Genomic DNA, 576,716 nt, shown 5'->3' with positions numbered 1-576,716 from the left:
ATGTTTATGCTGGTTGAGCAAAGAACTTTATGAGAACATATGGTGGCAGGGCGCGGTGGCTCACGCCTGTAATCCCAGCACTTTGGGAAGCCGAGGCGGGCGGATCACAAGGTCAAGAGATCGAGACCATCCTGGCCAACATGGTGAAACCCCGTCTCTACTAAAAATAGAAAAATTAGCTAGGCGTGGTGGCGGGTGCCTGTAGTCCCAGCTACTCGGAAGGCTGAGGAAGGAGAATTGCTTGAACCTGGGAGGCGGAGCTTGCAGTGAGCTTAGATCGCTCCACTGCACTCCAACCTGGTGACAGAGTGAGCCTCCGTCACAAAAAAAAAAAAAAAGAAGTCTGCATACATTTAAAGCTAAAGTGTATGGTTTTACATTCTGGAGATGCACGATAAAAGGTGAATAAACACATAAATGAGTAATTTAATTAACCATATAAAAGAACTTTATCTGAACAGGGGAAACTGCAATTTCCATGAAATATTGGTATCCAAAAGTGCAAGAAAAGACAATACAATGGTGTAGCCAGTTGTCTTGATTGTGTCGACGAGAGGCAGTTGGTCTGTGAGGGACAGTGCCAGGGTCTGTATAACAAATTGCTACTGTTTAAATACAGCCCTGCCAAGGAGTGCTTCAGCAGTCTTCTGCAAGCCACAGCCAGAGTGATTGCCAGAGAATCAGAGAGCATCCTAGGTGGATTTAGACACATAGGCTGGCCACAGCCCAGCCTGCCAGCTTGACTCCCCAGCCCCACTCTATTGATCAGCATGGGGAGGCTTGATTTTTATAGGCTTTTATTTGACCTTGAAAAGTTAAGTTATAGAAAGACTAGCAGGCTCATGCCAACCCTGAAATGTTTTCCTTTTTAGTCAAAAGGCAATGCCCACAAAGGCTTTTATTCAGGCAGTTGAAGGCACAAGTGAAGGAGAAAATTGTTTTTGAAAGACCGCTGGGACTCTTTGAAAGCCTAGTTACTTTGGAAGTATTCCTGGGGTCCAGTATAGCATTAGGAGCATAGAAGGATAAGGTAAGTCCAAGCAGTTCTAACTTAATTTATTTGTCCACTAATGTTCACTGACCACACTCTGTTTCTGCAAATTATGTTTGAGATGTTTCCCCAGCCAGGCTGTGAGCTCCTTACAAGCTAAGAAAATGACTTCCATTTTTATATCCATTGCATGTAGCATGGTGTCTGGCACATAGAAGTTGTTCAACCGAAGTTTCTGGAATTGAATAGAATGGAATGGGATGAAATGAAATGGAAAGGGAAGAAAATGAATGATATTTAGGAAATTCCAATTAATGTTTACCTCTCTTCTTGAGAGGTAAAATAGGGAAATATCTATAATATTCTATCACATAGACAAAGCATAGTTTTATAGGAACATCTTTTGAAAAATGCCTTGAATTTTTTAGATTAAATATTCTGGTAGGCAAAATGTACCCCAAAGATATCCTTGCCCTAATTCCTGGAACTTATGAATAAATTACATGGCAAAGGAACTTTGCAGATGTGATGAACATTCCAAAAAGATTATGCTGGATTATCTCTTATACACTGGCAAAATCTAAACGCATGAGCCAGAGAGATCAGAGAACTTTCTAATTTTCTTTGGCTGAAGTCAGAGATTCAAAGTATAAGAGGGACTTGACCAATCATTGCTGGAGAGGGCCACATGAAGAGAATGATTAAAGAATACAGGCAGCCTCTAGGAGCAAAGACCAGCCCCTAGCTGACAGCCAGCAGGGAAGGAACCTCAATCCTACAACCACAAGGAACTGAATTAGGCCAATAACATGAAGGAGCCCAGGAGTAGTTTTTTCCCTTAGCCTTCAGTAAGGAATGCAGCTCTGTTGACAAGTTGATTTTAGCCCATTGAAACATGTATCAGATTTTGGACCTAAAAAACTATGATAAAATAAAGAAGTCTCATTTGCAGTTGCTAAAATTTTAGTAATTTGATACAGCAGCAACAGAAAGTTAATACAATGATACAGTGACTTTATAATTCTCGCACTTCTAAATAATCTGACTTCAAAGTTAAATTACCCTTTATTTAGTATAATTAGCAAAATAAGTGGATTGCCATATTTTGCCTCCTGTTTTGCTTAGAAAAACACATGGCTTCTTAACGCATTTATTCATTCAACAAGTATTTGTTGAGAGTCTGTATGTATAAGAGACTGAAGAATGGCCTGTGAATTATAACATCAATATAGGTTACACTGATGACTTTAGGTGGAGAATTAATTGGAGCTGATTAGATCATTTGGTACTCAACTAGTTTATCTATACAAAAGGAAAATTTTACTAACACTAATCATATATGTGACCCAGGACTAGCCTTCCTGAATATAGTTATACCTTGCTAAATTGAATGAACAGCAATAGATCAGTGTTTTCCAGTGTGCTATGGCATACTGGTTCCACAGGGTATATTAGTAAATGTTGGGTTGGAATTGGAGAGGGAGGGGAAAAGATTCTATGATCAGGAGAGGACTTTTATAGACTCCTGCCACCCCTCCTACTTATCTATCAATATCTTCCCCCTTAAACTCTACCTTCCTACCAGTTACCATAAATGAAATATTCATGCTGATATCTAAAGACTTCTTGATATCTAAAGCTGATGTCTATAGCCTCACTTGTTCTCACAGGAAAAATGCTCTTACAAGTTCCCCCTCTCTCCTACATTATCAATTCTTTACACTCTTCCAGATCATTCTTGTAGCCATACAAGCATATGCTATTTACTCCACTTTAAAAGGGAAAACAACTTCTCTTGGCCTGCTTTTCTCCCACTTTTTAAAAAAGCCCCATTTGCAGCAAAACTCCTTAAAAGAGCTGCTATACTAATTATTTCCATTATCCCTTTCTTCTAATTCTCTCCCGAACACATTTCATTGGGAGTTGACACCACCACTTTTCTAAAATTGCACTCATCTAGGTTCCTAGTGACTCTGCATTGCTAACTCCAGTGTTTAGTCTCAGTCCTCACCTTACTTGACCTGTCAGGAGCATGTGACATAGTTGTCACTCCCATCTCCTCGATATACATTCATTATTTGTATGCCAGGCCACCACATTCCCCTGACTTACTTCCTATCTTATTGGATACTTCCCAGTCTCCTTTGCTGGACTATTTCCTTCTTCCCAGGCTTTTTGATGTTGGAGGCTCCAAGGCTTTCTCTTTGGTCCATTTCTATTTCTATGGACACAATTTTGGTTGGTGATCTCTTCAATTTTCATGTCTTTCAATATAATTGATATGTTGATTGCTTCCAAAGTTATATCTCCAGTTCAGACCTCCCTCCTGAGCTTCTGGCTCATATCAAACTGCTTTCCCAGCACCTCTACTTATATATCTATGAAAGATAGCAAAAACAAAACTGAATTTCTGATCTTTTCTCCTCAAAAATCTAGCTTCACCACAGCTCCCCACATCTCAGTTGATGGCAAATCTATCTTTTCCGTTCCTCAGAACAAAAGCCTGAAAGATATCCTGTACACTTCTCCTTCCATCATATTCCACATCTAATCGGCAAGTTCTCTTGACTCTATATCCAAAAATCTTGCCACTTATCATCATCTGTACTGTTGTCCTCCTAATCAAGATTAGTTATCTCTCATGTGGATTACTGCAATGGACCCCTAGTGGATTCCCTTTTTCTGTCTTTGCAGTTATATAGTTTGTTCTCCACACAGCAGCTGGAGTGATCTTTTTATAACTCAAATCATTATTTCTGTGCTCAAAACTTTACAGAAGCTCCCAATTTGACTCTGAGAAAAATCCAAAAGCCTTAAGTGGCCCATCAAGATCTTCATAAAATATCCTCTCTCCTCTCCTATCTTGGATGATCCTTCTTGCTCATTTTGCTTCAGCCACAATGGCACCCTGGTTTTTCAACACTGGACTTGTTCTTGCCTTAGCATTGGTTATTTCCTTCCCCTGAAATGCTATTCCCCCAATTGCCTATTTGTATAATTCACTTCCCTTTTCATTCAGATGTCATCTTCTCAATGAGCCCTCTCTGGACCATGCTCTGTAATACTGAATGAAACTTGTTCCTACCCCTGCAACAGCCCCCCTAATTCACCTAATATCCTCCAGGTTTTTTTTTGCATTTATCATTTCCTATCATATTTTTGAATTTTTTTTAATTGTTTATTTTCCACCTCAATCCTCCAGCATGTAAGCCCTACAAGGACATGGTCGTTTTTCTACTTTGGCACTGATATATCAGTACCTCGGACAGAGCTTGACTTATAGTAGAACTTAATGAATAGTTGTTGAATGAATGAATAAAATGTATGTTCAAAACTAATAGAGTTTGTTTACTGGTGAATCCCTCAGATGCTTTAATATACTGATAAGATTCGTGAATCTCCCAAACAGGTGCAATGTTTTTACACTTATTTGATCACCGAACTCATTTGTTACACCGTACCTATTAATGTCTTATAAAACTGGCATTCCACAATTTCAGAAATGCTATATCAAATCATTCTTTAGTTTCTTCTATCTACAAAATGTATCATTTCACCAGGAAATATTTTGCAATCTTAAATTGCTTGTATGGCGTTGTTAGTGCTATTTGACAATTGATTTACTATACTTTAAAAGAGGTCATGTGGTTTCCAAGTGACACGTAAACTCATCAGGCAGAATTTCGCAGTAGATGAATTTTACCTTACCTGGACTCATTTATATGCTTTTCTCCTGCTTTCAACGCATTCTACAACATTCCCATTAGGTACAGAGGTTTTAGACTGGTTAGAGACCTTAGAGATGATGATATATAGTCTTACCATTTTAAGAATGAAGAAACCTAAGCAGAAAAGGGATTTTACCCCGGGTCTCACTAGTTGAGCCACAAGAAGCAGGCCCAATCAATATGGCCCGAAATGTCCATAATAAATCTGATAGTATATTGTGTATTACAATCCTTATTTACCCAGGTGCATTCTTCACCTAAGTTCTCACATGGTATACAGAAATTCTTTTCTGATCCCTTCCTTCATAAATATCCAACAATCTCACCCTGATTATGGCAATAATTACATATTAGTACTTCCTACCAAACGTTACATTATCCTTTGAGTAATTTATAGCACCTTAGATGTGAAAAATAAATCTCAAATTTCTGCAATAACACATATCCTGATTAATTAATATAATCTTTGCCCCTATAACATGTTTAAAGACATATTGCTTTCATTTTAGAAATAAAAACAGAAAGCTTCTCTTGACCCTACTTTCCTCTCATCTTTTCTTTGATTTCATTTTCAGCTAATCTCCTTGAGCAAGTTCCTATATTCTCTACATCTCCTTGATTCTAGCAGAAACTACATACCTGTCTTAGGATATCTGAGTATTTTCACCATTTACATCTCAAGATGCATATACTTTCTATTAGTCTAATTTTCTAAACATTTAAGAGAACATAGCTGAGTATGTTCTTATCCCCAATGCCCAAAGAAATAATTTAAAAGAATATTAGGGGGAAAAAAACTAAAAAGAATGAGTAGTTGTGTTTCCTGTGGTGTATTTACCCATTCATTTGTTTAAGAAGTGGTTTTGAGCCCCTATTTTCCTTTTAGGGGTTCTGAGACATAGAGATGAACAAGGCATCTCTTCTTATGAATTATAACTTTCAGTGGAGAGAAACACAAAGATAAACAAATAGCAAGAAGAGTTTTGGTAGTGCTAAGAGCTATCATAAAGATAAAACAAGATGACATTCTTGAAAGATTTGAGGAACTATCTGGATTAGGCAACCAGAGAAGATTAAGGAAGTGTCTTTAATGAGCGATCCAAATGGCAAGGTGGGGCAAGTCTTCTAAAGAGGTGAGGGAAAAACATCCCAGGGGAGATGGCTCGAAGTGGGGCTAAACATGGTGTCTTGAACTAAGAGAAGAAAGGAGAGTTTGGCTGTAGCTTATGAATGAAGCAGAACACAGTGAGAAATGCCCAGGCTGGTTGGCAGAGGCCAGACTGTGCAGGGCCTAGAGGCTAAAGAAAAGAGGTTGTGTTTTATTCTAAGAGGATTGGGAAGCCCTCCGAGAGTCCTAAGCAGGTAAATTATATGGTCTGATATCTTCCTTAAATAAGTCAAATCACTCTAGCTTCTGCATGGAGACTGACGCAGAAGCTAATAAATAAAGGAGATGGGAGGAAGCTTCAGCCATTGGAGTCTGCCCAGTGCGCCCCAAAATATACCATGAAGGTGCACTTTCTCTCTGTACCTAAGATTTCCCTGGATATGCATAGTGAGGTGCTTTAGTCTAGGTATAAGCAATTTTAACTTGTTCTGCTTTTGCCTAAAATATCAATAAACTCATTTTAATAAATGAACTTGCTTATAATGAACATAATAATGAATCACTTTTTATTTCTGAAAGAAGGAAAAAATTTAATCATCTCTTAATTTTGTATATGTTGTTTTTTATGTACTTTAATTACCACCATTATCATCACTGGCATCATCCCACAGACTCGAAAATGATCATGGATACATGGCACCATCTGTATCTAGCCGTACAAAATCCAACTTGATTTCATAACATTTATATAATATCTATGATGTTCTGCACTCTGGGAGGTTCTGTTGATACTGAATTGAATAAGGGGACTGTCTCCGTTCACACAAAATAAAGAGTTCAGTCATGAAGACAAGCCTATAAACCAGTAACTGGAATAGAATATGTGTTTTGGGAAACATGATGATGAAATAAATAGATTTACATGAAGTGCAGGAGGAGGGGGAAGATTGGGAAGGATTATTGAGAAAATAGGATAATTGAACTCTGCCAGCCTAAGTGGAGGTTTGGCAGCAAACAAGGGTGGGGACAGAGGAATCTTTACTGGAAGCAATCATCAAGCAAATAATGAAGACCTCGAAAGTACAGGGTGTGTGAGGGAAATAGCAAAGTTGGACTGTGGGGCTCAAACTCAGGATCATGCCTCATCATGTTAAAGAAATTTAACCAAACTGTTGTAAATATAAGTTCACAGTCAAATGAAGTTTCACCATGTCTAAGGCAGGAGCACCTTCGTTTACTTTAGAAAACAGTTCATCTATAATTGCTTTAAAAATTGAATTTAATAATTCCTTGGAAGAAACATTTTTAAACTACATCATCTTTTTCTTGCCATGTGAGGAATAAATTTCACATTAAGTCCCCCCTTTAATGTGTCTTCTTTTTATTTATTAATATTTCATCTTGGTTTTGGTGTTGAATGTACCATCTTTCTGGTTTTATGTTTTCATTTTTTCAATACGATGAAAATAAATTTAGGGCTTCTGTAGGCTATTCAGAGCATTGAAGTTAATTGTAACTCCCTTCTATTTGGACTTGTTTCCGTGAAAGCCATTTATAGTTGATTGCCTCAGCAATCTTTGTCACAGGAAGAATTAATTTCTTTGAAAGGTTATGGTTTGAAAGATTCAAAATGATTGCTGCCTTGCCTATTTTAGTGAAACATATTCATATATATATATATATACATGCACACACACACATATACATGAAAAATAGATTTAATAAGTTGTTAGGTTTACAAACTTGGTCAGCCACTGAAGGTTACTCTGGTATGTGAATTTACTTGAATTTTCTGATTTTGCCAAGGACATTATGAGCATTTTGTGAAATAATTGAAATTATTGTTAACTCAGACTGAACCTAAATTAATGTTCTGCTTCAGAATTTAACAAATGCATATATAACATCACATGGCAGTGAATCTGTGCAATTTAAATCACCCCTTAATCAGTTTTGCTAAAAACAGAATCCAGAATAAAAAACACCACCACACATCTCATCTGCCTCACAGGATTCTCACTCACATGGAGCTCCCTCTAAGGGTCAAATGAGCTCACTGCAGCACAGACTGTACCCAACCCAGGAAAGAGATGCGTGTGTGCCCAGCCCTGTAAGGAACACTCTACCTGCACCTCTGTTATCCTCACAAGATCATGAGGTAGGTCAGTCCTAACACTTTCCTCATTTAAGTGGTAAGAGCACTGAGGAGTAAACAAAGGACCTGATCTTACACAGTTAGCATATGCAGCCATCAGGGTTTAGACCTAGGGCTCTATAATTCTTAACCTCTACATCAATGTGCTCTTAGCCATGATAGTAATATGAAGATGAATGATTTTAGTGTAGATAAAAACAACACTATAAGTATCAGCAATAAATAAAGCATCCCCTTGTACAAAAAAAAAATACAGCTTAGTGGGAGCAAAGGTTTCTGGGAGATAGATGCAAATTAGCATCATACATATTGTGTCAGGTACTATACAGGCATTTTAACTTACTTTAGCTCTTTAGTCCTCAAAACAATCAACAAGGTAAGCATTATTACCCTGTTACTGAAATAGAAGCCTGAAGGTAGAGAGTAAATGAACTTGTTCAAGATCACAGAGCCAAAATTGAAATCCTTGAAATTTAAACCGAAATCCCACTGATTCCTAAGCCTACACTCTTTCCATTAAAAATCGGGCGAGTTTTTGGTGGCAAAGTTTTGGTCAGCGTTCAGTCTTAACATTCCTGTCTTCAAGTTGTTCACCATAGCAAGCCACTTTAGAGCAACAGGAAGGTCACTTGTCTATGAAAAATCCAGGGATAGTTTCTTACAAGAATTCATTTGTGGTAGGCAGAATAATAAAATAGTGCTCCTCACACCCTGCAAAGATGTCTGTGTTCTAATCCCCAAACCTGTAAATATATTACTTTAAAAGGCAAAAGGGACTTTGAAGATGTGATTAACTTAAGGATCTTGCTATGGGAAGAGTATTCTGGATTAACCAGATGGGCCCAATATAATCACAAAGGTATACTACAACTCCAAATTGATCATAGTCTTAAATGTAAGATCTAAAACCATAAAATATCTAGAATAATGCAGAGAATAAAACATTTTTGACCTTGAATTAGGCAAAGATTTCTTGTGTTCAACACCAAAATCATGACCCGTAAAACAACAAAATGTTACACACTGTACATCAAAGAATCTCAAAATAATTATGCTGAGTGAAAGATGGGCCAAATGGGCAAAAAGGAGTGCATGCTTCCATTTGTATAAACTTCTAGGAAGTATAAACTGATATAAGGTAAATAAAAGCAGATCAATGGTTCTTTGGGGATCAGGGAAGGGGCAAGGAGAAACAGAAAGGAAGAATTGCAAAGAAATCTGAATGTCCCTTTTACTTACTGGGATACAGCGGTGAACAAGATAAATTTGCTTTCATAAAAAGTCTTTGTTTTCACGGAATTTATATTCTGTATGAAGGAAATCGTAAACCACATAATTTAGAAAAGTTGTAATTGCTATGAAGAAAATAAAACAGTCTGATATGTCACAAAGTGACTGGAGTGAGGATGGTTAGTTGAGACTGGGGAGGAGAAAATAGAAAAGATCTCTCTAAGGAGATGGATTTCAACCCAAATCCCGAGTGAGAAAATCCTGAAGCAGAGCATTCCACATCGATGGAACAGCAAAGACAAAATTCCTAAGAATGGAAAGTATTTAGAGAATCCACAGTCAGAAAGATGACTAGTGTCGCTAGAGCAAAGAAAGGGAGGAAGAAAAGAAGTAGGGTAGTTGTAATTATTAATTTCTAGTATAAATCTATGCTAGTGTGTCCCAGCTGGAATTTGATAAGATTCTAGTGAGACAGACTGTCTTTCCTGGTAGAGAGGAGAGATGAGGTTTGGGGAGCATGTCTGTCTCATTAGCTGCACAAAGGCTGCAAATGTCTTGGATACAGAGGTTGGGGACAATGTTTGATTCACCACTGTATCTCCAGCACATTACTCGTAGGAGACATTCAATTAATGCTGATTAAATTAGTGAATTTGAAAATCATCTCTGAAGTGGGTATTTAAATTTTATATCTTGGCCAGGCACGGTGGCTCACGCCTGTAATCCCAGCACTTTGGGAGGTCGAGGCGGGCGGATCATTTGAAATCAGGAGTTTGAAACCAGCCTGGCCAACATGGTAAAACCACATCTCTACTAAAAATACGAAAATTAGCCAAGCGTGGTGGTGGATGCCTGTAATCCCAGCTACTCCAGAGGCTGAGGCAGGAGTATCACTTGAGCCCAGGAGGCAGAGGTTGCAGTGAGCAGAGATCGCGTCATTGCGCTCCAGCCTGGGCGACAGAGCAAGACTCCGTCTTGAACTAAACAAACAAACAAACAAACAAACAAATAAATAAATAAATAGTTATATCTTAATTTGGGGGCAGTATTCCTCATTTTACTTATTTGACAACTTTATATTGATCGTCTTTTTTATGGTAGAATACCGAGCCGAGCACTAAAGAGACAAAGATGAGACTGTCCTACTTTCAGAGAGCTTATAGACTACTTAATTTATTTGAATTTACATTATGTTTGCAGCTTTAAAATATTTCTACAATGGCTATGGGGACTATTAGATCAATTATTCATAAAGCATAAGAAGTTATACTGATATGAGAAAGGCACGCCAGTGAATAACAAAAGGTGGCATCTCATAATAGGTTTTATACCATGTCTTTTCCAAATCAGAATTGATTGTAGACTATTATTTAACCATTTCCCACAGCACTGTCCACTTAAGAGTTCTCATTGCTATGCTCACAGAACAATGTTTAGTTCTAACTGTAGTTGGGCTGACAACCATCTGACAAGCTAGGAGGATTTTTAAAAATCAAAATTGATACAGAATGTGATTATTTTATTTTAAAATAAATTTGGATATCTATAAATACTTCTTTTTTTACAAAATTTGGGGACAGCTGGTCTGCCCACCCTTATGGAGTGATTTTGAAATTCACTTTAATCTTTGTCTGTTTGTGGAAGTCAGATAATGAAGAACATTGTATTTGTTAAAAATTAGCTAAAGTTCCAAAGAGGTTGTTTACATGAACAACATTTCAGGATGATGACATAATTATCATGAGAATAAAGAAAAATGTAGAAACTCAATTAGTAGTAATTTGTGCACATGATTTTTTAAAAATATACTTTAAATAGCCTTTTCAGTGGAAGATTATACTACCTTCCAACAAATCAAAACAGTGTTTACACATATAAAGTGGTATATAACCTGTTTAGAGGAAAATTTTGCAATATGGATCAAAAGTCATAAAAAATACATGCCTTTTTTTTCTAAAAATTCTACTTTGACAGGATGCTTCTCAAATTTATCCACCAAAGAAACTTTGATGATACAAGTAAATCTGATTTTCCCCACACCCCACTAGCCTCTCCACTCTCAAAGTAGCCCGCCAATGGCTTGAAATCTCTTTGAAATTCCAGTTTGGATATTTAAACTGTATGCATATTTTGCATTCTGCTCTGTTAGGAAACCATATATTAAATATAAAAACAATAAGTTTATGGCTTCCTGTGAAATAAAAACATCTGAAAAACTGTATCCTCCATTTGATTAGAACCAGAATAAGAAAACAATTAAGAAAATGTGCAAAGATGTGCCACAAAGAACGGTGAGGGTGCTGCTCTCTAAAATCGAAATAAATACTAAACAATGCAGAGCTGCCAAAATAGAACATCAATCCAATAAAGTATTGTATTGTGGAAGACTACAATGATATTAAACACTTTTGTGAGAATGTATATTTAACATAATTAATTTTAAAAATATTAACAAAATAGGTAGATAATCATGATAATGCATCTAAATAACAAGTAAACAACATAAAGATCTGGTCCCATTTTTGTAAATGTTTGTGTGTTTGTGCGTCTCCCCAATTTAATCTCCACCAGAATATGTCAATTGAACCTATATCAAGAGAATCAGAGTAAAAAGTATTTCAAAGTAAATGTCTTCTAAAAACTGCTCTACTCTAATTGAGTTTACTTTCGAAATATGCATTAATGATTTATGTAATTTTTATCGGAACACTGCATATGTGACTACAAGGATACAAATATATATATGTGTATATATACGTATATATATACACACACAAAATGTTATTAACTAGCTATCTAACTTTGTAGTATGACATAATGGGTACATTTCATTCATTATCTCTTTATTGCTTTTTTTCTGATTGTTTTAAAAATGAGCACATTTAAACTATGTGAATATAAATTGCATGTGTAAATAAGAATAGAAACTACAATTTTCATATCGATACCATGTTTCAAATTTCATACATATTAAATGTTGATTGCCTCAATGTTGTTTTAAAGGTTCATAAGAATATAAAGAAACATCAGGTGACTTATACATATACCAACATTTCAGCTTCAAATCTTTTCACAGAGCACCTCTCACAGTTCAGGACTCAGGTCCCACCCACATTTCTCTCTCTCTGTTAGTGTTGTCAAAATCCTAGTGTATCACAGCTGTTCTGTTTCTAGCAGGTGTTATCACTAATTAGCTCTTCAAAACTAAACACAAGAGGAGTCTGCGCTCTTCCCCAAGTACCATCAGCCAGCTGCTGGCTTTCTGCTGTTGTGAACAGCGGTTTGCAGGCATTTTTATTCATGTACCACTGTAGGTAATAAAACTCTGAGCACACTCCAATGTATATATATTTATTTAAAGTATATCCATATGCTGTATAAATATACTATATTAATATACTGCATATTTTTCTAACTGGTACCACTCTTTCATCTATTCACAGTACAGCAGCCGGGGGGTCCTTTTAAAACCTAAGTCAGATCATATCACTAGAAACCACCAATGGTTCCCCATCTCACTGAGAACAAAACCCTAAGTCCTTAAAATGCCCCTGAAGGTCTTATACAACCAGTTCACCACCTCTCATTCTTCCTCCCTTACGCCACTCAAGGCACACTTACCTCCTGCTATTCCTTAAGCATATTTCCAAGGCATATTTCCCACTCAGGGCCCTGTTCCCTCTACCTAGAGTCCTTTTCCTCCAAATTCCCACATGACCATTCCCTCACCCCTTCTAGTCCCTGTTCCAATGGCATCTCTCCAGTAAAGCCACCTTAATCATTCTGTTTAAAATTGCAACTCACTCTCCCATCCCCAGCATTCCCTATCTGCCTGTCACCCTTTGTTTCTCTCCAGAGCATTTATGAGCTCTAATATACTACATAACTGACATTTTTCAGGTTATCTGACTCTCCCACTAAGATATCAACTCCATGTGAACAGAGATTTTTGTCCTTTTGGTCTCTGCTGTATCCCCAGTACCAAGAAAGGAAACTTCCATATGGTAGATGTTCAATTACTGTTTTCTGAATAAATATATTAAGATTTGAATTGATAGTAGTTGATCATTTCATAGGTTTTAAAATTCATCTATTGAAATGATTACATATATTTTATTGGGCCTATTGAGGGAATATAATATTTTAATTCCTTTTCTTGTGTTAAATTTTTAATTTGATTTTTTTGAGTAACTCCTTTATTATTTTATGCTTGTTAAAATTTAGCATGCTTGTAATTATTTAGGATACTTATTTGCATGAAATATAAGTAACGTTGATATGTAATTTTCTTTTTTGTGCTCATTTTGTCAGATTTTGTCAAGATCATGCAAATTTTATATGAATGATTGATAAGAGATTTAATATTTCCCATGTTCTGGAGCTATACTTTCCCCATGATTTTTGGCTTATATTTCATAATGAGGCAAATTTTATAATTTCATTTATTTAGAAAATCATTCATTTTCATTGAGTTTTAAAATTTATTAAGGTAGAAATATGTATAATATGCTCTGAAATATTTCAATGTTCCCTCTCTCTGTTTACATATATTCTGATTATTAATTTTATAAACTTTTATGTTCCATTTTTTATTGAATATATTTTACATGTATTTTTTTGGTTTTTTTAATTCTTAAAGAGACTCCCCTTTGATGTTTTAAACCAATGTTACTGTTTTGCTGTTTACTTACTAAATAATTTCTCATTTTATTTTTAATAGTTCTCTTTGATGATTTTCTCCTGCATGCTTTTTACCTAATTTTTCTAAACTTCTTGAGTTAAATACTCATTTAATAGATGAATATGCTGTTTTGTTTAATAATGAAATAACGTAAAGTTGTAAATTTTCCTCTCACTGTAACATTGGGTGCATTGAATGACTTTGATGTACAGTCCTCTAATTTTAAAATTTCTAATCTATAATTTTAACATTAATTTTCTCTGTGACTCAGAGTCAGAACAGAGAACAGACACTTTAATATCTCATTTGCCCCTTTAGCACCATTTCTAAACAGGTTACCTCTTTTGTAGGTGATCAAAGAGTTTTTGAATTCGTTAATTAATTATTTAATAGTTTTAATGTACTGAAATTTTAAAATCAATTTCTAATATTTCATTTTATTAGGAATATATCCTATGTAACTTTTTACGTCATGCAACGTATTGCATATTTTGATTTACTGTGTAATGATGTTTGGAGGCAAAGCATGTTCTCTGTTCATGGAGTAAAAATTTGAAATGTATTTGGAAGTTTGCTCTTAGTAATTACTATATTTAAGCATTCTACATTGCAGATTTTTGTCAAAAGCTACAGAGCTGTATAAAATTTACCTTGTAGAATGTTTCTGTCTATATTACCTGCTTTTTTATTCTTTTTTTAATCAATTTTTATACTATGTCATTTGCCATATAAACATGTTTAGTGATTTATTATCTTTCTTATGAATTACAATTTCTTCAAAGTAAACTTGTATTCTATGGCTTAATGAATATCTTCCATTTCAAATTCTATATTGTCTGCTATTAAAATTGTCACCAGGGTTACTTGTCTCGTAAATATTTGCAAACCTGTTTATTTTTAAGCTATCTATATAATTTAATTTTTGTTTTATGTCTTCTTAGCAGCATTTGGTTAGACTTTTTTAATTTAAAGAAGTTTAGCCCCATTTATTATATATATCTTTGCCTGTATATGTTTTTTATATTATTATACTTTATGCTTTCTCACTTATTTCCAGTGATATAGAAAGTGTGCATTCGCTTTTTAATGTACTAGTGATTTTCTTTACATATAAAAGTCATTCAAACTACATTCCTCTCATTATTACATGACATAAACACAACTTGTCAGACAACTTGTCTGACTATAAAATGATTGTATTATAGACCTTTCTTCTCCAGTTTTTTTTTAATGATGATTCACTGTTTCCCAAAATTTCCCATTGCAGAACTGTTTAAAGGCAACTCATTTTTTTTTTCTTTTTCCACTTCTATTTCAGGCTCAGGAGCCACAAGTGCAAGTTTGTTACCTGAGTATATCGTGTAATGCTGAAGTTTGGGGTATGAATGATCCCCTGGCCCTGGCAGTGAGTCATCGTACCTAGCGGTGTTTTAGCCCTCGCCTCCCTCCTCCCACTAGTAGCCTCCAGCATCTAGTGTTGCCATCTTTGTGTCCATAAGTACCTAATATTTAGTTTAAATAAAGATATTTGTTATATGATATAAATCACTAGACATGTTTATATGCCAAATGGCATAACATAAAAATTGATATTTAAAAAAGAAAATTAAAAAGCAGGTAATATAGATAGAAACACATTCTACAAAGGAAATTTTATACAGCTCTGTAGCTTTTGACAAAAAAGAAAAGATACAATATAGAATGCTTAAATATCGGAGTTGTGTTTATGTTGTGTTTATGTCATGTAATGAGAAAAATGTAATTTGAATGATTTTTCAATATGTAAAGGAAATCACTAGTAAATTAAAAATAGAATGGAAACATGGATGGCCTCCAGCTCCATCCATGTTGCTGCAAAGGACATGATTTTGATCTTTGTTAAGGCTGCATGGTATTCCATGGTATACATATTCCATATTTTCTTTATCCAGTTTATTATTGATGGGCACCTGGGTTGAGTCCATGTCTTTGCTATTGTGAATAGTGTTGTAATGAACATGCAAGTTCATGTGTCTTTTTGGTAGAATGATTTGTTTCCTTTGGATATTCACAGAGTAATGGGATTATTGGTTCAACTGGTAGTTCTGAGTTCTTTAAGAAATCTTCAAACTGCTTTCCACAGTAACTGCACTAATTTACATTTCCACCAACAGTGTATAAGCGTTCCCTTTTCTTTGCTGCCTCGCCAACATCTGAGACAACTCATTTTCTATCTTTGTCAGTCACCTGTTCCTCCCTTGTCACTTGAAGAATTTTTTCTTTATTCTTAGATTTTAACTTTTGTGCCAGAGGGTATCTATATCTCCTTTCTTGGTAATTTTGCTGAGAATTTCATCTAACTATCCTAGTATTTTGAACTCCATACAATTGTATTCCATTGTGACAGATTAATCCTTCTATTTCAGTTATTCTATTATTGTCTTCTATTTCAGTTATTCAGTTATTGTCCTCCTCTAGAATATCTATACATTTTTACCTTGTTATTTCTCTTTTAGACCAGATTAGTCTTATGTCAATTTTAGTATCAACTTGACTGGATTAAGGAATACCTAGAAGCCTGGTAAAGAATTATTTTGGGGTGTCTGTGAGGGTGTTTCTAGAGATTAGCATGTGAGTCTGAGGGGACCAGGTAGGAAAGACCTGCCCTCAGTGTGGGAGGGTGTCATTAATCTGCTGGGGGTCTGGAGGGAACAAAAACAGAGAAAAGGTGAATGTGTTGATCTGTCTGCTGCAGCTGGGATACACTCTTTTTCTTCTGTCCCTATGCAACAACTCCAGGCTCCCTGGCCTTTAAATTCCAAGACTTACACCAGTGGCCCCCTGGGTTCTCAGGCCTTTGGCCTTGGACTGTTACCCCATCAGCTTCCCTGGTTCTGAGGCCTTCTGACTTGGACTGAGTTTGATGTTTTCAGCATTGCAGGGTCTCCAGCTTGCAGATGGCTTGTCCTGCAACTTCTCAGCCTCCATAATTGTGTGAGCCAATCCTAATAAATTTCCTCTCATATATCATGTATATCCTATTGACTCTGTCTCTTTGGAGAACCCTAATACAAATTTTAACATGGTATATGCCCTTTACAGCACCCATAGATTTCCCCCATAGCTGCTATCACAGTTTTAGTGTGTATTTTGTGAATATTTATTAAGTGCCTATCTCCTTTACAGTGTGTGAGTGCAATTATAGCTGAATCCATGTATCATGTGTTCACCACTGTATTCCAACAGCCCAGCACATAATAGGTGATAAAAAATATGTATTGAATGAATGCATCTTTCTCGACTTGCACATAGCCATTTTATTTTTTTACCCAATTAATTCATCTCTTTTCTTTGTCAAGTTTTGCCACTGTAAGTTTAAGGCCATTAGAATTTTTTCTGAACCAGTCTCCTTTTCTATCTCATTATTTTGTAATTGTATATAATTCAATTTTTCTGTCATCTCAGTCTATTCTTGTCTCAGTTTTCAGCCCATTTCCTATGGCCTTATCTTCTTATATGCTATTACAGTTGCTAAATTTTTAGCCAAATTGCCAAAATCTGTTAAGGATCCATAAAAGACAGTGGTTCCCAAATAGACATTCAAATCTAGAGTCACCAGGGAAACTAAAACCAATGAACCAACCAACAAAAGTTCATGTATTTGTGGACTCCAATAACATTGTCAATAACTCTGGAATAGATCCTAGGGGGACATATTTTTTTCTGTGTGCAGAATCCCAGGTCTCATTACAGGAAAGTAAATATAAAACTACAATTCCTAGCATGCACTGTTACCAGAGCTCTTCATGTCTCTACACCTGACCAGAGAGAACACTACCTCCAGGAAGCAATGTCCCACAAGCTTCACCCCTCACTCCATCCCCAGTTTCTTTTCTGTTAGATTCTAAGAGCTACAGATTCTTCTGGGATTTTGGCAATAGATTCCTGGTTTTAGTTGACAGGCTTGTTATGAGTTTTCATCTTGTATTAAATACAACACACACACACACACACACACACACATATATAGCATGGTAGTATGAGAGGCTAAATGAATCAAGGTGTACCAGGAAGCAATTACTTTGAACCATAACCTTGATCATGTGATAATGCTTAGCGTGGAGTGTCAAAACTGGATCAGGGTGAGAATGGCTTTTACTCAGGGAGCAGCCTGATGTGCGTACTCAGAGCTCGAGCAGTATGAGGAGGACATCCACAAGGAGGCCCATCTGCCATGGTGTGCCAGTGCTAGAGCAGCATGGGAAGGGCTTCACTTGGTGAAGCTTTATTCATGTGAATAAAACATGAAACTATGAGTCAACAGACATAAATTCATACATGAATCAACTGACATTTTGATAAGGAATGAGATATTTACATAGTTTCAAGATAGAGAGCTTAGTTTTCAAGCCTACAATTTATAATTCAGGCTGGAAAACACTGATTTAAACAGTGGGGAAACCATGTGCAGCGTACCCCTAAAGAGTTGGCATTGGATTGATAATATTTTCTGGTTAAGCTCATACCTGATTTTTCAGTGTCTTATTACGCCCTGGTTCTCAAACTTGAGCATGCATCAGAATCACCTGGAGGACTTCTTAAAACACACATTGCAAGCCCCATCCCTCAGAGCTTCTGACTGAGTAATCTAGGGGTTGGTATCCTGGAATTTGCAATTTGCAATTTTCATGCCCAAAAAGTTCCCAGGTGATGCTGATGGTCCAGACCACACAATGACAACGAGTCTTACATTACCAAGCTTCCCTCTGCCTCAAGATATATCTCTATATCTATAGATATAGATATAGATATGCAACTCTCCCATCCCCCAACATAGTCTCACCCATACCCTAGACTTGGGCCATACTAGAATTCTGGGCACATTTCTTATAATGGCATGCCTTTTCCTACTTTCATAACTTTATTCATTATAGTCTCTCTGTTAGTAATGTCTTCTCATGACAGCCACAAGAATGGCCCTAGGAGACCTCCCTCTTACATGGGCTGGTGCCAGGCAGTGACTGAGCACAACAGGACACTAAGGCAGATCCATGCCTAGAGGTTTTGACTCAAGGACTCCCCAGTGGCCTTGCCAAACTTCTAGACTGCAAGGTGGCCTGGGACAATTCCACCAAGCTTCCTTTCTTCTCTCCTTCACAAGGTCACATTTAAGTCACAATATTATGGCTCTTCTGCCTTCTCATATCTCCTTTACCACAAACAATGCTTGCTCTCAAACCAAAATTGCTGAGAAGAAAAGGTCGTAGAGGTTAGATCAGTTAAGAAGGAACTGAGGTGGCACCTGTGCTAACACCTGGGGATGAAGTAGGGCTATAAGTAGAAGACAGGGAGAGTGTTTTGGAATAAAAGTAACAGTCTGCTTGGAATCGAGAGTAAAATTCTCTCTTTGGGTTCTTTATGGAATATCCTTTTAATTCACAATGCATGGGAGGCTTTGGAAAGAGAGAGACCAGGAGTGGAACCTCCAGCTGGCCACTTAATAACTCCACAACTTCAGGTAAATCACTTAAGCTCTTCACTCAGTTTCTTATATGTAGAAATGAGGATGAAAAGGGTTGTGGTATATTAGAGTCACTAGCTCAACTTCCAGCATAGAGTAGGTTTTAAACAAATGTTAATTCTCCCTTGCCCTTGAATAGTTGATATTCTGAAAGGTAAAAACAAATAAGAGGAATGTAAGGAACATGGCTGTGCTTTGGTCAAGGATAGGCCAAGGTAGGATGTTTACATTGTACATGACTCAATGATTTTAGAGCGCAGGCATATAACTCCGCTTGTTATCACAGCCATGTAGCCATAACATGGGAAGGCTCATCATTTGGCTCTAAGCCACTATTGTCTGTAAAAGGTATAATTGCCCTGCTAACACTGTACAGGCATGCTTGCATCCAGAGAAGGAGAGAGAGAGACAGTCAGAGCTGTGTGTCTTTGCAGATGGACAGTGGGGAGCCAGAACACAGCTCCGCTCACTCATACCCAGAGAGAGAAAGAGTTAAGCTGCTGACCCTGACGGCAAGAGAGAGCCAACCGTGCAGCTGTGTGTGGGAGTAGCCAGCTCAAGCAGCTGAGACAAGGCGAACAGTGTAGAAGAACTAGTGTGAGTAAGCTGCTGATGAGAGAGCTGCTGAATAAAACTACATTTCACCTGCCTACGGCCCCCTAAGTGTTCTTTCAGCTATCTGCTCATCTACCCACTCCCTTCAGACCTCAGCATGAGCTGGAACCTAACCCTGGCCATAACAGTTGGCTTAGTCGTGAACCTGACAAGGAAGAAAATGGATTTAAAGATACCAGAACTCACATGCAGTTCCATATAGTAGACAGTGGCAAGCATGACTTGCCCTGAGATTCTGGCACAGTTCATCAGTGATACCACAATCTCCTGCTCTCATCACATGTTAAGATAAGAATCTGGCAGTCTAATCATGGTCCCTATAGTTCTCTAGTGATTGAAAGGTAAAGCAGACAATGCTAAGCACTGAAACACTGCAGAAAAAAACATTTAAGAATATACGAAACGCATCCTATACTAAAACATAATTAGAGCTAACATTTGTTAAGTTTTTGCTGCATGCCAGTCAGTGTGCTAGGCACCTTACGATGCAATCTCATTAACTCTTCTCAGTAACTCTGGGAAGTAATCCTGTTATTATCCCCATCTTACAGATGAAAACCTGAGACGCAGAGCAATTATGTAATTTTCCTAAAGTCACTTACAGTAACTGGTAAATCTGAGATATGACCCTGAGAGTGTGATTAGATTCATAATCATAATGTTGTATTGTCAAGAAACATCAAATTAAAAAGCAGTTTGTTTTATTGTTTAACAGCTTTATTGAAATATAATTGATATACAAAGAACTATGTATATTTAATATGTTCAATTTGAAGAGTTTGGACAATCCAAACACAATATACCATCACCACATCAAGGAAACAGACATGTCCAACACCTCACAAATTTTCCTTATTTCCCTTTGTTTTTTTGTTTTGGGGAGTATTTTTGTTTGGTTTTGTTTTGTTTTGGCAGTAAAAACACTTAATATGAGATTCATCCTCTTAAATTTTGAAGTGTGCAATACTGTATTGTTAACTATAGGCACTACTCTGTACAGCAGATGCCTAGAGCTTATTCACCTAGCATAAATGAAACTTTATACTACTGAACAACAATTCCCCATTTCTCTTACTCCCCTGCCCCTGGCAACCACTACTGTATTCTCTGTTTCTAAGAGTTTGACTATATTAGATACCTCATGTTAGTAGAATCAAGCAGTATTTGTCTTTCTTTCACAAATACTACTTATTTCATTTAGCATAATGTCCCCTAGGTTTATTGATGTTGTCACAAACAGCAGGATACCCTTCTTTTTTAAGGCTTAGTAATATTTATTGTACGTGTATGCTACGTTTCTCGTTCTATTCATTTGTTGATAGAGACTTAGATTGTTTCCATATCTTGGTTACTGTGAATAATTGTGCAATGAACATGGGAGTGCAGATATGTCTTGGAGATAATAATTTTATTTCCTTTGGATATATACACAGAAGTGGGATTGCTGAGTCATAAGTTAGCTCCATTTTTACATTTTTGTGGAACATCCATACTGTTTTTCATAGCTGCTGCAACATTTTACATTCTCACGAACAGTGTACAAGGATTCCAATTTTTCCACATCATCACCAATGCTTGTTATATTTTTTATAGTAGCCGTCCTAACAGGTGTGACATGGTATCTTATTGTAGTTTTGATTTGCATTTTTAAATAATTAATGATGTTGAGCATTTTTCTTAGTATACCTGTGGTCCATTTGTTTGCCTTCTTTGGAGAAATGTCTGTTCAAGTTTTTTGCCTATTTGTTAATCATGTTATTTGGGTTGGTTTTTTTTTTTTTTTGCTATTGAGTTGTAGAAGTTTCATGTATATTTTAGAAATTAACCCCTTTTAGGTATATGGTTTGCAAATATTTTCTCCCATTCCATAGACTGCATTTTATTCTGTTAAATCTTTCCTTTCCTGACATGAACAGACACTTTTCAAAAGAAGGCATATATGCAGCCAAGAAGCATATGAAAAAATGCTAAACATTAATCATTAGAGAAATGCAAACCAATACCACAGTGAGATACCATCTTTCATCAGTCAGAATGCTATCATTTTAAAAGTCAAAAAAATAACAGATTCTGGTGAGGCTGCGGAGAAAAGGGTGGGAGTAAAAGTTAGTTCAGCCGTTGCGAAAGGCAGTGTGGTGATTCCTCAAAGAGCTAAAAACAGAATTACCATTTGACCCAGAAATCCCATTATGGGATATATACCCAAAGGACTATAAATTGTTTAACCATAAAGACACACATGCATGTGTACGTTTGTTGCAGCACTATTCACAATAGCAAAGACATGGAATCAACCTAAATGCCCATCAACAGTAGACTGGATTAAAAAAAAAAGGTGTTACATATACACCATGGAATACTATTCAGCCACAAAAAAGAATGAGATCATGTTCTTTGCAGCAACATGAGTGGAGCTGGAAGCCATTATCCTAAGTGACCTAACACAGGAACAGAAAACCAAATACTGCATGTTCTCACTTGTAAGTGGGAGCTAAACATTGGGTACTCATGGACACAAAGAAGAGAACAGACACAGCACCTACTTTAGGGTGGTTGGTGGGAGGAGGGCGAGAACTGAAAAACTACCTATCAAGTACTATGCTTCCTACCTAGATGATAAAATAATCTGTACATCAAAACCGATGACACACAGTTTACCTATATAACAAACCTGCATGTGTACCCCTGAACCTAAAAGTTAAAACATCCTTTGCTGGTGCAGAATCGTTTTACTTTGATATAATCCTACTTGTTTATTTTTCCTTTCACAGCCTGTGCTTTTGGTGTCATATCCAAGAAGTCATTTTTAAACCAATGACAAGAAGCTTTTACCCTATGTTTCCTTCTAAGATTTTTAGAGTTTCTGTTCTTACAGTTAAGTCTTTAATTCATTTTGAGTTTATTTTTGTGTATGATGTAAAGTAAGGCCCCAATTTCATTATTTTGCATGTGTATATCCAGTTTTCCCAACCCAATTTTTTGAAGAAACTATCATTTTTCCATCGTGTATTTTTGGCATTCTTAACACAATCAGTTCACCATATATATGTGGGTTTATTTAAAAATGTGTACATCATAGGCTTTAAAACCACATTATGGCCTATTAAAGACATGAGAGATCATGTAAACTTTAAAACAACTGCTAAAATTTTGGTGTGTTTGGTTTTTTAGAATGTGATTTCCACCATGATTTGGCCAATCCAAGTAATTTGGAAGATTTCTTTGGAAAGGGTGGGGATAAGGGATTTTTTTTTTTATACTTTAAGTTCTAGGGTACATGTGCACAACATGCAGGTTTGTTACATAGGTGTACATGTGCCATGTTGGTTTGCTGCACCCATTAACTCATCGTTTACATTAGGTATTTTTCCTAATGCTATCCCTCCCCCTACCCCCCACACCCCAACAGGCCCCAGTGTGTGATGTTCCCCGCCCTGTGTCCAAGTGTTCTCATTGTTCAGTTCCCACCTATGAGTGAGAACATGCGGTGTTTGGTTTTCTGTCCTTGTGATTGTTTGCTCAGAATGACGGTTTCCAGCTTCATCCGTGTCCCTGCAAAGGACATGAACTTGGGATGAGGGATTAACTAAAGAGTATGAGGTACATGAGAAGGTAATACTTCAAGGCGGGAAAAGGAATGGCTGTCCAAAGCCTCTAGATCACTGTCATTCTCTATCCATCTACTGCCCCTGTGACTTTTTTATTTTGTACTTTTATCTTAGTGTCTTGGATGTCACCAAAAATTTCAAATATTATTTTACATGCATGTGCTTGCATACACGCACACACACACACACACACACACACACACGCACCTTGTAATTCTAGAAGCTAATGTTAAACATAGGAGTTGGCTTGTCTGTCAGATTACTGAAGAGCAGAAACACTTGGAAAAAATATGGATAATCCTATTTAAAGCTACTTATGAATAATGGAATGTAATAAACATCAGCTTTAAATAGAAGGATAATTATATAGAGAGATTTTTAAGTAATTTTCAAAAAGTAATAGGTCCAAAATAACCTATTAAGGGTCAATGATTCCCACCACCTTCAATGTGCAATTCAATTCAAAAAACATTTACTGTACGTCGACATTATTAAACCAAACCTCCAAGACTTAAAAGAGGTGATGAGCTATTTGTGTAGATATGCAGGGAAGAGCGTTCCAGGTATTATAGATACATCATAAGTTCAAAGACCCTATGAGGAAGCATGCCTAGTATGTTTGAGTGTGTGTCATAGGTATAAAATCAGAGTACATCCTCCCATTTTGGTTTAAAGAATGAAAACTTAATTGCTTTACCACAGTAATTTGAATTTTTATAAATTAAATGGAACCATAAAACCTAAAACATAGTTATTAGAAATATTTTTAAAACAGATACATGTTGAGCTAATTCTTCTAGAAAAAAATAGCAAATATTTGGGATGCAATGCAATGCAAAAGAAAGATGAGACTGCTGGCTTAGCTGTGCCTCTGGTGTGCTTAGTAGATCAATGGTGGCTCTCAGCACCTGCGGCCATTGGCTGCCAACACAGTCCTCTGCCTACAGCCACCTGTTAATTTAGGCAACAGGATTCAGAATTCTCTGAAGTGGCTGGGGCTCTGCTGTTTGGAATTTTGATAGCAAAAAAATCCTTCCAAGAAATCAGGGTTGCTGTACTCCACAGAACATGAACATCCTCAGGCCATCCTGAATGACATTTGCAGCAGGTGTCTAATTAGCAACTGTAAGTTCTCTTGTGAGCATCTCTAATGAGAGTATCTGTCATTGTTGATACAACACTCTCACTGAACTCCTTCTTCCAAATATGGAGCATTAGATTCGGTATAATACAACTCATGTGTGTTATGTATATACTTTTTTTTTTCATAAGACTCCTGCAGCCACCTTGTAAGGTACATAAAAGATGTATGAGCTCCATTTTACTGTTAAGGTTTCTGGCCAGGGCATCTACATCTGCTTGAGGAGGTTATTCATTACAGAAAGAGAGACAACTAAGGAGTAAGAGAAGGCTGAGATCCACCCCACATTCTGTTCATCAAGCCTAGTGCCAGCTGGGCTACACCCACAAACACAGGGGAGCCTTTTCCTAATTTGTATATAAGAACCATATGGGCTAGAGGTAGCCCTGTGTCTGAGACTTGGGATTAAATGACTTGCCCAAGATCCATCCAGGAATTAACAACCCCTCTTTCTCTCCTAATCACATTTCTCTGAATTAAATCTGCATTCCACTACAACACACTAAAACAGACTTCAAGGCGTTGTTAACACAGATAAATAACCTTCCTTCTCAGAACATTTTGCAAGCATCAAGTTCGTTGACTTCCATCATACTTTTAGGTCTTTTTCCAGTTTTATGTTGTCTTTTTCTTTACTAGACACCCTATAGAGTCTGCTAATCACAAGCTGACACAGATACTAAGTAAAGAAAAGGGCTTTACAAACCGTGGGACTAATTTGAGCTGTATAAATATGTTAATATCAATTACAGAAGTAGATGAAAAGAAAATTCGATACTATCATGATTTTACTAAAAGTGATGTTTCTAAGTGATTTGACATGTAAAATTTGCCCTCATACATTATATCGGATGTTTATATCCTTGAATTTCAGTGATCACTAAGCAGATATTTTTCACTTTGAGATATAAATTTCTGAGGCCTCTCAAGGGTTAAAGCATGGAACAGGCATGTTAGAAAACTTTGCTGACAGTTTGATATTTGTACTCCCCTTTATTTTACACATAATCCTCAGACACCTGGAAGGTAAGACACCACCTCCTCCAGGTAACCTCCCTCCCTCCTTCAGTCTGAGTTTGATGCCCCCATCTATGTTCTGACAGTTCCTCTTGGAGGGCCTTTGCCATGCTGCTGCCTCTGATCATGTGTTTACTTTTCTGTCTTCTCCAATAAGTGATAACTCCTAGGGAACAGAGTCTTTGTCTTTTTTGTTTTTGTATTCACAACATATAACACAAAGTAGATGGTCAATATATTTTTACTGAATGAATGAGTGGAAGATAAGATAATGGTAGATCTGTTCCTGTAGACCTAAATTTATAAATGAAGAGTGTACTTTTACACGTCCTTCCCCAGAAATCTATAAAAGATATCACAAATCGATAAAAAGTTAGAAGACACACAAGTGCATGGACAGAAGCACTGCTTGAGACCGCTCTTAACCTGCATTGGGTTCTCAAGGTGAGCCTGCCTATCGCTACACTATAAAACAGGAAATAGGAAAGAGATGAAAGCATGGGATGAATGGGATGAAAAATGAGGGGAAATGTGTAGATAAACACATGCATAGGAACAATGAAAATATCTATAACCCTGTCCCCAGTCCAGTAAACTTGAAAGGAGGAAACCTAATAGAAAGCATAGGTTTCAGTCCCCTCTTGCATTCCTTGTTATTACTAACTCTCTTCTCTTCCAAGATATAAACAGGAAAGTTGACCTTCCCAAGCATCAAACTTCCCATGGATAAAACAATGAGATTTAAGTAAAGTCTTTTCTAACCCTAATTTTCCATGAACTGTAAGAATTTTCACTGCTGTCAGTTCCTTATACTTCTGCCAATATTCCAGAAGGGGGCAGCATTTATTCACAGTAGGGGAACCAAGGAAAAGTTTTACTTCTGCTAGCCTTCAAAGCAATGAAGATTGGGAAGTTAGATGAAAGGGGCATTTGAACTCTTTCTTGAGTTTGGTATGAGTACAAAAGGATGTCAAGAGTTGGAAAGTTAGCAACAATCCTGGTATCTACCCTGCCGTAAGGGCATTTAGCAAGGATCCAGGCAAATAGCTCTGAGAAAGAGATTCATTCCCTCTGTTTACTTGCCATTGACCACAGATGCTGAGTACAGTTTCTGGCATGTAGTAGGTGCTCAATAAATGAATAATTGTCAAGAAGAGGTGAGTAATAAGGCCTCAGGGCTAGCCACAGGCATAAGTATGAAACAGGCAAATCTATCTTTGGAGCTTCTCTTTTTTTAGGGTTCATCCCTCCTTCTATGGCCCTAATGCAGTTCTGCACATCTGTAGCTCTCTTATCTTTACACCCTTCTTCTTTGCAATTATTGACTCATCCATTCATTTACTTAAATGTTTCAAACACTTGATATATACCAGATTTTACTTTGATTCCTCTTCCCTGACAAAATACACCCCAGTTAACCTTATGCCTTTAGATATAACAGTTCCTAAGGGCAACTGTATTGAGAAGCAGAGTTAGGGCTGGGGTTGATCTTCATCTTAATATACTCAAGGAAATGTACGTTACAACAACAACAAAAAAGTGAATCTCTAATACTGGGCACATCAGGTAGTGAAGATGATAATTTGGGATAAGAGGATCTGTTCAGATCCCCTTAAATCCTATATGAACTTCCTCAAGGGTAGCCTTGATTGCTTTGTTCCAAAACTGAGCATTGGGAGGGACATAGGAACTTTAGAGATCACGTATTCCACCTGCTTCATTTTGTACATGAGGAATGAAGCCTAGAGGGATTATTCCTTTCCCAAGGAAATACACTGCTGACTAGCTGCAGAGCAAGGTCTAGAATCAACTCTCCATGACCCCTTCCAGTGCTGTCTCTAGGGATCTGATACTCTTTTTCTTTTTCTTATTCTTCTGCTTCTTTTTTGTTTTTTAACAAAATTCCTACCCACTCACTGTTTATTACCTGAGTTTTTTAACAGGCTTTATTTTTAGAATAGTTTTAGATTCACAGAAAAAATGTGCTTACCAATAAGTTATTTCATGGATTGTCTTTTTGATATAGTATCTAAAAAGTCGTCATCAAATCTAAGTTGTGAGGTGGGGGGAGGGGGGAGGGATAGCATGAGGAGATATACCTAATGTTAAATGACGAGTTAATGGGTGCAGCACACCAACATGGCACATGTATACATATGTAACAAACATGCATGTTGTACACATGTACCTTAAAACTTAAAGTAAAATAAAAAAAATTTCTCTCCTGGTCTATGTTCTTAGTGTTTTACAGTTTTGTGTTTTACATATAGGTCTATGATCCATTTTGAATTAATTTTTGTGAACGGTGTAAGATGTGTATCCAGATTCATTTGTTTGCATGTGGATGGCCAGCTCTCCAGAACCATTGGCTACCTTTGCTGCTGCTTTTTTTTTTCCTTTCCTCCTTTGTCAAGATCAGCTCACCAAATTTGTGTTGGTTTATTTTGAGGCTTTTCTTTCCCTTTTTTTTTTTTTTTTTTAGATGGAGTCTCACACCGTCGCCAGGGCTGGAGTGCAGTGGCTCAATCTCGGCTCACTGCAACCTCCGCCTCCCATGTTCAAGCAATTCTCCTTGCCTCAGCCTTCCAAGCAGCTGGGATTACAGGTGCCCACCACCATACCTGGCTAATTTTTTGTATTTTTAGTAGAGATAGGGTTTCACTACGTTGGCCAGGCAGGTCTCAAACTCCTGACCTCATGATCCGCCCACCTCATCCTCCGAAAGTGCTGGGATTGCCAGCATGAGCCACCATGCCTGGCCTATTTCCCTATTCTTTTGCCAATACCAACCATATGATCTTGATTACTGTGCCTTTATAGTAAAGCTTAATGTTGGGTAGTGTCAACTGCTCAACTTTGTCTTCTTCAAAATGTTGTCGTTTATTATGGATTTTTTTACCACTCCATATGAACTTTAGAATCAATTTCTCAATATCCATAAAATCGCTTCTTGGGATTTTTATGGAGATTGCATTGAATCTATAGATCAATTTGGGGAGAAAAGACATCTTGACAATCTTGACATCTTGACAATACTGACTCTTTACATGAACATAAATTTCTCTGTTTATTTAGTTCTTTTTTGATTTCTTGCATCAGAGTTTTGCAGTTTTCCTCACATAGATTTTGTTTATATTTTGTTACAGTTTTGCCTAAGTATTTCACTTTGGGGTGTGCTATTTTAAATGATATTGTGCTTTTAATTTCAATTTACAGTTGTTCATTGCTGGTATATAGGAAAGCAATTGACCTTTGTATGTTATTCTTGTATACTACAATCTTTCTGTAATTGCTTGTTAGTTCCAGGAAGTTTCTTTTGTTAAATCAGATTTTGTTAAATCAGATGGACAATCATGCCATCTGTAAACAAAGGCAATTTATTTCTTCCTTCCCAATCTGTAAACCTTATTTCTTTTTCTTGCCTTATTGCATTAGCTAGGATTTTCAGTATGATGTTGAAAAGGAAGAGTGAACCAGGATTGCCTTCCTCCTGATCTCAGCAGGAAATCTCCCAGTTTATAACTATTGAGTATGGTGTTAGCAGTGGGGTTTTTACAGATGTTCTTTATCAAGTTGGAGAAATTCTCTATTCCTAGCTTGTAGAGAGTTGTTTTTTTTTTTTTAAGTCATGAATGGGTGTTGGATTTTGTCAAATGCTTATTCTCATTTATTGTGATTACGTATTTTTTTCTTTAGTCTGTTGATGCCATAGATTACATTAATTGATTTTCAAATGTTGACTCAACCTTGCACATCTGGAATAAATCCCACTTGGTCAAGGTGTATAATTCTCTTTATACATTGCTGGATTTGATTTGCTAGTTTGTTTTTAGAGTGATTACTAGATTCCTCAATGCATCTATTTCCTTTTTCTCCAAAATGAGAATAATAATCCTTGTTCCAGATAGTCCTCAAAAAGCTCTGTATCACTAATCTGCAGGAGTGATAAAAGCCCATTAGCTCAGGAGTTTAGCCTGATTTTGAGATTGGCTCTGCCATGCTCCAGCTGTGTAAACCTGGGCCAGTCATTTACCCTCCTGAGCACAGTCACTCACTTCTCATAAACACTAATGACATCCAAAAATGGCATTTTAAAGTAGCTTCTCAGAATTTCAACTACATCACGAATTCACTTCATTTTGATTAAGATGATTAAATGCCCCATGTATATGAAATACTTATTTTTCTCTCCTTTATTTTGCTATCTGATTGCACTTCTCAGTAAAGCAGTGTTGATCAACGCTGGCCATGCACTCTGTGTTCTAGAAAACTTGAGCCATAATGTACCTTTAATATATCATCATTATTAGGAACACTGTTTTCTTTTCATATTCTCTTTTAGTCATTGGATGCTCATCAAGGCCATTCCTAGGGCACAATTTTATTTTGGTGAAATTGAATGTTAAAGTACACCAAGAGCAGCCCAGAGAAAGAAAATACATCCCAAAACAGCAATAGGCAATGTGACAATTAAAGGCTTTTCTGTAAGTGTAGAATAGCTTTCCCTTCTAAGTGTGGAATAACCCCTCTGCATTAGCATCTATCTGAGTGGTGCTAACATCCCCCACTGAGTTTCTTATTAGAAGCTTCCTTTAGGGACTGTCCAGTCACATGGTCCCTTGACGTGGGTGCCCCACAATGAACACACACACACACACACACCATTTATGGACTAGAGCAGTTTATCCATTTCCCATACTTTAAAACCGTGGTTTCCTGAAGCTTCTTTTATGCAGATCCTTTCATAAAAGAAAGGCCTCTTTGTCACAAAAATATAGGAATTACATAATCTCAGAGTAAATGGTCTTGCTTTCAATTGAATAAATTTAGCCCTAAGAAAAAGTCTCTATGTTACGCTTATTATTTTCACTTTACCTCACACCAGTGAAATCTTGTCATAGACCTGTGTTTGGAAACCACTGGCAGAGGGACAGCTCAATTAATAAGCTATATAGAGAACTGGGAAAGGCTGACTCACCTCACTAAGGTGAGCAATATTCTAGTATAGATAAACCCCAGAGAACACCCAATTCCAGAAGGACAGTTTAGGATCAACCTCAATATTTTAAGTGCTTAAGACCACCGTGCATCTAATAGGCATTGTACAGCAAAGCAGAAGGGAGAGTGTTGATTAAGTCACCCAGGCTTCCTTCTCCTCATTTTGCAGAGATCATCCTTAACAGTAGAACAGGAGGCCCAATGTTTCATTACATTTATGTCTATTATTTCAATATAATTGTTCCCCAAATATATCTGAGGTATTCTGGCCAATGTCATAGAACACCAAGTGTGAGATTAACTCCTGAGAATGTTTACTTGTTTGCTTGTTTTGAGAACAGAACCCACCTCAGTTACTCTGTGGCCATGGCATAGAGTGTGACCTCTCAGTGTTTTAGGCATGGTCGAGAGTAGGACCACACACAGCCCCTGCCCTTGAGATCCTAACTTTTCAAGTTTACATACATACACATAGCACACATAGTGTTACAGACACTGGCATACAAAATGTTTAGTCCTATAATTTGGTTTTGATGTCTGCTTTAATTCCTTAGTAGGAAGGGAGGGGGAGAAGGAGGGAGGGAGAGAGGGAGGGAGGGAGGAAGAAAGGAAGGAAGGAAGGAAGGAAGGAAGGAAGGAAGGAAGGAAGGAAAGGATGGAGGGGAGGGAAGGGTATGAGAGGGGAGGGGAGGGAAAGCAATGATGGTAGTTCCCAGAAAGAAGGGCAATGCCTGGTCAAAGATTTGTGGGAAGTGAGAGCCCTGATCTTGCCCAGCTCGTCCGGGAATTATTCTTGCTGGAGGGTTATTTGTTAACTGCTGTCTGGTCAGCTTTTCCAGGGAGTCTAATCCTCACATTTACAGACACCAAAGCCAAGCCAAGATTGTTTTCCATGAATAGGGATTTATAGAATGAGGCTACTTTAGGCATTGTTTAGTATTTGGTGAACATTTTACTTCGTATTTAAGAACAGAGTCAGTACAGGAAAAAAAAAGTGGTAATATTACCATAGCTTGGAAAGCACTAATTTTAAAAATATTTTCTTCCTTTGCAGCATAGATATGGCCCTATGTGACAGAGGGTATGAAATGGTTAAACACTCAAACCTCTGAACTCCTACAGTCATGAAGGACTTCCACTGATGTTTCTGAGTAAATATGATAACCATGTTTCTGTGTAATAGAAGGCTACATTTTGGATAGGAAATAACAGTAACAACAATAGTAATGGCAGCTAGCATTTATTGAAATCTTCTTACATGCCATCCACTGTCCTAAGCATACCACAGGTGGTATTGCATTTAGTCCTTATGATATACCGGAGAATTAAATAACGTAATTATGTCCATTCTACAGCTGAGGAAACTGTTTCCTAGAGAGTTCAAGTAACTTATTTATAATTAAGCATATAGTAAAGATGGAAGCAGGGCTTGAACCCAAGCCTTATGCCTTACAGTGATTATATATTTCTATTCAGTCTAATAGTTAATTTTCTCACTAAATTTGGAAATGGATAAAGCACCCTTTCAGTTACTCTGAGCTTGAAAGTCAAACGGATTTTAATCTTGATTGTGTGACCTTATAAAAGTAACTGAATTTCTCTGAGCCTTAGTATTTTATTTTATTTGTAAAATGAAATGGAAATGATCATACCATTCTGCAAGATTACTGTGAAAGTGAGAGATAATACATAGCAGCCATTCCATACAGGGAAAGTATTGCCACAGCACAGGCAGGACACAGACTTTCGTGATTAAGGAGGAAAAAAAAACACATGAACAAGAGACACAGAGCCCAGGCACTCAGGGCAGGCACTCAGGGTAAAGGGTGATCAGTAGTAGGTCATCTTGAGAAAGATTGAAGAAAGTAATTTCCCTTTAAGCAACTCAGTTGATATAGTATACTTTGAAAAAACTTGCAAAATAAGAAGAGACTACAGGTAACATCATCACAAAACAAAACAAACGCAAATAAAGAGGATCAGTAGACCTCATACAAAGAAAAAAAAACCAAACAAATCCCCAACCATTATGAAAGATTACTTCTGAGCCATACCCAGCCAAATTAATTCACATGGTAAGAAGGAATTGGCCGGGGATTGTGGCTCATGTCTGCAATCCCAGCATTTTGAAAGGATCTCTTGAGGCCAGGTGTATGAGACCAGCCTGGACAACATAATGAGACTCTGTCTCTACAAAAAATAAAAAATTATCCAGGTGTGGTGGCATGAGCCTGTGGTCCCAGCTACATAGGAGACTGAGGAGGGGGGGTTGCTTGAGCCCAGGAGGTCAAGGCTGCAGTGAGCCATGATCATGCCACTGCCCTCAGCCTGGATAACAGAGCGAGACCCTGTCTCCAAAAACATAAAATAAAATAAATGTTTTAAAGGAGGAATTGAAGCTTATATCAGAACCCATTTGCCTGTCATATATAATTCAATATCCACATAACTAGCATAAGTTAAAATTTATGCCAAACCATAGTTCTCATCCTGTGTTATGCAGGAGTCATATGTGACTCCTTTGTCACAGAGCTCTGTTGAAGCTCTGGGTTAAAGAATCCTAGTAAAACCCTAGACCAAGTGGACATCCACTGACCATTGCAGTTAGGAATCCAGTATGCAGTATGGGAAAATGAGACAGATGATCTTCTAGAAGATCACCGTGGCCTGGTCTCCTTTCCCATTCTAATCCAGTTCCACAGCCTTTCTACTGTGGACACATTAAAGATCAAAGATGAAAAGGAAAACAAGAACTTTAGGGACAGTGGAAATGACAGCACCAGCAGCAAAAGTAAAATCTAAAGTAGGTGGAGACAGAATCTGCTGGACTAGCCGCAGAAACCTTCATGAGCATTTTGCTACCTTAAGTTAGATTCTTCCATTGTAGAGGTCCCTATATTCACAACGTATAGTAATGAAAAGATAAAATGAACACAAATAAGGCCTGTTCTTTACTAGTTTGTTTTGTGTACACAAATTGTGCATTCAAAAAGCTGAAACTGAATAAATTTTGTCAATTATATTTGCAGTTGTGAGATTTACTTAATTGCTGTCTATTAAAATGAGCAATTTTAACATCTTTGGAGAGTAGGGGTTTGGAGGGAATTACTGCGTTCCCATCCTTTTGGGAGACTGTGCTTTCATCTGCCAAATGTTAGTACAGTATGTCTTTCAGAAACTGACTTTGAAGAGAGTTATTAGAAGACAAAAAATATGATTGTAATTATATTTCTCATTTTATGCCGCACCACGGTGTTTCAATTTGCTACTGCTATTTGCACACCTAGCAGGCACTCAGTGGATATTCATTAAATAATAGCAATAATTTGCTCATGAGTTTCAAATGGCATCTCATGAACATGCAGACCAAGTGCTTTGAGATCAAACAGATCTGATTAGCTCACTACCCTTTGAACAAGTTTTTTAACTTCTCTAAGCCTCAGGTTTTTCATTTGCAATATAGCAATGTATAATTACCTCTTCCATTAGGTATTCATTTAGATTAAGAAAATAATTCATATAAAACTTTTGTCTCAGAACCATTTGCAGAGGAAGTGCTGGAAAATATTAGCTATTACCACTTTAATGCCTCATCTTAGGCAAATAATGTGTACAGTTTATTGATCTACATCCTTGGCTATATAAGTTACATATGAAGCCTTTTTGTGATACTGTCAAGCATTTTGTCATTGGAAAATGTTATACTTTTTGATGGAAATTTGTGAGATTCAACAAAAAGTGAATAAATTATGTCTCAGAATTTGACTTGTCCATAGCTTCAGGGTAGATTATTGGGAGTAGGTGATAAAAGTGGATTTAACAGCAGAGGGCAGAGCACAGGCACCAGAAGGAAGAGAATAATTCACTCCTAAGAGAGAAAAAAGAGAAGACCGCATTTTCTGATGCTGAGCTTCCTATCATCTCTGATGGGCATCACTGAAAAAGTACAAATTTCATAGCTGGGTCATCTATATATCAGTTACAGGGGAAGAAAAGTATGCCCATGCTGCCCCTTCCCCCTTTTTTTTAGTTCCTTAGAAAGGGAGGAAGATGGAAACAAGAGAAGCAGAAAACTTCACTATACACAAATTGGGAGAAGATCAAGGTGGGGTGTAGTGTGCTACAGTGGATAGGGCATGGGCTTTGTAATGGGCTAGATCTAAATTCAGTTTCCTGGCTCAGCTACTTGCTACCTAGGCTAAGTGTGGATCAAGACTTATCTGCATATTGTGTGTCCCTGCTTCATTTTTGTTATGGCAATAAAAATTGTAACTATGACATAGAGTCATTGTGAAGATATAATGAAATAAGAATGCTGGTAAAATGTCCAATCCATTTTCTGGTCTATATAAGGTCCTTGCAAAATACTTCTCAGACACTCTATAGGCAAGGTAAGTACCCAAGTGCTTGCCAAAATGCTGCTTCTTACATCTCCTTACTAACTTCTTCTATGAATCTCCTTGGTGTTTGAAATTTGCATTGCATTAATTTAGCTAAACTGGAATTGCATTTCCCACATCCACCTTTTTTTCCTCATGTGATCAGTTCAAGCCCAGATGAAGAAGCAGAAGTAAAATCGCAGCTATCTACTTCTGGTACTGAGAAGATTGGTGCAGCACAAAGCATTGTTGCTGTTGCAGCTCATGCCAGTTGGTGCTGACCTCTTGGCTTCCTGGCTGGAGGGTGGAGCAGCCAGGCCCCCAACTCCTCCAGATCCTGCTGCATCTTCTCTAACTCCTGGCCCAGCGTGTGGTTAGCTTCTGACAAAGGGGCACCAGCTATTCCTGCAGAAAACTCTCATCATGAAAGTTGGAAACTTGAAGGCAAAGGGGAATGCTTGTGGGTTCCAGTTCATTTTTGAGGGCTCCAGCTCAAATTCAGCTTCCAATTTGTCTTTGCTTCGCCCACTCCACAACTATGTTCTCTTCCCAGCCACCTGCCTGTGGGCATCATGTCCCAGCACCAAGTTCAGGAACTAAACTTCACATACACTGTTTCTCCTCTTCCATAGTTGTGTACGGTCAAATCCTTATAATAAATCTCTATAAACATTCATGTATATGTATGTGCATATAGGTATATGTATATGTATTATGCATGTATCTTGTTGGTTCCACTTCTCTGATAAGAACCTTGGCAATACAGCGAGCCTTCTCTTTCTGTGTCAGGAACTGTATACTGAGAGCTGAGGAGACAGATGAATAAGGTGCAGCTCCTACATTCACAAAAGTTCACAGTTCTTATAGGAGAATTCAGCATCATTCTTCATATAAAAACTTATGAAGTTTCTATGGATTTGCCTATTATGGATATTTCATATAAATGAAATTATACAATATGTGACCTTTTGTATCTGGGTTTTTTTTCACTTAGCATGTTTTCAATGTTTGTCCACATCGCAGCATGTATCAGTACTATGTCACAGCATGTATCAGTATCATATCTTTTTATGGCTGAATACTATTCAACTTTACAGGCATATCACACTTGTTTATTCATCTATTGATAGACATTGGGTTGCTTACACCTTTTGGAACTAGATAGAGGTAGTGGTTGCACAACATTGTGAATGTACTAAATGCCATTGATTGTACACTTTAAAGTGGTTAATTTCACATGACACGAGTTTCACTTTAATTACTTGATGAGTGCAATGTATATTGTTCAGGTGATGGATAAGCTAAAAGCCCTGACTTCACCACTATACATTCTATGCATGTAACAAAATTGCACTTGTACCTCATAAATTTATACAAATAAAATGTTTAAAGGTTATGATGTTACAATATTGGTTTCCTTTTGAAAGAATATATGTGCATCTATAAATGTTCAGAATGAAATTGAGGAGACTCTGCTGAAGTTTATAGATGCCAAACTGGCAAAAAGAACAGCTACATGGTCATTAAAGTAGACATTTCCAGGGATAAGATTAGATGCTTTCCATATTTAACTGGAATCTGCTTCGTATATTATTCTTTACTCTGCTATTTTGCTGCAAGCCTGCCATTGATTGACTTCTTGACATGCACATAAAATCAATTAGCATTCAGCCTCTAAGGATAATTCTGTTAATAGGTTGCTGCTTTCACCATTTAGTCAACAGAGAAACATTTCTTTCCACACCACCCCGTACCTATTTAGGAAGGCATTTGGTAACACTTAGCTTGCACATGCCAACAATTAGATGTCAATAGAATTTCTATGCTCAATCTTTTGTATACAAGGAATGTATTAGCTGACGTTTCCAGTCTTCTTACAATTTTCTGAACTCATCCGTTTTTGCCCTTTCATCATGGAGTGACTTTAGAGACATCAGTTAAAGGGACTCCATGTCTTGCCTCCAATTATCCTTGAAAAGGGGTTGTCCCTGTTTGCAGACGACATGATTGTATATCTAGAAAACCCCATTGTCTCAGCCCAAAATCTCCTTAAGCTGATAAGCAACTTCAGCAAAGTCTCAGGATACAAAATCAATGTACAAAAATCACAAGCATTCTTATACACCAACAACAGACAAACAGAGAGTCAAATCATGAGTGAACTCCCATTCACAATTGCTTCAAAGAGAATAAAATACCTAGGAATCCAACTTACAAGGGATGTGAAGGACCTCTTCAAGGAGAACTACAAACCACTGCTCAAGGAAATAAAAGAGGATACAAACAAATGGAAGAACATTCCATGCTCATGGGTAGGAAGAATCAATATCGTGAAAATGGCCATAGTGCCCAAGGTAATTTACAGATTCAATGCCATCCCCATCAAGCTACCAAACACTTTCTTCACAGAATTGGAAAAAACTACTTTAAAGTTCATATGGAACCAAAAAAGAGCCCACATCGCCAAGTCAATCCTAAGCCAAAAGAACAAAGCTGGAGGCATCACACTACCTGACTTCAAACTATACTACAAGGCTACAGTAGCCAAAACAGCATGGTACTGGTACCAAAACAGAGATATAGATCAATGGAACAGAACAGAGCCCTCAGAAATAACGCCGCATACCTACAACTATCTGATCTTTGACAAACCTGAGAAAAACAAGCAATGGGGAAAGGATTCCCTATTTAATAAATGGTGCTGGGAAAACTGGCTAGCCATATGTAGAAAGCTGAAACTGGATCCCTTCCTTACACCTTATACAAAAATCAATTCAAGATGGATTAAAGATTTAAACGTTAGACCTAAAACCATAAAAACCCTAGAAGAAAACCTAGGCATTACCATTCAGGACATAGGCATGAGCAAGGACTTCATGTCTAAAACACCAAAAGCAATGGCAACAAAAGACAAAATTGACAAATGGGATCTAATTAAACTCAAGAGCTTCTGCACAGCAAAAGAAACTACCATCAGAGTGAACAGGCAACCTACAAAATGGGAGGAAATTTTCGCAACCTACTCATCTGACAAAGGGCTAATATCCAGAATCTACAATGAACTCAAACAAATTTATAAGAAAAAAACAAACAACCCCATCAAAAAGTGGGTGAAGGATATGAACAGACACTTCTCAAAAGAAGACATTTATGCAGCCAAAAAACACATGAAAAAATGCTCATCATCACTGGCCATCAGAGAAATGCAAATCAAAACCACTATGAGATATCATCTCACACCAGTTAGAATGGCAATCATTAAAAAGTCAGGAAACAACAGGTGCTGGAGAGGATGTGGAGAAATAGGAACACTTTTACACTGTTGGTGGGACTGTAAACTAGTTCAACCATTGTGGAAGTCAGTGTGGCGATTCCTCAGGGATCTAGAACTAGAAATACCATTTGACCCAGCCATCCCATTACTGGGTATATACCCAAAGGACTATAAATCATGCTGCTATAAAGACACATGCACACATATGTTTATTGCGGCATTATTCACAATAGCAAAGACTTGGAACCAACCCAAATGTCCAACAATGATAGACTGGATTAAGAAAATGTGGCACATATACGCCATGGAATACTATGCAGCCATAAAAAATGATGAGTTCATGTCCTTTGTAGGGACATGGATGAAATTGGAAACCATCATTCTCAGTAAACTATCGCAAGAACAAAAAACCAGACACCGCATATTCTCACTCATAGGTGGGAATTGAACAATGAGATCACATGGACACAGGAAGGGGAATATCACACTCTGGGGACTGTTGTGGGGTGGGGGGAGGGGGGAGGGATAGCATTGGGAGATATACCTAATGCTAGATGACGAGTTAGTGGGTGCAGTGCACCAGAATGGCACATGTATACATATGTAACTAACCTGCACAATGTGCACATGTACCCTAAAACTTAAAGTATAATAATAAAAAAAAAAAAAAAAAAGAAAGTAGATACGGAGATTGAGTGTATGCCAGGCCACTTCCATTATCTGAAACTCTTTCATGGTTTAACTTTTTAAAGTAAATGTAACTTTTCCTTCAACTGCTAACTCAGCTTTCTTTTTTGTTGTTATTTTACTTCTTTCTTACTCCAAAGATCTGATGTGAATGTCCTTGTCTTACAGAATTTTCTGACCCTATCTCCCTTCACTATCCTTTTATATGATACTCCAGCCACACCGGCTTATGTGTAGCTCCTATGACAAATACAACTTATCTTCATCTCAGCACCTTTACAATTGCTGCTTCTCCTCCTTGGAACATTCTTCCTTCACAGAGTCATGTGGCTGCCTCATTTCATCATCCAAGTCTCAAATTATTTGGTAACTTCCTAGCTAAAGCAGCCCTCTCTGCCACACTCTACTGCATTTGCCCTCTTTATTTTTTACTGTGTTCCCTTCCTAGATTGTATAATCCTTGACAATAGGATTACTGCCTGTCTAGTTCACAGGTATTTTCCCACTGTTTTGAATAGGGCTGCAGCAGATTGGAGATGCAATATTAACATTTTGACTAACAGGCAATTATCATGCAAATAAGTATAAAATTGCAAATGTGATTCATGGCGGTACCATTCATTGTGACAGAAGATGCTGGAAAAGATCAAGCATGCATTTATTTATTTGTTTGTTTGTTTTTGTTGATTGGTTGGGGGTTTTTTGCAGGATGGGGCAAATTATAAGCTCAGTTTTAACATTTTAATTTCAGAGTACTATTGATATTCTGAAAAGTGGTATCATATAGGTCATTTTGTAGATTAGACTGGACTTAAAAGTTGCAGGTCTGGTCTAGAATGCATTCATTAAGATATCTGCTTCTCATTGGTTATTAAATGTGGGCCTGTATAAGATCATCCAGAAAGAGCAAAAAGAATAAGAAGAGAGGAATGCCAGTAACGGGTGGTTAACACTGGAAAGAGAACAAAATGGGATTGGTTGGTGAAGGAAAAAGATAACCACTCACATGTGACACCCTGTAGAAGACAGGTTTCAAGAAGGAGAAAATTGTATCATGAGTGAGATGCTTCTGAGCCTGAAGTTAGATGTTGAGGACTGAAAAATATCCACTGAATTTCATCACCTGGAAATTTCTGTTAACCTTTGCTAGGGTTGTTTTACTGAAGTGATGAGCCAGAAGTCAGACTGGGCAGCAGATAGTGTGATCCTGACTATGACTTCATGCAACTCTTTACATACACATCCACAAAAATCGGTTTCTGCTTTATGTGACCTTAGACAAATCTCATACACTTCTCTGAATCTCGGCTTTATTATCTGGAATGTAAGCAGCTCACAGCTATATGGAAGGTCTCTTGTAAGAATTAAACTATAAGATATGAAAAAATGCCTGGAACATTATTTGAACATTCACTCAACGTATATTCCTCTCTCTCTCTCTTATTTCTCCCACTTGAGAGTTTAAAAAAAAATCTGTTGCCCAGAATCAACATATTGCTATAAACAAGGACTGCATGGGAAAAACAAATTAATTGTGTGATAAAGTACTATGTAAAAAGAGCAATTTCCATATATATATTGGAATGATGTATATGTCTCCTATATCCATTTGGTGATATGCCTTACTACAACTGTAGAACACTGTGAATTTATGTCTGTCTATATTTCCTCCTAACCTTGAGATTTTTACAATAGACTTTACTTCCCAACTAGATTATTTCCCTATCCCTTGGTTGCCTGTTTATTATGCTTCCTAAGAAACTATTTTGCATGTTTCATTATTGCATCACTCTCAGTAGACTTCATTCTTTCACTCATCAAGATTGCAGGGAGCTTGAATCCTTCAAATTGCCAGTGAACATTTCCAGTTTATAATACTTATCAGTTCAGATCTGCTGAAGTCATTGCGAACTTCAGATCTTTGTTTTAGATTTCAACTCTATGGGAATGCTGAACACAAATGACCATATACTCATTGTTGCTTTCAGTTCCTTGTTTTGATCACATGTTCTGGGCACCTCAGGCACATGTTGAACCCTTCAGAAACCCACTGGCAGTTTTCTTTCACAAGCTCCCAGTTTAGGTGCTGCTCGTCTGACTGCAGATGACTTTCATCATACGGGGCAGGTTCCCAACAACTACCTTTTCCTTGTGGGAAGAAACCAAAGAGACCACATCCTTTCTCTTTGGAGCACCATCAGCCAGAAGGGAAGCAAATGTCCCAGGCCCGGCCAACATGGGACTGTGACTCTTCAGCAAGAAACAGAGACAAAAGAAACCGTTTAGATTCTTTCATAGCAGCAGCAGAAGCAGCCTCCATGTCCTTTATAAAGCAGTAGCTCTAGACCAGTCTGTTTGGACTAAAAGATTTTGGATTCTTCCCTCTTGGCATAGAAGTGCCTTGGTTTAAACCCAGCCTCCATGCCTGGTTCTCTATCCTCTCATTAACTTTGTGAGCTCCTGCTATCCTTGCAAAAAGAAGTCTTCACATGATGGAACCAAATATGAAACCAGCAACCATGCTTCATGGCTGAGCTGGCACTTTATTTTTTTTATTTTTTTGTTTTTATTTTTTGAGATGAAGTCTTGCTCTGTCGCCCAGGCTGGAGTGCAATGGCACGATCTCGGCTCACTGCAACCTCCGCCTCCCGGGTTCAGCCATTCTCCTGCCTCAGCCTCCTGAGTAGCTGGGGCTACAGGCGCCTGCCACCATGCCCGGCTAATTTTTTATTTTTTATTTTTTTAGTAGAGACGGGGTTTCAGCATGTTAGCCAGGATAGTCTTGATCTCCTGACCTCGTGATCCGCCTGCCTCGGCCTCCCAAAGTGCTGGGATTACAGGCTTGAACCACTGCGCACTTTCTAACAGAATTATTTGTTACTCTTGGCAGATTTCAGGGAGAGAAAAAAAAACAAAAGCCTGCCTTGCCAGAGCTTCTGTTGCCAATGACTATCACTCTGATGGCATTCTCCAGGGGAAGAGAACACTGGGGGACTAAAAAAATAAAATAAAATAAAATAAAATAAAATAATTAATAAAACAGTATTGTAATTTAGATTAATGGGAAAATGGTATTACTTTAGTGATAAATTTTTTAAAGCCACATGTAAAATGTGAGCTGGATTCTGTTTATGGAAATGTATGGACGAACACATTAGACAAAGTTAGCCTTGCTGATTTACTCCAGACAGCTAAACTGATGAATTTCAATTAAGCCTGTTACAAACCTGGCTCTGACTTTTAAAATCATCTATTTTGACTCAAGACTGAGTAGGACTACATACTATGTGTGTAGTCCTACTCAGTCTTGAGTGTATATATACGTGTGTATATACACGTACGTATGTATATATATGTATTTATGTACTTCTCTAACCCATAAAAGACACAGACATATAAAAAAGTTGTTTATCCTTTGAGCACCAAACATCACATGAGTCCCTTTGAAATGTTAAAAATTGGAGCCATTGGTCTGTTATCTGCATAAGAGAAAAACAATACTGTGGCTTCTGGAGAAATGGAGAGGAGGGGGTGAAGTGGGAAGAACAACACCAACAGGAATGATAAACTGGGTTTTAATGACAAAGTCACTTTGCCAACTGCAATTCAGGTGCCGGGTAAGCTGATCTGACTTCATTAGGTGATAGCCAGCCTCCCAAAGCCATCATCAGCCTGGAAGAAAGCCATATGTGTTGGTCGCACAAATGGACATTGATTTTTCAATAAACTGGAATCCAAAGCCAACATCATTCCAGTGATACCTTTTCTCAGGAGAGAGGATTTCTCGCTCATGCCTGGCACCATGTCTCGGCTCTTATATTTCAAGAATTACATGGGTGAAGCAGAGTAGAAAACATCAGCTCACTTAAGTCATGTGATAAATGAGGCAATTAAGTCAATTAGATGCACAGTTACTGAGTTATATCTGTTTTGCTTTGTAAAATATCATTTTACATAGGATCATCTGTCTTACCATACTTGACAGCATTAGAATTCTGTGGGGCAGAAAAACTGTGGTTCGTTACTCTATGAAAACAGTGCCTCCTCTCCTAACTGAATAAAGTAACCTTGGCCTTTAAGTTGGAGGTGTGGTTCCTTAACCCTTTCTCTGTAAGAAGGCAGAACACATGTTGTATTTGGTATTTGTCCGCATTTCTTGATATATATAGCTTTCCTACTAGTCTTCATGTGACTGGGGATTAGAACACAGAAGTTTAATTTTTTCCAACGCAGGACTTATCAGATGCATCTCTTTCTAGAGAGAGAAGTGAAGTTGTAGCAAATTTACAGTGTTCTGGGAAGAGTCACTTAAGTGACTTTGTAATGAAAAGATAAGTGGGCACCTTTGTCAAAAGGAAGAGTGCTTGGAGCTTTAGTAGCTTAATGCTGTTCACCATCACCCCCATTCCCTTGGCATACAGACTTGACACTAGGGAAGAGGTTTGTACATCTGCAGAGGAGTCAAGGAGCCATCTAGGAAAAGAAACCATGATGAGACAGTTTGCTTTTAGATATTCAATGCCTTTAGAGCCTACAATAGATTGCAATGGTCCTATATAAGGTGTGTGGGCTGGTCAAGACTGCAGGAACAGTTAGGGGAAGCTAACCACAAATGAAGGTAATACTGGACTGGTGGCAAGGCTTGATTGGGAGATATCAAGAAATTGCCCATGAAGCAAATTATGTTTCCTTTGCTCCCCATAAATTTCATTTCCTTTGTTTTAAAGTAATGAACCAACATTTAAAAATAATATTTCTTTTATAAATATAGATTCCTTTGGCCAAGGCACATCCTCTGTAGTTTGCTCCAAAACCCACCATTCACATACGTACTCCTGCTCTCCCCACTTCATTTCTATTTTGAGTCCTTGACCTTTTGCCTAAATTGTTATAGGGGAGGGATACCAATATTGTGATGCCATGTGGCTGAGACTGGAAGCCCTTGCTCCCCTAGCTGCCTGGGAATATGATTGGGAAACTTTAGCTGAACATGTGAGGAGGAGCCTTGGAACATCCTTGATTGGACTGAGTGTGAACGTGAGTTGTGATCTCACATGCTCAAGGGCAGTATCTAAGAAAGCCTTCATTGTGGAAGAAAATAAGGATATTAAATGTGGATTTTCTGGTCAAATAATATGTAAATCTTCAGTTTGAAAGATAATATCAAATTGACTTCAGAAATGTAGAGCCAGGTTAAATATTGATGAATACTTCATGAGAGCACCAGTTTGCATACCAGTCAGCATTGGCCATTATCGATCTCTTTAAGTTTTGCTAAACTGATGGAGAAAGATAGCTCATTTCTACTTCGATTTGAATTCACCTCAGTACTAATGAACTTAAGCACATTTTGAAATGTATGCTAGTCATTTATATTTTCTTGAAGAATTTCATATTTATAACTTTTGTTCATTTTTCTTATTAGGTTATTTGTTTTTCCTTATTTAACCATAGAAACCCCTAGGGTAGGGGTTCCTAACCCCCAGGCTATGGACGGGTACCTGTATGTGGCCTGTTAGGAACCAGACCACACAGCAGGAGGTGAGTGGTGGGTGAGCGAGCAAAGCTTCATCTGTATATACAGCCACTCCCCATCACTTGCATTACCACCTGACCTCTGCCTCCTGCAAGATCAGCAGTGGCTTTAGATTCTCATAGGAGTATGAAACCCTATTGTGAATAGCACATGCGAGGGATCTAGGTTGCACACTCTTTATGAGAATCTAATGGCTGATGATCTGTCACTGTCTCCCATCAGACCCAGATGGGACCATCTAGTTGCAGAAAAACAAGCTCATGGCTCCCACTGATTCTACATTATGGTGAGTTGTATAATTATTTCATTGTATATTACAATGTAATACTAATGGAAATAAAGTGAACAATGAGTGTAATGTGCTTGAATCATCCCGAAAACATCCTCGACCCTGTCCGTGACAAAATTGCCTTCCACAAAACTGGTATCTGCTGTCAAAAAGTTTGGGGACTGCTGCAATAAAGGACTTAACTTTTTCTGTTGTGTTTGCTGCAAATAGTTTCTCCCAGTCTGCTGCTTGCTTTTTAACTTTGTTGATGGATCTTTCCTTGTGCAGAAATTCTTAATTTTTATTTAGAGAAATTCATTCATTTTTAATGGCTTTTGGGTTTTATAGGTTTGTTGGCTTTTATAGGTTCCCTCCATTCCACATTGTCAAAATAATCTCTTGCACTTTTCTTTAATGTCAGTAGTTTTTTGTGATTGTATAATCATCTGGAAGTTATTTTATGTGAGGTAGAGATAAAATTTTTTAGCACAAATGGAGAGCAAATTACCTTACCACACCACCTTCCCATTATTTTAAAATTCAAATTAAATTTGAATTTAGGATCGAAATATTTATACTTGAATTTAAATTTGAAATTCAAATATTGGAAATTAAATTAAAGTACAATTTTAAACTTGTATTTGTAATTAGCAGGTGTCTTTTTGCTTTTTGGTTTGTTTTGAGATTTCACAAACAACTTCCTTATGGGAGTGTTGATTACTCACCATCTTCCTTTCTGGATTCCTCAAAAATTAATAATAAACACTTAGAGTCTGATAAGGATAAAAATGTGCAGCATCAGCTTTGTACTGGCTGAGTAGTGTCCAGTAATCCCCTCAAAATATAGAACTTCCAGTATGTTGTATAAGAGGATGAGTTTGATCTAGAGCCAAGGTGAAGTTTTCTATTTTTTTTTTTTTTCTACAAATCTTGGACTTAGAACCTGACTGAGTGAGATTTGCAAAGCAATTACTCACCCAGCTAAAGGAAGACAACATCAGCTTCCAAAACTAAACCTAGTTTTCTTGTAATATTTGCCCCAATAATACTTCCCTCCAATAAAGAGCACAATTCTGTCTTTTTTAAGAAGTATAAAACAGGGCCGGCGCGGTGGGTCACGCCTGTAATCTCAGCACTTTGGGAGGCTGAGGCGGGTGGATCACGAGGTCAGGAGATTGAGACCATCCTGGCTAACACGGTGAAACCTGGTCTCTACTAAAAATACAAAAAAAAAATTAGCCGGGCGCGGTGGCAGGTGCCTGTAGTCCCAGCTACTTGGGAGGCTAAGGCAGGAGAATGGCGTGAACCTGGGAGGTGGAGCTTGCAGTGAGCCAAGATCACTCCACTGCACTCCAGCCTGGGCGACAGAGAGAGACTCTGTCTCAAAACAAACAAAAAAAAGAAGTATAAAACAAAACTTCCCAACTTACGCTCCCATTGTTTATCTTGCTTAATTTTTTTTAGGATATTCTTGCATTTTTTTGTTCAAAAGAATTTTAAAAGAAACTCATAACTTTCATTTTTAAAAAATACTGGGATTTTAATTAGGATTTTCTTTAATTTATACATTATTTAGGTTTAATTAACACCTTTATTGAGTTTTCATATCTTAAAGCTTTTATTCAGGCTTTATTATATGTACATCAATAAAATTACATAATATCCCCTATAAAAACCTTACACATTCTGCTGTTTATTCGTGGATATATTTAATAATTTTATTGCTATTTAGTTGGATTATTTTCTCTTTCATTTTTTTAATTAAGATTTTATTGTCAATAGAAAAGAGATTGAGTTTTGTATTTTGACATTGTATCAACCTGTTTTACTAAATATTGTTCCATTCCTTATCTCAGACAATTCTATTGTATGCAAATAGTAAAACTGTTAGTTTCTTGGTCTATATTTCTAACTTATTTTTCTTTTTGCCTCATTGCATTTGTTAGGACTCCCATTCCAGTTGTCATGATAGAATTAGGCACCCTTATTTTAATCAAGACTTTAATTAAAATACACTAATGTTCCCCTATTAAGTAGTATGTTTGCTATTTGCTAAGTTTTTCCTTTTCCTTTTATTAAATTAAGGAAGAACTTACTTATTTTTAGCTTGACTTTATTAAAAATGGTGTTGAGGAAGTCCTAGCCAGAACAGTTAGTCAAGAGAAAGAAATAAAGGGCATCTAAATTAGAAAAGAGAATGTCAAATTATTCCTGTTTGCAGATGACATGATCTTACATATAGAAAAACTTAAATATTCCACCAAAACTTATTAGAATGGGTAAATAAACAAATTCAGTAAAGTTGCAGGATACAGAATTAACATACAAAAATCAGTAGTGTTTCCATACACGAATAATAAAGTAACTGAAAAAGAAATCAAGAAGGTAATCTCATTTACAATAGCTTTGAAAAAACAAACAAAATACCTGGGAATAAGTTTAATCAAGGAAGTGAAAAATCTCTACAAGAAAAACTACAAAACACTCATCAAAGAAATGGGAGAGTATACAAACAAATAGAAAGCCATCCCATGCTCATTAATTGGAAGAATTAATATTGTTAAAATGACAATACTACCTAAAGTAATCTGCAGATTCAATGTAATCCCTATCAAAATACCAATGACATTCTTCACAGACATAGAAAAAACTCCTAAAATTTTTATGAAACCATAAAAGACCCTGAATAGACAAAGCAATCTTGAGCAAAAAGAACAAAGCTGGAGGTATTCCACACCTAGATCGTAAAATATACTACAAAGCTGTAGTGACCAAAACAGCATGGTACTGGCATAAATGACTAAAACTAGAGTGAATTTAGAACCCCCCTCCTCTCACCTATACAAAAATCAACTCAAAATGGATCAAAGATACAATATAAGACCCAAAATGATAAAAAAAAACTATTAGAAAAAAATAGGGTAAATGCTTCAAGATATTGGTCTGGGAAAAGCTTTTATGAATAAGACCTTAAAAGCACAGGCCACAAAAGCAAAAATAAACAAACGGGATTATATCAAACTAAAAAGCTTCTGCACAACAAAGGAAACAATCAGCAGAGTGAAACAATAACCTACAGACTGGGAGTAAACTACTTATCTGACAGGGGATTAATATCCAGAATATGCAAAGAACTCAAACATCTCAAAAGGAAAAAAAAAATGGGCAAAAAATCTGAAGAGACATTTCTCAAAAGAAGACATATAAATGGGTTCAAATCCATGAAAAAATGTTCAAGATCACTAATCATCAGAGAAATGCAAATCAAAACCACAATGAGGTACCATCTCACCCCACTTAGGATGGCTATTATCAGAAAAACAAAAAATATCAAATGCTGGCAAGGATGCAAAGGAAAGAGAATTCCTCTACACTGTTGGTGGGAATATAAGCTAGTGCAGCCACTATAAGGACCAGTATGAAGGTTCCTCAAGAAACTACAATTGGGACTACCATATGATCCAGCAACCCCATTGTTGGTAATTTATCCAAAGCAAAGGAAATCATTAAATTGAAGAAACATCTGCAGCCCATGTTTATCACAGTCATATTCACAATATCCAAGATATGGAATCAATCTAAGTGTCCAACAACAGGTGAATGGATAAATAAAATGTGGTGTATATATACACAATGGAATACTATTCAGACATAAAAAAGAATGAAATTCTGTCACTTGCAGCAGCATGGATGGAACTGAGATACATCATGTTAAGTGAAATAAACCAGCAAACGAAAGTTAAACATTGCATGTTCTCTCTCATATATGGAAGCTTAAAAAGTTGATATCATAGAAGTAAAGAGTAGAAGAGAGGATACCAGAGACTGGGAAGGGTAGAGGGAGAAAATGATAAGTGTTTAATCATAATAAATGAGAAATTACAAAGAAATAAATGTTTGAGATGATGGATAGACTAATTTACCCTGATCTGATCACTATACATTACATGTATCAAAATATCACTATGTACCCCATGAATATGTACAATGATTATTTGGCAATTTAAAACAATACAATTTTTAAAAGAATGGATTGATTCATGAGTAATACCATTTTGTAATAACGTAATTGTATAATGGTCTCTAATTTGTTAATTTAGTAAATTATATTAATAAATTTCCCAATGCTACATCATTCTTACACTTCTAGAATAAAACTTGTTTGATCATTTACATTATTGTCTGAAAAAATGCTAATTTTAACTTGTAAATATTTAACTTATTTGTAATTATGTTTATAAATGATACTGAACTATAGTTTCCTCTTACTTTTTTCTTTTATTTTCTATTTTTTAACAGGATTATGCAGCTCAATTGAATTAATTTTAAAGTTTTTCAACACTTTTAATGCTTCAGAAAGTTTAACAGAGTAATTATCTGTTCCTTAAAGGTTGAATATAACTGGCTTATAAATCATTTTGAGCTGATGTCGTTTATAAGAATAGACCTTTAGTATAGTTATTTATATATTCCACTTTTACCTCTTTCTGAGTCATTTAAAGTAATTTATACCTTCTTAGATAATCCTGCATTTGTTTTTTATTATTATTTTTGGCAAGTTATTTTTACCATCTGTCAAAATTTCTTTAATTCCATCCTTAGCTATATCTTTTTTCTTGCTTCATTTTCTTCAGTCTTTTCTTTATTCCTTAATACACTTACTAAAGAAAACAAAGGCTAACTTCTCATTTTATTGATTAAATCTACTATAGATTGTATTTCATTATTATTAATATCCACTTATTTCTTTATTGAGTCAAACTCCAACTTCAGAAGGAGATGGTCCATAGTGTGTGCTTAACTGAAAGATTTTAAGAGCCACACTACAGCACTATAAGAGTATTTGTGGGATATTGTCAGTACTTGTAAGCTTTTAAGCAATCATTAAAATTAAGGAAAATAAGGTAATTTAATTACAAACTGCATAATCTCTAGGTGGATAGAGCTTTTGAAATCTTTTAGTCTAACTCTACCATTTTCTTCATTTATTTATTCATTCGAGTAATATTTTTGAGTGCCTACTATGTAGTGCATGCTGTGCTATATGCTGTGGATATAGCCATGAACCAAATAAACATGGTTGCTACCATCATAGGGCTTACAATATGGTGGAAGAGACAAACATTATAAACAGATAAATATAAGTTAGTGGTTAATATTTCTGTTGTTCTATGTATTCAGAAGAAAGAAATTGGGTGCTATGAAAGAAAATAATTTAGATGAAGAAATCACAGAAAATCTCTTTGAAAAGTGACATTTAAGTTAAGAATGATGATAGATGTTAGGTAGGTAAAAAGTGAAGGCAGTATAGTGGGGGTGAAGAGAATAGCATATGCAAAAGCCTGGAGATGAGAATGATCTGGGATTGCTCAAAAATTAAAAGATAATGGATTGAAACTAAAGCAAATTAATCAGTGGGAAAGAAATATGGCTGATATATAGGCCAATACCTGAGCATAATGAACCTGTAGTTACAACCAGAAATTTTGTATTTGATTTTAAATAAAATGAGAAACCACTGAAAATTTTTAATCAGGGAGTAACACAATTGAATAAACAAAAAAATCTGCCTTTAGGGCAGAGTAAAGATTGAAGCAGAGCAAAGATGGACACAAAAATGTAGTTAAAAATTATTGACATATATCATGCAGGAAGTAATGGTGGCTTGGACTAGAATGGTAGAGATGGCAAGATGTATTCTGATTTGAAGCATTTCCCAAGATCAAATCAACATGACTAGGTGATGACTTTTTTATTTTAATAAAATACACACAACATACAATTTACCATTTTAACTGGTTTAAGTGTATGACTAAGTGGCATTTGGCATGTTTATAGTGTTATGTAGCCATTACTACTATTTCCAGAACATTTTCTTCACCCCAAAAGGAACTCATACTCATTAAGCAGTCACTTCCTATAATGGACTAAGCTGTGTCTTTCCCAGAATTCATATGTTGAAGTCCTAAGCCCCAGTACTTCTTTTCCTTGGAGTGGTCCATAGACTAGCTTATATGGTCTATAGGAGGAGCTAATAGTAATTGTGACCTTCTTCTATTTAAGAGAACCTAATCCATCTTGAATTAATTTTTGTATAAGGTGTAAGGAAGGGATCCAGTTTCAGCTTTCTACATATGGCTAGCCAGTTTTTCCAGCACCATTTATTAAATAGGGAATCCTTTCCCCATTGCTGGTTTTTCTCAGGTTTGTCAAAGATCAGATGGTTGTAGATATGCAGCATTATTTCTGAGGGCTCTGTTCTGTTCCATTGATCTATATCTCTGTTTTGGTACCAGTACCATGCTGTTTTGGTTACTACAGCCTTGTAGTATAGTTTGAAGTCAGGTAGCGTGATGCCTCCAGCTTTGTTCTTTTGGCTTAGGATTGACTTCGTGATGTGGGCTCTTTTTTGGTTCCATATGAAATTTAAAGTAGTTTTTTCCAATTCTGTGAAGAAAGTCATTGGTAGCTTAATGGGGATGGCATTGAATCTAGAAATTACCTTGGGCAGTTTGGCCATTTTCACGATATTGATTCTTCCTACCCATGAGCATGGAATGCTCTTCCATTTGTTTGTATCCTCCTTTATTTCCTTGAGCAGTGGTTTGTAGTTCTCCTTGAAGAGGTCCTTCACATCCCTTGTAAATTGGATTCCTAGGTATTTTATTCTCTTTGAAGCAATTGTGAATGGGAGTTGACTCATGATTTGGCTCTCTGTTTGTCTGTTGTTGGTGTATAAGAATGCTTGTGATTTTTGCACATTGATTTTGTATCCTGAGGCTTTGCTGAAGTTGCTTATCAGCTTAAGGAGATTTTGGGCTGAGACAATGGGGTTTTCTAGATATACAATCATGTCATCTGCAAACTGGGACAATTTGACTTCCTCTTTTCCTAATTGAATACCCTTTATTTCCTTCTCCTGCCTAATTGCCCTGGCCAGAACTTCCAACACTATGTTGAATAGGAGTGGTGAGAGAGGGCATCCTGTCTTGTGCCAGTTTTCAAAGGGAATGCTTCCAGTTTTTGCCCATTCAGTATGATATTGGCTGTGGGTTTGTCATAGATAGCTCTTATTATTTTGAAATACATCCCATCAACACCTAATTTGTTGAGAGTTTTTAGCATGAAGGGTTGTTGAATTTTGTCAAAGGCCTTTTCTGCATCTATTGAGATAATCATGTGGTTTTTGTCTTTGGTTCTGTTTATATGCTGGATTACATTTATTGATTTGCATATGTTGAACCAGGCTTGCATCTCAGGGATGAAGCCCACTTGATCATGGTGGATAAGCTTTTTGATGTGCTGCTGGATTCGGTTTGCCAGTATTTTATTGAGGATTTTTGCATCAATGTTCATCAAGGATATTGGTCTAAAATTCTCTTTTTTGGTTGCATCTCTGCCAGGCTTTGGTATCAGGATGATGCTGGCCTCATAAAATGAGTTAGGGAGGATTCCCTCTTTTTCTATTGATTGGAATAGTTTCAGAAGGAATGGTATCAGCTCCTCCTTGTACCTCTGGTAGAATTCGGCTGTGAATCCATCTGGTCCTGGACTTTTTTTGGCTAGTAAGCTATTGATTCTTGCCACAATTTCAGAGCCTGTTATTGGTCTATTCAGAGATTCAACTTCTTCCTGGTTTAGTCTTGGGAGGGTGTATGCGTCAAGGAATTTATCCATTTCTTCTAGATTTTCTAGTTTATTTGTGCAGAGGTGTTTGTAGTATTCTCTGATGGTAGTTTGTAAAACCATAAAAACCCTAGAAGAAAACCTAGGCAATACCATTCAGGACATAGGCACGGGCAAGGACTTCATGTCTAAAACACCAAAAGCAACGGCAACTAAAGACAAAATTGACAAATGGGATCTAATTAAACTCAAGAGCTTCTGCAAAGCAAAAGAAACTACCATCAGAGTGAACAGACAACCTACAAAATGGGAGAAAATTTTCGCAACCTACTCATCTGACAAAGGGCTAATATCCAGAATCTACAATGAACTCAAACAAATTTACAAGAAAAAACAAACAACCCCATCAAAAAGTGGGCGAAGGATATGAACAGACACTTCTCAAAAGAAGACATTTATGCAGCCAAAAGACACATGAAAAAATGCTCATCATCACTGGCCATCAGGGAAATGCAAATCAAAACCACAATGAGATACCATCTCACACCAGTTAGAATGGTGATCATTAAAAAGTCAGGAAACAACAGGTGCTGGAGAGGATGTGGAGAGATAGGAACACTTTTACACTGTTGGTGGGACTGTAAACTAGTTCAGCCCCTGTGGAATTCAGTGTGGAGATTCCTCAGGGATCTAGAACTAGAAATACCATTTGACCCAGCCATCCCATTACTGGGTATATACCCAAAGGATTATAAATCATGCTGCTGTAAAGACAGATGCACATGTAGGTTTATTGCAGCACTATTCTCAATAGCAAAGACTTGGAACCAAACCAAATGTCCAACAACGATAGACTGGATTAAGAAAATGTGGCACATATACACCATGGAATACTATGCAGCCATAAAAAATGAAGAGTTCATGTCCTTTGTAGGGACATGGATGAAACTGGAAACCATCATTCTCAGCAAACTATCGCAAGGACAAAAAACCAAACACCGCATGTTCTCACTCATAGGTGGGAATTGAACAATGAGAACACATTGACGCAGGAAGGGGAACATCACACTCTGGGGACTGTTGTGGGGTGGGGGGAGGGGGGGAGGAGGGCATTAGGAGATATACCTAATGCTAAATGATGAGTTAATGGGTGCAGCACACCAACATGGCACATGTATACATATGTAACAAACCTGCACATTGTGCACATGTACCCTAAAACTTAAAGTATAATAATAATAAAATAAATAAATAAATATATAAATTTTTAAAAGCACAATGTATTAGCAATAAAGTCAGCTTTATAAGAAAAAAAAAGAGAACCTAAGCAAATTGGGCATGACAATAATAATGGCAGTGGGAGCAAAGCGGGAGGATCACTTGAGGCCAGGAATTCAAGACCAGCCTGGCCAACATGGTGAGACCTTGTCTCTACTAAAAATACAAAAAAAAAAAAATAGCTGGGTGCAGGGGTGGGTGTCTGTAATCTCAGCTACTTGAGAGGCTGAGGCAGGAGGATTGCCTGAACCCAGGAGGCAGAGGTTGCAGTGAGCTGAGATTGCACCACTGCACTCCACCCTGGGTGACAGAGTGAGACTCCATCTCAAAAACTAAAAATAAATAATAATAATGGCAGCATAGGATTGCTTTTTGTTTCCAGATTTCTAAATGAAGATATTCTAATACAAACTAAATTATCAAAGCCAGTTTTCAAATTGTATATATTTTTATACAATTGGAATCCATTATTTTTGTTATCTGCACTTTTCACCTAATATCCTGTAAGAATTTCTCCTGTGTGATTAAAAGTTATGAAAAGAGATAATCTGTTGAAAATATAAGTAAGTATTAATGCATTTGATGGTATAGTGTTTTGTTTTGGAAGGAAAATAGACAACATTGTTAAGTAGCATCCCCTCCAAGAGAAAGGCAGCATGAAAACTGGCCTCCTGCTTGAAATCTACACATGGCCATGGTCAAAGTACAATCTACCTGGATATCTCTCAAGTCTATGGTAAATTGGGATGTCACTACAAGTTAGTAATAGAAAAAATAAATTGTCAAACTTGAGTCACTCTTGCTGGTCACAGCTCATCTACAAGAATGTTTCGTTATACGCAAGTCTTATTTAAAAGGACCTAGGAAGACCTGGGCTGATCCAATCTCATGGCTCTAAATGCAACTAGCCATATTCTGTCTATGGCTCAAGTAAAAGTAATATGCTGATCAGTACAGAAAGATGGATTTTGCAGTAAAAACACAGTCAGAATAACTGTCATTACTTGTCAGTTTCCCTCTTGCTGCGAGGTAATGGTGGAAACATAGCTGGAGTTTGAGGCATTTCTGGAAAACAGTCAAGTTTGAGGCATTTCTGGAAAAAAGTCATCTTTTCAGATTGTGCATGATTCATGTGTTTCAGAAAAAAAAAACAACAGAATACTAAGGCAGTTTTGAAACCGACTTCAAGCCCAAATCAATTTCTTTCACATTAAATTTAAGCTATTGTATTTTCAAATCTTTTAAAGAATATTTTATTCTAACATACTTCTAGCTCACTGATATGTATAATACATTTTATATGTTAATGTTCCTCATTTGAAAATAATATATTTTATTTGAGAAGATTAATATTTTTTATGTTTATAGTCAGTATTAACACATTTGTTTAATTAATTACAATTTTACAAAAATCTATATTTGAGTAACTATTTGTAACCACTGAGTTGGAAAGTAGAGAAACTAGATTAGGTTCCTTTCTTTCTAGGCCAGACAACTCTTAGCCATGCCAGAAATTCTCTCCCAGAAACTGTATTCACCTCACAATTTTTATTTTAGTAAAATTCCTATCTCCTAGCCTAGGAAAGTGAGATGTTGGAGTCAAGAGATTTATGATGACGTATTTTACAGCTGAAGATTAAACTATAAGTGCCAATAGCTGGAAAGAATAATTGATCTTTGATTAATGTTTTGATTTACATTTTGGTGTCTGTGACCAACGTCCAGGCTAATTGAAACTTTTCCTCAACATCTATAAGACTTTCTAAGTCAAGCTCATAAACATTTATTGATTCTTTCATTCAGTTATTCAACAACTATTTTGTGCCTGGTGCTGATGACAGCCAGAAGAAACAAGAAGTTGTTATTTATTCATTCATTCATTCCATAAATATTCACTGGACCCCTACTATGCGTTAGGCATTGTTGCAGGTGAGATTTTCGTTGAGATATGTCAATGAAAAAATGTAGACAAAATTCCAGCCCTCAAGGTGTTTACATTCTAGTTTGAGAAGGGGGAAGGAGAGAGTTAAATAAAATATAAATATAATATACATTACACATTTTACTAGAGGGTGAAAAATATTAACTGAAAATATAATAGGGCAGGGTGGTCAATGGAAGGATTGAAATTTTAGATAGGATTATGACGGCAGTCTTCACTGGGAAGGTTACATGTGAGAGAAGACTTAAAGGAGAGGAGGAAATGAGCCGTGTGCATGCCTCCTAGGCAGAGGGAACACCTTGTGTGAAGGCTTTGAGGGGGGACTGTGCCTGGTATGTTTGAGGCCCAGAAAGGAGGCCAGTGCATCAGAAATAAGGCAGCAAGAGGCAGAGTCATAGGAGATGAAGATAGAGAAGTAAGAGACAAGACCATGTAGGGTCCCATTGGAGGGATTTTTGGCTTTATTCCGAAGGAGATGGGCAGCTCTTAGGGGTGTTGGGTGGAGTAGTGACATAAACTGATAAAGTCCCCAGAAGTGACCCTACAAAGGATTTTGCGGTCCTGTATATGTTCTGAGTTTACTGACTTGCCACATTCCATTTCTGCCAGCCAATCCTGATATCTTTCCCCACTCCTTTACAATAAATACTCCCCTTGAATATCTTCCTCTTTCATTATTTCACGTCTAAATTCCTCCACCTTTTACAAGAGTGTTTGACATGTATGTCCTTTTTAAAAGAGCCAGTTTATCAAATTCTCTGCCTATCCTTTTTGTTTTTCTTTCTTCTTCTAATTATTTTGCTCCTATATTACAACTAAAATGAATAATATTATCTCATTATCTTAATTTTCTATACTAAACTATCTTCAATATTACATGGTCCCGCCTATTTCCAAATAAGTGGCATCCCCTGGAATGAGTATGTTTTAGTAACTGTGGATAGCACTGGCCTAGGCCTATGCCCTGGTTGTCTAAGTGTAAGCATACTCAGCATTTCCTAATGTATTTTTAATTGCTGTGTCACATCCTCTGAGTTTCTCTTTCACCTTTTCTAAATTTAAATTTTCCTGCCATTTAGCTCCCTGAAAGGCTAATAGAAAAGATTTATTTTTCTATTTAATTCCCTTGTGCTCTGAAAACAGAATAAAGTTGTGACCAGATTACTTTAAAAAGCCTGTAATATTGGGTAGAAACAAAAACAACATTCATTTGAGCACTTTGTGACTCGCTGGGTACTCTAATGCGATTTTAAATTGTTTATTCGATGGACATAGATGGCAGTTAAGAGGGTTTCCTGTTACATTTTGCAGGAGTGTCCATTGTACCATGGCAGCTGATGAAGGCCAGTACTCCAACTTCAGTAGACAAGAAAGAGGGCTTCCCCTCCAAAGCTACCAGAATCACATCCACATTCTGAAAATTTTAAAGCAGATCTGGATTTTACTTTTAGTTTCAGGTATCCCAGAAGAAGATACTGATATCAGGATTCAAGTTCAAATACAAGTACAAGCAATACCAAAAGGAAAGTGGGGAGATGACACCATAAACAAAAGGTAGTCAATGAAGGATATGCTGCTGAGCCAGCTGCCACAGTGGGCAACTGGAGCTTATTCCCACAGGGGAACTCTAGGAAACATATAAAACATATGTCTCAGAATGATCTCATCCAAGAGGCAAGTGATCTGGGGTATATATACACCAACTTCCATATTCATTGGTGAAGGCTAAGGGTATTAACTCCTCAGTAATTCTGATCTGCCACTTTTCACAACTGAGGGATGGGGATTGGAAATGATAAATCCTTGGGCTCATCTGGCTGTTGAAAGTCAGGCAGAGCAAATTGAGATATTTGAGTGACATGGGTCAGGCACTGACAGTATCTGCTACACATTGGAATCCACCTCCCCTCCAGAGCTGCGTGTATTAACTCACAGATTGTCTGCAGCACAACTCTACGGAGGACAATTCACATAGAGGACAACGTGAGTGGTACCATTCTGGAGTTGTACAGCTTGACCTTGCCCATCTGGGGCCCAGTTCAGTTCACACAACTACAAGTATTTTTGGTCCAAGTGACATGTTAATCTGTCAACTTCTCTTACAGATCAAGTCCCACAATTAGTTATAATCTACCGACAAGGCCTGACCTTAAGCACATGGTTTGATTATAGAAATTTCTGAATAGCTTCCATGGAGTAATACATGATGCTGAATCTTCAGACTTACTGGCCTCTTTCTCTTTAGTATTATTACTTTTCACTAAATGATCTCATGAGTCAGACATATACAACCTATGACAATTAGTATAATGTTCCTGGAAGCAAGGTGATGGCTGATGGATTACAACATGCAAGATGAAAAGCCAAGGATATTTGTTTCCAGTATAATTCACTTTGTTTTTTGGATCACACTCTCTTTTCACCACTAATATTCAGAGATGCACACATATACACATGCAAACACATCAATATTTAACAAACTTATGAAGCACCAACAATACCCTATGTTTAATGTTGGGTATATTTACATGAGTAAGTTGCAGTATCAGCCCCACAAAGCTCATGTATATGGGGAAAAAAGAAATAAAAACACAATTATAGCACAATGTAAAAATTTCTAATAACATACTTGCTTGTGGAAACAATAGTCTCTAAGGATTGGTTCTTACCTAGTTTTGTCAACTCCAGGCATCAGTATTTAGCTGTAAAATTCAAGCTGAATTTACCTAGTCTAGGCATTCACGTCTAACAAAATGTTTAACTTGGGGCATTATAAAAATAATAGGAAATTTTTAAAATGTTTGAACCCATGCATAAACATGAGAACTATATTTGCCATACCCAAACTTAAATCAAAGTATTAACAATAGGCTAAATACTATCCAGCAGGGTTGTGATAACAGTGTTCCACTATTCCTCACAGCAGAACTGGCCAGAGAAATGACCAAGACAATAATATCTGTTCTGATCTCAGCTGAATTCTCCTTCTAGGTCTGCAGATTTTCCGTATTTCCCACAGTACTTTCTTTTTGTCCCCTCTACTTTTCTCTGGCATTGGGTTATTCTGATGGCTTACTTTAGGTACATTTTAAGCATAGTCTTTATCACTCGATTGCTTTTGCACTTTTCTTCCTTCTAAAGTTCTCTCTAAAATACGTGCTCCTGTTTCTTGGCTCTCTCCCTCAGCTGACTACTCTCTGGCTATGCTCTCTGCTGGCCAGATTCCCTGCCATCGTGAGAGATGTTTACATTCAGCCCTAGGTGTCCTGAAGATTCACTTCCTAATTAGAGCCTGGGCTCAAAATATTCCCCTCATTTCTTGGTGCCAATATGCTTCCAATGTAGACTGCTACACAGCAGCTTCTCACTGTAGGCCCTGTGTCTGAGATCATGTGACAATAAAGTCCGAAACTAGTATTTCCAGTAGGTACTGAGTACTCCAAGTGTGTAGTCATAATACAAGGCAGGTACTGACTACCACAGAAGAATCTTACCCTGGTAAGATCAACTTCCATGATCTGTGTGTGAGGATAACAGAGACAGCTCATAGGATTTTTAAATAGACTAGCTAATTCAGCAAGTGCTATATCTATGGAGTTAGCCATGCTATTACTTCCTTGGGCATTCTTTTCATGAAATACAGTGGATCCAATTTTCTTAGAATTTGAATCTATGTCCTTCAGAAGACTGAATTTATGCTCTATTTATGTCTCTGCTACATAAGATAAATGAAGTTGAAAAGTTGTGTTTAATCATCTGCATCTTCATGTCAAAACTACCTGTGTTTGAACTATTCCAACTCTTTCACTCAAAAGCCAACATCTGGAATACCCGCTTTGTGACCCATGTTGTACTAAACCCATTCCCATCCTGCTCATTCTTTATGATCTTGTCCTGAGTGAAGAACTGGTCTTGCTAACCTGTTCTTGACACAGGATATAGCATCATTGTGAATGTAAAGTTATTTAATTTCTTTGAACATCAGAAGGACCCTTGTTGGTTGATCTCCTTCAGAGAGATCTGAGGGATAGGAGGAAAGTTAAATTCCATGGCTTTGTATATTTTAATCCTTTGACTTGAAATCACAAGGATACTAAATTCAGCTGGCACATTCCAATGATCCAAATGTCAAACTGGGCTCCATCCTGAGTGAGTTTCACACAGAACAAACAGCCCTTTATAGATTCAAGAGTGGCCCAGGCTGGGGACTGACAACCCCAGAAAGCAGCTGTGCTGGTCCCCACAACATAGTCCTAAGTAGGGAGACACACCAGACAATAAGAAAGATACTGAGACTGTATCTCACAATGCCAGAAAAATAAAATCTAATCTTTCCCTGATTTCATCTACCTGAAATCAAAATATTGTATTTCTGGAAACATCTGGATGATTGAGTAAATTTTTGTGCAGCTTCATCTGAATATTTGATAACATTTAGACACAGCCTGAGGTTCCTAGACTCAAGCCATCCCCTACTGTTAGGAACAATTTTTTCTTCTTTTCCTCCCCATAAAAATGGGTTCACTCTTCTTTATTTAGTCTAACAGAAGGATCCATGTACCAGCACTGTCTTAGCTTTGCTTGGCTTCAGTTACACAAACTAACCACACTCAGTTGGACGGCAACTGCCGTAGCCGTGTGCCTGCCCGCTCCAAATTCATGAGTGGAGTTTTTCCACCCACAGTGTCAGGTACAAGATCTGAAATAAGGATTAAATTCTCTAGTACAAATAAGGGGAAAATTTAAATGAAATAATACTTGTGCTAAGCTTAAGTTATACCCAACTGCTCCCCATACAGAATAATACTAAAAGCAGGCAGGTTTTCAACTGATTAATCACTGTCATCCTGGCACTACGCTAACTTCCTTACATATATTATCTCACTTAACACTTTACCTTTTATGGAAGGCAATATGGAATTCATCTATAGAGTAATTTATCAAATTCTTAACTGCTTGAATATATTTCTCTCTTACTTTTTTTCAATCACAGTTTGTTTTAATCTAGTTGAGCTGTTGGTCGTCCCCTCCATTTGTGGTCCCTGAGGGCTGTCAACTCCCTGTTGCCATGAAATACCAATTACATACTTCCAGACCACTAATCTCTCTCCACCCCACCAGCTTTCCTGCTCCTGACCACAGAGTGACAACATCAGCTGCACCATGCCACGGAAAACAGGACTCAACATTTTCGGAGAACCAACTCAGCTAAGAGAGCTTCCTGAGTTGTGAAAACCCTCTTAACACATCAATATTGCATGAACCTTAATGTCACCTGCTTTTCTTTTGGGCACAGGGGTCATTAGCCATGTGAACATCTTCAGTCCAACCACAAACAGAAACAGGACAGTTGCTTTTGCCCCAGGGGGCCTTCTAACCTTGGCAGGAGGGTGGTACAGCTCCGTGGGCAATGTGGCAAAGTGAAAATCCTGTTGTCTTGCCACATAGAAAACCAAGATATTGTGGGAGCTTGAGCTAGTATTTAACTTTTTGGCTCTATTCTAAGCCAAATTGGAGGTGCCTTATAAAAACAGTTGGATAACTCCTAGTCAAACATTAAAGAAAATATTTCCAAGAGTGAGCACTGGCCATCACCAGTCCCTATCTATAGTTTAGGTGATGTATTTTGCAACTGCATTCAACCAAGTTTTGTATGAACCCTCATCAGGTCTCAGCGTTCTTCCCTGATTCAAAAACCACTGAGAGGACTAATGAAACTGTATTTTTCCAACTGTATACTCACTTTCAAAACATCATATCACTAAGCATAGGTATGATATTCTCAAGTTCTTCTCTAGTGTGCCTTTTTATTATTAATGAGCACAATTGGTCATTCTTGGAATTTTGATTGGCTCTTATGGGGATTTTGGAGTTTAAAACAGAACATAAAAGTTTATAAATCAATTACTTTCTGATTATTTTCTTTTTTCTTTTTGTGGTTTCCTTCTTTCTCTTTAACCTAAAATTCATTGCTGGGTCCTAATGTTACGGTGAACATGGAATGAAAATAGATTCTGGTAACATGTTACAAACCGCCAAATTCATCCATCTTTCATGTATTTCTGTATCCTGACTTTCCACAAAGATGTCGTATATAACTATTTTCAAGGCTTCTTAATCTGTTTCTGAAGAGCCAGTTTTATTAAAGATCTTGTGGGGAGTTGAGAAGCAAGTAAAGAAAGTATCAAAATAAATCACTACTCTCTTCATTTGTTTTTATAACGGGGAAGTGACATCATATGGTGCATTAAGACTCAGCCACAACCACACAGCACTGCCGTATATGGGAGACTCAGTATCAAAATTCCATCGATGATCTAAAGCTCTCACATACTGTGATACACAACACATGATACTGGATTAAACTAAGACACTCCTTTCTTTCCAAAGACATTGCAGGGCAAATCATTCCCTAAGCAGGTGGTGCTTCCAACCCAATGCCTACTCAATGTTCTGAAGTAAAAATATTGAACACAGCACTAGAACTGGCTATTTGTTCATAGGGGAACTGAAACTGGAATAAATTATGTACACTTTTTATTATGAAATAAAGAAAGGACTTTTGGTAGCAGATCAAATAATTTATCCAGATTCAGAGTGAACATTTTATTTATACTTCTACTATACTATGAATAGTTTTCCTGAGTACAGAAAAAAAAATGAATATAAAGAAAAGGAATTAAGCCATTCATTGCCTTTTTTTTTTTTTTTTTTTTGACAGAATCTTACTCTGTCATCCAGGCTAGAGTGCAGTGGTGCAATCTCGGCTCACTGTAACCTCTGCCTCCCGAGTTCAAGTGATTCTCTTGCCTCAGCCTCCCCCATACCTGGGATTACAGGCATGCATCACCATGCCTGGCTAAGTTTTGTAGTTTTAGTAGAGATGGGGTTTCACCATCTTGGCCAGGCTGGTCTCGAACTCCTGACCTTAGGTGATCCGCCCACCTCAGCCTCCCAAAGTGCTGGGATTACTGGCGTGAGCCACCGCGCCTGGCCCCATGCACTACTTCTGAAGAATGCTGTATTCTCTCTTTCTGGAGATGATTGTCACTTCCCTCTGATTTGTGACTGTCAATGATAAACTGACAATGGAAATAGCAGTCAAGTGTATAAACTTTCCTCTGCTTTCAAAAATCTTACTTAAAATCTTATTAAAATTTGAAAACAAAGCTAATATCTTATTGTTCTAATCAGAATCTGCTCAGAGTCACCAGTTATTTCCACTTACTACCAAGAATTGAAGGATATGATTTTCTTCTACTCCTTACAGCATATATGCAAATATCACCAGCCCAAATTTTCTCTGCATTTCAGCCCAGAATAGAAGGTGAAAGCTTTGGGCTCAGTAAATGTTTTAAATGACTAAAAGGGCCGCTAATGATGACCTTTTCATTGTAACATGCTCAGCAGGATAACTAGTGTGTGTCCTCCTTATATCTGCTCCTTCTTGAGCAGGCTGCAACCCCAGCCTCAGCGACTTTGGCAAAGTCTCAGGCAGAAAGAAAGAAAATAATGCTTTGAGGGTCAGGAAGTCAGGCAGAAAGGAGAAGTTACGTATTTGATAAACTGAAACATAACCTGAAAAACGAGAGAGATCTATAAGTCCCATAAGTATTGCCTGCATATGCTCTAACAGCAACCTAAGAAAGTGGCAAGACTTCAAAGGGGGAATGGTTGAGTAGGGTGTGTAAGGAGCCAAGATCTCAGGCACCAAGATTCCCTGGTCATAAAAATCTTCTGTGCCCAAGTGTAGCACAGAAACAGCAGAACTTCAGACTAAATTACAACGTAAACTGGATTAATGTTGTAACTGCAGTTCAACTGTGGCAGACTACTGACCGATATCTGAATAAGTTTCTCCAATGATTTAGGACCAAGCAGAAACACAAAGTTCTGGAGGACAGGAAAAAACAGTCATACTAATGATGAAATTTGGAGTCTCAAGATTGATTAAAAAAGTTTTTAATGTGGTATTTTTTGTATAAATATGTTTATTTTGCTTTGATAAGAGGCAACCTTCCCTGATATATCAGGTGCTGTTAACATAACAAAAACCCAGTACCCAACTATGTATTCTTGAAAGTCAGAAAAACTGGTTTCTTTCCTTGCTTCTACCTTGGGTGTGTGCTTTGACCTTAAAATTAGTCACTGAAGTGTGCTCAGCTTCAGGTTCCTTATCCTTAAAATGGGAATAAGTGTAGCTGTCAGGCTTATCTCACAGGGCCAGTAGACACAGAATTACCAATAGTAGTAGTAGTACCAGAGTTAGAGTTGGTGCTATCGTTGCTGTTGTGGCTTATTTTGTTATGACATGTCATGAAAATGGTATAACTTCCCTAATAACATTTACCAATGACTATTATTAATACAATAACTGATAAACATCATAGTTTCTCTAGCTGGAAAAGGTAAATGTTGCAGATAATATAAATGTGCCTTTATATATTAACTTATGTTTTGATAAACGTATTAAGCCATAACTAGAAATCAGCTTTGAGGTTGTATTTCTAAAAGAGGGATAATTATAAAAAGCTCTTTGAAAAATCACTTATTAAATTTTTGAACCTACTGAGGAGATGGCTGGTTGATTTTTTATCCTGTGAGTAATATTCAAATATGGGTAGTTTGCCTTTTAAAGGACATTCCAATAACCAAATTTTAGTGGCAAACTGATTTGAAATAGAGCATGGTATCTTAGCCAAGCAATATTTTTGCTTTAAGTCAGGGAAACAAGAGCTGCAGAACCAGGAAATGTGGAGGAGCATGGAAAATATTTAATCAACAGTTATTCCACTACAGGAAAATCACTGGTGTCCATAAAATGAAGCAGATGACAGCATTGTTCTGCTTCTTAGTATTATGGGAGGAGGTACTAGGCGTTCAATTTCGTTCATTTAAAGAGGGGAAAGAACAGAGAGCAGAATGCTGAAATCTGGCAGGGGATGGGGCTGGGAGGGTGTAGGTAGGCAGTAGGGAGAGGTGTGGAATCTACATAACATTCCAAAGATGAATTAGAGCTAGGAATTCTACTTTTATAAACTATGCAGACAAAGGAGAAATGATGAATGAGACCATTAAAAAATATCTAAGGGATCTGAATTTTACCAGTCTATAATTTGCAAAACCTTGACATTCCCTTTATCATAACTATATTATCATGGAAAATCCTGAAGTCAGTAAGTAGTTCCTACTACCCAACTAATAAGTTACCTATTACAACAATAATCCAGAAATCTATATTTAAATGTAGCAATGAAACGCTTCCATTATCTTTGGAGTTTTTATTTCCTATTAGTGAAAAAGAGTGACTCATCAAAAATTACTCAGTAACTGATGATCATTCTAATTAAAATCTAAAGGTAGCATTTGTATTGTTTAATTCACATGCATTATCACATGATGGGAAAATACATCATTTTACTATAATATTCTATCTTGACCAAAAACACTTAACAATCTTACATTCATTTTTTCTGCTTCCCTGAGATATTGGTCAGTCTTATATGCCTACTCACAAAAGTGGAATAACCACTTGTTACACAACTGGGACTCATACTCAACATACCAGGACAAGAGTCTGTTTTTAATCTAGATCAACGAGATTACAGCCACTGTGACCCTGGCCACTTCGAAAAGCACATAGATTCTTTTCATTGCACACACACACAAATCAATCTATGTTGGGAAATTAGACCTCTGCTTGCAACTATCATTCTGAGAAATAGGCATTGTTTCTTTGGGAGAGCAGGATGAACCTAACTATTTTAAATGGATGACGTAAGTAGCCCATTAAAGATGAACCAAGATTGTACTAGAAAATAAGTTTGAACAAAAATCATCAGAGTTAATGCTGCGAAATGGCCTGAGTTCATCTGCACTGAGAAGTGCCACTTGGGCTGAATTATTTATAATGCTAAATTTCCTCATGTGGTAAATGTAATGCAGTATTTGGGTAGGATTCTGTTTAGTCGGTTAGTTGCTTTTAAGCCACTGGGCCTTTAAAACCCCAATGCTCTTAAATCTGGGCCAAGAGATGGGATGTGACCACTTTATGTCTTGTAAAGTCTGTATTAATCTCCTTTTTCTGTTGTCTAATCTCCCATCTCTCAATACTAAGATGATGAAGAGTAGATTAGGTAGTCACACTATAAAGCTATGCAGGGGTACATTAGCATGAGTCATGTAGTAGATTACACGAGCAAAAGAAAGTCCGTTACATCCACTCCTTTGTCCATAAGCTGGGACAAAGCATTTGATTTGACTGCTGCCCTTAAAGGGGTCCAGGAAGCCCCCTGGTGGGGAACCAAAACTAATATTCAAACTATACTCCAGAGAATCATTACCAGTTCTTATCCTTGACTTTGACGCTTTTAAATTCTTTTAGGGATTATTGCCAACACGTGCACTGTAATCACTCAACTTGTAGTTACTGTGGCTCCTAAGCAATGATTAGCTTTTAAGCAAACGAAGTCTATTAGATTAATCTTAGATAAACACCTATGTTGCCAGCTGATTATTGGATAACACACAGAATCTATTTCTGAAGGTGGTGGCTTTTTGGAAGACTATATCACCAGGCTCTCTCTTAAAATAGCTTTCAATTGGAGAGTTTGGATTCATTCAGTCCAAATAAATGAGACCTGTGCCTAAAAGTTCAGTTATTCTTATTATTTAAATGTTTCATTCTTGGTGATTTTGTCTCCCTCCACAGTCTTCTATTCAACATCAAGGCAATAAAAACAAACTTTTAAAAAATTGTGTTGGCAATGTAAGTAAATCAAAATATTTACTTATTCCTTATGCATAGTCTAATTGAATGATATATTCTTAGCATTACCCCTGTATTTCATATATTAACAGACATTTTGCATTATTGGTTTTGTGCTGCAAGCATATTGTTTTGAATCAAGTATCCTTTAGAACAACTTCTCTATCTCTTTATACATGTCTGTATCAGCAGTTAAGTCAGACGCTCAAAAATAGTACTGTTATCTATTCAATAAAGAAGTATTAAGCCTTTGCTGTTCCTTAGACTCTGCAACCCTCTTATCTCTTTCCATCTTGACTCCAGTCTGCACACTTAGACAACCACATTAGCAAGGACCAATCTTAAGTTTAGGCATACTAACTTTAAGCATCTCCATTTACCATTCTTTGACTTGATATCTTTACCATTTTTGTTAGTCCAGCCATTACTTTCTTCATGCATATTTAGTGTCTGAGTTCTTAGGCTATTTATGTACTCAGAAATCTTTGGAAATAAAACCTTCCTTGCATTTTTTGTTCTCTACTGTGCTCTCCTAGTTGTAGGCAAAGGGGTAGGGCCTCTGCTTCCCGCTACTCTTTCTCCCTGATGCCCATTTCTCTTATCCAGGATTCCAGATTATCATTTGCTCTCACACTCCCTATAACAAGGCTATTTTCCCAATTGAAATAACAATTCCCTCATTAGACAACTTCCTCACCCATCCCAGACTGCTGGACCAGCTACTGTCTGTTATATAATAATTCAGGTCGAAGTTATTCCTCTCTCCTGTAAATGAGTCTGTTTCTGGCACAGAATATGCACATACAGTAGGAGAGACCAATTTCAAATCCTGTAACCTCTCAACTTGGCTTGTTCCACTGTAATTCACTATTCATAGTAAGTTATATCTAACATGCAGGAGAAAACAAGGATATCAAGGTATGTGACCATTGGCAAGAGAGATAATCGGTATAGTTTATCAAAAAAAAAAAAGCTTTAAGTTGGATCAAACCAGGTACAATTTTCATTTGATCTCCTTGTAATCTAGAGACAGCTTAAGTATGTGGACTGTGTTTGGTCAGGTGTCTATAACCTTTTTCTAATTGAACCCCATTCAGGTGAGAAGCAATATTGTAGAGTCAAAATAGCGGAGACACAAACATTAGCGGATCTATGATCTAGACCTGGCTTTGCCATTTACTATTACCCTCACATTGAGCAGGTCTCTTAACATTCTCTACTTGTTTCTTCTAGGTTATATGGGGACAATAATATTCATTAGCAGATACCTGTAGACCACTGAATCTTTAAGACTTGGCTTTGGTGAATTAGAAAAGCAAGGAAGAAATTCCTGGCCAGAGAAATCAGGCAAAAGAGAGAAATAAAAGGCATCCAAGTAGAAAGAGATAAAGTTAAACGTTCCCTGTTTGCAGATAATATGATTCTATCCCTAGAAAAACCCATGTTCTCTTCCCAAAAGCTCTTTGATCTGAAAAACAACTTTAACGAAGTCTCGGGATACAAAATCAATGAATCAATGTACAAAAATCAGTAACATTCCTATGCACCAACAACATTCAAGCTGAAAGCCAAATTTAGAACTCAATACTATGCACAATAGCCACAAAAAAGAATAAAATATTTAGAAATACAGCTAACCAGAGAGGTGAAATAGCTTTACAAAGAGAATTATAAAACACTGCTCAAAGAAATCAGAGATGACACAAACAAATGGAAAAATATTCCATGTTCATGGATAGGAAGAATCAATATTGTTGAAATGGCCATAATGCCCAAAGGAATGTACAGCTTCAGTGCTATTCCTATGAAACTACCAATGACATTCTTCACAGAATTTGAAAAACCTATTTTATTTTATCTTTTCTTCAACTTTTAAGTTCTAGGGTACATGTGCAGGATGTGCAGTTTTGTTACATAGGTAAATGTGTGCCATGGTGGTTTGCTGCACAGATCAACCCATCACCCAGATATTAAGCCCAGCATCCACTAGCTATTCTTCCCAATACTCTCCCTCCCTCTGCTCAACCTGAGAGGCCCCAGTGTGTGTTGTTTCCTCTGATGTGTCCACGTGTTCTCATTGTTCAGCTCCCACTTATAAGTGAGAACATGCAGTGTTTGGTTTTCTGTTCCTTTGTGAGTTTGCTGAAGATAATGGCTTCCAACTACATCCATCTCCCTGCAAAGGACATGATCTCAGTCCTTTTTATGGCTGCATAGTATTCCATGTTGTATATGTACCACATTTTATTTATCCAGCCTATCACTGTTGGGCATCTGGGTTGATTTCCTGTCTTCGCTATTGTGAATAGTGCTGCAATGAACATATGCATACATGTATCTTTATAATAGAATGATTTATATTCCTGTGGATATATACCCAGTAATGGGAATCCTGGGTCAAATGTTATTTCTGCCTGTAGGTCTTTGAGGAATCACCACAGTCTTCCACAATGGTTAAATTAATTTACATTCTCACCAACAGTATAAAAGCGTTCATTTTTCTCCACAACCTAGCCAGCATCTGTTGTTTCTTGGCTTTTTAGTAATCGCCATTCTGACTGGCATGAGATGGTGTTTCATTGTGGTTTTGATTTGCATTTCTCTAAATCAATGATGTTGAGCTTTTTTCCATATGTTTGTTGACCGCATGAATGTCTTCTTTTGAGAAGTGTCTCTTCATGTCCTTTGCCCACTTTTTAATGTTTTTTTTTCTTGTAAATTTGTTTAAGTTACTTGTAGACTCTGGATATTAGAGTCTTATATCCAGACCTTTAAGTATTAGACCTTTGTCAGATAGATAGATGGAAAAAAATTTCTCTTCCTCTGCAGGCTGTCTGTTCACTCTGATGACAGTTTCTTTTGCTGTGCAGAAGCTCTTTAGTTTAATTAGATCCCATTTGTCAATTTTTGCTTTTGTTGCTATTGCTTTTGGCAGAAAACCCTATTTTAAAATTCATATGGAACCGAAAAAGAGCTCGAATAGCCAAGGCAATCCTAAGCAAAGACAACAAACCTGGAGGCATCACATTACCCAACTTCAAACTATACTACAAGGCTACACCCCATGTGAATAGAGTTCCCCCATGCTCTACCTGTGGTAAACAGGGTGAGTCAGAGTACTGTGGGAACACAGAAGTAGGGCACCAACCAGGTCTGCAAGGATTGGAAAGACTTCCCAGGCCAGGTGATGCCCAAGCTGCTTTTCTTGAGATGCAACCAGATTCCCCAGAGCTTTTTATGCACAAATTGTGGGGTCAAAACAGAGAAATCTCACCTTCTAACTACAATGAGCTGGTCTCTAAGGAACCTCAAACCCTAATGGGGCACACAGGCCTTCCCTAATCTCATCACTGCTTACCACTATAGTACATAACTGGGCATCTATGGAGCCAGTCTGACCATGGTAATACATCCAGAAGAAAAACTCTAAGTCAAAAAACATTGATAAGCAGGGTAGTTCTACTAAACTCTTTGTGGAAAAACGAAGGGCATTATGTAACACAATACACAAGAAATCTTCTTAAAAACCTCAATAACAGCAACTCCCTTTCCTTAAAGTTCTCATGTCTGTGGTAGTTGCTGCCTTTCCTGTTCTCTGTCTCCTTGTTTAATGTCTGTCTTTCAATGAATGTCTCGATCTCTGTCTCTGTTTGTTCCCTCACCGCCTATCTGTTTGTTTTCTCTCTAGGTGTCCCTACCTCTCTATCATGTGTCTCTCACTATTTCTGTCCTATGTGTGTGTTTGTATGTGTGTGTGTTTTTCCATCTCTCTTTGTCTCTCTCTTTCCCTCTATCTCCACCACCTCCTCAACTTTTCCACCTGCTTATTTCTTCATCCTGACTGTGGAAGGCTCTATCTCCCAAATCCTTTGTTCTCCCAATGGGTCTATCCATCTTTTTTAGCATATAAGGTAATCTTCAGCTGCTTTCATTTTCCATCTCTATCTTTCACCCCACTGTAAAAAGAAGGACTGTTATCTCTGAAATCCACATTTCCTAGAAAATCAGAGATGGAAAATTGTAAATGCTTATAGTTTTATCCTCCTTTTTCACCAGTCTCATCTGTTATTATTTCCTTCCTTTCACTCTCCTTATAAGGAATAGAGAATTTCTTGCAATTTCACAAACTCCTTCCTCCTTAGAAGGTCCTTTCCAGCTTGTCTAACGTATGACTTCCTCCTGTTCCCTGGCTAATTCCCATTCTTCTTTTAAACACTAAGTGTCACCTACCCAGAAAGGAGGCTGCCCCGTTCACTGTGGAATCAGACATTCCTTTAGTGCTTCCAGAGCCTTCTGTGCTTACCCTTACAACATTCATCACACTGATTAGGAATTGTTAATAGGGTTTAATGTCTTCTCCGTAAGACATGGTTTCTTAGACATATGAACCCATGTACTTTCAGTGCCTGGTTCAAGCTGCTGCTCCATAAACAACTACTTAATGAAAATTGAAATTCTAAGGGATAAGAGTGATCCATGCCAATTTCCATTTTCTTTGAAAGATTCCAATCTTAAATTGCAAACAAAAAGACCAATGTGCCATTACTGATAAGCCTCTCCATCTTTCTCAGATGACCTCAGCAAAGACAGAAAAAAAAAAAAAAACAAGAGCTGCAAGGGAGAGGAAAAAGATAAAAGACCAGGTTCAGTGGCAAAAATCACAAAGCAATTCTTGCAAATCATAAACTAAAAACATCTTGGCTGCATAAAGCTGCTTTTAAAGCAGAGTCGTATAATTTAAAAAGATCATTTGTACAAGGGATGCCATAACTTTGGCCAACAGTTCTCTTACCACTGATTTAAGAATCTTGGAATAGGTAATTCCAAGGAAAAGTCTTAAAGTAAATGAAAATATATTCAAATTATAATCAAATGAAAATGCTACAGAGGAGATGGTTAGGTGGAATTTTTTTCAGGTCCCTAAATTTAACCATATGAGATTATTTTGCAAGTATCATCCTAGTCAATCTCTGGGAATGGATTTGCTTTTTAATACTAACCCACATTTCATCACATGGATGGATCCTAACCTCCCTTATTTAGTTATTTCCCTTGATCACAGATAATTTTCCATGTTATATATACAGCATATACATAGCATGATGGTAACTTTTTCAGACTTGGCAAACTGGAGCTACAAATACACAAAATAAGCAACGGTTAAAATCTGTTCTCTTCTCCCAGTGAACTGAGTTACCTGCATGAAATACTCTCTGTGGGGATATTACAGCTAACTGTTTCACAATGAAGTATAACAAAAAGATGAAAAAGGGGCAGGTTTATGATGTGTGAATGATGTGTTTAAGTCATTTTATAGACAAGCTCTCTGTAAGGCACAACTATCTAACTGTAGGTTTAAACAGTATCACGTTAGGTATTGTTTAAATCTTATTTACCTGGACAATATTATTGATGTGTTAATTACCCAAATGCATACAGAGTTTCTCTAAGTGTCAGGGACTAGGTAAGGTTTCTGCTATGGAGTTGAGGGTGTGAGTGAAGTTTTGGGAAGGTTGAATACCAAGAAGAAAAATAAGACTTGACATCTAGCCCAGAGAAGCAGACAGTTAAATAAAGGAGAGAGACTTGTAAACTTGCAATTCAGCAAAGAGGAAAACAATGGCCTATCTGGGCCCATTCAATGGAAGGAAACTTAACCATCAAGTTTAAGATAGGCCTGCCAAGGATGCAAAAGCTGAGCTAGAATATTGGAAATGAGTAGGGAGTAGTAGAGAAACTAGCTAGAATGGTAAGATTTAGGAGAAAGAATTGCCAGTCTTTGGTGAATGAGGGGGGTGGGAGAGAGATAACACCTAGATTTCTGCTTTGGAAAACAAGTAGGTCCTGGTGTGCTGCAAGTTGTGTTCTTTGGAAGCAGATGCCAAAACAAAGACTGACATGACAAATATTTATTAGAGATCAAATTCTGTAGAAGGAAGGCAGAGGAAGCAGGGTTAGGTGGAAGGAGAAGATGAGTTGCAATGCAGGCCTGATGCCTTGGTCAAAGTCTCAGGAGCTCTGGGTAGCATACGGCTCATCAAAGTTGTCCTGAAGGGAGCTGAAATGGCTGGGGCTTTGTGCTCTCACTGTACTGAGTAATTGGATGTAGACCAGTCCAGGAACGGCATGGTCTTAGGTGAGATGGCTCTCTGAGGCTGTGGAGAAACCTGTGGGAGCTGACAACTGAGGCTGCTTGCTGACAACATTCCCAGCTACTGGATACAAGTCCTCCTTGAGGGGTATCTGGGCAACACAGGTTGGAGCAGGAAGTGGTTTGAGTGAATGTAGAGTTCTATCTTGGACATATTAAGACTGAAAGACATTTAGCCAGAGACAGCCTGTAACCAATTAGTTGTATAAGAAGTCTTTGAGTGCTGGAGAAGAGTTTGGTCCAGAGACATAGATTTTGGAATTACCAATATTCGAGACTAAATTGAAGCAATGGGAAGCTAGGCAAGCTCACCCAGGCATGAAAAATGGCAGAAAAGGACCAAGACTGGAAGCCAGGAGAGCACCAGCTTTTCTGAAACAACCAGAAAGAAAGGATATTGACAAGGTTTAAGAGAGAATGAGAATCCAAGGAGGATCATTTCATAGGAAACAAAGAAGGAAAATTCTTCTAGGAGGAGACATTGGACAGGAGTCAGCACTTGCCTTAGAAAACTTCAGTAAGATAAGGACCCAAGTGTCCAGTGCATATGTGTGTCTGTATGTGTGTGTGTGTGTTAAGTGGGCTATCTATAAAGTCCACACCTCAGGATCAAACCACATCTTACCTCAGCATCTCTATCTCCATCTGCCATCTTGTCCTTATCTTTAGTTTTGAAGGAGAAATGGTCTTTTCTCCATATTAAATGTTAAATTACTTGTTGGTTTATCACATTTAACTCCTTTCTTTATATATTTTTCTTCAGTTGGCTATTTTCTGCCTTATTGTGACAGATCTGCCCTATAGTGGCAGGTGGAAGCCGTGGTAAAAGTAAGTTTAGCTTGATGCCATCTTCTAGCTATCATCGGATTTCTCTATTTTCTTTCATTGATTACTTTTCTTGTATTGGGGTATATTTCTATTATTTTTATTTCATCTCCATTCAATCCTCACCACTGAAATGATTATTCTCTTGAAGACTGTTAATGATAACTACCTATGTTTTTCTAATCTTTGTATTCAAGTTATTAGGTAGTAATCATAATTTTGGCTTTACAGTTGAGGCTCAGAGAGATTATTTGATTTTCCAGAGATTACAACATTACAAAGAGGCTCAACCAGGATTCAGATTGGCATTTGCTTGGCTGCAAAGCTTTCCTAGAACAGCCCACTGCCTTTCTCACATTCAGGACTACTGATAAATTCAGAGATCTTTTTTCCTCATAATCCTTGTCATCAGCTGCATTTGATATTTTGGCTTTCCTCTTTGTGGAAGACATCTGTTTTTACCAGTCCGGAATTATTTTCTTCTAAATTGGGTAACAGTATCCCAGTTTTCTCTTTAGAGACCCACTCATTTCTCTCATTTCTAATGTGTCTATCTCAGCACATTAGGGCTGGTCTCGGTCACTCCCAGATCTAGAGGTAAGCACATGACATAAAAGAAAGCAAATATAATAAGGCCAAAAATCCTGTGTATATGCCAATGTTCCTGATTATTTTAGGTACCCCATTCCTACATAACCCTTATACTTCTAGGTGGAAAGACTGGTGTACCAGTTTGAAACATGGACTTGCTGAAAATAACAACTACTTGTATGATTTGCTGAAATCCCTGTCCTCTTTCCACTGTACCACAATGATCCAGTGTTTGGCTTAAGCTCATAATTCCAATACAGGCCTTAAGCTCATAATTTGTATGGCCAGCAGCCACCAGGAATGAGTCACAAGCTGGCCAGCTTGTTCTCTGCAACGATTTGGGGTCTTCTCATTTTCCTTCTGCCTTGTTCTCATTCTCAATGTGGTCTTAGTGTCTACCAGACTCTTGTTCCTTCAAATTTTAATTTATGCTGACTTCCACTTCCAAAAGTGATAGACCTTGGACTTCTCGAAATACATATATGTAATTAATATATATAGATTTTTTTGAGATGGTGTCTCACTCTGTCACCCAGGCTAGAGTGCAGTGGCACAATCTCAGCTCACTGCGACCTCCACCTCCCTGGTTCAAGCTATTCTCCTGCCTCAGCCTCCTGAGTGGCTGAGATTACAGGCACACATCAACATGCCCAGCTAATTTTTGTATTTTTAGTACAGATGAGGTTTCACCATGTTGACCAGACTGGTCTCCAACTCCTTTGCCTCCCAAAGTGCTGGGATTACAGGGGTGAGCCACCGCACCCGGTCCAAAAATATTTTTATTGTCTATTTCTTGGTTTAGTTGGGGTTTGGGGTTGTTTTCATATTTTTACTTCCAACTAATTCTGCCCATTTCTTGTTGCTTCAGAGCACTTACAAACCCAAGATCCAGCATCCAGGAACCCAAACATAGCACTAATCCATTTGGCCAATACCCAAACTTGTTATGCTGGTGCTTCAGAAGAGGAGGATCAGACAATTTTCTGAATTCACATTTACCTCTCCTGCTTGTAAGCAAGAGTCTCAGGGATGAGGACCAGGTCTGGTTAACTTTGGGTTCTCTCAGTCCCTGAATAACACCATGGTAGTTATTGAGAACATCTTGCTATATTAAGCTGGTTGGACCCCATATGGCTTAGGATTAGAATCTTAGAATTTCAGTTTTTAACTGTGCCAAGAATTCTCCCTCTAACCTGGAATGACTCAATATTTCCCTTACGTATAAATTAGGGATGCTGATTGGAATTGTCTCAAAAGACTAATATTTTCATACCAAAAAGTGAATATTATAAAATGCACTTTATGACTATTACATAATAGAGAAAACCACAAAGAAAAGAGGTTTTCATTTGTTATGATTTCTAAGCTTAATTTCAAATTTTATCTTTTTTATAAAAATGGCTTCTGGAAAAAATGTTTACCAGAATTTGGAAGTTTTCATTCAAGTTCAATATGAGAAAATCCTAGAACAGTAGAGAATCATATGATATTGGACAAGATCTAATTTTCCAAAGAAGGAAGCAGAATTTCTTTTGCACGTTTCTAGTCTTTTTCTACTTTTTTAGGTGGTAGTATCTTATTTTGTCACCTACATGGCAAAAATAGAGAACAAAATGTGTGACCACAGGGATTCTAAGCTGAATTTATGATCGTGAGAGAGGTATGCTTAGGCATCACTAAGGGATGTACGTTGGTCTCTTCGGGACAATGAAGTCATCCTAAGAGTGGTTATGTCTTGTCTTAACGAAATCATAGAAAGATTTCTATTTGAAACTACCACAGGTAGAACAATACATTTGTGAAATGATAGTTTTCTTCAGTGTATGAGGTTACATATAGTGAAGAGTAACTCTATGTGGAAGAAGATATTGAAGTTTGAAGGGACTATTAAATAAACCCCCTGGTTTTCCCTCTTGAATTCTAAATCAATTGAGATGGGTAAAGGAGTGAGCCAGATGAAGATCAAAGTAGGACTCCCAGGGAACATGTGACAACAATGAGCTTCCCGATTATGAGCCCTGAACTAAGCAAACTTATTCACCCACTCACTGTGGGGGAAGAAAAGCAAGTTTACAATCTTTACCACTAAGATTTCCATATGGTCCACTAGAGCAGATTCACTGCAGGCAGGCAAATCCCAAAGACCAAGGGGAGAAGAAGGAGCTACACTTGCCAGGTTCTCCTTCGAAACTCACCAATCTTGAAATTAGTCTGCCTCTCCTGGGGAAGAAAGTAAACCGCTGAGAGGGGGAAATTCCTTTTGAATGAAAAGAGGAGTGAGGAATAAGAGCACTTCTGGCCCCTATCAGCACCACCAAATGATGTGTGCCTGGCACACTCATGAATGTGGGATTATAGGCATGAGCCACTGTGCCCAGCCTTTTTAAACTTTCTTATAGAAATATCTTTTCCAAAATCCTGGATGCTCAAAATGATATTATCTCAATAATGATACTTTCCCTAGAATATATTGTTTGATGTGCTATATTGTTCTACAATGTTTCAGTTCTTAAGAACCTTTCTGTTAAATATGATGGTAACCTTGTTTACTATCCAATTTATCATAATCTATATTTCTGATACTTATAATAACCAGCTGTGGCACGAAAGACCTGCAGAAGATTTTCTTAGATGTTGCCTATGAAGAAGACTGAGAAAGAATGGCCAAGGGTGGGAAGTGAGCCAAGAAGAAATTCTCCTGGAATCCAGCAGCTTGGGGGAGTAAAAGAGAATTTCCATGGAGGTTCATTTTCTAAGAACTATATTAAAAATTTTTTGCCATCAATGATTTTGGCTTTGCAAGGTCACTTTCTAAGTGTTTCTTTTTAAACGTACCGCAGATCATTAAAAATTTGTCTTTTAACTTTCTTTTTTATTTTTTTTTATTTTTTTTATTTTATAGAGACATAGTCTGGCTATGTTGCCTAGGCTGATCATGAACTCCTGGGCTCAAGCTATTCTCCAAACCTGGCCTCCCAAAGTCCTGGGAATCCAGCAGAGAAGATTCAAGAAGATTCCAGAAGTGGTCAAGACATTGATGTTAAACAGTTAAGTAAAATAAGGACTGAAATATATATTTGCCTCTGGCAAGTAAGGAGTTACTGCATACCTCAATGAAAGCAGTTTTAGCAGAATGGTGGACTGAAAGCCATTTATAATGGATTCAGGAGTAACTCATCTGTGGAAATGGAAACCGCTATTATGAAATGTAGATTTCCACTTCTAAAGATTTATTTATGAATAGAAGGAAAAAGAAAGTACAAGATTTTTCAAGATATGTTAGGTCAAAGGAAAATCGATGTTCTTTCATAAAAAAATGACTACCGATCTAATAAACATACTGAAAACCTATAGTAATTAGTACATTACTGATGTATTTCTACATAATGCTATCATACGATAAATTACAACTAATTTCTGTGGTCCCTGTAATTAGACCATACAGTATATGATGGAACTAAATGTGATGAAAAACAATATATACAAGAGAGTTCTGCATGCACCAGGAACTTTATCAAAGGCTTCCTGGAGGGAGTAGGGCTTGGCCATTCCTTAAAATTAGGTGGAATATAAAAAAAAAAAAAACTTGGTAAAAAGGACAAAGATTTTTCAGGATGGCAAGAAGGAATAAAGGTATTGATTAAGGCATAATAATTAGAATGCAATTTTTATTTTTGAAAAATTCTTCCCATTGCCTTTTCCTCTTTCAGAGGACCCAAACCATTGCTCAGCTTCAACCCTGGTCTTCTCCTTCTTCTTGAAAAGACTCCCAACCCTAGAATTATTAGTCAAACTAGACATGGGTCAGGGTGAGGAAAATAAAACGGATTGAAGTGGTTTATGTGTTTTTTCCCTTTCTTTACCTAAGAACATATTTATAATATATCACAGGCAGTGATTACTATGTATAAGATACTAAATCAAGCACTTTTTCCATATTAACTAATTTCTATAATTTAATCCTCACTATAACCCTATATGAAAAGTATTTCTATTTTGCATTTTACAAATGGGAAAACTAAGACACAGACAAGGTAAGTAAATTACCCAAGGTTATCCAGCTAGTAAGTAGCAGACCTAAGATTTAAACCTAGGCAGTCTGGTGCCTGGGCCTAAGCTCTCAAATGCTTTTCCTCTGCTGCCTTTATCCTTTTTTCCATCTTTATTGTTATTTTCCACTAAGTAAAAGTAATGCAAGCTCAAGATCTAAGAAAATAAAAAATAAATAAATAAAATCAAAAGTATGCTGTCTTATAATGAAAACAATGGTCCCAAACCCCTCTACCTTCAACCACTGTTTGCTTTTTAATATTTTTTATTTATGTAAGTATGTTTTAATGTAAATTGTATAAGCAATACATCTTTATATTATATATGCACATATTCTGAAAGGTAAATACAAACACGACAAAATTCCCACCTACCCAATGGTACAGACATTTTAGAAAATTGACAAATAAATAGCAAAAGCCTCCATGCTTCCCACCTATCCCAAAGCCAATCATCAATCCCAATTTGTGTAATTCATCTTCAGAAAAAGGATATTTGCACATAACCAAAATAGATGTATCTATTGTTATACTTCTTTAAAAAAGCACAACAGAGTAAATGAATCATCTTTATGCACTGTGCTGTGCTTTGCTTTTTTCTTATATAATGATAATTATTTAATTTTTATACAACAATAATTATTTATTATTTAAACAATCTCTAAAGAGTAGATGTTTCACAAATAATGATATATATACAAAAGATGAATTAAGACACATCCAAAGCCATGTGGTTTGGGGCTAATTCCTTGTTACATAAACTTTTTTACTTAATATAAATATGGGTACATCCTGTGAACTAGGAAGTATGGGAGATAAAAAAGAGTACAAAATGTGGTCCCTGTCATTAGTAGCTTATTGTGAAGATCCAAGAAGATGTCAAGTAAAGGCAAGTGTGTGTCACTGCCACCCTCTGCCCTGTTCTTTGGTCAGGGCCTCCAGCGCTTTGTTCTGCAGCTGCAATCTTAGGCCCATCATCCCACTGTGCTCTGAAGAATATAACTTTTCTGGAAGAAATTCCTGTCTTCAATGCTTCAGGCCAGTTAAGAGTCTCAAGTGGACAGAATATCAAATACTTGATTGACGGCCAGCATCCCTAAATGAGAGTTATTTCTACTCTGGTGTCTGATCACGTATCCCTGGAATGACAGACAAGTGGGCTGTCCTGAAAGAGTATTCCTGGGCCTTTTGAAATGTCACCTTCTTCTGAATGCTTTCATCCACAAGTCCATCAAAGATACAAACTTTGTTTACATCAACATCTTCAAGAGTGTATTCTAAGTTAGGAGTCGGGAACACAAGGGTTTCCAGAGGAAATAAACTAAAAGAAGTCTTCTTTTATGTCTAGCAAGTCGCTAGAAAATTCATCTTCGCTCTTCACACAGGGCACTGTCTACTGTGAATCCAGTGAGGCAGATCCAAAACGGCCTATTAGATTTCATTTGAACCGTACAACCTTCATATCTGTCCAGCCAGTCTATTCAATTCCTTCTTTGACATGGGGTGGGTCATACTCAAATTGATACACAGCCTTTGTCCTGAGTGTTTGTCTTCCAAAAGAATCTCTTTGCTTAGAGGTCTCAGAAAATATTTGCTGTGTTAGCGGCAGATTCCTGGATTTTCTGTGCAATTGGCTTTTCTTCTTTCTTTTTCTTGCTTTCTTTTGCCTTCTTTACTGCAACTATCTTTTCCCAGTGTCTCTGTTTTCTCTGGATATTTTTCTTATGATACCCAGAAAACCAAATCGTTTGAGAATGAGCACCATCCTGCACTCTGGTGGTCAGGGTCTCTCCCTCCTGGCATTCGCATTCTGCATCAATCTGCAGAAACTGAAAGCTCTCAGATATTTTAGGTATTCAGATATTTCAGATATTTCAGGTGACTGTGTTCTAAGCACTCCCTTCTAATTCCCAGTCCATGTGCCTAGTCCATTTATCCCATCATGCACTTTGCTTTTTTCAATTGAAAATGTATCTTCAGTATTTTTCCATGTCAGGACACACACATCTACTTCCCTTTCTTTTAAAGGTTGTATGATATATAGTAAGATTACACTATAATTTACTTAACCAATATTTGTATATATTGATGGATACTTTTAATGTTTCCAGTTGTTTTAATTTTCCAGTTGTTGCATTTTTCTTAGATTTGTTGTGAAATTGAAAGTTAATGCGAGTAAAAAATGTGTTTTTTCTTTCTAGCAGAAATCCAATTATAAAAATCTAACAAAAACAACTGTACATAGAAGTCAAGACCTAAATATGAAGAAGACTGAAATGTGGCATGATTTTAAGTAGTTAGTAGAGTGTCAGCAAATATATTGACTTTTGCACTAGGATTTTTTTTTTTTTTTTTAGCGACACATGGTTGTAACACTGGATGTATAAAGAAGTCATTGTAATCTCAACATACTCTCTAGCTCACCAGTGAACAGTTCTGTGTATAGCAATGGGGAGAGGAAATGGGTGAACAGACTGATGCAATGCATACACATATATCAAAAAAAATAACTCTTCTCCTTTTAGCTTTACTTCTCATTACTGCTCTTTCTCCTTGTCAACTGGGGGTCCAAAAATTCTCTAGGCACCAGCAGGAAGATAAGCTGACAGTGCCCCAACCACACACACACACACCTCAAAGCTCCCTTCCATATATTCTGAGCTATAGCTGGCAGTGCCCTAACCACACACACACACACACCTCAAAGCTCCCTTCCATATATTCTGAGCTATAGCTGCCTCTACTCCTCTGCCTCATCCTTCATCTTGCTCTCATCCTCTTTCTAATTTCCAGATTTTTTTAAAATCTCATTTTGTCTTCCAGCCTCCTATCTTTCCTAGGCATTCATTCCATCTTGTGTTTCTTTACTGTAATTTTCATAGAAAAATAGCCTAAACTGGAAGCCACAGGGAAGATATTTTTAAAGAGATTAGTGACTGTTAATTACAGTTATAGCCTAAAGACTATATTCAGATGAAAGAGAGGAAAAACACAGGAAATTCTGAGAATAACTGATGAATCAGTTCCTAAAGAGGGCAGTAAAGCTGGATTCAGCATGTAAACAAAGTTCTTTAGCAAAGAAAAAAAGATTCATTCATTTCAAAATTCTTTACTGAAGTTCTACTATATTCCAGCAATGTCATAACCACTGGAAAGTATAGTGGTACTTTTTTTTAATTCCATTTTTATGAATCTTGCATTTTAGTTGGAGGAGTCAAACAAAATGAATATACAGAATGTTAGATGGTAGTAAGCGCTATGGAGAAGATTAAGACATAAAAGGGAGATACAGAACGGTGTAGAGTATCAAGCAATTTTAAATAAAGTGATTAGAATGCCTCAGTGAGCCAGGTGTGGTGGCTCATGCCTGTAATCCCAACACTTTGCGAGGCCGAGGTGGGCAGATCACCTGAGGTCAGGAGTTTGAGACCAGCCTGGCTAATATGGTGAAAACCTGTCTCTACTAAAAATACAAAAATTAGCTGGGTGTGGTGGCAGGTGCCTATAATCCCAGCTACTCAGGAGGCTGAGGCAGGAGAATCTCTTGAACCTGGGAGTCAGAGGTTGCAGTGAGCTGAGATCATGCCATTGCACTCCACCCTGGGGAACAAGAGCAAGCCTTCATCTAAAAAATAAATAAATAAATAAATAAATAAATAAATAAATAAATAAATAAAAAGAATGCCTCAATGAGAATAAAACATTCAAGCAACAATCCAAAGTAAGTAAAAGAAAAGCCAGGCAAATTTCATGCAGAAGACTGTTCCAGGCAAAGGGAAGAACAAATTCAAAGGCCCAAGGCCAAACAAGGCCAACATAGTCAAGGGACAACAAGGAGATGGACAACTGAGGAGAATAGTGGGCTGTGAGGTCAAAGAGGCAACGGGGAACCCAATGGTATGGAGCTTTATAGGCCATTGCAAATACTTTGGCTTTTGCTTGGCATGAAATGAGAACACAATAGATAGTTTGGGACAGAAAATGTAATCTGATTTACATTTTTAGCAGAATAACTCCAGATACTGTGTTAAGAATAGATTGCAGGTGCACAATGTTGGTGGGAGAAAGAGGATAAATTAGGAGGTTATTGAAATAATCCAAACAAGAAATGATAATGACTTGGCTGGCATGGATAACTCCAAAGTGTGTAGCCTAAAGAGCTGGAAGGATGTGAGTTGCCATTACCTGGCATGGGGAAGATGATGGGACAACAGATTTTGGTAAGGAAGATCAGTGAAGTTTGAAAAGCTTATTGGATACCCAGTAGAGATGTTTCATAGGTAATAAGAAGTATGAGTGTGGTTCAAGAGTTCAGGTTAGGTTGGAGATATAAAAAGCATGCAGCTGATAAATATTGACTCATTTTCCCTTATACAGAAAAGAAGGATGGATACTACTGTGGGAAGTTTTATAATGTAGGGAAGGGAAACTGTCAATATCTGATGGCCTCTATTTTGTCTATGAAAGCCGAAGCAAAATAATCTACTCAAAGAGAAAAGGTTGAGGCTGTTAACCTGCATTTAGTGAAAAAAATTGCCAAGCAACATTGAAGGCTCCACTGGACTTGAAAACCCTAAGCCACAGCCACCTGGCTACTGAACAGTGCAGAAGTAAGACTGTGTAACTACCAACTAAAACTACTACAAACTTAGGGTTTTCAGGGAGATAAAGGACGTTAGGATTAGACAGTGCAGGGTTAGATACCTGGTGCTACTGGCTGCTTGTCTGGTGTCAGATATTAGGTTGGTGAAAAGTAATTGCGGTTTTTGCCTTTGAAAGTAATGGCAAAACTGCAATTACTTTTGCACCGACCTAATAAGATACTTAACCTTTGAAATCTCAATTTTGGCATTTGTAAAGTAAAAATAACAAAATCTACCTTGCAGAGTTGTTGTCACTATTACTAAACATAAACATAAGTTTTCCAGAGCATCACAAACAATAAATAAGAGTTATTTTTACTTCTCAAATAAAAAGCCTTTCCTACTTTTTATTTGCCATCTAGTTTTCCCTCATCTCTTTTCAATTCTGCTGGCATTTATTGAATACTTATTGAATGTCATGTAAAGCTGAGTGCTTTATAAGCATTTTTGCATCTGAGTCTCAAAGCAATTCTCTAAGCTAAGTACTGTTATTATCCCACTTTTGAAGATGCAGATACTGAAGTTTAGAGACTTAAGCAACATGCTCAAGATGAGACTTCTAGGAACATAATTGCTCTTTGAAAGCAGAAACAAGTTCCCAATTTCTGCTGCAGGGTCTAGTTCATTACTATTCAGACAACAGACAACCAGGTTGTATTGGATGAAAGAATGGATGAAATCCTCATTTGGAATCTCAGAAGATGTAAAGAACCCACGTAAAAGTCCATAGGAGAGTTAGAAAATGACTATTTTTAAGTAGCTTAATATAAATACTCTTTTGCTTTATTTTTTATTTTGAACTTATAGATCAGTGTATTGTTTAGCGGTTCCTGTGTAAGAAATCACCCCGAAACGTAGTAACTTAAGACCAAAACTGCTTGTTATAGTTTGTATTTCCTGAGGGTTCTAAATAAAGATCAGAAGTCTAACTGGACTAAAATTAAGATATCCACAGGACTGTATTCCTTCTCATGGCTTTAGAGGGGAATCTGCTTCCTTGCCTTCTCTAGATTCTAGAGGCCACCTACATTCTTTATCTCATGACTCCTCCCTCCATCTTGAAAGCCAGCCATATACTATTTTCAAATCTCTCTATGACAGCTACCCTGGCTTCCATTACCCCATCTTCTCTGACTCTGAGTCTCCTGTCTCCCTTGTGATTATAATAAACTCACCAAGATGATCCAGGATAATCCTCCCATCTTAAAATGCTTAGTCATATCTTCAAAGTCCCTTTTGCCACGTAAAATAACATATTCACAGGTCCTGAGGATTAGGATATGGACATCTTTGCGGGGTAGTGAAGCTAATTTTGCCTCGCACAGACAGCTTCTCTTACCTACCTGGCAGTTGGCAGATTGTCAGCCCAGATGCCTCAATTTTCCTCCACGTGATCTCTCTTTTCCCCTGCAGGCTTGCTCATGCTCATAAAAACATAGTGGTCTCAGGCCTTTAGCTCAGAAAGAGGCCAGGCTCCAAAGCACAAGCAGTTTTCACATTTGCTTATGTCCTTTTGACCAAAACAAGTCACATGGCCACCCCAGACTCAAGAGGTAGAAAAATATACCCCACCTCTTTATGGGAGGATTTGTGACATCACATTGTAAGAACCTGGATGCAAAAAAACGGGAAGAACCTGTGGCTATTTTTCAATTTACCAAAATTAACATAATATGTGAGTGAGAACTTCTAAGGCCTTCCCTCTTTGATTGGAATAATTGAGGTCTTTGCATGGCTATTTCCCTTGCCTAGAATGCTCAAAATGCATTATCTTTTCCTGGCCAAATTATTTACCCCTTTCTTATTACAGCTTAGATATGTATACCTCTAGGAAAATTCTTCTAACCCCAAACCCCATAGTGTTCCTGGTGCTTTATCTTAGTGCTCTCATTATACTAAGTACTTACCCCTAATATAGCACTTAGCGCTCTATATTGAAATCACCTGTTTATCTTCTTGCCTTTCATCCTAGACCATAAGCTTCTTTTGGGCAAAAAAATGGCTCTTAGTTTTTCACACTTTCTCTGTGACTTAGCAATGTATCCTGTATATAGTAGGTTAAAAAGGTTTTATTGAATACATGTATTAAGAAATATTCTATAAACTCTGATTATAGAGTTTCATCTACTCGTTTATCCCTCAATTGCTACTAATGTTTTTTTTAAAAAAAAAATAGATTTCTTTACTTAGTGAATCTTTAATCCCATACTTTTTTTTTTTCCTACTTTAAAACCTAGCCTTTCATTGATCAGCTAAACAAGAAAGGAAGGAATTTCTAGTACTAAACATCAGTCATAGAAAAAGTTTTCCTTGGAATAAAAAGCTAAATTGTGATTTTGGTACCTCGATAATACAAATTGGTTGTGTGACATTTACGAAATCCACAAATTGCTGCCAAGGATGCTGATTTGCCAAACTAGACATCTCTAAGGCTGTCTTCATCTGGGTGGCCAGTCAAAATTAGGAGCTCAGGGATAACTTGACTGATATTTCTTCAAACTAAAACCAAAATAAAAGCTGAGGTATTTTGGGATGTTTCCAGGAAGGTCTTAAGAGGCTGCCTGATTGCTGTTAATACATAAGGCAGAAGGCAAAGATTTCCAAAATTACATGACTCAAGGGCTAAGACTCCAGAACTGCAGACACAACATGAGTAAGCAGACCACTCCAAATTGCCAGTGGAATTAAGGAATTAAAAAGGAGATGGTGAGTTACAAGAAACAGAGCTTGTTTGGGGAATGGATACTTGGTGTGCCTGTAACCAAGAAAGCCAGCTATAATACAAGCTAAAATGAAATGTACAGATGTTTAATATAATGAAATAACCAAGGAGGAACCCACCCCTGTGTTATTCTCCAATGTAATATGTAATGTTCTATAGGCCATACTTGGAATATGGGTGGTTGCCCTGGCCATTTTTTAGCTCAGGTAATGGTATTTTTATAACTTGAGTTATGAAGGACAAAAATATATAAAGACAGCATTGAAGTCCAAAGACAATCAAGTTAGCTAATGTTTAAATATCTTGAGAGTGTTTCTATGCCAATGTTAAAACTGTCACTGTTAACGCCTGAATATTTTGCAGAATCTCAGTTCATCAAACCGTAAAACAGATCACAGTTTAACAACAATAACAACAAATTCTAGGCTTTTTGAGAAAGATTCTGAATTCCAAGCCTGCAAGCAGAATATACAATAAACGGCATATTCTTGTCTATTTGGAACTTATTCATGAACTCACCCATGCAAATTGGCTACAGCCTATACATTGTCACTAATTTTGAAATCTTGCATTTAAAACTCAAAGACATAATTCATTTAATCTTGGTGACAACACTGAGAGGTGGGCATTATTATTATTATACTCATTTTTCAAATGCAAACTTGGCACAAAACATTTAGCTAATTGTCTAAGGTTATATAATTATTGTATAACATACTTGAATCTAAGCAGGTGATTCCTAAACCTATTCCCTCAACCCAAGCACTACACTGACTCTCTTAAAATATACCATGTCACTTGTCCTAAAGTGTATATTTAGCATGGATACACATGGAGAATTTTGAAACATCCTAATACAGTCATTTCAATTTAACAAATATTTCTTGAGCCCATGTTAAGTATGAAGTTCTTTATTAGACTCTTTCCAAAAAAAAAATCTTCGTGAACAATATATATCAAGTGATGGTTTACTGGTTTTATAATTTCTCTTAAAATAATTTTATAATTGTCTCATTAACTAATAGAGGCAAGCATAAATCTGAGCCCACAAACTTAGACATGTAGGAAATAATACTTATTCATTACAATTCAACCTATTTAAATCATTGCCGTAGCTTCCCTGTGTTCACCTAGCAAGAAACCCTTTCTGCTGTGTTGTTCCCCTCCTCCAGCATTGTCAGGGGCTCAGTCTTACATCATACCAGATTCCTGGGGATGGGGATAAATTAATCCCTTGGTTATCTCTTAGAATGTCTGAATGTCCATTTCCACAATTTGTGTGGCTCCTGTAAGTCTGACTCCTCTGTTGTGTCTGTGCTCCATGTTTTGGGTAAGGGAATGACAGGCAAGCCTGGGAGCCCTCAGACCCAGGACGATTTTCCTTTGATGCCCCAATTTTGCCATGTTTCTTGGACATGATCTTGTCATGTCTCTGGTACATGATCATGAAATGGGGCAAGCTTCTCCTCTGATCACAGATTTCTGATCACTGACCCCAGATTTCTCTAGCACAACCAAAATTTCTTCTTTCTGCTAGATCTCAATACCAATACATGCAACTGGTATATTGCATGATGCTGAGGTTTAGGGTGTGACTGATCCCATCACCCAGGCACTGAGCATAGTATCCAAAAGTTTTTCAGCACTTGCCCCACTCCTTCCTTCCCATATTGTGGAGTTTCCCGTGTCAATTTTACTCATCTTTGTGTCCATGTGTACCCAATGCTTAGCTCCCACTTATAAGTGAGAACATTTAGTATTTGGTTTACTGTTCCTATACTAATTTGATTAGGATAATGACCTCCAGCTGAATCTATGTTGCTGCAAAGGTCATGATTTCATTCATTTTTATGGCGTGTAGTATTCCATGGTGTATATGCACCACATTTTTTTATCCAATCTACCATTGATGGGCACCTAGGTTGATTCCAAGTCTTTGCTATTGTGAAAATAGTACTCTGATGAATAAGTGAGTGCATGTGTCTCTTTGGTAGAATGATTTATTTTCCTTTGGATATATACCCAATAATCAGATTGTTGGGTCAAATGGTAGTCCTGTTTTAAATTCTTTGAGAAATATCAAAACTGCTTTCCACAATGGCTGAACTAATTTACACTCTCACTAATAATATGTAAGCATTCCCTTTTTTTCTGCAGCCTCACCAGCATCTATTATTTTTTGACTATTTAATAGTAGCCATTCTGACTGGTGTGAGGTTTTACCTCATGGTGGTTTTGACTTACATTTCTCTAATGATTAGTGATTTGCAGCATTTTTTTCATATGTTTGTTGGCCACTGTATGTCTTCTTTTGAAAAGTGTCTGTTCATGTTCTCTGCCCACGTTTTAACGGGGTTGTTTGTTTTTGTTTGTTGATTTGTTTAAGTTCTTTATAAAGTCTAGATATTAGACCTTTGTCAGATGCATAGTTTGCAAATGTTTTTTCTCATTCTGCAGGGTGTCTGCTTTGTCTGTTGACAGTTTCTTTTGCAGTGCAGAAGCGCTTTTGTTTAATTAGGTCCCATGTGTCAATTTTTGGTTTTGGTGCAATTGCTTTTGAGGTCTTAGCCATCAGTTCTGTGCCAAGACCAATGTCCAGAATGGAGTTTTCTTCTAAGAATTTATAGTTTGAAGTCTTACATTTAAATATTTAAATATTTAATCCATCTTGAGTTAATTTTTGCATATGGTAAAAAGTAGAGGTCTTATTTCATTCCTCTGCATATGGCTGACCAGTTATCCTAACAGCATTTATTGAACAGGGAATCATTTTCCCATTGCTTGTTTTTGTTGACCTTGTCAAGGATCGACAAGGCTGTAGGTTTGTGGTTTTATTTCTGGCTTCTCTATTCTGTTCCATTGGTTTATGTGTCTGTTTTCATAACAATACGGTACTGTTTTGGTTACTGTAGTCTTATGTTACAGTTCGAAGTCAGAAAATGTGATGCCTTCAGCTTTGTTCTTTTTGCTTGAGATTGCTTTGTCTATTTAGGCTCTTTTTTTGGTTCTTTCTGAACTTTAGAATAGTTTTTTCTTATTCTGTAAAAAATGTCATTGGTAGTTTGATAGGAATAGCATTGAATCTGTAGATTGCTTTGGGCAATATGGCCATTTTAACAACATTGATTCTTCTAATCCATGAGCATGGAATATTTTTCCAGTTGTTTATGTCATCTCTGATTTCTTTCAGCAGTGTTTTATAGTTCTTCTTGTAGAGATCTTTCGACTCCTTGGTTAGAGGTATTCCTAGGTTGTTTTTTTTTTTCTTTTGTCTATTGTGAATGGGATATGCATTCTTGCTTTCATTTTCTTTTTCTTTTAGAGATGCGTTCTTGCCATGTTGCTGGTCTCCAAATCCTGGCCTCAAGTGATTCTCCTACCTGAGCCTCCCAAAGTGCTGGAATTACAGGCATGAGTCACTGCACCTGGCCTCATAAACTCTTTGAAATGGAGTGTAGATGTTTACAAAAGGCCCCTTAGTTCAAAAAGCTTCTGCCTTACACTTTCCAAAAATATATGTGGCAAAAAATTGCTAAAGATCAGCTCTGTCCTTGAAAATCAGGAAGGAATAAATATATCTATACAAATTAGTATTTCAATGAATTACCCTGGCCTCAAGTTATAATTGAAATAATGAGATTGCAGAGTTTAGCTCAGCCTAACACTCCTTTAGTCTAAGTCAATGGTTCTCAAAGTGTTATCCTTGGACCAGCAGCATCAGCATCACCTGAGAACTTCAAATACAACTTCTTGGCATACATCCCAGAGGCACTGAATCAGAAGTTCTTCAGTTGGGTACAGCAATCTGTGTTTTTAAAAAGCTTTCCAAATGATTTTGATGCCCACTAAGTTTGAAGACCACTGGGTTAGGCTATGTATTTCTCTAGCGTGGACTGTATACTCTTGAAATTAGCTATTTATTTGTCTCCTCCATTAGACTGCAAATTTCATAAGAGCAGGAGCCATGCCAGTCTTTTACATTGTTATATTCCCATTGCTTAATATTGACGGTAGGGGTAAGGGGTATATAGTGAGTGCTCATAAATGTTTGTTGAGTACACCAATAAATGAATGAGTTAAGAGATGTTTTATTTTTCTATGGGATTATCATTCTAATTTTACCAGATTATCATTCAGAGCGCAGTCGTGAACTTTAACAATTCCTACAATGAATTTAATAACTTTTCATGATATAATAGGCCTTTGAGCCTACTTTTCTTAGAAGAACTGAAAACAGATGTGCCTTGCAATATTCCTGAGTGTGACTGTTTAACTAAATTCATGAGTTCATTCATTCACTAAATATTTATTGAATAGCTACCTATTTTGAGGTCTTCTGCTAGTAGTTTTGGGAGCTAGATTGATAGTAAAGTGCATTTGTGGCTCTCAAACGAGTATTCATCTCAGCAGTTAATTAATTCTAAACCTATTACACAAATTTGTTGAGCACTATGCATTATTGGAGAATGAACTGATAAAGCCATATGTGTCTTCTGAATAAAGTTGAAAGTGTGCAGACAATTGCAGTTTACCAGCCTTGTCGATTGTTTTCTAGGACCATTCAAGCAATTAACAGGTGTATTACACAAATAATTGAACACATATATTTTCTCTTTTTTTTTTTTTTTGAGATGGAGTCTCGCTCTGTGGTGGAGTGCAGTGACACAGTCTCGGCTGACTGCAACCTCCGCCTCCCAACTTCAAGCAATTCTCCTGTCTCAGCCTCCTGAGTAGCTGGGATTACAGGCATGCACCACCATGTCCAGTTAATTTTTTGTATTTTCATAGAAACGGGGTTTCACCGTGTTGCCCAGGCTGGTCTCAAACTCCTGATCTAAGGCAATCCACCCGCGTCAGCCTCCCAAAGTGCTAGAATTACAGGCATGAGCCGCGGCGCCTGGCCTGAACACATATATTTTCCTAAATCTGTTTTTGTATTTCTAACTATTTACAGATGATGTTCATTTGAACGATACATGGATCCTTCAGCTAATGATGATTACTAATCATTACATTTACTAACACTTACTGATCCTTCACTGTGCCAGGCAGTGTCAAATACAAAATATTAATTATTAATCTATTACACTGATATTATTCCCTGAGAGCAGTTCAGTGCTCCCCTCAAAAGACCTAGGAAGCTAAGAGATCACATGAAAAATAAAGATGGAATAAAGTTTATGAAGCCCCTTAATGATGAGCTCTTTTCCAACTTAAGATGAAGTAGAAGGCTTCTGTGACAGCTAGCAAGAAAGATTATTGGACTGGGCTGTAGATTAATAGATTTAGTTGTTACTTGGCTTTCAAATTAGCTATCCAGACCAAGGCGGCCTGAGAACCTACCTGTCCCACAAGTCTGCTCACTGTAGTCCAAAGGTCTTGGGGTGAGATATACTTCTGTTGAAGAGTACAACAGAAGACAGTCCCATGCAGAATTATGGCAAAGCTGTATTGTGGGTGAGTTAACATGGTGGGAGCCCTTACAGTGTGACCTCAAGAGTATAGTAGCACATGGACTGCACAGCAGGAGAGAGGAATGCACACAGTGCAAAATGAGAAGCAGCACTGTCACAGTGCTAACAGGACAGGATTTGGGCCGTGGCAGTGGCATGCTGTCCCTGAAAGTCATCATTAAACATATATGCTTACAGGAAAAATGAGAATGAACTGTATCAGTAAGGCATGTATTTTGTATTTTTTGTTATTTTTCTTTGTATTTTTCCTAAAAGATGTCTGTAATGAATATATATTGTTATTACAACCAGAAAACACAATATGTTGGTTTTGAATAGCACTCAGATTTCCAGGCAATCAATCTACCTGCCAACTTCAAAAGGACAAATAGCTACTTACCTTCTCTATTATACTGTAAGCTGATCTTCTAAAATCATTCTTACTTAAAGTAGAGAATTAAGAAAATAACAAAGCAGCCCAAACTATAGCATCATGATCCCACAAATAACCAGGCTTTGATTGTTTTCTAATTTGGAAGGAAAAAGTCATGAAGTAACAATTGGGCAGAGAGAAAAAGTTGAAAGCAAAAGTTATTTTCAATATCACTTTATATCATCTAAAAAGTGATTTATAAATGGCTAAAGTGATGACATCATTCTTGAATAGGTATGGGCTAAGAGTTGTTAATAGCATCCCTGGAAGCCAATCAAAGCCTGATGTTTTGGAAATAATTATTAATCTCACTGTTTACATAAGTGTTTCTTGGCCCTGATGCTAACTGATGAAAGTCAGGGGTCATTATCCCAAGATACAAACTAGGCCAAAATGACAATATTTTTCTGAACCAATGCACAGTTGTGAGAGACTGACTTAACTGTGCATAGGTTGACTATATAAAAGATATTACTGTGATTTTTTTCCAAAAAAAAATTTGCTAATCTCATATATTTAATGCCCTGAGCCGAAATAAGTAAACATCCAAGGTTCTTCCACAGATCAATTTTGAGAAAAAGAAATGGATGAAGAGAATAACTTTAGATGGAAAAAAGGCTGATATAGAAGATTTTAAACGTATAATCAAAACAAATATACTGAGTAGAGACATACATTTAAATGATGAAGCTAAAATAAAAATTTAAGAAGTGATTACTATAGGCCAGGCACAGTTGCTCATGCCTGTAATCCCAGCACTTTGGGAGGCCGAGGCAGGCAGGTCACTTGAGGTCAGGAGTTCAAGACCAGCCTGGCCAACATGGTGAAACCCTGTCTCTACTAAAAACACAAAAATTTGCCTGTAATCCCAGCTACTCAGGACGCTGAGGCAGGAGAATCGCTTGAACCCTGGAGTTGGAGTTTAGAGAGAGCCGAGATCACACTACTGCACTCCAGCCTGGGCAATAGAGCAAGACTCCGGACTCCGTCTCACCAAAAAAAAAAAAAAAAAAAAAAAAGTGATTACTATAAAAGAGTAAAAGAATAGTATTTACTTTTGAGAGTATGGAGGGGGTTACGAATGAGACAGGGGACATAGGAGAAGTATCTAGGCTAACTGAAAAAGTACTACTTCTTTTCCTGGGTGGTGATATCAAAGATGTTTGCCTGATAATAATTTATTAAGCCTTAAAAGTTAAATTAAAATTATTTTAAATTAGTGCATACATACCCACAAAAACCCCACATGCATTTGGTATTAAATCCAATACATTAAAAATTCTAAGAGTGGTTCTCTGCTGAAGACAATATCTCTCTCCCTTCCCTATTCCCGATCGAGGAAACTTTGGAAATTTCCTGTAATACGTAGGGACCAAAATGAGTCATAAAAAGTACTGTGGGTGCATTTTTAATTGTCATTATGACTGGAGGGGCATTAGTAACATTATATGGGGTCAGATTTATAAACATCCTATAGCATAAGAAGAGCCCTATATGATAGGAAAATTATCCCACCCAAAAGGTGGAGTGTCACCCATGTAAAATTAACTAATCAATGATAATCACCTAATGTCCTGTGATGCCACATTTATTTATTTCGTTATACTCATGTCTGCCCTTTCAGAAGGGAACACCATGTGTACACATGTATATGAACACACAGACATATACATGCATATATGTAATGTGTGTGTGTATAAAGAACTAGTCTATCAGTTTCTAGGTTGAACAACTCATTTCACAGTTTACCAAATTGTAGTTTGATTGCATGTGGTTAAGCTCATGAGCCTTAGAATCAAACAGTCTGGAAGCAAAACCTTGAGCAAGATACTTAATCCTTCTAAAATTCAGTTTACTCATATATAAACTGAAAATAATAGTATTAGCTACATGTACCAGGTAGCTATTGCTAAGTAACCAACTATCTTATAATTTAGAGTTTAAACCCAAAACCATTTATTATTCCTTGCAATCTGAGATGGGCTGGGCTTGGCTGATCTCAGTAAGGGCTCACTCAGGCTTCTGCTATTACCCAGAAGAGAAGCTGGGGCTTGATAGTTTAGGATGACCTTGCTTGGGATATCTTGGCTCCTTTCCACATATGTCTCATATCTCTCCAGGAGACTGATGGCCTGTTCACTGGTGGTGGCAGAGATCCCAGCAACAGAAGGGAAATGTGCAAGCCCTTTTTCAAGTCTCCACTTGCATCAGTTTGCTATTGTTCCATTCGCCATGCAAGTCACATGGTCACGCCTCAGTCAATGTTAAAAGAAATTACTAAAGGGTGTGGATGCAAGAGTGTGAAAAAAATGGGACTATTAATGCAATCAGCCCAGCACACTGCATCACAGACCTGTGTGAAAATTACACATGCCAATAAATGTAAAATACTTAATACAGTGCCTAGCACACAGTATGTGCTCAATAATTGTTAGTAATTATCAGGAGTAAGAGGCTACACATAATATTTCAAGCTTCCTACCTAGTGTAGCTGAATATGTTATGGAATTATATCTGTGTCTGAATTCAAGACTACTTATTCCCGATAAACTTTTTTTTTTTTAATGCTAGAGACTTTGGAAATTTCACCAAGTTACCGAAAATTTGTTACTTAGATCTGGATTGACTTAGTTTGAATCTATTGCAAAACTGCAAAACAAGTAATAAGAAAAACAACATGAAGATTATGAGAATATTTTCCTAGAATCTTAACAACAAAATAGAATGTTAGTAAAAAATGAAATAACAAAAGAACATTTTTTAAGCATGAAGCTTATTTCTCTTCAATAAAGTTGAATAGACAACCTTATAAACTTTGAAATTGAACCCCTAGAGGTGGAAAAGTATGTACAAATTTCTAAGCAGAGTTCTTCACAGGGTTACAGAAGCAAATTCTCATTTTTAATTAATAATTGTGAAATGACAGGATATTACTGGACTTTGAATTTAGCTTGGAAAAGCTTTAGGCAAACAAACATTTTTACTGACCCTTCAGAATCTGCACTGGCCCTTCCCACAGTTCTACTTTCACACCCAAGTATGAAATGTGAAGACATGCACGTAGAAGTGCAGTCAGCATTTGGCTGCGTTAGCTGAATGTGTCTGCAAAGAGAGGTTGGTAATACCAGGAAACTAGAAACACACAATCAGCCTATCTGTTAGGAGAACACCAAAAAACTTTCTTCCCACCAATTATTTTACCAACTTTGCTTTCCACCCAGAAATATACAAGCGGTAAAATAGATCACATTTTCAGTGTTTTGGCTAAAGACTTGTCATTAATTGTTTCTTACCCTGAAATATTGGATCCTTACTGCTGCTATGGCAAATTACCACAAATTTAGTGGCTTAAGACAACACAAATTCATTCTTTTACATTTCTAGAGGTCAGAAGTACTAAAGTAAAGGTGTCAGTAGGCCTGCCCTCCTCTTTCCTTCTGTAGGCTCTAGAAGAGAATTTATTTCCTTGACTCTCAGCTGTTCCATACCATCTGGATTCCTTGGCTTGTGGCCCTTTTCTTTTCAAAGCCAGCAACATGGTATCTTCAAATCTCTTTAATTGTCTCTGTCTCTCTCTGCTTCTGAGATCACATCTCCTTTGATTCTGACCTTTCTGCCTGCCTTATAAAGATCCTTATGATTATATTGGGCCCACTCAGATAATCCGGGATAATCTCCCCATCTCAAGATACTTCATCACTTCAGCAAAGTCCTTTTTCAATGTAAAATAACATACTTATAGGTTCCAGAGATTAGGAAGTGGGCATTTTTGAGTACCATTATTCTCCCTACCTCACCTGGTCAAAAAGGAGATTAGATATTTTTAAAAATTATATAATTAATATGTATTTCTTAACTGTCAGCTACAAAGAGCTGACATTTCAAATGGGAAAAGTGCTATTTGGCCTTTCTGATTTATAAGCTTATTGTGAAGATTAAAATAATATGGAACATTCTTTGCATTCTGCATGCATTTGGAATATAGACTAACCCTCAAATTAGAGAATATAATGCTTGAACTTTTGCTTGTCAATAATAGCAGGAGTAATGAAGTTTGATCTGCATTTTATCAAAGCCCTAATCCTACCTATATTTTAATTCCAAGGAACCTCTTGCTTAATAGTATCCAAGAGAGAAAGGAGTGCTTACTAGGGTAGAGAGCTACTGGAAGCTGGGTTTGACTTGACCGATCATGGTCAATGCATAGTAGCTGAGACAAACTTTCCTTTCCTTTCATTTTCATTCTTTGAGGAGGGGTGAACCCATTCCCTGGTGTTATGGCCAGTAAAGAGATCTGGATGCCCAGAATCAAAGCACTTTCACTTCTTTTACTCAGCCACTTCCTCAGGATGGAGAGCAGAATGTGCTATATAAGGCCTGATTCCTGAGTACACTCAGGCAATGTTGATCCTGGGCAAAGTGATCTCCAATGGTTGTGTCCAGAGACTTGATGGGGAATCAGACCCCTTTTATGCTGGCTGTTGGGTTCTTCACAGACTAACATATGGAACCTCAGGTAGGCCTGATCTTCCAAAATGCTATAGCCTTAGTTTTTAGATCTTTGGGGTCTTTTGTTCCTCAGGGCACGTCATTCCCAAGGAGAGTTGAATTAAAGCTAATTCCAAATGGAGAACATAGATATGGCTGCTGCTTCAAATACAGAGTATAATGCTCACTCTTTTTCCTCTGCTAAGTGCCATCTTTCTCTGATCTTAATGTTAGCTTTACTTAAAAACTTGTCATTGATGGTTGGTCGGGACCACCCTAATACTAACAGAGCTCCCCAGTTCTGAATCTGAGGGAGAACAAACTAAGGGAACAGAACTGCTTCCTTCTCTGCCAAATCTCTGGGCTCCTCATACAGGCTAGCCCACTCCCACTAATTCCTTATACTGATGGAAGGCTTAAAGAATAAGATGGAAGATCTCCTTGCAACTTCTTGTTACTGCAGCATTCTATTCAGCATATATTCACTTACTCAAATAGGTACTAAAGCCTTTCCCAAGGAGACCTCGCAACTCTACAGAGTGGGGAGGAGCTACTTTTCCTGATTGAGAATATAAAGCAATTAAATTCCTACCGGACTTTCTGGTTTAAAGATAATGTATATGAAAGGACTCCATAGATTTTAAAGGGCTGTTTAAAAACAAATTGTAGTAAATTTTATCTTTTATCAGGGAATGAAGGAAAGGACATAACAAAAATTAGCCACTCTGTCCATTTGAAGAACTTAGAGTAGTCTCTGATCCTCAGTGGGCTTACAGTCTAATTGCAAAGATGAGATTAAGTGTCATTAAAGTATTCAAGAACAATGCAAGACAACGTTCAATCAGAAGAGAGAGACCAACAGAAATCCAAAGTAGTAAAAAAAATTAGTCAAGGTTGCAGGCTGGAATAGTCAGAGAAATCTTCATGAAAAGGGACGTAAGCTGAGATTTATGGTTTTAATGAATAGATGTCAGCTAAACAGAAAGTCTATTTGCAAACCTTCTAAGTGAGGAGAGATACGATATTAAAAATAAACCCAGTGTTGGCGAGGTGAATGAGAATTGTCTTGTCTGGTCTAAAGATGTGTTTAAAAGAATAGCAAGAAATTAAATTTGAAGACCTTTTCTATAACATCTAAAAAATTAGCAAAGCATTGTGAGATGATTTAAGAGATGCTGGATCCTACTTCAGGCTTCTGAACAGAGGAGAAACCCAAGGAAAGCATTGTCTTGAGAAGCACATAACTCTATGGTATGCAGAAAGGATCGGAGGAAGAAAAGACCAGAGGCAGCAGTCTCAGATAGGACATAATTTCAGTCTCTCTGGTGGAAAGCCTGGGAGAACATCAGTAACAGGAAAAAAAAAAAAAAAATGCGCTAAGACCAGCCATACTGTTGAGGAAGAAGCAATTGTTTTGGAGTTTTGTTGTTGTTGTTTAAATTGAGTTGACATTGAAAAGATGAGGAGAGAAATTTGAGGGAGGAGCCAAGGGTTACTTTTTTGACAGATACAGGAGAGATTTAGGGAGAGGCCACTTGAGTAGGGAAGGCAGAGAACTTGATTTGGCCACGATACATTTGAAATTGTGGCAGCATGGGACTGGAAAGCTGTAGAATCGGGACTGAAGGTGAATATGAATGCATATACAAGGCCAGCTACAATGTTACGTGACAATAAGAAGGAAGGGAATATTCTTGATAGCCCTCCATGCCAGCGTGTAAGACTCACTTCGGGAAGGACAGAAAACTCTCAGATCACCTCTACTGCTCAGACTGTGATGCTGACTTCTTCACTCTGAAGTGCAATTCATCTGGAGGCTCCTTGGTGCTGTGAATACATTACTGTGCAGATTCATTTGCATTACCCAGATTCTGGGGCCTGAATCTAGGCCACCTGCAATGTTAAGTTGAGGAAACTTTCCCCACATGCCTAAATGTTAAGATGAGGAAACTCTTTCCCCACATGCCTAAAGAGAAGCAGTGGTCTCGGTTTTCTTAGAGTGAAGAGTCCCCTGAAAATCAGCCACATTGCCAGAGTAAAGGAGGGAAATGGAGAGGCCATCCATGAACAAAGGAAAAGGTTTGGAAAGAGTGGAATATCTTTCCAACTGGTGTGGGTAGCCTTATTCTGCAGGATGTCTCAGAAAGTTACAACAGGCCCACAGGACAGCTGTCTTTCCAAAATGATTCATGGATTTTGAGCTAATGTACAGTGTTGGGAGAGAGGAGGAGTAATTTATAGGGGGAAATAGGAGTAGCATTTGGTTGAACATATAAGCTAAATAATGTTAAAGCATGCCCAGCAACTCCCTCTACAAGTGCCAAAACATGATTTTTCTCTTCTTGCTTTTAAGCTTATTTCATCAGCTGGTATTCTATAAATGCCATTTTTTGGGGATGGAGGTGGGGAGGAGAGTTTTTATTGTGGCTTCTCCAGTTATTCTGTTTCAGTTGCAATTCTCCCACCAGAATGTTAAGTCATATGGCCATAAAAACACTCCAGGTGACTGCTTTGTGTTCTGTGCCCATGCTCTTCCTCTTCTCTTGGTGCCCATGGGAAATGTCAGTGAGTAGCCTCACTTTGCCGGTAACTTTTGTCATCTTCTACGTGGTAAATTGCTTTTCTGTCTTTGGCTTATATTCACTTCCTTTTGAAAAAGATACTTTTCTTCAAGATTTCTGCAAAGTAATTTTCCGTTGAAACCAAATAAAATAAAATACCAAACATTTGCCCTATCCAAATAATGCTTGATTGCTTAAAAATGCATATATTAGAAAATTTATGCCTCATGACATGGCAAGCAAAAGAGGTTTAGTTGCCCCAAATCTTTACACAAGGGTGGTCACCACTGAAACAAGGCAAGGAACATGGCTAAGATCCATTAGAGAGCATGAGCTTTGGAAATAAGTATTGATGCTGACAATTCCACAAGCATGCTCACTGGAGAGCCAGCTAAATCTTCCAGAGAGAGAGAACATAGTAAGATGGATAAGAACAAAGACTGGAAGATAAACAAAACTGGTTCCAATCCCAGCTCTGGCACTCACTATTTATATGGTGTTGAGAACCTTATCCAATATCTCAGAGTCTCAATTTCCTTACCTGTGAAAAAGGATAATGGTATATTCATTGTGGATTCTCATAAGGAATACATGAGATCAAATCTTAAGTTCATAATTACTAGCTTATAAGTGTCAGTTATTCATTACCAACCAACCTAAATGAAAAGACAGCTGAGATTCAGGTAGAAAAAGAAAGGAGTGATGCTTAGCCTATTCAGAGAGGGAAGAAATAGCAGCACAAATTTTTTATTTGCTTGACAAATTTCTCCTGAGCCAGTGATGGTTCTTGCCCTTCAAAACTGAGTATTATCACAATTGAGTAATGATGGCTCATAAAGAAATGTAAAAATCCTATAAAATCCTATTGTTTCTTGGGGAAAGAACAAGTATAAAATGGTGGGGGGAAAAGTCAGCGATTATTACAGTAATCCTCTGAGTGATAAAAACCACTTTGCACAGAGATGACAGATTTTTCACAGAAACAACCAAGGCTTGAGATTTTTATTTCATGCAAGTCATAAATGTGTGATTTTTTTATTACTCTGAAAGAAGAGGATTGTTGCCTAATGGGACCATTATTTGAACACTCTTCTTCCCAGTACGGAATCATTAACTTTGTAAACTCTGAGCCCACGGTGTTCTGAACTAGAATGAACCAATCTTAAATTTTACTCATGCAAACTAGAAGAACATGTTCTACTTAATGTTCAACAGAGAATCATTTTAGAACTGAGAGTGATCCTGGTCCAACTCTCATTTTGTCAGTAAGGAAATTAAGGTTCAGAGACTCCCACATTAGGTTACTGACTTACTCAGAAACCACACAGTAAGAAAATGACACAGCCAAGAGGCAAACCTAGGCCTTTTCCATGAAGTCCAAAATGACTAATCTAACATATTAACATGTTAATCTAACAATGAGCAATAAATGTTCATTGAATGAGTGAATGAATCCTAACTCCCAAATTTGTTCATTTTCTACTTCATGTGACTTTCACTTATTTCTTTCTTTCTTAGGTAATTTTTATTTAATCATGGTCCTTGAAATGGTAGTTAGAGGTTTATTTAAATAAACTAATTTTCTATAAATTTCTCATCTTCTTTTAAAATTTATAACATCATTGCATTTTCTAATGATAAATATATGCATTGTCATTGGTAAACATGGAAAAATTCAAGAAAATAGAGTACAAATTATTATTTTTATTATTGTTATCTGTGATAAGAAAACAACAAGAGCTATCCACTTAGCAAATTTTTAAGTATGCACCACAGTGTTGTTACCTCTTCTTTCTTAAAGATAGCATTTTTTCTGTCCTATCATACTCTCTAGTTACTGTCCATCCTTTTTCCTTTCCCCTATACTTAATCTTCCTGAAAAAATTCATTCACATGTCCTGCATCATCTACAGCTTGAAGCCTGTCACAGCCTCTCCAATACTCTCTAGGCTGGGATAACGTCCTTCCTGTGCATTCTTATAGCATCACTGAGTTATTCTGTAACTATTCATCTCTACTGTGGCCTTCTGTTCACTCACCTGCCTCCCGGTTGAAATGGTAAGCCTCCCATGAGGGTAGGAACAAAATCTTACCTGGGTTGAAGCTCTAATGTCAATTGGGCACAATGCCTGACTTACAGTAAGGGCTCAATAAATTTCTGATAAATAACAGCTTGGAATGAATATGTTATTAATTAATTTCATCTAACTATCTACACCCCCAGTGGCTTGTATTGGTCAAAACAAAAGTAGAAACATTTCTATTTGATGTTTTCTAACATCTGAGATTGATTTACAAAAATAGAGGAATAAGGAAAAGAAGGGGCACCAGAAGCAATCGCAACAAAAGCAAAAGTTGACAAATGGGAGCCTAAGAGCCTCTGTACAGCAAAAGAAACTATTCACAGAGTAAACAGACAACCTACAGAATGGGCAGAAGTGTTTGCAAACTATGCATCCGACAAAGGTCTAATATCCGGCATCTTTAAGCAACTTAAACCAATTTACAAGGAAAAGAAGATAAATTAGAAGTAAGTTTCATAGCTTCTTCCCATTAGTCTCAAACCAAATACAAGTCTCTACCTAAATATGCTGAGTGTTTTGAGTGTGCTTTTGACACCAAGTGGAAAGCAAATGGGAGAGTTATTCTAACCATGCTTCAAAAATTCTCGGAAAGCTAAAGGAGGGTAAAGTTCTGCAATCCTGTTTTTCCCAGGTGACCTAACAGAATCAAATCACATTCAAACTGGCAATACCCTTTCGGGCTTGGAGGCTGTGTTCCTTCACACTCCACTACCTGCAGCACCCATGACCTCACCAACACCACTTCAGGACACTTTTTATTAAGCATCTGTGTTAGATTGCTAGAGCTGCCATAGCAAAGTACCTCACATCCTGGAATAACCTGGTAGTCTTGTTCAATACTATTCATGATAACAACAATGGAAAAAAAAATCTATTCCCAGCCCATGCCACTCTCCATGTAGTGTTCTTCCCATGTCCAAGTGGGTTTTCTTCAGGACTTTAATTTCTTCCCACATTCTAAAGATGTGCACATGAAGTGAATTTCCATGTCTATTTGGTCCCGGTATGAGTGAGTGTGGGTGTATGTGAGTGAGTGAGTGTGCCCCACAATGAAACGGGGTCTTGTCCAGGGCTGGTTCCTGCCTTGTGTCCTGAGCTGCTGGGGTAGACTCATGACTCCTGTGACATGGAACTGATATGGGCATTTAGTGCTATAAATTTCCCTCTTAACACTGCTTTAGCTGTGTCCTAGAGATTCTGGTACATTGTCTCTTTTTTCTCATTAGTTTCAAAGAACTTTTTGATTTCTGCCTTAATTTCATTATTTACCCAGTAAATAACCCACTATTAGTAAATACCCACTATTTCCATGTAGTCCTCCAGTTTTGAGTGAATTTCTTAATCCTGAGTTCTAATTTGATTGCACTGTGGTCTGAGAGACTCTTTGTTATTATTTCCTTGCATTTGCTGAGGTGTGTTTTACTTCCAATGACGTGGTCGATTTTAGAATAAGTGCTATGTGGTGCTGAGAAGAATGTATATTCTATTGATTTGGGATGGAGAGTTCTGTACATGTCTATTAGGTCCACTTGGTCCAGAGCTGAGTTCAAGTCCTGAATATCCTTGTTAATTTTCTGTCTCGTCGATCTGTCTAATACTGACACTGGGGTGTTAAAGTCTCCCACTATTATTGTGTGGGAGTCTAAGTCTCTTTGTAGATCTCTAATAACTTGTTTTATGAATCTGGGTGCTCTTGTATTGGGTGCATATATATTTAGGATAGTTAGCTCTTCTAGTTGCATTGATCCTTTTACCATTATGTAATGCCCTTCTTTGTCATTTTGATCTTTGTTGGTTTAAAGTCTGTTTTCTCAGAGACTAGGATTGTAACCCCTGCTTTTTTTTTTTTTTGCTTTCCATTTGTTTGGTAAATATTCCCCCATTCCTTTATTTTGAGCCTATGCATGTCTTTGCATATGAGATGGATCTCCTGAATGCAGCACATCGATGGGTCTTGATTATTTATCCAATTTGCCAGTCTGTGTATTTTGATTGGAGCATTTAGCCCATTTACATTTAAGGTTAATATTGTTACGTGTGAATTTGATCCTGTAATCAAGATGCTCGTTGGTTATTTTGCACATTAGTTGAAGCAGTTTCTTCATAGTGTCATTGGTCTTTATATTTTGGTGTGTTTTTGCAGTGGCTGGTACCAGTTTTTCATTTCCATATTTAGTGCTTCTTTCAGGAGCTCTTGTAAGGCAGGCCTGGTGGTGACAAAATCCCTCAGCATTTTCTTGTCTGGAAAGGATTTTATTTCTCCTTTGCTTATAAAGCTTTGTTTGACCAGATATAAAATTCTGGGTTGAAAATTATTTTATTTAAGAATGTTGAATGTTGGCCCCCACTCTCTTCTGACTGGTAGGGTTTCTGCAGAGATATCCACTCTTAGTCTGATGGGCTTCCCTTTGTAGGTAACCTGACCTTTCTCGCTGGCTGCCCTTAATAATTTTTCCCTCATTTCAACCTTGGAGAATCTGACAATTATGTGTCTTGGGGTTGCTCTTGTCTATGAGTATCTTAGTGGTGTTCTCTGTATTTGTTGAATTTGGATGTTGGCCTTTCTTGCTAGGTTGGGGAACTTCTCCTGGATAATATCCTGAAGTGTGTTTTCCAACTTGGTTCCATTCTCCCTGTCACTTTCAGGTATACCAATCAATCATGGGCTTGGTCTTTTCACATAGTCCCATATTTCTTGAAGGCTTTGTTTTTTCCTTTTCATTCTTTTTTCTCTAATCTTGTCTTGACACCTTATTTTGGTAAGTTAATCTTCAATCTCTGATATCCTTTCTTGCACTTGATTGATTTGGCTATTGATACTTGTGTACGCTTTATGAAGTTCTCATGCTGTGTTTTTCAGCTCCATCAGGTCAATTATGTTCTTCTCTAAACTGGTTATTCTAGTTAGCACATCAGAATGGACAGGCAATCTACAGAATGGGAAAAAATTTTTGCAATCTACCCATCTGACAAAGGTCTAATATCTAGAGTGTACAAGAAACTTAAACAAACTTACAAGAAAAAAACAAACAACACCATTAAAAAGTGGGCAAAGGATATTAACAGACACTTTTCAAAAGAAGACATTTATGCGGCCAACAAACATATGAAAAAAAAATCTCATCATCACTGGTCATTAGAGAAATGCAAATCAAAACCACAGTGAGATACCATCTCATGCCAGATAGAATGGCGATCATTAAAAAGTCAGGAAATAACAGATGCTGGTGAGGATGTGGAGAACTAAAAATGTTTTTATACCTTTGGCGGAAGTATAAATTAGTTCAACCATTATGGCAGACAGTGTGGCAATTTCTCAAGGATCTAGAACCAGATATGCCATTTGACCCAGCCACCTCATTTCTGGGTATATACCCAAAGGATTATAAATCATTCTACTATAAAGACACATGTACATGTATGTTTATTGCAGCACTATTCACAATAGCAAAGACTTGGAGCCAAACCAAATGCTCATCAATGATAGACTGGATAAAGAAAATGTGGCATGTATACACCATAAAATACTACGCAGCCATAAAAAAGGATGAGTTCATGTCCTTTGCAGGGACATAGATGAAGCTGCACTAACTCCAGGTAGATAGTATCAAAATTGAATTCAATTACAGGACACTTAGTTGGTGTCTGCAGAGAACTGAGTTTTTGCAGGACGAGAACCTAAACATTTGGTCCCTGAAGTGTTCTAGGTTGAGTGCAAATACAGACAAATGTTTTTTCTATACATTCAAAAAGGCGATAAATTAGTTTGAGATAACTCTATAGCCTCTAACCAGATTATTGCAACTTAGGTCAACTTCCATTATAGACCAGACTATCAACTAATGTACCAAGTTAAGTGATGATACTGAGCATAACTCAGGGAGTCAAACTGCAAGCCATTCTGAGTCTTTATTTGTAAAGTTGCTTTGACTATTTTATTTTATTTTTTATTTTTGAGACAGTGTTTTGGTCTGTTACCCAGGCTGGAATGCAGTGGCACCACTTCAGTTAATTGCAACCTTCACCACCCAGTCTTAAGCGATCCTCCTGCCTCATCAGCCTCGTGAGTAGCTGGGATTACAGGCATGCACCACCATACCCAGCTAATGTTTTTGTATTTTTAGAAGAGACGAGGTTTCACCATATTGCCCAGGCTGGTCTCAAACTCCTGACCTCAAGTCAAACATCCACCTCAGCTTCCCAAACTTCTGGGATTAAAGGCGTGAACCATCATGCATGGACAATTTGACTCTTAATAAGCCCCAATAACCAGCATCATTCCCCTCACTATGGGTCTCAGTGAAAATTCTGGTCTCTCATTTGGGATATTTTTTCTTAACCCTCTTGAAGTATTCCTTTAGTGACCACATTGCAAAAGGTTCCTCCCCTTTGAGTATGAGAAGTCTTCTCAATGTACTTTCTTGAGTACAGAAGCAGAAATAAGAGTAATGGTTAAACTCTATTGAGTGCTTACTGTATAACAGGCACTGTGCTAGGAATTTTAATTTGTTATCTCATTTTTTTCTTTACAACAACCATAGGAGGTCATGATTAGCATTATCCCTACTTTACTGGTGACTTACTTAAAGCACACAGCTCAACTATGGTGAAGCAAGAATTTGGATTCCTTCTGTATTGTTCTAAATCCCATGTTTCTATGTCATACTATCTCCCACATCACTATAGATCATTTCCCAGATGGCATAGATGCCCACAGGAGCTGGATACCATATGACAGAGCCCTTTGTCTATAGCTTGCTTTATTCAAGGGACCATCTGGAAGTGCAGGAGGAGGGAGGTCAATCTGAAAGATTCTTCACTCTAGTTGTAAACTATAGTAGTTTTGCAACCTTGTTCTCTGTAAAAACCCAAGTAATAATGGAGAAAGAAAATGGAATTTGCACATTGATTGTACTGATTTATTGAGTGGTAAACATTTTGAATTATTTTTACACACTTAAAGGGAAAATGATAGTATTAACAAAAGAGAACAAGAGAATTTGCATATTAAAGATTTTTTTAAGTCTCCACAAAATGACTTCTAGCCAATCCAAAATTACCTAATCTTCTTTAGTAATGACCATTAAGAAATCATTTATGGATTTCTTGTGAGTGTTCAGAGATACTAATGGGCTTTAGAATGACTTGGGAATCTTCCTGAGGTCAAAGGAAGAAAATGAAGTATGAAGTGTTGATAAAATGTATGAGGTGACTAATGGGCAGGTTGTATATATAGATAGATAGATAGGGTCTAGCAAGAAAACATTGAATTTTTATAGCATACATTTCAACAAATGGAAATCTCACTGCCATAGCCTCTTATCTTAACTTACGAGCCAGGAAGAACGATAACATTGTGTGTAGCCATCTTCCATATCAGATTGTCAATGATTTTCCAGTCCTCAGGTCACTGGCCCAGACCACCTCCACAGCCATCACACCCTCAGCTGCTGAAATCTTATGAAAAGCAGTGGAGAAATAATGCACATTTGATGAGGCACCAATAAACGACTTGCTGTTATACAGCATAAACGGCTAATTTAAACATGATTGTTACATGGCAAACATTAATACTGCAACCAGCCCATCTAGGAATCAGGTATCTCTCTAGGCTTTTGTTACATATGTAAGCCAACAAAATGATATTAAATCTAATGAAATTAAGAGGTGCATAATATCATAAAATTCTGAATTGTAAGAGGGACATTCAGAGCAGAATTTTATGACTTTATTTTGAATCATACAATAGCATTCTGGATTTTTTCCAATATAGAGACAAACAGAATCATGTTTTATAGAAAATAAATGTATTAGAAATAATGTAACAATGTAAATAATGTAGAAAATAGTTGTAATACAAACAATAGAATAGCGGACAAGTTATCATTTTAAAAGAAATTTGTCTTGAGTCATCAGTGAATCTAACTAAGAAGCCTGAATGAGATGTTGAATTGTTGTTTAATAGAAATAATCCCAATTCTGGCTCTCGGTAAACCAGGTCTTAAGGTCAAGTCAATTGTCTACATTATTGAGTGATTCAATTATACACTGATTATGTATTTGGAGTATACATAAAGTTTATATGAAGTATGCTTGACATACTATGTACCCCTTACATACTGTTCCTGTATTTGAGGAATGTATTTGTTTGAGAAAAGACATAATTGGTATTTTCCAAATACAATTTTTTTAGGCATATCAGACTCCATCCCTATAGTAACATTAAGCTCGCTTGCAGGTTAATATTGGGTGGAGAGTCTTAAAAATAACTAGATTTTATCAAGAGCAAGACAACAACAAGAATTATTTTGCATAGTGGGCAACAGTGTAGGCACATTGGGGATATTAAATGATATATATTTGATAAAGTATACTCTGCAAACATTTTGACTGCTATACCTTATCTTTAAACCTTAAACTATGATCCTATGTTTAATCTAAAGAATTCACATCTGCAATACATAATTTTGTGTTTTGTTTGGAAAAGAAAATCTAGAACGGTCCAAGATAATTTTTAGTACCAAGAAGGGAAGAGCAAAGCTACTTGTGAACTGGAAAGCAATAGACGCAAACACTTTCAAGGGAACACTGGAAAGAAATATGTTAGTATTTAACTGTGATCTCATCGCATGACTATATAGAATGTTTACCTCATCACATTTTGATTTGTTCTTTATGGTATGAACATAGGAAAAGTTTTTCAAAAAAGTGCAGAATTGAAAAACTTGGAACCTTGCTTTCGTGTTCCATTCCTACCCTTTCACATGTATGGTTTGTGTTGTGGTTAACAGTTTAAAATCTGTGTGTTCCCTCTTCCACATGATTAACAAATATGCAAGATAAGCTTTAGGGGTCTAGGTCAAAGTCTCCCACCACTTGCTGCCCTGTGAGAAACACACATCCAATTTCTTATCTTTCCTCACCTCTCACCCTCCACCTCTCTCCCTCCAGAGTTTTCATTAACAAGACAGAACATTCTGTGGGAAAACTATGCAGAAAATCTAAATGTTTTCAAATATACTAAATAGGTTAATTTAAGTAAGTATGGCTCTCTCCCTGTCTTCCTACATTTAGCTAATACATTATCTCTATCATTTTCTGGTACTTTAAAATATAATAAAATAATCTGAAAGATGGCATTTGAGGGGTAATGAAATAAGAAGGAATAGTGAATAATTTCATTCAGCACGTTGTAGACACAGAGTTCCTCTACAGTTAAGGAATAATAAAGGTTTACATACCTTTATCTTTACTATGGTCTTTAACTCCACAGAAAAGGAAAACATGTAGATATGGCTGACCAATCCAAATATACTCAATGCCTATTAGTTACATGTTCAGTAGATAGGTGTTATGAGAAAAACGAAAGATATAAAATAGAGTGTCCTACTGTTGAAATGTTTAAAATTTAGCTGAAGAGACTATGTATACCTTAAATAAGATATGTATAGTTAGGAATATATTTGCATATCTATTTTGACATGTCAGAGGACAGCATTCTGGAATCCACAAATTTTCTTTAAGGAAGAAGTAATCACTTTTTCTTGAGGTGTTCTACAGACAACTGGGCCTTCAGTTACAGATACAATTTTTATACTTAAGGAAGAGAGGAATAGTATAAGCAAAGGTATTAACGTGAGAAAACCTTTAAAAGCTTCTGGAAAAAGTGTGAGTAGTTCACAAGGATCACCCAAATTCTTTAACAGTAGGTTATTGCATTCATTATTCTGCTACCTTTCTATCTGACTGGCCAAGGCCAGGTTAACACTTTATAGCTCTTAATGAATAGATTATGATGTTGTTCCCTTCCATACACAGACAATATTTAAAATAAAGGCAAGAGAATCTATAAAAGGAGGTCAAAATTCTGATTTGTTTTATTTTGGAATAATACAATTCATTGGGTGGGGTGCTGTTGGTTCTCCTACTTTGCTGATGAACTAAAGTAAATTGTCAAGACTATGCATGTCCTGGCACTGGGAAATCTGACTATGGCTGGAAGAATTAACTTTGAAGAATCTTATTATGTCTCCCAAAGTTTTCAGATAAGAATAAGATTAGACACAATTTCTCAAAGTCACCACTATAGGTATTTTAATTCCGATAATTCTTTGCTTTAGGGGGAGTGCCCTGTGTAGGGTGTTGAGCAGTATTCCTGGCCTTTACCTACTGGACAGCAATAGCAGTCGTAAAAATCAAAAATGTCTCCAGACATGGCCAAATGTCCCATGAGAGAAAAATCCAGGGGACATTCTGGCTCTTTGAGAACCACTGGGTTAGAGGAAAGCATCAAAACTAGTAAATTAACAGGAAAGTCCATCAACTTTCCCCTGAAAATTAGAAACACATTTTCAAACTCTATTTGCACTTGCAACTGATCAATTAGGAGTGAAAGATACTTAAAATATGTATTAATATATTAAGGCTAGTGTTGGCCTAAGATGAGTAAATAAACAACTAATTATATACAAGTGTAAATATTAACACAAATCAGGAAACCATTAAAGGCTATTCACAGCCAACATAGAAACACTGTTATCTGCACCTAAGAGAAATACTGGAGACCAGCAATGAAGCCCGTTAGAAAGTTCTTAGTTTCTGGGAGAAGCCGTTTCAAGACTACTAGCTTCCTTGAGCTTCAAAAGCCAACAAAAGCCAGCAGAACTAGTGCCCACTTGGAAAAGGGTTTGTTTGTTCTGCTTACCTGGAGCCAAAGACAACAATCTTAATAGTTTTGAAGATCTAAATGTTTCACAGCATTTAGGAAGGACCTAATTTGTAGACAGAAGTGTCTATCTATAAATGAGCACATATCCTCCTCACAGGGCCTTGACATACAGTCAAAACTAATTTAAAAGCATTTACACTTAACTATTTCTAAACAAGGAGTAGAGGACCAATAAAATTGTGAGTTGGTTAGTTTTTTTTTCTCTGTGAAGGTAGAAAGCAGAATATTTGTAAAAGGAGAGGTTGGCAAAATAAAACCACACCACCATAGTTTTTCTGCCACTATTTTGAGAAAATTTCTGATTTCTGATTCTAAACTTTAAGCAGTTTGAATGTACATACCATATTACTTTAATCTTTGTATTCTTAGCACATAAAATATGCCTGGTGTACAGTAAGTATTTAATATATGTTTGTGAAGTGAATCAATAAGAGGAAAGAAAGGGGAAAAGAATTTTAATTTGACATTCTGAAATATGTAGCATAAAGTTGATTATGAAAGAAATTTGTCTCTTATTACTGTTTTTATTCAGATAGATTCCCATCCTCTCATTTCAAAATTTTATCCTTTAAGATAATCAAATTTACATTATACCAAACTATAAAATACTAAGATAACTTCACAGAATTCCCAAAATAAGTCTGTGGGGTAGAGGCCATTATTCCTCTTTTACAGAAAGCATATAACATAATGAGTTCAGAAAGGTTAAGTGATGCCCAAAGCCACAAATAGTGGAGCAGGAACTCAACACAAGCTTCAATTCTAAAGCCACCCTGAGTATACAGTATCTCAAGTGATGTCAGTGGAGGATAACATTTAGTTTGTTGCAGTGTTTTAATTGCATATAGTGGTTAAAAAGCATGCATTGGTGTCAGCCTCCTATCCCCACAAATTACCAGTTGTGGGATCTTGAGCAAGCTATTTCAACTCTTTGAATCTGTCCCTTCATCTGAGGAACTGAGCTGACAACATCTACCCTATAGGCTTGGTAAGATAATATAGAGGGAATTTCACCCATGTCCCATCAGTAGTGGTCACTGTCATGCATCATTGTCAATGTGATGGAATCTATGGGTGCTGTTATGTGAAGTTCTGAGGGTACCTAGACTGTTGATGGCAACACCAGCACTTCCGGGTTTTGAAAACTTATTCTCGTTTTGCCCTTTTATAAACTTTCACCTCTTAAAATTTGAATTCAAAATTTGAGTAGATTACATGTTAAGATATATGTGAAATCCTGGGTTTGGAAGAGCAGAATTTGATTGTGGAATGTAAGAGAAAGCATTGTAGTGAAAAAAATTCACTAGGAAGGTTTTTCTACATATGTAAATTTTGAAAGGCAATATGCATCTCCATCATGACCAGAAATAAGGAGTGCTTGAGTGCTTATTTTGTGCCTGGCTCTGTTGTAAATGCTTTGTGCGTATTCACTTTCAAAATTGACACCCACACACTTGAGGTAGGTTTTATTATTACCATCCTCATTTTACACAGATGGGGTGACAAGCACTAAGAAATTAAATAACTCGACCAAGTTCACCCAACTAGTAACAAAGATGATTTGAATGCAGAGCTACCTCCAGAATCCATGCTTGTGACTACAGTACAAGCTACACCTCAGCAGAGATGTCGTGTTGCTAATCACCCACACGTACACATGGATACAGCAAAGCACTTCTGTACTTTTCCCATCAAGTCTCCCATCATAGAACCCTGTGTAACAGATGCAGCTGATACCCTGCTTCATACTTCCTGGCTGTCTAGTTCACTTACAGCTACAGTAAAATTCACACAAAAAAATGGGCAACTTCCCACCTGGGCCTCTCTAGACCTTGCCCGAGGGCGTTTTCAGGGAGGGGGACCTGGAGGAAGGACCTACCAAAGACAGGCACAACCTAGAAAGAGACTTAAAAGCTCTCAGGGCAAACTTTAATTAATACAAAACAGGAATTGATAAATAAATACTCAGCCTCAGCCTCCCCAACCCATTCACTTTCTTAGAGAGTCCTCGGTGGAATTGAGTCTAGTGAGCCCACAGCAATAACTTGTTCATTTAAGCACCATGTATTGGCTCTTCACACTTCCCTGTTTCACTTCCCAAGTTCCTCTCTGTGTTTTCTGTGATCACCTCTTAAATAGACTACCTGTATCCAAGGCTTAGTCTTGGGGTCTACTTTGAGGCAACTCAAATCAAAACAAATTCAGCTGGGCATCTGGAAATTTCCTGCCATCTCAAATCTCATAGTTTCCTTGACACCAACTCTACCTACATCTGATCACCAAGGACCAGGCATCATGGGAGCAGCAGGAGTGGCATGAGAAAAGGCTTCAGGAGACTTTAGATCCTCTGGATTCTTCAAACTGAAAGATAAACACTTCCTCTTACTGACATTGATCATTCTCACAATATCACTTCTATGTCATGATGCTAGTTTCTTTCTCTTTACTCTTACTAAGAACCTATCAAGGAGGCAAAGTAGGGGTGTGAAAGGGGTGGGAAGAGAAGTAAACACTGTCCCCTCAGACAAGGATTCCAAAAATTGAAAAAGGATTAATAATCATATCATGAATGTGCTGTCATTAGGAAGCCAAATGTCCTTACTAAGTGATATCTTTCCGAGACTTCTGATTCACTGGAAAGAATATACACAAACCTGGAAACATACAGACCTGAGTTTAAATGCCAGCTTCACCACAAAGGATATGATCTGGAGCAAATCAACTTCTTGGGGCCTGATTTTTCATACATGTATAATGATGTGGGAATATCCGCCTTCCAAAATTGTTAAAGGCTTACATGAGATCATGCATCTGAAAGTTGCTGACAGGTGTTTAATAAATATCTTTCCATCCCTACCCATATCCCATTACAACCCTCCACCCCATGGAGAAATAGCCATGGGCAATTTTCCTAACTCTACTCAATCTTACACATGCAGGGTTATCTGCTGATCTGTTGTATTAACCTCCTGGAAATTCTACATATCTATGGTCAAAAAATTTTACTCAATGATTATCTCTTTTTTGCTCATTATCTGCCAGATTCTTCAAGTTAACTAAGGTAAAGTAAAGAACTCAGAGAAAATGTAGATGAAAATAAACATCAGATTTTGAAACTATTGTATAACATACATGCATTAACATGGCCAGATATATGGAAAGTCAATTTAAGACAAACAGTGATAGCTGTACCAATGATAATAGCAAGGTAAATAAATAATTATCCCTACCTCTATGACAAATAGACTATTTTCCAACAAACTAATGCAAGAGAAGGAGGAGGAAGAAGAGGAAGAGGAGGTGGAAAAGAGGAAGAAAAAGAAGAGGCAGCAGCAGCAACAAAAAGCATAGGCCATCTTTTGTCTCTGATTCCAACATAGACTCTCCTCCTTTTACATTTCTCCCACGAAGAGTTATGTGGTTCATACATTATATGAATCTTCGAAATACACAGACATTTAAAAGATTCAGCTGAAGATCTTACACATAAATGACTTTTTTACGTTTTGAACAACAGCAAAATGGTGTAGCTTCAAATTACAGAAGCATGCATATATGTAAATAACTGCTCTCCTGGGACATGAGGGCTGGACTCTGAGGCCTCCTTACTCTAGGCTTCAACTCTTTCAGAGCAGGAGCTATGCTTAAGCTCCTACTGGAAAGCTGGAGCTAGGATGAAAAATGTACTATTTGTTCCACCACTGCTCACCCACACACAGAGAGAAAAAGTACAAAGAGCTGTGGCCAGGGGTCTCCCAGCACCTGGCTTGCTGCACAGCCTGTCACATATGTCACAGTGGCCCATGCACTTCTTTGGTGACTGGAAATTGTGGAAAGTGGACAGGCCTCAGCCCTCTCACAGAGTCACACAACCGAAGCAGCACCTGCATTTGCATGTGGGATTCACAGAAGATTCAGAACCGTCTACAGGACATTTTCATGCCTTCCAACTTTCAGTAACTGAACTTCTTACTCTGCTTATTCTTGGACTTTTAAAAATTATTACTCAAAACTCCTAGTTGCTGTTTCTAGTTTCTATTCCTGGAAAGCAGTATTTTATTTTCTAATACTTATTTTGCCATTTGGATATAAAAACATAAATATCTGAATTTGAATACTTACCCTACCACTTAATAACTATATAAGCTCTCTGTATCTCAATTTCCTCACCTATAGGCTTGATGATATTTATGCAATAAAATTTTTCTTCAAGGTTAAATAAAAGTATAAAACTGTGCTATAAACTGTTATGTCTCATACAAATATAGAATAATAATTCTCCTTCTTAGAGATCAACACTTTTAGAAAGGAGACTACAGTTTACCAGGTTCTTGGATGGGGCCTGGGGTCTCTCATGCATTATCACCCTAACAAGTACTGGGCAATGATGCTGACAATGATGGTTCACTCTTATGGGTCACATTTTGCTGACTGGGTGAAACATTATGTCTGTTTTGTCCCATTAAGCCATTTAAAAATCAAAGCAGTACACAAGGTCACTGAATCATCCTTCTCTAGTTTAATAAAACATACTAAACATGAGTAACTCCTCTCAGAGCTGAGAAAGTAAATGGCATTTCAGTTCATTTTCTGTGTCATCTTCTTCAACTAATATGTAGTGTTTTCAGTGCATCAGTCCCTACAGACTGCACAGTGGTGGGAAAGATTTACCAAGCAACAACAAACAGCACAGAACCAAACCTTTACGGAAGTACTCCAGTGTACTGATAACCAGCCACAGAGCTACCTTCGTATAGTACACAAACCAATACATTCAAGCTGAAACAGAAGAACCTTTATGATTGTCTATCATGTGGTTCCTTAGGTCACAGATGATAAAACTGAGAACCAGAGGAATAAGATTGTAGCAAAACTAATTTTCCATTTACAGTGAAGTTTGAGTTCCAAAACCAGCCCCAAGCAAAGACCTAACAAGAAAATTATACTCATCAAAATATATACAACCTAGGAACTGGTCAGAATCCCCACCAACAAAACCCTTTTTGCCTATTGCTACTGCTCCAAAATATTTCAGCACTAGAATTCATTCCATATATCATTTAAAATGTAGGGCTTACTTTCAAAATATAGCCTCTGGAGTTGATAAAAGAATCATGGAGTATATCAAAGGCAATAGGCATAAAAGGCTTTAATTTGCTGTGAGAGAGGCAGTGAGGGAGAATGGGGTGCCTGAATCAGCTACTTCTGTCAATTTTAAAATACAGAGGACAAAAGCTTGTTGTGGGATGCAGTTTCTTCTTCATCCTTCTTCAAGGCAGTAAAGATAGGGATGAATCATTCATTCCTTTACCTGCACTATAAATCTTAGCATCACGACCCATGCTGGTGCTTCCAGGACACAAGCTGGGAGAATGGGGGTGGGGAAAAGAAAGGTCTCAGGAAAACTGCTTGAGATATAGCGGGGTTCAACACTGGTAAACTTTTCTTGCAATTAGGGGAAGGCTGAATTCTCAAGTAGGTAAAATCAAGTCCTCAGAGAAGGTCTTGGAAAGAGGAGGAAAAAATATAAAATAAAAATTTTACCTACTTTACCCCCTAGGGCTCCTTATATTCCCTAGGGCCCTAGGGATTCCCCCACTTTCTCTCCCTAGGGCTCCTTATATTCCATTCATTCCATTTTTATGGGGTCTGGGTTCTTCCTGTTAGATCAGCTGTAGGAAGATTAAATTTCTGCTAGATTATAATACCCCTCAGCTATATCTTCTTTTGAAATGATGACTCCCTATAAAACCAAGAAGCCTTCAAAAGCCAACCAAATGAGGTTTGAATGGAGGAATCTTAGGCTGACAAATGGATAGGAGGTCCCCTTTAGACAGTGTGGGGTAGTGGGGTTTCCTACACCCCAGAACCAAAAGCATCTGCAGTAGCAGCTGCTTCTGTGTTAGGTTCCAAATTTGTAGGATTTACTTTAAAACAAAAAGGTTATCAGTAGCATTAACACTGACTTCATCAAAACTAGAGGAGATCCTGAAGAGCAACCCATAGGCCGTAGTACTACTTATGCTCCAAATTAATTAAGCTTCATGAAACCAATGGACCAAACTAAGGAAAAGAGTAAACCTCACCCACATTGGCTCCTTCTACTTCAGGGCCTTTGCATCTGCTTGCATTTGCATGAAATTCTTTTCGCAAGGATACTCCTCAGTTCCTAATTTTGCCTCACTAACCCCTACTTATCTTTCAGTGCTCAGGTGACATGTGACATCACAGAAGAGTTCCAAGATGCCGAGAATAGATCATCTCCTCTTCCACTCTAAATTGCTCTGCTCTACCACTATATATAAATATATAGTCAGTATATATAAATATAGTCACTATACTGACTATAAATATATAGTCAGTATATATAATACAGTCACTATATATAAATATATATAGTCAGATGACATTAACCAACTCCAGGTATCTTTATTTATAATAATCATCTAAGGGGGATCATTCACTCAGAATTTTACAAGAACAATACCATCTGTTGGCAACAATAGTGCTACATCATAGAGCAACAACTATGTGAAACTTAAATCAACTTAAGCACAAATCTACATAACAAATCAAAGTTCCAAGCATCAGCTTAGCAACAAACTTGGAAGCTAGTCCACTTCTAAGGTGGTATGTGTTGGTGTGTCTTCTTATGTTGGTATGAAAATCATTGTACTGTAAAGATCTTGTTAAGTGGAAACAGAAATGGAAGTGTTTTCCAAGAACATATATCTGCCATAATGCCAGATCAAATAATAAAATAATTCTTGCCCTATTTTATATATCAGAATTGCCTATTTAAAAAAATCTCTCCCAACCTTTCCACTAAATACTTATAAAATTTATGGACAAAAATCTTCTAATAAAATAAAATGAGTGCATGATGTCAGTTAAATGTTCAACTGGAATTCTACAATGCAGATTTTAGCTAAGCATTGTATTCCACCTGATTTAATGTCATCTTATGGAATAAAGTTACTTTTACTGTTCTTTATTTGTTTACTTTGACATCAAAAGGAAACTGCAACAAATACGTAGGAAGTACCTGTGTGGAATGGTATGGTGTGCTGCCCAGATTCCCCTTCAGAAATGAGGAATTTATTTCCCCAGCTGCTGGCAGTACTGCCAGAGCACGGCCCTCTGCCATGAGCACTCTTGGAAGATCATCTCAGCTGAAGAAACACGCTTTGCCTAAGATCATGACTACTTTCAAAAGAAGCTCCTATCCCGGCCAGGCGCAGTGGCTCAGGCCTGTAATCCCAGCACTTTGGGAGGCCAGGGCAGGCAGATCACGAGGTCAAGAGATTGAGACCATCCTGGCCAACATGGTGAAACCCCGTCTCTACTAAAAATACAAAAATTAGCTGGGTGTGGTGGCACGTGCCTGTAGTCCCAGCTATTCAGGAGGCTGAGACAGGAGAATCACTTGAACCTGGAAGGCGGAGGTTGCAGTGAACAGTGAGATCACGCCAAAAAAAAAAAAAAAAAAAAAAAGAAGCTCCCATGCAATCTCAATCATTGCAGGTATATAAAAGCCCAGACACCTTACCCCAACTCTAAAGTGTCATCCCACATCCAGAGCTCCCCACGGGACATGCTGAGGTCTTCAGCATGATAAACCTTCTTATGTTGGTATGAACATCACGTTTCAACTTCTCGCTCTACAGAATTCTGTTTTCTTCTTCTCCCTTCCACCGGTATTGATCTCCAGGATGCTTCCTAATAAATGTCTTGCACATTAATCTCCATCTCAAAATCTCCTACTGGGGAATGCCACCTACAACAGCCTGGAAGTAAAAACCCTAAACAGTTACAGTTGAGTAGTTGTCAATAGAGAAGTGGCTGAAAATTAAGGGCCTGTTAACCAGAACCTCAGCTGCTTCTTCCTGTCCAAGGGCTTTGGTTTGTGTGGTTGGAAGGTTGAGGTGAGTGAATTTCTATGGGGGAAATTTCCTAGGAGGCCACTTTCTAGTATACAAATGTGTCTTGTTTAATAATGGTCTGAGTGCTAACCATTCCCTAGGTGAAGGCTTTGCTACCAGGAGATATGTGGCCTCTAGGCCTTTGAGCCTATGGCTGTCCCTTCCAAGCCATCCTTGGCATTGGCCTTTGCCCTCTCTGTAGCTTCCGTCCCTCTGGGCTGTTCAGCGTCTCCTGGGATAGAAAGGGTAGGAACTGATGATTTATTAAGCCAGTTTACTTTTCTATGTATCCCCTCTAACAAACTGAGAATGGAAAAGAATGACACTTTTAGTTTATTTCTCCTCTCATTCAAGAGAGTCCAGAATATTGACCTTTCAATATTGTATGCTTTGGTCTCATATTATTTTAATAATGCAGTTTTTATTAGTATGGTGCAGGTCTCAGAACATTCTATTCATACAATTCTATACTTGAAATAAAAATATAAATTTAATTACATTATACTACTAACACCTATTTGATTATTGTATTTTGTTTGTTTTTTTGTTCATTCATTTATTCATTTTACTTGACATATATTTATTCAGGCTCTTCTATGAATCACATGCTTTAATATTCCTGTGAAGTAAATGTAACACTCAATGCCCACCTGCTGGCCCCTCACCCCAATGCAGTGCTCCTGCTAAAGTCAACTTTATTTTTGAGTCCTAACTTTGAGTTTCTCACAAAACCCCCCACAGCTACACAACTCATCTATTATCAGGATCTATGTGAATTCTACTAAAACATTGCAGATGGTTTAGTAGCATTCACATGTTACATAAGTTTGATTTCTCCTCCCTCTTCCTACAGGAATTTTCACAGTCGAATGTTCTAGGTCATTCTTTCTGGAATCTGTAAACCTATTCCTCCTTCTTTCATCTTGCTTTCTTGTCTTTGCGAGTCTTGTTTCTACTCCCTTTTAGCCTCTCACCACTATTAGAACATTTCCTTGAGAAAATTATTCTTAAAATTAAGCTAAAAAATATCAAATCCCCTTGGTATGCACTCAGGGGTATCGGAACTAAGGGATATAAGGAGAAAATATTGGTTTAAGATTAGTGAAAATGGGAATGACTTTAGTTTGGGCTAAAGCATAAAAAAGAAGAAAAGGGAAAGAAAGGGCAGCAGTATTGCAATATATTGAACTGAAATTGTTGCATAAATATTATTCATTCACAATTTTTTATTGATTTTTAAACTGACAGTCTATAACATTGCATAATAGCTTATTTAATCTTTTTTATTAAAAACTGTCTTATTAAAGATTATTTCAGTTCATTTATATTTAAAAAAATACACCATACCAAAAAAAAAACCTTATGAAAATGGTACTTCTCCCAATATTCTCAAAAATTGAGTATTATGTGTCAGGTTCCTAAATGCTCCACATACAATAATACAAGGAAATTTTTACTCTTATTACCCCGTTGGAAGATGAAGTAAACTGAGACTAAGAAAAATGAGGTAATGTGCTCAAAGTTTCAGTCAAGGGATTTGAATTCAGGTAATCTACCTTGCAGTTTATACTCCTCATTAGGACATGATACTGTCCCATTTGATGTAAGGTCTAGAGCCCTGGGGAATGTGTCTAGCCAAGATGAAAAGCCAATCAGAGTTTGTGGGTTTGGACTTTGAAAGTGAATTCAGACCTCTTGGCATTTGCAATCTCTTTGTGGTGGACAAAATGCAAACTTCTATTTGAAAAAAGGGAAACAACGTGGTCTAAATGGCTTCAAGGTTTTTGAACATCAAACAGTTTTTACCAAAGAACAGTAAAATCACTGAAGTGTATCCAAATAAAAAAATACGTGGATTTGACAGCAATCTGATTCACAAAATACCCAGAGCCATTTCGTGATTATCATAGTTCCAAGTTAAATAGAAAGCTCTGTGTTGTATTCTTCTCTCCCATTAATTGATTCCTGATTGGGTATTCCTGATCTTCCAAGAGCATGCCAGTGGGCACACATGGGGAGCTTCATCATTCAGGAAATGATGTTGGTGGGACCCAGAGGTTTGGCAGGGTGAGTGGCTTGGGGGCAGCCCTGGCTGGAGCTGCCTCCTCTCATATGGTCCAAGTCAGTAGCACCAACTGAAAGTAGGCACTTTCAGTATGGAAATTTCACAATGGTTGAATTTTTTTTCCCCAGTCCTTCAAAGTCTGTGGATGAAGAAGTGGGCAAGTAATTTGTGCCTGCAACTTGGTAGTGTGGGCAGCTAGGATCAAAGTAAGGGAAATTGTACAAATTGTCCATTTGAATATGAAAGAAGTAAAGAAAACCCAGCCAACTCAATCAAATACTGCTTTTTTTCTTTGAATTCTTTATTTTTATAATTCAGAAGTTTATGTTTTCAATGGCTGGGTAGCAAAGTGGCAGAAGTGGCAAGATTTTGAGATTGCTACTAGAAAACCTGACTAAGAAAGCAGAAGACTGGACTTTTTATTATTTTAATGCCAATGAGGCATAATTCAAATAATCATGTCAAGCAAATTTAGGCTTTAATGACTTACAGAACACTGAGTTAGGGAATAGTTCTTCTTCAACTTGAAGAAGAAACTAGAGCCAGGATGCAGCTGGAGCATAAAAACCTCACAAAACACATTTCTTATCTTAAAACGAGAGAGCTGAACCACCTTCTCTAATGCTCTTTCCCATTCTAACATTCCTTGACCCTATTTTATACTAAATGCATGTGTGGAGCTGGATAGGTCACTTTAGCTTTAGTCTAAAGGCTTTTGATAATGCATCATAGAGTCCACCAGTTCTTAGATTGACTCCTGTTAAAGCTCTGATCTTGTAGAACATTCCAGAGCCCAATGCTGAAAGTGAGATAAACTAGATTTGACCCAGATCTGACATTGGTTAGCTACATGCAATTGGCAAGCAACTAGTTTCATTTCTTAATCTGGAAAATGAGACTAATACTTTCACTTCTAATATTTGGTTATCAAATAATCACCATTTGTTATTCCTATGACCCTTCATAAAATTATGTTAAATATTATTTTAATTATTTTAATATTTCTTGAAGTAGAATAATGGTAAGTAGGTTTTAATATCTTTAACATCAAGGAATCTATGAAATATAGACAGCATCCTTAATACCATTTTTTTAACATAGAAATAATGTGAGATTAAAGAATCCAAGAATCAGTGCCTGATATAGTTTGGCTGTGTCCCCACCTAAATCTCATCTTGCATTGTAGCTCCCATAATCCCCAAATGTCGTGGAAGGGACCCATTGGGAGGTGATTGAATCATGGGGGTGGTTACCTCCATGCTGTTCTCATGTTAGTGAATGAGTTCTCAGGAGATCTGATGGTTTTATAAGGGACTCTCCTCCTTTTGCTCGGCACTTTTCTCTCCTACCGCCATGTGAAGAAGGATGTGTTTGATTCCCCTTCAGCTGTGATTGTAAGTTTCCTGAGGCTTTCCAAGCCATGCAGAACTGTGAGTCAATTCAACCTCTTTTCTTTATAAATTACCCAGTCGTTGGTATTTCTTCATAGCAGTGTGAGAACAGACTAATACAGTGCCTTAAAAAATACATATAAGTCATGAACAAGTATTTGAAGATATACCTTCTGGTGACAGATGACATATCAGTTAATTGACAGAAAAATTTAGTCACACTATTTACCTGACATTGTTAATTAATTGGAAAGGAGATGAAACCAAAGACGTTGCTGAGGAAGAATTAAAAATCGGCAACAACACATATAAAAGTCCTCACTTAACCAAATTCTGTCACCAGCTCTTATTTGTGTATTGAATCTCATTCCAGCAAGAGCACTATCTATTAATTTGAAACACCATTATGTTTTCTATGAGCACAACTGTATCCTAGAAAACTAAAAAATACCCCAAGGTTATATAATATGAAATACTAACTATAATTTACTTGTGATGAATAATTAGTATGTTGGAGAGGTCAGAAACACTTTATTCGCAGATATTTTACATGACTTGTTTGTATCTTCTTGTACCCTAGCTTAGGAAAGTTAGTGATTCAGATTTATTGTTCTTAATGTCTCCTATAAAGTCTTTATCTAAGTTTATTTAAACTCCTAAATCTTTGGAAATGGAAATGGGAAATTTCACCTACTGCAGATATACACCCTATACTTTAATCCATGGATCTCAGATACATTTCTAACATGACCAAATTCTCATTTACTTCATGTTTAAATGAAAATACTCCATATTTACATGCTTTAAAACTCCAGAAATTGAGGCAAATATTGACTGCTCTGGATAATAATTGTTCAGAGACTAAATGATTCATATAATCCCACATAGAATGTAGTATATTTTGAGGACAGGATCAGGTTTTTCACATTTTATCCAGTCCTTTCCACTCTCTGAGCACCATTCATCCAAAATTTCCCCAGCACAAATGTATCATACTTTGAGCTCTGTAAATGAGGCAGAGTGAATAACTGAATTGGTATTTTAATTTCCACTTCAAATATGTTGGAAACATTCATGTGAGTTTTGTCTTTGCTCAAAACCCTCTAGTGGCCTCTCATACAACTTATTCAGAGGAGAAGCCAAAGCCTGTGATCCTTTAAGCCCCCTCCTGTTTAGCCTTTCTCCCCTACCTGCTGTCCTCTGCTCTTTTCATGGCCCACTCCATTGCTATCCCAGACACACTTCTACCTCAAGTCCTTTCCAACTGCTGGTTCCCCAGCCTGGACTCTTTTTTTCTAAGGCATTCCTGTGGCTGTTCTGTTTCCTTGACTCTTTAAGTTCTACCCAAATGTCACATTCTCAGCTAGGCCTTTTCTCTCCACTTTTTCAAGAATTTTACCCATTTTCCCACATTCTCTTTTTGATACTTAATCACTACTTGATCTATTATACAAGCTATTTTATTTATTATCTTTCTACTGACTGTACCCTCCAACTAGAATGTAAGATTCATGAGGGCATAGATTCATGTTTCTATTTTTTCACAACATATTTAGCACTTAATAAATATTTATTGAATGAACAGATGCATTTCTGGAGGTCCATAATTATAATTTAAAAAGAGCATTTACACAAACTGGCACTAAATAGGTAGAGTCAGCACCCTTATCTCCCCCCATCTCGGAGAAGGATTATCTCAGTCCTTCTCAATATTAATTTCAGTAAGTTTTCTCTTTTACCTGCTAAATTCACATTTGTGCTCCTTTGATAATCTTCATCAGAATCAACTTGAATCTTTGTTGAAAATGCAGATTCCTAGGTCCTAGTTCAGGTCAAAATCTTTGGGCAGGGGATGGGACATTTGTAACCTGTATTTTTAATGATCTTTTCAGGTGGTACTTAATGCACACTAAAGGGCGACAGCCACTGACAGAAATATTTTTTGGCCCGTTTATTGTCTTACTATCTTTCTTCTTCTGTTCTGAGCTCTGTGTTAGGGTATACCCTAGCCAATGTCAGTCTATGTAGTAGGGACCATATCCACATGGTTCTTCTTAAATTATGCTGAGTACAAGGACATACATGCTTAAGCAATTGTTTGAAGGATTTTAATGGAAGGGATGAGCAGAATGACAATAATCATTGCAATGAGGTTTATTTTGACCCTCACATTCTTCCTTTTTACTAAATAGGGTTTGGGAACTAAATTACTTTCAAGTCTGTTTGTTGTTGCAATGATAAAGGCATTTTCCTGCTTTTCATAAACAACTATCATGTCCAAGCTTCTGAATTTTTTTTTCTTGCTCTGTCACCCAGGCTGGAGTGCAGTGGCATGATCTTGGCTTGCTCCAACCTCTGCCTCCTGGGTTCAAGCTATTCTCATGCCTCAGCCTCCCCAGTAGCTGAGATTACAGGCACCCGCCACCAAGCCCAGCTAATTTTTATATTTTTAGTAGAAATGGGGTTTCACCACGTTGCCCAGTCTGGTATCCAATTCCTGACCTCAAGTGATCCACCCTTCCTGGGCCCCCAAAGTGCTGGGATTACAGGTGTGAGCCACCACACCCAGCCCTGAATATTTTAAGATTGGTTTAACTTAAACACGTTAAACTTAAACAAGGTTAACAGTTGGACTCAGGTTCAGCTGCTTCTCTCCTGAAAGAACTTATTTTAGATGAAATTTCCAGTTAATATTCAGAAATCAAATAAATCTTACCAATACATCTTACCTCATTCAATCCTTTGAAATCTATAGAGAAACTTCAGCCTTGCTTATGTGCATTCTCAGAAGGATTTATCTGTATAACTCTTTGTCTCCAATGATCAAAGAGGGAAACCATAAACTTTGCAACACCTTTTATAAAACCTAGCTTCAAACTGACTCGAGGTTTTTACAGTGAATATGGGGTTTTACAAGGCAAGAGGGAAATAAAATTTGTTTATTTTTTTATTTGTTTGTTTACCTAAGCAGCATACACATTTTTCATACAATTTGGGTTTGGCATTACCAACAATGCATCTGGCCAAACACTTTTTTTCCTTAATTTTTATAACCAAAGAAATTTTCAGGGAAATTTAATCCACGTTTCTGATTCATTCCATATCCAGTAATGTTTCAGTGAAGGATGTTTGATTCCAAGACCTCTGGAAAAGATTCTTTATCTACAGTTTCTAAGATGGCAGGTAAGTGAGTGTAAATAATGGGCTCACTCAAGGTGGGAGATCAGGCACTACAAGACTGACACAAAACACAATGAGCCAAACAGCCCTAAGGGACAAGTTTCCTCAAGGTTCTGGGAAGTTGAAGTAGCCTATTTTGACCTCAAATTCCAAGTGTGGTTAAACCAGTATTAGTTTACCAGCAGGAGCAATTCTATTTGCATAGAAACTCTAGTCCAAAGGCTTGAGTGTTCAATATTTATTGCATATTTAATATGTGCCAGGTATTATTGCCACAGTCCATGGGGAAACGAGAGATGAATACTCTCTCGTACTGATCTGAGTACTGACCTCAAAGAACTTCTAATTTAGTAGGTGGGAATAAGATCCAGTGAGTCAATACCAATGTTCTTCTTAAACCTGTAAGACAGACTGTCTAGTTCTTTTTTTTTTTTTTTTTTTTTTTTTTTGACAGAGTCTCGCTCTGTCACCAGGCTGGAGTGCAATGGCACAATCTCGGCTCACTGCTGCCTCCGTCTCCCAGGTTCAAGCGATTCTCCTGCCTCAGCCTCTCGAATAGCCGGGACTACAGGCACACACCACCATGCCCAGCTAATTTTTGTATTTTTAGTAGAGATGGAGTTTCACCATGTTGGTCAGGCTGGTCTCGAAATCATGACCTTGTGATCCACCCGCCTTGGCCTCCCAAAGTGCTGGGATTACAGGTGTGAGCCACTGCGCCTGGCCGTTTAGTTCTCTACATAGCCTACATCAGCAACCTCACTCAAATCCTAATACACAAAAATACATGCATAGACACATGTGCACACATACACATACACACAGGATTGTAATCTTAGATCTCAATAGAACTAGAATATTTTATTCAATTTAACCAAAATTTATCTTTTCATCACACATAGCATACAAAGCATTTTAAACATGATACATGTTAAATGAATAAAGTAATATAATGCAATCCATTTTCTTGCTTGTTTTACAGATTAATTTGCAGAACTTAAAAGAATACTGTAAGATTGGGATTGATGCCACCTGAAAGTGAAGAGCCAAACTGAAAATGTCATAAGTGTCTTAAGAAGTTCGACTTCAAACTAAATTCAAGGCCATTTATGGACAGAATACCATGGTGGGTGGTGTCATCACTATATGTGATACAGCAAGAGCTTCTACAATATAATTAGTGATTATTGCATTCAGTTTAATCAAAAAATAGTTTACCATAACACCAACAGGCCATCATTTTATAGTTATCAGGTGGACCAGAGACCAGAATCTAATTGCGCAGATTCTCTTAATAAAATGTTAGTCTATATGTTTGTTTAGTGGCTGGTTGGTCTAAAGTGGTTGGTTTATTCATTTTAGACATTCTAATTTTTGACTCCTCAATGTATATATTGTGCGTTTTACGCCAATGCACTTTCAAATGAAACTGTTGAATTTCCTCTGCAGATTAGTCAGATTATATTTTTCAAAGGGGACCTCAACAATGATACACATTCTGCATGCTCTCCTGTCATGTGACCTTGTCCTATTCTGAACATCAAAAGCTGGAGTGTATTTCTTCACTTCCTTGAATCTGGGAGGCCCTGTGATTATTTTGACCAATAAAGCACAGGGTTGAAGTGTGATCACATGCAAGAAATGTGATTACCCCAAGATTACTGCACTGTGAGAAGCCCAAGCCAAGTGGAAAGGCTCTGGACGGTGAGTTGCCATGCAGGCAGAGGCAGGCCAAGGAAAACCATAGCACCTGACAGTAAACGAAAGTCATCTTGGAGTATATCCTCCAGTCCCACTGCCTCAGCTGACACCATAGGGATAAAAGACAAACCACCCAGTCAAGCTATTCCTGAGTTCCTCACCTCCAAAACCATGAGTACAATAAAATGGATGATTTAAGCATCACGTTTTGGGGTGGCTTGTTATGACACAATAGATGACTGAAACAAAGACTTCTAGGGAGCCTTCTGCACTCTTTCCAAACCTGTACTCAAATGTGAAAAGGAAAACTTAAGAGTTACAGAAGTCAAGGTCAGCATACTGAAGAAGTTTGAAATCTAGTGAGTGCCACAACATGTAAGACTATAGGGAGATGATCAACAAAGAAACAAATAAGAACAAGTCATAAAATATTAACGGTAATAAACAGAATCCCCAGAAACTTTGGGGATGAAAGAGATAATCAGTGCTCTGACTTGAGTACAACCATCAGATAAGGCTTCTCATAAGTAAATTGCATCTTTAAATAGAGGTGGGTTAGCATTGTCAGAAAGAGGGTAGACGTTTCTTGAGGAAAATAGTATGAGTGAAAGATAAAAAGAGGAAAGATAAAGAAGGAAGGGGAAAAATAGAAGAAAGGAAGAAAAAAGGATCAAGAAAAATAAAAGGGAGATTAAGAGGAACCATCATAAAACTGGTTTGGCTGGAATGAAGAGCAAATTGGGATTGGAAAAGTGTATTTTAGACCAAAAAACCATTGTATTCGAGGTAGATGAATAAACACAAATACTTACACAAATATATATACACACACAGTGAGTTCTAGCCTAAGGAGCTAAAAAAACACACAAAAGCTTGTCCTAAACCTTAAGGCATCATACCCCTAATTTGGATATGAGTTTGATTTCACAAAGCAAAGACATAAAATAAATAATTAGATGTCACACTGTTTTACCCAAACAACCACATTTGCGTATATCACCAGTGAGGGTGCCAGCTGCACCAAATGTCACCAGTTAGCAATCAGCCTTGGGAAACCTTGCCCCACTTTACAAGTTTCCTAGAACTGGCTATACACAGGAATCTAAGAAGCAAATAGCATATTTAGTAGGCTTTCTTGTCCTGCTGATGCCTTCAAATGACAGTTATTTATGCTGCTATTGAAGACTTGGGAAATATTGAGTAGTGTCACTGGACTTATTAATATTTGGCTGCACAATGAACCTTAGACATCATCTTAGTTCAACTGCCTTTTGCAAGTGAAAAATTGTGGTACTCAGATTCGGCCTGTTTAGGGGCAGAATCATAACTTGAACTCAGACTTCTGCAAGTCAGTTTAACACCCTTCCTCAAAATAAATCTTGATATTCACCCTAAGGATTCTGTCAACATGTCTAGGAGGAAGTATAGGATAGTGAAAAAGAACATCAGAGTGGGGTCCAAAGACCTAGGTTCAATTCTTATAATAATCCCTATGAGATATTAAGGAAGTAAGTTTCTTTCTTTCTCTAAGTATCAGCACTCTCTTTGAAAAATGGATATTCATTTGTTCAGTCATAGGCCAGATACTGTTCTAGGAATTTATGATACATAATGAACAAAACTATAATCAATGGTCTTATAGAGCTTACATAAACATAACAAACAATAATAAAACAAAGTAACATGATCTGGATTACCCTGGCTGCTGTGTTGAAAACTGATTTTAAAGGGTTAAGAGGCCAGTGTAATCCCAGCACTTTGGGAGGCCAAGGCTGGTGGATCACGAGGTCAGGAGATCGAGACCATCCTGGCTAACACGGTGAAACCTCGTCTCTACTAAAAATCCAAAAAAAAAATTAGCCGGACGTGGTGGCGGGCGCCTGTAGTCCCGGCTACTCGGGAGGCTGAGGCAGGAGAATGGCGTGAACCCAGGAGGCGGAGCTTGCGGTGAGCCGAGATCGCGCCACTGCACTCCAGCCTGGGCGACAGAGGAAGACTCCGTCTCAAAAAAAAAAAAATGGTTAAGAGCTGCTGTAGGAAAACAAGTTAGAGGCTATTGCAATTATACAGTAGCAGGTGAGTGTGGGCTAGACTTGAGTGAAAATAGAGGAAGTGGAAGAAAGCAGTTAAATTCTGGATGTATTTTTACTATAAATCCAACAACATTTTCTGATGGATTATAACATGGGGAGTAAAGAGAAGGGTCAAAGGGACTTGAAAATTAGGGACCTGAGCAACTGGAAAGATGCAATTATCATCAACTGAGATGAGAAGCGTTCTGGGTGGAAGAGGTGTGGGAATAATGTCTGGAGACTATTTATAGGCATTTCAAAATTAGAATATCTGCAAGATAGCCTAGCAGAGATGTTGAGTGGAAAACTGTATATTCAAGTCCAGAGTTTTGACTGGCTGAAGATGTTAGTATGGGAATTTTCAGCATATAGATAGCACAGTCTACTTGGTTGCTGCAATTGCATTGGGTAGCACATCCAGAGGGAGAGATAAGTCTGTTAAAATAACATTTTTAAGGAGTAAAAACCACCTGATTTTGTTCCATTCTGAAATCAAAAATCTTGCTTGAAAGAATGAAGCATACTCTGTCAGTTATCTAATTGTAATAACCGCAAGGATCCTTCATTTTTAGACTTAAAGATAACAACAAAAAGTAAATAAATGTAAATGGCTAAAAGCACATTATATACTGAATGCTATATACATTTTACTAAAATGTTGATTCAGGCATAGATTTCAAAATTAATTTCAAATTATTTACAGTGTATTTCTTATGTCAGTTTCTAGTTCCTCCTTACAAAGCTTATAAAAACTTTTATCCAGTTATGCCTTAAAAAGTAGGCAATAACCATATTTCTTCCTCTGTTTTCCGGTTTCTGATAATATACTTCTTTATGTCTCCAATCTTCTTTTCCTACTAATCTCCACTGGTAAATGTCTTAGCCATATCAGTCTCCTTACAAGTCAGAGATTTCTGAGTTTTTGTCTGGGCATTGAAGTCAAATTTATTCTTCCATAGTAAGTCACAGGATTACTGAAGAGCTTTCTCTTTTTTTTAGAGACCTCTGCAAAATGCTGATGACCTGACTGCTACTAAAACTCTATTCTGCATTTCTATTATCTTGGTGCTTTAAGTTTTTTGTTTTTTCTCTGCTTTTGACCAATTATTTGATTATTGGGGGTGGGGGTTGTTGTTGTTTGTTTGTTTGTTTCCTGCCTCCTTCCACAAAGATTTTAAGGATGGTTTCAATCATGTATCCAGTTTGAAAGGCTATCATAAATATATGCCTTACAGCAGAGCTTTCCAGTGGTATGCCATGAATGCTTTTCTGGTACACAAACATGCTGACCTCTTGGCTTTCAGGGAAGCAAAGTGTAGTTGGGTGGCCCAACTCTGGATTGGTTCCCTCCAGCCATAAGCAATCATTTCTGTTTTCCTCAGCATATGCTATCGTTTGAATGTGTCTCCTCCAAAATTTATGTATTGACACTTAATAGTAAATGTGGTAGTATTAAGAGGTGGGACCTTTAAGAGGTGACTTGGGTCATTAGGGCTCCTCCTTCATGAATGAGATTAAGTCCCGGAGAAAAGAGGCTTCAGGCAGAATTAAGCTACTCCTGCCCTTCTGCCCTCCACCATGTGAGGACGCAATATTCTTCCCCCTGGAGGAGTCAGTGATAAGGTGCCATCTTGGAAGCAGAGAGAAGCCCTCACCAGACACCAAACCTGCTCCTGTCAGCACCTTGATTTTGAACTTCCCAGCCTCCATAACTGTGAGAAAATAAATTTCTTCTTTTTTATAAATTACCTAGTCTCAAGTATATTTTGTTGTAGCAGTGCAAAGAGACTAAGCCTGCCATGTAAGTACGAGCATTTTCTTTGTTTCTGACTTAATGAAATTTAGAAAGGTAGTACCTTAATAAACTTTCTGTTTTAAGACATATTAGTTCTTGGGATCTAATGTACAGCATGGTGACTATAGTCAATAATACTGTATTTTTTACTTGAAATTTGCTAAAAAAGTAGATTATAAGTGTCCTCAGCATTGCCCTCCCTCCTACTCCCCACACAAACATACTCACAAAAGGTAACTATGTATGGTGATGGTGTGCTGATGAATTTGATCGTAGTAATCATTACACAATGTATATGTATATCAAATAATTACTTTGTAGAGCTTGAATAGATACAATTTTCTCATGTTAATTACACCTCAGTAAATCTGGCAGGAAAAAAGAAAAAGGATACTCTATAGTAAAAAGAAGAAAGAAAGGAAGGAAAGAAAAAAGGAAGGAAGGAAAGGATGGAGGGAGGGAGGGAGGAAGAATTGAAAAAGTTGCTAGAAACAACAATATTCTTAGTGGCCAAAGCAAAAAAGGAGCCACATCAGATTTCTTTTTAAAAAAAGAATTGTTATCATGGAGAGGTCAACCTTTTCTCTAAGAAAACCAAAATAACTTTTCTATGGCTCACTTTTATGTAGTGAATAATGTCCTAACAATGCACCAACAATAGAGACAACGATTAATTTTGAATACATATTTCTATGGTGTCTTTCAGTATAGGATGAGGCAAAATGCTGAAACACTGTTTACTCAAATTCGTTTTATAATGACTTACAACAATATAGCATTACTGCCCCACTCTTGGTAGTGTTCTTTAAAAAGAAATATTGAAATATATTGAAAGTCCTTTAGATATTTTTCCATAAATATTATCACAAATAACTTTTTTAAATAAAAATTGATCATTGAAGAGTTCAAAGAACATTCCTCAGGAATGAATTCAGTACAAATATTTTGTGTTACATATTTAACAACCAACTATGCAGAAAGTAAGGTTAACATTTTCTTGTGAAGAATCTAATCAAGATACAAATCTGAATAAAAGGCCACCTCACTTGAATGGCCAAGAACTTACATGCAGTACCAACATTTTTCTTTTGCAACAGGCCTGGTTTTAAGCCACAGATGGATGAATGGCTAATCAAAACTTTAAACTTCTAGATCCTATATGGCATGCCATAAGAATTTCAGCTGTGAATTGCCATCATCTCTCAGAATAATATAAAGCCAATTATAATAATTCATTATAAGGATAATGTCTAATTTCAGAACGGTCTATGCTTGTGCTTTCTGAGATGAGTTTTCTGTATCCTGGGGTAAATAAATGCCTTATTTTGTACTGAACTATTGGATAGAAACCAAGTAAATATCACTTGACATCTTGCAGGATGAATGAGTTGAATATCAGAGTGTTGATCTTAAACCATCCTTTTTGACCATAACATATAGCAAGACTAGCTGAATATGGTGGTTATTTCTAGAGTGTAATAATAAAATCCAATCCTCAGTAATTGCTCAAATAACCAGCATAGTTGAATGTTTACAGCATGACACACTCTGTTCTAATTGCTTTAAATATATTAACTCATTCAATCCTCACGACTCTTTGAGGTAAATACATTAGGATTCTCACTAAGGAAATTCAGATACTGGGAGATTATTTCATTTGCTTAAGATTACATAATTAGAAAGCAGGGAAGCTGAGATTCTAAACATGGCAGTCTGATCCTACAGTTTACATTTTCATTATCATTTTATACTTTCCAGTATACAGAAGAATTATCTTTCCAGTCTTATTACAAGGGAACAACAGCCCATCTCATTTAAGCCAGATCATATCCTTAACATACAATTAGAAAGGCATAGAAACTAAAAAACTCATCATTAAAAATTGCAATTATTTCTGCCTTTTCTGTAGTCTATCCTGGTGTTTTCTGAAAACTAAAGTCTATCCTTGTTGTGATTGGCCTTTGGCCTCCTTCTCCTTCTCCTTCTCCTCCACCTTCCCCTCCCCTTCCCCTCCCCCTCCCCCTCTCCCTCCTCCTTCTCCTCCTTCTTTTTTTATCAAAAATCATAACTTTCTAATCGGGATCCTTTCTAATTAGGATCCTTTCTAATTGGGAACCTGTTTAGTCTTTTTTTTCTGATAGGCAAAAACCTTCATAGCAGAGCTCTGTTAAATTGTCTTAGAGTGCAGAAACTACAGATAATTAAGGTTTAATCAAATTTCATGTTAAAAATTATACAAGCTATATTTTAAAAATGAATTCTGCAAGAAAGTTTTCAGTAAGCCCATGTGATGCTTTGAAAATATTATTCAATGGTTTGGGATTTTGAAGGTCCTTTTCACATTTGGGTAAAAAGACTGTCCATGAATTAACTGTTATTGACTGTCATTATCATATGACATTGTCAATGTCATAACCGTCATTGACTCTTGCTGTCAATGAAGTCTTGGTGTTTCCTAAAAATTACACTGAGAATTGAAACACTTTAAGTAGAAAATTATTACTTAACAAGGTGTCTTATCAAAGTTGGTGGGGAATTCTGTCACCTGCACAGTTGTTTCCATTCATTCTATCACAAAAGAGATAACAGCTGAGATGGAAGAGAAATCACTGATAAATGGCACTGTAAAATGATTTCCTGACATGCAGAAAAGAGTTTTGTTGACTGTTCAGAGACATTTAGAATAGGTCCATTTGTCTTTATGTGAAAACTGTTTCCTAATGGTAATGAAAGGATCATATTTCAGTACAAAAACATTTTTTGAGAGCCTTTACAGTAAAGAATTACTGTGTTTGTCTTTCGTCAGAGTTCTTTTACTCGTGTTTGCTTTTCCTTTTTAACTCCTTTCTCCAGCTCTGCATGTTTATGTTAGGTTTTTATTCTGTGAGAGTGAAGAATGAATCATATAGGTAACTCTCATCTTCAAACAACAGAATGGCAAAGATAGAGGGGAAAAAGAGAAGTATCAGAAAAATTATCACAGAAGTTCACTTGCTATCATGAAAACTGAGGCTAGACCCAGTCTCAGAGAAAAAAAGAATTGGAGAGCTGAAGATTTCACTTAAGTGATAGCAGTCTGATTTACCAGGACAGGAGACAACTAACTAAATAATAAATTACAAGTTTTATTTATTTCATATTAATTTTATATAATACCTGTTGCCTCTTTTTTTTTACCTTATTTCAAGCATTTTATTCGGTCATAGGGATAAAATAATCCATGAAAATTGGACTCTGCCCTCAATTTGCTCACAATTTAGAGGGCAAGTATACTAAATAAACAATTGATATTAATTTCACAGTCATAGACTCAGTTATGCAAAACTGGAATTTCCAGAGCAGCAGTGGAAAGCTTAATCTAGCCTGTTTCAGACACTTCCAGTTTAAAACTTAGTTTCTTTGTTTTTCACGTGTCAGTTAATTCAGGGATTTCGCTCCCCACTTGTCCTTCCCTTCTACTTGGGTGGTGTCTGTGTTGGAGGAGGCTCAGACACCACGGTATCCAGGAAGTTGGAGGTGGGAGGAGTGGGCACATGTCCAATCCATAGTAATCACCTGGCCTCCCTGGGCCCTGCTGAGGTTTAATGTGTCTTGCCTGTTCTTGGCCATCGGCCATTGAACTCACTGTTTCTGGAAGCTGATGAGACTTGGGGTGCTGTGTGGCATCCAGTAGTAAGGGCCACACAGTTTGTGTTCCACAAGACCTCTTCTGGGCCGCTTTTCTCCCTCCCCTTTTTATCTCATGGTTATGGGAAAATGTTGAATATTCTCCCAGAGAGTTTGGAGGCTTGTCTCAGGTCATCTCTCCACCATTCCCTGCCTTTTTGCTTTGCTATTCCAAACTCTGTGTATCCTGGACGTGGGATCTCTAAAATGTGGGCAGTATTTCCTGTGCTGCTCCTACAAAGTAAGACACAAATCTTTGCTCCATAGGCCCCAGAAATCTATCTAGAGCTTCTATGCCAATGTACACTTGGATCAAGGGAAACGTGAAGATCCTTAACCCTCTGCTCAACTTTCTATTTTCATCTCCCTTTCTCATGAAGTATCTATCCTCAGCCTCTCTGCATGGTGGTAAAATCATTTTTAAATCAATAGGCATTCATTCACTTTTTGGTAAATTATATGAAAGCCTGACATCTCCAGGCTTTTCAAACTCAGAGCAGAACAATGATTTCTTTCTTTCTTTTCTCATTTCTGCAGAAGTGATCTATCCTGAGGACAACGTGTATAGAAAGCCCTCAATGCTGAGACCATCAGAGTGAAAAATACATGGTAAAGAATCTAACTAGTATCTTGTTATACATCTGTAACTCGTCTGTCTCTCTGTTAAGTCTCCAGCTACGTTTGATAAATGATTTATCTTCCTCCTGCTAACACATGGTGGTTAGTTATAAAAAGATCAAAATGACAACTTATAAATGTAAATTATAAATAGGGATTAAAAAGGGACTTTTTCTCTTTCCATTTTGGCTAAGCTACCCACTCACATTCCAAAGTGAGCTACTACCCTACCCAAGTAGGACTTGTAAAGAAGATGGCAGAGAAGACCTTGTGACCTACAGCTAATCATTAACATCCAGCCTGTAAAATAGGTTGGGGAGTCTGAGACACATGAGTAGAAAATTGCAGTCCGTTTTTGGAGATAATTGTTAATGGGCTATGAGACCCACCAGGTATGGGATTAGTCCAGAGAGATTCAAGAACACATGCATAGCTTCATTTGTGAGGAGCTTAGGGGATATGGTACTGTGGACTGACCCATACCAAGAGACTTAAAGGGCAAGAAAAGGCAGAGTAGAGAGTTAGGCTTTGGGAAGTGAAGTGTATTATCCTGTGAACTACATGTGTACGTGAGGAAAGACAGAAAGCATGCCCTGACCTGGAATAGTCTTCAGTGAAATTTGCACAGAAGAGCCACTTGGACAAGTGTTGGAAGATTCACACTGAGAGTTGGTGTGGAGGTGATGCATCATCTGTGCCATGGAACTGGAGGTGAGAGATGTGCAAGTGAAGGAGCAGCATCTGAAAACTCTGCAAGTGAGTGTCGGTTTAGCTTTAAACATCCAGCAATGCTGGGACCAATGTTAGCTCACAATAGTGCCAGTCTAGTAACACTTTTCCTGACCCTTAGCTCTTCTCCACATTCCAACCCTACCTTTTAGTACTGGGAAAGCCAAGAAGTGCCTAGTGAATGGAGTAGAAAAAGAGAAGTGCTGACAGGGTGACAATAGTCAATAATAATATATTGCATATTCTTAAATAATTAAGTGTAAATTTCAAAGATCTCACCACAAAAAATAATAAGAAAGGTGATAGATATATTAATTAGCTTGGCTTAATCATTCGACATTACATGCATATATCAAAAATTATATTGTAGGGGAAAGGACTCCTTTTCAATAAATGGTACTGGAATAACTGGCTAGCCATATGCAGAAGATTAAAATTAAATTAGATACCTTCCTTACACCATATACAAAAATCAACTCAAGGTGGATTAAAAGCTTAAATGTAAAACCCAAAACTGTAAATACCCTGGAAGACAACCTAGGCAGTACCATTCTGGACACAGGAACAGGCAAAGATTTCATGATGAAGATGCCAAAAGTAATAGCAACAAAAGCAAAAACACATTCTATCCTGACTCTCCCACTGAATGCAGCTAAAAAGCCAGGACAGGATACAGGGAGTAGCTGTTTGAGAACTGAAAAGTACAGAGTAGCAGGTGGACTGGGGGAAGATATCAGAATTCAGTGTCACCTAACTAGTGGTGAGTTTACAACTTCCCTTTCCTCTGCTATCACCCAGCTGGAACACAAAGCAGTCAAAAATCCAAAAATAGCATAGGCAGGCAAAGCAAGAGCTAGAGGAGCAGCCCTATAGTTCTGGCTCCAGCAGCGGGAAAGGGGTTCCCTAACACTCAGGACAGAGAAAATTTCCCCATGAGATTGGTAACAAGTCAAGGATATTCACTCTCATCACTCCTGTTCAACATCACACTGTTAAGTCCTAGCTGGTGCAATAAGGTAAGACGAAATAAAAGGCATACAGTTGTACACAAACACACAAAAAGGTCCATTTTACTCTAATTCAAAAAATAATATAAAGGGAAAGGGAAAGTTGTTGGGAAATTTCTTGTTCACTCCTTTGATTTTCTGGTAATAGACAATAGCTCGCCAAGAACTTCTGGCCAGGCTGAATTGTCCTACCAGACATGCATTAAATTGTCTAGCCGAGATGTGTCTCTTAATCACACAAGCACATTACTGAAGGTGTTCTCCAAGAATTACAGAAGAACTTCCAAAAAATTTGTCAGAATAAGAAATGCCAAAAAAAAAAAAAAGAAGAAGAAGAAGAAAAGAAAAGAAAAAAAGGCTTAGAGAAGCCGGACTCTGTTATTCTTGGGAAGCTTCATTGCCAAACCAAACCCTGTCAATTTTAAGATAACATTTATATGGCATTGGGACGATTTCCTTTCATACTAAGGGAATGGGGGCACTTACCTATTGCTAATTTAAATACATCAAACTGAATGTTATTTCTTTTGGAAAATAAAGATCTCAGTTTCACTTGTTCAATTCTGATTTCAAAGTTAACCTTACAATTTTAAAAACTGCAAAACTGAGCCTCTTTTTAAGTACACGATGATCACATGAATGGCAGAATTGGTAATACAATAAAAAACTCAGGGAAACTTATTCGTTGATCATACATAGGGGTTGGTAAAAATATACTTGTATATAATTTCTTTATTGAAATAACACATAAGGTCTCAATGAAAATATAAATGCATATGTATATATTAATTTATTCTTAAAATAAAAACACTCAATACAAACACTCAAAACAACACTCAAAACACTCAAAAACCTTAAAAAAAGTACGTTATTCCTCAGAAAAATAAAGGAAAATAATAATAGGTTTTAAAAAATCAGGACTATTTGTTTTGTTTTGTTTTTTTTAATTTTACTTCAAGTTCTGGGATACATGTGCAGAACGTGCAGATTTGTTACATAAGTATACATGTGCCATGGTGATTTGCTGCACCTATCAACCCGTCATCTAGGTTTTAAGCCCCACATGCATTAGGTATTTGTCCTAATGCTCTCCCTCCCCTTGCCTCTTAACCCCCGACAGGCCCCAGTGTGTGATGTTCCCCTCCATGTGTCCATGTGTTCTCATTGTTCAACTCCCACTTATAAGTGAGAACATGAGGTTCTTGGTTTTCTGTTTCTGTGTTAGTTTGCTGAGAATGATGGTTTCCAGCTTCATCATGTCCCTGCAAAGGACATGAACTCATTCTTTTTAATGGCTGCATAGTGGTGTATTTGTGCCAAATTTTCTTTACCCAGCCTATCATTGATGGGCATTATGGGTTGGTTCCAAGTCTTTGCTATTGTAAATAGTGCTGCAATAAACATATATGTGCATGTGTCTTTACAGTAGCATGATTTGTAAACCTTCAGGTATATATCCAGTAATGGGATTGCTGGGTCAAATGGTATTTCCTTGAGGAATCACCACCCTATCTTCCACAATGGTTGAACTAATTTACACTCCCACCAACAGTGTAAGAGTGTTCCTATTTCTCCACATCCTCTCCAGCACCTGTTGTTTCCTGACATTTTAATGATTGCCATTCTAAATGGAGTGAGATGGTACATGACTGTGGTTTTGATTTGCATTTCTCTAATGACCAGTGATGATGAGCTTTTTTTCATATGTTTGTTGGCTGCATAAATGTCCTCTTTTGAGAAGTGTCTGTTCATATCCTTCACCCACTTTTTGATGGGGTTGTTTGCTTATTTCTTGTAAATTTGTTTAAGTTCCTTATAAATTCTGGATATTAGACCTTTGTCAGATGGATAGATTGCAAAAATTTTCTGCCATTCTGTAGGTTGCCTGTTCAATATTGATGATAGTTTCTTTTGCTGAGCAGAAGGTCTTTAGTTTAATTAGATCCCATTTGTCAATTTTGGCTTTTGCTACAATTGCTTTTGGTGTTTTAGTCATGAAGTCTTTGCCCATGCGTATGTCCTGAATGGTATTCCCTAGGTTTTCTTCTAGGGTTTTTATGGTTTTAGGTCTTACATTTAAGTCTTTAATCCATTTGAGTTAATTTTTACATAAGGCATAAGTAAGGGGTCCAGTTTCTGTTTTCTGCATATGGGTAGCCAGTTCTCCCAGCACCATTTATTAAATAAGGAATCTTCTCCCCATTGCTTGTTTTTGTCAGACTTGTCAAAGATCAGATGGTTGTAGATGTATGGTGTTATTTCTGAGGCCTCTGTTCTGTTCCATTGGTCTATATATTCGTTTTGGTACCAGTACATGCTTTTTTGGTTACTGTAGCCTTGCAGTACAGTTTGAAGTCAGATAGCGTGATGCCTCCAGGTTTGCACTTTTTGCTTAGGATTGTTTTGGTTATACAGGCTCTTTTTTGGTTCCATATGAAATTTAAAGTAGTTTTTTCTAGTTCTGTGAAGAAAGTAAATGGTAGTTTGATGGGAATAGCGTTGAATCTGTAAATTACTTTGGGCAGTATGACCATTTTCACGATATTGATTCTTCCTATCCATAAGCAGGGAATGTTTTTTCCTTTGTTTGTGTCCTCTCTTATTTCCTTGAGCAGTGGTTTTTAGTTCTCCTTGAAGAGGTCCTTCACATCCCTTGTAAGTTGTATTCCTAGGTATTTTTTCTCTTTGTAGCAATTTTGAATGGGAGTTCACTTGTGATTTGGTTCTCTGCATGTCTATTACTGGTGATAATAATGCTTGTGATTTTTGAATATTGATTTTGTATCCTGAGACTTTGCTGAAGTTGCTTATCAGCTTAAGGAGATTTTGGGCTGAGACAATGGTGTTTTCTAAATATACAATCATGTCATCTGCAAACAGAGACAATTTGACTTCCTCTCTTCCTGTCTGAATACCCTTTATTTCTTTGTCGTCTGATTGCCCTGGCCGGAACTTCCAATACTATGTTGAATAGGAGTGGTGAGATAGGGCATCCTTGTCTTGTGCCAGTTTTTAAAGGGAATGCTTCTAGCTTTTGCCCATTCAGTATGATATTGGCTATGGGTTTGTCTAAATAGCTGTTACTATTTTGAGATATGTTCCATCAATACCTAGTTTATTGAGAGTTTTTACCATAAAAGGGTGTTGAATTTTATCGAAGGCCTTTTCTCCATCTATTGAGATGATCATGTGGTTTTTGTCATTGCTTCTGTTTATATGATGGATTACATTTATTGATTTGCATATGTTGAACCAGACTTGCATCCCAGGGATGAAGCTGACTTGATTGTGGTAGATAAGCTTTTTGATGTGCTGCCAGATTCAGTTTGTCAGTATTTTATTGAGGATTTTAGCATCAATGTTCATCAGCAATATTGGCCTGAAACTTTCTTTTTTTATTGTGGCTCTGCCAGGTTTTGGTATTAGGATGATGCTGGCCTCATAAAATGAGTTAGGGAGGAGTCCCTCTTTTTCTATTGTTTGGAATAGTTTCAGAAGGAATGGTACCAGCTCCTCTTTGTAACTCTGGTATAATTTAGCTGTGAATCCATCTGATCCTGGGCTTTTCTTGGTTGGTAGGCTATTAATTACTGCCTCAACTTTTCAGAACTTGTTATTGGTCTATTCAGGGATTCGACTTCTTCCTAGTTTAGTTTTGGGAGAGTGTATGTGTCGAGGAATTTATCCATTTCTTCTAGATTTTCTAGTTTATTTGTGTAGAGGTGTTTATAGTATTCTGTGATGGTAGTTTGAATTTCTGTGGTCAGTGGTGATATTCCCTTTTTCACTTTTTATTGTGCCTATTTGATTCTTATCTCTTTTCTTCTTCATTAGTCTGGCTAGCCGTCTATCTAGTTTGTTAATCTTTTCAGAAAACCAGCCACTAGATTGATTGATTTTTTTGAAGGGTTTTTCATGTCTCTATCTCCTTCAGTTCTGCTCAGATCTTAGTTATTTCTTGTCTTCTGGTGGCTTTTGAATTTGTTTGCTCTTGCTTCTCTAGTTCTTTTAATTGTGATGTTCGGGTGTCAATTTTAAATCTTTGATTCTTTCTCATGTAGGCATTTAGTGCTATAGATTTCCCTCTAACCACTGATTTAGCTGTGTTGCAGAGATCCTGGTACATTCTTTCTTCTCATTGGTTTCAAAGAACCTCTTTACTTCTGCCTTAATTTTGTTATTTACCCAGTAGTCATTCAGGAACAGGTTGTTCAGTTTCCATGTGCTTGTGCAGTTTTGAGTCAGTTTCTTAATCCTGAGTTTTAATTTGATTGCACTGTCATCTGATAGACTGTTTCTTATGATTTCCATTCTTTTGCATTTGGTGAGGAATGTTTTACTTCCAATTATGCGGTCAATTTAGAATAAGTGCTATGTGGTGCTTAGAAGAATGTATATTCTGTTGATTTGGAGTGGAGAGTTCTGTAGATATCTATTAGGTCTACTTGGTCCAGAGCTGAGTTCAAGTCCTGAATATCCTTGTTAATTTTCTGTCTCATTGATTTCTCTAATATTGACAGTGGGGTGTTAAAGTCTCTCACTACTATTGTGTGTGAGTCTAATCTCTTTGAAGGTCTCTAAGACATTGTTTTATGTATCTGGGTGCTCCTATATTGGGTGCATATATTCGGGATAGTTATCTCTTCTTGTTGCATTGATCCCTTTACCATTATATAACGCCCTTCTTTGTTTTTTTTTGATGTTTGTTTGTTTAAAGTCTGTTTTCTCAGAGACTAGGATTGCAACCCCTGCATTTTTTTTTGCTTTCTATTTGCTTGGTAAATATTCCTCCATCTCTTTGTTTTGAGCCTGTGTGTATCTTCGCATGTGAGATGGGTCTCCTGAATACAGCACACCAGTGGGTCTTGGCTCTATCCAATTTGCCAGTCTGTGTCTTTGAATTGGGGCATTTAGCCTATTTACATTTAAGGTTAATATTGTTTTGTGTGAATTTGATCCTGTCATCATGTTGCTAGCTGGTTATCTTGTACATTAGTTGATGCAGTTTCTTCAGAGTGTTGTTGGTTTTTATGTTTTGGTGTGTTTTTGCAGTGGCTGGTAGCAGTGTTTCCTTTCCATATTTAGTGCTTCTTTCAGGAGCTCTTGTAAGGCAGGTCTGGTGGTGACAAAATCCCTCAGCATTTTCTTGTCTGGAAAGGATTTTATTTCTCCTTTGCTTATGAAGCTCAGTTTGGCTGGATATGAAATTCTGGGTTGAAAATTCTTTTATTTAAGAATGTTGAATATTGGTCCCCCCTCTCTTCTGGCTTGTAGGGTTTCTTCAGAGAGATCCACTGTCATTCTGATGCGCTTCCCCTTATAGGTAACCTGACTTTTCTCTCTGGCTGCCCTTAACATTTTTTCTTCATTTCAACCTTGGAGAATCTGACAATTATGTGTCTTGGGGTAGCTCTTTTCAAGGAGTGTCTTAATGGTGTTGTATTTCCTGAATTTGAATGTTGGACCATCTTGCTAGGTTGGGGAAGTTCTCCTGGATAACATCCTGAAGTGTGTTTTCCAACTTGGTTCCATTCTCCCTGTCACTTTCAGGTTTACCAATCAATTGTAGGTTTGGCCTTTTCACATAGTCCCATGTTTCTTGGAGGCTTTGTTCATTCCTTTTCATTCTTTCTCTAATCTTGTCTTCATACCTTATTTCAGAAAGTTGATCTTCAATCTCTAATATCCTTTCTTCCACTTGATCAATTTGCCTATTGATACTTGTGTATGTTTCGTGATGTTCTCTTTTTGTTTTTCAGCTCCATACAGTCATTTGTGTTCTTCTTTAAACTGTTTATTCTAGTTATCAGTTCCTGGAACGTTTTATCATGGTTCTTAGCTTCCTCGCCTTGGGTTAGAACATGCTCCTTTAGCTCAGAGGAGTTTGTTATTACCCACCTTCTGAAGCCTGCTTCTGTCAATTCATCAAACTCATTCTCCATCCAGTTTTGTGCCCTTGCTGGAGAGGAGTTGTAATCATTTGGAGGAGAAGAGGTATTGTAGTTTTGGAATTTTCAGTATTTTTGCTCTGGTTTTTCCTCATCTCCATGGATTTATCTGCCTTTGATCTTTGAGGCTGATGACCTTTGGATGGGGTTTTTGTGTGGGGGTCTTTTTTGTCGATATGGACGCTATTTTTCTGTTTGTTAGTTTTTCTTCTAATAGGCTCCTCTTCTGCAGGTCTGCTGCAGTTTGCTGGAGGTCCACTTCAGACCCTGTTTGCCTCATATCACCAGCGGAGGTGGCAGAACAGCGAAGATTGGTGCCTGCCTCTTCCTCTGGAAGCTTAGTCCTAGAGGGGCTCTGGCCTGATGCCAACTGGAGCACTTTTGTATGAGGTGTCTGTAGATCCATGCTGGGAGATCTCTCCCAGTCAGGAGGCACGGGGGTAGGGACCCACTTGAGGAGGCAGTTTGTCCCTTAGCAGAGCTCGAGCGCTATGCTGGGAGAATCCTCCTTGTCAAGATTCACTGTTCTCGGGGGAGGAGCCAAGATGGCCGAATAGGAACAGCTCCCCGTCTACAGCTCCCAGCGTGAGCGACGCAGAAGACGGGTGATTTCTGCATTTCCATCTGAGGTACCAGGTTCATCTCACTAGGGAGTGCCAGACAGTGGGCGCAGGTCAGTGGGTGCGCGCACCATGCGCGAGCCGAAGCAGGGCAAGGCATTGCCTCACTTGGGAAGCACAAGGGGTCAGGGAGTTCCCTTTCCAAGTCAAAGAAAGGGGTGATGGACGCACCTGGAAAATCGGGTCACTCCCACCCAAATATTGCACTTTTCCAACCGGCTTAAAAAACAGCGCACCATGAGATTATATCCCGCACGTGGCTCGGAGGGTCCTACGCCCACGGAGTCTCGCTGATTGCTAGCACAGCAGTCTGAGATCAAACTGCAAGGCAGCAGCGAGGCTGGGGGAGGGGCGCCCGCCATTGCCCAGGCTTGCTTAGGTAAACAAAGCAGCCAGGAAGCTCGAACTGGGTGGAGCCCACCACAGCTCAAGGAGGCCTGCCTGCCTCTGTAGGCTCCACCTCTGGGGGCAGGGCACAGACAAACAAAAAGACAGCAGTAACCTCTGCAGAGTTAAATGTCCCTGTCTGACAGCTTTGAAGAGAGCAGTGGTTCTCCCAGCACGCGGCTGGAGATCTGAGAACGGGCAGACTGCCTCCTCAAGTGGGTCCCTGAACCCTGACCCCCGAGCAGCCTAACTGGGAGGCACCCCCCAGCAGGGGCACACCGACACCTCACACGGCAGGGTATTCCAACAGACCTGCAGCTGAGGGTCCTGTCTGTTAGAAGGAAAACTAACAAACAGAAAGGACATCCACACCAAAAACCCATCTGTACATCACCATCATCAAAGACCAAAAGTAGATAAAACCACAAAGATGGGGAAAAAACAGAACAGAAAAACTGGAAACTCTAAAACGCAGAGCACCTCTCCTCCTCCAAAGGAACACAGTTCCTCACCAGCAATGGAACAAAGCTGGATGGAGAATGAGTTTGACGAGCTGAGAGAAGAAGGCTTCAGACGATCAAATTACTCTGAGCTACGGGAGGACACTCAAACCAAAGGCAAAGAAGTTGAAAACTTTGAAAAAAATTTAGAAGAATATATAACTAGAATAACCAATACAGAGAAGTGCTTAAAGGAGCTGATGGAGCTGAAAGCCAAGGCTCGAGAACTACATGAAGAATGCAGAAGCCTCAGGAGCCGATGCGATCAACTGGAAGAAAGGGTATCAGCAATGGAAGATGAAATGAATGAAATGAAGCAAGAAGGGAAGTTTAGAGAAAAAAGAATAAAAAGAAACAAGCAAAGCCTCCAAGAAATATGGGACTGTGTGAAAAGACCAAATCTACGTCTGATTGGTGTACCTGAAAGTGATGGGGAGAATGGAACCAAGTTGGAAAACACTCTTCAGGATATTATCCAGGAGAACTTCCCCAATCTAGCAAGGCAGACCAACGTTCAGATTCAGGAAATACAGAGAACGCCACAAAGATACTCCTCGAGAAGAGCAACTCCGAGACACATAATTGTCAGATTCACGAAAGTTGAAATGAAGGAAAAAATGTTAAGGGCAGCCAGAGAGAAAGGTCGGGTTACCCTCAAAGGGAAACCCATCAGACTAACAGCGGATCTCTCGGCAGAAACCCTACAAGCCAGAAGAGAGTGGGGGCCAATATTCAACATTCTTAAAGAAAAGAATTTTCAACCCAGAATTTCTTATCCAGCCAAACTAAGCTTCATAAGTGAAGGAGAAATAAAATACTTTACAGACAAGCAAATGCTGAGAGATTTTGTCACCACCAGGCCTGCCCTAAAAATGCTCCTGAAGGAAGTGCTAAACATGGAAAGGAACAACCGGTGCCAGCCGCTGCAAAATCATGCCAAAATGTAAAGACCATCGAGACTAGGAAGAAACTGCATCAACTAACGAGCAAAATAACCAGCTAACATCATAATGACAGGATCAAATTCACACATAACAATACTAAATTTAAATGTAAATGGACTAAATGCTCCAATTAAAAGACACAGACTGGCAAATTGGATAAAGAGTCAAGACCCATAAGTGTGCTGTATTCAGGAAACCCATCTCACATGCAGAGACACATATAGGCTCAAAATAAAAGGATGGAGGAAGATCTACCAAGCAAATGGAAAACAAAAAAAGGCAGGGGTTGCAATCCTAGTCTCTGATAAAACAGACTTTAAACCAACAAAGATCAAAAGAGACAAAGAAGGCCATTCCCTAATGGTAAAGGGATCAATTCAACAAGAAGAGCTAACTATCCTAAATATATATGCACCCAATACAGGAGCACCCAGATTCATAAAGCAAGTCCTGAGTGACCTACAAAGAGACTTAGACTCCCACACATTAATAATGGGAGACTTTAACACCCCACTGTCAACATTACACAGATCAACGAGACAGAAAGTCAACAAAGATACCCAGGAATTGAACTCAGCTCTGCACCAAGTGGACCTAATAGACATCTACAGAACTCTCCACCCCAAATCAAAAGACTATACATTTTTTTCAGCACCACACCACACCTATTCCAAAATTGACCACATAGTTGGAAGTAAAGCTCTCCTCAGCAAATGGGAAAGAACAGAGATTATAACAAACTATCTCTCAGTCCACAGTGCAATCAAACTAGAACTCAGGATTAAGAATCTCACTCAAAACTGCCCAACTACATGGAAACCGAACAACCTGCTCCTGAGTGACTACTGGGTACATAACGCAATGAAGGCAGAAACGAAGATGTTCTCTGAAACGAACGAGAACAAAGACACAACATACCAGAATCTCTGGGATGCATTCAAAGCAGTGTGTAGAGGGAAATTTATAGCACTAAATGCCCACAAGAGAAAGCAGGAAAGATCCAAAATTGACACCCTAACATCACAATTAAAAGAACTAGAAAAGCAAGAGCAAACACATTCAAAAGCTAGCAGAAGGCAAGAAATAACTAAAATCAGAGCAGAACTGAAGGAAATAGAGACACAAAAAACCCTTCAAAAAATTAATGAAACCAGGAGCTGGTTTTTTGAAAGGATCAACAAAATTGATAGACCGCTAGCAAGACTAATAAAGAAAAAAAGAGAGAAGAATCAAATAGACGCAATAAAAAATGATAAAGGGGATATCACCACTGATCCCACAGAAATACAAACTACCATCAGAGAATACTACAAACACCTCTACGCAAATAAACTAGAAAATCTAGAAGAAATGGATAAATTCCTCGACACATACACTCTCCCAAGACTAAACCAGGAAGAAGTGGAATCTCTGAATAGACCAATAACAGGCTCTGAAAGTGTGGCAATAATCAATAGTTTACCAACCAAAAAGAGTCCAGGACCAGATGGATTCACAGCCGAATTCTACCAGAGGTACAAGGAGGAACTGGTACCATTCCTTCTGAAACTATTCCAATCAATAGAAAAAGAGGGAATCCTCCCTAACTCATTTTATGAGGCCAGCATCATTCTGATACCAAAGCCGGGCAGAGACACAACCAAAAAAGAGAATTTTAGACCAATATCCTTGATGAACATTGATGCAAAAATCCTCAATAAAATACTGGCAAACCAAATCCAGCAGCACATCAAAAAGCTTATCCACCATGATCAAGTGGGCTTCATCCCTGGGATGCAAGGCTGGTTCAATATACACAAATCAATAAATGTAATCCAGCATATAAACAGAATCAAAGACAAAAACCACATGATTATCTCAATAGATGCAGAAAAGGCCTTTGACAAAATTCAACAACCCTTCATGCTAAAAACTCTCAATAAATTAGGTATTGATGGGACGTATTTCAAAATAATAAGAGCTATCTATGACAAACCCACAGCCAATATCATACTGAATGGGCAAAAACTGGAAGCATTCCCTTTGAAAACTGGCACAAGACAGGGATGCCCTCTCTCACCACTCCTATTCAACATAGTGTTGGAAGTTCTGGCCAGGGCAATTAGGCAGGAGAAGGAAATAAAGGGTATTCAATTAGGAAAAGAGGAAGTCAAATTGTCCCTGTTTGCAGACGACATGATTGTATATCTAGAAAACCCCATTGTCTCAGCCCAAAATCTCCTTAAGCTGATAAGCAACTTCAGCAAAGTCTCAGGATACAAAATCAATGTACAAAAATCACAAGCATTCTTATACACCAACAACAGACAAACAGAGAGCCAAATCATGAGTGAACTCCCATTCACAATTGCTTCAAAGAGAATAAAATACCTAGGAATCCAACTTACAAGGGATGTGAAGGACCTCTTCAAGGAGAACTACAAACCACTGCTCAAGGAAATAAAAGAGGATACAAACAAATGGAAGAACATTCCATGCTTATGGGTAGGAAGAATCAATATCGTGAAAATGGCCATACTGCCCAAGGTAATTTACAGATACATTGCCATCCCCATCAAGCTACCAATGACTTTCTTCACAGAATTGGAAAAAACTACTTTAAAGTTCATATGGAACCAAAAAAGAGCCCGCATCGCCCAGGCAATCCTAAGCCAAAAGAACAAAGCTGGAGGCATCACACTACCTGACTTCAAACTATACTACAAGGCTACAGTAACCAAAACAGCATGGTACTGGTACCAAAACAGAGATATAGATCAATGGAACAGAACAGAGCCCTCAGAAATAACGCTGCAAATCTACAACTATCTGAACTTTGACAAACCTGACAAAAACAAGCAATGGGGAAAGGATTCCCTATTTAATAAATGGTGCTGGGAAAACTGGCTAGCCATATGTAGAAAGCTGAAACTGGATCCCTTCCTTACACCTTATACAAAAATCAATTCAAGATGGATTAAACACTTAAACGTTAGACCTAAAACCATAAAAAGCCTAGAAGAAAACCTAGGCATTACCATTCAGGACATAGGCATGGGCAAGGACTTCATGTCCAAAACACCAAAAGCAATGGCAACAAAAGACAAAATTGACAAATGGGATCTAATTAAACTCAAGAGCTTCTGCACAGCAAAAGAAACTACCATCAGAGTGAACAGGCAACCTACAAAATGGGAGAAAATTTTCGCAACCTACTCATCTGACAAAGGGCTAATATCCAGAATCTACAATGAACTCAAACAAATTTACAAGAAAAAAACAAACAACCTCATCAAAAAGTGGGCGAAGGACATGGACAGACACTTCTCAAAAGAAGACATTTATGCAGCGAAAAAACACATGAAAAAATGCTCACCATCACTGGCCATCAGAGAAATGCAAATGAAAACCACAATGAGATACCATCTCACTCCAGTTAGAATGGCAATTATTAAAAAGTCAGGAAACAACAGGTGCTGGAGAGGATGTGGAGAAATAGGAACACTTTTACACTGTTGGTGGGACTGTAAACTAGTTCAACCATTGTGGAAGTCAGTGTGGCAATTCCTCAGGGATCTAGAACTAGAAATACCATTTGACCCAGCCATCCCATTACTGGGTATATACCCAAAGGACTATAAATCATGCTGCTATAAAGACACATGCACACATATGTTTATTGCGGCATTATTCACAATAGCAAAGACTTGGAACCAACCCAAATGTCCAACAATGATAGACTGGATTAAGAAAATGTGGCACATATACACCATGGAATACTATGCAGCCATAAAAAATGATGATTTCATGTCCTTTGTAGGGACATGGATGAAATTGGAAATCATCATTCTCAGTAAACTATCGCAGAACAAAAAACCAAACACCGCATATTCTCACTCATAGGTGGGAATTGAACAATGAGATCACATGGACACAGGAAGGGGAATATCACACTCTGAGGAGTGTGGTGGGGTGGGGGGAGGGGGGAGGGATAGCATTGGGAGATATACCTAATGCTAGATGGCGAGTTAGTAGGTGCAGCGCACCAGCATGGCACATGTATACATATGTAACTAACCTGCACAATGTGCACATGTACCCTAAAACTTAAAGTATAATAAAAATAAAAATAAAAATAAATAACAGCAACAACAACAACAAAAAAAGATTCACAGTTCTCTTCAGAGCAGACAGACAGGAATGTTTAAGTCCACTGAAGCTGCTCCCACATCTGCCCCTGCCACCAGGTGCTCTGTCCCAGGGAAATGGGAGTTTTATCTGTAAGCCCTGACTGGGGCTTCTGCCTCTCTTTCAGAGATGCCCTGGCCAGTGAGGAGGAATCTAGAGATCCAGTCTGGCCACAGCTTCTTTGCCACGCTGTGGTGAATTACACCCAGTCCAAACTTCCTGGCCTCCTTAGCACTGTCAGGGGAAAACTGCCTACTCAAGCCTCAGTAATGGCGGACGCTCCTTCCCTCACCAAGCCCGATCATCCCAGGTCAACTTCAGATGGCTGTGCTGACAGCGAAAATTTCAAACCAGTGGTTCTTAAGCTCGATGAGCTCCATGGGAGTGGGACTCACTGAGCGAGTCAACTTGGCTCCCTGGCTTCAGCCGCCTTTCCAGGAGAGTGAACGGTTCTCTCTCCCTGGGGTTCCAGGCGCCACTGGAGTACAGAAAAACAAACAAACAAACAAACAAACTCCTGCAGCTACTCTGTGTCTGCCCAATGCCCAAACAGCTGCCCAGTTTTGTGCTTGAAACCCAGGGCCCTGGTGGTGTAGGCACAGGAAGGAATCTCCTAGTCTGCGGATTGCAAAAACCGTGGGAAAAGTGTAGTATCTGGGTTGGATAGCACAGTCTCTCATGGCTTCCCTTGGCTGAAGGAGGGAGGTCCCTGGCTTCTTGCACTTCCTGGGTGAGGTGATGCCCCACCCTGCTTCTGCTCATCCTCCATGGACTGCACCCACTGCCTAACCAGTCCCAATGAGATGAACTGGATACCTCCGTTGGAAATGCGGAAATCCCCTGCCTTCTGTGTTGGTCTCACTGGGAGCTGTAGACTAGAGCTGTTCCTGTTTGGCCATCTTGCCCTCCCCAGGACTATTTCTTAAAAGGCAGGTGGAAAACACCCACCCTTACAAAAGCAGGGCTTTTTAAATTGGCTTGGCTTTAAGAAGAAACATCAATGAAAATATGGTGGTATCCGTTCAATGAGTGGACAACCTCATCCCACCAATGCGGTTCTTTCCCATAAACGTGTTTTAATCTCATTTCAATAACCATTAATGGTCCAGTTTTTAATCTACTGTTAAAACATTCCAGATCTCAACTTCCTCCTCTCCTTTGCTGATACAGACACAACAAAAGTAAACACACAGACAAATAAATAATCATGCATGACAGAATATTCAGACATCCCCTGTTTTGTTTTAACAACTAACCTATTTCAGGATGATGATGTCTGTAGACATGGCATTTATACTGATCAGGTATTTGGATACCTATTCAAGGCTCAGCAGTGGTATGTTTCTTAAAGTGTTTCCTTGCCTGGGTAGTTTGGAATAAATGGAAGTAGGTATTCATGTATATAAAGAATAGCGGGCGTATTGGGGAAAAATGTAAGAATTCAAAATGTTACCTAACTAGTGGTGAGTTCACACCTATCATGTGATATAAGCACACACATCAGACATGCATTTATTTGTAGTTGGAAATCTATCTTCCTGTGAGTAGGAGAGACGGGCAAAGGAGGGGGTTACTGCTCCCCTTTTGGTAGGAGGCTCCAGCATCTCCATGGCCATTTATATATTTTAGGGAAGAGGAAGCAATTAGTCCCAAATTATTGCAGCTGAACCCTCCTAATCTGAATTCACTGCCAGCATGCACACATTCAGCAATAGTCTTTTCCCCAAATACATGTCTTCCTTCTTGATCTCTGATCCATTCAGTTTTTTAGATTATCATGTAATTGATTAGATAAAAAATATATATAACAATAGTATATCTGGCAAAAATACTTAATAGAATTAGTTAACCAAATACAAAATTAACAGCAACTAGCCCAAGATGATTGTACATTTCATTTCTCTCCCCCACTGCCCTGATGTTCTAAGTTTTGTGAAGCTGAAGACAGGGATGGGGAGACTCTTGCCCTTCAGGAGATTCACTTGTCTCCGTATTCTCAAACCCTTCTCATCTTTCTGTATGCCATATGCACCTAACATATTCTCCATTTGTTATACAGCATCCTGTATGAAGTGCTGTAGATGTATTTCTTTGACCCTGAGAACAGCCCTGAAGCATAGCTCTCATTAACCCCCTTCCTCAAATAAATCAGTTGAGCCTCAGGAAGGTTGTGTAACTGACCCTAGTGTGTCTAACCATTAGGAGCCCACTGGGGATTTAGGCCAAAATCTTGTGGTCTCACACTGAGTGAGGTCCAATGAACTCCTGTAGATGTAGTGACTATATGTCCTGGTTTGCTCTGAACAGTCCAAGATGGATGTCTGTTCCCTTTGCATCCTGCCAGACTTGATATTTTTCCCAGTCTTTCTTCACTTTCAAAAGCATCCCAGTTTGGACAATAAATGATGGGATGGCCATGCCTTTGGAACACTGACTGATACCACAAAGGGGAAAGATGTGTTTTTTGGTTTCTTCCTTTCTCTCTCTGCAACTTTGCTCTTGATTGATTTTCCTTTACATCTCAGACAGAACCTGCAGCCTCTCTTGGGGCATTCCTTCCAGGCTGGTCTTCTGAGAGCTTTTCTCTATTAGGATTGTATAATAAAACAGATATGCCCACCAAGAGACTCAATTGTTAAGAGTGCTATTGTTTAAAAAAAATAAAAAACAGGAATTAGAAAGGAAACTTGGACTAACATTTACTAAATGCCCATAATGCGGTAAGTGCTGTGCCAAGACTTTTACATAAATAAATTTCTCATTTTTCCAAAGAAAAACTGAGATTCAAAAGGATTAAGTAACCTTCCCAGGGTCTGAATAAGGATCCTAACCTTCATAGTCTGACTCACATGCTCACTTTCCCTCTCCAACATGCTGCCTCCTGCTTAACTGCAAATATAATACATTCATGTATTAATATAAAAATGTGTCCAAGTGGATTAAGGTCTACATATTCCATATTTTAAAAATTTGTATTTTTCCAAGGCATTTTTGACCTATATACCGTTTTCTGTGTCACACAGCCATGCATTATCACATGGGCTTGTGGTAACCAGACATATTCATTTTTCCTTTTATTTCTTATAGAGTTACCAGTGATGTGTATGCCTGTGTGATCAGCTTCAGTAGTTTCGGTTTGGTATAGGGGCTCCTCAAGTGGCAGAGAAAATTCTGTCCATTGGTATATTGTTTTTGTTTTTTAATAAAGTTTGGCAGGACAAAATAAGGCTTCTCTGTAAAATATAACAATGCCAAGTTTACACAGCACTCATTTTGAATTAACCTACAAAGTTTTGGGTTATTTAAAACCAGTTATTTAATGACTTCTCTCTGATAGACATTCTAGAGAGTCTACGGACTAAGAAGATTTTGGCTTGTATATACTAAGAGAACTGACAAAAAGCACTGAGCTGAAGTGAAGAAGTACAAGTCAGAAAGGCCACTGCTAAGAGAATAGATTTGAGTAACTTTTAAATGTTTTCACCAGCAAAAAAAGTGATGTTCGTGGATAATGCATATGTTAATTAGCTTTATTTAGCCATTTCACAATGTATATGTACATCAAAACATCATGTTGTTTCAAGATCCCTTGGAAAGGGGAAAGTGTGAAATTACTCCAGAGACAAATGCCAGAGGCCACATGAGGAAGAGCACGGACTGTGGAAGCAGGCTGCTGAGTTTGAATGGCAGCTTGGATGCCCACTAGTTACCTGACCTTGGGCAACTTTACCTTTCTGTGCTTCGATTTCTTTCTGTACAAAAAGGGGGTGGCGAGAGCATCTACCTTGTGGGGTTCATGATCAATGTACAAATCCCCAGTTTTCAAAAAAAAATCATGTTTTATACCATAAATATGTACAATTTTTAGAAATAGCAAATAGTTTACAACAAACAAAAACAAGCCAGAAAGAGCATATTTCTGTCAATTACCTATGCTCGTTCACAAGCAGGCAGGGCTACTTTTCTTCACAGTTTGATGTCACCAACCTTCTGATTGTGGCCCCCTGTCTGGAAAAAAAGGGCATTTTTGTGTTCTTATACCATGTGTGAGAACACACCTCCCATGTGAATTTGGTGGTAGCCCTCAGTACAATCCCCTCCATTCTTCCCAGCCTTCCACATATACAAAGCTTCTGCTTTGTGGTCCCTGTGGCACTTTCGTGAATCTGGGGACACTCCAAGTGAATGACTCAGAATGTTTCAGCAGCCAAAACCAGGACACTGAGCATCTCTGGCCCAGCTGCAGAAACAGCCTGCCATTAGCCAGGTTCTCCTGGAATCTATCCTTCGCCCCCAGATAAACGAAAAGGAAACATAAAGTTTTCACATCACAGCTTGCAACCAAGGGAAATTGTGAAGCAAAGTCTCCCTCTGCAACTCCTTCTGCAGCAGAATTCCAATCCCCTTGACACCAGGCTGGGACTAGAGCTCTGAAAGGAGTGTAATGCAGCAGAAAGAACACTGGCCTGCAGACTGGGTGCTGGTCCTAGTTCTGCCAGCAACTTGCTCCATGACCTTGGGCAAGCCACTACAATTCTCAGATGTTAAGAAGCTTCATTGTCAAACAAGAGTGGACTCTATGCTTTCTGAGTTTCTTCTGGCTCAGGTATTGCAGGATTCTCTGAGTTCCTGATTAACTGGTTCTTACTAATATATTACATTATTGTACATTGTAAACAAAAAGCCTCATCATTTATTCTGCCTGTCTCCCATGAGATAGAGAACACTTTGGGGACAATGTCTGTACTGTCCATTTATGCCCTAAGACCAAGTATAATGTCTGACACATAATAGGTACTCAGGAAAGGGGGCCCAGCTATTTCTTGGCTAGCCAGCAGCTGTAACTGAAGGTCATTTAAGAAGGGAGGATGCTACAGCTGATTTTCAGCAGAAGAGTTACTGTAGAACAGGCCATACCCTGTATTGCATTTCAAATCTTATTTCAGTGGCACTGACTCTACCACTTTATGATCAGCTTTAATTCATCACATTAATATGTTTATCAGTATAATCCACATGGCTATTTGCTTTGTTTTATTTTCAATTTTCTTAACACAAAATGTGTGGGGGAAGGGAGAAAAAACTCCCCTTACGTTGTTAACATTTCAATTTGGAAGTGCTTTTCTTGCTGTGTCATTTAAACAGATCTCACCTTCCAAAAGTAAAAACTAGCCGGAGATGCTATTCTTCATACCCTAGCCCTTCTCTACTAGCTAGTACTGCAATGTATTAATTGGGTTCATTAATTAGTTAATTTGTTAATCAATGGACTTGATGGAAGAAATAATATTACAAAGAAAACAACATGAGAAAGCAAGAAAACCTGTTGAATCAATAACTTTGGTGGGTCACTAAATAATATTCTGTCCAAATTTCATTACCATTGCCCAGGCTTCTGACAAGTAAACTGTGACAGTCAACGTGCCAGATTCCCCAAATTAAACATACTTCTTCATAATTAAATATCACAGCTTCATTGTTCCGATAACAAAATTGAAATATTTTCCACCATGATAACATCCTTAGCAGTTAATGTCATTGGAATAGAATGATGTTACCACATGATAATAGGCTCTCAATGCCAAAGTCAAGTTAGACTGTTTATTTTCAAAGCAGATCATTACATTGACTTTTTTTCCATTACCAAGTGATTGATGTAGCTTTAAAGGTGACCAACAAAAATTTCACAAAAAAATGATCTAACGATGGGGTTATGTGCGAATGATTCAAATACCAAGGGAGATGCCACATATAGCAGCATAGAATCCATTTAAAAATTAACCTTTACCAAACCTTCAGCAGCAGTTTTGCTCTGCAAAATGAGAGCAGCTGCCAGAGGCTCCAAAAGTACCTCAAAACACAATAAAAGCTTGTGTTGACATAGTTCATTTCTCGATAACTATGGAATTCTGGAATAGAACACCTGCCAACAGAGGAACCTGGTGTACAACTAACAGACATGAGCCAACTTATCTTGACGAGCAGCCTGAAGAAAGGTGGCACTACAAATACCAGGCTCCACAAACCAAAGAAAAGCCTTCCCACACCCACACGCCTCCTAGACCACAGCTCTTTCAGCCACTTGGGGATAAAATCCTATCAGTGAGGTCATCTTCAAATACTAAAGACTAACAATGAATACCATTCTCTGAGACTCAAAGAAACTGCAAAAGTCCTTTCAGCCAGAACATGCTCAGTGCAAATGATTGCATTATCACCTTTTGTCTCTCTGCTTCAGAGGAAGGCAAAGGGAGAGGAGTACTCTCTCTAAAATAAAAATGCTAGGTGATTTGACTTGGAGTGGTTGACTTTCAGAATCAGATGTGGCATTGGAAAAATACACCAAGTTCTGTACACTACTCATTTTAACAAATATTTAATGAGTAAGGCATTGTGCTAAGGGCTGCTGGAGGTTGAAAAAGAAAACAAAACAAAACCCAAAAAAAGTCTACTTTACCCAAATCATACTGCCTGTTCACTGTTATTTATTTTCTCTGCATGAAGTCATTTGGGCTGGGAGAGTTCCAACTGAGCGTACTTTGTACAGTCAGTGCTTGCTGCTTGCATGAGATGTGTGCCATGCACAATATTTTTGATGTTGATGTTAATTGGTGTTGAATACAACTTATTTATAATTCTAAAGAATTATACATGTGTTACGGATGCCTGAGGCTTCAAGGGCCTAAGTTGCATGTTAAAGACTAAAAGGGGCTGGGCACGGTGGCTCACGCCTGTAATCTCAGCACTTTGGGAGACCAAGGCAGGCAGATCACCTGAGGTCAGGAGTTTGAGACCAGCCTGGCCAACATGGTGAGACCCTCTCTCTACTAAAAAAAAAAAACCCCAAAAATTAGCTGGGTGTGGTGGCAGGCGCCTGTAATCCCAGCTACCTGGGAGACTGAGGCTGGAGAATCACTTGAACCCAGGAGGCAGAGGCTGCAGTGAGCTGAGATAGTGCCACTGCACTCCAGCCTGGGTGACAAGAGCAAAACTCCATCTCAAGAAAAAAAAAGTAAATAAATAAAAGGGACAGATTTATCAACGGGACAATCCAGTAAGGTGACACTAACTAGTCACTGGCAAGTATAATAGCCAAAGTGTCTGAGAAACAGTGTTAGTACAATCTTTAAATGATTGCCCATTTATGAGAATAAGCACAGTAATCCAGAGCCCCTTAAATATATTTCAAGAGAGCATTTCTCAAAGTCACATGTTGCCCTCGGGAAGATCCTGTCCACTCAGGGCTAACCAAGGACTCTTCAGCCCTGATTGATATAGCTGTCCCACAAAATCCTTAGAAATGTTTTCATGCCAAGCTCCTGTCCAGTCCTCCAGCAACTTCTGCTGTGATGTCCCCTACCTGAAGGAGATTCTCCTGTCAATAAAGTTTCTAGCTCTAGGCGTGCTTGATCTAGTTTGATTTTTCTGTAATGATCTGTCTGGATCTCTTGTTCCCATAGTCTTTGTTCTACTTTTTTAGCACCCTATGCTTCTCTTCAGTAGCACTTATCCCACTTGTTGTTGGTCTAATGTCTGTCTTTCTCATTAGACATTAAGCAGTATGGCATAGTAGTTAACATCTGGCTTGTTCTCTACTGTATTCCCAAAATTTAGCACAGCCTTGGCGCATAGTAAGGGCTTAATTAATACTTGCTGACTTTCTTGATTCTCACATCCTAATCTTTACCCAGACTGGAACCTGTTCGTGGTCAGGGGGAACACTGAGTTCTAGCTTAAAACTCATGAAACTCATAAGCAAGTCAAACTTGCAACCAAGGTCAACTTCACCTTGTGCTGCCTTGTAATAATGCAACATTTGACTTATTCCTCAGAAAAAAAAAAAAAAAAGAAAAAAAAAGCCCTAACTCTGAACCCTAGTTTGCTGGTCTAGGGCTGTGACCGTGGCTTGTTGCTATTGCCAGTCCTCTCTTGGTGAAGGTAAGTATTGCATGGGTACCTGCTGACAACCTTCCCTCATGGCCCATATTTCATAGTCTCCACCTCTGGACTCTGCCTATTGGTTAGATTTCTCAGATGCTTTTTCTTGGACTTATCTGATGCTGTTTGCATAGACATCTTTCTGTTGCTTATCATCATACTTTGACTCATTCGAAACCTAGTCTAGCTTTGGACAACCTTACTGCTGGAAGTACCATGCAGTTTGTATCGCATATATTTTTAAAAGCTTTATGTCACTTGTTAAAGATAATTAATATATTATTTTGATGTAAAAATTTTGGAATATCTTCATAATTTATTGTAGAAATTAAGTAAAACACATAATTCATTTAATTTGAAATAAGTAAATAAAATAGCATCGAATTCTCTGTAGTCATCATTTATTCTTGAGACTTTTGGCAAGTTAAAAATATCCAGTCAACAAACTGCTTTCAAAAACAATCAATATTTAATTAATAAGAAATTTAATAGGTAATAGAGTAACAAGATGTTATACCTTGTATACGTTAAACATTTATTAACTTCAACTTTGCTGTTATCTTTTCATATTTTTTAAGCCTCAAGTATTTTTATGGGCCCCTGAGAAGCTTATGGTCCCTAGGCAATATTCCTATAGTGTCAAAGGCAAAAAAATGCCTTGTCCTAAGAAATATTTTTATTCTCATGAACCAGTGTAAAGTTCCACAACCTGGCCTTTGCCAGTCTTCTAAGACTTGCAAATCTGAACTCTTTAACGGGCAGCTGTGTCATGGGCGATAAACAAAGCTCTTCCCTTGGGTTAGTGAAATCTCCATGCTATGTTGATTTCCCTATCATTGTTAAATACTGATAATTTTTATAAAGACTTAGGACCCTAGTCAGTGATCTTTTCAAAGAGATGTATCTGAGAGGCACTGTGACCCACCGAAGGTTCCTCAGCCACTCAGTAACGCAAGCCTTCATCAGGCTCAGGCAAAGCAGTGTCTCCTGCCTAATGCAGAGCCCAGGACAGACTTTCTCCTGGTAACCAGGCAGGCACTCAAGGACAAACATGCCATACCAACTGCAATTAGATGTGGGTCCCAAAATAGACACTCCTGGTTATAATATTAATTTACTTCAAATTACATATGCATCTCTAACGTATTACCAAATAATATGTTTCACAGATATTGGAGATGGGAAAACTTCATTAGATCATACAATTCTCTTTCTCTCTCTTTTTTTTTTCTGGCATCTAAATGATTTCTCCAGTACCCTATAATTAGTGGAATTGGTCATGACCAAACTGTCAACTATTCTGGAAGCACTTACTTAATCATGTTAGCAAGGGACAGGTAAAACTGTGATGTAATTGAGTCTGTATTTGCTATTCTTGGGAATTTATTTCTACCCACTGTATCGGCCCCACAAATAGAGGTTATTTCATGCTGTTTCAATAAGTAATATGCTGTTAATTCATCTTTCTAATCCACATAAGTCTGCTAAAGATCCGAACACGGTTAATTATTTTACATTGCTAGAAAATTTCTCCTACATTCCTCCAGGGAGCCAACTGCTCATTTATAGATACATCAGTGAAACGCAACTGGGTTGGTCCACCAAAGACTCACTTCCTTTGGATAAAACCTGCTGGATTTCCATCTTCTTTGGTCAGATGATCGAGCAACAGAAGCAATGTACTGAGTCTGAGAAGTGCAGCTGGATTAAAGGCCTGGGTCTGCTATTTACTGTTTGTGAGTCACTGGGAATTTTTCTTAATGTCTCTCTCTCTCTTCTTCACATCTTCATATAGAAAATCATGCTGGGAGTAGGACCCGCCCATAAGGTAACTTGTAAAGATTAAATGAATTAGAGTAGTAAGCAGTCATAGAATAAATGTTCAATAAATGAAATGTGATTTGTTTGTGCCACAGGGGCCCAAATATTTGGTCAAACATTATTCTGGATCTTTTTGTGAGGATGTTTTGGGTGAGATTAACACCTAAATCAATAGACTGAAAAAAGCAGATTGTGCTCCCTGATATGGGTGAGTCTCATCCAATCAATTAAAGCCTTGAATAGAACGAATAAAATCATCCTTCCCTGAGTAAGAGAGAATGCTTCCTGTCTAACAGCCTTCAAGTGGAAACATTGACTTTTCTGGTACCAAGCCTTCTAGTCTTTGGCCAGGAACTACACCATTTGCTCTCCTAGTTCTCAGGCTCTAGCCTTGGACTGAGCTAAACCATCCGCAGTCATGGATCTCTTGCTTGCCAATTTACTCTGCAGATCCTGAGACTTGGTCACCGCCATAATTGTGTGAGTCAATTTCTTATAATAAATCTCTTTATATACATGTGTATGTGTGTATATATAATTATATATGTGTATATATACATCTGTATGTTTGTGCATATCTATCTATCTACAGTCATATGCCACATAACAGCATTTCAGTCAATGACAGGCTGCATATATGATGGTAGCCTGATAAGATTATAACGGAGCTGAAAAATTCTTATCACCTAGTGATGTCATAGCCATCGTAATATCATAGAACAACACATTATTCAGGTATTTGTGACGATGCTGGTGTAAACAAACCTACTGTGCTGCCAGTCATATAAAAGTCTAGCACACACAATTATGTACAGTACATAATACTTGATAATGATAATAAACCACCATATTACTGGCTTATGTATTTACTATAATATTGTTTGTATTGCTGTTTTAGAGTGTGCTCCTTCTACTTAGTAAAAAATAAAGTTAACTGTAAAACAGCTTCGGGAAGCTCCTCAGAGGTATTCGAGAAGAAGGCATTGTTACCATAGAAAACAACAACTCCATGTATGTTATTGTCCCTAAAGACCTTCCAGTGGGGCAAGATATGGAAGTGGGAGACAGTGATATTGATGATCCTGACCCTATGTGGGTCTAGGCTAATGTGTGTGTTTGTGTCTCAGCTTTTAACAAAAAAGTTTAAAAGTAAAAATGAAAATAAAAACTTTTCAAAATAGGAAAAAGTTTATAAACTACAGATATAAAGAAAGAACATAATCTTTATAACTGTGAAATGTTTGTGTTTTAAGCTATCACAAGTCAAAAGTTAAAAAATGTAAGTTTATAAAGTAAAAAAGTTACAGTAAGCTAATTTATTATTGAAAAACTGTTTTTATAAATTTAATGTAGCCCAAGTATACAGTGTTTATAAAGTCAACAATTGTGTAGACTCACAACTCACTCACTGACTCAGCTAGAGCAACTTCCAGTCCTGCAAACTCCATTCTAAATGCCCTATACACGTGTATTATTTTTATCTTTTATATCATATTTTTACTGTACCAGTTCTAAGTTTAGATATGTTTAGATACACAAAATGCCACTGTGTTACAATTGCCTGCAGTATTCAGTACAGTAACATGCTGTACAGCATAGAGGCAGACACGTAGCCTAGAGGCAGCAGGCTATACCATATAGCCTAGATGTGTAGTAGGCTATACCATCTATGCTTGTGTAAGTATACTCCATGGTGTTTGCATGATGATGAAATCACCTAACAGCACATTTGTCAGAATGTATCCTCATTGTTAAGTAATATAAAATGTATGTGTGTCATATATATAATAGATATTATATATATAATGTGTGTGTGACATTGTCACTTAACAATGACACATACACACATATACATAATATAATAAATATAATATAATATATGAGGTGATATACATGTGTATATATAAATCTGGCTTGAAGATGGATGGGGCCATGTAGGAAGAAATGTGGGAAGCTTCTCGGATGCTGAGAAAAGTCCCTTACTGACGGCCAGGAAGGAAACAAGGACCACGATCCTACAACCACAAGGACTGAATTCTCCCAGCAAGTTGAATGACCAACCTTCGATGTGAATTTCTCCTAGAACCTCCAGACCAAAGAGCTACTTCTTTCTAAAAATTCTCATTAATATCCTAGGAGCATAAATTAGTATTATCATCTTATAGGAGCAGAAACCAAGTTTCACAGTCATTAATCAATCACCCTTTCTAAGATCACAAAACTACTAAGTACTAGAGCCAGGATTTGAACTAAAGTCTCCTTAAAGATATAGCTTGGCGGTGGATGCAGTGGCTCATGCCTGTAATCCCAGCATTTTGGGAGGCCAAGGTTGGGGGATCACCTGAGGTCAGGAGTTTGAGACCAGCCTGGCCAACATGGCGAAACCCTGTCTACTAGAAATATAAAAAAATTAGCTGGGCATGGTGGCGGGCGCCTAAAATCCCAGCTATTTGGGAGGCTAAGGCAAGATAATTGCTTGAACCCAGGAGATGAAAGTTGGAGTGAGCCAACACAGTGCCACTGCACTCCAGCCTGGGAGACAGAGTGAGACTCCGTCACAAAAAAAAAAAAAAATATATATATATATATATATATAATATATATAATATATATAAATATATATAATATATATAATATATATAAATATATATATAATATATATAATATATATAAATATATATATAATATATATAATATATATAAATATATATAATATATATAATATATATAAATATATATATAATATATATAATATATATAATATATATAAATATATATATAATATATATAAATATATATATATGTATTCCTGTTCTGTCGTAAAGAAGAAAATAAAGCTGAAGAAAATTACTTTTAGCTGAAGACAGGACAATATTTCATAAAGGAAATGTCATTTAAGCTGAGCCTAGAATATAAGTAGGATTTCACCAAATAAAACAATCCAAAGTGGTTTTGGGAGAAGTCTGAGAATTAATTTAGTTCAGATCATACCTGAGACTTAAATGCCCTCTACTTTTAGTCACTCTAAATTGATGCATGGCTTCTGCTTGGATGCCTCAGAGAGGTGATAGATGTTCCACTAGTAAACCTTGAAAAAACTTTCATTCCTGGATTATGTGGTTCTGTCATTTTAATATCCTTACTATTTCTTTTTTCCAAAATGAAGATACATAACCATAACACAGAAAGCAAGATTTTAGATATGAAAAATCTGATCCTAAAGAATATTGTCGGCTGGGTGTGGTGGCTCACACCTATAATCCCAGCATTTTGGGAGGTCAAGGCAGGTGGATCACCTGAGATCAGGAGTTCGAGACCAGCCTGGCCAACATGGTGAAACCCTGTCTCTCTTAAAAATACAAAAATTAGCCAGGCTTGGTGGTGGGCGCCTGCAATCCCAGCTACTTTGGAGGCTGAGGCAGAAGAATCACTTGAACTCGGGAGGAGGTTGCAGCGAGCTAAGATTGTGCCACTGCACTCCAGCCTGGGCAACAAGAACAGAACTCTATCTCAAAAAAAAAAAAAAAAAAAAAAAGGATATTGTCAATTTTGGGAAGTGATCATAGCAGGATATTAGCAGGGTCAGACTTGCATTTTCAAAGATCTCTCCAGAAACGTGGAGGATGTGAGTGGGTTAAGGGAGGAAGAAAGATGAGATGAGACGCTAAATGAGAGTATATCTATAAGGATGGAAAGCAAGAACAGACAGAAAGGAATATTGAGACATATGACTGGAAGTATCAGCAATTTATTGATAATAAAAAGGGATCAATCAAAAATGAGTCAAGTGTCTGGCTGGGGAGATAGGATGGATAGTGAAATGGAGATTCAAAAGGTTGAGCAAATTTTTAGAGCAAAGGTGGTTGGTTTGTTTCCATACCTAAGACATTCGAAGCATCCCTATGATCTGGGAATGAAATATTACTTCTAGTGACCGTAGAGGTGAGGTATGAAGAGAGACATTGGGGTGTCATCATTAAGGTGACAACTAAAGCCCTATAAATGGGCAGGCCTACCCACAGAGAGAAGCTAAGGAAGGACAGCAGTGATTAAAGGATGGAACCCTAAGCAACACCAACACTAAGAGCGGGAAGAAGGGAATTGGGAAAGGAAGGAGAAATTGTAGGAGAAGCAGGAAAAACACAAGGGGAAATTTACTGTATATATTTTTCCCCTGCTATGGTATGTATGCACAAACATAAGTTAACAAAAATTATTGAGAAATACTATTTCCTTATTTAATCACTCCCATATAATTAAAGACTGCCCATCCTCCTCTGTTTTAAAATAGTGTACAGTGAGTTCCTAGTTCACTGGGTTAGGAAAAAACAGAGACAATGTGTCAGCACTTATTCCTCTGTTTTCTGTGCCAATTCCCTCTTCAGTCTCCAGGCTGTCGCCCTCTTCTGTGAATGTCCATATCATGGGTATTTGAGCTGAAGCCCTGGCAGCTCCAGGCTGCCCCTGCACCATGTTTTTTCTCTTACATGAAGCCTCGATTAATCATCTTTTGCCTTCGAGTGAGAAACTCAGTTCTTGAAAATGAAGAAATTCAAGTTTCGATTTCAATTAACTTAGCTTGTGACTGCTGTATCAATGGTGAATCATGCCTCTTTGAGGAGTGAGATTAACAAAAATAAATGAAAGTAATGAGGGTGGCAGCCAGGGCAAAATCACCCTTTCATTACATTACCTTCTACCAAATAACTTTACAGTGTTCCTATCAGAAGGAAGAAAAAAAAGACTTCGGAAGAATTATAATTGGCAATCCTTCATTAGCAAAAATTAAATCAATCAAGAAAGGCCTCTGGTTCTTTGATTTGGGTCCAGCATATTCACTTTCCTCACTTTCAAAGCCTTGGTTTCATGTCTCCCCCAACCCCCTACTTAAAGTTGCAGCACCATGACAACCATTATATATTTTACTTGTGCATCCATTTAGAATCTATTTTCCACCATGCAAAGTCCATGAATGTTGAAGGTTTTTTCCTACTTTATTCACAACTGAATTTCCAGTATGTAGAACAATTTTTGACACATAGTACATGTTCAATAAATAATTTACTCTTTTCACATCAACGTCAAATTTATTTCTACTATATTATATGATGCCAACAAATAAGATATAAATTATTACTAAAAATAATAATAATATTAACAAACTTGAGGGATATGTAGTGAAAATACTCCTAGGAGTTTTTGTATGGAGCTACATAACCTTGAACAGTTAATTTCTCCGGACTTCATTCATCTATAAGACAGTGAAGCAAATTAACCCTTAAGATCCCTTATAGCTCCAGAATCTGAGGATTCTAAGTTTAGGGTAAACCAAGGAAATGAAAGAAGAGAATGGAAGGGTCAATATCTCAGAATGCTTTTAATAATGGAATGGTGGCCTCAAAGGGTAAAATGGGACAGAGGTAAAACTGAGAACAGGGTGTGGGGAAGCAGAGAAAGTGGTCAGTCAACTCTGAAAAGCGGGGCAGAAATGAGAGAGTTCAAGAAGAGACAGTTCATGAAGTGTTTGTCTTAGGCGATCATTGTGCACTTCAGGATGAAAGACATGAGACCAGGGATGCAATTTGTCATCTCTTAAGAAGTTGTTGAGGAAGAAGTCCTGAGTTAATAACTGCAGGAAGGAGGAGAACTACTCAGGAACAAAGTTTTTGTTGGGACCCTGGTATTGCCACCCATCCCTGAGGAGCTTCGGTTTCATGGCTGACTCCAGGATGCTGACAGTGTCTTTTCATTCTTGGCTATGACGGTAGAGAATGAGCTGATGAAGTGATTCAGATACATCCTTACACTTGAAAAATCCAAAGAAAATTCTTAGTGGCCCCTCCTAGAAAATCTCAGGGGATAGTTCATCTACTGCAGGCCTTTCCCCTCCTTCTTGCCTCTGCTCACCACCACAAATAAAAGAATGTTTTTCTGAATACTTATTTTATTTCACAAGGCCCCAATCTCAAACTAATCTGCAGTTAAAATGTAGACATTGGAGGGGATTTATCTTAGAGAAAGTTCAACTTTCTCAATAAGTACATACTTGCACAATATTCAAAATGACTTTAAGTAAATATTTGGTTTCATTTGCTCCATTCTTTTTTTTTCTTCCACTCAGGAAAGAATGCACCAAACACATTCACGTCAATTTTCTTTCTTTTTTATTTTTTTAAGCAAATCACAAAGACCCAGCTTACCAGCTTTCCTTTTTTGTTTTGTTTTGTTTTGTTTTGTTTGAGACAGAGTCCCACTCTCTCCCCAAGGCTGTAGGGCAGTGGCGTGATCTTGGCTCACTGAAACATCCACCTCCCAGGTTCAAGCAATTATCCAGCCTCAGCCTCCTGAGTAGCTAGAACTACAGGCACACACCACCATGCCCAGCTAATTTTTTAAATTTTTAGTAGAGACGGGGTTTCACCATATTGGCCAGGCTGGTCTTGAACTCCTGACCTCAGGTGATCCGCCCGCCTCAGCCTCCCAGAGTGCTGGGATTACAGGCGTGAGCCACCGTGCCTGGCCACAGCTATACTTTTTTAAACCTAAGCTTAACATTACATATTCAAACAATTGTCAAAACTTACCAAGTTGCCAGCATTCATGCACAACTGGAAAACATTCTTAATTTATATTAAACCAGAAATGTATTACCATTATTGCATTAATATCTTTCACTACTAAATACTGAAAAAAAAATTGAAGTTATTTCTGTACAACAGGAGTCCCCAACCCTCAGGCCACTGACCTGTAGCAGTCTGTGGCCTGCAGTAACTGGGTCACACAGCAGGAGGTGAGCAGTGGGCAAGCCAGCAAAGCATCATCTGTATTTACAGCCACTCCCCATTGCTGGCAATATCTCCTGAGTTCCATCTCCTGTCAGATCAGTGCAGTATTAGATTCTCATAGGAACGTGGACCCTACTGTGAACTGCACATGTGAGGGATCTAGGCATCATACTTCTTAAGAGAATCTAATGCCTGATGATCTGTCACTGTCTCCCATCACTCCCAGATGGGACTTCAGGAACACAAGCTCAGGGCTCCCCCTGATTCTACATTAAGATGAGTTGTATAATTATTTCATTATATATTACAGTGTAACAATAATAATAATAGAAATAAAGTGCACAATAAATGTAATGTGCTTGAATCATCCCAAAACCATCCCCAACCCCCACCCCAACCGTGGAGAAATTGTCTTCCATGAAACCGGCCCCTGGTGCCAGAAAGGTTGAAGCCTGTTGCTGTAGAAGATTCATCCTGTCAATGTTAACTTCACAGCAGGACAATACTAGGAGGCTCACATTTCAGATACAACGGGAAAGCAAATCCATGCTGGTGTTAGTATGCAATCTCATCCTACTACAAAATGGTAAAGTCTCACCTTGGAGTACGTTTAATAAAACGGCAAAGTGCACACAGAGATTTCAACAATTTTAAAGACAAAAAAAGGTCCCAACAATAAACTCAAAAGTCTATGACAAATAGGGGCTCTGTTGAGCTGTTTGTAAATACTTTAGATTAGGTACAATTATACTGAAAGTAGTGTTTGTTTGAAATCTTTAAAAAAAAGTTCCTGTTGGCCTGGTGCGGGGCTCACGCCTGTAAAGCATTTTGGGAGGCCGAGTTGGGCAGATCACGAGGTCAGGCGATCAAGACCATCCTAGCTAACATGGCGAAACCGTGTCTCTGCTAAAAATACGAAAAAAATTAGCTGGGCTTGGTGGCATGCACCTGTAGTCTCACCTACTTGGGAGGCTGAGGCAGGAGAATCACTTGAACCCAGGAGGCAGAGGTTGCAGTGAGCCGAGATCACACCACTGCACTCCAGCCTGGGCAACAGAGAGAGACTTTGTCTCAAAAAAAAAAACAAAAAAACAGCTCCTGTTAATCCTCAAATGGCACTTGTTATTATTTAACATTTCTGTTAAATGCATGCATTGAATTACTTGTTACCCAAGCCAGAAGCTGCTTCTTACCATTTATCGTTTAGGACTTTAACTAGCCATCTTTTTCAACATCTATTCCTTCTTGACCATCCTCGACAATCCTCTTTGTAGTAATTTTTCTGCCAACGATTTTAGTAGAAGTTGATAGAGATTTAAAGTTACCCATCCCAGTACCACCAAATGAGGTGGAGGAGAATGAAGTGAGACCCCTATGACCTGAATGAAGTAAATCCAAAGAAGTCAAAAACTTCCACCAAAAACTTCCCTGAAGACATCATCTGGGTTACAGAATGTGAAGCCAAACTCACGGAACTGTCAAAATGACTTCCACCTCGTCTCTACCAACTAATCTTTCTTTGCCATATTTTTCACAGATGTCCGCTTTTTAGCATCTGACAGCACTTCATAGGCCTTGGCTACTTGTTTGAATTTTCTCTCTGCTTCTTCTTTATTCTCAGGATTTTTATCTGGGTGTTACTTCATTGCCAGTTTTCGATATGCCTTTCTAATATCCTCAGTTGAGGCATGTCTCTGCACGCCCAGAACTTCATAGTAATCCACCATGTTTTAACAGATTGTTGGAACAGGTCCCAGGACAGAGGCGACTGGCAGTGAGATACAGGGGAGGCGAAGTGGTGGCCCAGGTCTCCTCTAGGCTCCAGCACCGCTGTGCTGGTGGCAGCGGCCTGCTCCACTCTTTAAAAACAAAATCCAACTGACAAAATAACATCACTAAAATTTCATTAAATAAAAAATCACTAACATCAAATATAATCAAATAAAAACATAACTATTCCTCTAGCATAGCTACCTACAAATGCAGTAGGGTTTCCTAATTAAAACCGAAAAGAAAATAAACTCACCAAATCCCACCGGAATTCATTGAATGCGGCTAAAAAGTTTTTAAATATAAAACAGTGAGCTTGCTTTGTGAATAAGTCTGTGCATTCTTTTACTTGTTTATTTAAATTATAACTGCTGTGTTTAAATATTACAAAGAAAATAAATATATCCTTTATTGAAAGAAGTGGAAACAATAATTTTAAATGACTTAATCAGCTCTACCAATCCATTCAGCTACTGCTTTTTAGTCTGTACTAGCAGGAAACCATGACTTCCTGAATTTGGAAATGATGCATAGCCCCCAATAAACTTACACAATGACGTTGCCCATTTTTTCTTCCAAACATAACAGCAACTGATCTTTATTCATTTTGTCTAAAGTAAAAATTTGCATATCATCTCAATTTTTTAAGCGATTTCTAGTAATATTTGAAGAGTATTCCAGGTATATCTTAGCAGGCAGGTGAGGAAGGCAGACCTACTGGTTTTATTTTCATGAGAATTTCAGGGGACTGATGGTAAGAGAAACATGCCTGGGCCTCTTGGGATTGAGGAGTGGCCCAGAAATCTGGGGATAATGACTCCTGCTTAGCTTCACAGGCATTATACTGTTTGAAGAGAAACTCATTCGAAGGGAAGAAGAGTCAAGACATTACATTGGGCTGGGCATGGTAGCTCACACCCTTAATCCCAGTACTTTGGAAGGTCAAGGCAGGAGGATCACTTGAGGTCAGGAGTTCGAGACTAGCCTGGCCAACATGGCAAAAATCCATCTCTACTAAAAATACAAAAAAAAAAAAAAAAATCAGCCGGGAGTAGTGGCACACTCCTGTCTCAGCTACTCACGAGGCTGAGGCAGGAGAATTGCTTGAACTCGGGAGGCAGTACAGCCTGAGCAACAAAGCGAGACTCAAAAAAAAAAAAAAAAAAAAAAAAAAGGACATTACCTTGGTCCATTAGCTAAGTTCAGTGTTTATTTATAAAGGTAAATGGTTTTTAGTACAGTATAATGTGGTATCATTAAAATTGTAAGTCCAAGCTGCACAAAGAATGTGCGCCAAGGAAGGAGGAGAAGGTACAGCAATTACAATATTTATCAAATGGAAAAGCACATTACTAGAAGTGCTGTGGACCACTTAGAACACACTGTGACTATAGCAAAGAAGTTATATTCTGAGGAAAAAGTGAGTAATTTCTGCCCTACTGCTTCCCTTCACCCAACCGTTACCACCAATAGCGAGCCATGGTTTCTAACATTTCACAAGTGAGTTGACTCATTCTTCAAGTAACGTGTTATACAAATAAAAGACCAATGAAGGGAAGCTCCTGTATTGGTTTTTTAGATAGCTGGTGAAACGTTAGTTCTGGATGTGTGAAAAGGGTGTTTCTGGAAGAGATTAACATTTGAATCAGTAGACGAAGTAAAGAAGATCTGCTCTCCTTAATGTGGGCAGGCATCATCCAATCCTTGGAAGGCCTAGATAGAACAAAAAGATGGAGGAAGGGTGAATTCTCTCTCTCTTCTTAAGCTGGAGCATTCATCCCCCTTCCTTAGACGTTGGAACTCCTGGTTCGCAAGACTTCAGATTCCAGGACTTACACCACTCCCCAACACTGAGTTCTTAGGCCTTTGGACGCAGACTGAATTATACCACCAGTTTTCCTGGTTGCCCAGCTTGCAGACAGCGTTATCATTAGACTTTTGGGCCTCTATGATTGCATGAGCCAATTCCCATAATAAAAATATATGTGTATTATGGGATATATAGGATACACACACACACACACACATATCCTGTTGGTTCTGTTTCTCTGGGGAACCCTGACTAATACAGCCTATCACAACAGTGTAGTTATAAATGTATGGAGTACAAGTGTGATTTTGTTACATGCATAGATAGTGCACCAGTAAAATAAGATTTAGAGTACCCATCACCCAAATAACATACATTGTACCTATTTGGTAATTTTTTATCATCCATTTCACTCTTCCACCTTTCTGAGTGTCCATGTTCCATCATTCCACACTCTATGTTCATGTATCACAACAGTTTAAAGCTAAATTGGGAGCAGTAAGACTGGTCAAGATTGATTGGATTTGGGATATATTTTACAGATAGAATTGACAGAATTTGATGATAGATTGGGAATTCATAGAATGCAGGAAGTACTATCAGATGAGTAGATTTCTACGAGGAGACTAGAGGACAAGAATTTAGGAGTCAGCTAATTGCACATCCTATGTTTTAGAAGTTCAAATTAATATGTATATAGAGCGCATATATATATATATGCACATTATATATAGTTTTTTACATTTACTCATATTAAATTACCATATTTGTATATCAAAAAATGGTTGTCAAAAGTTTTATATGCTTAAACCAAATAAAAATAAATTCAAGAGTAATAAGCATATAAATGTTATTTAAAACCATAGCACTTAATCAGATTGTGTATCATGCTGGAGTAAATGGAGAAGAAGAGACTGAGCCCTGGGACACTTCAACCTTTACAGATCAGGAAGATAAAAAGGAAGCAGAAAAAGGGAACTAAGAAGAAGTAATGTCTGAGAAAAATTAGAAAATTTTGTCTTAGAAGACAATTGGAGGAAGTATTCCAAGGAGGAGGAATGAATCACATTTGACGAAAGCTTTTAATAGGTTAAGTAACCTGAAGACTCAGAAATGACCATACAAATGAAACCAATTAGCTTTACAAAAGGCAATTCATTCATAATGTTGGAAAAAAAAGAAACATGTGTGCTCTAAAAAATAATTCATTACTAACAATGTCAATTGGTAATTGGCGTATGATTTCTCAAAGTTTAGGCTTCCTTTTTTTTACAGTTTAGATATAGTATATTTCCCCACCACCGTAATAGGTTTAAATAAGTATCTTTGCAAGTTAAGTCTATTGCTTAAATAATGCAGAAATATAAAATAAAATTTTTTTTTATTTTTATTTTTTGAGACAGAGTCTCTCTCTATCACCCAGGCTAGAGTGCAGAGGCTCGACCTCAGCTCACTGCAAGCTCTACCTCCCAGGTTCACGCCATTCTCCTGCCTCAGCCTCCCAAGTGGTTGGGACCACAGGCACCCACCACCACACCTGGCTAATTTTTTGTATTTTTTTAGTAGAGGCGGGGTTTCACCGTGTTAGCCAGGATGGTCTCGATCTCCTGACCTCATGATCTGCCTGCCTCGGCCTCCCAAAGTGCTGGGATTACAGGCGTGAACCACCGCGCCCGGCCCAGAAATATAAAATCTTAAGTCAGCAGATGGATTAGACTTCAAGCACCCAGAAGCATGTTCTGCTGGGAAATATCTGTACCCAGGAAATTAATCTTTACCCAGTCTCAGAATAAGTGCTCAAAAGAAAAGTATTGAAGCTTTTGTACCAGTCACTTGGAACCTGTTGTGAAGAGATATATTGGCAGAATTATGCACAAGTGGTCAGGTAAGCAGATTTTTTAAAAGAGAAAAAGAAGAAGGAAAATGCCAAAATTGATATGCCCAGCAAAATTTTCATTCTATGAAGTGATATGATGTATGGTTTCCTACTTTGTGTAACTGAATCTGTAAATTTCTATATCTTTTATCATAACAAAAAATGCCTTCACCCTCACACACATGCAAAGAAGAACATTACGTCCTAGGACAAAGAATCAGAGATTTAAAAAAAAAAAGATCATAAATATATACGCACCTAACAATATAGTCTCAAAATATAGAAAATAATAATTTTAAAATGACAGAAAAATTTGTAGCTGGAAATTTTAATCCTGTTCTCTCAGAAATTAATAGTTTAAAGCAACCAAAAATAAATAAATACATAAAAAATTTGAATAACATAATCAATTATTTTGAATTAATAGCTATATAGAGACATTTACACCCAACAACAAAAAAAAGAGAGAATGTATATTTAGCACATATGAAGCATTTGTAAAAACTAACTAGTACTAGAACAACTATGACACGACAAATACCAAGTAATTAATAGCATAAAGGTAACTTCTCTAACAATAATATGATAAAATTAAAAATTTATTATAATCAAATAGCTTTAAAAATCAAATATATATGGAATATGAAAATACACAACTAAGTACTCTTGGGACAAAGAAGCAATAATGTAGAAATTATAATATACTTCAAACTGAATGACAATGAAAACACTACCTACCAAATGTTGCATCACAGCTTATGTTAAAAGAGTATTTAGAGTTTTAAATCTACTTAAAAATAAGAAAGCTATAAAATAACTGAGTCAAAGACAGAGCCAGAAAACAATTACATAAAGCTTATTTTAAATAGTTAACAAAACTAAGTGCTAATTCTTTGAATAGACTAATAAAACAGAAAAGGCCCTAGTAATACTACTTTTAAAAACATGGAAAAAATTACTAGCAATAAGTTATAGATGTAATAGAGAGTTTTAAAATAATAAAATATTATTAAAACTATATGTCAAGACATTTGAAAACCTAGCATAAATGGATATATTTCTGGGGAAAATATAATATGCCAAAATAAACCCAGAAGAAATATAATACTTGACTAGATGAATCATCATTAAAGAACTGCATATGTGAATCCTCCAAAAATGACCAAACCTTGGTCCAGCATGGTTTTGCTGTTGAGTGCTACCAAACTATAAAGAAGAGATAATCCCTTTTCACATACAAGTTGTTCCAGAATAATAGAAGAAAAGGGTAAGCAGCTCAACTTATTTTGTAAAGCTAGTGTAACCTGAAATCCAAAAATAGATGAACAATAGAAGAATAGAAAATTATGAATATTTTTAAACATGCACAAATCTGTATATAAATTATCAGATAACTGTTATCTACTTGTAAAAAAATAATATATCATGATTTAGTATAGTATAGTCAAACAATCCAAGATTGTTCAATATTAGCAAACTTAATGAAATTCACAGCATTAATAAACTAAAAGGAAAAATCATAAAGTCATCTCAATAGATGAAGAAAATAATATTTGATAAATGTCAATACATATTCATGAATAAATTCTCAGAAAACTAAGTGAAAGGAATTTCCTTGACTTGATAAATCTATCTACTAAAAACCCAGGGTTAACTACATTATCTTTTAAGAACTAGAACAAAATAAAAATTTCCATCATCTCTGATAATACACATCTTAATGCAGGAAGAAAGAGAAGTATGGATTATGATGATTGCAAGGTGCAAGACATGTCAAGATGATATAGTAATGTACAGGAAAAAAACTGAAACAAGCCATTGAAACTAATAAGAGTTAATCAAATTTATAAATATACTACCATATTACAGAAATCAAATAACTATAAGATGAGGGTAAATGAATAAAAAGTGGACAAGGTATTGGTGATATGGAATTGTTCAAGCACTTTTAACTATCAAAAAAGAAGAACTGAATAAACATACCACATTTAAATTTAATACAATACCAAGGTTTTTTTAAAAGTCCGTAGAAATTTTTAGGGGAACTTTGAAAACATTTTTAAGTTTATATGGAGGAATAAAATATCCAAATAGCTGTGACTCAATATCAAGTATTGAGACAAATTAGAAAGACAGAACAATAAAAGAGTAGAACTGGTTTGAAACAGACAAAAAGAAAAACTAATGGGGCAAAATAAATAGTCCAGAAATAAGACTATGTATTGATTATCTTTATATAGAATGTAAAGCAGAAATTCAACTTTTTCCTCACTATATAGAGTGTTATAATATATTTCTCCAAAACATCTACAAAACAACTTGGACTTTTCTCACAAATTCACATTATGAGAATTTACTGGAATCCCTGATGGAGACGTATTGCAAAAATAAAAGATTTTCATGCCTACACCCAACTCAATATACTGGTTTCACTGGTTACAATGAAGTCTAGGAATATCTTAAATCCAGTGGTTTCGCTAACAGCACAGTGAAGCTAAGGATTCCCAAAGTTCAAACCAATATGCCTCTGAAAAGAACAATACAATATTTATAAGAAAATTTAAATAGAAACATGATGAGGAAAAAGAAGTAACTGACTTGAGGCTGTCAATATTAGTGAAGTGATCTTCCAAAATATTTTACAGAGGCAAAATAGTTTCTCCAACATTATAGGGACTACTGGAGTTCCTGATGGAGTTGTTCTTTCATGATTAAGTAGTATGGGCTTTTTGAGAAGGAACATATTTTTTCTTACCTTTCCTGCTAAATACAAAGAAAAACCTTTGACATTATGTAGAACAAACATACAAGATTCTGAAAGGTGGAGAGAAGATGGTAAGTCAGCCAGGAGCATTAAGACCCAAGGAACAATATGGTAGTGACTATCCTGGGTTTTTGTTTTGCCTCATTTATCCCAGGCTTTGAGCTGAAGAAGCTGGCAACCTCAAAAGACAATAACCACAGACAAAAACCAACAAAACAAAACAGTCTCCTGCTAAAGAACAGTCTCTAGCCAAAGAATAAGAAAATGGCAGTTTAGTAAGATAGAAAACTTTTGAAAATTAGCTGTGCTACTCTGGGTAAACACCACAGAAAAACAAACAAACAAACAAACAAAAAACTATGACACCCATCCCTATACCCCATACCCGAGAGCAAAGGCCCACTGGGGAGTCTAGACTTCCCCCATCAGTGGTTGCAATGAGGAGTCTCAACCCTGCCACCAGGGTTGTGGCAGGGAAAACTGAGGAGAGGGTTGGAACCTTTATCCCCAGTAGGTGGTAACAAGGCTCTGCATTCCTCACAGTATCAGTGAAAACCACATAGGGACCCTGGACTGTTACCTCCACCCAGCAGAAATGAAGTACATCTCTCTCTCTCTCTCTCTCTCTCTCTAATGGGGTGGTGTCAGAGAAAAGCTATGACTCAAGGTTTTCATCACCTCCCAACAATAATGAGGTAAAGCCCCTGCTGTGGGATCAATGGATGCCTCATGGGGAATGAATCCTCCCAACTTCGTCTAGTAGTAGAAAGAAGTGTCCCCTTCAGGTGACAATACAGACCAACAGGAAACCAGCTAAAAGAGATGGTTTAAATAAGATCTAGGTTTTCAGTACACAGTATTCAAAATGTCCGGGTTCAAATTCCAGAACCAGGAAGATTTCATACTGACTGAAAAAGGCAATCAAGTAATGCCAACATTAAAATAACACAGATGGCAGAATTATCTGAAAAAAAATTTTTTAAGTAACCACCAAAAAAATGTTTCAACAGGCAATTACAAACATGCTTAAAACAAATTTTAAAAAATAGATTATGGTGTTAGCAAATAACTAAATAAAAAGAGAGAGAGAGAGAATCTGAGCAAAGAAATAGAGATACAAAGGACAGCCAAATGGAAATTGTAGAACTGAAAACTATAAAAATTAAAAATTTTAAAAATCAATGGATATATTCAGTAGTAGAATGGAAGTGACAGGGGAAAGAATCAGTGAACTGGATGATAGAACAATACAAAATTATTAAATTTGAACAACAAAAATAAATTTTAAAAGACCAGAAAAAAAACCTTCATGGACACTTGAAACTATAACAAAAAATATATAACATTCTTGTCATAGGAGTCCCAACGTCAGAGGAGAAAGAATACATGAATAGAAAATTATTCAAAAGACTGGGCATGGTGACTCATGCCTGTAATCTCAGCTCTTTGGGAGGCCAAGGCAGGAGGATTGCTTGAGGCCAGGAGTTTGAGACCAGCCTGGGAAATAAGGGAGACCTCATCTCTACAAAAAATGGACAAAAGCTAGCTGAGTGTGATGGTGTGTGCCTGCAGGCCCAGGTACTCAGGAGGCTGAGATAGGAGGATCACTCAAGCCTAGGAAGTCAGACTGCAGTGAACCATGATCATGCCCCTGCACTCCAGCCTGGGCCACAAGGTAAGAACTTGTCTCAAAAAAAAAAAAAAACAAAAAAAAAAAAAAACGGAAGGAAGGAAGGAAAAGGAAAAAAATTACTCAAAAAAATAATGGCTGAGAAACACTCCAAATTTGGCAGAGTACACAAACCTACAGAGTCAAAAAGCTAAGTGAACCCCAAATATGATAAATCCAAAGAATCTATGCCAGGACATGTAATGAAATTTCTGTAAACTGATTTTTTCAAGAATTTTTTGAAAGCAGTTTAAAAGAAACCACACTTTATGATGACTTACAATGTTTCAACTTATAATTTTTTTTCTTTACATTGGGTTTATAGGAACATAACTCCATCACAGATTGAAGAGCTCATCATGACTTACAATAGGGTTACAATTTCTACTGAATATGTATTGGTTTTGCACCATTGTAAAGTTGAAAAAAAGGTTAGTTATAAATCCAGGACCATCTGCTGTGTTGTCAGCATTGAATGCATTTTTGACTTACAATGGTTCATTAGGATGCAGCCCCACCATAAGTCAAGAAGAAACTGTGTAAGAGAAGAATTCAAATAATAGCAGATTTCTCATCAAAAGCCATGAGCACCAGAAGTAAGTGGAACATTTAACAAGTATAGAAAAAAACTGTCAACCCAGAATCCTATATCCAGTCAAAATGTCCTTCAGGAATGAAGGAAAAATCAGACATTCTCAGATGAAAGAAATCCAAAGGAATTTTTCACCAGGTGACCTACCTTAAACAAATGGCTAAAAGAAGTACTTTAACAGAAAGAAAATATTTTTTTAAAAAAGGAAACTTGGAACATCAAAAAAGAAGAAAGGCTATGGTAGAAAAAAATGTGTAAATACAATAGGCCTTTTCTTTCTTCTTGAGTTTTCTAAATTATGTTCAACAGTTGAAGCAAAAATTATAATATTGTATGTATGATGTGGTTCTAAATGTATGTAGAGGAAATATTTTGAATATTATAAATGGAGAAGAGTAAAGAAACATAAAGGGAAGGAAGGTTTCTATACTTCACTCTAACTGATCTAATAATTACACTAGTAACTGTTAACTTAGGTAAATATAATGTAATACCTAGAGCAACCACTAAGAAAAAAATACAAAGATACTCAAAAACAATAGTGATACATCTAAATGGAATTCTAAAAATTGCTTGAGTAACTCACAGGAAGGCAGGAAAAAGGAAACAGAGAGATGAAAAACAGAGAAAGTAAAGATAAAACAAAAGATTGTTGTTTTCATACCCATTGGTGTGATATATGAGATGAGATATATTCAATGTCTTATACAAATCCTGGACCTACCTGACCTCTTAGGTCAGTTTCAAGTTCTGTGACATTGTGCTTCCAATGACTATGAACTGTAATAATGTCTGGCTGCTACTTAAAGGCAAGAATTTTGGCCAGCTCACTAAGACTAGTTTCACTCATCCCCATCCGCCTTCCCCACAGTTAGTACAGGGAAGAGAAAATTCGGCTAGATCAAGCTTTCTCTGCCTTTATGATACAATTCAATGTCCCTTGGACACATCCTGAACGGTGCACTGTCCTAGACTCACTCTGTAGTCTGGGGAGTGCCTGGAAAGCTGGAAATTATCTTTGTTTTCAAGTTATACAGGGATGAGGAGAGTGGACAAACATCAATTACAGACAAAGTGCTAAATCAACCCTGGGAATTGCCTACATAAGTGAAAAATCAGATCAACTACCTAGAAAAACTCAGAGTTTTAAGAATACTGTTTCTAGAATCCAAATTCCCAAAATGGTTCATTACAGTAGTCTCATTTTTTTTTCAAAACCTTAAATGAAAAGTGCTGTTAGCACTGATATTTCAATATCATTGACAGAAAACATGAGTGGAATAACCCCTAGTGACATTTCTGTGGTTCCGTGAGATTTGCAGTGATGACAGGCATAAACGTTTGATTTTGTTGAGGAAGTTAGTAGATGGAATTTCGTGGGTTTACAAGAAGCACTTACTATGTATGTTATAACAAGATAAGAGTTCAGCATCCCTCTACATCATAAGACCACATTCAGAATCATAATCTCAGCTTGAATGGTCTAGTAAGATTATCACACTACTATTCCTTGACTCCTCAAAACCATAGGCTGCTTAGTCTCTTGGTCACCTATGATTTGGAGTATTTGATAACTGTATTTATACCACTTTTAGATTACTAACATCACTACACTGGAACTTAAATTCTGTTCATCAAAGATGTGATACCAATTTTAAGTAAATATTTGTAATGGCAGATTGAAATTCACATTCTTCCCCTCCACAGGCCCAAAGTAAGGACAGAAGATTTGAAATTGGGTAATTAAATAGCATTTGAAAGTAACTTCTTATAATCAAGCATATCTATCATAAAACTTGATTCCAATTAAAAAAAGCCAAGGTCTTTTCTATTTTTCTACGATTCAATTAAAATTCATTAAATTTAAGAAATATGGAAATCCTTCACAAATAAAAACATGAGGTGAGTAGAGATTGCAGGCAGACATTTTTGTCTATCTAGTTGAGTTCCCAGCCTCTTATTTCCCAGAACAATTTTTAAGTAGGACATAGAAATCAGAAAGGCGATATAATCTCAAAATTGGCTGTGATTCAGGGTTGTGTTATTGGTGTCTTCTAGGAAGCCAATTTTTTAAAAAATGAAAGAACACTGTTTTACAAATGGCAAGTCAAAAACATATAGGTTTATTTTAAGGAATTTCGGGTGTCTTTCTACACCCTACTTCTTCTTTGCCAATTTTTATCTATGAAGGAGGGTGGCAGAAATGTTAACTCTCTGGTGGGCTGAGGACAAAACATGAGCGTATATGTGCCCATGTAACTAACATACACAGATGCACAGCCCCCACCCCCTGCAAACATGCATTGCCTACTTAATTCCTTCTCTGTCTACTTCTCCAATACCATCTAAGAAAGGGGATGTGTGAATGGATTGAGAAACGCATTCATTACGGAAGAAATGTTCCATTCCTTGGTTCTGTTGGTCTTGGGAGAGAAGATATGTGTTAGGAGTAAAATGTGCATGACTTCATATTGTTCCGGACAGAATAGCATGGACAAGAGCTGTTTGTGACCACTGAGGACAAGGCTCCCAGGAGTTTGGGGATAACAAATATTAGAGAGGAAAAGAGATTGTAATGGTCATTAATTATGATAGTTTATGTTCTTAGTTTATGGTAGTTTATTGTTCTTCTGGTAGTTTATGTTCTATGGTAGTTTATGTTCTCTCATAAATGTTTTTGAGAGATGCAATTAATGGGTGAGTTCCCTGTTCATACTCTGCTTATTTAACTCCTTGTCCTTGGGTTGGAAGAAAAGGTTATATACAAGATAATGGATGGTGAATTGGAAAATATGAGGGAATACTAAAACTCCATAGAGTTTAGTTGTGTCAGAGAAATATTTTCATTTATAATTCAATATACTGTAGAAAAAATGAAACTTTTTAGATATTTTTATTCACTGAAACCTTATCCATCCCTATCTTGGCATCTTGAATCCACATGAGTATTTTTATTCCAACTGGTTGAGAGGCAGAGATGAATTTTTGAATTTCCAGGTACACACGTTTATTTTTAGACTCTGTCATTAGAGATGACATGCTATTTTGTTTCCTGCCATAACTGATATTCAGAAAACATTCGGATATTTAGCTAACATGACCTCAAGAACTTCCATGGGTGTTCAGCTCAATATGTGGCAAAAATTCCCTTTTTAAACAGTCTTACCTATCTGTCAAATAAGTCTTACTTATCTGGAAGTATACAGTGCTTCTAGATGTTAGGTTCTATTCTGATGGAGATCCAGCATGGTTCATCACTTCTTTACTTTTTCCTTGTAATGTAATGGTTAATTTTTGGCAACGAAAAATTCATTTATTCTGTAAGGTGTTGAGCAAAGGAAATTGAAAAACTAAAATTAAAAATGAACACAGATGTGAATGGGAGATTCCACGAAATTTAGAGTTTTTAGATTCATATTTTAAAGTGAGTGAATTTCAGCAGGTACCAGGGACCAGAAATATTGGCTTTTGTATGGGTTTTTAAAAAAGGAGAGGAGGCTGGGTGCGGTGGCTCACACTTATAATCCCAGCACTTTGGGAGGCTGAGGCGGGCAGATCACAAGGTCAGGAGTTCGAGACCAGCTTGGCCAATATGGTGAAACCCTGTCTCTACTAAAAATACAAAAACTAGCCTGGCATGGTGCTGAGTGCCTGTAGTCCTAGTACAGGCACTCCTGAGTACGGGAGGCTGAGGTAGGAGAATCGCTTGAACCCGGGAGGCGGAGGTTGCAGTGAACTGAGATCGCACCACTGCACTCCAGCCTGGGTGACAGAATGAGACTCCGACTCAAAATAAATAAATTAAATAAATAAATAAATAAATAAAGGAGGGGAGGGGAGAGGATGATTCATCTGGAGGTTATTTGTGTGTGTGTTGTTTAAAGTAAGGATTAAATTTTATGGGTGTGTGTTGTTTAAAGTAAGGATTAAATTGTATTTTTCCACTTAGGTTGAGCCAATATAGCTCTGAGACGGATGTGTAGAATAGTTGTTATATGTACCAACACTGAAGCCAAACTGTCTGGGTTGGAATCCATGCTTGGGAGTCTTCAAGTTATCCATCTCTCTGTACCTGTGCTTTAGATTTCTCAGCTGTAAAATGGTGCTAGGAATATTCATATGGTTCTTATGCGATCAAGTCAATATGTATTTCAACATTTGAAACAGTGCTAGTACACACTAAATGTTCAGTAAGTGTTAATTGTTATTATTATTTTATAGGTCAACATTATTTTTTAAATAATCCACTGTTTCATGAATGATTTAAGTAACTAATCTATTCTTATCAGTTTTGCATCTGCACATAGGCATGATTTTGGAACCTCTAGTCTACTCTAATAGTCTATTTGTCTCTTCTTGTGCCAGTACTAGAGTAATTTAATTGTCACATATTTGCTGTAAACCTTGTTACCTTAAGGTTTACTCTCATCTTTTCTCTTCTTTTCTAAATTGCTATGGATATGCACAATTTTTATTTGAATTGCATTAAATTTACAGATCAGAATGGGAATAAATATTGTCTTTACCATGTTATTTTTTCATTCAGAGATGTGGTATAGCTTTCCATTCATTTAGATCTTTTTTGTGTGTTCTCCAATAGTGTGTTAAAATATTCCTCTGTAAAAGTCTTACTCATTTTGTAAGGTTTAGTGCCATTATATATGGGATTCTATTTTCTGTTTAATAATAACTGGTTTAAAAGACAGAGAAATTGTTACTTTTTAGGGTATAATGTACCCCTATTTTAAGTGAATCATGTGAGATTTATTATAAATATTTTTATTATTAGTTGTTAAATTTATTAGATGCTTTTTCTACATCTGTCAAGGTGATTAAATAATTGTTTCCCTTCATTCTGTTAAAATGGTGAGATTGATTTTCTAAAGTTAAATTTAATTTTGCAATTAGTTGATGTTACCCAGATATCTTGCTAATTTTTACTAGTTCTAATAATTTCCTGCTGATTCTTATGAATGTTCTATACAAATACTTCTATCAACTTCTTTTCTAATCCTCATACTTTTTTATTTTTCCATTGCATGGTATGAATTGCAGTATTATATTCAATATTAAAATCAAAACTAAAAAAATACATATATAAAAGGCTAATTTCACAGCATCCAGGGAAGGATCTTAAGTAAGATGTAAAAGCACAAATCCATAAAGGGGAAGTCTTATGGATTTGATTTTCTCTGATGACAGATCCAGAGATGATATTTCCATCTGGCAAAGAATACATAGGCTGTACAAGGGTCTCCTGCAAATCAGCAAGAAAAGATGGGAAACCCAATAGTAGAATTAGCAGAGAATATGACTATACAATCCACAGACAGGAAGCATAAGTACCTGATATACAAATGAAAAAGAACCTTATTAGCAATCAGAGAAATGCCAAACTAAAATAACGATGAAATAGTACTTCATACCCATAATTTTGGCCAAAATAAAATGTTGAGCAGTCTCGAATCATGAGTAAAACATATGGCAGTGAGAATCTTTGTATGGATGCACATACTCATGCAGCCAAACAGAAGAGCAAATTGGAAATAATTACAAAAGTTGACTACATGCTTACTGTGAGCCTAGTGATTATAATTCTGTTATATAACATCCCCTGCCAAGGAAACCTTTTATACTGGTAAAAATATATATGTAGCATGTTCACTGTAGCATTGTCCTAGTTAGAAACAAACTAATTAGCTATCAATAGGGAAATTGATGAAATACGTGGAAATCAAGAAGAATGAACTTCTGCGACATATTGACATTGATAGATTTCAAAAACATAATGTTGAGTGAAACGAAGTAACAAGGTACATCAGATGAGACCATTTCTGTAAATTGAGAGCACATACCTATAACAATACTATTTATTGCTTATGAATATATATATGCAAATAAATATATAAAAATGGCTTGGAAAAACTCCCATTAAATACACAAGAATAAATGTCTTTGGTGGGAAAATGGATTTGGAGATGGGGACATATAGAATAACAAAATCACATGAAGGAATCAAATGCAAAAGGGAAGTGGTACATGGGTCAATTCTGCTATAAAGTGAGAATTACGATCAATCTAATTCTATGAATGTTTAATTTTTAAAAACTGAGAGGGAGTAAGGGAAGGAGGAAGGAAAGAAAGGACAAATTTTAAAAAAAGAAAATGAATAGCTGTTCTGAAGAGTCAGAATTATGCCAAAAAGCCAAAAAATAAGAGGAATGAAAATACTAGCTCTAGCTCTCAAGCAGGGAATGAGTTCTATGAAGTAAACTTAAAGTGCCTAATGGAACTATTCATGGAGGATCTAAAGAAAACTGGTAAGAAACGTAAAATTCAGCCCATACCTTTAGGGTGGAAAACATCTGACACCCCCAACCACCCTCCCATCCCCCAGTCTCACCACCCCTCATTACAGCTATCTTGCCAATACTGAAAATATGGAATTCTTTTCTGCTTGAGGAAACCTTTTGAAACTCTTTCAGTTAGCTTTTTTAAATGGATAATGATAGACATAGTGCTGTATTTTAGGCAAGGATTCAAGTTTGGTGAATCACAGGGATTTTCTAATTTCAATCATCAGTAGCCTTGGTTAGTGGAATCTGCACTAGTGTGACTGATGTTTTCCCAGAAGGATGTTGTACCACCCTACTGAAGCTTCTCTGAGTCCTCTCTACTCACAAAAAGAAAATCTAGTTGACTGAATTATCTTATTTCCCTATAGTCAGCTCTCAGGGAAAAAATATTTATGCCGCTGTGGTTAAACCTCTGGAAAACAGACATATGTGCAGAGAAAAAAAAAAGTAGTGAGTGAAAGTAGCTTTAGCTGGAGAGGGATAGGAAGAAGTTGAGCTGGCTTAGCCAAGAGTCATGAAGAGACTAGATGCAGAGACTCATGATAGCTTAGGACTTTCGTGCAGTCTTGAGAAATTAAGCATTTTCAAGCCAGCAGGTGTGGCAATCCCCCAGTGAGGGACATTCACGCTATCTTTAGCCTTTGTGAGAGATGCAATGATGATCTCTAAACAAGCAGGTCCTGTCTGGTATGGTGTTTATACAGGGGTGCACCCATGAGGATGAAGAATCTGCATGTCTCTTTGGAGGTGGTGCAGAGCAAAATGAATCTGTCATTCACCGACATGTACTTCATGGTCCAGTTCCAATGCCCAGGCCTTAGAGACTCCGGGACTCTTATCCCCTTAACCTCACATGCACAGATACATATATACAAACACTCAAATGGAAAAAATTCAAGATTATGCAAGGTCTATCTAGGTCCAGTGTGTAGTCTGGATCTCAAGTGCCAGGTGTCCTATGGCTTAAAAGAGAAGAAAGGACTGAGAAAGAAAGGACCTAAAATTTGAGAGAGACTCCCAACCTAGCAATTTCCCAAGCTCTGCATTAACTCAGTGACTGTTCACAACCACAACAACACTGTGCAGTATGTATTATCATTATTATCCCATTATAACCAATGAAGACCTGAAGATCAGAGATAAAATGCCATGCTCATCATTGTGAAGCAAGACGCCGCGGCCAGCACCTTCATCCATTCCTTTTCTGTCTTTACCAGTTGTGCTCTTCTCCTTGTAAAATGCCTGAAAGATTCAATGGAGCAGTGACACAAAAATAAAATCACTTCTCCATTAGAAGTAAATTGTAATTACTTCTTGACATATCAAGTCCTCCTTTTTTGATGGACAATGGAATGATATAAGTATCCTTAAGGCAGTAGTGATCCTTAATCGATATTGTACTCACTAATACAATGAGAAGATTGGCCTAGAAAATGTCTATTTTTTTTATATCTAACTCATTTTTTGGTGTTCCCTTCCCAAAGGATACTCTCCTTTCCTACTGTCATCTAGGACATCTCATGCTGGGTGACTTCCCAGTACCAGCCTTTAGAGGGTGTCTTGTTCAGTAACAGACCTTGCTTTGTTTCATAACCAAATAAAACAACTCCCCACTGCCTTTACCTCCCCAGGAAATCTTCCCCAAACTGCCTGGTTTAATTTACTCGATGGTTTCTGAAATGTCTCCAACTATTGATTCTTCTGGATAATAATGAAGACATTCTGGAAGTAATAAGAAGGCTTATTCATACTTAAGTGTGAATTAGTTCAGACAACAGGCTGTTCTCTTAAAACTCACATGAAATTGCTCTGTAAGGAGAAAGTACGGGTGGCATTATTAGAAGGGAAGAGATACTATTTGAGAATACTGTGAAAGTGGAAGCCAGCATAACTGGGATCTTATGCAGCTGAAGAGCAATTTAAAGTGCTATCCCTTTAGAATTGCAATGGAGAGGATGTCAGGAGATGAAAAAATAGAGTGATAAACAGGTAGATGAGAGGTGCAAAGGCAAAAGGTACATTTTACCTCTACACCAACTCTACCTATCCAACCATCTAAGAACTTGAGATTCTCCATGCAGATGTTCAGTGAGACCTATTGCCTGCTTCTCAGGAGTCAGCAGCACTTTGCAGAATCACGTCTGCAAACCAAAACACAATTCCCAGCCTCTTCCTGCCTAGTTAAGTGGGAATTCTCTGCACTCATAGTGTAAAGTAACTGTTTCAGAGAACTGTGGCTTCTATGCTATCTCATGACAAAATGAAAGAAATTGAACTCAAATTGCAGCACACGTGAAGCACGTAAGCTGTAAGAAAGAATTACTGATGACTAGATCTTCACTTCTGTCGTTCCATATCTCTAGTTTGTGTGGTTGGGTGGAGAGGTTTCTTTTTCATGTATTTTACTAGAAGCATATTATTAAAGGGAGTTTTCATATGACTGTGGATTCAGAGTTGAGTTTTTGTGTTGTGTGTGTGTGTAAATGAGAGACAGAGAGAGAGAAGAAAAATAAGAAAAAGACGCGGAGTAAGTGTTTCCCCAACTTACTGAAGTCTTTGCAAATTCTTCCAGAGTCTTTGCAAGTGGGTAACAGTTTAATCCTTACCTTTTTCCCGCTCTGGTTACTAAGAAGTAACAGGAGATGGAAACCTATTTGAGTGTGGAGACTGTGCAGTGTTGTGTTCATTAGCATTCTCCTGTAAGTTTCTAATAAATGTGTGTGGTTACACAGAGATGATATAAGCAGTTTGTGGGGAGTGCTGCTCTGCACACATCGCAGCTGGCTCACTCCCAGCAGTGTACTATGCTACCTCTAAGAAGTATCGGGTTCGAAATAGGCTGAGGATTTTTAACCCTCGTGAGTTTGTTGGTACAAAGGAAAAGAACAAGACTTTGCCTCAGAATTTTTTGGTTTTGGTAGTGCTTGTACCCCAAACAGAGATCAAAGTGCCTTGTACATAGGATGATAGTGGTAAAAACAATATCCTAGGGACTTTTATATCAAAATTAAATAAATGAGTTCATTTTAGAGAAGTAGACAGAATGTTTGCAATATCTGGGGAGAAAATGCTACAAAACTCAGACCTTGATCATTGTGACAGCCAGAGGCAAACCCAACTACAATTTCCAGTTTGTTTTTTTAAAAAACAAAACAAAACAAAACAAACTTTTATTTTAGATTCAGAGGTATACGTGCAGGTTTGTTACACAGGTAAACTGCATGTCACGGGGGTTTGGTGTACAAATAATTTTGTCACCTAGTATACCATAGTTTTTTTTCTGATCCTCTCCCTCCTCCTAACCTTCACCCTCTGATAGGCCCCAGTGTCTGTTGTTCCCCTCTTTGTGTTCATGAGTTCTCATCATTTAGCTCCCACTTATAAGTGAGAACGTGTGGTATTTGATTTTCTGTTCCTGCATTAGCTTGTTAAGGATAATGACCTCCAGCTTGATCCATGTTGCTGCAAAGGACATGATTTCATTCTTTCTTATGGCTACGTAGTATTCCATGGTGTATATGTACCATATTTTCATTATTCAGTCTCCCATTGATGGACATTTAGGTCGATTCTGTGTCTTTGTTATTGTGAATAGTGCTGCAATAAACATATGTGTGCATGTGTCTTTATGATGGAACAATTTATATTGCTTTGGTTATATAACCAGTAATGGGATTTCTGGGTCAAATGGTAGTTCTGTTTTTATGTTTTTGAGGAATCACCACACTGCTTTCTACAATGACTGAACTAATTCATACTCCCACCAACAGTGTATAAGTGTTCCTTTTTCTCTGCAATCTCACCAGCATCTGTTATTTTTTGACTTTTTAATGGTAGCCATTTTGATTTGTTTGAGATGGTATCTCATTGTGGTTTTGATTTGCATTTCTCTACTGATCAGATATTGAGCTTTCTTTTTATATGGTTTTTTGGCTACATGTATGTCTTACTTTGAAAAGTGTCTGTTCATGTCTTTAGCCCACTTTTTAAGAAGGTTATTTGTTTTTTCCTGTAAATCTGTTTAAGTTTCTTATAGATGCTGGATATTAGGTCTTTGTCAGATGTATAGTTTGCAAATACTTTCTCTCATTATGTAGGATTTCTGTTTACTCTGTTGACAGTTTCTTTTGCTGTGCAGAAGCTCTTTAGTTTAATTATATCCCATTTGTCAATTTTTACTTTTGTTGCAATTGCTTTTGGTGTCCTCCTCATGAAATCTTTGCCAGTTCCTGTATCCAGAATGGTATTGCCCAGGTTGTCTTCCAGGGTTTTTTATAGTTTTGGGTTTTATATTTAAGTCTTTAATCCACCTTTGTATATGGTGTAAGAAAGAGGTCCAATTTCGATCTTTTGCATATCGCTAACAAGCTATCCCAGGACCATTAATTAAATGGGGAATCCTTTCTCCATTGCTTGTTTTTGTCAGCTTGGTCAAAAATCAGTTGGCTATAGGTGTGAAGCCTTGTTTCTGGGCTCTCTATTCTGTTTCATTGGTTTATGTGGCTGTTTTTGTACCAATACCATGCTGTTTTGGTTACTGTAGCACTGAGTATAGTTTGAAGTCAGGTAGTGTGATACCTCCAGCTTTGTTCTTTTTGCTTGGCTATTCGGGCTCTATTTTGGTTCCATAAGAATTTTAAAAGTTTTTTTTCTAGTTCTGTAAAGAATGTCATTGTTAGTTTGATAGGAATAGCATTGGATCTATAAATTGCTTTGGGCAGTATGGCTGTTTTAATGATATTGATTCTTCTGATCCATGAGCATGGAATGTTTTTCCATGTTTGTGTCTTCTCTGATTTCTTTGAGCAGTGTTTTGTAATTCTCATTATAAAGATATTTCACCTCCCTGGTTAGGTGTATTCCTAGATATTTTATTCTTTTTGTAGCAATTGTGAATGGGATTGCCTTCCTGATTTGGCTCTTGGCTTGGCTGTTGGTGGTGTATAGGAAAGCTAGTGATTTTTGTACATTGATTTTGTGTCCTCAAATTTTGCTGACGTTGTTCATCAGCTGAAGGATCTTTTGGGCTGAAATTATAGGATTTTCTAGATATACAGTCACATTGTCTGCAAACAGGGATAGTTTGACTTCCTCTTTTCCTATTTGGATGCCCTTTATTTCTTTCTCTTTCCTGATTACCCTGGCAGCACTTCCAATACTATGTTGAATTGGAGTGGTGAGAGAGGGCATCTTTGTCTTGTGCCAGTTTTCAAGGCGAATGCTTCCACCTTTTGGTCATTCAGTATGATGTTGGCTGTGGGCTTGTCCTAGATGGGTGTTATTGTTTTGAGGTATGTTCCTTCAATACTTAGTTTATTGAGAGTTTTTAACATGAAGTTTTAACATGTTGAATTTTATCAAAAGCTTTTTCTGCATCTGTTGAGGTAATTATGTTGTTTTTGTCTTTAGTTCTGTTTATGTGATGAATCACATTTATTGATTTGCATGTTAAACCAACATTGCATCCCAGGAATAAAGCCTACTTGATCATGGTGGATTAGTTTTTTGATGTGCTGCTAGACTTAGTTTGCTAGTATTTTATTGAAGATATTTACATCAATGTTGATCGAGGATATTGGCCTGAAGTTTTCCTTTTTGTTGTGTCTCTGCCAGGTTTTAATATCAGGATAATACTGGCCTCATAGAATGAGTTGGAGGAGTCCCTTCTCAATTTTTTGAAACAGTTTCAGTAGAAATGGCACCAGCTCTTCTTTGTACATATGGTAGAAGTCAGCTGTAAATTCATCTGGTCTTGGACTTTTTTTACAATTTCCATTTCATATTCAAAGCAAACTAAATAGTTTGCCTTCTGTTTGTGGAGACCAAGTAACAGTTAGATTTTACTTCAGAAGCAAAGGTCCAGAATAGCTCTTCACATGTTTGTAACAGAGTTTGGATGCCTTATTACTAAGGCTTAGTCTGTGGCCTCTTTGGGATGCAATGCTTCATGTGTTTGCTGGAATGTAACAGCTCTGTCATGAGTCCTACTCTTTTCTCTTCTGCCTACTTTTTTGGAAATCCACACAGAAGCCGTGTTTGTTTGCCGAATCTGCAAATGAGGGGATTAGCAGGAAGCAGATAATTTGTGGAATGGGCAATAGAAGCAACTCACTCAATGAGATCCAAACAATCTTCCAGTCTCTGCTCCTGTGATATAATTTAGTAGGAATATTGGAGCTTGTGCAGAGCCAAACCTTTAGGAGGGACTCTTCCAGGAAATCTGGGTCTCATGCATAAGAATAAAACCTCAGGATACTCTGTCTTCATTGCTAAAAATCTCCTTTACTTTCATGCTTCACCACGGTGGTCTTCTTGGCCTCCTTTATGCCTCTTTTTTACCTCACTGTTGAGGAAGCAGCTCCTGTCATGCAATTATTACATTTATTGAATTGTAGATTACTATGAGATGTAAACTCTTCCAACTTCTACCAAATTCCAGTGAGTTGAACAATAGCTGTGATTCCTATAAAAGAAAACAGAGAGGCGAGGCACATAATTAGTTAATTATGGAAAACAGAACCCAAGAACTTCTTATGGCCTCCAATTGGCATTGAAAAACTTTTAGTAAACATAGACTAAGCCCTCCGTATTTCAGAGTTAACGAAGTAAAGTAGCATTTCTGCTACTCATTCCAAGATGAAAATAACACCCTAGTAACAGCTGCAGATACAAAAATCCCAGACTTCCATGGAGCCTTAAGCTATGCTTATGAAAGCTTGGCTAAACTTGATGGAACAAAACTATTGCATCTTTATATTCAAAGTATCTCATCTATAAACTTCCAGAAATATCAGTCCTAATTCACAACTAACAAAGTATCTGCAGAAATCTAGGCTTAGAGTCACACATTTGAATCACTCATGTATAATGAACAAACAAATAAATGCTTAGTGAGATCATATAACATATTCAGTAGTGTGGGCCAGGGGAAAAAAGAATCAGTGATGCATTATATGCCCTCACCTAGTTGGAAAGACATATAGAACTACTATAAGGGATACCATACTTGTATAGAAGGAGCCATGGATACTATAAAGATCAACACTGTGGCAAGTTTCCCAGGAAAAGAGAAAGAAACTGAGCCAAGCCTTGAAGTATACACAGAAGAAGAGCCTGTGTTATCAGTGAGAGGAAAAATAAAGGCAAGTACAGGCAAAACTGAATTGAATTCAATCATTACAAAATATGTACTGACCGGCCGGGCGCGGTGGCTCACGCCTGTAATCCCAGCACTTTGGGAGGCCGAGGCGGGCGGATCACGAGGTCAGGAGATCGAGACCATCCTGGCTAACACAGTGAAACCCCGTCTCTTCTAAAAAATACAAAAAATTAGCCGGGCGTGGTGGCGGGCGCCTGTAGTCCCAGCTACGCGGGAGGCTGAGGCAGGAGAATGGCGTGAACCCGGGAGGCGGAGCTTGCAGTGAGCCGAGATCTCGCCACTGCACTCCAGCCTGGGCGACAGAGCGAGACTCCGTCTCAAAAAAAAAAAAAAAAAAAAAATGTACTGACCACCATTATGACCAAGCATCATGGGAGTAGGATGCAGGGAGAACAACGTATTCTTTTTTAATCCTAAGAGTTTGTCAGAGGAAGCCAATGGTCAATCCCTTCTTGATGACTTTCACATTTAAACATGCAACTCTTATTTAAGCTATGTGTTCTACTCCGCCATCTCGATATACAAAAAAAAGTGCATAGCTGAAACGCTGATTATTAGATTCAATGGAAAGAATAAAAAATTAATTCAAAATATTCAAAAAGATTTTATTTTAAGTCTTCCATCTGAGACAACAGTCTCATTGGAATAAGATAAATATCCTGATTCTGGAGTAAGCAGTGAAATGTTACTAAATTTTATACATGAATCTCTCCTACGTATAGGGAAAGTGGAAAAGAGCAAAAATAACTCACGATTTTTAAGCTGAGTTTTTAAGAAACCCAAGAGTCCATGGGCAGATTTCCCAGTTTCTGTAAATGTTTAAATAGAACTTAATTTTATAAATACAATCTAAATAACTTTTTTAATTATAGTAAAAATCCATTGATTGTATGCCAGATTTCGAAACACCAGCGTCCAGCAATCCTAAACATGCTGGACCAAATGTTATCCAAGGTAGAATTCTTTCATAGGACTTTTTTTTTCTCATGGAAAGAGCTTTTACTGAATGATTTGTTCTATAGAATCTTTATGTCATTCATTGTAGTAGCTAACATTTATGACATGTTTAGTGAGTGCCAGATTCTTGAGCTAAGTATTTTACATGAGATGATTTAATGCTCACAACAAATCTATAAAATAGACACTAATAGCCCCATTTTGTGATGGGGTACATGAAGCTGAAGAGAAAACAGACAATGGCCTAAAGCAAATGGTGAAGCCAGGATTGGCACCTAGAGAGGCTAACAGTAGGGGTTAAGCCCTCATCCACTACCCCAGAATGCCCTAAAGATATCTACATGACAAAATTTAGCACAGACTAAATAAGTATGATACATTCTTGCAGTTAGTGGTAATAGTACAATGCTCTTTCTCCCTAACAGTCTACTTGTACCTAGATTGGCTAAAGAACTTTGGTATTTTTCACATAACAAATCACTTTTTATCCTCAGAGATGCTCAGAGCACTTTGCCTCTCATACATAATGCATGATTATGAAGAGAGTACAGGAATTATTTTAAGATGTAATTCTTCATTCTTTAGTTAAACATTATTAATGTTCATGTTATTTATGCTCAAGGTTATTTTTTCCTCATTGCTAAAAACGTGAGCCATTTTAAAATTATACCCAACTGCAAGTTCTCCAATAAGAAATATCATGATGTAATTACAAGGTGGAAATTATATTTTAAAAATAAAATAACACTATGTCTTTTAGGCTGCCTAGGCTAATGAAAATACTTTGATTTTAGTCCAGCCAGGATATATCACTGGCAGCTCCAGAATTAGTTTACCTTTTTCCTCAGAAGCTTTAACTTATCACCTTCTGCAATCTACTGTCTGGGAAGTCAAGAATGCAAACTGCATTTCATATCCTTTACACCTCGAGTTTATCTCCCCCCACTTAGATGATGTGATATTCTGCCAAAATTGCAGGATTTAAATGCATTCAGCAGCCTTAGTTCAAGTAGCTAATTTTCTCTAAGAAGTTTTTTTCTTTTTCTTTTACATCAGACATCAGCAGGATATCACTGTATAAACATAAACTGTTAAAGACAGTTTTCAGATTTCAATGACATCATTTTTCTGCCCCACTTAGGAGGTTTTATTTATTTTTAAAAATCATTTTATTTTTATTCTAATAACCAATCACATGGTTTTAAGTGCCCAGTTCAGAGTCTAAAATGGACAATACTTATTAAAGATTTTATTCACATAAAACTAAATCTTTAAACTATTTATTTGTCTATGAATAGAATTCCTTTGTGCCCTTACCTTGAAAAGGTGGTAAGAACATAGCTAAAAGTCCTGGTTTTCATTTACTTCGATCTCACAAACCTTCCAGAAACCAGAAACATCAAAATATGATCTTTCAATAATATTAACCTGTAGTAGAAAGAAATATGGTTTGAATAGACAAAAGGCCTGTCAAAGTGAAGCCATTGTAGGATTTGGAATTTGTGTCCCCTAAAGACTGAACACAACTAAAAATTACATGAACCTAACTTTAAGGCTGGTGGTGGTGTTTCAACTTCAACATCAGGTCATCACACCAAGACCAGTATCTATCAGATGCCCTAACCATTTCTTTCTTGTACTCTTCTCTCTCTCTTTTTTTTCCCGCTGTTGTCTGATTCCTCATCTGGCAGTTGATTTCAGATCTCTTCTTCTGCAAAGAATTCCCTTAGTACACGGTACTTACCTGAGGCAGCTGGCCCCACCATGTGTTTCCGATGCTTGGTAACAGACAGAGTACGGTCCTTTGATTCAAATGAGAAAGGTGCAGGCTTTCAGCAAAATGACTTTCCCTTCCAAACTCATTTCAAAGAAGTTTAAAAATAATATAATGTTAACAAGAAAATGTGTTTTAATGCACAGTGAGTAAGGAAACTCAGATTCAGTTAGGGTGGGATGAAACCCCATTGCCCTTCTCTCTATCTCTCCTCCCACCAAGGGGTCCCATTGCAGGTGCATTTATGACAAGTGGGAAGCAAAGCAGGTTAAATAAAGCTCCATCATCCTAGCCAGAAGATCAACTTTGGGAACATCAGGAAACTAGAAAGTACTAGGAACAGGAAGGATCTTGGGAAAGTAACCCCATAAGATTATTTATGAACTCCTAGGCTTTCTCTCAAGTTGTATATGCATCGATTGGATCCTAAACAGCTTAACAAACACTATGAGAACTGAACTATGAGATAGGTTCTAGAATGGCCATTGGGTGGTGTGTACATTGGACAGATCAGAAAAGTACTTACAAAGGCTTTGAGAATGAAGCTTACATTGGAACTGCAATTCACAGAAGGCTGGACAGAACTTGTGAACTAGATAAAATTGGGCCAATTGCCTGCTAAAACAAAAAATATCAACATTCTCCACAGAATTTAAACAAAACCAAGGGTTGCATAATGTAACATTCAAAATATCCAGCCTACAATCTAAAATTATTTGTCATATAAAGAACTAGTAAATCTCAATCTGTATGGAAAAGGACAACCAATAGACAGCAACACTGAAGTGACATAGATGTTGAAATTATCTTACAAAGACCTTATAATAAATAAAGGAGAGCACTCTAGGAATCAAAGAAAAGATTAAAATTCTCAACAAAAAAAAGGGACGAAGATACTGGGAGAAAGATAACAGAGTCTCTTATAGTAATATGTCAAAAGATCTAATACTTGTGCCATTAGAATACCAAAGAAGAGAAAGAGTCCAGTGCTAAAATTTTTTGAAGATATAATGGCTGTAACTTTGAAAATATGGTGAAATATGTAGATGTACAGATTCAAGAAGCTCAGGAATCCCAAACAAGAGAAACTCAAAGAAATCTATCATAATTAAACCGCTAAAAATTAAGACAAAAAATCTGAAAGTAATCAGAGTAGATGACATATTATTTATAAGAAAACACTTCAGATTAATTGGAAACCATGGAGGTCAGATGCAATTGAATACATTTTAAAGAACTACAACTGTTAACCCAGACTGCTCTACTGTATGCAGTGAAATAGCCTTCAGAAAAAAAGGTGAAGAAAATGCTTTCCCAATAGAAGACAAATTAAGAGAATACATTATCAGCATATCCATTCTGAAATAATTGATAACAGATATTTCACTGACAGAGAGTAAAATGATAACAGAAGGAAATTTGGAACCATCAGTAATAAAGGAAGAGCAATAGAAATGATAAATATCTATGCAAACATATTATTATATGTGAATATATTATTTTTTCCTCTCATGTTCTTTACATTATTATTGTCGTAAGCCTTCTCAAGTGGCTCCCAATGTGATCCATCCTTACTGGTATTCATGCCCTTGTGTAAATCCCTTTCCTTGAGTATGGACTAAACCTAATAACTTGATTCTAACAAACACAGCTTGAGCATCCCTAATCTGAAAATTCAAAATCTGAAATGGTCCAAAATTTGAAATTTTGAGTGCCAACATGATGCCACAAGTGGAAAATTCCACACCTGATGTGATGGGTTGCAGTCAAAACTTTGTTTCATGAACAAAATTATTTCGTGTTTAGACTCGGGTGCCATCTCCATAATATCTCATTATGTATAGGCAAATATTCCAAAATCAAAAAATATACTGAAATTTGAAACACTTCTGATCCCAAACAGTTCAGATAAGGGATGCTCAACTTGTAGTATATGGCAAAATGAAGAAATCTCACTTCCGTGATTAAGTTATCAAAGATTGTAACTCTGGGAGTGGTGGTGCATGCTTGCCATTCCAGATACTTGGGAGGCTAAGATGGGAGGATTGCTCGAGCCCAGTAATTTGAAACCAGCCTGAGCAACATAGCAAGACCTTGTCTCAAAAAAAAAATTTTAAAGGCTGGAGGCAATGGCTCATGCCTGTAATTCCATCGCTTTGAGAGGTGGAGGCAGGAGGAGCACTTGAGTCCAAGAGTTTGAGGCTGCAGTGATCTATGATTGCACCACTGCACTCCAGCCTGAGCAACCGAGCAAGACCTTGTCTCTATAATTAATTGAATTGAGATTCCCATTTTTTTTTCACCCAGCTGCGTCATTTTGTATTCTGACTCACAATATATGAGAGTTCCAGTTGCTCCACGTCTTTGTCAGCACTTGAAATTGTCAGCATTTTAATTGTAGCCATTATCATAGATGTATATCTCATTTTAATTTTAAAACAAAGATACAAAGTATAGCTGCTCTGGAAAAGTTTGACAGTGTTTTATAAAGTTAAATACACACTTAGAATAAGGTCTAGAAATTCTACTCCTATTTGCTTTAGAGAAAGGAAACTTATGTTCATACAAAAACCTGTACACAAATGTTTATAGCTGCTAAAATTGGAAACAACTGTGGTCCTTGAACAGGTGAATGGGTAAACAAATTGTGATACATTTATATAGTGGAATATTATTCAGCAATAAAAGGAATGAATTATTTATATATGCAACGACATGAATGAATCTTAAAGGTGCTAGTCTCAGTAAAAGAAGCCAGTCTCAAAAAGTTATATACTCTAAGATTACATTTTCTAAAATTTTTAATTATTATGGGTACCTACTAGTTATATATACTTAGGGAGTAATGGTGATGTTTTGATACAGGCTTACAATGTGTAATGATCAAATCAAGATAATTGGGATATCCATCACCTCAAGCCTTTATGACTTCTTTGTGTTAGGAGTATTCCAATTCCACTCTTTTGGTTATTAAAAAAATATACAGAGAATTATTATTAGCTATAGTCACTTTAGTGTGCTACCAAATACTAGATCTTATTCATTCCATCTAAATGTGTTTTTGTACTCATTAACCACCCCACTTTATCCCTCTCCCTCTGCTACCTTTCTCAGCTTCTGGCAACCATCATTCCACTATCTCCATAAGTTTAATTTCTTTTAGTTCCCATGTATGAATCAGAACAGGCAATATTTGTCTTTCTGTACCTAATTCATTTCATTTAACATAATGTCCTCCAGTTCCATGCATGTTGTTGCAAATGATAGAATTTTATTCTTTTTTATGGCCAAATAGTACTCCATTGTGTACATGTACCACATCTTCTTTACCCATTCATCTGTTGATGGACACTTAAGTTGCTTTCACATCCTGGCTATTGTGAATACTTCTGTAATAAACATGAAAGTGCAGTTATCTCTTTGATACACTGACTTCCTTTCTTTTAGACATATACCCAGCAGTAGGATTTCTAGATCTTATGGCAGTTCTATTTTTGGTTTTTTTGAGGAACCTCCATACTGTTCTTCATAGTAGCTGAGGCAATCTCAAAAGGATAAAACTATAGTGTCACAGAATAGATCAATGGTTACAAAAACTTAGGTGGGAAGAGGTTACAACTGGCTTGAGGAAGATTCTTGGGATGATAGAATGATTTTGTACTCTGGTTGCAGTGATAGCTTAGGAATCTATGCATGTGTTAAACTTCACAGACTTGCATACCAAAAGAAAGCCAACATTACTGTATATTAAGTTTCAAAATACAATTTTTAAGAATTGAGAATAAAATTATGGGCAGGCATAGTGGCTCATGCCTGTAATCTCAGCACTTTGGGAGGCTGAGGTGAACAGATCACTTGAGTTCAGGAGTTTGAGACTAGCCCAGGCAACATAGCAAGACCCACATCTCTACAAATAAAAAATTAGCCAGGTGTGGTGGTACCTGCCTGTGGTCCCAGCTACTCAGGAGGCTGAGGTGGGAGGATCATCTGAGCCTCAGAGTTTGAGACTGAAGTAAGCCATGATCACACCACTGTACTCATCCTGGGAGACAGAGTGATACTCTGTATCCAAATGAAAAAAAAAAAAAGAATAAGCTCTTTCACCTCAAAAACTTATAGGCAGAAATATGTTGAAGAGTAATCAAAACACTGGTAACATGCTTTCTACCAAGTTGGTACTCAAAAACTAATGAAGGAGAAACATATTATACGTGTATTTGACTCAAACAAAATTACTTATTCTCACTCTGCTAAGAAATAGAGTTTTTATGCTGCTCTGCTTTGTACTAAGGATTTTTCTCCTCTGGCTTGGGAACATCAAGAACTCAAGCTCTGACAATGAGGGAATTTCTAGGGTAGTTTAGCTAAACTGGATTTTTGTCTCATCCAACTAGAATACCCACCACCAGCATAACTGTGCCCTGCTGCCTGTCTGCCCCTCCTCAAGTAAGAAGGTTCCTCTGTATTGTCCTGGAATAGATCCACATTCCACATTTTAGTTCAAAATCTCTAGGTGGAAGAATCAGGCTACTTTAAAAAGTTATGAATATTTTCCCTTGGCTTGAATTTCTCTCTCTCTCTCTCTTTTTCCTTTTTTGTTAGGGTACAACAAAGAAGTTGACCTAAGAAAGAGAAAGCCTAACTGCTTTTCCTGGGTTCTAAAAGCCCAACTAAACTTCTTCTCAAAAGGTTTTTTGTTTGGTTGGTTGGTTGGGTTTTTTCTATACATTGCTTCAATTCTTTATCTACTGTTTATTCCTCTAACCTCTAAAATTCCTTCATCACTTCACCAAAAGAACTCTTGCTAAGGTCACTAATTCATTCCATGTTACAAAATCTATGGACATGTTCCAGTCCTCATCTACTGCCACATGCCTTAATCATGTCTTCTTTTGCAATACTTCTTACCCCAGTCGCTTGGTTTTGCTTCTCTATCTCTGATCCTCTGTTTCCTCTGCAGGTTCATCCTCATCCACCCAACCATCACAGGATTGGACTTCCACAAGCCTAGTTCACAGAAAATCTTTCTGTCTCACCCTCTATGCTTTTCTGAGAAAATAACATCCATGTCCATAGCTTCCATCACCATACATACAGCGCTATGGTCACCCTCCCAAATGCATGTCTCTAGCCAGAACTATTCTCTGAGCTTTACATCTTTATTTTCAATGTCCTATCCTACATCTCCATTTGGAAGTCTCAAACTCAGCATATCCAAACTCAGCCTATCCAAACTGATCATATACAAAAACTAGTGTATTGATCTATCCCCTAAAATGTGATTCTACTTCTGTTTCCCCTATCTCAATGATCTTTGCAGAACTAAGAGTTATTTTGAACCTTCCTAACTTCACCATGCATACTCAGTCCTTCACAAAGTCCCACTAACCTCTAACACAAATCCATTAACTTCTCATCCTCTTATTTCTGGTCTACTCTAAGAATAACAATTTTTTACCTGGACTACGACAATAGCTTCCTAACCTATCTCCCCATGTTCATCTCTCTGGCCTTTCTCTAATCTGTTCTTTGCACTGCAGTTCATGTGATTTTTTTCAAAATGCAAATGTAATTATTTCCAATCCACCATTCCCAACTACCTTCATCCCATCTAAATGATCCCAAGATTGCCAATAGACACAAACTGGTCTAGGTGACTGTGACTGCATGTCTATGTGGGAGGGAGGACAAAGGAAAGACTTACATGCACTAGTCTGAGAACATGTCTGATTGTGTGTCTCTATCATGTTCCAAAGCCCCTTAAAAACTTTCTAGGCCTGTTCACTATTTGAAATCATCTTTGCCTTTTCACAGGAAATGACATTTGTATGACAGAAATCTCATCACTTTCCATGCTTATTTTTATCTCTGTATGGTCCACAGAAGTCATGAACTACAGGGGACTTTGCCTTTTGAGAACAGTATGGTAGAGCAAGAAGGCTCAGATTAAGGAGTCATACCAATGTGGACTGAAATCACAGGCCTGCAATTATTATTACTGTTTTAGCCTCAATTTATTTTAAAATGAAGACATCTCATAAATTTATTTTGAGAATTTGATGAGTTTAATGCAAAGAGTCTAGCGTATCACCTGACATACAGCAAGTAGCGAATGAAGGTTTTTTTTTCTTCCTACCTATATGGGTGGTGCCAAAGTATTCTATGCCAAAGAAAACCCCAAGATCATTTGTAAATTTAGCCATAGTTTAAGTTTGTTTCACAGACACTTGGAAGTGAGTGTTGAGTGAAAATTTTATTTTATTGCTTCTTTTTAGCTAACATATAGGTAGCAATTCCTATCCATTAGGCTTCATGCTATGAATTTACATTCATTATTTAATCACTACAAATTCTCTATTATACGATCCCATTTTACAGCTAAACACTGCTAGAGCTTGAATTTTGAACACAGGCCAACTGACTCCAGAGCTTGTAATTTTATCTATAGATTTTGATCTCTCTCATTGAGAGACCCAATCCAGAAAGTGCAGATGAGAAATGCTGCCTTTGATCATCTAAATTTCATCAGGGGCCTATAGAACACTACTTCAGTTTGCTAAAATCCAGAGCCAGGAAACTTGACCATATGAACTTCTTTTCACATTACCTGGCAATTCTAAGTTTAGGGACCCAAAGTGTGCTTATTTTTTCATGTTTGATATTGCCTAAATAATCTTTCTGAAATTATAGCATTTTATACCTCTTTCTAACAGTATTAAATACCATTACCCTAAAGGATTATTCATGCAGTGTTAAAGATTAGGAATTTGGCAAGAAGAAAGACTTTTAATTATGGTCTTTATAAAATCAAGGATAGTTTAGGGACTGGATTTTGACCGCATCATATAAGAAAGTATGTAAACCTCTATCTCTGACAAAACTGAATAGAGTTTCAAACAAACTATCTCTGAATGGAAAGTGTGACTCTTTGAGAATATTCAAAATATACAGGGACTGTGCACCCAGAATAGTTATGCAACGTGATATGCACTAAGTTCATATATTGGGAAACATTTATTTTTCTCCAAGGCTGAATAAGGGCTGAAATTTATCCTATAAGGGAGCTCTATGGCAGTACCCAAAGAAAAACACGTTTGTCTGACATCCCACAAAGAAATCCACCTGAAATTATGAAAGATGTGTCTGGAACATTAGTTTACAAATCTGACTGCAGTTTATAGTATCAGTAAACGTTTGGATTCACGAATCAATATAAAAACCACAGGATATCCATAGTTAAATAGAGTCACTGCTTCGCTTTGTTGGTCCTCGCTAACCCTGGCCTGCAGTTCTGTGAAATCTAAGAATATGGGCGGAATCTACTAATGTTTTGTATAAGTATATCCTAGAGTAATCTGAAGGCAGTGATTTTGCTGGCTGACAAGTCTCAACTTTCCTTTAACCATATCATTTTATCATTTAAAATAGGGAGGATGTACTAAAATACACTTAATAAGCTTGTACAATGCTGAATATATGGTAGGTCCTTAATGAAACTGAGTCAATTGACAAACATCTCTTGGAGTGCTAATGATGCTTTTAAGAGGGCAGAGTTTAGCTAATAAACTTCTCTGTTTCTCTGCTTTATATTTTCAAATGATCAGCTAACTTCCATATTTAAAACAACCTACAGCTAATATATCATCAAATCAATTTTTAAAAGACAAGAGCACAATTAAATGTCAAGATAGATGGACTCCGAAGAACAGAGCAATCATTTAAGAAGATAACAGTTATGCTGAAACTTTTCAATAAAACAAATACTTGTGTATATAACTTTGAAATAACTAGAGATTGTGAAGGGAATTAAATAGAGCTGCTGAATTCTTACACAATAAAGAGGCCCACTTTCATAAGATAAAACACTATAACCTTGCATTGTTGTGGCAGACATATCCTAAGGTGATCCCCAGTCAGTCCTTTCCCTTATAGGGTGGGAGGAACCTGTGACTTGCTTCCCATGGACAGAATATGACAAATGCTCTCTTGATTTGGTTACTGTTATCTGTGAAAGGTAATAGAATGTTATTCTCATGATTTCATTACATTATTACAACAGGTTCCTCAGGCTGCTGAAACAAAGTTAACACAGATTTGGCCTCCTAAAACAATACAGATTTATTCTCTCACAGTTCTGGAGGCACAAAACCTGAAGTCAAAGTGCATATAGGCCCATGCTCTTCCTGAAGGGTCTAGGGAAAGAATCCTTCCTTGCTTCTTTCAGCTTTTGGTGGTTTCCAACAAAGCTTAGTGTTCCTTGCTTTTTACCAGTGTAACTCCAATCTCTGCCTCCATTGTCATATGGCCATCTTCCCTCTGTGTCTGTGTGTATCTGTTTTCTTTTATAAGGACATCAGTCACTGGATCACGCCTCCATACTCCAGTGTAACCTCATCTTACCTTAACCAATTACATCTGCAAAGACCTTATTTCCAAATATAATCACATTGTGAGGTTCCAGGTGGGCATGAATTTGGGGAGACAGTATTCAAACCAGGAGAGTTATATAAGGCTCTGTCTTAACAGACAGAGGGAGAGACTATCCCTTGTTAAGTCTGAAAAAGTAAATATCTTGACTTTGAGAAGGCTTGTGAGGGGACTAAACAGCAAGAAACTGCAGGCAACCTATAAGAGCTGAACACTGTCTGCTCCTGGATGACAGCTAAAAAAAAAAAAAAACCAGGGACCTCCATTCTACAACCACAAAAAGATGAATTCTGCCACTGACCTCAGCTTGGAAAAGACCAAGCTCCAGAAATAAATTCAGTTCACTGACACCTTGTGTACTAGTCTGTTCTCATGCTGCTAATAAAAACATATCCAAGACTGGGTAATTTATAAAGGAAAGAGGTTTAATGACTCACAGTTCCACATCGCTGGGGAGGCCTCACAATCATGGTGGAATGAGGAGCAAAGTCACATCTTACATGGCAACAGGCAACAGAGCTTGTGTGGGAGAACTCCCATTTATAAAACCATCAGATCTTGTGAGACTTATTCACTACCACAGGAACAGTATGGGGGAAACTGCCCCCATGATTCAATTATCTCCACCTGGCCCTGCCCTTGACATGTGGGGATTATTACAATTCAAGGTGAGATTTGGGTGGGGACATAGCCAAGCCATATCACTTTAATTGTACCCTTGTGAGACCCTGAATAGAGGACCCATCTAAACCATGGATGGGAGATAACAAAGGTATAATGTTTTAAGATACAAAATGAGTGGTAATTTGTTCTAAGTGGTAAAAAACTAATATAATTCATATCGTGTTTTAAAAGTTTTATTCACTGTACTTCATTTATACTTTCCAAAGCCAAATCTGAAGGTGTTTCGTCAGCTCTGAATTATATACACCACCAGCATTTCAGTTTACTCATATGGATTTTTTGGAACGACCTATAAAAGTTGAGTGTGTTTAGTAAAATCATTGAATTGTAGTACTCAGAAGAATCTCAGAGATTATATATTCCAATCCCTTCATTATACAAATAAAGAAACTGAGCCACAGATACAGAAACTGACTCTTTTGACCACAGAGGTAGCAAGTGCAAGAGGCAAACACAGGTCTCCTGGGACGTGGTCCAACATTTTTTCAATATTGCAGATCCTCACCAACACACTGGGATTTTCTGAGATCCTTAATGAAAAATTACAAAAAGGCTGAAAATAAATCACTGGCTTTTAGAAAATACATATATATAGCTTTAATAAATGTCAATAATCATAATTTCCATTAATTCACTCCTATAAATGTGCTGGTCACATTTTATTTACCAAATAAATATTTGATAAATAAAAAATTAATGCCCTGTTTTCATATACAATCACCATTATAAAACATAAATGATCTGAAGGCAGCGCAGTCCGGTAGGCAAAAGCCATGGCTGTGAAGTGAGACCCACCTGACTTTGAATGCAAACACTAACATTTATTCACTTATAAACTTGAAAGATTTCCTAAAACTCTCGGCCTTCAGTTTCCTCCTCTGCAAAATGAAGGTCATAAAATTGAGCTCTCAGTGTTATATTTAGGTTCAAACAAAGTAATAGATGTAAAATGCCTGGCATTTACAGGGTACTTAATAAATGTTAGTCTATTCCCATTTGCTGATGAATTTGTTCTTAAGTAGAGAATAGTTTTTCCACTATTCAGATGTTTCTCTGAATTATAACCTGTGTTAGGGGCATTTAATGCAAATATACATTTAGTTCTATGTGAAGTGAAATTTCTTTGAAAACAAATTTCTTTTGCAAGGATTTACTGTTCCTTGGTTCCAGCTACTTATCCTTTATCCCCTCAACAAGCTCAGGAGAAAATAAACGCCTAAAAAGTCTAGGGAAGAAAAAAAGAGTGTTTTACTAGGGCTGAATTTATTGACACATAAGAACCACACACACACACACACACACACACACACACACACACACACACGCACACACACACACACACACACACAAACCAGCAGCTCGAAGATTCTTAAATTAATCATTGATTAAGAGTTTACATAATTTAGAGGTAGTAATCCAAAACCTGTTTCAAATCAGATGAGAGCAGAAAAGTGAGGTGGAAGTAGTTACTGTTAAACTGAAATTCTTCTGATTGCACTATTTATCAGGTAGTATTTCAGATAATTAAATAGAACTATGAGTAACATGAAAGATTATAGTTATGGTTCACTTTTGCATGGGTCTGCTGAGACTTAGCAATAAGGTTCAGGCGGAGTTGAAAAAATTCCAAGATGGACCATACTGCATTAGGCAACAGCTGGTGAAGAAGGTTTAGTTTATAGGACCTGTCCTGACAGCTGGAGAAAAGTGATATGTGGTTGTTACTAAATGTCACATTAAAAATTAGCAGTAAAATAATTACAAGTTAATTAGAAATTTACTGTCTCGATTTCAAATCTTAAACAATCTTTCTTGGGGCCATTTTAAGGCCATTGTAAACTTCTTTAATCTCTGCTCAGCAAAATTTATTTTCTAGCAGGTGTGCCTTAAAGCTAAAAAGTAGACATGACTTAAAATCATTTCCATGAGTTTCAAGCATTTCCACATGTTTTAAAAAAATACTAATTTCAATGTTGCTTGAAACCAGGGAAAGGTCATGGAGAGAGGAAGCTGTGAAAACCTTAATCCTGCAAATCTCATGACACATGGCATGATGCAATGGGGTTTAAAGCCAGAAGGTTTGGGTTCAAGCCTCTGCTCTGCTAATTACTAACTAGGAGGTTTAGGGTAGAATGCATGCCCCCTTTCAAACTTTAGTTTCCACATCCAACTTGAAAATCATAGTACCTACCTTCCAAACTGTTAAGAAGTAGGTGATTTATATATAGTACCTAGGCCAACAGACGTATGCTTCCCAAATCATGCACTGAAGCACCCAAGGGCACTGCAGCATGCTTACATGGGAGCCATGGGATATTTTAAAGTGTTGAGGAAAACATTGCAATACTTGAAACCTGTCAGCCACCGTGTGAACTACTAGCTCAAGGTAGTGTAGAGTTTCAACATTAGATCATACTACATTTCTTTCATTGGTGTCATATCTCTGCTGAGCTAAGTTTTGGTGGTGGCTTGATAAAAAGCCAGTAAACATGAAAATCAGTTCGGAACAGGAAATGAAGATGGTGGGATCCAATATGATTCCAAGGTCTGAGAGGTGCGCAGTGTCCAAGAAACCCACACATCTCATTAGTGAGTAAATATCTGTGGTTAAGCCTGAAATAAAAATTATTATCTTTCTTTCAACGTATGTGTATTATTTTCAAACAGCTACTAAGTTAGTGTATAAATACATTTTAAGTTGTTTGGACCTAATCACTCAATCTATGGCACTGTGAGTTAGTTATTTCGGCTGAGGAATCCATTCAGAAAAATGCTGAGATATTTAATGCCATAAATAAAAAAGGTTTGGGAACTTCTACAGAAAGCTACCCAATAAATGTTAGTTTCCTCTTAGACTTCAAGTTCTTTCTCATGATTGACCCTCCTCCTCAAAATTTAGACAAATCTAGGTATGTTTTCGCTGGCAATACTGACTACCATTCTCAGCCTTTGCAATTTGGTGGGGCCTTATAAGCTCTGGCCAGTAGGATTTGAAGGTTACGAACCCTCCATTCACTCTATTCTTCTACCAAGGTGTCTTACTGTTGTGAAGAGACAGTGAAACCACAGGACCCAAGTAGCATCAATGGTCAAGTTAATATATGGAAGAAACTTTCCTAGAGAGTCACCTGGGCCCACTGAGTTAAGCCAAAGAGATCTGGAGGTTTGTTTGCTGTGAAGTGTAGGCTTGTTCTACCTTGATTAATACTCAAACTTGTTTCTTTCTGTCTTCTCCACCACTCTCCTAAATATGGTTTTCTTACTCTTTTTATGTCCAGCTAAAAGATAGTTGGATAATAGCTGGTATTGTAGAAAAGTTGACCTGAATAATAAAGGCTGAATGGTGGAAAGCTCAAAGAATAGTTAACAACATCAACGAAAACAATCCGATCAATAATTATTAACAGCATCAACGAAAACATAGTGTGATTCTCCATATCACAAATTGGACAAGAACACACTCATTCAGTCAATGCCAAGCTGGGGTTTATATCTTAAGGGTTTAAAAGCAATTGCAAATGTTTTAACACTATGATTTCATTTAGGCACAAGGATATATAAAATATGATAAAGCCACTTTTATATAAAATGTTGGAACTACAGATGTTCAATAACAAAATATTTTCTAATTCATGAAAATTTTGCCATACATCAAAAATAAGAAAGCAATACAAACAGGCACACATTTCCATGGTGGGGAAATTTCTGACTGTGCTAGAGCAAGTAGAGGAAATCATCTCTTCCAGTGGTTATAGAGTGAGACTACAACGAGTATGATTTTTAACAGTAGATGTGCTTTAAAAGGGAAATTTTTTTAAATTCCTTCACACTTCAGATATTAGAAAGAAGATGAGGCTGACTGGAAGGAAGTCAGGAAAAGGAGAACTGCATTCGTTAAGTACTCAATGTTAACTGAATACTGTAATGTGCGTTCTAGAAATGCTACCAGGTAACTGGAACTTGTTATGTGTTGAGCAAGTGGCATCTGTTGCCTATTATAAAGAGTAGAAATCCAAGCACTTCTGCCCACTGTGTCTTGGTATTGCAGTTGTCAAGCACTGGATGGAATACTACTTTCCTTCCACAGAGATGAGACAGAGCAAGATCGGCTTCAGTAGTGGGTGTCGGTGTCCCATGGCCAGCTGGTCCCTCCTAGCAGCTGATGCAAAGCAATTGGCCTGATGCACCCCTCTTGTGCTATTGCAGAAGGAACTTGTCCCCTCCCCACAGTGGACAGATATATACTTGTGGGGTTGGCGAGGTGCCATGACACACATGCTTAAGCAGAACAAAGGAATGCACATGAAGTCTGAAACAGGAAGGTTATTCCCCCACAAGATGACAAGACCAGCACAGGCTGTGAAAACTCTTTAACCCTTGGTAAAATAGTGTTCCAGGTCCAAGATCTGTTCTTATGAAGCAAGAAGGGGTTGAAAGACTGCCTTCAGGATGGTAGAGCATGATATTTTAGCAGAATGTATAACACATCTGAATACTTGAAGTAAAGAATACCTTTTAAAGAATGAAGCAGTGTGAGGTGGAGGCAGTGAGGAGGGGTATGGAGAAGAGATATCACAGAATTAAGTTGGAATTAGATCATTGAATAGAGAAAACAATATAGAGTATTAGTCTTTGTTCCCAATATTTACCCAGTCTCAGCCTTTTGGTAGGTATTCATTATTTTAATTGAATGAATGAAAGAAGGAAAGATTTGCTTGTAAGCATGGGGAGCTACCATAATTTTAAATAAAGAGGCATTTAATGAACATATCCAGCAGCAGTGACAAAACACTACTGTTGAAAGAGAACAATGTAGGTACTTTGCCTACAGTTAGAAGACTTTTGTAGTAAGACAGGTTAGGGGAGGTGAAAGTCTAAAAAACTAAAGGATGAGCACTGAAGATTGAGAGAAGCTGTTAAATAAATTTAGAAGGACCAACAAAATAATCCAGTGGTCAACTGGATGTAGAAGTGAGAGTTCAAGGATAAATATGAATTATCTAGCAGATTTGGGAGGGGAGAGTTGTTGAACAAATGGTGATGCCACTAATTGAGATAGAAAATGCAAAGGAAGACAAAAATAGGAGATAATGAGCTTGATGTTGAGCTTGTTTCATTTACATCTCAAGAGGATACAAGTGGCAATGTTCAGGAGCTCCAGAGAAAGAGTAGGCTGTCAGCGAGTAGTGGGCATTGAGAGAAGAGCTAAAGACAAGAGAATGAAAGAAATCACCCAAGGAGAAACTCTAGGATAAAATGAGAAGAGGCTTGCCAATATATGGGAAGTACCAACATGCCATGTGGGAAGAAGAGAAAAAGCTAATGAAGGTGCTTGGAAAAAATATATATTGGAAGAGGGGGAAAGGGAACTAAGAGAATGATATGCTGCAATGAAAAAAAATTCAAAAGGGAAAGTCATTAGCAAGTTGTTAAACTGGATGGGAACTAAAAAGTACCCATTGGATTTGGCCTTTGGGTCATCACAAATCTCACGTAAATAGTAGGATCAGAAGGCAGATCACAGAAAAAAAGCCAGCTCTTTCTTTATTTAGGAGAGAAAGGAGAACAGTAGATACAAAAGGCAGATTATGGAAAAAAAAAAAACTTTTAAAATCCTGACAAAAAGGAGAGATGATGTCAATCAACTTGGCATCAGCTTATCAGGTATGATTTGAGAGATGCTGGGAAAACACTGCCAAAGGTAAAAAGAACTTTCCACATGGCACCCATAGTTTATTATCTAAAATTCTTCCTGCTATACATTGCTATTTTAAGTCATAAAGTTTTTTTTTTCTTTTCAAGGATCTTCTTAATAAAATGCAATTACTCCTGAAAATAGTAATATCTTAAACTCTCCCTCTGAAGTGTTAGTTGACAAGGATTTAACAGAGAAAATGTTGTGTCTAATGAGACACCAAAGGCGTCTTGGTGTTCAGCAAGTAGGAAAGAGGAAAGGGCCTATTAAATGAGGACCTGTGAAGCCTCAAAGAAATAAGCCTCCAGGCGGGTGCAGTGACTCACACCTGTAATCCCAGCAATTTGGGAGGCCACAGTGGAAGGATCACTTGAGCCCAGGAGTTCAAGACCAGCCTGGGCAACATAGTGAGACCCCGTCTCTACAAAAAATAAAAAATTAGCCAGGCAGGTAGCACATGCCTGTAGTCCAGGTACTTGGGAGGCTGAGCTGGGAGGATCCCTTGTGCCTGGGAAGTTGAGGCTGCCCTGAGCCGTGGTTGCATGACTGTGCTCCACCCTGGGTGACAGAGCAAGACTCTATCTCAAAAAAAAAAATATATATATATATACGTATATGTATGTGTATATATGCCTCCTATTTGATGATTTGGTTAGAATCATGTTTAGATTGTTTTTGTGTTGGCTGGCTCTGCCAAAATGTTATTAATTATTTTTTGAGAAAACAGGATAGTTAAGAAAATTTAAATATGTAGTAGAAGTGGACTTCTTAAAACACATAGTAACTGGTGATGTTACTGAGATGTTAACAGTTGCTGTTGCTACCCACAATATCAATAAAATCTTAAATTATTGCATTCACTTTGATTATATAAAACATGCTCTTCCAGCCCCAAGAAAGAGTATTTTGTTATATGCCTACTACTTTTCACAGCAAGGCAGATCCATGATGAGAATCTTTAACCTATTAACAGCTGCTTTCCAGGTCATGAGTTAATCAAGCATTTACCAAGCACCTACTATGTATCTAGTATTTAACAGAATTGTGTTTGAAGTTAGAAAAAAGAAGAATCAGAGTTAGGTATTATTTTAATTGAAAAGTTTGTGGCATGTAAACATGTAAAAAGTAATTGTATTAAACACAAATTATTTTCTTTCAAGTCTGCCATATGTTCATCTTATTAGAAACATAAATGCCACAGTAAGAATAAAAATTCTCTGGTAGCCAATACACTGAAAATCTTTTCTCCATCAGGGCAAATTCTCATGAATATTGACTAGGGAAAAGAAAGAAAAATGTAATAAACATATCATCTGTTTTGCTTATGGTTTCTTTTTGTTTTTGTTTTTGTTGTTGTTGTTTTCTGAGATGGAGTCTCACTCTATTGCCTAGGTTGGAGTGCAGTGGCACAATCTCGGCTCACTGCCACCTCCGCCTCCCAGGTTCAAGCAATTCTCCTGCCTCAGCCTCCCAAGTAGCTGGGATTACAGGCACCCGCCACCACACCCAGCTAATTTTTATATTTTTAGTTGAGATGGGGTTTCACCATGTTGGCCAGGCTGGTCCCAAACTCCTGACCTCAGGTGATCCGCCTGCCTCAGCCTCCCAAAATGCTGGGATTACAGACGTGAGCCACCACACCCAGTTGCTTATGTTTTGTTTTAAATCTGTCATTAGATCTAAATAATTTCATTTACCTTCACCATATTTGTGGCTACTACAAAATAATAGTTCCTTATTGTAGGTACGTCCAATTATTAACCAATTATAATATTACCTTATAAAAAGTTTAAAGAAAAATATTTTTTCACTTCAAAAGTATGTATATATCTATGTCCCTGATTTTTTTTTGTTTTTTTATAATTATAAAATACCTGCATTATGCTATGAAACCAAAACTGCTCTTTAAAAGTCTATTTTTTTTATTGCTTACAGGCGGGGATTATATTTACTGATAGCTAGCAAATGTATTTGTTGGATATGGATAGATAAACTTTTATCTATTCTATCACATTATAAATTAGTTGGAGAATCTGATCAGTCTAGATCTACCACTAATTAAAAAAATAGGTTTTTAATTCAAATTTTACAATTCATTTCCAATTCCAAATTTTAACTTTAATATCTGGTACAAGAGAAGTAACTGGTGCATTGATTATTTAAAAGGTATGTCACACAATAAGAAAGAATCACAACACATGCAGTGTGGAGATCTGCACAACACATACAACTCACATGCAGCCTCTTGGAGATCAGCTCTTGGGTACAACTCACATGCAGTCTCTTGGGTACTGCCAAAGGAACTTGAATTGCTGCCATGTATTATACAATGTGGCAATGTCCAGCAAATTTAAGACTTTTGATTGCTCTTTGTTCCAGAAATGTTATTTCTAGGAAGTTATCCCAATGAAATAATCATGAATATAGGCAAGATATATTTACAAAGATAGTCATTACAGTAGTGTCCATCGAAAAATTAAAAATTTTGATATCCATCAGTAGGGGATGATTCAATAAATTATGATGTTCTCACATGAGGAAATATTATGTGGTCATTAAAAAATAACAGAAAAAATGATGAAAATGCTCACAATAAATTGTTAAGTTAAAAATTCAGAGTTTAATATGTATGGTATAACAAATTTTATTTTAAAAAATATAGCTTTAGAAATGGGTAGATATAGATAATGAGTAGAACAAAGACTTGAAGGAGCAGCCCATTCAGTTTTCATCCATCTGAAGTATGTAATTTCCTCCTGTGTTAACCTCCTAACTAGTCTTCATCTACTCTTGACGGATTGTTTGTATGTTTGTTGGTTTATTTGTCTGAGATAGGATCTCGCTCCATTGCCAAGGCCGGATGGAGGGAAGTGGCATAATCTCAGCTCACTGCAGCCTCAACCTCCTGGGCTCAAGCAATCCTCCCACCTCAGCCTCCTGCGTAGCTGGGGCTACAGGTGCCCACCATCACACCTGGATTATTTTTGTATTTTTTGATAGAAGCAGGGTTGTGCCATGCTGGCCAGGCTGGTCTTGAACTCCTGTGTTCAAGTGATCCACCCACCTCAGCCTCCCAAAGTGCTGGGATTACAGGCATGAGCCACCATGCCCAGCCTACTCTTGACTTCTAAGGATACTTCTTCACAAAAACAAGAAATGGGGAAAGGATTCCCTATTTAATAAATGATGCTGGGAAAACTGGCTAGCCATATGTAGAAAGCGGAAACTGGATCCCTTCCTTACACCTTATACAAAAATTAATTCAAGATGGATTAAAGACTTACATGTTAGACCTAAAACCATAAAAACCCTAGAAGAAAACCTAGGCAATACTATTCAGGACATAGGCATGGGCAAGGACTTCATGTCTAAAACACCAAAAGCAATGGCAACAAAAGCCAAAATTGACAAATGGGATCTAATTAAACTCAAGAGGTTCTGCACAGCAAAAGAAACTACCATCAGAGTGAACAGGCAACCTACAGAATGGGAGAAAATTTTTACAATCTACTCATCTGACAAAGGGCTAATATCCAGAATCTATAATGAACTCCAACAAATTTACAAGAAAAAAACAAACAATCCCATCAAAAAGTGGGCAAAGGATATGAACAGACACTTCTCAAAAGAAGGCATTTATGCAGCCAAAAGACACATGAAAAAATGCTCATCATCACTGGCCATCAGAGAAATGCAAATGAAAACCACAATGAGATACCATGTCACACCAGTTAGAATGGTGATCATTAAAAAGTCAGGAAACAACAGGTGCTGGAAAGGATGTGGAGAAATAGGAACACTTTTACACTGTTGGTGGGACTGTAAACTAGTTCAACCATTGTGGAAGTCAGTGTGGCGAATCCTCAGGGATCTAGAACTAGAAATACCATTTGACCCAGCCGTCCCATTACTGGGTATATACCCAAAGGATTATAAATCATGCTGCTATAAAGACACATGCACACGTATGTTTATTGCGGCACTATTCACAATAGCAAAGACTTGGAACCAACCCAAATGTCCAACAATGATAGACTGGATTAAGAAAATGTGGCACATATACACCATGGAATACTACGCAGCCATAAAAAAGGATGAGTTCATGTCCTTTATAGGGACATGGATGAAGCTGAAACCATCATTCTCAGCAAACTTTCGCAAGGACAAAAAAACCAAACACCGCATGTTCTCACTCACAGTTGGGAACTGAACGATGAGAACATATGGACACAGGAAGGGGAACATCACACACCCACACACCGGGGCCTGTTGTGGGGTGGTGGGAGGGGGGAAGAATAGCATTTGGAGATATACCTAATGTTAAATGACGAGTTAATGGGTGTAGCACACCAACATGGCACATGTATACATACATAACTAACCTGCACGTTGTGCACATGTACCCTAAAACTTAAAGTACAATAAAAAAATAAATAAAATAAAATAAAAAGAATCCTTCTTCTAGACTGCAGCCACATAGTTCCAAAATGTAAATCCTATCATGTAATTTATTGTTAGTTAGAAATGCTTAAAAATGTTTCTTCTACTTTTATGATAAAGAACAATCTTCTTCTTGTAGTACTTGTTCCTTGCCTGGTTCTCTCTCTCTCTCCCTCCCGACTCCCACCCCTTCTTGTTACTCTCCTCCAGATCTCTTAACTTCATTATCTGCTTTCCTAACAACTGCATCCCAAAATTCAGTTCAAGTAGACCAGGTGAAGTATTCTTATCCTCTTGGAAATAGGCATTGTTTTTGTCCTCCCTAACTCTGCACAGTGCAAGAGGTTTCAAAAATCCATCCCTAAAGAGGAATTTATATTTCCTGTTACACCTAGAAGCAGGCAAAAGGCTTTTCAATCAACCCTGAAGCAAAGTCTTGGCTAAAGAATAAACAGAAATGCACAGAGGTAGCTGTCTCTCTGAATGGTTTCTCTGGTAGGCTGTTTGGCTTACCAGAACAAGAGCAGGGTTGCCACCATTTGGGTATAGAAAGTAGAGGGTCTACCTTTTCCTATCTGTCTCTGACTCATGATCATAAAAGAATGCTGATATATTAGCAACATTCACAGCCTTTTCCCATCACCTCTACCACTCACATCATCTGTGTGTTTTGGGGAAAATCCTTTAACCTCTCAGTACCTCAGTTTTCTATACTGTAGAATAGAAGTTGAACTCAGTCATATGTCTATTTCAACATTTCTTTCTGATAGCTGTACTCTAAAACTTGCTGCCCTTGAACATCACACACCGGGGCCTGTTGTGGGGTAGGGGGAGAGGGGAGGGAGAGCATTAGGAGATATACCTAATGTAAATGATGAGTTAATGGATGCAGCACACCAACATGGCACATGTATACATATGTAACTAACCTGCACGTTGTGCACATGTACCATAGAACTTAAAGTATAATAAAAAATAAACAAATAAATAAATAAAACTTGCTGCCCTTTAGTGTTCACCTTGACTTGCTTTCACCTGTGTACAAAATTGGAAATGCTGGACACACCCTAGTTTCTCCTGGCCCTATAAAAGCCCTGGGAATTGATTTGACCAAGAGATGCCAAGAGAAAAAAAATTTGTGAGAAGTAGACAGCACATGGCATTGACAGATCAAGCAAAGCAGTTAGCCAATTACATACAAATCCACAGGCCAGATCTAGGCAGCTCAAATGTTTCATGAATTTCAGAGGCTGGATGAAACTCTGAACTTGTAAGGGCTGTGTGTATGTATGCGTGTGCATAAACTTCTTGCAAAGGAAGCCTCCGAAAATGCAGACAATCCCTCTTGTCCCAAGGCCTAGATTGATCATGGCTACAGTGAGATAAATTCGACAAGCTGAGGGACAGAGCACCTCAGGAGGGTGATAGACTAATAGGCCCTAATCCTCTCAATACCCCACATTAAATTTCCATTGAATAGACACTCATAAAAGGGAAATAACACATCCTGCAGGGGAAAACCAAGGTAGACAGTGAACTCTTTCCCCCATAAGTTTTCTTACCAGTCTTTCTGATTTTACAACATGATATGTTCTGAACCTTTTAGCAAAATGGAGGTTTCTTATTTCAGGCTAACTGCTGCTAATCTGTTCCAAATGTTAACGTCACAAGTAAGATCTGGTAACCATCGCTGCATTGAATTGATAATAGGAATAGAGCTGATCACCATCTGGTTTGGTTCACAGTACAAGTTGCTGCCTAATATCGTAGAATTTGAATTGGAAGTCCCCTGCATTTCATGAATGCCACAAAAAAAGAATTTAAACAAACAGTGCTCCCCAATAGGCATGTGTCCTTATTTATATTGCTCTATAGGTTTGTGAAATATGGAATATCACATTACTAATTTTGGCAAATTCCAGGGTACATAAACAGGCCAAAAACCTCTTAACATAAATTATGCCAGAGCTGCCTAATGATAATTTTAAAAATTCATGGTGCTGGTTTTCCAGAGTTATGACAGAAAACCATTCTGGAAATCAGAAACGAAATTTGAAATTGGTTTTAGTTGCATACTTGCCTTACCAAAGCTGCTGTTGCAGATCTATGAAAATATACTCTATTCTTCCACATTATGAATAAGTTGGAAAACCTGATTTATCTAGAACTACTAGTCATTTTAAAATGTATTCTTGACTCAAAAGGAAACATTCACTGGTCCTTTCCAATTTCCAAATTTTCTACTGTATTATAATAATTCTGAAAACAATTTAGCTTTTTACTGAGGAAATTTCTTCTAATTATGTTAAATTATTACTGGATTGTCTAAAGAGCTTAGGAGTTCAGATAATAAATATTTAGTGACAAGGACAATGTCTTTCATATTCTCATAGTATTCTTTTTTTTTTTTAAGACAGAGTTTCACTCTTGTTGCGCAGGCACCGCAACCTCCGCCGCCTGGGTTCAAGCGATTCTCCTGCCTCAGACTCCTGAGTAGCTAGGATTGCAGGTGTGAGCCACTGCGCCCGGCCTTCTCATTGTATTCTTAATGCTTTGAATTGTGCCTGGCACATAGCAGGTGTTTATTTAATGAATGGAGCCCAAGAGACCTATATGGAAGTAACAATTTCCTATTTGCTTGAAATTTCAGCACTTTAACTAGGGGCATTTAGAAACCACAACCAGAGAATGTAAAGGCTTCATAAACATTGTAGTAGCATGCAATGACTCTTTCAGTATAACATCTATACTTACATATAATATCTATACTTGGCAGAAGACCCAAGTTTTGTGAAGATTAGTTGCTCATTTATTTAGGGATGCAAGCCCAAAATACAAATGCAAGGCAGAGGCATAATAAGGAACATAGCCCTCATTGGCAGACTTTGTTTTTATATGTAGGTGTCAAGTGCAAAATATCTCAAGGTACCCCCACTACTGCAAAGAAACAAGATTATTTAGGTATGTTTGTATCAATTAACAAGCCCTTCAGGAATTTCTAAAACTTCCATCCTAGGAATCCAATTTTTAAACATGTTAATAATTGTGAAATTTTATTTTTACAAGGCAGACTTTCAATGTTTTTCTACTAAATATTTGTAAATATCTAAAGGCCAGTTCCTTTGGGCTAAAACAAGCTTGTCCAACCTGTGGTCTATGGGCCACATGTAGATCAGGAAGGTTTTGATTGCAGCCTAACACAAATTTGTAAACTTTCTTAAAACACATTAAATTTTATTGCAATTTTATTTTTAGCTCATCAGTTATTGTTAGTGTTAGTGTATTTTATGTGTGGACCAAGACAATTCTTCTTCCAGTGTGGCCCAAGGAAGCCAAAAGATTAGACACCCCGAGGCTAAACGATATAAATGTAAGCATAGATTTGCAGGGCTGGAGTAGAAGTTATCTAATCTAGTTCTCTGCATCCATTTGTAGGCAGAAACATGTGAAAAAGTGTCAAAGAATATACAAATTTATCACTCCTATTTTTAAAGACCTCCCAAATAGATTTTAAGGACATTTACTGAATGACCTTCCAAGAATCCTCTTAGAATCAAGCAGTTCTTTAAGCTTCATTTTCTACACCTTCTGGCCTACCTTTCTGCTAAAAGAGCAGCCCTCATCTCCTAGCCAAAAAGCTAATGTCTATGAACTATAAAATGCTTTTTTTAACAATATGATTTCATTATAAGAGCATGATTGAGGTAAAAGAGCAAATTTATCTCCCTTCCTTTTCAGGCTCTGTACATCATATCTCAGAAGCCTATTGTGTGTTTGTCCTGTCACCTATCCTACAGAACTCTGCAAAGAGAAAAAAGGTGCTTCTGTGGCACATTATAACTTGTGCCAGCAAATCCCCACAGTATCAAGAACATTCCTTTGTACTGTGATGAAGGCGCCTTCCCACAGCCAAGAAAGGAAACACCAATCCACATGTGTGTACCTTAAAAGAAACTTCACATACTTTGTTTTTCCTTTCTGTCTGACAGCCCTGCAATCTGGGAAGCTAAGCAGAATTGGGTCTGCTTCATGCTTGGAAAGGAGACAGTTTGAGAATACCCAGTACTCTAGGCTTTCTCTCTTCCCACCCCCATTACCCTCACCTCACCTGCCTGGAGCAGTGTGGTAGTAGAGAAAGCATATTGGATTCCAGAACTTTCGATCAATTGCATACCCTCACTGTGCCCAAATTTTCAGGACAGATTTTTTTTAAGTCTCCAAAAATCTAAAATAGATTTTCATAATAAAGTCTATTTGTTCATAATGGTTGGAAATGGGTTACTAAATTTGAAGAAGTTAAATATATGCAACATTGAAAATACCCTGAACTTACCATTCTGCTTTTTATCCCTGCATTATTTTGCTCTGCTACTCCATGACCAAGTATTTTCTCTCCACTTTGTCTATGAAATTTCCTCAGGACCTAACTCAAATCTAACACTCTGCTTGAAGTCTAATTATTAGTACCTCCATTAAACTATCCTCTGAATATTGTACCCATAGTCCCTACTATAGCATTCTGGGTTTAATTATTCTCTATTTTTAAACTGTATTAGTCATCCTTCCATCCAGATTGTCAACTCCTTGAAAAAAGTTAAACTCTGGGTTAAAAAAAAAAATTTACTTTTATTTTCCAAACTTTCTAAACTTTCCAAACTTTGGTACAACTACTTCCTTCATCATTTACTAGTTGTGTGATCTTGAGCACATTCTTGAAATGTACTGCACCTGAGTTCTCTCATCTCTAAAACAGAGCTAAACATATCAAGCTTACTTGGTTGTTGGGACATCATAGATGATCAATAAGTACTTGCTAATGGCTCGCTATTTTCTTAGTGATTTGGAAAGTATTTTCTAAGTACTTCAAGATTGTCATTACAAAAATAAGTTTCCATTGGAAATATGTGTCAGTCTTTTCTCTCAGACTTGGAGCTCCCTGAACTTCAGTACTGTGTCTCTGGTGACTAGCACAGGATTTTCTGAATGAATTCTCTGAACCCTCCATTATGTTTGGTTGTTCTTTCTGTGTGTTTCTTAATACATGGATGCAATTACACTCATTGAAGTCTTTACTTCTGTATAGTCTAGTTGCCTGTTTACATGTCTGTTCCTCCCAGTCAACTGTAAGTTTTTTGAGAGCTGGCTTTATCCTTTTGAATATGCCCAGCACTTATAGTACTCAATAAATAAATTGTAAATAAATATTAATAAATAAACATTGCTTTCTTACAAGAGGAGATAGCAAAAAACTGTAAGGCAAAGTATCTTTTCTTAAAGAATATATAATTTTATTGAAAAGACATTTCCCTCCTCGTCCTTCCACCCTAATATATTCCAATTTCATTAATGGTCTGTTTAAATACTGTAGTTACAATCCTAGCATGGCATATAACTGAAGTGAATCACTTTTAAACCATTAATCTCACTTTGAGAAATGTATATCAGAGAATCAATCCAGCATATATAAAATGTTACTGTCATGCAATTTTTTACTACAGCATTATTTATACTAGCAAAAAGAGGAAAAATGGTAGACGGGAATATACAACAATAAATTTCAAATTGTTCAATACTCACTTGAAGATTTAAGTAGCTTTTTAAAACAATGGTTATAAATGCTCCATAATAGCATATGAAGTATCTAAAACATAATGGTGTTTTAAAAAAGCATAACAAGAAATTAAATATGTACTGGAATTATAGCTATGCAAATATACAGCTAAACTATTAAAAGAAAAACACCAAAAAAAAATAGAAATTCTGTGACAACTGCATGATTGTGGGTAAATTTTTACTTTCATTTTCCAAACTTTCTAAAGTACTGCTAAATTAGTAGTGTGTTGTCAATTTACTATTTTTTAAATTATCATTGAGAAAGACCTTCAGCTGTCAATATTTTCAGGTAACTAGTTCAAGGTGAACAGAGCTTAAAATCAGGATAGAAATGGAAGTATTTGCATTCTCTTTCACTCAACACTTTGTTAGGTACGGAGGATATAAGGATGGACCAGATATGGTCTCAACCTTTGAGCATGTATACAATGTATAAGCCTTTTCAAATATACAGCTATGTTACAATGTTATGAACCCAATTGTTAGTATGAATATGCAACAGGAAACTCAGAAGAAAGAGTGATTAAGTCAGTTCAGCCAAGGAAACCTTCACTGAAGAAGTGGCATTTAAGTCGGACTTTGAAAACAAGTAAACAAGTTTATCAGTTAGAGAAGGGGAAACATAGGAAGAAAGACTGACGAAATCTGAAAAACTCATAGCATATAAGGCAATAGGAATGGTGGATGAAATGGTAGAAAAATAAAAATGAAAGCTAACTTATTAAGTGTATGCTACATGCTGGGCACTTTAAGTGGATTATAGCTTATTTAATCCTTACGTAAATTCTAGGAAATGGAAATTATTATTGCTCTCATAATTACCATTTTGTGGATATGGAAACTAGTCTTAGTAAAGTTAGGAAATCTGTCTGAGTAAGTTACACAGGAAGTGGTGAAAATGGAATTTTCATCCAGGTCTGTGTGCTTTAAAGCCCTACCCTTGACCACCAACAATAACAATACTGAGGCTAGAAAGAACCTTAATTGCTCTATTGATAAAGTTAGAGTTAATGTCATAACAAGTGCAAAATAATCAAAGTTCTTAATGCAAAATACTCAAAGTTATTGAAAGGCACATTGAGAAGCTCGAGAGAGTAGAAGACCAATTAGGAGCATAATGCAATGGGCTAGTAAAGCTCTGAATCAAGAAAATGAAAAGTGAATGGAGAAAGGAAATTCAAGAGGCCTTTCAGAGACAGAACTGCAGAACTAATGACCATGAAGGAGAGAAAGGAGTCCAAGGTTTATACTTTGCTGACTAAAAGACTAGTAAATCAATTAACCAAGAAACAGAACACAGATATGATGGAAAAAATGATGAATTTGATTGGGAAGCTGGAATGGCTAAACTTGTATCAGACAAAATAGACTTCCAGTCAAAAACTTTTACAAGAGAAAAAGAAGGACATTATATTATGGTAAAAGGATCAATTCATCAGGATTATATATAAATTATAAATATATATGCACCAACATTGGGGTACATAAATATATGAAGCCAATATTGACATAACTGAAGGAGAAATAGACAGCTGTACAATAATAATAGGAGGCTTCATAACCCTACTGCCAATAACAGGTAGAACAGCCAGACAGCAAATCAATAAGCGAATAATGGACCTGAATAATACTATAGACCAACTGGATCTAATAGGCATGTAGACAGTATTTCAGCCAACAGCAGCAGAATACATGTGCTTATCAAACGCACATGGAACATTCTCCAGAACAGATCACATGTTAGACCAGGAAACAAGTCTGAAAAATTTTTTTAAAGTGAAATCGTATCATGTATCTTTTCCAACCACAAAGGGAATGAGCTAGAAAAAGAAGAACAAACTAAGCTCAAAGTTAGCAGAGCAATAAAATAATAGATTAGAGAAGAAATAAGTTAGAGAATATTTTTAAAAATTAATAAAACTGAGTTTGTTTTTTGAAAACTTAAACAAAATTGATAAACCTTTAGCTAGGTTAACCAAAAAAAGCAGATAAGACTCAAATAAATAAAATTAGAAATGAAGGGGAAAAATTATAACTAAAGCCAAGAAATATAAAGGACATAAGAGACTATTATGAGCCATTATATGCTGACAAATTGTAAAACCTACAAGAAATGAAGAAATTCCTAGAAATATACAACCTACCAAGACTGACTCATAAAGAAATAGAAAATTTGAACAGACAAATAACAACTAAGGAAATTAAACCAGTAATCACAAATCTCCCAACAAAGAAAATTCCAGAACCAAATGGCTTCACTGGTGAATTCTGCCAAATATATAAAGAATGAATGCCAATCCTTCTCAAACTCTTACTAAAAACTGAAGAGAAGGGAACACTTTCAACTCATTTATGAAGCCAGCATTACCCTGATACCAAAGCCAAAGACATTACAATAAAAAAAAAACCCACAGTCCAATACTCTTGATGCACATAGATTCAAAAATCCTCAGTAAAATACTAGCAAACTGAATTCAATGGGATGTTAAAAGGATCATACACCATGAACAAGTGGGATTTATCTTTGATATGTCAAGGATGATTCAATATATGCAAATCAATAAATGTGATACACCACATTAAAAGAAATTAGGGTAAAAATCACATATTACTCTCAATAGTTTGAAAATGAAATTAACAAAATTCAACAGCCTTTCATGATTAAAAAAGAAACTCTCAACTAACTAGGTATAGAAGGAATTTACTTCAAAATAATACAAGCTGCATATGACAAGTTCACAGCTTCATACTCAAAAGTGAAAAATTGAAAGCTTTTCTTGTAGATCAGGAATAAGACAAGGGTGCTCTTTCTCACCACTTCTATTCAATATAGTACTGGAAGTCCTAGCCAGAGCAATTAGGCAAGAAAAAGAAATAAAAGGCATTCAAATAGGAAAGATGAAGTAAAACTATCTCTGTTTGCCAATGACATGATCTTATGTGTAGAAAACCCTAAAAACTAGACACACACACACACACACACACACACGAGACACACCAACCTTTTAAAACTGATAAGTGAATTCAGTAAAGTTGCAGGACATAAAATCAACGTGTAAAAATTGTCTTTTTTTTTTTTTTTTTTGAGACAAGGTCTCACGCCATCACCCAGGCTGGAGTGCAGTGGCATGATCATGGCTCACTGCAGCCTTGACCTTCAGGCTCAAGCAATCCTCCCACCTCAGCCTCCCAAGTAGCTGAGACCACAAGCACGTGCCACCATGCCTAGCTAGTTTTTTAATTTTTTTTGAGACAAGGTCTCCCTATGTTGCCCAGGCTGGTCTTGATCTCCTAGGCTCAAACAATCCTCTCACCTCAGCCTCCCAAAGTGTTTGGAATACAAATGTGAAACACTGCACCTAGCCCTAGTTGCATTTTTATACACGAATAACAAACTATGTAAAGGAAATTAAGAAAAAAAATCCCATTAATAGCAGTATCAAAAAGAATAATTTGCTCAGGAATTAAACCTAACCAAGGAGGTAAAAGACTTGTACACTGAAAACCACAAAGCATTGATGAAATATATTAAAGAAGATGCAAATAAATGGAAAGACATCCCACATTAATGAATTGGAAGTTTTAGTGTTGTTAAAATATCTACACTACCCCCAAATGATCTATGAATTCAATGCTATCACAATCAAAATTCCAAAGACTTTTTTTCCAGAAATAGGATAAACAATCTTAAAATTCATATGGAACTACAAAAGACCTTGATAGTCTTGAGAAAGCAGAACAAAGTTGAAGGCATCACATGTTTTGATTTCAAAATATATTACAAAGCTACAATAATTAAAACAGTATGGTACTGGCATAAAGACAGATGTATAGACCCGTGGGACATAATGGAGAGTGATGAAATAAACTCACACATATATGGTCAACTAATCTTTGACAATGGTGCCAAGAATACACAATGGGGAAAGAATCTTCTTCAACAAATGGTGGTGAGAAAACTGGATATCTACATGCAAAGGAATGAAATTGGACCCCTACTTTACACCACACACACGAATAAACTCAAAATGGATTTAAAGTCTTAAATCTAAGATCCAAAACTGTACAACCCCTAGAAGAAAACATAAAGGAAAAGCTTCTTGACATTGGTCTTGGAAATGACATCTTGGATATGACACCTAAAGCACAGGCAACAAAAGGAAAAATAGACAAGTGGGACTACATCAAATGAAAAAGCTTTCTGTGCAGCAAAGAAAGCAACAAAATAAAAAGGCTCCCTATGGAATGAAGAAAGTATTTGGAAACAATATATCTGATAGAGAGTAAATATCCAAAATACATAAGGAACTCACAAAAACAAATCGAATTTAAAAACAAGTATCCTGATTAACAATTGGGCAAAGGATTTGAATAATCATTTATTTAAAGAAGACATACAAATTACCAATAGGCATACTCAACATCACTAATCACCAGGGAAAAATCAAAATCCTTTTACACTGTTGGTGGGAATATAAAACAGTGTAGCTACTATGGAAAACAATATAGAAGTGCCTCTAAAAATTAAAAATTGAACTGCTATACAATCCAGAAATTTCCACTTCTGGGTATATACACACACAAAAATGAAGTCAGGATCTCAGACAGATTATCTGCACTCCTATGTTCACTGCATCATTATTCACAATAGCATAGATGTGGAAACAACCTAAATGTAAATTGATAGATGAATGGATAAAGAAAATATGGCATATAAAATACCACGTGTTCTCACTTGTAAGTGAGAGCTAAATGATGAGAATATATGGACACATAGAGGAGAACAATGCACATTGAGGCCCATCAGAAGGTGGAGGTTGGCAGGAGGGGGGAGGATCAGGAAAAATAACTAATGTTTACTAGGCTTAATACCTGGGTGACGAAATAATCTGTAAACAAACCCCCATAACACAAGTTTATCTATGTAACAAACCTGAACATGTACTGCTGAACTTAAAACCTTTTAAAAAATAATTAAAAAAAGAAATTGTGGTATATATTTAATACATACAATGGAATACAATTCAGCCTTTAAAAAGAAGGAAATCTGCCAAATGCAACAAATTTAGATGACTTTGAGGACACTATGATAAGTGAAAGAAGTCAGTCACGGAAGGACAAATACTACATGATTCCACTTATATAAGGTTTCTAAAATAATCTCAAAGAAAGAGAGTAGAATGGTAGTTGACAGGGGATGGGGTTAGGGGGAAATTGGGAGTTGTCAATGAGTATAAAGTTTCAGTTATGCAAGATGAATAAGTTATAGACATGTGCTCTACAACACAGTGCCTACAACTAACAATACTGTGTTGTGCACGTAAAAATTTTGTTAAGAGGGTGGATCACAGGTTAAGTGTGCTTACTACAAAAACAAACAAAAAAGAGCATAGGGAAACTTTTGGAGGTGATGGATGTGATAACTACTTTGACTGTAGTGATGGTTTCAAGGGTATATGCGTTTGTCCAAACTCATTAAATTGTGTATATGAAATATGTGCAGTTTTTTGTGTATCAGTTATATCTCAATAAAGTTGTTTAAAAATAGGCACTTGTAACCACAGCCTATGAACAGAATTTTATTCCAGAGTGTTTTCTGATGTTTTTATCCATCAGTCAAAATTCTACATTTTAGCAGAATCTCTTCCTTTTTTATCTTGAATGTGGGTACAGTTAATACTTTAAATATTTTTTAAATACTGAAAATTCACTGTGTTGATACCTTATTTTAATTAGCAAAACTTTTGAATAATCCATAAATTGTTTCAAATTTTAAAATAAACACATATTGCTAATTTTAAAATAAACACATATTTTCCCAACTATATCTGAAGTTGAAACAATAACAACAACAAAAATTAGCTAAACTAGGAAAGGGAGAGATTTAGTTTTACTCCATGTGCCATGATGGTACTTTTTCACTTGAGATTTCCAAGAAGTCTAAAGTAATAGAAATATCTTTAATCTGACAACTTTAAACGCCTTCTGCATATGTCAAGGAAATGAAAATGCCAAATGATCCACCAGAAATCCCTGCAATGTAAAGCACTATTAGTGGTAAGAACAGCCTCATTAAGTGTTGTTGATTTGTGACTATTTGGGAATCCAACTCTGCTGAGGGAGTAAGGGAGACTTTTTTTTTTTTTTTTTTTTTTTGGCTGGCTAAAGGTTTCTTTTCTGCCACCCCTGAGTCAACCTGCTTTATTTTATTTTTTCCAAAACCATCATAAAGCGAAGTTTTGAAAAAGACTTCTTGGAGAAAATGTCTTGAGGAGGGAAGAAAGGATGAGTAGAAAAATAGCATGATCAGCCATGCAGCATTTATATTTCCAAAAACTGTATATATTACTGGAAGATTGAGTTTCTTCCTTCCTTTATGTATTCACCTAAAATTTAGACCAATTAATATGTTATTTAAGTATCTATAATTCATGTTACTGGATTAACCCATGGTGCTGGACATTATAAAAATATTCAGAAATAAAATTTTGAAAGCAGTTACTTCAGATGGCATTTTATAGGCCTGGGAAGTCGCTGAAGAGATAATAATAAATATGAAATAGTTAAATAAAGCCAAGTATGTAATAAATTAAGTCATATAGTTATATGCTTTGATATAAAGTATTATCAAAACTAATTACATAGGACTTAAGTTGTCCCTGAGGCAGAATAGAGAAGACAAGGAAAGGCATCCTAAGCCCTTCAAATAGCAGACCAAGATAAACAGACAAGGAAATTCTCATGAAAAATTTTAAAATGGACTGTGAAAATCTTTATCTATCTCTTTCGTTTGATCAGAAGTCACTGGAAGCCCCTAAGGAAATTCATTATGAGAACCCAAATGGTTATAGCAGTAGTAATAGTAGTGGCCGTGACTCTTTAAGCTATGTGTATGCAAATTTGATAAAACTGAAAAATGAAGAGTCAAAATTTATAGACCATGGTGAATTTTTGAATAGAAGAATGACAAGCTTGTTCTAACTGTGTTAAAAAAAAAAAACTTTCTGTTGGCACTGCAAAAAGAATGAATAATGAAGGAAGAAGAGGGAAATCAATTAGAATTGTATTTCCCTAGGCTAAAGGGAATATGTATCCTGAAGATTTGAACCAAGTTAGTGTCAGTGGAACTAGAAGAAAAGGGGACAATTTAGGAAACAATTCAGATATAGAATCACCAAAACTTGGAGATTAATTGGCTACAGGCATGCAAAGGAAGATGTTTAAGATAATTTAGAAGGATGTTTAAGATAATTTGGAGGTTTTTTCACCTGAGTTAGTAGGTGGAGCTGCTCTCTGGAAGAAGATAGTAAGTTCAGTTTGAAATAAGTTGAATTTGTCCATTTCTCTATTTTAATTCATAAGAAAAATGTTACATATGATTATATGACATTTTTATGTATAATTATATATTTTTGTGCATATATATATTATATATATAAAATATGTATGTCTTCATTGGGGAGAGACACTAATACCTTGGTTATATATATTGCAAGTTATATGTATTACATTTATGTATAATTATATATTTTATGTATATATTATATACATTATACACATTATATATATATATTCTAGAGAGACACTAATCACTTGTTTGTTATATATATTGCAAATATCATCTCCCAGTGGTTTATCTTTTTACTTTATGGTGATTTTTGATGAAGGGAAGTTCTTAATCTTAATCTTAGAATTTATTTGACTTTCGTTTTTCTTTTTTTTTTGGAGACAGGGTCTTGTTCTGTCACCTAGGCTGGAGTGCAGTGGCACAATCATAGCCCACTGCAACCTTGAACTCCCAAGCTCCAGGAATCCTCCTGCCTCAGCTTCCCAAATAGCTAGAACTACAGGTGCATGTCACCACACCCGGCTATTGTTTAGCTCTCTTGATCTGAGGACTAATGTTTTTCAACAACTTAGGGGGTTCTTTTTGAATTCTACTCTCTCTTCCCCATTGGTTCTATAGTTTCCTTTTAGAACTCTAAGTATTTTAGACCTTCTCCCTCCGTTCTCCACAACTATTAACTTCTGTATCAAAGTCTTCATTTGTTTCTCTGGACTGTGTTTTACATTTTCTTCAGAAATTACTTCACCAGTTCTGTCTTCTGCCACATATAGTCTTCTGGTTAATCTTCCCACAGAGTTTTGAATTTTAATTATTAATAGTTTCTAAAAGTTCTATTTCTAGTAGTTATTTTTAAAATCCACATTACCTGTGTTTTCAAGGTTCTCTTTTATTTCTTTAATCACATTAAATATGGTTGTATATTCTGCCTGAGAATCCCAATGTTTATGGTTTGGGGGTCTATTGCTTTCTTACTTATGACATCCTTGGGTGTTGATTTTTGACTGCAAATATTCATCTTCCTTGGAATTATATCTGTAGATAGAATGTGGTTGAGGCCTAGATGGAAACTAAATTCCTTGTTTCTGCCAGTCCCCTGGGTGCACAATTAGCCAGGAACATTCTAGGCTAAATTCTCAAGTTTTTTTCAGACCCATTGAGGGTGAACTTGTGCTTATATATTTTCAAGGAAGTTTTTACTTTTTTCTGTCACTTATCTGGCATTACTGTTATATTTTCAAAAAAGTTTTTACTTTCTTCCACCACTTATCTAACATTGCTGCTATTTTTAAATTTTTATTTATTTAGAGATAGGCTCTCTGTCACCCAGGCTGGAGTGCAGTGGTGCAATCACAGCAGCCTTGACCTTCCTGGCTCAAGCCATCCTCCTGCCTTGGCAGGCCTCCCTCCAAGTAGCTGGGACTACAGGTGCACACCACCATGCCCAGCTAATTTTTATATTTTTTGTAGAGGTGAGGTTTCACCATATTGTCCAGGCTGGTCTCACACTCCTGGGTTCAGTTGATCCACTCACTTTGGCCTCCCAAAGTGCTAGAATTACAGACATGAGCCACTGCACCTGGCCTTATCTAGCATTATTGTTAATGCAGGCAAATGTCTCTGGTGTTTCCTTCTTTCTTTCACCTTTACACATCTTCAGCTTTGTGTAGGGGTATCCTGTTAGGCTTCCTACCATCGATGGACCCTGAGTTTTCATTAGTATTCTCCATGTCCCAAGAAGCTGTCAAAATGGAAAGCCAGTATTCCAGGATTCAGCAGAAGTTCTCAGAACAAAAAGTACATACCACATTATCTTTTATGGTTCCTGGTTTCTTTTTAGACATGGCTTTTTTTTTTTGCCAACCCATCAATGCCATTTAAAAATATGTAAATGTTTTATTTTATGTAGTATTTTTAAAATCTGCTTTAAAGGGTAATTTGGGTACCTAATCTCCAAAAATATACATCCCGATGTCCAGCTTTCTTTAGTAGTCAACTCAATTTTCTTTCTTCCCATATTGTATAATATCTTCTTGTTTTAACTCTGTTCTACTGCTTATGGATCTCTGATGTAGAGTCTCCAGTTCTCTACTGTGCTTCTTTTCTACAGTGAAAGGAAAAACTTATTTCATTAAATACATACAGCTGAACTAGGCCTACATGGCTAATCTGACTTTTCATGTGTACAGGAGTATTGTTTCAGGTTTCTGGAAAAAAGAATACAGTAAAAATACAGTAGAAAACCTTTAAGAAACCAAGGGTTGCTATATCTAGTGTGGAACAAAAGAACTTTCAGGGATCTCTGAAGTATACAATGCCTTTCTTTATTTCCTGAGACAGTGTTTATTCAGATGCTCAATGTTGTTAGAAGGCTGGTTTGGGATAAAAAAAAAACAACACTGCGCATAAACAATTTCAAAAACTGGGGTTCTGTATATAGTTATCATAAAATGGCTTCTTTATTTGAAAGCAGTTGCATCAGTTTAATGATAATAACTGATGTTCATCAGTAAATACACCTATATATGTCCAAAGGGATGTGTCAATTTGTGACGACTGTTATTTCACTAAAGGAACTAAGTTCAGTCAACAAACATAATTTTAATTCGTATAATTAAGGCAAGGTTAAAGATTAGGAGGGATACGCAACTGGAAGGGAATTAAAATTGGAAAGAGAAAAAGTAAGGAGACACCTGCCACTTGAGAAATATGATGTGGTTCTTCACAACACCAAAAGCAGCAGTAATTCACCTAGAGTGTGGTAATAACTCTATCAACATGGGTAAAGAAAAGCTTTATTTTTCACACAGAGTAAGATGGGATGATTTTCCCAGATACGGAGTAAAGAATTACTTTAAAAATCCAGCTAGCTAATAGACAGGTCTCCTCACTCACACTGTGAGATAAATAAAATAGTAGCATGGAATTAGGGAATAACTTTTTTTTAAAGTTCAATCTACAGAAACATGAGCTAACAGCTCTGATCAACTGCCTAAGAAGTAAAAGAATACACTTTTGTTGAGTAGCTCAGGCTTTACAAAGGAAAACTTATTACTACTTATATACTGCATTCAAAGTAAAGTTAGATTTGATACAAGCTAGTAAATTCATGGGTGTTAAAGAAATGAAGTAGCAATGCAATTGAAGCAAGAACTCAGCCTCTACTGAAAATATTAGAGAGATTGAAGGATTTACTATACTCAAATTTTTCTACTTTCTGAACACAATAAGATACTGCTATTTTCCTCATCTTAGAGCTACACAAACACAGACTTGTGCATTCTAGTACCACTAAGCTTTATCTTCTGCAAAAATTTTGGATTAGGCCGTAACTTTCCTCCCCCTCAATAAATTTTTCTCCCTGAGTTAATCATAAGAAAAAGAAAATGTAGAGCTAGCCAGATGCTTCAATAATGAAAAAAATTGTTTTGGTGTTATCCAAAGAGGAAAAAAGCCAGGAGACTTGGAAACCTCAGGCCATTTTAGACCACACCCAGTCTGCTGCACATAGGCTGCGTGACTCCTTTCTGGCAACTTTCCAAACAGCTACATGCACCATGCAGGTTCAGCACTTCAGTCTTAAATATGTGTGGCCTGAGTTGGCTTCCACCAGCTGACTATCTTATTTCATGCAATCCAAATCATCCCTAACATTAAACATCCTTCTAACTAAATCATACTCAGTACTAAACTGCCAGGCAAGCAAATGGCAGAACAGGATTTTTAGCTTTACAGATGCAAGAACTAGTTACTGACTCATGTCAAAGAAAAAACTGACTGGATTTGTAACAAGGCTTCACTTGATTAAAGGGAAGCTGAATAATGCTAAGAATTCAGTAAACACCATAGCTAATCGGAGATGTACTTAGTGATTCAGGAAGAGGAAATGATCAGTAACACTTAGAACACTTGGTAAGCTAAGGAGGTCATCTTTCACCATAGGTACAAATCAGATTCTACTTCATATCTCAGGTTCAAAGAATTTTGGAACCCTAAAGAATTTTAGTAGGAAAATAATTTTGGAATTCCTTTCCTACTAATATCTTTGTTCACTGGGAATTAACATTATTAAAAATATAATGCTTTGTGATATAGAATATTTTCTATAAGCACTACAATTTCTGTTATAGAACAATATATTTTATTTTGCCATATGGGAAAGTGAGGTTGTGCATAATTTCAGTGTTTTACTTTACTTAATTTACTCTGCAGTTCTAACTTACAAAAGTTTTCTGCCCTGTTGCTTATGGAAAACATGAGGCTCTGGGTTTACGTAAAAGTGGAAGACAAGTATTTTGCAACATGTAATATGTAACTCAGGTACTAAAAGACATTTATCTGTTCCAGATTCCCTTAGATGTAATTTTTTCCTTTAGTCTACCTGAATTTTAATGCAAAAAGAATCAGTCTTAAAGTATTAAGACAGGGCACATGCATATTTAAAATGGAAAGGGGGCACTAGGTCCTACTCCCACTCTATAAAAATACAGATCTTATGTTATCCTTCGTTCTTTAGAAATGAAGGTCTCATAAGTATAATATTTTATATGGTAATATATTGACTCCTTTTATTCATTTTCAAAAGCAAGGCTCTGATTGAACAAAGTGTTTCTAATTTTTTTCCTTATCCTGCATATAATCAGCTTTGTGTTTTCCAAATTATATTTTGTTTCAGAGCTTTGTTGCAATGCTAATAATCTTATTCATTTCCTTGTTACCAGGATTCAATAATTTACTTTGAGCCATATGAAGTATTGCATCTAAAGCTAAAATGAAATGAAACGGTTTATTAAGCCTGTAATATAATGTCATCATTTACAGATGTGCCACTGGTATTGCACATTGGTGTTGTTTCCTACCTTTTATTCAGTCTAATCTATTTGATAGTATTCCAAATGAAGTTAAACTTGAATGTTCACAGATAGAATTCATATCAATTACCTTTCTATCGACTCTGAGTAAGCAGCAATGCCAAAGTAGAAGACATCAATCACTTTTCAGCATATATTTTCATGTTATTAAATGGATTTTTCAAAATGTTTTACATAGCTTTCTGAAAGAGCATTTCCATATGCCACGAAAACTGAATGTTAGAATGTTTTTACATGGGATAACATTTACATACCTGAAATGAGCTTCTTTATTAGAATCTCTAAATTTAAAACTGTGTTTGCTAATACAAAATGGAAATGTTAAATGGGATATGTACCCCTTCTAAGTTCTCTAAGTAAAATATAAATAAATATTTTTCTTATTTTAGACACTAACTGGAACTGAATGGCTAGAGCCTTACAATAACTGTATTTAATCACATTTGAGGAAAATATTTTACCATGTCTATTATTACTATAGATAATTAATCAACATTTACTCCCTCAAGCTATTTTTAAAATTGTCTCCAAATTTTATTTTGTGATTTCAGTTTGGAGGATGGATGCCATTCCATATACAACTAATTGACTAATACAAAACTTCCTAACTCCATGTAGCACCAATTTGAAAAACAAATACATTTTTATTTTTTATTATTTTTTTTAATCAAGTGCAGTGGCTCACACCTGTAATCCCACCACTTTGGGAGGCCAAGGTAGCTTGACCACTTGAGCTCAGGGGTTGAGATGAAGACTAGCCTGGGCAACATGGCAAAACCCCATATCCACACACACACACACACACCAAAGCCAGGCATGGTGGCGCTGTGCTACTCAGGAGGCCGAGGTGGGAGGACCACTTGAGCCTGGGAGGATGAGGCTGCAGCGAGCTATGACTGCGCCCCTGCACTCCAGCCTGCGTGACAGAAAGAGACCCTGTGACATGATCATAGCTCACTGCAGCCTCAACCTCCAAAGTCAAGTGATCCTCTTATCTAAGCTGCCACACCTGGCTCATTTTTTATTTTTATTTTCTGTAAAGACAGAGGTCTCACTGTGTTGCCCAGGCTGGTCTCAAACTCCTAGGCTCAAGTGATTCTCCCACCTTGGCCTCGCAAAGTGCTGGGATTACAGGCATGAGCCACCACACCTGGCCTAGAATTTATTTTTAAAGTAGCTTTTCAAGCTCAATTTCAAAAACTTGTAATAGATCCATGTGCTATCTCATGTTTATTTCCTATCAAGCTTTGTGTTATTGAGGCAGTCACACGGGTGAGAAAAACAGAACGTTTACTAGACTCCATGCTATCTCTTATCTAACACATCTAGTTCATCAAGTCTTAGTACTTTCAAGTTTTAATATTTCTTAAATCTGCTCCTTTTCTCTCTTTATCCTCACCACAGTTTCATTTTTTTCTCACTTGGACAAGTCTGCCTACCTGCTTTCTCTACCGGCTCAAGTCTGTTTTAGGTACCTCAACTACAATGCTAGCAAAATAATGGGTTCAATGTAGATAGCACTTTAGCAGACTTCCCTCATCTACGGAATAAAGTCCTAGCTCTATAGTGTCATATACAAAGCTGTAGGTAACCTGGCTACCTTCTATTTCTTTCTCCATTTCAATTCTTACCACAGGCTAATTTTTATTTAAAAAAAATTTATTGAACTGCATTTGTCAGATATCTTCTTCTACGGATTATGCGTTCACACACTTTGCCCATTTTTATTGATCTTTGAAATTCATAAATGTGCACTGAATTACACTGAAAGACTTTTTCTTCATTAAAAAAATGCCAGAATAAGCACATTTTATACAATAAATTCAATAAGATGTCATCAATTTAAGATAGACCAAAATTTCTGCGACCCCACTTAGTCTAAAATTGTGTTTTTCAATGGCATTACTGACCCACGTGGCTACAATAGGAAGAGCCAGAGTAAGGGGGAGGTAGGAAGAATAATATTCTTCTTGGACTCCAGAGGCGGATCCAATGGTTTATTTTCCATCCAACTTTATTTTTCATCATTTAACATCCATGTTGTCTTTAGTTATTAACATCTTCAAATAATCTGTCCTTCTGTGGATCACTCCCAGGGTGCCATCATCCTTTGAGTCTTCAATACCCATCAAGACCTTAAACTGATCATTTCAAGTCCTTTTTGATCTGTAATCACCAATAGTCATGTACTACCAAGCCCACAGTCTGGTGCCTGCTATAGGCAAAACTCTGTGCTAAGCAATACAAGGAAAAGTAATACACATTTACCCCATAATGCACCAGTACAGTGCAAAAGAGGTAAACACATCTACTTACCTTCACAGAATGTGGCTTTATATCTTCTGTATGCTAGACTCTGCCCTTCAAGGCCTCTACCAATTCCAATGATCTTCTCTGAAATCTCTTTTTGCTTGTTCTCCCTGCCACATCTAATGCAGACCTCTCAATTATTATATTTATTTAGTTCTCATTCTTTACCATGTTTTTTACTTCTGCTTCCAGCTTTTTTTTTTTTTTGAGACGGAGTCTTGCTCTGTCGCCCAGGCTGGAGTGCAGTGGTGCAATCTTGGCTCGCTGCAACCTCCACCTCCTGGCTTCAAGAGATTCTCCTGCCTCAGCCTCCCGAGTAGCTGGGATTACAGGCGCCGGCCACCATGCCCAGCTAATTTTTGTAGTTTTAGTAGAAATAAGGTTTCACCATGTTAGTCAGGCTGGTCTGGAACTCCTGACCTCAGGTGATCCACCAGCCTCGGCCTCCCAAAATGCTGGGATAAGAAGCCTGATACTTTAGCCCCTTAACCTGCTCTTCTCTCTCTACATTCCCTCTTTTCCTTAAGAATTGCATGGAAGCCGATGCCTTCATCAGCTCCTATTTAGGCATTTTCCAAATAGTAATCCTTAAGGGCTCATGAAGTTCTCCTAGGGGATCATGATATTAAAGTTAATAATAGTATCTGTTTCAGTACTTATTTTTTAATGTAAATGAAAATTATTTTTAAAATGTTCATCTCAAATGGAGCATTTGGAGAGCCTGGGAGTGGAAGCACAGTGAAAATAACAGTAATCAGAAATCAAAGGAAGGTGCTCCAGGTGCAGTCACTGACCGACTCAACAGAGCACTGCTGGTCACAACTTCATATCATTACTTCGTTTTAAATCATCTATTTCTGGTCCCTTAAGACATAATTTGTGTCCATAATCAGTCAATGAATGAAGAAATATGAGAAAATGTTGAAATATATGATAATGAGGGTAGAAATAGGATAAATGCAAATTTGCCTCAAAATGATCTTCCTCGGACCCATTAGTTTAATTTGCCTGATTATAATTCTTTAAAAGTGTATCAATACTTCCTGTACTCCCCCCCAGAAAACAATATTAATAAGATAAACTATAATGACAATAATACCCAATATGATTTAATGTTTAATAAAGTATAATAATTATAAAAACTTTTTTCCTAAATCACTTTATTACATGTCATATAAAAATTGGAAAATAATTTTTATTTTTATTTGGCAGGATCATACATTATTGTGAAAGAGATCATTCATCCAAAAAGGTTGGAAAATAATGATAAATATCAGTGGTCCCCAAAGTATACTCCTCAGAACATCAGTTGCATGAAGTTCTTATTTTAAGAATAATGTCTTTATTGTTTTAGGAAAAAATGATGCACATTCAGTTTAGAAAGTACACTAAAAAGTGCCAAGAAAAAACCCTAACAATCTACAAATATCCCATCACCCAAATATAGCCATTGCCAACTTTTATTAAGCATCCTTATAAATAACATAGTTTGTAAAAGGAAACCTCAGATGAGCAGATATAATTTAAGGAAAATTGAATAATCATGATTATTGTAAAAATAAAATTTAAAAATAAATGGAAAACAATACTGAAATTCAGATAAAGTTTCACCTCCACAGAAGATATGATTGCTAAATAAAGCATCTCTCTAAGGCTGAGGAAAAAATGTTAAGAATCATTGATGTCACTTTTGAAACCATGTGTTTTAACTTTAATCAGTCTCTTTGTAATGAAAGATTAAATTATCACACTCTACCTTGCACCTACCCTCTACCCCACCCTAATTTTTGTTATATTTTTATCTTTAGCTCATCAAAGGTTAAATTTATGTTTTGCTCATTTATATTTTATAACAATAATTCCCAACTGCTTCAGTGCTATATTTATTTTTTACATAGGATTAATAAAAATACTGGATCACAGGTATTTAAATGGGAATTATATAGAAATCTCTTATAAATTATAAAGTGCTAGATAAATATTTGTTCTAATATAGTAATACCTCCCACCCTTCCTTCTCTCTACTTGCTTTGTAAAATTCTCCATCCTAGTAAGAAAAATCTACTCACTGTGCCTCTAAAAAATATTGTTTTCTCAGGGGGTGGAGCCAAGATGGCCGAATAAGAACAGCTCCAGTCTACAGCTCCCAGCATGAGTGACGCAGAAGATGGGTGATTTCTGCATTTCCAACTGAGGTACCAGGTTCATCTCACTGGGTAGTGCTGGACAGTGGGTGCAGGACAGTGGGTGCAGCACACTGTGCATGAGCCGAAGTAGGGCGAGGCATCACCTCACCCGGGAAGTGCAAGGGGGCAGGGAATTCCCCTTCCTAGTCAAAGAAAGAGGTGACAGATGGCACCTGGAAAATCGGGTCACTCCCACCCTAATACCGCGCTTTTCCAATGGGCTTAACAAATGGTACACCAGGAGATTATATCCTGCACCTGGCTCAGAGGGTCCTACGCCCACGGAGCCTCGCTCATTGCTAGCACAGCAGTCTGCGATCAAACTGCAAGACGGCAGCAAGGCTGGGGGAGGGGTGCCCGCCATTGCCCAGGCTTGAGTAGGTAAACAAAGCAGCCAGGAAGCTCAAACTGGGTGGAGCCCACCACAGCTCAAGGAGGCCTGCCTGCCTCTGTAGGCTCCACCTCTGGGGGCAGGGCACAGGCAAACAAAAGGCAGCAGTAACCTCTGCAGACTTAAATGTCCCTGTCTGACAGCTTTGAAGAGAGTAGTGGTTCTCCCAGCACACAGCCTGAGATCTGAGAACGGGCAGACTGCCTCCTCAAGTGGGTCCCTGACCCCCGAGTAGCCTAACTGCAAGGCACCCCCCGGTAGGGGTGGACTGACACCTCACACGGCCGGGTAATCCTCTGAGACAAAACTTCCAGAGGAACGATCAGGCAGCAGCATTTGTGGTTCACCAATATCCGCTGTTCTGCAGCCACCACTGCTGATACCCAGGTAAACAGGGTCTGGAGTGGACCTCCAGCAAACTCAAACAGACCTGCAGCTGAAGGTCCTGACTGTTAGAAGGAAAACTAACAAACAGAAAGGACATCCACAACAAAAACCCGTCTGTACGTCACCATCATCAAAGACCAAAGGTAGATAAAACCACAAAGATGGGGAAAAAACAGAGCAGAAACACCAGAAACTCTAAAAATCAGAGCGCCTCTCCCCCTCCAAAGGAACACAGCTCCTCACCAGCAATGGAACAAAGCTGGACGGAGAATGACTTTGACGAGTTGAAAGAAGGCTTCAGATGATCAAACTACTCCGAGCTAAAGGAGGAAGTTCGAACCAATGGCAAAGAAGTTAAAAACCTTAAAAAAAAATTAGATGAATGGATACCTAGAATAACCAATGCAGAGAAGTCCTTAAAGGACCTGATGGAGCTGAAAACCACGGCACGAGAACTACGTGACAAATGCACAAGCCTCAGTAGCCGATGCGATCAACTGGAAGAAAGGGTATCAGTGATGGAAGACGAAATGAATGAAATGAAGTGAGAAGAGAAGTTTAGAGAAAAAAGAATAAAAGGAAACGAACAAAGCCTCCAAGAAATATGGGACTATGTGAAAAGACCAAATCTGCGTCTGATTGGTGTACCTGAAAGTGACGGGGAGAATGGAACCAAGTTGGAAAACACTCTGCAGGATATTATCCAGGAGAACTTCCCCAATCTAGCAAGGCAGGCCAACATTCAAATTCAGGAAATACAGAGAACACCACAAAGATACTCCTCGAGAAGAGCAACTCCAAGACACATAATTGTCAGATTCACCAAAGTTGAAATGAAGGAAAAAATGTTAAGGGCAGCCAGAGAGAAAGGTCGGGTTACCCACAAAGGGAAGCCCATCAGACTAACAGCTGATCTCTTGGCAGAAAGTCTACAAGCCAGAAGAGAGTGGGGGCCAATATTCAACATTTTAAAGAAAAGAATTTTCAACCCAGAATTTCATATCCAGCCAAACTAAGCTTCATAAGTGAAGGAGAAATAAAATACTTTACAGATAAGCAAATGCTGAGAGATTTTGTCACCACCAGGCCTGCCCTAAGAGAGCTCCTGAAGGAAGCACTAAACATGGAAAGGAACAACCAGTACAAGCCACTGCAAAAACATGCCAAATTGTAAAGACCATCAAGGCTAGGAAGAAACTGCATCAACTAATGAGAAAAATAACCAGCTAACATCATAAAGACAGGATCAAATTCACACATAACAATACTAACCTTAAATGTAAATGGGCTAAATGCTCCAATTAAAAGACACAGACTGGCAAATTGGATAAAGAGTCAAGACCCATCAGTGTGCTGTATTCAGGAAACCCATCTCATGTGCAGAGACACACATGGGCTCAAAATAAAGGGATGGAGGAAGATCTACCAAGCAAATGGAAAACAAAAAAAGGAAGGGGTTGCAATCCTAGTCTCTGATAAAACAGACTTTAAACCAACAAAGATCAAAAGAGACAAAGAAGGCCATTACATAATGGTAAAGGGATCAATTCAACAAGAAGAGCCAACTATCCTAAATATATACGCACCCAATACGGGAGCACCCAGATTGATAAAGCAAGTCCTTACTGACCTACAAAGAGACTTAGACTCCAACACAATAATAATGGGAGACTTTAACATCCCACTGTCAACATTAGACAGATCAACGAGACAGAAAGTTAGCAAGAATATCCAGGAATTGAACTCAGCTCTGCACCAAGCAGACCTAATAGACATCTACAGAACTCTCCACCCCAAATCAACAGAAAATACATTCTTTTCAGCACCACACCACACCTATTCCAAAATTGACCACATAGTTGGAAGTAAAGCACTCCTTAGCAAATGTAAAAGAACAGAAATTATAACAAACTGTCTCTCAGACAACAGTGCAATCAAACTAGAACTCAAGATTAAAAAACTCACTCAAAACCGCTCAACTACATGGAAACTGAACAACCTGTTCCTGAATGACTACTGGGTACATAACGAAATGAAGGCAGAAATAAAGATGTTCTTTGAAACCAATGAGAAAAAAGACACAACATACCAGAATCTCTGGGATGCATTCAAAGCAGTGTGTAGAGGGAAATTTATAGCACTAAATGCCCACAAGGGAAAGCAGGAAAGATCTAAAATTGACACCCCAACATCACAATTAAAAGAACTAGAGAAACAAGAGCAAACACATTCAAAAGCTAGCAGAAGGCAAGAAATAACTAAGATCAGAGCAGAACTGAAGGAAATCGAGACACAAAAAACCCTTCAAAAAATCATTGAATCCACGAGCTGGTTTTTTGAAAAGATCAACAAAATTGATAGACCGCTAGCAAGACTAATAAAGAAAAAAAGAGACAAGAATCAAATAGACACAATAAAAAATGACAAAGGGGATATCACCACTGATCCCACAGAAATACAAGCCACCATCAGAGAATACTATAAACACCTCTATGCAAATAAACTAGAAAATCTAGAAGAAATGGATAAATTCCTCGATACATACACCCTCCGAAGACTAAACCAGGAAGAAGTTGAATCTCTGAATAGACCAATAACAGGCTCTGAAATTGAGGCAATAATTAATAGCTTACCAACCAAAAAAAGTCCAGGACCAGATGGATTCACAGCCGAATTCTACCAGAGGTACAAGGAGGAGCTGGTACCATTCCTTCTGAAACTATTCCAATCAATAGAAAAAGAGGGAATCCTCCCTAACTCATTTTATGAGGCCAGCATCATCCTGATACCAAAGCCTGGCAGAGACACAACAAAAAAAGAGAATTTTAGACCGATATCCTTGATGAACATTGATGCAAAAATCCTCAATAAAATACTGGCAAACCGAATCCAGCAGCACATCAAAAAGCTTATCCACCATGATCAAGTGGGCTTCATCCCTGGCATGCAAGGCTGGTTCAACATATGCAAATCAATAAACGTAATCCAGCATATAAACAGAACCAAAGACAAAAACCACATGATTATCTCAACAGATGCAGAAAAGGCCTTTGACAAAATACAACAATGCTTCATGCTAAAAACTTTCAATAAATTAGGTATTGATGGAATGTATCTCAAAATAATAAGAGCTATCTATGACAAACCCACAGCCAATATCATACTGAATGGACAAAAATTGGAAGCATTCCCTTTGAAAACTGGCACAAGACAGGGATGCCCTCTCTCACCACTCCTATTCAACATAGTGTTGGAAGTTCTGGCCAGGGCAATTAGGCAGGAGAAGGAAATAAAAGGCATTCAATTAGGAAAAGAGGAAGTCAAATTGTCCCTGTTTGCAGATGACATCATTGTGTATCTAGAAAACCCCATTGTCCCAGTCCAAAATCTCCTTAAGCTGATAAGCAACTTCAGCAAAGTCTCAGGATACAAAATCAATGTACAAAAATCACAAGCATTCTTATACACCAACAACAGACAAACAGAGAGCCAAATCATGAGTGAACTCCCATTCACAATTGCTTCAAAGAAAATAAAATACCTAGGAATCCAACTTACAAGGGATGTGAAGGACCTCTTCAAGGAGAACTACAAACCACTGCTCAAGGAAATAAAAGAGGATACAAACAAATGGAAGAACATTCCATGCTCATGGGTAGGAAGAATCAATATCGTGAAAATGGCCATACTGCCCAAGGTAATTTACAGATTCAATGCCATCCCCATCAAGCTACCAATGACTTTCTTCACAGAATTGGAAACAACTACTTTAAAGTTCATATGGAACCAAAAAAGAGCCTGCATTGCCAAGTCAATCCTAAGCCAAAAGAACAAAGCTGGAGGCATCATGCTACCTGACTTCAAACTATACTACAAGGCTACAGTAACCAAAACAGCATGGTACTGGTACCAACACAGAGATATAAACCAATGGAACAGAACAGAGGTCTCAGAAATAATGCCACATATCTACAACTATCTGATCTTTGACAAACCTGACAAAAACAAGAAATGGGGAAAGGATTCCCTATTTAATAAATAGTGCTGGGAAAACTGGCTAGCCATATGTAGAAAGCGGAAACTGGATCCCTTCCTTACACCTTATACAAAAATTAATTCAAGATGGATTAAACACTTAAACGTTAGACCTAAAACCATAAAAACCCTAGAAGAAAACCTAGGCAATACCATTCAGGACACAGGCATGGGCAAGGACTTCATGTCTAAAACACCAAAAGCAATGGCAACAAAAGCCAAAATTGACAAATGGGATCTAATTAAACTCAAGAGCTTCTGCACAGCAAAAGAAACTACCATCAGAGTGAACAGGCGACCTACAGAATGGGAGAAAATTTTTGCAACCTACTCATCTGACAAAGGGCTAATATCCAGAATCTACAATGAACTCAAACAAATTTACAAGGAAAAAGCAAACCCCATAAAACAGAGGGCGAAGGATATGAACAGACACTTCTCAAAAGAAGACATTTATGCAGCCAAAAAACACATGAAAAAATGCTCATCATCACTGGCCATCAGAGAAATGCAAATCAAAACCACAATGAGATACCATCTCACACCAGTTAGAATGACAATCATTAAAAAGTCAGGAAACAACAGGTGCTGGAGAGGATGTGGAGAAATGGGAACACTTTTACACTGTTGGTGGGACTGTAAACTAGTTCAACCATTGTGGAAGTCAGTGTGGCAATTCCTCAGGGATCTGGAACTAGAAATACCATTTGACCCAGCCATTCCATTACTGGGTATATACCCAAAGGATTATAAATCATGCTGCTATAAAGACACATGCACACGTATGTTTATTGTGGCACTATTCATAATAGCAAAGACTTGGAACCAACCCAGATGTCCAACAATGATAGACTGGATTAAGAAAATGTGGCACATATACACCATGGAATACTATGCAGCCATAAAAAATGATGAGTTCATGTCCTTTGTAGGGACATGGATGAAGCTGGAAACCATCATTCTTAGCAAACTATCGCAAGGACAAAAAACCAGACACCGCATGTTCTCACTCATAGGTGGGAATTGGAACAATGAGAACACATGGACACAGGAAGGGGAACATCACACACCGGGGACTGTTGTGGGGTGGGGGGAGGGGGGAGGGATAGCATTAGGAGATATACCTAATGCTAAATGATGAGTTAATGGGTGCAGCACACCAATATGGCACATGTATACATATGTAACAAACCTGCATGTTGTGCACATGTACCCTAAAACTTAAAGTATAATAATAATAAAATTAAAAAAATATATATATTGTTTTCTCATCTTTAAGATTGATGCATAAGTTGCTCCCTCTACTGAGAATGCCAACACTCTATCTAAAACTATCTGACTTTTGGCCAGGCGTGGTGGCTCACGCCTGTAATCCTGGCACTTTGTGAGGCTGAGATGGGAAGATTGCTTGAGCTCAGGAGTTCAAGACCAGCCAGGGCAACATGGTGAAACCCCATCTCTGCTAAAATCCAAAAAATTAGCCTGGCGTGGTGGCACGTGCCTGTAGTCCCAGCTACTCGGGAGGCTGAGACAGGAGAATCGCTTGGACCCAGGAGGCGGAGCTTGCAGTGAAGGGAGATTGGGCCACTGCACTCCAGCCTGGGTGACAGAGTGAGACCCTGTCTCAATAAATAAATAAATACTATCCAACTTTCAATATCAAGAACAAGCCCCTTCTCCTCCCTTGTCTTTACAGAATCCTCCAATCTTTAGTGGCATCTTCATCTGAAGATATACATCACAAACATATTAATTCACTAGGCAATTAAAAGTCACTCTTCCAGTCTGGGTGACATGGCAAAATCCCGTTTCTACAAAAATTAGCTGGGCATGGTGGCACGCACCTGTAGTCCCAGTTACTCAGGAGGCTGAGATGGAAGGATCGTGTGAGCCCAGGAGGTAGAGGTTGCAGTAAGCTGAGACTGTGCCACTGCACTCCAGCCTGGCTGGACCCTATCTCAAAAAAAAAAAAAAAAAGAGTAAGACCCCATCTCAAAAAAAAAAAAAATCACTTTTATACTGACCTACTGGAAAGCTATAGGCTGATTATATGGAAATAATTTTCATTCTTATGCATTGTCTACAAACTAAATTACAAGCTCCTTGAAGGCAAGATCTAAGTATCAGATTTTTGTCTCCATGCAGCCTTCTGTTTTGTACATACCAGGACCACTGGTATATTCATTTTATAAGCTTCCAGAAACCAGGGAATATAATTGTGTACTGTAGTTAGAGTATATACAATGCTTTACATTAAGTTAGTAGATATTTAACTCAACTTTGCCTCTGAGACTGCCATTATTCAACAGATAAAAAGAAATACACAAATTACAATGAACATAATCTGCAAATCTACAAATTATGGAGAATATAATTTAATATATGAGCATTTGAGAGTTCATTCCTCATATTTAGAACCAATACTAAGAGGGTGCTTCCATGTCCTTAATATTAAAAAGGCACTCTTAGGATGACTGAAGATAATCTTTATGAACATCATCAAGCATTATAGGTCAATGTAGTAGATGCAGATGAATTTAGAAGACGAGCTTGAGCTAAGTGTGTAGTAAAATGAAATCTAAAACATATACTGAAAAAATTTTTAAGAAGAAATACCAGATACTTATGAGTTCACTTTTTATTCTATTTCCCTCATAAAATTTGAAGGGAAACAATTTTTAAACTAGTTCATTTAGATTTTCACTTGTTATAATAAAACTTACGCAATGGTATAGGTGATGATAGTTTTTCTTTAACTAAAAAGAAAACAAAAAACATAATTCTACATAGTTTAATTTCCCATATTAAAATTCCACTTGAAAAAAATGCCATGTAAACTGACAAAGCATAATACTCTTTTTAACTTTTGGGTTTTAATATTATTATAAAATTTTATTATACTACAAATGTAGTCAGTTATATCTAGAGTAAGTATGGCACACAACTGCAGTTGCATTTGGTGTTCTTGGAATATAATGATGCAAGTAACAAGAAGCTACTGCTTCGTTACCAAGAAGTCAAGTTTAATTTGCTTTCTTTTCCCCTCTCTCTTCAACTGGTCAAAATACAAGTTTCACTGCAAATGCAACAACCAGAAAACACAGATGCCATCATAAATACATAATGCTGCCAAGTAGGAAACCCTACATTGACAAATAACAGAACTCCCCATAGCAACTGGAAAACATTCTAGGCAGCATATTCAGTCCTGAGGCTATACTATAAATAAAATTTATGCATCCCTTAAAACTGAAAAATACATTTTTTGTTTTTTGTTTAACACCAACATTTACTGTTACCCAATGGGTAATTTTTCTGTCTGCTTCATATTCTTAATGGATTGAGAAATTTCCCAAGTCTTTCATTCTGAACTGCTGGAATAGATAATTGTTATCACAAAGTTCCTGCTGAGCCTTAAATAAAATTGGCCACATTCAATTAAAAAACAAAACCACAAACAGCTTTCCAACTTTACTAACCAAATTCATAGTCTGATAACCTAATTTGAGTGTTAAAGTTTAGCAATTGAATGACACTCCTCACCATTAGCTGGCTTGGAGACAAAATATGAAATCAACAAATATTCATAAGCATTCACTGTGGGCTCAATATATGTTAGATGTTGTATGGGAAAGGAAAAGGAAATTGAAGACAAGTTCCCCTCGTGTACAGGAATTTTTCGTTTAGCTTTTAGAAATTATTAATTCAGGACACTAATAAATCAAAGCAGTACTTCCTTAGATAATCTGATTTCTCGTGGGCCATCTTGCAGAAAACAACCTTTGCCTATAATTGTTCTAAAGTCTAAACATCTAAAAGTAAAAATTTCAAGCATTACATATCAACAGATATAAAAACCAGAAGAGAACAGAATCTTTTAAAGCAGGAATAAGATAAAGGCTGTTTACCTCTGCAAATAGCTTTGGTTTTAAATCCAAACAAAGTTTTACAATTTTTTCAATGATATCTTTCTCCATCATAATCACTATAACATCTCAATGCTTTTTGACACTGCCTAGTTGAAGAAGCCTATAGGCTTCAACATCTTATGCATTATCTTCTCAATAAAGATATTTAGGTCTATGGATAAATTATAAAACCAATTCTTTCTAGATTTTTTCCCAAGAAATACGCATGTATCATGTCCACCTGAAAACCATAAGAAGCCAAATAAAAAGTTATTTTCATCCACAGTTTATTAGCATTTGAAAAACGTTACTTACTGGTAATGTTCGCATCTCCAGTATTTAAGCTTACTCAATGGCCATGTCATCTGCAATTAAACTTTTTAAAAATCCATTGAACACAACAAGGTTAACATATACTGTGATTGTATGTGTGTGTATATATATATATATATATATATATACTAAATATATATAGTATATATATATAGTATATATATATAGTATATATATATATATACACATACACACAATGATCTATTTATATCTTTCAAGTATTTATATATATTTGAATTGGTACAGATAATAACATATTAAAATTAGTCCTAATATCATTGAATCAGACTTTACAATTCCTGAGCATGATTTATTATCCATCTTATGTGGGCATACAGGTGAATTGTTTAATCCGGAAATATTGAACAAAAATATTCTATCCCCTATATAGCAATCTCGAGAAAGTTACATGTAAAAACCAAGAATGATAAAATTCCACGATTTATGATAAAATTTATAAAATTCCACTATTATTATATTTGGCTTGATTTTGATTAAAATACGCCTACTTTTAGTTTAAAATAACAGACCAAAAAAAGAAAAAAAAAAAAGAAAGAAAAAACCAGCCTGCAGTTTTTATAATTTAAAAAATTTAAAACTCTAGGTGGCGTACTTCTACAGGCTTGTAGGAGGAAAATTATCCAATTGAAAAATCAAACTTTATTATTATTTCTAATCAATGACTGTTAAAACTTTGAATTGAAAACTTGTCCACTGACATTTGAGGTTTGTTAATAGAAAAAATTAAGTACAAACTCATGGCCGGGCACGGTGGCTCACCCCTGTAATCCCAGCACTCTGGGAGGCTGAGGCAAGCAGATTACCTGAGGTCAGGTGTTTGAGACCAGCCTGGCCAACATGGTGAAACCCCCTCTCTACTAAAAATTTAAAAATTAGCCAGGTGTGGTAGTGCATGCCTGTAACCCCAGCTACTACTTGGGAGGCTGAGATGGGAGAATCACTTGAACCTGGGAGGCGGAGGTTGCAGTGAGCCGAGATTGTGCCACTGTACTCCAGCTTGGGCGACAGAGCAAGACTCAAAAAAAAAAAGATAAAAAGAAAAAATTAAGTACAAATTCAAAGCCATTAAACAAAATTAGGCCATAATTTAAGCCACAAAATACCTCATTATGAGTCTTTTTAGACTAGTAAATATTTCCTTGTGGGGAAATCTTTATTATTTAGAGAACAATGAAATATTTAGCAGTATACACCCCCAAATAAAAAGAATATTGTTTTAAACTATTTTTACATCTTTAACATTTGTATTTTCAGAAATTCCTTCTCTTTCTAATATTTGAAAGACTGTGTTTGTGTAGGCATTGAAGTCCTTTCCAAATATATGTATTTCATTGCCCTTAATATTTGAGAACAATTCTGCATACATAAAAAGATAGCAACGTTAAATCTGCCAGGTGACCATCAGATTACTCTCCCCAGAGCCAGCTGATACCACAGGGCCTGTTTCTAAGTACAGCTCTGACTCCTGGGTACCACTTAAGAGGCAACCATTTGTTTGGTACCATGTCTATGTCCCAACTGCTATTACTTTCCTTAAGTCATCATATCAGTGGTGCTATTTGAAGTTTGTTTTAGTAAGACATTCTTATACAGTCTTTCCCAATGCCTCTATTTGGAACTAACCAATTTTTATTCCTCTCATAAGAACTAGAGACATATTTATCTGTGCAGTTTGGTTTTGGTCAGAGTAGGTGGGCTATTAGAAAACTGCCAGCCAATGGGGCTGTGTTGTCTCCTATGTTCTCTGGCATACTACGTATGACAGATAGATCAGTATAGTGAAACTAAATCCAAAATCAGCTGTCATTTGAGTACAACTCTTGAAATCACTGGCTATTGTTACCACTCTGGAGACCTCCAATTTCATTTCAAACAGATATGATGTTGATAGTACACATTTTTACCTAGGGTTTTCAAAAGATGATATGCATACATTTTCACATAATTCGTACCCATGTTTTCATGTAATATTTAAGTTGCCTAATTATATCTCTCAAATTAGTTATGCATGAGCTCAGATTTCTTCAGTTATGAATCCATTCCGTCTGTTTGGAAATACTCACCATTACTTGGTCTATTGCAGGTAGATGTTTCCCCAGTAGTGACTTATTTGCAAGATTAATGCCTCCAAGTTTATTGCTGGTGGCAGCAGTTTGTTGAGCTGAAAACATTTTTCAGGGTTCTAATGATTTGAATACAAATCGTATTACTTGTGATGTTTACACATTATTATATGGAGTAGTAGAGATGTAATGACCCTATTGGAATTCACCTATTTATTTGTGGCTGCAAGTGGTTTATAGAAATATGCTTCTAATTTAACTTTTATTGGCATCCAAATCTAATTATTAATCAGTTTTTTATATTAAAAAACAATTTGTATAAAAGTCTTTACATTAAGACACATGTACACGTATGTTTATTGTGGCACTATTCACAATAGCAAAGACTTGGAACCAACCCAAATGTCCATCAGTGATAGAATGGATTAGGAAAATGTAGCACATATACACCATGGAATACTATGCAGCCATAAAAAAAGATGAGTTCATGTCCTTTGTTGGGACATGGATGAAGCTGGAAACCATTATTCTGAGCAAACTATTGCAAGGACAGAAAACCAAACACCACAAGTTCTCACTCATAGGTGGGAACTGAACAATGAAAACACTTGGACACAGGGCGGGGAACATCACACACTAGGGCTTGTCATGGGGTGCGGGGGAGCAGGGAGGGATAGCATTAAGAGAAATACCTAATGTAAATGAGTTAATGGGTGCTGCACACCAACATGGCACATGTATACATATGTAACAAGCCTGCACGTTGTGCACATGTACCCTAGTACTTAAAGTATAATTTAAAAAATAAGTAAATGAAAGTATTTACATTATTCTTGTCTTCTACTATGCTCACTATAATACAAAGTTCATACTTTCTGTATCCACTGTGGTTATTACAATTGGGTTCTTAAATAAATACAAATATGCATATATACATAGAGAGATGCATATATGAACATATGTGTATAAAGAAATAATTTTTCTAAAGACCACAGGCCCAGCAGGGTGCAGTGCCTCACACCTGTAATCCCAGCACTTTGGGGAGGCCGAGGCAGGTGGATCATGTGAGGTCAGGTGTTCAAAATCAGCCTGACCAACATGGTGAAACCCCATCTCTACTAAAAATACAAAAATTAGCTGGGTGTGGTGACGGGTGCCTGTAATCCCAGCTACTTAGGAGGCTGAGGCAGGAGAATTGCTTGAACCTGGGAGGCGGAGGTTGCAGTGAGGTGAGATCACACCACTTACACTCCAACCTGGGTGACAAAGCTGGACTCAGTCTCAACAACAACAACAAAACAAAACAAAACAAGCAAACAAACCACTGGCCCATATTCACTCCCTTAAGAATTGTAAGTTTTTTAAAAAAGCTGTTGAAAGCAGTCAATATAAATCAAGTGAATTCACCTTGGCTTCTGAGAAAGAAAATAATAGTATAATTCTCTGTACTAATTTTAAAATAATATATTAAGAGAAAGATATTCAATATACAAAACAAACATGGGTAATTCAGTTCTTTACTATAGCATCTAGGGAGAATATTGTTGCTCCCCACCAAAAAAATAAAAAAATAGAATAGGAGATGGGGGGAAACATAAATCAGAAGAGGGGATAACTTAAAAAATGCCACACACAATCACAATGTAAGAAACAAAGTAACATGCAGATCTCCATGAAATCATTTGCTTCTTTCAATCATTGTTTTCAAAATACAATCTATTTGAAACCAATGGTTCTCAAATTTTAGCAGGCCTCAGAAACACCGGACAGGCTTATTAAAACACAAAGTGAACCCCACTCAAGTTTCTCATTCAGTAGATATGGGGTGGCACTCAACAGTTTTCATTTCTAATAAGCTTCCAAGTGACCAGACTTTGAGAACCACTAACTAGACCTTTCTATAGTCCATCAACATCTCTTGGCATTCACATAATCTTTAGAGTTGGGAAAAATTGGTGGCTAAGAATGGCTCCAGTTTACATTTCTCAAACTAGTCAAATTTCTAAGAATTATTTTTTCCTATTCTTTATGTGTTATATATATGATCCTCTTAGTAGTATTACTGTGTTGTTCATGATATGCAGATTAGGTTTTTTTTTTTTTTTTTTTTTTGAGACAGAGTCTTGCTCTGCCACCCAGGCTGGAGTGCAGTGGCACGATTTTGGCTCACTGCAACCTCCGTCTCCCAGGTTCAAGCAGTTCTCCTGCCTCAGGCTCCCGAGTAGCTGGGATTACAGGCATTGGCCACCATGCCTGGCTAATTTTTGTATTTTTAGTAGAGACAGGGTTTCACCATGTTGGCCAGGCTGGTCTCAAACTCGTGACCTCAGGCAATCCGCCCACCTTGGCCTCCCAAAGTGCTGAGATTACAGGCTTGAGCCACCATGCCTGGCCTGCAGATTGGATTTTTGAAGTGACTTCCTGATTGCAGTTTCTTTTAGTAGGGAACTAAGTGAAGAAGTGGAATTAAGCTACTTCTGGAAGTAAGGTTTGTTAAATAAACTATACCTAAATGTGCACAGTATTTTTAATTCATTCAAATACATACCATATGCAAGCATCATGCTAGAAACTAAAAAGGTAAACATGGACAAAAACATATAGGGTCTCTGCCCTCATGCAACTTAAGAATCTACTAAGAGAGACAGATAATCACCTGAAAATATAATTAAAGTGATAAACTCTCCCAATGAAAGGTGCATGACAGTTGTAATATAAAAGTGTATGACAAACTGATTTCCAGTGTAGCTAAACCTGTGTAATAAGTAATTCAGTAACTCTTATAGCTGTCTGCCTTAGTTTCACTTTTTTTTTTTTTGAGACAGCCTTGTTCTGTCACCCAGGCTGGAGTGTAGTGGCGTGATCTCAGCTCACTGCAACCTCCACCTCCCAGGTAGCTAAACCTGTGGTGGAAATGTAAAATTTCCAACTTCAGACAAAATGTCTGAAAGTGGCTCTGCATATCTCAGCATGTGTTATTACCAGCTATTCTAATAGGTGTTCAATGGTATCGTTATAATTTGCACTTCCCTATTAATAATGATGCTGAACATCTTTTCATGTGCTTATTATCTGTACAGCTTCTTTGATGAAGTGTCTGTTCAAGTCTTTTGCCCATTTTCTAATTGGATTATTTCTTCCTAATAAATTTTGCAAGTTCTTTATATATTCTGGACATAAGTTTTCTGTTGAACATGTGCTTGCAAATATTTTCCGTTTATGGCTTGCCTTTTCATCCTCTTTAACAGGGTCTTCTACAAAATGTTTTTATTTTTTACAAAATTCAATGTTTTTTTAAGGAATTTTAATGTCAGTTGGCCTAACCCTTGCTCAAGATTTCCTGTTTGCTTCTAAGTTTCAGTTTTATATGTTACAGTAAGGACCATGACCCATTTTGGGTTAATTTTTGTTTTAGAGACAAGGTTTTGCTCTCTTGCCTAGGCTGGAGTGCAGTGGTGTGATGACAGCTCACCACAGCCTCAAACTCCTGGTCTCAAGTGATCCTTCTGCCTCAGCCTCCCAAGTAGCTGGGACTGAAAGTACATGCCACCATGCTCAGCTAATTTTTTAAAATTTTAGAGAGAGGTTCTCACTATGTTGCCTACCCTAGTTTCAAACTCTTGGCCTCAAGCTGTTCTCCCACCTCAGCCTGCCAACTAGCTGAAATTATAGGCACAAGCCCCCCATGCCTAGGGAGTAAAAGTTTTTATAAGGTAGAAGGTTGAGGTTGAGGTTTGTCTTTCTTAGCTATGACTATTCAATTGTTCCAACACCCTTTGTTCGAAATTCAATTTTTCTAACACAATTCATCTATTGAATTGCTTATGTACCTTTGTCAGAAGTTAGTTTTTCATACTTGTGTAGGTCTATTTCTGTACTCTATTCTGCGTCTATCACTGAGCTATGTGTCTATCACTACCAAAACCACACAATCAGTACCAATATCACAGTCCCGATTCTGTACTTATGTGTCTTAATATCTGGTAGTGTGATTCCTCCAACTACATTGTTTTCAAATTGCTTAGGATATTCTAGTTCCTTTGCTTTTTAATGTATTTTAGAATGAGCTTTATTCCGATTCTTTAGAATCAGAATCATTCAACAAAGAATCCTTCTGGGATTTTTATAGGACTTGTATTAAACCCATAAATCAACTTGGGGGCAACTTAGTTAATATATTGTCTTCCAATTCATATAAATGGTTATGTTTCAGACTCTTTTAAGTCTAGACATTTACAATCTATTATCTCTCTGAAGACTGCTACCTGGAAGATTCATCTGCATAAAACCTTGGTCTCCACAACCCCTTATCGTATCCCAGACACCAGTTTCTATCGATAATAACCAACTCCCAATCAGAAAATCTTTGAATTTGTCTATGACCTGGAAGTCCCCACTTCCAGTTGTCCCACCCTCCTAAGCTAAATCAATGTACATGTTACCTGTATTGATTGATGTCTTACGTCTCTCTGGAACGTATAAAGCCAAGTTGTAACCCAATCACCTTAGGCACATGTTCTCAGGATCTCTTGAGGGCTGTGTCACAGCCCATTAGTCACTCATATTTGGCTCAAAATAAATCTCTTCAATATTTTAGAGTTTGACTCTTCATCAAGGTCCCGTAGGTGTTTTGCTGGATTTATACTTAGTATTACATTTTGAAATTGTAAATGGTGTTAGCATATAGAAATACAATTTGATTTTTGTGTGGTTGATCTTGTATTCTGTGATCTTACTAAATTCACTAGTTCTTGTAAGTTCTTGGAGATTTCTTAGGACTTTGTATGTAGAAAATAATGTTAAATGCAAATATAAAGTTAATTTTTACATTTCCAATCTCTGTGCCTTTTATCCCCTTTTCTTATGTTATTGCACTGGATATCAAGTACTACATTGAATAGGAGTGGTGAGTGTGCATATCCTTATCTTGTTCCTAATCTTAAGAGGAACGCATTTAGTCTTTCATCATATATTATTTTGTAGATGCTGAATGTTTGTGGAAGAAGGAAGTATAACAACTTCATGGACTTTAAGTGTAGCTGAATTCAAAGTGTGGGAAAGTGGAAGGACATCATTTACAATTAAAGAAATCTAAATTCTCTCCTTGATTCTGATACTATATAGACCCTCAAAGGCCATGTTAAGAGCCAATAAATGGAAAACAGCAAGAGTTTTAATGGTGGGGGCAGAGGGGGAGGGAGCAAAATGGCATTATATTATATTCTAAATATTTTGAAATCGTTCTCATATTGACTGTAAATGAAATAACATCTTAAATAATTTAAAAACAATTTAAATTAAAATATAATTTACCTTTTTATTTAATTAAAAATTGTTTTACAAATCAGAACATCTGAATTATAATCCCTGATCTGCTAACAAGCTATGATCCTTGCATATAACTGGCTCTCATTTTTGTCACTCTAAAATTAGAACATCACAAGATAGCCAGATGCAGCAGAGGATACCAGAAAAAATGCTGACTTGGAAACCCCTGACATCCTGGGTCTGGTCCATGCTCTGTAACACAAGAGGGTAATTTATCTGAACCTCAGATATCCTCATCTTAAAATGAAGTACAACAAAATCATCTCCAAAGTCCTGTCTAAAATCCTATGGTTCTATGAAATGAATTAAAATGAAGTTACTTTGATGATATGTGGGCTACAGTATATAAGACAAAAAGATTAATTGAAATATTTGTCAATAAAAAGTTGAAGTATATGCTTGCAGCATACTAAAATACTGGTCTTCCCTTTATATTTTTCTCTACATCCTCTTGTGCCCCCAAATCAGTATTATTTTTATGGTTAAGCTGTGTAAATATGTCCCCTTTTCACCTCTGTTGGCTTAGAATGCTAGGAGCTGAGCTGCAGTAAGACATTACTTCTTTCGTTATATGTAATTATCTCCTTGCTTTAAATGATTAGATTCTGAAATAGCATTCCTGACATGTCTAAAATAAGAGTTTTACACTTAAAAAATGTTGAAGAGTAGATAAGCAGATATATTAGTCAGAAACATACATGGCTAAAGTAACAGGAAACCAAACAGTGTCTTAAACAATCTGGAGTTTATTTTTTCTCATTTAATAATTGGGGAGTTTGGCAATTGCTCATCTTGATTTGGGTGTTCAACAATGCCATATCAGGGACCTAGGATCCCCTTAATCCTCCTTCAGTTCCATCTCTGAAATGTAACTTTCATTCTCACATTTGCTGTTTCATGGTTGTTTGATGGCAGCTGCACCTTTAGGCATGCCGTTGGCCAGAAAGAGGAGAAAGAGGCAATGACTGTTACCACACAAAGCTCTGATTTTTTAATTTGAAAGGAAAGCCCTTCTCAGTGGGGTTCTGTTCATTTCATTCAATTTCTCAACTGCAGTAGCCACATATCAAGTACTCAATATCACATATGGTTAGTAGCTACCACAATAGAGAGAGAGAATAGATGGTTGATTTCCTTCACTGCAAAAAGTTCTGCCTCGTACTAATCAGACTATACAGAATAAAACTACCACTTCTGTTTCAGATCAATGAAGGTGCAACCTCTGGAGTTGGGGTAAGGTCCTAATCTCTTTGAGGAAGAGGGATCCTTGCCACTATCGGATCAAACTAAGGTACTGCTAAAGAAGAAATAAAGGTAATAGCTGTAGGCAACTGCCTGCTGTAATGGGATTATCAGTACATTTAAGCTGAAGTTTATAAATAACTAAGGATTGGCAATGTGCTTAACAAATATAAAATCTTGGCAAGAAGTTATTAAAATTTTGAAAAAATGAAGTGATACTGGTCAGGCTCAGTGGCTCATGCCTGTAATCCCAGCATTTCGGGAGGCTGAGGCGGGTAGATCACTTGAGGCCAGGAGTTTGAGACCAGCCTGGCCAACATGGTGAAACCCCATCTCTACCAAAAATACAAAAATTAGCCAGGCATGGTGGCACATGCCTGTAGTCGCAGCTACTCAGAGGCTGAGGCACAAGAATCGCTTGAACCTGGGAGGAGGTTGCAGTGAGCTGCGATCACGTCACTGCACTCCAGCCTGGGTGACAGAACGAGACTGTCTCAAAAAAAAAAAAAAAAAAAAAAACAAGTGAAACTAAGGCAGACAGCTATAAGAGGCACTGAATTACTTATTACACAAATATAATTGCTAGAGTAAACACTAATCCAGTGACTGACGGGGAGGAGGTTTGAAGGGAAAAAGGTAGTGAGACAACGTGCAGGCACTATTTTCTTTACAGAAAATGTAAATTTCAAATGGTTCTTCATGTTGAAAATGCAGTTACTAATTTCATGTGTACAAAGACGGGATCTTTGTGGTAATAAAGATTAGTAGAGAATTACCTTCAGATGAGAAGAGTTCTTTCACAGAATATATTAATCAGCTGCCTATTACTCATGGCAGAATAAAACGAAAATGACTGTAATATGAAAGATTAGACTAGATATGGAGAATAATTTATTAGCAGAACTATTCAAAAGGTTAAAAGAAGCTGATATTGACAATACTTTTCTTTCTAAACACTTCTAGATTGTCAATTCCTCCACAATCCCCACTTGTCCAAAGCAGCAATAACAAGTCTGCAGATGCCTCTGTATATTTTTAGTAAAAATAAATTTAAATATATTTATTATAAACAAATACCATAAATATTTGCTGTGAACAGTTGCTATTTTAAAAACTGATTTGTGTCTAAATGAAATTTAACTTTCAAGTCTCTTCTATTTTATTGAAACATGTCAAATACTGTTGAAGGTAGCATAATGGTTGTTTATTATGAAAAGAGAAAAATAAAAAATTCTAACTAAGGTAATGATAGAATAGGAAAATTTTAACATTTTTGTTTCTAAGGATAGTTTTAATTTTCTTATTTTTTTCAAAATTAAAAATAACTACAACCCCTTTAATCCCTACTCTATATGATTCTTTAATATTCTTTCATGTAATTTACTATTAAAGGGTTCAATAAATATAACTTGCATAAAAGTTAAATTTAAGTGTCATAACACATATTTATCTTAAGGCATTTTATATGTAAAAATCTCAATTACGTCCTATATCAAAACAAAAATTTTACAAAGAAATATTGCTGAACTTTGGAGAATGACATATTTTAAGCAAGATTCATCAGAAGGATATTACAGCAGATAAAACAATTCAAATAGCCCACTGGAATGTACAGCAAAATCCAATTCAACAATATAAACAAAGTCAAAATAATCTGCTTCGGTCAGCTACATATGCTGTGTCTTCGCTATCACCAGTAAGGAGTTAACTAGAAACTGAGTTCTTAAACAATATATCCACTGTGAGTATAACAAAATGAAGTTAGAATGTTCATATGCAAGTTTAATAAATCATCATGGTTTATTTAACAAGGTTATACTACATTAGAGTTTTATATATATATATATATATACATGTATATGTGATATGAAGAGACTGATGTACAATCAATAAGTCTTAAATCTCTCTTCCATGGATTTCCCCCATCTTCCCACTTAGCAGTAAAAGGCATTTTTAGGTTTATATAAACACATTCTTTACAACTGCCTTCTTAACAGAAAATTACTGTAGTATATAAATAGCACTGAGCATTTAGTAAATAAGTTACAGGCCAATAAGTTCAACTGTGCAGTTGTGAAATCTAATGTCAAAGAGTTTTTGAAACCTTAAGACTGGGTGATCTGCAATGTTTCCAACATGTCTTCGACAGCCTTCAGAGAATATTTGGTTTCCTTCTTACTTCGACCTGCAAACTAATTAAAAAAAAAAGCTCAATTAGGCTCAATTTCAGTGTCAGGTTAAAAATGACAATCTTATCTTCACATTGTTAATGAAACTTAACATTGACTATTTTATCACTAGTAGGAAATCAAATATATTCTTTGCTTTTTCAATAAGAATAAAATTTGAGTATTAAGGACATTTTCCTTTAAGGTCTTACCTTCAGCTGAAGTGTACAGAGAGTTCACTGCACACTTGGCCAGTTTAAGTGTTTACATAATATAATAACCCATAAAATCATGTATTTGAAACTATCCTATTCAGACCAAAATAATATGAAATAAAAAGTATAATTTTAAAATGCAATTTAGCTTATATTTACGTAGTGTAGGAGTGTGAACCACTTCCACTTGTCTGATGTCTAAACAGATTTTTACAATTTCAAACAAAGGTACAATACAAATACAAGTTATTTCACTAAACATTTTAAAGTTGCAAGTACTCTCTAAAATTATTTAAAGTAGCTCATAATTTTTTTTAAGTTTCCAGATTTATTAGTTAACTAAATGATATGGTTCTGCAAAGAGCTGTCAAGTAAAAACCTATGCTACACATTAAAACAATGTAAACATGTTTTAAAATATGCATTTCTACTTTATTAATTGTAATTTATTTACATTATAAAACTAATTGGGATTGGATTTTACTATGAAAACAAAATAAATACATCAATATATACACAAAATATACCCTATATTTGTGTATTTAAAAGCAAATTCATGGCATATTAAATTCAATATCGTACACATAACCGCTGGAGGGAAACACTGTTGAATACCACATGCTGATTTCAAAATGAGTTTGTTAACTGGACTGACAATTCCCATCATTTATCAGTCTGATTTAAAACAAAAGATTTACTAGATAAGTAAGTGTTCCTTGATGGAGATGGGAGAAAGTTTATTGTGTGTGTATGTGTGTGTGTATATATATACATATACATGTATATAATACATGTATTATATATGTATGTATATATGTATATATATTATATATATATATTATATATTATGTATATATTTTATATATATATATGTTACCCATTTTCTCCCTGGTTAAATATGATTAAAATACTTGGTATTAGCAACATCTAGTGTTTTCAAGTTAACATCAAACCACTCAATACATTTTCAAGTGAATGATCATTTCTTCAAGTGACAATGCTGTCTTAAGCACTTAGTACTTGATTTATGATGTGTTTCTAGTCTTCTGTAATTAACTTAATTTGGCAAACTTCTCATGACCTGTTCAGAAAGATTAAGTGATCAAGCACAGGTAACATCATAGAAGTAACAGGCTTCAGGAATTGGTAACCTGTCTCTGACCCCTCTGGCTACAGCTTAACATTATGATTCCCTCACTTCCTACACTCTAAACCATTAGATTAGTTTCTGTAGTTGAATCCTGATTTGAAAAAGTAAATAAAGGATGTTTCTAGGGGAAATGCCAGAGGAAAAAAAAAAAAAAGCTTCTCATAAAAATCAAGATCACCTTGCCTTTCAAAAGGCATCACGAATTTAAGGAATTCATATGTTAAATATGGTAACAGCAATATCACATTTAAAATTTTGTCTTTTTATAATTTCCCCTGAGGACTAAAGGCTGTGAGGCATGCTTATTACTTCTGTTATCCAGTTAATAAATTCACTTACACAAGGATTTACCAGAAACAGAAAGCTTTTTCATTTACCACCATTTATGAAACATAAATAGGAACGGTCCTAATCAGATACTTAAAGGTCTAATTCTGAGAAAAAGTTGTATGGGTTGGGAGAGGGGTACAGAATAGGACATCACATAGTAACATTACCACGTAACATTTATTCTAATTGCTTTTAAATACCAAAGTAAAAATAAAAAAAATTATGTAGAGCTAAAACCATAACATGTATTTTTAAATACAGTATTTTTCTTGGTTTATACTTAAACATAAAAATAATACAGTGTGATCTTTTAAAATTAGCTAATTTTAAAGAGTCACCTGAGATGGTGTCAACATTACTCACAACCAGTGCAATTTAGAATAAACCAAATAAATTTACTTGTGTCAGAACAAATAAAAGAAAGTTGGAAATACAAATCTATCACTTCAAATTTAATCTGACATGCAATTATTCTGTCTATTCCAGAATTGTATGGCAATTTAACTGATTAAGTCAGAATCATTTTTTCCCTCAAATCATGATTTAATTTTCTGTTTCCCAAAAGGATAGTAACAGAATCACTGCTGCAATCATAAATATCATATAAATCACTAGCACAGATTTACCAGTGCACCAAAGAAGGATTTATCTGGAAAATCATTGTGAGTAGGTTCACATTAAAGTTTTTCATGTGCATTAATCAAATGTGTCTGCTTCTACTGAACATGCTAAACCAATTACCTAATTGAAGAGCAAATAGTAGCCATATTCTGTTTCATCATTAAGTGGAAACAAAGAAAGAAAAGCAGTTCTTGAAACCTAATTTTCCCTAATTTATAAATACGTAGAAAAATCACATACGAAATATTATATACTCTATACCGGTTTATATTCCTAGATATGATTAAGAAATTCTCACTGAGATCCCAAAGATTTACCTAGTTATCAAGAATGTCATTCTCTGAAAGTTATACTCTGTTACATTATTCACAAATACTGTATTTTTGTTTTCATACAGTTAGATTTTGCTTAAGTAAATCTTTCATAATTCTCTGTAAGATCTATAAGAAAACTCACCAGAAAAAAACATAAAAACAACCAAACAATAAAAACTTGCTTATCAAATTCAGAGGTCAGTGATTCATGCATTGTAATAACTGAGATACCTTGCTTGGGCTTAAATTTACCTTTACATAATTTGTGGAAAATACATGGGTAGACAAAGTAATAGGAAAAATGAAATGGACTGTAAATGAATGAATCTCAAAAACACGCTGAGTGAAAGAAGCCAGACACAGAAGAGCACATAACCTATGAACTCATTTATACAAAGTTATAGTACAAGCAAAACTAATGTTTGGTGATAAAAATTAGATCAGTGCTTGTCTGTCTCCCAGTGGGGGATGAGGCTGACTGCAAAATGGCAGAAGGAAAGTTTCTTGGGTGACGGAAATGCTATTTTGAGTGGGGGGCTGGTAAGGGGATGTACACATTTGTCAAAACTCAGACTGTATACTTAAAATATATGCACTTGATTACATGTAAATTATATCTCAATATACCTCAAGAGGGTCTTGTCACACTGAAGAGACAGGGAAAAGGAAAAACATAATAACTTATGTTTTAATTTCTTTAATTCTCAGAATATTTCATTATGGCCATTTTGCAGAAGAAAAGATACAGCAAGAGATGCTAGGTAATTTATCCAAGTTTGCATAGCTAATAATTATATCAGAGTCAAAATTTGAACCCAGACAACATGGGTTCAAATCTGTAATCTTCTCTTTACTACATTGAACTAGCTTCCATGGATGGGACTCATGATGGAACACAAAGATGGACAGAAACACTGGATATCCATATGGGGAGCAATGGACCCCCTATTTCACATCATACATAAAAATCAATTCCAGGCCAGATGCGGTGGCTCACACCTATAATCCTAGCACTCCACTGGGAGGCTGAGACAGGAGGATTACTTGAGGCCAGGAGTTTGAGACCAGCCTGTGCAATACAGCTGGACCTCAGCTCTACAAAAAATTTAAAAGTTAGCCGAGCATGGTGACATGCGTCTACAGTACCAGCTAGTTGGGAGGCTGAGGCAGGAGGATAACTCAACCTGGGTGGTTGAGGGTGTAGTGAGCCATGATCATGCCACTGCACTCCAGCCTGAGCAACAGAACCAGATTCTGTCTCAAAAAAATAAAAATTAAAAATTAAAAATAAATCAATTCCAAATGGGTTGTGGATTAAATACGAAAAGTAAAAGAACAGAAATTCTGAAGACACAGAGAATTCTTTATGACCGTGAGTAGCAAAAGATTTCTTAAACAGAACACAAAAAACACAAACAAATGACTGACGCATCTGAACACATTTCATTTCAGAACTTCTATTCATCAAGATCATATGAGCAAAAAAGTAAGAAGTTATACATATTTGCTTACACATATAACTAAAAAAGGGCTCATAAGCAAAAAACTAAAGAAATAAGTCATGCAAACCAATGAGAAAAACATTTCACGAAAGAGGACATCCAAATGGCAACTGATCATCAGCGACATGCAAAATAAAACCATGAAGTACCACTCTACACATGTACCAGAATGGCTGTAATTACAAAGACTGACAGAACCATGTGTTGGTGAAGATGTGGGGCTATTAGAACTCTTACTGCTGGTGGGAGTAAACTAATTTGGAAAATTGCCTTTAACTACTAAAGTTAAATATACATATATTCTATGACCCAGTATTTTCACTCAAAGGTATACAGAACTGCACACACATTCCACCAAAAGACCTGTACAGCAATATTCAGTATAGTTTATTCAAAATAGCCCAAACAGAAAATATTCCAAATGCATAGCAATAACTAAATTATAACATTCATACAATGAACTACAGAAGAAAATGAATGAACTACAGACATAAACAAGGATAAATCCCATAAACTGAATAATGATAGAAATATGCAAGACAAAAATGAATACATACTGGCTGATTCCATAAACTATAGGGTTATAAGTGAGTACTCTTAAGGAATACAAAAGGAGAAATTAAGAGGACTTACCAAGAGAGCTTTGGGATGCTGCAATGTTTATATTTATTAGCCTGGATACATTTACCTTGTATTAGTCACTGAAAGGCACATTTATAACTTGCATCCTTTTTTCTGTTATAATTATTTCTATGTTATTAATTTAGTAAAAATTGATTTTAAAATAGTTATGTCAAAAAAGCACTCTGAGTAGCTGTTTCTCATAAATATCTTAAAACAATTATGTAGTATGCATAACGTTACTTTTATATTACACAAATCTTTTTTTTTAATATTACATAAATCACACACACCCACACACCCCCAAGCCTACTCTGTGTGGAACTCCATTACAGATCTGAGCTATCCCAAACTGCATTTGAAGAAGCACAGTCTCACTAAAATTTATAAATACTCTGACTTAGAATATGCCAACAAAACTAACATGCTCTATAACAGACAATAAAAATACACAAAGGTGACTTTCAATGATGTGATTATGGAGGCACTACATTTTTAAAATCTCCTCAGTTTTCTCCAACCAGAAGGGCAAAAACAAACAACAAAAAGCCAGCACCAAAACCAACATAACAGAACCCACGCCCACAGATGACATTTTCAAAAAAACTAGGTAACAGTCAATTTTCCAAACCCTAGAATGTGACTATGTCATCAAGAGCACCATGACCAACAAAAGATTAACAACTGTGTGGTGGGAGAAATAGAAAGTAATAGAGGACAACCTACTACTCTACAAGAAACCAAAAACCAAACAAATTATGAATTCTTAATCCACTAAACAAGAAAACCTGAGATGATGCAGCTGCCAATGGCCTAGAAGTCTTCATAAGCTCCAAAACAAAGATAAATGTAAAAAACTGCTCATAAATGTGAGATTAGACAAGTCTAACCGTCTAATATCTTAAAATTTCTAAAATATCTAGCAAACATCCTCTTCCAGAAGGACAAAACCTCACACCCTGAAGAAAAACAATTAAAAATTGAAACCAAACTGAACAGGGCAGAAACACCAGGGCAAGAAGGAAAGATGGTTCAGACAAGGAGGGGTGAGGAAAGGAGTGATACCCAGAGGCAGCAATCCCAGAAGAAAACAAAACAAAAAGGAAGAAACACAAACTGTAACAACAATATGTAACATTTAAAGTGAGAGCAACACCTCAGAATTCAAGACTTTGAGGGCTCTAGAAATAGAACAGAGGGCTGAAGCCAGAAAATCTTTCTGAGTCACACTGAGTTCTAAGACAGACTGGCCATTCACACTCAGTTCTAAGAAAGACCGGCTATACAAAGAGGTCATATTTGAATTCTCTTTAGCAAAAAAGGAGACGGCCATAGAATAGCCAAGCTGGGAAAGCTACCCTAACCTATCTCCAACTCCCTGCCATTCCATAAACATCGTCTCCTAATAGTCCAGGAAAACTACCTCATTTAAACATGGAGGAAAGAAAAATATGAATCGAATTCATATTTTTATAAAATACAGAAAATGACAAAATAATTTGAAAGAAAATGAATAAAGGACATAGAAAAATGAAGTCTAATACATGTATTACTGAAACCCTGAAAAAGAAAACTAAGCAGAGAAAAAATATTTGTAATTCTAAAAGCAACTTTTCTCAAATAAAAGGGCTAAACTGATGTACTAAATGGGTGTACTGTGTATTTGGGAAAACTGACCCAAGAATAATCAATAAAACAAATCATAGTAAGACTACTGGATTTTAAAGATAAAGAAAAAATTCCTTTGCGTAACCAGACAAAAAGTCACTTATGATAAAAAGCAAGTCAAGACGGCATCATACTTCTTGACGGCAACATTTTATTCTGAAACAGAATGAAATAGCTGGGCATGGTGATGCCTGCACCTGTAGTCCCAGCTACTTAGGAGGCTGAGGTAAGAGGATCACATGAAGCCAGGAGTTCATGGCCAGCCTGGGCAATATAGCAAGATCTCGTCTATATTAAAAAAAATACAAAACTGAACAGTATGCTTAAGATACTTAGGTAAAGTATTAACGGGTATATAAAAAGCCAAATTGTCCTTTAAATATAAAGGCTATAGACAAATAAGGCTGAAGACATAAGAAGATGTGTTTTCCCATGAGCAAATTTCTAACGAAAAATAATTTCCTAAAAAATCTGCTAAGGACGAACTTTAGAAAACTAAGATACAAATGGAGAAGTTTCAGTGAAGGATCTGAAGTGTAAGCAGACTGCACAAACTTTGTTATGCAGTTTGATTAGTTTAAGGCTTTCTTCCTTCTTTACTATTTCTTGAGATACCTATGATTAATAATACACTCACATACCCAATCTGCTTCTGAAATGTGACATGATATTTATTTATCCTTTCTGAGTTTTTAGAATTACTTTGCATTTGCCAAATGCAGAACCACTGTGATTTCCATATGGTAAGGCTAATTATGAAATAATAATATTAACAGATTCCTCTTGAGGGGAAAAAAAGGTAATCTTAAAACTACAAATTAATTCAAAACACAACACATTTGATAAAGCCCCAAAGGCATATATAAGTCCAATGCTAGACATACGACTTTGTAGTTTGTAGAAACAAAACTAAGAAATACATTAACTGACCTACATAGCAAAATGATCAATATATACTAACCTGATAAGCTCTGTTTATTTGACTAGCTGCCCAACTAGCATATTTCATGTTGTCCTTTTTCGTTTTTGCGCTTGCTTTTGGATTAGAAGCAATATGACTTGCCGACTAAAAACAAATAAAAACATCAAAAGCAAAATTCCTTTTTTGCTAGTCAAGATAATCAAAAACATAAGGGACATGGTTGCAATAGGATAATAAAGAATTTTTAAAAACTGTATTAAAATAATTGTTAATATAAACATAAAGTTGAATATTAGTGCTTAAAAATGAAAATATATTTTAAAATATAGTATAAATCCAAAATAGTGGAAAAGGAAAAGATATTTTAAATAATACCTAAAATTATTTAATTATGTACCTGTAACAGCTCTTAAAGGTAAAATTCCATATCATTTAAATAAAGAAGCTATAGAAGAACACTTTATAAACCAAAAGCACTTTACCACTGTAGGATATTACTGGTGTTATTTCTTATTACTGAATTACATAACTTGCCTATGTCAGAATCATAGAATTATTGAATATTTATAGAAAAAGGAAACTCAAAAATAATTTAGCCTGACATCCTACATTAATAGGTTAAATAAATTTAAGTCCAATAAGAGAGATTTAACTTGACCAAAGCAAAATAATGGGTCTTCGAAATAAAGAAGATCCTTATCTCTAATCCATTTCTCTTTTCACTATACCATGAGTTTTCAAACTGTGTTTCAGAGAATTAGTCCCTGCAATTTGATCCACCCTCTCCTTTTTAAAAATGTATTTAAATGAGCGGTTCTTAATCTGGGATCTGTGAAAGAATCCATAAAACCCCAAAATCATATGCTAATTATTAAATGTATATATTACTGTGAAGAGTAAGATATAACTTGATTCCTATTCTTAAATATATTTTACTCTTAAAAGAATATGACCATGTGATTCAAAAAAAGGTTAAGCCTTTGTTTTATGCCAGCCTGTGCTACAGGCTCTTTCACCTATGTCTCCCTCTCTGCCAGTGAAGAATCTATATCCCCAAATCTGATTTTTATACCTCTATGACTTTAATGTTACCTTCTTCTTATGAATTTTAGCAGATGCAGTGGTTACGAGAAAAACTCTGGAGTTAACTTCCTGGGCTGGAAACCCAACTCGATCATTTAGGAGCTCTGTGCCCATCTTTGGGCAAATTAATTAAATCTGTGTCTCAGTTTCACCACCTGAGGATAGTATTGAGAGCACCTACTCAAACAGTTGATGTGCAGATTTATTTATTTAAAATAAAAAACAGAGCTCAGAACAATGCCCAGCACATGAAGTGCCATGTATAAGCTATTATTAATTTGTTGTATATTATATAGTTTTTAAAATTAGTATTTATTTGATACAGAGATACTTCTACTATAGCGTATTTTAAAGTCATTGCAATTGGCTTTGCTAAAATCCAGGAAAATTTTCTTGAAATTCATTTGAACCACCTTCTAACCATATTTTGCCATTCCTCTTTAAAAATTGTTTCATTTTTGTTTCTTCCTATTTCCATTTCTTCACTCAGTTCCTTTCCACTGAGCTGCAACAAGAAGACACTCATCAAGAAGTCAAAGGAACAGGATAAATAAAAAATTCAAAGAACTAACTTACATATTAAAGTTTATTTCTCCCAGCGTTTCTTATTGTAGAGAGGTGCTCACTTTATGTTTTAAAGGTCAGCAGATTCTTCCTCTATTTCCCACAGCTCTTATTAATTGACTTTTCTAAGCTCTGCATTTGGCATACCTAAACAATAGGTCATTACATACTTCCCACAATTTCCAAACTGTTTTTCTACACCATAAAAAATGTTTTAATTTGATGTATTAGGGATTTGATTTCTAATGTATTTTATTGGCACAGTTTAAAAATACCTCATACGACTATAATTTAGGGAAGAAATACAATAATGTTGGGCATAAACCCAAGAATATCAAAACAAGAAATCATGTTTTTTTTCCTATCTGTCACTATTTAATTTTATAAGGGCAGATTTCAATTCTGATATGATAAAAGATAGTTTACAAAAAAAGAATGTCAAACAGCTAGGCTGTATTAACATTCAAAAAGAAAACTGGCTTACAAGCTATTGCTCAGAATTAATTACAGAAAAAAACATATGCTTATCAATAAAATACAAAAAACAGGAGAGGAGTGATTGAAGGGGATAGTTAAATGGATTTTAAGTGACAGATTTTTAAAAATAACATTAAACATGCACCTCAACTCACCATATAAAGTCCAAACAAAGCTCTCATATTTCTGTTGTTCAGTTTCAATGCCTGTGCAAAATACTTTCTTGAAAGTTCGAGGTTTTCAAGTCCACCTTGGGTATACTTAACCTGTTAAAAATTGCAAAGTGCTGAAAACTGTTTATTTTACTACTTTGAAATATAGCATGGTTTCATCATACCATAGGCATTAAGTAATCGAAACAGATATTCTCTGTAAACAAATACAAGATGTTAAAAGAATTCACCTAAAGGTTTTTAAAGCTAATCTAAAATTTCAAACATAACCTTCCCCAAAAAAAGCTATTCTATTCTACGAACATTGAGATGACTGAGTAGTTTCTAAAACAAAAATGCTGCCGCAATAAAAAAGCCAGAATAATTTCTATTTCAGCTGCCTCGCAAATGCTTCACCTCACATTGTATTTTCTATTACTGGCATTATAAATGTGGCCTTAAATATTGAATTGTCCTTTTATAATCTGCATGGACATTCTTTAATAATGAAGTCCTTCTAGCCTTATAGCATTCAGTTGTACTGCTATTCTTAATAATATGCAAATTAAATAAATACTTATGTCCCAATTGGCTTTAATACAAATTTCCCAGAATATGGATTTAACAATCATAATCACTATAAATGTCTCACAAGCCATTAAGTGGTGACAAATGTGATATAACTTATAATTAGGAAAGAAAATAGTATACAAATATAAAAATACAAGGAATTTCACTGTTTTAAGTATGTCTTAAGTCAGTATTACCACTGCAATGTTAAAAATTTTAAACTTTTATTCCCACAATTCAATGCTCATCAGATGTTTTAAATATTTATATACTTGCTTAACATCAAGGAAATATTCTTAGTTCCATAATAACACCGAATAGTAACCAAAATAAAATTATATGCCATTGTTCTGAAAACACTTACTTCAGCATACTGCTGACAGTATAAGTGGTTGTGTGGATTAGTCATCATTAGTTCCTCTAAACAAAAGGCTGCTTTTGCATAGCTAAAAACACATCAAGAGGAGAAATTAATTTTAAAAGTCACAAATTTTTATCTTAGTTAAACCTTGAAATAATTTAAAAACAACTTTAGTCATGTTAAACAATTTATTCCCAATATAATTTACATAGCTTTATTAATAAAGTATTTGTCATCTGAAATTCATAAATATCAATGACATTAAATTTTATCATGAAATTAATAAACACAGGCTTAAATCTTAAAGCAGCCTGTAAACAATCAATAGATACTACATTTCAAAAATTGGGTCACTCCTACTACATCCCATCACCACTAATAAGAAGGGCTTCAAGACCTTGGATCAAGCTGTATATAAAACAACTTCTGGGTGTTGACTGATCATTTAAAAAAATATTCAAACAGCTAATGTGTAAGGAAAAAATAAACATTTTATTAAATATTCTCTACTCACTAAAAATTCTTCACAGGCATATATTTACCAACATATTCTATTACAAAGATTTCTCTCATTACTAAGTTCACTGTCAAATACCAAATTATAATGAAGTTATAAATTTCTAAGCCCATGAAAAACAGATCAAGTTGGTTTTGATATATACTGTACTATTATTTAATCTTGTGGTAGAATAAACAAAAATCTTGCTGAAAACCTAAGGAAAGAGAACTGCCAGAAAGAGCTCTGGAAAAACATTTTAAAGCATGTGACTATAATTAACTAAATATATTTTAAACGTTTAATGCCATGTGACTATCTTCACTATCTACAGGAAATTCTAATGAACACAGGTGTTACAAGATTTCTTCCCAGTGAGGAAGTGATGACACTACCCAACAAAAAGAGGCTACCTAAAGTTATTTTTGGCATTTACCAATATACAAAGGGATCTACCTTTACACTACTGCCTGATATACTTTTAAAAATTATTTTCCTGTTTCACACATGTATACTAATAATAGCTTTTACTAAATGCTTATTACGTGTCATGCATTGTTCTAAATGTGTTACATGTATTAACTCATTTAATCCTACCAAAACCCTAGGAAGAAAGAAATTATTATCAACATGCTACAGCTGAGAATACTGAGGCACAGAGATGTAAACTGAATCCCAGGCTGTGCCACTCCAGACAGCCTGTACTCTTCAACCACTACATATGCTGCTTATATGCATTACACATAACATCGAAAAACTGAAGATGTCAATGGTAACATGAAAATGTTTACAGCAGTCACACCCAAAGGGATTGAGGAAAAAAAATACACCCTGCAGATTACCTAATAATTACAGCATTTTAGATTTATGAAGGACCACATATATATATGTATGTGTGTGCGTGTGTGTGTACTCTCATCCAAGATCATGCAGCTATTTAGCCCTTTCCATTTTTAAATTCAAAACCTAGCATTCGTTCTTGACACACGATAGGTATTTAATAAGACTGAACAAATGACTGAATAAATCATATGGATGTAACATATATCCCTGGAATATTCCAGGGATACATTTAATTAATGTATAATACTAACTGTTCCTTGCTGTATAGTATCTAGTTTCAATAACAAATGAAGTAAAAAAATTTATCTTTCATAATGTGAATGTATTTTTGCTTACAAAGGTTGAGTATCCCTTAACCAAAATGCTTGGGACCAGAAATGTTTCAGATTTCAGAAGTTTTCAGATTTTAAAATATCTGCATTCTTACTGGTTGAACATCCCTAACGCAAAAATCCCAAATCCAAAATGCTCCAATGAGCATTTCCTTTGAGCATCATGTTGGCACTCAAAGTTTCAGATTTTGGAGTATTGTGGATTTCAGATTTTCAGGTTATGGATACTTAACCTATAATACATATTGGTAGTGCTGACACAAAAAAATTAACTGTAGTTTTAAAACTTTAGAACAAGTGTCTCAATATGGTCAATGGATGTAACATATATCCCTGGAATAACTAAAAACAAACTATAAATCAGAAACAAACTTATAAAATTAACTTAAAAATATAAAAAGGTTACATGGCACAATTCTATATCCCTTTTTCTCTCTATAGAAACATTAAGTAGGGCCATATGAAAATTATACTATAGATATTTATTTGGAGTTTAAAAATTCCAGAGCTGGGCACAGTGACACACCTGTAGTGCCAGCTACACAAAAGGCTGAGATGGGAAGAGTACTTTAGCCCAGGAGCTCAAGTCTAGCCTGGGAAATGTTGTAGACTCTGTCTCTTAAAGAAAAAAAATAGTTCTAGATATAGGCTACCAAAGCTGCCTGCGACCTATTATACTTAAAAAAGCTTATAACTGTCCATATGCAGAAAGGAATATCAAATGTTAAATATATCTAACATTTTCAAAACTGCTACGTTTTTGCCACTGTGTCCACAAGACTGGTGCTAAAACTGATATCCTATGATAATTTAACATTCCACCAAAAAATTCCTGCCTCCTATAATGACTTGCTCAAACATGTCAAATGAATCAAGTGAACTGATTGTAATTTTCACAGTTTCAAAAAAACCTGTAGATATGTATTTCCAGTCACCTAAACATAAATATTCCTTCTAAGTGTTCAATTAGAAAAAAAAAATGGTCATTTTGTAACTAACTAGCTTTAAGACCAAAAAGACTTTTGTGATACTATATAAAAGGGTAGGCTGACCATAATTATCATTTTCTCTAAAAAAATATTTTTAGGTGCTCCTACATCTTTGTAAATCTTCATTTTTTGAGATTTCTCAGTTCATTTCTCTTAAGTGTACATTCACCTCTGTTTCAATAAACTCTTTAGATTCCAAACAAAGCAAAACTGAAGGTGGTACCACATGGTGAAAAAAATAAGTAAATTTAACGGTAGGTTAAAAATAAGGTATAACCTAAATCTGATGATGAAATAAATATTAGAAATACATGCAAAAAAATAAAATTGCAAATGAAGTGGGGGGAAAAGGTGATATATTTTTAAGCTATTAAAGGACAGCAGACATGATAATGTTAAAAATTGATGAATCTGATTTTCTAAAAATGTAGAGTTTCTATAATTTTAAGAAGTCAGTATTTAAAAAGCATATAACAAGGATACACTTTTGACAAATGGTTGCTCTCCTTTATAAAAAGAGCTCGTAAAAATGAACTAAAAAGGTAGAACCAATTTCACCTATCAAACTTGTAAAGATTAAAAAAGAATCATAGTATCCAGTGTTGTTAAAGAGGGACTCTAGTAAATGCTGGTGTGCAAGTAAATTGATGTTACCATTCTAGGGAACAATCAGGAACTATTTATCAAAACCACAGAAAATGTACATCTTATTTAATCAAGCAATTTTACTTCAAAGAATTTAACCCAAGGAAACAAAATAAAAATGATCACTACAGCATTATATATAAAAATATAAAACAACCTTTATATCTCCCTAGGAAACTGGTTAAAAATACTAGGGTAAATTAGTAAGATGAAATAATATAAAGCCATTCAAAGCACACTGTAGATTGTTACAGTGACAAGAAATTTTTGAACAAAATATAACTAAGGGAAAGTATAAACTATGGAAGATAATTTTATTTTGGGCTTTTATTTTAAAAGATAAGGAAGGACAAAAGCCAAACAAACTATAGTTAACTTAGGATGCTGGAATTACATGTAATTTTTGTCTTGATCTTTATGCTTTATTGTGTTTCTCAAATTTTCTGCATTAGGTATTCCTTTAACTTGAAAAAAAAAATTTCCTTGTTGATTTGAAATGTTTTAAAATGCTTTTAGTCAGAAAATCTTTAGAAAGTACAAAAAATGTTAAATGACTGTCACCTGTTTTAGAAACAAAATAAAATTAATGCTAATTATTTTTACTATACTCTAAAAATTCAATTTCATGTATTTAAATATAAGTATTATATACTGTTTCACATGCCTAAGAAATCATGAGTATGTTTACATATGTGTACATACAAGCATATATCATCTATACTGAATGTGATTCAGGAAATAATTTCCTCATCAAAACCAGAATATCTGTTTCAGAGCATAGCAGAGAACTTGAAAAACGGTTCCTAGAATATAGTACACATTCATTAAATCACAGCTATTACTTTTATTTTAGCTCCCACTTTCCTTAGACTTATGCAAATAGACTACCTCAATCCTCTAGATCACATTATATATATATAGACCACAGACAACAGACAAATGTCTTCATTCTGTTTCTCATCAGTTGTTTGTAGTATGAGAACAAGGTTAAATATTCATGCACAAGAAAATGCGCATGAGAATCTGATTCTATTCTGTCAAAAAGAAGGAAAAGAAACAATGTCATATACTTCAGATTTAGAAGAACTAAGAAAAAAAATAAAAAACACGCCTCTAGATGGAGGTTAGCATTAATGCTGTAATATTAGAAAACTTGCACTAAGACTCTGGACTAATCCTCTCACACTGGGATTTCCTCCAGTCACTACAGCAATAAAAAAGCTAACAAAAACATTAAACATCCAATAAGCAAGATCCTAGAGCATTCAACATTCTTGATTATTCTCAGTTTTTTACCCAGGCAACAGAATGCTTCTACTTTGGAAGAGTTGATTCTCTTAGTACTAAGGCTAATACATGCATACAATTGACAGAATTTTTAAACAGCAGGGAGTATAATACTCTTTGTATATAAGAACAATCTGAACTCTAAAAATTCACAATTTTGATTTACCAAAAATAAACTTAGCTTAGCAAATGTAGGCCTTTTTATTTCCAAAGAATGCCATCTATATTTGAAAGAAAAACTTATTTCCTAAACATAAATAATTTGGCAAAACACAAATGACCTAGTTAAAGCTATTCACTTATTATGACCAGTGAATTACTGATTTGTTCTTTTTCATTTAAGTGTTGATTTGTTCTGTTTCTCATTTCAAATGACATGATTCACACCCTCTCACCAATCCTTTGGAAACCACAGTGCTTTCTGAACTTACAGTGATGAAAACTGCACTCAACAAAATGTTGTGTGTTTAATAACTTACTCATGTTCATTGATGTAAAGTTCTGCAAGTTCATGCCAGGCTTCTTGGTCTCCAACAAATCTGGTGAGAGGAAAAGAAAAAAAAGTAAGTGTGTACATATTCTGTAAATGAACAGCATGAAAACAAACAGGAAAATCAAATGCAAATTCCATTTTAATTAAAAAAGATTTATCAGAATAACAAAACAGAATCCTCTTGTAAAATACTCACTGTTCCAGATACTCATTCAGCTCCCGAATGGCCTCCACATTTTTCCCCTGGGCTTTTCGAATGGCAATCTTACGCTTTCTTGCAGCCTGTGGGTTGACATTAATAAAGGATTAGGCCCTTATGATTCCTTGGGGTTTTGTAAAGAAGGTAATTTGACTGTGCAAATTATTATCTCAATGCCAGAGAAATTCCATTGTAGAACTACTGCTTAGTGGGAGTTTATAAACATACCCCATGACATCCCACTGGGGAATTCAAACATTCTTCTAACAATCACATATGCTTTACTTTTGATGCACACAATGTATGCATCGTTTCATCCAAATAAATAATCATCCAGATTCTGATAATTACTAACCAGCAGGGAATCTTAATCTTTATCCAACTTAAAGCCCTTTACTCTGTCTCATTCATAAGATCTGTATCCTAAGAGGGGGAGGAACAGTGGAGATTAGGGGGAAAAAAATCTCACCATGGCATGGCCTTTGAATATCATTATATAAATATGTCTTCTGACAACTTTTTCACAATTTTAAGAGAAAATCTACCTATGAGTCTTTCACAAGAATAATACAGTCCTGAAATAAATATTGTATGATAAGCAAAACAATTAGAAGCTGTATTCTAAAGTTTTTAAAATGATAAACATAAAAATCAATGCCATTTATTGTGCATTCATCAAATATGTACCAGACTTCTACTGTTTGCCAATATTGGGCTACACAATGAAAATATAAAGATAAAAAAGAAATGATAATTCCTTGCAGAAGCTCATTCTCATGACAAAAACATATCAAATAAAAAAGTTAATGCAGTAAGAGCAATGACAGGGATATCTAGGGTGTTATGAAAATAAGGAAGAGATTCTGACACATGCTGTGGCAGAGTGGACGAACTGGAAAGACAGAAAGCAAAGACGGTCCCACATGTGATATGTGTACTGAAACAAAGAGTAAGTAGACATTAAAAAACAAAACAGGAAGTTATTTATGGAAACTGCATAGTGGGAAGAACACATGAGCAAAGGCGAGGAGAAAGCAGTACTGGCTGAAGTAAACAGTCAGGGACTGGAGCATACTGTATGAATTATTAAATTTACATCCTCTCTATTTATGTTTGCTTCAAATACAGAAGGATAAACAATAAACCATACTATAACTGAGGCCAAGCTAAACTTATTAATTATGAATAAAATTTCTTATTGTTGATATAATATTCCACAAGATGCAGACAGAAGTAAAATGGATGTGGTCTCTTTACAGTATCAAGAGCTACTCATTACGGGGTGGTAAGGGAGTGATTTGGCTCTGAAGAAATGAAAGTGAAAGTTTAGAGAAATCAAGAGACTAATAAATAAGGGTCAGAGCAATGTTTATAATATTTTGGGTAATTAAAAAATGATGTTTTAATAATATATATCCTTAAGCATATCCTGAGAGTAAAAAAATTAAAAATAAAAAAAGAATCTATATCCTTAATTCATCAGGTCATGGCAAAGGCCTTTAGAACAATGCCTGTCACACAGTAGGCACAAGCAAATATTTTTAAAATAAGTTTACTAAGTAAAACAAAAATGTGCCACAATAAATGCAAAGTTTTAAAAGTCTCAAGAACTCAGAAGAAAAGTAAAAGTAAAGCTCTGAAAGTAACTCAAACCCTAAAGCCATTAAGAATTTTAGACTTAAAATGGGAGCATTGTCCCTAGTCCTCCAAATAGATGAGGGATAAATTAACATATAATCAGGAAACTTTCGGCCATTTAATATCTGATTTCACCAAAATCTGAAACATAATTTAATCTTTCATTTTTCATGACATTACTTCTTCCACAGACAATATACAGAGCATAATGTCTGTTTTGAAATCCAAAAGACAAGAAACTGAATCCCAACTCTTATCACTTACTAGTTTTAACCTCTACAAACCTCAGTAATACCATCTATCTTCAAGCATCAATATAAAGCAACTAACACAGTATATAATAATATTAAATAAATGTTATCTTCCTTTCTTTAACATTTGGTTCTAGACTTAATGTTTATGTGTTAAACCTTGCCACAAAATTCTAACTAAGCAATCTTTAAAGGACTGGCACAGACTTGCTTTATTTGATATTTATATCTTGTCCCAATCCTTACAGGATTTGCAACAGCAGAGATGAGATACTGTATGCAGTGAAAACCTGTTGAAAACAGTTGGATTCACCTGGGAGCAGTGGTGCATGCCTGTAATCTCAGCACTTTGGGAGGCTGAGGTGGGAAGATCACTTGAGCCCAGGAGTGAGAGACCAGCCTGGGCAACATAGTGAGACCCTGTCTCTACAAAAATAAAAATAAATAGACATTTTTAAAAAAGAAAATATTGCATACAAATGCCACAAATCAAACAAAAAAAATTAGCTGAGCGTGGTGGTGTGCACCTGTAATCCCAACTACTTGGGAGGCTGAGGCAGGAGAATCAACTGAACCCGGGAGGTGGAGGTTGCAGTGAGCTGAGACTGCGCCACTGCACTCCAGCCTGGGCGACAGAGCGAGACTCAGTCTCAAAAAAAAAAAAGCCACTTAAAGTCTTAAAGTTTTGCCACATAATTCAAAGCATATCTAAAATTTTAAACAAACAATATACAAGGTATCATACATAAAATAACCAATTATAATAACAAAAACACTGGTTCAAAAAACTAAGATAAAAATAGAAACGCACATCTTAGTTTCCGCACATTCATACCAAACAGTACTGGACACTGAAGGAAGTATCTACTGCAGATCGGTAGCTATCTGCAGAATAAATGAATACATCACAAATTTTACAATTGGAAAGAACTGAGGAGCAGGCAGTGATAATTACATCTCTTCATTTTACGTAGACAAAAAACAAAGCCCAGACTTACACTGCAAATCCTGGGACTCCTGAATCTGTTCATGTCTCTTTTTTGTCATAGTCTCTTGCTCTCTGGACACTTAATACTCAGCTGTCCAACTCCTTATTCTTATAATGTCTAACTGTGAATAAAGAGTCCAGCAGCTTATCTCCCAAAAGCCACACAAAACCCTAGGTTTTGAATGATTATCAAGCAACCAGAATGAGGTTCAACAAGGCTTCTTGTGGCTTTTGGGTCTCATTTAGGGCACACAAAAAAGGCTTGTAAAAAAGACCAATTTTGGCCAGGTGCAGTGGTTCATGCCTGTAATCCCAACACTTTGGAAGGCCAAAGCAGGAGGATCATCTGAACCCAGGAGTTTCAGAACAACCTGGACAACACAGCAAAATGTTGTCTCTACGAAAAAGTTTAAAAGATTACTTGGGTGTGGTGGTACACGCCTGTAGTACTAGCTAATCAGGAAGCTGAGGTGGGAGATTGCTTGAGCCCAGGAGTCAGAGGTTACAGTGAGCTATAACTGCCTCACTGCAATCCAGCCTGGGCAACAGAGCGAGATCCTGTCTCAAAAAAAAAAAAAAAAAATTCTATCATAGCTTCCTTAGCATAACATTCTATAAAATAAAAATTATACTTAGATTTTTAAAAATAAAAACAAGTTATCAGTCTTCACATACTCTTCAACAGCGGCAAGTACAGTCTCGTTAACTGACTAAATCTAAATAATAAAATTTCTGTAGGGGTAATAGCTGGTTGTCATGCATATTAACTACCTACTCTCAATCCCATTTACTACCATTGCTTCTTTCCTCATGATAAACAGCCTTAATTTCTGAAATCAAAGTACCTATCCAGAATTTCTTACTAACTGTAAGATCTTGGGCAAGTCACTTAACTTCTCTATGACCTTGTATGCCTATAGAATAAAGACAATATCTGAAAGGATTATGATGACAATTAATGGGATAATATATGTAAAGTGTTTAGCTCAGTGATGGCCCATAGTAAATATCTGATAAACATTACCTTTCTTCATTATCACATCATCACCATTTTCTTCAATTCTATCACTCCCTTTCACCATTTTCCTCATATTTATACTCTGTTCTGTGGAAAGCTGCAGCTTTTTCTCAGTTGTAAAGTAGAAATCTGGATGACCATATAAGTTGTTCTTTTAACTGAACATGCTTTACTTAAATGTTTTTTAAAAATTAACAAAATCATAGCTCACTAAACAAATTATATCATCCCTTAATAAATGCTAATAATTACATATTTTGACCTCACAAAGTTTAGAAGATTTTTAGCCAATATCAATTCAAATAATTTGTCTGCAGCCCTAATCGATGTTCTGAATAAACAATCTGGAGGCATTAAGAAATGCAACAATAGTTCTGAAGAACCCATGTATGATAGTGAAAAACATGCTACTAAAAGAATACCACGAACCACAAACAATTTACTCCATTATTCAAAAGTAAATCAACTGGCCAACAACATAGATCCTATTATATTTTCTTCAAAGAGCATCGAATACATAAGGTTCAGTCCCTGGCTTCAGAGAATTCACATTCTTTTAAGTGACATGTGTTAAATATAATATAAATAAAATTGAGAAAGAACAACTAAAAAGTACAGTATTGTTTAAACTTTGGAGTGAGCATAAAGGTTATTGTGATGTTTACTAAAACAATCAAAGGGAAGGTGGCTACAGGACAGCTAGACCCTGAATGAAGACTAGAATTGGAAGAGTCATGCTCCTGTAAGATTTTTCCAACTAAAGATATATATACACTAGTGCCAAACAATAAATGGAAACCTATATAATTTGTTTCAAACTTTAAAAGATCACGAATAAATCTTCATCCAACTGGCTACATGCCTTCTATAATATTACTCAGAATAGGGCTAGCTAGCAATTTTTTCTGAAAGACATACAACATTTTTTTATTTTAAATAGGCTACCTGGGGAAGAGATACTACCTAGAAAAGGATTAAAGGATTAAGGCCTACCGGCAAAATACAATCTAGAACCTCCCCCCTGCCTCACTCCAGACTCAGGGACCCAGATGGAACTGGACAGTTGACCAGCAAAAGGAAAGCAGAATCCAGGTTCCCTGCCCCCAAGGTTTATACCTAGAAGCCTGGAAAATGCGGCATTTTAAAAGCATCTTCTGGAGCAAGATACCCTCTCGATAATTGGTCTTACACATTTACTGTTTACGGAACACATGTCTGACTGTGCACTCGGGTGTATTCAGCAGCATTGTTGCCTGCAGTTCCCTGTGTTCACCAGAGATGCTGAGCTCAAAGTGGAGGTTTTACTCTACTCATCACTGCAATCTGCACATTGCTCCACAGTCACACAGAGGCCTGTGTTCTGTTTCCTGTAAATGGAAACACGTTCTGAGCCTATCTGCCTCCTGTGGCTGCACCTGGTCCTCCGTACCAACCCCTGGGGGTATCCACAACCACTTGGGACAGAAGAAGGTGGAATTTCAAACAGGAGCTTGAATGGATCTTCAATGACAGACTTGGACTAGCTGTGGCCCAGACGTCATCCCCGCCCAGAATTGCCAGGAGGAGGCTTTGCTAGCACTGGGGGTAGCTCAGGGCCTGCCTGCCTCCCTCCACTGAGTCCAATGGGCACAAGCAGGCTGGCGTATGGCCAGAGTTGGCCAGAGTGTGTCAAAGCCCCTCCGATGCCTTTCCTTTACTTTTTAAAGAATCTCAAATAACTCATTGAAATGACTCAAAGGTGAAAAAGTTTTACCAAAAGGAACCCTTTTTCAGTTAACTACTAATCAAATGGATGTATTCTGACCCTCTCAAGTTTCTTTCCCCAGTTACAGTGGGGAACTGGCTGAGTGTTAACTGTGGGATTCACTCACTGCAGCATCTTACCCTCAAGGCATGAGAAGACGAAAAAGATGAAAATGCAACCTGCAGAGCTGGGCTTAATTCCCATGTCACAGTCTGGCTCCTGCTACAGGAGGCTACCCTTCTCAGAGAGATTTAATAAGGACTTGAAGGAATAGTTAGGGGGCCAGGGAGATGTGAGTAACACTGGTGTTCCAGGTGAACGAGGGGTTAGTGGAGGGTTTGGTGCTACAGCCAGTCAGGATATTTGCAAATCCAAACACATTCCTGTGTGAGGCATGTTACCATTTATCAGTTTTTGTGAATATGTGTATTTTAAGCAATAAGATTTAGCTGGTCAGACTTTTCTAGGCAGTCTCAATGGTGCATTTCCTGTGTTGTGACTGTTCTGAAGATAGAGTGGCTCTAACCACTGTGAGAAGCCTGAATAAAAATCGACCCCCACCCTCCCCTCACGAAAAAAACCATCTTTACCCTCGGCACAGAGGAAATTACATCTAATTCATAAATAAAACTTCAAATATTTGATATATCACAATAGGCAGAGTTCACAATTCAGGACAAAATCTGATCTTCTGAAGTATGAAATCAACTAAAAGACAATAATTACTCTGCTTTCTGAAAGGCATTCCTTCAACAAGTATTCGCTGGAAGCCTACCAAATGCTGGGCACTCTCCCACTCAATGGATATAATTTTTTCCCCTTAAGGAAGATTCAAAGTATGAAAAGTCAATCATTTTCAAAACGCAAGCCGAAAAAAAAGTGCCAAAACTGGTACTAGAGTAACATAAAAAATAAAGGCTGACAGTAGCCCAGTCCCCTCCAATTCCACCTGTCTTAGTTTTAGATTCCCATAATCTCTAGCCTAAGAATAGCCTCCAAATTACTTTTCTCATCTCCTTCAAAATATATCCTATTTTGATGACACATTATCTCTAAAACTAACTGATATTTACCTAATCAAAATTTGACTTCATACTCCATTCTCTAAGAATAAAAATTAAAAATTACCAAGCTGTTCACAAATGTAGACCTTCTTTTTGTACTTCTAGCTACTCTGTATAAGGAATCAACTCAGAGGTATAAAATACTGTCTTCCTCAGAAGTAAATCAGTGGAGGAGGAGAAGGTTAACTAGGCAGAGCACCAGAACCTTGCCCTCTCTTTATCAGAAGACAAATGAAATTTGAAAAAAGCGTAAAAGGAGACAGCTCAGAAAGAAAAATACAAATGGCTGTTTAAGAACATTAAAAGATGTTCTCACTCCTGTAATCCCATAGCTGTTTAAGAATATTAAAAGATGTTCTCACTCCTGTAATCCCGGCACTTTGGGAGGCCAAGGCGGGTGGATCACGAGGTCAGGAGATCGAGACCATCCTGGCTAACAAGGTGAAACCCCGTCTCTACTAAAATAAACACTAAAAAATTAGCTGGGCGTGGTGGCGGGCACCTGTAGTCCCAGCTACTTGGGAGGCTGAGGCAGGAGAATGGCGTGAACCTGGGAGGTGGAGCTTGCAGTGAGCCGAGATTGCGCCACTGCACTCCAGTCTGGGAGACAGAGCGAGACTCCTTCTCAAAAAAAAAAAAAAAAAAACAGTATTAAAAGATGTTCAGCAGTACTCATAATGCAAATTATAACAAAATAACATTTTTAACCAATTAGACTGGCAACTATTAAAAGAAAAAAGCTGATAATATACCACGTGGCAGGATATGGGGAAAGTGGCACTCTCATATGCCACAGAAAGTGGGTACAGATGAATAAAAAGCCTTTTCAGAAGGAAATTTGTAACATCAATCAAAATTTAAAATCCATGGACCTCCTCACCCAGACATTTCACCTCTAAAGATTCATTCCACCAATGACATCCACCGAAAAACTGTTTCTGAGAAGAAATATCAGAATCATCCTAAGGGTTCACCAAGTTCACCAAGGGGACTTAAAGAAACTTTTTCATCAAGGCAAGGGACTATATATCCACGCAATGCAATCCTACTCAACAGGATAATGTAAAGGATGTGATGACATGGCATGATCTTTAAACTATATTGTTACATAGAGTATACCACATTTGCATTTCTAACCATTCTCCCTGTCAGAGGAATACACACACACACACACACATGCAAACACACACACACGCACACAAACACACACACACGCACGCACGCCTATTTGTGCATGAAAAATATCTCTGAAAGATCACATAGAAAAATCATTAACAGTGCTTGCCTGGCCAGGTGCGGTGGCTCATGCCTGTAATCCCAGCACTTTGAGAGGCTGAGGCAGGCAGATCACAAGGTCAAGAGATCAAGACCATCCTGGCCAACATGGTGAAACCCCATCTCTACTAAAAATACAAAAATTAGCTGGGCATGGTGGCACGTGCCTGTAGTCCCAGCTACCCGGGAGGCTGAGGCAGGAGAATCACTTGAACCCGGGAGGCGGAGGTTGCAGTGAGCCACAGCCTGGCGACAGAGCAAGACTCCATCTCACAAAAAAAAAAAAAGTGCTTCCCTAAGGGAAGGAGGACCTGAGCTCAGGGATAGAGGAACAGACTTATTTTTTTTTTTTACCATATCATTTTATATTGTCCACAATTTTTAACATGTGTATGACTTTCTCAATAGAGTATTTCAGAACTTTAAAAAAGACGGGAAGAAGGTATGCCATTCCACCATTCTTTCAAATAAAAAATTTTGAAACTTCCATTCTAATTACCTTATTCCTTCTTTCCTAAGCATTGTACTTTAATAATGCTTGTACTTTAATAAAGGCTTATTCATGCATTCACTTGGGATACAATGTCTTTGTATCATTTAAGTTACACTCATCCTTTAAGGCCTTCCAGACTCAAAACCCATGCAGCAAGTCATCAAAGAAAGAGAATGTAATAAATCAGTTTCAAAGTCTACAGCATGTTCATCACATCATGCTACCTCACTAGAAGCACAGAAAAGGCTAATTCATCCTTGTGTTTGTTCTCACTACCATGCACACTGCAAGCATAATAAATGTTCTCTGAAAGAATAATGAATGCATGTGAATAGGAAGTACAGCTGCTTAAAGCTTCAATGAACAACTTCATTTCTATACTGGATATCCAGAAACACAGAGGCATAAGACAAATAAAAGGTCACGTGATCACTTTTCAACAATGTAGAGAGCAACAGTAAATGAGAATAAAACTGGACTTTCCTGCCTTTGAGATACTAAGTTGCTTTGGAAAAAGAAACGGTGATGTCTTCTGTGGAGTAACTTTAACTGTTGCATATTAGTGAAGTCTACTTATAGACTTTATTAGTTATGGGTCTTTTATGGCTATGTTTTCTCCTTCAATGTCTAGCACAGTGCTTCCTAAGGATATAGGAACAGAAACAGTATCTCTACTCTTACTAAGAGCAACTCTTTGATGGTTCATGAGAGGTACTCAATACATGTTTACAGAAGGAAAGAAGGGACTGAAAAAAGATAAGATCATGTTTGATAAAAGAATAATACATTTAGCAAAGCTGAATTAAGTCGCCTTGCTCTCGAATGTTTACCTAACCGCTAAGGGATTTAGTTACTACAGGGAGTATCCCTTACACAAAACGCTTGAAACTAGAAGTGCTTCACATCTCAGATATTTTCAAATTTTGGAATATTTCTGTATACCTGAGATATCACAGCAATAAGGATCCAACTCTAAACACAAAATCGGTTTACATTTCCTATACACCTTATACACATATCCTGAAGGTAACAATTTTATACAGTATTTTAAGTAATTTTGTGCAGAAAACAGTTTTCATTGTGTTTTGACTGTGACTCATCACGTGATCGGGGTGAAATTTTCCACCTGTGACATTATTTCATTCTTCAAAAAGTGTTGAATTTTGAGGCATTTTGGATTACAAATTTTCAGGTTAAGGATGTTCAATCTGTACCACTTCACACATATTCTATGAGGGGAACCATTTGGATTTCTCTTTTAGCCAGTTTTAAAAGTCACAAAAAGCCATAAAATATGAAAGATACTACAAAGACAGAGCAATAATTTATCACATTTTATCTTATAGTCTGAAGAAGTGAAATAACTTATTAAAAATTCCCAATGTAAACTGAGACAGAATCAAAATATTGTACTCCTAATTCCAAAATTGACTTAAATTACATTGATTTTTAACCTGGGATGAGAAATATAAAATTCAGAAGTTGTTTTCAGAAATCTGATTTCAGTTTTTTCAATCTATGGCTAAGAGAAAAATGAGTATCTTTGAAACCACAGTGAAGTCTTCTAAATTAAGAATAAGAAATAAGTACATGAGAAAATCTTCAGAAAAAAATGGGTGCTTTTTCTAAGAAATTGTTGAACTAAGACAGTAAGCTATTAGAATTGTTAGATTAGGAAATCATTCAAAAACTTTCCAATTTTAACTTTTTATTCTCAGTATCTACATAAGCTTATAGAAGCTATTTCTTATTTTTATTTTTTATTACAGATAGGTTTGCAACTGTCAAAATTTTTCCTTGAACTTTCTATATTCTGAGAATCTTCACAAAATAATGAAAGTTCTCAGCTATCTAGAACAAAACAATCTCACACACACACACACACACACACACACACTCTCTCTCTCTCTCTCACATGGCTTGGCTGTGTCCCCACCCAAATCTCATCTTGAATTGGAAATCCCACAATTCCCCTGCATCATGGGAAGAACCCAGTGAGAGGTGACTGAATTATGGGGCGTGTCTTTCATGCACTGTTCTCATGATAGTGAATGAGTCTCACAAGATCTGATAGTTTTAAAATGGGAGTTTCCTTGCACAAGCTCTCTTTGCATGCTGTCATCCATGTAAGATGTGACTTGCTCCTCCTTGCCTTCTACCATGACTGTGAGGCCTCCCCAGCCATGTGGAACTGTAAGTCCAACACACCTTATTCTTTTGTAAATTGCCCAGTCTTCTCAGGTATGTCTTTATCAGTAGCATGAAAACAGACTAACACAGTAAATTGGTACCAATAGAGTGGGGTGTTGCTGAAGATACCTGAAAATGTGGAAGCAACTTTGGAACTGGGTACTGGCAGAGATTGAAACAGTTTGGAGGGGTCAGAAGAAGATGGGAAAATGTGGGGAAGTTTGTAACTCCCTAGAGACTTGTTGAATGGTTTTGCCCAAAATGCTAATGATACGGACAATGAAATTCAGGCCGAGGTGGTCTCAGATGGAGATGAGGAACTTGTTGGAAACTGGAGCAAAAGTGACTCGTTATGTTTTAGCAAAGAGACTGGTGGCATTTTGCCCCTGCCCTAGAGATGTGTGGAACTCTGAACTTGAGAGAAATGATTTAGGGTATCTGGTGGAAGAAACTTCTAAGCAGCAAAGCATTCAAGAGGTGGCTTGGGTGCTGTTAAAGGCATTCAGTTTTACAACGGAAACAGGGCAAGTTCAGAAAATTTGCAGCCTGACAATGCAATAGAAAAGTAAACCCCATTTTCTGAGAAGAAATTCAAGCCAGCTGCAGAAATTTGCATAAGTAACAAGGAGCTGACTGTTAATTCCACAGACAAAAGGGAAAATGTCTCCAGGGCATGTCAGAGGTCTTCATGGCAGCCCCTCCCATCACAGGCCTGGAGTCCTAGGAGGAAAAGGTAGTTTCATGAGCCAGGCCCAAGGTCCCGTGCTGTGTGCAACCTAGGGACTTGGTGCCTTGCATCCCAGCCACTCCACCTGTGGCTGAAAGGGGCCAACGCAGAGCTCAAGCAGTGGCTTCAGAGGGTGCAAGCCTCAGGTCTTGGCAGCTTCCACGTGGTGTTGAGCCTGTGAGTGCAAAGAAGTCAAGAATTGAGGTTTAGGAACCCCTGTCTAGATTTCAGAGGGTATATGGAAATGTCTGCATGTCCAGGCAGAAGTTTGTTGCAGGGGCGGGGCTACCATGGAGAACCTCTGCTAGGGTAGTATGGAAGTGAAATGTGGGGCCAGAGCCCTCACACAAGAGTCCCTAATAGGGCACTGCCTAATGGAGCTGTGAGAAAAGGGCCACCGTCCTCCAGACCCCAGAATGGTAGAACCACTGACAGCTTGCACCATGCACCTGGAAAATCTAAAGACACTCAACACCAGCCTGTGAAAGCATCCAGAGGATGTACCCTGCAAAGCCACAGGGCGGAGCTGCCCAAGACCATAGGAATCCACCTCTTGCACCAGCATTACCTGGATGTGAGACATGGAGTCAAAGGAGATCATTCTGCAGCTTTAAGATTCCACTGCCCCGCTGGATTTCAGACTTGCATGGGGCCTGTAGCCTCTTTGTTTGGGCCAATTTCCCCCATTTGGAATGGCTGTATTTATCCAATGCCTGTACCCCCACTGTATCTAGGAAGTAACTAACTTGCCTTTGATTCTACAGGATCATAGGTGGAAGGGACTTGCCTTATCTCAGATGAGACGCTGGACTGTGGACTTCTGAATTAATGTTGAAATAAGTTAAGACTTTCGGAGACTGTTGGGAAGGCATGATTGGTTTTGAAATGTGAGGACATGAGATTTGGGAGGGGCCAGGGGCAGAATGATATGGTTTGACTGTGTCCTCACCCAAATCTCATCTTGAATTGCAACTTCCACAATTCGCATATGTCATGGGAGGAACCCAGTGGGAGGTGACTGAATTATGGGGGCCGGTATCTCCTGCACTGTTCTTGTGATAGTGAAAGAGTCTCTGATAGTGAGAGCTGATGGTTTTAAAAATGGGAGTTTCCCTGCACAAGCTCTCTTTGCCTGCTGCCATCTACAGTAGATTTAACTTGTTCCTCCTTGCCTTTTGTTATGATTGTGAGGCCTCCCCAGCCATGAGAAACTGTAAGTCCAATAAACCTTTTTCTTTTATAAATTGCCCAGTCTCAGGTATGTCTTTATCAGCAGCATGAAAATGGACTAATACAGAGACAGCATGAAAATGGACTAATACATAGACACGTAGACACACACACACACACACACACACACACGCACATCCCTACACAAACCCCCACACACCCACTCAAAAAGAAAAACAAAAACCCTAGGGAATTTCCACAGAAAATCTCCCTGGGGTGGGAAAAGACTAAAAGTAAGTAACTATCATTTAAGAAACATACCAACTACTATAATACATAAGTATCATTACAGAATATCAAAGGAAATAAGCAGAGATAAGGGATTTATGATCAGTGCCTGAGATAAATGTGCTCTAGAAACTACAGACATCAAGTTACTATTGTTAAATTATTAAGCATTTTACATCTTAAAATCTAGAGTCAGACATTATATAAGATTTTTTAATGTCTATTTTTAAAGAAATACTTGCCAAATAAGAGAGACACTTCATGTATCTTTATTGTGTTAATACAACAATTTCTCCTTCTATAAAAGAAAAAAACTCAACCTGGTTTTTGTTTAAAATTTTTAAAAATACTTATTTTCTTTTAGCAGGCATATGTGTGCGTGGAAATAATGACATAAAACATTAAAATGACTGATGTATTATCTAACGTCTCTCTGTAACTTTTTAGTTAAAAGGTTAAGTCTGAGGGAATCTATTATGGCAATAAACTATAATGTTCTCAACATTAAAAATAGAATTCACCAGGGTATTTTTCAAACAAATACTACTATATAGGTATCTTTAGAACAAATATTCTATCCAATAAACTAATATACTTGTTCAAAATTACACTAAATTAAAGGGGTATGTTTCTTCTTATTCATGTATACGGCAGAAAAAAGCAAAAACAAAATAAAATGCCTTCATTAATTCCATATACTAATTATTGAAATGGCTTTTTTTTCCATTAAGACAACTAAAAAGTAACTGCACAAATTAAACAATTTAGTATTTCATAAACTTCAAAATATTTTATGCAAACACATAGTCTACTCTTTCCAAATCTCAACTAGCCCCTTCTCTAATACGGTATCTTCTAGAAGCCTTTTTTTTTTTTTTTTTTTTTTTTTTTGACACGAAGTCTTGCTCTGTCGCCCAGGCTGGAGTGTAGTGGCGTAATCTCAGCTCACTGCAACCTCCGCCACCCAGGTTCAAGGGATTCTCCTGCCTCAGCCTCCTGAGTAGGTGGGATTACAGGCACATGCCACCACACCCAGCTAATTTTTGCTTTTTAGTAGAGATGGGGTTTCACCCTGTTGGTGAGGGTGAGGAGTCAAATTTTATTGGAGAATCTTAAATCTATTTAAAATAAACTGTGGCCCATCATGAACTATTTAAAATTAAAAATAAAAATATTTTTTAATTAAAAATTAAAAATATAAGACCTAGTTCCTTATGTATCTTTCCATTATTTCCTCGATGAATTAATTTTATCTTTTAAATTAAACTTTAGATTTTTTTCAAGACAATCTGCCAACTTACAGTGTTAGTTGGATCTTCTTGTAAAATCCTATCATATAGCTGTATAGCATCATCATATCTATTTAAAAAGAAAAAGAAACATCTACAATTATTACCTTAAAAATATAGTGATAAATAGTAAATACAGAAAAAAATTAAACTGGCTTTAATATTTTAATTTAAATGCATTTATAATTGCTTTAAATGCATTTATAATCGTTACCGAAGTCTTCCATCTTCATATAACAGTAAACGTTTACTACAGTCTTATTTTGTTAAGTAAAGCAAATCATGTATATAGTACTTATAGAAAATTTCCCTTAAAAAAATACTGATTCAATTTGTCCAAAGTACAAAAGTAAAAACTAGCCACACAAGTTGAAGACAGAACAAGCATCAGGACCAGATGTAGATATGGTAGAAGTACTGGCATAAACAGACTAGGAATTTAAACAATGACATGTATTTTCACAACTCTAATGGAAAAAGTAAACAAGATGCAAAAACAGATGGGTAATGTAAACAGAGATGGAAACTCTAAAAAAGAATCAAAAGAAAATACTGGAAATCAAAAACAATGCAAAAGAAATGATGAATGCCTTTGATGGGCTTTGGCTTATCAGTAGATTGGGCATAACCCAAAAGAGTCAGGAGGTTGAAGAATTATCAATACAAACTTTCAAAATTGAAATAAAAAGAGGAAAATAATAGAACACAATATCCAAGAAGTGTGTACGATTACAAAAGATGTCATATATATGTAATGGAATACTAGAAGGGAAAAAAGAAAGAAATATAGAAAATGTTTAATCGTTGAAAATTTTCCTAAACTTATGATAGACACAAAACTACAGATCCAGTAAGCTCTAAGAACATCAAGCAGAATAAATAGCAAAAAATCTACACCTACGCATATAAAATTCAAATTACAGAAAATCAAAAACAAAGAGAAAATCTTAAAAGATGCCAGAAGAAAAAAACACATTACTTATACAGGTACAAGGATAAGAATTATATCAGACTTCTCTTCAGAAACCATGCAAACATGAAAAGAGTAGAGGGAAATATTTAAAGTGTTCTGAGAGAAAACCAACTTAGAATTCTGTATCCTGAGAAACTGCCCATTAAATGTGACAGAGAAATATACTCCAGACAAACAAAAATTAAAGCAATTTGCTGTCAGCAGACCTGCCTTTCAAGAAATGTTAAAAGCTGCTCTTCAGAGAAAAGGAAAATAATATTGGTTAGAACCTTTGGAAGGTTCTAATATATAAAGAAAGAAAGAGCATTAGAAAATGAATAAATAAAAGTAAAATAAAACTTTACTTATTCTTAATCGATCAGGTAACAGTTTGCTCAAAGTAATAACAGCAACAATATATTTGGTGATTATCATTTATGAGTAAGTAAAATGAATGAAAGCAGTCTTACAAATGACCAAAGAGAAGAATTAAAAATACTCTGTTGTAAGGTATTTGCCCTAACTGTGAATCAGTATAGTGTTACTTGAAAGTTGACTTGGATAGTTCTAAATATATATTGCAAACTCTCAGACAGCTATTTAAAAAATTTAAAAAGAAGTATAACTGATACACTGAGAGAGAGAAAATACGAAATTCTATAAACGCTCAATTAAATCAGAGAAGGCAGAAAACAAATGACAAAAGAAAAAATAACAAGAGCAATCAATAGAAAATAGTTATGAATATGGCAGATAATGAAACAACTTTATTAATAATCACTTTAAATGTAAATGGTCTAAGTATACCAATGAAAAGACAGAGACTATCAAAGTGGATTTAAAAACATGACCCAACTAAATGCTGTCTACACAAAACCCTCTAAATACAAAGATACAACAGAATAAAAACAAAGGGATGGAGAAAGATATGCTGTAACACTAATCAAAAGAAAGCTCAGGAGCTCTATTAGTTTCAGACAAAGCAGACCTCAGAGCAAGAAAAATCAGTAGGGATAAAGACAGGCATTACATAATATAAAGGGCTCATTCTCAAGAAAAACACAACAATCCTTATTATTATGTGACTAACAACAGAACATCAAAATACGTGAGGCAAAAACTAATAGAACTGCAAGGAGAAATAGATGAATCCACTATTAAAGTTGGAGACTTCCATACTCCTTTGTTAATAATTAATAGGCAGAATATAAGGACACAGTTAAACTGTACAGCACAATCAATTATCTAGAAGTACTGAAAATAAAATTTTAAAAGACGGCAAAAAGAAAAATAATCTGAAAACACTCTTACAAACTAAAAATAATCATAATTTAAATGTTCCTATTGTCTAGAAAACATTACCGAATATTGTTGAAACATTAGAAAAGAATTATTGGACAGGACAAAAGAATGACTAAGCATTAAAAAAAAAATGATAAACTGAACTTCATCAGAACTAAAAACTTCTCTACTTCACAAGGCACCATTTAGAAAATAAAATATTCAAGCAAGAGAATAGGGAGAAATATTCACAGCACATATATCTGACAAAGCTTTTATCCAGAATATATAAAGACCTCCTACAAATCAGCAGTAAAAAAGGTGAAATAACCCAATTTTTTAAACGGGTAAAGACTAAAGAAGATACTTCAAAAAGAAGTTATTTGAATGTCTAAGCAAACACGACAAGGTTTTCAACCTCATTAGTCATCAAAAAATGTAAATTAAAGCCATATTGAGACAGTAATCCACACACTCTAGAATGTCTGAAATTAAAAAAAAAAATTAACACCACCATGATTAACAGGCTCCATGCCTGCCAGCTGATAAGATTTGGTTACCTTTCCATGGCTTCAAATCTCATGCCTGTTAATCTCTTGACTCTGTGACTGCCAGGGAACTGTCTTCTTAGCTCTTGAAGACAAAACTGAAAAAATAAGGGTTGAGTAGTAATTACATTATTTATACTAAATGGGCTACAATGAATGGCCTATATAGTCTTCAATGTGTTTTCTTGAATAATTTCATTAGTGTCATCTAATAACATGAAGTGAAATTAATCAGTAACAAATAATGGATTGAAAGAAGCACTATGACATTACAGTGAAGGCAACAATCAGTTCTCAGAAACTGATCATGCTCTTAACCAGGAAAATGAGCAGATTATGAGAACCACTAATAACTCTTTAAGTACTAATATCATATTATTCCTCCTTAAAAACTACTTCTATAATGTGTCAGGCCCCTACTTAAACGACAACAGCGCCTGGCGTTTTCTTCCTAATTACAGCATAAGCATTCTCCTGGTAAGAACTAAGTTTTTTAGTAGTCATCTCAAGTTCCTAGCAAATAACATAAACACTGTTTAATTTTGCCCTGTTGAAATTTTATATTAATCAGCCAACCTTTCTTATTTTTTTTTGAGATGGAGTCTTGCTCTGTTACCCAGGTTAGAATGCAGTGGCACGATCCTGGCTCACCGCAAACTCCACCTCCTGGGTTCAAGCGATTCTCCTGCCTCGGCCTCCCAAGTAGCTCGGACTACAGGCACCTGTCACCACACCCAGCTCATTTTTGTATTTTTAGTAGAGACGGGGTTTCAACATGTTGGCCAGCCTGGTCGCCAACTCCTGACCTCAGGTGATCCGCCTGCCTTGGCCTCCCAAACTGCTGGGATTACAGGCATGAGCCACCACGCCCAGCCAATCAATCATCCTTTCAATCAACATATCCTGATTTGGGGTCAGAAAATACAGACATTAAATGGATGGAATACCAATTTTTTTGAACAAGTATCCATAATTGACTCATCAACTTGACTAAATAAATAATCAAATATTTATTGAGTATCTACATTCTCAGCAACATATGAAGGATTCTAAGTTTTGGAAGTCCTAGAAATGTTAAAGATGATACAAATAGTCCACTGAAGCATATTAATGCATGTGTGACCAAAACAATGCCATTAACTACTGATGAAACTATTAACTGGTAATAAAATAAGTTTTAATATGAATTGGAAATACAGCTTCAAAGGTTTGTGGTTGAAATTTGCCACACTAAGAAAAATATTCAAGTTAGTCAAAAGTGAAGATATGTTCACTTATTTCTTTGATATCAAGCAAAATCATATTACTTGGTCAGTCAAGCAAGCTAACTGTATAAATAATCTTAACCATTAAAAAGTTACTGTTTAATTGGGTATACTGCTTTATTAATCAATAGTGTTATCTAATTTGACTTCCTACTTTATCAAGTGATATTTGGCTATTTCAAAAAAATAAAAATAAAAACTTCTCTCAAGATATAAAACTGTCACCTCTATGAATATTCAAAAGACTATGTCTCATAGGTTCTGAAGGTAATCCAACAAAGGTTTTGTGGAATGTTTTCATCACTAACAGCTCCACTAGAATTACATGTATAGCCAACCCAACCTTGAAAAGGACAATACTAATTCAGATGTGAATTTTTTTCAGGTATTTCAATTTTTTGTTTTTGCATATTTTCTTTCAGTTTAAATACAGAGGCAGCATGAAGCGGTACTTAAGAACTCAAGATGATAGGAACAACATTAACAGATGCCTCTGCTTTCTGATTTATAAAATAAATATAATAATAACATCAAACACAAATCAAGAAATAATTATGAAGGCTCAATAAAATCATGATGTAAAGCATTTAGCTTCGTTCCTAGCATGAGTCCAAAAACATAGCTACCATTACAGTGTTATTTTAAAAGCGGTATTAGGTTTGTTTTTTTTTTTTTTGAGACAGAGTCTTGCTCTGTTGCCCAGGCTGGAGTGCAGTGGCACAATCTCAGCTCACTGCAATCTCTGCCTTCCAGGTTCAAGCGATCCTCCTGCCTCAGCCCCCAGAGTAGCTGGGACTAGAGGCACGCTCCACCATGCCTGGCTGATTTTTTGTATCTTTAGTAGAGACGGGGTTTCACCACGTTGGCCAGGCTGGTCTCGAACCCCTGACCTCAGGTGGTCTGCCTGCCTTGGCCTCCCAAAGTGCTCGGATTACAGGTGTGAGCCACCTTGCCTGGCCAAACATTATTAGTATTTTATGTTATGTTCCATACGTCGGGATTTTCTTATGTCAGATATGTTTATAATATTGTGTAACAGTATTGAACATTACATTCTGTGAAAGTCATTCAATAACACAAAATACAAAATTGTTTTAAACTTTCTTATTTTAAACTCTATAAAATAGGATAAGTCACTTACTAAGCAGATAAATTTCAGTAACTAAATCTTTTCAGTAAAACTGGGATAAACAGCTACTTCTCAGGACTAATAAAAAGATATAAGATACTTTGTCCTAAAATATCTAGTTAGTTCCACTTAACTGTTCAGAGTAGCACTCAAAACTAGCTATAGAAAGCATTCCATATAAGCCATACATTAAGTCTTAACTACGGTATACAATTGATGAAGCAAATTAAATATATACTTGATTTAAATACCTACCAATGCCAAGTCATCCCGACCATAGTCTAGTGCTGCAATCATCACCTGTTCATATATGATCCAAACTAGATACACATAAAGGGGGAAAAAACTGAATTTAATATTAAAACAAACCCAAATGGAAATTAATGAATTATAGTTTCTGATATTTCTAGAGAACATTACTTATAACTGAAAACTGATTTACTGTATTATCTCTGAAACTAAAGAAAGAATGCATTCTTACATGTTTCAGCAGTGTAAAATATGTTAATGTAAGGTTAAAATCTCCAATTATTTAATAGTTTTACTGTTCTAAAAGAGTCCGTACACAATACATTTTGGCCAGACATTTGGCAGCCCTGTGAGCTTTAAAACAAAATGCCTATTTGATAGCTTACTACTACCAAGCAATTATAAATCCTTCTCAAAATAAACTATCATTAAAATTCTTGGGACAAAAAGTCACAGAGAAAATTAATATGACAAGTAGAAAAATCATAAATGAAAGAACAGTTAAAAAAAAAAAAAAAAGGCCCATGAATGAGGCATGTACGGAGCCTGACTGTAATAAAAGAACTTACTATCATCTCCCAGCTTAGAAGCATATTCATTAATTAATTCTTCTCCAACTTCCACAATTTGCTCACTATTTCTTGAGTTTTCTTCTCTCCATTTTCTCATTTTATCTCTCATTTCTGAAAAAAATAACATGACATTTAAGTGTATATGTACCCAGACACACACATACACATCTGATAGATGTCAAAAACCTGACAAGACAAAATCAGCTTTTTAGGTAAGGAAAATAAACTCACAATCATGTAGAAGTCTGTGGTATCTCAAATTTGATAAAGTAGAAAATTAATTGAACAAGGGCAACAGATCCTTTAGAAGACTGAAACAGCATTACAACTGGTATTATGACTATCTTTAGAAGTGATGAATGGGCCAGGCACGGTGGCTTACATCAGTAATGCCAGGACTTTGGGAGCCCAAGGTAGGACAATCACTTGATCCAGGAGTTCAAGACCAGCCTGGCCAACGTGGCGAAACCTTGTCTCTACTAAATATACAAAAATTAGCCAGCTGTGGTGGCACACACCTGTAATCCCAGCTACTCAGGAGGCTGAGGCAGGAGAATCGCTTGAACCCAGGAGGCAGAGATTGTGTGAGCCGAGATCGTGCCACTGCACTCCAGCTTGAGCGACAAAGCAAGACTTCGTCTCAAAAAAAAAAAAAAAAGGTAGCATGGTGGCACCCGCCTGTGGTCCCAGCTACTCAGGAGACTGACGTGAGAGGATCACTTGAGCCTGGAGGTTGATGCTGCAGTGACCTGTGATTGCAACACTGCACTCCAGTCTGAGCAACAGAGCAAGACCCCTGTCTCTTAAAGGTTGAAAAAGGAGTTCAACAGGCAAATAACAAAGTAAGTTATCCTACACAGAAAGAACTACTGGTAGCTGGGAATTAAATAAACACACTAGGATCAGGAAATGAGTGTATAAGAAGTAAGAAGAGTGAGTTTCTTGGAAGACTTTTATTTCATACTAAAGAACTTTAAAGTTTGTTTTTAAAGGTACAGAAGAACAACTTAAAAATGCTGAGCAAAAGAAAAGCAACACAATCATGGCTGTCTGACAGGAAAATCATTCTGGTGCAAAAAAAAAAGAAACCACTAGAATTTTAAATTTTATATGTCAATTTTAAAAATAAATAAATTTGAAACCAAAACAAAAAGCCCCAGAAGATAAACTGGAAAGGAGTAAAGTATTAGTCCGTTTTCCCACTGCTAATAAAGATGTACCCGAGACTGGGCAATTTACAAAAGAAAGAGGTTTAACTGGACTTGCAGTTCCACGTGGCTGGGGAGGCCTCACAATGATGGCAGAAGACAAGAAGGAAAAAGTCATATCCTACGTGGATGGCAGCAAAGAAAGAGAGCTTGTGTAGAGAAACTCCTGTTTCTAAAACCATGAGATCTTGTGAGACCCATTCACCATAATGAGAACAGCAATGGGAAAGACCTGTCCCCATGATTCAATCATCTCACAGTGGGTCTCCTCCTCAATACATGGGAATTATGGGTGCTACAAGATGAGATTTGGGTGGGGACACAGAGCCAAACCATATCACCAGTCACAGAGGACGTATAGTATACTGGAAAGAACATGGACTTGATACACTTGGTTTGAATCTAAACTCCATCTTTTACATGACCTTACATAACTTACCGAATCTGTACTTAGTTTCCAATACCAATGAATAGAGATAATATTACCTTTAGCTCAGGGATGAGCAGTTAAGATTACATAAAATATATATAAAGTTGCTTGGTTCGTACAATAGTTTGGATATTTTTGTTTTTAAGTTGATTTTGATTACCCTTAGATAAGGGTATACACTTACCAGTTCTTCATAGGCACCACTATTGTCTTTCACCCAACTACATGTATTTTCATCGGCTTGGCCCTTGAGTTTAGGACACCAAACACTAGAAAATTCGTGTAAAGCATTTTATAAAATGTGAAGCCCTACAAAAATTCTAGTTACTTTTATTTTTTCAAAAAATCTGGTAACTGTTTCAGCCTCTCACAAGAAATAAAGGCTCTTCCCTCACTCTTTCCTCAAAGGTGGCTTAAAACTTTCATTTTACCCTTTCACCTTCCTGCAAAAAGCTCGCTCCTCAAAGCCAAGGTCATTTTATTACATACTATGTAAGTAAGCTTCTCACTGCTTGCTTGTACATTTTATTAACTACTGTGCAACCCTGTGAGATGAGCTAAAGGTCAAAGGTTAAGAGAGTGGCTATGATTGTTCTGTTTATTCCTTCCATGACAACTTGCATGAGATGTCACTGCAGTGAGGTGGCCTCTGAAAGATGGAAAAATATGGCTGCTACTTAATTATGATTTCTTTAGTCCAAAACTACTTCCTCCAATCCTGTATCTTTTCCACTTCATTTTTTTATATATTCAGAAATACCACTTACAGATTCATTGACATAAACCAGCATATTCTTTTAAAAGGTTGATAATTACAGGATAATAAATTTTAAATTATTCATGGTCCCATAAAAGTATCTAGTCAGATTGGCTGCAGGCTGTTGAGAACAGCTATTCTAAAAGAAAAGGCAACCTGATTTGAAAAAGGAAAGGGTTAATTTATTTTAATGCACACAGAGCTCCAGAAGACGTATTTTTCAAACTGTGTATTACAATCCATTAATAAGGTATAAAATCGATTCAGTGGATTTCTTCCAGCATCTGTTGGGGGTGGGGGGGGCAGTGGGGGAGAATGAAACAAAATGAACAGAATGGAAGCAATCTGTTTGAGCAAAGCAATGTGTTTGAGCAAAGCTCAAATCACAACTTTGGTTTCAGTTTATACATACACTCAAAGATTCATGTATATGTATACTTAATTGAGTATGAGTTAATTTGTAAAAGGTGTTTCTTATTGTGAAAAAACACTCTCACAAGAAAGAGAACATTTTTTTAAAGCATAACTTCTAAGAACGGCAGTCTGACACACAGTCACATATTAAAATATAATAGCTGAACACAAAACAAGAAACACTGTGTATGAAAATATAACTTTTACAAAACAAGCAGCATTTTACCTATAAACACCTTAAGCTATACACCTTACATAGCTGACCCTGCCACACTCTTGAGTACTGCTGTAATAAATACATTTGTAGCACTATTAACCACATACTACTTTTAGAAATGCCTTAAATACATTTATCTAAAAAAATTATTTGTAAAAATAAAACCGTCTTGAAGAAAACATGTTTTCACCTTTGATAGCTCATTACCTCAAAATCACAGCATCCGAAAATCAAGTCATCTTCATTTCCTAAAAATATGGCCTCCCTTCCCAATGTTCACATTTCTGTTAATTCCACCTTCTGTTAATACTACCTGACATTCCATTTTTTAGTGCTGTTTCTGACTCCCACTTTGGTTATCTAAGTCCTGTGGATTGTTTTGAAGTATTTCGAAGATTTACATCTTCTACTCTATTTCCACTGCTATTATCCATGCCCAGGCTTTCCTCACCCCATGCTAAAATTGCTAGGATAGCTTCCAAACTCATCTCTCAACCCAAATTCAATCTGTAAATTACTACCAGATATTTCTAAAGATTTACTTCATTACAATGTAAATTCTTAAGATACCCAATGATTCCTACCTTCTTTGAGGCAGTATAGTGTATGACTGGAACTATACTTCATTATTCCACTAATATTTACTTCTTGGAGTAAATATTGGAGTTCTTCATCACTCAACTAATATTTCCTAAATGCCTATGTGCCAGGCCTGATCTGGGTACTGAGGATAAAGAAAGAAAGAAAAAGATAAAGTTCCTATATACTCATAATGCTTAGAGTGTAATAGGGTAAAAAGATGAAAATCCACATAACTTCAGATAGTGAAATTATACAAATAAAACTAAAAGACCATATGATAAAGTCAGGAGATTGGGAGAAAGGAGGAGCTTTTGGAAAGGGTGGTCAGAGAAGGCTTCTCTAAGAAGGTCATTTTCAAGCTAAGAGAAGAATGAGAAGGAGCCAACCATAAACAGCAAATCTAAATTCTGGAGAAAGAAACTAATTTGGCATATTACAAGAATAACAGAATGACAGCCTAGGTGGATGAACTTAATTAGTTAATAGCTCAGTGGGGGAGAAGTGTGTAAGAGCAGCTCAAATCACAGCACTCCCTTTTACTAGCTGTGGGATATTAGACAAGTCATTTCACCTCTCGTTTGCTTCCTCATCTGTAAACCGGAAATAAAGCCTATCTCATAAGATACATGTGAGGACTAAAAGAGATAACACATACAAAATGTTTCATATACTATTTTCCTCATTATTATTACCATTATTACATACAATAGTGGATCAAACTTCAAAAACAAGCTTCATGTCCTAGCATTCACTTACTGAACAAATGAGCATTTACTGAGAGCTTGTTTTCTGATTCTCACCACTATGGCTGGTCAACAGAAGGACTGAGATCTCTGTGTGTAAAGAATGTAAACAAGTAATTAAAATATGATGGAGAGATTAATGAAGTTCAGTAAAAATTATCTTTATCATTTTCCTGTTAGAATCAACTCAAAGAATTGCTTTCTGTAAAACATAATAATCATGGCCACCAAGATTTTAGAAGCTCTTAGCTAGTAAGTCACATCAGCTAGCTCTTGGTTGTTTCCAATAGTTATTACATTTTAAAAATTTAGCTACCTGTATCCAAACCAGTTCATGCCAGTTAAGTTTAACGTAATTATATAGTATAATGAAATATTATGAGCCAAAGAAAACTTAAGTGCGAAAGGAGACTGGTTTCTAAAAAACAAAGTTGGATGCTTTGAAAAGACCCCATAAAAACCAATAGCTCTGAAAAACTGCTGTCATATTAAATATGGGGACTTAATTTAAAATATTATGAGAAAAATAACAAAAATCTAAAGGACTTGTGCACTGAAGCTTCTATATTAGGGACTTCATGTTCCTGCTCCATGTTAAAGAAAGCAAAACCAAAAATGGTTTATTAAACATGACAAGGAATTTCAATCAGGGGATCTCTACCAAAGAAAAGGCCCTGTTCTATATTAACATGCAAAAGTTTAATGAAAAGAGCCACTGATTTTTTCTTTTTGAAATTAGGACCTTGGCTCCCATCTATATACAAAAAAGAAGTCTGAACTTCTTAGTCTAGCATTCAAGGCACCAACCTACCTTTCTAGCTCTTACCTTTCATAAGTGACTTTTGCAAAGCATATACTTCATTCCCATACATATCTGTACTTTCTGGGCTTTGAAGTCTCATAGATCTATATCTTAAAAGCTGAGCAGAAGTTGTTTATGAATGAGGGGAGATACACAGTGCTATCTACTTTTCTAGGGAAAATGCAGAAAAGAGTAAGTGGTGACAGCGGTGGTGTTGGACGCAGAAGGCAAAAGGAAGATGATGAGTTCAGTTTTGAGTTTCATTAATTGTGAAACATCCATTACATGTGCCCTGTAGAACACTGGAAATATGGATATTCAGTTTACGAGTGAAATGTGAGGGTATGTCCCTTGAAATCTGGTGCCTTGCCTGTCTTACTTAGCACTATACCCTCAGAACTAGAACAGTGCCTGGTGCAAAGAACTCAAATACATGCTAAATGTGTTATTTACTATATAGGCTAATTGATAGCTAAAGTTAGATGTGGATAAGATTGCCCACAGATGTCATTTAATCTATTTTAGGTATCTTCAAAGCTAATGAGAATTTTGAACCATCTTTTCCCGAAATATGTATGTTTACACATGCACTAAATTTTGCACAATTTCATCAGACCACATGACATGCTTTTATCAATTTAAAGTCTACTGATCTTAAACTTAAAAACCACAAATAACAGATTAGGACGACGACTAAGAAACACTGAAACACCAAAAAATGAGCAAATGGATGTAGAGAACTCAACAAAGGAAAGGCCCAAAAAGAAATAAGAAAACAAGAAGAATGTTATTAAAGCAAAGAAAGACTTTTTCACAGAGGAGTGACCTACAATAGCAAAAGTAGTAGAAGTATACAAAATACATACGTTATTATTAGGTCTCCTAGAGATCTTAGTGGAGTGGTAGGGCATGGAAACCAAAGTGAGGTTTGAAGGACTGAATAAAAAGAGAGGAAGTAGGGGCAGTGAACATTAACAACTAAAATGCTCTCAAACATTTCTCACACTTTTTTTTTCAACAAATACTCATTTAATACCTATTATATGCCTGGCATTGTTCTAGGCATCCTATCCATGTCCTGCCCAAATATCATATTCTCAGGAAACTTGAATATATTCTCCTTACAACTCTAAATTCTCCTTCCCACCTCCAAATATCTAATAACTTCCCTATGTAATAAGTATCAATCACTTTCAATTGGCTGAAGAAACAAACCAAATAGTCTATTAGCAGAGTCTAACACAGATGTGGAAGTGTTAAACTTACTACATAGATCTTTTATAAACAAGTGATAAATTTTCCTATCACAAGAATTATAGCATTCCGAACTAACCAATTCACAACACTGTTCAGTAGAATTCCTAAGGACACACCTCTGACACACACGCCCCCAAAAAATCTGAACAAAACACTATCCCTGAGAATCTTCCCATGACCCTTCATCCTAAAAATTTGTTATCATAGGTCTCTGAAATAAAAATCTAGAATACTCTTTTCTTAAAAGTTCCTTAAGTTAGAATTTTAATTCTGGAAAGGTCTAAACCTTCATTTTACTAGTGAGCAAACTGTATCCTATTACTTAAGCGAGTTGCCTAACTTCATCTAAGATACTAAAACCTGTATCTAAGATACTAAAGAAATTATTTCAACGCTAGAAAAATGGCTTATAATCTTTTCTGACAATGTGTTAGTGTTTATTATTAATCCCATTAACAATTCATTTAGTCATCAAATAATTACTGAGCTCCGCCCCCATGTGTCAGGCTCTAGGGAAGTGACAGTGAAGAAACAGGCCTGGTCCCTTTCATCTTAGGAGAGACAAAATTTTAAAACAAAACACAATTGGGTAAGTGCTTCAATAGTATTAGAATAGAATACATAATCGAAGGATTGCAGGTGAGTTTTGTTGCTTCATTTTGTTGTTTGGGTTTTTTTTTTCAATTTTGGTGGGGGATGAGGAAAGGGAAGGGGGTAGTAGAGTGGTCAAGTAAGGCTTTTTTGTAGTAGGTGAGCTTTGTGGGGAATTGATAAATGATAAAGTTTAATGGGGGCAAGAGTGAGGCAAGGAGGGAAGAACACTCCCAGTGGAAGGACTAGCATGTGCCAGCTTTAAGAAGCAGCATGGCAATTTAGGGTATTCAACAAAGGCCAGCATAGGCAGCTCACAAAGTGAGAGGGAGAAGGGCTCAAGATAAAGCTGGAGACATGGGCAACGGCCAGATCATACAGAGGAAGGACATAATCATATTAGCACTAGCTAATAGTAACACATCCTTTTATATAGTACTTAACAGTTTACAAAGCAGTTTAAAATGTTTTCTTTGTTCCTACAAATTTGTGTAGTAGTTATTATTTATTACTCCAAATTAATTACATCAATCCTCTTTAGAATGACCACAGGGTAAGGTCCAAGTTACTCAGTTAAATCACCTTGTCTGTTGGTAGTATACAGCTATTCGTCCCTCAGGATTTTATATATGCTACTATCATCTAGGAAACCTATAATGAACATACCTTCATAATAGCATTTTCTAAAAATTATGTAATATTTAAAACATTTTTTAAAAAGCATTAAAAATAACAGCCATTTATCTACGATTCAGCTTACGGAAGATACCCTGACACAAGCCTTTTAAAACTGTGTGTTTACAGGTTTGTTTTCTCCATTAGATTGTAAATTCCTTGGAAGTGGGGACTGTGTGTTGACAGAGCCAAGATTTTGCAGTAAGAAATCAACACCGTTGTTTAATATAATGGAATCCCTCAATTCAGGTATAAATACTGAGATTCACAATGTGCTAGAGGCCATAAAGTCAATAAATCATTTAATTCAGTTCAAGTACAAAGAAATTTTGCTTTATTTGTAACGGATTTACAACTTTATAATAACTGATATATTTATTCACGATAAAACAGAAAATACAACTTTCGGTCCACATGTTTTCAGGTCATTATTAAAACATCCCAAGAAGGCATTCGTTAAGCAAATTAGCTACTGAAGTCTCCTGTATTATGTTAAATGCTGGGAATACGAATTCCAATTACACAAATTCCACGCCTTAATGAAACTCAAGTTTCTTAAGCACACAGAATTGATCCAAGGTTTGGCTGTTCCCAGATTTAAAGAACATATCCCACTCTAGATCAACTAAGGATAGGGAAAAGTGACCATCACACGTAAGCACTTACGTAGCCCAGAGTTAAGCAGTTATTTTTCCCTTCAGAAAAGAAACTACTAGTAGGGAGTAAGAAAGAAGTTGTGTTGTGTGTGTAAATGTGTTTTGAGAAGGAGTGGGACAGAGACTAGACTAAAAGGAAAAGAAACTGGAAACCCGGGTTTAAGGAGAAAACTAAATGTAGAGTGGCATATGAGAATCACATTTGTTCACGCATCTTTTACACAGCTTTTCTGCACAGAGCTGTAATCCTTACATACCACTTAGTAAAGGGCCTTACAGGCCCTGTGTTTCTTGGCTCCAAAGAAGCTTCAGTAACCACCTATTCCGCCTCTTCCGCACCGCCCAGCAACCAGTTAGCGTGCGACAACCCCAGCCCCAAGTCCCTCCCGCCCGCCTCATAAATAAAAGCGGCCCCGGGACGCTGGACTGGCGCGGAGGAGGGCAGGTCAACCGAGGAGCAGACACCGTGGGAAACGCCGCAGAGTACGCGTCCGGGCCAAGGAAAGTGTCAGCCTCAGCCTCCACCTCAGCTTGGCCCGTACAGTGAGGGCTCTGGTACCAAAAAGAGACTAGAGAACCCAGCTCCCCGAAAGCAGCGGGTACTCCCGAACGGCTTCCCAGCGCTTTTAGTCTTTCCGCACCCGCCCCCACCCGAAGTTACCTTCCCAAGTCACATCGTAAAGCTCTGAGACCTTCGCCATCTTCCCAGAACCTAGAGGCAGAGGGGTGAGAGGGCGGGGAGACGCAGTCACGTGACCCGCCACCGGGCGGTGGAGAGTTACGTAGCTTTTTCTCATTGGCCAAGAGAGCAGAGGGGGCGGTATCCGCCACGCACGTGCACGTGGCTCTGCGGAGGGGCTTTCGGGGAAGGGGGCGGAGCGAGCTGGGCGGAGCGAGGTGGACGGTGGACGAAGCTAGGTGGGCGGTGCGTGGCGCTCCCGGAATCAGGATACCCTGGCTGCTGGCGGGGCTGAGGTGCTGGCTCGGGGTGAGGTGTGTGTGTGTGTGTGTGTGTGTGTGTGTGTTTGTGTGTGTGTGTGTTTTGACGGGGATTTTTAACAAATGCTGGGTTTTTAGTGTCCGTCAATCCTGGCTTTTCAGTTTTTTCTACCTAGGCGTGTTCATTCTCTTCACACTCCCTTAAGTACCCTTATTCTCTTCATGGCCGGCCGCAGTGCAGCCTTCTGCACGAATCCCTTATTTGTCCCCAACTTTCCTCCTTCCCTAATGGGATTTGCTTTCCGTTCACTTTTTAATCGACTAAACGGATAAACTCCAAAGTTTTGAGGGACTAAGTGGGATTCTTCCTTTGCGCTCTGAAGTTCCCTTGAATGCCCTCGCGCTAGCTTATACCCTTCATTAACGCTCGTCGTGCCTGTCATTGCTTCATCCATGTCTGCATGCCACACTAGGTTTCAAACTGTCGCGAGTATGTAAGTACTTATAAGGAATGAATGTACGAATGAGACTTTCACAGTTCCTGAACTTCGCTCCTCGTTACTCCTGGGTGGATGGGGGAGCCTCCTTTCCCACCAGACTAATTGCTTTTAGGAAACTTTGGACGTCATCTCCTAGACTTAAGGAGAAATGTCTGGACAGGAAGCAAAAAATTTGAGGATGATAAGCGTATATTTAGTATTTGAAGCAATGGGGACATGAGATTGTAGAGGAAATATGTAAGCTGAGGAAAAACTAAAAATCACTGCAATGCAGCCGAAAGTTATTGGTCAGTGAAGAAGGGGCAGTTGATTTGAGAAGTAGAAATAATCCTATCCCACAAGTCAAAAGAGTGGAGGGTTTTTTTTTCTCAGCTTTATTGAGGTGTAATGGACAGAAATTGTGTATATTTAAGGTATACAAAGTAATGATTAGATGTAAATATACACTGAAATGATTACCACAAGCAAGCTAATTAACACATCTATCACCGTACATATTTCCCGTGTGTGTGTGTGTGTTGAGAACACTTAAAAATCTCTCAGCAAACTTCAAAATATACAATACAGAATTATAACTGTAGTCACCATGCTGTACATTCGATCTCCAGAACATATTCATCTTACAACCAAAAGTTTGTACTATTTGACCAACATCTCTCCATTCCTCACCTGTCGGCTCCAGTCAACCACAGAGTTTTTTTTGTTTGTTTGTTTAAAAAAAGGAAAAAAAACCATCAAGCCATATACCCCAGAGAAGTCACTTAACAACAGAGAAGACTAGTGAATGTATATACTTGGATTCAATTCTGAATGAGCTGGCATTCTTTCTAAACAGACTTTTTAAAAATCTTTCATTCAAAAAGTTAAAAAATACTCAGAAATTCACATATTTTAATGCTCCAGTAAAGCAACCTGGTGCAATAGGAAGAACAAGAACTCCCAGATCTGAATCCAGGCTCTACCTTTCAGTAGCTGGGTGACTTTCAGCTTATTTCTCTCTAAACATCAAAAAAGCTCATATATAAAAATCTAATAATATGTGTGTAAAAAGAAAATAGCTACCTTGTGTTGTTAAGATGAAAACAGATGCTGCAGCTAAAGCCCCTGCGTGGCACTCTCATGGAGGTACCATCCTATGTCTAGAAATACTGTTTATATGCCGATCAGTCCCAAACTGATAAACCTTCCCACAACCCAGTCTGGTTGCTTGATGTACTCAGATAGCTAGCTGATACGCATCTCAAAGTTAACATATCCCACACAGAACTGCGGATTCCTGCTGTCACCTTCCGCATTCCCACCTTGTTTTTCCCTGTCATAGGTGAGGAAACCATTTACCTAATTGCACAAGTTAAAATTACAGGAAGTACCTTTGATTCCTTTTTTTGGCACCACCCCCCATATCTAGTCTATCAGCAAATTCTATATTGCACTTCCCAAAGTTCATCTACTTTTCATATCTATTGCTATTACCTTAATCTAAGCCACAACTATGTCTCTCCTGAATGATTGTGATAGTTTCCTAGCAACCTTTGTTTCATTCTTGCTGTGTAAAATCTGTTTTTTTATACAACAACCCTACTGGTCTTAAAAAAAAAAAAATCAGACTGCAGAAGTCCCTTGGCAATAGGCCTCTCAAATGGCTCCCCATGGCACTAAAAATGTACTTCAAACACTTTACCATGGTTTACAAGGCTTTACTCAACCAGGTGACATTTGTCTACCTCTCCTACCTCATCTCCTACTAGTCTATCTCTCCTCACTAGCCGCCAGCCATTCTCATCTACTTCCTATTCCTCAAACAACCAAGATCCTATCTGCCTTGTATCTGGCATTTGCCCAGCTGTTTCCTTTTCCTAGAAACCATCTTCCTTTTGTCATTCATTTCTCAGTTTTAAGTGTATCTACTCATAGACCTCTCTTGACCATCCAATAAAAAGTAGCCCTTAGGTAATACCCATCCATCATAATGACACTTATCACTATTTGATTTTTTGTTTGTTTACTTGCTTACTTTCTGTATTTTACACCACTTTAAGCTGCTTCAGAGTACCAACTTGTTATTTTAACCTTGGAACATCCAGCCTAGAAAAATACCTGGAGACAGTAAAAATGTTTATTGAATGAATGAGTCAGATTTAAAATGACAGCTTATATTAATGATTATTAAGAATAACATTTCTTAATAGTACACATATGAACTCTAGTTAAGCATAGGATGTTTTCTTTTTATAGCCGATACTTTCCTAAAAATTATAAATTCAGTGAATTCAGGGACCATACCAATTCATTTTTTTCTCTCTCAGCCCTTACTACAATATGTTGCATACGAGAGACACTTAATTGACACTTAACATTTCATTGGTTTGTTTGAGGGGTCTAAAACCTCTGGGAAAGCCCAAGGAGGTATTTTTAAAGCCTTGCAATGGATTTTAAAGGTTACAGCTAATTGAGGGAATACATATTTTCTAATCACTTCAACTAAATATCCCATAGCTAGCTACTATTGTCTGTCAAGCAATAAGCCGTATGACACTGAGTTAAAAGTCATCATTTTCAGAATTTCTAAGCTGGAAAATAGAGTAATTTCATTTTCGAGTTAGAATGGGCTGATGAATCTTGAGAACAATATTTTTCAAACTTCTTTTTCCTGCAACTCATACTAAAGGAATATGTTTTGCATTGTCACATAGTATGTGTACATGTATTTAAAACTGAGACAAAATTTAAAAACTAGCTTTGTCATGTGTCTTGTCCTCTACATTTTCTATTCAAATTCTGTCAGCTACATTTTATTTTCTAAAACTACTGGTATGACACAGAAATGAGGTCATGACTCATAGTTTAAAAAACACCAATGGATATCGTATTTCCTAACCTGAGGCCCTAACGTGAAATGATTTGCCCAAGTTTCTGCCACTAGCAGGTAACAAAGATAGGTGATTCATATGGAGATCAGTTGTTTAGATCGTAGATGAAAGATAAAATATTAATGAGAAAAATATATTTAGGAGAAATTTTGTCACCAACAATACTCTGAAGTGGGGAAAATGATTGCTTATAGATGATAACATTTTGCATGTCTAATAAAACTTGCCTTCCTCAGGCACACTTAGGAAAAAACTGGTATGTCAGTGACAAGAATTCTATATTCTTTAACATTGTATAACATGTAATTATAACTAAATAAAAAAACCTTCTATAAATAAAACTGTAACACTGAAAACATAAACATCAATCTTACCTTCTGTAACTCCTCCTTTACAAGACGTCTTCAAAGTTTTGCCTCTCCCTGTCTCACTCATTGGGAAAATTTTCATTCACATGTGTTTAAAATATTTAATCCAGTTTTTCTGATTGACCATTGCCCAATATTGGTGACAAATACCAAGGAAATGTCCAGGCAGCCAAATATTAGATTATACTAGTACCCACATTATGAATAAGATGTGTCAGACACCACGGGAAGCATTATCTCACTTAATGATATCAACAGCACAATGAAAATGTCTATAATTTTTTTTATGTGAAGCTAAATTGTGATTTGTTTTTTTTCCTGGAAGATTATGTTTGAAGAGTTGGAATGACAATAAATCGGAATGAACTAGACTGATACAGGAAAAACTTTGAATAAGCCCACATTTTCTTTGAGGTAGGATATAAGCCAAATTAGTCCACAGAGCACTTTAGAGTACATCTTTTTTATGGTTTACTTAAATCAATTATTATCTTCAGACATTGTGAAGGACTAAAGCAACCTCTTAAATTTAATAAATTTTATGGCATTTATACAATGTACATTATTTCACAGGATATAAGCCAAATTAGTCCACAGAGAACTTTAGAGTACTTTTTTTTATGGTTCACTTAATTCAATTAATATCTTCAGACATTGTGAAGGGCTAAAGCAACCTCTTAAATTTAATAAACTTTATGGCATTTATACAATGTACATTGTTTCACAGGATGGAACATAATACTATTCTAGTTGATTTTGCAATATTCGGCATCTTTATCAAACCATTTACTTAGAGTCTTCTGTCTGCTTTGTCCTGGTCTTAGTCATAGTGAATTAGTGTCCCACGTTATGTAACACAGCTTGTAACTCCTATTTACTATGACAGTTACCCTTCAGAGTAAGTTGGTCTCACTACAACTCTCCTATAAAATTTACCAAAGCTTTTAAATTATGTCATTGTTTCTAATTAGTGGATCATAACCATAATCCCTTTTTATTTAAGTGGAAATATTATTCATTCCGTGCCACCAGAAAATAATCTTCATTCCATGTCACCAGACCTTCACTGTGATGCATCTTGTTCAGAATGAAATTTTTCTTAGAATTTTATTTACCAAAAACCAGATTAATATGGAATTGTTTTACGAATCTACTGAACATTGTTTTTATTACATTTTTGAAAGACTGTATAATTAATATGCTTCCCCCAAAATCAGTACCCAGTCCCCGCTTTGCTGGCACAACTGTAGCATTTAGGCATATCTATTTTTTTTAAAGTTTGTTGTCATTTGTAATATATATGTTTTTAAATGTGCCAGCCATCATTTCATACCCAGTTATATTATTTTAGAAAGGAAAGGGGAGTCTCTGGGAAACATTTCCAATGAGATTGCTTTGGTCCTTTCACAGTATATTTCGCAAACTGATAATTACCCCTCTGTGCCGTGGTTGTAGCAGTGAAAAGGAAAGTACATCCAGAAAGAGTACACCCAGAATTACCCCACATGGGCTATAAATTAGAGCTGTTTCTTTTTGAGATTTATAACCATACTTAAGAGTCTGCTTTTTCAAGTGATATGTATTTAATTTCCCCAAAGTGCATATTCTGTTCTGATAGACACATACATCTGTGTAAATGTAACTCCTTGTGCAAAAATGTATTTTCATAAACATCTCTTTTGGTTACCAAATATCCAGGAGTCCCTAAATACTCTTAATGTGACCTGATAGTCCCTGAAGACCATCTAGACTCTACTTTCTACAGTAGGACTATAACTGAATCCTTTACTTGAAAAAATGTTCAAAAAGGTGTTTATTTACAATAAATAAATTATGGGAAACTCATGCAAAGATATACTGAATGTCACATTATGCATGTTAGTCTATTATTGATGTAATTTTTATTTTTGAATAGTCCCTCTCTTTGGTAGTTTGGTAGCATTACTCTGGTTACAAGTGGCTAAGTCATTTGTTCAGACCTGTAGTTCTCAGCTATCTTACTCCGGTCACCAGACCAGAATGTCATTTTCTTTACTGGTCGTCTTTTTCTGTGGTCATGCTGACTACTCGGCTAAAATTGGCTTAAAGGCCAACAGCCACATTGAGCATAATGTGGTCATCTTCTCTTTGAGATCATAAATCACACTCTCTTTTTTACCTAAGAGGGCCTATTTGGTCAGCACCATGGTTTTATTTGGAAAAAAGACTGGTTTCCCAGCAGAATGTCTAAGAAAACTGCCCACCCCCAAATCCATTCTATTAGACCTATGCATCACCATCTCACTCCTGAGAAAATAGCATGATCTCTATTTTTCAAAATTTTATGTAACATAATTTTTTTAAATTTTATTAAAGTTGTTTATCTCAAAACTTTGAAGGAACAATATACACATGCTTCAAAAGCCGCCACTTAAATTGCTGCCACCTCTCTAGAAATTATTTCAGCAATGGAATATTTTAATTTCCTTCTGTTCATTATGTTTCTATTACACATTTATTTTGGATCTTTAAATAATGAATTTGAACATGTGTCCAGTGGGGATAGAGGTAGGATGGGGGGTGATTTCAGTTGATAAAATTTTTCTAGCAATATGCAAGATTATTTTAAGTAGAACCTCAATCGAGTTATTAGGAAACATCAGACAAACCCAATTTGAGAGCCATTCTACAAAAATAACTGACTGGTACTCATCATGGGGTAGCAGTGCCATTCTATATTCCTCTTCTAAGTTTTAGACAAGTGCTTAGTCTTAAGCACCCGTTGATAGATTCTAAGGTCATATATTTGATGAAATTAGAAGAATAGACTTAAATTTATGAAAGAATCTCCAAAATAGTTTGTGTTAATTACATTGTACATACCCTGCCAGAGAGGGTGTGGAGCACCTTTACATTCTAGGTGACAGCAATGGATTCTTTGCCTACATACATGTACATTCCTCTCATCTATGGAGATTAATGGGTTTTAATCTCAGGTTACACATTCTAGCAATGTACAATAAGTAACTTGAGCAAACTGACTTCACTGAATGCTAGTTTCCTGTGTAAAACAAGCATGATAATACTTGCCAATTATAAAAAGGATTACAAGTAACAAACACAAAATTTATTGGAGTCTGGCATAATAATATTTTCAATTTACATATCAGTTATTGAGTACTTACTGTATACCAGGAACTGTACAAAATGCTCTTACTAGATTATTTTGTTTAATTCTTAAACAACCCCACTTTACAGATGTGGGAACAGTTAGGAGAGGTTAAATAATATTCCCAAATACCTTGTGATATATTCTGTCGCATTGTAGGTTCTTAGTAAACAGTAGCTGTGTCGTTTTAGTCCATTGGGAAGCAGACTTTGAGATGGAGTTAGAAATGCAAGAAATTTATTGGGAGCACTCTATATGAAATAGAAAGAGGAAGCAAAATTGGTTATAGAGAACTTTTACACCATGGCGCATATATAATGCCTGTGTAAGACAAGTGGGTAGGAAGAAAGATTGGGCAGGAAGAGCCATAGACCATGATTTAGACCTGACAAAGTATCAGCCAACTCAATGAGAAGTTTCTGAGCAAAGATTGCCCATTAGAAGAGACCCACAATGGGCAGAAATTGCCAGGCCTTGTGTAGTGACATGCTCATTTATTGGCTGGGGAATACCTAAAAGGGCATGGCCTCCGCTCAAAAGCTGAGATTAATCCTGAAGGCTTTAATAGCTGGAGGCTGTCAACTTCCTGCACTACTTCAGCAAGTTCTTTTTTGAAGGGAGATTCAAACAGTATACTTCATGGCTGCCACAGTAGCCATTATTATTATCTTTCCGTTCTAGGGGTGCACTACCTCAACACTATTAGGTAAAAAATTGTTGATGAGAGGTAGGGGTCTGTGTTCTTCAGAAGTCACTGGTGATTTGACATACGGAAATTACCCGTTTTGACTGCACAGAATGTCTTTTTCTAGTATATAATAAATAGGCCAGCAATGGTTGCCTTGTGTTGAAGAAAAGACTTGGTAGAATACATATAATCCACAGAGGCTTGTTTTTATGAAATATAAATCAAGAATCATTCATTCTTCTTATGGGTGGAGACTAATACTACTACCATTGGTAAATTACCTAGAACTTCATATTTCTTCCTCCTTTTTTACCCAGATGCCAAATATATCCAAGTAATTTAGAATTTTAGAAATGTCTTTCCAAGAATAACAGTATAACTCTGAAAAATGGCAGCATTTCTAAAATTCTAGAACTCAAGCTCTCCCTGAAATACTAGAAAATTCCAAAGACACTGCACTCAGAATGCCCCTAGATAATTCAGTGGCTAGCTGCCATACTATCATTGATGGTTGCTTGTTAATAAACTTAAGCAAGACTAAATTTTATCAGTATTTTCCAACAGTAGATAATTGATTACAGGTGTGAAATATGAATGCTGCGTAAATATGCAGCCCCTCAATGTCATCTTCCTGTTCTCTTGGATGCCAAGGCAGCCTTAGTTAGCATCTGCTGTGCTGCACAGATGCTCTTCTGGGAAGGTAATAAATAGTAGTCTGTACTCTGGACTGCCAGAAGGAATGATATAATGAAATCAGTACCTAATGGGGGGAGGCAGAGTGCTTCCTAGACTTCACATGACTAGTAAAGTTGAGTTTCAAAGAGAAGGATTGTCTCTTTTTAAAATTTTTAGCAACAGAAGAGGGCTGCTGATTGTCTCTTTCAAAGAATTAAAGCAACAGAAGAAAACTTTGGCAGTTCTTTTCAGGGAGCAGTTACATGGGACACAGTAGTTATGAATCTCAGTACACAAACTCAGGTGTGCAAGAACAAAATTTGCACTTTTATAAAACAGTTTGTTTTCAACTTCTATTTTAGAATCAGGGGTGCACGTGCAGGTTTGTTACATAGGTTTGAAGTACAAATGAATCCAGCCACGACGTGGTAAGCATAGTACCCAATAGGTAGTTTGAGGTTTTTTTGGGTTTTTTTGTTTTGTTTTGTTTTTTAATTTTTTTTTTTAGACAAGTTCTCACTCTGTCACACAGGTTAGAATGCAGTGGCATGATCAAGACTCACTGCAGCCTCGAACTCCCGGGGTTGGGCTCAAGCGACCTACCTGCCTTATACCCTCCCCCACCAGTAGCTGCTACTACAGATGGATGCCACCGTGCCAGCTAATTTTTTGTATTTTTTGTAGAGACAGGTTTTCACTGTGTTGCCCAGGCTGGTGTCAAACTCCTGGACTCAAGAAATCCGCCTGCCTCAGCTTCCCAAAGTGCTGGGATTATAGATGTGAACCACTGCACCCGGCCCAATAGGTAGTTTTTGATTGTTTGTTTGTTTGTTTGTTTGTTTGTTTCAACTCTTACCTCCCTCCCTCCCTGTACCCTTTTGTATTCCCCAGTGTCTGCTTCCATTTTTATTACCATGTATACCCAATGTTTAGTTTCTGCTAATGAGAACGTACAGAATTTGGTTTTCTGTTTCTGCATTAGTTTGTTTAGGATGAGGTTTCCAGCTTCATCCATGTCACTGCAAAGGACATGCTTTTATCCATTTTTATGGCTGTGTAGTATTCCATGGTATATATGTACCACATTTTCTTTATCCAGTCCACCATTGATGGGTACCTGTGTTGATTCCATGTCTTTGCTATTGCGAATGGTGTTGCAATGAGCATAGGGGTGCAGGTATGTTTTTGGTAAAATGGTTTATTTTCCTTTGAGTATATACCCAGTAGTGGGATCTCCAAACTGCTCTCCATAGTGGCTGAATTAATTTACATTCCCAGTAATGGTGTATAAGTGTTCCCTTTTCTCCACAGCCTTGTCAACAACTGTTTTTTTGTTTTTTGTTTTTACTTTTTAACAAAAGCCATTCTGACTGGTGAAAGATGGTATCTCTTTGGTTTTGATTTGCATTTCTCTAATAATTGGTAATGATGAACATTTTTTCATGTTTGTTGGCTGCTTGTATGTCTTCTTTTGAGGAGTGTCTGTTCATCTCCTTTGCCCACTTTTTAATGGGGTTGTTTTTTGCTTGTTCAACTGTTTAAGTTCCTTATAGATTCTGAATATTAGACCTTTGTCAGATGTATGCTTTGTAAATATTTTCTCACATTCTTTTGGTTGTCTGTAAAGCTCAATTTTTATTTGAGGTACCATTCTTTGGGGAAGACAAAAATTTAATCTCAGCTTGAGGTTTGCCTCATCCTGCTGCCTCCACCTCTTTCCAGGCTACTCTGACTCATGTGTGAAAGTGATATTCAAAATATTTAACAAGCTATAGGCAAGGTCGCCAACTGTCGTAGAAGCCTTCAAGATGGTTCCCAGTAATTTGCACCTTCTGGTTAGCACCCCCTATGTAATCTCTCCTACACTGAATAGGAACGGCCTGTGTTATCAATAGAATATTTCAGAAATGATGGAGTATAACTTTCTGAGGCTAGGTCATAAAAGACATGTGGCTTCTGCTTTGCCCTCTCTTGGATCACTCATTCTGGGTTATGAGGACACTCAAGCAGCCCCACAGAGAGGTCCATGTGGTGAGGACTGAGGCTTCCTACAACAGTCAGCATTTATTTGCCAATCATGGGAATGAGACATTTTAGGATTGGTCCTCCAGCCCCAGTCAAGACTACAGACTTAGATGACATCTCAACTGATATACCTTGAGCCAGAACCACCCAGCTAAGCTGCTCCCAAATTCCTGACTCACAGGAACTTTGTAAGATTAAAAAAAGTGCTTAATATTGCTTTAAACTGCCAATTTGGGGAGTAAAATGTTATATGACAATAGATGAGCAATATACCGGCCAGTCAGAAAGCAGACACTGGCTTTAGTGCTTACACGGGGTCCTGGAGGCTCCTCGGCTATTCCAGGCATTAATCTTTTAGTTTGGGGAAGGCGAGTGATTTGGGGTAATTAATATTTATCAGTTTTGGTAATTTATCAACCAGTACAGCCATACCAATTATATCATTCATTCTTATATAGTCTCAAGGCATTGAGAAGCCCCCATGGCCCTCCAGGTCACAATACAGCCCTTGTTTCTCTCCGTAAATGTCTCTGGGTCCTGTGGCTCTCTTAACTTGGTTTGGATCACATGGGAATTTGGGTTTCCCTCCCTCGTCTCACTTTCCAGACTTCTTTTTTTTTTTTTTTTTTGGATACTGTCACCTCTCTGAGAGTCTGACTAAACTTAAGGCTTGTCTCACTGGGAGCCACTCTGCTTTCCTCAGCTCCCCTTGGGTTTCTCTTCTTCCTCTCTACTCCAGCCTTTGCTACCCAGTCCCTGAGAGAGCACTATTTTAGTCTCAGGGGAAGTTTCCCCTCATCCTCAGTGTTTTATTCTCTAGGTATTGTCTTACCTGTGATTTATCCAGAGACACCTACGTATGCCTTCTTTGATGCGTTTTGAAAACCCAAACCAGAGAGATACAGTTCGCCCCTTCCTAGTTTTCCCCCCTGACACTCTCTCCCTCTAAAACAGTGATACGGGTCCTGGAGAAGTGTGAAAAAAGTTTCACTTTCAGAAGGGAAAGAAAGAAAATCACTTATTGATTCAAAAAATCCTACTACCCCGTTAATAGAGAAATGAATCTCCGCTTACTAAAGAACTGTTGTTTGGGCTGCTGCATGATCCTTGCATCACAGTTCAGCAGATTCTCATCGAAGCCATTTGCTCTGATAACATGATGATAAAGCAACCCTTTGATTTGCCTTCCGAAGAACCTAAATACCATGTAGGAGATACTTTGGTCATGAGGACAACATACCCCATTCACATTTTTTTTCTCTTTCCTAGAAATCCTTACCTGACTTCCTCAGGTTGGGGTTATGTGCCCTTCTCATATGCTCAGCTTCCCTCACCCCAAAAGCACCCATCTCATCAATTATAATTATTACTTGTGTCGGTCACTAAACTCTCAGCTCTGTTTGACACCCGTATGTCATGCTGACAATCTTTGCCAGAGTATTTCAATAAGTATTTATATAAAGACAAAGAAGAACCATTAAATCAGTGGTCACTTATTTGGGGGCTTTGTGAACCAGTAAAATTTTAAGGAAAAGGGTGGAGAGAAAAAAATAAAAGTTGCCAATTTATTATTTTGCTAAGCGAAGACATTAAAAGTAACAGCTACAGTTTAGTTCACATCATTTCATCTTAAAATTTCTAATTTAACACCAAAGGAATTGTAAGGATTCACGAAACAACAGTCCCTGCAATAGAGGAAATTTAACTTTTTTTACCAAAGACCAGTGACAACTTCCACCTAGATTGGCACCACATGGCTTTGAGAATGGCTGACAACTTCTTAAATCCCTTCCACTAGATAAATTAGGGAAATTTGAAATGGCAGCTCACCTATTTTCAAGGTGGCAACTTCTAGATTTTAAATTTCTTTTTAAAGAAACACTTCCAACTAACTAAAGCTTGTTTCCTATCCTCATTATCTATGTTTTTAAAGAAAAACAGTCACTGAGCATCTTGACACATGATTCTCAGCTGGGACACATTATCCTCTTCAAGAATTTTTTCTCTCTTTCCTAGTAAATCTCTGAAGAAGTGAACATATTAGAAAGTACAAACTACTGTAATTTTTTTTATTTTTAAAACATGTTTGGGGAAGGCTTGCTACAGTCTGATCTAAGAAGAAAAATAAAATTATACTTGAAGTATCTCATGATGCAAACCATTTCTGGCAAATTTATTTTGGATATAGCTCTTGTCTCATAAATTCAGCAAAATCCATTTGGTTAAGTTTTACACTAAAGCACAGTAAATGTGTTATTTGTTTTTCATTTTACAAATCGCAAAAATTTTTCTTGATCTCAGTAACAAAATAGTGAATATATAAAAAGCATTTTCATTGGAACTGGAGCAGGAGATACTCTTACCTCTACAAATAGGTGTGATTTTAACAAATGGCAAAGACAATAAAGAAAACACAGAAGCAGTGTTTCTATTTTAAATTTTACTTATTTTGAGAACCCATGGGATAAATTACAACAGCTTTAGGAAGGCAAAACAATCAAAATTAGGGGATGGAAAAGATTAAATCAATGATGATGTAATCTAGACCCTTGATGATACAGGAGACTCCCTTAAAAATTCTGCCTGCATGCAGTATCTGTTGCAATGCTCTAGGCTAGGAGAAATTTCTGAATCTGACTTATCCTTTCACAAATCTATGCTTTCTCCTCATTTTTATTTTGCTTTCTATTGTAACTTCCTTTCCTTAGGATAAAAGAGGAAAGAGGCCTTAATAGTCTAGTTTCAGTCAATTTTTTTACAATAGTCATGTTGAAAGCAAAGCATACTATTTTCTGTTACAAAATAATTTTGCTGGCAAATTTCCCAGCTAAAGTTATCAGTAAAATAGTAAATCAAACAACATCCATATACAGGAAGAAAAGTTACAAATCTCATGAATTATAGAGCTCTGTGCACTGCAGACTTTCAAGAAGAATTATACCTTTTCTCTGAAGAGTATAGCACTTTTGAAATACACAACATGTTCAGTCAAACTTGTGAAAATAATCCATTTTAATGTATTGGTTGCCCTGATTAAGACAATACCTAATTTATTAAGGAATAATTTTATAGTCAGAAATGGTATTCATGATTGCTATTAAATCTAGCCTGTTTCAACATGAGCATAGAATATGAAGACTCAGATTATATATTTTTAAAATATAAAGTGGTCTTGCACATTGTCATTTGGTTAATAGACAAGTAACATCTTAAACCATTAATTTTGAGCATGAGTTTTCTCATTCTAAAAATGCTAGGAAATGAAAAACAAAAATGATGTTGGCATCATTTTTTGAGAAGTGTTAATGATAGCAGTTAAATATTTTGGAACTATCAGGAGCTAAATTTGGTTTATCACTTATGAAAATAGTTAAAACTGGCAGCATAATATCAATGAGTAGATATTTGAGTGTCAACACAGACAAGATTATCAACCTGAGCTGCACACTAAACACAATTAACTGAAAAACAAAAGTTCAACCAGAGTGCACTGGTCTGATGTTGAGAGTTGTTCTGTAAAGCTTCAAATTATGATCATTTAAGATTAGTTACTTGAAACTAACTTAAATAGGCAGTTTTTTTAAGTGAGAAAAGAGAAAGAAATGATTAATTTGCGGAAGAAAAATTACAGTATTAATCAGTAAAATTTAAAAGTATTTTGCTGAAAGACTCATGTAGCTGAGCTTCTGAAATATATCTTTGAATTACCAGTGGACAAGCCTATAAGGAGACAGTTGTTTTTGAAGAAATTGTCATTAAGGAATAGACACCCAGATGAAATTGTAGGCATGCAAATAATGATGTGAATGAATACATAACAAAAATAAGGACACGCCATTTCTCACAGTTACTGTCAAAGAGAAACTGTGTTGAATTAGTTATTTTTTCAATTGTAGCCAACATACTAAAACACTGATATTCTTAGAATCCTAAAACTTTGGCTTGATTTCTGGCTTCATCAGTTATTGACAATGCGATCTTGCATAAGTCCTTGACTGTCACATTTGATAGAAGGTAATAATACCTATCTCAGAAGGTTCATAAGAAGATTAAATGTGAAAATATCTGAAAGCACATATTACCTGAGTAAAATAAATTTTAAGTGGTTAAAAATAAACATGAATGTTTTAACCACTTAAAATAAATTTTAAGTGGTTAAAAATAATCACTGCAATGAAGTCATCACTTCATGAACGATTTCTATTTTCTTTTCCATTCATCATTCAGCTGTGGTACAAGATGATCTAGCAAATCGTGTAATATTTTATTGGTGACTATTAAATAGAAGTCTCGTGTAGATTTGAAATAATATTTCAGAAGAAGCAAAGGTAGTTTTTATTCATTATATTTTTATCCACACTTTAATCCACCTACTTTATATTTGTAAAATCTAAAGACAGTTGTCTTGAATTTTCAGCCAGATATCCAGAAAGCCCAGATGGTTTCCTACCCTTATAAAATAAGCATTTACCTACTCTAAACTATCTTTTCTATGGAGACTTGGAATGAAATGAAATTGTAAACACACCTGTTTCATGTCTTTTGCCACATATAACCTAAAATGAAACCTCTTTAACCAATAAAATCCCTGCTGATAAACCCTGCTAAGACACAGGGTTTTTCCTCTCACTCTTCTTTTTGGAATTTTTCCCTTAATGTCCTTAGGTGGGAAAGCTGAGATATGAGTGTCATTTAACATAATTGTAATTTAAAATTGTTTTCAGCTTTAGAAGGAAATGACAATTTTCAAGAAATGAATATTTATGATATTTTAATGGGGCTAACATGCTAGTTCAAGTATCTTGCATTTTAGAATCTAATATATTTCTTCCAGCCCATCACTGTATAATCTATACTATTTTCTAGACATTTTAGTTCTAGGAAATTTTCTTGTGTAATTCCTTTGATGATTTCACTCCCTCATTTTCTTGTTTGAAAGCTGGTTTTTTTGTTAGATTGTGTGAGTTCTTTACTCTCTATCTCTTGTTTTCCATCTCTTTTACGTTTTGTTCTACTATCTGGGAAATTTTTTCACATTCTCTTCTAAATCTCCTATTGATTTATTTACTTACTTTTTTTGGCTATCCTATTTTTTATTTCCAAAAGGTTTCCTTGTTCTCTGTTCTGTTTTTATAGCATGCTGTTGTTGTTTTATGCTTGCAGTAGTTGTCTGTATTTCATATTGAAGACTTTCCTTAAATGTCTTATGATACTTAGCTATTTCATATTTAAGTGTAAGACTCTGAAATGCTGTATGGAAGCTCTATATGTTTGCGAACACGGTGCCTTAACTGTATAATGATTGGTAATTAAGCTGCTTAAAAAAATAGTATCTACCAAGCATCAATTTGAATAGATCTTTTCTTTGGGGGTCATTTGGTTCCTCAGAGAAGAATTGTCTTCTTCTCTGTATTAGTCAGGGTTTTCTAGAGGGACAGAACTAATAGGATAGATATATGTATAAAGGAGAGCTTATTACATATTAACTCACAGGATCATAAGGTCCCACAATAGGCTATCTGCAAGCTGAGGAACAAGGAGAGCCAGTTTGAGTCCCAAAACTGAAAAACTTGGAGTCCGATGTTTGAGGACAGGAAGCATCAAGCACAGGAGAAAGATGTAGACTAGGAGACTAGACCAGTCTAGTCTTTTCACGTTTTTCTGCCTACTTATATTCTAGCCACGCTGGCAGCTGATTAGATGGTGCCCACCCAGATTAAGAAGGGTGGGTCTGCCTTTCCCAGCCCACTCACTCAAATGTTAATCTCCTTTGGCAACACCCTCACAGACACAACCGGGATCAATAGTTTGCGTCCTTCAATCCAATCAAGTTGACACCTCGGTATTAACCATCACATTCTCTCTTAGTGCTTGTGTTCCAGGAGCAATGTAGAGGAATGGGGCTGGTGTTCCAATAATCACTAGGAAAACTTGGACTTAATCCCTTTGGCTTCAGTCCCTTTTCCCTGCTCATACTTCACTCTGACCAGTGCCCCTGTTCCAGAGCTTCTCATACCTAATAATTCAACTAGAGGTTAAGACATTGGTATCCTGCAGAGTGAAAAGTCAGAAGAAAACAGGGAAAAAATCAGTTAGCTTAGGGTTGTGAGACAGGGAACAAAATCTGGGGACCTAGCCACTTTCAACCATTCTTCTTGTTTTCAGCAAACTTCACTACCAACATCCCAACACCTTGTGCCTCCATGTCTTAAACCTTTCTGGGTGTCTGGAGGGCAAATAAGACTAAAAAGAAAAAGGAAAGAAAGGATATATCTTGTAGATAACTTTCTATATAGGCACTGGGTTATAGCTTCCTTTACTGGGCACTACTCTCCATCAGCTTTCTATCTCCAGAATTTTGTTGAAATTTCTCATCGTCTTTCTTTTTCTTCATTTTTGTTATATATATTTTTTTAATTCCTTGTTTCTAGTATTCAGAGTTGGGAGAAAATGAATTTATTCCGTTTAAGCCATCTGGTGTGTGGTGTTTTGCTACATCTGCCCAAACAAACTAATACACTATATAAGACCAAAAAAAACAAAGGGGGTAGAGGAAGAAGAATATAATTAAGTCAGTGGCACATGCTGTCCCAAGATAAAATGCATTTTTTCTTAAAAATTAATTTTACCAATATTGATGGATTATTTTCTGGAAATAGAAAAAGATTGGTAAACTTATTAATTTTTTGGGGGGGGGGTGGCTTCAGGAGGATGAGGAAATAGAGGCAGGTTTAACCAGACGTTTCTTCCTTACTTCATGAAGTATAAATTTAGATTCCCTTCTTAAAGATGCTTCTGTTCCTTATTCTTGCCAGGTCATGAATTTATCCCCAAGGTATAGTACTTTAGGGATTTCAACATGAAAAGATCAGCATGAAGAATTTTCCTAAATTGAAGAGAAACTCAATTACAATATCTTATAGTTTTGCTCACTGAAAAGCATGGGATTAGCCAGCAGGAAAAAACACACCATAATAGTGATAGCCACAGCTGGCACAGTTTATGAATTTTTAGGCAGTGAACACACTGGCTCAATGAGTGGAACAATGATTCAGTTAATTTGATCAAGCTGAGTGATGGATCTCTGGGGACATCCCCAGAAGAAGAGAAGGAATATCATGTGTTTGCCACTGATCCTATGAAATGTGGCTCTACCCTTAATTGCAGCACTAAAAGTGAGTACAGAATTTTAGTTTACCATAGTCACTATCCTCCTGGGAGTCATCTGAAGTTTTATACATTGTGTAAAGCTTTAAAATAACTTTATTGGAGTCTGAGGAAAGTCTGATTATAAACTACGTGCTAATGTAAGTAGTCAGAAAGGTAGCTTAGTCCTATTTACAAAATAAGCCTATCCTTTTTCCTTAATTTCACCCTGCTTCTGCCACCTTTTATAGATGCAGGCAGCCATGTTTACAGTACTTGAAAAAGCATTGTGCAATGATGAGCTTAGGCCTAAGTCAGTCTTCTTGAAAATCCCTTACAATTTATGCTGATTTTTTGAGTCTCCCAAATTCTCATGCACATAAATTTCCATCTGCTGTTCTCTTTTTTATGTATAGCATAATTTAAACTGAAAATTTAAACTAAAGCAATCACAATTAGAGATAAAGTAAAATAAAACGTTCAATTAGGCTGGGTTTGGTGGCTCATGCCTGTAATCCCAGCACTTTGGGAAGCCAAAGCAGAGGGATCACTTGAGCTCAGGAGTTCAAGACCAGACTGGACAACACAGGGAGACCTTTTAAGTGGCCATTTGAGTGAAGAATAGGAAGACAAAAGTTTTAGACCTAGCCATATTTTTCTAAATTTTTATGAGTACCAATTTCACAGGGTTGCTACACTCAAAAAAGAATAAAAATAGGAAAGCTCCTTGTAAATTATAAAGCAATGTGTAATCTATGCCACCATTTTTGGTTTTTCAAAGAACACAGAGTGATGATTCTGTTTAAAATGATAAAGAATGAACATTCTAATTATTGTAATAAAATGAATTTCAAGGGATTAATTTGATGGAGCTACTATTTAATTAAAATACTATGACTACGTAAAGAAAAGTAATTAAGGCCTTTTCCAAGTCATGCATTTTCCCTATTACTAACTATACTGTCTTATTTATGGGCTGAACTGTGTCCCCCCAAAACTCATATGTTAAAGTCCTAACCCTCAGTACCTCACAATATGCCTGTATTTAAACATAGGGCCTTTAAAGAGATGGTTAAGTTCAAATGAGTTGGTTCATGTTGGCCCTAATCCAGTATGATTGGTGTCCTTACCAGAAGAGCAGCTTAGAATACAGACAGCACAGACAGAGGTAACACCATATGAAAATACAGAAGAAGGGGAGGCCAAGACAGGCGGATCACAAGGTCAGGAGTTCGAGACCATCCTGCCAAACATGGTGAAACCCTGTCTCTACTAAAAATACAAAAAAATTAGCCAGGCGTGGTGGCAGGCGCCTGTAGTCCCAGCTACTCGGGAGGCTGAGGCAGGAGAATGGCGTGAACCCAGAAGGCGGAGCTTGCAGTGAACCGAGATCATGCCACTGCACTCCAGCCTGGGTGATAGAGCAAGACTCTGTCTCAAAAAAAAAAAAAAAAGAAAAGAAAATACAGAAGAGGGCCATCAACAAGCCAGAGAGAGAGGCCTCAGAATAAACAACCCTGCAGACACCTTGATCTTGGACTTCTAGTATTCAGAATTGGGAGAAAATTTCTTCTGTTTAAGCCATCCAGTGTGTGGTATTTTGTTACAACTGCCTGAACAAACTAATAACACTATTTAAGACCAGGAAAAAAAAAAACACACACACACACACAGAGGGGGAAAGAAAAATACACTTAAGTGAGTGGCACATGCTGTCCCAAGATAAAATGCATTTTTTAATTAATTTTACTGATATCCATGGATTATTTTCTAGAAATAGAAAAAGATTGGTAATTTTATTAATTTAATGTTTTTTTTTTTTTTTTTAAGAAAAGGTCTCACTCTGTCCTCCAGGCTGGATCAGTGGCATGATCATGGCTCACTGCAGCCTCAGCATCCTGGGCCCAAGCAATCCTCCAGCCTCAGGCCCCCAAGTGGCTGGAACTACAGGCATGTGTCACCACACCTGACTAATTTTTTTAAAATTTTTTTGTAGAGACAGGGACTCACTGTATTGCCCAGGCTGGTCTCAAACTCCTGAGCTCAAGTGATCCTCCTGCTTTGGGCTCCCAGAGTACTGGGTAATTTTAGGCATGAGCCACAGCACCCAGCCTAATTTAATGTTTTATTTTACTTTATTTTTAATTGTGTTTGTTTAAATTTTAATAAAAGATAAGGTGGTGATGTTTTTTATCTCATCAATAAAACTGATATCTAGTCATACATTCAGTAGTGCCATCAATAGCACATGTGGGATTTGCTTTGTTTTTTGTTTTACTAAATTTACCAGACTAAAAGCTTAAATTCAGCTACTATGCAAAGTAGCTGAATAGTAACTGACTATATATACACGTATATATACACACACACACAGAGTACATTATAAATAGAATTATATAAAGTAACTGTTTTTGAAAAATAATGTTTCCCATTTATATTTAACATATAACTTGAATTTGTGAGACCCGATGCTAGTTCTGGTATTTTAGGTTATTTAAGTTATTAATAATATTTAGGGCCAGGTGTGGTGGCTGACACCTGTTCCTAGCACTTTGGGATGCTGAGGCAGGAGGATCACTTAAAGCCAGGAGTTCCAGACCAGCCTGGGCACCAAAGCGAGACCCCTGTCTTTACAAATTTTTGCTTAAGAAATTAGCCAGGCATGGTGGCATGTACCTGTAGTCCCATGTACTTGGGAGGCTGAGGCAGGAGGATCACTTGAGCCGAGTTCAAGGCTCCAGTGAGCTATGATCATGCCCCTGCACTCCAGCCGGGGCAACAGAGTGAGACCTCATCTAATAATAATGATATTTAGATACTGATGAATCACTGAAAATATTTGAAAAGTATGCATAATTTACTGATATCACTTTACTTGCTCCAAATTATGAATCATAGGAAAGAAAACCAGTGTATTTTATTTAGCCTAAATATAACAAATGCCAAATATTATCTCCCTGTATATTATTTACTCTAGAGTATTATATTACCCTGGGGTATATTATTACATGGGATAAATAATGCAGACTAAAAAGAGTATTATCCTTCACATACTCCTGCATATCCCTGTTTATAGAATACCCTTATGAGGTATATTGGTTACTTTTTTCATGGTTAAGGAAAAACAGTAAAGAGTCTTGGAATGTCTTCTGTGAATTCAAGTTATTTCTGCCATTTGAAATAGTGTTACAGCACACTAGAATTGCTTGAGCTCAGAAAGGTTTTTTGGACTGAAAGTAGGAAAGCACAAAGCCATTTTTTTATTACATGTAAAAATAAAATATGTACAGTAATAAAACAGAAAGAAGTAATTTACTTTTAAAATAATAAATGTATGTCAAAGAAAATATAAATATAAGAAAAATAGTAGTAATAAATGAACATAAGCTGTTTTCTCTAAACATATATTCTGCCTTTATTCTCGTTTGTGAGTTGTTTGTGCTCCTACATAAGGTCAACCCCTGCAGTTGTTCACTAGACTTCAAGCCTTTTAATCAGCTCAGGCCATCATTCTAGCAGTTCTTCTCTCTCCTGCTTCATTTCCTTTTCTCTTGGCTAATAAGCATAAAACATGTTGTTGTCACTCACATCAGAATTTTGTGCCCTCTATCCCCCAGATATGTTGTATCAAGGACAGAAATGACCTTCATCTTTCTAAATCCACTGGTTCATTTCCAGTCTTCATCTTAGTTGATCTACAAGCAGCATTTTAAACAGCGGCTTCCAAGATGTTCTCTTGGTTTTCCTCCTGACCTGCTGGTCACTTTTTCTCAAACTCCTTTATTTGTTCCTTTGGCCTGGCAATATTAGAATGCTCCAAAGGTGAGTCATTGAACATCTTCTGTCTATTTACTCTCAATAAACTCATCCCGTTCCATAGCTTATTTTCTTTTTTTTTTTAATAGAGACAAGGTCTCCCAAGGTTGCCCCTGCTGGTCTTGAACTCTTGGATTCAAGCATTCTTCCTGTCTTGGCCTCCCAAAGGGCTAGGATTACAGGTATGAGTCACTACACCTAGCCCAGTTCCATAGCTTTATATGCCATCTTTTGGCTAGTAACTTCTAAATTTGTGTCTCTAGCATAGACCTCTCCTCTGACTTCAGACTCTTGTATCCAAGTTCCTACTTAACACCCCCAATTGGGTGTCTAATAAACATTTCATACTTAACATGATTAAAGTTGAACTCCTGATATTCCATTCTTCCAGCCTCCTCTAAGCCAGCTTCTCCCATAGTCACCCCTTCCAGATTCTTGGCAACTCCATCCTTTCAGGTGTTCAGGCCAAAAACCTTCTTGTCTTTCTCTTGTACCCCACATCCAGTCTGTCAACAAATCCTATTGGCTCTGCCTTTAAAATAGGTCCAGAATTTAACCTGTTGGGAATAGACCCCCAAAATCTGGCCACAAACTGTCCCCAAAACTGGCCATAAACAAAATCTCTGCAGCACTGTGACATGTTCGTGATGGCCATGACAGCCACACTGGAAGGTTGTGGGTTTACCAGAATGAGGGCAAGGAACACGTGGCCCACCCAGGGCAGAAAACCGCTTAAAGGCATTCTTAAACCACAAACAATAGCATGAGCGATCCGTGCCTTAAGGACATGCTCCTGCTGCAGATAACTAGCCAGAGCCCATCCCTTTATTGTGGCCCATCCCTTTGTTTCTCTCAAGGAATACTTTTAGTTAATCTATAATCTGTAGAAACGATGTTTATCACTGGCTTGCTCTCAATAAATATGTGGGTAAATCTCTGTTCGAGGCTCTCAGCTCTGAAGGCTGTGAGACCCCTGATTTCCCACTCCACGCTCTATATTTCTGCGTGTGTGTCTTTCATTCCTCTAGTGCCACTGGGTTAGGGTCTCCCCAACCGAGCTGCTCTCAGCATTAACCACTTCCTACCACATCTGTGTCAGGCCTCTGAGCCCAAGTGAAGCCATCATATCCCCTGTGACCTGCACGTATACATCCAGATGGCCTGAAGCAACTGAAGATCTGCAAAATAAGTGAAAATAGCCTTAACTGATGACATTCCACCATTGTGATTTGTTCCTGCCCACCCTAACTGATACATATATTCTCCCCTGCCCTTAAAAAGATACTTTGTAATATTCTTCCCCCACCTTAAGAAGGTACTTTGTAATATTCTCCCCTACCAATTAAGAAGGTACTTTGTAATATTCTCCCCCACCCTTAAGAATGTACTTTGTACACCTATCCCAAACCTATAAGAACTAATGATAATCTCACCACCCTTTGCTGACTCCTTTTTCGGGTTCAGCCCCCCTGCACCCAGGTGAAATAAAAAGCCTTGTTGCTCACACAAAGCCTGCTCATGGTCTCTTTACACAGATGCGCATGACATTCTGTCTCTCACCTAGATTATTGCAACTGCCTTTTTACTGATTCCTGCTTCACCTTGTCCTCTTATAGTCAATATAAGAGCCAGAATGGGCCCTTTAAAAGATAAGTTAGATTAGATTATTTCTTTACTCAAAAATCCTCCAACAGCTTCTATCTCAGGCCTAAATATAAGGCTTTACAGCAAACTGCTAATAACTTACTATTCTTTTTGAGATGGAGTCTCACTCTGTTGCCCAGGCTGGAGTGCAGTGGCATAGTCTTGGCTCACTGCAAGCTCTGCCTCCCGGGATCACCCCATTCTCCTGCCTCAGCCTCCTGAGTAGCTGGGACTACAGGCGCCCGCCACCACGACTGGCTGTAGTCTCGAACTCCTGACCTCAAGCAATCCTCCCAGCTCAGCTTCATAGCCTCCACCCTACTCCTGGCCAATTACTGTGCCCCTTTCTGCTTTGTTATTCCATGACACTTCTCACTCTTTGATATAATGCACAGTTTATTTAGTTGTATGTTTTGCATCGCCCCTCACTAGAATATAAACCCAAAAAGGAGGATTATTATTTGTTTTGTTCACTATTGTATCCCCACAGCCCAGAACACTTCCTGGCACACAAAAGGCCCTCAGTAAATATTTTCTGAATAAGTCAACATACACACTAATATATTTCTTTATTATTATTATTATTTTTTTTTTGAGACAGAGTCTCGCTCAGTCGCCCAGGCTGGAGTGCAGTGGCCGGATCTCAACTCACTGCAAGCTCTGCCTCCTAGGTTCACACCATTCTCCTGCCTGCCTCAGTCTCCCGAGTAACTGGGACTACAGGCGCCCACCACCACACCTGGCTAATTTTTTGTATTTAGTAGAGACTGGGTTTCACAGTGTTAGCCAGGATGGTCTCGATCTCCTGACCTCGTGATCCACCTGCCTCGGCCTCCCAAAGTGCTGGGATTACAGGCGTGAGCCACCTCACCTGGCCTTCTTTATTTTTAACCTATTCATAGCTAGATTTTAAATAACCCTAGTCTACTTTTAATTTGATAAATCGTGGCCAATTTATTTAGTCTTTGTCTTTCTCTTACCCATAACCTATTCATAGACTTTCTGTTTAATCATAGGACAGTATATTTTAGAGCTTGGAGGGACTTTTTTTTAAAAGACTTTATCTTTTTAGAGCAGTTTTAGGTTCACAGCAAAATTGAGAGGAAGGTATAGAGATTTCCTATATACCCCCTACCCCCAAATATGCATAGCCTCCCTCATCAACATCCCTCACCTAAGTGGTACATTTCTTACAATCGACGAACCTGGAGGTAACTTTTAAAGTGAAGAAAAGCTCTTGGTTACACTGACTGTTTATTTAACTTCTTTGGACTTCAGTTTCCTCACTGTAATTGAATCACTCAAAGTCAGGTTGCACGTCCACCTCATCTTTTATGTTCCACATTCAATTTGTGTACTACAATATCAGGAAGGTATATGTTTAGTTTTTTGTCTGATATACCCCAAAATCAATCACTTTCACTGGAACTATTGAAATAAACTCCTGTTGAGGAAAATCTCCTTCCAGTCATTTGGGAGGCATAGAGAAGGCAAATGAGGGAGTTCAGGCTAGATGACTTTATTTTGTTAGTAAAGTGAGAAGTGAGGTCTTTGACTGAAAATGAGAGGGGTAAGAATAGGAATGGGCATCTGGGGAAGAACAGAAAATATTTAAAATAATTTGAACAGTAGGTAGAGAATTTACCATGAGTTAGTTTTATTAAATGTATACAAATTATGCAAATGCTTTTTTCAGGATAAGATCTATTAAAATAGGAATGGGAAATTCTAACAGTTCAAGAGAAATGCAAATAAAAATGTTTTGAAAAGATTTAAAGAAATGGTACATGTAAGTAACTTTGATAGTACTTAAAGAGCTGCTTTTTCTTTTTGAGACGGAGTTTTGCTCTTGTCACCCAGGCTGGAGTGCAATGGCGCGATCTTGGCTCACTGCAACCTATGTCTCCTGGGTTCAAGCAATTCTCCTGCCTCAACCTCCCGAGTAGCTGGGATTATAGGCACCCACGACCACACCCGGCTAGTTTTTGTATTTTTAGTAGAGACGGGTTTCACCATGTTGGCCAGGCTGGTGTCAAACTCCTGACCTCAGATGATCCCTACCTTGGCCTCCCAAAGTGTTGGGATTACAGGCGTGAGCCACCGCACCCAGCCACTTCTTTTTTATTATTACTATCTTCAGCTTTATATCATACTTTAGTTTCAAAACCTACTGAGGGTGTGGGAGGCCAAGGTAGGATGATCGCTTGAGCCTAGGAGTTCAAGATCAGCCTGTGCAACAAAGCAATACCCCAGTCTCTCCAAAAAAAAATCAAAAAAATTAGCCAGGCATGATAGTGAATGCCTATAGGCACATCTTCTCTGGAGGCTGAAGCAGGATGATCACTTGAGCCCAGGAGTTGGAGGCTGCAGTGAGTTATGATTGCACTGCTGCACTCCAGCCTGAGCAACAGAGCAAGACACTGTCTCAAAAACAAACAAGAAAAAACCAAAAAGCAAAAACAAAAACAAAAACAAAAAAAGTACTAAGTCTTTAGTCTTATAAAGTGTTTCATATGATTTGACTCTTAGGGCTTTGAAAGAAATTGAATTTTCAGAGCCTTAGAAACAATTGTAGTTTCTTGAAGTTCTATTTAAAAATTCTCTCGTCTGCCTATTCCTAGAATCTGAAATTATTAACATTTAGTTCTCCACTATTGTAGTTTGTTCATTTGTTCATTCATCCAACAAACAGTTTTTAAGAATCTCCTGCCTGTTGAACATTGTAACAGAATTGCAGGGAATAAAAATTGTGAGGAATAAAAATTATAAGGAATAAAGATTGTAAGGAATAGAAATGTATAAATATTGTTTTATGGATAGTGCTAGTAATTTGAGAAGGATCCTTATCTGGAATTGCACTTCCGTGTTTTCCTCACGGGACCCAGAAAGAACCCCTTGTTCTACCTCATTCTAAATATTCACTCAGTGTTCAACTAGTATCAAATCTGGCTTCTAAATATTTCTCTCATATGTCTCGTGTTTTCCGTGTTCGTTAATACCCACCCATAGTACCTTTCCATCTCAAACACCGTAACAGGCCTCCTACCTGGCTTCTGTGTTTTAGTCTTACCTTTCCAAACATCTCTACACTGCAATTAGAATTGCCTTTTTAAATCCAAATTTAAGTCATGCCCTCATTAAAATCTCCACAAAAATCATGGTATTCCAACAGTGGAGAACCACTTGAGTTTTCTCTCAAGGGTCATATCGCCTGTGTTGTACATGTTTTTTCTTCTGCTGCAGTGTTCCTGTCTGCCTTCCCCCGCTTTCTGTAGCTACCTAAAGTCAACCTGTGCCAACAGACCTCATTCAGGCACTACCTCAAGGAACCTTTCTTTGAGCCATTCCTTGCCTGCTCCTCTGAGTTAGAACTGTAGGTACCTCTTGAGTGCTTCCATGTAACTATGTAAACACCTCTAGTACTCATTCATTATGCTTAATTTTCAATATCAGGTGACTTGCCTCTCTCTCACATTTATTGCTGAGCAACCTGAAGGCAAGAAATGTGTCTTTTAGCTCTGTGTTCTCAACAGCTCTTGCGGTATCTAATAAATAGTAGACTTTCCTTAAATGTGAATACTTTTCTCTTGGAAACTATTCTATACTTGTTCTCTACAGGTAGTACTCAAACATGTGGAATATTATGCCTCTATTATATCCATAATCCTAAAAATTACTTTAAGAAACTTTCTTATCTATAATCCTAAAATTAAAGAAACTTTCTTTCTTTTTATAATTATTAATTTATTATATTGCCTATTTGTGTGTACTGTAGCAGTAAATATCTTTTGGATTAACATTCCAGAATTAATATAGTTGAGCATGATAGAGACTTCTACAGGATGGTCAAAGAAGTAGCAAATAAATTTTAAATAACAAATAATCTTAGAAAACTATGAGTTAAAAAAACATTTAGACTAGTTTCTTAATGAAGCATTTCTGAGCCTTTTTTTCTCATTACGTTTTTTGAGATATAATCTACGTGGAGTAAAATTTGCCCATTTAAAATATGTAATTGTTTTGAGTTTTGACAAACGTATACAGTTGTATAACGACTCCCACAGTCAAGAGACAGAACATTTTCATGATTCCAAAAAGTTATCTCCATCTTCTTTGTAGTCATTAACCTATCCTCATTCCCAGCCCATGGCAAATACTGATCTGGTTTCTGGCCCTATAATTTGGCCTTTTCCAGACTGTCATACAATCATTTGGTTTGTAGCTTTTGTATCTGATTTCTCCTACTTACCATAATGTTTCTAGATTCATCTTGATGTTGCATGTATCAGTAATTAATTCCTTTTTATTGCTAAGTGGTATTAAGTTGCATGAATGTACTACAACTTGTCTATCCTTTCAGCAGTTGGTGGGCTTTTGGGTTGTTTTCAGTTTATGACTATTATGAATAAAGCTGCTATAATACTCGTTAAACAGAGCTCTGTGTGAACATAATGTTTTTATTGCCTTTGGAAAACACCTAGGAGTGGGATTCCTGGGTTATATGGTAATTATTTGAAAAAACTATATTCCCATTCAATTTTCTTGGCACTTTTGTAAAAGGGTTTATATATATATATGTTTATCTTTAGGCCACTGCCACACACTGATTACCATAGCTTTACAGCATTATGATCTTGAAATCAGGTAGTGTGAGTTCTCCAACTTTATTCTTTTCCAAAAATGGCTTTGGCTTCTCAAGGTCCTTTGCACTTTCATACAAATTTTAAAGTTTGTATAAAACTTGTTAATTTCTGCAGAAAAGTCTTCTGGGATTTTAATTAAGATTTTGTTGAATCCAAAGGTGAATTTGGGGAGAAATTACATCTTATCGATACTGACATTCCAATTCATGAACTTGGTATATGTCTCCGCTTATTTAGGTCTTCTTTAATTTCTCTAACTCGTGTCTTGTAGTTTTCAGCCTACAAACCTCCCTCTACTTTCAAAATACATATCCTAAGTATCTCATTTTTTTATGCTATTGTAAATGGTTTCTTTTAATTTTTTTAAAGAAAGCATGCTTACATTTGCCTTTTATTGCTGTATTTCTCTGTTTGGCTTAATAGGACCCAATGGAGAAAGAAACATGTTATAATAACATATTCTAAAGGTTAGCTTACAAAGGTGTTTCTTTGTCATACACTTCCATTCACTGATAGAAAAACAGCCTATCATTAATCTTTTTTAAAAAATATAGAGTTAGAAGTTACAAGTGCAGATTTGTTACATGGATATACTGTGTAGTGATGAAGTCTGGGCTTTTAGCGTACTCGTCACCCAAATAGTGTACATTATACTCGATAGGTAATTTTTTATCCCTCTCTACCCCCCACCCTCCCATCTGTTGAAGTCTCCAATGTTTATTATTTCCCTCTGTACGTCCATGTGTACCCATTGCTTAGTCCCCACTTATAAGTGAGAACATGCGATATTTGACTTTTTGTTTCTGAGTTATATAAATGGTTTCCTTTACATTTTAACTTCCAATTGTTTGTTGCTAGTATTTAGAAATACAGTTTATTTTTGTATAATTGATATTCTATCTTGCAACCTGACTAAACTCACTTCTGAGTTCTGGTAGATTTTTTTTAAGACACTGTAGGATTTTCTATATTGGCAATCATGGCATTTGCAAATAAAATTATACTTCTTCCTTTCTGATCTTGAGTAACTGTACATCTTTTTCTTGCTTAATTTCACTGGCTAGAATCTCCAGGGCAATGCTGAACTTAAGTAGTAAAGGGAACATCTTTGCCTTGTTTTAAATGTCTAAGAGGAGATAAAAGATTTGACCACAGGGCTCTCATCTTCATTGGATGTTTTTTAAAACTAATAATCTAGGGAACATATTAGGGAATGCTAATGTAGAGAATATATGTGTAACATAGACAATCCTTTTCTCCTTAACTCAGGATTATTAAGGAGGGGTAACCAACATAATGTAGATAAAGCACTTAGCTTACTGTAAAGCACATAATAAATGTCCAAAAGAGGTCCAAACATTAAAAGCTAATTCAAGCTGTGCACAGTGGCTCATGCCTGTAATCCCAACACTTCGGGAGGTGGAACTGCAGGATCACTTGCCTCCAGGAGTTTGAGACCAGCCTGGGTAATATGGCGAAACCCTGTCTCTACAAAAAAATACCAAAAATTTAGCTGGGCGTGGTAGTGAGCACCTGTATTCCCAGCTACTCGGGAGGCTGAGGTGGGAAGGTCGCTTGAGCCAGGGAAGTCTAGCGTGCAGTGAGCAGAGATCGAGTCACTGCACTACAGCCTGGTCAAGAGAGTGAGACCCTGTCTCAAAAAAAAAAAAAGCTAATTCAAATTTGAACATTAATTCTACATTTGTTGCATGCTTACTCTTTCAATAAGATCACTGTTAGTGGCATTACAAATCTGATTAATATGAAAATTGAAATAACTTATTAAAGATGTGATTAAATTAATTTTGGGTTTCTCTACCCTATAAAGGAAATAAATGTATATTCTCTCAGAATTATAAAGAATGGTTGTCTTCTTCACAGCTCAAACTTGCCAGATTTCAACCTTACCTTGCAGAGACAGGCCTGACCAAATCAAATGTTCCTCACCACCAACATGACTGTTAGTATTTTAAAGGTTGGAAATGGCCTTTGTGAAATTTTCTCCACATAGATAGGAAAACGGGTAAACATGCCGCATTATGACCTAGCGTCGTCCCTGAGAAATAAGAAGATGGTTGACCCTTTCAAGTTTTCATGTGTGCCATCATACATGTAAGAAGGTTTTAACGATGTGGGAAATCTTGGAAATCAGTATCTGGTCTTTAACCATTACTTGTTCAAGAGGAAACGAAAAGATTTCTGTGAATGCCATTGAAAGCAAGGTTGTAATTTGATAACCACAAAGAAAAACACAGAAAGTAAATGCAGCTTTACCTTGCATTTCATTTTTGATCCAGAGAGTCCCAAACTAATTGTCTGTGCTGGTGTTGTAAAACCACAGATAAGTTTATTGATCAATTTTATCCTGAATTTTCATTTGCCTGGTATAGTTGGTTTGTTCCTTTTGGTGTAAGAATTCTCAAGAACAGAGGAGAACCAGCAAATTGCAAGTGACATGCCAAATATCTCTTTCCTGTTACACATTTTTGCTTTAAAACTAACTAATTATGTGGCTCTAATGATTCACTGTCTCTGGGACAATAGTTTCCTGACATTTCAGAACAGCAGTTTATAATAATGCTTACATATGGGTTTGATATTTTATGCTGTTAAAAGAATCAGCAGGTCTAGACTGGAGTTTATTTTTTAAGTTTACGTTAATGATCTGTTGTATTACAAACAGAGGGGCATGTGATTGAGTGCATACCTTGAAGCAAGAATAATTGGGTACCCGGAAGTAGCCACACTGCCTATGCAGTTGTTGCAGGGGTGGGGAAAAAAAATAAAAGATTCATCAGGCCTTCATTTCCTAAATCTGGTAATGCATGAAGAAAAGGTACCTGGATCAACAGATAAGTACTTAGTATGATACTGCCTCAGAATGGTCATAAAAGGCTGAAGACCTTAGTTTCAAGCGTTACCAATATTACCTACTTTAGATAAATTTACTAATTTATCTTGGTTTTCTCATTTTAATCAATCTTATCTCATACTTTTATGATAAAAAGGCAAAACTATAAAACTGACATGCAAAATAACCTATTTGTCTGAAGTATTTATCAATATTTTCTGAGTTATATAGTTGATGTTTTGAATCTATAATTTCTAACATTGTTATTTTCCTACCTTGTGGTTCTAAGCACTTACAACTACTAGCCCATTGGCAACCGGCCAATCCCCCAGGTCTTGAAAATAATTATTAGTGGCTTATGATGACTTCAGCTAATTCCTTAAGAAACCTAAGAGGAAAGAACTGGAATTTACAAGTTGGAAAACTCTGAGTTTAGAAAAGTATCTATTTTCTCATATATTTTAGTGCAGTCCTTTGGTCTTTCATGCATTTGTAGGCACGTAGAAGAATCAGATCACAAATGAGTTTTTCTAAGGCAGATATTAAAATAATAACACTTGAAAATAATCATTAGGAGAGTTGAGATATTTTTCTTTGTTTCTGTCTCTTCATATATTTATATATATTTTTTATTTACTTATTTATTTATTTTTTGAGACGGAGTCTCGCTGTGTCACCCAGGCTGGAGTGCAGTGGCGGGATCTCGGCTCACTGCAAGCTCTGCCTCCTGGGATCACGCCGTTCTCCTGCCTCAGCCTCCCAAGTATCTGGGACTACAGGTGCCCGCCACCACGCCCAGCTAATTTTTTGTATTTTTAGTAGAGATGGGGTTTCACCATGTTAGTGAGGATGGTCTCGATCTCCTGACCTCGTGATCCACCCACCTTGGCCTCCCAAAGTGCTGGGATTACAGGCGTAAGCCACAGTGCCCGGCCTCATACATTTAATAAATATCTATTTTTCTGCATAATTATAGCTCATTTCTTTTGGCTTCTTATTTGAATACTACAGAAATATTCTAAGACACACTCAGCAGTCTTTTAAAACATTATTCCCTATGGTCATTTTAAAGAAAAAAAAAAACAGAAAATTGAAGACAGAGCTTTTTGAGTTTCTTTAAATCTCAGCTTCCAACTTCCATTATATTCTATTCATGATTTAATTTTAAGTATAAAATTCATAATTTTGTGTTCATCTGACATGATGGTAAGTCAATACTTTTGAAGTTTTTTTTTTTCAGTACTGCTATGAGGGCATTTCTGTTGACCTCATGAAGCAATGACCCTTTTCATTGAATTAAGAACTCTTTGACTAGGGTTCTTCTAAATTTACAAAATATTATCTTAAGAAGATTCTTTACCAGCCTTTTAAAACAGAGAACTGCCTTTCAACTACTGTGTTATTATATACTGGGCATACAAAATGCCATATTTTTATTACACAGTCATGTGGATTTTAAAATTTAATTAGTGAAATTTAATTAAATCAGAGTGCATGACTTCTATTAATGTTTTGGATAACTCATGTAATCAGTGAGATATTCTTAAATGTTTTTGTTTTTATTATGTCTTATTAAAATGGTTAATAGTTATCTATAAGACACAAGCCAAAGGTTTCATTCACATTAATAACTCTGCCTCAAGTAATTGCATTTGCTTTTGGTAAATGTGCCCACTCTTATTTCCTTCCATGCAATCTTTTAGTTTTCATTTTCTATTTTATAAACATCATAATTATAAGTTGATTTCAATATCTTACATTTCTTTTTTCTCTGTTCTTTCCTTTTCCACATGGAAATTCTAAGATAATGCTTTTTGTTCTTAACTTTCCCTAAACGAAGACATCGGCCACAAACATTAGATAATTTAATAAAAAGCATCATGAAATGATAATATCATGAAGCGTTACAGGTATTACATAGGCTTAAAAACTTTAAGTGAAAATTAATATAGCAAATAAATGGCTGACCTAGTGCTCAAATCCAGGTCTTCAGACTACTGGACCTATGCTCAAATTTCCCCCCCAAACACCCCAAAAAGGAACCCTTATTCTTATCATATATGTAATACATATTCATTTGTAAACCTTAAAAATTAAATATACAAAAAGAAAAAATAAACAGTAAATCATAACCAGTGTTAACATCATGGCGTACACCCTTCTTAATCTGTGCTGTCCAGTATGGTAGCCACTAGCCCTATGTAATATTTAAGTGAAAAGTAATTAAAATTAAATAAAATTTAAAACTCCGTTTCTTAGTTTCACTAACCACACTTCAAGTGCTCCACAGCCATAAGAATGGCTAGAGACCACCATATTGGAGTCCTTCATCATGGAAGATTCTACTGAAGGATGCTGTGAATGTAAACTTTACTTCATGCATGAAGAAGTGCATATACACACAGGCACACAGAGTTATATACTGGTTGAACAACACAGGTCTGACTGTGAGGGTCCACTGATACACAGACATTTTTCAATAACAGTTACACCAAGTGTGGCTGTCTCTTCTGCCTCCCCTTTTCTCCACATCTTCTGCCTCTGCTACCCTGAGACAGCAAGACCAGCCCCACCTCTTCCTCCCCCTCCTCAGCCTACTCAACATGAAGATGTTGAAGAGGATAAAGACCTTTGTAGTGATTCATTTCCAGTTAAGGAATAAGTAATATATTTTCTCTTCTTTATGACTTTATTAATTTTCTTTTCTCTAGCTTGCTTTATTATGACTACAGTATGTAGTACACATAATATACAAAATATGTGTTAATCAACTCTGTGTTATCAGTAAGGCTTCTGGTCAATAGTAGGCTATTGGTAAAGTTTTGGGGGAGTCAAAAGTTATACATGGATTTCTGACTTCTCAGGAGGGAAGTGTCCCTAACCCCCATATTCATTGTCCAGGGTCCACTTTATGCATGTATAAATGTGTATTTAAAAAATATAAAAGGGTCATACTACACATAATATTTGTAATGTGATTTGTTTCACTGAACACATATAAACATTTCCCATGTTAGCATATGTAATCTGGATAATCATTTTAAAGCACAAATTGTTCATTGTACCTATATACTATATTTAATCAGACTTCTCTTTCTGTACTTTTATTTTTATTTATTTATTTGTTTATTTATTTAATTTATTTTTGAGATAGAGCCTTGCTCTGTTGCTTAGGCTGGAGTACAGTGGTGTGATCACAGCTCACTGCAGCCTTGACCTCCCAAGCTCAAGCAATCCTCCCATCTTAGCATCTCATGTAGCTGGGACCACAGGCACATGCCACCCCACCCCGCTGATTTTTTTTTTTATTTTTTGTAGAGACAAGGTCTCACTATGTTTCCCATGCTAACCTGGTCTCGAACACCTAGGCTTAAGCCATCCTACCCCATCACCCTCCCAAAGTGCTAGGATTATAGGTATGAGCCACAGCACCTAGCCCTCTTTGTATTTTTAGATGACTACTAATTATCTTAACGTGATAAGTAATGATACAGTGAACATTTCTGTATATGCAACTTTATACTTCTATCTGTTTCTTTAGGATGAAACTCTAGAAGTGGATTTTTTAGATAAAAAGGTAACACACAGTTTTAAGATGTTCACTATAAAGACCAAATTGACCTCCAGAAAATAGTTTAACAATACACATCTTCACCAGCAGTGTGAGACCTTGCTGATTAATCCCTACCCTACCATAGCTGTTAGATTATTTCCTTTTAAAATTTATGAAAACTTCATTTAATTTATTTTTCAACCAACAGTCTCCTCAGAAGTTTTATATTTAAGAAGTAGTATGCCAACTAAATAAATTGCACAGAGTGTGAACTAAATCTGGAAAAAGTTAAAATGTAATTTAAAATTATATATGTATATATAATTATGATATATAAAATATGACATGTATATATAACTATATAAAATGTTAAAGTGTATTAAATTATGTATATTTATATACTTAAGTTTCCACATATGTCAATGCTTATAATTAGAATTAGCTTTCACTTAATATTTTAATAGGCACATTATTATTTTCTGCAAAACATCTTAATTATGACAAAATTGCCACTACACAGCCCATTTTGAAACCACAATAATACATTTCAGGGTGGGTTATGCTGGGAAATTGCCATGATGGGAAGAATGAAGTCACTTGGCCTTTAAATTGGTGCATCAGAACATGCTCAAGGAAAGTAATATCTAATCAGAAGAAATGTATTACAATGGCTACATACTTAATTGCAACTCATTACATTTTGGTTCCAATAACATGTCTTTACTCCATGTGATTTTTTTAAAGACTGTGTTCTCTAAGAAGGTTTTTATTGCTCATTAAATTTGTCTTCTTTAAGGTACCAAAACTTAAAATATATACCTTAAGCTATAAAACTAACTAGAAACAAAGCCTTTTCCTAATTGTAGAATCTGGCTAGTTGGTTCCAGTTCCCATGCCAGGTGAGTGATGATCTCTGCCCTCTTTGAGCTCATACATTCTCAGATTATGTGTTTTATACCTATAGACCATAGGCAGTGCTACTTCCATACATTACATTAGCTCAAATTAGTTTCTCATATGATCTAATCATCACTAGAAAGCCCTGAAGGAATAGAATGCAAGGCAGGTAAAGTTTGATGAGAAAATAGAAGCTAAGGGGCATTAAAGGGCAGAGCTATATAGTAGGAATGAATCATTGGAGTGGTGGAATGAGAGAGCTTGGAAAAAAAAGACAAATTAGTATTTTCACATTAAACTTACCCACCTTGTGAGATTTAGATTGAAAGGCATTATGATTTTCTTCACATTTAGGTTGAGAAGTTTTTGGGAGAAGGTGAGTTTGGGGGAGCCTTGAAAGGTAGGAAGAGGGAGGATGTTCCAAGAATAGAGACTGGAAAGTATGCTCAATACACTTGGAGTTGCAACATAATCACTTGGAAAGGAAATGAATATTTATGAACACTCTGCATTTACAACTATAACACCAGTGTGAGTAAAAGAAAGAAATTTTCATAAGGAAAGGCAAGAGATCCTAATCTCATTTATGAAATTATTTGGATCACTGGTATGTTAACACCTAGGACCAAGATGAAATTGAACACATTGCTAAAATCGCACAGTTGTTTAAAGACTTAAATTACGGCTGAATCATTCTCATTGATGATTAGAAACTTAGTCTCTGGAGTCTTCTTCATATATAGCACAATATATATATAGCTTCAATAGCACTTTGTTAAAGACAAATTATAAAGAATTTCTGTAGTTTTTGATTCAACCTGTATTTTAAAAAGCCTTCTACAGTAAGTGATTAGTAGCAATTGTATAATGTAAAAGGCACACATTACCTTCTAGCATACAGTTTTAAAAAAATCATTCCCACAGTGGTGTATGCCTGTAGTCTCACTTCAGGAGGCTTAAGAGGGAAGATTGCTTGTGCCTAGGAGTTTGAGGCCAGCCTGGGCAAAATAGAAAGACCTGCATCTCAAAAAAAATAATAAAGTTGATCATTCCTTCGACTTATGGTTTATTTAATTGTTCTTGCTTCATTTGTGCTAATGTATTCTCTAAGTATAGACCATGAAGAAACCCTGGAAAGCTAAGTAATTTTCCCATGTGCACTCAATTAATGTGATTTCTAGATATTCCACAAGTGAATGTGATGTACTTTTAAGTAGAGTAATCTCAGAAGGAAAAAGGTATGACAATATGCAATTGAGAATAATTGGAGTATGAATTCATGGTGTTATAGTAATGATGCCATAAGTGTAAGATGGAGACATTAACATTAGATTCAGAACATAAGGGTGTATAATGCCTCTCCCACTAATAAATCACTCAGAGGAATTTTTAGTTTATAAAAGTGTAACATTTGAGAATGGCCTATAAATTATCCTCCCGAATTCTTTTTAAAAAATTAAGTTAACAGTGTGCCTGATAAAGTTCCTTTGAGGAAATAAACTTCATTTGGGAGTTAAAATTCTGCAGTTCCATAATTTATTTAAATATATTGCTATAGAAACTATCATCACAGAAACCTTTGTTCCTTTAACAGGAATTGCAAGTAATTGAGCAAAATTACACCCATTCTTATGTTTGGATTGGCAGTAAATTTCTTCATGAAACTGAGTAATTCAAGTAAATACAAAAAAAGAGGTGCAAATATTTTGTCAGGGGGTGGGGATTATTAAAAGGATAACTTTAAAGGAAGTCTTCAAAGAGGCAATGAGGCTAACCACAATTTTAAACAATGAATGAGAGATTATCAAGTGGATAGTAATATTAGACCCTGTTCTAAGTGCTGTATACACATTAACTATCATAATCCTCAAGATTCTATAAAGTAAGAAATATAATTCAGTTTTACTTACGGATAAGGCAACTGGGGCACCTGGCTAAAGTCTCTCAGCTGGTAGACAGAGAAGCTAAATTTCAATCCCAGAAAGTCTGATTCTGAGTCTTACAGGCAGAGAGAGTGGCCTGCAGTCTCTCCTTCCCTTTAACTCACCCTGTGGAAAATGGTCAAGTCTCCTCACATCCACCTCAGTTCACCCTTCATTTACACTGTCCACACTTCTTCATTCTTTACTTCATTTACAACAATCAGTACTTTTCAGTCTATTTTCTTTTAATGTCATCATGGATGGATACAGTGTAACTCCTTCAGAACTTTAGGGAAAAGCATTTTCCTCAAAAATCCTTTCTTTTTAAGAAGCTCTCATAAATGAAAAACTTCATTTTTCATAGCTGCTGTGGCTGTAATAGGCCGAACCCTCTTTTCTTTGCTTTCATGATATAGTAACCCTAATCCTTCCTGAGACAATGGAGGCATCCAGTTGAAGAGGGAGTGTGGCACAATGAGGAAGTGTGGGAAAACAATCTCATGTTTATAGAATTTTAAATATTTTTTAAAATAACATACAGTTGACCCTTTAGCAACATGGGTTTGAACTGCGTGGGTCCCCTTTTATGTGGGGTTTTCTTCATCCATATTATGGAATATATGTGGGATGTGAGACCTGCGTATATATGGAGGGTAGACTGGGACTTGAGTTTGCGTGGGTCAATTTTGGTATATGCAGGGGTCCTGGAACCAACCACCCTTATATACTGAGGGATGACTGCAGTCACAGATTGTCACTAGTATGAGATGACAAAAATCTGGGTGATGAGAAAGAGCAAATGGGACAAGATTTAAGAAGGTGCTCAGAGAAAACCTCTAAGAAGATTGTCTTTGCACCTTGGCCCAAGAGCTAAGAATAAACAATTCAGGGGAATAAATGCAGAGAAAACAGCAGTCCAGGAACAAGTGTAAAGGTATAGAAAGACCAAAGACTTTAGTTCCTGCAAGGAACTATGAGGAGCTATAGCTGTGAGCAATGAGAGAGGATGTGAAGAATTAGGAAGAAATCATCAGGCAAACCTTTTAGACCAGGGTAAGGCATTTGAATTTTATTCTAAGACGCATGGAAGCCAATGAAGAAGTTTAACCAGAAAAGAGACATGATCTCATTCCTATTTTAAAAATATAACCCTGTGAAGAATGGATTCTAAAATGGCTATGTGACATCCAAGTGGATATGTAAAAGGCAATTGGAGTATAGGCGAATGGTCTGAGCTGGAGATGTAATTTAGATCCCTCTAAGTGGTTAAGATTACCTGGGATTAGAGTCTAGATAGAGAAAAGAAGAGGATCTAGGACTAATTTCTGAAGCTTTCCAAACTCAAGAGCTGGAGTAGAAAAGAGGTGAAAGAGGTCAAAGCAGAACTTGGCTAGTCCAAGACAGTTGTCATGATTCATGGAGCACTGATGCCCGTGACTTTTGCTCATCTGATCTAATCTACTATCATTAAATGTGACTTTCCTAATATGAGATTTCAATTTGAGCTTGTGTTTTTGTCTTGTAAACTGTGCAAATATGGATTGGATTGGATTAATGATATTAGTGAACATCTTTTGGCCAGTCCAAATCAGTACATATTAAGGAATGCATTAAAGAGGTAGGGCTTACAGTAGACACACAGTTTCTTTTTAAATGTCCAAGTCTTGAAAATGATGATTGTGACATTAAACAATGATTCCAACATCTATTATATTAGCCTGAAATTAATAAGAATTGCAATTATTCTTGATATTAAAGAATAACATTTTATATCTTAGGAAAAGGTATAAACTATCCACAATAAAACCAGTCTTTCTAGAAAGAGTCTGTGTCTGGTTGTCCAATTATCCCAGTCCATCCAAACTTTGTCAATTTTTCCCTCAAGCTAAGTTTTATTACTTTTTCAAAAAAGTTTATTGTTTTAAAGTTAGATTTAATGTGGGATAAACTGCATCAAAGAAAATGCAAGGACACAAACAGCAAAAGTAGTTTGATTTGGTGGATAAATATTAGCGTAGAAAAAGCAATATATTATCCTGTCTCATTTTTTGAATTTCTATATCAAATTAAGCTGGATAAAAAGTTCCAAATTTTCTTCAGGCTAAATTTTTTGTTCTTCTAGCAGCAGTTTTCACTTAATACAAAATAACTCTGTGGCAAATGCCCAGATTTTGTATTAACACATGTAATTTTCCAGAAGAAATGTCAAGTTATATTGCTGGCCCCTTAATATGGATTGATCAGATGCAGTGTCTGAGTTCTATTAAGAACATCTGAAATGAAGAATGGGCTAGAAAAGTGGGTATGTCAGTGGTAACTTTCATATTTTGTTTCAGGGGATGGACTGGTTTTTGCTAAAGCTGCACATTTCTCTGGACTTGAATGAATTGGATAGAATTTCAGGCTGAGTGATTAAGTACAAACACTTGCATTCAGATTCTTTGTTATTTTACACATGTATAGATGGCTGTCAAGGGAGTTTCTGGTTCCTTGTAATATTCATTAGCTTTGGGGGGGGGGGGGTCTCTTAAATCACCCAGCTGTAACATATAGCAATAGATCTGTACATCCAATTCCAACACCTCCTGGTCATCCTGCATTGCCCATGGGTCACGTTTGTCAAAGTTAGTCTGTGAGATTTTTGGACCTGGAGTTTTGTCATCTTTGGTGCTGAATTAATAACCATATTGTTTTTACTGTGCTTGATTACATTTGACTTTTATAGTGTAAGAATCTATCTCCTTTTCCTGTAAATTTTGCCAAGACCGGATCCAATATGTAAAAGAACCAATGATATTTAACTTTTTAAGTCATAAACCAGAATAAAATGACAACTGTTTTTACCATAAATTGAGCTTACATCTGATTTGAGCTTGCATCTGATTTTGAGCTGCTATGGCCACAGTTTAAAGTTTACTATATACCCACAACTCGGAATTAATCTTTTTTTACTCACTTCTCTTTTTTCATCATGAGCACAGATGGAGAAGTTGATTCCCCATTTGTTAATATATCTACCTATGTGCTACATTGCATCTCCTTTTTTCTCCCTTTGAAAATCCTTAAATTTACCTTATTTTTTACATGTATTTTCTTTGATACTAGCTTGATTACTCATTTAATATCAAGTGTTTTTTGAGCATCTACTATGTGTCAAACACTGTGCAAGATCCTGGGGATAGAACTGTAAAGTTAGATTGACTTCATCTTGTTACAGAGCTTGGATCTAGTAAGGGAAACAAACAGGTGGTCTATTACATTCTAGAATGGTAAGTGCTACAGTGGTGGAAATGCAGCATTCTAGGTGAACACAGAAGGACTTGTGTAAACAATCATTTCTCTCTTCTATAGGATCAAATTCAGTAACTCTACTATATCACTTGGTCAATACCCACCTTTTTTTCCTGTAATAACTTTACTTTTAGCATGATTTTACCCTCATTCTACTTAAAAGTATCATGTCAGTCTTTTACAGTCCCTTCTCTTGTGGGAATAGCTGGGTTTTCTGTGCACAGATTTATTAGTGTGAAACACTTTCTGTACCAACTGCCAAGTGACCTGAATGCTCTGTCATTCTTGAAATGTCTTCATACTGGGGCTGATGCTTTCAGCAGTTTCTCTTTGGACTCTGAGCAACCTTTTCTAAAATGTCATGAGATACCGGCTTTCCAGAGAGGAACATAAAGACCAGGGTCACCAAGGACTCGCTCGACTTTCTGAGCCATTATGTCTGATGTTCCTCATTATTTGCCATCAGTATATGCTCATTTGTAGTCCAATGAGACACAACATTCTTTTATCTCTGTGACCTCTGTCTTAGAGCACTGGGGAAATGAATAAGTATCTCAGATTGTGTAATAACGCTTCAGAATAACACTTGATCTAGGCCCTAGACCATTTTTGCTAATTACCTCATTTATTTAAAACAAAACAAACTCCCTGCCATTTATTGAATCATTTTCTGTATCAAGCTCTTTTACAAGCATTATCATAGCAAACATGCCATTTAGGTATGAGTATCCATATATTTTAGAAATAGAAAATGAGCCTCAGAGAGATAACTTGTCACCAGTTAGTAAGTGACAGAACTCAGGATGTAAGCCCAGGTATTTGGACTCTTTTACATTATACTCCCTCCCTGCATTAGGACATTTCAGATTTGTTCAGGTTCTGAGAACACTGGAACTAAGGCTTGCAATGTCATAGGTGCCTCTTTTCCCCAGTGGTTGGGATATTTCATTAGTATTTTACCTATTTGGATTTAGAACCTGGATTGCAAAATGCAACTGGGATACTTGTATATTGACTAAACTGTGGTAAATTGCTTAACTTCCATCATGGGTTTAACAGATAACCTAGCCTCTGGTATCTTCCTGGAACCTCTACTTTATCCCCAGTAGGATACTTGCCTGACTCTACCGTCTGACTAATGATTATTTCAACACATATACAGGACAGCAGCCACCACCTGCCACCTTCCAAATTAAGCTCACTGAATATCAACTCCAATTATACCCAAGCCGAAATCGCCAAGTTAAGTGTAATTTTAATTCATGCCACCTTCCTTTGGGAACCATCCTTCAGCTAGTCTTAGCCCCAGCAGCATTTATCCTGATCTTGCTTCTCTGTTTCCCCCGGTCAGCCTCTGAAAGAATAACACAGCTTTTGCCAAACTTCTTTAGGTTTTAACTGGAAATAAGAAAGGAAATGTATATTTTACTTCAGGCTTTATTTTGTTGCTCTGATTTTTCTTATTTCTTTTAATTTTTAACTTCCTTCTCCACTTTCTAAAGTCTTTTTTCACATTTCTATTAAATTCATGTCTCTGAAGCTTTACTTCCATTATATTACGCATGTGAAATTTCTTGTCTACTGTTACCTAAATGTTCCTAGTCTGATAAACAGATTCTAACTACAATTTGATTAGAACCTAATATACCTCAGTCAGGCAGGTATATTCCCTACTTTCTTCCAACCCAGCCCATCTCAAAGCCTTTTCTTGTTTCATTGCCCTTACCATGAATACCCTCTCTTAATCTCTCTCCTGTCATCCACCTATCATTTAAGGGCCCAGTTTTATCTCTATTCTTCTCTATAATCAGCACACACTAACCTCCCTATATAGAACTTATTGTCTGTGCTGCTTCTTAAAATGTACAGCTTTTTAAAACATAAATCGAACCAAATAATTTTCCAAGCTAAGACTTTTCAGTGGCTTTCCATTACATTTAAATCAAAATCTACTCTCCAGGCCATTGGCTTTAAAACCAGGTATTTTCAGGCCCCTGCCTACCTCTTTATTATTGAGCTGGAATTAACTGATTCTTTCATTAAGAAGCAAAATGGAGGCAGAGAATTCCAAGAGAAAGAAGCCAGCCAAAAGGTTTTCAGTAAAATTCCTTTTATTATTTTTATCCAAGTTAATATTGAGTAATAATGAAATTTTACCCACACAGTTCCTCAGGCCTCAGCTGATAGTGTTTCTTTTTTTAATTTAGAATTCTGGACAATTGTACTTGCTGTTCCTACCCCTCTTCTCCCCTAACTGAAGAGAGGAAGATTAAATAATATCCATCAGGCCGGGCACAGTGGCTCATGCCTGTAATCCCAGCACTTTGGGAGGCCAAGGCAGGCGGATCACTTGAGGTCAGGAGTTCAAGACCAGCATGGCCAACATGGTGAAACCCTGTCTCTACTAAAAATACAAAAAATAGCTGAGTGTGGTGGCACACACCAGTAATCCCAACTACTCAGGGAGGCTGAGACAAGAAAATCACATGAACCCAAGAGGCAGAGGTTGCAGTGAGCTGAGATTGCGCCACTGCACACCATCCTGGGTGACAGAGCAAGACTCTGTCTCAAAAAAAAAAAAAAAAACAGGGTCCATTTGGGCACATTCAGGGTGGTATGTTTGTAGACAATAATTTATTACATAGTTTCAGATAGCTATAAGGAGGATATTGAATGTTCCCAACACAAAGAAATAAATGTTTGAGGTGATGGATATGCTAATTATCCTCATCTAATTACTATACATTATATGTGCAAAAAATTACTGTGTACTCCATGAATATGTACAATTCTTATTGTTTAATTTAAAAAATAATTTTTTAAATAAAAAAAGATTCATGTATAATTAAGTCTAAGAACATGGTTGTTCATTTCTTCCAATGGTGGGAGTGGAGTACAGCCTTACCCATTCTTTTATGACCCACATGAATGATAGTGTTGACATCCAATGACAATGTTTCTTATTTGAGACTTTGAGAGGTAGGCTTTCATCATCTTCTAACTTGATAAAAACACAAATCAACAGGCATATATATATATACACACACATACTTACATATATATGTGACAGAAAAGGGGATATAAGAATTTTATAGAACAACACATACTTAATTTTTCTTCCTTTACTGTAACTTTTATAAACTATCTCTTGGGATGCAGTGGTTGGATCTTGTATTACTTGTATTATTATGTTCTAAGAATAAAAATTAGCTTTTCAATCCCATCACTTCCCAGGTTAAGGAAGAAATGTAATGAAGCAAATACTCAAAAATCTCCATTTGCAAGCAGAACATACCAAGGGTCATTTGCTTGCTTCATCTCGTGTCTCTGGCCACTTACTGTATTTACCCACATTGGCTTCCTCTGTTGCTCAAGAATATTGAGCTGTTTCTCACCTCAGGTCTTTACACATCTGCCCAGAACATATTTCCTTTCATCTCTTTTCATGGCTGTTTCTTCCTTCAAGTGTGTTACCTTCTCAAATCTTGACTACTGCCCAAGGTAAAAGAGGTGTCTTCTTTAATCTCTGTCTTAGCAACATGATAGGGTTTTTTTTTTTTTTAACAGAACTTTTTATAACTTTTAATTATTTCATTTATTCATTTATTTACTTTTTCAATTTCTTTCCCATTCGACTGTAGGCTCCTTGAAGGCTGATTATTTTGTTTTGTTAACTATTGGATCTTTGAGGCCTAGTGCAGTGCCTGGAACAAAGGCACAATTAATAAGTATTTGCTAAATGAATACCTCCCATTTTTCAATATTAAGACAATAGTTATTTTTATGTACCTATGTCTTGATTCCTAAATTACACCATAATATCTTTAAGGAAAGAGACAGTATCTCAAACCTCTTGATTAGGGGTTATAAAAATTTGCCTCTAAGTAAGTATCAAGTGATATAGTTTATGTATGTATGTATTTATTTATTCATTCATTCATATTTGTTTTTCAGAACTGCAGTTCTTTTTTTTTTTTTTTTTTTGAGACAGGGTCTCCATCTGTGGCCAGGCTGGAGTGCAGTCCAGTCATGGCCCACTGCAGCCTTGACCTCCTGGGCTCAAGTGATCCTTCCACCTCAGTCTCCTGGCTAACTGGAACTACAGATGTGCCACAACCACACCTGGCTAGTTTTTTGTATTTATTGGAGAGACAGGATTTCACCACGTTGCCCAGGCTGATCTCGAACTCCTGGACTCAAGCAATCCCAAAGTGCTGAGATTACAGGCGTGAGCCACTGCACCCAGCCTGCAGTTCTTTACATACTTTTTAAAACCTGTATGTCTTTATAATGTTCATCAACATCTTTTGGAAACTCCTTAAAAATTAATTTGTCTGGCAGGGGGAGATGTAGGTGTTTTAGAGTTTGAAGCTTATAAAATTTGGTGGCCGGGGTCACGGACAGCATTTGGAAAGAAAAACAATAATGGATACAAATTAGATACTGGTCCTTGGAAGGGACCTGTGTAAAAGAAGGGAACCTAAAACTGAAGCTTCGTTTTGCTCTGCTTTGAGTCAGCCTCTGTCCCCGGGACTGAAATCTTGAGTGCAGCATGTTTCTTCTTGCACTTAAGTCCAGCATTTGTAAGACATAACATTTGAGCCACATTCATCTCACAGATTATTCTGTCTGACACTTAATGCAGTCCCACCCATGCTCCACACTCCTGCCATTCCTGTTTACCCCATTCGAAATAAATGCCAACTGGATATCAGTGTGAGAAGCCACCCTCACCATGACAGCTGTTAATACACTGATACTAATCCCATGTTATGTTGGCGTTGCTCTAGCTTCATATTGGTCTGAAAATCTCATTCTTCCTCTCTTTCAAAAATTTTTCTAAAAGTCCCAAGTTTGCTTTTATCTTTTCTCCCTGAACTGTCACTCTGCATCAGAAATTGGCATCTATTTTATTGACAAGAGTAACTATTTTTTTCTGTTTATTTTTTTCTCATAGGACTTAGATTTTTGAGAGTAAGACAAATGCATAGCAGCCCCTACATTGTCCATTTGACTTTTTTTTTAAATTTCTGACTCGCTCTATTTGAATACTTAAAATAGGTTTTAGTTTTACTGTTGAGGCAATAAAGTTAAGAAAAAAATGGGAATATAGTAAATATATCACTAAGAATTGGAGTTTCTCAAATAAAATTTCCTTGCAGCAGCAGAGGGGCAGCCCTCTGCCCTGCTGCCCATATTTTAGGCCAGTGAATTATTGGCTTTCTCAGTGAGCTGGAGTTCAGTGGGTCTGGAGACGATCTGCCAGCTGTGAGGCAATGTTTAGGTTAAAAGATCTGTCTCAGTGATTGGGAATGCTGAAACACGGGTAAAGAAAATAAATGTCTTGAGGGACATTAACTTATAGAGAGCATATTTATCCCATATGAATACCTTGCCTGCCTGGAGTAATCCAGATATTTAACCTCTGAGACGGCAGTTGAAGCAGAGAGTAATGGAAGTGATGACAATGAAAGCGAGAAGGGTGGGGGACAACTGCAGTGGGGGCTCAAGGGATTGTGATTTTTTTTTTTAAGAGGAGTCCCTAGGTAAGAAACCACATACTGGGTTCTGTTAATCAACATTTAATCAGCACCTACCATGTGCCAGGTACTGTGCTCAACAACAGGAATATAACAATGAATAGAACAGGGTCCCTGACTTTAAGGAACATACAGTATGGTAGGAAAGAAACACACTTAAAATGTGCTATACTAATGCTTTGTACCGTATAGTGGTCACACAAAGGAATAAGTAACTCTTTTTTTTTTTTAAGATACAGGGTCTCACTCTGTTGTGTGGGCTGGAGTGCAGTGGTCTGATCTAGCTCACTGCAGCCTCGAACTCCTGGTCTCAAGTGATCCTCCTGCCTCAGCCTCCTGAGTAGCAGGGACTACAGGCACATGCCACCATGCATGGCTATTTTATTAAATTTTTTAGAGACAGGGACTTGCGCTGTTGCCCAAGCTGATCTCAAACTCCTGGCTTCAAGCCATCCTCTCACCTCGGCCTCCCAACATGTTGGGATTACAGGTGTGAGCCCCTACACCTGGCCCAATAAGTAACTTTTGATTGAAGATCAGGGAAGACATCACAGAAGAGAAGGGCCAGAGCTACAGGAGGCAGACACCATTGATTGATGACTTAGTTGAGCTCTCCTGAAAGCAGACCCCAAAACAAAGATTTGGGTGTAATCTTAGGAAGCACTGTGAAGAATTGAGTCGCTGAAGGGAGGAAAGTCAATGAACGGTTCATGAATGGAAAGACAACCATTGTGGGCAACTGGGGCTCCATCCTGCTGGTGACCCTCTGGGAGATGCCTCAAAAATGTTCCATTAATAGGAAAACTGAGGTATTTACCCACTATTTCCTGTTTTCTTTGGTTGAAGATTCCTCCAGGTAGAGCAAGTTCCCATTGGCAGAAAACACTCTCAAACATAGTGACATACGAAGCCATGAGTGCGTACAGGACCTATCCATAGGAATCTTTCCGAGTAGGCCTAGCAGGTATGGTTGGGGTACCTGTGGCATCTGCAAGAGCTGTCTATATTTAACAGCTATTCTTATTTTGATTCAATTCATTGTCAATACAAGTTTGATTTTGTTTAGGTGTTTGGAAGCCTAATAACCAATGGGCCCCTCAGTAGCCCTGAAGAGTGAATGTTGATTAGTGTAAACCAGTCATGATTTCTCCATTTCTCTTGTCAGTGATATTTTAAAGTAGAAGTAGAAGTACTGGCCAGTGAGATGTAATGGTATGTTTGCTAGGAGCCTTTTGGAAAACTTTTTCTCAATTTTAAAATGGGACAGAGGCAGAGAGTCACTTCTTTTCTGCTGCTTAATAGGGGTTTATGAAGATGTGATGCTTAGCACGATGGCAGCCATTTTGCAGCCATGACAGAAAAGCCTGAAGATGAAGACCAACATGTTGAGGATGCTGGGGGAAAAGAAGAAAAAAAACAGGTCTCTGATCATTTTTTTTGAGCTCCTGAAATTATAACCTTGGACTCACCTACCTATAGACTTCTTGAAAGCTGAAATAAGGCTGAGCTTCAAACAATGGGAGACATATGGCAGGAGAAGGGATCCTGGCTGACTGGCTGAACTGGTTGGATGTGAATGATAGATGATGGCTCATCAACTCTTTACCTATTCTCTCAAAAAATTTATGTGATACCGCTTACAAGACTAGATATGACATAAACATTTGCTTAACTTTAAATATCAATTTTTTTCCTGAAACCGCACCCCTGCCCCATTTTCTAGAGTTGTAACATAGGAATGAATGACTTCCTGGACCATAGTGGACTTAATCATATCCTTTGGACAGTGCCTTTTATTCCTAGTTGTAGAGTTAGTTTTCCCACTTCCATCCCCCACCTCCCAATCCTGGGTGCTTCTCCATTCATTCTGGCTGGCATAGTAGAAATGTAATTTGCTTTGACCTCTTGTACTCTAGAAAAAAGTATGCATTTGGAGCAGAATGTGAAAAGTCTCCAGAGTATGAGTGAATGTCACCATGTTCTTAAGGACTAGACTTTCTGAGGTCTGAAGGTAGAGTGTGGAAGTTTTAGGTTGCAAAGGGCTAGGATGCTAAACCTATTATCTTTTTGAGGACCGTTACTTCCAGGACAGAAATAAACTTGAATATTTGTGGGAGAAAGCCTATAGAGGGTGAAGGAGGTTCTTGGGAAAGGCCACTAAAATAGAAGGGGATGACAAGACAGTCCTGAGAGTCAGCTACCATGCTTAATCCTCCATAATTATCCATGGCCAAGAAGGGGCCTGGATCTGTGGAATGGGGATGGCACCACCATAAGAAGCATAGTTCTACAGCCAAGACGGTATATTAACCCTAGAGAACTTGGTTAGTAATATGGTTCGGCTTTGTGTCCCCACCCAAATTTTATCTTATATTGTAATCCCCACATGTAGGAGGGAAGGATCTGGGGGAAGGTGATTGGATGATGGGGGTGGTTTCCCCTATGCTGTTCTCATGATATTGAGTGAGTTATCACAAGATCTGATGGTTTAAAAGAGGCAGTTTGCCCTTCGCTTATTCTCTCTCTCCTGCCACCATGTAAGACGTGTCTTGCTTCCCCTTCACCTTCTGCCATGTAAGTTTCCTGATGCCTCCCCAGCCATGCAAAACTGTGAGTCAATTAAATATCTTTTGTTTATAAATTACCCAGTCTCAGGTATTTCTTTATAGCAGTGTAGAAATGGACTAATATAGTTAGACGAGAACCTGTGGGCCAGCTCGCCTAGAAAGCTGCTCATTCAGTGGGAAGGCATTAGCTTATCTTCCTAAAATTTTGGAGGAATTATACATATTTTAAATAGCTGTCTAGAAAAATTTGAACTTTATTCTTGACTGATTTTCCGATATCTAGTAATTTTCTTCCTTGGAGTCAAGGTAGAATCAGAGAGTGCAGAGCCTACACATAGGATAATTACAGAGAAGAAGGAAAAACTATTTTTATCTATTCACTCAAAAAGTATTTATTAACACCAGCCATATGGTAGACACTAGTTTAAGTTGGAGGTACTAGCATGATCAAGACAGAGAAGCACCCTGCCTTAATCGAGTTTATGTTCAAGTTGGAGAAACAGACAATAAATAAGCAAGTAATATGATTGCACAGTGTGATGTGTGAATCACACCCAAGTGAAAAATGAACAGGGTGATGTTTTACAGTGTAATTGGAAATAGGAAGGCAACACAGAATGGAAGGAATATTTTAGATAAAGCGGTCAGGGAGGATTCTTAATAGAGGTGAAACCTCCAGCTTTGATAAGCCACATTGGAAGCTGAGAGTGGTAAGATCTGAGACTGGAAATTATGCATTAGAGAGAGCTCTGATTTTGTTATAAAGCACAGCAGAATGTCATTGAAGAATGTTAAACAGGGAGTCATGATCTTATTTACATTTTTAAAAAGTCATTTATGTGGAGACAAAAGTAGAAGTAAGAAAAAAAGCATGCATGGGAATGATAAAGACCAAAATCAGAATGGTAGTCATCTGTATGGTTGGAGAAAGATGATTGAGGTTTGGGGAGGATAAACAGGAAGAGTTAATGTATATGTAATGTTTCACTTCTTTTAAAAAAAAGTATGTTACCACTTAAGCAAGCTAAGAGGTGGTTATGTTGTATACAATGTTATTCTTTATTACTTCTTATGTTTGAAATCTATTTTAAGGCATATTCTATTTATATTTTAAAGGCATGTTTATTGCTGATTCAAGTGTCTGGTACAGCCAGACAGGGAATGTAAAGGCAAGAGGCCCTCCAGTGGGGCTCTGGCACTTGAAACCCACATCCCCTCAAACTAGGGCAGCTGCTACCCAGCCCTAGTTACCTGTTGCCAAGCAGGAACTCAGAACTTGTGTTGCTAGAGAAATCAGTAATCTGGAATTTTTTTTAAAATGTGAAATGTCCTAATTTTAAAAGCTGGCAGGTAACTCAAATTAATGAAACAAAGCAAAGCAAAATGCTATGAAGATCCAAACAAACAAACAAAGGCAAATGCCTGTGCACTAGATTCAGCCCTCAGGTTACCAGCCTGCTGCCTCTGCATAATCTCTGTGTGGCAAATTTAGGCAAAATGCTGTAAAATCTTTTCTTGTGGAGACTAATATTCAAGTGGAGAAGGTGAAAATATTCCAGGGCCCTGCAGAAAGAGTGTACTAGCCAGACTCCCTGGAGTCTCTGTGGGGAAGAGCTTTGGCTATGCTAAGGGAGATTCTTAGCTTCTTGTATACTTCACAGTCTGCAGATCCATCACTGTGAGAACCTCAAAAAAGAAGCCAGACTTTTCCATTGACTTCAAGGCTGTGTCAGCAAATGCCAGACTCAGCAGGCCCTTTCTATTGTATGTTAAGTTTCCAAACAGCTGAAAATAGTTTGTGCCAAGATCTCTATAAGTGTGACAAACACACAACATTCTATGGGCCCCAGGAGGCCAATTAAATCTAGGAGACCACAGATGACAATCTCTGAATATAGTCACCACACCTCTCAGGGCTGATGGCCATGATGTATTTTTCTATTCTCTCCTCATCAGAAATGAAGCCTTGGATTGAAGATTATTTATTCATGGCTTTTGGTTTAATTTTTAGCAGAGGTATTTTGGACCTGAAAATCTCCTAAAAAGAAAATATTGCCTGGATGTCAAATGTATACATTTTCTTATCAATATCATTTCATGTGAATGACTTACATAGCCCCTTCATATAGGACACCCAGTTCATCAAAGTTTCTTTGAACACAAACTGCAGGCAGTTATTAAAACCTCCTTAAAAGTGCTGAAAAAAATATTTACAGTATGTTAGAAATCATATGTGAAACCTTTTATAGGAATAAAGCATTCTTAGTTTACCAGCTTTCAGACCAAAAATTTAGTCTTTTTTAAAGGAACTTGATTCTATTTCTATGTTGATTGACACATCTCAAATATTTTTCAGTTCTTTATCAGAATATTCTTGTGTCTTTAGACATAATATATTGTTATGTACAATTTATAAAATATCATAATATATTATTACCGAAGTGGGGCTTGAACAGCCAAAAGGGAATAAAATGAGCGAATGATCAGGTGTTCTCATGAATACTTGTATAACTCCCAGCTACTATGATACCTTAGAAGTGATTGGTATGGGGGAGCCTTCTGGTGTGCATTATACCAAAAGCAGCAGTGGGTAAAGGAGAAAGAATGGTACTGATGTCAAAATCTTGCCTCGTAGAAGACAAAATAAAAATGAAATAAATACAAAACCTGAAGACAAACCTAAGAAATGATATTTACACTGTGAATGGCATTTTCATATTTAGCTATTATTCACAATGTAATCAAATTCCTTGAATGTTTAAAGTAAATAACCAAGTTCTCAAATCAAATAATTGCATTGTTTCCAAATGCGTATGGTTTTCTGTTCAGTTGTTTTACATATAATTTCCACTTACATTTTTATCCATTTAACATTGACTGCCAAGTAATTCTCTTGGCGATCAGCTGTATGCAGAACTTCAAATATAACAGACTTGGAAGATATCTTGTATAATATTACATATGTAATTCATTCTAGACAGGAATTATTGTTCAATCTATTTAAAAAAAAACAAATCTGTATTTATGTTAAGAGGCCATGGATAAATATATAGAATATAGTTAGGAATGAAAACATTTATCTGGATAAATCAGGAAAAATGAACAAACCACCCCCACCCTGCAAAGAGGGCCTACTTACACACATTAAATTTGCTTATATAACTTCATAGACTTGTTATTTATTTTGTTGTTTAGAAGCCAAAAACAAATAATGAATCCTGACTTCCTTTTTACTACATATTGAAATAACAAAAACTAATAGGCCAGTAATAATTCAGCTCTACGGTGTTAATCAAGCTTGATCACAAGGAGCCTTAGAAGGAAAACAGTCAGCCACCCTGTTGTTTGCCTTGCCAATGCCATTCTACTCTTCTGCCTTGCAAACACCACCACAATTTTGTTTGGGTAGTAATCTCCCAACCCCAGGCCCAGGGAATAAATTTTTACTAGTCTCCATTAGTCATAGGAATCTCATTCTTTATTGGCCTACAGGTTAGCATGCAACCCAGTCCAGGAAAAATGAGACCTGAGGAGATACTCTACTCCTTGGGGAAAGAAAATCTTTTTTCTGCCTGCCCTCTTCCTTTCCACTCTGAATACTCTCAAGTCATGCTGTAACCATCTTGTGATCATGGATAGGACTTGGGAGCACAGGAACCAAAAGAATTCCAGAAACATTTACTAACAAGCACTTTGACATCATTGAGCCTCTGAGGGAGCTGCCTATCTCCAGATTTCTTGTTAAGTGAGAAAACAAACTTCTGTGTGTTTGGATCACTCCAACTTGGCCTGTCACTTGCAGCTAAAAACATCGTAGTAAATACATTCAGCATGAAAAAATTATGCTAAAAAGAAACCAGAAACAATAAATAGCAAATGTTGACTGAGCCATCATGAGGTATACACTATCATTATCTTCATTTATCAACAATGATGCCAAGGTATATAGAAAGGTTAGCATTATTGCTAACATGCTGCTGTGATTGCCCAGATTTGGGGGCTCCATTGTTACATAACTTTTTGGCATGATATATTTGGTAGAAGAGTGCCTTGTATTCAGTAGCACTAAACCTTAGCAAAGCACAGGTACAGAGAACCTTTACACATTCAACTCGTAAGCAAAATAGCTATCAATTTAACATAAACTCATATCATATTATTTTAAATACAATTTCAAGGGAAGGCTGACAAACAGGCTGACAAACTGCCTCCACCAGTGTTTAATCAATAGGTTTTCATTTTGTTTATGAATAGAAACCAGAAAGCCAGGAAAAGTTGGCTTTTTCAACACCAACCATGTAAACAGCAATCACTGCCAATTGTGGGGGCAGTGGGGGAGGAACTGTATACTTGGGAGATAGAAATATGGTACCCAAACTGATTTCCTATGTGCTTCCAATGGGTCATTATAAGAAAACCAAATATTAAAGACATGATACAGAGCCACATAATAGGCATTTATTCATGCATAGACTTTTGAATGCACAAGCCAATATATCTCTGTCATGAACATATAACATAAACTGTAATTGTCTCTTATCTCTATAATGGTTCTCTAATGGTTCAGTTCCTAAGTCCAATTTCTTTTGGCCTTCCCTGGAGTATTTGCTTTTAAATGGCATTAAATTTCTGCCTCATTTGTGTTTAGACCCCATATTTCCATCAGTACTTTGATAATAAGATGATATATTTGCAGACTAGCTTTTATTTCACTTTGGCTTAAAGATTTCCTCTTTATAGAACTGGGCTTATTATTAAAATAATTAGCTTTCTTATTAAACTATAATGGAAAAAGAAAGAATGGAGATGGAAGGGAATGTAAAATGTCTCCTCATAAAAATATTGATAAAACAATCCTGCTGGAGGGTAACCTCTTTTAGGATGCACATTAATTTTTGGCAAATTTTAAAAATATTCTGGGTTTGGATTACCCAAATCACACTCATTAATGTCTTGAAATGACAGATGCAATAATACTAGGAATGTAGAAAGTTTTTAAGTTGATTTGTCTATTCAGAAAGAGTATGGGCAAAATTTAAATTAGGTCAGATTTGTCCTGTCTCCACCCCACTAAAGTTTGTGTTTGTTTGTAGTACAGCAGAAAGCCTATTCTCACTATGATCCTTTGGGCACATTTCTTAGTATATCCAAGTCTGCTTCTCTTATTAAAAATAAAAAGGCATTCCATAGCCTCAGAGATTTTGTGACAATTACATGAGCTAATGCTTGTGAAAAGTTTTATAAAACATTAAACATTCTAAACGTTTAAATTTCTTACCTCTATGCCATGAAAACTTACTCATTATGTGTCATTGTTTAGAGAAGCACTTATGGCTAGCTGTCATCTGTTCTAACTATTCGTGCTTTTAATTATTTTAGCTAAAGGAAAGAAACACTAATGATGTTAATCTTGAGAAGCCCAAATTTGCCAGCCTTGTATGGTAAGCAAACAGATATGTTTAGCTCCTTGTTCTGTATACACTGGGAAATTTAGAGCCCTCCACAATTTCCCAGGTATTCCTTAGGATGGTGGGGGCCTGGGAGAGGCTTCAGGATCCAGTCATCTTTCATTCCCAGTCCCAATCCCTATTTACTGCCTTGCCTCTGTGACCTTTCTTTGTCTGTATCCGTAACCCCCTGTTAATTTCCCAAAGCTCCACTAACAAAAGACTGTTGGGTGAGTAGCCAACTTTTTATTAAACAAAACATTTGAGGAGGGAAATATGCCCAGCATAGATGCAAAAAAAGTAAAATTAATCACTAGAAGATTGTTTTAAACTGAGCTGTCTTTCCGTCTTTGGGTATTTCTCACTGTGTTTTCTCTTCTATTACATTCCTCTCCTCCCTGTCCAAGACCTCTAAACCCCCAGTCTGTGCCCCCATGCCCAACCAATTGACAGTTCCCATAATATATTATGCAAAGCAACTTTTCAATTTTCCCCAGCTCAATTTTCTCTTTCCAGACTATGCACCAGGACCCTGCATAACTTAAAAATCTTGATATGTCCATTAAGATATTTTCCTAAATGGGAGAACAGGACAGAGACCTAAGCAAATGCATTGGTATTAGAGTTTGTCTTTAAAATGTCTTGAAGCACTATGCCAGATGCTTCCGTGCATTATTTTATTTAACCTTCACAACTCCGTTAAATGGGTTCTGTTATCCTAATTCTATAGATGAGAAATCTGAGGCCAACTTAATATGTGCTCACTTGTTTCCATTCTTTTAATATTTTGTTAAAGAGAAAGAATTTCATATAAACTAGATTTAAATAATATTCTGATCTAAAAGAAGTAAACCGAGAGCCAATCAAAACCAGAAATAATGAGCTCCACTGATAGAAAATAATTGGAATAAAGTTGTATGTGTGTGTTTGGGGGGTGTGTGTGTGTGTGTGTGTGTGTTTAGCTCTCTCCCCTTCATTGATTTCACAGGAATACTGTAATTAGCCTTCACCATATTTATCCACTGATTATATACTTGATCTTATTGCTCATTCTGCTTTTTATATTTATTTATAATAGTCTTTAGTCAATAATGATTGTCACAGCTTTGGAAGAAATTTACTTCTCTACTTTTATATCTAACAGGAATTCATGAGTCCTTGTCAAATATGAACAATTAGTTTACGATAGTCCCAATGTTGTTGCTTCTTTTTTTTCTTTTTGGCATTCTCAAATTATTTGGGGTTTTATTATTTTTTAAATATTTGGGAAAATTCAACATGATTTTTTGGCATAAAGACAAAGAATTTGGAATGTTCTGATCTTGTTACTCTCTCAAAATTTCTAAGAGATCTTGGGCAATTTTAAACATTTTTCTAATTCTCTGAAACTTTGTTTTAAATGGAAAATAATGCCTAGCTCATAAGAATACAGAATACATTAAGGATGAGATGGTTATAAGGGGATTTTTAAGGGATTTTATGAGATATAAAATTAAAAGACATTTATATATTATAATAGTGTGGGTTCTAATTACGAATTACTATATGTAAATGGTTTTAACTGAGCTCAGCTTAAGAGGACTTTACACTCCAAATAATCTTAGTGATAAGAAAATGTTAATAAAAGAAAATCTTTTTGTTCTTATTTTTATCAGGTGTTCATATACGTAACGAGCTAAATTGTTCTACAAAAATCACAGAAACTATTATGAAAAATAATACTGTTAGAAAATTTTTTTTACTTTCAGATTTCTAAAAACACATGGTTGTGATGCTACTTTACTTTTTTCAGTAGTAGGCATCATCTACCAGCTTCCTACTGGAACTTAGCATGTGGGTCTCTTTCCTCTCCCTATGCTATCATACATAAATTTGTTTCCCATCCCTTATCCTTCCACTACTGTTAAGGCATGATTTTATTTAGATCATTGTTCGGTGTTCATATCAGGACTTTTAAAAGGTTCTTCTAACTTGTACCATTGAAATAACTCTGCTTTCTTTACTTTTATTTTTTTACCCTATCCCTGGAGTTAATAATTGCCTTATTTTTTCTTTATTTTAATTTTTTTGGTATACTTACCATGAATTCCAATTCAGTCCTTCACCTCTCTGCCACTTGCTTGAATCTCCCCTTAAAAGTTTAGATACATTGGGCCAGGCACAGTTGCTGACACTTGCAATCCCAGCACTTTGGGAGGCTGAGGTAGAAGGATCACTTGAGGCCAGGAGTTTGAGACTGGCCTAGGCAAAATAGGGAGACCTCATCTGTATAAAAAAATTAAAAAAAATTTTTTTATTATACTTTAAGTTTTAGGGTACATGTGCACAATGTGCAGATTAGTTACATATGTATGCATGGGCCATGTTGGTGTGCTGCACCCAGTAACTCGTCATTTAACATTAGGTATATCTCCAAATGCTATCCTTCCCCCCTCCCCCCACCTCACAACAGGCCCCAGTGTGTGATATTCCCCTTCCTGTGTCCATGTGTTCTCATTGTTCAGTTCCCACCTATGAGTGAGAACATGCGGTGTTTGGTTTTTTGTCCTTGTGATAGTTTTCTGAGAATGATGGTTTCCAGCTTCATCCATGTCCCTACAAAGGACATGAACTCATCCTTTTTTATGGCTGCATAGTATTCCATGGTGTATATGTGCCACATTTTCTTAATCCAGTCTATCATTGTTGGACATTTTGGTTGGTTCCAAGTCTTTGCTATAGTGAATAGTGCCACAATAAACATATGTGTGTGTGTGTCTTTATAGCAGCATGATTTATAATCCTTTGGGTATATACCCAGTAATGGGATTGCTGGGTCAATTGGTATTACTAGTTCTAGATCCCTGAGGAATCGCCACACTGACTTCCACAATGGTTGAACTAGTTTACAGTCCCACCAACAGTATAAAAGTGTTCCTATTTCTCCACATCCTCTCCAGCACCTGTTGTTTCCTGACTTTCAAATGATCACCATTCTAACTGGTGTGAGATGGTATCTCATTGTGGTTTTGATTTGCATTTCTCTGATGGCCAATGATGATGAGCATTTTTTCATTTGTCTTTTGGCTGCATAAATGTCTTCTTTTGAGAAGTGTCTGTTCATATCCTTCGCCACTTTTTGATGGGTTGTTTGTTTTTTTCTTATAAATTTGTTTGAGTTCATTGTACATTCTGGATATTAGCCCTTTGTCAGATGAGTAGATTGCAAAAATTTTCTCCCATTCTGTAAAATTAAGTGGGAGTGGCAGCACGTGCCTGTGGTCCTAGCTACTTGAGAGGCTGAAACAGGAGGATTGCTTGAGCCCAAGAGTTTAGAAGCTGCAGGGAGCCATGATTGTGCCACAGCACTCCAGCCTGGGCAACAGAGCAAGACCCTTTCTCTGAAAAAAAGAAAAAAAAAGAAAAAAGTTTAGACATATCAGGTAGTCTTTTAATTCCATCTCTTGGAAAAACCATTCTTAGAGCATTCTGACCTACTCTCATCTGAACTGCTTATACCCTGGGGACTGATTTTCTTTGCCTTTCTTCTCTTCCCAAGTCTTCTTCCTTCGATTTTGTGGCGCTTTCCTCTAACCACTTTCTAACAGAGATACATAGGAGACAATTTTTTTGAGACCTAGTGTGTCTGAAAATGTCTTTTTTATGCAGGAAACCAAGTTTTCTTCCTCTCTCTTTCTCTCTCTCTCTCTCTCTCTCTCTCTGTATCTCTCTCTCACTATTTCCATCTCTATCTCTCTCTTCTTGAACTGCAGAAAAGTTAAGTGGTGAAATCCCTATGCTTTGGGGTCAGATTGCCTGGGCCTGAAACCTAGATTTTCTCCTTAGAAATGGTGAGACTTTTAATATTTTTGTGATTCAGTTTTTCCACTAGGTTAAAAGAAACAATAAAAGTACCTACATCATAGGCTTTCTTGAGAATTAAATGATCTGGTATATGTAAAGCCTGACTGGCACATCATAATTGTTTTTGATCTCCTGGACTCTCGATCTAATGTTCACACTTTTTCTCTTCCTGCCAACTCTTTTATCTTTTTGCTCCGCTCTCTAGGATTTTTGCTCCACTTTCTGGAAGATTTCCTCAACTCTATCTTCCAATCTGTCTATTACTTTTTAAAGTCTATTTTCATATTTTTAATTCGTAAGAGCTCTTGCTTGTCTCAGGTTTGTACTATCACCACATTCCCTGAGGATATTAATGATTGTCAAGTGTTCTTCTCATTGCATAGCCTCTGTTTTCTCCAGTGTGTTGCTTTTTCCTTTTTCCTTTATATTCCATGTTAAAGTCTTTCCTCAACTGTCCAGTAACCCTAATTATCTGCCCATTTTTAAGGTTAGAGAACCAAAGCACTTATTGGAAGAACTGAGCATGAGCAGTGCTTATCAACCACAACCTTCACAGTAGATAATTTGCCTAGGATATTTTGTTGATGAGCTCCCAATTTCATAATCTTTATATATATTCTTTGAGCATAACTATTTTCCCCTGAGGAGACTCCTCCAGTGTCCCTCCTGGATGATAAAGGCCTGGCTTCCAGGATTCTCGGAACCAAGTGGACAAAAAGAACTAGACAGCTCAACATCCTGTTTTCAGTAAGGTGCTAGCTGTATAGACAGGATGGGTAGATCTGAAAATGTAATTGCTTTTTAAACAGTTTTTTACCAGTCCTCTTTAATTTAGCTGTTCTCTTTATCCCTCCTTCCAAGAGCACTGTGTGTCACCCATTCCCAACATTTTAAGGGATTCTGTGAAATAAACTAAATTTATTCCTTACTGTTTCCACTGTCAGCTTGAGATGTAGCTCTCTCAGATATGCCAAATCAGTACCACTTTTCATTTGCTTACCAGGTCCCAAAATTTTCTGCTATTTTTTTCCTCTTCTAATTTCCCATCTTTTTTGGTTCATTTCTTGAAAAAAAAATCCGCTTTTATGGTAGGTTTTTTTTAGGGGGGATTTGTGGGGGGACTAAAATTGGATGTGTATAAGTTTAATCATCCATTTTTACCTAAAAGTTGCAAAGCAAAGCTTTCAATGGGTCTTTGAGATTGCCAATCTGTGTAGGTCCACTAGAGATGGAGACTTTTTTCTCAACTCTTCAGAGTAACCTCATGAAAATTGGGAAATGTGATGGAGGTTTCATCCTGCCATGCTGGTCCCCTTCACCTAAGTCATCTGGTTAGATAACTGCTGTAACTCTTCAGACTTAGAAAATTAATCCTTGACACCTAGACTGTTTGTACTGAAGAAGTTATGCACCTTGGTGAATGGGAGGAGAGAAGGGGAAACTTAACCTCTGGCCCCTTTTCTCCACTCCTAATGCACCATTTGCTTTGCTATAGAACAAACCAGAATGGAGGCTTTATTTGTGAAAAGAAAAATTAAAAATTAATCAATCAATTAAGCAAAGACAAGTAGAGAGATGAACAGAGTCCTGGTGGCATTAAGTCTTAACTCCAGTTCAGTTCTTCCTGGATTTTGTGACTTACCTTTGTATCCTTCCTAGCCACGTGTATCAATAAGTTATGATTCATTCTCCCAAAATGAATTGAATTGGTTTTCTGTCTCTTACTACTAAAAGAGTCCTGATTAATTTGCTAAAGCATCAATAGGGTTTCCCAGTACTAAGAACATGGGAGTGATTTTTATCGACATACCTAGAATAAAGTTTGTTTATTGCAGCACTATTTACAATAGCAAAGTCATAGAACCAAGCCAAATGCCCATCAGCGATAAACTGGTTAAGTAAAATGTGATACATATACACCACAGAATACTATGCAGCCATAAAAAGGAATGAGATCATGTTCTTTGCAGGGACATGGATGAAGCTGGAAGCCATCATCCTCAGCAAACTAACACAGGAACAGAAAACCAAACACCACATGTTCTCACTCATAAGAGAGAGTTGAACAATGAGAACACATAGACACAGGGAGGGGAATAACACACACCAGGGCCTGCTGAGGGGTGGAGGGTGAGGGGAGGGAACTTAGAGGATGAGTCAGTAGGTGCAGCAAACCACCATGGCACAGGTATACCTATATAACAAACCTGCACATTCTGCACATGTATCCTGGAACTTAAAGTAAAATTAAAAAAAAAAATTGCTGGAAAGCCACTATGAATGTCTTATTTTTCCAAGCATCAAGCTGCAAACACCTCTAAAAAGACTAATTGCTTCCTCTTCATTTCCATCTTCCGACTCTCCGGCAAGTTTTTCACATTGGCAAACTGACTCAGAACCTCACAGAGAAGTGGATTCTCAAAAATGTAATTCCTCGCCTTACAAAAAAGTGGCAGTGGTGTCCTGGGCCCAAAAGTGAGGAAACACCAGGCATGCCAAAAAGGTCTGCATCTAATTGCTTTTACTATATTCTGGAGATCAAAGCTTCACTTTTTACTGATACAAATGCCATATTTAGTTTTGTCTGTTTTCCCTCCCCAGTCTTTGTACTCCTGTGATCTATGCCATTCCTGGGCAGAGGAGAAGAAATAATGAAAATTTTGGGGTTTAAAATATTTACTTGATCATTGTGTTTATGTGTAAATAAACACCTCAAAATACGAAAAAAAAGAAGAAATTATAGAGGCAGTTTATTTCTACTTCAATATTTTACTCCTAGAAAAAGGTAGATCCTAAATACACAGAAGAGTTACTGGGCATATCTAAAGAATGCATAAAAATTTAAAAGACTTTTAAAATTTAATTTAATTTTGAGACAGGGTCTCACTCTGTCACCCAGGCTGACTGCAGTGGTGTGATCTTGGCTTACAGCAGCCTCAACCAGGACTCAAGTGATCCTCCCACCTCAGCCTCCTGAGCATCCAGAACTACAGGCATGCACCACCACGCCAGACTAATTTTTAATTTTCTTGTAGAGACAAGCTTTTGCCATGTTGCCCAGGCTGGTCTTAAAATTCCTGGAGGAAAGCAGTCCTCCTGCCTCAGCCTCCCAAAGTGTTGGGATTACAGGCATGAGCCTCTACGCCCAGGCAAAAAGCCCCATTTCTATCTCAGCTTTTCTTTCCTTATTCAAAACCAATGAATTTAATTTAATGAATGGAGTTTCTCGAAGTTAAATTTTTCTAGAACTCTTAAGACTTGGGTGCCTGCTTTTTCTTTTCTTCTAGCAAATGTTAAAATAATGTGACATGAAATTATTAATTTTTTTTTTTTGAAGACAGAGTTTTGCTCTTGTCACCCAGGCTGGAGTGCAGCAGTGGCACGATCCTGGCTCACTGCAACCTCCAGCCCCCAGATTCAAGCGATTCTCCTGCCTCAGCCTCCTAAGTAGTTGGGATTACAGGTGCCTGCCATCACACCCAGCTAATTTTTGTATTTTTGGTAGAGACAGTTTTCACCATGTTGGCTAGGTTGTTCTCAAACTCCTGACCTCAAGTGATCTGCCCGCCTCAGCCTCCCAACGTGCTGGGATTACAGGTGTGAGCCACCGCGCGCACCCGGAATTATTAAATTTTAAATTATTACTCAACCAGCAAGGCTCCTCCCTTAAATTAAATTAGGTAAGTAAGTAACTAGGATAGATGTCTATCCTCCTAATATATATATTTTATTGTAAATTTTATCCACTATTCTTTCTGAAATTCAGAAACCCTCATACATCAAATACAGTTCCAGTTACTGATGGTAAAATTATTCCTTGTCATATAATGTCATAAATCTGTAACTATTTTGGAGTAGAATGTCAGAGTACCAAGAGTTATGGCTGCTTTGTCAACTTAAAAAATTGAAAATCATTATCTTGTAGGCTCTTTCTGTTTTCAATTTTTTAGAACTTGGCACTCAACTATAACCCAGTATCTATAGCAAACATAATGGCCTATGAAACCATCTCAGCCTACATCATTGCTTATCTTACCTTATCTTTACTTTTCAACACTCAAAGCATAGACTGTAATGTTATCCTTTCTCACCTGTCTCCTTTCTCTTCTTATGCTCCTGGTCCTTATGAAAAGCTTCTACTAATAATTGACTACGAGATCCCTTAAACCTGGATCTAGATCATTCAATAGTTTCACCAAATTTGGTCACTTTTAGGTTTTCTTAAGGTACCTAGAATAGCAGCCTCATGAAAAAAAAATAAATCTTCAATAGAGATCCAAATAAAATAGTAAATATATACAGATCATCACCCAGACACAGTGGCTTATGCGTGTAATCCCAGCACTTTGGGAGGCCAAGGCAGAAGGATCACTTGAGCCCAGGAGTTGGAGATCAGCCTGGGCAACATGGCAAAATCCTGTCTCTACAAAAATACGTAAAAATTAGCCAAATACATTAATGTTTCTAATTTTTGTAGCTCTGTCTCTACAAAAAATACAAAAAAAATGGGAATATGCAATTTCACAATGAGTGTAGATAAGAACTACTTGTGTTCACTGGGAAACATAGTAGAATTAACTTGCTATAGAACTCCCTATTCTTCAAGCATTCATAACCTTGGCTTCATTTAGCCTCTAACAGGCATCACTTTCATCTTCTCATCTCTTTCGGCTCATGCTCCAAGTCCAAGTGTTCAATGTATAGGAAAAGGGCCATGACACACATAAGCACATCAGAGGGGTTACTTTTTATCTCGTGCAAATAAATATTCACAGCTCAAATCTAGGTGTCATTAGGTACTTTTACCTTCACCTCCCATCCCTGTTAGAAAAGGGGGTCAATGGTGTAAATAATCAGTTTCTGGGCATTACTCCTATTCATGTTCTGTCCCTATACCTGCCCCACAGCATGTCAGCTAAGGAAACTAAGTTAATGTTTTAGATGTGGTGAAACTCAGTCATCAGTTTCACACTTTGATATTTAAAAGATTTAGAATATCTGGAAGTCCATTGATGTCTTTAGCTTAAAGCTCCTAAAAGTTACCAATCTCATCACTGACCCTTCAGCTTCTGGAACAGTAGCAAAGAAAATAGAAGCGAATACACAGCAACCTGTCTGGCAAAGCTGCTGTTCTATAAACATGATTTAATACAAGATAAAAAAATAAAACACCTTGGATTGGGAAGGTGCATGTTTTTTCACTTTAAACTGATTATAGCAATTTGGTTTCCTGTCTCTGAGAATCAGTAAATTGGTAAAAACTTGTCAAATGCTATCATTTACTGCATGCTATTTTTAGAATGCATTTGTGAAGGAGAATTTGCCCTTTCCATATGGTTTAAGTTATTGGCAAAATAAAGCTAAACAAGCGCATTTTGAAAGCATGGTGTGAATGCCAGTTATTTATAGCTGTCCACAGCTATCAGTTTTTACTTTAAAATTATTAGACCAATTATGGGGCAGGGAGAATGTGCTGAGCTTGAAAATATAACCAAGAGTGATTTATACAATGAAAATGATAAACAAAAGGAGCTTCCCTGAGCAAGAGTTATTCTTAGCATTTTAGTTTATCCAAGACTCATAATGTAATTTTGTCCTTGGAGAAATTCTCCGTCTCTTTTTTAATACTCTGATATTTTTCCTATTTTGGAAAATGCAATTAGACAAGATAATGAAATAAAAGATATGAATATCCTAAACAAGAGCCAGCATTTGCAAGTGGTGTGGTTGTTTACTTAGAAGACCCAAGAAAGCAAATTAAAACAATGGTAAACAATTAGAATTCAGTAAGCCTACTAGTTTAAAAAATAAAGCAATAACTTTTCTATACACACTAAAAAATTGGCTTGAAATTATACAAGAAAAAAGATCCAATTCACAACAGAAATGAACAATCAAAAATCTAGGAATAAACATTTTTTTGAGACGCGGTTTTGCTCTTGTTGCCCAGGCTGGAGTGCAATGGTGCGATCTTGGCACACTGCAACCTCTGCCTCCTGGGTTCAAGCCATTCTCCTGCCTCAGCCTCCTGAGTAGCTAAGATTACAGGCATGCACCACCACACCCAGCTAATTTTGTATTTTTAGTAGAGATGGGGTCTTGCCATGTTGGTCACACTAGTCTCAAACTCCTGACCTCAGGTGATCTGCCTGCCTTGGCCTCCCAAAGTGCTGGGATTACAGGCGTCAGCCACTGTGTCTGGCCAGGAATAAAGTTTTTTAAAAAGTAAAGACAACATAAAATTCTACTGAAGATGCCATTGTAGTGGAAGACAACATTATTTTTCTAGAGAGACTGAACTTTGTAATGATATTATTTTTAATCTATGAGTTCACTCTGATCCCAAATAGAAAACTAATTTTGTGCTTTTACTAAGGACCCACCAACATGGGCCACATTCGCACCAAAACCATGAGAAAGGTGGCCTGGGTTATTATAGAAAAGTACTACACGTGCCTGGGCAATGACTTCCACACCAACAAGCATGTGTGCGAGGAAATTGCCATTATGCCCTGCAAGAATCTCCGGAACAAGATAGCAGCCTGTGTAACCCAACTGATGGAGCAGACTCAGAGGGTCCCAGTGTGAGGTACCTCCATTAAGTTGCAGGCGGAGGAGAGAGAAAGAAGAGACAATTATGTTCCTGAGGTCTGAGCCCCCTGGATCGGGAGATCATTGAAGTAGATCCAGGCAGTACAGAAATACTGAAACTTTTGGACCTTGGCAGTCTGTCCAACCTGCAGGTCACTCAGCCTACAGTTAGGATGAATTTTTCTTTTTTTTTTGAGACGGAGTCTCCCTCTGTTGCCCAGGCTGGTGTGCAGTGGCGCAATCTCAGCTCACTGCAACCTCCACCTCCTGGGTCCAAGCAATTCTCCTGCCTCAGCCTCCCAAGTAGCTGGGACTACAGGCATGCGCCACCATGCCTGGCTAATTTTTGTATTTTTAGTAGAGATGGGGTTTCATCATATTGGCCAGGCTGGTCTTGAACTCCTGACCTAGTGATCCGCCCACCTCAGCCTCCCAAAGTGCTGGGATTACAGGCATGAGCCACCGCGCCTGGCACCAGTTAGGATGAATTCAAAAACCCCTCGTGGAGCTGTTTGAATCTTTCTGCAATGCTGTAATATTTTTAATAAACCTGGGACAACAACAACAACAAAAAAACTAATTTTATGAAATGTGAAAAAAAAGTTTACATGACAGATGATTGAATGCATTCGATTATTTAGGAAAATTTAAAAGGAAAGAGTAATAAAGTGGAAAATCCTGTAAATATTAAAATGTATCATAAAGTTATAGTAATTAGAATAGTATGATATCAGAATAAGAATAAAAGATCAATAGAAAATATCAAAAAATCTAACAATGGATGTAAGTACATTTAAGAATTTAGTATGCTCTGTGGAGAAAAACCTGATTAGTCAATAAATAGTATTGGGACAACTGGCTAGCCATTTGGAAAATAATTAAGTGAGATTTCTACCTCACTCATTATACTAAAATAAATTGCAGATGGATAAATAAATTTAAACTAAAACCATAGAAGTAGTTTTTTAAAAAAAGAACTAAGAAGACTGTTTTTAATAGACTTTTTAAAAAGTGATATAAGATCTAGAATTCAAAAGAGACAGGCTGATAATTTTGACTACATAGAAAAGAAAGTTTTCTGCATATTTAAAACACCAATAAACCTGAAAAAAAATGAACCTGACAAATGTGGTAGATAAAGGGCTAATTTCCTTAATACATCTTTTTAAAACTCTTAAAGATTCATTTTAAAAAAACTAATGAAAACTCAATAGCAGAATGGACAAAATACTGAACTCAAAGTGGCTGGGCTTAAAAAAAAAAGGCCAACTAACATATAAACCTATAAAAAGTCACTCAACCCCACTCATAAATTTACAAATGCAAAATAAAAGAGAGCAGTATACAATTCCATTAACACATAATATACAAAGATTGACATTTGATAAAATTAAGCATTAGAATATACACTTATAGACAAAGATGAAAAATGATATTGTTTTTGAAGGTTTTAAGTGGAAGAATAAATTTGTGCACTTTTTTTGAAAGGCAATTTGACATTATTTAGGTATAAAATATAAATTTCTATTGAACTAGTAATTGTACTTTAGCAGTTTAAGCAGTAGATAGACTCACAAATGCTCAAAGATATATGGACAAGCGGACTGTAAAGTCAGCCAGTAGGCAAAGTTATAGCCATGCTGGTTATTAAAACACAGAAATACTTCTAAGCCAACTGATAAGTGGTTGCTGCACAGAGCTTGCTGATTGCCTCACTGAATACCTCAGCCTCTGGGCCCTCTGCAGTGGGCTTGTCTGTGGTCCAGCAATGAAAGGGTTAATATGTAGCCCAGCAGGGCACCCCTAGGACCTCCCTCCAGCATGAAAGTTGCGATCCATTTTATTGGCCAGTACCCATGACAAGGATTGTTAAATATTTTCAATATCACTTCAAATAAAGATGTTCACTGCACATTGTTTGAAAATATCTAAATACCCACTAATAGAAGACCAATTATGTAATTCGTGGTCTAACAATACCATGAAATATTATGCCACAATTGAAAAAATAATGAGATAAATCTATATGTAATAATATTTATGAATCCAGGAGCTGGTTTTTTGAAAAGATAAACAAAATAGACCACTAGCCAGACTAATAAACAAGAAAAGAGAGAAGAAGCAAATATATGCAATAAAAAATGATAAAGGGGCTATCACCACCGATCCCAAAGAAATATAAACTACCATCAGAGAATACTATAAACACCTCTATGCAAATAAATTAGAAAATCTAGAAGAAATGGATAAATTCCTAGACACATACAGCCTCTCAAGACTAAACCAAGAAGAAGCCGAATCCCTGAATAGACCAATAACAAGTTCTGAAATTGAGGCAGCAATTAATAGACTACCAACCAAAAAAAGTCCAGGATCAGATGGATTCACAGCCAAATTCTACTAGAGGTACAAAGAGGAGCTGGTACCATTCCTTCTGAAACTATTCCAAACAACAGAAAAAGAGGGAATCCTCCCTAACTCATTTTATGAGGTCAGCATCATCCTGATACCAAAACCTGGAAGAAACAACAAAAAAAGAAAATTTCGGACCAATATCCCTGATGAACATCGACGCGAAAATCCTCAATAACCTACTGGCAAACCGAATCCAGCAGCACATCAAAAAGCTTATCCACCCTGAACAAGTCGGCTTCATCCCTGGGATGCAAGGCTGGTTCAACACATGCGAATCAATAAACGTAATCCATCACATAAACAGAACCAATGACAAAAACCACATGATTATCTCAATAGATGCAGAAAAGGCCTTCAACAAAATTCAACAGCCCTTCCTGCTAAAACCTCTCAATAAACTAGGCATTGATGGAACATATCTCAAAATAATAAGAGCTATTCATGACAAACCCACAGCCAATATCATACTGAGTAGGCAAAAGCTGGAAGCATTCCCTTTGAAAACCGGCAAAAGACAAGGATGCCCTCTCTCACCACTCCTATTCAACATAGTATTGGAAGTTCTGGCCAGGGCAATCAGACAAGAGAAAGAAATAAAGGGTATTCAGTTAGGAAGAGAGGAAGTCAAATTGTCTCTGCTCGCAGATGACATGATTGTATATTTAGAAAACCCCATCGCCTCAGCCCACAATCTCCTTAAGCTGATAAGCAACTTTAGCAGTCTCAGGATACAAAATCAATGTGCAAAAATCACAAGCATTCCTATACACCAATAACAGAGAGCCAAATCATGAGTGAACTCCCATTCACAATTGCTACAAAGAGGATAAAATACCTAGAGATACAACCTGCAAGGCATATGAAGGACCTCTTCAAGGAGAACTCCAAACCACTGCTCAAAGAAATAAGAGAGGACACAAACAAATGGAAAAATATGCCATGCTCATGGATAGAAAGAATCAGTATGGTGAAAATGGCCATACTGCTCAAAGTAATTTATAGATTCAATGCTATCCCCATCAAGCTACCAATGACTTTTTTCACAGAATTAGTAAAGACTACTTTAAATTTCATATGGAACCAAAAAAGAGCCCATATAGCCAAGACAATCCTAAGCAAAAAGAACAAAGCTGGAGGCATCACTCCACCTGACTTCAAACTATACTACAAGGCTGCAGTAACCAAAACGGCATGGTACTGGTACCAAAACAGATATATAGACCAATAGAACAGAACAGAAGCCTCAGAAATAATGCCATGCATCTACAATCATGTGATCTTTAACAAACCTGACAGAAACAAGTAATAGGGAAAGGATTCCCTATTTAATAAATGGTGTTGGGAAAGCTGGCTAGTCATATGCAGAAAGCTGAAACTGGATCCCTTCCTTATGCCTTATACAAAAATTAACTCAAGATAGGTTAAAGACTTAAACATAAGACCTAAAACCATAAAAACCCTAGAAGAAAACCTAGGCAATACCATTCAGGACATAAGCATGGGAGAAGACTTCATGATTAAAACACTAAAAACGATGGCAACAAAAGCCAAAATTGACAAATGGGATCTGATTAAACTAAAGAGCTTCCGCACAGCAAAAGAAACTATCATCAGAGTGAACAGGCAACCTACAGAATGGGAAAACATTTTTGCAGTCTGTCCATCTGACAAAGGGCTGATAGCCAGAATCTACAAAGAACTTAAACAAATTTACAGGAAAAAAACAACCCCATCAAAAAGTGGGCAAAGGATATGAACAGACACTTCTCAAAAAGAAGACACTTATGCAACCAACAAACACGTGAAGAAAAGCTCATCATCACTGGTCATTAGAGAAATGCAAATCAAAACCACAGTGAGATGCCATCTCATGCCAGTTAGAATGGTGATCATTAAAAAGTCAGGAAACAACAGATGCTGTAGCAGATGTGGAGAAATAGGAATGCTTTTACACTGTTGGTGGGAGCGTAAATTAGTTCAACCATTGTGGAAGACAGTGTGGCAATTTTTCAAGGATCTAGAACCAGAAATACCATTTGACCCAGCAATCCCATTACTGCGTGTACTGGTATATACCGAAAGGATTATAAATCATTCTACTATAAAGACACATGCACATGTATGTTTATTGTGGCACTGTTTACAATAGCAATGACTTGGAACCAACGCAAATGCCCATCAGTGATAGACTAGATAAAGAAAATGTGGCACATATACACCATGGAGTACTATGCAGCCATAAAAGAGTATGAGTTCCTGTCCTTTGCAGGGACATGTATGATGCTGGAACTAACACAAGAACAGAAAACCAAACACCCATAAGTGGGAAGTGATCAATGAGAACACACGGGCACAGGGAGGGGAAGATTACACACAGAAGCCTGTTGGGGGGTGGGGGCGAGGGGAGGGATAGCATTAGGAGAAACACCTAATGTAGATGATGGGTTGATGGGTGCAGCAAACCACCATGGCATGTGTATACCTTTGTAACAAACCTGCACATTCTGCAGGTGCACCCCAGAACTTAAAGTATAATTTTTAAAAAAGAAAAAACAATTATATGTAATGATATTTTTAAATATCTACAATATATTGTTAAATTTAAAAGCCATGTTGTAGAACGGTATGTATATTATGACTCTGTTTATATATTTATATATTTTTAAGAGATTCATTTAATGAAATCTTTTAAATATGCATAGAAAATGTCAGGAAGGACACCACAGAATGAACTGGGTAACAGGAGTATATGGAGGTAAGAAGGAACTCTTTTTTGTTGTTGTTTAATTTTTTTATTGTAGAGATAGGGTCTCACTATGTTGCCCAGGCTGGTCTTGAACTCTTAGGCTCAAGCGATTCTCCCACCTTGGCCTCCCAAAGTGCAGAGATTACAGATGTGAGCCACCACACTTGTCCAGGACTCTTTCATATACTATTTTATTTATATTCTATACTATTTGATATTTTTAAAAATACTCCTGTTAAAAATGATACTGTGTTACTTGTTTTAAAAATCTATTTTTAATTAACATGAAAATGCTTACTGAATCACTGATTGTGTTAGTCTATTTTTACATTACTATAAAGGAATACCTGTGACTGGATAGTTTATAAATAAAAGAGGTTTAATTGGCTTGCTGTTCTTCAGGCTGTACAGGAAGCCAGGTGCCAGCATCTGCTTCTAGTGAGGGCCTCCGGAAGCCTATAATCATGGCGGGGGAAGTGGGAGTAGGCATTTCACATGGTGAGACAGATGCAAGAGAGAAAACAGCGAGGTCCCAGATTCTTTTAAACAACCAGGTTTCATGTGAACTATTAATAACTGAGCAAGAACTCACTCATCACCCATGGGATGGTGCTAAGCCATTTATGAGGAACGAGCCCCCATGATCCAATACTTTCCACTAGGCCCCACTTCCAACATTGGGGATTACATTTCAACATGAGATTTGGAGGACTCAAACATCCAAATCATATCACTGATATTTTGAGTCCCCTTAATTAGGGGTCTTAAAACTTTGTTCCATGAACATTCCTGCAATCTATGAAACATTTCTCACAATCATGTTTTAAAATGCCTAAAATAAAATAAATAAGAATACAAGTGAAACCAATTATAGGCCAGGAGTGATGGCTCACGCCTATAATCCTAGCACTTTGGGAGGCTGAGGTGGACAGATTCCTTGAGCCTAGTAGTTCCAAACCAGCCTGGAAAACCTGGTGAAACTCCCATCTCTACAAAGAATACAGATATTATCTGGGCATAATGGCATGCACCTGTAGTACCAGCTACTCAGGAGGCAGAGATAGGAGGATCAACTGAGTTTGGGGAGGTCGCACCACTACACTCGAGCCTGGGCAACAGAGTGAGACCCTGTGTCACACATACACACACACGCAAATAAATGAAACCAGTTATATTGAAATATAGTTATCAAAATATTAAAAAGAATAAATTGTGATATAGTAATAGAAGTATTTATTGACACATTTGACAATAGAAGCAAATCTAATAACTATTGTAAATTCAAAGGAATAATAAGCATAATTGATAATTTGAGGTATCTGTAACAATTGTAATGTGACATGAAAATATATATGACCTCTATCCATGACACAGTTCCAGGTATTATTAATAGTATTGTGGTTCGCTGTTTATAATCACAATTGGAGGAAATGCTAAATTCAAGTTGGCTGTTAGTAAAAATAAAGATGTAATCTTTCTCAACTGAGTTTACAGATCCTCAAATTCTATCTATGGTCATCTGGGAGACCATGAATTCAAGATCAAGAAACTGCCTATCATAGATAAGTTTGAAAGTATTAGTCTCTCATTTGAAACAAGTCTCATGTCATTCAATATAGCTATAAGATCGCCTTGTTTAAAGATACCTATATGCAATGGTAAGGTAAAGAGAATGGAGTCCTCGAATGATTACCAGAACACTGCCTTTTAAACGGGGCCTTAATGTAATGGCTCACAAGAAGTTAGCTCAACTTTTTAAAGTCCATCTGTAATATTTGATTTTTCTTTTATTTCTCTGTTCCTATTCCCTCCAATCTCTATCAGACATTGACTTTTAATCTTTCTTATTTCCCCAACAGTAGCATTTCCCTTCCAGCTGCTCTGCTCTCTAATCTTTCTATATTTTTAGATTGTCTTTTAACTTGTTTTAATATGAGCTCCCTATCATTATTTTAATGGTGGTTGTAATTAATCACTTACATATCAAGATGTTAACCCTTACCCACTATAGGGCATGCAATTTGAGATAGTATTCCAGTGATAAGGGTAGATTTGCACTGATCCATTCACACTACATCAGAATCCCCTGCTGTGACTAATGATTCAAAGTGTGAAGGTGACTGGGATTAGTGGAAATATCAGTAATTATAGAATAGATCAAATTTAACAAACCTGTGTAGGAACCTTGGGTCAACCCTATACTTTGATATAATGTTTCTGACACTTTAAAAAAAATGTCAAAAATTATTCTTCATTCTTAAATTATACCAAATGTTCTTATTTCTGCTTTTCTTTGCTAGATTTGAAACCAGATTCGAATGGCTGATATGTGTACATTAGTGTGTGCATATGTGTATGTGTGTGTATATGCATGTGTGAGGTTATTACAATAGTGGTTTTGACTGATCAAGGTAGAGAATATTTATATATGTATTTTGATCTCAGAAAATACATATTCTAAAATCAAAGAGACTGGGAAACAGAAAATAGTCATACATAGTGTAGCTGAGTTATATTAATAATGAAACACTAGAAAGTTGTGTAGCTAAGCTAAATAGTAGTGGAAGCCTAGAGTAATGATACAGCATCTCTCGCTGTTGAAATCCCCAAAGGCCTCATTTGTTCATGATTGTATAGCATTTCCTTGGATACACTAAGATCTGTCATTATAATTCGCCGTCCTTTGCTTGAGCTAATTTATGTTCCTTGCAACCAAAATGCTCAGAATAAGGTAAATGTTTTGAGCATATTCTTAATTACAAGTTTGTTTTGTGATTATTCTATTTGGGAATTCTTGTTAATTTTATTCAGTTTGTTGGGGGTACATATGTGGTCAGTACATAAGTAGCTATGGTGAGATGCCCCCAGAAGTTGGAAATAGTTATTTTCTTTGAATAAAAGAAGTAAGAATCATACATAATCATTGAAGTATAACATTAATTCACTCTAGAAAGATGGTTTATAAATAGGTGACTGAGGAAATTTTGGGACTCCTCAAATAAAGGTTAATTCATCAATTTAATCTAGTTAATAGAAAGAACAAGTTAACACAGAAGGTGACAATTAAATGTAGATAGATAATATATCAAATAAGAACACTAACATATTTTCCCCGCTACCCCAGGAGGGATGGGATCCCTGAGAATGGACATGGATTTCTTGGCCTTATAGATTATCTCCCTTCACTTTAATTCATATTAACAAAGCAACAGCTTTATGATTATAACCATGTCTGTTACCTAGGTTTTCCTCTAGGGAAGAGATGTAACAGCCAGATGATAAACAGTGTTGCAGGCACTTGACCATTATATTTCTCATTAAAAATTAATGAAATGGATTTCTGGATTGCACATCCTTCTCCTGTGCTCCTGGTTAGGAGAAGATTTGCCGATTCTAATCTTTCTTTCTGGATTTACTCTCTTGTTTTGTGAAAATTACCCTTGAGTAGCTTCCTGGAAAGAGTATATTGAAATTTTTAAATTTTGCCTATCCAAAATTATCTTTATTATACAAGCACACTTGATTGAAAGATTGGTCAGATACAGAATTATTGATTGAAAATAATTTTCACTTAGTATTTTGAAGGCTTATGACATTGTCTTTAGCTTCCAGTGTTGCTATTGAGAAGTCTGATGCCATTCTGATTTCTGATCCTTCACATGAGATACTTTAGTTTGATACTTTTCTACTGGAAGTTTTTTTTTTAGGTTTACCAGTTTATTATAAAAGACATTACAAATGATACAGATGAACACCAGATGAAGAGATGCGCAGAGCGAGGCATGTGAGAAGGGGCGTGGAACTTCCATGACCCTCTGGGACACCACCCTCCAGGAACCTTCATGTGTTCAGCTATCTGGGAGCCCTCCCGAACGCTTTTGGATCATTTCTGGTGACTGTATTCAGTAGCTTTTCAAGAGAAGTATTTTATTTTTAATCCCATCATTTTTATTAGGAAACTGAGACTCAGAGAAATTGAATACATTGCAGTCATGTAACTAAAAACTGCCAGATGCCAGATTCAAATACAGTCTAATTCAGAACTCATGTGCTTTACATTACTCTACATGACAGTTTATACTTTACAGTTTTAAGGGACATGAAAGTAGATTTAGTCCAATCACTTGGCCCATACCAGTGATTCACATTCATGTTTATTTGCTTTTTTTGAAGTTCTTTCTCTGAAGAATTACACTGATTCACAGTATGGGCACCAAAATACCACTTTTAATTCTTATGGAAAGTAATTCCAACTTTTATTAGTTATTTGAGAAATCTATGACACATTCAAGCCATCAAGGACTATGTAAACCAAAATAAAGAATCCAATTTCAAGTGTCTTACTATTTCAAATATGAGTCAATACAGGTTTAAAGTATCAGCCATTCTACTTGGCCAGTTGAATTCTCTTTAATACAGTTAGTCTCATAGAGGACAGCCTTGTGATTTTAATGCACTCCACACTGATTAACATCTTAAATTCAGTTGTCTATCTTCTAAAACACTGCGAAATGTGACTCCTTTTTTAGGAGGTATGCTAAATGTGTCTTCCATTTATTTGGGCTTTTGTGTTAAATCTGAGATTGCTTCTCTAAAGGCATCATTCTGAAAAATAACTGGTTCAGAATGACTGCTACATTAACATGGAAAGAGTTTTTCATTTTAATTAGATTTAATACAATTCTTTTACAGATAACAACATATTAAGGTTGAATCTTATTTGCTACAATTGTGCTTAAATAATATGCTGACTATACTTTACAGAGGGCTGATGTTATCACCAAATTATATACATTAAATTCTCATGGACTATTGAAAACAAATATGAAATGAAATCTTTTCCTCTATGATTCTTAAAAAGAAACAAAAGTATATAGACATATAATGTATAAAATATATGATATTCAAGGTGAATGTGAATCAATTTGCAAATCCAAACCTTCCAAGGGGTATCTATTCACCTTTACATTTACCACCATAGTTTTAAAACATTCACTTAATCTTCTTATATTTGAGTCATTGTAGATACCAGATGAAATTAAAACTCCATCAGCAAAAGGAGAATTTGGACTTCTATATTACCCATTTTAGATTGCTTATGTCTCTATTATACCTCCCTCCCCCAGAATCTATCATACCAGGACAAAAGTGAAGCAAGCATTAAATTATTCATTAGCTCAGCTCTACCTTTCCTGGATTTCCAAAACATTTATTCCAAAATTTATTATTCAAAAAAAAATTTTAATAGGATATGTCCCAAAGTGTATTTTATGAGACAGTAATAGATGTCAGAGGAAAATAATAAGCAAAGGACGGGTTCTATCACCAAATTAATTAAAATCTGGGTAGTTTTCCATTGCAGAATTTTTTAAAACTTCAATATGTTATAATACATTCATTATAATCTCTCTAACAAGAGCAAGCTATTGCATAAAAAATTTCAAGATGAATTTGACTGGGGAATCTGTTTTAAAAGAAGTCATTTTTTTGTTCTAAAAATCAAGGGGCAATTGAAAAACACTGTTTTAGGCTCTTGTAGCACATCAATTATAGCCTTTTCAAAATGTATCAACAGATTTTAGTGGGGAACAGCCTCTCTCCCTATCATTAATTACACATTTATCTTATAAGTAAATTGTTATAACTGGTTTCAAACTTACACATGTGATTTGAATAGCTAATCCCCAGAAAGCCCTGGATTTATGGAGAATGATTCTATAAACAAAAGAAGTATGAAACCAAACTGGGTTTTATACAAAGGTTCCAGAAAAAAAATTCTCTCGAGACCTGCTTTATAATGATAAATTAAATTGTTCCCAATTCTTTAGTTTTCCTTGTGAAACAGTTCTTAAAGTCACATTTGTCTGTTTCCCCTAATGAGTCACTACCAGACATCCCAATAGGAGGCATAGGTTTCCTGTGGAGACAATTTAAAGCTAATTCAGTGTTCTAACATTTATTTTTTCCAGTTGTTCAAAAAGTTTAGTGCATTTTAAACAATGGATTTTTTAAAAGTAACCATTAATCTGTGGTTAGGTTTTCATATGCTTGGAGGTTTTGACTAGCCTAAAGGAAAATTGACCCTAATTACTTTATTTGTTCATTCAGTTAATATTTATTGATTCTATTTTGTGCCCATTCGTGTGCTCTATACTGGCATTAGTGTGAAAAAAAAAAAACAACCCTTGGTTCTTCCCTTAACTTGCATGAAAATATTAAAATATAGGGTGAAAATAGCTACAGTATAGGTCTAACGGCTGTTGATTATAACAAGCTTACTTTAAGAATAGCTGCACCAGTAACACACTACAATAGATTTTCATTAGAGATTTTTTTCTGTCAGCGATTCTCAGTGATGATTATGCATAAGCATCATCAGAGTTTGAGGATCACTTCTGATTTCTGGTCTGATATGTAAAGAGCTTAGAGGTCATTACTCCCATCCTCACAGCATATACGAAGCTGAACAAACTGAAAATCAACAACTCTTCATAGAGCCATCAGAGAATTCAGATCACAGGGCTAACTGTGGCCCCCAGAACTGGAAGGAGGGACAAATACCAAGAATCACAACTGACCAGGAGCAGAAGCCCAAAGCAAAATCCTGCCATTGGGAGCAGTAGTGATAGGAAAAGTTAACACGGTGACTTTCTGAAGGATCAATGTGGACTAGAATGAGAGTTAAGACATCTGTTAAGATTCGGTTTTAGGATAACCCCATACTTTCATAATTTTTATCTCCAGGATCCCTAGTAGGTTCTAAGGGTGAAGCAGGGAAAAATCCCTTCATGTTCCTGGCAAGGGGAAGGAATAGTAACCACCGGAAATGCACCCAGGGCCTCCTGTTTTTCTTAATAAAGACTTCCCTCAAACTATTTTTGGCTGAGTGCAGTAGTTCACACCTGTAACCCCAGCACTTTGGAAGGCCAAGGTGGGTAGGCCACTTGAGCCCAGAAGTTCAAGACTAACCTGGGCAACCTGGTAAAACCCTATCTCTACAAAAAAAAAATTAGCTGGACATGGTGTCCAACCTCAGGAGGCTGAGGTGTGAGGATCACTTGAGGCCGGGAGGTCGAGGCTACAGTGAGCTGTGATTGTGCCACTATACTCCAGCCTGGGTGACAGAGGGAGACCCTTTGTCAAAAGGAAAAGAAAAAAAAAAACAAAGAAAAAGGCAAGAAAAGAAAAGAAACTACTTTACCAGAACCTAACTGACCTTTGGGGGAAGAGAAATAACTCCAGCCCCATTTAATTGTCTTGTCTCACCTAAGGGGGATGGGGAGGGAAGCTGAGAAGCAATTGTGAAGGTCACAGTCCAGAGGCACAGGCTCACTAAAAGACTAGAACCTAACCATAGGACTACACAATGCATCCTCTGTACCCACACCTTACCAACCCATCAGTCAGGCTCTTAATAATAATAGTTGATTATAGCTAAAAGAACTACAGGTTCAGATCCTGTTTAAGGAGTCTCTACAAAAACTCAAAGACAAAAGATGGGATAGAAACAAGAACACTGGAGGAAACTTTAGCCCCTGACACCTGCAGCTACAGCATACAGTAAACGCAACCTAACTCTTAGCTAGACAAACATAAAACCTCACATTAAGACCCATTTTCTTTGATTCCTTTTACCTGATACATCATTCTTGACTTTCAGCAAAATATTACAAAGCATGAACAAATGCAAAAAAACAAAAAAACCAGAACCAAAAATAAAAATAAAAACAGTTTGAAGAGAGAAAGCATGCATCAGAACCAGGCTCAGATACTCAGATATGGCAGAGATTTTGGAATTATCAAACCAGGAATTTACAATAATTATGAATAATATTCTAAAACGTATAGTTGAAAAGGGGACAACATGCAAGAACAGATGGGTAATACAAGCAGAGAGATAGGAAATAAGAAAGACGCAAAAGAAAATGCTAAAAATAAAAAATGTTGTAATAGAAATGAAGAGTTTAATGGGCTTACTGAAAGAATGTACATAACTGTGGAAGAAATCAGTGAGCAAGAAAATACATCAAAAGAAACTTCCCAAACTGAAAAGCAAAGAAAAAAAAAAGGAATGACAAAAAAAAAACCCAGAACAGAATATCTAAGAATGGTGAGACAGTTACAAAAGGTACAATATATGCATAATAAGTATATCAATACTCAGAGAAAGAAAGGAGCAGAGGAAATATTAGAAGTAATAAAGGCTAAAAATTTTTCAAAAGCCATGAGAGATACCAAATCACAGAGCCAGGAAGTTCAGAGAATATCAAGCAGGATAGATACCAAAAAGTCTCCACCTAGGCATATCATATTGAAACTTCAGAAATTCAAAGACAAAAAGAAAATCTTCAAAGAAGCTGGGGATTGGTGGTGGAGAAAACCTATTTACACAGGAACAATGATAAGAATTACATCTGACTGCTCTTTGGAAACTATGCACTCAAGAAAAGAGTGAAGTGAAATATGTAAGTTAGAAAAAAGCCACCAGTATGGAATTCTGTATCCAGTGAAATTATCATTCAAAAGTGAAGGAGAATGACTCTTGGACAAACAACAATGAGGAAATTTGTTGCCAATAGAACTACCTTGCAAGAAATGTTAAAAAGTTCTTCAGAGAGAAGGAAAATTACATAGGTCAGAAACTTGGATCTACATAAGGAAAGGAAGAGTGAGGCCGGGCGCGGTGGCTCACGCCTGTAATCCCAGCACTTTGGGAGGCCGAGGTGGGTGGATCACGAGGTCAAGAGATTGAAACCATCCTGGCCAACATGGTGAAACCCCGTCTCTACTAAAAATACAAAACTCAGTGGAGCGTGGCGGCGCATGCCTGTAGTCTTCTCGGGAGGCTGAGGTAGGAGAATCGCTTGAACCCGGGAGGTTTCAGTGAGCCGAGATCACAGCCTGACGACAGAGTGAGACTCCGTCTTTAAAAAAAAAAAAAAAAAGGAAGAGTGTTATAGAAGGAGTAAACAAAAGTAAAATAACATATATTCATGTATTATTTTTCTTTTTAAATATTAGTCTAGGAGCGGTTTGTCTGAAATTATAACAAAAATTAATTTTGTGATTATAGCTTATGAATAAATGAAATTAATGACAGCAATGTTATAAAGAATGAATGGCAGTCAGGGGCAGTGGCTCAGGCCTATAAATCCGAGCACTTTGGGAGGCCAAGGTGGGCAGATCACCTGAGGTCAGGAGTTCAAGACCAGGCTGGCCAACATGGTGAAGCCCTGTCTCTACTAAAACACAAAAATTAGTTGGGCATGGTTGGCATACTTGTAATCCCAGTTACTCAGGAAGCTGAGACAGGAGAATTTCTTGAACCTGGGAGGTAGAGATTGTAATGAGCCGAGATCATGCCACTGCACTCCAGTCTGGGTAACAGATTGAGACTCTGTCTCAAAAAAAAAAAAAAAAAAAAAAAAAGAATGAATGGCAGCAATTGGGAATACTTTGTTATAAGGTACCTGCACTAAGAATGAAGCATTATTGATATGGTTTGAATGTGTGTCCCCTCCAAATCTCATGTTGAAATGTGATCCCCAGTGTTGGAGGTGGGCCTAGTGGAAGAAGTTTGAGCCATGGAGTTGGATCCTTCATGAATGGCTTGATACTGCCCGCATGGTAATGAGAGTTTAGGAAAGATCTTTGTTTAAAAGAGTTTGCCACCTCTTCCCTCTCTCTGTTACTCTTTCTTTTGCCATGTGACACACTGCCTCCCCTTTGCCATCCACCATGATTGTAAACTTCCTGAGGCTGTCACCAGAAGCAGATGATGGGACCTGGCTTCCTGTACAGCCTGGAGAACTGAGAGCCAAATAAACTTTTTTTTATAAATTACCCAGTCTCAGGTGTTTCTTCATAGAAATGGAAACAGACTAACAGAAGTATACTGTTATTTCAAAGTGAACTTTGATTAGTTGTAAATGTATATTGCAAACTCTAGGGCAACCACTAAAAAAAATTTTTAAGTATAATTTTTATGCTAAGAAAATAGATTCATATAAAATGCACAATTAAAATCAGAGAAGGCAATAGAAGGGTGAAAGTCAAAAGAAAAAATAAAGAACAAGAGTAATAAATACAAAATAGTTACAAATATGATAGATATTAAGCCAACTATATCAGGCTGGGTGTGGTAGCTCACACCTGTAATTCCAGCATTTTGGGAGGCGAGTGGCTCAGTTGAGCTCAGGAGTTCTAGAACAGCCTTGGCAAATGACAAAACCCCACTTCTACAAAAAATACAAGAAGTCACCAGCCATGGTTGCTTATTCCTGTAGTCCCACCTACTTGGGAGGCTGAGATGGGAGGATCGCCTGAGTTCAGGAGGCAAAGGTTGCAGTGAGCTGTGAGTGTCCCATTGCATTCCAGCCTGGGCAACAGAGCAATGTCCTGTCTCAAAAAAATAAAATTAAATTTAAAAACCCAACTACATCAATAATCACTTTAAATGTAATTGATCTGAATACATCAATTAGAAATACATCAATTAGAAATGGAAGGAAATTTGCTCAACTTGCTAACATCTAAAAAAACCTACAACTAACATCACAGTTAATAGTGAGAAACTTGATGCTTTCCCCCTAAGATCAGGAACAAGATAAGGATGTCCTACCATCCTACCCCTCCTATTCAAAATTGTACTGGAAGTCCTAGCTAATATAATAAGACAAGAAAAGAAATAGAGTTTATAGATTGGGATGGAAAAAATAAAACTCTTTATTCACATATGACATAACTATATATGTAGAAAATCTCAAAGAATTGACAAAAATACTCTTGAAACTAATAAACAACTGTAGCAAAGTTGCAGGGTACAAGCTTAATACCAAAAGTCAGTATCGTTCCACTATACCAGCAATTAGTAGTTGAAATATGAATATGAGTAAACAGCACAATTTAATTTAGCACCAAAGGAAAAAATAAATACTAATCTTTAAAAGTATGTACAAGACCTGTATAAGGAAAACCACAAAGGTCAGATGAAAGAAATCAATGATCCAAATAAATTCCTTGCTCATGGATGAGAAGACTCAATATTATTAAGTTGTCAGTTCTTACCAACTTGATCTATATATTTAATTTAACCCAATCAAAATCCCAGCAAGTTATTTTGTGGATATTGACAGATTCTAAAGTTCATACAGAAAGGCAAAAAGACTCGGAATAGGCAACAAAGTATTAAGAACACAGTACAGACACTACCAACTTTAAAACTTCCTATAAAGCTACAGTATCAAGACAGTGTGGTATTGGCAAAAGAATAAATACTTTAATGGAACAGAGTAGAGAACTCACAGACACACATAATGAACTGTTCTTTGACAAAGGAGCAATGGCAATACAATGGAGACAAGAGAGTCTTTTCAACAAATGGTGCTGAAACAACTGGACATCAAAAAAATTAATCTAGACAAGGGTCTTATACCTTTGCCTAAAATAAACTCAGAATTGATCATAGGCTTTTGAAAAATGTAAAAGTATAAAACTCCTAAAAGATAACATAGGAGAAAACCTAGATGAGCTGGATATAGCAATGAGTTTTTTAGCTATGACACCAAAACCATGGTCCATGAAAAAACATTGATAAATTTGACTTCATTAAAATTGAAAACTTCTGCTACTGTAAAAGATAGCATTAAGGGAATGTATTAAGAGAAACACATATGTGATAAAGAACTGGTATACAAAATATACAAAAAGTCCTTAAAAACCTAACAATAGGAAACCAAACAGCCTAGAAAGTGGGCAAAAGATATCAAAAGATACCTCACCGAAGATATACAGATGGCAGATAAACCTATGAGAAGATGCTCAGCATCATATGTCATCAAGGAATTGCAAATTAAAACAACAATGAGATATTACTCACAACTATTAGAATAGCTAAAATTCAAAACACTGACAACCCCAAGTGCTTGTTGAGGATGTGAAGCAACAAGACCTCTCATTCTTGGCTGATGGGAATGCAAAATGGTATAGCCACTTTGGAAGACAGTTTGGGCAGTTTTGGCAGTTTCTTACAAAACTAAACAAACTCTTATCACACAATCTAGCAATCACACTCCTTCGTGTTTACCCAAATGAGCTGAAAACTTAAGTCTGCACAAAAACCGGCACAAAAATGTTTATAACAGCTTTATTTATAATTGCCAAAACTTGGAAGCAACCAAGAAGTTCCTCAGAAGGTGAATGGATAAACAAATTTGGTGCACCTATTTAACGGAGTACCATTTAGCAACAAATGAAAATCAGCCATTAAGCCACAAAGACATAAAGGTACCTTAAGTGCATGTTACTAAGTGAAAGAAGCCAATCTGAGTGGGTTACTTACTATATGATTCCAACTATAAGACATTCTGGAAAAGTCGACACTGTAGAGACAATAAAAAGATCAGTTGTTTCCAGAGCTTTAGAGTAAGAAAGGAAGAATAAATAGGTGAAACATGTAGGATTTTTAGGGCAGTGAAATTATTATATATGATACTCCAATGTTACATACATGACATTATCATTGTGCATTTTTTTGGAACCTACAGCACTATACAACATAGAGAATTAACCCTAATATAAACTATGGATTTTAGTTAATAATTGAGTATTAATATTGGCTCATCATTTCTAACAAATGTACCACCCTAATGCAAGATGTTAGTAAGAAGAGAAACTGTATACAGGATAGAGGTGGGGAGAAGTGACATATGGAAACTCTGTAATTTCTGCTCATGTTTTCTGTAAACCAAAAACAGCTCTAAAAAAGAAAGTCAAGTAATAAAGTTTCAAGACCACAAACTTTTATAATTATATTTAGAGAAGATCCAGTGTTTCTGGGCTTTTTGTTCAAAAGGAATGAGCACAGCATGAGTTAAGGGCATATGCCTCTGAGAGACAATGATAGTTCATGTCACAGGACTGTCATAGTATAATATATCATTTATTTTTTATACCATTCTTTTTCTCTACAGGAGACTCATCTTGAAAGGACCATGAATAAAACTTTAATATGGACCTTTCTGTTTCAATGGACTATACCACTTCTTTTAAATTACCTTTTCCTCCCGCAGTTGCTATTACATGACTACCAATCTAAAAATTATGGGAAATGCTTTTGGGGTTTTATTAAGATTAATGGACCTTTTACCCCCCTTTATGAGGTTTTCAACTGGTACTTTAATTCTAAGGAAATATACCCACCAGTTCTGGGATGTCTGCCCTAGGAGATTAACTGGTGGTTGACTTCTTACTATACATATTCCATTAGTTTATGATTGGCTAGAAAATTTCACATTATTCTCTAACACTTGAAAGCAAAAGGGGAAAGAAAAATCCCCAGAAGGCACCAAATTGCTATTTCTAAGTGTCCAAGTGCAATTTTAAATAATAGTTGAGTTTGACCAGTTTATTGCAACCCTGAATCTCAAGTTGACTCTAAACTTGCCTTTTAATCACGGTAACCACAACACAGAATCAGGAAAGAAGTAGGCATTTGCTGTTATATCCCTCCTTATTAATACAAAATGCTACTCAATCTCATAACTCCCTACTGCACTCTTAGCAACCCCAACTTCCTCTTATCACATCTCAACCCATTGCCAATCTAAGTTATTATGTACCAATATTTTTTAGGAAGATAAATTCTGAGAACAGAATTTTTTAATGGGAACTTTTTTTCCAGAATAACATGGAGTTTATTTTAAGGTGTGTTTCAGCCAACAGTATAAAGAACAAACCAGAAACCCAGCTAGTTGGGTGCAGTTAATACATTCTGAGAATTCAAGTCCTGAAAATAGTTATTTTAATATCAAATGTTGACAGCATCTTTTAGTGACACAGCCTTCACTCAGATCTCCTTTTTGCTATGGGTTTGAAGTTGAGCCTCTAGGGACATTGAAATTTGTAGTATCAAATGTCTTTTAAGCTAGAACTAAGCAGATATTATCATTGCCTGAACACCAGAGGGTGAAGAGTTCCTTATCAGCTCACTTATAAAAGAGCCATAGGGAGAAAGAAGGAAAGGAAGAATAACTGAGGGGATGGATCTCTGATATGGTTTGGCTGTGTCCCCACCCAAATCTCATCTTGAATTCCCATGAGTCATGGCAAGAACCCAGTAGGAGATGACTGAATTATGGGGGTGTGTCTTTCCTGTGCTTTTCTCATGATAGTGAATGAGTCTCACAAGATCTGATAGTTTTAAAATGGGAGTTTCCCTGAACAAGCTCTCTTTGCCTGCTGCCATCCACGTAAGATGTGACTTGCTCTCCTTGCCTTCCACCGTGATTGTGAGGCCTCCCCAGCCATGTGGAACTGTAAGTCCAATAAACCTTTTTCTTTTGTAAATTGCCCAGTCTTCTTGGGTATGTTTTTATCAGCAGGATGAAAACAGACTAATACAGTAAATTGGTACTGGTAGAGTGTGTGCTGCTGAAAAGATACATGAAAATGTGGAAGCAACTTTGGAACTGGGTAACAGGCAGAGGTTGAAACAGTTTGGAGGGCTCAGAAGAAGATGGGAAGATGTGGGAAAGTTTGGAACTCCCTAGAGACTTATTGAATGGCTTTGACCAAAATGCTGATAATGATATGGACAATGAAATCCAAGCTGAGGTGGTCTCAGATGGAGATAAGGAACTTGTTGGAAATTGAAGCAAAGGTGACTCTTATGATGTTTTAGCAAAGAGACTGGCAGCATTTTGCTCCTGCCCTAGAGATTTGTGGAACTTTGAACTTGAGAGATGATTTAGGGTATCTGGTGGAAGAAACTTCTAAGCAGCAAAGCATTCAAGAGGTGACTTGGGTGCTGTTAAAGGCATTCAGTTTTAAAAGGGAAACAGAGTATAAAAGTTCAGAAAATTTGCAGCCTGACAATGCCATAGAAAAGAAAATCCCATTTTCAGAGAAGAAATCCAAGCCAGCTGCAGAAAATTGCATAAGTAACGAGGAGCCAAATGTTAATCACTAGGACAATAGGGAAAATGTCTCCAGGTCCTGTCAGAGACCATTGAGACCACTCCCATCACAGGCCTGGAGGCCTAGGAGGTAAAAATGGTTTTTGGGGACAGGCCCAGGGTCCCCATGCTGTGTGCAGTCTGGGGACTTAGTGCCCTGTGTCCCAGCCACTCCAGCCATGACTAAAAGGGGCCAATGTACAGCTCGGGCCATGGCTTCAGAGGGTGCAAGCCCCAAGCCTTGGCAGCTTCCATGTGGTGTTGAGCCTGCCAGGTGCACAGAAGTCAAGAACTGAGGTTTGGAAAGCTCCACCTAGATTTCAGAAGATGTACGGAAATGACTAGATGTCCAGGCAAAAGTTTGCTGCAGGGGTGGGGCTCTCATGGGGAACCTCTGCCAGAGCAGTGCAGAAGGGAAATATGGGGTCAGAGCCCCCACACAGAGTCCTACTGGGGCACTGCCTAGTGGAGCTGTGAGAAGAGGGCCACCATCCTCCAGACCCCAGAAAGGTAAATCCACTGACATCTTGCACCGTGTGCCTGGAAAAGCTGCAGACACTCAATGCCAGACTGTGAAAGCAGCTGGGAAGGAGGCTGTACCCTACAAAGACACAGGGGCTAAGCTGCCCAAGACCATGGGAACCTCTTGCATCAGCATGACCTGCATATGAAACATGGGGTTGAAGGAGATCATTTTGGAGCTTTAAGATTTGACTGCCATGATGGATTTCAGACCTGCATGAGCCCTGTAGCCCCTTGGTTTTGGCCAATTTCTCCCATTTGGAATGACTGTATTTACCCAATGCCTGTACCCCCATGGTATCTAGGAAGTAACTAACTTGCTTTTGGTTTTACAGTCTCATAGGCAGAAGGGACTTGCCTTGTCTCAGATGAGACATTGGACTGCACTTTTGAGTTAATGCTGAAATGGGTTGAGACTTTGCGGGACTGTTGGGAAGGCATGATTGGTTTTGAAATGTGAGGACATGAGATTTGGGAGGGGCCAATAGTGGAATAGTATAGTTTGGCTGTGTCCCCACCCAAATCTCATCTTGAATTCCCATGTGTTGTGGAAAGGACCCAGTGGGAGGTAATTGAATCATGGGGACAGGTGTTTCCCATGCTGTTCTTATGATAGTGAATAAGTATCATAAGATTTGATGGTTTTGAGAAAGGGAGTCTCCCTGAACAAGCTCTCTTTTTGTCTGCTGTTATCCGTGTAAGATGTGATTTGTTCCTCCTTGCCTTCCACAGTGATTGTGAGGCTTCCTCAACCATGTGAAACTGTTAAGTCCAATTAAACCTCTTTGTAAATTGCCCAGTCTTGGGTATGTCTTTATCAGCAGCATGAAAATAGACTAATACAATCCTTTTTTAAAAAGTAATAAATGGTCAAGTCAGAACACTAAAATGTAAAATAAGGGCTTTGAGTTTCTATCTTTTTTTTTTTTAGATGGAGTCTCACTCTTTTGCCAGGCTGGAGTGCAGTGGCGCGATCTTGGCTCACTGCAACCTACACTTCCCTGGTTCAAGCACTTCTGCTGCCTCAGCCTCCCAAGTAGCTGGGACTACAGGTGCATACCACCATCCCCAGCTAATTATTGTATTTTCAGTAGACACGGGGTTTCACCATGTTGGCCAGGATGGTCTTGATCTCTTGACCTCATCATCCACCTGCCTTGGCCTCCCAAAGTGCTGGGATTACAGGCGTGAGCCACTGCGCCTTGCCTCTGTCTCTTTTTTTTTTTAACAGCTTTATTAAGAAATAACTCACATACCATACAATTCACCCATTTAAAATGCACTATTAAATGTTTTTAAAAACATATTCAAAGCATTGTTCAACCATCAGCACAATCTAACTTTAGAACATTTTCATCATCCCTAAAAGAAACCCAAAGCCCATTAGCAATCAATCACCATTCTCCTCTTTCCCCACCCCAGTTCTAAGCAACCACTAGTTTATTTTCTGTCTCTATAAATTTGCCTATTCTGAATATTTCATATAAATGAAATCATACAATATGTAATCTTTTGTGACTTATTTATTTCATTTAGCCTCATATTTTCAAAGGTATTCATATTGTAGTGTGTATCATGGAATATCATTTTTATCATGTAATGAGTTGATGGACATTGGGTTATTTAAACATCTTGGCTGCCATGAATAATGCTGCTTTAGACATTTATGTACAAGATTTTGTGGGGTATATGTTTTGTTTTGTTTTGTTTTGTTTTTTTTTGGATAGATGCTTAGGAGTGGAATTGCCGTGTAATTTGGTCATTCTATGTTTAACTTTTTGAGGAACTGACAATTTGTTTTCTAAAGGAGCTGCACAATTTTACATTTTCAACAGCAATGTATAAGGTGAGAGCTCCAATTTTGCCCTATTTAATCTCTTTTATAAATTCACCTATGCAAAAACAGAAAGAAAGGCAGGAAGGCAAGAAGGCAAGAAACAAGGAATAAGTCAGATAATGCTTTCCTGCTTATAGGGTCATTCTAATGATGGATTAGACTTTTTCAGTGAGGTATTATATAAATAAAGACTGAATTACATTGACCCTCTTTCCTACATTATCGGCTATTTTCTCAATGGAATTATAAGCCTAAATTTTTTTTATAATCTTTGAAGTGAAAAAAATGCAAGAAACAAAACTGCTTATGCTTGCATGCATGTTTTCACACAAACATGCAAAGTAAAGGATCTGGAAGAAAATACACCCAGGTTTTAATACTTCTTTTCTCTAGAAATGGAGACTACACATGGATTTTGTTTGTCTTATTTTTGGTTATCTATAGCTATCTTTTAAAAAACAATAAAGCATGTATAGCTTTTTCATTTTAAGGAGCAAATATGATACTCCTGCCAGTAGGCTCATAGCACTGTTTCTAAACCTGGAACATTAGAATTACCAAAGAAGTTTAAAAAAATAATAGCAAATGTCCCAATCCCCCCTTCCTTAGATATTCAAATTTAATTGATCTGGGAAGATTCTAATGTGAAAGCAGAGTGAGAATCACACCCTGTACCTTCAATTTCATGCCACCTTCTTTGTTGAGTTTTACAGGAAGAAAAGAATGCCTTCCTACAGGCTGTCCGTCTCCGGATGTGAAGTTAGTTGAGGCCATTTTATTTATGGTTTGTAAGGTATTATCTTTACTGGGTTACATCTGGAGAGGTTTCCTTAGTATCAAGAGACTACTTCAAGAAACATGTGAAGAGGTGTCCCAGACTTTCTTCTGGCAAGTGTCATGGGAAGATCAGCAACTTACTGTTGAAATGAAACCATCTGGCACTTAAAGAGTTCAACACAAAGAGTAAGGTGCAGTTTTTAATCCACTCTTTAAAAGAAAGCAGTCTTTGGCTTAATGGATAACTAATGGATACTATTTAGACAATGATTTGTCACCCAGTCTTCTGCTGCATAGTAATGAGAGGCACAGAAGCGATTAGGGTATGGGAGAGAGAAGATAGAAGTAAATGTGGAAAACCTCAGTAAGAATATGCCTCAGTGAATATTCTACACCATTGCCTCTTTTTTTATAAGTACAATAGGTGGTTAGAGAGAAACAGGATCCACTAAAATTCTTGATTATGTCATGTGCTGCAAAGTAACACGCTTCTTAAATGAAGAACAAAGTAGCCAACTTCATGGCTGAATGATGAGGTGATGCAACTTATGTGTCTGATACTTTCAAAACTAGGAATATTTGAGTTTCTGTCAGAAGGATCTATTTCTGAAACATTTGAAGACTTTCACCTTAAAAGCTTGGATGCATACATTCCTTGATAAATCTTAGTCTTGGCTCCTGTTTGGTCTCTCTTTGGTGGGGTGAAAAGAGGGTTGAAGAGAATGTTTGTCTTTCTCTGTGACAGGAAGGATAAGTACTACCGAATTTAAGCAGCTCTTATCACAAATGCAGTTATTTTTAGAAGATTTATTTTTATCTCTTCATCTACAAAGCAATTTTAATGAGTTTCAACTATGTACAAGGCATGGTAGGTAAATGGGGCAAGCCAAAAATGAATAACATTATTCAAGCCTTCAAATTCTTATGATCCAGAAGAAAAAAAATACGAGTACTCAAAATACAACAAAAAATACAAGTACTCAAAAAATTATTAAACACAGTAGAATGTGGAAAATTGCATGAAAATGCAATAGGTTCTGTAAGGTCTCTAAGAATAGAGAGACCACTTTTCAATGTAGAAGATATTAAATGTTTTCTAGCATTATCTCAAAGCTGAATTTCCTCTCGCCATTTTTAAAGCTGTACCAATTTTCAGATGAATCTATGCAATGCCTTTAAATTCAGTTGTGAGGCTTTTGTTTATCCTTTTCTCTCACTGAACTGTTTGTTATTATTGTTTCTGTATAATAAATGTCAGAAGTGTTTGGTTGTTTTGGCCTTCTGCTTCCTGCTTCAGATTGCCAAATTGCCTTTTAGTTTAGAATGCTCATTTGTAATCACATTAGACATTAATATCAAGGAAGGTGCAGGATTCTTCTGGTTAACTCTGAAAGTTTAAATTTAACATTTAAATATAATGATAATGACAACAAATAATAGCTACCATTTATTGAGCTATTTCACTTTGTTCCTTCTGTGTGATCATCTTGTTCTAAATGTATTATCTCATTTAAATTTTAAAAAATTATAATCTTTAATTTTTGTGGATACATAGTAGGTGTATATATTTAGGGGGAATGTAAGATATTGTGAATCAGGCATGAAGTGCATAATAATCACATCATGGATAATGAAGTATCCATCGTCTCAAGTGTTTATCATTTGTGTTCAAATAATCCAATTATACTCTTTTAGTTATTTTTAAATGCACAATTAAATTATTTTGTCTATAGTCACCCTATTGTGCGATCAAATACTAGGTCTTATTCTTTCTCTTTGTACCCATTAACCATCCCCCCCTGCCCCCTCCCTCACTCACTACCCTTCCCAGTCTCTGGTAACCAGCCTTCTACTCTATCTCCATGAGTTCAATTGTTCTGATTTTTAGATCCCACAAATAAGTGAGAACATGCAATGTTTGTCTTTCTGTGCCTGGCTTATTTCACTTAACAAAATGACTTCCAATTCCATCCAGGTTGTTGAAAATGACAAGATCTCATTCTTTTTATGGCCGAATAGTACTCCATTGTGTATATGTACCACATTTTCTTTATCCATTTATCTATTGATGGACACTTAGGTTGATTCCAAATCTTGGCTATTGTGAATAGTGCTGCAACCAATATAGGAGTGCCAATATCTGTTGGATATACTGATTTCCTTTCTTTTCTTTTCTTTTTATTTATTATTTTTTTTGAGACAGAGTCTTACTCTGTCACCCAGGCTGGAGTGCAGTGGTGCGATCTCGGCTCACTGCAACCTCCACCTCCTGGGTTCAAGCAGTTCTCTGCCTCAGCCTCCTGAATAGCTGGGATTACTGGTGCCCGCCACCACGCTCAGCTAATTTTTGTACTTTTAGTACAGACGGGGTTTCATCATCTTGGCCAGGCTGGTCTTGAAATCCTGACCTCGTGATCCACCCGCCTCGGCCTCCCAAAGTGCTGGTATTACAGGCATGAGCCACTGCGCCTGGCGATTTCCTTTCTTTTGAGTATATACCCAGCAGTGGGATTGCTGGATCACATGGTAGCTCAATTTTTAGTTTTTTGAGGAACCTCCAAACTATTCTCCATAGCGGTTGTACTAATTTACATTCCCACCAACAGTGTACAAGGGTTCCCTTTTCTCAACATTCTCGCCAGCATTTGTTATTGCCTGTCTTTTGGATATAAGCCATTTTAACTCTGGTGAGATGACATCTCATTGTAGCTTTGATTTAAATTTTCTGATGATCAGTGATGTTGAGCACCTTTTCATATGCCTCTTTGCCATTTGTATGTTTTCTTTTGAGATCCATCTATCTATATCTTTTGCCCATTTTAAAGTCAGATTACTAGATTTTTTTCCTATAGAGTTGCTTGACCTCCTCGTATGTTCTAATTATTAATCCCTTGTCAGATGGGTAGTTTGCAAATATCACATATCTCTGTTTTCCAAGGATTGGTCGCTTGTGCCTTATTTTATTTTATTTACTATGTTATGTTATGTTATGTTATGTTATGTTATGTTATGTTATGTTATGTTATGTTATGTTATGTTATTTGTCACCCAGTCTTCTGCTGCACAGTAATGAGAGAGGCACAGAAGCGATCAGGGTATGGGAGAGAGAAGATGGAGTCTCACTCTGTCACCCAGGCTGGAATGCAGTGGCACGATCTCTGCTCACTGCAACTTCCTGGGTTCAGGCTATTCTCCTGCCTCAGCCTCTGGAGTAGCTGGGATTACAGGCGTGCACCACCACGCCAGCTAATTTTTATATTTTTAGTAGAGAGGGGGGTTTCACCATATTGGCCAGGCTGGTCTCAAACTCCTGACCTCAAATGATCCGCCCGCCTTGGCCTCCCAAAGTGCTGGGATTACAGGCATGAGCCACCGTGACCGGCCCCTTGTGCCTTATTTAATTCGTTTAGTGAGGTCACGTTTTCCTGGATGATCTTGATGCTTATGGATGTTTGTCAGTGTCTGGGCATTGAAGAGTTTGGCATTTATTGTAGTCTTCGCAGTCTGGACCTGTTTGTGCCCATCTTTCTTGAGAAGGTTTTCCAGGTATTTGAAGTGACTTCAAGCCCAATAATGCTGTGGTTTTTGCAGACTCATAGAGGTACCACCTTGGTGGCCTTGGATAAGATCCAGAAGAATTCTCTGGATTATCAGGCAGAAACTCTTGTTCTTTTCCCTTACTTTCTCCCAAACAAATGGAATCTCTCTGTCTTTGCTGAGCAACCTGGAACTGGGGATGTGGTGATGCGAGCACCCCTGTGGCCACCACCACTGGGACTGTACTGGGTCAGACCCTAAGCCAGCACAGCCCTGGGTCTCACCCAAGGCATGCTGTAACCACTACCTGGCTACTGCCTATGTTTACTTAAGGCCCTGGAACACTATGATCAGCATGTGGCAAAGCCAGCCAGGTTTGTGTCCTTGCCTTCAGGGTGATGAGCTCCCCAGGACCTCAGCAAGTCCAGAGATGCTTCCTGGGAGCCGGAATTGGAGTCAAAAACCTTAGAAATTTGCTTGATGTTCTGTTTTGCTGCAGCTAAACTGGCACTCAAACCACATAACAAAGTTCTTCCTGCTCTTCCCTCCCCTTTCCATAGGCAAAGGAGCCTCTCCCTCTGGCCACCACCACCAACAGCCCACAAGGGGTTTTTGCAAGGCCACTGTCAATGTTTACTCAAAACCCAAAGGCTCTTCAGTCAGCTTATGGCGAATGCTGCCAGGCCTGAGACTCAGGCTTCAGGGCAGTGGACTCCTTTCGGCCCAGGGCAGATCCAGAAATGCTCTCCAAGATCCAGAAATGCTCTCGGGACCCCAAGAGCCTGCTTGTTGCTCTACCCTACTGTGGCCGAGCTGGTACCTAAGCTGCAAGACAAAGTCCCCCTTACTTTTCTCTGCTTTTCTCAGAGGAGTCTTTCACCATAGCCACCACAACTGGAAGTTTGCTGAGTCATGCCTGAAGTCAGCACATCTCAGAGCCCAAGGACCACAGTGTACTACCTTGGTATCACTGCTGGTTATTCAGGGTCCAAGGGCTCTTTAGTCGGCAGGTGATGAATCCTGCCAGGACTGGGTCCATCCTTTCAAGGCAGCAGGTAACCTCTGGCCCAGGATGTGTCTAGAAATGTCATCTGGGAGTAAGGGCCTGGAATGTGGGCCTCATGATTCTGCCTGGCGCCCTACGCTACTGTGGCTGAGCTGGTATCCAAGGTGCAAGACAAAGCCCTCTTTATTTTTGCTCTCCTCTCTTTAAGCAGAAGGAAGGAGTCACCTTTCGTTTCGAGCTGCACTGCCTGAGGTTGGGGGAGGGATGGCACAAGCGCTCTCTTAGCCACCCTAGCTGGTAACTCCCTAGGACACATGCTGCCCTGGTCCTCTGGCCCTGAGCCTAGCCTAGCACTAAGACTTGCATAGGAATTGCAGTCCTTGTGTCCTAGACTGTCTTTCATGTTTATCTAGGACCCCAGAGCACTTCGGCCCATGGGGCGAGGCTTGCAGACAAAGTTCCAACTTGCTGGGATGGCTGATTCCCCTCTGGCTGAGTCTTCCAAATGCTCCCTCCATACACAGGCACTGGCTGAGCCCAGCATGGTTTTGGTCTCCACTATGACAGGGTAGCACTGAGTTCAATGTAAAGCCTTCCATTCGCTGCACTCTCCCTTACCAAGGTGCACAGTCCCCCAGTCTCCACACCCTACAACTGCGGGGGAATGGGGTTGGGGGGCAGCATCAGCAATTCAAGACTGTCTCTCTGGATCCCTTCAATGCCTCTTTTAGAGACATGAAGCTAAAACTAGGTACTGTGATTCCTCACCTGATTTTTGGTTCTTGTGATAGCACTTTTCTGTGTGCAGACAGTTGTTAAAATTTGGTGTTCCTGTTGGGAAGAATTAATGGGTATAGACTTCTATTCTGCCATCTTGCTCTGTCTTCCTCATTCAATATTCGAAATACCCTATGTACAATTCTTCTAGCTTCATCTTCATCATAATTCCTGAAAATGCATGTAATATCTTACTTTTACTAGTATGTTTGGTAAGCTATAAAAATCAATGAAAAAAACCCGGACAGGTTAGAGATTATATCTCTTGTAATGGTTGAGTTTATTTCCATCTTTACGTCACTTTTAGAAAGTATCTTTTTGTAAGTTTGTGAGTTAGACATTCTATTTCCATTCTTTTAGGAGTTACTCTTAATAAAAATATATACATAGCCTAATAAGTTTTGAGGTAAATCAATAATTCTATTCTTCTCTTGAAATAAAACAAGGATCTTAAAATGTTTTCTCCCATCCCATCATCTGTGTTATTTTTTAGTTTATTTTAGTCCACACACATACATTTAAACCTAAATCTATCATTGTACTTTTTGGTCTTTTGTTTGTTCATTATTGGTTCTTTTACTGCACTCTTTCCTGCTGTGTAACTGAATTATATTTTTAAATTTTATTTGTTTTTACTCTAATCCCGTGACAGATTATAAATTATATTTTTGTAATGTTTCAATAAGGATCTGTAAATATAACTTTTCTCAGTCTTTGTACATCTGAATTAAAAAAAAAAATTACCCTTACTCTTGAATGTTCATTTGGTTTAGTTGAGCAGACAGTTATTTTTCCTCAGCAATATAAAAATACCATTCCTTCTGCCATCTTTTGCTGATGTCAAGTCTACCATCATTCCCTAGTAGATGGACTATACTTTCTCTGGTTTCTTCTACAAATTTTTAAAATTCATCTTTGATAATCTAAAGCTTAACCATGCTAAGTCTAGGTGTAGATTTTTCAGAAAATTACTCTACTAAAGACTATCTGCTCCTTGAGTATGAAGATTTGTGTTTTATTTTTCATTTTTTGAATATTGTTTCTCTCCTAATTTCTCATTCTAGAGAGAATATGTATTAGAGTTATTAAACATATGTTGGAGATTTTCATTCCATCCTCAATGTTTCTTCTTTTTTAATGTAATTTATTTATTTACCAATGAGCTTATAATTAATAAATTCAGGAATAACATGCATACAGTGTGCTAGGTACCATCTTACTGCACCATATACATATCTATATATCTACATATCTATCCTCTATCCATCTATATATCTATTTTGCATATAAGGTTAATTTCTCAGATCTGTTTTCACATTTACTAATTTCTTCCTCTTTATTTGTATTTAATACACTGGATAAAGTTTATATATTGAGCTTTTTGATCAATTATTATAGCTTTCATTTCTAGGATTTTCATTTTATTCTTTTTCAAAACTGCTGCTTCTCTTTTAGATGTTATCCTTATGATTTTTATTTTGTCCTTATTTATATATTTTAACATTTAAAGCAAATTTGTTTTCACATTGTCCCGTGATCTATTGGTTTTAGCATATAAATTCTCATTTGTTGAGACTCCTGGCTCTGGACAGGTGCAGTGGCTCATGTCTGTAATCCCAGCACTTCGGGAGACTGTGGTGAGAGGATCACTTGAGCCCAGGAGTTTGAGATCAGCCTGGGCAACATAGTGAGACCCCCACCTCCATTTATTAATATATATATAAATAATATTAATAATATATATAAATAATATTAATAATATATATAATTTAAAAAGAGACTCCTGGCTCTAACAAGGTCTGTTTTCTTGAGTGTTTCAAATTTCAGACTTTGAACGTATCTTCAGAGGAAATTGCTTTCCAAGGATGTGTCATGGTTCAGGATTGTGAAGTTATCACTCTGGTGGTTTATGTTTACCTCTGCCAGGTCCAGTGGTCTCTCAACTAGTTTTTACAATAATTTCTTGACTTCAGATTTTTAAAAATCGAGCTTGATATGTTAATTCAACCCAGTATTCACGTAGTATTGGTTTAGATTTTTCCAAGATTATTAGTTTTCGACCATGACTTAGGACAGGCAGCCCATTTTTCTCCCTAAATCTCCATTCCAATGGAAAGAACTTTTATAGTCCCTTCTAGGCTCTCAGTTTTAAGTTGAGATTGAAATTTTAGCTTCCCATGCCACCAGGCCTGCAAACTCAACTTCTGCGTTACTTCTCAACTCTCTACTCTTAGGTTAAAACCTCAGTAATTTAGGAGAGTATCCAGGCTCAGTAACTTTATGGGCCATTTGGCATTAGCTCCCATTCACTGCTCAAGTTTTGGATTGACTTTCTTCATTTCTGGTACCATGTAGTTTTCTTTTTTTGTTTCAAACTGAGATATGTGTATATGCCTGTTTTCAGGGTTGTTATATCTATTCAGCAGCGCAGTGTTTGAAGCAAGTGGTTGGGGAAGTTAACCAACCATGTTGACCAAAAATTTCAGTTTTATCTACATGATACCACGTAGCTAATTTGACTTTCTTTGTATTCTCAGTTTGCTTAATTTTGTTTCCATTAAATAAACGAATGGATCACATAAACTGTCCAAAAAAATGCAGGCTTGAATCTTGTTGCTCTGTCTTTACAAGTCACAGTTGTCACAGATAGCAAATTCCTGGAGAACAGGCACTGCACTATATGTAGACATGCATTAGCATCACTGGAAAATGAAAATAAACAGAGTAGCATGCACGGAGTATCGGAGGATCCCATTTGCCAGGAAAAAATATCTTTTTCTAAGTTAGCAGCTTTCTTTTTGGCAATTCTATTTTGTGGATTCAGACTCAAAATGCAGCTTTCTTTTCGTCTGGCAGTGGTGGTCATTGGTGTCTTCACGTTATTACACTGTTACTTTAGAATAAACGGGAAGTTTCACTACCACTTTTGCTTGCTGTGACCAAATCTCAAGAAATTGGAGGGTCCTTTGGCACCAGCCCTTACCTCCAGTTGGTTGACTTCATACTTGGTCAAATGTCACTCTCAAGTCTGAAATATAATAATGAGAAACTTTTCTCCTCTTTTCTTTTTGTGAGGATGAGGGGTAGAATTATGAACTATAAAACTGAAGTGACAGGAAGGTGCTAGGAGAAATGTTCAAAACATTGATGTGATTTATGAACATGTGGCAAACAGATGTGGTGGAGTAACAGGGACCCCCATCTCCTTTTATAAATTTGGATCACATTTGTGTCTTTCTCATACCACCACCACCCCCAGGTTCATAATATGCTTTATTAAAATTCTCTGTGGGGTATATGGATGATTAATAATTGTTGATGACAGAAATTTGGTTTTGGTAAGCTGCACAGTGAAAGATAAATACAACAGGGCTATTTTAACCTCTGTATATTATGCTTATTAGAATGAGGCTTCTCTGTAAGATGGTCTCTGTTGAGTTTGTGTGTGATTTATGGAAATGTCACCAATGACCCTGGTTCTGGAAGAACTCTTAAAATCTCTTTTGTTGTAATCATCACTTGAGTTTCAGTTGTCACTAGGGAAAATCATTTTTGGAAAAAACATAATCAAGAGTGGTTAACATATGCTTCAAATAAAATAAACATTGGTTAGCAATTTAGGAATAAAATACAAAGAAAACCCTGAAATAGGTATTGGAAATAAAAATTTATTTGTAACCAAATCTAAATGCATTGTGGTAGAGAAGTTCATGGATAGGAAAACACTGGAATATTGATTTTTTATTCTCTTCCCAACTCTGACATATCTAACATATCTGGAACCTTTAGACAAGCCATTTAATTCTTTCTACCTTTGTTGGTAGAGCAAGTGCTCTGCAATTAGTATCTCTAATGTAGTTTGAAATAAAATTTTTAATAAAACAACAAATGTTAATGAGCATTGCCTCTGTATGGCAAGGAACTCCAATAGCACAAATGTGTTTATAGGAAAGAATTGGTATTTCTCTTGTCCTTCCCAATTCCTCAGTATCATCTGTCTAAAAGCAACCACTATTAGTTTGAAATCATTAAATAAAAGTCCTAATGTTATAAGTTAATCTTTCAAATGGGAATGTTAAAATTTATCACAAATTACAATACAAATTTAGTATTCTGTACTTTACACAGTGAGTTAAAATTGGTTATTTGAAAAGCTGGTAATTATAGCAATATCACATAACTCCCACCTCATTCAAATGATATATTTGAAAAAGATAAAGGAAAATATTTTTGAAATAATCAAAATAATGCTAGATGCTTCATGATTACTGACCTGGTGAATTTTTGCTTTGGGCTGGGACTTTGTCAGTTTTCTAAACTCCATTTCTCCTAAGCAAGAATATGGCTGGCAGTTGTCTGGAAGTCACAGAGAATGATTGCTGGATAGGGGCCTCCTACAAAATGCTACAAAAATCAGCATGAAGCAAGTCTTTATTTAATGTGTGGGGTTAAAGGAGAAAAAGGATCAACAACTCCCATGCTTTACTTTATGCCCTCATTTTTCATTCAATTAGGGTAAATTGTAAAACCAGTAACAAAAAATGAAAACACACGGTAACAATATCATAATGCATTTGAGAAATAATGCAGAAGATGGACTTAACCACCTCAAAAAAATTTGGGAAATGATTCAGGGGTCTAAATGGAAGTCTGGAATTTTGATTACTTAGACAACTTTCCTTCAGCTCTGTTCAGATCATCAGTTTCCCTCTCACCTCTATCAGTAATGACTAGTAACTCAGTTTTATAATACCTGACTTTTAAAGAATGTATAAAAAGCTTTCCAAAGGAAAAAAAGAGTGAGTGTTGTTACATTTTTCATTTCTTTAGGGTGTTTTATCCTCAGTCTGAAAGTGAGTTAAGACATTTAGACTTGAATAACTGGAAAGTCTCTTGATTCTTTTCTAAATTGAAGTGTCTTGGTGGTTGACAATTGAAGACTGATTTACAATTCCTGGAGTACTTTGTGGGTTTGGCTTTTTAAAACCAGTTCTTAATATTCAAGCTATTTGGCAGTTGGAACTTGAATAATAGCTAGTGATTTTTAAAATGTGAAGTTTGTTCAGTTTGAAGTATATGTCCAAACTGACATATTTTCAGAAATGCAAATTACCACATTCAATTGTCCTGAGAACCAATGGAGAAGCAGTAACTTGTTTTCTCCAAATTATGAAATAAGTTGACGTGCAAAAATTTAAAAACTAAGGAAAGCAGACTTTCCTGCACAGGTGTTATCATCCCAGTATACTCCCCATTCATTGTGGTGTGGCCCTGTAATGATATCATATGTTTCAAGGTCTCACCAGTTCAAATCCAGAGCGTAAGGGAGACAGCCACAAATTCTTATATATCTTCTCAGAAAAAAAGCTAATGTTCTATTAATTCAGACTTTCAAAAATAAATTTAAATATTCTGGTATCTCATGAGTGTAGCAATTTTGAATTACCCTAGCAAGGGAACCAGTTCAACTCTTGAGTACTCTTAGCTAACACAAACAAAATAATGAATCTTTCTATCTTTCTTGAAACTAGTCAGTATGTGTTGAAAGTACATGTAAGCCTAAATAGCATTTTTAATTAATGGGAAAAGGCAACTGGATGACTAAGAACTTGAAACTGGGTTTATAACTCACCTGACATTCTATTCTTATCACCTACAACTTTGCTAAATAAGACCTTCATTCTGTCTTTCTTGAAGGGAGATCTAAATTAAAAATAAAAATTTTTTAAATGAAAAAGAAGGCTGGGCATGGTGGCTCATGCCTATAATCTCAGCACTTCGGGAGGCCGAGGTGGGCAGATCACTTGAGCCTAGGAGATTGAGACCTGCCTGGGCAACATTTTCCTATTTTTCTATTTTTTGTGGAGACCTCCATCTCTACAAAAATTAGTTAGATCCCAAAAATTAGATAGGCATGGTGGTGTGTGCCTCTAGTCCCAACTACTCAGGAGGTTGAGGCAGGAGAATCATCTGAGCCTGGGGAGATCAAGGCTGCAGTGTACCATGATTTTGCCACTGCATTGCAACCTGGACAACAGAGTGAGACCCTGTCTCAAAGTAACAACAATAAAAAAAAGAACAAAAAAGAAACCCTCCACTCATTCTTTTCTTAATTCTACAATTACTTAGCACCCTCTATGTGTTAAATATCTTGCCAGGAACTGTGTAAAGATTTTAAAACAAAGAAATAAATAAAATGAAACAACAAAAAAACACTATCTGTGACTTTTAGTAGCTCATATTGAGGAGACAGAAATATAACTACTACCTAATAAAAATGCTACACAATATGATTGCTATAAAAGATGTATGTGTAAAATTCTATAGAAATACAGAGAAAGGAAGGACTTGCTACCCCTAGAGAAAATAGAAGTCACGTAATGTCTCATGTTGGTGTTTACCAGGTGTAAGGAAAGGATGATCATGATCAGAAGGAGGGGCATAAGCAAGAATACACAGCTGTGGACGGAGATACTTGGGATCAGATATTGGTAAATATGCTTGAGTCCACATTAAAGGGGACCCTCTGTAGCATGGTAAGAAATCTGTTTATACTCAGTATAAGCAAAGAAGAGTTTTTTAAGGTTTCCAAGCAGTGGGACTGACATGATCAGATTTGATTTTACACAAACCACTCAGGGCTACAAAAAAATGAATCGATGGGAGCAAGACTCCGGGGAGGAAGAACAAACAAGAGGCTATTGCGAAGATGAAAACCTGAACACACACACACACACACACACACACACCACCACCACCAAATGCAGTGGAATGATGAGGAAAGGTATGAAAATTAAGTTCCTCAATTCCAAGGCACTACTCTGTATGTCAATCCCTGTGTCCATTCATGCCTCTCCCCTAACAAGCTCTCTCTCTGATATGGTTAGGATGTTTGTCCATGTTGAAATATGATTCCCAGTGTTGGAGGTGGGGCCAAGTGAGAGGTAATTGGATCATGGGGGGCAGATTCATCATTAATGGTTTAGCACTATCCCCTTGGTGATGAGTGAGTTCTCACTCAATTAGTTCACAGGAGATCAAGCTGTTTAAAATAGTCTGGGATCTCTCCTCTCTCTCTCTTGCTCCCTCACTTGCCATGTGATGTGCCTGTTCCTGCTTCTCCTTCCACCATGAGTGAAAGCTCCCTGAAGCCTCTCTATAAGCCAAGCAGATGCCAGTGCCATGCTTACTGCACAGCCTGCAGAACCATGAGCCAATTAAATCTTTCTTTATAAATTACCCAGTCTCAGGTATTCCTTTATAGCAACACAAGCATGAACTAAAACACTCTCTACACTTTTTGCACATTCTACAAATTTCCCATTTACCTCCTTTAAAAATTGTGATATATTTCAGACATAGGAAGATGATAAGGACTAATATAATGAATACCTCTGAACCCACTACCCAGTTTAGGAGATAAAACATTAATACTGATTAATCTTTCTGTGTGGCCCTCTGTGTGGATAAATGTAGCTTCAGTTCCATGATTTTGATTACTAAGCAGTATATCATTATGTCAACATACTAAGATTTATTTATCCATGTCTTGTAAATAGACATGGATTGTTCCAGCTTTTTGCTGTAATTACTTAACAGTAAGTAATACTGTTATAAAATTATTGTCTGTCACTTTCTATACAGAGAAGAGATTTTTTAGGTATAAACATAAAAGCAAAATTATTGTCAGAGTAGAATTTTCAACTTCATTAGATATTGACAGATTGTTCTCCAAAGTGACTACACCAATTACACGCTCACCAGCAAACTAAAAAATAAAATAACATTTAAAATTGAAATAAAACAAAATCTCGTAATGTTCCACAACCTCACCAATACTCAATATTGTCAGACTTTTTAATTGTTACCAGATTGTACAGGTATTTTAAGCCATTGAGTATTCCTTAGCTTTTGCTCTAAGTGAGATGTGAAGCCACTGGAGAATTTTGAATAGAAGAATGAAATTATCTGATTATTCTGGCCACTAGGGAACAGACTATAAGGAGAAAAGGGATGGAAGCAGCAAGACCAAATAAGTGGCTGTTATATAACCAATTCAAAATATGATGGAGAATTAAACTAGCATGGTAGCAGTGGAGGAATGAGAACCAGAAATATATTCAGAATCTAGACATAGTTAGAAGGTGGCACATTTTGAAACCAAAGCCAATAGATTTGTTGTTGGATTGCATGCAGAATATGTAAGAATGGACTCCAAGGTTTTGAAAGGAATAACTGACAGAATTCAGTTGCTGTTTACTAAGATGGTAAGGATTGCAAGAGGAGCAGGTTTGGAGGTAAGATCAGGAGACAGCTTTGGGCTTGATATCTTTGAGAAGACTATTAGCTATTCAACTAAAGATAGATGAGTCTAGAGTAAATATGATAGAACATATTTATAAATAGGATGCAAATAGGAGAGTTTCCTCAGGTTTTAAGCAAGTTTTCTCCTTAGACCCCTCTAAGTGACATTCTAATTGGAAACTCACTTAAGCTAGGGAAGATCAAGTGACAGATGGAGTTGTCTGTTTTCAAACTATCTTTACTACTTGGGGTTAACCTCAAATAAAAAGCCATTTGTCTTAACATGTAACATTTATCTTCATGCCTAGTCATCAGCATGTGCTATTAGCTCTACTAAACATGGAACCTTAAAGATTCTCTGCGAATAAGAAGGAATAATTAGCACTCCTAGCCAGGTACAGTGGTTCATGCTTATAATCCCAGCACTTTGGGAGGCAGAGGCATGAGAATTGCTTGAACCCAGGAGTTTGAGACCAGTCTGGGCGACATAGTGAGACCCTGTCTCTACAAATTTCTTAAAAATTATCTAGCTGTGGTGGCACACTCCTACCTGTAGTCCCAGCTACTTGGGAGGCTGAGGCAGGAGAATGGATTCAGCCTGGGAGTTCAAGGCTGCAGTGTGCCGTGATAGGCCACTGCACTCCAGTTTGGGTGATAGAGCGAGACCCTGTCTTTTATTCCTCACCCCCTTCCCACCCTTTCCCCCTGAGTCCCCAAAGTCTGTTGTGTCATTCTTAAGCCTTTGCATCCTCATAGCTTAGCTCCCACTTATGAATAAGAACATACGATGTTTGGTTTTCCATTCCTGAGTTACTTTGCTCAGAATAATAGTCTTCAATCTCATCCAGGTTGCTGCGAATGCCATTAATTCTTTTCTTTTTATGGCTGAGTAGTATGCCATCATATATATATATGATTATATATATATATATGATGATATATACATCTATATGATATACATATGATGATATATACATCTATATGATATATATATGATGATATATACATCTATATGATATATATATATATATATATGATATGTAGGAGAATGAACCTGGATCCTCATCTCTTACCTTATACAAAAATCAACTCAAGATGGATCAAGGACTTAAACCTAAGACCTGAAACTATAAAAATTCTACAAGATATCATTGGAAAAACCCTTCTAGACATTGGCTTAGGCAAGGATTTCATGACTGAGAACCCAAAAGCAAATACTATATATATATATATATATATATATATATATATATATATATATATATATCTCACAGTTTCTTTCTCCACTCATTGATTCATGGGCAGTTGGGCTGCTTCAACATTTTTGCCGTTGTGAATTGTGCTGCTATAAACATGGATGTGCAAGTAGCTTTTTTTCATATAATTACTTCTTTTCCTCTGGCTAGATACCCAGTAGTGGGATTGCTGGATCAAATGGAGGTTCTACTTTTAGTTCTTTAAGGAACCTCCACACTGTTTTCCATAGTGGTTGTACCAGTTTACCTTCCCACCAGCAGTGTAGAAGTGTTCCCTGTTCACTGCATCCATGCCAACATCTATTATTTTTTTATTTTTTTATGATGGCCATTCTTGCAGGAGTAAGATGGTGTCACATTGTGGTTTTGCATCTCCCTGATCATTAGTGATGTTGAGCATTTTTTCATGTTTGTTGGCCATTTGTTTCTCTTCTTTTGAGAATTGTTTATTCATGTCATTGGCCCACTTTTTGATGGGTTTGTTTGTTTTTTCCTTGATAATGTGTTTGAGTTTGTTGTAGATTCTGGATATTAGTCCTTTTTCAGATGTATATATTGTGAAAGTTTTCTCCCACTCTGTGGGTTGTCTGTTTACTCTGCTGACTATTCCTTTTGCTGTGCAAAAGCTCTTTAGTTTAATTAAGTCCCAACTATTTATCTTTGTTTTTATTGCATTTGCTTTTGGGTTCTAGGTTTGTGTGTGTGTAAGTAGGGAAGGAAAGTAGGGGAAAGCTGGCAGTCACACACACAAACCTATATATAAACAAATATATATATATATGTATATTCTTTGTTGGATTGGGTTATTTAAAAACCTTGGCTTTGAGCTCTGAAGTTCTTTCTTCTGTTTGTTTGATTCTGTTGGTGAGACTTTGCAGAGCATTTTGCATTTCTATAAGTGCGTCCTTTGATTCCTCAAGTTTTGATTGTTTTTTATTTATATTATGTATTTCATTGTATATTTCTCCCCTCATTTCTTGTATCATTTTTTTACTTTCTTAAATTGGGCTTTGCCTTTCTTTGGTGCCTCCTTGATTAGCTTAATAACCACCTTTCCAAATTCTTTTTCAGGTAAATCGGGGATTTCTTCTTGGTTTGTGTCCATTGCTGGTGAGCTAGTGTGATTTTTTTTAGGGTGTTAATGAACCTTGTTTTGTCATATTACCAGAGTTGGTTTTCTGCTTCCTTCTCATTTGGGTAGGCTCTGTCTGAAGGAGGGTCTAGGGTCAAGGCTGTTGTTTAGATTCTTTTGTCTCATAGGGTGTTCCGTTGATGTAGTACTCTTCTTTTCCTAGGGATGTGGCTTCCTGAGAGCTGAGCTGCAGTGATTGGTTATCTCTCTTCTGGATCTAGCCGCCTAGCAAGTTTTCCAGGCTCCAGGCTCTACTGGGGGTTGTCTGCACAGAGTCCTGTGATGTGAACTGTGTGTGGGTGTCTCAGCCATGGATACCAGCTCCTGCTCCAGGGAGGTGGCAGGGGGATGAAATGGGTTCTGTAAGGGTCCTTAGTTTTGGCTGTTTAATTTACCATTTTTGTGATCACTGGCCTCTTGCCAGGAGGTGGTACTTTAAAAAGAGCATCAGCTGTGGTAATATGGAGAGGATCAGGTGGTGGGCATGGCCCTAGAACTCCCAAGAGTATATGTCCTTTGTCTTCACCTACCAGGATGGGTAGGGAGTGACCACCAGGTTGTGGCAGGGCTAGGTGTGTCTGAGGTCAGACTCTCCTTGGGCAGGTCTTGCTGCAGCTGCTGTGGGGGATGAAGGTGTGGTTCCCAGGTCAATGGAGTTATATTCCCAGAAAGCTTATGACTGCCTCTGCTGTGTCATGCAGGTTGTCAGGAAAGTAGGGGAAAGCTGGCAGTCACAGACCTCGCCCAGCTCCCACACAACCCAAAAGGCCAATCTTACTTCCACCCTGCCCCCCACAACAGCACTGAGTGTGTTTCCAGAGAGTGGGAGAGCAGGGCTGAGAACTCGCCCCAGGCTACCCGCCTCCCAGCTGCGAAAGCAAGAAGGACTTTCCTGCTTCCCTGCCTGTGGAGTCTGCACACCAGATTCACGCCTTCCCCTGAGTTCTAGCCAGGAGTCTTCTCATTCAGTTGGAATTGTTACAAAGTTCAGCTGGAGGTTTCCTTCTCCCTGTGGCCTTTTCCCAGTACATCGGGCAGCCTGCCCCAAGGACCCCTGTAAAGCAAGGCAGAAATGGTTTCCTAGGGACCTAGAAAGCTCACAGTTCGGGGATGAGAGTTTTCAAGGACGACTTGGTGGGTGACAGGAAGCCAGTGAGACAGGAGTGCTGATTGGTCAGGTCAGAGAAGAAATCCTAGGGAGTCGAAGCTGTCCTGTCCTGGGTCAGTTCCTGGGTGGGGTGGGGTACAAGATCAGATGAGCCAATTTATTGATCTGGGTGGTGCCAGCTGATCCATCAAGTGCAGGGTCTGCAAAATATCTCAAGCTCTGATTTTAGGAGCAGTTTAGGGAGGGTCAGAATCTTGTAGCCTCCAGCTGCATGACCCCTAAACCATAATTTCTAATCTTGTGGCTTCCTACAAAGGCAGTCTAGTCCCCAGGCAAGAAGGAAATTTGCCTTGGGAAAGACCTATTATTATCTTTGTTTTAAATTATAAACTAAGTTCCTCCCAAAGTAGTTCAGCCTATGCCCAGGGATAAACAAGGACAGCTTGGAGGTTAGAAGAAAGATGGAGTTGGTTGGGTCAGATCTCTTTCACTGCCTCAGTTACAATTTTGCAATGATGGTTTCAAAGGTACTTAATTAACATTAGTCAACTAAGTAAAAATTATAAAATGAAAGCTACCCTCATTGAAATCAGTTTAAATATGCATTCCTCAAAATTTGTCGATAGTTGCTTGCTTTTGTTCATAATGCTTTGACTTAAAAACTTCTCTTAATATGTAATGCTCATAAACAAAATCTTTTAATGGCTTTCTACTTACTACTCAGTGACTTTGTTTGGATTCTGAGGGCTTCAACAATCTAACTTCAACCTGTCTACCCAGTCTTCATGCCCACTACCTTGCTTCTTCCTTTATAATATGACGGATTCCTTACTGACCCCAGGGCACACAACATACCTATTCTCATTGCTTGACTCAAGTTCTCCACACCAAGTGCTCTCTACCTTCCTCTAAGTTCATCTAAATCTCCCCCATTCTTTAAGGCCCAGCTCAAATTCCACCCTCTCCCTAGCAAGTTTTCCTCTATAGCTCTAGTCTTCATCTGTCTCCCTCTTCTCTGAAATCATTAAACGAGTCATTCAACAAATATTTGGATGTTAAGTGCCCAGCTTTATGCTAGTATGGGATAAAAATATACTTTCCCTGCTTTTTAGTAACACTGCCTAGATTTGATTTCTTTCTCTCCAATGTACCAAGCTCTTTCACCTTGGATAGTTGCTTCACCTCCTTATACCTCTATTTCCTCATTTTCAAAATGGTATAATAATACCTACTTTACTAGGTGGTTGTTATTATTAAAGAAGATAATCACTTAAAGCCTTAATCAGAGTGCTTTATTCAGTGATATGGTTTGTGTCTGTGTCCCCACCCAGATCTCATCTTGATTTGTATTCCCAAAATTCCCAAGTGTGTGGGAGGGACCCAGTGGGAGATAATTTGAATCATAGGGGCGGTTTCTCCCATACTGTTCTCATGGTAGTGAATAAGTTTCATGAGATCTGACGGTTTTATCAGGGGTTTCCACTTTTGCATCTTCCTCATTTTTCTCTTGCTGCCGCCATGTAAGAAGTGCCTTTCACCTCCCATTATCATTCTGAGGCCTCCCCAGCCATATGAAACTGTTAAGTCCAATTAAACCTCTTTTTCTTCCCAGTCTCGGGTACGTCTTTATCAGCAGCATGAAAACAGACTAATACATTCAGTAAAATGTTTAGTGAATGCTCGTTGTTGTTTTGTTATATGAGGCAGAACTGTGAGCAGGCAATTGGATGTAAGAGTGCTATGATAGAGTTGAACAGAGTGCTGTGAAACTGCATAGGAGGGGCATCTAATCTAACCTTAGTGATCAGGACAGGCTTCCTGGAGGAAGGGATTTCTAAGCTGAGGCGTGAAGGGTGAGTGAAACATATACATATGTCACTCAACTGTCTGTGCCACTCCACTGTATGCTTAATTTTGTATGTAACAACATTCTTTCATAAGTTTCTCAAGAAATCCTTTTTCTGGCTTTGCATCCTTTTTAACCCATTCTTACCCATAACATCATACACACAATTCTTCCCCAAAGACCCACCCTCCAACCCTCACCCACCATTCTTCAGAATGTTTAAGTACAAGATGGATGATTTCACCGTGAAATTATGAATTAGAAATATGATTAAAATACAGAAATAAAATGTAACCTATCAAGTCTAGTTTCACTTTGAAACACATTTCCATAATAGCTAAAACCTAATTTCATCAAATGGCTGAAAGTCATATTTCTACTTCATAATTTCATGGTGAAATCACCTATCTAGTACTTGAACATTCCCAAGAATGCTGGGTGGGGTTCGGAGGGTGGGTTTTTGGGGAAGGAATAGTGTGTGTGATTTTACGGATAAGAAATTGGGCACACAAAGATGCACTGCCATGAAAATTCTCTTCTTGAATCATTTATTCTTTTTCTTTTTTTTTTTTTTTTTTTTTTTTTTTGAGACAGAGTCTCACTCTGTCACCCAGGTTGCACTGCCTTGGCACAATCACTGCTCAGCCTCAACCTGCAGCCTTGACCTCCTGGACTCAAGTGATCCTCTGGCCTGAACTTCCCTAGTAGCTGGGACCATAGGCATGCACTACCACACCTAGCCAATTTTTAAATTTGTGTAGAGATGGAATCTCACTACTGAACTCCTGGACTGAAGTGATCTGGAAATGTGAGTCAATTAAACCTCTTTCCTTTATAAATTACCCAATCTCATGTATTTATAGCAGTGCAAAAATGGACTAATACAGATACCAGGAGTGGGGCACTGCTGTAAAGATACTTGAAAGTATGGACGCGACTTTGGAGCAGGACAACAAGACGAGGTTGGAACAGTTTGGAGGGTTCAGAAGAAAAGAAGACAGAAAGATGTGGGAAAGTTTGGAACTTCCTAGAGACTTGTGGAATGATTTTGACCAAAATGCTGATAGTGATATGGACAATGAAGTCCAGGCTGAGGTGGTCTCAGATGGAGATAAGGAACTTGTTGGAAACTGGAGTAAAGGTCACTCTTGCTATGCTTTAGTAAAGCGACTGGTTGCATTTTCTCCATACCCTAGAGATCTGTGGAACTTTGAACTTGAGAGAGATGATTTAGGGTATCTGACAGAAGAAATTTTTAACCACCAAAGCATTCAAGAAGACACCTGGTTGATTCTGAAAGCAATCAGTTATATATGTTCACTAAGAGGTGGTTTGAAATTAGAAAACCCCATTTTCTGGGGAGAAATTCAAGTCAGCTGCAGAAATTTGCATAACTAATGAGGAGTCAAATGTTAGTGGTCAAGACAAGGGGGAGAATGTCTCCAGGGAACATCAGAGACCTCCGTGGTAGCCCCTCCCATCACAGGCCCAGAGGCCTAGGAGGGAAAGATGGTTTTGTGGGCCAGCTGCTCCACTGCTCCACGCAAGAGCAGCCCTGAAACTTGGTGCCCTGCATCCCAACCACTCCAGCTCCAGTCATGGCTAAAATGGGACAAGGCACAACTCAGGTCATTGCTTCATAGGATGCAAGCCCGAAGCCTTGATGGCTTCTCATGGTGTTGAGCCTGTGAGTACACAGAAGACAAAAAAGCTTTGAGAATCTCTGCCTAGATTTCAGAGGATGTATGGAAATGCCTGGATGTCCAGGCAGAAGTCTGCAGCAGGCTGCAGCAGGGGCATAACCCTCACAGAGAACCTCTGCTAATACAGTGTGGAAGGGAAATGTGGGGCTGGAGCCCCCAGAGTCCCCACTGGGGCACTGACTAGCAGAGCTGTGAGAAGAGGTCCACCATCCTTCAGACCTCAGAAATGTAGATCCACTGACAGCTTGCACCATGAACCTGGAAAAGCTGCAGGCACTCAACACCAGCCTGTGAAGGATCTGCCCAAGGCTGTGGGAGCCCACTCCTTGCATCAGCCAGCCCTGGATGTGAGACATGAAGTCAAAGGAGATCATTTTGGAGCTGTAAGATTTAATGACTGCCCCACTGGGTTTTGGACTTGCATGGGGCCCATAGCCCCTTTATTTTGGCCAATTTCTCCCCTTTGGAATGGGAATATTTACCCAATGTCTATACCCTCATTTTAACTTGCAAGTAACTAACTTGCTTCTGATTTTACAGGCTCATAGGCAGAAGGGACTTATCTCAGATGAAACTTTGAACTTGGACTTTTGGGTTAATGCTGGAATGAGTTAAGACTCTGGGGGACTATTGGGAAGGCATGATTGGTTTTGAAATGTGAAAAGGATATGAGATTTGGGTGGAGCCAGGGGCAGAATGATATGGGTTGGCTCTGTGTCCCCACTTAAATCCTATCTCGAATTGTAATCCCCACATGTCAAGGGAGGGACCTGTAATCCCCACATGCCAAAGGAGGGGAGTGATTGGATCATGGGGACAGTTTCCCCCATGTTGTTCTCGTGATAGGGAGTGACTTCTTACAAGAGTTGATGGTTTTAATAGTGTTTGGCAGTTCCCACTTCATTCACTCACTCTCTCCTGCTGCCTTGTGAAGAAGGTGCCTGCTTCCCCTTTGCTTTCCACCATGATTGTAAGTATCCTGAGGCCACCCCAGCCATGTGGAACTGAGTCAAATAAACCTTTTTTTCTTTATAAATTACCCAATCTTGGGTATTTCTTTATAGCAGTGTGAAAATGGATGAATACAGTGACTAAAAGGCAAAACTTTTTTTGAATATATATCTCATTTTACTGTATATAATTTAACCAGTAAATCTTGGAGTATCACCAAAATAGAAAATTCTGGAAATAACAGCTACCTGATAAAACAGCTACCTGCTGCTTGGGAGTTTCTTTCTTTTGATTGACATCAAGATTCACTGTATTTTCTCCAAGACCCACTAAAGGGAGATATTTCTCTGAGTTTCAAATAGAAAGCAGAATGCAGCAATTACATACAAATCAACTTACACATTTTAAGTAAGTGGCCTCAGTTAGATCTCACAGATCCACATTACAAAGGATGCTCGCTATAAATTATTTTTAAAAAGTAAACGCTATAATAATCCTACATTTGGAATCAATTGAAATGCACAAATGCCATTAGGTTGACTTTTGAACTCCTTTGATTTGTGGCAAAGATAAGAATAAATGATGGACTAATTAATTTGTGCACAGTTTTAAAGTCTCTATATCTTGACAAGTTAACAAATATGATAAATGGTAATTTCAAGCTACCTTAAGTGCATTTAGCACTTTAAACTCTGGTCAAATCTGAGGGACTGTCATTGATACTGAGGAATGTTTTCAGCTTCTTAGTCTTCCTTGGGACTGGGGTCCCAAGTCAAGCCCTCTCTGATTGTCCATCTTGCTATAAACACTGGCTTGTGGTTATGTCTCCTAACCTTGACTGTTTGCCAGGCTGTGGCCTCGTTTCCCGTTCTGATCAGAAACCAATTCCCTATTTCTAGAGCTACATGTATATACACATGTAATTTTGTTTGTGGGTTTGTGTTTGCTGTCGTGAATTATAGAGAAATAAAACTAAGATGTATCATCTGCTTCCTGCTTATACTTTCTGTTAGGTACTTCTTTATTTTCTTTAAACTTCACTCTTTGTGAACAGAAAGTTTACTTGCACAGTGAATGCATATGTAAGGAAATATACATATAGAAACAAATGAGGCACAGAGGCCACATTAACTTATTCAAGGTTATGCATGTAAAAAGAGTAGAGCCAGAGCCACAGTGAATACACAGAACACCATACCCATTTCCAAAGAGTGTTTCTCAAAGACTACTTGCAACAGAATCTCCTCAGGCACTTGTTTAAAATGTACATTTGTGGTTTCCACCCCTGTCTCATGGAAATCTAGAGATGGGTCCCAGAAACACTGCCCTAGTGTATCCAGAAAGTTCATAGAAATGATAGACTTTTAAATGATCAAGAAACATTGCAATAAAGGATGTGAAATCCAAATCACTTTTCCACTTGAAGCATAGTTTTATGGAAAGTGTCAGGCACCTGACAATAAGGGTTTATAGTGACAGATGTATTTTCAGGATGATTATGGCATTATGCTAAGTTGATACCAATAAATCTTTTCTACAAAGCTCAAGTCTCAGTCCAGGCTGGCAGCAAATCATTTTCCCTGGCACCACAGTTTCAAAAGGAAAGCCAGTGAGGACAATATTATGAATGCTGCTTTTTTGGCACTAGCTATCTAAAGATTAGTTGCATTGGAATAAATTTTTTTCTCGTGACCTGTTTTTAAGTTAAGAATAGAAAAATATCGTCATTTATCCATGTAGAAATAATAAAGACTGGAAATGGTGAAGTAAACCAGAGACTAAGACATCCAAAAGGAAGACAGCTTTCTATGCATTAAATACACAGGATTCTTTTTTTTTAATGAATAACGTGAAGGTATACCACATTAACATTCAATGAGGCACCAAAAAAATGTTAATTAGCAAACAGGACTTTATTAGCCTGCTAGTTAGCACTAATTTAGGTTATTAAGAATTTCTAGATGGGGCACAGTGGCTAAGACCTGTAATTCTAGTACTTTGGGAGGTGGAGGGAGGCAAATTGCTTAAGCCTAGGAATTCAAGACCAGCCTGGGCAATATGGTGAAACCCCATCTCTACAAAAAAATACAAAAACTAGCCCAGCGTAGTGGCATGCACCAGTGGTCTCAGCTACTCAGAAGGCTGAGGTGGAGGGATTGCTTGAGCCCAGGAGGTCAAGGCTGCAGTGAGCCAAGATCATGCCACTGCACTCCAGTCTGGGCGACAGGCCGAGACTGCCTATCTCAAAAAGAAAAAAAAAAAAGAATTTCTAAAGGTATTTGTTTCAAAGAGAGATGATCAGATTCTTTCTTTCCTTCACTATTTCACTTTGAATCTGGTTTTAAATAAGGCTAGGAAAAAAAGCCTACTATTTCCAAAATCTCAATATATGTAAGTTTGTGGACTACATTCACCATTAAGGAAAGAGTGCTTCTGCAAAGACACTCAGTTTTCAAAAAAAAAAAGAAAGAAAGAAAAGAAAAAGTAAAGTTTGAAGACAGCTGGTAGCAACGAAAGCAAAGTGCCAAGTAATAAGTGATAGCTGGCATGAAGAACAGTCAATATCAACAAGAAATGGAGGGAGGAGGGAAGATGATCCATGGATTATAGTAAAGAAAGAACATGGTTGAGTTCAGATATTACTAATTTCAGGAAAAGAGAGAGTCTGATTTCAGGATTGATTCAGCCCCTCTGAAAAAAGCATGAGATGTGCATAACCATATAGATCTTTCATAAGATTAGGCATAAGAGCCTCAGAGGTAAAGGAGCTTTCTTGATTAATGCTAATTGGCGATTGAAAATGAATGATCTAATTTAGAGACATCTGTAATTCTCTTTTTAGGGATGCATAGGATTAAACTATTAACTATTAGTTAATTTTAAAATTAGCTAGTTGGAGCCTGGAAGGTCGAGGCTGCAGTGAGCTGTGATTGTGTCACTGCACTCCAGCCTGGGTGACACAGTGATACCCTGTCTTCAAAAAAAAATAATAATAATAAAACAGGCTGGGCACTGTGGCTCATGCTTGTAATGCCAGCACTTTGAGAGGCCGAGGTAGGCAGATCGCTTGAGCTCACAAGTTCGAGTCCAGCCTCGGCAACATGGTGAAAACCCCTCTCTACAAAAAATACAAAAATTAGTAGGCTTGATGGTGCATACCTATAGTCCCAGCTACTCAGGAGGCTGAAGGAGAATGACTTGAGCTTGGGAGGTAGAAGCTGCAGTGAGCCAAAACCATGCCACTGCACTCCAGCCTGGGCGATAGAGCCAGACCTTGTCACAGTATATAAATAAATAATAAAATTAGTTGATCCTTGAACAACGTGGAGGTTAGGGACACTGACCCCCTACACAATAAAAAAAATCCATGTATGACTTTTGACTTCCCAAAAACTTAACTACTAACAGCCTACTGTTGACCCAAAGCCCATAACATACACAGTTGATTAACACATATTTTGTATGTTAATGTATTATGTATTGTATTCATTCTCACAATAAAGCAGGCTAGAGAACAGACAATGTTGTTAAGAAAACCATAAGAAAGAGAAAAATATATTTACTATTTATTAAGTGGAAGTGGATCATTGTATAGGTCTTCATCCTCACTGGGTAGGCTGAAGAGGAGGAGGAGGGGTTGGTCTTGCTGTCTCAGGGGTGGCAGAGGCAGAAGAGATCAAGGAGGTAGAAAGGGAGGCAGGAGAGGCAGGCACACTTGGTGCAACTTTTATTGAAAAAAAATCTGCGTAGACGTGAAGCTGCGCAGTTCAAACTCGTGATTCAAGGGTCCACTGTGTAATCATTTTTTTTACTTTTTAACAAATAGCCTTTCCAAATGGGTAACAGAATTGTACCCCATCCTGACAAGTTGGGGATGCATGAGAGGGAGAGGAGGATGCGGCCCTTCCTGGCTCACCTGGGAAGTCTCTAGCTAGGCTTATCCAGTCAGCATGGAAAGGGCAGGCGACAGGCCACCCAGGGTAGAATACAATAGTTGATTTCGATTAAAGGCTTTATCTGTGAAAGAGGTGACAGCAAGGATGGAAACTGTCAAATAACCTGTCTGTTCATGCTAATTCTGCCACCAGAGGCACCAAGAGGGGGCAGGAATTGAAAATGAAAATATAATGTAGTCTGTCAAGCCCTCACAGCTCCACTAACTCACATGGGTGCCTAAAATAGTGGTACCTGTCCCAGCACTTGTGTATTCTCTCTTTGGGGTAGCTTTCTATATTTCTTTTAATTGGATACTGCCTGTCATAGACACTCCAGGGAAATATGAAAAAAAGACAACTGCTGTAACCTGTATATAACATATGAAGGCTTTCTATAGCAAAGATTCTATTGGAGAATCAGTTTATAACCCTCATTACCTACCCAGAGCAGGACAATCAGACTTTCCTTCCCCCATAAGCACCAATCTGTCCTTTTCAATTTCAGTGCCACTATTGATGCTCCTTTGAATGTGATTTTCTCTAAAGAAAATGCTAGAAGAGTGGCATATTATGGGATCTTCCACAGGGCCTGATGGTGTAGGAAAAGATGGTGTCTGGTCTTGATGGTAGTAGTCAAAACTCAAAACAGGAGTGTGACATCCCAAACAGGAAACCACTCTTGTCTAAGGACCAGCCACTAATGATTAATCCAGATTTGCTCTTGGCACCACAAGATTGCTCTTCTGGTCTTGTTTTGTTCAGGACATCCCTGACAGACTTGGTGTTTCCTGTGGAAAATCCTGAGATAGCATTTCTTCAGGGCAAGTGGTAATTAATTAACCTGTTTTCTTTCATTCAGATTGTTCTTCATTCCTAAGGACTAAGGTGCCCACCTTAATATTTTAATATTTAGACTGAGTATCTGTATTTGGAATGCCTATACTTTCAGCTTTTTAAAATAATTTGCTAATATATCTGATTTTCAAAAAAGAAGTTATCTAGTGTATATAATTGACATATTTTTCAGTTTACTCAGCAATATTTTAAGCATGTATTTTTGACTGTACATCCTGATGACAATTCCGTATGGCTGCCCTGATGTCAAATCAATTCTTACATTGGAACCAGTCATATTAAATTATGTTAGATATTGTTTTGTGATTGATATTTAAATACTTGTTTCCATTTTGTATTTAAACTAAATGAGAATATGCTTGCAAAAAGTAAGAGATAAATAAAAATTATAGATGTTTATGAATATATGTATGAAAAATCAATGTTACTATTTTTCATAAAGAATAAATGAGTACAGGAAATATATTTTAATGGCTTTTAGCATGAACTTTACAGTCAAACTGATCCCCCCAGCTGTGCTGAGTACGGTGTGTCCCCTGACCCATTAAAATCCCCAATTTTTTAAAATCTGGGAAATAATAGTACCATCTCTGAGTGTATGGTGGGGATTAGATAAAATAACATTTGTAAAGTTGTACGTATAGTGCTTAACATATAGTGGTAATACCTGGGAGTTATTAGACACTATGTTGATACTTATATCTTTGTGTTTTTTTTTTGGTTTTTTTTTCTGTTTGTTTTGTTTTTTTTGAAATGAGTCTTGCTCTGTCACCCAGGCTGGAGTGCAATGGTGCAATCTCAGCTCACTGAAACCTCCACCTCCCAGGTTCAAGCAATTTTCCTGCCTCAGCCTCCAAAGTAGCTGGGACTACAGGTGTGTGCCACTATGCCTGGCTAATTTTTGTTATTTTTTTAATAGAGATGGGGTTTCACCATGTTGAGGAGGCTGGTCTCGAACTCCTGACCTCAAATGATCTGCCCTCTTCAGCCTCCCAAAGTGCTGGGATTACAGGCGTGAGCCACTACACCCAGCCTATGTCTTTGTTTTTTAGTGTTGGAACTCTTGAAAAGCCAGGTTATTAATTAAGTTTAAAATCTCTTCCTTAGGTTAGTTAGAGTTGAAAAATATTATATTCTGGAAACCAATAGATCTGATTAAAATAAATTGGGGGAAAGTACTTAAACCATTTATGATAGTAGAATCAAACTTAAAATCCGTTATGCCCCAAATCAAACCCCTCGTCTTCACATTCCTACCCCAAATCTGCTCTGCTCACCATATTCCTCTTTTCAGTCAACAGTAAATTCATCATTCCAGGTGCTCATACTCAAAACATCAGAGTTATCCTTGACTCCTCTTTCTCCCTTCACGTGTCTCATCCAATCCATCTACAAATCCTGATAGTTCTTCCTTCAAGATATTGGACAACTTATTTCCACATCCTCCACTATTTCACCCTGGTCTAATCTTAAACATTTTTTTAAAAATCAAACTTCACTTTGATTTACGTTCCTTTAAATATAAATAAGTATAAAAATATTCATTACTGTTTTTTCCAGTTTGCATTTTATATTTTGGGCATGACCTTCCAAAACTTCTCTATAGGTACTTTTTAAATAAAATAAACCTCAAAATAAATAATGCAAATTATTTTACTGGTCTTCATTCAGTAATGCAGTTAAAACATATCACAAAACCTTTACTCAAATAAATCATGGTGTAAAAATGCAGTAACTGCAAACCTTTAAATTGTCATTTAATTATCAGTGTTTAATTATCAGTACAAGTTGTATTGCATTAAACTAGCAAGTATTGTGTCATTAACTGTGGGAGGACTCTGTACCTTGTCAGCATCATTTCTATATCTTTTTTGTTTCACTGTTTGCTTTTATTCTATTGAGGAATTATTAGGGCCATGAAAACGAAGCGTCAAAGAGTAGAAAGAAGACGTGTTACTTGGCCTTTTGCACTGATCCTCACTAACCCATGTTTTCATGAGCACCAGATTCACCAAGTTTTCAAAGAGGAACAGCAAGTGTTTGATGATGAAGGAAGTTTGGATTTAATTTTCACTTTGAGACACATGGATATTATTCCCCGAAAAAAAGTTGGCATTTTGAAGATGTTCAAGTGCTCTTTCTCCAGAAGCTACCAATGACTTTAACTGTATCTGAGGCTCCGGTGGCTCTGAACGCTGTCAAAGCAGAGATGTTAGAAACCAGCTGCCTCCTTCATTCATCCTGTAAGATCAGACAAAGGTGTTGCTGGACTTTCCTGCCACCCAATCCTTGAAGCAGCAACTAGCACACAGAATTTGACCTTACAGAAAAGTGATTCAAATTATATGGAGCAAAATAACAGGCAGCAATAAGAAAGATAACTGGTCATGCACTTTCCATGCACCCAGGACTATTTCAACCATATCTCATGTATTATTTCATTTCGTCCCTAAAATATAAACAAGCAGACAGTTGTGAGCTTTCTCCAGGTGAATAGCTGCAAGTAGACTTACGAAGAACACCCTAAATCTTCAGGGTAGCTCAAAACTACCTTGCAGGCAAATATAGAAAAAAACTTAAGGTAGGAGCTTTATAACTGCAGTCAATTGTGGATAGAAAATCCTTCATTGATAAGTCATAGCAGCGCATTGAATAAACATTGAGTCCAAGATACTCCATGGGTATGACCCAGAAGTGGCGATAATCTTGTCCTCACCATTGCTAAAATTATTTCCTAACTTTATCCTTATTTGTCACATCAGAAATTTGAGATGTACTGGATTTTTAAAAAGAATTCCTGCATTATTTAACATTTGTCCTTTTCCATTTTTTATGTATATATTTTATTTTCTTGGCCAAGAAAAAGTTTTTCTGGGTAACTTTTTCTCTACTATTATAACCAGCATTTTAATATGTTCCCCCTAGAGTTGGAAAAATGACTGAGGTACCACAGATATTTCTTACATTCATTCCAGGGGAGGAAAAAGTTTAAACTCAAGTAGCTGCTCTTTATCACTAACTCAGGTGGTGGAAGAAAAATATCACCCCTTACTAAGTGTCTCTTCATCACCTTTCCATCTTTCCTTTGCACGTTTTCTCAGTTCAGTCTTTGAAGTGGTATCTACTAACAGAGAGTTCAGATGACGGCCATTGCATGGTTCTTCTTCCTAAGACCCAAGTTAGCTAAACCACAAACTTGAAGTGAAATAAGCAATCTGAAATGTAAGCATGATATTCTGTGCTTATTTGCTGATTCTGGTAGCCTTTTATCACCTTCTTTTGGCTCTCACACCCTGTTGTCTTTCGAATGATCACTCGTTAGCCCTCCAAGCAGTTTATGCACTTCAGAAAATAGGACACTACCTCGTATCTATGAATGGTAAATGTGGCTCAGGCCTAAACTAATTAGCATTAGTCTGGTTTGTAATTGTTTCAGAGAACAGCATGACCTAATTTAGTGCAATAAGAATGAAGCCTGAGATTGTAAATCAATGGTTGAGGGAGTGAGCCAAATGTAGTATGTTAATGAGAAGCAAGTAGCCTTGAGATCTGTTGGCAACAATTTTGGAACAATCAGGGAGAATCTTCTGAGAATTGGTCTGAGCTTTGGGGGGTTGCTTCTTACACAGCATAATCACAGTGCAAACCTAATTAATACACCAAAGTTAGTAACAGATCAGGTTACAGGTATCTGAGGTCAAGCCTCCTGACCTACCCTCATGTTAGAATATTATCAGCAAAAAGTAAGATAGATGTACCAAAGCCGGGTAATGACATTCTTAGTGCTAAAAGAAACAAATTCTCTTCCTGCTAGGTTGCTAAGCTTGGAAAAACTGAACCTGGGACCAGTGACCATCTTCCCAGCCATAGTAAAAAGCCTGTTTGCAGAATGAAACTGAACAGAGACAAACCATGATGAGAGACAGAGAGAGACAGAGAGAGAGAGAGAGAGAGAGCAAAAAGCAATAAGGCATTGGGTGCAGTGGCTTGTGTCTGTAATCCCAGTGACTGGGGAGCCTGAGGCAGGAGGATCACTTGAGCCCAGGAGTTTGAGGCTGCAGTGAGCAATAATGATGCCACTGCACTCCAGCCTGGGTGACAGAGTGAGACTCAGTGTGTAAAATAATTAAACTAAAATAATAATTTGTTTAAAAAAAGTGAAAAAGCAAAACTGAAAGAGCGTGAGTATAAGAGAAAGCAGGACGGAATGAACAAGTAAAAGAGAGAAAAAGAAATTGGCCAGGTGCCGTGGCTCATGCCTTTAATCCTCACACTTTGGGAGGCTGAGGCGGGTGGATCACCTGAGGTCAGGTGTTCGAGACCAGCCTGGCCAACACGGCAAAACCCTGTCTCTACTAAATACAAAAATTAGCTGGGTTTGGTGGTGGGTGCCTATAATCCCAGCTATTCTGGAGGATGAGTCAGGAGAATCACTCGAACCTCGGGGGCAGAGGTTGCCCTGAGCTGAGATCACGCCACTTCACTCTAGCGTGGGTGAAAGAGCAAAACTCCATCTCAAAAAAATAAAAATGAATTAGAAAAATTAGTTTTACATAGATAAAAATTTAACTTTTGCAGATGCACATTTTAGGTAACACTGACTCTTTGGCAACCATTTTTCAAATATGAAATAATTACAGCAATTATATATTTATTTTTTCAGCAATTAATCAGTGTCAGATACTGTTAGATGCTCTCATTAAAAATCTGTAAGTCAATGTAGACCTTAGGATTGTTAAGATGAAAATAATTAACATGTAAAAAATACAATGTACTGTGTAAGAGCTGTTATGTATAGAGAGATAATAAGTGCTTTGGGAATACAAAAGAGAGAGAAATTAACTCTGCAAGTAAATGGGAAAAAGGAAGCATATGGAAAAGAGTTTTCTTTAGAAGTAGCAAGAAAACAAAGGAAAATCGAAGTTGCCTGGTAAATAAATTATGAATGAGGACAAGTGAAAGGTTTACATTAGTATCAGAGGCTTTAAATTTATATAAATTGGATTAATGTACTAGCCCTGATTACCAACATCCTGTGTGCTTAAACAGGAAAATTAAAACCTGCATTCAAATGTCTGCTACTAATATAACTCATGATTTTCTTCAGTCTTTTCATTTTAGTTAAAGATTTAAATTACGCAAAACATAATTTTGTATTGTGGAATGGTCAGACTATGGATTTTCTTAAATTCAAAAAGTTCTCTTTTAAATCTTGCTTCTACCATTTTACTAGCTTTATGGCCTTGAAAAAAATATCATTTGAGTTGTCTCAGTTTCCTTATTTTTTATTTTATTTTATTTTCATAGAGATGGGGTCTCAGTGTATTGTCCAGGCTGGTCTGCAACTCCTGAGCTTAAGTGATCCTCTCACTTCAGCTTCCCAAAATGCTGGGATTACAGGCATGAGCCACCATGGCTAGCCTGTTTTCTCATTTGTAAGGTAAAAGAAATATGCTTACTTCCTACAGTTATGATGTATACATTGATTAGCACAGTGTCCATGGCCTGGTTAAACAACCAATAAATGGTAGTTGTTAATATGAGGGTAGAGAAGAAGAGGTTTTTATTTGTTTATTGGTTTATTTTTGTAGCAAGAGCAATGGGATTCTGAATGGATAGAAGGCACCAAAGGCACACTTTGCCTTTTCTATGCTTTTGCTTAGGACAAGATGCAGATTTCAACAACACTGTGGCATGTAATGGTGGAGATAAGGTGCAAATGTATCCCCATGTGTCCAGTGTTTCTGGTGAAATAAAGATCACGTGTAGTATATTAACGTTGCATCAACATTTGATCTCTTCAGATGATTTTTTCTGGATTTTTGTTTTTACCAACTATAACTTCTCTTCTTATGACTAGTCCTTAAAGAGATAGGCAAGGGAACTGCACAGGCACTTCGGGCAAATGGGAAGTGTATCTTAAAGGTGAATATTTACAAATTCTGTATCCTGGACTACTTAGCAAAGCCATATTTACCAGATCCTGTTTTGAGAGCAGTTTATGGCTGATACTTAAAAGGATTTTTTAAAATCCTTTAAAAATACATATACAATGAGTACAAACTGAGCCAGAGGGCTATTTTTTATGTGTTTTATCAGCATATTAACATTCCTCAGCTGTTCATTTCAAGGGGACAATAGGGCCTTAACCATGTCGATATGTGCTGGACTCTTCCACAGGGCAGTACACTGTGCTGCCTACACTGTGGACAAAATAGGGATGTTCTTAAAGTTTCTTCACTTTGCTAAGACCAAACATAAGGCCACACCCTTGAAATGGGTTAGAGTAAAATTGCATTTCAATTTCTATTTTTTCCAAAATCTAGTTTATGTAGTTAATTGATGAAAAGTACTGTATTTTCTGATCAGATATATTAGCTACAAACCTTAAGGACATTTTTCTGCTGCTAATGTAATTACATTACATTAACAGCATTCAACTCTATTTTCAACACTGAAGATTTCACCCACAAAGCATGCTGAAGAAAAGTGCCAGGCCATGAGGCAGTTTAATGAAACTACTTCTGTTTTTCACCCTGACTGTAAAAGTGTAAATGCCCATGCTCTCTGGGGCATTCCAACTCTGAAAGGCAGTTTTTCTTTTTCGTTTTTTTCAGTTTTCAGTGTATAGTAGTATACTACCATGAGACTATTTATGAAACTTCTGACTTAGCAGTTTTAAAACCAACGTTTATCTTTCAAATATGAAATACTCAAATATTGCTTTGTGTACTTGACAGGGTTGGCCTATGCACTGCAAATGCATACCAAATGTTTTTGGTTCCTTCGTGCTTCCCGTTGGCCTCACGCTTCACTCATGCTGACCTGTTGGGAACCCTCTTCCTGCCCATGGCTTCTCAACTCCTATTCGCTATCCAGGGATCAGTTCAGTTACTTCTTCCTCCAGGAAGCCTTCCCTGATGCCTCAATTCTGAATTAGATGGCATAGATTCCTGTACGTGCCTTACATTGCATTGTAGTTGCCTCTCTATTTAGCTGAATTCTCCACTAGACTGAGTTTTCTGAGATCAGAGACACTGTTTCATTTACAGAGTGTATTTAGAGCTGGAAGGGACACAGTTGCTTTTCAATAAGTATTTGTTAGGGTGTATTTTATTTTTGTTAGTAGTTATTCTTCTTTTTGCCCAAAGGTCCGTATATGCTCCCCTCACCCATTAACTTTGGGTGTGGCCCTATGGTTTGGTTTAATCAATGGGAAGTGAGCAGATCTGACCTGCAGCATGCCTGGGCAGAAGATTGAGATGCACTTGCATGGTCTGACATTCCTCCTGTTCTTCCTGCTTCCCACAGTCAGAAAAACATGTTTCCATTAGTGGCTACTCCTCAGACTCAGTTCAGACAGTGAAGACACATAATGCAAGCTGAGCCAAAAAGAGCCCAACAGAGTCCAGTAACATGAACAACAAACTATTTGGTGCTGTAAGTTGCTGACATTTGGAGATTGTTTGTTGCCACAACATAAGTTGACTAATAAATAAATTAGTACATAGAAATAAGGTACTACTGTAACAACAACAACTCAAAAAAATCAACAAAACTAAAATATACGATATTCGCACCATGGCTGTTATAGAAGCCCAGATGTTTCATGAGGCTGGAAAAATGACAACCTATACCTGTACTATGCAATGGTGAAAATTTTAGTAAAACTGTCACCTGAGATAACTTGAAAGGCAAAGAAATTTCAAGACAGAATGTTGGTAGCCCAGAATTGCTTTTTACGCTCTATAAGAAAGAGGAACTCAGAAAAGAACTGACCTTTTTGCAAATGAGAATGGAAGGGAAAAGGAGAGTCTAAAGTCCAGAGACAGAATTGAAAGATACAAGTGTTTCTCATCTCTAGTCAGAGAACTATTTTCAAATTATGACACAATTTCAGTGCAAAGACCAAGACAGGGCATGGCTGGTTGTTTTCTAGTTATGTGTACATTTCCTTACATGAAAAAAATTTTAATGATTTTTACTGAATTTGAAGCACATCAGAAATTTAGCAACTTGAACAAATTCTGAATATGAAAGTACCAGAGTAATATGTGAGCAATTTTAAGGATAATTTCAAATAGCGTTTAAAGGAAATATTGGGAGAAGTGGAAACTTTTATTATCTATTAGCTTTTAGATGCCCATTATAAGAATCAGAAAACAAGAGCATAGAATTCAAAGAAGTGAGGGAAAAAGTAAATAAATGAAATTTTTAAAAGAAAATGAGCAATTATGCAAAGTTCATTGTAAAGTGCCTATGAAAACATTTTTAGCATCCCTCACAATATAAAGTTAATCTTTTCAACTTATTAAGGAAAGTATACCCAATTAATAATAATAACATCAATAATAATAAAGACCCAATCTTGGGGACAAAGAACAAATAAAGACTGTGATCACCACACCATTTGTTAAGACCTCTGATTTCTTCAAAGTGATCCCCAGTAAATCATTTCACTTGTACAACATGGCTCAGGGTAAAGAGAATGTAGATTTGGCCCAATGGAAACCAACAGAGTCCAAATTACTTGTAATTTAACCTAGAGGAAAGTCTTCTAATCATGGATCTGGCTATTGGCAGGAGGAGCTAACAAGAAACAAAGATATTAAAGAAACCAACAATGTTTTTCAAAGATTTGCAGTACCCGAAGTGCTACCAGTTTGAACGAAACAACTTATGACTGAGCCGTAAAACTACCCTCGAGCCCTCGACTTTGTGTGAGCAGACTGAATAGCTACTCATCTTCTAAGAAGTGCATTTTCTCCTGAAAAGGATATTGGAAAGAAAGGCCCACCCAGAAGGTGATACCAAGAGCCACGAAAAATCATGGACTCAAAAGCTACTTCCAGAAAACAAAACTGAGTATTGATGAAGCAGTTTCCTACTCCCAGGTTAGTGGACCTGCTAAAAATTGCTCAGTGGGACTCCAGAATTGCTGAGGACCCAGTGATTGCTGGATTCTCCCATCCTTCCTGTTTCTAAATGGGACATTATTGTGGGTTCCCTCATTTTATGTTGCGTATATGTAGTGCAAATAACAAGTCTTTTAGTTTATAGGACTTTGGAATAGGAATTTTCACCCTTGCATAGCTACATTTGGGCATGAGGTATTATCAAGATCCTGGATTTCAAGTTAGATCTTGTGATTGGATGTGACTTTGGATCTTTGGGATAAAGTGATTACATTTTGCTTACAGGAAGGAAGTGAACATTTGTTAAGAAAAAAAAAAGGCTGTGGTATATTTCACTACTTCACAAATACTCGTTCCCTCCGTACCTTTGCCATCCTTCATTGTGAGTAAAATCTGTTTTCCTGCCCCACTGACTTTGGCCTAGATCATATTACTTTCTTTGGCCACTAGAATATCTGAGTAGAAGTTTTAAATGTGCTTGCATATTTCACTCAGCATAGTACGCACTCTCTTGATTTTGCCCTGCAGAATGAGAACAGCTTGTCCAAGACAGTGGCTTACTCCTATGCCTGGGCTGTGGAGTAAAAAGATACTTCTCATGAAGCCAAGGTCTAACTCAACCAAGCTCAGCTAGACTGGGCAGAGCTACCACCCTCTCAAACTTGAGCAAGTAATATGTTTGTTGTTGTAAGTCACAGAGATATTAGGGTTGTTTATTACTACACAAAAAGCTGGCTAACCCAAGTTCTGAATGAATTTGTTATGGAAAATAAAAAAGGAAGAATTATCATGTTTTTAAAAATGTGTGGTTTAGGTAAGAAACCAATTAAGGGTCTGAATGTACATAACTAAATACATTCTTAATCAGAATTACTTGTAGGTGGAATTTATGGAGCAACTAGTTCAGCTGCTTGGTTATTTGGCTACTTAGGCAGCAGTTTCAACCTAAAACCAAAAGGAGTGACCCTAGACTTAGTGGGATACAGAAGATTTTGATAGGCTGTTCAGGTACTTTTCCTTTCTTTAAGGAAAATAAAACAAAAAAAATAAAAAGCCCAACTAATTAAGAAGTATCTATGGACCCAAAATCTAAAAGAAATACCAGTGTACATTAGAAGATGGATAATTGATTCCAAAGATGCTGATACTTAAAGAGCCCTGCAGATTTAAAAAAAAAAAAGAATTGCCAAAGTTGAGTGGTTGAGATTGACTGCTTAATGTATACAACTTAAGTCTTAAGAAGTTGTACTTGGCACGGAACTCAATTATATATTGTTTGTTCTTTGACTTTTCTTCATCCTGTAGTAGAGATTACTTTTTAGGTGGAAAAACGGCAAAGGAGTTATACTTAGAAATATATTTTGAATGGTATCCATGCATTACTGAGAGAAGAACTGAATTGATGGGTGTTGTGGCAAAACCCCAGGGGATTATGAGTTCAGGAGTTAATTAGAAACTCTACATGCAGAAGGAAGTGTCTAAATAGCCTTACGTAGGAAGGTCTATCATCTGACTACAGGGCTGACTAACCTCATCATTCATCTTTCTAAATGTTTTTGCAATTGTGAGTGCTAGCATCATCAGTTATTTTAAAATTCTAGAAAGACATGGTTATAAGTACTGGTCCCATCTCATGAATTGCTAGTTTTGTGAACTTGTAAATAATTCATCATATTCATAAAAATAATAGAAATGAAAAGAGATTAACATATATATGTCCACAACTGTCCTTGTTAAAGAATTAACGTATTGAAATGTCAGTGAATCCACTTACTGAAGAAGTATGTATTGAGTACCAACTGTATGCCAATCTGTTTACTACTGAAGAGTATTTTAAAAAGGACCATCTACTCCAGGAGCTTGTAATGTGACAAGTCTGTCAAGATTCATGCTTGTGAAATAATTAACTAATACACTCATGGTAGTAAATAATTCTTGGGTTAAAAAGAATGTTTCTGGAAATAAAGTCTTGGGACACTTGGAGACAGATAAATAAAAGGAGGGCTAGATGGAAATCTTTACAATCTTATAGGGGAGTTTGACTTAAGAGGAATTTGTTCTTACAGATAAGTGAGATCTAAGAGCCAGAACAAAGATATAGACATAGGTAAGCAGTACAAGAGAGTAACAACATTAGTATCTTAAGGAGACTAAATTGCTGAGAGACTTAGTGCTAAAGGATATATAAATTATGTGACATATTTATACTTGAAAACTTCTGCATGCTTCAGAGACAGTGGTATTACAGAGACTATGGCTAGCACAAGGAGGATGAGGATAAGCCTGTCTGTTGGGGTCACAGGGGCTCTAGCATCTTTGATATCTTTTACTAGCTCAGTGGATATCACAGTCAGCTAAAAAGAAGCATTGCTGGGACATTAAGGACTTGCCTTGATTTGAGGAGTTTGAGTATGTTCTGGTTGAGAAGTACCAGACTATGAGATCCCATTGTATGCATGAAAATAATAAGTTTCATGAACATACATTGTCCATGACTTCACTGACATGGAATACATTCTTTATTTGCTTGAATGGGTAATACATTTGTAGGTACTAGTAGCCTTTCGTTCTAGAGAGAGCACAGCCAAGAGATTCTGTAGGCCAATAGCTTTCCACATTTTTTTCTGTGATCCACAGTAAGAAATACACTTTAAGTCACAATCCAATATACACATTCATAACTATGTCTATATTAATATATACTAAGCATTTAAAATTGTTATAAAACCATACTCACTTTATATTTATCTGACTAGGAGTTAGGCTGTACTTACAGTTTACTATAGTTGTGGAGTAAGAGGCTGACATTTCCTTTACTGTCTTTGCTTTTGCTTCCACTGTTGTCTTTGAGTTTTCATAGAGACTCCTTCCGTAGGGCCTGAGGCTTACAGTTCTTTGAGCTGTAATCCCCAAGGAGGGAAAGCATTTGAGTCCTATGATTAAGTCTGTCTTATAGTGAGCTTGAGTTGGGTGTTTCTTTCCCCCATGTAGGTTATGATTTAGAAAAACCCCAGCCAGTTAGGATCTGGTAAATAGTTTCCCTTGAGGGTAGGCCTTGTTAAGAGGAACAGACAACTCTGGATGTATTTTAAAACAATTACTCTTCCCTCTTCCTGCCTGAGGGGATTTTTCTTCCATTTTTACAATGAGAACGTAGTAGGGCTCCTAGAGGTAAAACTCACAAATGTGTGGAAGTCTCCTTAACATTGGATGCTTGAAATTTTTAACTCAAACTAGTCTGTACTGAACAGCCAGCAATTCATCAATTACAGTTTAAAATATACCTATCAATAATGGCTGCAGCTTCCAGCTTCTCCTGTTGAGTTTCTGCTCCTGGTAAACTGTGATTCTCTGTATTCACCTGTCTGTCCCTTTAGTTTTTGGGGGAAGCAATTTACCTTTTCACATCAATTCTCTGATGAATCTAAGAGGAGCTGATTTTCAGTTTGTTCAGTTCCTTTTTCTTATTGTTAGTATGGGAGTGAAAATTTTCAAGCTCTTTTAATACTTACTTTATTATGTGCAATGCATGCTATTATTTTCTATTCTATATTATTGTATTGTATTTTATTTTAAAAGTTTTGGCTTATGACCCATTAAACTATTATGGTTATATAAGTGCTAAAAGGAAACACAATTGAATTTTTCTATAGCCTGAAAGTGGTGAAAACTTTGACTCTAGAAGCAATTAAAATAATAAATTTGATTAGATAATAATTTAAATGTGACTATTAAAACATGTAAAAATAAAGGCAAATGACTAACTGGGATAAAAATTTGCAACATATGTCACAGATAAAGGGTTAATATCTCAAACATATATATAAACTTTTAAAAATAAAGAAAAAATGACATAAAAATGAGCTAGAAATATGAACAGAGCTCATAGGGAAAATAAATATATATGGCTCTTAAATGTAAGAGAATATTTTACCCCAAGTCATACCAATAGAAGTGCAATTTAGAACTTCACTGAGTTATTATTTCTTTCTTAACAGATTGGAGAAAATCCAAAAGTCTGATAACATACTCTGTTGACAAAGCTGTGATGAAACAGGCACCCTAATACACTGTTTATGGAAATACAAAGTGTTACCACTCCTATAGAGGGTAATTTGCAAATACATAGCAAAATTATGCATAATTAGCACTCCCATTTCAAGGAATCTACCACAAAGCTACACTGGCAAAAATTCACAAAGTTAGGTTCCCAAGGAATTCACTGAAGTACTATTTGTAATAGCAAAGACTGGAAACAACCCAAATGTTTATCCGTAGGGATGGGTTAAATAAAACCATCCTGCATCAACACGATGGAGTACTTTGCAGCTATAAAAAGGAATGAGTAATATCTCTAGATATTACGATCTATAGGATATAATCAAATTTTAAAAGGAATGTTTATGATATGCTGACATTTATGAAAGTGAGGAAGAAACAACAAATTTCGGTGAGAACGTAGAGCAACAGGAATTCTTATTCATTGCTGCTGAGAATATGAAATGGTAGAGCCACTTTGGAAAACAATTTAGCAGTTTCTTACAAAACTGAACAAAATCTTACCATACTCTTCAGCAATCATTCCTTAGAGTTTATCCAAATGAATTGAAAAGTCCTGTCCATACAAAAACCTTCACACAGATGTTTGTAACAGCTTTGTTAATAATTGCCAAAACTTGGAAGCAACCAAGATGTTCTTCAGTGGTGAATGGTTAAACAAACATTGGTACATTCAGACAACAGAATAATATTCAGCATTAAAAAGCAATGCACTATCAAGCAATGGAAAGACATGGAGGAAACTTTAGTGCAATTTACTAAGTGAAAGAAGCCAACCTGAAAAGGCTACATAATGTGTGATTTCAACTATATAAAACTCTGGAAAAAGCAACACTGTAAAGATAATAAATGAGTCAGTGGTTACCAGGAGTTGGCAGATGGAGAGGGATAAATAGGTAGAGCACAGATAACTTTTAGGGCAGTGAAATTATTCTGTATGACATTCCTGTCCTGAGTAAAATGATGAGTGCATGTCATTCTTCGTCAAAAACCCATAGAATGTACCAAGAGTGCACCATAATGTAAACTATAGACTTTGGGTGAAAATGTGTCAAAGTAGTTTTATTGATTAAAACAAATTTGCCATTCTGGTGCAGGATTTTGATAGTGGGGGAGGCTATGCAAATGTGGGACAGGGAGGATATGGGAAATCACTGTGCCTACTGCTCATTTTTACTATAAACCTAAAACTTCTCTAAAAAAGAACAGTCTTTCTAAAAAATAAAGTCATTTTTTAAAAAACAGAAAAAGAAAGAAAGGAATCATAAACCATGCAAATGGTTACCAACAACAGCAAAAGAGAATAGAGTGGAGAGGACGGAAATAGAAAATGAATTTCTTTGAAAATTCCTTACTATATACAGTTGATTTTGGAAGTATGTAAATATTTTATGTAATTATAAGACAAAAATAAAGTTGAGAGGGAAAATCAAGTTTTAAAAATAAAAAATAAAGTTGAAGAAACAAGTGGGCTAGGTGCTGCGGCTCAAGCCTATAATCCCAGCACTTTGGGAGGACAAGGTGGGAGGATCACTTGAGCCCAGCAGTTCAAGACCAGCCTGAGCAACGTGATAAGACCCCATCTCTACAAAAAATTAGAAAAATTAGCCAGGCATGGTGATGTATGCCTGTGGTCCTAGCTACTTGGGAGGCTGAGGCAGGAGGATCCCTTGAGCCCAGGAGGTCAAGGTTGCAGTGAGCCATGGTTGTGCCACTGTACCCCAGCCTGGGTTACACAGTGAGATCCTATCTCAAAAAAAAAAAAAACAAAACCTCAAGAAACAAATGAGTGTAACATATCTAGTTTACTAACGTAAACATACATTGAGGAACTATGTCAAGTGATTTAAAATACAGTAATTTGACTTCATATCTTTCAAATGACATAACCTAAGTACAAAGGACAAAGGATCTGCAACAAAAGGTCTGACATATTTTACTAATCATATTATGGGTAGCTAAATTTATATTATTATCTTGTAGTGTACAAAAGCAAATGAGTAATTATGTTGGCATAAGAGATTTTTTGCATAGAAAAGGATACACATTAAGTTATAGGAGGTTAAGGAAAATCTCTCTAGTCCAAAATTTGAATTAAAAACATCAATATGAACTCAACTACTTTAAAAAAAATATGTAATTTTTTTCTAGTTTTCTAATTGTGTCTACTACAAAATTTCAGAAACAACAAACCTAATGTCAATAAGCACTCTTAAAACACAGAACATGGTGTCTTAGCACCATTTTCCAATAAAAGGAACTAGCACTCTTTGGATAGATGGGTGATTCCAGTTCTGAAACAGGAAATGTATTGATGGGCCTGCAACATCTTGTCAAGCAGAAAGCAATGAAGTTATCAAAGACTACTAGGGACTTGATAAAAAACTCAGGGATCAGCTTGTCTTATTGACTTGGGACCTTGAGCATCAATAAGGCTAATAACTTCAATGAATTGAAGCAAATCCAATATATTTAAATATATTAAGTTCAAAATAATATTTTAAAAACTTCATTCATTATTATTTTGAAAATGGACTATACATCAGGAAAAGCAAATAACTGATGTCAAAAAGATTTACTTTACAGAGGTATTTCAGCTGATAAAGAAATAATAGAATTATGATATCACTATTTTGTAACCCCTAATAAATTAATAGATCTAGGGAATAATAATCAATGGCTGCTAACATCACTGAAAGTGAGACAAACTCTTGCTAAAATACCAAACGCAAATCTGATAAAGCTCTAGATCTAACTAACAATTTGCAGAAAATAAAGGGGTGGAGGAACATGTTGAATGGCATCATGGAAATATAATCAGAATGAGGGGAGTCAGAACTCTACAAGAGACCATCTGGTTTCTTTAATAATAATACGAGAGAGAGAGAAGAAATCTGCAATAAAAAGAATTTAGAAAGAAACCTATATTTTAAAAAGAGAATAAAAAGACACATCAACTACTTGTAATATGTGGACTTCATTTGAATCCTTATTATTTATTTATTTATTTACAGAGACAGGGTCTTGCTCCATCACCCAAGCTGGTGTGCGGTAGTATAATCATAGCTCACTGTAGCTCTAACCACCCAATGGGTTCACCTTGCCCACTGCCCAGGCACAGCCAATTTCTCAAGACGGGAATTGCAACAGAGAAAGAGTAATTCATGCACAGCTGGCTGTGTGGGAGATCAGAGTTTTATTATTACTCAAATCAGTCTCCCCGAGCATTTGGGGAGCAGAGTTTTTAAGGACAACTTGGTAGGTGGGGGAGAAGCCAGTGAGCCTGGATTGCTGATTGGTCAGAGATGAAATCATAGTGAGTTGAAGCTGTCTTCTTGTGCTCAGTCAGTTCCTGGGTAGGGGGCCACAAGATCAGATGAGCAAGTTTATTGATCAGGGTGGTGCCAGCTGATCCATCAAGTACAGGATCTGCGAAACATGTCAAGCACTGACCTTAGGAGCAGTTTAAGGAGGGTCAGGATCTTGTAGCTTCCAGCTGCATGACTCCTAAACCATAATTTCTAATCTTGTGGCTAATGTTAGTCCTACAAAGGCAATCTAATCCCCAGGCAAGTATGAGGTCCGCTTTGGGAAAGGACTGTCTTTGTTTTAAACTACAAAGTAAATTTCTCCCAAAGTTAGTTCAGCCTATACCCAGGAATGAACAAGGACAGCTTGGAGGTTAGAAGCAAGATGGAGTCAGTTAAGTTAGATCTCTTTCACTGTCTCAGTCATAATTTTGTAAAGGTGGTTTTGTAGCCTTTAATTTCTGGGCTCACGCAATCCTCCTGCCTCACCTTGGCCTTTCAAAGTGCTGGGATTATAGGCAGGAACCATCATGCCCAGCCTGAACCTAATTTAAAAAAAAAATTTTTTTAATTACATTTATGAGACAATTGAAAATATTTGTATGAATATTTCTGATATTTAAAAATTATTTGCTGAGATAAGGATATTGAGATAATATTTGAAGAAAAATATGCATAGATACATACATTCATATATAAACAGACACACGCACCGGAATATTTACAGATAAAATTATATGAGACTCAGAATTAGCTTCTAAATATTGCAGGGGAGGGGTAGAAAAGAATGTGGGTATTTAAATGAAACAATATGGGCCATGAGTTGCTAACTGCTGGATTGGTGAAACTGGGTAATGCATACTGTCTCATTTGTACCCAAGGGATTTTAATTTAAGGAGGTGACTAAGTGCTGGCACAAAAAGGCTAAAGCCATTGGAAGATTTTTATTACTAATTTTCTGAAAGGAGGGGGCATGTCATGCCACACAGGGCCACAGGGGAAGCACCAGTGTGGTCAGGAGGCAGAAGACAGGAGCAAGAGAAAAATCTAGCCCAAAGCCTTTATTTGGGGTTTCCATGGAAAAGGCAAAGTATGGCAGAGTAAACAGCTTAAGACTGGCCAGTTTGAATAATTCTGGTGGGCTCTGGGCTATAGAGATGGTCTCTAGTTGACTGGTACCTGGCCTTGGGATGATTTTGAGCAGGGGAAATATTGGCTCAATGCATGAGAGATAAAGAGATGGTTGGTTTGCATATGAGAGTCATGCTCCCAAATAAGTTGTTTATGACCTTTAAGAATTAACAGGTCTTGGCCAGGAGTGGTGGCTCATGCCTGTAATCCCATCACTTTGGGAGGCCGAGGCAGGCGGATCACCTGAGGTCAGGAGTTCGAGACCAGCCTGACCAACATGGAGAAACCCTGTCTCTACTAAAAATACAAAATTAGCAGGGTGTGGTGGCGCATGCCTGTAATCCCAGCTGCTTGGGAGGCTGAGGCAGGAGAATTGCTTGAACTCGGTTGGCAGAGGGTGCGGTGAGCCGAGATCATGCCATTGCACTCTAGCATGGGCAACAAGAGTGAAACTCCATCTCAAAAAAAAGAAAAAAAAAAAAAGAATTAACAAATCTTGGGAGGGGCAGTCTCTCCTCAGGTGTGTAAGGCCCCCAAATTCCAGAGCATCAAGAACACAGAAAAGAAAATACAGTTAAGAAAGTTGGTCTGGGCTGGGCGCGGTGGCTCATGCCTGTGATCCCAGCAGTTTAGGAGGCTGAAGTGGGTGGATTACTTGAGGTCAGGAGTTTGAGACAAGCCTGGCCAACATGATGCAACCCAGTCTCTAATAAAAATACAAAAATTAGCTGGATATGGTGGTGCATGCCTGTAATCTCAGCTATTTGGGAGGCTGAGGCAGGAGAATCTCTTGAACCTGGGAGGCAGAGGTTGCAGTGAGCCAAGATCACACCACTGCACTCCAGCCTGGGCAACAGAGCAAGACTCCATCTCAAAAAAAAAAAAAAAAAAAAAAAAAGTTTGTCCTGTGATGAATGTATGCCAAATAGAGAAAGAACCTAAGAAAACACAGAACACATACATGGTGTACATTATACTGTTTTCTCTATTATTATATATTTTGAGATTTTTCAAAATAAAAAGTTTTTAGTAAACTAGGAAGAACATTAGATAGCATGAGTGGACTGTGTTTCCAAAGAGCATTACAATAGCACCCATTATATTGGGAAAAACTCTCAAACCGCATCTTTCCTCTACTCTCACACCAGCCACAACAATCAACACAGATGACTGCCATGATCAAATACGTGTGTGGGTTTCTCCTCCCAACACCAAGCAGCAGACACCAGCTAGGTGTCCTCCAATTCAATTCTGACACTGTTTACCTGGAGACAGTGTCAGGTCCCACAGGCCGGGATCTCAGTTCACAAGACTGCACCTGCTCCCTTCAGACACCAATCTCAAGTCTGAGCTTCTGGAACTTCTGACCCACTGGCTTCAAGTTGGGGTTCCCATGACCCCCTCTTTGGGTTCGATTAATTTGCTGGGATGGCTCACAGAACTCAGGGAAACACATACGTACATTTGCTGGTTTATTGTAAAGGATACTACAAGGGATACAGATGAAGAGATGTGTAGGGTGAGGAATGGGGAAGGGACGTAGAGCTTCATGTCCTCCCTGGGCCCACTACTCTCCAGGAACCCCCACATGGTCAGCTATCCTGAAGCTCTCTGAACCAAGTTTTCTTGTGTTTTTATGGAACTTCATGACATCAGCGTTCCTTCCTCCAGGGTGTAGGGCAGGACCCTCTGAGGAGTGCCTTAAGATTCACAATCAGAAAGGCAGGGCAAGAGTAGAGTCCTGCCTTGGGGCAGGTGAATGGTGGGCAGGAGAAGGTCATAGGCCTGTCCCTGAGGTCTAACACACCCAACATTATTTTAAAATGACTGTAACAAGGGCTATGGGGGTTAGGAGCCAGGAGCTATAGATGAAAACCTATATATACATATCTATATATCTTGTGTAATACCCTACAAGCACAGGCAAGCAAAGCAAAAATGGACAAATGGGATCCATAAAGTTAGAAGGCTTCTGCACAGCCTTCTAATTTAGATATATAAATGGGTATATATATCATAACACATACCCATTTGACATGCTCTTTTGGAATATGACTGTTATGGTTTGAATGTCCTCACCAAAACTGATGTTAAAATTTAATTGCCACAGTAATGGTATTGGGAGTGGGACTTTTAAGAGGTGATTAGTCATGAGGGCTTTGCCTAGTTTCTCTACCACTGAATTTGCACTAGTCTTAGTACCTATTTTGATCAATGGCAAATGTTATGCTTTGTGACTTCTGAACCTGGGCCTTAAAAGTTATACATCTTCTATTTTTACTGCTTATAATGCACCTTCAGTAAATTCAGCCACTGTGCTTTGCGGAAGCCCAGACAGCCACATGGAGAGAACTCTGTGGGGAAAAATCAAGGTCTCTGATGACAGCTCCAGCTGAGTGCTGAGTCCTTAGTCAGGAATCAGCAAATCTCCCACCATATGTGTGAGACTATGTTAGACCTCCAGCCATCCCAGCACCCTCAAGACACCAAGACACCTCATGAAGAAGAAAAACTGCGTAGCCAATCCCTGACTTCCTGATCCACAGAACCATGGACAAATGAACTATTTTTTGTTTTAAGCAATTAAGTTTGAGGTAATTTGTTACCTAGCAATAAATACTTGAATGAAAAATCTAAGACTACCTTGCAAAGATAATTATTTCCCTATGAAAAGAAAATAAAGAACTCTAATACATGTGTAATCTTTAAATAAATTAATGAAAATAAAGAATTTCATTTAAACACACATAAAAATTTACTTCATGATCCATGAAATGTAAGGGTTCAATTTCATTCTTCTGCATATGAAGATCCAGTTTTCCCAACATTACTTATTAAAGATACTGTCCTTTTCCCATTCTGTGTTCTTGACATCTTTATCAAAAATAAATTGACTGTAAATGAATGGATTTATTTCTGGACTTTCTATGCTGTTTTATTGGTCTACGTGTGTGTTTTTATGCCATTACCATGCTGTTTTGATGACAATAGCTTTGTAATATACTTTGAAATCAGGTAGTGTGATGCCTCGAGCTTTGTTCTTTTTGCTCAGTTGCTTTGGGTATTTAGGGTCTTTTTTGGGTCCATATGAATTTTAGGATTGATTTTTCTATTTCTGTAAAAAATGATGTTCGAATTTTGATAGGGTGGCATTGAATCTGTAGCTCACATTAGCTAGTATGGACATCTTAATTCTTCCAGTTCATGAACGCCAGATATCTTTTATTTGTGTCATCTTCTATTTCTATAGTTTTTAGTATACAGATATTTTACCTCCTTGGTTAAATTTACTCCTAAGATTTTGATTTTTTTAAAAATGTTTATGGATACATAGTAGGTGTATATACTTATGGGCTACTTAAGATATTTTGATATGGCATACAATGTGTAATAATCACATCGGGGTAAATGGAGTATACACCACTTGAAGGATTTGTCATTTCTTTGTGTTACAAACATTCCAACTATACTATTTTAGTTATTTTTAGATTTTTAATAAATTATTGTTGACTAAAATCACCGTTATGCTGTCAAAGACTAGATCTTATGCATTCTAACTATATTTCATACCCGCTAACCAGCCTCACTTCCCCACTCCCACAACCCTTCTCAGCATGTGGCAACATCATTCTACTCTCTATCTCCATGAGTTCAATTGTTTTGATTTTTAGCTCCAGCAAATGAGTGAGAACATGCAAAGTGTGTCCTTCTGTGTCTGGCTTATTTCACTTAACATAATGTCCTCCAGTTCCATCCATGTTATTCCAAATGATAGGATCTCACTCTTTTTTTATGGCTGAATAATACTCCATTGTATATATGTACCACATTTTCTTTATCCATTCCTGTGTTGGTGGACACTTACCTAGATTCCACATCTTGGCTATTGTAAGTAGTGCTGCAATAAACATGGGTGTGCTGATATCTCTTTGCTATATTGATTTCCTTTCTTTTGGGTATATACCTAGCAGTGTGATTGTTGGATCATATGATAGATCTATTTTTAGTTTTTTGAGGACCCTCCAAGCTATTCTCCATAGTGGTGGTACTAATTTACATTCCCATCAATAGTGTATGAGGGTTCCCTTTCTCCACATCCTCACCAGCATTTGTTATTGCCTTTCTTTTGGATATAAGCCATTTTAATGGGCATGAGATAATATCTCACTGTAGTTTTGATTTGCATTTCTCTGATTATCAACAATGTTGAGCACCTTTTCATATACCTCCTTGCTATTTGTCTTATTTTGAAAAATGTCTCTTCATATCTTTTGCCCATTTTTTAATCTGATTATTAGATTTTTTCCTATAGAGTTGTTTGAGCTCCTTATACATCTGGTTATTAATCCTTTGTCAGATGGATAATATGCAAATATTTTTCCCATTGTCTGGGTTCTCTCTTTACTTTGTTGATTGTTTCCTTTGCTGTGCAGAAGCTTTCTAACTTTATGCATCCTATTTTCCATTTTTGCTTTGCTTGCCTGTGCTTGTAGGGTATTACACAAGAAATATTTGCCCAAACCAATGTCCTAGAGAGTTTCCCCCAATGTTTTCTTTTAGTAGTTTCATAGTTTTGAGGTCATAAATTTGTCTTTAATCCATTTTGATTTGATTTTTGTACATGGTGAGAGATAGGAGTCTAGTTTTATTCTTCTGCATGTTGATGTCCAGTCTTCCCAGCACCATTTATTGAAGAGATTATTCTTTTGCCAATGTATGTTTTTGGCACCTTTGTTGAAAATGAGTTCATGGTAGATGTATGGATTTGTTTTTTGTTTGTCTCTTCTGTTCCATTGTTCTACATATCTATTTTTATGCCAGTACCATGCTGTTTTAGTTACTGTAATTCTGTAGTATAATTTGAGCTCAGTCATGTGAGTTTTGCTCTTTTTGCTCAGAATGGCTTTGGTTATTCTGGGTCTTTATGGGTCCGTATAAATTTTAGGATTGTTTTCTATTTCTGTGAGGAATGTCCTTGGTATTTTGATAGGGTATGCAGTGAATCTGTAGATTGGTTTAGGTAGTATGAACATTTTAACAATACAATATTGATTATTCCAATCCATGAACATGGAATATCTTTCTATGTTTTCAGCATCTTCTCTAATTTCTTGCATCAAAGTTTTATAGTTGCCATTGTAGAAATCTTTCATTTCTGTGGTTAAGTTTATTCTTAGGTATTTTATTTTATTGTGGTTATTTTAAATGGGATCACTTTCTTGATTTCTTTTTCAGATTGTTCACTGTTGGCATACATAGTAGAAATGCTGTTGGTTTTTCTATGTTGATTTTGTATCCTGCAACTTTATGAATTTATTTATCAGTTCTAATAGTTTTTTGGTGGAGCCTTTAGGTTTTTCCAAATATAAAATCATATCCTCTGCAAAAGAATAATTTGATGTTTTCCTTTCCAATTTGATGCCCTTTATTTCCTTCTCTTGTCTGATTTATCTAGCTAGGACTTCCAGTACTATGTCGAATAACAGTGGCAAAACTGGGCACCCTTGTCATATTCTAGAACTTAGAGGAAAGGCTTTCAGTTTTTTCCCACTCTGTATGATACTAGCTGTGGGTCTGTTATGTCTGTTATGTCATATATGGCTTTTATTATATTGAGGTATGTTCCTTTTATACCCAGTTTTTTGAGGCTTTTTTTGGTAAAGGAATGTTGAATTTTTTCAAATGCTTTTTCAGCTTCAATTGAAATGCTCATATGGTTTTTGTCCTTCATTCTGTTGATGTGATGTATCTCATTGGTTTGCATATGTTGAACCATTCTTGCATCCCTGGGATAAATCCCACTTGATCATGTTGAATGATCTTTTTAATACCTTGTTTAATTAAATGTGCTAGTTGTCAGGCCTCTGAGCCCAAGCCAAGCCATCACATCCCCTGTGACTTGCACGTATACGCCCAGATGACCTGAAGTAACTGAAGAATCACAAAAGAAGTGAAAATGCCCTGCCCCGCCTTAACTGATGACATTCCACCACAAAAGAAGTGAAAATGGCCGGTCCTTGCCTTAACGGATGACATTACCTTGTGAAAGTCCTTTTCCTGGCTCATCCTGGCTCAAAAAGCTCCCCCACTGAGCACCTTTCGACCCTGACTCCTGCCTGCCAGAGAACAAATCCCCTTTGACTGTAATTTTCCTTTATCTACCCAAATCCTATAATACGGCCCCACCCTTATCTCCCTTCGCTGACTCTCTTTTCGGACTCAGCCTGCCTGCACCCAGGTGATTAAAAGCTTTATTGCTCACACAAAGCCTGTTTGGTGGTCTCTTCACAGGGACTCGAGTGAAACTAGTATTTTGTTGAGTATTTTTGCATCAATGTTTATCAGGGACATTGGGTATAGTTTTCTTTTTTTGACATGTCTTTGGTTTTGGTATCAGGGTAATACTGGCCTCATAGAATGAGCTTGGAAGGATTTCTTTCTTGGTTTTTTTTGAATAGTTTGAGTAGGATTGGTATTAATTCTTATTTAAATGTTTGGCAAAATTCAGCAGTGAAACCATTGGGCCCAGGGCTTTTCTTTGCTGGGAGACTTTTTATTACAGCTTTTGTTGTTGTTGTTATTTTGATTCTACAGTAAAAACAAAATCAACGGCCAAATGACTCAACTGCGATTGTGCCAGTGAGAACCTCAGGAGCCTAGCAGAAGATAACGCTGGGAAGGGTTCAAGGAGCTAAGCCGAGAGTTTTGGCTGCCCACCACAGGTAAGAGAAATTTTGGAGTTTAAGTCTAGCCAAGTTAGAAGGGCTTGGTAAACACTTCAGGCTTTCCATTGAATTAGGAATAGAGACTACATGCATCAAAAGAGCATCAAGACTGAAACATAGACTTGTCTTGACAGGAGAAAACCAGACCTCCCCCGGTTAAAAGCAATCTATCTGTAATTTAACTGCCTGCTAGAACAAGACTTCACCACTTTTTGGAGGAAGATCGAGAGTCTCTGCAATCTATTACTCAAAGCATAACAAAAAAAATTACTAGACATGTGATGAAATGGGAAAATGTGACTTACACTAAATAGAAGGTGACCAACCAAGGACCTAGGTGTTAGAATTGGCAGAAAGAGACTTTAAAATAACTATGACAAATATGTTAAAACATCTACAGGAAAAGATGGATATAACATATAAAGAAATGGGTAAATGAAGACTAAAGATTGGAAAAGCAGAAATGAAACTGATTTTATTCACAGACAACATGGTTCTATATGTCTCCAAAAATCTATTAGCTCCAGTAAGTGTATTCAGCAAGGCTGTAAGATACAAAGTCAGTATTTCTATATTGTTTCAATGAACAATTGGAAAATAACATTTAAAAATAAATACCCTTTATAATAGTGTCAAAAATATAAAAATGTATAAGTTTAAGAAAAGGTATAAAGGATCTCCACTTTGAAAACCACAAAACAGAAAAAAAGAAATTAAGAAGCTTAATAAATGTATGTATATGTCATGCACTTGGTTGGTTGCAAGACTCAATATTGTAAAGCTGTTCTTCTCCCCTAAGTGATTGATAAGATTGACGTACTTCTAACTCAGAATGGGTTCTTGGTGGAAATTAATAATCTAACATGAAATGTTATGTTATATGCAAATGCAAGGACCTAAGTCAAAATCTTGAAAAAAGTAAAAGAAAAATGTTGGAAGACTTAGGATAACTGATTTTAAGACTTATTATAGCACTACATTAATTAAGACAGTGTGTTATTTGCTTAAGAAAAGGCCAATAGATGAATTAAACAGAATAAAAAATCCAGAAATAGACCTTCCCATATATTCAGCCAATTGACAAATATATCGGCAATTCAATAGGGGAAGAAAATCTTTTCAGTAAACGATGCTGGAACAACTGCATATCTGTATATTCTGACCTGTATATCACAATGTATTAAAATTTTACCAGAGCCAGGCTCAGTGGCTCATGCTTGTAATCTCAGAGCTTTAGGGGGTCCAGTTGGCAGGATTGCTTGAATCCAGGAATGCAAGACTAGTTGGGCAATGTAGTGAGACCCTATCTTTAAAAAAATTAGCCTTAAGTGGACTGTTAATCTAAAAATAAAAGAGAAAATTGTAAAGTTCCTAGAAGGAAGCATAAAGAATATCTTTGCAGTCATGGAATAGGCAATGATCTTTGGTATATAAAAAGCACCAACTATAAAAGAAAAAAATTATAAAATGGACTTTATCAAAATTAGAAACTTCTGCTAATCCAAAGATACTTTTAAGAAAATGAAAATGAACTCACTACCAAGGCTTAGCGGAATTATATTACACAGGTTGGATGTAATGAAGAGAAGGGTTTAATGAAGGTCTCTTCATTTTAGATTCTTGCAGAAGAAAAATAAATAAATATGATAAATCTAAAAAGTGAGACTTGAAAAATGGGCAAGAGAGGTGGAAGTTTAAATACTAATGTTAATATCATCTTACTCACATGAAAAGTGTAGAGATAAATTTGACAGTTGATGGAATAATCAGTAGCAATTTCAGTATAATATTTAAAGCTAGAAAGTAACAAATAGAAATCAAAATAGTGATATAATTATTAAAACTGATAGTAAGGAAAAAGAAATAGGAAGTAAATGAGTGAACTAAATCTTTACTCTCTGTAGCTGGGAGCCAACAAATGATATCCAAAGTTGATAAACCAAGAAAATGTCAGTAAAATCATGTTATTTGGAGTCATCTGTATAAATAATTGTGAGAAAACAAACATTTAACCTCTGGAAAACTGGTTTAGGAATGGAAAAGAACAGAGAAGGGAACTTTGCTTTTTGTTTTATGTCATTATCTAACATTAGGTTTTTTCCCCATGCATGTGTATATATTGACTTTTTTTAGACAAATATGGTAGATAAATAGATAGATAATAGGAAGGGGGGAGGATAGGATGGAGAGACGAACACCTACATACCTAGAGGTTCTCACTGCATAGTGAGATTTCAGGTGATTTTTTTCTTCATTATACCTTTTTGTATGGCTTGGATATTTTACAAAGAGTAGGTAATATTTTTATAAACATAAGAGGAAAATAAACTGTTTCCCCTTTGTAAAAAAAGAAAATCTTAAATTAAGACAAAAATCAACCTTGCTGAGTATTTTATTGCCTCCTGGAAAATAACATCTGGTAGTTTTGGAGCTATCTTGTGGGAAAACACTTTTCATAATGTCAAAGTATTATTAACTTCTTGATTTGCATCAGTGTGTTACATTGAAAACAAACCACTGTTCTTTCAGTGGATGAAGTCTGGAGAGTCCTCAGCCTCAAAATGCCAGGTAGGACTGAAGAATAGTTGCCTACTACTTAAGCAGAAAGTTCTCACAATAATAGAATTGCTGTCAAATAACACTGAGTTCTTTGCAATTGCTATGGAAGTAAAGAAATCCAAAAAATACCCTTATGGTAATGTCTTTACAATTTGTACTGACATAAGCTCTTTTGGGATTCTTCTCTAAGATTAGGTTTACACCCATAATTATGTCATCATGTATGCAGAAGTGTCATTTTTTGCTCAGTTCATGTAACTTGTTTATAAGCCTGGGAGAGCAATAGCCAATGGTGATGTTCAGAGCCATCTGCCACTTAGATACCAAAACCTGTCGTAGTGTTCCCCCTAGAACTGTGATGTTGGTTCATCTATATCTTAAATTAGGTGTGTAGGGAGTAAATTACATGCCCATAGGAATGCATTTTATAGCAAACAGAGAAGTATTCCAAAAACTAGTCATCAGGTTATCTTGGCTATTGTACATGCAGCACATCTGGGAATTATTCTCAGGAAAACACTGGGTAGAAGCTCTGACTAGTGGCTTGGACTTTGTTTGACTACTGCAAGTACTGGAAAAAAATATAAAGCACATATAAAGCTACATTGTGTAATCTACCAGAGTTAACTCCAGGATACTAATACTGAAACCCTAATCATGAATTTTCATTGATTTTGTTAGATTATATTAATGGGTTATGATAGACTCCTTCACAAATGGCATCAAAATGTTTCCAGTTCTCTCATTTCTTTAGTCACAAATCTGGGCTAAATATTTACAATATAATTTTGGCTATAGATTGCATTTTCTAAAAATTGAATTTCTAAGAACCTCGCTTAAAGAAATACAGCAAAATAGTTAAAAGCAGGGATTTTGAGGTCAGACAACCTGAGTTTGAATCTTTTAAGCTCTATTTGCTGTATGACTTTACTCAACACACTCAGTGTGAACCTCAGTTTTCTCATCTATAAAATGGAAGTAAAGTATAAATTATAGAGTGTTATAAAATTAAGGTAATTTATATAAATCACCTAGGGTAATGATTCCCAAGTTGTGTGCACATTGGATTTTCCTGAGGAGTTTCAAAATATATTGATCTCTGTGTCTCATCCCAAGTGATTGTGCTTTAAAATTTTTTTTAAGGTCCCCAAGTAATGCTACTGTGCAGGCAAGTTTGGGAATCCTTGACCTAGTGCATAACAGTACCTGCATACAGGTGTATATGGTCCAAGTGTTTTATAAACGTTATCTAATGTAAATGTTTGTAACAATCCTAACAAGCACGCACCATAGTATCTTCAATTTCCAAGTGATAAACTGAAATTTAGAGATATTTGGTAACAGAAGCAAAGCCAGATAGCTACTACAAGGCAGAGTCAATATTTAAAGCCAGTTCATCTGAATCCAAAGTTTAGGCTCTCAGTTATAATGCTGTCTAGCCTCAAGAGAATTTCCTATTCGTAAATTTTTCACACTCAACTGAGGTAGAGTATATTGACAATATCAGTTTCACAAAAAGGAAAAGAAAGACCCAGAGTTAATAGTACCTACTCAGTAAGTCATAGAAACAACCCACTTTTTAATCACTTCTCACAGGCATGGTCTCAAGCTAATGGTTGGGCTGAAAGGATGGCAAAGACTACTGAGGATTGTTGCAGATAATTGGATAAGAAGATTAGCTGTTTCTCATTTATAAACATGTCATTTCATGTTACTAAATAGTCCCCAATCCTACTGAATTTTTAATGGAGTTTTGCATTAAAACTCCCTCACGTTTCTTTCTAGATGCATCAGGGACTCAAAAGACAAAGGTAACTTCTGAAAGTTATACTCAGCACTTACTTGTCATGTATCTATAATACAGTAATTAGTATTTATCAAGAACTGGACTAATGTGGGTTCCAGCCACAATAATTGAAACATGGTCTATGTTCAACAAAGTCCAAGATACAAGTAATAAAACATCACCATGTATTACCTGTGACCACATCCCTCACAGAGCCATCTTGAACTGAATTTTTGATTCCATCTTCTCAGGACCAACTAGAATAACTGAGAGATGTTTTCTATTCTCTGCCATAATACCTGGGTAACCAACTAAAGAAGAACAAAGTTGGAAGACAAATACTATCTGATTTCAGGGCATGATGGTACTCAAGATAGTACAGAATTGGCATAAAGACAGACAAACAGATCAATGGAACAGAATAGAGAGTCCAGAAATAAATCCATACGTGCATAGGCAACATTTTTGACAAAGGTCCAAAGGCAATGCAATGGAAAAAGGATAATTGTTTTCAACAAATGTTTCTGAAACACTTGACTATGCATATATAAAAAGCCTACTCTGATTCATACTCTTTACCATATACAAAAATTAAGTCAAAATGGATCAAATATTTAATGTAAAACCTCAAAACTAAAAAACTTCTAAATAACAATATAGTATAAGAACTTTGAGATCTTGGGCTTTTGGTTAGACAAATATTTCTCTTTTTTGAGACAGGGTCTCATTCTGTTGCCTAGGCTGGAGTGCAGTGGTGCAATCACAGCTCATTGCAGCCTCAAATTCCTGGGCTCAAGTGATCCTCCTGCCTCAGCCTCCAAAGTACAGGCATGCACCACCACACCCACCTAATATATTATTACTATATTATTATTTGTAGAGACAGGGTCTCACTATGTTGCCCAGACTGATCTTGAACTCCTCCTGGCCTCAAGCTGTCCTCCCACCTTGGCCTCCCAAAGGCACAATCCATAAGAGAAAACAATAAAATTAAATGTAATATTTGCAAATCACATATCTGATATGTGACTTAGAATATAAAAAGAACTCTCAAAACTCAATAATAAGAAAACAACCCATTAAAAAAAAAGAACAGATACTTCATCAAAGAAATATATGAATAGGAAATGAGCATATTAAAAGATGCTTAATATCATTAGTCATTAAGTAAGTGCAAATTAACACCACAGTGAGATACTACTGACCACCCAACAGTGAGTCTACAGTGAAAATAACTGACCATACCAGGTATTGGTGAGGATGTGGAACAACTGGAATTGTCATTCACCACTAGTGGAAATTGAAGTGGCTCAGCCACTCTGGAAAAAATTTGGACAGCTTCTTAAAAAGTTAAACACACATCTACTGTATGATCCAGCCATTTCACTCCTAGGTATTTACACAAGAAAAATGAAAACATATGTTTGAATGGAACCATAGAAAAATTTGTATACAACTATTTACAGCACTTTTATTTGTAATAGCCAAAAACTGGAAATTATGCAAATGCCCCATCAACAGGTGAGTGGATCAGCAAATGTAGTATATCCATTCTTCAGGAATGAAAAGTAATGGATACATACAGCAAATGAATGAATCCCAGAATAAAAAAGTAAAAAAAAAAAAAGCCAAACAATAAAAGAGTAAATACTCTGTGCATAATTTCATTTATATAAAATTTTAGAAAATGCAAACTAATATATAGTGACAGAAAGCAGATCAGTGGTTACCTGCGCTGGGGAAGGGGAGGTAGGAAGAATTAAAAAGAGGCATGAGCATTATCCAAAGCGAAATTAATACAGAAATAGAAAACCAGATACCACATATTCTGACTTGTAAGTAAGAGCTAAATGGTGAGTACACATGGACACAAAAATGAGAACAATAAACTTTGGAGATTCCAAAAGTGGGGAGGGTAGGAGTGGAGGAAGGGTTGAAAAATTACCTATTGAATACTATGCTCATTACTTGGGTGACTAGCTCATTAGAAGCCCAAACCTCAGCATCACACAATATACCCATGTAACAAACCTGTACATGTACCCCCTGAATCTGAAATTGAAATAAACAAATAAAAAGAAGCATGAGGAAACTTTTGGAGGTAATGGGCATGTTTATCATCTAGCTTGTGGTGATGGTTTTACAGGGGTATGCATACATCAAAACCTATACACTTTTTTTTACTTTATTGTGGTAAGAGCACAACATGAGACCTACCCTGTTAGCAAACTTTTAAGTGTACAATATATTACTATGGACTATTATATATTTTTATGCACTTAAATATATGCTGTTTGTTTTATGTCAATTATACTTCAATAAAGCTGATAAAAATTAAAATAAAAAATCTTTTTGCTTAAAGATTTCATTAGCTAAATAGAGGAAGCATTGCCAAGTATGGCAAGGATATTTTTGTTTTATATTGTCTCTTTTGATTATGAGCTGCAGTGATTTCTGATAGGGTTAGATTTCTCATTTTTCAGCAATAAAAGATCACTGTGTTAAAAGCCTGTTTCATTATTTAAAGACACTACGAATATTTTAATCAATTGTCTGGGAGAAAATAAAAACTCCTTGTACCTCAAAAAGAAATTAGCTGTACCACATATCAAAGAAGGTTGCATAAAATTTTACGATGCCAATTGTTTTAAAATTCAGTAATTGGCAAGTGTATTCAACAGTTTGCAGATTTATCTCAGGTATTCTGACCCATTTATTAAATCAGGCAATTACAAAAGAGCACCACCAGTGAAAACATGCATTCTCATGAATAAAGATATATCCGCCACACTCAAGTACATTTAATATCAGAGCTTCCATTTCTGAAGCTTTGTTTGTCCTTTTTGGCCTTTCTTTTCAAAAGGTAAATGGCACAGCAGATTCTTTAAAGACAAAGTTACATTTCAATAAGCTGGTCTTGGGATTTGTTGTTCATGTTCTGTGCTTGCAGTTATTTATTGCTTTATAAAGGTTATAGGTAGGTAAATATGGCTAAAGGTTGATAAAACAGAACATTTTATGGAACACCCTATTGGTTTAACATATTACAACTTTTAGCATTTAAAATTATTTTAAAGGATGAATATCTTAGAGTTATGAGACCTGAGATATTCATGGCATATCTAAATGGGAATAGATGTTTTTCAAATACTGACAGAGAAGATCCCATTACTTGCTTTTGTAATCTAGCTTATGGTAATACTACCATAAAAGAAAGGTCTAAAAGTAAAATCCTGTTTATTCAGAATTCTGAGTAATGAGATTATAATAATTAAATATTGTGGCTTATAGGAATTGCCATATATTATATACCTGGATTTCAAATTTTTCAAATAAGTCAAATATAAAAGGCACTAAAATGAGACTCTACAATACCTAAAAAATTTTTGAAAAAAAAGATAAAGTGAGAGGAATCACTCTACCTCAATGTTAAGACCTATTATACAGCTATAGTAATCGAATGGTGTGCTATTGATGGAGGAAAATGTGGGTAGTTTGATGGAATAGAATAAAGAACCCAGAAATAGCCTACCCTATGTCAATAGCCATATCCTGGTTGTTTTATTATACTTTTGCAAGCTACTGCCATTAGGGGAGACTGGGCAAAGGGTACAAAGGATTTCTCTGTATTATTTCTTACAACTGAATATGAATCTCTAATTATCTCAACATAAAAAGTTTAATTTTAAAAAGACAAAAATAATTTAAAAAATAAAATATGTTTCTGGTTTGTTTTAAAATAAAATACAAGATTTTACAGTTTTGACAAGTGCTTTCATTATGAGGATGAGTTATACATAGGACTATAAAAAAGGTCTTCTTTTTTTTCTTTCTTTCTTTTTTTGAGACAGAGTCTTGCTCTGTAGCCCAGGCTGAAATACAGTGGCACAGTCTCGGCTAACTGCAACCTCTGCCTCCTGGATTCAAGCAATTCTCCTGCCTCAGCCTCCCAAATAGCTGGGATTACAGGCGCACACCATGCCTGGCTAATATTTGTAGTAGAGATGGAGTTTCACCATGTTGGCCAGGCTGGTCTCAAACTCCTGGCCTGAAGTGATTCACCCACCTCGGCCTCCCAAAGTGCTGGAATTGCAGGTATGAGCCACTGCACTCAGTCAAAAAGGTCTTATTATTTGAAATTTCTAGTTAATTGGGTTTTTAATGAATGGGCATTACCATACACATAATTACATTAATAAGACCTCTGGTAGTTCTGGCAATTACCCCGTAATCTTTTCCAGGGGCCAGGAAGGTAAGCCTTAGTTAGTTGTCAACCTGGAAAGCTGCTGGTGTCTCCATGTGCAACCTGTGTCTAAGTCATCTGTGCAGTTATCATGTAATCCAGTAAGAAAAAGATATTCTTCATCAGAGCACCACAATACTTAGATTTTGCTGTATCTATTCCATAATCTTGAAATATATAAGTAACATTGTCAAGAATACACAAAATGGAAAGAACTCATTAAAATGTTTACATGAAATTACTTTTGCACACTATGTAGGCAAGTAATCTAACCCAAAATGTTATAATGGATGTTATATTTGTGAAGGTTTGTTTTGGTTTGGTTTTTCCCTAAAGTAAGATCTTTCCTGTGTTTTAGAAGAGATTAATATTATAATAGTGAGCTGGTAAAAATGCAATACATTTTGAATTAGATAAAAAATTTTAAAACATGATCTCATAAACTTTTAGAGCTTTATCATTTTTTTCTGCCACTCCATTCCTACTGCAACCATCTTGATTCATGCCCTTACCTCACTTGACTTGTCTGAACAATTTAAGCAGCTTAATGATTGTTTTGCCTCTGACCTATTTCTCACCTCTCACCCCTAATCCATCCTCCAGACTACCCTGGGTGATTTTCCTAATAAGCAATCTGCTCATACCCTCTCTGCTGGAAAACTAGTCATTGCTTCTGATTGCCTAAAATACAAAGTCTAAACTTTGCTTCACATTCGAGGTCCTCTGAAATCTAGGCCCAACTTACCTTGCTAGTCTTATACGTGCCACTCCTAAATGCCCCTCCCATACTCAATACAGGCCATACTTTGTGTTGTCAGAACACACCATGCTTTTCCTCATGCAAGTTCTTCCATCTAGAATGTCCATCTTTGTCTCTGCCTGGTTAATTATCTCACTTCCTCACTGAAGCTGTCCTCAACATCCTAAGACAGTTCATCACTTCTTTTTGCTCTCACAGGATTTTGTATGGAATAATAACTACTATTTACTGAGCGCTTACTAGGTACCAGGCACTGTGCCTAACTAAGCATTTTACAGACGTGATCTCATTTAATCTTCCCAGCAGCCCTATGAGGTAATCTGGCTTTTTTATGGTGTCTTCTCATTCATTGTTTTCCTGTCTATATCCTCATTAGAAGAGACTAATCTTACTCATCTTATCTGAACCACCTCCTGTTATAAAAGTCTGATCAAATTAGGCACTCAATAAATGTTTGTTGAGTGAGTGACTGTTGGAATGAATCTAGTAAAATACACAAATTCAATAGGGCACTTTAAAAAGTAACTTGTTATAGAAGATTGACTTTACCATACTCGAATGCAGCCAGAACCCTGAGAATATGCTTCCTAATCCAAGTAGCTCTCTCTTTGCCTCTGGCATGCTGCTTGAAATCCCCATAGTCTTCAAAAATGCCTTCAATTTCTTTATTTTTTATTCTTACTGCCACCAACCTAGATTAGACCCTGTCTTGTCTCTTGCTTGATCTACTCATCCACTTTCAGAATCTGTCATCTTTATTACTTTATATGTTAGAAAAGATCCATCCTCCTAAAATACAAGTCAGATTATATATTTCTACACGTGCGGTGGCTTGCACCTGTATCCTCATACTTTGGGAGGCCGAGGTGGGCAGATAGCTTGAGCCCAGGAGTTCAAGACCAGCCAGGCAACATGGCGAAACCCCATCTCTACAAAAAAAATATGAAAATTAGCCAGGCGTGGTGGCGGGCGCCTGTAGTCCTAGCTACTCAGGAGGCTGAGGTGGAGGTGGTAAGGTAGAGGATTACCTGAGCCTGGGAGGTCAAGGCTGTGGTGAGCTGTGATTGTGCCACTGTACTCCAGCCTGGGTGACAGAGTGAGAGAGACTCTGCCAAAAAAGAGAAAGAAAGGAAGAAAAGAAGGAAGGAAGGAAGGAAGAGAGAAAGAAACAAAGGAAGAAAGAAAGGGAAATAAAGGAAAGAAAGGAAGAAAAGAAAAAAGAGAGAGAGAGATTATATATTTCTCTTGCTCATAAAACATACCTTTTCTAGAAGGAGTCTTTTCTCCCAGCCTGAATTTCAGAAATCTCCATAGTCTGGCCCCAGATTTATCTACCACTACATTCTAAATTGTGTAGTCCAATCAACCTGAAAGAGTCCCCATTCTTACCTCTATGTCTTCATTTATTGTAATCTTTCTGCCCATCTGGGCTGCCTCTTTCTCCACAATGTCTATAAAAATTGTATCTCTTCCTTGACGCTTTTCTAGAACACACCAGTCAGATATAACCACTTTTTCCCCCATGTGCTTATTCCACTGAGAGCGTGTAAGGGACATTTTGAATTTTAAACTATCTCGCATAGTCTAAATTTAGCTCTTTGAGCAATCAAGTATACCTTTTCAGTTAACTGCCTGCCTCATAAGTGATCTCCTTTTTTGAACGTGTCTTCTTCCCCATACCAGGTGAGTCCTCTGCAGCTGTGCTTCTACCAGATTAGCCTTTCTTGGAACATAAGCCAGTCAATCGGGAATGGAAACCTGATCATGCTGGGCTGGCTAGATTCTCTCTCCAGAGACTATGTACTTGGGACGACAAAAAAAAAAAAGCTTTTTAACCTACGTCTGTCTCCTAAATGGAGCAGCTGGGAACTAGAGAATTGTTGCCAACAACCAGTAGTAATATACCTGTGAGAGTGGGTCCCACCAGACTGACCTCTTTGCTTACATTAGTAAAGGCAGCCCTGGCTGGGTATGGTGGCTCACGTGCTGGGAGGCTGAGGCAGGCAGATTGCTTGAGCTCAGGAGTTTGAGACCAGCCTAGGCAACATGGGGAAACCATATCTCTACGAAAAATGCAAAAATTAGCCAGGCTGGCGTGGTGTCATGTGCCTGTAGTCCCAGCTACTTGGGAGGCTGAGGTAGGAGGATCGCTTGAGCCCAAGAAGTTGAGGCTGCAGTGAGCTGTGTTCACAAGACTGCGCTTCAGCCTGGGTGACAAAGTGAGACCCTTGTCTCAAAACAAAACAAAACAAAACAAAACAAAACAAAACAAAACAAACAATAGAAAAAGGTAGCCCTCTAGGTAGGTGCAGCTTCAGATTCTGGGCCCAAATGTATAATGTGTGCAGTGACCTTGGGTAGCCATAGTACTGTCCTTTATAGCTACAGAGGCAGAAAGCTGGGCTGCTGAAAGAGCAGGATGGACCAGATATGTGAGGGTAAAAACAAAGAATAAACAGAGAGAGAGAGAGTACTTGAGAGTGTGCTGCTGTCGGTTCCTGTCAGCTTTCCTGATACTGGGTATAGACCCTATAGAAACACTGTTGCTTGTGTTTTTCTTGGGAAAATCCAGTATTCTTTCAATAAACTCCCTTTTTAGTTCAAGGGCAAAATAATTCCTGTTTTAGGCATCTAATCCCTCAAGGCCCAGGGTAGCTTTTTAGAGTAACTAGCAACGTCAGGCATCTGGTGGACACATGTTGAATGTAGATTGGACCACTGGTTTTTAACCTTGACTGTAGATTAGCAATACCTGGAATGCTTTTAAACCTACCCATGCCTATGCCCTGGTTTCTCTTCAAAACGAATAAACCTACCCACGCCTGCATCACACGGGAGACCAGTTGAATTCAAACCGGGTTAGATGAGCGGGCACACACATTGATATTTTTTAAAGCTTCCTTTAACCCATTTGAGATCAGGGTTTATCTTCATTTGGTTGGATGTTATAAAACTATATATACTGAGGGAGAGCTGGTACCATACTAAGCCATTTTCATTTACTAACTCATCTATGTTGAATCAGTTATCAGATTATACCATCTGGGGAAAGAATCGAATAGTTAGGGTAAGGGTTGCATTGGGAGCGGTGGAGGCAAGTGTATAAAAGAAAGGAAAGACAGGCACTGAGTTTAGTACATATCTGTACCAAACAGCAAATTACCAGGGCACAAGGAGTAGCTGCATAAGCCAGCAGCTGATCAAGCAGAAGGAAATGGGGTTACCATCATCTATTTCATTTCAAAAACATGAAATTCTAATTTTAAAAATATATATATTTTTTAAATTTGCTACAATTTTAGTTCAAAGGTCAAGCCAAGACAATGTGGCATCCTGGTGAGATCAGCATAATCTCTAGGTCAGCATTAAAGCCCTTTATCTAATTATTAGTTCTATATCAATAATTTAATGAGAAATGATGTCATTATTAGGAAGCAGCATAAACTTCTAAGAATACTAAAATATATATTTTTAAGGCTCTTTTCTTGATTTTTCCACACCTCTCCCTGAAAGCAAATATGACTACATCCTGCTTAAAATGTTAGTACTGTGCCTCTTCTTAATGTATTGTCTTGTATTGTGGCTGTTTCAGTGCTTGTCTTTTGCCTTCTATTAATTACAAGCTCCTGGAGAAAGCAGTCATGGTTTTAACCTTTGTAGCCCCCATAAGAACCATTCTTCAATTTTACAGCATGCTACTTTTATGTGTTGTGTTAGACATATCAGTCAGGCCTGCGTTCTCGTTCTACTGCAAATAATGGTAAACCCTACCACAGTGGCTGAAACTATGGCTTTATTTTTCTCATATAACAAGAAATCCAGATATAGGCAGGCCAATGTTGGTGCAGCTTCTCAAGGAAGCATTAGGGACACACATTCTTCTCACCTTCCTGCCTCTGCTGTCCTAAGTATTTAGCCTGTCATTTTATGGTTACTAGTTACCTGCTGCACCTCTAGGCACTGCATTTGTTGAAGGCAAGAAGGAGACAGGTTCAAAAGACCAAAAGGGGCTGGGCACAGTGGCCGTCTGTGTAATCTCAGCATTTTTGGAGGCCAAGGCGGGAGGATTGCTTGGGCTTGGGAGTTCGAGACCAGCCTGGCCAACATGGTGAGACCTCGTCTCTACAAAAAATACAAAAAAATTAGCCAGTTATGGTGGCACATGCTTGTAGTCCCAGCTACTCGAGAGGCTGTGGTGGGAGGATCACATGGGCCTGGGAGGTAGAGGCTGCAGGGAGCTGTGTGATTGCACCACTGCACTCCAGCCTAGATGACAGAGCAAGACCCTGTCTCAGAGAAACAAACAAACAAAACAAAACAAAAAGACCAAAAGGAACATTCCAGTCCAGTCTATCCTAAAAGTTTTCCTGGAGTCCCAGCCAGTAACAGCTCGTTGATCAGAACTAGACACATGGTTACTCCTGGGCCAATACTGGAAGATGTCTAGGAAGAAAGAAATTGTGGATAGGGTTGGGTCAGCCAGAAACATTGTACCACAAGGTTTGAGTCTAATTGGAGCTGAAAGGAATACAAAGATTATTTGGCACCCCCTACTGAGATCTGACAGTTGAGAAGACAGTGGCCCAGAAATGTCTGAGATCCATAGCCAGGTAATGGTAGAAGAGAGACTAACCAAAGATTCAGTTATTATAATTCCTAGGCCATTTCACATTCCATGTAGCTATACATGGACAATTAGAACTACCTGTTTTAGAAGCTACAATTCATTTCCAAAGATGGAATTTAGAACATTGGAACTTTATTTCAGCTGTCTGCAAAATAACCTCCCCCTTCCTATAAATCTTCAAAGCAACAAGTGGGAAGAAAGATCCTGCAGTCCTCTGACTTGAAAGAAGACAAAATAAACTGTTCAGAATTTGTGTAGGACATGTCCTTCATCAGCTGTCCTCTTGCTCTTTATAATATGGGAGGTTGTTTTTAAAATCTCGAATGCATAACAAATTCAATAAACAATGAACATTCAAAAGTGTTCAAGTATAATCCCAGTTTGCTGTTCTTCCTTAGTATACACTGCCATTTAAATTTTTTCCTAGAAAAAAATTTTAAAAACGTATTGTTGCTATAAAATGACCTTAATCCCGGTCCTTGGCCAAAAGCTAAACAAAACAAAAAAGGCTTTACTAAGTGTATACCATTGAGAGAATTATCAATCATAATTTTTTAGGTTCCCTGAATGACCAGTTCTAGCTCCCTAGACATGATATGCACATTGCAGCAAGAAAAAAAAAAATGTGTCTCCATTTTAAACAACTAATTTTCTACAAAAGTGTTGATTATTACTTCTCTATAGCTGTGTGACTTTTAATCATTATGAGTGTTAATCAAGCACCACTAATACATCTTTGTGAAGTATGATAGTTTCAGTTCCTATCCTCTAAGAACATACAATATGATATGTCAAAAATAGAAGCACGCAAGCTAAATTTAAGCTGGGTATAGTAGAGACTCTTTATATAAACATGTCATTGGAAGCTCTCCTAATACCACCATTATAGGCTGCCAGTGTTATAATAAGCTTTTTTCATCACAGTAAAAATGAGAGTCAATAAAGTCAGGTTTATACAACTACAGTTTAAAGCTACTCAGACCAAGGTTCACATCCCATACTATTATAGACCAGGATATTTTACTTCTTTGAGATCAGTTCTCATCTATAGTGGGGGTAAAAATAAAAGGCTCCAGTTATTGAATTATAGCAAGAATTAAATAAAATAAGCTTAACATAGTTTCCCACAAATAGTAAGTGCTGAATAAGTAATAGCTATTGTTATGTTTAGGTTGATATAATTAAACAAGACAGTAGATACATGTCTTTGAAATAGTAAATCATGTTAAAACAAATCAGTTGTATTTTTATCATGTTCAAACATATTTGGGCCTAGATTATGTGGACTTATAATTTTTCATAAATATGTCAGTAGCCTTATACATATATGTTTAGCATATATGTTTTTATATCATTCATCCATCTGCTGTAATGTGCAGCTATTTTATACCACTTTAAGGATTTATTCAGCAATAATCTGGCTACTTCCACCAAACTCTGTTAGGGAGAATGATTTCTATGAGAATTTTACTTCATAGGCTATCATTTTAAATAGAGGGAGGTGCAGCAAAAAGATGTTTTATCATAAATTTTGTAATAACCCTACATAGTTTTCCCAAGTCAATTTTAATCTGTTTGGGGTGTGTAGTTTATCGGTTATATTTCAGTTTCCATGTCAACAGATGCAATCATTGCATACACATTCTGCAGCTGGGTAGACAGGCAGTCTCCTCTGAGACTTCAGCTTGCAAATAAAGCAGTGTGTGAGTAAGAGGCAAGCATTCTTCTCCAGGAGACTTAGCACTGCACTTCTAGGATACCAGTCTCAGGTGATAGCCAAAGCAAGGCTTCCAAATACAGCTCTTTCTCCAGGTTTCTCATGGAACAATTGAGACATCTTTAACCAGGGTATAAAGACACTTCCACTTCTGCTTTTAGAATTTGGTACTTAGGTTAAATAAAATACAATGAAAAACTGTACACTAAGTACCTGGTTCTCATCCATCTCTTAGGATTTCCTGTGTTTCTGAAGTGGAAATTTATAAAAACACAGTTGAGTTGTTCTGAAAATAAAACTTAAATGATGAAAAATAAAGTCGTAGAAATCACCACAAAAAAAGTAGGAACCAAAGAAACTTCTGTAACAAAAATTACCTAAGATTCTTTCATGATACTGTGAAACTGAGATTCTGCATTCATTTGAGCTACTTCTAAACACAGTGAAATATTTTATATGTAATTGATACAGTTAAAGGAAAAATAATTTTACTTTTTGTTATGGAAAATTTTCAAACGTACACAATATTAAAGAGAATAATGAAATGAGCCTTTATGTACCCACCTCCCAATTTATCAGTTATCAATATTTTGGTACTTGTTTTATCTATATACCCCGCACAAATTTTTTGCCAGATTTTATCAAAGTAAATCATGTAATTTCACTCATAAATATCTACATCTCCAACTGATAAAGATATTTTTTAAAAAGTAACAGTTATGCTGTCATCTATAACAGCTAAAAAATGAACAATACCTAAATATTTAAAAATTCTATTTTAAGTTAATAATATAAAAGAGATTGATGTTGACAGTTGTATATTATGTTAAAGTCATAAATAAATTACTTCCATAAAAAATTTTAAATTATTTATTTTTCCCACGGAGAACAAAATACTTTGTAAACATTGTTTGTTGTCCTGGGTTTTTCTCACTCTTTTTCTAGAGGAGGGATATATAAACTTCTAGTTAGTTCTTGTCATTTTACAATAACAAGGATACCCATTAAAGAAGCTAATCTTTGCTAACTGACATAACATCGGGGATTCTCTGATTCTGTCTTCAGTTCCTCTTCAGTTGGCCCAGAAGTAAGTACCAAGAAGTTATCATTTCCATATGACTGTCATTGCTTAAAACTAGCTAGTATGAGCAGGACGGTAGCCATGGAAGTCGAAATTCGCTAAGGAGTGTCAAACAACTCACCTGCCGAATCAACTAGAAGAGAAAAAGAGAAGAAAAAACAAACAAACAAAACTAGCTAGTATGTTCATGAAACCTATCTGTTTCATTAAAGGCCATTGACCAAGCTGTTTCTCCATGAAAACCTTTCTCTTAGAACGACTTGTGTTCCATTTGTGAAGTACCAGTCTGCCTTTGCCTTTCCACTTATCAACTTCTGTAGAGGGTCTTTCTGATGTTTCCCTTGTCAATGTGTTTGTGGCTTCTCTGCCTCTTTCTTTAGCTTTGGGGATGTCTTTATCTGCCTCGTTTTTCTTTTTCCCCATTTTCATCTTTCGTTTCCTCTCTAATCTCTGCTTCTCCTTCCTAGTTGTTAAATTTATTGAATATTAGGCGATATTTCCTATTCTTAATCTTCAAAATAGATGACAGAGGATAACAGACATACATGTAAAATGTAAAACTACAAAACTCCTAGAAAACAAAATCGGAGAAAACTTAGATGACCTGGGGTATGGCAATGAGTTTTTAAATACAACACCTAAGGCACAATCCATGAAATAAATAATTGATAAGACAGACTTCAGTAAAATTCAAAACTTCTGCTCTGTGGAAGACAATGTCAAGAACATAAGAAGACAAGCCACTGAATGGAAGAAAATATTTGTAAAAGACATATCTGATAAAGGACTGTTACCCAAAATACACAAAGAAATCTTGAAATTCAACATTAAGAAAACAAACAACCTGATTTTAAAATGGACCAAAGACCTTAACAGACACATCATCAGAGAAGCCATATAGATAGCAAATAAGCATATGAAAAGATGCTCCACATTACATGTCATTAGGGAAATGGAAACTTAAAAATGAGGTAACACTACACATCCCTTATATGGCCAAAATCCAGGATACCAATGACACCAAATACTGGCGAGTGGAGGAACAGGAATTCTCATTCATTGCTGGTAGGAATGCAAAATGGTGGAGCCACTTTGGAAGAAAATTTGATGGTTTCTTACTAAACAAACTTTACCATATGATCTAATAATCACAATCCTTCATATTTATCCAAAGGAGTTGAAAAGTTATGCCCACACAAGAATCCTTACACAGATATTTATAACAGATTTATTCATAATTGCCAAAATATGGAAGCAACCAAGATGTCCTTCAGTAGGTGATTAGATAAGTAATCAGTAATCTATGGTACATCCAGACAACAGAATAGTATTCAGCACTAAAAAGAAATGAACTATCAAACCATGAAAAGACTGAAGGAAACTTAAACGCATGTTACTAAGTGAAAGAAGCCAAGCTGAAAATGTTGCATACTGTATGATTCCAACTACATGACCTTTTGGAAAAGGCAAAACTATGAAGACAGTAAAAAGATCAGTGGTGCCAGAGTTTGGAAGAGGAGAGAGGGATGACTAGGTGGAGCACAGTGTATTTTTAGAGCAGTGAAGATACTCTGTGGAATACTGTAACGATGGATACATATCATTATACATTTTTCCATAGAATGTACAACAACGAGAATGAATCCTGGGACTTTGGGTGATTGTGGTGTGTCAATGTAGGTTCATCAATTGTGACAAATGTGCCAGTCTGGTGTGGGATGATGATGATGTGGGATGTGGTGCTTAAGTGGAGGCAGGGAAGTGGGGGAATTTGTATAGGAGATATCTGTATCTTCCTCTTCATTTTGTTGTGAACCTACAACTGCTGTGTACAAGACTCTTTAAAAATAAGAAATAGATAAAACAAAGTCCTTTAAAAAATTAATTTAAAAATAGATGAGATAAACATTTGGGGCTTCTCTAAAAGAAAATAAAATTGTTTTTCACTAATTTTTTTTTCTTCTTTCAGACTGGTAGCTCTCTTAGCATGTTTTGTTAGAATACATATTTAAGCATTCTAATAGTTAGCTAGCTATACATTGTATGTTTACTGAAGATGATTTCCAAAGAGCTCTAAGCAGTTTTGTAACTGGGAATTTTATTCATTCTCATGGCATGCGTGCTCATAGGACAAAATACATTGTATGATGCTCTGATATTTGGAAAGGGTCATATGGTTTAGAGAGCTTCAAAACATCACTCAGCAGATGAGTGCAGTCCCCTTGCTAGTGCTCAGTGTTTTACCTAGAAAATTTGTAGTTATTCCAATTGGATTATGTCATTAAATACAGATTTTGTCAGCCTTGTTAAACCCTTACATCTAGAAGGTGTCTTACAGACTAGCCTAAAATTCTTTCATTTTACTCATTGGGAAATTAAGACTAAGGAAGGCCAAGGATTGCCTAATAAGTTACAAATGGAGTTAGAACTAGAATCTCAGTTTCCTGACTACCAGTCCAGTACTTTCTAGAACTTTCCCTATAATTTTGGGAAATACGGAATATGTTGCATGGTGTGAGAGGGCAGTGCTTGCTCTCATCAGTATAACACGCTCTGTGAGTTGTTTTCCCAGGGTCCCTGATCCTCCCATACTCTTTAAGCCAATGGGGTCTAGAACAAAGGATTACATTAGGACAGTGGCTGGAGCAAGAGTATGATGGAAGAAGGTTTAATTGGCTTTTGTTAGCATCATGCTGGAATGCAGCTAACGGTAATGTATTAATACGTCAGGGTACCCTTGCAAGGGAATTTCAAAATAGAAAAATCTCTCAGTGGAGCAGAAAATATTGAAATAACTTGTAAAACAGCATTCAAGTTTACATCTGTGAAAGGGAAAAGATGTCCATTCTTTCCTCCACCTTTAATGATTCACTGCATTTGTTGGCCTAATGCAGTTGTTGTCATTTTTATTCTGTTTCATTAGTAAGTCCCCAAACAGCATGTCACTAGATTTGATTATATGATGACATGTAAATGAGAAAACATGCCACAATGTTTTTTGTGTGGATAAAGTGTCTTGCTAATAACAATGGGAAAAATAATAATATGCAGGCCCTAAATACTTGTGGAAGTGCTTTAATGCCAATGCCTTTTGCTCTCCAAAAGCAACCTCAGGACATATGTTTTGGTTTTCAACTCTCAAAATGGATAAGCTGTATTTTAAGGCACTATTTTCAAAATTATTAGCTTTATTTATATTTATGTTTAAAAGAACTCCCTTTAATATCTTTTCAGAAACAAATAAATAATAATAAATGACATCATTTCATTGAGAGAGTAAACAGTCAACAATTCATTGTAGTTTTTAAATAGGTTAGAGTTACTGCTGAAAAATCACTGTTCTTCATTCTGTGTTTCCAATGAGAAAAATAAATCAATATTAGAAAATGTCATTTTGGTGAGGTTATTAACAACCTTAAATTACAGGGAGGTTCCTCTAAAGAGGAAAAAAGGATGATAAAACACGTCTACTTGAAATGGCTTCATAGTTTAAGCAAACAGCATAGCCAAAAAATGTCCCACCCAGCAGGAAATGGTAACAGCCTTAAAATAGTCCAGAGAAATAGACTGTTTCAACAAAAAGTTAGGGAAAAAAATCAACCCACGACATCAATTGAATTTTGACTGAGACTGTCAAAGATTTGGGCTGGAAAAACATAATGCTAGGGAATCTAAAACCCTTAAACAGTAGTGGAAAATGCAGACCCTTGGGAAAAAAATGTAGGATAATGCATAAAAATAAGGTATGGATACTGAGTATATGTTGTAATTCCGTGTTTTTCTCTCACATTAAGCTTTGAGTATAAAACTGAACAATGTCACAATATAGCTGCTTTATTCAATCTAACTAAAATATACTCACTAGAAGACATACTTCCAGATCTTTATACTTCACATCTAACTCATGCTGTGAACTACTAAAATTATCTTTACAAAAATATCCCCTGACACCCTGAAAAATGTTCGTAAATTGTAGTAGCTCCCCCCTCCCATTATAATATCAAACAATCAAGAAATATAAATAGTATGTAGTCACAGAAGTTTATATAATTGAAAGAACTGAGAACTTCAAAGTTGGTTTAAATGTTTATATCCTAGTTGCCAGTCCATGGGCTTGGATAGGTTATTTACTTTCTCTGAGCCTCAGTTTTCCTTATCTATCAGGTGGGACTAAGAATATTTACCCTATTGGGTCTCCTTTACCACTTAAGCAAGATTACATATATCTTAGTGCATGGTAGATGCTCAGTTAATGTTTGTTTCTTCCATTTTTCTGATTAGGACGCAGCTTGAATTAAAACCTATAATTTTTTTTTTTTTGAAATGGGGTCTCGCTCTGTTGCCCAGGCTGGAGGGAAGTGGCATGATCTTGGCTCACGGTGACGTCTGCCTCCCAGGTTCAAGTGATTCTCCCACCTCAGACTCCCCAGTTGCTGGGACCACAGGCAGCGCCACCAATCCCAGCTAATTTTTGTATTTTTTAGTAGAGATGGGGTTTCACCATGTTGCCTAGGCTGTTCTGTAACTCCTTAGTTCAAGCCATCCGCTGGCCTCAGCCTCCCAAAGTGTTGGGACTACAGGCATGAGCCACCGCACCTAGCCTAAAACCTGGACATCTTAAAAAGGAGGCCGGGCTGGGCACGGTGGCTCAGGCCTGTAATCCCAGCACTTTGGGAGGCTGAGGCAGGTGATCACAAGGTCAGGAGTTCAAGACCAGCCTGGCAACTCCATCTCAAGAAAAAAAAAAAAAAGAAACAGGGCAGTGCTTTTTCCCCACAGATTACACAGACTGTTGTGATAAACTGGAAGGCCACCCTGGGAAGAAGGCTGGGGAATAAAGATTTGTCTAAAGAAAAAGAAGCCCTTATAAATTTTAGACTGTTCAGATGGATAGTGTGATAAGCAAGAAGAGGGCTGTGTATGTATTAAGCGTGGAAATGATGTGGCACCCCCTGTGTCTCTGACATCTAGTGTATCATAGGAATCTTGGTGGGTACACAAGTACTCTAACACACTGGGCTGGGTTGTGTTCTGCATTGCATTTTAATCTTTTCTTGCAAATCTCAATTTTTCTCAATAAAGCCTGGTAACTTTTTTTCTGTGGGGGCAGGGGGGTGGTTCTTTAGCAATTTAATTCTCAATGTATGCTGTTGTGACATTTGTTTTACAAAACACAGGTAACAGTTAAGGGACTAGTTAGCATTTGTATAGAATACCGCCACCTTTTGGTTAGATTTCAATGAGAAAGGCAGATGCTTTAAGTGAGCTATCTGAAAATACGTTTTTACAAAACTCTGATTGGGCCAGGCAAGAGCTATCTCAAATACATTTACTTTTATATAATAATCCTATTCATGGTTGGATATAGCATTGTCTGGTCAAGATAAGAGTGTTCGCTCTTATTTTCTACATACTCAGTTTCTGAAAGTGCTCTGGGAATGCCACTCTTTCGGCAACAACTGGATAAGCCTAAATTCGTAGTTGTTGTCCTATGATATGGAAGGTTAAAGTCACCGTGGATGGCCATTCCTACTTAAGAGATGATGTTTTGAGAAAACTAATATATCCTCATCAGCTAACTGAAGCTTCACCATACTTACTGCGTGTCATCACTCAGACATTGCCATGCGAGGTTTGTATTTTTTAATTTTATTTCTGGGCCTATCTTTAAGAGCTTGCTTTACATTTATCACCAGCTTTTTACAGATGAGAAAATTTCAACTTAGGTTAAACACAGGAAAAGTCACAGCTTGAGTGGGACAGAGGTGTCTTGGAAACCCTGTCTGATGACTCCAGAAACCATTCTCAGAAGACCTACGTTGTATTCCTGAAATAGTCATAATTTATTTCCCCTGATGTCAACTCATCTTCTAAAGTAGAAAACAAGAACTGCCATGGCAAATCAGCGGGAGGCTGACCCTGTCTTCCATTCTTTCTTCACCTACCCACTCTTGAAAATTCCATGTGCTCCAATGACTTCAATCTACCCACTTATTCATCCTGCAACCCCTACCTTAGCCTCTCTCTCTCTCTTTTTTTTTGAGACAGAGTCTCACTGTCACCCAGGCTGGAGTGCAATGGCATGATCTCGGCTCACTGCAACCTCTGCCTCCTGAGTTCAAGCGATTCTCATGCCTCAGCTTCTAGAGTAGCACGCCACCATTCCGGCTAATTTTCGTATTTTTAGTAGAGACAGGGTTTCACCATGTTGGCCAGACTGGTCTCAAACTCCCAACCTCAAGTGATCTGCTCGCCTCAGCCTCCCAAAGTGCTGGGATTACAGGCATGAGCCACTGCGCCTGACCCCTTAACCTCTCTCTTAAATTCAAATTCCAAACCCACATCAGTAACTTCTGGCTAGAATATTTCACCATTACAGAGATTAAACTTGACTAAAGTGGATGCTCCTTTTTCTGAAATAATTTTCCCTTCCTAACTCTCCCTAAATCACTCCTGATTTTTCCTTCTTCCTCTTCCCCCACATCATCTCAGTTACATAATCCAATTAGTTGGTTAATTGATTTAGTGCTTAAATATTTATTGGATGCTCATTTTGTCCCCAAGCACAGGGCTGGGAGCTAAGAATTTATCAACGCAAATCCCTGCCCTTGAATGGATTTCAGATTCTTACTTAATGTCTTTCACATTCAATACTTTCTTTCCATGCCCACTGGCAATGTTTTAATCTAACTCCTTGTCTTGTCAGGCCTGGTCCCTTGCAGGAGTTTCCTAGCTGGTGGTTTATCTGCTTCTATTCTCCCTGCTTGTCCCCAGGCTCGCCCCCATTCTTAGACAGTACCTAACCTTTCTATTTGTTACTAAACAGGAAACTCTTTCTGAACCCTACTTGGGAAGGTTCTTCTTTGCTCATATGCCATTAATTGTTGTTGTTGCTGGCAGAATTACGTTCAAACCTATTAGTCTGTGTTTTAAGGATCTTTACAATCTGCTCCTCCATTTTCAGCCCTACTTCTTACCATAGGAATAGTTATTAAAGCATGGTCTTAGATTCCTTCAATCAGAATCACATAGGTATCTTATTAGAGATACAGATTTCTTGTCTGCCAGTGAATCACTATCTTGTGCTACATCTGAGAAATTGGAAAGCAGTCTCTGACATCCAGGAGCTGGCTGGGCTTCGCAGTGAGGCCATGATGTACTTCTGTTGAACACAAGTAATTTCACAGAATGCCAACATTAGACAAGCCTGTTTGGTGATCATGATGACCAATCTGTAATCAAGAAGAAACACAGACAAAAACAAGAACATTGTGCAAACCAGAAGAACAGACAAATATCCCCCATCCTGGCGAGTATGACTGCCTGTTGCTTCTTTACCAACTACAGTTTCAGCATTCTTTGGTTTGTCCCACCTTCTAGATAAAAATTATTAAGATAATCATAGAAGCGCCTCTGCTTTGTGACAGCACCTAATCCAGAGGAAAAGCCTGTTTCCTTGGACCCTCCTCAAGTTCACCTAGTACAATTCCAAATCCTTTTTAACACCTTTTTATGGAGACACTCCATGGGTTACCCATAGTGTGTAATTTTTCTCTTTGTAATTAATCCTTCAACTACAGATAAGTCCCTGGTGGGCTTTGGCTGGAGGGCATTTGACAGATCACATGAATTTTCATTTTACTGAGCTCCTAAAGTAATTCTGAAGTTGAGATTGAGAACCACTGCTACAACCAAGCTGTTGTCTATGTTTTTCTGTAAACAAGTCATATGCATTCTTACTTATCTAATCCTTCTAGCCTTCAAAGGTAACTTATTTTTTGTTTTGAGACAGTGTCTCACTCTGTTACCCAGGCTGGAGTGCAGTGGCACAATCATGGCTCACTGCAGCCTTCACCTTCCAGGCTCAAGCCATCCTCTACCGCAGCCTCCCAAGTAGCTGGGACTACAGGTCTGTGCCACCAAACCTGGCTAAATTTTTAATTTTTTCTTTTTTTGTAGAGACAGGGTTTTCCCATGTTCCCAGGCTGGTCTCCAACTCCTGGGCTCAAGCATTCCTCCCACCTCGGCCTCCCAAAATGCTGTGATTAAAGATGTGAGCCACTGCGCTGTGCCCAAGATAACTTATGTCTTCCTTCATCACTGAGGGTCCCTGAGCTGCCATCTCACATCATCTCCCCTTCACTGAACTCATACCAGTGACACCCACTTGGAACCAAGTACAGACATTGTATTGCTCCTCACCCTTTAACATTCAGTTCATGGACTTCCTCTAAAAAACTATGGCTGTTCAACACCAGACCTCCAGAGAAAAAGCAATTCCAATCGCATCTTCCTGAACCCTGCTTCGCAAAGTTGCTTTTTGGCTCATACATCTTTTGTGACTGCTATTGCTGGCAGAATAAAGTTCAAACATTTCAGCCTGTTATGAATGAACAAGCTGGGCTGTTTAATATCAGACACTTCAGAGCAAAAGATAAGAAAGAGAGTGAGTTCTAGAAATACTGTCTCTCTGCCAGGGCCAAACCTAGGAAGAGTCCCCAAGGAAGGTTCCAGAGGACAAACAGGAGATGAAAAATCTGGCTTTGATGAATATGAAGGAGGAAGGTAATAAATGAAGAAATGAATGAAAAAGAATGAATGAATGCTTGTGCTCCTAGTGAATTATTTATCATCAGACAAGCTTGAATAGCCCTACATGCTGATTTCATTTCTTTCAGGTGTTTTATCTTTTTAAAGAAATTGTGTATGTAATAACTGGGCTGGTGGTGGTTATTATTGTTTGATAACCCCTTTTTACCTCCATTTACTTACCCCTTCATTCATTCCACAAATATTTTTAGGAGACTTCATGTGTGAGGCACTGTGGTGGGAACTGGCAGTACACATTTAATCGAGAAAGGTCACTGCTCATTGAAAGCCCAGAATTTATTGGTGGAAATAGATAATTAATTATGGAATTACTCTAAATTGTGTTTAAAAAACAACTATTCAACTGCAAGGGAGGGACTCCTGGAAGAAATTACTTTAAATGGACACCTAATGAATTAGAAAGAGTTAGTAATTTTACAAAATTGTAGTGAATCATATTTAAGATATGTGTTAAGGTCTTTTTAAAATATGCTCTATATATCCACTTGTTCAAATGAAAATTTTTAAAAACCAAAGTTTTATAAGTTATTTTCTAAGGTCTTACCTCCCTTCAATATACTGTAACAATTGCTAGCTGCCTGTTTTTAAGATATTGCATTTCTGCCGGGCGCGGTGGCTCATGCCTGTAATCCCAGCACTTTGGGAGGCCAAGGCGGGCAGATCACAAGGTCAGCAGATCAAGACCATCCTGGCTAACACGGTGAAACCCCGTCTCTACTAAAAATACAAAAAATTAGCCGGGCGTGGTGGTGGGCGCCTGTAGTCCCAGCTACTCGGGAGGTTGAAGCAGGAGAATGGCGTGAACCTGGGAGGCGGAGCTTGCAGTGAGCCGAGATCACGCCACTGCACTCCAGCCTGGGCGACAGAGCGAGACTCCGTCTCAAAAAAAAAAAAAAAAAAAAATATATATATATATATATATATTGCATTTCTGTCTCTCCAGCATTTTTGTGCTTTGAATCCTTTTATGTGAGTGCATTTTTCTATTTTGAAAAGCATTCTGTATAAGAAAGTCCTATGGAGTCTTCTTTAGTAAGGAATATTACCTACTGCATAGTGTCAGATCAAAAAATAGATCCTCCATTGGGCAATATCATGACACGTCACTGGTAGTGCCTTCAAACAATCCCGGAAGATGCCACAGCTTAAGTGTACTATTGTTCAATTACTTTTTTTCCTAGTACTGCACAGACTGTGTGAGTAGAAAATAACCAGAATGCAGAATTCATGTCTATCTGTTCCATGGCAGCACGTCTTTCCAACACCTAGCACCATTACTTGCGCCACATGGTAATATTCACAGCTTCAGGAAAATGACAATACATCTCCATAAGAACTGGAGAGAACATAACTAATAGTCTAGAGAGGCAGAAGAGGGTAGAAGCAAATAATCCAGAGGACCCTAAATCTCACTAGAGAGAAGACGGTGGCAACTTGAAATGATTCGTGCATGGTGATCCAAAATTCTTGTGGCGTCAGAGGAGGTATACAGAAATAAGTCCGTATAGACTCTCATTTCGAATAAGAATAACTTGTGGTTGGAGGGGATTATTGAAGGAGACATGATCATTTCCTTAAGTAGCCTGCAGTCTAGCTAGGAGACAGGACTAAAGAATGAGAAACAACCTGGTAGCAATTAAGGGCTAGACGTGAGGTGCTGAGAGCTCAAGCTAAGATGGTGGCAGAGAAAATGATGAGGAAGAAGAAGAACGTGCTTCTAGAATCTGGAGTTACATCCTTTTATATGCTGGCCCATGTCAATTTAGCCATTTAAAAATATTTCTAAAGGGTAACAATGATGCATATTTAACTGATTGAATGCTGATAACTATAACAACTTCCACATCCACTGTCTTATGGAGTCTTCCAATTTGTAAGGTAATTTTAGCTTCTCTCTAGCTGTGTCCATGCAGCCTTTAAGATTAAATACTGAGGTATCTTCTAAAATGTGCCAATTTTGCTGTCTCTCTGATCCTGCAGGCTTGACATGCTGGCTATTAAGACCGACTTTAAGTGGCCTACTTAAACATAATATGTTTCTGTCTAGTCCTGTCAGTGAAGTGAATCCCTGGCTCTCCTTTCCAGGATGGGCTGGCATGTTGTGACTCCTGCCCTTTCGTATTAGTAACCTATTGCTGTACAACAAATTGACCCCCAAATTTAGTGGCTTAAAACAGCAAACATTTTTCTTACACAATTTCCAGGATCATAAATCTGGGAACAGCTTAGTTGGGTGGTTCTGGTTCAGTCTGTCATGAGTCTACAGTCAAACTGTCAGTTGGGGCCGCAGTCATCCAAAGGCTTGAATGGGCTGGGAGGATCCACTTCTGAGATCACTCACATGGCTGTTGGGCAAGAGGCCTCAGTTTCTCAATTCATGGGCCTCTCCATAGGATTGCTTATGACCAGGCAGCTGGCTTCCTCCAGAGTGAATGATCTTAGAGACAAAAAGAGAGGGAGAGAAAGAGAGAGAGACAGGGAAGGAGAGAGAGAGAAAGAACATACTTCCTTTTATGACATACACCATTAGTTCTACTTTATTTTATTCATTCAAAGAAAGTAAGTCTAGCCCACGCTCCATTGAAGGGGATTACACAAGAATGAGAATACCAAGAGTCAGGGACCACTAGCGGCTGTTCTGAAGGCTGCATACAAAACACCCCTTTATAAAGTGACTGTTCAATTATTTATTTGAAGTTGTTATCTTCATTTTCACATGTATTTATTAACTCCCTCATGAAGTTAGAGTGAATGCTAATCTGTCTGCATGTGAAGCTATATGAAGTTAATATTTTATACTTTAACCTCAAAATGAGAGTTCCTCTTCGTCCTACTGACAGATTTTACCCTTTTGAGAATGAAAATATACTTGTCTTTTCCCCTACTTATTATCTTCCACTGAAAGCTGTAGGTTACCGTTTCTTTCTTATTTTGATTTGTAAGGTTGTCAGGATAACAGCACAAAGCATTTCTTATACTCACAATGTCAAAAAGAAAATAGAAAATTCTTTCTCCTCCTTACTGCCAACTGAAAATATTCATATCCAAATCCTTCGCCACTCAGTCAAGAAGCCAAACCCTATTCACTGTCGAAGTGAGCAACTGCCAACAGTTTCTTCATTTATTCGTATCAAATAAATAAAGAACTGTACTAACCTGAGCATTGGTTTATTTTTTAAATAATTGAAACAATTTGGTGCTTGAGTCTTCAGTGTTTAAAGGAAGCAAAAATTAACCAACTGAAACATAACGTTATTACATATTACCATGGCTTGACTCTGGGCACGATTTTTTTGCAGCCAGAAATAAATTGAATATGGGAAGTCAAGGTCATGGCCTCTGGCACTCAGGAGTTTATAGTCAGGGAACATATTAGAGCTTGGGTCCTGAAACTGTAACTGTTGTCAGTAAGAAAGCAAAGACTGTTGCTTGATACTTTATTATGAAGAAAAAAAGCAAGCAAGAAGCAAAGACTGGCCTGATAACACTCTTCTTGCCTTTAACGAGGTTGCGTAGATTTTGTCCTTTCTTAAATTCATGTCTACTTTGACAGCACTGAAATTGTCTGATGAAGAAATAATGCTTTTAAAATACCCATTATGGGATTCTCAGACAGATCTCTCCTGCCTTTGTAGATTTTAGATAGATTCAAGTATATGAACAGATTGAAGACAGAACTGTATTCCATTCTCACTTCCATCACAGATGTGCTAACTTTGGCAACATCTCTGAGCTTAATTTCCTTAAAAGTGAAATAAGAATAATAAATATCTACACTTGGAGATATATTTTGATGATTAAAGTGTATTAAAATACTAGTAATAGGGCTCTCATATCGTAGATAGTCAAAAAATGTTGCTTCTTCTTCCTTTTGTGTCTAATCAAAATATGCTGGAAATAATTCTGCAAGAGAGATTTTCACAGAGTTGTTGCTTCATTTTCTGGCTCTACTGGAGAATATGGGTATGGAGGGGAGCTTTTCTACCTTCTGCATGCAGGACATTACATTGTTAACTGTATTCCGAAAGCTTAAAAGAGAATTGGGCTGAATATTTAAGTACTCCCCAAAGTCAATGCAAGATATAGGAAATTATGCATATTAGAATGTTATGCTGCAACATGATACATTAAGTCCCGGTGAAGCTGTGGTTCCTAATTCAGACTGTATTAAGTTTCTCTGCTTAAATTTTATTATAGTGTAGATCATCGATATCAAGTGAATCAAGCCAACTATGAAAGCATCGGTAATAAGAGAAAAACATTTTAATGTATTAAGAAACCACTCTATGAAATTTTACACAAAACACACCACTTACTTCAGATACATTTGCTGGAAAGTTGCTAATGTTGAGTTTTATATTAATTTATGTTTACCAAATGCTTTGCAATCACCTTTATTACTCATCTTCAAAGACTTTTGGTAATGGATCAAACCAAACCACCAACCTGGAGAAGCGACTTTGCTAAAGTAGAAGGCACCATTACCCCGCATTACAATTGAAAATTTAGGATAACTTGGTCTGCAGTCTTTCATAGAGCCCCTTTCACTGTCAAAATAACCAAGCATAGTCTTGAACCTTTTCGCAAACATTCTATCTCCCATTAATTGAAAGCCATACTATCTCCTAAACTCCTTCTCTTTGCCCACAGAGCCAGGAAGAAGAATCAGCACACTCTTTACACTTTCTGCTCCTTCCAAGCTATTTATCATTCCACTAGAAACTTTCACTCAGATCCTTTTCCTACCAGAACTTAATGTAACCCTCTTCTTGTCATACCATCTTGGTTTCCTTGTTATAGCCATGCTTGATATATTTTTAAGCAATAACCCCAACTCTGCTTATTCGTCTTCATCTCACACTACTCAAATTCACAAAGGACCAGTATATAAACCATGGTTCAACTTTAAAAATTAACAACGATACATATGACTATAAAGAAAACAATTACACATTGTAAAAATTAGGGCATTTAGTCCATGCACACCAATTTATAAGGAAGCCTCAGTAGAATCACAAAGCTGTTTGGTGAAAAGGAAGCAGAGTAGGTAAAGTTAGTTAGATGGTATTTCTAGTTTATGTCTTTCAGCTATAATTGCCTGGCACCCCTCTTCACTAAGGGCCATGCTGCTAAATAGACTGGATATTTGACCAGTTTATCAGGAAGCAATGTTTTGTAACTACACTGAAGGTACACAAGCTTCTATAGTCTTTTGCCTCCCTCTTACCAGAGCCCATATGCACGATTGAAAACATGGGATATATTCTTTAGCTATATCTTATCTTTTTTCCTTTCCTTCCTTCTTTATTTTCTTTTTTTTTTTTTTTTTTTTTTGACATGTTCTGGCTCTGTCACCCACACTAGAGTGCAGTGGTGCAATCTGGGTTCACTCCAACCTCCATTCTGTGAATTTTTAAAGTTGAACCATGGTTTACATACTGGTCCTTGGTGAATTTGAGTAGCATGAGATGAAGAACACTGAGCAGAGTTGGGGTTATTGCTTAAACCTTGGCTCACTGCAACCTCCGCCTCCCGGGTTCAAGCGATTCTCCTGCCTCAGCCTCCCGAGTAGCTGAGATTACAGGCACCTGCCACCAGTCCTGGCTAATTTTTTTACTTTTAGTAGAGACGGGGTTTTACCATGTTGGCCAGGCTGGTCTCAAACCCCTGACCTCAGGTGATCCGCGCCTTGGCCTCCCAAAGTGCTGGGATTACAGGGGTGAGCCACTGCGCCTGGCCAATGTCTATATTATATAATGACTTATTTTCCTAGGCTGGATACCCAGTAGTAGGATGGCTGGGTTGAATGGTAATTCTATTTTTAGTTCTTTGAGAAATCTCCACACTGTTTTCCACAGAGGTTGAACTAATTTATATTCCCACCAGCAGTGTATAGTATATTTTGTCTTTTCTTTAATCAATCAGCATTTGATTGGAATTAGGCATTCTTACTTATAGTCACCTTGATAAATCTTGCATGGTCCTGTGTCACCTTAACTATTCATTTACAGGTAACCACATCTATTGATGGTTATGCCATGTTATTTTTAAAAAATTCGCCATGAGAGGGTGTTGAGACACCTCTTGTGCCCTACCTCACATCCTGTTAATGTACTTCTAGCCCAGCTGTTGCTATGACAACCAGTTGTGCAAAAGTATGATGTGACAGCACCTTGTCTCCACTGCAGTGAAAATTTCTTGTTTTCTACATCAGGGAATTTTTGTTGTAGTACCTGTGGGTACCTTTTCAGCTATTTTGACTCACTCGCAAACCTGGAAGTGTGAGTGAGTTAACACAATGAGGGGCAAGAGTCCCCCCTCATCCATCCCTTGAGTGGATAATGCTGAGGCGAGCTGCACAGAGCTCCTCAAACTGACCCCGTATGATACAACCATATTGGTTGATTGCCACATTTCTTAAGATGACTGTATTTTTTTTCCTCGGTTGAAAAATGTAGGATTTACAGATTTTGTTTTGTTTTGTTTTGTTTTTTGAGACAGACTCTTGCTCTGTCACCCAGGCTGGAGTGCAGTGGCTTATTGCAAGCTCATTGCAAGCTCCGCCTCCCTGGTTCACGCCATTCTCCTGCCTCAGCCTCCCGAGTAGCTCGGACTACAGGCACACGCCACCACGCCCGGCTAATTTTTTTTTGTATTTTTACTAGAGACAATGTTTCACTGTGTTAGCCAGGATGGTCTTGATCTCCTGACCTTGTGATCTGCCAGCCTCGGCCTCCCAAAGTGCTGGGATTACAGGTGTGAGCCACCGCACCCGGCCAGAGATATTTTTATGTCCATTTTCACATTGGCAAGATGTGCCATCATGACTTTTAGAAGTGTTGTATCAGCTTTCAAATCAATGTGAATATTTTTCAAAATGTTTAGGCCAATGTAAAATATTTGGGCAATTTAAAACATAAATACGGCATGAGAAAAATTTTACTGAGAAAAATTAGTAAGTTCAATGTTAAGTTATCTGCATAATTCTGTTCAGTGTTTTCACATAAAAAGTGAAAAACTGGGAGATTTGCCCTTAGAAATTAGATATTTTTCTCCTTTTAATTTATAGAAACATGTTATGGAAACTAGTCACAAAATAAAATTACTACATTATAAATATAAAACATATAAAAGCCCTAGTACATGACATGTTCTTTGAATTTGCTTCAAGATGATTTTCTATTTAATACTTTCCCTGAAATATTGATAGAAAATCAGAGGTCAGCCAAACATCTTGGCAATGCTGAGAAATTATATTTTAAATGCAGTATGTAAACCCTCATTTTCATTTTCTAATCTTAATTCAGAGAAGATGGAAAATACAAGTATTTTAGTCCCCAAAGAAATATTAACTCCTCAAACTGGGCTGCTTTGGAATAAAAGTCCTGATGTGCACCCTGTGAACTCAGTTAATATCACTATGAGTACTGTAATTTTTGCATTTCCTGATTTGTACTAAAATTGCAAGTATATTAGTTTAATATTTTATAGGGGTTTTGGAAGACTGCCCTTGAAATTTTCAAGGTACAGGGTTGTCATTTATCTGGAAGGAAAATTCCAGCATCTGACAATAATTCTCTGTAATCTTTCACTTGGCCGAAGGCTCTGATTGGTTATAGCCGTGGCTTTTCCTCACACACAAATTGAACAATTTCACGAGAGGTTCATTTTTTTCTCTTTTGCTCAAAATAACAAAACTATATGCCATACTATCCCTTTGTCTTTGTCCTACGTTCACTAAACTAATAGGTCTAATCCCAGACATCTTGATTAGTTACCCAGTCACCACAGTTACTTTTAAACAGGGAGAGTTTTTATCTGAACACTCAACTTGGGCTTCATGCTCTGCAACAGTTCCACTGAACATATTCTTTATTCTGTGTGTTGTGGTTGTTTGTATTTTTTATTTCTTTGGCTTGGTGGCCTTACACATCCACAGGGCATTCTAGTATTGACTACTGACAAAAGTCTCGTCAAATAATAAACGTTATCATACTTCTAAACTATTTGCGGGGGAGGGGTGGAGGATAACAGGTTTTTATTCAATTATGAACGGGCTTACATAACCCCTTCCCTCCAAAACAATGTATGTAACTTTATTTTCACGTGGTCATAAGAAACAGTAAACTTTCCTATTTCTTATTTTTCATAGCAACATTCATAGACATTTGAAATTTGAAGTATATTAAAGACATACTTGGAAACTTGCTAGAAATAAAAAAAATCAATAAGATAAGGGGCAGGTGATTTTATAATGATAAAGGTCTGATTTTAAAAGTGGCATAAAATAATCAGAGTAAATAGCATTTACTGAGAACTTCTTGTTAGACACCTATGACAAAAAAAGAATCAAACGGCTTTAGTCATTTCCTCTCTACTGGGTTATTTCCATCAACATTCCGTAATATCTCCCACCTTAAAAAGGAATCCTTTGTGCCTTTTGCTTTAAGGTACCTTCTTTACCTCTCCTTCCCATCTATAGAAAAACATCTTAAAAGCATCCATACTCGCCATCTTCACTTTCTTTCCTTCTATTTTAGTCTTTCTTCACCTCCATGCCACTGAAAATACATTTTCAAGGCCATCAATTCTTTTTTTTTTTTTTAATAGAGACAGGGCTTAGCTATGTTGCCCAGGCTAGTCTTGAACTCCTGGGCTCAAACAACCCTCCTGCCTCCTCCCAGAGTGTTGGGATTACAGGCATGAGCACTGTGCCTGGACATCATTTCTTCAGCTGGAGTGCAGTGGCACAATCATAGCTCACTGCAACCTCCAACTCCTGGGCTCAAGAAATCTACCTACCTCAGCCTCCCAAGTAGCTGGGACTATGGGTGCACACCACGATACCTGGATAATTAAATTTATTTATTTTTTGTAGAGATGGGGGTCTCACTGTGTTGGTCAGGCTGGTCTCGAATTCCAGGCCTCAAGTCTTCTTCTTGCCTCAGCTTCCCAAAGTGCTAGGATTATAGATGTGAGCAACTGTGCCCAGCCAAGTTAATTAATTCTTATTGAATCTAGTAGTCTATTCTCAGTCCTTAACTTATTGTACCTTTCTTGGAGCAGCATTTGATAATAATTGATCAAACTCTATTTCTTGAAATGCTTTTTTCTTTTGGCTTCAGCAACATTACACACTTTTTTTTCCCTCCTCATAACTGACCACTTCCTTTTTGGTCTCCTTTTCTACCTTTTTCTTCTCTTCTTGGCTGCTAATTGTTTAAATGCCCTAAAGATTGATCTTCACTGAAATTTAAGGTTTCTTTATTATTGTAGCATAGATCTTTGAGTTCTGTGGATCTAGAGATTCTGCTTTCCAAAGGAGAACATTTCCACTAGGGGCGCATCAAGAGTCCAGTTGAACCATGAGCCAAAAATAAACCACTTTTCTTTATAAATCACCTAGTCTCCGGTATTCTTTTCTAGCAACACAAAAACATACTAACACATATGGCATTTTATGAGGTCAACAATCAATCTATATATATAAATGTTTGTTTTTTAAGAGACAGGGTCTCCCTCTGTTGCCCAGGCTGGAGTGCAGTGGTACAATTATAGCTCACTGCAGCCTCCAACTCCTGGGCTCAAGGGTTTATCCTGCTTCAGCCTCCCAAGTAGCTGGGATTACAGGTGTGAGCCACTGCATCTGAATTCATATTTGTGTTAAAAATGAATGAATGACACAGAAACAGGCTTCTGTATGTCACAGGAAAATATGTATGTGGCATGGATTTGAAAATAGGGATTTTGGAGTTAGACTGTTCTGGAATAGAGACTTATCTCTATTTTTAACAAGAGCTTTATGAAATGATGTTGGGCAAATTTCTTAACCACTCCAAGCTTCATTTTCCTTATAAAATTTATACGGAAAGTTATAAAATGGAAAAGATAATAACACCAATTTCATAAGATTGCTATAATAATTAAAATAATACTCATAATGGACATGTTATCATTAAATATTGGTCTCATTTGCTGCAACCTACCAGGCAGCAGACAGAATGCTGAAGACTTTTACTTGTAATTCTCATTCAGTCCCCCAAATAAATCTGACAAGTTGATGGCAATTCCATGAAGATTAAACAACAGCAACAACAAACTTAGACTCACAGAATTTATTTAATTCATGTGATGATACAGTGTGTTAGTCCGGATAGGTTATGCCAAGCTGCAGTAACGAACCAACCCTAAAATTTCAGTGGATTAACTAATAAAGGATTGTTCCCAACACACACAAAGTATGCTGTAGGTCCCATGGTTCTTCTGAGTACCTTTGATCCAACTTTTCTTCAGGGATCCAAGGCTGCTGGGTCTTGCATCTAGAACATCTTGAACACATGGTTCTAGTTCACTGCAACAGGCAATAAGTGACCTGGAGAATTGTGTTTGGCTTTTAAGTATATTAGTCAACTGACATACAGCATTTCTAAAACCATAGCACTGGCCAGAACTAGTCATATGGCTCTGCCTAATTTTAAGGAAGCTGCAAAATGTGGGAGAACCTAAACCTGTTTAGTGAATAGTAAATATTTCTGCCACATCTGGCTGGTAGACTGGATTCAAAATGGCAGTATATATGCTTCATATCCTCCAAAGCTATGTTTGCCAAATAAAATATATGATGCCCAGTTAAATTTTAATTTCAAATGAACGATGAATAGCTTGAGTATGAGTACATCCCATGCAACGTTTGGAGCATATTCAGAGTAAAAAATTAAGTGTTATCAGAAATTCAAACTTTTATTTGCTAAATCTAACAACTTTACCCAAGGGCCATATGTTTCAGACATGACTAAAACCTGTTGCTAATATGAAGTGAAGAATTATTCCCCCTACCTAAAGGTATTTACAATCATATTTTAAAATTTCCAGCTAATAGGAGCACATCTGCAGATTAAACTTTGCTAGCCACTTGCCAATTCAGCTCACTATATTATAGGGGTTTTTTAAAAGCCCTAAAATTAAAAAAAAAAAAAAAAAGACTTGGATCTCTGTAACCTCCATCACCAACTGAGAATATGGCTAGCCTTCTGTAACTTACTTAGGTTGCCTAAGTTGCCTCTTTCTTTATTTATAAAATTTGACTTGAAAAACACCAAGGGTAGCTTGTCCCTCATTAAATCTATTTTCTTATGATTCTATTGTGTTACGTCATAGTATTGTGTCAGGATATTAGTAAAAACATACCACAAATAACACTTCTCAGTATTCTCTCTCTCAAAGTAACCTCCCCAGGTGAGGTTATTCTGATGATAATATTGTAGCTTAAATTGTTTTTAGAAAATATAGCAGCATATTCTTTTGAGTATCCTCCTCTGGTGGCAAATTATTTTTCCACAAAGGTAGACTTGATTTTTGGAACCAAATAGAAGTTATTCAAAGTCAAGTCAATGAATGGTCAAACTGAAAAATAAATGTACATTATGGAATAAAAACTAGGTGAGTTTAACAAATAAATGAAATTGATTTATTTTTGAGACTCTTTAATGCTCCATTTAAAAGCAGTTAGTTTTAAGGCAAGTTTAAAAATGAGTTTTGAGCAATGATCACATTGCTGGAATAAGTGCATTGCTTCCACCTTTGAAGGAACTCACACTCAATGGGTAATGAGCTCTGTAAGTTGATTACAAAAAGTAACCCTCTATCAAGAAACCAGTGATTGATTGCTATTCATGATAAAGTATTGAAAATACAATTCCACATGATTTACTTCCTAAATGCTCTTGAAAATGACTTTTATCCTGGGACAAAGCTCCTTTTTGGTGAACTTTTCAACTATGTTTAATAAAAGAAATACTCCATACTGGTGGTTTTCTACCTCCCAACAAAATACATACATATGTACGTATGTATAAAGCTTTTCTGATCTTATTCATGAAATCATTTTTTAAAAGTTCAAAAATCCATACATCAAAGATTATGTGACAAATGAAGAAAGTAGAATAAAAAGTTTTTTTTTTCATGGAAATGTTCATTGGTCAAAATTGAAGATTAACTTTTTACACCAAAATGCAAAGATTTGAAAAATGAAACATATTTCTAGAGAGAAACAAGACAGACATAAGCAAATAGATCAAAACACAAGTTTGGCCATTTTTCTGGACATAGACCAATAAAGTATGTTTTATTGAAACAGCCATTGATAGTACTTAAGATTATCAAGGGCACCTCTGAGTGGTCCCTACCATTGTTTTTCTCATTTCTCCCTAACTCCAACTTTCTCTTTGCTTTCCTTTTTTTATTTTATGGGGTGCACCTATGTTACTGCACGGTGTCTATGCATGCACACACAACACACACATATGTATTGCGTGGTGTCTATGCATGCACACACAACACACATATACGTTATTGCATGGTGTCTATGCATGCAGACACAACACACACATGTGTTTAAGAACATTAAAAATTCAAAGTCATTTTGGAGCACAATTCTGAAATACTTATCTTAAAATGTTTAAATTTTACATGCCATGAACTAACCATTCTAATTTTAGGAATTTATCTTCATGAAACTGTAGTGGACTGAATTGTGTTCCCCTAAAAGACATGTCCATGTTCCAACCCCAGGAATTTGTGAATGTTACTTTATAAGGAACAAGGGTCTTTGAAGAAGATATAATTAAGGATCTTGGGATGATAAGATCATCCTTGATTATCTGCGTGGGTCCTAAACCCAATGACAACTGTCCTTATAAGACAGAGGCAGTGGGAGAACACACAGGCAAATGAGCAGGAAGCAATGAACAGGGAGGAAATGCATCCACAAGTCAAGGTATGCCAACAGCCACCAGAAGCTTGAAAATCCAAGGAACATTATCTTTACTTGAGTCCCTGGATTAGTGTGGCCCTCCTAGATTTCAGATTTATAGCCTCCAGAGCTGTGAGAAAATAAATTTCTATTGTTTCTACCCACCAAATTTGTGGTACTTTGTTACAACAGCCTCAGGAAGCTAATACAGAAATTATCCATAAAATTAATAAATATGATCAGTATAATTTTATTTATAATAGCAAAAGTAAAAGTGTCTACAATAGAGAAAGCATTAAAAAGCATACTATAGATATGACAGAATATAAATCCTGTAGCAAAATAATATAAAATAATATATTCAACATATATAAAATGAAAAAATAGTTTGCTAAACAGCCTGCAAAGTGTAATTCCATTTGTTTAAAAAGATATATTGGAAGGGTTAATATCCAGGATACATAAAGAACTTCTACAACTCAACAACAACAACAAAATATCCTGATTAAAAAATGGGCAAAGGACTTGGACAGACATTTCTCCAAAGATGATATACAGTGCTCACTTTGGCAGTACATATACCAAAGATGATATAAAAATGACCAACAAGCATATGAAAAGATGCTCAATATCACTAATCATCAGAGAAACACCAATTAAAACCACAATAAGACATCACCTCACACCCATTTGGATGTCTACCATCCAAAAAAAAAAAAAACCCAGAAAATAATAAATATTGACAAGGATGTGAAGAAATCGGAACCTCTGTGCACTGTCTGTAATAATGTAAGATGATATGGTCACCATGGAAACAATACGGCAGTTCCTCAAAAAATTAAAAATAAAATTATAGTATAATGCAGTGATTTCATTTTTTGATATATTTCCAAAAGAATTCAAAGCTGGATCTGAAAGAGATAGGTGCACACCCATGTTCATTGCAGCATTATTCACAATAGCCAAGAGATGGAAGAAACCCATTGTTCATTGATAGATGAATGGATAAGCAAATTGTGGTATACACGCAATGGAATATTATTCAGCCTTAAAAAAAGGAAAGAGGTTCTGACACATACTACAACATGGATGAACCTTGGGGACATTCTGCTAAATGAAATAAGCTAGTAACAACATCACAAATACTGTATGATTCCACTATCTAAAATAGTCAGTTCATAGAAACAAAAAGTAGAATGGTGGTTGCCAGAGGCTGAGAGGAGGGAGAAATGGATTGTTACTGTCTAATGGGTAGAGTTTCAGTTCTGCAAGATGAAAAGTTCTGAATATGTGTTACACAACAATATGAATATATTGAACACTATTGGAATGTACACTGAAAAATAGTTTTTGAAATTTACTAAATTGTATATTTTAAATATGTGCAGTTTATTATATCAATTATACCTCAATAAAGCTGTTTAAAAATATGCTGATGGCTGGGCACGGTAGCTCATGCCTATAATCCCAGCATTTTAGGGGGCCATGGCAGGAGGATTACTTGAGCTCCAGAGTTCAAGATCAGCATGGGCAACATAGCGGGACCCCATCTCTACAAAAATATATTTTTTAAAATTAGCCAGGCATGGTGGTGCACACCTGTAGTCCCAGCTTTTTGTGGGGCTGAGGTAGAATGACTCCAGCCCAGGAGGTTGAGGCTGCAGTGAGCCAAAACTGTGTCACTGTACTCTAGCCTGGGCAACAGAGCAAGACCTGTCTCAAAAAAAAATTATATACACATATATATGTAATTGTAACCCTAGCAATTGATTAAGAATAAAAACTTCAAAGTCAGACTGCTTGGCCTCAAATTCTAGCTCTACCATCTACTAGTGGTATGACCTTGGATACATTATTTAACTTTGTTTCTTGGCTTTCTCCTCTGTAAAAATAGTGTTTATAACAGTAATACCTAGATGAGCTAGTATTCATAACACAAGGTCTGGTCATAGTTTGTGCTAAATAAATGCAATGATCTATCTCACTCTTGATGTATCTCTACAAATACAGATGGCCACTGACTTACAATGATTCAACTTATGATTTTTTGACTTTACAATGGGTTTATTGGGATATTAGTTGCATTTTTGATTTATGATATTTTTGACTTATGATGGCTTTATCAGAACATACCTCTATTGTAAGTTGGTATTAGTGATTATCTCTAAGTGGCTGTTCCACCAGAGACTTTAATTATGATATTTTCAGCTTATCTTTTTATTACATATGTGTGTGATTTTTATAATAAAAGCTATGCAAGTTTTTCGTACATACAAAATAAGTCGGATGATCTATCTAGCATAGAATTTTGTCTCTCGGTGATACTAACGAAAGACTATTTGAGCAAACATGGGCCATTTGTTATATTTCAGAAGTCCTTCTAATATTATTAGTACTATTATTGAAAAAGAGAAAGATATTACATTTGTATGAGGAAAACAGAGTTTACAAAAAGAGACTGCAACTGTTGTTATGGTTATTAATCTCCTGAAAATTATGGTTGATAATCTCCTGAAATTTTATAGTAATGTCATTAACTATTAGACTCACTTTCTAACTATGTGTAAACAATAGATTGGGTGATGGAATAAGTATTTCACAGAGATGCCTTATTGATCCATTATTTTTGTAACAACGGAAAGAGCCATGGTAGATTTGGTGTTGATCCTGTTTTTCCCTCCAGACAGAGCCAGCTCTGGCCTGCTCTATCTCTCATTACTGTGATGACGGCTGTATCCAGATGCTAAACACTCCAGAGACACTCCAATGCAGTGTTAAAGAGTCTGAACACTTCATCCCCAAAGAATGTAGCATTCCAGGAGAAAACAGGCCTCCTTCTGACACTGGTAAAACTGTGAAGGTGTGTGATAAATCAGGGATCAAAATGAGAGGCCACAGATTCTCTGCCCCTTACAGTGAATCCTGCTCTTCTCTTTTCAATGGAGTAACAGTCATATTTAAAAAAAAAAAAAAGTTTGTACAGACACACTAATGGAAACAATGACAAAATATATTCAAACATAAAGTGTTACAATAGCTAGAGGCTGTTCTAGATGGGAATCAAAGAATAAATAGCTGGAGATGTAACTAAGGATAAAAACATATGAAATGTCTTGGGCTATTTGAGGGGATTAGTTTTGAGAGGGTGGGCAGGAATAGTTTGTCCTTGGGGCAATGGTTGCTTCCATTTTCTTTCCTTCTGTTTTTCCTTGTTTTTCTTCCTTCTTTTCTCCCTCCCTTTCTCCTTCCAGCTCCCACCCTTCCTTCCTTCTTTCCTCTCTTTCTTTTTACAGAAATTTTCATTTCTTCACTGCCACAAAACAAAGACAACAGGGTGTTCAAAGTACCATTTACTTGACTCATCAACCTCCTAAAGTAATATAAATTTTTTAAAATGTAAAATAATAAATGTTATCTATATCCAAGAAAAAAAATAGTGGCCAAAAATTCTTGGCTATAAATTAGAATTCTTTTTTCACTAACAAAATCAAGTGTTTTAATCAAAAGTATGTACAAGATTGTTTCTAAAATGACCACTGCCCAAGTTTGCTAACAAAAATGCAAAACAATCTGCTTCAGTACAACAGAAATATATATAATTATGGCCACAAATGTTAATTAAAAATTTCAAAACAATAAGTTTACTTGTTTTGTTAAAGCATTATGTAATTCCTAGCATTTTTTGTTTCTTTTTGCTTTTTAATGAGGTGTCATTTATGTAAAGTACACAAGTGTACATCTTGATAAATCTTTCCATAGTCTACAGCCATGTAACCACCAACCAGATCAAGATAGAGAACCCCTCAAAGACAATGTTTCCAAGTTTAAGTGTATAAGACTCTCCTGAGGATGTTGTTAAAAATCTAGATTCCTAGGTCACAATCCCAGAGGTTCAATATCGGTGGGTCTAGGGTAGGGTCCCTGAGACTGATTATTTAATAAGCACTTCCACTTAGAGAAACTCTGCCTTAGAAAGAAACCTAACTTAACTCAATGGCTCTAGAAGTTCTATTACTCTCTACTTTAAAGATAATTAATTGGGAAACCTAGGTGCTATCCTACCAAGGAAGAATATATATGACATTTGCTATCCCTGTGTAATTTTAACTTTTAGCATTGTTTTTTCTTTCTTTGAGCCAGAGTCTCCCAAATGAAGTTTCCACCAGTCCATAGAAAAATAAAAATTAATAAGACCATAGTGAGTTATTCATAAAGTTAGATGTATCTAAAGGATTGTCATTTATTTTCAGATTATGTTCTTCCTACCTTCAGGACTTTCAAATGCTCTTTGCTTTACAAAATAATTCTAACAGTAAAATAGTATGGCCTTTTTTTCTTATTAATTCTGAGAAATTAAGAGATAGAAACGCTATATTGTTCAACTTTGAAAAATCTGAGCTATCAAGCCTTCAGGTCTGCTCCTGAAATTTGAACCAATTGCCACCAGGGGAAGTAGAGTACTACAGCCTGTGTGATTTCAACTGTAGAGGCATTTTTTTCTGCCAGAGCATGTCAAATTTAACTGCAGATTTTCTACTACAGTCTTCTGTCACTTAACAATGAGGAGATGAGATATGTTCTGAGAAATGTGTCCTTAGGCTAGTTCATCACTGTGCTAACATCAGTTTGTACTTACACAAACCTAGATGGTATAGCCTACCACACACTTATGCTAGATGGTATAGCCTATTGCTCCTAGGCTACAAACCCACACAGCATGTTACTGTACTGAATACTGCAGGCAGCTGTAACACAATGGTAAGTATCTGTGTATCTAAACATAGAAAAAGTACAGTAAAAATATGTACTATAATCTTAGGGGACCATGATATAGTATATGTGGGTTTGTCACTGACCAAACCATCATTATGTGGTATACGACTGTACTCCAAAAAACAACCTTAGCTTCTTTTCTCTATATATAAGCAACATATGGTCTCTGTAAAAAACTTTCAAAGAATGGGAAAAATTAAATCAAACCATCAAACCATTGTTAATGTGTTTTTTTTTCCATTTAATTTTAGTCTTTTTCTATGTACAATTTTTTAAACAAGTCAGGAATGAAATGAAGATAGAAAGATAGATTCATTACCACCTGATATTTTTCTTCAGCAGTTTCCAATGTCATTAAAATCCTTTCAATGTAGTTTTGTCTGTATAGTGTTCTATCTCATGAATGCATCATAATTTATTTATTTATTTTTTTTTTTGAGACAGTCTCATTCTGGCACCTAGGCTGGAGTACAATGGTGCAATCTTGGTTCACTGCAACCTCTGCCTTCCAGGTTCAAGTGATTCTCATGCCTCACCCTCCTGAGTAGCTGAAATTACAGATGTGCACCACCATGGCCGGCTAATTTTTTTTTTTTTTTTTTTGTATTTTTAGTAGAGACAGGGTTTCGTCATGTTGGCCAGGCTGATCTCAAACTCCTGGCCTCAAGTGATCCATCCACCACCTTGGCCTCCCAAGGTGCTGGTATTACAGGTGTGAGCCACCATGCTCAGCCTCATAATTTATTTTATTAACAACCTTTTACAATTTTTAAATTTAGAGGTTATTTCCACTTTGAAAAGAGGTCAGGAGTTCCAGACCAACCTGGCCAACATGGTGAAACACCGTCTCTACTAAAAATACAAAAATTAGCTGGGCATGGTGGTGGGTGACTGTAATCCCAGCTACTCAGGAGGCTGAGGCAGGAGAATCGCTTGAACTCAAGAGGCAGAGGTTGCAGTGAGCTGAGACTGCACCACTGCACTCCAGCCTGGGTGGCAAGAGCAAAACTCCGTGTCAAAAAAAAAAAAAAAGATGTAGGCTGGGTGTGGTGGCTCATGGTTGTAGTCCCAGAACTTTGGGAGACTAAGGTGGGAGGATCACTTGAGCCCAAGAGTTTGAGACCAGCCTGGGCAGTAAAGTGAGACCCCATCTCTCTCTATATATATATTTTAAAAGTAAATAACACTACAGGGAATATTTTTGTACTCACTTAAAGATAATATTTTGAATATATCTTTAAGATAGATTCTTTTTTAAAGGAAACTGATACAAGGGATATAAGGATTTTTAAGTCTTTTTATATATTGTGATTCAATGACCTATTGCTGTATAATAAAATTTCTACAACTCTGTGGCTTTAGAATCACAGCCTTCATGCTGTTCTAAGGGAGTGGTAAAAAAGAAAAAAAAATAACAGCCATATATTATGTCACTGCATGATGTTGACTGGGGTCACTCATGCAGCTGCATTTGGCTGAAGGCTCAACCGAGGCTGGTTGTCTAAGATGACTTCACTCATATATCTGGCATCTTAGCTGGTATATTAGTCAGTTGTTGCACTGCTGTAAATAAATACCTGAGACTGGGTAATTTTACAAAGAAAAGAGTTGGCCCACAGTTCTGCAGGCTGTACAGGAAGCATAGCAGCTTTGGCTTCTGAGGAGACCTCAGGAAACTTACAATCATGGCAGAAAGTGAAGAGAAAGCTGGTACTTCACATGGCTGAGAGCAGGAGGAAGGTGGCAGGGGAGGTGCTACCCACTTTTAACAACCAGATCTCATGAGAACTCACTTACTATTCAGTATCAAGGGGGTAATGGTGCAAAAGTGTTCATGAGAACTCTGCCCCCATAATCCAATCACCTCCCACCAGGCCCCACTTCCTACACTGGGGATTACAATTCAACATGAGACTTAGGAAGGGACACAGATCCAAACCACATCAGCTGGGATGGTTGGAAGAGCTGGGAGCTGACTTGGCCTCACTCTGCATAGACTGTCATAATTCAGTAGTCTAGCCTGAACTTATCTATAGGGCAGCTGGATTCCATGAAAATAAACTTAGAAGCTGCCAGGCTTCTGAAGACCCAGATCTAGAAGTCAAAGCAAGTCATGGGGCAGCCCATATTTAGGGGGAAGAGAAGTAGACTCTACTTTTTAATGGAGAAGCTACAGATTCACATTGCAGAAGGAGACTGAGGTAAGAAGAATTGTTGTGGTCATCTTTTGGAACTAATCAACCATATATCACCATATTATTATTTTATATAACACTAATTTACAATAAAAAAGTGTATGCAACATATACTTCCATCAGATTGCCATGAATTAAAAAGTGTCAGCAAGGATATACAGCAACAATAACTCTTATATACTCCTGGGAAGAGTGTAATCTTGAATGCCCACTTTAGAGAGCAGTTTGGTATTAACTGCCAAAGTTCATAGGTATATACCTGAAAAAATGGGTGCATGGGTAGACTAGAATATATGTAGAAGAAGGTTCATAGCAGCATCATTCATAGCTCAGTATAGCCCAAAACTAGAAACCCTAAACTTCATCGAGTCTAAAATAGATTTTGTGGAAATGTGAAATATTATAAAGCAGTGAAAATGAACAAACAATACACTCAGCAACATGAATGAATCCTTTACACATAATGTTGAACATAAAATCCAAGTCACAAAAGGACGGATACAGTGTGTTTTCATTTATGTAAAGTTCACAAACAAGCAAAACGGAACTGTGCTTAGGGATGCAACAAGTAATATAAAAAGAGAAATTGTTACCATTTCAAAGCTATAATAGGAGTTTGCCCCAGTGAGGATGAAGGAGGATGGAGAGGAGAATCTAGGCAGAGGAAACAGCATAACTGGATGATTGGAAGGAGCTGTTTAAATTTAAGGAAATTAAAGAAAGCCCGTGCACAAAAGGAAGAACAGGAACTTACAGGCCAATTTAAGGATTTTCAGGTTTCATGCTAAGAACAACAAAAAGCCATTGATTGGTTTTAAGCAGAGGATAATATAATCAGGTTTTCATTTTCAAAGGGTAATTTTGTCTATCGTGTGTAAATTGATTAGAGAAAGTCAAGAGTGGAAACAGGGATATAGTTAGGAATCTATTTGCAGTGGCTTCAGGTGAGAGATGATATGGCTTCAACTGGTGCAGTGACTGGAAAAGGTGAGAAAACAATAAATCTGAGATAAACTTGGAAGGTGGAATTAACAAGAGCTGATGCTTGGCAATTAAAAAAAACAGAATGAGTTAGCATGACTTTTGTCTTCTGGCATGATCAATAGGGTGCCATTGATCAAGAAAGGGAACACTAGTGGAGGGCTGGACCTTGATTTTGGACTCCTGGGAGACATGCAATTGCAGATGTTAACGAATAAGTTGAATAAATGATCTGGAGCTCAGATGAGGTGCTTGAGTCAGAAAGAGGAATTTGGGAGTCATCAGCACTGATATTTTTCTCTTTTAATATACCATGGCAGTAGATGAAATGGGGCATAGCTGAAATACCAAGAGAGGTAAAATGACTCAGAAAGGACAGGTAGAAGCAAGAAGCAGTGAAGATATTAAAACTATCTATGTGCAAGACACTGTGTTTGATGCTGGGGCACATGGATGAGTAACATATGGACCCTAGTTTACTGCCAAGTAGAGGAAATAGACACTTTAGCATATTACATATATCTTACTTGGTAAATGACAGAATAAAGATAAGTACAAGATGCTGTGGGAACTCAGAGAAGGGCAGTGAAGCCTGGGAAGTCCAGTAAGAATTAGCCAGAAGAAGAAAAGTGGGAAATGCAATCCAGGCAGACACAATAAGACACACAGAAGCACTGAGGCTTGAAAGAACATCATGTATGTACATGATTGCAAGCAGACCAGCATTATTAATGTACAGAGTTTGAAGGCTAAGTGACGGGACATCAGAGCAAAGAGGGAGAAAGACCCCAGTCATGGGGACCTTGGATGCTCTGCCAAAGAACTTAGGATTGAATCAGTAGGAATACAAGTGACATAGTCGTATTTGCATACTAGAAAGGTTACTTAAACTGTGAATGAGGGGTGGGAGTAAACTGAACACAGCTGAACTGGTTAGGAAAACAATAAGTGGCTGAATAGTGGGTGCTGATAGGGACATGGGAAAATACATTTGATAAATATTTAGGACTGTTCTTTAACTCAAAGAGCCTTTCTGGAAGGTCATAAATGCTCATTTCTAGTTTGTCCTAGTTTTAAAAGCAGTTGACTGGTATTTGGGGGAGATGGCGGTGGCCCAAATTGTCAATCTCTGAATTCCTACACACACCACACACACACACACACACACACACACACACACACACAGCAACTAGATGGCAAAGCCAAAACACCTAAGCAACATTTACAATAAAGCTAGGGGACCTCAAAATACAAGCAGGTGGTGGTAACCCCTCAACAGTCACAGACTGTCAGGTTCTGTGCGGGAGGAAGAAGGTAGCCATGAAGCTGAGCACTGAGATCACTGCCAGCAGGTGAGAGCAGGTGCAGGCAGGAGCCTCAGCAGCTGTGGGCTTGCAGGCCACTGCTCAGAGCAGCCAGATAGGAGACAGCACATTGTCCTCTTAGCCAGGGTGGTGCTCCTGCTGGCAGTCTGTGGGCACCGGAGCAGTCCAGCCTGCCTGTAACTCCAAAACCTGTGACTCGCCACTGCTCACTCCCATCTGGGACATGGCCCCACACTGACAAGAATCTGCTGCAAACAATCCAAAGCAGCATTGGGATAAATGGGATAAAGAAAGGTAAAGGTCCAGTGGAGAGGGCTCGGGGCCAGGAAATCCCAGAAAGCAAGCCACTGACGCTTTGACCACTATGCAAAAACAACAGAAGTGGGAGCTTCTTAAAGTCAGAAAAGATTTCCTCCATTCCATCGCATTGTAAAACTGTGGGAAAAACTAGAACTGAACACCAGGAGAGTATGGAGGGAAAATCCCATACACAATTATTATTTTTTTTTTTTAAAAAAGGAGCAAATAAACATCTACAGACAAGGAAAGCAGACCAGGAAGATGTGCCCACAAAACAGCTCAAAATAGTAACTTCACACTTTAAAACAAGTCTAAGAACATTAGGAAAATTATTCAAGGTTTTGAATAATGGTGTTTTGTGGAAGAATGTGTTCACTGGGTAACTCATAAGTTACAATCAGAAAAGCTCAGCACTGAGGGGACAAAACGACAAAAGAATTAGAGATAAAAGGAAAAACATTTCCAACACAAAGATGAAATGAAAAGGAATACCAGAGAAAATAAACACAAGAGATAATGCCTTAAAAGAAATAGGAAGTGGCCAGGCATGGTGGCTCACGCCTGTAATCCCAGCACTTTGGGAGGCTGAGACGGGCAGATCACTTGAGGTCAGGAGTTCAAAACCAGCCTGGCCAACATAGAGAAACCTTGTCTCTTCTGGAAAAACATAAATTAGCTGGGCTTCGTGGCACACACCTGTAGACCAAGCTACTTGGGAGGCTAAGGCAGGAGAACTGCTTGAGCCCAGGAGGTGGAGGTTGCAGTGAGCTGAGAGTCCCCCACTGCACTGGGTGACAGAGCAAGACTCCATCTTAAAAAAAAAAAAAAAAAAAGAAGGGAAGTGAAAAAGGAAATTTAAAAAAATTAGAAAAGCAATATTTTTAAAATAAAAAAGACATGAAGAGATAAAGACTATTAGTGAAGCTAGTAGTCTAGATAAACCTTTTCCAGCAGCTACAGACAGAGCTCTGCTTTGTATCTGCCGCTGCCTTAAAACCATTGTCTTAGGCATCTTTGTATCTCTGTGGCTTCACTTAGTTCTTGTCACATGACAAGAAGGTGATGAGACACTGGGGGAGCCATTCTACATAGGAAAGTCAGGGAAGACTTCTCTAACCATATTCATAGCCTCACATTATCAGGTTAGTTTGATATAATGTTAAAATATTCAAGCACCCATGAATCCCAGTTGTTCCTCTGTGAACTAACTACAGGCCTCCTTTCCTTTTTCTTTATTCCTTCCAAAAGGTACATGGGGTATAGTTATAAATACACCTAATTCCAGACCTCGTAGAACTCATAGTTAAGTGGAAGGGACAGATGGGTAAACAGGTAAGTAAATACAACATGACAAAGGGCATACCATAACTTTGAACAGTATTACTGTTCTCGTTGGTAACTCTTCTGCCTTGGGCCTCTGAAGTCCCTGGAAAACCCTGTTTTCCTGTTTGAATTCCAGGCTGAATATCTGCCTGGCTCCCTACATCATCTCAATATTTACTTTTTATTTTTTGGCTAGATCAGTAACTTGACTTGCATGCAATACTAGCTTAATTCCCTCATAGTCAGTTAATTATAGCATTGGCTTGAGATACATGACTTAATGTAACATGACAATTTTATTTTAAAATTACTTTCTTAAAGAGCCTGTATTTTTCACACCAAATATTTTAAATAAATGCTAAATAAGATTTTTGGCCAGATAATTCAAACTGTCTATTAGCCAAGAGAATGCATTCACTGGGTAACTGTCATTATTAGAAATCCATGCTGCATTCCAGTATCACTGTATTTCTATCAGTAAGCACAATCACCAACCACTTGGTCTGGTAATCAGGCAGGGAGTGTTTATCTGTACTGTAGGAATTTTTCAAGACAGATAACACAGACAGAATATTCTATAAGAGACACACAAAATTAGAAGTATTTAAACAAATACATAGGTATTTTAATTATGTTCTGAACTGGCTAGTGGTTTATATTAGCTTGTCAACTATTCTAGCTTTACCACAATTCTTTTAGATTCCTCTGAGATGTTCCCAATTACTGGAAATTGCTACCTTCCCCCAAAGAATGGGGTAGCCACATTCCAGGGCCTAGTGTTGGGGACAGATGAGAAAGAACAGTGACAGTTCCCCTTTCCCAATATCCTTCACTTCACATATTATGAGGCCTCAGAAATAGAGTAAAATTGGCTGTCAATCCTAGCTTTATATGAGGTGGTAAGTGAAGAAAGAAGGGGATTAAAGTTCTCCAAAGGCATCTTCTCTCCAGGTGATTATTTAATGAGGATGACAGCAGGATTGAGCCTTCTGGAAATTCTCACACAGGCATTAGGTGTAATCATAGGAAGTTCCAATAAGGTCCCTCAAGAGCAAGAGAATAAGGTCAGGAAAAAGTCATCTTCTGAAGATACATACTCCAAGAAACAATAATCATTTTACAAAAAGACATAGAAAACACTTAGATGTAAGATACGTATATATTTTAATCTAATTAAACTACTCCATTAATAGTTCATAACCCATCTCTATGGTTGTACTTATCACACTGCAGCAGAATTCTAAGTTTTGACCTATCTGTCCCTTCTACCAACCAGTGAGTTCCTTTACATAGGAACAGTATTTTAGTCATTTTTGTTTTGTTTTGTTTTACCCTCAGAATCTAGCGCTGTGTCTGGCTCAGAAGAGGGATGAAGAAAATGTGTGTTGACTAAATGAGCTGGAAATATAACGAAAGAAGGCAGACATTGAATTGTAATAGGCATCTGCATGTAGTATACAGGAAAGGTTATTTGATTAAAATGTTAAGGCTATTTAGAAATATCTGAGATATATGGAATCAGCAGATATGAACATTCTGATTGCTAAAATATGTGCACCACAGTAGTGGCAGGTATTCATTAGACTATCCCAAAACATAAGCCAATTTCTTTCAAGAACACATAGTTCTAGATATCCAGGTTTTGTGCACATTCATTTATTTCTAGAGCATTTACATTTATTAAATACTTTTTTTTTTTTTTTGGAGACGGAGTCTTGTTCTGTCACCCAGGCTGGAGTGCAGTGGCACGATCTCGGGTCCTGCAACCTCCGCCTCCCGGGTTCAAGCGATTCTCCTGCCTCAGCCTCCTGAGTAGCTGGGACTACAGGCACATGCCACCATGCCCAGCTAATTTTTGTATTTTTAGTAGAGACAGGGTTTCACCATGTTGGCCAGGCTGGTCTCAAACTCCTGACCTCGTGATTTGCCCGCTTCGGCCTCCCAAAGTGCTGGGATTACAGGCATAAGCCACCGTGTCTGGCCTACTGAATAACTTTTATGTGCCAGGTACTGAGATGGGAACTGGAACTATAATAACAGATATTCATAGTCTTTTGTTATCAAGATGTTTAGTAGGAGGAAACAACAACAACAAAAAAGGCAAACTAAAATGTTATAGGCTTTGAGGCCAGGTGCCATGGCTCACGCCTGTAATCCTAGCACTTTCAGACACCAAGGCAGGGAGGTCGCTTGAGCCCAGGAGTTTGAGACCAGCCTGGGCAATATGGCAAAACTCCTTCTCTGCAAAGAATATAAAAATTAGCTGGGTATGGTGGTACGTGCCTATAGTCCCAGCTACTCGGGAGGCTGGAGTGGGAGGATCACCTGAGCCCAAGGAGGCCCAGGCTGCAATGATCTGTGATTGTGCCACTGCACTCCAGCCTGGGCAACAGAGTGAAACTCCATCTCAAAAAAAAAAAAAGTAATAATAATGTTATAGGCTCTGAGATAAAAGTTTGTTGCCAGTAGAGAGTGGTAGAAGAGACTGATGACTTTAGATAAGTTTTGCTAATGGGAAATAGAGAATAAAAAGATGCTTCATCCAAATCTTAAAATATGACAAGGTGATCAACAGGGTGAGGACAGAAGAGGATTTTAGACTGAAGGAGCTTTATTGAAGAAACAATAAACTTGGTGGCTTACTTGAGCAGAGCTTACTGTGGAAGGGGTGTAGGGTTCTGGAGAGATGAGGTCCCAAAGAACTTTATTTCATGGGCTAAGAAGTTTTGACTTTATATTACACAAAATTGGAAGTGACAGAGTATATTAAATTGCTAGGGCCACCATAACCAACTACCACAGACCGGTTGGGTTTAAGAACAGAAATTTATTTTATCACAATTCCGAAGGCTGGAAGTCCAAGATAAAGGTGTTGATAGGGTTGTTTCTTCCGAGGCCTCTCTTTGGCTTATAGATGTCCATCTCTCCCTGTGTTGTTACATGGTCTTTACTCTGTACATATCTGTGTCCTAATCTCCTCTTCTTATTAGGACATCAGTTATATTGGATTAGGGCCCACCCCAATAATCTCATTTTAACTTAGTCACCTCTTTAAAGACTCTACTTCCAAATACAGCTACATTCTGAGGTACTGGAAGTTGTGACTTTGACATATGAACGTGGAGAGAATATAATTCAGCCCATAAAAGGGTTAGATTTAATTTAGATCATCAAGACAGCAGTGTGGACAGATGCAAGACCAGGACAGGGAGACCCTTTGGAAGACTATTGCAGTATTTAGTTTGTATGGGTGATGATCCCAAGGTTGGTTTGGTTGTTGTTTTATCCCTGTCATGGCTGATAATCTGAATTTGAACAAGAGACACAGAGGGAAGCATGGCAAAGGAAGATGTCAAAAGGGTCAACAGGAATATCATGTTAAGGATCACTGGCCTGCAGGATAGAATTCAGACTCTTTGGCACAGTCCACAGGCTTCTGACAATTTCCCTCTGATCCCTCAGTGCAGCAGACTCTTGTCCTGCCACTCAACACAGTGCACGCTGTGCCCTCTAGCCATAAAACCTCACAGTCTCCAATCACACTAGGCTTTTCCTCAAGGCCAAGCCTGTGTGCCTGCTCTGCCCTCTGCCTGAAATATTCTTTCTCCTCTTCTTAGCCAGCCAAACATCTATCTATTCAAGTAGAGGTAGTCAAACGTTGCCTTCTTCATGAAACTCGAACGTTCTCTGGCAGCGAGGAACTTCCTCCCCTAGACTCCCAGGAGTATTCTACCTAGACACTCTCATTTGGTGCTATGACTAGTTTACATTTTACACGCTTGCTACTCTGACTAAATTGTAAACTCCTTGTGGGCTGGGACTGGCTTCCCTTGTTTCCCCATAGCTCGATATTGTGATCACCAAATGGGAAAGTCTTCAATAAATATTTGATAAATGTGTGAGAATCAAAGTCTACACCTGTTACCACCTAGACACTACCAGGTAAAGCCTTGCCTGTGCTTTCTCTGTGATATCTCTCTTTAACTAAAACACTAAGAAGAGATTAAAGAAAGTCAGATTTTCCATCTTTGGGGCTAAATCTCTCTTATAAAAAGAAACAAGATATTTTAGAAACCAGCAAGGAAAATTCCAGGGGAAAAGCCAGGGGAATCAGCAGAGTTTCCAACCTGTCACCACTTTAATCCATCTTGTAAATCACTTCCAGTTTAATTTTAAAGGACAAAACACCACTGTCTTCATGTCTTTTTCTATTTAAGAATTTAACAAGTGGCTCCCTTTGCCTATCTGATCAAATCCAAGTTTCCCCATATGGTTTTGAAGACCTTCCATGGCCTGGCTCTATTTTACTCATCAAATCCAGTGTCTACGCAACTGTCAGAATCACCTCCCTGAAACACAGACAGGATTATTCACTATCACACTCAAAAATACTTCAAGGCTCCTTATGACCTAAGATAAATCTCAAATTCCTCACATTAGTTTTCTACTCTAGTAAGCCCTCATTTAATGTTGTTAATAGGTTCTTGGAAACCGTGACTTTAGGCAAAACTAAGTATAATGACACCAAGTTGTTGGGTTTATTTTCCTCATCAATGTTATAAGGAAGTGACCTTGAATGAAATGACATTACTCGAAGACCTGCTGTACTTTGTTTCGCTTAAGGCTGCAGTTTCCAAGAACTACCGATAACATTAAGTGGGGACTTACCGTACTTGGCCCTGGTTTTTCTTGTCCAGGAATTCTCCCCTATAGACTCCAATTGTCAGCTCACTTCCCGAGTTGTCCTTCACAGATATTTCTTACATTTTCCTGTTTCTGTGCCTCTACAGTGTTCAAGTTGTTCCTGAACCACCTGTACTGTTGTCTTCCATATGTGTGGTACAAGTTAGCAGTCTTAATACAAAAGACTTCCAATCCACTAACCTTTCCATCTGCTCTACCTCCACTGATAATCAATTCCTGTTTGGGGTTAGTCTTGAACTAACAGCACCATCTGATATAGTTAATTGCTCTTTGCTGCTTGGGCCACTCTCCTCCTTTGACTTCTAGGACACCACTTTCTCTTCTTCCTCCTCTTCTTTCTTCCATGAACTGGCCGATCCTTCTTTAGCTTTTTTATTTGATCTGAGTTGTCCCAACCTCTACAGGTTGAAGTATCTAAGCTTTAACCCTGCTAATCTCTTTTCTAAACACATGCATACTCAGATTTCATCCAGTTCCATGGTTTTCAATTTCATCAACAGGTTAAAAAGATCTAATTTTCTATCTCCAGCTCTATCTCCTTTCCCCTGATTCCAGATTCATATGTTCTACTGCCTAATTAATATCTCTACTTGGATGTCAAAAAGGCATCTCAAACATAGTATGTCCAAAACTAAACACTTTATTTCCCTCTTCCCTAAAACTTGCATCTGTCATACCCTTCCTCATCTTAGTAAATGGCCCTCAGTTCTTATAGATCTTACAATCGTCTCTGACGCCTCTCTTTCTCATCTAATCCATTAGCAAATTTTGCATTGAAAATACGTTCAGAATTGCACTGTGTCTACAACTCTTTCACTGCTACCACTTTGGTCCAAGCCATAATCATCTCTTTTTTGAAGTATTTCAATAGTATCTTTACTGATCTCTCTGTCCCTGCACCCCTAACCCTCAAGGTGGTCTTTCTAGAGCTGATTATGTAAACTCCTCTGCTCAAAACCCTGTTAGTAGCTTCCCATCTCATTTAGAATATAACCAAAGTCATTACCATGGCCTATAAAGCATTATGACATCTGGCCCACCATTGCTTCTGAGTCCATCTGCTACCACAGCTACTCTTACTCAGCTCTAGAATTTCTAGCCTCCTTGCTAATTCTTGGAGGACTCCAAGCACACTTCTGCTTCAGTATCTTTATACTTAATATTCCTTCACCAGGAATGTTCTTCCTCTAGACAGTCACAGGCTCTCTCACTTCCATCAGGTTACCTTTCAAATTCTACCTTATATGTCCGGGTATAGTGGCTCATGCCTGTAACCCCAGTATTCCGGAAGGCCAAGGCAGGAGGATCATTTGAGGCCAGGAATTTGAGATCAGCCTGGGCAACACAATGAGACCCTGTCTCTACAAAATTGTTTTTTAAAAAATTAGCCAGGCATGGTGGCACATGCCTGTAGTCCCAGCTACTCAGGAGGCTGAGGTGGGAGGATCACTTGAGTCCTGGCGGTTGAGGCTGCAGGTCAAGCTGATACCATGCTGCTGCATTCCAGCCTGAGTGACAAAGAGAGACCCTGTCTCCTAAAACAAAACAAAACAAAACAAAACAAAAAATTCTACCTTATAATTGAGGCCTTCTCTAACTACTTTATACAAATTAGCAACCTTTCCCCATCATTCTCTAGCCTTTACCTTGAGTTATTTTTCTTCATATCACTTATTACCACTTAACAAAGTATATATTTGTTAATATGTTTTTATCTATATCCTTCCACTTGAATGTAAGTTTTCTTTAGAGAATGTTGTTTTCTTTCCTTCTGTATTCCCTGGACCTAGAATAGTGCCTAGCATGTTGTAAGCATTTAGTTTAAATTGAATAAATTAATAATTATCATCTATAAGACTGAAAGCTCCTGTGGCCACGGACTAACACTTATTGATTATATATCCCCAGTAACACCTAGCTTAGTACCTTGCATGTGGTAAAAGTTCAGAATGTTTGTCAAACAGAATTGCATCTTATTTCTCTCTGCTTCTCAAAGATGCTCTCTGTTCCTTTTTGGAAAGTTTTCATACTGCTACCTGCTTCCTTACTTCCTATGCTCTACCTCACTTCTGCCTCTTTTCCTGTTTATATTTTATTACAACTTCCTGGGATTTCAGGAAACTTCAAATTACAACTGTTATTTCTCAACTCTTAGAGGCCACACAGACTATGCCCCACAATTTAGCAGCTTATACTAACATGTATTCTCTGCTTCATGGGCATTCATCCTTGCTTTCCCAACAATACTGTAAATGGCATAATGGTAGAGATCATATAATACTTCCACATCATTGAAAACATACAAGGTGACATGCATTGTAAGCAATCGATAACTATATCAACTCATCCAGAATAGTATCTCCATTTGCTTACTAGACATGACCACTCAGATATTTAAATAGAGATCTCATTTTGCCTGAAACAGAACTCCTTGTTTAAGTACCCATGCATATTCCTTTGCCATTCTACCCCATATACTGGTCACCAGAAGGGACTCAGTTTCTTAAGCCCAAAGTGCAGGAATAAACTTCTTAATTTTGAGATAGAAGATTCACATGCAGTTGTAAGATCAACTTGTAAGCACAGGGGAGATCCTATTTGCTCTCTACCCAATTCACCCTAATGGTAACATCTTGCAAAACTATAATACAGTCTAGCACATCCTCAAACTATTAAACAGAGATGTAACCCAGCAATTCCACTCCTATACATATACCTGAGCAAATTGAAAACACATGTCCACAAAAATACTTGTACACGAATGTTTATAGTAGCATTATTATTATTATTATTATTATTATTATTTTGAGACAGAGTCTCGCTCTGTCACCCAGGCTGGAGTGCAGTGGTGCGATCTCAGCTCACTGCAACCTCCACCTCCCGGGTTCAAGTGATTCTCCTGCCTCAGCCTCCCAAGTAGCTGGGATTATAGGCGCATGCCACTACGCCTGGCTAATTTTTGTATTTTTAGTAGAGATGGGGTTTTGCCATGTTGGCCAGGCTGGTCTTGAACTCCTGAATTCAAGTGATACCCCCACCTCAGCCTCCCAAAGTGCTGGGATTACTATAGTAACATTATCCTTAATAGCCAAAAGATGGAAACTATATAAATTTCCATTTACAGATGAATGCGTAAACAATAAGTGGTCTATAACTACAATGGAGTATTATATGAATACAATGGCCATAAAAAGGAATGAAGTACTAATACCTGCTACAACTTGGATGAATCTTGAAATCATCATGTAAAGTGAAAAAAGTGGGACATCAAAGGCCAACATATTCTACGATTCCATTCATGTAAGCATCTTGAATAGGGAAACCTCTACCGATAGGAAGTGGTTGTTTAGGGCTGGAGTGAGGGGAATGGAAGGATAGGGGAGTTACCCTTAACTAAAGGGTACAAGGCTTCTTTTTGAAGTGATGAAAATGTTCTACAATTGACTGTGGTGATGACTGCACTTATCTGTGTATGTCTATGGAACTGTATACTTTAAATGGGTGGACTGTTTGGTATATAAATTTTATCTCAATAAAGCTGTTGAAAACAAAACATAAATTACAGTACAATAGCACAACTAGGATAATGACATAGTTAAGATCCTGAGCATTCCATTACCACAAAAATCCCTGCTATTGCCTTTTATAGCTACCCTTACTTCCCTCCCACCCCCACATCCTCCTTAACCCTTGGCAGTCACTAATCTAGTTTCCATTTCCATAATTTTGTCATGTAAAAATATTATGTAAATAAAATAATTTAATATGTAACATTTGGGAACTAACTTTTTTTTTTTTTTGAAATGGAGTCTTAGTCTGTTGCCCAGGCTGGAGTACAGTGGTGAGATCTCTGCTCACTGCAACCTCCACCTCCCTGGCTCAAGCAATTCCCCTGCCTCAGCCTCCTGAGTAGCTGGGATTACAGGTGCACGCCAGCATGCCCCGTTAATTTTTTTGTATTTTTAGTAGAGACGGGGTTTCACCATGTTGGCCAGACTGGTCTCGATCTCCTGAACTCAGGCAATCCACCTGCCTTAGCCTCCCAAAGTGCTGGGATTACAGGCATGAGCCACCGCGCCCGGCTGGGAAGTAAATTTTATTCACTCAGCGTAATTCCCTGGAAATTCATTAAGGTTGTTGTGTGTATAGCTAGTCCCCTCCTTTTCAGCTGAGTAGTATTTCTAGAAATTATTTTGATTTTTACTCTTCCTTATCCATCATATCCAATCCAGGAGCAAGTCTTGTTGGTTCTACCACCAACGTCCATCTTAGATCTTATCTCTTCTCTCTACTTGTATGAATATACTTGTCTATACCACCATGAGTCCTCGCCCAGTCTGAGAACATCAAACTGATCCTGCTGCCTTCATTCCTGCCCCTTCACAATTCATTTACCACACAATAGTTAGAATACATTTCAACTAAAAATCTTTATATCAGGCCAGGCGCGGTGGCTCACACCTGTAATCCTAGCACTTTGGGAGGTTGAAGCGAGCGGATCATGAGGTCAGGAGATCAAGACTATCCTGGCCAACATGGTGAAACCCCGTCTGTACTAAAAATACAAAAATTAGCTGGGCACGTGCCTGTAGTCCCAGCTACTCAGGAGTCTAAGGCAGAAGAATCGCGTGAACCCGGCAGGCGGAGGTTGCAGTGACCCGAGATCCCACCACTGCACTCCAGCCTGGCAACGGAGAGAGATTCCGTCTCAAAATAAATAAATAAATAAACTTTACATCACTCTCCAAAGGCCTACCTCCTTCTTTTACTCATATACACATTCAAAAATATTTATTGAGTGCCAACTATATACTGGGCATTGTTTAGACTTTCGAGAAGCAGTTATTATATTTAAAATAATGACAAAATCCCTGATCTTGTGGAATTAATACAATGGTCAGGGAAGACCAAAAGTAAATAAAATAAGTAAAATATTGTAAAACAAAAAAAAAATAAAGCAGGAAAGCAAGATGAGAAGTTCTTGTAGGCAGGTTAGTTACATTTTTAAATAGACTGGTCAGGGAAGGTCTCATTGAGCAGATGACATTTGAGCAAAATATGAAGGAGACAGGGAAAGAGCTATGCAGATAACTGGGAGAAGAATATTCCGGGTAGAGGGAATAGCAAATATAACAGGACAAGATGAAAGCAGGGTGGGAGTAGCTGAGGAACTGAAAGGAAATCTGTGTGGTTGGAGTCAAGTGAGCAAGAGGGGAACATTTAGGAGATGAGGTCAGAGAGGTAATGGGTCCAGATGATCTACTGGCTTGTTAGGTCACTTATAATACCTACTACATCTTTTACTCTAAATGAGATAGCAAGCCTTGGAGACCTTTAAGCATAATTTGACTTTTAAAACTTCACGCTGGCTGCTTTATGAAGAAAAAAGCACAGGAGGAAGAGGGGAAGCAAGGTGATTAGTGAAGAGGTGATTCCCAAAATCAAAGCAGGAGATAGTGGTGGTGTGCACTAGAGTTGAAACTTTGGAGGTGGTGTGAACTGATTGGGTCTGAATATGCCATAAAGATTAGAGTTAAAAGGTTTTTTGGTAGATTTCATGCACAGTGTAAGAGAAAAAGTCAACGATGACTCTAAGGTTTTGAGTCTGGGGAACTGTACAGATGGAGTGGCCATTCACTGAGGTGAAGAGTGCAGCTGGAGCAGGTTTGGTAAGCTACATGGGGAAACTTGGTTTGGGACAAGCTCATGTTGAAATGCTGGGTACATTTGAGTCTGGGACTAATAGTCAGTGTTGCGGCTATAATTTGGGAGTTGTCAATGTGCAGACTGCATGCAAAGGACGTTACCATTTAGGGCATTGGTCTAGATGGAGAAGAGGTCCAAGATCCCTGGGGCTCTTCAAAATGAAAAGGCCTAAAAGATGAGAAGTAACTAGCAAAGGACACTGCAGAGTACTTAGAAAAAAACCCCATATTCCTTACCATAATCATGACCTGACCCTTGTCAAACTCTTTAACCTTACTCCCCAGTACACACAGGCCATTCAATTTTTGAAACGCACACACTAAGTCCCTTCCTGTCTCATGGTCATTGTTTTTGCTGTACGTTCCAACAATCATGTTTTTACCCTGGCTCTAGTTTTAATCACCTCCTTCTCTTACCACAACTCTCAGCTAACTTGTTACTCTATCAGACTTTTCTCTAATTTCCTTAATTCCTATCTGAGTTTTCTCTAACCATCCCAATTAAATAGGTCCAACCCAACCATCTCCACCAAATTATGGCTCTTACTATATCTGAAATTTATTTCACTTATTTTCTGTCTAAAAACCCACCCTCACTTTAACAATCGCTTACAAAATGATTAGCGTATGCCAAATGAAAAAGCCTAGATATTATTCCCTGTATGCAACTTCCTGGAGAGCAGGGGCCTCCTCATGTTGTCCTTTGCCGCATCCCAATGCAGTCACATTGCCTCAGCAATCAATTCTGAGCTTTCAATAGTTATTAACGGAATAGAATGCAAGCCACTGACTGGTAATCGAAGGCCAGCATTAGAAAGAGGATACCGACAAACTTACAAATAGAGGGATCTGCTTCCGTCACTCGCGCCCTAACGCAAAGGGTGGGACAACCCGCGCGCATGCGTCGTTGTTCTCTGCTCTCCGGGGTAAACCCCGCCCCTTTCTTTAGGCCAGTTTTACCACAGCACATGCGCAGTACAGGATCTGTCTGTTCGTTTGTCGGCGCTACCAATAAAGTTTTAGTGAGCACAGACTCTCTTTTCTTTGGCAAGATGGCGGAGTACGACTTGACTACTCGCATCGCGCACTTTTTGGATCGGCATCTAGTCTTTCCGCTTCTTGAGTTTCTCTCTGTAAAGGAGGTGAGGGGGTCTTTGGGCGCAAGGAAGGCGGTGGGGGCGGATGAGGTGCTGAGCAAGGCCGAAAGGCGGTGTCTCTAGTCCTAGGCCTGACACGTGCGAGGCGGTCGAGAGTTTGGTTCCTGGACGGACACTAGGGATCTTCTGGTAGTTTAGCGTCGTCTCAGTTAAGAAGCACCGCAGTATTCGGCAGTGAGGAGGAGGGAGGTTACGGAGAGAGAAAAGACGTCTCTTTCACTTACTGAGGTGTCAGTGCAGGAGGGACTTTCTCATCATTTCTTCTCGGAAGTTGGCGATTCGCTGGTTTCGCTACAGAACGTTAGAGCTTCACAGGCTGGCTTGTAAAAGCAACCTGGAGTGCTGTTAGAGCTTTTGATTTTTCTTTTGGGAACTGTGGGAAGCCTGGGCTTGGCTGTGGGTTTTTGCATGTCGAGTCGTTTGGAGTGATTCTCTTACACTTAAAATAAGTTATCTAGCGCTTTAATTTCCATGATGTTGTGAGTTCTTTGCATTTTCTTGTCTTGGTTAAGTAGGACTTTCTAGAACAGCATATTTTGTCAGATGGGGACGGCGCTCCCCCGCCCCGCCCCCAGAAAAAATCCCCCCAATCTTTAAATGTGTTTTCCAGTGGATATATTGTACTGACTTCATGTGGTTTGAATTGGTCGTTAATATTCAATTATCTACTCAAGATATCATGAATAAATGTGTAATTCTGGAACTTCATTTTAAAGCATATGTCAGTCCTAAAAGTTTTATTGGACTTGAAAGTTTTGGCTAAAAGAAAATTGACATTAGTTATACCGTGAATTTATTGGGAAATTGATGCATTTTAATAATGCAAAGTAATTTGCAGCGATGAAGGAATTCGAATTTTGGCCAGAAAAATAAGTGAGTTCTGTTTCTGGAAGCAGACTACAATATAAGTCTACTTAGGGAACTCTAGATTTGGGGAGTGGATTTTGTGTAGCAAAAGACAAAAAGCAATAAAACAAAAACGTCCCAAAAACCAGCGTCCAGGTGTTGTGGCTCGTTAGACAGGTATAATCCTCATATTCATATGCACCTTTTCTAAACATAGACAACTCTAAAGTTGTTGATGTTAGGTAACGGCTAAGATCATTTTCAGTAAATGTCCAAGAATGTCTTGTGATGTAAAACTTTCTCTTGATATATTTTTGCTTTGATTCTTCTTTTTACACCTGTATTTTAGACCTTGAGTAAAACATTCGCATCTGCATTGTTTTCTTTTCTGGAAAAGTGAGGACAAAAGATCTAGTAAAAATGCTATATTTTGAAAGCATTTACCAGCTGCTTGTAGAAGTACTTCTGAACTAGCTGAACTTTATATATTTTTGTGTTCTTTATAATTTCATTTTTTTTATGGCACACAGAAGGAAAGGAGGAATATGTAAATGTGAATTAGATTTTCATAGGGCTAGACGAAAACTATGAACTGCAGGCAGTTGAGAATCAGTGGGGAAAAACTGCCCAATACCCACCGCTTTGGAGAAAATGTTGGTAAGATAGCTGTAATACACCAAGAGGAAGACAGATGCTGGAGTATTTAATTAGCAATTGCTAAGTACATTTGACTCTTGGACAGTACAGGGGTTAGGAACGCTGAGCTCTTGCAGTCAAAAATCCGTTATAAGTTTTGACTCCCCCAAAACTTAATAATATCCTAATGCTGACAGGAAGGCTTACTGAGAACATGGGCAGTCCTGTGTTGTATGTGTTCTATACTGTATTCTTACAATAAAGTAAGCTAGAGAAAATAAAATGGTCTTAAATTATAAGGAAGAGAAAATACATTTACTTTTTAGTAAGTGGAAGTACATCATCATAAAGGTCTTCATTGTCTTCATATTGAGTAGGCTGAGGAGGAGGAGGAAAAGGAGGGGTTGGTCTTGCTGTTTCAGGGGTAGCAGAGGTGGAAGAAGTAGAGGAAGTGGATGGGAAGTCAGGAAAGGCAGGCACACTTGGTGTAACTTTTATTGAAAAAAAAATTGTGTATACGTGGACCTGTGTGGTTCAAACCCTTGTCTTCCAAGGGTTAATTGTATAGGGCCGTATAACTGAGAAATCCAAGATAAAACCCAGACATCTCACCACTAAAAAACTTACCTATCCTTTAGAGTTGAATGTTTTTGATATAAGGTAAAAATAAATGTCGAAGAGGTAGGTACTGGTAGAGTGCTATCAAAATTGAGATTTTGTTATCTTCAGTGAGCAAAGAGGACTTTGAGGAGGTGAGGCTTTGAGTCTTGAAGGCAAAATGGTTAGAATAGAGTCAGTGATCCTGCTATGTGAGGATACAGCAGCCCCCCCACACCCCCTTAGCAGTTTCAATTTCTGCAGTTCCAGTTACTCATGGTCCAAAAATATTAAATGGAAAATTCCAGAAATTAGCAATTCGTAAGTTTTAAATTGTTCGCCCTTCTGGGTAGTAGGATGAAATCTGTCTCGCTCTCTTGCTTAAAACTGGGACATGAATCATCCTTTTGCCACACTGTATATGCTAACTTAATTGTTCTATTTTGTTATTGTTCATCTCTTGTTCCAAGTTTATAAATTAAATTTTATCATAGGTATGCATGTATAGGAAAAAAACAGTAAATATAGGATTGGGGCTATCTGCAGTTTCAGGCATCCGCTGGGGGGTCTTGGAACATTTAGCTCATGGATAAGGGGAGACTATTACATTGCACCAAGAGAAAAACAGTTTCATATATTTGTAGTACATTGGAGAATATAAGCTTCATGAGAGCAGAAGCTTCCTTGTGCTCTCAGCACATAATATGAGTCTGGCATAAAGGCTTTTTATGATTGTTTAATAAATGATTGAATGAATACATACTTGTTTCTCACTCTTCTTTATTTTCATGTGAAGCAGAAGGCCAGATAGTGAAATATTTAGGACCCTGGGCTCTGAATTGGACCTTTCATGACTCGGTCATTTAATACCTCTGTGCAGTCAGAGCAGATTCTTTTACCCTCTTAACCTTTTCTCATGAATAAAATGTTAATACTACCACCAGTCTCATCGGGTTAGAAAAATTACATGAGATAATGCATATAAAACACTGCGCTCTTCTGGGACAGAGTGAGTACTCCTTAATGTTTTGTGTTTTGAGACAGGGTCTTGCTTTGTCACCTAAGCTGGAGTGCAGTGGCACAATCTTAGCTCATTACAGCCCTGACTTTCTGGGCTCAAGCAATTCTCCCACCTCAGCCCCGGAAGTAGCTGGGACTACAGGTGTGCGCCACCATGTCTGGCTGATTTTTTTTGTATTTTTTGTAGAGATGGGGTTTCACCATGTTACCCAGGCTGGTCTCAAACTCCTGAACTCAAGTGATCTGCCACCTTGGCCTCGCGAAGTGCTGGGATTACAGGCATGAGCCACCACCCTTGGCTCTAAATGTTTTTTATTTTGGAAGACTAGCCCATTCTGTATTGGTATGGGATGGGAGGGGGAGGCAGTGAGGGTTTTGAGGAGTAAGGTAAGGACTGGAAATGGTTACTAAGAAACTGACCAAAGGAAAGTACAAGGATTGGTTAAGTGTAGAGGGCCCAACTGAGATTGGAAATCATACCTTAGAGCTAATAATGGCGGTCATTCTCAGGGCGAGGAGTGGTAGAAGGCTATGGGAGTAGTATAGACATATTTAGGGGTAGGCTTGTATGTAAATGCCATTTAGAGAAGCACAGATGTGATCGAATAACATTATTCCCTAATTTTGAAACATTTTGTAGTCATCCTTAGCCAGAACCTAGAGTATAGGTGACTTTTTTTCCAGAGTTAGTGATTGACACTGAATTGTATATAGTTGGAGAAATTAGTTTGAAAGAATCAATGATAGAACTAAAGAGAAAAATCTTTGAAATAGCTAAAAATGATATCCAAACTAAGGCAGAAAGTGACATCAAAAAGGGTGTTACAAAAATTAGAAAGGACAGAAAGTCTGAGATGATGAAGATTTTAATGGTAATGGTGGAAGGGGTTATCAGTTTTAAGTTGGAATTCTTGGAGATGAGGGGTTATCAGTTTTAAGTTCGAATTCTTGGAGATGAGATACATGATGAAAATTGTCATGATTTGTGGAATAAAGGAATTTTAGGGCTCAAGCTTTTAAAGAGTCATCAGTATGGCATTATATTTGTGTTGAATGACAGCAGAGGAAGAGACAGCAAAAAAAGATTCTTAATCTGTTAAAAAGTAATATGTTTTCAAGAGGTTGATAGACGACGGATCAGCAGACTATAGCCTGGGAATCAGATAGCAGCCTGTTTTTGTGTGGTTTTGGGGCTAAGAATAGTTTCTAACAGAGGAACATTTGCAAACATTAGCAATTATAGAATATTAACTTTATACCCCAATTAAGTGAAATAATTTCTCTTGAAAAAGCATTCTATTCTTATTAATAGACCTGTATTACAAAAACTTTTACTGTTATTTTTTCTGTTTCAAAATTTTTAAAAAATTGTGGAAATTTGATTCTCGTTTTTCATGTGAGTACTTATATAGTATTTTCAATTGTTGCTTCTTGATACAAAGTCTGAGGTATTTGCTTTCTGCTTATGAGGCAGAATTGAGAGGCATATGTAGATTTGAGAACAGGACAGTAACACCTGATGGTAGAGGAGCAAGGCTATTGAATCTATTGTGGAGAGAGACGTGGCAAATTAAAAGTTATTAGTGGAGTGGGGAGAGGTGGCGTGCTTGGAAAAGAATGTTTTTATTTAAGGTTAGCGTTTCTATAGGGCAAAGTGATGAGAAGTTAACGTTTTTCAGGTAAATTTTTTATCAGATACGACATTCATTCATACAAGTACACAAATATAAATGTACTGGTCAATGATACATATTTTTTTCAAAATGAATAGTGAATACGTTTATGTGACCACCACTCAGATTAATAAATAAAACATTACAGACATCCTTTTTTTTTTTTTTTTTTTTTTTTTTTTTGAGACAGAGTCTCGCTCTGTGGCCCAGGCTGGAGTGCAGTGGCACAATCTTGTATCACTGCAAGTTCCACCTCCCGGGTTCATGTCATTCTCCTGCCTCAGCCTCCCGAGTAGCTGGGACTACAGGCGCCTACCACCACGCCCGGCTAATTTTTTGTATTTTTAGTAGAGACAGGGTTTCACCGTGTTAGCCAGGATGGTCTCGATCTCCTGACCTCGTGATCCGCCTGCCTCGGCCTCCCAAAATGCTGGGATTACAGGCGTGAGCCACCGCGCCTGGCGACATCCTTAAACCTTCATCTTGACCCCTGTTAGTCACTACTCACACCCCCTAAAGGTAAGCTGTAGTCTGATGATTCATTTTGCCTGTTTTTGATTTTTATATAGGTGGAGTTAAGCATTTACCACCATGTACTGCTTTGTATGACTTCTTTCACTCAGCATTGTTTGTGAGTCATCATGTTTTTCGGATAGCAGTAGTAGTTCATTGATTTTTCAGTGCCGAATGTTAATCTATTATGAGTATGCTGTGGTTTGTTTTCTCATTTTAACATTGATAGACTTGGCTATTACAAATAGTGCTCCTGTGTACATTTTTGGAAGTGCACTTTGACTATATGCACCCGTTTGTTTTGGATGCCTCAAAACAATTGCTGGATCAAAAAGTATGTTTGGCTTTGGGAGATAAAAATCTTACAAAGTAGTTGTATTCCTGCCAGAAGAGAATAGGTTCCAGTTAGTCTACATCCACACCAACACTGGTATTGTCAGGATTTTTTAGGTTTTTATTGTAATTTTTAGTATGCATTTCCTTATGATTAATGACGTTGAGAACCTTTTCATGTGTCTATTGGCCATTTGGTTGTCTTCTTTTGCGAAGTGCCTATCTTTTAGCCATTTCAATTGCAAGGTCTGTCTTGTCTTACTCATTTATAGGAGTTCTGCATGTAATTTGGAAGGTTTGATTTTGCTCTCATGGCTAAATACCCTTTGACCACCTTCATGTTTATTTTTTGCGGGCAGTGAAATATTGTGGCATTTTCTTGGATTTTTATTTCCTTGCAAAATTAAGTTCAGTACAGAAATCTTTTCTTTTGCTGAAGCATTTCTGTCCGTGAATATTTTGTAGAATCTTTACATATTACTCAGTACACTTCATGTTGTTGTGAGTTTGTGTATATGTATCTATTTGCTCCCTGTACTATAGGTTAAATTATGTTTTTTTGGATCCTTTGCAAAGCAAAAGCCTGATCTGACATGGTTGATTTAAAAACTCGGTGCAGGTTGTTTCAGCAATGTGGATGGAGAAGCATATAGGAGTTTATTACTGATTACCTGGATGTGGAGAGGTGACAGCTATATGTGCTTTACAGAAAAGATGGCGTGGGTTTTATTTATACACAGCCTTGCCTAGGAAGGGTAAGAGATGGTTTGTAGGGACACATAAAAAATAAGGTCATATAAATCAGAAGTAGGTGGGAATGTCTATAGTAATTCTCTTCATTTTAAAATTTTTAGGTAAGTAAAATACTTTTACGTCTGTAGGTTGGTTGCTTGCCATATTGCTTGCCATTATTACAAGAGGGGAATGTTAATAGTTTATCGTATTTTATAAAGTATTTCTTGAAATATTTTTCCGGGTAAATTAGTTTTAGTATTAATCAGTTTATTTGGGGAACTTAAATATATTCATTAGAAAGTTATCTTCTTTTGCAGATATATAATGAAAAGGAATTATTACAAGGTAAATTGGACCTTCTTAGTGATACCAACATGGTAGACTTTGCTATGGATGTATACAAAAACCTTTATTCTGATGATATTCCTCATGGTAAGTTTTGTCATTAGCACTGAAGCTTGTCTTGTGACTTGAGGATGTGTATATTAAAATTTTATGATTTATAAGAGAGCTTTAGCCAAAAGGCTTAATTATGATGTGAATGTTAATGTTCTTTGGGTGAGAGGTTATATAAAGGTTTCATATCTTCCGAAATATATTGTTTTCTCCCTGTGAAAGATGTGGAACTACTTTAAAATATGGTCATCAGATGCCTTCATTTCATAGTATTTATCATCAAAGTTGTGTTTATGATTCACATTCCTTAGAATTATCTGAGAATGTTGCAGTTCTTGGGTTGCTAACTTTTTCAGTTAGTGCATTGTGTGCCTTAGAGTTGTTTTTTTTTTTTTTTTAATTTTGAGGCATCTAGTGTAGACATTGTTCTCCAGATATGGTCCCCAGGACCAGCATCATCAGTTCACCTGGGAGAGCTCGTTAGAAATGCAGGTTTTTGGCCACACACCAGACCTACTTAATCAAAACTGTTAAGTGGTCCTCTTAAGTTTGGGAAATAATTCTGTGTCATTTCTTCAATGCACATTACATTTTTAAAGGTTCCAAGAATTTTGGCAGTAGAGAAATACAGTATACTGTGATTAAGTTGGCATTTCTCAAAATTTGATCATAGATCTTCTGTGTTTCAGAAAGACTGCTCTAGAATATACTTTCTAATATATAATACAGAAATTATTACATTAAACATAATCCACGTGTTTGACTTGTAGTTCCCTGCAATAACAGTAGCTCTTTTTTAGTTTGTCATGGATAAACAAAAAGGAAACTATTTCTTAGTTTCTTTCTTTCTTTTTTTGAGATGGAGTCTCGCTGTGTTGCCCGGGCTGGAGTGCAGTGGTGCGATCTCGGCTCACTGTAAGCTCCGCCTCCCGGGTTCACGCCATTCTCCTGCCTCAGCCTCCCGAGTAGCTGGGACTACAGGTGCCCGCCACCATGCCCAGCTAATTTTTGTATTTTTAGTAGAGACGGGGTTTCACCATATTGACCAGGCTGGTCTTGAACTCCTGACCTCGTGATCAGCCTGCCTTGGCCTCCCAAGTTGCTGGGGTTACAGGCGTGCGCCCTTGCCCCGGCCTATTTCTTAGTTTCTTAATGAAACATTAAGGTGTTACCAGAGTTGGTTATGTGCAAGTTTTCTCCACCTTTTCATAGTATAGTAAAAGGAACGATAGAATTTGGTTTGAGAGATTATAGAGCTGGATTTGTGGTTAAAAGAGATTATTTAATGGATTTTAATTCCATTCAACCTAGTTGATAGCCTGTAATAGTAATATGTAAACCCCTCTGAGTTTTTCTTCAAAAACTCTGGGATAATATTCACCTAAGAAAATTAAATGAGAACAAATATAAAAACACTTGGAAAGAAGTTTCTGCAATGGAGAATTAAATGATAGATAATTGGGTCCTACCCTTTTTTTCTTTCACATCCCTCTGTCAACCCAAGGCTGTATATTCTCTAGTTTCCCTCAAGAGTAGGAAGAGGATTCCCTTTTCCTTTTTGTGCCTTTGTATTAGTAGAAAAAAGAAATTAGGGATCGGGGACATTTCTGACTGAGTAGCCCATGGCATATGAATATATTGGGGGTAAATAAATATATGTATAGTTTAAATACACTGAAAAATTTCCAGACATTCTCATGATGAGTAGCACAATTTAACATTCCTTAACATTATAGTGCTCTTCTGCATTTTTAATTAGCTTTGAGAGAGAAAAGAACCACAGTGGTTGCACAACTGAAACAGCTTCAGGCAGAAACAGAACCAATTGTGAAGATGTTTGAAGATCCAGAAACGACAAGGCAAATGCAGTCAACCAGGTAAACTCGTCTTAATTTTGAATTCTAAAAATTCTCCTTTCTGGATTAATGCAAATGTTAATTCAAACTTTATCCAGTATCCCATAGTAAAAGTTCATGGTTTAAATGAGTGCTTTATTTATTTTTAATTTTCGTTTATCCTTATTTTGTAGGGGCCAGTATAATTAATAAATGTTAATATTAAGTTTTTTTTTAAAAAAAACTTCTTTAGTACTTATCTATACTGATTATACTACAGAAATTCCATCTCCTGTTTCCCTCTTCCTGGGGACATTTGGCAATGTCTGGAAATACTTTTTGGTTGTCATAACTGGAGGGGTGCTATAGGGACCTAGTGAGTAGAGGCCAGTTATGCTGTTAAACATCCTACAGTGCATAGGACAGCACTGCTGCCGCTACTCCCCAGCAAAGAATTATCCAACTCAAAATGTCCATTAAGAAACCCTGTTCCACTGTGTGGTGGCTCACACCTCTAATCTCAGCACTTGGGGAGGTGGAGGCAAGCGAATCTGTTGAGCCTAGGAGTTTGAGACCAGCCTGGGCAACATGGCGAAACCCTCTATCTTACCAAAAAATTAAAACCAGCAAAAAGTTAGCCAGGTGTGGTGGTGTGCGCTTGTAGTCTCAGCTACTTGCTACATGGGAGGCTGAGGTCAGAGGATGGCTTGAGCCCGGGAGGCAGAGGTTGCAATGAGTCAGTGTCATACCACTGCATTCCAAAGTAGGTGACATAGTGAGACACCATCTCAGGAAAAAATAAAAAAGAAACCCTGTGCTTGGGCAATACCTAGAACCTTAGAGCACATGGGTATCTCGTTATAAGAGAAACCTGAGCTCACTTTATCCCTGGCTACATTCTTTCATACCCTTCCAAGCTCCATGCCCACGGAGGGTAGTTTTGAGCTGATAAGATTATTTTATTCCTAACTTCCCTTTACCTACAAATAGACTTACTGTTTCGTTTCCAAAGAAAACATATTGCCTTAGTCTGACGTAGTACATGTCACGGGTGGAAGTCTTTTGGGTTACTAGAAACATTTAAAAATAAAATCTCTTACTAAAATTGAATATTGTCATTTGAGATAAATCCTAGCTACCAGTAAATTCACTTGAGGAATTGCTGGATATTTTGCCGTGCTATACCTTTGATTTCTATGTATTTAAACCAAATTTTTAGAGATTGGCTCTTAAGTTTTCCTTTGTGATTTGTGAAGGTGTTACCAGATATTTTTAGAAAAGCAACAAATATACAATTACTGTGCCATACTGTAGCGTACTATACTATACTATACTATACCATACTGTGACATATACTACATACAAATGCAGTCAGCTCTCTGTTCTGCATCTTTGGATTCAGCCAACTGCAGATTGAAAATATTCAGGGAAAGAACCTAAAAAATAACAATACTACAATAAAAAATACAAATAAAACTACAGTGTAACAACTACTATATGATATTTACATTGCATTAGGTGTAAGTAATTTAGAGATGATTTAAAGTAGATGGGAGGATGTGTATAATTTACATGCAAATACTGTGCTATTTTACATAAGGGACTTTAGCACCTGCAGATTTTGGTATTTGAGGGGGCTCGTGAGTAGGGGGTAGGCAAGGTCTTGGAACTAATGCTCTGGGGATACCAAGGGATGACTATATGCGGGAAAACACACAGAGATATATACACACATTACGCGCGTAGACAGAGCTATATATTATACTAAACTACTTTTATGCTTTTAGAATAAGTAATTTTAGATCTTCAGGTCACATGTAGGTGATTACAAAGGGGCAGCGGAAATAATCCAGATGTTAGACTACAACAGAAAATTAAGGATGCTGTAGTTTAGTCACTCAAAGACTGGAAAGTAATGGGATCAGAGCATGAATAAGATGAATGTACATGTGTTCACCAGTTAGAAAAAGAGGATCCTTGTAGCTTAATAGGTACTGAGTTTGAGATAAATGAAAGGATCATGTGTTAAAAACTTGTAATCTTATACTTACAGACTACCTATTTTCAAGGTAAAAACCTTTTTCTGACAATTCACCCTTTTTAAATTTCATTGAACATATAGTATCGTACTTACACTTTCCCGGAAATAATCAGCCAGAGGACAGTGATTATATACGTGAGTGGTGTGAGTAGTGCAATACAAAGTTATTCAGTGTGATCCACTGCAAATGTTCAGTTTTTGTTGAAGTTCTTCTATGTTGGAATTTCATGTACATTTCATAATCAGTATTATAATACACCTATATTAATTTTTATGGGGACATATCTCTGCTCCATTAAATCTTCAAGCAAAATTGTGCTCCCAAAGACACATTATAGCATATTTCTTCTCATGAGAAGGATAAGAAAATGTTTTTGTTTTGGAAAATGCAGTTAGGTGCAGTGGCTCATGCCTGTAATCCCAGCACTTTGGGAGGCCAAGGTGGGTGGATCACTTGAGGTCAGGAGTTTGAGACCAGCCCAGCCAGTGTGGTGAAACCTCATCTCTACTAAAAATACAAAAATTAGCTGGGCATGGTGGTGCACGCTTGTAATCCCAGCTACTTGGGAGGCTGAGGCAGGAGGATTGCGTGAACCCGGGAGGCGGAGGTGGCAGTGAGCCGAGATTACACCAGTGAACTCCATCCGGAGTGACAGAGTGAGACTCCGTCTCAAAAAACAGTAACAACAAAAATGCTCATAAGGTGGGCAACTATACACATATATCCCCTGTCCCTTGATGTCTTTCTTTATTATTAGTTTGTCTTTTACTAGTCTGTCAACATCTCAAGATAATGCAAAGCTAATTTAAGAAAAATTAAATATGGCACTTGGTTATACCTAATGATTGTGTAGGGTATGTAGCATAGCTGTCATGTATATCGGACATGATTTTTAAATTTTTATTTATTATTTTTTTTTGAGACAGAGTCTCACTCTGTCGCCCAGGCTGGAGTGCAGTGGTGCCATCTCTGTTCACTGCAACCTCCATCTCCCAGGTTCAAGCGATTCTCCTGCCTCAGCCTCCCAAGTAGCTGGGATTACAGGCACCCACCACCATGCCTGGCTAATTTTTGTATTTTTAGTAGAGACTGGGTCTCACCATGTTGGCCAGGCTGGTCTTGAAGTCCTGACCTCAGGAGATCCACCTGCCTCGGCCTCCCAAAGTGCTGGGATTACAGGTATCAGTCACTGCAGCCGGCCAGGCATGATTTATTAATCTTGTAAATTTGTCAAATCGTCCTTTTGAAAAATATTAACAGATTGGAGGAGGGGACAAAATTTATATATAGGATTAGTTTCTTCTAGTTTGTACGTGGTACATTTATTTCAGTCTCTATAATTAGACTATATTATCTATTAGAAATTTGACCACATAGAGCAAAAACCATTCTCAGTAGATTACCACTAAATAGACTACTGACCTTACTAGAAATAGTCAGAATCTTCTGGTTTTATTATCTGACAAACTGTTAAAGGCCTTACCTTAGTTGTGGTGAAACACACTAATTTTCAGTTAGGGCTAAAGAAATCTGAAAGTCAATTTTAAAGTTTGTAGCTCTCCTTGTATACTTCTTATATTCAAAACATGTAATGTCCTGCTTATTTTATTCTGGAAGTCTTTTAACATTTAAGTATTTATTTAAGGTGACTTTGCGTAGGTAATAACTTAGAAGTTGGATATGCTTATTTTGTTTTCTGTGGCCTTTAAAATAATGTAATTTTTGTTTTTTATTATTTAGGGATGGTAGGATGCTCTTTGACTACCTGGCGGACAAGCATGGTGTAAGTGTTTTAAAAATATTTTAAAGTTGTCATGTTTTAATAATGCTGACTAAAGACTGGTTTGTACAGACTTATGGCTTGGCCTAAGAATATAATTTCCAGATTAATTTATTAATTATAAAATCTGGTTATATTTTTAAAACTTCAGTGTTTATAAATTGTTGCTGACAGGAAAATATGTGCTTATAGCTCTCCTTTAGATGACAGAAATTCTCAAAGCTTGTATTTATTCCAGAGTTGTAATAGTTGGCAGTAATTGTTGGCATTTTATATTAGTGCCAATAGCAAGCTAAGTATTATATATTATAGGGCATAGGATGCCTTTTCTTATGGATTAACGAGTAAGGCAAACAGAATTAAATTTGAATTAGAAATGCTTTGAGCAATAGAATTAGGTAGTACTTTGGCCGCCTTGTGGAACACAATAGCCTTTGAAATTATCAAGGTCTTTATAAGTCCCCAGATTCACAAATAAAGAAACATCATAAGCTTTCCTAACCATCACTCAATCTCATTTCCCTTGTGTTAACTCAAAGCATGAGGCTTTGCATATAATTAATTATTTAAGGAGTCCCCAACTCCCAGGTCATGGACCAGTATCGGAAGGCCACAGAGCAGATGATCAGAAGGTGAGCAAGCATTACCATGTGAGCTTTGCCTCCTGTCAGATCAGTGGAGGCATTAGATTTTCACAGGAGCACGAACCCTATTGTGAACTGCTCATGCAAGGGATCTAGGTTGCACGCTCCTTATGCGAATCCAGCTAATGCCTTGATGATCTGAGGTGGAACAGTTCATCCTGAAACCACCTCCCCGACCCCAACCCCCATTAGTTTACTTCTTTAAATAACTCCAGAGGTCAGTTCTTTAAAAGTCTCCCAAAAGCTGCCACCAAAAATAAATACCATAATCAGAGATACATTTGACTCATAAAATATACATTAGAAGTTGGTGACTTAAACATTCATAGTTTTGACCTCAAAGACTTATGAATTACAATGGGGTTTTAAAACTCTAAATTAAAGAGAACTTAATCTTTTTTTTTTCTTTTTAGTTTAGGCAGGAATATTTAGATACACTCTACAGATATGCAAAATTCCAGTACGAATGTGGGAATTACTCAGGAGCAGCAGAATATCTTTATTTTTTTAGAGTGCTGGTAAGTATAAGTACTTGATTTTCTTTTTTTTTTTTTTTTGTCTTTTGTAGGATTCCCTTGGTTCTTCAAAACATGTGTATAGATAGATTTGGGTCTGTTCATTAAGTTTTCAACAGTCATTGGCAAAAGAAAAAAGTAAAGAAAACCTTCCCACTCAAAAACAGAAACTAGAAACCTTGTTTCAGGGCCTCAAAATTTGGAGGGTGATTTAACTTGTCCTTGAAATCCAAAAGTAGGAACAATTTTATGATTTTTAGCATTAACAGAATCATATCATGTAATGGATTTATTATTATAATATTATACAGCACAGTGAGTGGCACATTGTAGGTGCTTAATTAATATTGTTGAGTAAATCCATTATTCCTGATTTAATACTTTATCGTATATATATATTCCTTGAACTTGGCTCTAAACAACTGTGGAATCCTAAGGGTATGTGAAATATTTTATGCCTTAGTAGTAACTTTTTTCCAGTTACCTCTGCCTTCAGCTATTGGAATATAAATATCAATGGTTTCTTCATTACGTGGGGTATAGATGAGTTTAAATGGTGCTATTAACCATGAAGTATCCTATTACCGTATATTTGACAGGCTTCTAGATTTAGTGCTTTTGTTAGAGAAGGAGAGTTGTGTGAAGCCAAATTAAAAATCAGGCCTTGGCCAAGTGCGATGGCTCACACCTGTAATCACAGCACTTTGGGAGGCTGAGGCGGGCTGATCACCTGAGGTCTGGAGTTTGAGACCAGCCTGGTCAACATGTTGAAACCCTGTCTCTACTAAAAATACAAAAATTAGCTGGGCATGGTGGCATGCACCTGTAATCCCAGCTACTTGGGAGGCTGAGGCAGGAGAATCCCTTGAATCTGGGAGGTGGAGGTTGCAGTGAGCCGAGATGGTGCCACTGCACTGCAGCCTGGGTGACAGAACAAGACTCCATCAATAAATAAATAAATATATATCAGGCCTTCAAATTGATGTACTTTGTTCTCACTCTGTCTTCTGTTTAGGAAAGTGTATTAAGTGCCTTCTACAGTTATCAAAACATCCTTGCATTAACTAGCCTCTCATTTGAGAAATTATAATTTGTTACTGACCTTGGACTAGTAAGTAGGTACTTAAAGTCTAAGATTTCTTTTTTTTTTTTTTTTTTTTTTTGAGACAGGGTCTTGCCCTCACCCAGGTAAGAGTGCAGTGGTGCCATCATAGCTCACTGCAGCCTTGAACTCTTGTGCTCAAGAGATTCTCTTGCCTCCTGAATAGCTAGGACTACAAGTGTGCATCACCACTCATGGCTAATTTTTAATTTTTTTTTTTCCAAGATGGAGTCTTGCTATGTTGCCCAGGCTGATCTCAAACTCCTGGCCTGAAGTGATCTTCCCTTCTCAGCCTTTCAATGCTTTGGGATTTACAGCCATGAGCCTCTGCACCCTGCCTGTCTAAGATTTCTCTAGTTAATCCTAGAAGTTGGAAAAAGACCTTAAAACAGAGACTTTTTGTCTTCCAACCTTGGAAGAGTTTGTTTCTTTTTGCCTTTACTTTCTGGTGCTTTTTTCTTCACTTGTAGCTCCACATGTTGCAAAATAAAGTCTCATGGCTGCTGTCTGTGGTTATTTTCTAGGAAATTAAAATTTTCATTTTGGGGGGAGGGAGAGATTAGTATTACTGATTCAGGTAATTTCTACACTTAAATTGCATAGACAACTTCACTTTTTGAAACTCCACCATCCTTTAAAGAAAAAGATTTTCTGTTTATTTCCAACTTTGCTTAAGAAAAACAACTTTTTTTCTTTCTTGCTTCCATTTGTAGATGAATTCTTAATTTACAGATTAACTGTGGTTCACTTGCAAGTGCATTGAAAGTAATCAGTGATGCTAAACTTGTAGTAACTTATCAAAAAATTCCATCAGTTTTACTTTGAATATTACGAGGGATTTAGGAGAGCAAAAGTTGATTACTTTGGAAATGTAAACAGCTTAAACCCGGATTGTAAAATCAGAAGCCTGGTATGATTACAGGTACATGAAAAGAGTTGGTTATTTATATCATTTGTTAATGCTGGGAGTGAATTTTGAGAATGAAGATTTAGTGTCATGTTAGAGTTCCAGCACAGTAAATTTATTGTTGCTGGTCAGTGAGTGAATGTGCCATTTTGCTAAGACATGGAAACTTAAGGTAACTACTGGAAATCCAGATATTGAAACTCTTCTAGCATATCCACCCTTGAAAGCGGGTTAGTATGAAGAGCCAACTGTAATGACATGGAGTTTAGCCAGAGTAGTACACATGAACCTTTTGAGGATTAAAAAACTTGCTACACTGCTACAAAAAGCTTTTATTCTAACACATATAACACATTCTAGTGTTCATAGTATTATATTTATGTAGTATGGTTTTATATTAGTCTGAAAATTTCTACAAGTGACAGGTTTGTACTTGTAGGTTTGGTGAATTTTTATGTTTATTTTTTTAAAATACGAAGATACAAGTTAATTCCCTGTCTTAAAAAAATTTGAGGGTTAGTTTTAAACTTTTGCATTGCCCCTAACAAATCTTGTGCTGGAACTCAAATGATATTTTGATTAAGTGATTGAATACTGTGATACAAACACTAAGTTAATATGTTTTACATCAAGAACAGTCAACATAGAGTTACTGGAAATTCTAAAAAGTTACATTCAATTCGTTTTAAAATTTTTGTCCTGTCTGAGCCACAAAACATTTGTGTTAGGCGAGAGTTTGTTGCTTCCTGTTGGCGTATTGGCAGGCTAACAGTGCCAAGCTTAAAAGAATAGATATCTTTTTCTTTTGATTTAGATAGCCACTACCACAAGATCTGTGTATTTGTTTGAAGTTTTGTTAATAGCAAATCTAAAAATCTTGTTTGGATTTGGGATGAGAAATGTCAGTGTTTTACTTTTTAGTTAATTAATTTTATTTTTTGCAGTGGCCTTTTTTTATTTCTAAATACTTTTCTGGTGGTTGATCATTCTTTTAAATCTGTGGTTAGGGAAACATAAGCTATGAAAGAGCTATTGTAACTATGATCTGAGATTAGAATTTGACTCTCCAAATGACCTATTGTAGGTCAGTGTTGTATAAATTAAAGCTGTGTGACCCTAGAATCTGCCCTTAAAAAAAAGAAAAAAGAAAAGACTCGTGGATTTTAGAATACATTGAGGATTGTTCAGGTACACTTTGTTTGGTTTGAAACTTCTTTGATTTATACTCCAAGAAATGTGTTAATTGAAATAAAATGACGACGCTGGTTTGGTGGGAATTTTTGAACACTTTTGCTTTAACAGTTATTAGCACTATTGATTATTTTGTTAAAATTTTCCCTCATTGTGGCCTTTGATCTGGCTCCATAATATACCCCATTCCCTTATTCAGCAGCTCTTTGAAATAAAAGTGATTTTAGTTCCTAGGACTATTTGTTATACTTTTGGAGCTGTCTCTTTCCCTCAGGATGTAAAATGTATTTCCTGTTTGTATATACCACTTCATTTAAAAATATTTTTCCTTGAGGCTCAAGACAGTATGAGTAATGATAATTTTTAGAGGCATTAGGATCTTGGCTGAAATTCTGGCTCTGATGTATCCTGTTGTGATGTCACTGTAAGAACTGTGCATTTAATATTGATTTTCAAGCATAGTTTTGCATGTTTTAACATCTGAAATCAGAAAGTGTCTTTACTGGGTTTTTGGTTTTAGAAACATAAAATAATAATGTATGTTAAAATTGATGGCATTTTTGACTGGATGATATATTTTTATATTCAGATGTCCTTTATAAGAATTAAACATTTTATCCTTTGTAATTAGAACAATTATTTTATGGATTTTGATAAACCAGTTTTTAAATTTTCAATGAATTTTGAAACATTTGTGTACTTGTGTGGCTACATTAAGTCAAGATAAAGAATATTTCTGTCACCTCAGAAAGACCCTTTTTGTTCTTTTGTGGCCATACTCCACCCATGGTCCTGGGCATCCATTGACCTGCTTTCTGTCCCTGTAGATTAGTTTTGCCTGTTCTAGAATTTTATGTATGTAAGTGGAATGATGTACTATGTATGTTTGTGTTTGGCTTATTTTTACCAGCAAGTTTTTGAGATTCATGTTATTGTGTGTATCAGAAGTTAGTTTCTATTTATTGCTCAGTAGTACTTCATTCTGTGAATTTACCATGGTCTGTTTAATATATTCATCTATTGATGATGAACATTTAGATTACTTTTAGTTTTTGCCTATTAAAAATAAAGTTAGTATGAATATGCATGTACAAGTTGTATTGTGGATATACTTTGTGATAATAACTAGAACCAGGAGTGGTTCAAAATTTAATTTACACATCTACTCCCTGTGTTATTTGCCTGCTTTTAGTGTGCCAAATGTTATTTAGTACATTTGAAAGGAAGAATCTCAGTATAGACTGAGTTTGTATTGTGGTCCCCAATGTTTAGATCATATATCTGTAAATATGTATACAGATTTACATATAGATATAAATTTACATATGTAAATGTATATGTAAATATATGTAAATATACGTATCTCTGCGATGATTTTCATCATCATTTCAGTAACTCAGATTTACCAAGTTCTTATTCTGTATCAGGTGATAATTGTAATCTCTGTATGTCTTATGTCACTTCAACTATACAACTGAGGTGGGTTCTATCCCCGTGTTGCAGTGAGGAAGCTAAAGTACAAACTAGCTGTTAAGTGGTAGAGACAGAATTCTTGATTGGATTTCTGATCCTGCACATATAATTTAACTTGTAATTATGATATCTCTTGATATTTATACTATTATGTAAAAGTGCTTCTGTAAAAAATTAAATTTGAAATTTCATCTTGAGGTGTAGACATGTATTCTTCCCCCTCTACTACCCTTACTTGCTTCTACTGCTTTAGCACATCTGATCGGTTCAGAGTCAGTTTACCTACTTCTGCTGCTTTGTTTTGAGGGAGTCCAGCTTTGCTCATTGTTATTAGCCTGGTCATCATGGATGTTTTGAGTTTGTGACTCTTTTACCAGCTGATAGAAGAGGTAGGGATGGCCCTTAGTCCCCTCTTTTTTTAGGTTAAGACTGTGGTGTAAAATTTATAGGTTTCATGATTAGAAGTGTAATTTGGGGCAAGTTACACTCTATATGTATTAGTCCCATTTTGAAATGGGGATAAAAAAATATAGGGTTTTTGTTAGGATTACAGGAGAACACTAACTTGTATTGCTCAGTACATAATCCTTTGATAACTATTAATTGTTAATCAGTGGGCCTGCTTTTTTCCTGTCTCCCTCTCTCCGTACTGACTTCCATTTGTGTCATAATTTGGAAATATTTTTTGGTTCTGAACATAATTTCTCATTACATTGTAAATGAGACTCACGTGTCTTGATTTTCCACATCTTCATCCTAGTGATTTTAGTGACAAATTACATGTGAATCTAACTTGGTTTCTGAAGTTTTAGGTGCCTGAAATTTGATTAGTTATGTATAAATTATCTGAAGTGGGTTATAGTAAGATGATGCTGCTGTTTCCTAGTTATAAAAGTTATTTTTTATTTTCTTATATAGACTGAATATTGAAGACCTGAGTATTTTTAGCAAAGGTTTTTTGAAACAAACCAGTGTGATCCAATAAGGACTTAGATAACTACAGTTTTCTGTAGAAAGCTATAGGTCTTTTAGTAGGCTAGAGGGATACATGGGTATAAAACATACATTATGTTCATTTTTCAAGAATATTCACAATATAATTAATTATGATTTCTTAAACAGGTGCCAGCAACAGATAGAAATGCTTTAAGTTCACTCTGGGGAAAGCTGGCCTCTGAAATCTTAATGCAGAATTGGGATGCAGCCATGGAAGACCTTACACGGTTAAAAGAGACCATAGATAATAATGTGAGTTTGACTTTTTCACAGTTATTCTCTGAAATATCTCTGTATCCTTCACACTTTCTGATAAGGAAAAACACTGTGCATTTTGGGAATAAAAAAAAAAATTCAAATTAGCTTTTGTTGACCTTACAAAAATCATAGTGGATTAGTGGCTTGACTAGTTTGAATCTCCTTGAACGAAATTGTCAGACTTCTTTTGGCTCTTAGAGAAAAAATGTAGCCTTCATTTCTGTTATACAGCTACTGTGCCCTTTTTTTCTATGCCAGTCAAAATGACACTATGCTGTTAGTGCCACCTATTATTGAAAGTCCTATGCAGAAGACAGTTTTCATCTACAATTATCTAATTAAACCACTTACTATGAAATGTTCAGTTTAATTCTTGCTTTTAAAATGTTTTCTGAAATGATTATAATTTATAACTTCTGTAAGAGTTTATAAATTAGAGTGTCTTCAGTAGACATTATTGAATCTGTCTCTAAGAACAGGGTAATAATTTGGAATGTCTAGGGATCATGTAGAGAGAAGGCATAGGGGGTCGGACATTGATCATAATGACCTTCATGCATGCCTTAGAAGTGGCTCATTTTTAATTACAGTTTTGAAGTTAGTGATGTTTGTCCTCCTGCCTCTTTCTTATATATTAATATTTTTTATGTATATATTTTTAAATCCTTTAGTCTGTGAGTTCTCCACTTCAGTCTCTTCAGCAGAGAACATGGCTCATTCACTGGTCTCTGTTTGTTTTCTTCAATCACCCCAAAGGTCGCGATAATATTATTGACCTCTTCCTTTATCAGCCACAGTAAGTTATTTCACTGTGTAATTTTGGCTTTGTTTAGATAAAATTATATGGAGTTGTTTAAAATTAAAATATACTTTTCTCTATCATTTGAATTTGTTGTCACCTGTTTTTTTTTTTCTTCATGTAGTAGATTTGCTTGTTACTGAAAAGTATGCATATGACTCTTAAGTAAATTATTTGACAGAGTGTACCCTAAGCCTTTTAAAGTGCTATTTAAAGTGTGGTCCCTGGGCCAGCAGCATAGAAATCATATAGAATCTCAGGACTCTATATGATCCTAGAACTAAATTAGAATCTGCATTTTAATAAGATCCCATTTTAATAAGATCTCATGTAAACATCAAAGCTTTAGAAATGAGGCTCTAGGGCATACTACTTGAAAGGAATACGTGCATCTTTTTATATCATCTTTGCTCTGTCAACCAGCTTTTGTTTAATATTTTGGTGATGAGAAATTCACTGCTTATGAACTAGACCATTCTTTTGTAAGCTAGAAATTATTTGTAAAATTTACTCTTCCAGTGGAACTCAAATACCTCTGAAACTTCTGCCCATTATTTCTTGTTTGTTTGGAATGACAGAAAACAAGACTGCTTCATGGAAACTCTTTAGATGTTTTAAGATAATTTTTTACTCCTCTCTGCTTCCTTCAGGCTAAATATCTCTAGTTTTATTAAGTAACACAGTTTTTCAGACCCTTTAGTATTTTGACTGCCTTTTTAGATAATTTCTATTCATATTCTTACAATCTAGATGTTCATAATTGAAATTTTATTGTAGGATTGTCATCTAAACTTTATAGATTACAGTGGCAATATTAGCTCCTGTTACTTGTATGTATGCTTTTACTAATATAGCCTAAGATTGCAGTAGCAATTTTAGCAGTTGCTTCATGGTATGAGTTATATTGTATTGACTATATTATTGGGCAAATTTTACAATAACACTTTTTTTTTTTTTTAGATAATGTCTGGCTGTGTTGCCCAGACTGGAATGCAGCGGCGTTATCTTGCCTGACTGCAACCTCTACCTCCCAGGCTCAAGCCATCCTCCCCCGTCAGCCTCCCAAGTAGCTGGGACTACAGGCACATGCCACCATGCCTGGCTAATTTTTCTATTTTTTGTAAGATAGGGTTTCACCGTGTTGCGCAGGCTGGTCTCAAACTCCTGAGCTCAAGCAGTTCTCCTGCCTCAGCCTCCCAAAGTGCTGAGATTACAGGCATGAGCCACTGGGCCCAGCCCTACATTAACACTCTTAGTTCATACTTTTACTATTTGTTCATCTAAATGAAGATTTTATAGTTTCATTACATTTTATCTTGTAGAAATGAAAATGGTTTCATATGACAAATGAAATAATAAGAATTCTAAATCATTAGGAAATACTATATACTTGGCTGATATCCTCCAAAATCTGAAATATACCCTGTGTGGCATTATCAGATCAGTTAACTGAGGGAGGAATCATGGGGGGTTTTGCTTTGTTTTTAAATGATTCCATTAACAGGATTATGGGTCCTGATGAATGTATTGGTCAGTATTTAAAAAGTGTGTGCATATGGGAATATATCCTAACTTTGTGGGGCAAAAAATCCCTTACTTGAACATCCAGTAAAGCCTTCCTCCTCAAACATTAAAATTAGATAGATATACACTGAAAAGCCATTGGATATTTGGAAGGAAGAGAAAAATGATATTAAAATTATATTTGGGAGTATTTTTACCAGCCAGTGCTTCTTAAACATTTTGGTCTTGGAACCCGTTTACACTATTAAGAATTATTGAATGTAGGCCGGGCGCAGTGGCTTACGCCTGTAATTTCAGCACTTGGTGGAAGGCCGAGGTGGGTGGATCACCTGAGGTCAGGAGTTCGAGACCAGCCATGGTCAACATGGTGAAACTCCATCTCTACTAAAAATACAAAAAATTAGCCCCACGTGGTGGTAGGCACCTGTAATCCCAGCTACTCAGGAGGCTAAGGAAGGTGAATTGCTTGAGCTTGGGAGGTGGAGGTTGCAGTGAGCCTAGATCACACCGTTGCACTCCAGCCTGGGCAACAAGAGTGAAGCTCAGTCTCAAAAAGAAAAAAAAAAAGAATTATTGAATGTAATTTTCTTCGCATTGGTTTTATCTCTTGGTGTATACAGTAAGTCCTCAATATTGTCTCTAGGTTCTTGGAAACTGCATCTCTAAGCAAAACAATGAATAATGAAACAATTTTCTTTCTCAGCAGCTTCATAATGAAAGAATGTTACTTGGTTTTAAAGTCGTAGTTTCCAAGAAGGTACCGATTATGTTAAGGACTTAACTGTATTAAAAATCAAAACAAATTAAAAATTTTCTCATTAATAAATGGTAAATTGATTCAATTTAACACATAATAGAATTTTAACGAAAGTAACTTTGAAAACAAAATTAGTGAGAAGAGTGACATTGCTTTACATTTTTGCAGACCTTCAGTTGCTGGGTTAATTGACAACTGGGTTTTCATGCCTGCTTTCTTGCAGTCTGTTGTGATGTGCTTTAACTGTAGGATGAAAAACGTAGCTTCACACATGTAGTTGGAAAAGAAAGGTGTGTTTTATTAATGATACCCTTTTCCGATAATTGTGAATATTCTTTTTTGAAGATACAGTAAAACTCAGTAAGAAGTACAGATAAAATAAAACTCAACAAGAAATAGTTTTTAAAAGGTTGTTTGTAATGTAGAATCTGAAACCATGTAGTTAAACTTTTTGGGATCCTAAGCTGTACGGGTATTCTAGACTGTATTGAGCTATCTTGCACTTGGAATGGATCTTTTTTACCCATGCATGATTTTATAGTATCATTCATTGGTTGTTTGGGAAATACTTACTGGTCCAGTGAGTTATGCAGGTATTCCAGTGTGTTGACATTATACAATACCAGAAAAACCACATTCATGAACATCACTACCAGACCCATAGAAATGGCTTTAAGCATTGGAAAGCTTTCAAGCTCCCAGTGGCTGATACAAATTTTCCAAAATTCTAGTTTTTCGTGAAAGCTCTAATTTTATCATTTGTTTTTCTTGAAGGACAGGCTCACTTCATTTTCTAGAAAATGTCTGCCAAATTCCCAAGTCTGAATGTCTGAATAGCTTTAGTTTTTCTGCCATTCTTTCAGGTAAAAACAGTGTTCTGTGAGAAAAGCAGCTGGTTCATCTTGTTTCTCAGTTGCACAAGTGCTGTTCCTTAAGGACAACCGTGACAGTGAAGTGTGTATACAGCAGAAGCACTTTATGAAAACTTACCATTTAGTCATACGGAAGACTAGAAAGATTAGTACTTAAGGGTTGAAGTTTTTAAAAATTAATTTGTGCTACGTGATTCAAGGACATAGTTGAAACTTTTTGTGTGTTTTTTAAAACTGCAAAAGTGTGGTGGTGAAAAATATAGGGACTGCTAGTATAGTTTGATGCCACTGCTTTGATTTACTCTAAAGTACAAGAAGAGTTTGTTTGTTTATAGTTTAGTAATTTTTAGTAACTTAACTGAGTGATATAACCATCACAAGTCAGTTTTAGAACGTTTTTATTGCCCCAGTAAGAACCATCATGCCTGTGGAACTATTTTCTTTGAACAGAAACAGCCTGTGGAAAAGAAAACTACTCAGTAGTATGACTTCTAGTTGTTTACAAAAGTACTGTGTTTACTGTTTTCACTTGCTGTAGGGTCAGATTGCTGTCTTATTTTCTGTCTTGTTAAGTCTTCTTGCCTGATTTTGATTTTTGCTTGATTCTGACTTTTTTCCTAATGGAAATATACCCAGTTGACTTGACAGATCATTGTTTCACCCATTTCCTGGACTTCATATTCTTGAAGTGGGAGAGCTATTTACTGTTGAGATTGTGTGTAATTTGCATTTGTATATCTATAATCAGTATGTGTTTTTCAGTTGTCTCTGTTTAAGATTTATGAAAAAAGTAGTTTTAATTTCTTATAGCACAGTAGGTAGTTGGTTGATTGCATGTTCAATGGATATTATATGTAGATTGTAAATTGCATATTTTTAAAAATTATTTTATTTTTATTTTTTTTGAGACGGAGTCTCACTCTGTCGCCCAGGCTGGAGTGCAGTGGTGCAATCTCGGCTCACTTCAAGCTCTGCCTCCCGAGTTCACGCCATTCTCCTGCCTCAGCCTCCCGAGTAGCTGGGACTACAGGTGCCCACCACCACGCCTGGCTCCTTTTTTTTTTTGTATTTTTAGTAGAGATTGGGTTTCACCGTGTTAGCCAGGATGGTCTCTGTCTCCTGACCTCGTGACCCACCCACCTTGGAATCCCAAAGTGCTGGGATTACTGGTGTGAGCCACCGTGCCCGGCCATACTTTTTATTTTTAATATAAAAGTACGTTAGAGATCATGTATACGTTTGTCCTTAAAATGAAAGTTTAGATACCAGTGCAGGTTAAAGTCTCTTACATCACGTATATTACCATTTCTGCCATAATTTATTCTGAATCTAAAATGGAGATGATTTACACATTTGAAAAGTGTTGAACTTTTAATTGTAACATAATATATAAGATAAGGTGGCAGGTGTAAGATAGAGCAGTGTTCGTAGGGTATCGGAGATGAGGCTTTGCCACTAAATGTAGATGCTGTTAGGAAAAAGAATCCATTTGTAATAGAATGCCCTATTACTCTCCACTTGTAGAAAGAAAGATGCAAAGTTCAGTTAGTAAAAGAGTATTTCGTTTTCTAAATAAAAATAATCTGAATTTTCTAAGAAATTTCAAGTTTTACTATTAACCAGTCCACTACGTGATGTCCAGAATTTGTACAGACAGACCTTTCCTGCTGTTATTTTCCTTATATTTTCTAATTAGTTCCTGGTAAAAAAAAACTCTTTGTCGTGCAGATAGTTTACCTGCTTTAGCTCACTCAGGATGACCTCCAAGGTCCTCATCTGGAGGTCTATTTAGTGTCCTACCTGTGTTTTTGTTTTTCTCTTTTTAAAGCCTGTCCTTCATGAAATGCACTTCCCTTTTTGTTCTTTCTTGTCCAAAGCCTATCTGTTTTTAAGGTCCAGCTCAGATTTACTTCCTTCGTGAAGTCATTTCAGTGTATTTTGTGTAGCTTGTATTTGGTGTTTAGTTACTTAAAGCTGTTAAAATAAATAAAACTTATAATAGCTTCATCTCCCCAACTTGTAAGCATAGTTACAGACAGAGTTGTCATTTTTCATATTCTTGTAGCACGTAGTAGATACTTAAGTATTTTTAATTTGGTGGCATATTTTATGTTTTGATTATTAAATTTTCTGTGTTTAATTATGAAACACTGTAGGAAAACTCCCATAAAGCTGTACAGTTGGGGAAGAATTGTGCTAGAATGAAAAAATAAACTAAAACATTTTACTTACCTAGCTTGAAATTTCACTTCACAGCACAAATACTGAGTCTGTTATTTAAAAAAAAAAAAAAAAAAAAAACTAAGAAAATTTGATTTCAAAACTATGAGAAGTATAGCCTGCTATTACACAGCTTAGAATTCAAACGAGTAACGTAATAAGTAATACAAGAGCATGTCTAATAAGTACATACAGTGGTATTGTACATGCTAAATACTGGAGAAGTTAGAAGCATCCAGTCCTTGAAGATAAAAATTGATCTGTCTTAAATTTGGTTGGACAGAGAAGAGAGATAAGCCAGGGAAGTAAAACAAAAGAGCATATTGGTCATTGGTAGACTAACTGTTAAAATATATACCTGTGGTTTTGGTCATGTTTGAAGTAAGTTTTTAATTGCTGATCCTTCAAGAATGTGAATTGAGATAACAAAATAATCACCTCTAATCTCCACTCCTATTCCTTCCTCTCCTTATCTATATATAGATGCATACACACCTAAATGTGTATATACAGGATGGATCACTTTTGCCCTGTAAGGTAGGGAGTCTGCCATGTTTCAAAGTCTGGCTGGGCATGGTAGCTCCTCCCTGTAATCCCAGCTACTTGGAAGGCTGGGACAGGAAGCTCACTTGAAGCCAGGGGTTTTGAAGCCTGCCTGGGTAACATAGTGAGACCTATCTCTAAAACATTTTTTTAGAAATTAGCTGGGCATTGTGGTTCACTCCTGTGGTCCCAACTACTTGGGAGGTTGGGGCAGGAGGATGGTTTGAGTCCAGGAGTTAAAGGCTGTAGTGAACTATGACTGTAACACTGCACTCCAGCCTAGGGGACAGAGTCAGATTCCATCTCTAAAAAGTAAAAACGCCTGGAGCCATGGTGATACTGTATACCAAGGATCTGCAAACTATGGACCATGGGCTAAAATCTGGCCCACAGCCTGTTTTTATATGTCTGGCAGTCTAGAATGGCTCTCATATTTTAATTGGCTAAAAAAAATGTGAAAAGAATAATAATATTTTGTGATGTGAAAATGACATGAAATTTCAGTTTTAGTGTTCATAACTTTTTATTGGAAAACAGCCACTTTCTCTGTGTGTGTGTGTGTGTGTGCGTGTGTGTGTAGTCTGGCTGCTTTTGAGCTCTAATGGTAGATCTAAGTAGTTGAGACAGAGATGATATGTTGCACTTTTGCCACCTCATACTCTTCTCAGTTTACTACAAATCCAAGTGATGCCAGTTATACCTGGAAAGTGTTTCTCAAGCCCCATATTGTCACACTGCAACATTTTATTTATATGTTATTTTATTACCAGTGCTTATTTACCGTGTCAAAACAGAGAAGTGAACTTCGACTATGATTATAAAGCACAGTGGAGTGGAGATTTTTATTGTAGGAATTACAAAGCAAAGTACTAAACTGACACTGTAGGTAAGCTAATAATATACATCCACATTACCGGACTATAATCACTTATCACAACTGTCACATGTTCTCAAACTGACAGGAAAGCAACTGTCAGAAAAATTATAACCTTTAAAAATGGAATATTAGATCCCAGCAGAATTTTTTCACAAAAATTAATGAAAGTGAGGCATCAAAATTTCTAGCCCAGAGCATTGCCTCATGCCCATAGCCCCATCACTTAGGCTAAGGCAGGAGGATCACTTGAGCCTGGGAGACTGAGTAGTGATCATTTCACTGCACTTCAGCCTGGGTGACAGAATGAGACCCTGCTCTAAAATTCTTTTTTTCAGTTAAGTTTCTGAGGGGTTCTTTTCTTTTCTTTCTTTCCTTTTCTTCCTTTTCCTTTCCCTTTTCTTTTCATTCCCAGTTCTTTTTCTTTTTCTTTCATCCTGTTCTGTCCTGTCCTGTCCTTTCCTGTCTGTCCATGTCTCGCTCTGTCGCCCAGTCTGGAGTGCAGTGGTGGAATCTTGGCTTACTGCAGCCTCAGCTCACTCACTCCCTGGGCTCAGATGATCCTTCCTCCCAACTCAGCCTCCTGAGTAGCTGGGACTATAGGCTCACACCACTATGCTCAGGCATGTGTAGTACTTTTATTAGCCAAGTAAGGAAAGTCATTTACCAGTGGTGATCCAGTTAAAACATGTTTGATTTTAGCAGCCAGAGAAATCTGTCCAGTGAAGTAAACTTGTTTAAAACTATTAACCTTTCAGCGAGAACAGTTGCTCTGAGTTGAGGATATTGACAGCATGTTGATCTGGGGAGAGATTGAAACTGCCCCCAACCCGTTATCAAACACTGAATGGCTCTGGAAGTTAACTTTTGCAGCAGACTTGATAATGTTTCTTAGTTTGTGCCATCTAAAATTGCAAAACAAAAGTGTTTATATGTAGAATTTATTTTGCAGTAAAGTCATTTCAGTGACAACATGGTATGAATCATAAGTAATAAAAAGCCAGCTGCTTTACACATTTTGTGTTCTGTCAGAAGTTAAAACACAAAGGGAGACCTTCATTGCTAAATAGGATTGTAGCAGATGCATTTCCAAGTTCAAATTGTAGTTGCAGAAAGTTTTAGACCTCATTGCAAGTACGAAGAAAATTTCTGTATTTCAAAATTTAACTACAGTTGAATTGAAAGTGATTAATCTGCAATGTGATGACACGCTAAAAGATAATACCAAAATAATAGAATTGTACATGTCTTTCTAAATGTGCTCAATTAAAATAATATGCTTGTCGGTGTTTGATGTCAGCATTTACTAGTGCCTGTGCATGTTTTTACATTTTCCTTTTTTTTTTTGGGAGATGGAGTCTTGCTCCGTCGCCCAGGCCTGGAGTGCAGTGGCACCATCTCAGCTCACTGCAACCTCCACCTCCCGGGTTCAAGTGATTCTCTTGCCTCAGCCTCCTGAGTAGCAGGGATTACAGGTGCCTGCCTCCACACCTGGGTAATTTTTGTATTTTTAGTAGAGACAGGGTTTCACCGTGTTGGCCAGGCTGATGTCAAACTCCTGACCTCAAGTGATCCACCCACCTCGGCCTCCCAAAGCACTGCGATTACAGGCATGAGCCACCATGCCCCGCCTACATTTTCTTTTTTCTTTCTTTTTTTGAGGCAGGGTCTTGCTCTGTCACCCAGGTTGGAAGTGCAGTGGTGCAGTAACGGCTTATTGCAGCCTCGACCTCCTAAGCTCAGGTGATCCTCCACCTCAATTTTATTATTATTTTTTTTTTGTAGAGACAAGGTTTCACTATGTTGCCCAGGCTAGTCTTGAACTCCTGGGCTCAAGCAGTCCTCTCACCTCGGCCTCCCAAAGGGTTGGGATTACAGGCATGAGTCATGGCACCTGGCCGTTTTTACATTTTCAAGGACAAATATGTAAAATCTCATTACAGATTACATTATCAGAAAAACATTTGCAATACTTTTTAATGATAGGGACCTCTAAATTTGAAATTAATTAAGCAAAATTATTCCCAGTGAAAGAATTCCATTGGTCTCATTAGCAGACCTATATTTTGGAAATTTGTTTCCTCTCTTTTTATAGAAGTATCTGGCATAATATTCTGAATTTTGCCTCTTGCCCACAAAGCCAAAAATGTTTACTATCTGGTTCTTTACAAAAATTTTGCTGGCTTCTGAAATACACTCACAGAAACAAAGAGTAGATTTCCCAAATAAGTAATCCTCCAGTAAAAATAATTAAGATGTATATGGAGCAATGGTATAAACTCAGGATAAGTAAAAATAACTATGAGTTGAACACACTATACAACAAACTTATAGAACTATTTGTGTATAAATTGATTTTAGATAAATTAATGATGAGTCTCATAAATGCGCACTAAAATGACCTACTTTGTCTGAGTGGAGTGGCTCATGCCTGTAATCCCAGCACTTTGGGAGGCCAAGGCAGGCAGGTCACTTGACTCAGCAGTTCGAGACCAGCCTGGCCAACACGGTGAAACCCCATCTCTACTAAAAATACAAAAAAGTTAGCCAGGTGTGGTGGTGTGCGCCTGTAGTTCCAACTACTCGGGAGGCTGAGGCAGGAGAATATCTTGAATCTGGGAAGCGGAGGTTTCAGTGAACTGAGATGGTGCCACTGCACTCCAGCCTAGGAGACAGAGCGAGACTTGGTCTCAAAAAAAAAATAAAGAAATAAAATTAAAAAATAAAATTACCTACTTTAAAACTGGTAGTAAGAGAAACAATCATGCTTTCCTGTGTTTGTACCTGAGCTCTCTGGCAAGAGAAGTAATTGTTCTAAATGAGTATTGCAATACAAAATTTTCATTTCTAACTCAAGCTTAATTTTTCAGATGATGTAATTTAGCCAGTGTGTTTTTGGTGTCTTTTCCTAGAAATTATTTATTCTTGAGTGGATATTCTTTTTATACTTCACCTCGTTTAGAGGGCATTCAGGGTGGCTAAGTGGGACTAGATAGTATTAAGTGTTCGATTCTAGGGTCCTCTAAAGAGTTTAAACAACATTTTGTGGGAATCTATAATATAATAAAATACAGATTTACTCATCATTGCCTGGGGGAACTTAGAAGATAAGGTATTGAAGCTGGACCTTGAAGGATGGCTAGGATTTAGGCTTTCAGGGGTATGTGTTTGGGAGACCAATTTGTGTGGAGTGAACTTGAAGAAAAGAAAGAGGAAGCTGTCAATGGTAGTGTGATGGGAGATGTAGCTGGATGGATAATTTGGGGCTTGAATATTCACCTAAAAGAAATGGACTTTATTGACAGATAATTCTGAGATATGTGTAGTGTCTGGCACTCAGAGGTGCTAAATTAGTATTTTTTGGGTAAATAAATAGGGAGCTATTTGAGGAAATTAAGCAGGAGAAACAAGGGTAAACACCTAATTACAGGGCATTGTCCCATGTTGATCATCACAACAGCAAGATTTGCTAAATATTAGCCAAGACCCTGTTAATGTTTACCTGACATCTATTCCTTCCTAATTCCTACTGCTACCACTTTAATCAATGTCTTGTAATATTGTAATATTCCTTCCCCCTGTTGCTTCCAGTCTTTGATCCCCTGAATTATTTAATTTAAGTGCCTGATTTTCTCATTAGTATGAGTGCTTTGCACATAGGTTTTCACACATTTTTTTCTAATGGGTGAATGAAAGTCATCGCTTAGTAGCCTTTTGGAACAGACTGACAGCATGTCAATGAACCTTGCAAAATCCTGTTACTCAAAAATAATAATAGGATAATTAGCCTCTTGATTGAGTCTTCCATCTCACCCCATATTAAAGAAATAGTAGCTAGCATTCTCATTTGGATTCCTGAAACTGGATTCTGTTTTTAAATTTTCTTGGAGGAGATTTTCTTATAATACTCATTCTTAAGTGTTTGCAGTCTTAGGCTAGTGAAATAGTACAATCTAATGACCTGCTCGAGAGTTTTCTTTATCTCACCCTGGGTAAGTTATTAAATAACTTCTATATTTTTTCTTAGATATCTTAATGCAATTCAGACAATGTGTCCACACATTCTTCGCTATTTGACTACAGCAGTCATAACAAACAAGGATGTTCGAAAACGTCGGCAGGTTCTAAAAGATCTAGTTAAAGTTATTCAACAGGTAAAACTAAAATATACATTGATTTTTTTTTAAAATACCTAAGCTTTAGGTCTAACCTCTTTTTCTAAGGTAAGACTTAGTTCTTAAGGTACAAACGTTTTTAAAAATAGGTGGAAGGAATACTTGAAGTTTAGAAAAGAGAAGACCCTCAAATGGGCTTTTGTTTTCCTTAAGTCCAAGATACACAAGTGGGATGTGGTAGGAATGATTATTACTGTCTGCTAGATGAACACTTAATATATACATTATGTGTATGTGTTTCTCTTATTGCAAAGAGTGAAGAAAATCTGGAACCTGGAGGTGGGGGTCATTACCTATATAATTCTACATGGGTGAACTTTATATACAATACCGTTTCAATAGACCCCAAGTTGGGGAAAAGGTTTCAGGCAGCCATGCTGATTGATATTTAGTGAGCTTGTCAGCAAAACCCGTAGATTAGAAATATAACTTAAATATTTATTTAAGAGTGTATTAAATACAAAGAAGTTATTGTCATTCAGTAGGGAATGAATACCCTTATGATTGGGGAAGTTTATTACTGTTTATTGACCAAGGGAGACTTTTGGTAGTAGAGGAATTTGAAAGCTTTCAGAATGCTTCTAGGATGAGACTTTAGAGAACTTGGTTTGAAAGACATAATAAGCTTAAGGTGTGGTCTGGAATCAGGATAGGAACAATTGTTTCGGGAAGATGCTAGGTAATTTGGCTAGAAATTAATGGTAAAGAAGGAGAAAACAAGAAGATTGGGATATTCTGGGGCAATTTGCTAAACAGTGTTGAATCAGACTTACCTTGACCGTTGACTTATTTTTACAGGAGTCTTACACATATAAAGACCCAATTACAGAATTTGTTGAATGTTTATATGTTAACTTTGACTTTGATGGGGCTCAGAAAAAGCTGAGGGAATGTGAATCAGTAAGTATGAATTTTTATTTATAAACTAATACTATTCTTAAATTTTTGGATATTGTAATGTTAATCTTGCAGTGTCTTCCTTAAAATAATGAAGTAATTATAATGGAAATATGCTTATTAATCTTAAAAAGGCCTAAATGGCTCATGTTTATTAACCTTAAAATGGCTTAAATGGCTTGTGTTTATTAATCTTAAAATGGGAATGTGCTAGAGTGATGACTTTTTTAATGTTGTTGCCATGTGTTTATCCCTTTCGTGAGGGGAGTTTGTTAAAACATTGGGGGTAATTTAAATTTACAGACATATCCATAATTTCATGCCTTAAATCTCGAATGAATATTTTTAATATTTCATATGTACAGGCAAGGTCACTTTGAATTGCAAATAACAACTGTGTTTTTAATTTTGGTTCATAGGTGGGCTTATCTTTAGAATATTTCCCATGGTTGTATTTAACATTTGTGATAAACCAGGCAATTCATTGTAATTACGAATTTTATAACGGCGGTGTCTCTTATTGTTTAGTAGAAATTAAAGTACCTTTACAGCAACTGGAAGACTTATAGTTGTTTTGAATAATTAGTTTACAAGTTTTAAGAAACTAAACTAAGAATTCTAACTGCTAAATGTAGTCGCATTTACCAGATTCACAAGTTACTAGTTATCAGTTTCACCCTTGGAACCAAAATTTTGGCACAAAATGGGCAATTTGTTGACAAATATCTTACTTCTCTAAGGAAAAAAATGATCATGCAAATATCCATTCCCTGATGATTTTCTTATTTTATTTTTTTTTCAGACAGAGTCTCACTCTGTCTCCCAGGCTGGAGTGCAGTGGCATGATCCCGGCTCACTGCAAACTCCACCTCCCGGGTTCACGCCATTCTCCTGCCTCAGCCTCCCAAGTAGCTGGGACCATAGGCACCCACCACCACGCCCGGTTAATTTTTTGTATTTTTAGTAGAGACAGGGTTTCACCATGTTAGCCAGGATGGTCTCGATCTCCTGATCTTGTGATCTGCCCACCTCGGCCTCCCAAAGTGCTGGGATTACAGGCGTCAGCCACCGCACCCGGCCTCCCTGATGATTTTCAAACATTAGACGGAATAGAAAATTAGAATCCAATATGGTAATTGGTGTTTTTTTTTGTAGTCATATATTGCATTATTAAGGTAAATATTGGTGTATATTCATTATGCTAAGTGTCTAGGTTTTGATGTTAAAAGACCTAGAGGGCACTTGGTTGCTGTTCTTGAAATTAAAATATTCTCTCTTAATTACACCATCTGTGGAATAGTAGCCACCTTTTGCATTCTTTTCCTTCTAATTTCTAAGTCTACTTAATATTGTAGAAATACTCCGAGCTTTTAGTCCATTTATAATTATTTTAAATAGTTGGAAGAGATAACATTATCTGCAGAGCATTTATGTAGAATAATGGATAGTACCAAACTTTGTTGTCAGAAGGCTACTTTATTAAAGTTATCAGAAACATTGCAGTTTTTAGGTCTTTATCTTGTGGTATTCTTTTACTACTTATTTAAATCATTAAAGATTTGAACACAGTGTTCTAGAAAGTGCTGTGGTATAAAACTCATGATTGTAGAATGGAAAAATAAAGCAGATAAAGTATTTGGTTCACGTTTCAGGCAATTGCTTGTCAGCATCATTGATTTTTGTTGTATTTGTACATATAGGTGCTTGTGAATGACTTCTTCTTGGTGGCTTGTCTTGAGGATTTCATTGAAAATGCCCGTCTCTTCATATTTGAGACCTTCTGTCGCATCCACCAGTGTATCAGCATTAAGTAAGAACACCGTGATTTGATTTGGATTTTCTACTTTAAAATTCCTGGAAATTTCCATTTATTATGAATTTATACTTAATAGAATTCCAGTTAATTGGATTTTTATTTATTTTTGCTTTCAGAAGAACAATGAAACAATTTGATAAAATTATTTAAAAACCTAACTTTTGCTACAGGCTCAGATAGTTTTAGCTTGAGTGGCATAATTTTTCAAAATACTAAGTTGAAGGCAATATATGATTATCAGTTATCTTATTGAAGAGTAAATACTCTTGTACCTTTACGTAAGGAGAAAAGTGGAGTAAACATTTCTAAAATGGTTTTCAACAACAGTACAAAGGAGATACCCATTAAATTGGAAATTCTGTTGAAAGACCACTACATTTGGTAATCCTTTCCATTTAGTTTGTATGATTTAATTACATATTTGACTTCTCCTATAGTAAACTCCTATGGCATCTGAAAATGTTCAAAGATGGAAAAATTATAGTGAATTTTAGTTGTAATTTCCTGTTTTGTCAGAATATTATTGGGAAAAAATTGTGAAATGTACATAACCTATTAGAAATAAATTGTACACATTACAGTTTGAAAAATGACTAGTGCCCTTTGGGCACAGAGGAAGTCAAACAAATGTTTAAAAACCTACTACTTTAGTGTTTGCTTCTGAGGAATTGTGCATAAAACAAATTCTTTTTCTTTAATGCCATTTGTTTTTGCTTATCCATACTTCGCTTGTCTAATTTTAGTGGGCCGTCCATTGAAGTGGTTGTCCAGAGTTAGAAGGATAGTATAATCATGGGATTTTTCCTATGGGAATTGAATCCTTGCCTTCACAGTTTTATTAGCACTTTACTATAGCTTGCAGACAGAATTTTTTAAACCTGATTCTCTTACAAATTACATGAAAATTCCTAATAATGTAATTGGTTGTGAAATAAAGAGGTAGGTACATCATATGTGGGGCTCCGGTGGACAGTAGTAACTGAATTCTTGCATTGTTCTTTGTTTTTAAGGTTTGTAATTAGGGCTTGTGAAAGAGGGATGTTAGTATTTTGGTTTCCCTTGTAGAATTTTCTCCATTTCTCATTAGAATGTGGTCATTTGGGTGTTTTTTGGTCCAGAACTGATTTAGCTACTACCGCTGTTGTGGGCCTTTTGAAGGCTGACCCTTTTTTTTTTGCATCTTTAGCACCTAACATACTAACTTTGTAGCACCTAATATGCTTTGTACAGTATAGTGTGAGTATACAATGTAAATATTTGTTAAGTAAATTTCTTCTGTTATTAGTGAACTTGGCATTTTTGTCCATGATAATGCTTGTCTGCTTTGGTGTTTGCTTCCGAGGTACTATCAATAAGATTTGTTGTAGCTCTTTTCCTTTAACTCTGCAGCCATGTATTCATTATTTTCTTTCTTGGGATTTGGTTTATTATCTTTTAAGAGGAACATAGATTAAGTATGTGTCCTCCTTACTGAAGGGAGATGTGCAGCTCAAAGAAGTTAATAGAGTGGGAATGTTTCTATATACCTTTATGTGACATTAGCTAAGAATTTTTCAGACTTTTCTCCGTGTAGATTTTTATTACTTCCTTGATCTCTGTAGTTTTCTGCTAGACAAAAATCTACAAAGCATTTTCAGACTAAAGTCCTAGTGGCTTTCCAGAGTCTAAAAATATTTTTTTTTCTAGTAGTAGCATTTTCTTTCACTTCAGTTCTTCAATTTTTTTTCAATGTTTTACTAAGATGATTAAGAGTACATAGATCAATAATGTATGTTTTTCTTTTTCTTTTTTTTTTTTTGTGGGGGCGGGGAGACACAGTCCTGCACTGTTGCCTAGGCTTGGGTACAGTGGTGCGATCTCTGCTCACTGCAACCTCTGCCTCTCGCGTTCAAGAGATTCTCGTGCCTCAGCCTCCCAAGTAGCTGAGATTACAGGCATGTGCCACCACGCCCAGCTAATTTTTGTGCTTTTAGTAGAGATGGGGTTTCACCATGTTGGCCAGGCTTGTCTTGAACTCCTGGCCTCAAGTGATCTCCCTGCCTTGTTCTCCCAAAGTGCTGGGATTACAGGCGTGAGCCACTTGCGCCCAGCGTTTTTTCGACTACTGTGGTAGAATTTTCAATCTGAAAGAAATCTTAGGGATCTTCTGATCCAACAACACAGTTACTTTTCAGGTGAAGGACTTCTCAGTAGAATTTTCTGTAGTGATAGAAATGTTTTATATCTGAAAATGTGTTTCTGTGTGTTCAGTACAGTATACTTCAAAGATGGCTCACATTTCAAGATCTTGAAGTATGGTTTCCAAATCTCTGTGTGACAATGGGACTTATTTTCAAATGCAATATCATATATATGAATATATGTATTTATATATGTGTATAAGCAGATCAAAGCAGAGCCCATTCACTGTGCCTATCTTACAGTTCTGTTCAGCTTCTCTCCTGACTACTAAGACACCTCTTTGGAACACAGTTTTACAAAACACTGACTCAGAACAACTGCATTGTTTTGTAGCCAGGAAATTTAAAGCTCAAGGACATTAAGCTAGGTCTTGATAGAGCCTGTACTAAAGGTATCTGACATTCATTGTACTGTACCTCACTGTAAATGTGAACAATTTATATTTTTAGAAATGTCAGGTTTAGATTAATTTGTCATTTAGTTTATCAGTTGAGCCAGAGGATAAAGATGAAAACCCTAAGTCAGTTTAACTCTGTGTTTCAGAATCTTTGTAGAGTTTGTTTTATAAACTCCCTGTAGCCACCCTAAACCATTGAATCAGATTTATTGAGTAGGCTATGCTATGATTTGCAGCAGGGCTGCTGCGCTGTATCTTGAGGGTGGTTATTCCGAAGCACAGCCAGAATCCAAAACCACTGCATTAGGTAACCAGTTTTTTAGGCGTGTAATTACAGCCTGCTAAAGTAATGGAGTGAAAAATCAGTAATTTGATACCTTTATTATATAATGAATTAAGAAGATAAGCTTCTTCATGTTTCTAAGGATGCTTTAATGGGTTAGAAAGACAAAAGAAACTACCATCAGAGTGAACAGACAACCTACAGAATAGGAGAAAATTTTTACCATCTACCCATCTGACAAAGGGCTAATATCCAGAATCTACAAAGTACCTAAACAAATTTACAAGAAAAAACAACCCCATCAAAAAGTGGGCAAAGCATATGAACAGATACTTCTGAAAAGAAGACATTTATGCAGCTAACAGACATATGAAAAAATGCTCATCATCACTGGCCATCAGAGAAACGCAAATCAAAACCACAATGAGATACCATCTCACACCAGTTAGAATGGCGATCATTAAAAAGTCAGGAAACAACAGGTGCTGGAGAGGATGTGGAGAAATAGGAACACTTTTACACTGTTGGTGGGACTGTAAACTAGTTAAACCATTGTAGAAGACAGTGTGGTGATTCCTCAAGGATCTAGAACTAGAAATACCATTTGACCCAGCCATCCCATTACTGGGCATATACCCAAAGGATTATAAATCATACTGCTATAAAGACACGTGCACATGTATGTTTATTTAGGCACTATTCACAATAGCAAAGACTTGGAACCAACCCAAATGTTCATCAATGATAGACTGGATTAAGAAAATGTGGCACATATACACCATGGAATACTATGCAGCCATAAACAAGGATGAGTTCATGTCCTTTTTAGGGACATGGATGAAGCTAGAAACCATCATTCTGAGCAAACTATCACAAGGACAGAAAACCAAACACCACATGTTCTCACTTATAGGTGGGAAATGAACAATGAGAACACTTGGACACAGGGTGGGGAACATCACACACCGGGGCCTGTCGTGGGGTGGGGGGAGTGGGGAGGGATAGCATTAGGAGATATACCTAATGTAAATGGCGAGTTAATGGGTGCAGCACACCAACATGGCACATGTATGCATATGTAACAAACCTGCACGTTGTACAAATGTACCCTAGAACTTAAACTATAATAATAGAAAAAAGACAGTGGCTGGAAATAATACGTATTTATGTTGGGATTTTATAAATACAGCTAACATTTTAATTTGGACTCCAAGGATTTGTAATCCGTGATAATGACCAACAGAGCTAAAAATTACCTTTAAACATTACATGGGAAAAAAAAGTACTTGTTCTTTAATCCAGAGATTTTAAACCTAGTTGTACATTGAAATCATCTGGAGAAGTAAAATAACAAGAATTTAGCTTAAAAATAATAGATTTCCTGGTTTTATCCCAGGCCTTCTGAATCAAAATCTCTGTGATGTAGGCTTGAGAATCTGGGATTATAGCTTATCAGGTGATTCTTTTGCAGTCAGCCTTGGGGAATCATTGCTGTAAATTAGTGACTTTATAGTACTGACAACACATTAGAATCAAATGGGAAACTCTAAAAAGTAATAAACAGAAATACTAGATGACTGAGCCTAACCTTTAAAAAACAAAAACATTCTCTGGAGGGAGACCCCATAGACTGTGTTTTAAAAAAAGGTCCTCTAAGTGATTTTAATGCAAGATCTGGCTTAAAAAAAAAAAAAAGTTAAACTGTTTATTTTGAGATGATTATGTATCAGTTGTAAGAAATGATAAAAAGATCCCCTGTGTCCTTTACTCAGTTTCTCCCATTAGTAACATCTTGCAAAACCACAGTAAAATATAGCAGCCAGGATGTTGATGTTGATACATTCAAGATACAGAACATTTCTATCACAACGATCCTTCAAGCTGCTCTTTTATAGTGGTACCCTCTTCCCTGCCACCCTCTCCTTAATTTCTGGCAACTACTCATTTGTTCTCCATTCCTATATTTTTATTACTTTGAGAATATGCAAAACATTTTCTAAAAGTTAGTGTTCAGCTTCCTAAACGGCAAATATGCTATGTATCATGATTATGGTATAATTAATTACTAGCAACCTAACTAGTAATACAGCTCTCCCAAGAAAACATTACAGATGTTAATGAGTGCCTCTTTTGGCCAACCACGGGGTAGAAAGTAGTGAGTACACTTTCAAAGAACTTAAAATCCAGAGGAAGAAGCAGATATTAAATAAGTGGACAAATAAAGTTACAAATTATTGAAAATATTTGTAATTTTGGGAAATTTCAAAATTTCATATTTGAAGTTACACATTATTAAAAATATGTCCATATCATTCTCTCTAGTCACTCTGCATTGGGGAACAATGAAAAGAAAATTAGGTAGGGTCAGTGAATCCTGATAACTCTCCAAATGAAATATCTTTAAACCCCAAACTAGACTTTTTTCCACTGAATACTAACTATGGCGTATTATTCCGTTCACTAGTTTATGCTGGCTTATTTTTGCCTTTAATTAGTTTAAAGCTATTTGATGTTCTGTCTTTTGAGGGGGAAGGGAAAGGATATGTCTCAGCTTCTTTTTCTCCCACCAAAGGACACATTTCAAATGCTGAAAATAGTATTATAAAACCCATAATTGTTTATTAAATAACTCTTTCCATTTGTAATTTGGAACATTCTCTGTTAATAGATTTCCTGACTAAATGCCTGTAAGCACATGTGATAGTCAGCTTTATAAAAATGCATATTAAGAATGTTTTATATGTTTTTATACAACCTTATTGATATGTAGGATAAGTTACAAATCTGTTTACCATAAAGTTTGCAACATCTGTCAAAAAAGATTACTGTGTTGGGGTTTAATTTAGTATAGCTGAATCATTTTATCAGCTATGGTATGTGTCTGAAATTTAAAAGCTGTTCTAAAATAATTCTTGGATGAGTTTTCAATTGTAGATGAAAACAAATTATGGACGTAATATTTTGGATGTGTATGATAAACATGTTGGAGCATACATTAGTATAATTTCCCAATGGGGGTTACTTAAGTTTTGAAGTTATTCTACTTTGCTTATTTTATTAAGTTACATTTTAGTTCTTAATATTTTTCTTAAAGTTCTTATTACCACATAACAATTTACATTTAGAATGTAAATGTATGGAGATAAACAGTTTCAAAGGCCATTATCATTGCATTTCTGCATTATCAATTATCAATAAGGTTCAGTTATTTATAAGATTATAAAGAGATAATTTTCAGTTTTCACATAAGGATTTAGCATTTCTCAATTTTCTCCTCTTTCTTTGTCCTGTTTCCTCCCAATCATACAGTTAAACATAGTTTACACTTAACACTGATTCTTTAATTAGTTGTCTTAAACTAATTAGAAAAGACTTGGAGTACTTTTCTTTGGATATGCTGAATAGTTGGCCAGTAGTCTTCAGTGAAAACTAGACCACAGGTTTCTATATCCGAATGGTTAAATCAGCAGTATTTTGAAATAAATTGTGCCTATCAGATAAAATTTGGAAAGCCAGGTTATTCAAAGAGGTAATTAATAAGACAGGTGAAATATCAGATCCCCAGGCCTTATTTTTCCAAGTGTTTGTTAAGATGAGAGGGTGGGGGAAGATGGTGGCTATGGGAGAGTTTAGAAAAGGAAGACCATTTGAAAGATTAGGCACTCAAAACCTGAGAGAAAATCTAGAGTTGATACAACCCTAATCAGTTCCCTAAATTAAGACTTATATATCTTCTGTCCTTAAGTGGGATCTCTGGTATTTTTTACTTCCTGGAAACAAAAAAATATTTCCCTAAATCAAGACTTAAATTTATCTTGTGTCCTTAAGTGGGATCTCTGTTATTTTTTACTTCCTGGAAACAAAGTATTTCATTTTGTGCTAGAAGCATGAACATGTTTAATTAAATTGAACTGAGGATGAAAGATTTGTTTTTGCTTTGTCTTTTGAAATAGCACTTAAGAATTCTGTGCATATCTTATTTAACATATTCGATGTTGTGTTTTGTGTGTGTGTCAGTTGAGCAGCAGAGCTAATTAGGTTAAAGATATTTATAAAGGATTTACAGAACATATTTAAATATCTACCTTAAGCTGCCTGCAGACAAGGTTGAGATTTTTAGTGTAATCTAAATAATCTAGAAATTTGGGTGTTTAAAATCTGGATTGGACTAGATATTTTTCTCAGAAATTCTGCATTTTGATGGATTTTGTCTTTTAGTTTATTGATAAATTGAATTATTTTCAGTAACATGAGGCAGGCATGTTCTGGGATAGGTTACGCCAACTTTTTGTCTTTTTAAAATTGGTTTTATTTCTCCCTAGCCACTAGACCACCAGGGACAGCCTTTTAAGCTTTGATAGGATATCACACTTTTATTTTAAAATCTGTAGACTTTGATGATTTCTATTAGTCCTTTTTTTTCCTTTGCGTTTTGTAGAGACAGGGTCTTGCTGTGTTGCCCAGGCTGGTCTGAAATTCCTGGGCTCAAGCAATCCTTCTGCCTCGGCCTCCCAAAGTGTTGAGATTACAGGCCTATTAATCATTTCGTTTCTTTTACTGTGTGTATTTTCATGTTACTGAAACCAGATTATTTCTACATTCTTTAATTCAGTCAGAGTGATAATCAGTAGCTTAGATAAACTGAGATGCCATCAATTATTTACTAGTATTCCTTGGGCCTTATTTCAGGTTTTTCTTTGACCTGATTCACTTCGAAAAGTAAAGATCAACAAATAAAAGATCAACAAGCACAGTGCAAACAAAGATCCACAAAGTAAGATATGGCTCAGAGCGTGCAGGCATTTATGGATCTTGATGCTTGTTGCAAAATTACACCAGCTATGTTGGAATGAGTCTTAGAATATGGATGTAAAGAAAGAGAGAGGGATAGAGAATTCTAGTTAGAGTTATTACATAAGATGGAATTTTTTTTTTTATAAAGACACAGGATCTTGTTCTGTCACCCAAGCTGGAGTACAGTGGCGCAATCATAGCTTACTGCAGTCTGAAATTGCTGGGCTCAAATGATACTCACACCTTAGCCTCTCGAGTATCTGGGACTATAGGTGCAGGCCACTGTGCGTGCGTGTGTGTGTGTGTGTGTGTGTGTCTGTGCAACCATGCCAGTGTGTGTGTGTGTGCACACATGTGCACAGAATCTTGCTGTGTTGCTCAGACTGGTCTCAAACTTCTGGCCTCAGCCTCCCAAAGTGTTGGAATTATAGGTATGAGCCACCACATCCAGCCTAGAATGGAATTTTCACTCTATGGTCTTAAAAATCTAAGATTAAATATCATTTCCTTAGGTAAGCTGTTCCCAAATCTCCAGATTAGAACTGGTAGACCTTTTTGGATTTCACATACATAGGTCCTTCCACTTTTTCTTTTTTCTTTTTTTTTTGACATGGGGGTCTCACTTTGTTGCCCATGCTGGAATGCAGTGATGCCATCTCAGCTCACTGTAACCTCTGCCTCCCAAGATCAAGCGATGTTTAAGTCTAGACCCCCTTGACTTAAACTCTGTAAAGGCTGGCAACAGAGGATGTTTTGCCAGTAGCATCTAACACGGTTGGTATTTTGTTGAGTAAATGTCAACAAAGTAAAAGGATTGGTTTGGTTTGGCTGGCATGTTATATTTATGAAGGAGAATGATGGGAACTTGGAAAGTTAAAAGTGTTGAAAGGAATTTGGAAATAAACTGGGTATAGTAGTCTCCCCTTACCCAAGGGGATATGTTCCAAAACCCCCAGAGGATGCTTGAAACTGCAGGTAGTACCAAACCCAATACATACTAGGTTTTTCCCTGTGCACACATAACTATGATAAAGTTTAATTTGTAAGTTGAGCACAGTAAAAGATTAACAACAATAATAATAAATAGAACAATTATAACAATATGCCAGCATCACTACTCTTGTACTTTGGGGCCATTACTAAGTAAAATAATGGTTCCTTGAACATAAGCACTGTGATATCAAGACACTTGATAGCTGGAATATTTGCTATGTAACTGATGGGCGGGTAGCGTATACAGTGTCGATATGCTGGACAAAGGGATGATTCAAGTCCTAGGTGAGACAGTAGGACAATACAAGATGTCATCATGCTAGCCAGAACAGTGTACAATTTAACGCTTATCAATTGTTTATTTCTGGAGTTTTCTATTTAATATTTTCAGACTGGGATTGACTGCTGATAACAGAAACCACGGAAAGTGGAACTACAGATAAGTGGGAACTACTGTAGTTGGGTTGTAGAACTAACGTGGCAGCTGTGTAAGATAGATTTTAGAGACTCAAGAGGTAAAGTAGTTAGAAAACTAAGAAATAGTAATGGAGCCTGGACTAGGGTAGTGACTAGAATAAGAATCAATCAGACAGTAAATATTTATCGTCTCCTGTGTATGAGGCATCATGCTGCTAATTGCTGGACATAACGGCAGTGAATGAGGAAGATACGGTGCGTGCACTTTGGTTACATGTATACAGTCTACCTTGGAAGCAGATATTCAGTAAAACAACTATAGCAAAAATAGGTGCTATGAAAGCACCTAACTGATGTATCACAGATGGGAGAGGTGTCTTAGAAGGCTTATGAGGGTCTTATTTTAGCTGAGACCTGATAGCTTCCATGAAGATAAAAGACAGTGTATAAACACACATACATACATGCATGTATACTACATACTCTTAAATATTTTACACGCATATGTAGGTACTCTTCCATCAGCGGAACTGACTTAACCTATTTACTAAGACTGGTGTGTTTTTAATTCTGATAAATTAAGCTCTGCAATGGCCCTCTTCAACCTGATCGTAAAATTGGAAAAATACAAAATGCAGATTGGTTGATATCAAAGAGTATTTTAGATCAAGATCTTCATGGTCTGGTCTGCTCCCTCTGTCTCTTTTATCTGAAATTCAGTCTCTCTCTCTCTCTCTCTCTCTACATATATATATATATATCTATGCATACATACTATATATAGTATATAGCTCCAGGGAGTGCCCCCACAGTTTATATTTATAGCACAAACATACACAATGCCCGTCAGTTTTATTTATGTTTTTCCTGAGATTATACTTATTACTGATGCTCTTTATAGTAGGCTTACTTTTTTAAAAATTTTATTTCAGTAGCTTTTGGAGTACACGTGGTGTTTCATTACATGGATGAATAATATAGTGGTGAATTCTGGGATTTTAGCTCATAGCTTAGCTCCCACTTATAAATGAGAACATAAGGTTTTTGGTTTTCCACTCCTGCATTACTTCACCTAGAATAATGGCCTCCAGTTTAATCCAAGTTGCTGCAGAAGACATTATTTTCTTCCTTTTCATGGCTGAGTAGTATTCCATGGTTTATATATACCAGATTTACTTTATCCACTCATTAGTTGATGGGCACGTAGGTTGGTTCCTAAGTGAATTGTGAATTGTGCTGCTATAAATATATCTGTACAAGTGTCTTTTTCATATGTCTTCTTTATCCAAAGAAACCTTTATACAAAGGTTTACTTTGTATAACCATTATATAGTTGTCCCTTGATATCCTTGGGGGACTGGTTGTAGGACCCTCCCGGATGCCAAAATTCATAGATTCTCAAGTGTCTTAAATAAAATGGGGTGATATTTTCATATAACCTATGCATATTATCTCATATACTTTTAATCATCTCTGGGTTACTGTTAAAAATGTAAATGCTATGTAAATAGGTGTTATACTGTATTGGTTTTTCATTTGTATTATTTTTGTATTCTTTTTTATTGTTTGTTTGCTTTTTCCCAAATATTTTCTATCTATGGTTTGTTGAATCTGAGGATGTGGAACCTGTGGATATGGAGGGCTTGACTTATATAGAGGGAACATCATAAAACCTTTTTCTCCCTTAGATCATTACTTCTTGAGCACCTGGCAAATGTAAAGTACTGTTCTAGAAGCTGAAGGATTTCCGTAAATGCAGAATATGTTACCCTGCCCTCAAGGATTTTACAGTCCAGTTGGTGAATGGAATAGGTCGTGCATAGTACAAGTCAATAGGCACAAGCACATGAACAAATCAGACAGTAGGGGTCATGGTATATAAGAGAAGGGTGATCCAGAAATACCAAAAAGTATCTATGCAGAGTGTGAGTCAACACTGTGTACATAAAACTAAGTTTTTAGGCCCAGTTAATTAACATTGCTGTTTTTGCTTTTTCATTAGCATGTTGGCAGATAAATTGAACATGACTCCAGAAGAAGCTGAAAGGTGGATTGTAAATTTGATTAGAAATGCAAGACTGGATGCCAAGATTGATTCTAAATTAGTGAGTATTATGTTAGCTATGCTACATACTATCAGTTCCTGATTATACTTTTGGGAATTCTTAACTAGGACATTTTATTACCTCCTTTAATAATTTATTTTGTTTTAATGTAAAACAGTTCTTTGAAGGCAACAGAAGCCTCCTATTTTTTTTCTTCCTTGGTAAATATTGTCATCTCTATACAGTGCATTAAAATATGCGCAAAGGTATATCATGCTTTTTACTTACCTGAGAAACTCAGTCATTAACATTATAGGATCAATTTCCCTGTGTTTCCTTTTAGGGTCATGTGGTTATGGGTAACAATGCAGTCTCACCCTATCAGCAAGTGATTGAAAAGACCAAAAGCCTTTCCTTTAGAAGCCAGATGTTGGCTATGAATATTGAGAAGAAACTTAATCAGAATAGCAGGTCAGAGGTAAGAACCACACATCTTCTATTCTGTCTGGGGTTTAGCAACCATGTAATTGTTACATGAAGTTTCAAAGTGTATTGATATGAGTTGCAGCTGATTTTGTTTTTCTCTTTAAAGATATGAATATTTTTAAGAAATTACTAAACAGAAAAGAATTTTTTCTTAGATGTATTATATGCATTAAACATAGAAACTGAAAAAGAAATTGTGTTCCTAGTTTATTATAACTATTTTTCTTTTGCTTTGACTCTTCCTGTGTGACTTCATTAACTCATTTCCTCAGGGTTTTCAACACATCATTTTGATACTGGCAGATGATAACTTACATGTGTAGCCCTCTTTCAAGTGTTGGAAATGCATATTCTTTCTAAATCTAAAGAAATAATTCTGTAAAAATGTTGATCTTATTATATGTATTAGTGCTGATCTTATACAAATTTCATTATCTTTCATCTGATATTCATATCAAAAATTAATCTCCCATTTTGATAGAGATCCTGCATGTTAGAGATTGAAGAAACTTGAATGGCCTTATAATTTTGGAATCCTAAACTGTGTTGTTTAGACATTATGATTATGTGTAACTGGAGGGTAGGAAGTCATTAGGAAGCAGTTGTGGGATATGCAGAAACCCCATTTGATTGAAATTTTAGGAACAAATTTGTGTCTGCAGAATAATCCTTTAGTTCACATGAGAAGGATGCATTAGAATTCAAGTTGCATATTTTAGCCAAGTTTAGAATAACTGAGCCTAGAAAATAACTTTCATATGATGTTTTTTTCTGTATGCTTTAGGATTAATTTGTATCGTTTATTGGTCCAGTATTAATGATACTGTTATTGCTATATGTTTTAATTGGCCAAAAGCTGTACCAGATAATAATTTTGATGTTTGTTTTGTCCTGAGTGGGACATCTGACATCTAGTAATTGCAGGAGTTAAGATCTTAGAATGGTTTGGCAAGAGACTATAGTGCTGAAGTAAATGCTGTGTCACTTTCTTCTATGTTAGTTTTTTTCCGAAAGTATTTTCTTTTCACCCTGTTGATTTCTTTTTGCATATTTTAGGCTCCTAACTGGGCAACTCAAGATTCTGGCTTCTACTGAAGAACCATAAAGAAAAGATGAAAAAAAAAACTATAAAAGAAAGATGAAATAATAAAACTATTATATAAAGGGTGACTTACATTTTGGAAACAACATATTACGTATAAATTTTGAAGAATTGGAATAAAATTGATTCATTTTATCTTGCTCTCAGTTTTCTTGCATGTGCAAGTTTGTGTTTTTTTAACTTTCTTTTTTGGAATAATTATATTCAGAGGAAGTTGCAAAAATAGTACAGAGAAGTCCCTGTAGGCTGAACCCTGTTTCCCTCAATTTTTTCACTTTATGTTACTGTGGTACAGTATCAAAACCAGGATGTTGACATTGGTACAATGTGTGTACGAATAGCTCCCTACCATTTTATCACATGTGTAGATTTGTGTAACCATGACTGCAGCCAAGATAGAGAACTATCATCATGATCTCCCTCATGCTACCTTTTTGTAGCCATACCTACTCCCAGCCAACTCTAACCCTAGGAACCACTAATCTGTTCCTCATCACTGTATTTTGTCATTATGAGAATGTTATATAAATGGAATTACATAATACACAACCTTTGAGATTAGCTTTTTTCATTCATCACAATGCTCTTGAGAGCCATCCAAGTTGAGATATATATATATATATATAAAATCAGTAGTTAATTCCTTTTTTATGGCCAAATAGTATTCCATGGTATTGATGTGCCATGTGGTTTAACCATGTACCTATTGAAGGATATTTTAGTTGTTTCCAGTTTGGTACTATTACAAATAAAGCTGTTGTTCCTTAATTTCTTAAAGTGGCTCCTCAGTCACTCACTGTATATTTATGGAGACTAGGCATATAAGTTGAATTTTATAAGTGTCAAATGTTAAATACAGACATACTGTTTACTGGATACTGGAGGTATTTAAGAGCTACAAAGCCCTCACTGGGTCCCTTTTTTACATAGAAGTGGCTTGATTTTTCACTTTGGTTGTTGAACTGACAGCCAGTCCGATAACAGAAACTTGTTACTGCTCTCAAGGAGGAGGTTCAAAGATAAAAAGGTACATACTGTTCTTTTATTTGACATCTGATCAGGCCACCTTCCATACTCAGTTTAGAGACTACGGTAGTTAGGTTGCATCTGCCATTCAAAGAGCATGGAGACCTCCCAATACTAAACTTAGCATGGGGGTCTACAAACTTTTTTTTGTAAAAGGCCAGATATTAAATCTTAGGCTTTGCAGGCAGTATGTTCTCTGTTTTAGGTATTCAACTCTGTCATGTAGCACAAAAGCAGCCTTTGTATGTAAATGGATGCTTATGGCTGTGTTCCAGTAAAACTATTTACAAAAACAGGCCACGGGCCAGATTTGTTTCACCTGCTGTGGTTTCCAACCCTTGGCTTGGGGTATTGGTACTTCTAAGCTTTAGTCTAAGGGTGCTGAAACTAGGAAGATTATTGGTTAGGATAAGCCAAGTACTGTTTTTTTATTCATCTGTAACCAGTATTGTGAAAATGCCAGGTATAGGGCAGGAAAAAATACATAAAGAAAGAAAAGAGGATTCTTGGTAGTACAAAATGGTCAAGGATCATGGAGAAAGTACCAAAGTGTTGAAACAGTAACAAGGTAGGACAGTAACAAGACAGACCCTTTATATATGTAGCAGCTAATTCCATGAATTAAAAGTTCTTATCTTTATCAAATAGAGCCATAGTTATATAGAACCATATAAAATGGCATATATTACTCAGGCTATGTAGAATTGAGAAAGATGTTCTCAGCTGAGAAGGAAGGAAACAAGACTTCCATGTTTCCTTCACCAGTAACCAAAGGGCCAAAAGTTCCTACATGGAGACATCATTAATCACCGTTTAAGACTAGCTCAACCAAGCCACATTAATAGCTAACGAAGATTTCTGGATGATTACATAGCTCAGCAGCTAAAAACAATTATTAAATATGCCCTAGTGGACTAGTAAAAGCCCCAGATAGGAAAAATAGGAAGCCAATAATAAGTATTTACCATGTGTCATAGGAAGCCAGTAGTAAGTATTTACCATGTGTCAGGCATTTTTATGTCCTCTGTTTCTATAAATAAACTAACCTAAGTAGAAGGAAGGGAATTTTAACATTTGAATGCCTTGCTTAAGCCTGGAAATACTAAAATTTAGGTGGTATTATTTATATGTTATTGATGAGGAAGCATACTCACATGGTTGTCTAAGGCAGGAGTCCGCAGCCCCTGGGCTGTGGACTGGTACCAGTCTGTGGCAGCATTCGATTCTCATAGGACCGTGAACCCTAGTGTGAACTGAGCATGAGAGGGATCTAGGATGCGCACTCCTTAAGAGAATCTAATGTGGCCTACCCCCCATCCGTGGAAAACTTGTCTTCCACGAAACCGGTGCCTGGTGCCAAAACGATTGGGGACTGCTGGCTTAAGGTAATACCTAATACAAGTTAAAGTAAGGAAAAGACTCTTAAGTTATGTCACACTAACCTTCCTTACATCATTCATTGTTGCCTTATAATTAGAAATTGCAAAGAGTTAAGGGATACATATTTAGTAGGTTGTGTGAACAGGTCTTGATCACCAAACTAGGTGTCTCAGCACCATTATCTTCCAATAAGAGCAAAGGGTACTCTATTTTTCTACGGGTATAATCATTGGATACAAGTGGCCCCTTACACACAAAACCTGTTGGAACATGGAAAACTCTGAAGAACATCTCTTTGATTTTTCTTTTTTCTATTTATACTCTGCTCCTTCAAGACTATCTGCTATATGAATAATTAATGCTCACTTCTACCACTTTTTTTCTTTTCACGTATTGCCATCTTTTGAACTTGAAAGATGATGCCACTATGGATTACTCGTATCAATTAGAAAGAAAAAAACTATATACAACTAATGGCCATTTTTGCACATTACCAATACTTGTTTGTCGTTAAAACCCATTTTTGAAGTTTGCATAATAAAAGTTACTTGATTTGGGGCTTAACCTTAAGTTTTGATAACAGTTAGGCTGTTCCAGTAAAGTATTGAGCACCAACTAAGTACTTACTAATTTTCTTGTGCTCTTTTTTTTTCTTTTTTTCCCATTCAGTAGATAGTACATCCTCCTATGTGTTAGCAGCTTTTATAAACACATCGAAGAACAGCATTCATGAAACTTCTGTTAAAAAAAGTTGCTTTGAGTCCTTTAAAATTTTTTCTATGCACTCATAAGCATATGTGTTTATGCCTTTTTAATATGAACTATACAAAAGTATACGTAAACGTCCAGTTTACAGAAGAAAAAAAATGCATTTACCCAATACCAATACTTCCTACATGCTACTGAGCTGAAGAAATAGAATGGTCCTAGTAATTGGCCCCTCAGTAATTGTATTTTCTTCTTTGCCCCTAAAAAGTAAACACTACCATAACTTTTGTGTTAATTTCTTTGTTTTTATTGTTTTATCACACACACACATGCACACATATATACCATATATACACACAGTTGACCCTTGAACAACATGGGTTAGGGACACCTCTTCACCAGTAACCCAAAAGTAAAAAATCATTACATGGAGACACATAGAGTCAAAAGTCCACGTATAACTTACAACTCCCCCAAAACTACTAATAGCTTACTGATAAACGATTGATTAATAAATATTTAGTATGTTATATACTGTATTTTTATAATTAAGCTATAGAAAATGTTATGAGGAAATAAGAGAAAATATACTTAACATTTATTAGGTAGAAATGGGTCATATTATAAAGGTCTTCATCCTTGTCTTCACGTTGAGTAGGCTGAGGAGGGGGTTGGTCTTGCAGTCTCATGGGTAGCAGAGGAGGAAGTGGAGGAGGTGGAAGGGGAGGCATGAAGCAGGCACACCTGCAACTTTAAGGAAACACTATAATTCAACTTTTTTGCTTTTTCATTTTTAAAAAAATATTTGTATATGATACTCATCCTTTTTTCTCCATTTGTGTAGTTTTCAGTGCCTGTATCAGAAGGGTCTGTGCCATGAAGGAAGTCAAAAGCAATCTTGAATAATCGGAACCCTTCTGTCAGATGTCTAACATCAATTTGTGTTCTGGCACTGTTGCTTCTGCATTGTCTTATCATCTGGCACTGGTTCAGAAACATCTCCATCAAGTTGTGTTTTGTTAATTCCTGTGGTATGGTGTCTGTTAGCTCTTGAATTTCTCCAAGATCTGTATCTTGAAACCCTGCACCCCCCACCTTTTTTGCCATGTCCATAACCTCTTTCATGATTTCCTTGATTGGTTCTGTTGTAAATCCTGTGAAGTTTTGCACAACATCTGGACACAGTTTTCTGCAGCAGGAATTTATTGTTTTGGGCATGAGGGCTTTCACGGCTTTTTTTTTTTTTTTTTTTTTGTAACAACAATGTATCTTTAAGTGGTGTAATTCTTCCAGACTTTCATGATGTTCTCTCCATCTGGGTTGTCTTCCACAGCATTGACAATTCTTTCCATAGAGCACCATGGGCATTGAGGCTTAAAGGTCCTTATTAACTCCTAATTGAGAGGCTCAATTAAATGTAATGTGTTTGCAGGCAAGTAGACCACTTGAACACCTTTAGTGTTGAACTTACAGACTTCTGGTTGGCCAGGGGATTGTCCAGTATCAGAAAAACCTAAAAGGCAGTCTCTTACTGGCCAGGTACTTGCTGAATTCAGGAAAAAAGCACTGATGGAACCAATCCAGAAAAAGGGTTAAAGTTGTCCAGTCTTTTTTGTACAACCAAAAGACTGGCAACTGGTGTTTATCCTTTCCCTTCAAGCTTGGGGGTTAGCAGGTTTATTGATAAGGGCAGTCCTGATCATGACTTCTTGTGCATAAGGCAGTAGAGTTAGCCTATTTCTTACTGCCTTAAATCCTGGTGCTCTCTTCTCTTTCTTACAAATAAGTGTACTTTTTCCCAGAATAGGGCAGTTTTGTCTGCAATTAAAAACTTGTTCATGCAGACATCCATTCTCTTCAGTGATTTTCTTAGTGTCTGGGAACTCATCTGCTACCTCTTACAGCAGAAGCTGCTTCTCCTATCTTGACACTTTTTAAGCCCATCCTCTTTAAAATTATCAAGCCATCCTTTGCTGGCATTAAATTCTCCAGCTTTAGACCTTCACCTTCCTTTGGCTTTTAGTTGTCATATAATGACCACTATGTCTTGAACCATATTAGAGTCTATAGCTATGCCTTTCTTATAACAATCCTACACTCACATAAAAAGTGCATTTTCAATATGAGATAAAAATGTATTTCACAAAAAGTACAAGATTTCTGTACCTGCTGGCATAGCTGCAGCAATAGCTTTATACATTTCTTTTTTTTTTTTTTTTTTTTTACAATAGTTCCTATGCTAGATTCATTTATCTTGAAATGGCAGGCAATCCAGATGCACACCTCAATTTACAGCACATATCAAGCAATTCAGCTTTTTCTTGTAACGTCATGACTTCTCTCTGCTTCTTGGGACCACTTCCAGGACCACTAGTGGCATTTTTTATGGGCTCCATGGTGTTATGGTATGGCACTAAACGCAAAATACATGAGAACCATGAAAGATCACTTTTTACTGCAATATGCAATTTATTGGAGAGATGAACTGCTCACACAGAGATGGTAGCATCACATGGCATTTGAAGTGGATATGCACCAGAACTCACTGCAATAGCAACAAGAGGTGGCTATGAAAGTATTACAGTGATACAGTATGAGCTACAGTTAATTTTATGCATGAGTGGTTTAATACTGCATCTTTACATTTGTTTACATTTCTCTCGACTGGGAATGGGACCATGTCTGTAAGTGTTTGTGTAAGTTTTGAAAATTTTTAACTTTTTATAATAGATTTGTGTGTATTTTATGGTAGTAAATGATAAAATAGATGGGTAGCTACATATTTTTATACATTCATGACAACTTTATCTTAATTTCATCAATATTGCTCAGCTACATTGTTGTCTGTGAGTTTTTTCAAATTGTGATGTGTTCAAGGGTCAATTGTAGTTGGTCAATGCCTGTCCCTAGACTGTCATTTTCATTTATTTATGTATGATATCTATCTGGTTCACTGCTGAATCCCTAATGTCTGGCTCTTAGGCCCTCAATAAATTATTGAATGAGTGAATCAATGAATGTTCAGAATGGCATAATGGAAAAAATTGGACTTGAAGGTAAAAGGTTAAAAAATGTGTCTTTCGGAAAACTTTAATTTTCTTTTATTATCAGGTGATCATGACCAAAATCATGGATTTCTTATTCTCCAATTTCCTAATGCGTCAAATGGCAGTATTGACTGCTTTGTGTGCCTTGCTATTTGGGATTAAGTACCAATAAATAAATTTTAAAAACCACAAAACCCAGAAACATCATAGCCCTTCTCTACATGAGTTCACAGTTTACGTCTGGGACAGACACATGAACATAAGATAAAATGATAAGTACTACTGTATGTGAAAACACTTAGACTTATGAAGTGCTTCTGTAAGATACATTTCTTAAAATGATTAAAGTCAGTTGAAGACCTGTTAAAAATCATCAAGATATTGCAGTGTATGAAAAGTTTTATAAAAGTTATGTTTTTCTTGGTCTTGACCCCGTCTTGGTAATAGTGGAAGTAAAAATGGAGAGAGGCAGATACACTGTCTCAGATGTTTTTCTTCCTCTCAACTTCCCAGTTGTCAAACAAAAAGCTGGACAGCATACAAAACTATTGGACTTATAAACTCACAATACTGACCTCGTGTTGTTTGCCAGCCTATGATTGATCACCGCATATGACCACTGTTTTGCTTTCTAGCTGGTGGCTTTGTGAACAAAGCATAGCGGTACAGATATCCTCAAATACCCTCATGTACCTTGAAGAGGTCACTTGGGTAGTAAACCCTTTTGGTTCCTGTGCCACTAACACAGGAGCAATTGAGAGCCTAAATTGAGTTTGCCTCAGCAATAGAGGCCAGTAGTAAAAATTCAGCCATAAAGACCAGCAGTAAGAAAAGTAGTCAAGGTCAGGGGCAAACCATCTGCTGGAGTGAAATGTTTAAAGCTTCCAATGAGGCTTTAATTAGACTCAAAAAACATCCCGCTGTTAAACTGTTTTGTGTTTCCCATGCATAATTTACTCCCATGCATTTTAATTCTCAGTGATCAAACGTCCTCTGGAAAAGCGCTAACTTCCTGGAGAGGTAACACAAACACTGTTATGTTTTGATAATTTTTCATCTCATGTATTTAATAAACAGTTTGACTGTTAGAATCTGCAAGAAATAACATTAATCTAAGGCATCTCCTATTTTGGTTCTAAAACCATGACTCTTGTGCTGACTTCCATTTAGTCTGATGAGATTGGGAGAACAATGCCAGATTGATTCATTTTGTTTTTAATTGTCGTAAAGACCATTGAGGGGTGAGGAGAATGTTGTTTGAATTTGACATTTTGAACTGGGAAACAGCTTGGAAATGTAGGCACAATTCCAGGTAAATAAACTAAGTATACTTATGTGTGTATGTATATGTAAGTCTAATTGCTTAAAGGTATACCTCTAAGATTCCAAATTGATTGATGCTAGAAGGCAGCTGTTTGAGGACCAGAGGCATGGCTTATATGCAAAATGATATGGAAAAAAATAATTGGATCACAGAAAGACAGTATTATTTAATCAGAATTTGAAATCTGGCAGCTCTCCTAGGAGAATAAAATACTATTGGATTGCATTTATTTGTCAACATTTTTTATCTTGCCTCTACATTGCTCCTTAGGCACTGTAACTCTCCAAACAGAAGGGATAATAATAGATACGTGGTAGATACCTACTTGTTCACTGTCCATTCATGCATGCAGGTAGACAGGTGATGTTTGGAAAGTATCACAGCTGCAGTCTGGCAGAAAGAACATGATTGATTCCCTCTGCTTTCCTCTACTGAGGGAGTATGCAGCTTTTCATTTCATTTTAGAGACAAATGGTCTGCACAGGAAGGAAGCACATGGGTAGCTGTGTCTTTGTTCATTTTGCTAACGAGGCCAGAGCTGTGGGTCCATCTCTGCATAAGCCAGTTAGTGTTTCTCTACTCCTAACCACAGATTTGCACTTGAACCTTTGCCAGCTGTTTCCCAAGTGCATGCCATTGGATGTGAGGGAGACCTGAAATGAGTGCAGATAGATCAGCTTAAAATCATCACAACTTTTTCAAACAAAACGAAGCATAAAGCATGAAGCCCTTAATGGCAGATCAGAAGTTTTATCTTTGTGTATTCAAAGGTCAAAACCTTTATACCACATGTGCTGCTGTCAGAGTATATGCTATATGATAGGAACAAAACTTAAGAAGCTGTGACCAACTTGAATATTGAAACTTTTGTTATCATTTTTATCTAAAAAAATTAAATTTTTGGTGGCAAGTTAGTGTAACCAGTCCTAGAAAATAGTGGTTGGAATGAGGATGATCTCATTGATTCAGAAATCATCAAGAGGTCTACAAAACCAGTATGCCTCCTGTTTTAATAGAGGACATAACTAGAGAAATGTTCTTAGTTGTCTAGCTCCCTTGCCCTGGGATTTGTGCCTAGTTCTTTGAGGATTTGTAGGACTCAGATTTCTCTAACAATCAATAATCCTTTTTATTTTCTTTATATTTTCACTTTTAGTTAACATCCATCTATGATCATTTATATGATTTTAAGTGAGTTTGAGAACAACCTTGTAATGTAAATCAGGTATTAGTCCTGAAGTTTACCTGGTTGGTTATTTGGCAATAACCATTTTTATCTGACCATTAGTGACTTAAACAACTCTGAGAAGAATAATTGACAATAAAGTGGGAAAAAAAAGCATAGTCCTATACTAACAAAATTAATTCTAAGACACTGCATTCTCTTATTAGAAAACAATGTGAAAGTTTAGATATCATTCATCAAAGTTTATTTTTCTTAAGTTATAAACTTTTTTTTCCCTTTTACAGTATCTGAGGAAAAAAAGTAAAATAACTCTCTTTGGGATCTCTGGACAGTTGAATAGACAAGGAAGAACTGTAGTCTTTTTTTTTTTTTTTTCAGCTAAATTATCCTAAGAACACTCTGCTCCAACATAGGAATGCCATGGAACAAGAGATGGTAACACAAGATACACCAGGAGACTCGAGGTTTTGTGTGTTTGAAACTTATAGTCTACTATAATTAGACTAAATTGTAGAGAAGCAAAACTAATGTGTGTGTTGTTTTTTTAAAATTTACCCAATGTTTTTTTGGTTCTGTCTTCTAGGAGTGAACAAACTCCTTTTGTTTTTTGTTTGTTTGTTTGCTTGTTGTTGTTAAATGTTCACTCTTAAATTTTATAAAACAAAATTTTAAAGTTACATTAAAACTTTCAATTTTTTTGATTATATTTATTCATTCAAAATAGAAATGCCAAAGACATATAAAGGTAAAAAGTGGTATGTAGTGTTTTTATGTCCTACATAACTGATTTAAATTAGTAGGACTATTTTTATCTTTCAACTTTTAATTTTCTTATAAAAGTCAAGTAAATACAATGATTGTTATTAGCTGAATAGCAGATGAGATCTCAGTATTTAAAAGAACAGATTTCTTCTTATAAACTTGCTTTTGATTTTAATTCAAGAATAATTATGCTGGGTTCTTACGTATGACTGGACAAAAAAACATGCGGTTGTGTGTTTTGGCATGTGTTCTTCCAGATTTTTCAGTGATGCTCATGACAACCAACAAGGGAAATTTAGATTGTAAGGGCTTTTTCTATACCAGATTCTAATCATTGCTCTAAGAAAAATTTCATCACCTATTGGTTACTTTTGCTTGAAGACTTTATGTGTATACATGTTGATTGATGACTTTTAGTGGTGGAGAATAAGGATACGAAATTCAGAAGAATAAACTTTTGGAACACAATCAAATAATACCTGCACAACACTTTGGGAGGCCGAGGCAGGCGGATCACGAGGTCAGGAGATCGAGACCATCCTGGCTAACACGGTGAAACCCCGTCTCTACTAAAAATACAAAAAAAAATTAGCCCGGGCATGGTGGCTGGCGCCTGTAGTCCCAGCTGCTCGGGAGGCTGAGGCAGGAGAATGGCGTGAACCTGGGAGGCAGAGCTTGCAGTGAGCCGAGATCGCGCCACTGCACTCCAGCCTGGGCTGGAGACTCCGTCTCAAAATAAAATAAAATAAAATAAAATAAAATAATACCTGCACAATACTATGCTTCTTTCTAGCCCTATTGCTGTTGCTTGAAAAAGATGTGGGTAATTATAAACTGATTAAAAGTATAACTTTTTTATAACAGACTTTTTCCCCCATCATTCATGTTTATAGCTCTCTCCTGAGAGCAGAATTAAAATGATAAAACTTGGTTTTCAAATATATCACTACTATAAAGGATAAGAATGGGTGTTCATGAGTACATACCCCCCCCCAACACTTGTAAAAAAGTCTAGATTTTACTATCAAACAGAGATGTGGGTGTTGTGCAATCAACAAAGCACTGTTGTGCAATAATTAAAGAATTTTTAAACTGAAGATTAAATTGGAATGTTGTTATAAACATAAAGGAAATGGCCAACATTTTTCTTTGTATCAAAAGAAAACTCATTTCTAAAAATAAGCACCCTCTTGGTGATGACCCTTTAAAATAGTTTTAAGTGATTCCATCCACAGATGAGCTTTTGGCTCTGCAGCACTTTGCCATAAGTGGTTTGCTCTTTGATCCTGTAGCCTTTAATCAGGTGTGTATCTGAAAAAGCATTGGCATGGCGGTATCGCCAGCCAGCCTTGGAGTCCCTCTGAAAGTGAACATGGCATGACTGAAACATGCTGCTGAGTCCTGAGAGGTCTCCTTTGGTGGGTGAATTTAAGGAATGATGCTTAATTTCCCACTTCTAAATTTTATTTTATCAAATTGAGACAAACGTGGACCTTTCTAAAGTTACCAAATATAAAAAATCTCCATGGTGAAAAAAAAAAAGGAAAAGGAATGCGTTTTTGTTATCTTTTGTTTTTCATTTAACTTTCTTAGAAATGAGAATTAAGTGAAAGGAAGGATTGAGAATGTTATCTAGTCTGTTAAGTGGTTGTTACTGACCTTTAGCATTCAATTTCTTTGTAATGAGAAATTGGTTTAGTGTAACCTACATGTCCCAATTTTATTTTACTTAGAATGTTATGAATATTGTCTTTTTTAATCCCAAAAGAAGCCTTTTAGATATCATCTTAAGAAGTACAAACACCAAAGAATTATTCCTTTACTCTTTTGACTCCACCTTCCACCCCGACTTGATCCCTATTTCTTATCACTACTGATTCTGTCCTCTATAAAGACGCCAGGCCTGGCTCTTTTCTTCCCTGTTCTTTTGCTCCCCCTATCTAAACAGTCATAAGCACTGTCTTGGGATTTTTTCCACCCAGCAATAACTTGGTGATCAAGGACTAGGCTTGAATCCTTCTTTGCCACTTATAAATTGGCTTTGGAGAAGTTACTTAACCTTCTTAAAGAATGCTTCCAGTACCTACTTCGTAGGGCTGTGGGATTAAATGAAAAAATTCATGTAAAGCATTAACACAGTGTCTGCCTTCCTCTTCCTTTTAGAGTGAATGCTTGACACAGGGTAAACACTCAGTAAAGTGGTAGTTTTCATTGTTGTTATAAAACCACCGCCTTCTCTCCAATAATCAAGCCCTCATCATTTCTCCCCTAGAATATTCAAGTTAGCTAATTGTGTCACATGCCCTATGTCCTTCACAGTAAAGATCTGTATCTACTGACTTGAATTAGTAAAAGTACAGTTTCTATATCAACTCATGCATTTAGGATTCAGAAATGAAATATTGCAAAAAATGACTGTTCGTAATGATTATCCTTTTACTTGCAGATGTAGGTGCTATCATCTACTATATCTAGGTACAGTCATCATAAATAGATTTATTTTGAAATAGATATGTAAATAACTTTGAGAATGTATATAAATGTTTTCACTTAAGATTACCAAGACTTTACTGTGTGTCAGACACTGTGACTTAAGTGCTTTCCTTACGTTATCCTATTTAATTCTCAATGAGATAGTTACTGTTATCACTACTCAGTTTATTGAGAAGGAAGCAGGCACAGTGAATCAGCTCAAGGTCATAAAGCTAGTGAACAGTAGAAAAGGATTTGAATCCAAATAGTCTCATTCCAGAGCCCATGCCCTTTAATACTAATCTATATTGCTTCCAGGAATAAAATAATTTAGTAAAGTTTATCCCTAAACTAGAATTTTCTGAGTATTGGAAGAACAGTTCTTAGAGATTCACTTTTCAGAATGAGTAAGACCTACTATTTGATAGCACAACAGGGTTGTGCTATAGTATTATTATTTACTATTATGTAGTAAATAATAATTATACATTTTAAAATAACTAAAAGAGTGTAATTGGATTGTTTATAACAGAAAGGATAAATGCTTGAGAGGGTGGATACCCCATTCTCCATGATGTGGTTATTACTCATTGTATGCCTGTAACAAAACATCTCATGTATCCCATAAATATATACACCTACTATGTACCCACAAAAACTAAAAATTATTTTTTTAATTCACCTTTCAATATAAAAAAAACACACCCAACTCTTTTGTAATAAATAGTACTGAGTCTGAGAATAAATGTTATCATTGGCTTTTCTTCTTTTTTTGGATAATCAATAAGGTTTTCTCATTCACTGATTCTCTGAAAAAAGAGAGTGTGTCTGAAAGATAGCACCTGAGTTGAGGAGACTCGAAATCATGACCTATGAGAAATAGTTGAAAAATCTGGAGATATGTGGCCTTGAGACACCCTAGGGGAAATATAAACTTTTCAAATAGTTAAAGAGTTTAAATGTGAAGGGGAGATTAAATATGCTCTATGTGGCCCAAGAGGACAGCATTAGAACCATTTGTTGGAAACAATTAGATGAGAACTTTCTAACAATTGGGGCTATAACACCTTGGAAAATCCTGTTCTGATAAATAATGGCAAGGCCTTTACTAATCAGGGTTGAAACTATTCTACTGATCTTCCAGCTCAGAGATCTCACATTGTCAAGGAAAGGAAAGGTAGCTAGCTCATTTTTGGTGAGAATGTTGGAGATTTTTAAGTGTGTTCACTTTGCCTGAGATGAGGATATAATGTGAAAAGTACAATTTTTATAAAAAGTAAGATTATAAACTTAATAAATAAAAAAAATTGGGATTCCATAAAACCAGAAACCTGCCTATAATCCAGTGACAAATATTTGGTATATTAATAGCATCTATTTCTTATGATTAAAAAACTAATAGAACACTTGTGGAAATTTATAAAGAAAAACAAACATAAGAAAATTAAGACCAAAGTAAAAAAAATCCTTAATTCCCTACATTATCATATATTTTAATGTGTTTTTTCTTACAGCCCTTTATTATCTTAATGTTTAATTTATAATTTTTAATGAAACATACTTTACATATTTTTATAGGTCATTCTTTTGACATAGAATTATAGACATTACCTCGTTATTTTAGTATTTCACATATATACATTTTTATGGAGACTTATGACTCCATTTTATGAATTTTTCTTGATATATTTAATCAATTTCTTATTCACAAATAATTACGTATACAATGGTTTATTAGCATAGGTACTACTGCATTGAATCTCTTTGCATATTGTTAATTATCCAAATGCTAATTGTGTTCCTAGATTAGATTTCTAGAAGTGGAATTCATAATTCTCCCCAAAGTTCTTGGTATGTCTGGCCAAATTGACCTCTGAAAACCACATATCAATTTACTTTCTCACTATCACTATATGAGCTTAGATCTTGTTTTTTAACAGTCTGGTAAATTAAAGTTGGTAGATTATGTAGGCAATTTAAAATTTTAATTTGTTTTTCTTTAAATAAAATTGGATTTCATATTGATTTAATATGTTGAATGGCTAATTACAATTTTTCTGTAGCACCTCTTTACATTTCCCCCATTTTTTTAAAATCTGTATTGTTAGTTTTAAAGAATTCATTCATAGGAATACAGGAGTTCTTTATATATTAAGGATGTTATCCTTAATATATCTATCCTTTATATATTAAGGATAGATAAAGATACCTTTATCTATCACACATGTTAAGAACTTTTGGTTTTGTTTTTTGCCTTTCCATGTATTAATGTATTTTTAACATTCAGAAATTTTAATTAGTATGTAGTCATACTTCTCAGTTTTTGTGATTTCTTCCATTGCTGTTATTTCTTTTAAAAAATCCTTCATACCAGTTCTTTCTCAGACACCTTGTATCAGACATGGTTCAATCAGAGAAGCAGAATTAGTAGGAGACACAGAAACCACACACACACTCGCATTTGATCTTATGCCATTGTGGGAGCTGGTTCAGCAATCTCTGTGTGGCCACTGCCTTCATGTCTGATGCTGGAGCTTGCGGTCCAGAAGGCAGGCGGTCAGAAGGGAAGATGGAAATAAAGTGGGAAGACCAAAGACCAGGTGGAATCACAGCACTAGCTGGAGCCCTCTCAGGGACAGAAGGAAACCCAGGCTGGTTCTTGTTGCCTCTATCCTTAGGGGTGTTAGGTGTCTGCTTTTGGTCATGAGGTTAAACACACACATTGGGCCAGGAGTCAGAGCAGAAGAAAGAGGATCCAGGGGAAAGCGAAGCTTTGTAGGCCCGGCCACTGCCTCACACCATAAGATGAGTCGGCGGACCAATGACTGTGTAAAATCTACAATATAGCTGTGGTTTCACTTCCGCCCTCCAAACCCCCATCAGAATCTCTCTAGTTCATTCTAACAAAAAACAAAGAAAAGTTGACATATTCCAAAGCTGCCACGCATCTATATTCTTTCTAGTTTTATTACATTAATTTGGGAAAAAATGATACCTTTTTATAATTAGCCTGTCTATTCAGGAGCATGGTACTTCTGCATTCAAATCTGATTTTATAGAAGAAAAGTACTATAATTTTGTATGAACCTTATATAATTTCTATTAGAATTATTTTATTTTTTCTTGTTTCTAAAGCAAATGAAATCATTCCTCCCAATTATTTTTTTAGCCAAGTGAAAGGAAAGCTATTATTTTTAGCATATTCATCTAGATTTTGCTACTTTGCTGAAACCCTGTTAATTTTAGAACTTTGTAAAGTTGCTTTTCATTTGTTTTCTAAGCATATCATTTTATTATTCACAAACAACATTTAATTCTTCTAACTCTATTTTCACTCACTTTTATTGTTCTGCAATCTCTGATTGATGCAATGTTAACCAATAGTGAGCCTAGTGGGCGTCCTTTTAATTTCCTTATTTTACCATTATGTATTTTTTATCTTGAAAAGCTACTTCTATTTCTTTTTTTTGAAAATCAGGAATCTTGTATGGAATGTCACTTGACATCTACTGACATATGGGGTGGAATATGTTAATAAATTTCCCAAAATTGAACTATCTTTATTTCTGGAATAAATCCTGAATTGTGCTAGTAAAAGATTTTTTTTTAATGTACAGTTGAAATGTATTGCTAATAATTTACTATGTAAAAATTTTAATTTCTAAGTGAAATTGGTCCCGTTCTTTATCTGTCTCAGTTTCAGAGTTATGCTAATTTCATAAAATGAATTTAATCGCTTTACTTACAAACCCTGTGGCAGTTTGTATAGCCTGAGAAATATCTACTCTTTGAAAATGTGAAAGATCTTACCAGTAAAATTAGTGCCAAGCATTTTTGTGGGGCTCTTTTTTTTTTTGAGACGGAGTCTCGCTCTGCCGCGATCTCAGCTCACTGCAACCTCCGCCTCCTGGGTTCAGGTGATTCTCCTACCTCAGCCTCCTGAGTAGCTGTTATTACAGGCGTGCACCACCACACCTTGCTAATTTTTGTATTTTTAGTAGAGATGGGGTTTTGCCATGTTGGCCAGGCTGGTCTTGAACTCCTGACCTTAAGTGACCTGCTCACCTCTTTTGTGGTAGTTCTTAAAAATTTACTTTTTATTTGAGGTAAAACATACACATGGTAAAGTGTGCAAACCTAATATGTATATAAATAACACCATGAAATTGTATATATTTACACACACATACAGACATAAACACACATTTGTGTAACAACTACCCAAATCAAGATATAGATCATTTACAACAGGGGTCCCCAATCCCTGGGCTGAGGACCACTACCAGTTGGTGGCCTGTTAGGAACTGGACTGCATAGCAGGAGGTGAGTGGAGGATGAGGGAGCGTTACCACCTGAGCTCTGTCTGCCTCCTCCTTAGTGCATTAGAGGCAGCATTCGATTCTCATAGGAGCGCAGACCCTATTGTGAATTGTGCATGTGAGGGATCTAGGTTGTATGCTCCTTATGAAAATCTAACTAATGCTTGATCATCTGAGGTGGAACAGTTTCATCCTGAAACAATACCATCCCCACCGCCATCTGTGAAACAGTCCCTGGTACCAAAAAGGTTGGGGACCGCTGATTTACAACATCCCAGCCAAATCTCTCCAGAAGTAATCACTATTCTGATTTATCTATTTGATAATGTATTTGATTTGATTAAAAATTATTTGACTAATAATTTTTATAATATTACCTTTTAATTTTCTCTAGTGAGTCGTTTCAGTGAACACTTGTCCTTTTTGGATGCTGCGTTAGTTTGCCAGGGCTGCCATAACAAAATGCCACGGATTGGGTGACTTAAACGACAGAAATTTGTTTTTTCACAATTGAACAACATTAAGGTGTCAGTAGATTTGGTTCTTTCTGAGGTCTCTCTCCTTGGCATGCAGATGGCCACCTTCGTGCTGTGTCCTCACATGGCTTTTTTCCCTGTGCACACACATCCCTGGTGTCTTCTCATATGTACAAATTTCTTCTTCTTGTAGGGACACACAGGCAGATTGGAATGTAGCCCACCCTAACAGCCTTATTTTCACTTAATCACCTCTTTAAAGGCCCTATCTTCAAATACAGTTACATTCTGAGGTACTGAGGTTTAGGGCTTTGACATAGGAATTTTGGAGGGACACCATTCAGCCCTTAACAGCCACCCAAAAATTTTGAACACCTTTCCTGTATTTTGGGGAGTTTCCCACTTCAGGAGTGCATACTTTGAGATGGTAGAATCCAGAAACTGACATTTTGAACATATGCCAGGACCCTGCAAACTCCTATGCTTGTTGTGTACAACTTCAGAAGATGGCTTGCACATAAACCACAATGAGAAGGATTCCTTGCAGGGTTTTTCTGTGTTCAGCTTGTCCAGCATATGACATAGACCCATTGTTTTCCATCATTTTGAAACTACTATCACAAAGCAGGTATTGCAGCTGGGCTCACTGGGCAGTGGACAGGGTCACTCAAGTTTCTGTCTCTGGAAGTTGCACAGTCCTGCTCCCAACAGCATTGAAATGGATTTCTGCTTTGTGACAGTAGTTTAAAGTGGATTGGTAGATTTAAATGCTATCTCACTGTGATTTTAATTTGCATTCCCTGATTTGTCAATTAGATTTAACATCTTTCGTTATATGTGTATTTTGTTTCTGCTCCAGTGAGATTCATTTTTTTCTATTTTCTTATTAGGTTGTCTTTTGAAAAATAAATCACAATATTCTTTTTAATATAATTTCAACTTTTACTTAGATTCAGGGGCACACTGTATAGGTTTGTTACATACGTATATTATGGGACACTGAGGTTTGAGGTACGAATGATCCCATCACCCAGGTAGGGAGCATAATAACTAATAGGTAGTTTTTCAGCGTTACCCCTCTTTTCTCTCTCTCCCCTCTTTTCTCTCTCTCCCCTCTAGCAGTTCCCAGTGTCTATTGTTCCCATCTTTGTGTCCATATGTACCTAGTGTTTAGCTCTCACTTATAAGTGGAAACATGCAGCATTTGGTTTTCTGTTCCTGTTTTGATTTGCTTAGGGCAATGGCTTACAGCTGCATCCATGTTGCTGCAAAGGACATGATTTTATTCCTTATTATGGCTGTGTAATATTACATGGTATGTATATACCACATTTTCCTTATCCTATTCACTGTTAATAGGCATCTAGGTTGATTCCGTGTCTTTGCTATTGTGAATAGTGCTGCGATGAACATACAAGTTCATGTGTCTTTTTGGTAGAACAATTTATTTTCCTTTGGATACATACCCAGTGATAGGATTGCTTGATCAAATGGTAGTTCCATAATATTCTTTATACATTATTGATTCTTCATTGGTTATATATTTTGCTAATGTCTATCTTTCACTTTCTTTATGGAGACTTTTGATAAATACAAGTTCTTAATTTTAGCAGTCATATTTATTAATCTGTTCCTTTGATATGTACTTTCTGTGTTTTATTTAAGAAATCTTTTCCTGCATGAGGCCATAAAAATATTCTCTTATCTTGATTTCTAAAAGTTTTACAGTTTGCCTTTCATATGTGGCTGTGAAATACACCTGGAATTGACTTTGCATATAAAGTGAGGTAGGGGTGCTTTGCAACCCTATCTCTGTCATATAACAAATGACCATTGAGAGATATCTGTTTCTAGGTTCTTTCTTTCCTTATCATCCTCGTATTGATTTTTGACTTCATTGCATTGTAGTCAGAGAATAAGGTCTGTGATTCCAATCTTTTTAAGTTGGTTGAGAATTACTCTATGTGTGTGGTCAGTTTTGATAAATGCTTCATGTCTGTCTGATAAAAAAGTATATTCTGTAATTGTAGGTGCATTTTCTAGACTAACATTAGATAAACCTTATGAATTGTGTTATTCAAATGGCCTGTATCTTCGTTATTTTTTTCCTGCTAAGTCTGCCAATTGTGGAGAGAATTCTGTTAAAATATTCCACTATTGTGGCAGATTTATCTGTCTCTCCTAAAGGTCTATTAATTGTTGCTTTACATGTTGTGAGGCCATGTTATTAGGGGTATACAAGTCTAGAACTGTTAACTTCCAGTTCATTAGTATGTAGTGAGCCTTTATATTTTAATGCTTTTTGTCATAAAATCTAATATGTACAATATTAATATAGTGACTTCAGTTTTCTTTTAATTAGTATTTCCTGGTATTTTTTCTAACATATGTTTTGAATGTAGATTTTTTTTTCTTAAATGTGTTCTGATCTTTTCCTTTTAATGGGAACTTTTAGTTCATTAAGATTTAATTACTACATGGTATATAGATATAATTGCTATTAATATCTATGTATATAAATACATGATGTATAAATACATAAATATATTTTAAATATTAATGTTTGTTTATACAATATATTTTTATTACTATATACCATATTTGGATATTTTTTCTAAGATTTATTTTGTGCTTCCTCTTTGTTTTATCTTCTTTATGTTTCTTTTTCTTTGTTCTCTTCTAAGTGATTAGTTTTTTCTACTATTCTGAATCTTTTTTTTTTTTTTTTTGAGGCAGGGTCTTGCTCTGTCTCCCAGGCTGGAATGCAGTGACACATCATTTTTTTTTTTTTTTTTTTTTGAGGCAGGGTCTCGCTCTCTCGCCCAGGCTGGAGTGCAGTGGCATGATCACAGCTCGCTGTAGCCTCGACCTCCTGGGCTCAAGCGATCCTCTCACCTCAGTCTCCCAAATAACTGGGACTACAAAAATGCACCACCATGCTTGGCTAATTTTTTAAAAATTAATTTTTTTTTTGTAGAGACAGGGTCTCACTATGTTTTTCAGGCTGGTCTCAAACTCCTGGGCTCAAGTGATCAAGCTGCCTTGGCCTCCCAGCGGGCCGGGATTACATATGTGAGCCATTGTATCCAGCCTGGATCATTCTTATCAGTAACTGCCTAGATCAGGCCCAGCATGGTGGCTCCTGCCTGTAGTCCCAGTACTTTGGGAGGCAGAGGCAGGCAGATCGCTTGAGCCCAGGAGTTCAAGATCAGTCTGGGCAACATGGCAAAACCCCTTCTCTACAAAGAACTACAAAAATTAATCAGGTGTGGTGGCTTGCATCTGTAGTCCCAGCTATTGGGGAGGCTGAGGTAGGAGGATTGCTTGAGTCCAGGAGGTTGAAGCTGCAGTGAGCAGTGATCATCCCACTGCACTCTGGCCAGGGTGACTGAGTGAAACCCCGACTCAAAAAGAAAAAGAAAAAACAAAAAAACCTCTATCTAGATCTATAATAAAACAGATATTATTCCAGGGACTTTTTTAGAAATATCAACTTGCATGTTAAGTAATCAAGATGTGGCTTAATTAAAATTTTTACCCATCTCCTAAACAATACATGAATCTTAGCATGGTTGATTCCAGCCACCTGGAAATCAACCTATACCTTATAAATATATTTTAATAATAACTTATTTTTATTTGAATCTACAAAGACATTAGTCTTGCTGTTTTATACCATCAATATTTGTTTGAATTTATCCATATAACCTTTTCCTTCTTATACTTGAAACTTTCTGTGAGAGACCGTGTTCCATGTGACCGAAGCATATATTTTGGAATTTCTTTTAGTGATAGTTTGTTGGTAGCAAAGTCACTACATTTTTGCTTCACTGAGGACATTTTTATTTCACCTTCGTTTTTAATAACTTTTTATAGACTTTCTAGGTATAAGATTCTGGCCGCCAGTTACTTTCTCACAGCAAAATTGAACTCATTTCATAGACACCTGAGTTCATTGTTGTTATAGAAAATTCTGCTGTCAGTCTAACTTTGATTCTTTGGAGATAGTTTATCTTATTTTTTAGATTTCTCTGAAGATCTTCTCTTCATCATTGATGTTCTGCAGTTTCATTGTGACATGGCCATCTTTGTAAAGCACTACCTGTCACAAATAATTGCTTTTTTTTTTTTTTTGACAGAGTCTTGCTCTGTCACCCATGCTAGAGTGCAGTGGCGTGATCACAGCTCACTGCAGCCTCAACCTCTGGGGCTCAAGTGATCCTCCTATCTCAGCCTCCTGAGTAGCTGGGACTACAGGCCTGCCCCTCCAAGCTTGGCTATGTTTTTTTCTTTTGTTTTAGAGAAAGGGTCTTACTATGTTGCCCAGGTTGGTCTCGAGCTCCTGGACTGAAGTGATCCTCTTGTCTTGACCTCCCAAAGTGCTGAGATTACTGGCATGAACCACCACGCTCGGCCTCATTTTTTTTTTCATGAAAAGATTTTGGATCTTCCATTCTTCTGCTCTAATCTGTACAGATTGTTCTCTGGGCCTCCTGAGCAACTCTTGTCATGGATTTTCCTTCATTATTTTTCTGCATTGGATCTCCAGTTTCCTTGTCCCAATGGTTTCTTTTTTTTTTTTTTTCTAAATTTCTCTTCGATTTCCCTAGAATTTGTCCTCCATTGTCATCCATGGAAAGTTTGCATAAGGTAAAGTTTTTGGTTCTCGTATGCCTGAAAATACTTTTGTCAACCTACACACATGAATTTTTCCTGAGAAATATTAGATTCCTATTCCTTTGTACATGAACTGATTTTTCTCTTTAGAAGATTTATGATTGATTTTCTTCTCTGTGGGCTTCTGAAAGTTCATAATGATGCCTTTATGTGGTGGATTCTATCATACTGGATTTACATCCTTCAGTTTTGTAAAAAAAAAAATTGTATTGTTACTTTGAAACTTTCTTGTGTTTCATTCTCTCTAGTTCTTATTGTTACTCCTGTTAGTCAGATGTTGGATTTCCCAGACCGACCTATACTTTTTCTTGTCTTTCCTTCCTGTCGTCTTTTTTTCTTTCTTTTTCCTCTACTTTTTGATAGATTTCCTGTGACTTTGTCTTTTGACACATCTTATCTCATTGATTCTTGTGTTTTGGTTATTCCCCGTCTATTGGTGAGCTCATTAAAGGCATTCTTTATTTCTGTTACACAGCTTTTTATTTCTAACATTTCCTTTCGATTCTTTCTTAGAGTTTCCATCTCCTGGCTTACACTATGTATCTGGCCTTGCAAGTTGTCCACTTTAAAAAAAATTAGAGGCCTAAGCATATTAACCATTGTCATTTTTAATTCTCAGTCTGCTAATTACAAAATTTCTGCTATATCTGTGTCTATCTCTGATGTTTATTTCTTCTGTTCAGATTGATTTTTGTTCCCTTGTCTTTTAGAGTGACTTGTAATTTTTTGTTGAAAGCTGTACATGAGCTATCTCAGAATAGGAACTGAGGTAGATAGGCCTTTAGTTTGAGGTTTTATGTTTATCTGTCTAGAAGTTGGGTTGTATCTACTGTTTGCTCTAGTTGTACATGTCAGAGGCTTCAATATTTTACAATGATTTTGTTTTGTCTCCCTTGTTGTCTTTGAACTTCCCTAGAAACTCTTTCTTAAGTAAAGACTGAGTCTTGCAATTCTTTTGGCAGTAATTTAGTGTTGTTATACAGGAGTCAAGTTGATTTGACAATAAGTGCAGAGAGTGCAAACATTCTATAATCCTATGAAGTCTCAGTTTTTTAGTGGGCCTGTGTCCTTGGGCTGTGACTTTCACAAATGCTTCTCAACCTTTCTCCCCATTATGTAAGATAGGAAGGCTAGAAGGGGCTGGAGTTGAGTAATTTCCCTTTCCTCAAGTTAGGTTCATCTCTGATGAAGTATTTTCCCTTGCTTGATACGCCTTTTTGGTGGAGAAAGCTCTGAGCCTATTTCAAATGGTTACTTTCCCCACAAACCTGGACGAACACAAGTGGATTTTATCTCTGATCTTTACCTGGTGGGACTCTTGGAAGTACAATCTACAGAAGTGTAGAGGTGCCCCCATAGACTTGTCCCCCAGGAGTTTTTAACACTCAAGCTTTTCAACAGTAAGCCTTTAGTCATTTATCAAAATTACTGTTTAACTGTTCCTACCAGTTCCTGTCTCCAGTGACATCTGCTTTGGGTAAACTGATCTGTATTCCATATATTTTCTTGTCTCTCCAGTTTTTTAGGATGGTGGCTTGTCCTATGACTTCAATTCTTTGAGGGATCGAAGAAAAGTCATTGATTTTCAGTTTGTTCAGCTCTTCTCTGGTGGAGATAGGCGAGATGACCTCCAATGTCAGAGAAGAAACTGAAAGTCTCAACTTTGCCTTTTGACCTTTTGTTTGAAATTTTCATTGTATCTTTTATTTTTGCTTTAAATTTTAAGTGTTTTTTCATATTTTTCTTTATCATTTTTAATAGCATACTCTCATAACTGCAGTAGCTTTTCTTATCCTTTTCCCTCTGAGAAAGTTGTTTGTAGGGTTTTTTTTTTGTTTGTTTAAGTTTTCTTCTGTTTTTTGCTTTCTCTCTTTTTAGGGGGGTGGTTTCCATTCTTCTGTTTTGTTGTTTTTGTTGTCTGTTTGCTTTTGCTTTTTTTTTTTTTTTAATTATTTCACTTGCCAAATAAATGGTAAGTGAAACTGGAAGGATGAATGGATGAAATTGCCTAGCAACAGACTGAGAAGAGAGTCTAGCCCTGAGAAACATTTAATAGTTTGATAGTGAAGAAAACAGCTTATTTTTATGGCTTCTTGAATTGAATATTAGTTCATTTACTTTTATTGATCTTTTAAAAAATAATAAAGATTATGAATTTGTCCCTTTGGATAACTGACTATATTCCATAAACTTTGATCTAATAAGAGAAGCACTCTTAATTTTGAAGCTGTTGAGGTTTTCTGTTTACATTTCTATTATTAATTTGTAAATTCATTGCTTTTAATTTGGAAATTATCCTGATATAGCTTACTTTTGTGGAGTACATTTAAATTTTCTTTTTGGTCTGCTGGAGGTCAGAATATCAGTTTTGCTTGGATGCTTTAAAAAATAGTATGAAGCCTTTACGATGTGGATACTTTAATTTTTTTTTTGAGTTTTTTCTTTGAGGCATAATTGATGAAAAAGTATACATTTACAGATATATATATATACACGCATGTTTGTATATTGTGTATATATACACACATTGTGAAATGATTACCACAATCAAGCTAATTAACATATCTATCACCCAATATAGTTTTTTAATTTGTGTTGAGAACATTTATCTATCATCATCATGTACTACAGATCTTATAACTTATCATGTCTAACTGAAACTTTGTATACTTTGACCAATACTATTTCATATCCCCCACATCCCCAGCCCCTGTAATCACCATTCTGCTCTCTTTTATGAATTTGACTCTTTTAGATACACATATAAGTGAGATCATAGAGGAAATTTAATTATTAATTAATTATTCACATTTCTACGTTATTTGCTTTTTCTGTTTGATATGACATAGAATTTATAGTGGCATGTCAAAATTTTCTATATAAAGTTTATTCCTATGTACTCCTCATATATTTTAATAATCTTTACTTTCTATATTTTGGTGCCGTGTAATTTGATACACAGACCTTTATAATTGTTACTGCTTTTTATAATGTATTATGCCCCCCACTCACACATACGTGTGTGTGTGTATCTCTTTTTCCCATTTAGTGCTTTCTTCCTTGAATTCTCTTTTTTATTAATGTCTTGACATTTATTTTGTTTGCCTAATATGTTTCAAACCATCTGTTAACTTTAAACTAGTATGTTATTTTTTATTTGCACCTCATACCTGAAGAATTAGTCTTTTATTTTTATCTAATCTGAAAATCTGATTTTTAAAAGGTTGAGAAAGTTTATGTGCTATTTCTACATAGGTTCGTGTTTTAAAACTTTTTTTATTTTTTGTTTTTTTTTTACATAGGTTTTTATATAGTTGAATGACTACTATATAATTTGTATTCAATGCTTCCAGTTTTGCAATGTAACAAAACAGTTTTCCTTGTAAAGACTTCTCATAATTATAGTGAATGACACTGATGTACTATAATTTTACTACAAATTTTCTATTGTTAGACATTAGGTTATTCCTGTTGTAATTATTTCAAGAAATTCAATTAATTTCTTTGGATTTTGATTTAGAACAGATTCTCAGAAGTGGAATTAATGAGTCAACCTACAAAAACATTTATAATAAGGCTTTTGATTTATAATTCCTCTTTTTATTAAATTTAGTCTTCTGCCATCAGTGACTGAAACTGAATTTAAACAAATATACTAGAGTTTATGTACCCCAAAGTACATCCTCCTTGAAGTGTTCTTTCTGCACAGATAATTGTTTATATAACATGCTCCAAATACTGAAAATCTCCTTTATGAATTGCCTTCAAAACCTAAAACATAACCTGTAGCTATTTTCATTGGTGGTAATCTTAAATTTTTAGAATAGATTTGATTTTCAGAAATAGAAGTCTTTTGAATTCATTTCTTATGACTTAGAATAAACTGGATAAATTGCCTTTAATGAAAGTCTTAGTACATATCTACCTGGGTAAAGCAGGATTTTGACCCACATCTGTCTGACTTCCAAGCCCATGTACTTAACCACTAGGCTTACAGTCAGCAGGCAAATATTTATGTAGTACCCACTATATTCTAAGCACTGTGATAGGTACCAATCATAGAGTAAGGGCCAAAACAGACATGCTTTTGGTTCTTATACCTCTAAGAGACTAGCTTGTAAGAAACTTTCTTCTTTTTGTAAGTAAAGCAACTTAAAAAAGTTTCATCTTGTTAGTTTATAGTATTTATATACATTAGCTTGTGGTAGTGTTATTTTCTTAAAAGCAGAAGGCATTAATTCTTTTTATCTCTCAACTGCTATGCATTTAGTTTTGCTTAGTCAGTACTTGTTCTAATGAATGTTTGATTTTATATTGATCGCTTTGGTTGAAACTCATTTTAAACAGAGTGGCATTCTAAGTTACCATCTAAGCTGGAATATGTAATTGCCCTAACTTTAGGCAGTGTATCGGAGAAGGGGGTTTGACAGCCAGTATACAGGTATTTTGAGGATATTTAAATGGTAATAAGATGATAGAAAAATTAATCTAATTTTAGAGATCCTCAAGGTAAATTTTTATTTGTGGAAAAAAATCTTCATTAAAATAAAAAGTGGAAGTTTAATAAATATTTCTTAGGACTTCTTTTGTTCTACCACATCGGAATTGGATACTATAAGTATCCAAAAAGTATCCAAAAAGATTAAAATACAGATCAATCTTTTTTGAATCCCATACAGTAGTAGCATTGCTTTAAACATTATGGAAACTGCAGAAATTGGTCCTAGACTTACAGAAATAACTTAGTTATAAATTTGGAATCTCCAGAAAGGGATGGGCATTGGGCATTTTCCAACTCATTTCTCTTGGCATTTATCATACTAGGGTCCATAGACAATTTAATTTTAATAGCTTAGGTGCTTGAATCATTTTTTGAGCCCTATTTTATTTTTCTCAAGTCAACGTGAGTGTGTGAATCAATCACTAATTTTAAAGGACATCTAGAAAACATTTGATACTATCTCCTGAAATTTCCATAATTTTATTTATTTATTTTTTAAATATTATTTTGCCTTTGAGTGAAGTTGTTGTGTCTGGGTCATAATTTTATTTTGAATTCAGGATCACATTAATCATAGTAACTTCTTTTGATTAAGGAAAATTAATAATTAAGATATTTACAATATATTACTCTGAAAAATATTTGCAACTATTTGAAATGTAAACAAAGATTTAGAAAGGTATATTTGGAGAAGATGAAAACCCACCATTTACTCATTTGAAGAGGCTGCTGAGCTTCCCAAACAGGCAAACTGTTTTCTAATGCTTAAATGACTTTTTTTATTGTATTTTTTTGAGACAGAGTCTCGCTCTGTTGCTCAGGCTGGAGTGCAGTGGCACGATGTCAGCTCACTGTAACCTCTGCTTCCTGGGTTCAAGTGATTCTCCTGGCTCAGCCTCCTGAGTAGCTGGTAACCCGCCACCATGCCCAGCTAATTTTTGTATTTATAGTAGAAACAGGGCTTCACCATGTTGGCCTGGCTGGTCTCAAAATCTTGACCTCAAGTAATCCGCCCACCTCAGCCTCCCAAAGTGCTGGGATTACAGGTGTGAGCCACTGCACCCAGCCTGATTTTTAAGTTAACATATTAAAATGATATCATAGGTGATGAAACCGGTTTGAGTTAGGCAAATTATAAGAGCCTTATTCAAACCTAATCTTATTTTGGATTTGCTGCCTCCTAATGATGGTGAGTGCCTTGTATGTTACAAGTTGGGGTCTCCTAAAAATCCACTTGGAACTATCAATATAAGAATTTTTGGGGATTCTTGTTTAAAATGCATTGTTTGAAAACATCATTCTGATTGATAAATCTTTAGCAAGACTAAGAAAAAAAAAGAGAAAGAAAACCCAAATTGCTAATACCAGGAATTAAAGGGGAATATTTCTACAGGCCTTAAATAAATTAAAAGAATAGTAATACTGTAAACATCTCTACACTTATAAATTCTGCAACTTAAATTGACAGTTTCCTTGAGAGACGCAAATTACCAAAACTCATTCAGAAAAAAAATAGACAACATGAATTGCCCTATATCTGCTAAAGAAATTGAATCTATAGTCAAAGGCCTTCCAAAAAAGAAAACTATGGTTCTATTGACAAATTACAAAACATTTAAGGAAGAAGTAACATAAATTTTATACACACTGGCCCAGAAAATAAAAGAGAAAGATGCACTTTCCAAACTCTTTTTATGAGGTCAGCATTATTTTGATTCCAAAGCCAGACAAAAACATTACAAGGGAACACAACAGACCAGTATTTCTTATGAACCTTATCTCAAAAATCCCCAACAGTATATTAACAAATCTAGCAAAATACAGAAAGATAATATATGACCAAGTAGGGTTTATTCCAGGAATGTAAGGCCAGTTCAATATGCAATAATCAATCAATATAATTCACAGAGTAAAAAAGGAAAACCATATGATCTTCTTGGTAGTTATACAGAGAGCACTTGCAACATTCAACAACCATTCATGATAAAAATTCACAACGAACTAGGAATACAAGGAAACTTCCTTAACTTGACAAATGGCTTATACTAAAACTACAGCTAACATAATAATGGCAAACAACTGAATGCTTTTCCTCTAAGGTTGGGAACAAATAACAATGTCTGCTGTCATAAACCTTATTCAGGATTTTTCTGGAAGTCTTTGTCAATGCAATAAGACAAGAAAAAGAAATAAAATGTATACAGGCTGGAAAGGAAGAAATCTATTTATTTAAATGAGTTTATCAAGGTTGCAAGATACAAGGTCAACACATAAAAATCCCTTTTACTTCTATATACTAGCAATGAACAATTGGAAATTAAAAAAAATTTAAATGTATTATTTACAATAACACTGAAAACAAAACCAAAAATGCTTAGGTATAAGTCTAGCAAAATATATGCAGCATCTGGATGCTGAAAATCGTGAATTATTTGTGAAAGAATTCAAAGAAGGCCTAAATAAATAAAGATATATACTGTGTTTATGGATTAAGAAATTTAAGATTATTAAGATGTTGATGCTTTCCAAATTGATTTATAGATTCACTGCAATTTCAATGTAAATTCTATCAGGATATTTTGCAGATCTTGACAAACTGATTTTAAAATGTATATGGAGCTGGGCACGGTGGCTCATGCCTGTAATCCCAGCACTTTGGGAGGCTGAGGCGGGCGGGTCATGAGGTCAGGAGATCGAGACCATCCTGGCTAACACGGTGAAACCCCATCTCTACTAAAAATACAAAAAATTAACCGGGCGTGGTGGCGGGCACCTGTAGTCCCAGCTACTCGGGAGGCAGAGGCAGGAGAATGTCATGAACTCAGGAAGCAGAGCTTGCAGTGAGCCGAGATTGCACCACTTGCACTCCAGCCTGGGCGACAGAGGGAGACTCTGTCTCAAAAAAATAAAATGAAATAAAATAAAATAAATAAAATGTAAATGGAAAGGCAAAGGATCTAGAATAGACAATTTTTAAAAAGAACTTTGGAGGACTAACACTACCTGATTTCAGAGCTTACTTTAAAGCTGCAGTAATCAAGACAGTGTGGTATTTGTGAAAGAATGTGTAAATATATCAGTGGAAATGAAGAGAGTCTAAAAATAGACCCATGCATACATGGTAAAATGATTTTTGCCCAAGATGTGAAGGCAAAAAAATAATCTTTTTTTTCCTTCAGCTGGATGAGGTCTGAAAAATAATCTTTTCAGCAAGTCTGTTCTAACACTTGAACATCTATATGCAAAAATAATTCACCTTGACCTATATCTGATGCTTGATATCAATTTTACCTTAAATTGTACCATAGACATAAATGTAAAAGGTAAAGTTATTAACATTTTGGGAGAAAACATAGGAGAAAATTATTGTGACCTAATTTTAAATTAGGGCAAAAATTCCAGATACAATACAAAAAATATCAGTTCATAAAGAAAACTGACAAACTGAACTTCACCAATATTAAATATTATTATAGTGTAAATGACACTTTTTTAAAATTTTTTTATTATTATTATACTTTAAGTTTTAGGGTACATGTGCACAATGTGCAGGTTAGTTACATATGTATACATGTGCCATGCTGGTGTGCTGCACCCATTAACTTGTCGTTTAGCATTAGGTATATCTCCTAATGCTATCCCTCCCCGCTCCCCCCACCCTACAACAGTCCCCAGAGTGTGATGTTCTGCTTCCTGTGTCCATGTGTGCTCATTGTTCAATTCCCACCTATGAGTGAGAACATGCAGTGTTTGCTTTTTGTCCTTGCGATAGTTTACTGAGAATGATGATTTCCAATTTCATCCATGTCCCTACAAAGGACATGAACTCATCATCATTTTTTATGGCTGCTTAGTATTCCATGGTGTATACATGCCACATTTTCTTAATCCAGTCTATCATTGTTGGACATTTGGGTTGGTTCCAAGTCTTTGCTATTGTGAATAGTGCCGCAATAAACATACGTGTGCATGTGTCTTTATAGCCGCATGATTTATAGTCCTTTGGGTGTATCCCCAGTAATGGGATGGCTGGGTCAAATGGTATTTCTAGTTCTAGATCCCTGAGGAATCGCCAAGCTGTCTTCCACAATGGTTGAACTAGTTTACAGTCCCACCAACAGTGTAAAAGTGTTCCTATTTCTCCACATCCTCTCCAGCACCTGTTGTTTCCTGACTTTTTAATGATTGCCATTCTAACTGGTGTGAGATGGTATCTCATTCTGGTTTTGATTTGCATTTCTCTGAAGGCCAGTGATGGTGAGCATTTTTTCATGCGTTTTTTGGCTGCATAAATGTCTTCTTTTGAGAAGTGTCTGTTCATATCCTTCGCCCACTTTTTTATGGGGTTGTTTGTTTTTTTCTGGTAAATTTGTTTGAGTTCATTGTAGATTGTGGATATTAGCCCTTTGTCAGATGAGTAGGTTGCAAAAATTTTCTCCCATTTTGTAGGTTGCCTGTTCACTCTGATGGTAGTTTCTTTTGCTGTGCAGAAGCTCTTTAGTTTAATTAGATCCCATTTGTCAATTTTGGCTTTTGTTGCCATTGGTTTTGGTGTTTTAGACATGAAGTCCTTGCCCATGCCTGTGTCCTAAATGGTAATGCCTAGGTTTTCTTCTAGGGTTTTTATGGTTTTAGGTCTAACGTTTAAGTCTTTAATCCATCTTGAATTAATTTTTGTATAAGGTGTAAGGAAGGGATCCAGTTTCAGCTTTCTACATAAGGCTAGCCAGTCTTCCCAGCACCATTTATTAAATAGGGAATCCTTTCCCCATTGCTTGTTTTTCTCAGGTTTGTCAAAGATCAGATAGTTGTAGATATGCGGCATTATTTCTGAGGGCTCTGTTCTGTTCCATTGATCTATATCTCTGTTTTGGTACCAGTACCATGCTGTTTTGGTTACTGTAGCCTTGTAGTATAGTTTGAAGTCAGGTAGCATGATGCCTCCAGCTTTGTTCTTTTGGCTTAGGATTGACTTGGCGATGCGGGCTCTTTTTTGGTTCCATATGAACTTTAAAGTAGTTTTTTTCCAATTCTGTGAAGAAAGTGATTGGTAGCTTGATGGGGATGGCATTGAATCTATAAATTATCTTGGGCAGTATGGCCATTTTCACGATATTGATTCTTCCTATCTGTGAGCATGGAATGTTCTTCCATTTCTTTATATCCTCTTTTATTTCATTGAGCAGTGGTTTGTAGTTCTCCTTGAAGAGGTCCTTCACATCCCTTGTAAGTTGGATTCCTAGGTATTTTATTCTCTTTGAGGCAATTGTGAATGGGAGTTCACTCATGATTTGGCTCTCTGTTTGTCTGTTATTGGTGTATAAGAATGCTTGTGATTTTTGTACATTGATTTTGTATCCTGAGACTTTGCTGAAGTTGCTTATCAGCTTAAGGAGACTTTGGGCTGAGACAATGGGGTTTTCTAGATATACAATCATGTCGTCTGCAAACAGGGACAATTTGACTTCCTCTTTTCCTAACTGAATACCCTTTATTTCCTTCTCCTGCCTAATTGCCCTGGCCAGAACTTCCAACACTATGTTGAATAGGAGCAGTGAGAGAGGGTATCCCTGTCTTGTGCCAGTTTTCAAAGGGAATGCTTCCAGTTTTTGCCCATTCAGTATGATATTGGCTGTGGGTTTGTCATAGATAGCTCTTATTATTTTGAGATACGTCCTATCAATACCTAATTTATTGAGAGTTTTTAGCACGAAGCGTTGTTGAATTTTTTCAAAGAGCTTTTCTGCATCTATTGAGATCATCATGTGGTTTTTGTCTTTGATTCTGTTTATATGCTGGATTACATTTATTGATTTGTGTGTATTGAACCAGACTTGCATCTCAGGGATGAAGCCCACTTGATCATGGTGGATAAGCTTTTTGATGTGCTGCTGGATTCGGTTTGCCAGTATTTTATTGAGGATTTTTGCATCAATGTTCATCAAGCATATTGGTCTAAAACTCTCTTTTATTGTTGTGTCTCTGCCAGGCTTTGGTATCAGGATGATGCTGGCCTCATAAAATGAGTTAGGAAGGATTCCCTCTTTTTCTATTGATTGGAATAGTTTCAGAAGGAATGGTACCAGCTCCTCCTTGTACCTCTGGTAGAATTCGGCTGTGAATCCATCTGGTCCTGGACTTTTTTTGGTTGGTAAGCTATTGATTCTTGCCACAATTTCAGAGCCTGTTATTGGTCTATTCAGAGATTCAACTTCTTCCTGGTTTAATCTTGGGAGGGTGTATGTGTCGAGGAATTTATCCATTTCTTCTAGATTTTCTAGTTTATTTGTGTAGAGGTGTTTGTAGTATTCTCTGATGGTAGTTTGTATTTCTGTGGGATTTGTGGTGATATCCCCTTTCTCATTTTTTGTTGCGTCTATTTGATTCTTCTCTCTTTTCTTCTTTATTAGTCTTCCTAGTGGTCTATCAATTTTGTTGATCCTTTCAAAAAACTAGCTCCTGGTTTCATTAATTTTTTGAAGGGTTTTTTGTGTCTCTATTTCCTTCAGTTCTGCTCTGATCTTAGTTATTTCTTGCCTTCTGCTAGCTTTTGAATGTGTTTGCTCTTGCTTTTCTAGTTCTTTTAATTGTGATGTTAGGGTGTCAATTTTGGATCTTTCCTGCTTTCTCTTGTGGGCATTTAGTGCTATAAATTTCCCTCTACACACTGCTTTGAATGTGTCCCAGAGATTCTGGTATGTTGTGTCTTTGTTCTCGTTGGTTTCAAAGAACATCTTTATTTCTGCCTTCATTTCGTTATGTACCCAGTAGTCATTCAAGAGCAGATTGTTCAGTTTCCATGTAGTTGAGTGATTTTGAGTGAGTTTCTTAATCCTGAGTTCTAGTTTGATTGCACTGTGGTCTGAGAGACAGTTTGTTATAATTTCTGTTCTTTTAATTTGCTGATGAGAGCTTTACTTCCAACTATGTGGTCAATTTTGGAATAGGTGTGGTGTGGTGCTGAAAAAAATGTATATTCTGTTGATTTGTGGTGGAGAGTTTTGTAGATGTCTATTAGGTCCGCTTGGTGCAGAGCTGAGTTCAATTCCTGGATATCCTTGTTAACTTTCTGTCTCATTGATCTGTCTAATGTTGACAGTGGGGTGTTAAAGTCTCCCATTATTATTGTGTGGGAGTCTGAGTATCTTTGTAGGTCACTCGGGACTTGCTTTATGAATCTGGGTGCTCCTGTATTGGGTGCATGTATATTTAGGATAGTTAGCTCTTCTTGTTGAATTGATCCCTTTACCATTATGTAATGGCCTTCTTTGTGTCTTTTGATCTTTGTTGGTTTAAGGTCTGTTTTATCAGAGACTAGGATTGCAACCCCTGCCTTTTTTTGTTTTCCATTTGCTTGGTAGATCTTCCTCCATCCTTTTATTTTGAGCCTATGTGTGTCTCTGCACGTGAGATGGGTTTCCTGAATACAGCACACTGATGGGTCTTGACTCTTTATCCAATTTGCCAGTCTGTGTCTTTTAATTGGAGCATTTAGTCCATTTACATTTAAAGTTAATATTGTTATGTGTGAATTTGATCCTGTCATTATGATGTTAGCTGGTTATTTTGCTCGTTAGTTGACGCGGTTTCTTCCTAGTCTCGATGGTCTTTACATTTTGGCATGATTTTGCAGTGGCTGGTACTGGTTGTTCCTTTCCATGTTTAGTGCTTCCTTCAGGAGCTCTTTTAGGGCAGGCCTGTTGGCAACAAAATCTCTCAGCATTTGCTTGTCTGTAAAGGATTGTATTTCTCCTTCACTTATGAAGCTTAGTTTGGCTGGATATGAAATTCTGGGTTGAAAATTCTTTTCTTTAAGAACGTTGAAT

General features: G+C 37.0%; 2 protein-coding genes, 2 long non-coding RNA genes and 2 pseudogenes across 6 annotated transcripts; 2 read left to right on the top strand and 4 right to left on the bottom strand.

Moving 5' to 3' along the window:
• Positions 1-79,120: 79,120 nt before the first annotated feature.
• On the bottom strand, positions 79,121-110,276 carry LOC129524019 (tRNA methyltransferase 10 homolog B-like; annotated as a pseudogene).
• A 55,473-nt stretch (positions 110,277-165,749) lies between these two features.
• LOC101148820 (dnaJ homolog subfamily B member 6-like) lies at positions 165,750-166,241 on the bottom strand (annotated as a pseudogene).
• An 86,056-nt stretch (positions 166,242-252,297) lies between these two features.
• On the bottom strand, positions 252,298-297,747 carry EMC2 (ER membrane protein complex subunit 2). Of its 2 annotated transcripts, XM_004047433.5 has the most exons (11): positions 297,647-297,747; positions 288,651-288,764; positions 288,088-288,152; positions 285,451-285,536; positions 282,670-282,727; positions 268,520-268,605; positions 268,310-268,369; positions 263,242-263,323; positions 262,311-262,421; positions 260,071-260,175; positions 252,298-252,712 (listed from the first exon to the last, which is right to left on the bottom strand). In XM_004047433.5, the coding sequence occupies exons 1-11, from the start codon at positions 297,684-297,686 to the stop codon at positions 252,626-252,628; spliced, it is 894 nt and encodes a 297-aa protein (XP_004047481.1). In that variant the 5' UTR covers positions 297,687-297,747; the 3' UTR covers positions 252,298-252,625. The 2 variants fall into 2 exon arrangements, with proteins under 2 accessions (XP_004047481.1, XP_055204025.1); XM_055348050.2 differs by lacking the exons at positions 252,298-252,712; positions 260,071-260,175; positions 262,311-262,421; positions 263,242-263,323 and adding an exon at positions 263,712-267,577 and having other exon boundaries at positions 297,647-297,722.
• A 105-nt stretch (positions 297,748-297,852) lies between these two features.
• On the top strand, positions 297,853-478,874 carry LOC129524319 (uncharacterized). 2 transcript variants are annotated; one of them, XR_008668096.2, is made up of 4 exons: positions 297,853-297,973; positions 306,858-306,978; positions 435,618-435,745; positions 476,566-478,874. It is a non-coding gene; the product is annotated as an uncharacterized lncRNA (long non-coding RNA). The 2 variants fall into 2 exon arrangements; XR_008668095.2 differs by having other exon boundaries at positions 297,866-297,978; positions 476,566-478,872.
• On the bottom strand, positions 457,298-496,199 carry LOC129524318 (uncharacterized). Its single transcript, XR_008668094.2, has 3 exons — positions 496,026-496,199; positions 463,325-463,568; positions 457,298-459,753 (listed from the first exon to the last, which is right to left on the bottom strand). It is a non-coding gene; the product is annotated as an uncharacterized lncRNA (long non-coding RNA).
• Positions 496,131-543,147, top strand: EIF3E (eukaryotic translation initiation factor 3 subunit E). Its single transcript, XM_019032285.4, has 13 exons — positions 496,131-496,330; positions 503,016-503,130; positions 504,854-504,971; positions 508,712-508,754; positions 509,809-509,913; positions 515,706-515,831; positions 516,509-516,633; positions 527,454-527,580; positions 528,400-528,501; positions 530,199-530,308; positions 541,382-541,484; positions 541,768-541,902; positions 542,967-543,147. The coding sequence occupies exons 1-13, from the start codon at positions 496,157-496,159 to the stop codon at positions 543,003-543,005; spliced, it is 1,422 nt and encodes a 473-aa protein (XP_018887830.1). The 5' UTR covers positions 496,131-496,156; the 3' UTR covers positions 543,006-543,147.
• The last annotated feature ends 33,569 nt before the right edge of the window (positions 543,148-576,716 follow it).

This window comes from Gorilla gorilla, chromosome 7 (genome assembly GCF_029281585.2).
Source record: "Gorilla gorilla gorilla isolate KB3781 chromosome 7, NHGRI_mGorGor1-v2.1_pri, whole genome shotgun sequence".
In the NCBI taxonomy this organism is placed as follows: domain Eukaryota; kingdom Metazoa; phylum Chordata; class Mammalia; order Primates; family Hominidae; genus Gorilla; species Gorilla gorilla.
The sequence above is the reverse complement of the archived record's forward strand: the minus strand, read 5'-3'. Positions and strand labels throughout refer to the sequence as shown.

Coding starts and splice junctions, on each gene's coding strand:
- EMC2 (XM_004047433.5), bottom strand. CDS start 297,686: ATGGCGAAGGTCTCAGAGCTTTACGATGTGACTTGGGAAG. Junction 285,537..288,087: donor GTCGGGATGACTTGGCATTG/GTAGGTATTTAA, acceptor TTATTTTTTCAG/TTTTGTCTTCAAGAGCTAAG. Junction 260,176..262,310: donor CTTTGTTTGGACTTTATATG/GTGAGTTGAGGT, acceptor ATTTGTTTTTAG/TCGGCAAGTCATATTGCTTC.
- EIF3E (XM_019032285.4), top strand. CDS start 496,157: ATGCGCAGTACAGGATCTGTCTGTTCGTTTGTCGGCGCTACCAATAAA. Junction 503,131..504,853: donor TTCTGATGATATTCCTCATG/GTAAGTTTTGTC, acceptor ATTTTTAATTAG/CTTTGAGAGAGAAAAGAACC. Junction 527,581..528,399: donor TAGTTAAAGTTATTCAACAG/GTAAAACTAAAA, acceptor TTATTTTTACAG/GAGTCTTACACATATAAAGA.